The 569,318-nt window shown below is 38.5% G+C and overlaps 21 protein-coding genes and 1 long non-coding RNA gene across 55 annotated transcripts in view; 13 read left to right on the top strand and 9 right to left on the bottom strand.

The window, feature by feature from the left end:
• Window positions 1–108,290: 108,290 nt before the first annotated feature.
• On the bottom strand, window positions 108,291–217,910 carry trrap (transformation/transcription domain-associated protein). Of its 3 annotated transcripts, none has more exons than XM_066663185.1 (71): window positions 217,829–217,910; window positions 217,271–217,452; window positions 216,280–216,329; window positions 216,000–216,110; window positions 215,735–215,839; window positions 213,575–213,658; window positions 213,399–213,455; window positions 213,161–213,286; window positions 210,845–210,922; window positions 209,799–209,887; window positions 209,608–209,704; window positions 209,344–209,482; window positions 208,340–208,418; window positions 206,834–207,068; window positions 205,767–206,097; window positions 205,538–205,635; window positions 205,146–205,340; window positions 204,703–204,894; window positions 202,244–202,409; window positions 201,735–201,991; window positions 200,402–200,602; window positions 193,544–193,695; window positions 191,582–191,781; window positions 190,701–190,918; window positions 190,415–190,612; window positions 189,792–190,052; window positions 189,506–189,667; window positions 188,233–188,329; window positions 187,918–188,039; window positions 186,387–186,557; window positions 185,749–185,817; window positions 183,254–183,373; window positions 182,993–183,112; window positions 182,678–182,842; window positions 181,638–181,819; window positions 181,336–181,534; window positions 177,115–177,243; window positions 176,114–176,380; window positions 174,756–174,962; window positions 174,488–174,646; window positions 173,938–174,072; window positions 173,659–173,769; window positions 173,081–173,227; window positions 168,422–168,635; window positions 167,574–167,699; window positions 165,657–165,803; window positions 162,775–162,974; window positions 161,237–161,358; window positions 160,751–160,964; window positions 159,198–159,377; window positions 158,104–158,250; window positions 155,636–155,755; window positions 153,023–153,310; window positions 152,635–152,772; window positions 151,770–151,882; window positions 151,291–151,426; window positions 149,171–149,362; window positions 143,521–143,716; window positions 142,639–142,904; window positions 140,866–140,966; window positions 137,963–138,164; window positions 132,956–133,117; window positions 128,657–128,747; window positions 128,054–128,253; window positions 126,169–126,430; window positions 119,056–119,281; window positions 118,388–118,605; window positions 114,835–115,019; window positions 114,008–114,211; window positions 110,340–110,534; window positions 108,291–109,737 (listed from the first exon to the last, which is right to left on the bottom strand). In XM_066663185.1, exons 2-71 carry the CDS (start codon window positions 217,368–217,370, stop codon window positions 109,453–109,455), a joined length of 11,511 nt encoding a protein of 3,836 aa, XP_066519282.1. In that variant the 5' UTR covers window positions 217,371–217,452; window positions 217,829–217,910; the 3' UTR covers window positions 108,291–109,452. The 3 variants fall into 3 exon arrangements, with proteins under 3 accessions (XP_066519282.1, XP_066519283.1, XP_066519284.1); XM_066663186.1 differs by having other exon boundaries at window positions 205,146–205,334; XM_066663187.1 differs by having other exon boundaries at window positions 205,146–205,289.
• Window positions 217,911–229,113: 11,203 nt separating this feature from the next.
• nptx2b (neuronal pentraxin IIb) lies at window positions 229,114–240,894 on the top strand. Its single transcript, XM_066664260.1, has 5 exons — window positions 229,114–229,713; window positions 231,982–232,201; window positions 235,181–235,425; window positions 236,447–236,626; window positions 238,886–240,894. Exons 1-5 carry the CDS (start codon window positions 229,276–229,278, stop codon window positions 239,111–239,113), a joined length of 1,311 nt encoding a protein of 436 aa, XP_066520357.1. The 5' UTR covers window positions 229,114–229,275; the 3' UTR covers window positions 239,114–240,894.
• tmem130 (transmembrane protein 130) lies at window positions 236,521–259,084 on the bottom strand. Of its 6 annotated transcripts, none has more exons than XM_066664265.1 (8): window positions 258,959–259,084; window positions 254,671–254,759; window positions 254,161–254,332; window positions 253,310–253,452; window positions 253,123–253,207; window positions 252,370–252,572; window positions 251,048–251,163; window positions 249,582–249,968 (listed from the first exon to the last, which is right to left on the bottom strand). In XM_066664265.1, the coding sequence occupies exons 3-8, from the start codon at window positions 254,238–254,240 to the stop codon at window positions 249,876–249,878; spliced, it is 720 nt and encodes a 239-aa protein (XP_066520362.1). In that variant the 5' UTR covers window positions 254,241–254,332; window positions 254,671–254,759; window positions 258,959–259,084; the 3' UTR covers window positions 249,582–249,875. The 6 variants fall into 6 exon arrangements, with proteins under 6 accessions (XP_066520363.1, XP_066520361.1, XP_066520362.1 ...); XM_066664261.1 differs by lacking the exon at window positions 258,959–259,084 and adding an exon at window positions 254,851–254,980; XM_066664262.1 differs by lacking the exon at window positions 258,959–259,084 and adding an exon at window positions 254,851–254,980 and having other exon boundaries at window positions 251,048–251,160.
• On the top strand, window positions 257,749–286,036 carry baiap2l1a (BAR/IMD domain containing adaptor protein 2 like 1a). Its single transcript, XM_066664258.1, has 14 exons — window positions 257,749–258,086; window positions 263,132–263,207; window positions 263,500–263,586; window positions 274,623–274,684; window positions 275,609–275,680; window positions 275,779–275,913; window positions 278,451–278,603; window positions 278,992–279,147; window positions 279,531–279,651; window positions 279,850–280,063; window positions 282,302–282,361; window positions 282,521–282,680; window positions 284,477–284,517; window positions 285,055–286,036. The coding sequence occupies exons 1-14, from the start codon at window positions 258,036–258,038 to the stop codon at window positions 285,125–285,127; spliced, it is 1,461 nt and encodes a 486-aa protein (XP_066520355.1). The 5' UTR covers window positions 257,749–258,035; the 3' UTR covers window positions 285,128–286,036.
• Window positions 286,037–290,515: 4,479 nt separating this feature from the next.
• Window positions 290,516–312,853, top strand: tecpr1a (tectonin beta-propeller repeat containing 1a). Its single transcript, XM_066665063.1, has 25 exons — window positions 290,516–290,637; window positions 292,908–293,140; window positions 293,619–293,801; window positions 294,474–294,596; window positions 294,719–294,841; window positions 296,133–296,307; window positions 296,887–296,987; window positions 297,107–297,208; window positions 297,719–297,867; window positions 298,319–298,869; window positions 299,377–299,522; window positions 299,807–299,962; window positions 301,117–301,266; window positions 302,560–302,717; window positions 303,047–303,174; window positions 303,292–303,394; window positions 307,382–307,478; window positions 307,603–307,682; window positions 307,835–307,891; window positions 307,986–308,160; window positions 309,052–309,187; window positions 309,436–309,528; window positions 309,697–309,803; window positions 310,864–310,983; window positions 311,331–312,853. The coding sequence occupies exons 2-25, from the start codon at window positions 292,916–292,918 to the stop codon at window positions 311,487–311,489; spliced, it is 3,597 nt and encodes a 1,198-aa protein (XP_066521160.1). The 5' UTR covers window positions 290,516–290,637; window positions 292,908–292,915; the 3' UTR covers window positions 311,490–312,853.
• Window positions 312,854–313,033: 180 nt separating this feature from the next.
• bhlha15 (basic helix-loop-helix family, member a15) lies at window positions 313,034–315,537 on the bottom strand. Its single transcript, XM_066665064.1, has 2 exons — window positions 315,426–315,537; window positions 313,034–314,369 (listed from the first exon to the last, which is right to left on the bottom strand). Exon 2 carries the CDS (start codon window positions 314,349–314,351, stop codon window positions 313,794–313,796), a length of 558 nt encoding a protein of 185 aa, XP_066521161.1. The 5' UTR covers window positions 314,352–314,369; window positions 315,426–315,537; the 3' UTR covers window positions 313,034–313,793.
• Window positions 315,538–322,359: 6,822 nt separating this feature from the next.
• Window positions 322,360–337,475, bottom strand: LOC136692616 (uncharacterized). Its single transcript, XR_010801960.1, has 4 exons — window positions 337,344–337,475; window positions 328,540–328,630; window positions 323,431–323,557; window positions 322,360–323,335 (listed from the first exon to the last, which is right to left on the bottom strand). It is a non-coding gene; the product is annotated as an uncharacterized lncRNA (long non-coding RNA).
• Window positions 337,476–344,688: 7,213 nt separating this feature from the next.
• LOC136691047 (parvalbumin-2) lies at window positions 344,689–346,764 on the top strand. Of its 2 annotated transcripts, none has more exons than XM_066663305.1 (5): window positions 344,689–344,777; window positions 345,381–345,451; window positions 345,607–345,739; window positions 345,838–345,947; window positions 346,633–346,764. In XM_066663305.1, the coding sequence occupies exons 2-5, from the start codon at window positions 345,391–345,393 to the stop codon at window positions 346,656–346,658; spliced, it is 330 nt and encodes a 109-aa protein (XP_066519402.1). In that variant the 5' UTR covers window positions 344,689–344,777; window positions 345,381–345,390; the 3' UTR covers window positions 346,659–346,764. The 2 variants fall into 2 exon arrangements, with proteins under 2 accessions (XP_066519402.1, XP_066519401.1); XM_066663304.1 differs by lacking the exon at window positions 344,689–344,777 and adding an exon at window positions 344,910–345,015.
• Window positions 346,765–350,982: 4,218 nt separating this feature from the next.
• LOC136691028 (parvalbumin alpha) lies at window positions 350,983–354,219 on the top strand. Of its 2 annotated transcripts, none has more exons than XM_066663268.1 (6): window positions 350,983–351,171; window positions 351,701–351,765; window positions 351,851–351,983; window positions 352,096–352,205; window positions 353,009–353,061; window positions 353,967–354,219. In XM_066663268.1, exons 2-5 carry the CDS (start codon window positions 351,705–351,707, stop codon window positions 353,032–353,034), a joined length of 330 nt encoding a protein of 109 aa, XP_066519365.1. In that variant the 5' UTR covers window positions 350,983–351,171; window positions 351,701–351,704; the 3' UTR covers window positions 353,035–353,061; window positions 353,967–354,219. The 2 variants fall into 2 exon arrangements, with proteins under 2 accessions (XP_066519365.1, XP_066519367.1); XM_066663270.1 differs by lacking the exon at window positions 350,983–351,171 and adding an exon at window positions 351,378–351,473.
• Window positions 354,220–358,917: 4,698 nt separating this feature from the next.
• Window positions 358,918–363,432, top strand: pvalb9 (parvalbumin 9). The gene is made up of 4 exons (XM_066664537.1): window positions 358,918–358,978; window positions 360,435–360,567; window positions 361,590–361,699; window positions 363,407–363,432. The coding sequence occupies exons 1-4, from the start codon at window positions 358,918–358,920 to the stop codon at window positions 363,430–363,432; spliced, it is 330 nt and encodes a 109-aa protein (XP_066520634.1).
• Window positions 363,433–367,587: 4,155 nt separating this feature from the next.
• On the top strand, window positions 367,588–383,125 carry ccz1 (CCZ1 homolog, vacuolar protein trafficking and biogenesis associated). Of its 2 annotated transcripts, XM_066665437.1 has the most exons (18): window positions 367,588–367,760; window positions 371,089–371,164; window positions 371,560–371,656; window positions 371,852–371,949; window positions 373,348–373,441; window positions 373,580–373,660; window positions 373,775–373,822; window positions 373,919–374,002; window positions 374,925–375,100; window positions 378,593–378,674; window positions 379,107–379,168; window positions 379,512–379,574; window positions 380,330–380,441; window positions 380,596–380,629; window positions 380,756–380,873; window positions 381,611–381,769; window positions 382,615–382,742; window positions 382,860–383,125. In XM_066665437.1, the coding sequence occupies exons 2-18, from the start codon at window positions 371,151–371,153 to the stop codon at window positions 382,913–382,915; spliced, it is 1,506 nt and encodes a 501-aa protein (XP_066521534.1). In that variant the 5' UTR covers window positions 367,588–367,760; window positions 371,089–371,150; the 3' UTR covers window positions 382,916–383,125. The 2 variants fall into 2 exon arrangements, with proteins under 2 accessions (XP_066521534.1, XP_066521535.1); XM_066665438.1 differs by lacking the exon at window positions 379,512–379,574.
• A 2,049-nt stretch (window positions 383,126–385,174) lies between these two features.
• On the top strand, window positions 385,175–395,660 carry dlgap5 (discs, large (Drosophila) homolog-associated protein 5). 3 transcript variants are annotated; one of them, XM_066664723.1, is made up of 20 exons: window positions 385,175–385,298; window positions 386,633–386,865; window positions 387,102–387,280; window positions 387,365–387,427; window positions 387,520–387,553; window positions 387,669–387,740; window positions 387,855–387,947; window positions 388,062–388,151; window positions 388,582–388,616; window positions 388,739–388,920; window positions 389,381–389,557; window positions 389,720–389,808; window positions 390,533–390,693; window positions 390,834–390,938; window positions 392,122–392,356; window positions 392,800–393,607; window positions 394,675–394,723; window positions 394,915–395,089; window positions 395,195–395,241; window positions 395,402–395,660. In XM_066664723.1, the coding sequence occupies exons 2-20, from the start codon at window positions 386,634–386,636 to the stop codon at window positions 395,504–395,506; spliced, it is 2,931 nt and encodes a 976-aa protein (XP_066520820.1). In that variant the 5' UTR covers window positions 385,175–385,298; window position 386,633; the 3' UTR covers window positions 395,507–395,660. The 3 variants fall into 3 exon arrangements, with proteins under 3 accessions (XP_066520820.1, XP_066520821.1, XP_066520822.1); XM_066664724.1 differs by lacking the exon at window positions 387,669–387,740; XM_066664725.1 differs by lacking the exon at window positions 395,195–395,241 and having other exon boundaries at window positions 395,402–395,604.
• A 20-nt stretch (window positions 395,661–395,680) lies between these two features.
• rsph10b (radial spoke head 10 homolog B) lies at window positions 395,681–404,043 on the bottom strand. 8 transcript variants are annotated; one of them, XM_066664726.1, is made up of 21 exons: window positions 403,765–404,043; window positions 403,616–403,691; window positions 403,137–403,190; window positions 402,120–402,188; window positions 401,814–401,987; window positions 401,616–401,701; window positions 401,391–401,511; window positions 401,123–401,299; window positions 400,892–401,036; window positions 400,636–400,772; window positions 400,311–400,512; window positions 399,793–399,901; window positions 399,616–399,695; window positions 399,344–399,492; window positions 398,692–398,799; window positions 397,470–397,634; window positions 397,263–397,350; window positions 396,887–397,015; window positions 396,601–396,790; window positions 396,039–396,101; window positions 395,681–395,856 (listed from the first exon to the last, which is right to left on the bottom strand). In XM_066664726.1, the coding sequence occupies exons 1-21, from the start codon at window positions 403,995–403,997 to the stop codon at window positions 395,682–395,684; spliced, it is 2,730 nt and encodes a 909-aa protein (XP_066520823.1). In that variant the 5' UTR covers window positions 403,998–404,043; the 3' UTR covers window position 395,681. The 8 variants fall into 8 exon arrangements, with proteins under 8 accessions (XP_066520823.1, XP_066520824.1, XP_066520827.1 ...); XM_066664727.1 differs by having other exon boundaries at window positions 400,645–400,772; XM_066664730.1 differs by lacking the exon at window positions 396,039–396,101.
• A 1,748-nt stretch (window positions 404,044–405,791) lies between these two features.
• pms2 (PMS1 homolog 2, mismatch repair system component) lies at window positions 405,792–415,879 on the bottom strand. 2 transcript variants are annotated; one of them, XM_066663777.1, is made up of 15 exons: window positions 415,833–415,879; window positions 413,794–413,933; window positions 413,609–413,695; window positions 412,930–413,032; window positions 412,309–412,492; window positions 411,925–412,092; window positions 411,382–411,479; window positions 411,190–411,289; window positions 410,992–411,076; window positions 410,745–410,897; window positions 409,540–410,365; window positions 409,140–409,307; window positions 408,951–409,051; window positions 408,692–408,861; window positions 405,792–406,196 (listed from the first exon to the last, which is right to left on the bottom strand). In XM_066663777.1, the coding sequence occupies exons 1-15, from the start codon at window positions 415,835–415,837 to the stop codon at window positions 406,053–406,055; spliced, it is 2,532 nt and encodes an 843-aa protein (XP_066519874.1). In that variant the 5' UTR covers window positions 415,838–415,879; the 3' UTR covers window positions 405,792–406,052. The 2 variants fall into 2 exon arrangements, with proteins under 2 accessions (XP_066519874.1, XP_066519873.1); XM_066663776.1 differs by lacking the exon at window positions 415,833–415,879 and adding an exon at window positions 415,514–415,823 and having other exon boundaries at window positions 405,793–406,196.
• Window positions 415,880–416,110: 231 nt separating this feature from the next.
• Window positions 416,111–430,977, top strand: eif2ak1 (eukaryotic translation initiation factor 2-alpha kinase 1). Of its 3 annotated transcripts, none has more exons than XM_066664991.1 (17): window positions 416,111–416,129; window positions 416,847–417,068; window positions 417,797–417,925; window positions 420,091–420,258; window positions 420,358–420,494; window positions 420,571–420,614; window positions 422,240–422,339; window positions 422,454–422,534; window positions 422,635–422,725; window positions 423,590–423,650; window positions 423,729–424,065; window positions 424,161–424,272; window positions 424,523–424,629; window positions 427,257–427,386; window positions 429,048–429,127; window positions 429,647–429,880; window positions 430,707–430,977. In XM_066664991.1, exons 2-17 carry the CDS (start codon window positions 416,921–416,923, stop codon window positions 430,824–430,826), a joined length of 2,079 nt encoding a protein of 692 aa, XP_066521088.1. In that variant the 5' UTR covers window positions 416,111–416,129; window positions 416,847–416,920; the 3' UTR covers window positions 430,827–430,977. The 3 variants fall into 3 exon arrangements, with proteins under 3 accessions (XP_066521088.1, XP_066521087.1, XP_066521089.1); XM_066664990.1 differs by lacking the exon at window positions 416,111–416,129 and adding an exon at window positions 416,688–416,753; XM_066664992.1 differs by lacking the exons at window positions 416,111–416,129; window positions 417,797–417,925 and having other exon boundaries at window positions 416,711–417,068; window positions 430,707–430,973.
• A 2,633-nt stretch (window positions 430,978–433,610) lies between these two features.
• On the top strand, window positions 433,611–447,323 carry usp42 (ubiquitin specific peptidase 42). Of its 3 annotated transcripts, none has more exons than XM_066664860.1 (18): window positions 433,611–433,767; window positions 436,128–436,371; window positions 436,593–436,802; window positions 436,896–437,006; window positions 437,099–437,198; window positions 438,509–438,576; window positions 438,797–438,867; window positions 439,024–439,106; window positions 439,673–439,784; window positions 439,900–440,040; window positions 440,439–440,539; window positions 440,662–440,800; window positions 441,248–441,877; window positions 442,367–442,449; window positions 442,550–443,536; window positions 444,721–444,983; window positions 445,086–445,234; window positions 446,034–447,323. In XM_066664860.1, the coding sequence occupies exons 2-18, from the start codon at window positions 436,137–436,139 to the stop codon at window positions 446,052–446,054; spliced, it is 3,504 nt and encodes a 1,167-aa protein (XP_066520957.1). In that variant the 5' UTR covers window positions 433,611–433,767; window positions 436,128–436,136; the 3' UTR covers window positions 446,055–447,323. The 3 variants fall into 3 exon arrangements, with proteins under 3 accessions (XP_066520957.1, XP_066520959.1, XP_066520960.1); XM_066664862.1 differs by lacking the exon at window positions 433,611–433,767 and adding an exon at window positions 433,972–434,264; XM_066664863.1 differs by lacking the exon at window positions 433,611–433,767 and adding an exon at window positions 435,241–435,331.
• A 376-nt stretch (window positions 447,324–447,699) lies between these two features.
• Window positions 447,700–480,919, bottom strand: cyth3a (cytohesin 3a). 5 transcript variants are annotated; one of them, XM_066663213.1, is made up of 14 exons: window positions 480,857–480,919; window positions 480,138–480,206; window positions 463,229–463,311; window positions 463,061–463,125; window positions 462,865–462,931; window positions 462,623–462,741; window positions 459,622–459,702; window positions 459,208–459,320; window positions 458,029–458,177; window positions 457,818–457,929; window positions 456,524–456,600; window positions 453,840–453,911; window positions 453,579–453,733; window positions 447,700–449,208 (listed from the first exon to the last, which is right to left on the bottom strand). In XM_066663213.1, exons 4-14 carry the CDS (start codon window positions 463,096–463,098, stop codon window positions 449,136–449,138), a joined length of 1,056 nt encoding a protein of 351 aa, XP_066519310.1. In that variant the 5' UTR covers window positions 463,099–463,125; window positions 463,229–463,311; window positions 480,138–480,206; window positions 480,857–480,919; the 3' UTR covers window positions 447,700–449,135. The 5 variants fall into 5 exon arrangements, 4 of the variants coding, with proteins under 4 accessions (XP_066519310.1, XP_066519308.1, XP_066519311.1 ...); XM_066663211.1 differs by lacking the exon at window positions 480,857–480,919 and adding an exon at window positions 480,672–480,768; XR_010801825.1 differs by lacking the exons at window positions 447,700–449,208; window positions 480,857–480,919 and adding exons at window positions 453,996–454,331; window positions 480,672–480,768 and having other exon boundaries at window positions 453,675–453,733.
• A 331-nt stretch (window positions 480,920–481,250) lies between these two features.
• On the top strand, window positions 481,251–497,278 carry minpp1b (multiple inositol-polyphosphate phosphatase 1b). The gene is made up of 5 exons (XM_066665346.1): window positions 481,251–482,045; window positions 486,651–486,845; window positions 488,695–488,792; window positions 492,626–492,756; window positions 495,841–497,278. The coding sequence occupies exons 1-5, from the start codon at window positions 481,448–481,450 to the stop codon at window positions 496,217–496,219; spliced, it is 1,401 nt and encodes a 466-aa protein (XP_066521443.1). The 5' UTR covers window positions 481,251–481,447; the 3' UTR covers window positions 496,220–497,278.
• Window positions 497,279–499,181: 1,903 nt separating this feature from the next.
• papss2b (3'-phosphoadenosine 5'-phosphosulfate synthase 2b) lies at window positions 499,182–516,145 on the top strand. Of its 2 annotated transcripts, none has more exons than XM_066663902.1 (12): window positions 499,182–499,321; window positions 504,157–504,262; window positions 505,265–505,500; window positions 505,588–505,726; window positions 506,715–506,833; window positions 506,924–507,037; window positions 507,312–507,423; window positions 508,547–508,752; window positions 508,929–509,064; window positions 511,122–511,390; window positions 511,955–512,184; window positions 512,498–516,145. In XM_066663902.1, exons 1-12 carry the CDS (start codon window positions 499,295–499,297, stop codon window positions 512,634–512,636), a joined length of 1,833 nt encoding a protein of 610 aa, XP_066519999.1. In that variant the 5' UTR covers window positions 499,182–499,294; the 3' UTR covers window positions 512,637–516,145. The 2 variants fall into 2 exon arrangements, with proteins under 2 accessions (XP_066519999.1, XP_066519998.1); XM_066663901.1 differs by having other exon boundaries at window positions 504,148–504,262.
• A 262-nt stretch (window positions 516,146–516,407) lies between these two features.
• Window positions 516,408–528,316, bottom strand: atad1b (ATPase family AAA domain containing 1b). 4 transcript variants are annotated; one of them, XM_066663903.1, is made up of 10 exons: window positions 528,200–528,316; window positions 527,086–527,267; window positions 525,767–525,865; window positions 523,788–523,908; window positions 522,991–523,191; window positions 519,918–520,024; window positions 519,682–519,771; window positions 519,434–519,484; window positions 519,217–519,353; window positions 516,408–518,161 (listed from the first exon to the last, which is right to left on the bottom strand). In XM_066663903.1, the coding sequence occupies exons 1-10, from the start codon at window positions 528,270–528,272 to the stop codon at window positions 518,041–518,043; spliced, it is 1,182 nt and encodes a 393-aa protein (XP_066520000.1). In that variant the 5' UTR covers window positions 528,273–528,316; the 3' UTR covers window positions 516,408–518,040. The 4 variants fall into 4 exon arrangements, with proteins under 4 accessions (XP_066520000.1, XP_066520002.1, XP_066520001.1 ...); XM_066663905.1 differs by lacking the exon at window positions 528,200–528,316 and adding an exon at window positions 528,062–528,198; XM_066663904.1 differs by lacking the exon at window positions 528,200–528,316 and adding an exon at window positions 528,013–528,118.
• A 2,032-nt stretch (window positions 528,317–530,348) lies between these two features.
• Window positions 530,349–554,746, top strand: ptenb (phosphatase and tensin homolog B). The gene is made up of 9 exons (XM_066664490.1): window positions 530,349–531,230; window positions 540,349–540,433; window positions 545,019–545,063; window positions 545,300–545,343; window positions 545,429–545,667; window positions 546,647–546,788; window positions 550,463–550,629; window positions 550,859–551,080; window positions 551,881–554,746. The coding sequence occupies exons 1-9, from the start codon at window positions 531,152–531,154 to the stop codon at window positions 552,064–552,066; spliced, it is 1,209 nt and encodes a 402-aa protein (XP_066520587.1). The 5' UTR covers window positions 530,349–531,151; the 3' UTR covers window positions 552,067–554,746.
• Window positions 554,747–567,490: 12,744 nt separating this feature from the next.
• Window positions 567,491–569,318, bottom strand: part of rnls (renalase, FAD-dependent amine oxidase) — a 106,585-nt gene continuing 104,757 nt past the window's right edge. For both annotated transcript variants that reach the window (XM_066665876.1, XM_066665877.1), the window contains exon 7: window positions 567,491–568,427. In XM_066665876.1, coding sequence (XP_066521973.1) covers window positions 568,230–568,427 — 198 coding nt within the window. In that variant the 3' untranslated portion in view covers window positions 567,491–568,229. The remainder of the gene's footprint in view (window positions 568,428–569,318) is intronic.

Raw genomic sequence — 569,318 nt, 5'->3', positions numbered from 1 at the left:
TTGAAATGCAGCATATAGGTTTAAGAACTGGACTAATGAGCTTGGTAATTTTGGTCCTGGTTAAAACTCTAGCCAAAGCATTCTGAATGAACTGGAGCTGTTTATTGGTATTTTTAGGCAGTCCAGTAAAGAGACCAACTTGCTGGGGATAAAAGAACGGATGAGTTTCTCTTGGTCATTTTAGAACACCATACGCTTAATTCTGGATACATTTTACGATGGCAGAAGGTGGTTTTGGTGATTGCTTTGATGTGGCTTGTGTAGCTAAGATCAGAGTCTGTTAGATCTCTGAGATTTCTGAATTGATCTTTGGTGTTCATACCCAAAGAACTAATATTTAACTGTGGGTGTTTGTATATTTGTTTACACACACACACACACACACACACAGATAGATATCTACCGATCAACCATAACATTATGACCACCTTCATCTTTCTACACTCACTATCCATTCTCTGAGTTCCACTGACCACAAAGGAGCACTTTGTAGTTTTAAAATTACAGACAATAGTCCATTTGTTGCACTGTATACACAATTTTCCCCATGTCCATCTGTTATTCAATGGTCAAGATACCCACAGGACCACAACAGAGCAGGTATTATTTGAGGGATCATTCTCATCACTGCAGTGACACAGACAGAATTTTTAAACATTGTGTCCATTCACTGTCCACTTGTTGATCGATGTGAAGTTAGACACAGTAACCCATCTGTTTGTGATGGGCTTCCCATAGTCATTCGTCAGTGGACACAGGACGCTGCTGGCTGGATATTTTTTGGTTGGTGGACTATTCTCAATACAGCAGTGACACTGAGGGCTTTAAAAACTCCAGCAGCACTGTTGTGTCTGATCCACTCGTATGAGCACAACACACACCAACACATCACAAACACATCAGTGACACATGCAGCGCTGAGGATGACCCACCAACCAAATCATACCTGCACTTTGCCCTGTCAATTGAAGAACATTTATTATTATTATTATTATTATTATTATGTTTTTCTAAACCACATCCCAACCTGCAGCTGTTGCCTCTACCAAGCTTCCATTCTGATGTGGTGTTGACCACTGAAACTGGACATCCCTTCTGCAGTACAGTACGGTCCGGCACTGGGCTGCTCTGTCTCACATTCCACAATGGCATCAGCTAGACAGCCTTGCAGATGGCAAAGGCACCCGAGGATTTGCTCCTTTCAAAGCGCTGACTACAGCAGCGGCTGTAAATAAGCCAGAATAGATTTATGACCACTCCTGTATGTCTCTGCAAGGTATCGAAGAGGACCATTAGATACAGTTCTGTGGAGAGAGATAGGGGATTATGCTGGAGATAGAAGCAGAGATACATATACAGATAGGATGAGAGCGTGAAAGTATAGGTTGACGTGTCTATTTATTATTGAGTCAGAGATTTATACTGCACTTTGCTGGGATGGTGATAGAGTGCCACTGCTTTTGGTGAGGGAATTAAACCTAGAAATGAAGTCACCACATTCCACCATTATCCTTTAAATAATATTACTGTCTAGCGAGACTAGAGGGCTGTAGTGGAGAGATCAACTGCTTAAGATTAAAGCTAAAAAATCTGGATCTGGATGATCTCATGCTGAGATTTGTGCCATGTGTGAAATTTCTCTTCCATTTTGCCAAATTTAAAAAAATATATAAGAATAAAGATGTATATATGTGAATATAAAATGATTATATCTTCAAACATTCTTTTGACCCTAAACAACCATTACAGATTTTTCTTTATATTTATATTAAAACTCACAAATATTATTTATTTTTGTTATTATTTTCCATTTTTTCCCCACAGTAGTTTAATTATTGTGTAATTCTATCTTGAATATTGATGGGGAAAAATAACAAACACTAGTGTAAAAAAAAAAAAAGTACTTTCCCTGATGTCTACTAAGTCAAATTTAATAACGATTGTAAAAAAAATCATTTTGTACAGGAAATTAATTTTCCAATAAGGCAATAAACAAAAAATGGCATTAAAATACTTAATGTAAATTTACCCTTAAACTGCAACAACTATATAAAAATTAAATAAAATTATTAAATATATAAATAAACTGTAAATACACTGTTCTGAGAACTAAAGAATCTTCTTTGTTTGTAATGGCTTTTTGACAGCTACACTTTTTTTTCAGTCCCATAGCATTGCGATTTCTTCTTGCCTTAGAAGAATGGACAGAATGATCTGGAACAAATATAGATGTTACATATCAGGAGCAAGAGCTTAATTTTCACCAGTCAAAGATGAAAGCTTTAAGTGCTCTTTATATAGGAGCAGATGCAATTTTTTATTTATTTTTTTGCTGCACCAGAGTGGTATACCACGAAGCAGGATTTCTCAGTTTAGATAGATAACTTGAGCCCAAAGTAAAGCCTGTCCAATAGGAACAGAGCTGAAGGAGATTCCTATTAGACAGTCATGAACTTTGGACTCAAGTTATCTGGCTAACAGAGATATCCTGCTTCGAAATACACCCCTCAGACATTGCAGAGTTTTTAGGAGTTCCTATACCCAATATAGTTTTCAAAATTGTTGCCTTTTCATTTCTTTTCCTTTAACATCCCCCATTCTTACATTATGCATTACATATGGTGTATTATCTTATATTTACATATATCTAAACCCCTCAGTAGCATCTCATGAATTATGAACTGTTTTTTCTTAAAGGCCATTTTGATTGGAAAATTAAATAACTGTTTTACACAGCACTGCATGTGTAATTAATTAGGGTATTATATGAGTGCTAAAATATACCAGAGTGAACAAGAAGAAACATAAACTATGCACCTAGAAGTACATCTGATGGAGAAAAACAAGGGCATATTTAGGCCAGGATCCTGCACTCTGGCCAGCAGATATGTACAACACACACACACACACAGCCATGACTAAAATAAGCCACAGCAGTGTTGTTGTGAAAGGTCTGTTTTACTTTTTCTGTCTCTCTCGCTTTTCTTTTTTTTTTATTATTATTAGTCCTGTTTTGGCATCTACTCCTTTGCACAGCACTTTGACTCTATATGTTTGTTTAAGCAAGTGTCCAAAAAAAAAGAAAGCTAAAAAGTGAGGGGTATTGGAGGTGATGAGTGCCATGTTTGTGTGCAGATAAGATGATGCAGAGCAAGTGGCCCATGAGTCCTATAGAACGCTATAATTAGCCCCGGGTGGACAGATTTAATGAGCGGGAGGTCTAACTGTGGAAAGGTTCTAGTTCAGATCTCTGCATTGGGCTTGTGTTTATTTCAGTGTGTGGGTTTTAATGTGCGTCTCCGGGGAAGGCTGGTCAGCGCTGATTATAGTAACGACCCCCTCACCACTGCCTAAATAACAGTCATCTATGCCACAGTTTGTTATTTTACTCATGGGCTATATATATACTCAAAGCTGAAAATGACAGCCAAGCAGCCTCAGTTTGTTTTTAAGGAAGAGTGAAGCTGATATGCCTTGGGTGATGCTTTCCAAAAGACAGAAGTAAACACTACTCTTATTTAGACCAAGAGCTCGTGATCATCTTTGTACATATTGGATTATTCTTTTTATAATCTGCCTGTTACCTCTTAAGCTCTTTATTGTATATCAGTTGTCCACATGTTTGTGCTGTAAAAATGTTCCTGTAAATTCAACATTTGTGTTCTGAATGTTACCATAGTAACATGTCGATTGTCTCTCCTTGATGGATTAACAGCCTCTACTCCTCAGGTGAGGCTTTTTACTAGATTCTGGAACATTTCTATGAGATGTATGTAGTATTCATCCACAAAAACATTAGGGAACACCAGGACTGATGTTGGATGATTAGATTTAAACAGCAAACTTCAATCCAACTCATTCCAAAAATTATGGGGGGAGTTCCATCACCAGAGAATGCATCTGGAGTTTTATACCTATCTATCCAACACTTGCAACTGAGCACTGAGATTAGGCTTCTATGCTGCTGCTTGAGTGAATGTCAGTAGCTGAATTCTGTAATTCAGAATCAAAGATTTCTGAACATGAGGCTGGTTTCCCAGAGAGGGATTAATTGAGTATATCCTCCTTTCAATGGAAAAATCACAATTCAAAATGTTCTGCAGTCTAGGAATAGGCTTTATCCCGGTCTCATGATCCACCTCATGATGTTTAATATACAGCAATTTGCAAATGTTTTAGGCACCTGAGAAAATTAGATGTATATGCTATTTATCTAAGCAATAACAGTTTATTTAAAATAGCATTAATATAAAAACAAATGACATTTTTATCATTACAGTATGCAGTGATATTCTGACTGTGAATGTTTATTCATTCATTGTCTGTAAACACTTATCCAGTTCAGGGTCGCGGTGGATCCGGAGCCTACAAGGAATCACTGGGCGAAAAGCAGGACCACACCCTGGAGGGTTGTTTTTGAACCGTGGCAGGAAACCCATGCGGACACAGGGAGAGCACACCAAACTTCAGCAATTTAAATATATCATCATATATTTGTTATAAGATTTTAGCTTAAAAAGAAAGTTAGGACAGAGATTTATGCAATGCATTAGAATCTCTATGCAATGCATTAGAATCTCTAAAGGAAATCTCATTACTACTTTATTTTTTTTTAGCAGTATTACATAACATGGTTGGGACGGAGACCCAACAGGTTTTGGTGCTCGGCGATGCCTCAGCCATCCAAAGCTAAAAGTCTAAGAGCATATGTCTGGCCTCACTCTCTCTGTATAAGTTTTACCAAGGCAAAGACAATACCAGTGAATGGTATAAAAGCTCTTTGCCTGCCAAATGGGCTTAAGTTAGTGTGTGTCCTGTGAACCACTAGCCTAGGCCTTCAGTGACTGATTACTGCTGCTGGTTTCTAAGAGAGAGCAGCCAGATACAGTACAACAATAATCACGAAGTAGGAGGCGATAATATATATTTTCCTGTGGCTTAATGAGATGAGCCTGTGTGGATGATTGCACTGTGCAGATTCCTGTCTGACGGTGGTTACAGTATGTGTGGGTTCCTTACTTTCATATCTGCCACCACCTGCTATTTCAGCTCACTGATGAGTCAGTAATCAGCTATGGGTAGAAGGTCACTCCCTCTGAGTCTGTTGCATTTAATATGCAGCTGAAAGACTCCCTCGCGTTTCTCTGGCATATACCTTCAACGAAGAGAATTAAAATGAACTTAGAGACATCACTGGGCAACAAGCAGAGAGGACTGTGTGGTTTTTTATGTTGTTTATCAGGCAAACCAACCTCTGAAGATTTCCAGCAAAATGCTTAGCCCCTGAAACTGCAACAACATACACTTTGAGTCTCATAATTACTCATCTTACATATTGCTAACTGAAGCATTGCTACTGTATGTATGATTCTTGTACTGGATTAAAGGGTGAATGTTAATATTTCAGAATTTCTTCATAATTCAGTTGTTCAAGGCGACGTTCACAATTGTAGTAAAAAAAAAGCCATTTTTATATAAAATTCTGATGTTTCCTCACCATTTGTGAGTTTCTGTGGTAATTCAAGTAGTGAATAAATACTTAAAGACAAATATTTGAGTGTGTGTCACCTTGCGAAGAACTGGTACTCCATCCAACGAATGCATTAATAAATTTAAAGGCTTAGTTTAGTTAATTAGTTTAGTTAATTCAGCCACATAGAAACAACAGTTGTTTTTCTCTTCAAACATACTGTTCCAGCTTAAAAGATGCTGAGCTTCTGAACGTAAACAAATCAGAGAGAACTGCAGTTCCCCACAATCGTATACGTTCCCCTTAACAGGTAAGGAAATTATTTAGCGTGTCTTGACACAAAATTGTCCACGGTAGAAAAACTGTAGGAATCAGGTTTCAGGTTACTTTAAATATTTCTTTACAGAAACCTGATTCACTAGGAACCAGGGATGTCCATTTCTAAATGTTATTGTCCTGTTTTTAAAAGTTTGTTTGTTTGTTTATTTGTTTTATGTTTCTCTGCATACTTTCTTATCCCAATTTCACCCTGCTGTTCAACACAGAGCAGGTATGATTTGGGTGGCGGATCATTCTCAGCACTGCAGTGACACTGACGTGATGGTCATGTGTTAGTGTGTGTTGCACTAGTAAGAGTGGATCAGCAAACTGCTCCTGTATGGTCAGTGGAGCTGAGAGAATGGACAATGAGTGTAGCTATAAGTTAGGTGTTCCTAATCAAGTTAGGAATTAACAGTACTGGAAAGGATAGACCATCCTACCCATACAGAGAAAGTGAGGCCAGATATATGCTCTTAGACTCACAGTTTTGGATGGCTGAGGCATCGCTGAGAACCAAAACCTGTTGGGTCTCCGCCCCAACCATTTTATGTAATGCTGTTAAAAAAAATAAAGTAGTAATGAGATTTCCTTTGGAGATCCTAATGCACTGCATAAACCTCTGTCCTAACTTTCTTTTTAAGCTAAAATCTTATAACAAATATATTAAGAAACATTTAAATTGCTCAAGCTTGGTGTGCTCTCCCTGTGTTTGCATGGGTTTCCTGCCATGGTTCAAAAACAACCCTCCAGGGTGTGTTCCCGCATTGCGCCCAGTGATTCCGGGTAGGCTTCAGACCCACCGCGACCCTGAACTGGATAAGCGCTTACAGACAATGAATGAATGAATTTCAATTCTCATATCATATACCTGTGTTATTGCTATCTGTACTTTAGCATTTAGAGACATTGAACCCTTCAGATATTTTTCTTCCTATCAGCATCACTGAGCAATTCTGAGTCATTAGGTTGGTTTAAAATGGAAATCATTCTAAAAGCTTGTTTGATGTGGAGCACCTTGTAAATCACTGACTCACATGTTAAACAAAATTCACAGAGGGTGCTATTCAATGCTTCACATCTTGTATCTTTGTTAACATCCTAATCTTACAATTAACTGTGCAGTAATTCTTAAATTCTGAAGAATGAGCAGAATGCATACTCTTATTACAACTACTTATACAACTATTACAACTATTAATACTGCTAATAATAATAATAATAATAACAATAAATTAATATTTCTACATTTCAGGTTGCTTTATCTCTCTAGAATAGGTCTTAGCTTTGTCAGTACGTCTCTCTTTAAAACTAGACTGTGTGACAGTCAAGCTCTTCGCTCTGCTTCTTTTAAGGATCCCGTGCTCTGCAATTATTTGAGCGCTGACTTTGCAGGATATTTCCTAGCAACCCCTCTCAGATATAAGATATAAGACACTTGGCTGTGGCAGGTAGCACTTCTTGCTAAGACCTTTATTAGTAGGACTGTCTGCCTGCAAAATGCCACCATGGCCAATTGTTAAAGGCCAGCTCCATGTGCTAGAGGTTGTTGAAGTCTAATGTGTGTGTGTGTTTGTGTGTGTGTGTGCGCGTGCGTGCGTGCGTGTGTGTATGTGTGTATATCATGATTATGTGATATTGTAGGGACCAAATTCTGTTTACACACTGTGGGGACGTCGCTTCCTTGTGGAGAAAACATTTTAAGACGCTTTAAGGTTAGGATAAAACTAAAATGCAGGTAATCTATTTAATGTCCCCACAAAGCATGAAAACAGATGGGTGAGAGTGTTTTTGTGTGTGTGTGTGTGTGTATGATAAAACAGTTATGTGGAGCTCAGTCACCGCAACACAACCACAAACACCTCTAAATATTTATAAGCAGCATATTATCACCATATGAGTAAGACTGGTGCTTGGGGCAGCCTGCGGTTGCCTGAAGATGTTTAGGTGATGATGTTATGGAGTTATTATAAGATAAATTATATGGCCAAACACTGTGGACACACACCCATTCCACAGCCTCTAAGAAGGCTTTACACACTATGTGAGGATTTGATGTCATGCAAATTGTTGAATGTCTTATTTTTATGACTTACTAAACAGCTATATATAGGTTCAAGTAGCAGAAATAAGCTTACATCAATAAACATGAGGCAAAATAAGTTGAATACTCTGGTCTCAAATAACATTACAATATATATTTATACATGTTTACCAGTGGGGGGCACAGCACAACAGGCAGCTCCAGGGTCTTGGGGTTGTGGGTTCAATCCCTGCTCCAGGTGGTCTGTGAGGAGTGGTATGTTCTCCCTGTGGGTTTCTTCCCACAGGCAAAAAACACACATTGGTACATAGATTGGCTAGGTGTGAGTTTGCAACACCCTGTGATGGACCGGGAGTGTTTCCACCTTATACCCTGTGATTCTGGGTAGGCTCCGGACCCACCATGACCCTGAACTGGATAAGCGGTTACAGACAATGAATGAATTTTTGCCACTTCATGGTTTCTTCTGTCAAAAGATTTCATTCCATGTTTTGCTCTTATGTTATGAGTTCTTACACTAAACTTAACCTCAAGCCCAAACCCAAACCTAATTCTAAACTTAACCCTTGTTATATTCCTAGTTGTAAGCCTAATATGGTTATATTTAATTCAGATTAAAAGAACAATAAGTCATTAATTTACAACCAAAACATATTACATATTTATCAAAGGGACTATTTATCATTTTATTCTTAGATTTTAATTCATATAATGTGAAAAAAACAAACAGGTCTGCAGTCCTTGAATAAACCAGGTTATGCTACATACTCTGGATCCTACACATGGAGCAGCAAGGTATAAAACAAATGTATAATAGGATTTCAGATACATCCAGGCCATTTGATGTCAGAATAAGTTGTTTTACATTGTGAAAAAGATTGGTTGGAAAAAATGGATGATTGTCCCTTTAACTTATCTCACACACACTACCTAAACCTCAACTCTGCACCTAAACCTTCTCATCTTGGTAAATTTCTATTCAGTTCATCTTAATTTTTCTCAGTTATTCTAACTCTAAGTCAAATTTCAACCCAAGGCCAAAACTTGATTTTAAATTTAAAGAAACACTATTCATTCATTGTCTGAAACCACTTCTCCAATTCAGGGTCACAGTGGGTTCGGAGCCTACCCGGAATCACTGGGCACAAGGCAGGAAAACACCCTGGAGGGGGCGCTAGTCCTTCGCAGGGAGACAAACACTCCCACATTCACACCTACAGACACTTCTGAGTCACCAATCCGCCTAACAATGTGTGTTTTTTGACCGTGGGAGGAAACCGGAACACTCGCAGAAACACATGCCGACACAGGGAGAACACAACAAACTCCTCACACAGGGACTTGAACCCACAACCTCCAGGTCCCTGGAGCTGTGTGACTGCGACACTACCTGCTGCACCACCGTGCCGCCCCAAGAAACACTATATAATATAAAAAAAAATTAAAGAATGTATGAAGGTAAACTCAGATCAGACGTGCCATAAGTTTAAACAACTTGAGTTAAACTTCAGCCACATTCAAACAACAGTCATTTATCTCCCCAAACATACTGTTGCACCTTAAAAGACACAGAGCTTCTGAACATGAACAAACCAGAGAGAACAGCATTTCTCCACAATTTCTCCAAACGATATTTCCACTCATTACCCAATCCATAGAATCAGCTTAGAGTTCCACCTGATAATTTATAAACGATTAATTTCTTGTGGAAAATGTATCATGCGTTTTGTTATCCACATAATTGTTAAGCTAGTGGTTGGGCTAGCCTGGAGAGCTAATTTAGATAGTGAGAGTCCAGTAGTAGGTAGGTGTGGGAGAATATGTGTATTAATGCTGACAAAACACAGGGTGTTTCTTCAGATTTCAAGCATATGCTCATGCTGTAGAGAAAAAGTGGTCACACATTACGTATGTTTGAGTTACCAGACCCAAGTAATCTTACGATGACGAAGCAGATCTTTTGAAGATAGACTGCTGCTGTGGGCTTTCCTTGTTTTTCAAGGCTGCATGGTGACCTTTCCTAGCTTCCCCAGTAGGTGCTTTCCCTGGGGCTAAACAAAGAGGCATTACTAGTTTCTCACAGCACAAAAGCTTTATTGAACCCCGTCACATAGGCCTTCCTTATCAGGTGTCATGAGAAACGCTAGAAAAGCCTGAGTCATATCATTCTGTTTTCCTCAAGCCTTCACTGCGGTTTGAGTGAGTGTGTGTGCATGGCAGTCCAAAGACAGGGAAGGTCCTGAGTCTTTGTGAAAAATAATACTAAAAACACCTGCTTCAGGGATGACGTTTTCAGATATGCATAACACTGGCAGTGAACACAATATTCAGACAAATCTTACAAGTCTTAAAGGGAATGCGGGGAACTGCAGTTCCTTGTCTTTTAAGGTGGAATGGTATGTTTAAAGAGAAACAAATGCTTGTTCGTGGCTAAGGTTTGTCTGTAAGTTTTTACTCACTGTTTGAATTAACACAGAAACCAGTCAAGTTGTTTAGTTTCAGTCTGTGTTTATTTTCATGCAGTTAGCATCTTCTGAAGTCTTCTGAATTTAGATTGGGTTCCTACCTAAATAATCTGAAACAGCAAAAATAAATCAATATTACCAACATATGGAGCAGGAATAAAACAATATCCTCATTTTTGTCCTCATGATTTTAAACATTTTGTGTTCTCTTTGCCCTTTTTCTGTCATGAGCAGAGAGAGACGAAGCCTAGCATGTTTGACCGAGACTGTTTTTTATACTCATTTATTGACACTGGGGCTTTGGCACATTACTGCACTTGGACTAAGCCTATTCTTGCATTAAATTGTGAAACACAGTCAAATTAATTTTAATCCAAACCTAGGTATAATCTTAGGCAGGGAAACTGGTCCAGAGTGTGATTAGTCATGTGCATTTTATCAAAAAACAATACAAATTTCTGTGAGTAATTTGTGCAATTTACACTTAAAGGTGTAGTTCGTGATTGTAATCAAAAAACACGTTTTATAAAATTCAAAAGGTTTCCTCACCATTTCCTAGCTCTCCAGTCTGTTTGTAAATATCGCCATTAAAGGGATACTACATAATATTTACAATGCTCTACAAATAAATTACACTGAGGAGCTCCAGGAGCAAAATAAATGAATAATCTTCCCTATTGTTCCTTTTAAGTTCAAGTATTAAAAAAGTGATGTTAAACATGTTTCTGTGTTCCTTGAAAATGCTTTGCTTACATTCAGCCATTTTTTGTTGAAAGACCTCGGTTTTGTCACAGCTGTGTATTGTGCTGAACAGGTAGTGTTTGGGTTAGTGATTCATGGCTCTTTGCTGTAAGCACACAGTAGTCAGCCAAAACAGTGCTGCTGGAAATATGGCATGTCATGAGAGAAGACCAACACACTGCAGATACACACACACACACACACACACAGAAATATGGCGCTCTGAAACAGCTGGTGTTGCTCAGCAAGTATATTCCATATCCAAGAATCGCTCTCTCTTTAATAAAAATGAATACAATGTAACTTACTATAGCTAAAGGTCACACTGTCTTCACATGCAACCTGTCACACACAAACACATACATTTTCTTGCAGAAATCCAATTAGAGCATTACCTCATAGGGCAGCTACACAAGCACAACAGTCTTTGTCCATTTTTCTGAGCATAGTTGTCAGCACTGCTGCACTGAAATGAGCCTTTAAAACTCCAGCAAAGCCACACCCTTCCTCACTGAACTTTTCTGCTCTTGCTTTGCCCCAACAAGACCCTTCATTATGCTCCACAATTTAGAGGTGTTCTTTTCCATGAAGGGAGAGATCATAGGCAGTAGTGAGTGAGACACACACACACAGAGACATTCATTGCGAGGACATTATGTAGAGTTTCCATTCATTTTGTGGAGATTTACCCCAACATTATACATAAATACTACTAGCTTAAACCTAACCATTACTCTAATTGTAATTCAAACCTCACCGTTTAGAAGGTACTTTAAAACATACCTTTAACTTTAAATGTTATTATTTAAATTTTGAGGACCAGCTTGTGGTCTCCACAACACACTCACATACACAAAACAACAAAACATCATTATGTTTATCTCTCTTTATGAGCACTTGTGTTCATGAATCACCAGCATAAAGCTGCTTTTTGTAAACCATAACATTTCTATTAAACTAAAAGTACGCCACACATACTGTTGCAACATAAAGCTACTGAACAACGCAAGCTAGCTAATTGAACGATGTACATTTTATGGCTAAATTTAATTTATTCATTCATTATCTGTAACCGCTTATCCAGTTCTGGGTCACGGTGTGTCTACACGGAGCCTACCTAGAATCATTGAGCACAAGGCGGGAACACCCTGGACACTTTTGAGTTGCCAATCCACCTACCAACGTCTGTTTTTGAACCATGGGAGGAAACCAGAGCACCCGGAGGAAACCCACATGGACACAGGGAGAACACACCAAACTCCTCACAGACAGTCACTTGAAGCGGGACTCTAACCCACAACCATCCAGGTCCCTGGAGCTGTGTGACTGCGACACTACCTGCTGCACCACCTTGCCACCTGCCCTAAATTTAAAAACATACAATAATGTATAGTTAGCTAGGTAAAGAGCATTCAACAATCTACAGAATCTATAATTGAAATACTGAAATATTTCCAGCTAATTACATAAAATAATTAAGGAAATTGTCCCAGTTGGGCTAAGATGCTTGTATATAGTAGCAATTAGCACAGGGCTTTTACATAAATTAAATAAGTTGTTATGTTAAATTCGTAACTGAATTCAAACTCCTGTAAAAATATTGAACATAAATATGTCTTAATTCTAATCTTAAACTTAACCTATAGCCAAAATCAACAACAACATACAACATTCATTCATTCATTCATTCATTCAATGTCTGAACCTGCTTATCCTGTTCAGGGTCACGGTGGGTAAGGCAGGAATACACCCTGGAGGGAGCACCAGTCCTTCACAGGGCAACAACATACAACAAACAAACACAAACAGCCTTAGTAGCTTTATGGGACAACAAGATTCATTTCCTGTTATTTAATTAGGAGACATAACGTCCCTATAATGGGCAGCACAGTGACGCAAAATGGAGTGTTACTATTCCATAACCCCAGGGTTCTAGGTTAAAACCCCTCCTCGTGTTACAGTCTGTGAGGAGGTTGATGTGTTCTCCCTTGTCTGTATAGCTTTCCTCTGGGTGCTCCAGTTCCCAAAAACATATTCTGGTAGATTATTTGTTAAACAAAAAAGTGTCCTTGGCACTGTCCAATGTGTGTTCCTGCCTTGTGCCCAGTGATTCCTGGTGGGCTCCGGACCCCTTATCATGGTTACGTTGTAGCAGAAAATAAATTAATGAAGTCCCCACAGCAAATGTTCACATGTGGACACATATATACAGATGGACACACAAGCATGCTGCAGTAGGTCTTAATTGCAGAAGGAAACAGTTTTATCTCACTAAGCTTTAGCCCTGCAGCTCTCTCTCTCCTCCACATCATTAGATCAGCAATCAAAGCCTGCAGGCCCACTTGCTGAACAAAAACCACAGCCACATGGTTTAGAGCTACTGTTTCCTCTCACTGAGCACAGAGGAACTCTGTGTAGGAGCAAAATCATTATAGGAAAGCCAGTCCACTGTGTGGCCATGTTGGCAAAGCCCCATGGCAATTATTTACCTTCATACAAGAACAAGCTAAAGCTTTACCCGTCGATGACAACTCGAGTTTCCATCTAGATATAAAGCCAGCCCCAACTATTTGAATCATTGATAAAAACTGCTAACTACTGGACAGTTAAACACACTTGGAGGAAAATATTAACTGCTCAGGTATGTTTTGTTAGCCATTGACTAGCATTGCACTCCTACCAACACTTGGGAATCTTACTTTCTCAAAGCCATAACCCCAGGAGTAGTAATAACCTCAACTGTTTATTGGAGGTCAATGAATAGATTTTATTCCAAGTCATTTTAGAGCTTTTCTTTTAGTCCATTTATCATACTTGTTCACACCAAGTGAAGGACAGTTGCTGTGTTCCAATGACGTAGTAAATTAAAAATGGACAGAAAAGGAAATACTTGTTTTTCGTTGGACAGTGACATCTAGAGCCCCTAGACTGCTCTGACTGCTAGAAATATCTTTGGAAGCTTTAAGTCTGCATTCATTCTTTCATTGTCTGTAACCCTTATCCAGTTCAGGGTTGCAGTGGGTCCGGAGCCTACCCGGAATCACTGAGCGCAAGGCAGCAACACAGCCTGGAGGGGGCGCCAGTCCTTCACAGTGTGACACACACTCACGTACAAACTCACACCTATGGACACTTTTGAGTCGCCAATCCACTTACCAACGTATGTTTTTTTAACTGGATCCTGAAGCTGTGTGATGGCAACACTAACACACTAACTGCTGCGCCACCATTGCCGCAATATAGTTTCAATTTTATTACCTGGAGGAAACCTTTGCAGACACTGGTAGAATCCTCACAGACAGTGGTCCAAGAGAAGGATTGAATTTAGGACTGACAGAGATTAACTGCTTTTGCATCATCCATGTAATTGTAAGTACGTAAATCAGTTTTGTGTGTCAGAGGTTTAGCTTCACCATTTCCATTTTCTCTGAGGAAACCCTGTAATTATAGTTAGCCCCATTATTGCTGCCAAAGAATTTAAAACATTTCCTACAATGGTTGAAGTGTAGCAAGAATTCAGAAACCAAACATGAGATAACAAGGACACATAGGCCATGATTAATTAAAGTTGTGTACTATTGATTTTGATCATAATAAGCACAGACAAAATTTACCAAACCATTTTTATATTCTTCATTGGTGTATTGATATGATTACATTTACTTCTGGTATGAGTTAATATAAATTCGAATGTGAAAATTTATGTGAATAAAATTTTGTGTTTAAATAATTAAAATAGAAAAAAATAGAAAATAAAATTAGCATCAAAAATGTTTTTACTTGGCCTTCCAACTTACATTGATATAAACAAATGCTGATTCTACACCTACTCTGGTACATTTAAAGAAATATAACACTGCATTTGTATTTTATACACTGACCCCATCCTCATTTTATAAACTAATCCCAGTTTTATACACTGATCCCAAAGAATGAAACAGAAACACTGAGCACAAATACTGTGCCATTAAACATTCTTAAAACATATTGAGGATTCAGTTATTGTAATATTAACACTCCATCTATGAGCACAGCTCTTGGTTTATGAGTCTCTGAATTCCATCACTTTCCATTTAAAAACATCTCACAAAATAGTAAATTTACTGGAGAAGGAAAAAACCTTCTTAACTCCTAATATGAGGAGTTAATTTAATTAATAAAACACAGGAGAATGCTTTAATGATTTTATTCCAAGTAAGTTTGGAGCATTACTATCCATTCATCATGAAATTTTCAGACAAGGTGAAGGAGAGCTGTCATGTTCAAATGACGTTGTAAACTAAAAATGAGTGAGTGAGTAAGAGTATCAGTTACAAGCCAGTTCCATGAAATGCTTCACGGCTGAAATCACACAACTCTAGATGGATGGATGGAGACAGAGCTTCATCCAGTACTTTTCTGAAGAGTTGTATTTGTAATTGAGAACTAATCACTTGTAGTGGAGTATGGACCGAATAACGGATGAAAAATTAAAATGAAGAAATAAAGAAATGAAAAGTTTTGAATTAAATCTTTCTCACTGTGACCAGGACCTTCATCTGGTCCCGAAGTCAGCATTCCACGAACCGCAGGGATGCAAAGACCCTGCAGCCCCCACGCACACGCACGCACCTAATCTAACATCAAGGACACTTTCAAGTGACACATGGCCCCCGACACCCTTCCTCCCCTCAGGAACTAAAGATAACAGGTTTTCATTATGATGCTTGTGAGAAACAGGAACACAGAACAAAGAAGAGAGTTATTACGGCCCTCTTTTACGACAGGGGCGCCTAAGAGTCGCGCTTGTTATCGCTTACAGGATCAGCAAATGGTTAACCAAAAGTGACCTCGGTTGAACCCCCGTTGACTCATCTACACAACAACCAACGGCATGGACCAACAGCGACCCCAAATGGACACTGGCGAAACTACGCCTCGCTCAGGGTCGCCTAAACAAATGACGGAAATGAAATCAAATTCTGATTAAATGTGTATAAACAAATGTATTAATGTCACTTTCTGTGCTCTCAGATGAATGCCCACCTTCTAATGAAATGATGTATATTGCTGTTGTCAACCATGAAAAGAAGTTCTGTTTCTGATTAGAAAAGTGAATTAAACACCAGAATTAATACTTCTAACGTATTATTGTAACTGGGAAGTAAACACAACGTACCCAAGATGAAATCTTATGTAAATGTTTGATATTAATAATCCAGTACGCTCATTGTTATATGTTACTAAAATGTATAAGGAATTTCAATTTATATTCCATCTGTGAACCGCTGATTCAAACTCCCCCTCCTCCCTCTCTCTCTCGTGAGAGTCACGTGAGCCCGAGCTCGCATCCAATCGGAAAAGGACACCTCCCATGAGGGCGTGACCGCGCTGGCTTTGAAAAACAGTTCAGCTCGGCACACAGTTCAGTTAAAGGAGAATCAGTTAAAGGAGAAGCAGTAAAAGGAGAAGCAGTTCAAACAGTTCAAAGAGTTCAAACAGTTCAAGAAGTTCAAGAGGAAGACGGAGAGTGAAAAACGAAGAGAAGCGAGTTGAAAAAAAACGGAGAAGAGAGAACAACAACAGTTCAAGGAAATCCGAGGAACTTCGAAACAACAAAGAGATCAGCAGAGAACCTCGCTTCAAGTCCAAACCTCTCCAAAGCGAGACGCTTCCTTCTTCAAGCTCAACCTCTCCAAGCGAGACGCCTATCTCTTTTCCACGCCGACGAACGAACAAAGAAAAACCTTAAAGACTTCATCAAAGCTCACAAGAGACGTCTTGAATTAGCTAAGAGTATGAAGCCTTAATAATGCGTCGAGTGATTTGAATATCTTCTTTTCTTTTAATTGTGTTTATGTTTTATCGCCAAATCTAAGTTTGATCTCACGACTGATCAAAGCAGGTGAACTTATTCGTGGCCAGAGTGAGAAACACCGCCGAGATAAAGAAAGTCATAGAATAAGTAAGTTTATTGAATCGATATTCAGTTCTGGATCTACAGTAACTAGCGAAACTTCTCGTCCAAAACGTCCATATGGTTGGACACTCCTGCTCAAGACCGTAAGCCAAAGAGAGGATCCTGCCGCCCACGTCATCACGCTCCGAGTACGCCGAGGCGACTCAACCTACGAAGAAAAACCTCCACGCTGACTCAGCCTGGAAACTTCCACGAGAGAACCGCGAAACTAAGTGAGACGCCTTCACTCCCAGGACCTCAGAGAGCCTCGGTATTCAACGAGTGGAGAGAATCGACGAAAAAGTAAGCTAAACTTGCGCACCTCCAGAGCTGAAAATTGAATCAAATCTCTTGATAAATTTTTATATTAATTAAACCTCAGTTAGCAACACTTTAGTCACAAGCCAGAAGTGCCTAGCTCACCTTAAGGTCAAATCGGCTTCCCCTGCGGTGAGGCCATGAGATTACAAGGTTATGCTATGTTAATCAAATATCTTTCTTCTTGTTAATAAAACTTTCATTATTTGAAATCACAGCGTATGCAGTTTGTTCATTAATTTTCCTGAAAATCCTGAAGTACTCACTTAGCTTGATTATTACTCATTCTCAAACTAATTATTAACGTTTTAATTGCTTAAGCTAATTATTAACTTTAATTAATATCATTAAGTCAATATCAGAGATCATAAGAGTTTGAATAAGGTCAACGCTATAAACACAAACTATAAATATAAATATAGAAATATATTCATATTTCACGGTGTATGACCAACATACGCTACACACTAAACACCAGGACCTGACCTCTGTAGTGGAGCATGGACCAAATATAGACCAGATAACCAGATCTAAATGAAGAAATGAAAAGTTTTGAATTAAACTTTTCCAGTCTGAATGAGACCTTTCGTCTGTGACAAAATCCAACCTTCCACAAGACTGTTTGTGCCCGCGGGGGTGCAAAGCCCCACAACCACGCGCACACACACATAAGCTAAAACATCAAAGGACTTGAGAAGGACACTTTTAACACATGGCCCCAACGACCCCCTCTCTTCAGGAGATAACCTATTTTATAATGCTCTTAAGAGACAGGAACCTCAAACAAAGAAGAGAGCTTTTACGGCCGTCTATGACAATGGCACCTAAATGTCGGCTCCTTATCTCGAGCCCACTAAACAGGGCCAACAAATGTTTTAACCAAAAGTGACCTCGAGTGAACCCCCGTGAATCACCCACCTACACATGGATCAACAGCGACCCCAAATGGACACTGGCGAAACTACGCCTCGCTCGGAGTCACCAAGACAATAGCGGAAAATAATCAAACCCTGATTATTTGTGTATAAATAAATGTATTAATGTCACTTTATGTACCCTCAGATGAATGCCTACCTTCTAATGAAATGATGTATATTGCCGATTGTTTCTATCACGAAAATCAGTTCTGTCTTTGAATAGGACTAAACGAATTAATATTCTTTCCCAGCATAGCATCATAAATGGGACGTAAAGATGAAACCTTATGTAACTGTCTGATGTTAATAGTCCAATGTACTCATTGTTATATGTTGATAACGGGTATAAGAATTTTGATACGAGAAATTCATATTCTTTATGTGTGAATCAATGATTCAAACCCCCTTCGACTCTCTCCCCCTAGCGAGAGTCACGTGAGACTGAATTTGTGTCCAATCAGAAAGAGGACTCCTCCCGTTAAGGCGTGACCGCGCCAGCCTTGAAAACAGAGAGCAGCCCAACGCAGTTCAGTTCGAAGTTCTGAAGAGTTATGAGGGCTCTACAGAAGTAACGGACCACGAAAGAAAGCGGAAAAGAGAGGACGCCGACGACAACAACAACGAGGAGATCCGAGAAAATCTCAGACTTCAGAAAAAGCTTACGAGAGACGTCTCGAAATTAGCTAAGAGTATGAAGTTTTACTAATACGTCGAGTAATTTGAATATCTTTCTTTTCTTTTAATCTTGTTTATGTTTATTACCTATCGAAGTGTGATCTCACGAGTGATCAAAGCGGGTGAAACTTATTTGTGGCCAAAGTAAGGTATCAACCGTTTGAGTAATCGATAACAGATATATTAACGTTATAAGCTGATTCCTGAAGACATCAATCCTGGAAAGCTGAACAACGAGACTAGCTAATACTCTGAAAAAGCCGCTCCACTATGGTGGAAAACCAGCCACGCCTGTGAAAGTCCAAAGGAGGGAAATCTCGATCGACGCAGCTCAGCTCGGAATCGAAAGTCTTCAAATCGACTGGAAAGAGATCCTCCATAAGCGGGCCTGCTTTTCACCACGTGGGAACGACGAGAGCACCCCGGGACACGGAGATTAAACAGCAGGACGCGACGGCTCGGTGAAACGGCTGACGAGTAAGCTAGCGTATTTAACACCTTTTCAGTAGCTGATGTCTAAATAAACCCTCTTTACAATTTACCATTTATTAACCTTAGTTAGCAACAATTTAATCACAAGACAGTAGTGCCTAGCCCACCTTAAGGTCAAAATCGGTTTTCCCTGCTGTGATACCGTGAGAGTATGAGGTTGTGCTATGTTAATTAAATATCTTCTCTTTATTAATAAAACTCTCATTATTTGAAATCACAGTGTTTGCAATTTGTTCGTTATTTTCCTGAAAATCCTGACGGACTCATTTAGCATGATTATTATTCATTCTCAAACTAATTATTAATGTTTTAATTGCTTAAGCCAATTATAAATCTTAATTAATTTCACTAAGTCAAATATCAGAGGTTGGAGGAGTTTGAATAAGGTCAAGGCTATAAAACAATTATAAAAATTATATGTATATGTATTTGTGGTGTACCTTACTACACTACATATACAGTAAACAAAAAAATTATTTATTTTTGGCGCCCACGCGAGGCCAGGAAAAAGGCTTTTAATGAACAAACTGTAAAAACACTGAAACAATATCAGCTTGGGTTTATGAAATACTTTCCGCTGTTTGTGTTGCTGAATAACGATTGAGATTCAAAGCTTGATGTGGGTAATTTCGTGTTGTGTTTGTTACTGCTGAAAAACTGTTCTGTGATATATACCGGTTAGAAAATAAGCTTGGTTGTTTTTGAAAGAGCGCGGCTCTGCGCCATTTTGCATGCATTAAATTGAGGCCTGGGCACGTCTGAACTGCGCGAAATTCCGCTGTAAGACTTTGCCGTCGGTTCGACCCCTCAGCCGCGAATCCCGGCGAGAAACCACCGAACCGAATACCCCCGTTCGTTTTAAACTGGGTCGCTACCAGCGTTAATAACGAGATCGCGTCTATTGAAGCGTGTCCTCCCGTGCTCCTCCTTGTGGTCAAGCGGTGCTACCCTTGACGTTTGATTCCCGTACACCCTCTAGTGGTTGGGAGGTTGTCCGCCGAGACAACATAAGTGTTTAGCAGCCCTCTGGTGTTTAAAAGTTGTCATTACAGATGAAATTCTTTTAAAATACCTTAGTGTAAAATCTCTGTTCCCCTTTTTAAATTTTAAGTTTTATTTTTTTTGATAGAGTATCTGAGCATTTAAAATCTTTATCCCATTTTAGATTTTAATCTGACAACGCCCTCTAGTGTTGAAACTTCCCGCTACAGTGGAAATTCCCACTTGTGTTATATTGTGTCTGCCCGTACCGTGTCGCTCGGGATTCCCACCAGCGCCGACTGGTGTCCATTGCTGCTATTGCATTGTAACTTGCTTGTCGCCCCCTGGTGTCCTAGTCTGGTATTACAATTTAAGTTCAACTTAAACACTGAAGCTCGCTGTTGCCATTCAGACTTACCTTCAGTACCCTCTGGTGGAGAAAACTTGCTATCGCAATTGAAATTGTCGACCAGTTCACACTGATAAGACCTGGTATCACAGCTCTAGTGGCTGTCTCTAAACTCTGCACATCTGAATAATTACAAGTAAAGGCTTGGAAGCATAATAAGTTGATACAACTACAGCAGACAGTGTGCAGTAATTAGAGAGAGACACTCTAACTCGATACCAGATCACAAACGCAGTTAAAAGAGAGAGTCTTTTAATTTCGCTGTTCTTAATAATTCTTTAATTCGGAAAATTCTTTTACTCTCATAATTCCTTAATTGGAAATTATAATTAGTAATAAATTTCACTTAATTTAAAATTCCTTCATCCAAATTTTTCGACAATTCTTTAATTCAAAATTTTTAATAATTTTAACTATTGAAAATTTTTTTTATTTTATATTTTTTTTTTCTCTTTTTTTGTATTCACTTGCGCATAGCAACTTTCACTCCATTCTCGCATACTAACAGACTTCCCTTAGAGATTCACAAGTGAACTCTAACACCATACATACTAGCAGTTACTCTTAGAGCACTCGGTACAGGTGAATTTAGTTCAGATTTAGTTAGAAAAGGGATTAACGGAATTAATCCTAACTAAATAGAATTAAGTTACACCTCGCAGTTAAAACACAGCTAACATGGCAGAAGGGACTTTTTCCTCGGAAGTATATGTAGAAGGTTTGTGGGATGAGGTATTCTCTGTTCTGACCAGCATCACCAGTGATGTGATGCCTGGATTCGCAGAGACTGTGCAGAAGACCTCCCTGGTCGGCCGTGACCACATGGTGGCTAAGTGGGTAGAGAACCACTTAACCCACATGGCCAAGGGCAAGTCCCTAACGGAGGCATTAGGTCAAATAGCCATCCTCGCTTTAGTACAGCTCAGAGCCAGCGAACGTGAGCTCGAGGTATCACAGCGACAGCAGGCAAAGGTAGAGGCAGAGTTAAGTCAACTTCAAAGCGAAATAGCTGAAGGGAACACACTGCCCCAGGTCACACCTGATGTGCCACCTAGTGCCGCTACAGAAAGACAAGACCAGCAGGAAGATGGTGAGGATCAGGAACCGGACTCAGGGACCGTAACCTTTAGAGCTGCTGCAGCACCTCCTCTGGTATCAACGGGTATTTCACCTTCCCCTGTGTCTCCTGTCAGTCGTCCCTTACAACGCCCTGCTAGACCCAGAGCACTGCAACCCAGTGTCTGGTCCCCTCAACCTTTACCCTCTCATGGTCCCTCATACAAGGACCTAGATAAAATCGCGCGTAATATAACCCGCTTTGATCCCAAACCTGACGGTTCTAATGATATCTTTTCCTACCTAAAAGATATTGACTTCTACCTCCAAAGGTTCCCCGGGATCACCATAGATGACAGACTATATGTGATTAAACTGACCTCCAACCGAGACGTCAGCAACTTCATTGAACGTCAGCCAGACTATGTAAAAGCGCGATATGATGTGCTGTGCCAAGCATTGGAGGAAGAATTCTCCAATCACCTGTCACAGACCGGACTGGCCGCTGCTTTGAACATAAAACAGCAACGCCAGGAATCCCCTCAGCAATATTATAATCGACTCAGACAGGCGTACTTCGGACCTAGAAATGACTCCGGAATGGAGGAAGAGTTAAATTTCAAATCACTATTTATCCAAAACCTCCATCCCCACACCAGTCATCAGTTGGGAGTCTCAGCTTGCCCTCGCACCCTGTCTAGCAGGCAGCTGCGTGATTTAGCACTCAGAGGTTTCCTAAAATCCCAACAAATTCCCAACAGGCGGTCCGAAACACCCCAAGTCTTCAATGTCGACTCCAACTCCCCACATTTAGAGTTAGAAGGTGCCACCCAGGCCGATCCACAAAGATCCGCCCTGGACCCTTCCTCCACTCCGTGGACTAGTGAGGGCCCGAAGCCTCATCCGCCCTCACACCAATACAAGCGCTACCCTCCTCGCAGGCCAGACAGAAATCACGACAAAGATTTCTGGAACCCTCGGGACAGGGCTGGGTATGGTCGTGACTATTACCCTGTAGAAAACCACGGTGCGGGCCGTGGAAAACCATCACATCCCCATAAGGGATATGAGCGAACAGCTCCGAACCAGCTTTCTGATTCCTATAGAGAAAAGAAAGAGAAATACTGGTATCAAAATAAAGAAAATCACGCTAAAGACAAGCTTAAAGGCAAGGAACTCAGCTCTAAAGAGTTAGAGGACATCCGCCGAATGCTTGCAATGATTTGCAAAGAGAAAAAGAAAAAACCTGACGTTCTTTCTATCACCTCTTCGCGGTCTAACCCAAAGCCATCCTCTAACACCCCAGAAATGTTAGAGAGTTATGTAGGAGAAGTGACAAGCAAAGCTCCGTCTTGCAGCGCACCGTGCGATCTCCTCGTGACCCAAACAAGCACTGAAAACCCGATGATACAGGGGGGTGACTTGCAACCACCCTCCAGTGCTGTTTTAGTTGTTCAGTTAGACGGTAAAGAAGGTTTAACGCCAAATGACCCTTCAGTCATTGAAGGCGACACACCAGTCCGACAATTCATGGGACACTTGACTGAGAAAGGGGTTGCACGCAAATTCTACTTGTCCACCATTGTGGAAAGAAGGCTAGTACATGAGGCCCTGTTGGACACTGCATCAGATGTCACGCTCATGTCTTCCGCCTTATTCCACCAGGTTCGAGCCATTGCGCGGCGTGAAAATCGCGAGATACAGCTCCAAAACTGTTCTCTTAAAATTCAGCCGTATTCACATGCAGGCCTCACTATCCAATCTATGGCACTAATACACTTAGCCATTGGACCAATGACTTTAGTGCATCCAGTCCATGTGTCTCCTCTCGAAACAATTCCCTTCCTCATCGGCAAAGATCTCCTTAATCGCTTCGAACCACTGATTGACTTCAAAAGGTCAAAGATCTGGGCACAAGTGCGTGAGCCTTTACCCATCTGCACCCCACACCACCGGGAAGCTCAGTGTTGCCGTCTCGAAATCCGGCCTGAATCAATAGGAGATCCACCAAGTCAGATCCCTCACTTCGAGGAAGAGGAAACTGAGCCCATGGCAGCCACGCCAGAGACAGCAGTCTCTCCCTGGCCCCCTAGTGCCATGTTAGAACAACGGAACACATTCCTGTGCACTTTCACACAGCCGTCCACAACAGACGCTCCCGGCCTTCCCATCGTGAATGGTCTCACAATGCAGGACTATCATGTAGACAATGCAGTTCTGGCTCTATGGACCGACCAGTCCGCCAGAAGCCAAACCCTCTTTAACACTCTGCGCCTCACTCAACCAAATATTCCTTTGGTGAGCAGTCCTTGTCGTTTTCCTCTTAACCTGACATCAAAAGCAATGTCACCCACTGATGGAATTTGCGCTTTAACCGAACAAAAGGGTAATCACCCATTATTTCTTAGTCGTCCCTAACTTGCCGCACGACGTTTACATTGGAAGTGACTTCTTGGTGCGCCTCGACGTCCACGTAGAACACCCTCAATAGCGTGCTGTGGTCTTTGACTGATGTTTCAACGGAAACCTGGTCCTCTGATCTCAGCAACCTAGGCTCAGGACAAACTATTCCCGAGGTATGTCAGGTCACTAACCAAGGTTCACTTGTGGTACCTGCGAACGCAGCAAATGTACCCATCCGCTTAGTCATGCGACCTGGCCAACACTTAAGCCACGCGCATGCACTTTTCCAACCATCACCTCAGTTCTTCGAACTAGGCCTCACCCTCGAAGCCACACCTTTGGTGGAGACGCGAGCAAGATCCACCTATCTATTCGTACGGAACGAAACCACTCAACCCTTAACGATCCCTCACTCATCCCCTCTGGGTTGGTTAGTCAGTACGAAATTCCATGACTTCGAGTTGCGAATTCCGATCATAGGACCAATGCCTGAATCCCTGCTTCTTGACCATGCAGAATCAAAGGTGTTCTACACTCATCCGACACGAGCTGTTGCTCTCTTCTCAGCTCTGGACATGAGTAACGACGCCATTTGCAGGATAGATCTCGCTGACGACAATCAAATGACGATCACGGTTCTTTCCATAGATTCATCCCCGGAATCCTCCCGGGAACCATCTCTTCTTCCCGAAGCGGGAGAAAACACTTCAAATCCACGTACTTCAAAAGAACTATCTGACTCCGAATTTCGTATCCAAGTCGAACAAGTTCTAAAGGAGGCCGACGCCCTCCAAAGCAAAGAAGAACGTGAGAAACTCTGTGAAGTGCTCCTTAAATATCAAAAATCTTTTTCCAAAGATTCAACGGACTGTGGTCTCACTGACATTCATTCAGTACGCATTCCCACTCGTCCAGGAGCACCACCCACATTTGTCCGCCAATACAAAATTCCGTTGGCATCCTATGAACCGGTACAAGAAATCATTGATGACTTGCTGGAAAAGGGCATAATTCGACCCTGTAACAGCACGTATTCGGCACCATTATGGCCCGTCATAAAACCAAATGGTAAATGGCGCTTAACCATCGACTATCGGAAACTAAATCAACAGGTTCCCTTGTCTCGATGGCCGATGACGCAATTGGAGCAAGAACTTCCCTCGGTCCGAAACGCTAAATACTTTTCCACCATCGATGTAGCCTCTGGCTTCTGGACCATCCCGGTGCAAGCAGAAGACCAACACAAGCTCGCTTTCACTTTCGCAAACCGACAGTACACATTCACTCGGTGCCCTTTTGGATATGCCAACTCACCCGCGGAGTTTAATATTTTCTTAAACAAAGCATGCCCTGATGCCCGCGAGCGAGGCACCCTCATATATGTGGACGACATACTCATGCATAACCACTCCCTACAGACACACATTGACGAGATTGATCATGTTCTTGACCAGCTTACAACAGCAGGTGCGAAAATATCACTCTCCAAATGTCAGTGGTGCAGAACAAAAGTGAATTACGTCGGTCTGCTCGTAAGCACTGATGGTGTTGAACCACAAGTGAGTCGAGTGCAAGGGGTAACAAACCTCGCAGCACCCACCAATCTTAAGGAACTCCGCAGTTTCTTAGGAGTATGCAACTACTCACGACAATTCATAGAGAACTACGCGGACCTAGCTCGTCCACTTTATGAACTCCTGAAAAAGGATACTCCGTTCACCTGGGGCGAAGCCCAGGAACACGCCATGCAGGCACTAAAATCGAAACTGTGCACGGCTCCATGCCTTGCCTATCCTGACAGTAGCAAAGAATTCTACCTAGAAGTAGGGTTCTCGGACCACTGTCTCAGCTCCGGTCTGTACCAATTACACGACAGAGACAAACGTGTCATAGCCTATGCTAGTAAAACTATGCTGGCTGCCGAAAACAAATACAGTGACTGCGAAAAAGCACTACTAGCAACAGTGTGGGCAGTCAAACACTTCTCCAACTACCTAGGTGGTCAGAAGGTGATTGTTGAAACTCATCATCAACCAGTCACTTTCCTAAACAGCCAACGAATTCGAGAGGGTGTAGTAACTAACGCTCGAGTAGCATCCTGGCTAATGGCTCTCCAAAGCTTTGACTTAGAAGTACGTTACGCGCAAAACTACAAGAGCCCCCTAGGCACAGGCCTTGCTTCCTGCAGGCGATGCGAAGGAAACATTCCTTCCCAAGTGCCACAAACTCCAGAAACCCTCTTACCCACCGTGGCTAACCACCACTATTTCGATCCTAACACATGCAAAGACCTTGTCACTGCGTATGTAGATGGTTGTTCGTTCCTCCGAGAACACACCCTGATGGCAGGGGTGGGTATTATCGGAATAAACGGATGGCCTCACGAACCCCTAAGTTTCAAATTGGGTGCTCAGTCCTCCCAATATGCTGAAATAGCAGGAATTCTCATCACAATCCAGTCTGCAGTCCAGAAGAGCGTAAAAACGTTGGTGATCTGCACAGACTCCAACTACGCGCGCCTAAGCTTCACATGCCACTTGAGACTGTGGAAAACCAACAACTACACCACGTCAAACAAAAAGCCAGTTAAACACAAAGAGCTTTTCGCGGCATGCGAACACTTGGTAGACACACATGACCTGCAGATCTACTGGAAGAAAGTGAAGGGTCACTCCCGAGTCCCGGGAGATGACAAAGAATTCAATGATCAAGCAGATAGCTTAGCCAAACAAGGGGCCCGCGAAGGCACATCGTGGACATTCGATCCCTCCCTTTTTCCAAACCCACCCGACATCGAAGTCCTAGCTGTCACACGGTCTCGAACTGTAACGAAGGCGTCGCCTGACAATGCCAAAACTACCATTGTCTCTATTAACCCTGCTTTTTCGGACGCCGACTTAGTTACTCTCCAAGCTCGAGACCCATCAATTTCTAAAATGCTTAGCCATGTCTCTGACCCATCTACTAATCCAATCGCAGCACAGGATCTTGACACCATACCAGGCCTTAAAGACCTATACGGCGCCAGAGCGTCCCTCCAAGTCGTCAAAGGCTTGCTAGTTCATGCCACTGACTCGCACACTTCACCTACGTTCGTGGTTCCTCAGTGCCACAGGGGGGTGATGCTGATGCACGCCCATGACTCCCCATCTGCGGGACACAAAGGGGTCAAAGCAACACACCATGCGCTCAGGCAGGTGGCATATTGGCCCCACATGGTAAAAGATGTGGCTGACTATATTAAAGGCTGTCTGGTATGTTGCCAATTTCAACCCTCAAATCCTCTTCATAGAGCCCCCTTGCAAAAGAAGGGATTATCCTTCCCTTGGTCAAACCTCCAGATAGACTGGGTTGGACCACTCACTCGAACAGTAAGAGGTAACAAGTACTTCCTCACAGTCACGTGTGCATTCACTAAATGGGTAGAATGCCTCCCCGCACCGAATGACACAGCGCTAACCACTGCATACTTACTGATGAACCATGTCTTCTCACGGTTTGGCCTACCCAGCCGTGTCGACTCTGACAGAGGGACACATTTCACAGCTGAGGTCATGCAGCAGCTCTGGCAACTCTTAGGAGTAAAAGCCAGCCTTCATATTAGCTACCATCCTCAAAGCTCAGGTCAGGTAGAGCGAGCCAACCGAACTGTTGTTAGCATACTGAAAAAGTATGTAGCAGCAAACCAACGAGACTGGGATGTCAAACTCCCCCTCGTACTGATGGCCATACGGGCGACCCCACACAATGCGGTCGGGGTCTCACCCTTTGAGTTGATGACAGGGAGACAAATGACTCTGCCTCTACATCTGTTATATCAGCCAGGTGAAGCTAGCATAGCCGTAGCCTACACCACTCATCAGTATATGGAGGATCTGCAGAAACACCTCAAAGCCACTTTCGCCTTTGCCCAGCAGAAACTGGAAAGAAGTGCAGAAGGTCGCAAAGCGTACTACGATCACAAAGCATCCCACGATGAACTCCAAATAGGGGACAAAGTATGGTACTACATCTTTGTCCAACCTGTTGGAAGGTCGCGAAAAACAGGGGGGAATTTGGCCCGCAAATTCCTACCCCGATGGTCCGGTCCCTATAAGATAACAGACAAACTGTCCCCCGTTGTTTACAGGATCAAAATAAACAAAGCTCGGGGCAGTACCGAATTCAAATGGGTCCACCGCAACCAAATCCGACCACACACAACCCCCATGGGACTTGTAGGGGATACTAACGCTTGTGTTAGATCATAAACGACAGAACCAAAGGCAGGAAGGGTGTTAGTTAACAAACAACTATAACCTTCTACTCACACCTTAGTTCTCCTATTCCTTTTCCCTTTTTCTCTCACTCTTTAGCAGGCAACGAGCTTCTAACCAGACTGAGGACACTCAGGGTGCAAGACCCTAGTCCCTCATCGTCAATTATTATAAAGTGTTTACCCTAGGAAAATTTTATCAAAAGGGGGGTATCGTGAAAATTTTATAATTTGTCTAAACGACTCGCCGTAAATACCCTAAATCTAACCATGAGCATCTCTTCCGGTAGGATGGCCCCGCTGCTCATTCTCCTGATCGTCGGCTCCCTAGGAACCGCCGTGCTCCCTGAAGTGATCGAACCAGGTCCTGACTCAGGAATAATACTGAAAGACCAGCTGGGACTGCTAATCACTAATTGCCGCCTCCATACCCAGAGAGTATATGTACGGTTGAATCCCGCCGAAGCGTGTAGCAAAAACCTACCGATAACCACTCTGCAGACTGGCCGGAATGGAGTTAGATGGACTGAGGAAGCTATCAGCCATGCTGAAGCAGACGTAACTCACATGCTCCGCCAGCTACAAAAGTTTACCATGACGCAATCAGAACTAAATGGTTTTAATAAACGACCTAAACGCTTCATAGGCGGATTGCTAATGGCAGCTGCAACTGTGGGATCACTACTGAGTCTCAGAACGTCCGCCGTCAATGCCGTCAATGTAGCCACTGTTAAACGTCAAGTAGGGGAATAACAAACGGAAATTCCGAACATTAAAACCCAATTAGATAAACAGCAGCAGCACCTGCAAACCATTGGGCAAACCCTACGTGGCACCGTCGTAGTGCTCAACGCTCACAGTGTCGCCTTGAACAAAACGCTCCAGACAGTTAACTCCATGCTTTCAGTAGTACAACTTGACCTTGCCCACATCCAGCTTGTGAATATGTTATTGTCTGATATGCTACAAGAAATCCGCTCCTCGGTAGATAGCCTAGCCATGGGGAGAATTCCTCCCTACCTGGTGCCTCTATCCTTAGTACAGGAGATTTTATCCACAGCAACTCGAGAAGTAGTTACTGACCTCCAGGCCCACCTAGCCTATACCTTAGGTAGCGCCATCCCAATTTATGTTAATCCTCAAGACCGAGAATTAGCATTCATTATTAACCTTCCCATAATGGCGCCTGAAAACATATACCGTTTGAAAGATGTTGTCAACGTTGGTTTCTGGCAAGATTCTGCCTACGTTCGTGTGAAAACAACATCTCTTGTAGCATACCAAGACGATAACCCTGACCTATATCTGGTACCCAATTTGCTTATGTGCACACTCACTAAAGACATTCACTACTTGTGCCCTAGCAAACCTTTCATTCGTGACAGCGCAAATGGGATCTGTGGCCTCAAGCCTATGAGGAGTAATACTCAATGCCCGGTAGTCGTTACGCCCCGACGTTTGGTAACCAGTACTCAAGCTGAGATTGTTGGAAATCGTTGGTTGGTTAACACCCCCTTTAGAGAGGCCCTACTAACCTATGATCAACATGACACCTCAGAAAGGGTACTCCTTCCTAGCCAAACCTTCTGGGTAGACGTCCCCGTAAACACAATCTTACATGTAGGAGACCTGGCCCTGTATCACCTCAACCCTGACCAATATGAGAGCGACATAGAAATCTCAGAGTTCTTCTCCAAACACACCATCGAGCTAGATACTAAAACACTAACTCGCCTAGAATATGAGGGAACCCAAGTCATTGACCTAACCCCCATAGATAACACCCTTAGAGAACTGTCGTCTCAACCCCTATGGCCAGTCCAGCCTGTCACCTATGCATGGTCCACCCCGGACACCTTACTAGTTACCCTGGTAGGATTAGGATATCTTTTGACCTTTGGTATAGCTTGGTTCTATTTCAAACGCACTCGAGCCCTCCAGAGCAGGTTAGAAACTTGGTCTAATAAAATGGTCAAATTCGTCAGACATAAAAGAGCCCAGAGAGGTGAAACCCCAAGTTTTAGATATGAAGCCGAAGGACATGTCGAAGAATCAGCTCTCGAGGTTGCGTTTGAACAAGACCTACCCCTAAATAATTAGGATCCCTTCAGCATGCAAACATACACATTCCATATACACCCATACACTAATAGGAATACATCAGCTCTGGAAATGTGTTTGAATATGCTTGCTGACCTCACCTTCCTCCACAGCAAAAGTTCTTTTCAGCTCCATGATCCCTGACGAACCATAAAACTGAAAAGAAAGGGGGGAATGTAGTGGAGCATGGACCAAATATAGACCAGATAACCAGATCTAAATGAAGAAATGAAAAGTTTTGAATTAAACTTTTCCAGTCTGAATGAGACCTTTCGTCTGTGACAAAATCCAACCTTCCACAAGACTGTTTGTGCCCGCGGGGGTGCAAAGCCCCACAACCACGCGCACACACACATAAGCTAAAACATCAAAGGACTTGAGAAGGACACTTAACACATGGCCCCAACGACCCCCTCTCTTCAGGAGATAACCTATTTTATAATGCTCTTAAGAGACAGGAACCTCAAACAAAGAAGAGAGCTTTTACGGCCGTCTATGACAATGGCACCTAAATGTCGGCTCCTTATCTCGAGCCCACTAAACAGGGCCAACAAATGTTTTAACCAAAAGTGACCTCGAGTGAACCCCCGTGAATCACCCACCTACACATGGATCAACAGCGACCCCAAATGGACACTGGCGAAACTACGCCTCGCTCGGAGTCACCAAGACAATAGCGGAAAATAATCAAACCCTGATTATTTGTGTATAAATAAATGTATTAATGTCACTTTATGTACCCTCAGATGAATGCCTACCTTCTAATGAAATGATGTATATTGCCGATTGTTTCTATCACGAAAATCAGTTCTGTCTTTGAATAGGACTAAACGAATTAATATTCTTTCCCAGCATAGCATCATAAATGGGACGTAAAGATGAAACCTTATGTAACTGTCTGATGTTAATAGTCCAATGTACTCATTGTTATATGTTGATAACGGGTATAAGAATTTTGATACGAGAAATTCATATTCTTTATGTGTGAATCAATGATTCAAACCCCCTTCGACTCTCTCCCCCTAGCGAGAGTCACGTGAGACTGAATTTGTGTCCAATCAGAAAGAGGACTCCTCCCGTTAAGGCGTGACCGCGCCAGCCTTGAAAACAGAGAGCAGCCCAACGCAGTTCAGTTCGAAGTTCTGAAGAGTTATGAGGGCTCTACAGAAGTAACGGACCACGAAAGAAAGCGGAAAAGAGAGGACGCCGACGACAACAACAACGAGGAGATCCGAGAAAATCTCAGACTTCAGAAAAAGCTTACGAGAGACGTCTCGAAATTAGCTAAGAGTATGAAGTTTTACTAATACGTCGAGTAATTTGAATATCTTTCTTTTCTTTTAATCTTGTTTATGTTTATTACCTATCGAAGTGTGATCTCACGAGTGATCAAAGCGGGTGAAACTTATTTGTGGCCAAAGTAAGGTATCAACCGTTTGAGTAATCGATAACAGATATATTAACGTTATAAGCTGATTCCTGAAGACATCAATCCTGGAAAGCTGAACAACGAGACTAGCTAATACTCTGAAAAAGCCGCTCCACTACGGTGGAAAACCAGCCACGCCTGTGAAAGTCCAAAGGAGGGAAATCTCGATCGACGCAGCTCAGCTCGGAATCGAAAGTCTTCAAATCGACTGGAAAGAGATCCTCCATAAGCGGGCCTGCTTCTCACCACGTGGGAACGACGAGAGCACCCCGGGACACGGAGATTAAACAGCAGGACGCGACGGCTTGGTGAAACGGCTGACGAGTAAGCTAGCGTATTTAACACCTTTTCAGTAGCTGATGTCTAAATAAACCCTCTTTACAATTTACCATTTATTAACCTTAGTTAGCAACAATTTAATCACAAGACAGTAGTGCCTAGCCCACCTTAAGGTCAAAATCGGTTTTCCCTGCTGTGATACCGTGAGAGTATAAGGTTGTGCTATGTTAATTAAATATCTTCTCTTTATTAATAAAACTCTCATTATTTGAAATCACAGTGTTTGCAATTTGTTCGTTATTTTCCTGAAAATCCTGACGGACTCATTTAGCATGATTATTATTCATTCTCAAACTAATTATTAATGTTTTAATTGCTTAAGCCAATTATAAATCTTAATTAATTTCACTAAGTCAAATATCAGAGATTGGAGGAGTTTGAATAAGGTCAAGGCTATAAAACAATTATAAAAATTATATGTATATGTATTTGTGGTGTACCTTACTACACTACACCTCATTAATGTTTATGTAGCTGAATTCCATCAAATGCAAGCAGAAATGTTCCAACATATTGATTCTCAACCTTCCAAGAAGAGAGTAAGATGTTACTAAATGAAAGGTTGATAAACATCTTCTGAGAACAATTATTTCTAAGTTTCTCTAGAGATGAGCATTTCGCATTGGACCACTTTGAACAGATTTGTTTACACTTTACTTATTTGATTATGCATAAATCTGACCACAGCCTTGACTCAGAGAAACAAGCGTAAAAAAAGCCCTGAGTCTTTAGGTGAAATTAAAAAATACTGAGCACTGACACTCAGTTCTGCAGTCTTGGAAAAGAGACAGTAGTCTGGTGTTTTATCATAAGTCTTTACTTGTTAAATATAATGGATGTGAAAAAGGCAGAAAGCAGCTAATTGCTAGAAAGTTTCCACTGTAGCTCTTCTCCCTCCATACCCTGGAGGTGCAGCACTGTATATGATAGTAGTGGGCACTCCGGGGCATCGTGAGAGTTCTGGAGATATATCTCTACTGCCCATCAATCATATGAGGCGGCGAGAGGAAGTTATGATCCTGCTGCCCGCTGCTCTGGGTCGCTCTGAAGCGCTGATAAAGCCCCCTAACCTCCCAACTCCACAACCCCCCTGCACCCAGCCTACAGCTGAGCTTGGGCCAGTAATTGTAGACATCAATAAAGCTTTCACATCATATCTTCACCCCCTCTCTTCCCCAGCCCAGCCTGGGTAGAGGACATCATAATTTCATTGAGAAGAAAATGGGACAGAGGCTGAAATAATATCTGTATTACTCACAGAGCTAGAAGATTGGGGGTGGGGTGGAGGCCTGTGGGGGGTGGTAAGGGGGTAGAAACTGTCCAGTTTGTGAGAGCCAATGACTTCTGCTCCTTTCTTTACGGTCCAGCCTCCCAATTACCTTGCAGTAATCCGGTGCAGAGGCAGGAAATGGATCTATAACTCATTTAGCACTGAGTGTCAATGCCATGGCCTGAAAAAGTACCCTTGGTTTCTTAGTAACCAGCATCTGCATTCAGAAAGTGAATGGTCATCATTGACATTAAGATGGATGTGTTCATAAGAAAGAATGTTTTTTTTTAGGTTAGGCCAGTGGGACATCCATTTTAATATATTCATATTCATAAAAGATGTTGAAATTTTCTGCCATATTTATGACGTGTACGGTTATGATTATGACTTCATTGTCATTAAAACTTCTTTAATCTCAGGTATGGTTTATAAGATATGTGGAAAATTCTTTACATTTCATGTAAATGAATGTGTCAAGAATCCAAGTAATTTCTATGAATCATTTCTATGGATCCAATTGTCATGTAGTGTTCACACACATATAGAGACAAGCTAGTGTCTGTACATGTGGAGAGTTACATAATATATTTGACAGTGACAAAATAAGATAAAACATGGCTTTTAAATGACTTTATTTAAGGTTTAATAACCTAAAAATAGAGTCTGGCTATATACAGAACTGAAAACCACATTTAAACTGCTTTTCAAATATCATTGCTGTCCAAAATATAAATTATATATCTCCATTTTTTTTCACATCATTTGAATACAGCTGTCCTTCACAGCTGTATATGGACATTACTGGATAATGGAACCAACCAGTATGCTTCAAAAGTACTTGGAATAAAATCTTTCTACAATTATTTCCAATATTTAGAGGTTAAGATGTTTTTCCTTCTCCTATAAAGTTATTAATTTGGAGGTGCATTTTGTTCTTTGGAGGGCAGCATGGTGGTGCAGCAGATAGTGTTGCAGTCACATAGCTCCAGGGACCTGGAGATTGTGGGTTCAAATCCAGAAATAAATGTAAAAGAAAAGCAGATCTGCAAAGAAGAAGAAGAAGAAGCTGGTATTCTCAGAACAATGAAGTGGTCATCTTAGAGCCTCAACATTATTTAATGTGCTTGGAATTTCTTGGATTGAGAACCAGCTTCTAAGGCGGAACATGAGAGGTCTGGAAATATGTGGAGGAATTTCTAAAGATGTTTTTAAACTATATGGGGGGGGGGGATCAGTAGTATAGACACATTAAATTATATTTTGTTGTTGATACTTGGCCCTTCCTGGATCAGGGCCTTGTCGTGGCGGAAGGGCTTGTGTGGTCTCATGACCTCCAGGGCTATGTCGTCGGGAGCTGTTAGCTCCCAGTAGGGTCTCCCATGGCGAAAAGGTCTGGAGTGAAGATCCAGACAAACATGATCCAAAAGCATTCCTATGAGTACACACATTAAAATTCAGTGTACCCTGCCCGGGAAAGGGTTACCGGGACCTACCCCTGGAGCCAGGCCTGGGGGTAGTGTCCGACGGCGAGCGCCTGGTGGCTGGGCAGCCCACGTAACCCGGCCGGGCTCAGCCCGAAATGGCAACGTGGGAGGATCATGTAGGCTCACCACCCGCAAGATCCAGAGTAGGGGTGCGGTGCAATGCCCATTGGGCACAGAGCGGGGGCAAGGGGGCCCCTGGCGTCGTGGAACTTGTCAGCGGAAACTGGTTCTTGGTACGTGGAACATAACCTCACTGGGGGGGAAAGAGCCAGAGCTGGTGCGTGAGGTTGAGAGATACCAGCTAGATATAGTTGGGCTCACCTCTACACACAGTGTAGGCTCTGGAACCAAACTCCTCGATAGGGGTTGGTCTCTCTCTTACTCAGGAGTTGCACAGGGTGAGAGGCGCCGGGCGGGTGTGGGGATACTCACAAGTCCCCGGCTGGCGCCTGTACAGCTGGAGTTTGTCCCAGTAAACGAGAGGGTCGCCTCAATGCGGCTCCGGCTTGCAGAGAGGAAAACTTTGACTGTTGTGTGTGCGTATGCACCGAACAGCAGCTCAGAGTATTCGGCCTTCTTGGAGACAGTGACTGGAGTTCTAGAGGGGATTCCATGCACTGACTCTGTTGTTTTGCTGGGGGACTTCAATGCTCACGTTGGCAATGACTGGGAAACCTGGAGAGGAGTGATTGGGAGGAACGGACTGCCTGATCTAAACCCGAGTGGTGTGATGTTGTTGGACTTCTGTGCTAGCCATGGTTTGTCCATAACGAACACCATGTTCGAACATAAGATTGCTCATAAGTGTACTTGGTACCAGAGCACTCTGGGCCAAAGGTCAATGATCGACTTTGTGGTTGTGTCTTCTGACCTGAGGCCGTATGTTTTGGACACTCGGGTAAAGAGAGGGGCTGAGCTGTCAACCGATCACCATCTGGTGGTGAGTTGGATCCGATGGCGGGGAAAGCTGCCGGACAGACCTGGTAAACCCAAACGTATTGTGAGGGTGTGCTGGGAAAAGCTGGCAGATGACTCTGTCCGGATGGATTTCAACTCTCACCTCCGAGAGAACTTCTCACATGTTCCGGAGGAGGTAGGGGGAATGGAGTCTGAATGGACACTGTTCCGGACCTCCATCGTGGAAGCGGCTGCATGTAGCTGTGGTCAAAAGCTTGTCGGTGCCTGTTATGGCGGCAACCCAAGAACCCGTTGGTGGACACCAGGGGTGAGGGAAGCTGTCAAGCGGAAGAAGGAGGCTTTTCGAGATTGGCTAGCTCGGGGAACTTCCGATTCTGCGGATGGGTACCGGCAGGCGAAAAAGGCTGCAGCTGTGGCAGTTGCTGAAGCAAAATCCAGAACATGGGAGGAGTTTGGAGAGGCCATGGAGAATGACTTCCGGGCGGCCTCAAAGAGGTTCTGGAAAACACTCCGACAGCTCAGGAGGGGGAGGGGGGACACTGTCCAAGCTGTGCTCAGCAAGGATGGTGAAACTCTGAACTCGACTGAGCATATTGTTGGGCGTTGGAAGGAGCACTTTGAGGAACTCCTTAACCCGAGAGACATGCCTCCTGTACAGGAGGTAGGGCCAGAAGTGTCTGGGGGGTCAGATTCCATTTCCTTGGCTGAAGTCACTGAGGTGGTGAAAAAGCTTCGCAGTGGCAAAGCTCCAGGAGTGGATGAGATTCGCCCAGAGTTACTGAAGGCACTCGATAATGTGGGGCTGTCTTGGATGACACGCCTATACAATATCGCATGGACCTCGGGAACGGTGCCTTTGGATTGGCAAACCGGGGTGGTGGTTCCAATTTTCAAAAAAGGGGACCGGAGAAAGTGTGCCAATTATCGTGGCATTACACTTCTCAGCCTCCCGGGGAAAGTCTATGCCAAGGTGCTGGAAAGGAGAATCCGTCCGATAGTCGAACCTAGGATATTGGAGGAACAATGCGGATTTCGTCCTGGCCGTGGAACTATGGACCAACTCTTTACTTTTGCACAGATGATTGAGGGGGCGTGGGAATTTGCTACTCCACTTTACACATGCTTTGTGGATTTGGAGAAGGCATATGACCGTGTTCCCCGAGAGATTCTGTGGGAGGTGCTCCAGGAGTATGGGGTGCCAGGGTCGCTCCGGCGAGCCGTACGGTCCTTGTACTCTCAGAGTTTGAGTTGTGTTCGCATCCTTGGTAGTAAGTCAGGCTTGTTCAGTGTGGGCATTGGACTCCGTCAGGGCTGTGCCTTATCTCCACTCCTGTTCCTGATATTCATGGACAGGGTGGCGCGGCGTAGCCTGGGGCAGGAGGGCTTCCGTCGAGGATCTCGGGAGGTGGCATCTCTGCTTTTTGCGGACGATGTTGTTCTTCTGGCTTCTTCGCACGGAGGCCTCCAGCGTTCACTTGAGCAGTTTGCAGCCGAGTGTGAAGCGGTCGGTATGCGGATCAGCACCTCCAAGTCTGAGGCCATGGTTATCTCCCGGAAACAGATGGCATGCTCCCTTCAGGTAAGGGGTGAGAACCTGCCCCAAGTGAAGGAGTTCAAGTATCTCGGGTTCTTGTTCACGAGTGATGGGAAGAGGGATGGTGAGATTGACCGTAGGATAGGTGCAGCGTCTGCAGTAATGCGGTCACTGTACCGCACCGTTGTGGTGAAGAGAGAGCTGAGCCATAAAGCAAAGCTCTCAATTTACCGGTCAGTCTACGTTCCCACTCTCACCTATGGTCATGAGCTCTGGGTAATGACCGAAAGAACAAGATCGCGGATACAAGCGGCCGAAATGAGCTTTCTCCGACGGGTCGCTGGGCGTACTCTCCGTGATCGGGTGAGGAGCTCAGTGACTAGGGAGGAGCTCGGAGTAGAGTCGCTGCTCCTTCGCATTGAGAGAAGTCAGTTGAGGTGGTTTGGGCATTTGATCAGGATGCCTCCTGGACGCCTCCCACTGGAGGTATACCAGGCACGTCCAACTGGAAAGAGGCCCCGGGGTAGACCCAGGACACGCTGGAGGGATTATATCTCCCGGCTGTCCTGGGAACGCCTTGGGATCCCCCAGGAGGAATTGGTGGATGTTGCAAGGGACAGAGACGTCTGGGCTTCTTTGCTCGCCCTGTTGCCACCGCGACCCTGAAATGGAGAAGCGGAGAAGAAAATGATGATGATGATGATGATGTTGATACTTGGAATGTGTGAGTGTGTCACCCTGCAAAGGACTGGCGCCCCCTCCAGGGCATGATCCCGACTTGCGCCCAATGACTCCGGGGAGGCTCCGGACCCACCGCGACCCTGAACTGGATAAGCGGTTTCAGACAATGAATGAATGAATGATGAATAAATGTTGGTACTTGTTTGTCCTTTTAAATGTTAACATTTGTTCTCTGCCCTTTTTTGCTGGTTTATGTAGACATAAGGGCATGTTTGATTAGAATTAAATGAATGCAGTAAGATTTCTTACATTTTCACTGCTGAAATTTAACAAGCTTCTACATCTTAATATTATTCTTGCGTGTCTCCTTCACCGTGCCCTCAAATGCTCAGAAATCACAGCAGAAGTATTCACACAGACCTGGCTGTTTAAAAAAAAGTACTTTCACCCTCAGAGTATAAGAAAAATTACCTGGCTGCTGTGTGGTGAAAAGCCTGCAGTGCCATGCTCTTGACTGACCTCTACGTGGATTAGAAGAGACTTTGACATTAACCGCAGTCCTCCTCCGATTCCTGCACACTCAAATTATTGATTTTTCTTATAAAGCATGGGTTTGATTAAGAGAGCAGGATTTAGACATGAAATTCAAATTGGGACGGACGAGCTTCAGAAGGAGCCACATCAGCAACTGCATTTCAATAGGAATAAGGGCTGGGGCTGAAGGCGAGAGAGAGAGAGAGAGAGAGAGAGAGGGAGAATAAAAGACTTTCATCTGAAAGATGATTGCTGATAGGTGCTCATTTTCCTCAGTGATTTCAATGAGAATTAAAGCAGTATCAAACAAAGGCCTCAGCTGAGGAAATATTACAAGCACTGCTTATGGCTGGAGTGATCATGTTCCTCTGGAGGAATAAAACACACACAGGATGCATTTGATCTGGAAAGGTATTTGTGTTTCAAAGTCAGCATCTCATTTGATGTGGTAAAGCCATATGGCTACAGATGGTTAGGAGCCTCTTCAAGACAAGTGAGCTATTGTTCTTTTGTTTTTCAGCATTACTGTCTTCATCCCTGTGTAATCACATTGCAGACTCATGTCTGCACAGCAAATGAACTTGAATCGAAAGACTAAGGCAGTAGTTGCTTCAGTTAAATGTAATGCACACACAAATGTGACAAATAAGAACACTCATAACATTACAAAAGGAAAGCTAGAGTAAAATCAATGAGCCATGAGTGAATGTGCATTACAGTGATTTTCCCAGCCAGCACACTTTAGTGGAGCCCATGTGAGTTGACCATGGGATACCTGGGTTCAAGGTAAGCTCCTGGTAGACTGGTACATTGGCTATTAATGGGACCCAGGTGGGCAACACAGTAGCACTGTATAAGGGGTCCACATAAGCCCATAGCGAGCTGTATGAATTTTCAGAAATATTCCCGTAGTTTCAATTCCAGGTTTAACTTGTCCTTATTCAGTTCCAGGGAATCCCTCATGCAAGAGAAGTGTGTTAAATGAGCCCTCGAAGGGGTGAGGGAATGAGTCAGTGAGGATGGCCACTTCACAAGCAGAACTTGCCCAGCATGTGACGCAATGTGACACAATTTCCATTGCAACAACGAAAGCATTACACAAAGCAGTTTATAATTATTATTACCAAACAAATCCACAACGCTTATATCAAAAATATGTAATTCATTATTACAAAATATATATTGTATAAACGTTGAATGAAAAATACTTGATGTTTAGCTCTTATGATCACTCTATGAAATCTTTGCCTTGTTGTCGATATGATGGTGTAAAAGGTGAGTCTTGCTGGGGACAAGTAATGGGAGTGGGGGACTATTCTGTTTCGAGAAAACCCGCTCCTCATTGCACTCTCCTGCCTTTGTATTAAGAGTTGCAACTTGTTTGACATAGGTGCTATCCCAGAGGAAAATAAGTGAAGAAATGAGACAACAAGCAGATATGAGGCGTGAGAGAGACACAAAAGATAAATAAGGAGAGAGTAGGGTTTAGTTCATCTGGCAAATCTGAACACAGTTTGTGACTGAGATCTCCAGGAGACACATTTGAGCAGCAGGAGACTTATGCTAAAGTCTCCTTGGTCTGTACATTTTATCTCATTGTTGTCTAGGAGAAACTACTCAGATCTCCTTTTTATTTCTCTTTCCTCAGGGATGCACTTCCAAGTGGTCAATTGAAGTAGGCAAAATCAATTACTAATGTTTATCCTGTAAACAAAAACATGTACCATTCTGGGCATGTTGTTTGGGATAGCACATTTAAAGGCAACATCTACTATTGTGGGGAACCGCCATTCTCTTTGGTTTGTTTACATTCAGCAGCTCCTTTAAGCATCTTTTAAGGTGGAACGTTATGTTTGAGGAGAAAAGTTTAACTTTAAGTTTTTATTCACTGTTTGAATTATCACAGAAGCTCGTTTGTAACTCAGGTTTTTATTTTATGTTCTAGCACTGTGTTTATTTTCATGCAGTTAGCAGACTCTAAATTTAGAGTGGCTTTAATATTACCTGCCTATGGAGCTGGAATGAAGAATATCCTCATCTCTTTTCATGATTTTCAACCTTTGGAGGACCATTGCCATTTCTCTGTCATGAGCCCAAGAGAGAGGAAGCCTAGAATATCTGACAGATCCACCTTGTTTTTTTACTTGTTTACTGACACTGGGGCTTCATAAGCACATTAGACCAGTTCCCAGTGTGCAAACAGATTAGAGAGCTAGCAAATAGTGAAGAAACATATTCTGAAATTTATAAAAGGCAATTCCATGATTGGTAGACACGATACTAATCTAAATTTTATTTAATCATAAAACAGCTAAAATTCAGTTGTTTACGCACCATTTGCTTGCTCTCCAGTCTGCATGCTCAAAGCTGGTCAATTGTGTTAACAAAGCCCCAGTGTCTAAATGGGTTAAAAAAAAAAAAAACTAATTTTCTCGTTCAGGTAAGCTAAGCTTTCTCTCACTGCCCACAGCAGAATGATATTTTGGAAGATTTTAGACAAGAGCCCTCCAAATGTTGAAAAATGTGAACCAAGATAAGGATATTGCTCTAGTCTTGCTTTCATAGGTGGGTAATATTAACTTATTTTTGCTGTATGCATGAAAGACAATGCTTATAAAATTACTCAATTTCCAAATTAGTTTCTGTGGTAATCCAAACAGTGAAAAAAAAAACTGAACAACAGTTTTTCCCCTCAAATATACTGTTCCACCTTAAAAGACATGGAGCTTCCTTACATGCATTTCCTTACAATCGTAAACGCTCCCTTTATTAACAATCACAGTTCATATTGGCACTAAACATTAATAAAGAAATTACATTTTTAATCCTGTTTTCGGCATGTTGACAATAGTTATCATATTTTATCATAAGTAAAATGTTTAAAATATATTAGAAAATTATATTATTCTAAAATATTCTGGCAATTCTAGCATGGATAAGACAGCGAGCATGACACAGTGCTAATGTAAGGTTCTTTTATTAACCCCCTTCAGAATCAGGCTGAATATTGCCTCAACCCCCTACTAGTTAAACAGCCCAAGCCAGGGGGCAGGCTCACAAATGCAATTTGGGGCTATAATATCCTCCGCCTGCTAATATCTTTCTGTATGGTCAAACCTTTGTAGACAGTTGCTCATCCAACTTTGCTTTTCAAATCCAAGGTATTATTTAACTGTTTGTTCTCTTTTCTACACTAGTAGTTGTAGCATTGCGATAAGCATTTGAGAGCATTTAGCCACAAGCGCATTAGTGAGCATAAAATGCTGATGTTGAATAATTAGTTCTGCTCCATAAACACCAACTCATTGACCACATTCTTAACAAACAGAACTTCATCACTCCAGAATGCAGTTCCACTGCTACACAGGCTAATGCTAAGGGACATTATACCCATCAAGCCCCTTTTTGACATTGGGCTAGTGCAAAAATGGTCAAAGATTATTCCTTGAAGAACACAATGGACTTTAAATGACTTGTATGCAGTCACGTGTGTATATGTAGTATTTAACATGTCTGTAAATATGACTTAGCAAATACATCTCATGAAAAGCAAATAGAGTAAAAGAAAAACATACCATTTCTACATGACCATGAAGACAATTCATGAGAATTTCTTTCAGACCCGAGTAGTACACATGGGTCAACATGTTGTTTAGAGAAGTACCAACTTCTAACATCTCAAAAGCTGCCTGCAATTTGCAGCATGTTTTTTTAAAGTAGTGAAGCCAAAGTTTGGTCCATATTCAATTCCAGGTCAAGAGAGAGGACAGACTGATAAATCTTGACCTACATACACTATATGTTTAAATATTTGTGGACACTCCTTCTGTTAGTGAATTCAGCTACTTTAAAGACAATTCTGAATACCTACTGTTTTCACAGCAAATCAAACTCCCCCTACTGTTCATACTCACTCAGATGCTCTGCATATTTTAACGTGGAGTGATATGTTAGTGTAAGGTTAACTTTTCTGTAAGTTTTTATTTACTGTTATATTTACCAAAGAAACTTATTTGTTTCTCGGGTTGTTTAGTCTTTTAGCACTTTTGGTATGCGTTTACTTTCATGCAAAGTTAGTAGTCAAAGTCAAAAGCATGTTAAGTAATACATAGAAAATAGCATAAGACAATGTTATCCAACTAAGGAGCAGGAATAGAGCAAAATCAGTTCTGAGGCCTCTCCACCATGCCTCCAGATTCTATTTCTCTGCCATGTTTTACTGCACAAAATCACCTTTAACTCTATTCCAAAAGAGTGTGAAGAACAGGGTATAAATTAATGACTTACATCACCAGTGCACCCACTGTTGACACAATGGTTTTTATACACCCCTTACACTGCCAGTAGAGTTGGTCCCTCTGAAACAGTTTCACATGAGTCTAAAGGTACTACGCCAAATATCAAGCATGTATCCCCCAGCATTGAGCTGTGTAACTGGGATCTCAGGAGAAACAAAGCTACATCTAATATGTCAAATACATCTAATAATAGGATTAGCTAGAGTGACATTTGTGATGCAATGTTTCAACATACATAAAGCCTTCTCAGAAGTGTAGAGGCTGCTACTGCAGCAAAAATAATAATAATAAAAAAAATTTTGATTTAATTGCTATAGTATTATGTTAAATTAACAGTACAAAGCTGCACAATATAATACTGTATATACTGAATCACACACACACACACACACATATATATATATTGCTTGTAGATAACCTGCCAGTTACTTACTGTTCAGGATATTTATAAATATATGTCATGTTTCCCACACGCATGAAGGACATGAACGCATCTCCCACAATGTTCTCAGCCCACAGCAAGCTTTCACTCTTTATCTATGAGCGAAGAGGAAAGCTGATGGTCAGGGCTGGAGGTTGAGGGGGTTTTATTGTAAAATGGACGCACTAATTACAGCCTGCCAGTCCCGATTTTTGTCCACGTCGCTGCATGAAGGCTCAGGGCCAGGAGGTGGATTAGTGAGAAAATGACGGAGGGAATTAAAGACACTTAATGGATGCTGCATTAAATTTGGCCACAAGTTTTATTAGCCCTTATTTAAATCAATTGTACTCTTTGTGAAATGCCCCTCTTTTCTGCAGTTGGGTGTTATAAAGTGATCTATCTGAGTGGCTTCATTGAGGCCTACAAACATACATTTGAGATCCATCATTGTATTCTTATTCAGCAAAGTGCCACTGAAGTACACACTGAATTTGGCACTAAAAGTGGTCATCTCTGCTATAATCTACGGTGTCTATTGATTTAGTTCCAGCCAATCCTGATTTCATTTGCACTCTCCATAGACTTCCAATCAACCAATCCGCACAGAAACCCCAGTCTCATACAAAATCATTGCATTGATTTTTTGCTATTATTATAAAGTCAATACATGTAATAAAAAATTTCAGACAGCTTGCTGGAATTGATGTGAACTTGAAGCTCTGTAACTAAAGTAAATTCACTTTCAGAGTGTGGCATCACCCATACTGAAAATTAAAGACAGAACTTCCTTGATTCAATGTATGTTGATGTAAATTTCCCTGTGAAGTCTGGCACAATTTTGACAATAATTTTTTGTTTCTTCCACTTTAATAAAATGTAATCATTTATAAAGCAAATGCTTAAATAAGTACTTTCAAATTTGGTTAAAAACATTTAAACCACACTTTATTTAAATTCCAGCCAAAATTGCCATTAAGTACAGGATATTCAATTGTCAGTGTCCAACAGTCAATACAAAACATTACAGCAGCACAAAAGCCTCCAATACTCATCATTAAAGCTGTCAGTATTTAATGTTGTTCATGCCGTTATTATAGCCTCCTTTTTTCTTTTTTCTGCTGTCTAGTTTTGGTGTTCTAGTTTAAATGTAAATCCCCTCCCGTCCCCCCTATTCATTGATGAAGAGAGAGACACACAATGCTGAGTTCAGTCCTCAGGGATTAATATCTTCATCTATATTGAGTTATTTATGAAAACACTTTTGTCTCTCTGTATGTAATACTTTGCACATCTGAGCCATTGTAGTTTTAATTCAGCAGGACACTGTTTATAATGTTTGAGCAAACACAAACACAATCTTTGAACACAGCAGCTGTCCTTCACACTGTGTAAGAATTTCATGAAGAATTGGCCAATAGAATGCTACTTGGAATTAAATCTTTTTAAATTGACATCCACTTCAAGTTAAGAAGGTATTTCCCTTAAAGTTGTTATATTTGAGATGGTTTTCATTGGACAGTAATGATATAGTTATTTGCCATTTGTCATTTCTACTTCAAGTAGATAAATTAACTCAATAGAAGAAATTTGTGTGTGTATTTCTAATGAGAAAGATGGGGAGCGGATTACACCACTGACAGCTAGATTAGAGATAGACCACCATAAAAGAGGAACAGAAGTCACAGTAGTTAAAGATGTTCCCTGAGATTATCAGTGTTATGTCTAATACTCATCTGGGATTTTTGATTAAGATTAGGATGATCAACTGTGGCGAGATAAGACAGATATAATACAATAGACTCCTCCGTGTTTCCACTTCTTGCTGAAAGTACTTTGTCACACCAGCTCAGAGCACAAAACGGCTTTGTGTCTTTCCATCAATCATATGATCATCTGGCACATTATGCCAACTTAGTGGATTATGGAGAATCAAATTAGAGCTGTGTATATTACTGGCACTGATAGGAGCCTAATGAGGAGCGTAATGATACAGTAGCTGTACAGTTACGGTAATGAGTCTGGAATAATTACACTGCTTTTCCTGCATGTGAAACTGGGTCAACTGGCTGCAATTTGTGGCTGGTTTAAACCAGTATTTACAGATGAATGTTCTGGATTGAAACTGATCAGTTGAGTCTTTGACTAACCATGGCCTGTCTCATCCTGACCACTGAGCTGTGATATGCCTTCAGGAAGAATTTCTATTGACTATCACTAAACTGCTCTAAATCCGGCCTGCCGTAGGGCATCCTAAAAGCATATTTTCATATTTAATGACTCATCTGGAATTAATGTCCATCCAGAGGTTAGTAGAACGTTACAAAACCTATTTTAAAAGTTACTGTTTGAAAGGATGACACAAGAAATGTTAGATGTATGGATAAGCTGTAAAGAGTTTTGTTTTGCGTTTTTTAAAACATTTTTTGTGGCAACTGTTGCATTGTATTTAAAAAAATGACAATTGTCATTTTATTCAACCAGAAATAAGCTAATAATTAAGTTGTTTTAAAATGGCAAGTGACAAGAATGTATTTGTTACTGTATTTGTTAAAAGTTCCAACAAGGAAAAAGCACTGCAAAAGCATGTGTATTGTTGTTCTGTTAGTCATTTGTTCTATTCTTGGGGATAATATTCACATGTGACTTTTGTTTTAGATGATTTTAAGGCGGTGATTTTGATGTTAGTGTTTGTGAACATGGCATATTTATATATTTTTTGGTAATAAAATGACAATTCATTCATTATCTGTAACCGCTTATCCAGTTCAGGGTCACAGTGGGTCCAGAGCCTACACGGAATCATTGGACGCAAGGTGGGATCACACCCTGGAGGGGGCGCTAGTCCTTCACAGGGCGACACATACACTCACAAATTCACTCTCACACCTACAGACACTTTTGAGTCGTCAATCCACCTACCAACATGTGTTTTTGGACTGTGGGAGGAAACCAGAGCACCCGGAGGAAACCCACACGGACATGGGGAGAACACACCAACTCCTCACAGACAGTCACCCGGAGCGGGACTTGAATCCACAACCTCCAGGTCCCTGGAGCTGTGTGACTGTGACACTACCTGCTGCACCACCATGGCGCCTAAAATGACAATTGGTATTTTTAATACTATTCACTGGTTTCCATAAAATGACAAATGAAAAACCAAATTGAAAAGAAGTACAAAAACCTTAAATACTTACAGGCAACAAATATGGTTATGGGTAATTGGAGTTCAAAAACTCAGCATCTTTTAAAGTGGAACGGTATGTTTGAGGGGAAAAAAAGACCAACTTTAACTTGTAAATTTTTTTCACCATTTGAATTACCACAGAACATAATTTGTAACTTGAGTATTTTAGTTTGCTTTCATTCTGTGTTTACTTTCATGAAGTTAGCAGTCTCCTGAATTAAAAGTGGGTTCCTACCAGAGGCGATTGCTCTAAGACTGCAAAGGAAACTCAGCTTCCCCTAAAATGTCAAAAAATAAGTGATCAAATATATACTGTTGTGTGTACATGTCATTGAATAAATATGCCTTAAATGCGCTTAACTTTTGTTCAGAATCAGCTTCTTATCCCTGTTAAAGACGCAGCCTTCCTCTCAATCATTGCCGCAGTTTCACAGTGATTTAAACAGTTCAATAGCGAAGCAGCGAAGTGCAGCGAAACGAGACGAGCCATTGGATAAATGCTGGGCTTTGTCCCGCCCATCGGACGCTCAGCGTCTCTGGGGGTCTATGGGGCAGTGGGCTGGCCTCGGCTGGCCCGGACGCTCAGCTTCTGCATGATGATTGGATGATCTGTCTGAGGCTGAATCCCTTTTTGATTGACAGCGAAATGAGCGAATCAGCGATCCCTTGGTGTAAAGATCCATGGGAGCCTTGAATTTTCATTCTGTTCCGAGTTTAACCAGAGACTTTCTTAAACCTCTTAGTGGCATTTTCTTTGTTAAAAACGACTAGCGACAAATCGAGCTTCTATTTCTGGTGGGGGTTTTTTTGTAGCTGCTTGTGTTTGGAGACTGACTTCTATCACTCTTTCTGACTTCTATCACAGTTTTTGTCCAGCGGGTGCTGCTGAGTCCCTCCACCGTCACAAAGCACTCACAGGCAGACACACTTCACATGGGCCAAGGCCGATTAAGCAGCTTAGCGCTGCTGGCCATTGAGAGGACACTGGTCAAGTCCCTGGAAAAGACGCCTTGTTTGTACGACAGGGTCACAGATGATTTTCTTGAAAAGGAACAGAGGGTAGAATTTACATATAAATAAACCAGCATCCGCCACTGGTTCCTACCTAAATAATCTGAAACAGCAAAAATAAGTCAATATTACCAACCTATGGAGCAGGAATAAAGCAGTATTCCTATTTCTTTTTATGATTTTCACATTTTATAAAAAGTGTTTTTTGATTAGTCAAGTCAAGTCAAGTTTATTTATATATCACATTTAAAAAGATAGTGAATGTCAGCCAAAGTGCTGCACAATAAAAGTCAACTAACAAAACAAACCAGATAAAATTATAAAACATACATGTAAAAGAAATAAAACAAATAAAATAATCCAACAATAAAACATTGTGGAGAAAAATACAGATAACAAGACAACATAAACCAAGGCAGAGACAAATGGCTAAAGTAATTTAAAAGGACCCAAAGGCCAGAGAAAATAAATTGGTTTTTAAATTGGACTTAAAAGTTACTACTGTAGGGGATTGTTTTATAAAGAGTGGGAGACTGTTCCAAAGTCTTGGAGCGGCTGCAGCAAAAGCCCGATCACCTTTGAACTTCAACCGAGAGCGAGGGGTGTCTAAAAGCAATTTGTCAGAGGAACGTAGGGCACGTGAGGTAGATCGAAACCAAAGAAAATCCGAAATATATTTCGGAGCCAGGCCATGGAGAGCTTTGAAAACAAACAGTAAGATTTTAAATTCAACTCTGTATTTCACTGGTAGCCAGTGCAACGATTTCAACACAGGGGTAATTCTCTCCCTTTTCTTAGTACCGGTCAAAAGCCTTGCAGCTGCATTTTGGATCAGTTGCAACCGTGACAGGCTCGATTGAGATATACCCAGGTACAGAGAATTACAATAATCGATACGGGAGGAGATAAAAGCATGTATAACTGTTTCCAGGTCTTTAAAAGACAATATTCTCTTAAGTTTAGCTATATGACGGAGTTGAAAGAAACTACCTCTCACAACAGTGCTTATTTGCTTTTCAAATGTAAGATCGGTGTCAATGATGAAACAAAGGTTTTTTACTTGGCTGTGTACATTAGATGACAGATGCCCTAGTTCATTGGCCATGGTGGGGGTCAAGTGGGAATTTCCGAAAATGATCACATCTGTCTTGTCTTGGTTCAGTTTGAGAAAGTTTTTAGACATCCAGCACTCCACGTCCCTCAAACAATCCAACATGAGTTTTAGTGAACAATTCTCTCCTGATTTCAGCGGAAGATAAAGCTGTGTGTCATCAGCATAACAATTATATGAAACATTATATTTTTGAAAGATTGACCCCAGAGGGAGCATGTACAGGGAAAAGAGGATGGGTCCCAAGATAGAGCCCTGAGGTACACCACAAGTAAGAGATGCAGGAGAGGAAGAGGAAGACTGTCCTATATTAACAGAAAAAGTTCGATTTTCTAAGTAGGAGGCAAACCACTTCAACGCAAGATCCTGGATGCCAACATCAGACAACAAGCGATCTAACAGGGTGGTGTGGTCAACTGTGTCAAAGGCTGCACTTAGGTCCAGGAGAATTAAAACAACACACTTTCCTGAATCAACTGCTAGGAGTATGTCATTTAATACTTTAAGAAGGGCAGACTCGGTACTGTGGTGTGCTCTAAAACCTGACTGAAATGTGTCTAAGATATTATGTTTGTCTAAAAAAGAAGAAAATTGATGAAGAACAACTCTCCAAGACTTTTGACAAGAAAGGTAGCTTAGAGATTGGTCTAAAGTTATTGAGGACTGATGGATCTAGGCCAGGCTTTTTTAAAAGAGGCTGAACACCTGCATGTTTAAAACAAGAAGGCACAATACCATTAATGAGACTGCTGTTTATTATGGACAATATACTTGGGCCAACTGAAGACAGCACATCTCTAAGAAGTGGCGTGGGGAAGGCATCCAGGGAGCAAGTGGTTGGTCTCATATGCAGAATTAAATCGGTGAGATCCAACAATGACATGGGCTCAAACTGACTTAGGAATGCAGAACGCATAGGTAAAACAGAGGAGCCAGGTGCTGGAGAAAAGTTAAGTGTACGTAAACAGTCGGTTTTGGAAATGAAAAACCTCGTAAATTTATCACATAGATCAGAGTTTGCATCAAGCATGGGTGAAGCCGGAGGGTGCAGCATCGTTTTAATTGTATTAAAGAGAACTTTAGGACGGAGAGAATGCTTGGCAATGGTATCGGCAAAGTATTTAGCTCTGGCTGCTTTTACTACATGCTGATAATTATTCAGACATTCATTAAGAATTTGATAGGAGATTTGGAGTCTATCTTTCTTTAATTTGCGTTCTGCTTTCCTACATTGCTGTCTGAGTGCACGAGTAACACTGTTGAACCATGGCTGAGACTTTACTTTAAATCTTCTATTTTTAAGTGGAGCAATTCGATGATACCAATGCAAGTAGAATTAAACAGATCAGTCAGCTCATCAGTATTAGTGCCAAAAGGGGGATTTTCCATAATACAAGCTGAAGGAGAGGTTACATAGGCAGCAGAATACTGACTGGCTGTATGGGGTGTGATGGAGCGTGTACAATGATAAACAGGCAGAGTACTTGTAGGAGAAGAGCATGGAATTAGAAGGTCAAACAGGACAGATCTATGATCAGACCAACATATATCTATAATTTCTAAATTGCTTACTGAAAAACCAAAGGACAAAACAAGATCCAGAGTATGGCCTTGCACATGTGTAGGACCGATAATGGACTGAGTCAGGTTAAAAGAATCGATAAGTAGTGAAAATTCCCTGACCAGTGGTTTAGAAGGACAGCAAACATGGATATTAAAATCACCAAGAATCAGGACTTTATCTGTACTAGGTAAGGTGACAGACAGAAAATCTGAAAATTCTTGAATGAAGTCCTTGTTGGGTTTAGGAGGTCTGTACACTAGAGCACAGAGTATAGGACACGACAATTCCACTTTACACAGCTGTATTTCAAAACTTGAATACTCTCCTGCAGTCAGTAAGCGGCATTTAAAATGGTTTCTGAAAATTGTTGCAAGCCCCCCTCCCCGACCGGTAGATCTGGGGGTATTAAAAAAGGTACAGTCACTAGGAGAAAGCTCAACCAGGGGGCTTGAATCATCTATAGTTATCCAAGTTTCCGCCACGAATAGAAAATCCAGGCAGCGGGAGACGAAGAAGTCATTTAGTAAAAAAGTCTTGTTAACCAGCGATCTAGCGTTGATCAACGCTATTTTAACTGGTACCGGTTCAGAAACTGATTGTGTAACATTGTTCAGGGTTGAGTGTGAATACACCAGATGACGGTGGTTGCCAAAATTGACACTATTTCTTCGACCCCATGGTCTCATTTGATAGCGGCGGAACACTGAATATATAGATGGAATAGATGGAATAAGCTCTTCATTGCTAGTGCATTCAGAGATACAGAGAGCGCGGCGAGATCCCCGGTGAACGTAAAGACGGCGTCGGGCTATTCCCATAGCGACACAACGCGCATAGGTCTGAGGGGGCAGTGGAGCCTTGGTCCTCAGATGCAAAAGCTCCGACGTCGTATAACGCAGCATTTCACAGTGCAGGATAGCGGGGTTAAATAGGCCGTAAAACAAACCAAGCAGGACACCGATCGTCAGATGTATATCCAAATAACACATCATGGATTCCCCGTGAGTAGGCTCAGCCAAAACAACCAAACCACGTTAGCCAGCAAACCACTAAACCAGGAAATGTAGTTAGAACTACATACCTGACAGCATGAAGCAACATAAGGTGAACGGTAATTTGCAAACACCCGAAGTATCACGCAGGAGTAGAGTGGAGCAGGGCAGCGAGGGCTCGTGTTAGGCTGGTAGATAAAAACTCGTACAGGTGAGACGAAAATATCCAGGGAAGACTGTCCAGAACTGTAATCCATTCGGTTGTGGAAAAATAAGGTCAAGCCACCAAATTTCAAGAACAAACAAACAGACAAACGAAACACCGGAGAGCAGCAGCAGACAGACACGCCAGCGTTCACTCAGACCGGAAGTGAGAAAACTTCAGCCACACTTCAGCTCATTATAATCCTGAGGGTCACCTCAGCATAAGAACGGAAATATATGGCTCTATACTCCGTTTTTTTTTGCTCTGTTTCATTTTAAATATAATGCAAAAGCTCAGTATGTGCAGCGTCAAACCTAAATAAATGTCCAACATTACAACATTACATTATTGTGTACACCATACTTGTAAATCCATCTACTTATAGGTGCACTCACTCTAGACACTCACAGCTTGTATGATTTCATCAGAAACGCATAAAAGGAAATAGGTTGCTTTGGAGCAGCTGTATGAGTCTAAGGTCACTATGTTCAACGGCAAGTCTCAGCTAGAGGCGCGCCTGCTAGAGGCATGTAGCTTTGGAACTGGGGGACTTGGACTTGACATCTCTGTGATGAGTTGGAGTCGTGTTTGTGATCCAAAACTAATCATCCAACATCTGTCCCTCATTTAACTAATGGTGTGCTGGCTGAATGCCACCAAATCTTAAATGCAATGTTCCAAAATGTAGTAATAAGACTTAACAGACAAAATGATTCTGTTATTGCGGCAAAAGGGGAAATATTTAATTCTACTGCCCATCCCCAAAATAGTTGTCCAACACAGCTATGAAGTAATTACCAAGCAGAACCATAGCAACTGGGCCTGGTGTTTTTGCTTTTGTCCTGGAACAGACTGAGGACTGATAGAGGGAGAATGAGGCGGTGATCATTTATTTCTCAAAAGCAAAGTCTTTTTATTTTCTTTCACATGACAAAATGAAAATTCAGAGCACCAGGAGACTCCAGCACCTGAACTCAGTGTGCTTCATTTGATCTCATCAGTAAACAGATGAGAAAAATGTCTTGGGGATGAGTGTTAGTCAAAGAATCAGGGAAAATATTGACCGGGTAAGCTTTGATTACTCTGCCCTTACATTTATGGAATTAGTTTTTATTGGTGATGTTAGCTTTGCAATAATCTGTTAGGGAGAATTTGTTTATAATTGCAGAAAATCATATAATTCTTGCATCAGTGCTGGTGCTGGAACGTGTCTCTTATCTAGTTGTACCCCACTGGGACTCAGTACAGCAGGCAATGTCTAAATTAAAATCAAAACTTTCTTTCTTTCTCTCTCCCTGTCTCTTCGTGTTTCTGATTGATACTCCTATTTCACACAAAGACTTCACGGCCGAAAGAGTCCAAATCAGTCCGCTCCCACGACAAACAAATCAATTTTTATAGACCTGAAAGTTGCTGGTCTTGAAAATTGTTAGAATACCTTTGAAGAAGCCCAGAAAGACACTCTAATCCATCCATTTTTGGCACATTGGGCTGTTATCGACAACTGAGGCCACACAATATCTGAAAAGTTCTGACACATCTATCAGATACGAATGGCCCTGTTTCACTCTGTGACCTGAAAAGAGCAAAATATCACCAAAGAGCAGCAGTTGTTTTTAAATGTGGGATCATAAGGTAATCCTCCTGTATGAAGAAAGTGAAAGAAATAGGACTTTCCTAAACTTTTCCTAAAACGGAAAAGTCATTTTAAAGGAATACTAATTAAGATTTGTTTTTTTTTTTTTCTACAGTTGCAGAGTGTAGTTAATTTTATAGCACTGTCCTGAAATCAAGGATGCGGGGGAGTGGAGGAGTGTTTTTCTACCCACTTAAAAAATGCTGTTTCTGCAGTGCTGAGCCCAGAGTAGCATCAACAGAGCCTGTTCTGACTATTACAGGTCAGTGAATCATCACAAAGATTCTGAAGCTGTAATTTTAAAAGTAAAACTACTACCTAGAGTTTTTTTTAAAGATATAAATGGTAATAATATGTCACATTTTTAGCACCTTTCACAAACCAAAGGTCACTTAAAGAATATAATAAAATGGTGCTCATAACAACTGTGCATTACATTAGAATATCTAAACTTTCATCATCTATCAAAGAGTACATGAGAAAATTAAGCTCACACTTCAGATCTGAAAAAAAGTCTTATGCCTGAAAGCAATCAAATCCTAAAATTAATGTTTCTACATCTAGTGTAAAGCCTTCCCAAAAGAGTAGTAACTACCGGCAGCAATTGGAGTAGACTTCCTCTTGATAACACTGATTTGAAAAGTAACCCTGGATGAGCGTCTACACATATTTGTGCATATAATCTTTAGTCAAGATTAATTTAAAAACATTTTAAATGTAATTTCAAACCACTCCTAATGGATCATCCCTAATGAAATGTTTAATGGAGTTTTGATTTGAGATCAATTATTTCACACGTTTCATACACAGAGCAGCCATAAAATTAATATGACATCCTTGTTTCCATATTTGTTGTCATCTTATCAGCGCCAATTCCCGCCACTTTATTTCATCCTGTACTTCACTGTTCAGGACTCCCACTAGGGTTGTCACATCTGAGTAGTGGAAAACCAGGATGGCTGGGGGGATAGGGGGAATAGAGATCACGGGGTAGAGGTTGGAGATTAACCCTAACTGTCTAGGGAGCAAGTTTTCACTATGATTTTGAACACAGCCTACATAACAACCAATCAAATAAAAGCATCCATCCGCTACAGCAACACAGAGACCAGTATGCCACGTGCGGGGAAGAAAACACAGATGCAACAGCAGAATATATGTTTATTTAAACGTGAATGAATATGTGAATGTAAATGCGTTTTCACGAAAAACCAGCACAATAGGCATCCCGAGAAGGATGATTAATTTTCCGGGACAGACAGTAAAAAAAGAGAACAACCCCAGGAAAACCAGGACGTGGGGCAACACTAACTCCCACAGGGCCACCACAGAGCAGGTGTTATTTGGGTAGTGGATTACGCTGCATTCAAGTGGTGTAGGTTTTATCGGAAAAATTAAATACCCTCTGAAGTCGCAAGCTGAAGTTGGATACAACGAAATTTTCAATGCAGCACAAACTGGCTGAGTTGTGATATAAACACTATTTTCAACATGGCAGAGCAATCCACAAACTATAAAACAGTACACTATCAAATAATAACGTACAGTTTGTTCTTAATTCTAATAGTAATTTCGTTTTTAATCATCCAAAATTAACACACATGCTGTTTTGCTATATTTTTCTTCATAAATGCCCATAGAAAAACTAAAGCCAATAACAAAAAGTCTTGAGAGCATCCATAAAGGTTTTTTTTTTAAACTTCCCACACAAACTACCAATGTGACCAATTTGGGGCAACGAGCTGGAGCTCAGAGCAAACTACCACCCGACTTGCACTTGAAAGCAGCATTAATCTCAGCACTGCAGTGAGGTGGTGACGGAGGTGTTGTGTTGGTATGAGTGGATCATACACAGCAGTGCTGCTAATTTTAAACACCTCAGTGTCATTGCTGGACTGATGCTGCATTCCATTTGAACTTAGATTCCTGAATTTCTGAGTTCCAATTTACACTGGAATACACATCAGATTTCCTACTCAAAATGTTGGGCGAGCCTCACCAACCATGAGTTCAGAATCCAATATAGCTGCCCCCACATCAGCTGTGTGTAAAAGCTGTAGTATCATACAGTTTATTAGTGCTTCTATCTATTTATGTCTTATTAAATCAATTGTACAAACACTACTGTCCAACGGCTATATGTAGACTTGTTTCCAAGGTGTTTGGATACTTAAATTATTTGTAGTTATCTACTGGTATCATTAACAATGCTAACTGGGAACTAGTTAACAATGAAACCCTAGGGCATAGGATTTTTTGAATGTTTAACTGGAACGCTGTCTGCTTGGGTTTGACATCATTCCCAGCTCCAACATTCAATTTACGAGTTAAATGAAACACAGTATGAAAACAGACGATCAACTCAAAATATACAGACAGCAGTATCTTGCAGGTAAGACTCCTGTGGGCAGAATAATTTGGCCATTGCTAATAGAGTGGAAAGTGAGTTGCCACAAGTTTTGTAGCACTGCTGCATCTGATTCACTCATACAAGTGCAACACACACTAACACACCACCACCATATCAGTGTCAATGCAGTACTAATGACTCACCATCCAGATAATACCAGCTATGTGTTAACCATTGAAGAACAGGAAGAAAAAGGGCTAACACCGTATGCAGAGCAACAGATGGACCGCAGTCTAAATTTAAAACTATAGACTGCACCTATGTATTAAAGGCAACATCTAAGATTGTGGGGAACTGCTATTAACTCTGGTTTGTTTGCATTCAGAAGCTCACCTTCTTTTAAGGTGGTATGTTTGAGAAGAAAAATGACTGTTATTACATGGCTAAAATTGAACTTGTCTATTACCTCCTACCTAAATAAACCTCCACCTATGGAGGAGGAATAAAGAAATGTCCTCATCTGTTTTCATGACTTTCAATGTCTCTAGGTCTCTCTTTGCCAGTTTTTGCCAAGAGCAGCGAGAGGAAGCCTAGCATTTCTGACCAAGCCTCTTTGTTTTTTACAAAGTTTGGTGTGTTCTCCCCGTGTCCGCATGGGTTTCCGCCGGGTGCTCTTGTTTCCTCCCACAGTCCAAAAACCCATGTTGGTAGATGGATTGGTGACTAAAAAGTGTCCAAAAGTGTGTGTGTGAGTGTGTGTCGCCCTGTGAAGGACTGGTGCCCCCTCCAGGTTGTCTTCCTGCCCTGCACCCAATTATTCCAGACCCAATGATAGGCTGCGAACTCACCATGACCCTGGACTGAATAGGCGGTTACAGACAATGAATGAATGAATATTCTCAAGAGGTACTTATAATGCTGTGGCTGGGTGGTATATATATATATATAAAACTACGTTATGATTTGCATTTTCCATCCATCCATCCATCCATTATCTGTAACCGCTTATCCAATTTAGGGTCGCGGGGGGTCCAGGTCCAGACCTGGAATCATCGGGCGCAAGACGGGAATACACCCTGGAGGGGACGCCAGTCCTTCACAGGGCAACACAGACACACACACATTCACTCACACCTACGGACACTTTCGAGTCGCCAATCCACCTGCAACGTGTGTTTTTGGACTGTGGGATGAAACCGGAGCACCCGGAGGAAACCCACGCGGACACGGGGAGAACACACCAACTCCTCACAGACAGTCACCCGGAGCTGGAATCGAACCCACAACCTCCAGGCTCCTGGAGCTGAGTGACTGCGACACTACCTGCTGCGCCACCGTGCCGCCTGCATTTTCCAATAAAATGATATAAAAAATATAGTTTTTTGGATCCAGTGTTTTTTTTTTTTTTTTTTTACTTCATTCTACATCTTATCTATTCTCCTTTTGCTATTAAAGCTTTGGAAAATGTGTCTGGCTTTCTCATCAGATTATATTCATCTGCATTATTTCCCTGGATGTCCAAAGTTCATCAGCAAACTGGAATTTCATCAGACAGTCTTATGAGATGCTGCTGGCTGCTGTCTCTGCAGGCCCTCTGCTTGTTTATGTGCAGGAGAATGTGATTCGCTGGAGAGCAGAATAGATGAAAGTCAGCCTGCCAAGAGACTTTAGATCAGAAGCAAACAACTATAATAAAGCTATAAAGGCCATCAGTGAAATTAAAACTAGTGTATGCTTAGACAACAGCAATCTGTTGTTACGCACACAAACATCCTGCTTGAGAATAAAAGCAGAGTTGAAAATCATGGGACTAGTCGAGCAGTAAGTGATTAAACAGGGTCTATCAGAGGGAAGAAAGCGCTATGAAGTGAACAGTGCTGGAGAAAAGCTTGTCAGTATTCTGTAATAACGTCCTGCATTTATTACTGTCCTTTCTGATCTCGGCCGTTGAGTGCCAGGGCTTCATATCTCCTTGAAATACAAAAGGAATATCAACACTGTCAATCTTCAATGACTTCATTTCATACCAGGGCAAGGGCATGGGCCCCCGGAGAAGCACAGACCATACATAAAAGGAGGCTTTTATTTCTTTGTTCATGAACGGCAGGATAATGCAGTCAATGGCTCCATTTCATATGTAGGCCTAAAAGCTGCCTTCAAGGAGATGATTGGCTGGCTGCTTTTTAAGCGGGGGTTTGTGATGTTCTCCTATGGGGCTTATGGGAGTTCAAGGGCAAAAAACAAGAGCGTCGCGGAGGGGTTTCCTGGGCTCATCTTTAAACGTTTACCTACATCTGTTGTGCCGAGAAATAGCTGTTTGATTCCATTACACTTTCATTACAGCTGTAGTTAATGATTGTGTCAGTCTATTAGTTGCGTTCATCTTTTCCATGATAAACCGCAAGACATCAGCAAGCACAACAAAGGCAAATGACTCATGGCTACAGCACTCCAATTCCAAAAAATTATGGAGGAAAACAGCAATGTTGCTCCAGTCACAGAGGCAGCCATCCTCAAATACACATGGAGAAACAGTGTTCGCAATCCAAACAACTCAGTTATATGTAGTGCGACCAACCATTAACATTTTCCTTTCAAAATGGTGCAGAGCAATGAGGGAAACATGGAGCAAATAAAGAGGAAACTTGTATCTAGTAAATTACAGTTTGGTTGGGTTTGTACTTACTTCTGTATTTTTAAATAACCATGCTTTTATTTTTGCAAAGTGCCATCAGTCTCAGAACATTAACTTTGTCTCTCTTCAAAACAACACATTTACAGAAGAAGAAGAAACATGAAACTTTAAATATAAGTTCATGAAACTCTTATTTCATTAATTCTTTTTCAGCCCATTTGATGTCATTTTATTCAATAATTTCTCATGAAATGTTGGCATGGTGCTATGGAGCGTTCATTCATTCATCGTCTGTAACTGCTTATTCAGTTCAGGGTCACGATGGGTCTGGAGCCTACCTGGAATCACTAGGCGCAAAGCAGGAACACACCCTGGAGGGGGCGCCAGTCTTTCACAGGGAGACGCATACACTCGCACATTCACTCACATGCCTATGGACACATGAGTCGCCAATCCACCTACCAAAAATACAACTGCAAAAATAGAGATTGCATTTTAGGCAATAGTATTTGCCCTTGCTTGTATGTTTTTGGTTATTTTTACCCAATGTTCTCTTCAATTTTGATTTTTGACCCCAATCACACATGACACCATGCTTTGAGAATGAAAGCTAGCACATGGTTCCTTCAAGACATATGAAGCAAATCCATTGACCGAATTCTACAAAAGCAAAAATAAATCTGCAAGCAAACTTCTTAGAATCAAGAGCATAAAGTATATGTTGTAAATGCAAAACAGAACAAAATGTTATAAACATGTTATTTTTGAAAGATACTTGATTACCTTATTACTCTGCAGTTATGTGATATTTATTTTCATTTGCATTTTGCCCATCTCTGCCTCAATTTTTTTTTCTTTTATCTTTGGCTTCTGGAACAATTTCCACAGGTGGAAGGAGGTGTTGACCTTGAATTTCCTTCAATTGAAATTCAAGTTGAACAACTTCTTCGAAGACCCTCACACCCGCAGGGGCAGAAAGAGAGATTCCAGGAGCAAAAGACCTTAGTGGAAAAATCCAAAAAAAATTCATTCATTCATTGTCTGTAATTGCTTATCCAGTTCAGGGTTGCAGTGGGACCAGAGCCTACGCAGAATCAGTGTGGGCAAGGCAGGAACACACTCTGGAGTGGGCACCAGTTCTTCACAGGGCGACACACAAAGACTTTTTACACAAAATCCAAACCATAGTACCGTAGAAACAACACCAAAAATAGAACAGGACCTAAGAAACTTTCCTCTGCTGTACTTAGGCTGATTCTGGATGTATAAACCTAAAAGGTTATGTTCGCTATTTTAATCCACACACATTTAATACGTTTCAAAGTATGTATCCTGAACATTTGCTAGCTCTTCAGGTTTGTTTGCATGCTGGAAAAAGCTCTGGCTCTACTTTGTGTGTCCCTGGCTGTAGAGATGCCTCTGAATATTGTAAAGCATGAAAATAGATGAGAATGTTGTTCTATTTCTGTTCCATAAGTGGGTAATATTGACTTATTTTTGCTGTATCAGATTACTTAATTTGGAACTAATTCCTAGTTCGAGAGGCTTCTAACTGCATGAAAGTAAACACAAACAGTAAGTGCTACAAAACAGCTAGAGTTACAAATTAGTTTCTGGGGTAATTCAAACAATGCATAAAATCTTACAGATAGATAAAACGTCAGCCACAGCTACAGTTGGCTTCTTAATCAAACATGCAATTTCACCTTCAAAGATGCAGAGCTTCAAATCGAGGGGTGTTTATATTGCTGTGAGAATAGTAGTTCTCCAAAATTGTTGACTTTTCCTTTAACACTAACCACCATGCTGATACTTTGTCTCTATTTGCTCATCTACTTTTACATTTACTGGAGTCATGAGCTTGTTCTTGAATGTGGAATGACACTACTCTCCCCACCTCTGAATAAATTCGAGTGGCTGGAGTGCTACTTGGCCTTGTTTTAATCTTGCTGCTTCGAAGCAGGCCTTCACAAATTAATTTTCAAGGGGCTCTGGTGGGTTTTCCGCTGCCAACTCTGATCTATTTAAAATGCTTTTAGGTGCTTTGTCATTGCTCTGTCTTTTCACATTTCATGAGCTCCTGATCAATAAACAATGGAGCATCAACATGAAGGACGGTAATCGAAAAACCCCTGGGGAGCGTCATCAATGAGAAAAAAAAAAAGCTGAGACCTTCCTACGCCATGAAATGGACACCACTGAAGTGGCTATTATAACTTCATATCGAAATCTAAAATTTACAAGCAGCTTGAAAGCTGATATTAGAGAAGGAACCGTTGGTGCCATTAGCTGCCAGTTTGGAGCAGTATACACAAACACATTAGACGGCACTCGGAGGACAACAGAGATGCTCCATCACCCCATGAGTCACACTACACTGAAAATTATATTGTCACTTAAACATTAATGAAGACAAGTGCTCCGGCACTTTTTGATCTCATTTAATTAATATTTATTCTCTGTCAGGGCTCATTACGGTCCAAATTAAGTTGTATCCTCAGCTGATGTGCTGTTGACCCCAAACAGGAGAATCCATTAAAATTTTCACCGCAGTTTTGTTGCGCATTCATAAAACATTACAGTAAACAAGCTAATGAGCCAAATTACCCGAGGCTGTGGCAAAGTGTTTCACAGGATTCAATTCTGTATGTAGCTAGTCTTTCAAAGATCTCACAGTTGTATGCTAATTTGTCAGAGGTTTACATCACATCTCATATGTTCAGTTTTGATGTTGTAACGAAGGTCTATGTCCTTTTCTCAGCACTGTCTTCTTGACATTTCAGGCTATGACTACAACCATCAGTCAAAAATCAGTGCAAAATACTCTAATAAATCATGAAATACTCTCTGGAAAACCTTTGATTGGGAAAAATCATTCTAGAGTATAATTTAAATCTGAAGCACACCTCCAATTAAATACTACAAAGATCAAATAAATAAGCTGAAGGTTTTTACAAAACAATGACCTGACCGCCCCAATGTACATTTCGACATCACTTATTAAGTTTGGAAGGATTTAAAATGAGTTTTTCTCAAAAACAATAGCTATGAATATGGCAGTAAATATTTATTTATTTATTTATTTTATTTCCACTCCAGTGAAAATCAAGAAATGTTTGGGTTTTTCTGTTTTTGTTTTTAATGAGCTACAAAATGACATCAGTGCCATGGTTGAGCATTTCCACTTCAGTATTTCTACATTTCTGCCTTTATAGTACTCACACTAAAATATTGATGGCACTGCTGTAGTTAAACCATCCCCTGTAGAGGAAAATATCTTTAGAAAATATTGAGAAAAGACTCAACATATTATTACCACTTATTTAATATTTTTTAAATGATTTTGGATATTTACATAGATTTACAGAGTATTTTTGTTAGTATTTAGTATTATCTCACCACATTATATTGACTGTAAGAGGCTGCATTATTCTCCATTTTCATCATTCCTTTGTGAATTGTTGTCGACTGTTTACGGTTTAGTGTTAGGGTTAGCGTCTTCCACAAGGTTTGCCAAAGCACTCCCAAACATATGTGGCTATACTTATAACACTAGCATGATGATTTCTTATGCAGTGCCATCTGAGGGTTTGAAGGTCATGTCCATTCAACAGTGTTTGGGCTGGCCTTACACTGCCATATTTCTCCAGAGTATTTTTTCACATTATTAGGTAGAGTAAACATTGACCTGAATGTTCCTTTTGAAGTGTTAATGAAATATTTCAATACAGTGTTGCTTGAATATAATCTATAAATTTTTCACCCATATTTCCAACTTTTTGAAGTTGGTTGCAGGCATCAAAAAATTTTCAAATTGGTTAATAAAAATATTGAATTTCACAATTGTCAGTTAAATAAACCTTCAAGAGAATGAGCAAATCACAGATTCTTGTTTTTATTCCCTTTTTATGAAATGTTTCAGATCTTTTTTCTGTAAACAGGATTTGTATGTATATACTGTACATTCACATATACTGTTCAATAATCTAGCCCGCTGACTCAATTAATACCTGTTCTCTTTCAGCTTCCACCTATAACAGGTCAGCATGGACACAGCTCTGTATACAGCACAATCTCCACTGCGATAACAAGGAATGTGTTTATAACAGCAGCATTATAAATAGCAGGGATTTTGTTTTGTTTTTCTTGTCTGCCCAGGTATTTTTTTTTCTCCCTCTCAGAACACTGTGATTAATTTAGCTCATTTGACAGCTTCTTAGAGTACAGTAATTGAACGTTTCTTAATCTAGCATGTTTTATTAAGCATAACCATGTGTGCTTTCATCTTTTTGAAAGTTGCCTTTTTGAATTATTGCTAGTGGCCAAATGCTTTAATTAGTGCCCCAGGCCGTGTGCTCTCAGTGCAATAAGGGAGTCGCTCCCACAGCAGGCGTATTACTTCATTAGCCAAATATTTCACAGGGCACTCAGGCAGCCCTAATTCATTTGAAAATATCTCAAACATGTATCAGAATAACCTACACAAATAACAAGCATTCATGTCCAAGGTCAGCATTCTGCATTGTGCAATGGTATGAGTTGCACCAGTTTTTATTGACTAACAGTCACTGGGGGCTGAATATATATGCTACTTTTATTAATTCATTCATTCATTGTCTGTAACCGCTTGTCCAGTTAAGGATCACGTTGGGTTCAGAGCCTACCCAGAATCACTGGGCGCAAGGCAGAAACACACACTGGAGGGGGCGCCAGTCCTTCAGAGGGCAACACACACACACACACACACTCACACTCACGGACAATTTTTTTTTGTCACAAATCCACCTACCAACGTGTGTTTTTGGACTGCGGGAGGAAACCGGAGCACCCGGAGTTTTTTCCTGTACATATACTTTTTAAGTCCAGTTGTGAACTTTAATATAATGTGTATGGATATGTTTTGTCTCTTCATATTTTAAATGTTTCATAAGCTAATCAGAATCAGCACCAATTTTGGGCAAATAGGTTACACATTCATGATTGTTTGTGAATGATGTCATTTGAGAGGCATCTCCCACAGGGATAGCAACTAATCTTACATTTCAGTTAAGAATCTTTCTCCATAAAGTAAGCATCATCCCAACATATGTTGTGAGTTTTGTTTGTACATTTCTCTCATGATATCTCATAAACTAACACAATACAGGCTCCTCGCCTCAGACTCCTCCATTCTGTTTTTCTCTTACGCCTGTGTCATCTAAGACCTATTGTCTGACATTTTTACCATTATAAACATGAATGTCACAGGTAAGTATCAATAACTTCTACTAGCTAACTTTCAGGGTTAGTCATGTACAATTTACTTTGGTTTCCTTCAGGTCTGTCAGCATGTAGAATGTCAAATAAAATAGTGTTTAACCATTTGGATTAGTGAATATAACTTAGAGGTTATATTAGTGTTGTGGTACCCAGAGGTAACACAACAGTGATGAAATGGGTACAACCCTGTGAGGAAAGGGAAATGATTAGAGGTGTATCACTCCAGTGACAAGAAGGATTCCTCTTTATTGACAAGAGAAGCAAGACCCAGTGAGGAGAGAAGTACCAGTGACATATGGGTGCCACAGTATAGAACTTTAACATTAACATTGAGAAAATATTCTATCAAATGATTTAAGTTCTCAGAATTTTTGGTCCCATCTGAAATGAAAACATTTATGAGGCTGAATTTGGTCTTGGGACTTGGTCAACTTTTTCATTCTACTTTGATACTGAATTAAGCATTTATCTGAATTTATCTTCAGCCTTAAATGGATGCATGTGAGGGTGATATTAGCCTTCATTTTGATATGCATGTTCCACCTTAAATGGTGCAACCAGCTTCAAACTCAGGCATGGAGCAAATAAGCAAAAGGAGTTTCATTTTGATGTCATCTTTTCAGTTTCAGATTATTTATTCATTGTCTGTAAACTCTAATCTAGTTCATGGTCTTGGGCGCAAGGCTGGAAGACAGGGTGCCCAAACAGGCACCAGTCCGTCACAGGGCAACGCATACACATTCACTCACACCTATGGACACTTTTAAGTAGCCTGTCCATGTACCATCTTGGACAGCCTAATGGTTAGAGAAGAGGGCTTAGGCCTGAAAGATCGTCTGTTCAATTCCCACAACTGGCAGGAAAATTGGAGTGAACAGTACTGTCCTCCTCTCTCAATCCATGGCTGAGGTGCCCTTGAACAAGGCACCAATCACATAACTGCTCCCCCCACACTTTCTCATCATCCTTCACTTCTTGAGTCACAGGTGACAACACCTGTAGAAACCCTGGAACAGGTGTCAGGTGTAGCAAAACTACAGGCTCGTGGTTTTACTGACAAAAAAGCGCCAAAAACTAAACTAGTGAGATAAAACGCTACTAATTTAAAGTAAGTGAGGTAAGTTTTTTTTGGCCTGATATATAATCGAAAATTAGGGTAAGCTCTTGCTAACATATCATTTGGTGTGTTTTTTTTTTTTTTTTTAATTTTGACACTGGGTGCTCAAATGTGATGTTTAAGTCTTTTGATGCAATTATTTACGACAAACGTCTCATACAGCACAGATTACACTCTAAATTCTAGCCAGAGTTTCAAACTCCCTGATCCGTTCCACATTATATTGTATAGCAGGTCATATTTCAGCCCTGGGATCCACCTTAAATAGTGCTCCAAGTATGAGTAGTCACAGTAAATTCGATACAAAAACAGAATATTTTGTGTTAGTTTCAATTTTTTTTACTCCTTACAGTTATGAAAATAGTCAAGGGAAATGCTGCATTCACACTGCTTTAAAATATAAGGAAATGTTGAAGTATTCCAAAGTATTCAGGATATGTTGAGTAATGTCATAGGATATGTTACAAAAAAACATTTTAGGGCATGTATTTTGTATTCTGTAAGAGAATATATTTTAAAGGTAACCCTGCCAATAATGGTTTTTGGACAGTGGGTGAAAACCGGATCACCCAGAGTAAACCCATGTGGACACAGGGAGAATACACCTCACCCGGAGTGGAGCTCAAATCCATAACCCCAGGACCCTGGAGCTGTATGACAGTGACACTACCTGTTGCACCAAATTTCAATTATTTATGTTTGTTAGTTAGTTTTTTTATCTTATTCTTGGTGCTGCTTTAAATCTACAGAGCATGACGGTTAGGCATGCTCACCTGAGATGCACAGAAGTGCTTTTGCCATCTTCCTGTTGTCCTGGAGCTGTTGTGTTCTGCTTCATGCTGACACTGATGTAAACCGGGAGGCTGTGACACTTTCTTGGCCCAGTGAAGACGCCCGTTGCTGCCTCTCAGCAAAATCCTATCATTCTTCCTGCCCAGCACTTACCCAATACAACCTCACGGCCATAACACAACACACTCAGAGCTCCACCTCCTCCTTCAGGATATATCTCACAGACCACAAACATGACACTGCAACACACTGGCTGATTTACAGAGGCACAGTCATAAAAAAAATAAAAACCATGTTCTGATGCTTGAAGCTGAACAAAACCAGTGCTTTTTAAACCAATACCATAACTTGTAAGCGTGTTAGCACAAGGAGATGCACTGTGTCTCAAGATTCAAACAGCAACCTGTAGTGTTACTGTCACACAGCTCCATGATCCTGGGGCTGTGGGTTTGAGCCCGGCCTTATGTGGCTGTCTGTAAGAAGTTTGGTGTGTTCTCCCTGTGCCTGGATAGATTTAATCCGGGTGCTCTCATTTAATCCCATTGTCCAAAGACATATATTGGTAGGTGAATTAGTAGTTGAAGTGTGTGTTACACTGTGAGGGAGTGTTCCTGCCTTGCGCCCAGTGATTACGGGAAGGCTCTGGACACACCGTGACCAGGATAAACTTATTTTTATAAAAATGTATAAAAACCCTATCAAATTTATGATTATATATATATATATATATATATATATATATATATATATAGATAGATAGATATATATATATAATGATGAGTTAACACTGCAAGTAATGCACAATTTGCTCCAAAAAATTGAAAATATTATTTAAAGTTACACTTACATGCCGCCTTTCTAGAAACCCAAGGACGCTTTACAAGCAACATAACATTCAATCCACACACACACTGGCCTTAGGTGTACATTAGGTTTTAAAGCTTTTTTGTGTAATGCATAACTGTAATTCAAAAATGGTACAGTGGTACATAAAGTATAAAATATAAAATCTCAACTATCCAGAAACAAGACTTGTAAATGTAAAAGGTGTTATTCATTTTAAATGGCTTTTATTTTGTATGTTGGCATAACTCCAATTCAATCTAATGAGAGATTATTCTGCTTCTCTTTGTTATTGTAAAATTTATAATGTCAGAATGTATTGTTTCAGTAAATTCATACTAAATAAACCCTGTAAACCTACCACCTGTCAGGGAGACGTAAAGGGTGGACTAACGGAGCCGGCCACACTTGCTACAACACAGATAATTTATTATAGAAATAACAAAACAAACGGACTTGAGGAGAAACACGAAATAACACGACTTAGAACAAAACGTGAAACGTTGAAAAACATGAAACGTGTAAGAGAACGACAAACAACAAACGAAACAAACAACAACAAATGACCGATGACAGGAAGTGACAACAACGGAACTTAAATACATGAACAAACAAGAGACACCTGACACAGATAACGAGGGAAAATGACAAGGAGGCGGAACAAAGGCGGAGACATGGACAATAACAGACAGACAGAGCCACATGGTGGAGGAAAACAAACAAGAAAGGGCCAGGATGTGACACCATCAGGCTGACAAATTTGCTGATGTTTCGTATCTGCCTAGCTGTAATAGCTCTGGCTCGCTAGCATAGTTTTTAAAGAGGACACATTTTTAAAACAGTTTAATACAAATAATATTGACATAATTTCAGCTAGACCTTTAAATTTCTCATTAGGATGAATGAATCTTTAACCAGTGCTATGTAGAATGTTTTCCATGCTGCAACAGAAGCCATTACAGGATGTACCACTAAAGACTGTCTAAAGTACACTTATATGTATTTGAATTTAAACACAATCTCTAATTTAAAAAGTGTATTTACAATCAAAGTTTAAAATCAAAGGAGCCTGCAACATTGACAAAAATGTTTAGTTATACTAGCATTCAAATGGGCTTTCAAATTTTTGGAATTTCAGAGCTGTAAAGTTTCTCCTGAGAAGACTGAACTTAGCATTACTGACTTAAGCTTTTCTGACAGATCAGTGAAACTCTATGTGGACTAAGGCAGTCTAATATTTTAGCTAAACTGATTCAAATTCCTTAATGAAGAGGCACAATAAGAAATACAAGCTGCTGAATGCAGGTCAAATTTGCAATTTGTATGAACTGTAACTCCAATGCTTAAGCTACATGATAATGACAAATGGCTGTGATTCAAAAACTTTATCCAAGCATGGGTGGGTTGGTACCGTGTTGTAGACTTTTTTTGTAGAATATTAAAATATTAAGTAGCTCATCTAAATAAGGCAGGTGTTTGTTTAAACCAACATATAAGTGGTTTTCTTAAAAATACACAGTAACAGAGCAATATTAAGAGTCACAAACAAGCGGTTCATGGGATGCCTCATGTTTGTTATTTGTGTGATTTTATTTTAAAGAACCTTTGTGCCACCAAATTCAGTGCTATAACTGAAAGAAAGACTTTTAAAACACCACAGTAAGTTGAACGCTATTAAAAAGCAACCTACGTGTGCCCCTCAAGAGAGGGCAGACAGTGCATACAACAAATGCCTCCAGTTCTGTTGAAAATAGTGTAATTACAAGGTGAGGGCACATGAAGATCACTACAATGTTGTGTTTACTTGTGGGAAACTCTGGAGTTTTCTATGACTTTCCAAATTGGGAAGAGTGTCAATAACAAAATGTACTGCGAAAGCTCTAGTTTGAAGGGGTTAATGAGTGGTACATTAATAGAATCATAGAGTTTTTTTCATGGATCCTAAACAAAAGCCATGAGTTCCAAAGTTGTAAGCAGGTATATCTGAGGAGGACTTTGTTCTGGTGTCAGGGCTGACCAATTAAAAAGTAATTTCTGTGTGGAGCTTAAATTTAGACTGCCTGAAAACCCATCCACATGGATACAGATTCTGTCTACATTTTGGCTCTGGACCCACCGCGACCCTGAACTGGATAAGCGCTTTCAGACAATGAATGAATAAAAGCATAAATGTGAAGCTTATTTCATAATTAAAAAATGCACTTGGCGCTATTTTCGTTGTACCTGATGAATCCTATTTGTCTGGCTACACTAGTAATCATTTTGCAAGATGGCAAGCCATTCTATCATGTTTGAAACCCTGTGAGAACACGTTGTTCAGAATAAGGTCGAAGAGATAACCCTTTAAGCCAAGAGATACTAGTCATTTCAAGAGCATGAAAACTGAAGTGTAATAATGACACTAATTCATTCAAGTCCAAAAAAAATATGCTGGTTTGACCATGTAAGACAAATTCTCCAGAGAGTAGGAAGATATAGAGATTCTTAATGAGGAACTGGTTTGTTTTACACTGCAGCTGGAATTGCTAAAAATCTAAAAAATATTTATTATTTTATTATGAAAAATAAGGCCCAATCCACAGTAAACAAGCAGCAGAGAAATTCAAAAAAGCTAGACAGAATTTTGTTAAAAAGTGTGTAGTGTGGACGGAACTGCTTGGGATGTACAGATCTACATGGAAAGGAGCATGCTATTAAGAACTTCTTAATCCTTTATGATGTGTGTGCCTGTTTTATTGTTAAATGCATTGATTGATTGATTAATATTTTTAATATTCAAATAATTAAATGGCTGTCATTCAACCATACACATACACTTAATATAAAACGGTATAAGAGAATAAGATGCTCTACAGCAGCTGCACATGAATCTAAGCACACCATGCTTAATGCCATATGTCAGCTTTATGGGATATAAGACTTTATGGCAATGCAGTAGTGCTGTGTTGTGAAAGAGTTCCATCTAATTCTCTAGGGATGAGCTGCAGTGCAATAATAATAATAATACATTTTATTTGTAATGAACTTTACAGTGCAGGTTGTGATTCAGAACTAACCTTCCAACACCAGTATCTGATATTACTAACGTTTATATGAACTTCAGTAGAAATGTTAGGTTCTACTATCCCTGCTGAAAAACCCAGCATAAGACCAGCTTTAGCTTGTAGCTGGTTTTAGATGTCCTGAGCTTCTCTTTGATGGTCAAGTGGGTTGGAAAACTGGTCATTTAGGCAAAACATACCTTATACTGGTAAGCTAGCTGGTTAACCTGTTCAGCTTAGCATATGTTGCGATTGATTTTGGTCTGGTCATGTTGCTGATAATGCTTTTGATTATGCTGATCAACCAGGATGGTTATGCTAGTCATGTTGGTCAACGAGCTTGCTCATGGGGGTTAACCAGCATGGTCCATCTTGGTCATACTAGCTGTCTAGCTTGGTCAGGTTGATCATGCTTTTACTCTGGTTAAACCATCAAATTTAAATGAAAACATACCCTAAACTGGTTAAGATTTAAGCTGGTCAACCAGCTAAACCAGGACGACTAGCTTGGACTGATCATGCTGTTTTTTTTTCAGCAGGGATACAATATCATGTCCTTACTACAACCAAAAAAAGTGTATCTGATGAAGTTGGCAACTCTAATTTATTTCACCTATGGCATGTAATCAAAGTCATAATTTTGACACGATGAAGGAAAAGACAACCTCCCTAAAGTCGTTTTCATTTTTTAAGGTCGTGAAAAAAATGACATGGCAGAATTGAAAAGGGAGTTGAATGTCCCAATACCAATGATTGATTCCATCTAAGAAACTGTAGGACATAGCGACCAGCCCAGTCAGTTCAATTATCTGGCTGTGCTCCAGATCTGATGGGACTGGGCATATTTGCACAGAGCCAATAGATTGAAAACAATCTAGGCTTTAATCTGTGGGGTTATCAGAGCCATGATCAGTAATTACTACTGACTGTCAATTTAGCACCAACCCTCAGGTCCATGATGAAACACTAGAGCATTCTCTCTACTACAGTCGGTAGAGGAGGTGAGCCACACACACACACACACACACACACACACACACAAAATAAACAAATAAATATTATATCAAATTATTTAGTATTTCGCATCTGCATCCTTTGCTTTAAAAAACATTACAATTTTATGGAAGATACTCCTACTAAACAATTAGTAATACATTTTGTAATTTAGGAACCTTTCAGTATCTTTATTACTACACTGCAGAATATCATTTTTTTATTTTTTATTTTTTTATTTGAAAGGTTATAAGAAGAGATGCAAATGAATCTATCTGAACATGTGTTAGGTTCTCTTTTTTAAGCAATACTGTGTAGTATTTTTACATTAAAATTAACACTTTAAAATCATTGTAATGGTTCAATTACCTGTAAAAAAGAGAATGTTTTTGCTACTCCAGGTTCAGCACTGCACCTGCACGTAACCTGCATGTAACATTTAGAGGAGCGTAGCATACCAACACCTCTCCCTTCCCGGTCCCTCTTGATTTCAGGACAGTCCTGCAAAAATGAATAACACTCTCACCTAGTGTTGCTTTAACTTGCTTTAAATTAAGTTTAAGTTTAAAGAAATATGTTTGTTTTAGCATATTTCAAGAATCAGTTTGCCTTCTCAGACACTGTAGTCACAGACACACACACACACACACAAATGCTTGCACACAGATTTAGACCTAGTACCTCAGCAAAAATTGAAACAGACTATCTCAAGGACACACAGGTGTGTATGTAGAATTTCTCCCTTTTCCAGCACGCGCACACACACACACACACACACACACACAGCATCTCTATTCATTTGTCTCAATTGGAGGGTGTGTGGAGTTTCTCTCATTTAAATGAGACCGTGCAGCAGCAGAAGCAGATGGATGCTTTATGGCTTACATCAACACTTTCAGACATCAACACTTTTAGACTGGCGCTCTGAATAATGCCACACTTCTTAATTCTGCTCGTGTTATTTTTTCCTCTCTCCCTCAAATTTGCAGGACAGAAAACGTTATGAATATTATCTCTGCCCCCCCCCCCCCCCCCCAACAAAATGAGATTATGCTGCAGATAGACTGCTCTTTATAAATTACTTTCACACATGAGTTCACAAGAAACTTGTGCAGCTTTGTTCATCAAAATACAGAACCAGAGAAAGACCTTTTCTGTGCTTTTTGTGAGTGAATGTCACCCATTCCTCTTCCCAGTTAAAAGCCGGTGAAATCAGTAAAGCACTTCATTACCGTAAATGTATTGTCATTATAGCAGTCTCAGAAATGATATAAAATAGTAACATAATTTACATTTTTGTGTATGGTGATGGAACGAGATTTTATTACAGGTCATTGTGGGGGTTTCTACTTGGCATAATGAAATGTTCAAACAATTTAAAAAGCAGCCATTTCCCCATTTGCCTTAAAAAGAAAAAAGATAAGTAATGACAGTTTTAACACACACCAATCAACCATAACATTAGAACAACCTCCTTATATTTACCTTCAATTGTAAGAGGATTCTTCTTGGAAACATGTCCAAATCAACCATAAAAATTTCATATTTTAAGATTATTTTTGCATTACACTGTTTACTGTGAAGCTGTTCAGCCTTTGTTTGCTTGGGTGTCTATAAGTGGAGGTCACGGAGAGTGTCAGAAATGCTGTGTTTACTTCTAAAAGTCAGACACAAGGCCATCCCCTGGTTTCCTGCATTGATTTATTGACATTGACAACTGTATTACTACTTTTAATTATAGCTACAGTCGAGTCTCCAGGTGCAATCTACCAATCACACACACAGAGAATGAGGTTATTTGTTCTACCATAACCTGACACATTGATTAATTTGACAATTGTCCCCAGTGTCAAGTGTAACTACAACTGCAGGTAGATAAGACTGTTATTGCGGATGATTATATTGCTCCTGACCCTGCGGCAAGAACATACTGTACATATTAAAAGTTTCACGAACTGTTACTTCTATGTGGAACTAAAACATCAACATGACCTATTTATTTCACATTCATTATGAGTTTTCTAGTTCTCCACTTTTGCAAAATATTCCAACTGTTGCTCTGCATACTTTGTTAGCCCTTTTACACACTGTTCTTCAATGGGACTCCACATGACCACCACAGATCAAGTACTACTTGGGTGGTGGAATATTCTCAGCGCTGCAGTTACACTGAATTGATCAGGTAGTGATATTGAATGTTGACCTGGTAAGAGTGGAGCAGACATAGCAGTACTACTGCTGTACTGAAAATTGCCAACCAACCAAAAATATCCAACTTACAGTGTCCTGTGGGCAGTGTCCAGTGTCAGCTCATGAAGGACTAAAGAACATCCAACACAAACAGCATCAACAAATGAGCTACTGTCTCTGACTTCTACAAGGTCAACCAACCAGGAATGTATAATAGCAGACCTATTAAAGCATAAATATTAAATCATATATGTATATTGTACATACAATACTTCATGAACTAGGCTTGTAATTGACTCCTTTATTTACACATCCAGTCATGTTAAGCAAGCTTAAAAGTCTCCAGTAGGGGGCAATATTCGCATTCCTGTAGGTTTTTATTTATGACTAAAAACTACCAAACTTTCTCACACACACTATCAAACACTGTCACACACCATTATACTCTCACACTCACTATCAAACCTTTCATAGACACCATCATACTCTCTTACACTATCAAAGCTCTCACAATGACCATCTTCTATTTGGGCTTACTTTAATTCAAATTTTTTAAAATTCAATAATAAGTACTGTGGGATTAATAAAAGCTAAACGGTGACCACTATGTTACTCAGCAAATCATTTCAGAATTTTGCCTCACCCTTAGAAAGAGCAATTACAACATACCTCATGTTATTTTAATATTATGTGCTTTGTGATATTTGCTTGGGGAAAGGCGTGGAGCAGGGTCTTTTGCACATTAGTAAATCTATCAGTGGTTATGTGGGTAAAAAAAAAAATTAAAAATCCCTTTGCCCTGGCTGCTAGCAGCAAATGGCTAATCAGATTGACATTTGTATGAATTTGCAATAATAATATCTATCATTAGTTTGTCTTTACCATAGCCCCAGCAAGGCAAATTAAAGCCTACTATCTGCATGGCCCAGCCAATCCAATGCATTCTCCTAATCAATGCCTGAATTATAGGATGCTGTCTCTATGGAAATCAGAATTGGCAAGGCTACAGTAGGCGCAGTGAAGGGTACAGTAAGGGCGTTCAGTGTATTAATCATAAGGCTGCAGGCATTTCCATAGCCGGACACTAAATAAGACCATTCTGCCTCTACTGATGACTGGTCTACCATGATTTTGCCTAGACTTTCTGATAAAGACTCATTCTCTTGTCCATTTTCTCCACCAAATGTTCAGTAATGATGGGAACGTTGCTGATTTTGCGAGGTTTATGAAAATGAATGGAGCATGAACAATGATTAATTCAACTTATCTTCATCTTTAGCTTGCTCAGAAATTGAAGGAAGCCTTACACTGCTTGCCCACCCACACCCACCCTGCTCTCACACACAGTCAACAGCACTGGCCTCAATCAGAAAAACAGTGCTGGGGTGAAGTGAAGGCCACATAATTCTAAGTGGCAACACTGGAATTTACATAAACAGCCTGAAATAAACTTAACACTCACACTGACCTCTTTAAGTAGCTGATGATTTAGTGTAATATTTTTCATGCCCTGCGGTATGTTGACACCTGCTGATTCAACATTATTTCTGCAATTAAGGATATTAATTTGGAGATTGTTCCCCCTTTGATGCAATAATGGCTTCTACTCCTCTGGAAAGGCTATAAACTAAACACTAGACCATTTATGTGAGGATTTGATTGCATTTAGCCACCGGAGCGGAAGAGATACTAAGGTGGAATGATTCGATCTGAATCAATATCTCCACTCCAACTGTAATGAATAGTTTCATTAATCCAGAGTTCCAATACTCTATAGCCCAGTACTAAGAGAATTTTTATTCTTTTGGCTGATGCTCAGCATTGGGCAGAATGCAGGTGTGCAGATGCTCCAGATCATCCCATTTAAAGGTGACGTTCACTTTTTTATAAAATTTAGATGATTTTTCCTCACCATTTGCTAGCTCTCTTACTTATCTATCAATCTATCTATCGTTACACTTATATAGCTCCTTTCTAATATCTTATATATCGTCTTTCATGGCAGAGAAATGGCAAAGAGAGACCTCCAAACATTAAAAATCAAATAAAGAGGTGGATAATGCTGTGTTCTTGCTGTACAGGTGGGTAATACTGACTTAGTTTTGCTGTTTCAGATTATTTATGTAGGAACCCATGCTTATGTAAATAAAAATGAAAGTAAACACAGACTGATTGCGCTACAAAACTAAACAACTCGAGTTATAAATGAGTTGCTGTGGTAATTCAGATAGTGAATAGAAACTTACAGTTCAAATATCTCAAAAATTAATATACATTTATATATGTCCATTTAATAAAGTAAAATTTCAAAACTATAATTTCAGGGATTCTCTGCTCAAGGCTGCCTGGGAAGCCCCCTTTGTATCTTATTCTCTCCCCTAAATATTAATTTTTACCTCCTTTCCTTGACTATTGCTTTTGTTTTACAGTATAATATTTGATATAGCCATGCCACTTGTGTGACTGTGTATGTCTATTTAACATGCTCATTTGATTGCATAATGTCCTTTAGAAGGAGTTTTGATGATTCTGATGATGAAGATGGTTGATTAAATTTGATTTAAAGACACTAAGACATTCAGAACTCTGAGGGAGACAAGTGTAAGGCCTGGATGCTGACACATCACATTTATTATGGGCTCCAGGTGTGTGTGTGTGTGTGTGTGTTTATTCAGTAGAGCCCTCTAAGAAACCCCTGCCGTGTCTCCTTCAGCCCTGGTGCAGTGCGTGAGCAGGACACATTCATGTGCTGCACTTTTCCTCAGTTTGCTTTCACCACGCACATTTTGGTCTGCTTAATTACATTCAGTGAATGAGCTCATAGACTGTTGCCCATTACTCTGGTCATTAACCCAAAACCTACTTTAGATAAGATTTTTCTACTCATGCATTCTTCACCTTGCTTACTTTAGAAAAAATGGTGTAGGCTCTGTTTCATTTTCACGTGTCTGATAAAAGGCCAGCATTGCTATTTCTGTTCCCTGTGACACATTTCTTGCATTCATTTGTTGAAGGACTGTTCACAAGGAACCTGGTGTCACAGCAACCTCCTTTTCTCCACACAACTCACACCTAATCATAACCAGCAAGGTTATAAACCAAAAACATCTCCCTGCAAACCTTTCAATCTCAAAATCATAAACAGTGTGAAAGGAGAGCACACAAAATTATTATTATTATTAATTAGATGCGTACAACTCATTACTACTATTGCTGTTACTGCTGCTACTACTACTACTACTACTAATAATAATAATAATAATGTTTTAATATTTTCAAAAATGACAGCTTAAACTGCTTTACATGCAGGAAAAATAGCATAAATAAATACATAATTATTAAGATTCATAAAAATGACAGTATTTGGAAATGAAACCATAGATTAAATGATGGAAATGAATAAGTACCAGGGCCTTACTTAGAATTTCTGAAAGAATTCAGCGAATTTGCTACAAACCTAGCGGTGTGCAATCATAAAGTTATAATTGTAGGAGATTTCAATATCCATTTTGAGAAGGAAAGTGACCCACTAAAAAAGGCATTTACCTCAATCTTAGACTCTATTGGTATTACTCAAAATGTAACAGGGCCTACACACTACTGCAGCCACACTTTAGACTTAGTTCTGACACTAGGTCTTAACATTGACAAAATTAATATCTTACCGCAATCCTCAGCAATCTCCGATCATTACTTAATTTCATATGAGCTACGTTTTATCCATAATATATGTAAGAACCCTCGCTATTCTACAAGGCGTATAATAAAACCATCTACCGCCCTACAATTTATAGAAAACCTACCAGAACTATCGACCCCAGTTCCAACTCCATCAGACCCAATGGACCTAGATGTACTAACTGATTACCTAGAAAATACCTGTCGATCTACTTTAGAAAAGGTAGCACCACTTAAACATAAAAGTATAAGACAGAAAAAGCTCGCACCATGGTATAACGATAAGACCCGTACTTTAAAACAAACATTACGAAAACTAGAGTGGAAATGGCGATCAACCAAGCTTGAAGTGTTCCATTCTGCCTGGAAGGACAGCCTTATAGAGTATAGAAATGCCCTCACTAAAGCTCGCTCAGCATATCTGGCCTCGCTGATCTCCCATAATAAAAATAATCCGAGAGCACTGTTTAGTGTGTTTTCTAGAATTACAAAAAATCAAGCAGGTTCTGAACAACTAATTCCAGCAACTCTCACCAGTAAAGATTTCATGGACTTTTTTAATAATAAAATTGAGAATATTAGACAACAAACTCTAGCCACAGGATCAAATCCATCCTGGCTGCCACCTGATGTGAATGAAATAAAACATAATATAACTGTAAAAGAAAGACTTGAAACCTTTTACCCACTCCCACAATTAGAACTAGAGAAGATTATCACCTCCGCAAACTGTACAACTTGCACACTTGATGCAATTCCCACAAAGTTGCTCAAAGAAGTATTACCAGCTATTATTGATCCTCTTTTAACTATAGTAAACTCATCGCTTAGTCTGGGCCATGTACCCAAAGCTTTTAAACTAGCAGTTATTAAACCTATGATCAAGAAACCAAATCTTGATGCTAGTACACTGTCTAATTACAGGCCTATTTCTAATTTGCCATTTCTGTCTAAGATCTTAGAAAAAGCTGTGGCCCAACAACTTAGTTCATATCTACATAAGAATCATATATATGAAAAATTCCAATCTGGATTCAGGCAACATCATAGTACAGAGACAGCTCTAGTCAAGATAACAAATGATCTTCTTCTTGCCTCTGATCAAGGCCACGTATCCCTGTTGGTGCTTCTTGACCTAAGTGCAGCCTTCGATACAATAGACCACAATATTCTCATAGAAAGGTTAGAAAACATGGTTGGAATCACAGGGACAGCCCTATTATGGTTCAAATCTTACTTAACGGAACGTTATCAATTCGTAAAAGTAAACAATCTAAATTCAAATTATTCTAAAGTAAGATTTGGAATTCCACAAGGCTCTATTTTAGGACTATTATTATTTACATTATACATGTTACCGCTAGGCACAGTTATAAGAAACCATGACATTAACTTTCACTGTTACGCAGACGACACACAATTGACCTCTTGCTTAATGCCAAGTTTTGGCAATAGTGGTATAAATCTCCCCTGTAATAAGCTCTGGGGCTAAGAAAATGTGTTCTATAGATTGATAGAGTACCACATATTTTCCATCAGTTCACAGAACACAGTTGATACACATATAAATGTACATTTGGATGAATAAGTACTGTCTGTGAAACAGAACTGATCATCCAACATCCGTATCTGACCTCAGTTCATGTTGTTTCATCTGAATGCCATCAAGAAGTCAAGTAATGTTCCACCATGTAAAGTCTTCCCCAAATCACAGAAGATGTTATTGCTGCAAACTGGAACAAAACTACTCATTTATACCCTTCATTTTAGAACAAATGTTCAAACAGTGGTTAATTGCTTAAATTTGATGATTAAATGGTTAAAGGTATTAACAAATATGTGCTGAAGCTGACAGGGTTAATGTTGAAGGATTAAGAAGATGGTATGGCCAGTGTCCAGCAGAGTTTTAACTGTAGATGGATGTGGTTCACTATTCGGCAAATAAAAAGTCAAAATGATTTTTATGTTTACTTAACTAATAATATTAATAAGCAGATTGTAACACATTTACAAACCTCAACAGGTGTAGTCTTATTCTATAGGGATAAAAAAACAAACAATAAAATTCTAGTTTCTAGAATCTAGTTTTTTAGTATCTGTAAATGAATGAAAAAAAAAAAAAAAAACATACTGGCTCTGTCCGTTAGTCTTTCTGCATTGAAAAGCACAAATCGAAATGAATATTGCTCTATTAAGGGCCCATATTTCGGTAATATTGACATATTTTTGCTGTTCTGGATCACTTAAGGTCTCCAAACTCGGGAGACGAGAAATTAATTTCTGTAGTAATTCAAAGTAAATAATTCAAACGAAAACTACAGAATGTTCCTCAGCCACGTACAAACAACAGTTGTTATTTCCGTCAAACATATCGTTCCACCTTAAAAGACGTTGAGCTTAGAGCTCACACAATCGTAGATGTTCCCTTTAAATCTTATTCACACCGCCCGTTTCCTCTTGAGCCCTCGTCCTGCTGACTGTCTTATGTTGATGTGACATAATTTATTCATATGGGAATGGGGTACGCATATGCATCAAATAAATTCACAGCATCAGCATTCACAATGTATTCTGATTGTCTTCTCACTTGCGTAGAAAATTCCACCGACTTTAAAAAAATTTCCTTTAAAAGCATGAAATCCTTGTGCTTTGAATATACTTGATTCCAATTTGAGTCGGGTGTGTATGAATGCTGTTACAGTTGTACTTTCTTTTGGCAAACATTGTGTTGATGGAACACCTATAATTCATGTGCCACTTATTCACTGGCTTACTTTTTTCTCTCCTTGTCTCCTCTGATCTGAAGGTAGTAGAACATGGAAACTCATTTAAACCTTTATGAGCAGTTTGACCTTATATCTCATAGTAATGACTTACCACTTCATAATTAAGACTTACCATCTCATAATTACAACCTAGCGTTTCATTATATTGACTTATTACTTTGCATAGTTATGATCTATTAACAGAACACAAGGTAAGTATTTATATTTTTGCTCCGCCCACATTTGCTGAGTGTAATTCATTTTTTTACAGCACTCTCCTGAAATCAAATGGGAAGGGAAAAAAGGGGTGGTTTCCTACCCTTCTCTAAACATTACATGTTGCAGTCTCTGCAGTGCTGAGCCTGGAAAAGCAAAAGACAGAATCTCTGCTCTCTCTTACAGGTCAGTGAAGCATCATAATGATTTGGAATTAAGATGCCAAAATAACGCCTCCTAATTAAAAATTATTCTTAATTATTTCATGATAATGAAAAGTGCCAGGATGGTGTTAAGAGTTTCTAAATAGCAGTTATGAGAATAATTCTCCTTAACATGACGTACTAAATGACTATATATTTGAGGTGGAGGGTATTTTTCCGCAGTAGTACGTTCACCTGTCAGAGCTGAGAAGGTTTGAACAGAGCTGCGAGTGAAAGCTGCTGCTGCTGGAAAAGCACGGCTAGACAAGGTCCCCTCTGAGAGAATTAGGAAATAAATTGCGTCTGTCATGTCAATGAGGATAATATTGGTCGTGACATTACATTAGCCCTGCTGATGAAAATAGAAACAGTCAGACATTCCGGTTCCGGGAAAAGAGCTGACGGAATGATCAAATTTGGCCGAGCGAAGGATTCGAGAAATATATTCATCATGTGCTCATTTGAACACAATAATCTTTCTCTTTGTGCTTACTTAATAAGTGAACAGTGCGACCTGCTGCAGAGGATTTACAGCAGATGTGTTTAGTCAGTGTATGTGTGTTTGTTGGTTTATGTGTATAATATTAGTTGAGAAAAATCAGCGAGGAAGATGATGGGCTGTTCCTAAGTTCTCAGCAGTTCTCCATGTGCTCCCAGGCCTCGTGCAGGTTCTCTGTGTGGAGCAATAGCTGTGTGGAGTTGATGGATGGTAGCAGAGGTCAGGCCTGTGGGACGAGCAGGCCGCACTACTTTGTAAACTAGCTTTGCTTGATTTTCCCTGGTTGTTCTCTTCTCTCTCCAGGGAGCGACGTTTTGCTCATTAGCTTTGAACGCATTGTTTGTAATGGAAGCTAATGGTTTATGCATATGGGGAGAGCAGCAAGTGCTCTCGTGATGTAGTGTGATGTTTATTTTATGGAAATCAAACAGCAAGACAAAGTGAGCTCTAGCTCCCTGCGCATTGATACAGTGTGTTGACACAAAGATATGCATCCACTTAACATCTGTACATAGCATACCACACATCATACATCATCCATAATCATTGACTATGAAGAATCTTTGTAGACTATAAACAGTTGTGTACAGAAGTGCAAATCCCATCTTTACTTTCACAACAACAACAAAAATGTATCTCCATTCATTTAGGGTGACCATACCTGAGTTTTCAAAAAAGAGGACACATGGGGCAAGTTGGCAGCACAAATGCTTCCATAATCATGCAACTATGCTGCTGAAATTTAATACATAAACAGATACTGCTTAACAAGATAAAAACAAATGCCTTTTTGGACAGATTCCTTTCCGTTCAACATTTGGCCCTAAGCAAAAATAATAAAATTATATTTTTTTGTAATTTCTTGACAGTTTATTATCATTGAAACCTGTTATTTTCTGTTCATAGCAAACTACAAAATTGAAGCCCTGTATTAAAGCGATTAAAACGATACTAAAAGCAAGCACCACATTCTATCAAGCAGAAGTAATACAGACCTGATATTTCAGTCTCTCTCCTGTTCCGGCTTTAATGAGGGGGCCTGTTTTCTTCTAAAGTTAACGTTAAACAGAAAAACTGCGCAGATGTAACTTAATGAAATTCAGTAACGGTCAAGCGTGTCCGTGTATTTGTGTCGTTATAGGGACAGAAGTGACGACTTTCAGTTTTTTAAAATATACAGCATGAAGTGAAAGGCTCGTGTGACACAGAAACGCTTCCAAATACGAAGAAGAGACTATGATAAATTACCTTAACAACTTTCAACACATTTCTGTTGGCGGCTCCAGTAAAACACTGTGATGTGGAGTGGAGCTCGGCTGAAAGTAGTGTAAGCACAAAAAGGTGCGCGCGGCGAAGTGTGTCCAATTTCTGCTCTGAGCTTCGACCCCTTGAACACTGGATCCCAGCGTGCCCCTTTTGCTCACCTACAACAACGTCATCATACGTCACCAACGTGCACACTTCAAGAAAGGGATTAGGGCTTTTTGTAAGAATTGGGTCAGGGTGAAGACTGTAGGCGGCAAAATCACGGACAGTTTTGGAATCCCGGCCGAACACATTTTTAAGGCCCTAAAAGAGGACATGTCCCGGGAAAAGAGGACGTCTGGTCACCCTACATGTGCTGAAATCTGTCTTCCTTTTTTTTTTTTTTTTTTTGTAAAATTTGAAAATGCTTGCTGGCCCATAGCGAATAGAACAATACAGGACAGAAACAGTACACAAAAGTAGTGATTTTTTTTGTTTCGTGTAATATTTATTAAATAAATAATTTCATATAACAACTTTTATATAACAGCTATAAACACAACAACACTATCTATTCAGACAATTTCAGTAATGCTACTGTCTGGTTTATTACAATAACTTATTGCTAGGAAAAAAATCTATGGAAATGTGTTGTCTTAAAAAATGTGTGCTGTAATTAAAGGTTTAATGGTGCGCTCCAGTGGAAGAAGAGTCGATAAGTTCTTGATAAAGCTCGGATGAACCAGTGGTTTGATCTTTAGGTCTCACTGTGCTTTCTCACAGCTCTATGGCTATGTTTAATAATGATTATGGGCCATAAAAAGAAATGGAGCGAGGAATGTGTTGCATTAAGGATGTAATCCTGGGATCCAGTAATGTCAGGGAAAATATTGGAAACATGCCATTTGGCCTCGTTCCTTACTACTCCACTGTTTAGCATAACACATTAAGGCGAATACAACATACTCCAATCATAGCTAACAAAATAAATATATATCTGGCTATTTGCTGGTTCACATATTTGCACAAGTTTAGCATCCAAATGAGAATATACATACTTTTTTTTTGGATGCTAAATTTGAGAACGATGTATGAAAAACCAACATCAGTGCTAAAGAAGAGGAGATCAGCAGTACATTCCATCAACAAAAAAAATATCTAACAGAGCTCAGTGTAAAGGATCACCACAGGGGATAGTCATTACCGAAGCAAAATCTTCTGAAATTACAAGCATTTTTCTAAACCCACAGCACACTTTAGCTAAAGCTGCACTAGACCGCTGACGATACTGTATGACAGATATCTTTAGATAGGTCTGAACTTGGACAGTATTCTTACTTAATTTACTTATTGTTTGTTTCTTTGAAAATCATGTGGTTTCAGCCACTCATGCACCTTTTAATCAGGACGTAGCATTCACATGGGAGGTTAGCGTTTTTTTAAATATTGTTTTGGTCAAATCACATTTAAGTCATTCAGGGATTTACCAAAATGCATGTTGTAAACATTTATTAATTTATTCATTGTCTGTAACCCCTTAACCAGGTCAGGGTTGCGGTGGGACTGGATCCTACCCAGAATCACTAGGTGCAGGAACACACCCTGGAGGGGGTGCCACATGCACATTCACACTTGAGAGTAGCCACTCCGCCTACAAATGTGTTTTTGGACCGTGCAAGGAAACTGGAGCTGCTGGAGGAAACCCATATGGACATGGGGAAAACACAGCAGACTTCTCACAGACAGTCACCTCGAGCGGGGCTTGAACCCAACAACTCCAGGACACTACTTGTTGCACCACTGTGCGGCCCAGATGTAAACATTTCTATGAATAATATATATTAAATAAGAAAAAGAGAAGAATAAGAAAAGGCATTGCAGGTTTGTCTCTAAAAATAAGAATATTTTGAAAAAAAGATTTTCATTCATTGTTTGTAAACACTTATCCAGTTCAAGGCCACAGTGGGTCCAGAGCCTACCCTGAATCATTGGGTGCAAGGCAGGAACACACACTGGAGGGGGCGCCAGTCAGTCACAGGGCAACACAGACATTCACTCACACCTATGGACATTTGAGTCGCCAATCCACCTACCAGAGCACCCAGAGGAAACCCATGCAGACACAGGGAGAACACACCAAACTCCACACAGACAGTCACGCGGAGAGGGACTCGAACCCACAACCTCCAGGATCCTTGTAGCTGTGAGATTGTGACACTCCCTGCTGCACCACCGTGCCGCCTTAAAAGGTATTTTCTATACATTGCACATAAAGTGACATATGTTTCCAGTATTTTCAATAATTAGAATATCTCATAAGATCAAATAGAACAGGACGAACTATACAGCAATGCCACACCTTCTGATGAGTATGTTCATTTGTTCACTCAGTATATGGTTGGGGCTTCTTTACCACAAATTACTTCATGTGGAGTGCCTCATTGACATCGGTAGCAACCTGGCTAATCAAGCACAGAAATATCATGGTCAGCTAAATCTTTCTTTGAGTGCCCATTAAGTTTGACAGCAGATGGAAGCATGAAAGGCATTATAATCACCTTGTAGACAGCTGCTTTTACTTGGTACACAGTGGAGAAACACCAGCAGAAGACATGGCACTCCAAACCATCACAGGACAGTGGAAACGTCACACTGGATTTAAGGCACCTTGGATTGTGTGCCTTTCCTCTCTTCCCCCAGAGTATAGGACCTTGATTTTCAAATGAAATGCAACATTTCCTTTTATCTGAACAAAGGACTTTGGAACAGCCCAGACCTTTTCAGCAGTCACTGATTTAGAAATCCTTGTGGAGGGTGTCGAGGATTGTCTTCTGGACTATGAATGTGGACCATGAATACGTATGCGTGTGAATCGATGAATCGATATTTATATTATATGTTTATCCTATTTTACTGATACTGGATTTTAGATTTCTGATTACTGATCAAAATAATACAAAAAGGTTTGAAATGTGTCACTTGTAATTCATTTAAAATTACAGTTTAACTTAATTTTTTTAAATTATGAAATTCACAATATTATTATTTTTAAGATGTACCTGTACACCTTATAACTATGATTAGTCTGCATTATTGTTAACAGAATGTATACTAAAGTGAGGAATAAGCCACAGCATGTTTTAAACTATGTATCTGAGACTACTTCAGAGCTCCCAAATCGATTAGACCCCTCCTATAAGATTCTTTAGGCCTCAACTACCCATTAGACCCATTTTGGGATCTTTTCAGATCAAACAACATATCAGACCCCTCATCTGACACAAATCCAGACCCAAATACACATCAGACACCTTCAGATTCAGCTACTTCCACATTTAAGACCCCTTCAGAACCCACTACCTGACTACCACTATCAGACAGACTTCTCCCCCTGAGACACTTTCAGATCCAACCCCCATCAGACATCTCATCTAACACAGACCCCTTCCCCCGAGAACCCATCAGACACAATTTTTTATTTTGTGAGTTTTTAATAGATATTATGTAAATGTATGGGTTTAAAATCAGTTGGAATATGGATTTTAACTTATGGATTTTTAACTTAACCATGTTTCTGACTAATGATCAAGTTTGTATGTTGTGATACTGGACAGTTTGACCGGAGCTATGGGACCTGTTGGACTAAGCAAGAAATGCCCTAAGCATACATTTTCAGGACAGTATTGAGCTTAGGTGGCAGAACTGTGCTGTGAAACGCTTTTATTAACTTGGAGACATTTCACCAAGCACAAAATTCACAGCCATGAAGTTAGAGGCACTAAGTGTCCCTCCCTGCAGATCGTTTCCATCTGCCGTGTGGTGTGATTGGCTGTGATCAGCTATCTCTCCCGAGGGCTCACACTCACTCCCAAGTCTAAAGAAGCCGTCTCCCTCCACTGGAGGTGGAAATGAGCCGGACTTGAGATGCTCTCAGTGTCCTCCTCAGAGACATGGTGGGTCTGCTGGACAGGCATCTTTTCTACAGAGGAGCTGAACCTGGGAGAAAATAAAGAATTTCAAACAGTCTTTGATCTCCGCAGGTCTGTGTATGCTACCAGGTCTTGTGCAGGTTTTCTGAGTGTGGAATACTAGCTGTGAGGATTTGATGGATGGTGGCAGTGAATGACTGAACTGGTAAAAATGTAATTGACTGAATGTGGAAACAGGGAGCTGTATCTCACACAAGTCGCTCCAGTGTAAGCTGGTATTTGAAGCATTAGGTAAGATTTAGTGTTTTCGCTCCTGGGCCCCCCCTAATGTGTTGCAGTGTAATTATTGTTTAAAGCAGTCTCCTGAAATTATGAGAAGCGAGTTTGGGGGGGTAGGGGGTGTTCTAGCCTCTTCCATGTTACATAGTGCAGGTTCTGCTGTGCTGAGCCCAAAGTAGCAACAACAGAGGCTTTATTCTCTCTATTACCCTGCATTCTCACCAGACTTCAGTAACAACCCATTCAATCCACACATGCACAGGGGAAAAAAAGTATTGAAAACATGAAGAAAGAGGTGCAAAAAGCCATGGAACGTCATTACACCAACTGAAATATATCAGCAATTAGAAAGCAATCCTGCCACTTCATATCATTCATTATCTGTAACCGCTTATCCAGTTCAGGGTCACAGTGTGTCCAGAGCCTACCTGGAATCATTGGGTGCAAGGCAGAAATACACCCTGGAGGGGGCGCCAGTCCTTCACAGGGCTTCACAGACACACATTCACTCACACCTACGGACACTTTTTGAGTATCCAATCCACCTACCAACGTGTGTTTTTGGACTGTGGGAGGAAACCGGAGCACCCGGAAGAAACCCATGCGGACACGGGGAGAACACACCAAACTCCTCAGTCACCCAGAGTGGGAATCGAACCCACAACCTCCAGGCCCCTGCTGCGCTACCGTGCCGCCCGACGTTATCATTTAACTGGAAATTAATTTCAGTGATGGCCTATAAAAAGGTGTCTACCAAGGTGCCCCACAAGAAACATCTCATGATGGGTAATACCACTGCAAATCATACTAATGGCATTGGTTACAGAAGAATTTCTAAACTACTGAGGTTCCAGTTAGCACTGTTGGGGCCATAATCTGGAAGTGGAATGAATGTAATTTCACCATTAACCAGCCACGACCAGGTGATTCTCACAAGACTTCAGAGGCGAGTGAAAGAATTGTCAGAAGAGTCGTCCAAGACTTAAAGACCACTTGTGGAGAGCTACAGAAAGACCTGGAATCAGCAGGTACAATTTTTTCAAAGAAAACAATAAGTAATTCAAATCAACTGCCATGGCCTGTATGAACACTCACTACTCAAGAGTCCATTGCTGAGGAAAAAGCATGTTGAAGCATGTTTAAAGTTTGCTCAACAACATTTAGACAAGCCTGTAAAATACTGGGAGAACATAGTCTGGTCAGATCAAAATTGAATTCTTTGGATACCATAATACACACCATGTTTGGAGGTCAAAAGGCACTGCATATCACCCCAAAAACACAATGCCAGCAGTGAGGTTTGGAGGTGGCATCTCATCATAGTGTGGGGCTGCTTTTCAGCATACGTCATTGGCACACTTCATATAATTGAAGGAAGGATGAATGGAGACACCGAGACATTCTTGATAAAAATCTACTGCCCTGTGTCTGTGATTGGTTCAAAGAATGTCTTGCAGCCAATCATTTAGAATACCTCTTCACTGCGTCATAACTCATTTGTATAAAGTTGAGAAAATCTCAACTTGATTTGTCGCCGTGCTGCTTGCCGCTGAATCGCAAATCTGTTCTTCCATAGGAAATGGCTGGACGCTTGTCTCTTTCTGGCCTGCTAGGGTTACTCACTCACTCATGTTTAGCAGATGAAAAACTATCCACAAGATGATGCTATTAGCTTTAAAAATCACAATGCTTCACATCAGTGGCATTCCTCAAGTACATTCATATCTTTGTCGATGGGTTTATATTAAGACTACGATTACGATATAGTGGCTAAAATTATCATGATTATCAGTGTTATGGTTTGTTTAAAATATGCTGAAAAGTTCAAAATGTACTGATCTACAAACTGAAATTTCAAACTGAATGAAAAATCTACAAACTGAAATTTCTGCAAGTTTTATATTGAGCACAAAATAAGCAGCACTATGCAGCCTACACATTAAAATAACGTTTAAACAAAATAGGCCTAAATGAACAATAAACTCTTTTCCCCCTAGAATAAGACCACCCCCTAGCTCCATGGGCCTCCTCTTTATCAAGCCTAGCCCCTCCTCTAGACCAATCCAACTAAACAAGTTCAGTTAACTCACTTTTCCAATATAAAAATAGCCTTAAAGACTACAAACCCAATCAGTTCAAATATAACTTATAGTATAAACACTAAGCCTAAACAAATCATTTACTTAGCAAACATATGGCAAAAAAACTCAAGACAACACTATAATACCCCCTGCCCCAGCTGCTAGAATGATGTTCCACTCCAAAGGTGGGAAACTCCTATAACTGGGCTGGATGGTTCAGTTGCCTCTGTTTGAGAATGTTCCAAAGCTGCTACTAGTAAGTGTTTCCAATGCTCAGCTTTAAGTAAAAACTAAATAAATAAGCAGGTTTTGGTCATAAACCATATAACATCAAACACTAACTGAACAAACTCAGGCATTGCAAACAGGAAGAGAATTTAACAGATAAGCTGATTCTGCCAGCAAATCTGTACTCTACATTCCCCATTTACACCCCTAAGATCCATGACAACATTAATCTAAAATTAGTCTACATTAATGTTGGCAGCAGAATTTTACAGAGCTCTGTTTAAGGTAGAAAGAACTTCACAGTTTACGGGGGGAAAGCAATCAATTCAAGTTATAGCACAAATTAAGGTAGAATGGGTGAGGAGTTAGTAATTCTGAGTAGAATGCATCCTTGTCTGAGGGAGTTTTGTCTGATGCCCTTTTTTCTGAGGGCGTTTGCTCTGAAGCCTGATGTTCAATTAAATGAGACGTGACGATGCTTTTCCCAAGACTCGCTGTTGTTTAGTACGAAGACTGATGCTGTCCTGTCCAATGCCTGGGAACTGACACTGAGGCCTGAGGATGTCCTAAAATGTACACCATACAAACCAATCTTACCACTCTGTCCTGATTTTACCTCCTGGGTTTCAAGGGTCCTTAGGTAGTGAAATCAATCAGGACGGCAAAATTGGCCACCAAACCATGGCTCTTGCTGTGACCCTATTCACTCTTTACCATATACTGTATACAGTGCACTACTATAGTAAACTGAATTCAGTGAATGATTTCTGACACTATGCAGATTTTTAAAAAAGAACATTCATATGTTTATCGAATGGGTTTATCATCTTAAGACAGAACACAGAGAATATTATGAATTTACACAAAATATATGGCTACCAGTAGAGGTCTTAGGTTCTATGAAGAAAGACACTGAAGTTGATAAGCTAAGATGAACCTATTTAAAGTTCTCTGGAGTTCAGGGGCAAAGGGCAATGTAAGTTGATAATCTCTGGTGTCTGCAGCATTGCTACGTCTATCCTTGAGCTGCTGAAGAAAGGCATAGGCAAAAATGAATTATGGTCCAATCCCATCTTTAACCGGTGTCCAGTATTAAGATTAATCTAAAAAAAAAAAAAAAAGATTTCACAGCCCTGGAGTCAAACTTTTCAGAGGATTAACAACTCATAGCATTCTTCTGTTCTTTTATTTTCATGTGCTTTGTGGACTTGCCCACTTTACTTCCATCTTTATAATGCTGTCTCCTTACTGGAATCCCCCCGGCGAGGGCCTAAATGAATTGGTGTGTGCAGTACGTTCAGGTGCTTTTCCGCAGGCAATCCTCAGCCCACTCAGCCAGCTGTCAAGGTGAGACAGTTTTACATGGTGAAGCTCCAATGCCCTTGTCCAATTTCACTTTGGAGTGAATCTGGGCTCAACATGCCAATCCTCATATTACCAAACAAATTAAATCAGTGCACTGGGGGAGGGGGGCTGCAGGGGGAGGATGGGCTTGTCCTGTCAGGCCCACGACAGCTAACCCCCTCAGTCTGCCAGCAGATCAGGACACTGCAAGAGGAGAGTGAGTGGTTAATTGGTTTAGGATGTGAGAGGTGTGTCTGACAAGCACCCAAAGACACAGTCCAGTGAGGGAACCAGCCGCCCAGAATAAAACACTCGCTCTGCACCACGGTGTGGAAAGGAGAGTGCAACCAGTGGATAAACCCTTAGAAGCCCAGAACAATTCCTTTTGTTTGTTTGTATTTTTTGCGGGAACTATACATGTGCATGAAATATTCATGGATTATTTATGAAGGGTATGTTAACACTCAATTAAAGATACTTAATCACATTCAAACATTTATTAAATATATCTAATGATTGCATAATTAAACAGTGTTAATAATGTGTAGCGTAAACTGTGTACAGACATTTATTAAAAATATGTTGATATTAAATTACCCTAAACACACGTCAAGCCTAATAACACTTTTTTACTCTTCAAAGTATATTAAATGATCACTTTATGGAGTATTAGTAAATAATTGGTTGCACTTTACTATAGGGTCATGTTGACAAGGCTATTTTTTAAGGGATTACTCCACTATAATAAGGTTTAAAGGCTGATACGTTAAGCCTCATTTTTTGGCTATATATCACTTCTGTAAGACTGTCAGTTTGATATTCTATATGTTGGCTATCAGTCAGAATCATGGTATTTTTTTTAAATGTGCTGAAAAAGTAAAAAATTATTTATTAATGTTGACAACAGAATGTTACAGAGCTTTTTCTAAGGTTGAAAGAACTGCACACTTTATGATGAGGGGAAAAAAAGCAATCAAATAAAATTATAGCGCAATTTAAGGTGGAATAGGTGATAAGTTAGTAATTCTGACTAGAATGCGTCTTTGTCTGGGGGAATTTTGTCTGATGCCTTTTTATTCTGAGGAAGTTTGGTCAGAGGCATTGTTTTTTCTGAGGGAGTTTGCCCTGAAGTCAGATGTTCAATTAAATGAGACATGACGATGCTTTTCCCGAGACTCGCTGTCGTTTAGTACGAAGACTGATGCTGTTCTGTCCAATGCCTGAGTACTGATGCCTGAGGCCTGAGGATGTCCTAAAATGTACACCATACAAACCAATCTCACCACTCTGTCCTGTCATCTTCCTGGTTCTTAGGGTCCTTAGGGAGTGAGATCAGGATGGGACAGTGATTGGGCACCAAACTATTCGCTCGTCACCATTACCTACATGTTCACTATTATAGACAAAATGGCAGAATCCCCAAATAGCGCACTATATAGTGAATAGGGACATAATTGAATCAAATCAAATCAAATCAAATTTATTTATATAGCGCTTTTCACAACTGATGTTGTCACAAAGCAGCTTCACAGAGTTCCAGTAAGACAAGATTTGACATGAAATGTAAAGACAAATGTAAAACCCTCAAGTGAGCAAGCCAGGGGCGACAGTGGCAAGGAAAAACTCCCCCAGCTGAGGAAGAAACCTTGGGAGGAACCAAGGCTCACAAGGGGTGACCCATCCTCCTCTGGTCAATCTACTGGTGATGATAGTTAGTAGTCCATGAGAACTTCAGTGTAGGGACAGCTTCAAGGCACTTGGTGGTTGCTGGAGCGTGGGCAGCTGGTCTGAAGCGTGGAGGAGGATCTCGACAGTCATCCATCAGTGTCCAGACAGACAGGTGGGCAGTCGTTTACTCGGAAAGATGTAAAGGGATGGAATTAGTTTTGAACTGTTTTGTGTTTGTAAAGTAGAAAATATGAAAATTTCCAGAGTGTGGCTAATGACTCCGGCAGATCTGACTATGACAGCATTAACTAAAAGGAGAGAACCAGAAGGACACACAGACACGGGAGCATCCTGAAACACTGGCATCCCTCCGCTCCACCGTCAACAAACCTGAGTGATCGCGAGAAGCGGCGGGACGACAGCACCAGCGTCTCAGTATACTATAATTCCCTGTGTCCATGGACCCCCCGGATCTGCCGCCTTTATCTATGGGGGAGCATTAGCTACCAAATGATAAACTAAACAAATGAGTTTTTAGCCTACATTTGAAGATTGCGACTGTGTCTGAGTCCCGAACATTTTTTGGAAGATCATTCCAGAGTTGGGGGGCTTTATAAGAAAAGGCTCTTCCCCCAGCTGAGGCCTTCTGAATTCTGGGAACATTTAAAAATCCAGTATTCTGTGATCTGAGTGAACGTGGAGGCTCATAATAGGAAATTGTATCTTGAAGATATTCAGGAGCAAGCCCATGTAGAGCTTTATATGTTAATAACAAAATTTTGTAGTCAATGCGGAATTTAACAGGCAGCCAATGAAGTGATGATAAAACTGGGCTGATATGTTCAAATTTTCTAGTTTTAGTGAGGACCCTAGCTGCAGCATTTTGAACTAGTTGAAGTTTTCTTAAATTGCTGCTGGTGCATCCTGACAGTAGTGCGTTACAGTAGTCAAGCCTTGAAGTAATAAAGGCATGTACTAATGTTTCTGCGTCCTGGAGGGATAAGGCATTTCTAATCTTAGCAATATTGCGAAGATGTAAAAAAGCTGTCCTAGTGATACTAACTATGTGTTGATCAAATGATAAATCCGGGTCAATTATGACACCAAGATTTTTTGCTGCTGAACCAGGTTTAACTGGAAAGTTAGCTAGATCTAAAATTAAATCTGATAATTTATTTCTTGTCACTTTTGGACCCAAAAGCAGGACCTCTGTTTTGTTGCTGTTTAGAAGGAGGAAGTTACGCAACATCCAGCCTTTCACGTCTTTTACACAGTCCTCTATTTTCTTTAATCTGTGTTTGTCATCGGGCTTGGCTGAAATATACAATTGTGTGTCGTCTGCGTAACAGTGAAAGTTAATGTCATGGTTTCTTATAACTGTGCCTAGCGGTAACATGTATATTGTAAATAATAATGGTCCTAAAATAGAGCCTTGTGGAATTCCAAATCTTACTTTAGAATAATTTGAATTTAGATTGTTTACTTTTACGAATTGATAACGTTCCGTTAAGTAAGATTTGAACCATAATAGGGCTGTCCCTGTGATTCCAACCATGTTTTCTAACCTTTCTATGAGAATATTGTGGTCTATTGTATCGAAGGCTGCGCTTAGGTCAAGAAGCACCAACAGGGATACGTGGCCTTGATCAGAGGCAAGAAGAAGATCATTTGTTATCTTGACTAGAGCTGTCTCTGTACTATGATGTTGCCTGAATCCAGATTGGAATTTTTCATATATATGATTCTTATGTAGATATGAACTAAGTTGTTGGGCCACAGCTCTTTCTAAGATCTTAGACAGAAATGGCAAATTAGAAATAGGCCTGTAATTAGACAGTGTACTAGCATCAAGATTTGGTTTCTTGATCATAGGTTTAATAACTGCTAGTTTAAAAGCTTTGGGTACATGGCCCAGACTAAGCGATGAGTTTACTATAGTTAAAAGAGGATCAATAATAGCTGGTAGTACTTCTTTGAGCAACTTTGTGGGAATTGCGTCAAGTGTGCAAGTTGTACAGTTTGCGGAGGTGATAATCTTCTCTAGTTCTAATTGTGGGAGTGGGTAAAAGGTTTCAAGTCTTTCTTGTACAGTTATATTATGTTTTATTTCATTCACATCAGGTGGCAGCCAGGATGGATTTGATCCTGTGGCTAGAGTTTGTTGTCTAATATTCTCAATTTTATTATTAAAAAAGTCCATAAAATCTTTACTGGTGAGAGTTGCTGGAATTAGTTGTTCAGAACCTGCTTGATTTTTTGTAATTCTAGAAAACACACTAAACAGTGCTCTCTGATTATTTTTATTATTGGAGATCAGCGAGGCCAGATATGCTGAGCGAGCTTTAGTGAGGGCATTTCTATACTCTATAAGGCTGTCCTTCCAGGCAGAATGAAACACTTCAAGCTTGGTTGATCGCCATTTCCGCTCTAGTTTTCGTAATGTTTGTTTTAAAGTACGGGTCTTATCGTTATACCATGGTGCGAGCTTTTTCTGTCTTATACTTTTATGTTTAAGTGGTGCTACCTTTTCTAAAGTAGATCGACAGGTATTTTCTAGGTAGTCAGTTAGTACATCTAGGTCCATTGGGTCTGATGGAGTTGGAACTGGGGTCGATAGTTCTGGTAGGTTTTCTATAAATTGTAGGGCGGTAGATGGTTTTATTATACGCCTTGTAGAATAGCGAGGGTTCTTACATAGATTATGGATAAAACGTAGCTCATATGAAATTAAGTAATGATCGGAGATTGCTGAGGATTGCGGTAAGATATTAATTTTGTCAATGTTAAGACCAAGTGTCAGAACTAAGTCTAAAGTGTGGCTGCAGTAGTGTGTAGGCCCTGTTACATTTTGAGTAATACCAATAGAGTCTAAGATTGAGGTAAATGCCTTTTTTAGTGGGTCACTTTCCTTCTCGAAATGGATATTGAAATCTCCTACAATTATAACTTTATGATTGCACACCGCTAGGTTTGTAGCAAAATCGCTGAATTCTTTCAGAAATTCTAAGTAAGGCCCTGGTGGTCTGTAAATGTTGCATAATAAAAATGCGTCCTTTTTTGTGACCGGATTTGTAATAATAGTGGAGAGAACCTCAAAAGAAGAAAAGGTGTCACATTGTTTAAGACTAATTTCTAGGGTATTTTGGTAAATTACACATACTCCACCTCCTTTGCCTGATATTCTTGGGCTATGTGCATAATTATAGCCTAGGGGGGTGGCTTCATTTAGTGCTAAATATTCATTTGGTTTAACCCACGTTTCCGTGAGACAGAAAACATTGAATTTATGATCACTTATAATATCATTTACGATGAGTGCTTTTGAGTTTAGCGATCTTATGTTGAGTAACCCAAATTTTAGTTCTGAGGTGTTGCTGCTAGGTGTTGTGTATGATTTAATATTGATTAGGTTGCTGAAACAGGCTGATTTTGTTTTTCTACTTTTACATTTAGTTCGGGGGAAAGACACAGTCTCAATACAGTTGAACCTGGGTGACGTCTCAAGACAGTTCGCAGACGGTCGGTTTAGCCTGTCTGTCTGCGGCCTGGTCCAGGCTCTGGATTGTCAGCAGCTATCTACACTACTCTGCCGACTAACTAAAAGACTATGTGCTATACTGCAAGAAAGTAAGGCAGCACCCTCCCGCGTGGGGTGGATACCATCCCTACCTATAAGACCAGGCTTGCCCTCAAAACGTAACCAATTGTCTATAAAGCCCACTTGATTTTCGGAACACCACTTGGACATCCAGCAGTTTAACGCCCAAAGTCTGCTGTAAGCTTCGTCGCCACGCCGCATTGGTATGGGGCCAGAGCAGATTACGGCATCGGACATCGTCTGGGCCAGTTTAATCACCTCTGTAATATTACCCTTAGTTACCTCAGACTGCCGCAGACGAATATCATTGGCCCCTACATGAATGACTACCCTCGAATATCTCCTATTAGCTAACAGTCTAAGGTTGCCACTAATATCCGGCGCTCTGGCTCCCGATAAACAGCTAACTGTTACTGCCGGCGCCCCTAAAGGAGTAGCTAATTTCACGTGCCGAACAATAGAGTCTCCTATAACCAGAGCACTCTTAACAGGCTCCTCAGCGGGTGCTTCGCTGAGCGGGGCAAACCTGTTTGACACGCGAATCGGAGGAGCGTGGTGTCCCGGTGGGCTAGCTTTGGCCTCAGCGTTAGCATCAGCCTTAGCTTTCCGGCTATGACGCTGAGACGTCACCCATTCACCCCGCTGTGAGGGCTCTAACGCCGGAGTCGTGGGGGTGCTAACTCTCCCTAAGGCACCCGGAGTTGCTAACACTGAATCTCGCTGTTTATCCCTCAACAATAATAAGCTCCGGATGCGCACTTCTAGCTGGTCCACTTTATCCACCAGAGAGCTAACTAGCTGACACTTACTACAAATACAACCACTATATTTATCGCTAGAGGTGGAAAAGGGCGTTAAACTAAACATGCCACACTCTGAACAGGCAAAACAGCCAGTAGTAGCCATGGAATTGCAGGTACTTACCGCTTTTAGTGAATTTTAGTAACTTACACCAAGAACGTTACTCCAGGGTCCGGTGGCAGTTTTAGAGTGCGGGACTACAGCCCTCTACATGGAAGTATTTTAAAACACACAAAAAAAGTGTCCATAAATATTTTATACTGTTCGACACTGACATTCTCATGTAAGTATATAAGTTGACAGCTGGAGGTTGTTGTTGAGTGAAACAATAAAATCTAAGCACTCTTTTACTGCGACTGAGTCAGTGTCCTGAAGTGATAGAGTGCGTATATAGTATATAGTGCGCAATAGAGTGAGAGTAACCTTTATATAGCACAGATAACACCAGCATCCTGAGAATACACAGCTTCACGTTTCCTCATCTGCTACTTAAAATAATGAGGTGGACTCTTCTTCCTGGAATCTGCATTACTGAGACTGATTCTCATAATTACAGAGCCTCAAAATAAAAATTTATTAATAAGTCATTTAATTCAAATTAAAATCTAACAGACAGGCAGCATATTGGAACTCTACAAAATAGTTTCATTAACAGTTAAATTTGTTCTAAACCCCCTTAATAGTTCAGTTATGTTTACATTTGTCCCAATAAATGTTGACCTTTGTGATAGTTATCGACCGGTCGATATATCGGCAGATTTTTGGCATTTTTTATGAAATCGGCATCGGCATTTACACAATGCACACAGGCAATACTGTGGTCAGCTCCGTCATTCTGGCTGTCAATTTTGCCATCTTACAGACAGACATCATTGAGCACAAGTACAGGAGTACAAGCCTCCAACCTGTAGCTGCATGCCATCTCATCAGAGAAAATGGTATGAATTAAGCTCTCACTATTTGTTACTGGCTGCTCTTTATAATATACACTCAATAATCTGCAACATAAACAACTGAGTAGTTGAGATAGTTGTAACCTACATACCCAACATTATTTAGCCTCTTATTTCGCTCATTGTTTGGCGGCGCCTATAAAAAAATCACTCATTGTTATATCTGTCAGTATATCTCAAGTAATACAGGTCCAAAGTCGACAGTCAATGTACCAAATTAAAGCTTAAAGTCACTGATTTTCATTGATTTAATCATTTTATATATAATCCCATTAATAAATAAGTATTTTTGCTGTTACTGGAAATTGTTATGAAAAAATATTAGTACAGTACAGATTTTCAGATTTTTCACGCCGCCATATTTGAGTAATGTGCACTTATCATACCCAAATCTAACGGTCAGACTCACAAAGATATACACTAAAATGTAGGACTAAGGAATTAAAGCCAAAAAAATAAGATATTCCAAACTTCCTCATCGATAACAAAACCGCTGCTTCTCGAATCCTGAAGAGCCCACAAGTGGCTCACACAACAAGTTAGCACAGCAGCGCTTACTTAGACAGTCCATTTCAAAACGAGAATAAATCTGAGTCAAAATTCTCCGTCAAACCGTTCATGAATAATCCTCATGTTTGTGTCAAGAGTACTGACTGGAAAAAAATCTCGAAAAAATAGTACCCGTTTTCATAAAATAATTAAAGTATGATCCCTGTACACCCATGTCACTGCAGCGTAGCTTAGGCGCTCAGCTTTCCAACGCCATGTCAATCAAATCTGCATACCAATCAGGGGCGATGTGCACCCAAGGAGGCAGGACTAACACGCGGCAGAGCGCATATGTTTTCAGCGCCTAACAGACCGACCCAGACACCGCGAGAGAGACTCAAACAGTTCTGTTTGGCAGCCACAAGCTCCACAAACAATAATCAAGTCAATAAACATGTTTCAAAGCTTATATGTCTTTTACTAGTTACATTTCCCCCACTGAGGACATTTAAATGCAGCAGAGGAGGGTGGGGGAGGGTGCCTTGCTCTACAGCCAATCAGAGTGCAGCTCTCGCCTTCTAACATGTCAGTCATTTAAAGGAACACTCTACTCAGTGAGAAACAAGTGTAAACATCAGAAATAAACTCAGTATATTTTTTACTTTTTGGTGAGAGGTAAATGGCCACTTGGTGAGGGACAGGAGACGAGTTTCTCATAGAAAGTAAAGAAAAACACCAAGATGTTGACATTAGGTCTAGACAAGATATATACACTGTATTTTTGCAGTACAAGTAATAATTTTCCTTATGGAGAGCTTGGGGTCTAAAGAGATACTTGGAGAGGCCATCTGTCCACTGTCTGTTCCAGCTTGAATAACTTCAAATCAGTGGGAGGTATCAACTCCAAATTTTACCTGATGAAAGTAGACCCCTGGAGACACAATTTTAAAAAGAAAAAAGTAATGGGACTCATGAACTCTTCAGTTTATAGTCAAACTTTTTTTTTTTTCAAAAATAAGACAAGCGCCTACATTTTTTTGTGGTTTTTATACTTCAGGACTTCTAAATGGTTTCTTTTACAAATTTGAAGGGTTTTCTGAAAAAAATAAATCATGAAAATGCCTCTAGTTTATTCACTGCCAGAGGAATGGGAATATCGGCTTTACATATGGGCCATCGTCCACTCCTTCTGTCTAAAAATCGGCATCGGCCATCAAAAAACCCATATTGGTCGATCACTACTTTGTGATAACTACTGAAAAGGTGCACCCATTGTGGACAAAGGCAGTCAACTGCACACACATCTTGTATAATCTCTATAGAGAAGTATAACATGAACACTCTGGAGCAGCTGCACATGAACATTGATGGGAATAAATCTCTCCTGCAGTAGAGCTTTGTGACATTTATTTGTGACGTGCAACATTTATGTCTGACTTCATTAATGCTTATGTGGCTGAATTCATTCAATTTCTCACTGCATTTTTTAAATTCAAACATCCAGAAAAATAGCATATGTTTCTGCTCAAGATAAATAATATAAAAATACACCCTGGAGGGAGCGCCAGTCCTTCACAGGGCAACACACACTCACCTGTGGACACTCTTTGAGTCACCAATCCACCTACCAACGTGTGTTTTTGGACTGTGGGAGCAAACCAGAGCACCTGGAGGAAACTCTCACACACAGGGAGAACACACCACACTCCTCACAGACAGTCACCCAGAGCGGGACTTGAACCCACAACCTCCAGGCCCCAGGAGCTGTGTGACTGCGACACTACCTGCTGCACCACCGTGCCGCCCTTCAGTAAATTGTTATTTTAAAAAGTGTCTAAGTCTGGTATGCTAGGCATCCTTTCTATGCTAATTGCATTAAAAAAGGCATGTGGAGTTCATTAGACAATGAAGAGAACTCTAAACATTGAAAAGCATGAACCAAGATAAAGATATTGCTCTATTCCTGCTCCATAAGTGGGTAATAATGCCTTATTTTTGCAGTTTCTGATAAATTAAATGTCTCCAAATTCAGGAAAAGACTAACTGAATGAATGTAACCTCAGAACAAAAGTGCTACAAAACTAAACATCTCCAGTTACAAATGAGTTTTTGTGGTAATTCAAACAGTGACTAAAAACACACAGACAAGTTAAACATAAGCCACATACAGTCATTTTTTCCCCTGAAATGTAGAGATTCTGTATGTAAACAAACTGCATTTTCCCACAGTTTTGACTACGCCTTTATATAAAAGTAATCTATTAAAAAATTTAAAAAATATACATTCATTCATTATCTGTAACCGCTTATCATGTTCAGGGTTGCAGTGGGTCCAGAGCCTACCTGGAACTATTGGGCGCCAATCCCTCACAGAGCGACACACACATAGACATTGACTCACAAACTTACACTTTTGAGTTTGAGTTTCGCCAATCCACCTACCAATGTGTTTATGAACCATGGCTTTTTACTCAAGCAGTAAAAGCACATGGTCCTAATACTTCTAGTGAAATAATTAATGAAGAATTTATTCAATTTATAAACTCTACCTCTCTCTTCCACACACACAAAAGACATATCATCGCCAAGATATGTTGGTTGACCTAGTCAGATCAAAAAGTCTTTTTTTTTTTTAAAGTAACGCCATGAATGCATGTTTTTATCAGATGCATCGCCGGCATAAACCGCTGTCGTGATTAGGGCCGTGCCATATCGTATTGTTCTCAATAATATTGTCACATTATAAAAACGAGTAAAAAAATTCAATATTGTGATATTCTAACATGTTGACTTACACTCTCAGAAAAAGGATACAGTAGAGGTACAATATTGGTCACTAAAAGTACAAACTGTGTAAATATAGATTTGTTTAGCGCTGCTCAAACAGTTGCACAGTCTTGTGGCAATGAAAAATATAGGCGCTTGTTAATCGTGGTGAAAATGTATATTTATTTTTACACGCCTGTCAAACACTTTATAAAGCAATAAAATGTATGTGACAGATGTCTGCTGTTGTTAATTCTTGTAGGACGTCTTATTTCCCATCTCTGACTGACCTTCCTTCTTGTGTGACATTCAGATCCATCTGGTTCTTCACTGAACACAAGTTTGGTTTGTTTGTAAGTTATAAAGTCATTCCAAATAACATTAATTAATGTAATGCGTAAGAAATGTATCTGCGCAGCTCCTACGGTTTTCTGAACGGCTTGCCGGAGAGTCACGTGATGCTGGCGCCTGCGCAGTACACCATGCCTATGTACACTTTACTGATGGCTCAGATATTTTACAAATTTCTTCTTCGAGTATAATTGTAAAGAGACACTGCCCTCTTTGGCTTAATGTCATGTGTGTCCCACATCGTTATTCGCCATGTTTTGTTTAAACAGAGGACTACCTCAACACGGATATGGTCAGTTGTAAATAAACACACTTTGCAGTTTCTCTAGTTGTTTTAAAAAAGGTAAAGGACAGTGAAGAATGGCTAACTCATTTTTAAACACACAAAGTTACTCACTCTTGAAGATAAAGCTCTTCTTTGCTTTAGAAAACTTTGCTGCTATAAGCGTGAAGGTCATGCGCATGCGCAATCCAAATCGGATAGATAGCGACAAGCGCCTCGTACGTACTTGCGTGTACGTCTGTGCATGCGCAATCCAAATCTGCATTTAGCGAAAATCATGTAGTCACATTCTATCCTGTTAACTGTAAAATTAGCCAATAACATGTTAACATTGCTCACAACCCGCCGCTCCTCCCTTACAAATCCAATAGGTATTCGATTCACGCTTCATAAGGTGCGTGAAGAGAACTGCTTGATTAAAAATACACAACTAAATGGAGATAAAATAGATAGATGAATAAATAGATAATTGAAACTAAAGTAACGAGCTGTTTTAAAAACTATAGTGAGTAAAAATCATAGATCTTACATTTATTAAAAGACAGAAATACTCAAATAAAATACAGACACTTAAGTATAGTAAAAATGTACATGTACATCATTACTTACCACCTCTCTTTGGCACCAAGCAAAAGTTCATGTTAGTTCTGTTAATTGTGAAGGGGTCTCTGTGGATCAGACTAGTTTATCTACATCCTATAAATGTTGTAATAGACTGAGCTGGGAAATGTGGAGGCCAAGTTAGTTCTTTGAAAGCTTTGGCATGGTCCTCAAGTCATTCCTGAACTGTTTTTGCAGTGTGGCAAGGTGCATGGCCCGTTTAATACTTTTGCTTTCAGTGGTGGAAAGGGTCAGCATGGGAATTCTGAGCAGTCTGCAGCTACACAGCTCCATACACAGCAAGCTGCAATGCACTGTTTGTTTGTAGCTTTCTGTTAAAGCCAGCATGCACTTTTTCAGTAATTGTTGCTGCAGTGGCTGTTCTGTGGGATTGGACCAGACAAGCTAGCCTTCACTCTCCACATCCATCTATGAGTGCAACACACACTAACACACATTTTTTCTGTGTCACTGCAGTGCTCTGTGCTCTCTGGTAGTCCTGAACACTGAAGAGCATGGTGAAATAGGGATAAAAAAGCATGCAGAGGAACAGATGGACTACAGTCTGTAACTGTAGAACTACAAAGTGCTGCTGTATGGTCGATCAAAGCTGATAAGTGGGTCTTTAAAGAAAACACTTTAAAATCTCGATCCACTGGTACAGCACAACACACACTAACACATCACCACCACATCAGTGTCACTGCAGCACTCAGAATGTCCCACCACCCAAATCAATCTGTGGCAGCCCTCTGTGGGTCCTGACCATTGAAGAGCAGGGTGAAATTGGTATAAGAAAGTATGCAGAAGAACAGGCGGACAACAGTCGCCTTCAAAGTGCTTGTATGAACAATGTAGATGATAAAATGGACAACAAGTGTACATACAATGTGATTGTTCCAGTGTTCATTCCGTTATATACTGTAATGTACTGTTATATATTAGTATATATATATAATTTAGGCAACTAATTATAAGTACTAATACAATAATACAAATAATATTTTGCTAGTATTGCCTATCCCCATTGATGCCAAAATGGGGAGGCAAACTCAATTTTGGGTAGGAGTTCTCAGCTTAATAAAGTGTGGGAAGCCAAGCCCCCCACTGTGTAGGTGAACATGAGAAGAAAAGGATGAAGATTGCCTGGAGGTGGGAGGGTGTCTGATAGTTAAGGAAATGATGTGAGCTTGGAGGGTATATAGAGAGCTGTGGGGAGGAGTTTGTGCATGATCCTATTCCCAAAATGCTGTTATTACATAACTCCAATTAATATTTTATTATATTTAGGGCTGGACGATATGGCCAAAATTTATATCACTATATATTTCTAAATTTCAGTCTATATGGTATAATTCCGATATTAATATAAACAACATAAGAAGAAACAAGAAACATGACATCACCATGAAAATTAAACCTGAAAATTGAGGGCAGTGAACTGGGCAGTGCCCTGTAATGACCGTCAGTCTGTTACAGATGAAAATAGTGTATACTGAAATATTGAAATTGTGTTTAAGATCATATTATTGTTATTGAACCATTTATATTGTGATATATATTGATATTGAATTATTGTCCAGCCCTAATTAGTTTTAAAAAATACCATATTTTTTAGCATATTTTTAGTGGCTGAAAGTGTGTGACAATCAGTAAAAATCTATTTTTGCTGAGGTGAAAATAGACAGATTTTTACAGCACAGAGCAAAATCTTTTCAGTTGCATCTGTTCCTATTGTTCTAAATCTGTTCTTGTCCAAACAGTCAACTATGTTTTCTTCACATGTCAAAATGTACACAGCTCAAAGTGGCATTTCGGTGTGTTTGTGTGTGTGTCCAGTCAACCATCCACTACAAACATATTGTAGGGCAGGGCAGAGTGCAGTATGTCGTTTATAAAGCTGTGATGGTGAAATGGCAGTGAATCAGTTCAGCAGCTCTGCTGAACACATGTGACTCCTTGAAATGACTTTCAGTTCGTGACTCAGTGCACAGGTATCACCTTGGAAACCACACGCTGCAGTGGATGTGCGGTTTCACAGTATTTAGGTCGAGGTATTGAGGGTGTGGTGTGATTCAGAAGTAAGCAATTACAGTTCGCCTCACATCCTTTATGACACCGTATCAGTGATTATCTGTGTTTTTCTGGGTGCACTGCTCTAGGCTCTGGCCCCGAGGCTGATGTCATATGCTGCCGTGGGAGACAGAAGTCTGATGACCTGTGGTTGTCGATGACCCTAAAATGACACGTCCACTGTCCAGGTGTGGCATAATCGGCTCCTGGTCAGATTATATCAGCAGTAGTACAAGAGACACTGTGAGTAATTACAGAACAAAGAAAACACCTCCTACGCATCATTGCATTAGCTGGAAAGTACTGAGCATTGCTTGTGTCCCATAAAAAGTGTAATGTCATCACAAAATACTTTGAAGAAGTTCCCACCCTTGATTAACTGTCTTACTGGATTTTTAAGTAAATGTCTCATTTCAATTCTGTCAACTGTGCTTTTCTCTATTACGTTCTGCTATTCCGTTTTTTATAGAAAATTGTGTTGTGTAGCACTTTATTCAAAAATTCCCTACATACGCCTAACATTAATTCATTGTCTGAAACCACTTATCCAGTTGTGGGTCGCGGTGGGTCCTACCAGGAATCACTGGTCTCATGGCAGGAACACACCCTGGAGGGGGCGCCAGTCCTTCACAGGGCAACACACACACACTCACACATTCACTCACACACTCACACATATGGACACTTCTGAGTCACCAATCCACCTATGAACATGTGCTTTTAGACTTTGGGAGGAAACTGGAGTAGCCAGAGGAAACACACAAAGACACAGGGAGAACACAACAAACTCCTCACAGACAGTCACCCTGAGAGGTCCCTGGAGCTGTGTGACTGTGACACTACCTGCTGCGCCACCGTGCCGCCCCATATGCCTAACATTCATTCATTCATTCATTATCTGTAACTGCTTATCCAGTTCAGGGTCGCGGTGGGTCCGGAGCATAACTGGAATCATAGGGTGCAAGGCAGGAATACACCCTGGAGTCCTTCACACCAGTCCTTTACAGGGCGACTATGCCTAAGATTGAATTTTCTAATTGAATTGATTTTCTAACCACTACTTGAGTATCTATGGCCAATATAGATATTAAATGTTTTGTGTTGTAAATAATACTGCATTGTTATAAGGAGTCTTAGGCTAAAATGATTGATCTGTCCTCATATCACTCTTTATATCTGTATTAGGCATCATTCATAGGTTAAACAATGAGAACACCATCTATCCATTCTATATATTATCCAAAGCATTTTTCAAGTGTCACTAAATTAAAAGAAATGTAAATACAACAGAGAGCACAGTGTTAGTGTGTATTACACTTGTATGAGTCCACTCACTGTCCACTTTCTTAGACACATCTACCTTGTTGGCCCACTTTGTAGCTGTAAAGTCAGAGACAGTAGCACATCTGTCGCTGCACAGTTTGCATTGGTTGTCCTCTAGTCCTTCAACAGCAGACACAGGATTCTACGCACAGGACACTTTTGGCTGTATATATATGGGTGGTGGACTATTCTTAGTCCAGCAGTGGCACTGAGGGCTTTAAAAACTCTAACAGCCCTGCTGTGTCTGATCCAGTTGTACCAGCACACACTAACACATCACCAGTGTCACTGCAGCCCTGAGACAACTGCGCCCCCCCCCACACACACAAAATCATATCTGCTCTGTGGTGTTCCCGTGAGGATCTTGACCAATTGAAAAACAGGGTGAAGTAGGGATAAGAAAGTATGCAGAGAAACAGGTGGACTACAGTCTGTAATTGTAGAACTACAAAGTGCTCCTGTACGGCCAATGGAACTAATAAAATAGACAATAAGTGTAGATACAAGGTAGGTGTTCCCAAGCCAGTAATCGGAAGGTAATGAGACTAAGCCATTACTGCAGTTTAAGCCTCCTTCATTGAACCCTTAAAAGGGCACAGAGAAAAGGAAGCAGGGGAACGAGCAACAATTTGTGCTTGGTGTAACTTGTGGAACCCCTCATTCATCATCCACCCAAAACTCTGGAGGGTGAATAATGCCCAGCCTCTAACACACACACACACACACACACACACACACAGACACCCACCCACACCCACACACACACACATGCATACATACATACATACATACATATAAACTAACCACAAATTCTGAGCATGCTGGAAGCTCCCCTGAGGGATTTTCAGCCCCCCCCATACAGGGTGCTGCCACTATGTATTTTGCCTTTTAAGATCCATCAGTTGGCAGTTATCAGAAAACTGTTAAGAAAATTTTACCAGTACATCATTGCGCTGAATATGAAGGTGCAGTTCAGTTGCTTTTTGGGAATATTAGAATATCTTTGGCTAAATAATAAAATTGCAGGACACCTCAAATGTCCTCAGAGATCAAATGGTCTTTATTGTCTATATTCTGTGACTTTGTGAATAGTTGCATGTTTCATTTGTTGAAAGACTTCTGAATCAAATGGGATCATAGAGAAATGAGAGATTTAAAGATTTCCTAAAGATTCATAATCAAAAGGAATCATTGTGAGGTTGAAGACATAAACCCTGATGTTGTAGTAGGGAAGGTTCCCTCTAGAAGATGTGATGCGGCTGAACGCTGAACTTCATCCATTAAGCAGCTGAGATTTAATTCTTCACCTCATTCCTTCACTTTTCATCAGTATCAACTTGATCTTTCATTTGCACTAATTAAAGCACCTCAGCGTAAATGTAGGTAGCAGACAGATTAGGTCATGAAGGATGTAGCACCTCACACATCGCCTTCTCATTCTTTCATTCTTTGGATAATGTCACAGAGAGACGAGACAGAGGGAGAGAGAGAGAGAGAGAAAGGGGGATGATTCTTGGTGTGTGCCAATCATAGGCCTCTCTCTCCCTCAGGGCCTCCATCAATCAGCCTCCTCTCCTCCTCCTGTTATCAGTCTAGACATCTGCAGTTTGGGAAGAGGCATCCAAAACCACACACGGGACCCAGTGTATCTCACACATGCACTCAAACACACACACACACACACACACACACGTCCCCAGCATGCCTCCAGTCCTTTCAACACAGCAGCAAAGTTTTAAATCAGCTGCATAAAAGCAAAGCAACAATTTAACTGTATGAATCATTCTGTGTGTGTCTTGTATTTCTGATGTAATGCTGCCTCTCTAGATAAAAAAAAATCTATATTCCTAAGACTTGAAACATAAAATAGTTTTCATTTCTTTCTGATGACTTCTTTGTGGCAATATTGTAAGTGTACTTCTGATGGTCACTTTTTTGGAGGCTTTATAAGCACTAAATAATGAATTTAAGAAAATCACTTATGAACAGTGCTTTTTATGAGGTAGATTAAATTTTATTGACATAAAGGGGCCCTTAAACTTAAGTGAAAGACAGATGTTCTATTTACAGCTTTTACGACGTGTTGTTCCCAAGAAATGGAGTTTTTTGGATTAAATATACTATGGAATATACTGATGCCCTGAAATGTCTTTGCAAATACAGATAAACAGTGTTTATAGATACAGAGTATTTAATTCTGAACTTAAGCCTTTTATTAAGCTCCTATGTAGTGCAAAGTAAGTGTTTCCAAAGAAAGACACATTGAACGCAATGTATTCATTAATGAACTATTACATTAAACGCTGTTTAATATGTACGTCAAATTCAGTAAGAGTCACGGGTTAGTGCTGTGCCAGTGATGATGAAAATAATTTAGAGCTGGGAAACAAACCCTGATGTAGCTCAAAGAGAATCCTGCCACAGCTCAATTCGTGTGTCTGGTTTATTAGACAACCTCTTATCCAGTTCAGGGTCACAGTGGGTCCCGAGCCAACCCGGAATCATTGGGCGCAAGGAGGGAACACATCCTTGAAGGGAGTGCTAGTCCGTTGCAGGGTGACACACACTCACACCTATGGACACTTTTGATTCTCCAATCCATCTACCAACGTGTGTTTTTGGACTGTGGGAGGAAACTGGAGGACTCATAGGAAACCCACAGACATGGGGAGAACACACCAAACTCCTGACTGTCACCCTGGAGCTGTTTGACAGCAACCTTTAAAGCACCCTTTATTAGACGTACATAGCTTATACATTGTCAGGAAAAAAGGTACTGTGCAGATACATTAGTGTACAAAAGTACGAACAGTGCGATGTTCATGACTGTAAGCATAAAACACACTTTTTATAAAATTCAGATGATGTTTGCGTGCTAGAAACTGGTCTAATGTTTATGAAGCTCTGGTGTCAGTAAACGAGTAAAAAAAACAAAGTGGCTTGGTTAGACATGCTAGGCTTCCTCTCTCTGCTCACAACAAAGAAATCACAAAGAGCCCTCCAAATGTTGAAAATCATGAAAAAGAGAAGAGGATATTGCTTTATTACTTCTCCATAGGTGGGTAATATTGACTTGACTATTGACTATTTTTGCTGTTTCTGTTTATTTAGGTAGGAACCCACTCTACCAAACTAATTTCTGTGGTAATCCAAACAGTGAATAAATATTTCAGTTATATTCAACTACATACAAACAGTATTTTTCTCCTCATACCATTCCACATTAAAAGACGCTGGGCTTCTGAACGTAAACTAAACAGAGAAAACTGTGGTTACCCACAATTATAGACGTTGCTTTTAAAGGTACAACGGCAATTTAAAGTCCAATTTTGAATTTGTGTAATAACATTATTTTGGGAGTAGGACCACGCCCAGACTCCTCCCCCATGTATATCTCGTGAACCCATGTCATTTCTGTCATTCGCTCCCAACTCCACCATTTTGTTTTTTATTCATCCATCCAACATGAGGTGTGGGGGGGCTTTGCTTAAACTTACATTTCATTTTTTTTTCCAGAATGTAAGCTTTCATTGTAGTATTGTGCAAAATTAAATATTAATATATAAATCCTACCCAGTATCACTGGGCACAAAGCAGAATCACATTCTGAATGGTGCAGAAGCAACACAACTGTTGAAGCACACTTCTTTATGAACTGTAACAAAGTAACCAACAGCATCCTCTACTCATGGAGTTCAGTTAAAGTGGGCTTAAGGTAGAGCTTAGAGCTGCCAAGATTACACGGTTAAACTATGTTTAACCAAATGTGGTTTCTAAAAACATGACAAATGGACTAACCATTAGAATATTCAGATGGTCACTGGATTATTATATGAAGACAGTGGGAACCTAGTGAAATAACACCATTGTATAAGTTTGTCCCAGTTATTAAGTAATTGCCTGTAAGTAATTTGCCATTATGGGTATTATTATTTTCGACAGTTATTTAATTTCTGATCCAAAAATGTGAATTAAGTACATTCTGATTACAGCAAATAAGGAGAGATAAATATGCAAAATTTGAGAACATTTGATTTGTCAGCATTAGAAAACGATGTATATCAGATCTGTTGCAAATTTGTCCTCGAACCACAATTGTGGCTTTAGAAACAAAATTAATATGTATTTAGCAGTCATTTTTGGTGCCCAGAGCTTGCCTCCATTTAGGTTTTTTTTAACCTGAGCTTTTAGCCACATTACATTTACTTACCTTACACTTGTGTTGTGATGTAACAATAAACGTGATTTGATTTTTGTTTCACAAGTTATTCAGATATTTTGCAACTATAATTGTGAAGCTTATAGACTTCTAGCATACAAGTTGCATTAATTTAGCTGACGTTAATTTCTCAAACGGATGTTTTTATCATAGCCCTGTATGTGTTTGCATTATTACATTCATTAGCATACAGACAATCGGTGACAATCAGAAGCTAAAACTTCATCCTTCAAACGACTAATTTTCTAAAAAGAGCATTTTATTAAAACAAAATGCCTATTTACACTGCACAGTAACAATCCTTGGACTGGCACAATTAACTGTACCATTACAAAAGGCAGGTACCATGTACAAAAATGAGTCTAGGCATATCAGTGATATAGAAACAAGAGGGCATTGTTCCAAAAAGGCAGATTTTGGTAACTTAAAAGTAGCAAAAGTTAAATGGTACAGTTTCTTATGAAGCTGGTATGGCTGGTATTTTGAGAGACACATTGTGCCCATTAGTGTGGGTAGAATAATTTAACCTTTAAACTATTGCTTATTTCTTAATGGTAACAGGTAAATGTGCTTTGCCTTTACAGAACAGTGAGTAAATACTGCTTCTGACACGTGCCTGCCACACAGCAGACTGAATAGGAGAACAATTTGAGGCTTAACATCAGTGCAGACGAAGAGAGTATCTGCCAAAATATAATCACAGTAGGATTTATAATAAAGTAAACCAGTAAGTTACACAATACAGTGGTGGAAACAGTCTGAGACAAAGCCATTATTCACATGATGTACAAAAAAAGGTTACAAAATGCCTACATATTCATAACTTAAAGGACAAAACCAAAACCATGAAGCTTCACATTGCTTTACATGACTGCAGGCTGCCAAAATCAAAGCAATCTTTTACACAGGGTGAGAAACAGTAGCAAGGGGGAGGTAACATCACAGAGCACATTGCATAAAATCTGTTGGGACAGTTTCAATGCTCTTGTCTGGCTGGGGGTGGAAAAAAGGATTTCATAAGGCAGCAGAACTCCATCACTTTGTTTCAGGTGGTTCAGTCTGCCTGTAACTTTACACCAACCATCACAGGTGTCCCAACAGAAGCAGTTTGCTAAGAACAGGGTAACCACAGGCTTTATCTGCCCAATCACAATGCAGTTTTTGCAGTGGACCTCTCACTTTAAAGATGTCTACACACAGGAAGAACATAAATCACAAATAATGATCATCTAATATAACAATATTTCTTTTTTTACCATTTATAACTTACATTTCATCATGTTCCTCAACTAAGCCTGGAGTCTTTATCACCTGTGCGACTTAGACACATTTAAACCCTGACATTCGAGTGAACTTCTTCACAGTGAAGCTTTCCATCTCCGGTAGAGATTTGGGGGTAGCTTGTAATGTCGTCGTCGTCGTCGTCCCAGCGTACTGAAGGCCTATAGCCAAGGGTGCCAGGCTGGGTCCATGCGGCAGAGGTTATCCAGACTGTTGGCGGCAGCCACCAATGTGTTGACCTTGCTCTCTCCACCCTCAAACTGTGCCAGGTTGTGCAGGCGGGTCATGATGGCTGTCACAGCCTTCTGGACCAGAGACACCAGTTGCTGACTGTCCATGTTCTCTGGCTGTCCAGCAGGGGACAGAGGCATGGATGTATCCTCCTGAGTCTTCTTATGCCATGCGATGATTTCATCTCGCAGCACAGCCTTCAGAATGCCATCCACCTGAAAGAACATACACATCAATGTGATTGATATCTATTGATGTTAATACATTTTTTTTCAATTGTTGTGAATAGTTTTCAAATAATTTAGGAAAAATGTTCTCAAAATTAAGACACACACACACACGAGTCAAAGGTCACAGGGCACACTTTTATCTGAATACCCCAGCAATTAATGTGTGAGGGGGCCTATATTTTAGGCTATGTCTGAAACATGGCCGCCATCTTGAAAGCAGCCATATTGGATCAAGGTCAAATTCTTCCCAATGGGAAAGTGGTCATGTAGCATATTAATATTTATAATATATATTTTAAAAATGGTTTAGTGTATTCTATTTCTCTTGTTGCATTCATAATAAAATTTTCACACTCTGTGAAGGACAGCTTCTGTGTTCAAATGCAGTAGACTAAAATATTGACAAAAATGGAGATGCGAGTTTTTAATTGGACAACGATGAAATATATATATTTTTTGTCAAATTATATAAATATGTGATTCAAAGAGCCAAAATATTAAAATGGGAAGAAGAAATGTAGTGTATTACAATGTACCTTTGTTCCACAAATAAACATAAATAACAGAACAGAGCAGCTGAGTGCTACCTTAAAGTTGGGTTGGGCAAAGCAGCGGGCCACAGCGATCATGGAGGCAGTCAGAGGACCAGACACACCGATGGTGGTCAGGAACTCTGAGATGTTGGGGGTGAGGCGGAAGGGCACTGGTCGGTTAGCGTCCAGATCACCAGTGGCATCATTGATGTCAAAGCGGAAGTAGGAAACATTGAGCTTCCCTGTGTCCTGTGAAAGACATAGAAACAGTTCAATATATAGAAATAAAAATAATATTGAAATATATAGAAATAATAATAGCAGCTGGTATTTGGTGGTATTTCTGATTACTGACAGGTCAAGCACAGGTGCTCAGAACCTGTTAAGAACATTTTAAATACTAAAACACCTAACATCTATATCACACCTTTAGAACAAGCAGCACATTTTGCCACAGTTAAATAATAAATGTGATGATTCAGCCCCAAGACCCAAAGACAAACCCTCCCAGGGAGCTGGCTAGACCTCAGAATCTATACAGCTACGTCCTCAAGAATACTGCCTTTGACATCTGACCACAAAAAAAAAAAGAAAGATGCATTGATCTAAAAGCCATCAAAAGTTGTGTCAGCCAAACACTGCAGGTACAGACTTCAATCCTCCATTCTACTCCTGAATCTCTCCACACAGGCCACATGTGTCAAGGTGGGAGCTATAAAGCAGTGATTATGTGTTTAGGGCAATCCTGCTGGACTGCTCCACAGATAAGACCCTTATTTGAGAACAGCAAAATGGATGAATGCTTTTCTGTCTCACATCCTATTCTCCTTGCAGTGGCAGGGCTGGTGAGAAGGGAGCAGGCCATGAGGGAGCAAGCTCCCAGATACCTCTGAATAGTCACTGGAGCAGCTTTAAATCCGAGTAGCTTCTGCCTTTGTAAGACCTACAGCTTCGGAAGACCTACAGCTAAAACCACAATGGAAGAATAAAAAACATTCACTAAATGTCCAAATGTGAAGCTCCTAATTTATGAATTCAGCTCATTTAAGCTTCACCCACTGTGTACACACAGTTTGAATAATCTCCACTGAAAAAAAGGGGAATGGGACGCTCTGGAGCAGTGCTAAGCATTGGCTAGAGAGATATAAACCCCCACCCCCTGTGGAGCAGTGGAATGCCGTTCTCTGGAGTGATGGAGCTCCATCCAATTCCTTTGTAATGAGATGGAGCAGCTTTTATGATCCAGAAATAATCATCCAATCTGTACCTGACCTCTGTAATGTTCTTGTGGCTGAATGCAATCAAATCCTCTCAGACAATAGTACAACAGCCTTCCCAGAAGAGTAGAGGATGATAGTGCAGCAAAGATTGACAAATTGTATATAAATAGTCTATTTCATGAGAAATGCTGGATGAGCATGGAGCATTGTCCAGTGCGCTGTACAAATAAATTTTAAAGCATTAAAAAAAAAAAAAAAGTTTATACAGTATATTCACAGTTGTTAACATTTAAATCACCATATTTGAATCACTGAAACCAAAACTGTGACATACCTTTGGATACAATATGATCCCCAAGAACACAACAAATCGATGCACATACTTTTGCAACACTTTTTCCTTCATGGCACTCATACCAAATGCAGTCAGAAACTATTTTTTCTCGCTTGCCAATTTCAAACTACTTAATTTTTAATTAAAGTATGTTTCTTAAGTGAATCCTGAATTACAATTATTTAGACAAAAATGCTTTAAAATCTATTTGTACGCCTAATATATGACATTTACATGTCATAGCATGACAGTGAATCTAAATAACCTTGATCGAGACAGCCATCAACAGAAACATTTCCAACAGCAGTTTAAAAGAAAAAAAAACTGCATTTGTTGGAGTGTGGACTGTGAATGCAGCTGGGCTTCAGGCTAGGACTATTGCTGGTCGGAAGGGTCTCAGTAGAAAAAGCACTGACAGGATTATAAATGAGCACAATCAGGAATGTATGGCATTAATGAATAATGATTAAATACTCTGAAACCACTCATAATAAGTGCATGGCCTCAACAGAAAAACAACTTTTAACCAAACAAAAAAAACAACAACAAAAAAAAAAAAACAGCAAGTTCATGGAGCATATGTTGGACTCCGCAGCGCTGACCTCCAGAATAAGTCTCTAAGCACAAACTGAGAGAGAAGCGTTCCAGATGGGAATACACTACAGTACAGATGTGTGTAGGACTGTATACACACACACCCTCTCATCCTCTCTGCCTGGTTCTGTAATCTCCCTGTGCCTAATGAGATCTGAAGAGTGGAACATGCAGCGAGGGGACTTAATACTGCTGCTTTAGCTGCCCGCTCCTCTGCCTGGCACACAAAAAAAGGCAGATTAGGATCAGAGGACGGCACGTCTGTTTGACGATCATTTCTAATAAAGACTTTCAAATGCATTCCCTGCTCCAGCACCAAGTGCAATGGTCCCCTGTGCAGAGATGCTGTAATGATGCAGGGACAATCATCTACACTCCAGGTTTTTAATTGAATCAAGTCTGACAGCTGGAGAGTGACCGTATAATCAGGCCATCTAATACGCTCCTCACATCCAAGGAGCACGGTGCTGCTGTGTAATATATGCTCTGAGCCATGGGAGAGTATCTGTTCTTCATCTGCTGTGTGATGATCCAGCAGGGCGTCAGAGACTGCTGCCTTATTGGATTCGCACATCCGAGATGGATCCCTAACGTCGATCGAACCTGACTGTGTTCAGAACAGTCAGGCTTCAAAGAAGAACTACAGAGGTTCAGTACCTTCAAACATTAAAGCAGCTACACCTTCGCCCCGAGACTCTGATAAAACAGCAGCAGCAGCCTGGAAATTAGGCCTTTTGTGATTATATTTTAGTGTACTTTGTTTTTAAACAAGGAACATTTTTGAAGGTATCCAGATCAAGTTTTTGGCCCGCTAAGCCAACACAGGTACGCTGGAGTTGCAATGTGGTCTGGTATGGCGCCACATCAATGTCAAAAGTAAAGGGTGCAAAAACACCAAGCTTTAATGTTTGCGTGTGTAAATATCAAGCTCAAATGTGAAAATATCAAGCTCAAATCTAAGTGTGGGGTGGGCATTCACAGAAATAAGAGACATCAGCCAATAGCAGTCACAGAAACAGCCCTGGCCCTACACCCATTTTAAATGGGGAAAATCCTCGAGTGCAGAAAGTGGCAGAGGAAAAGTTGTGAAAAAGTTCGAAAAATCGAGAGGGTAAAAACCATCCAAGAACTAAATAAAGACAGTTTGAGAGCGAGATTGTAATCAGTGCACATGCAATTCCTATCTCTGTGCTTGCGAGTTTTACACACCTGCATACAAGGCGTTATTCTGCATAAATGATTTGTCTTTTCAATTATTCGGCCGAAGACATTTTCTGCAGAATAATTTCTGTTCACGAATATTTGGTACATCTCTAGTATTAGAAATCTTTCAGAACTCAAATTATTACTTACTTATATTTAAGTAGTTCTTTTAGTTAGAAATATGGGATTATTATAAGTATGATTTGATTAATAAGACACAGATTATTTAATACTTCATATTCTCATATATCTGCATATAACATCTGAAAGACAAAACACGGTTAAACTGTAGACAAGGTAATTACTAATGTATACATGACAATTTTATTCATGAATTTCAAATGCTCCAGAGTAAAAGATGTGGCTATTACCTGAGCTATTTGCAGCATCTCTGGATTGAGGCGGTTGAGGTGCAGCATGAACTCAGCCAGGCCGATAAGGGCCAACTGGATGGTGAACATTTTCCGGAAGGTCCAGTAGTCAGTGGCGTTGGGGAAGGTGTGTAGGGCCCACTCCTTCAGCATACTCCGAGGAACCATGTTCCCTTGCACCTCTTTCAGAATGTCCCGCAACACCTGCACACACCAACACACAATGTTAGTACGTTAGTACAACTTAGAATGTTGTTCTTGATGTTTACGCAAAACTAACGGAAGAGTTCCACTGTGCAGTGCAATGATATAAGCACTCGTCATTGAAAGCTAGTTTGTTGTGCTACTTGATAGGTACGTTTCCACAGCATGGTACCGGCTCTGCACGGCTCGGTGCGCTTTTTCCTTGGTCCCCTGCGAAATGTAGACTGTGATGCCTCAAACCACTAACGGGAACTGCGGGCTTTGAAAACCAAAGATCTGACAGATCAGGAGAGTTTTCATTGTTGCACGTCCGGGTCTCGCTGGAGTTTTTCGTCAGACGCTAATCCAGGGAGAATTTGAATCTCTTCAAACCACCTCGGCATAATGTTACAAGCTGACATTGGGAGTCGGATAAAAACAAAAACTTGGAGATTTTACAGTCTGCAGTTCCTGGTGATTGACAAGTCTTTTTGGCTAATCAGTGCTCTTCAAGTTTTACACATTTAGTACCAACTCAGTTCAGATTAGCCTAATGGAAAAGCAAAAAAACAAAAAAACAAAACTGAACCAAGCAGGTTCCATGCAATGGAAAAGTGCCAGATGTATCCTTAAATGTAATTTACCTGATGGCTGGCTTGTGTTCCTCTGGCCTGCACTGTGGCGAGCCGGTCGTAGTAGCGGGAGATGGGGTTGTCGTGCTCAATGCCCTTCTTAGCACAGCGCTGCTTGTAGATCTCCACCAGAGAGAGAGATGAAGGGTTATCCTCCACCAGTCGCATCTGAGGGGACACTGCCACCACCCTGGGGACTGCAGACAACACAAAACGATACAATCACACTTAATGGAGCCAGACAAAGACATGCTTGGTAAATAGTGTTGCTAAGATGCTTCCCTGAAGGAAGGATAATGTTAAGCTGAGCTGGAAGTATAAAACTGAATCACATTATAACAAAGAACTAGCACAATACATTAGCAAGGCAACATACTTCAAAGTGTACAGAACTGTGAAGACCTCGTGCACTGCAATCTTGCTGAAACTTAAGCTCACCCATTAAATATCCTCTAAACATTTTCCATGGTTACGCCACTGTCGATACAATCGTTCCATTTACACAGAGAGTGAACTGAGACCACACAATTCCCCAGTCATATCATTTTTAAACAAAAGCAATCCACAGCCAAGAGTGCCAGTGAGAAAACACTTGCGAGGGGAGTGCTCTCGGGAGAACGCCCACAAGCTCCACGCACAGCCCACAGGAAACTACTAATGCACTGCAGGATTGCACCGCCCGTTATTTATTTGTTTAGAAAAAGAGGAAAAAAATCTTTAGCATAAACTAACAGCTAAACAAAGAAAAATGGAGACTGGTATTAGAGTGCTTCAGGATATTTCTTTGTGCATAGATCACTTAAATCAACTGGGTTTCTATAGGTTCAGTGTATGGTTTTCACAAACAAACAATTCCCAGATCTATCAGTTATTCTGATGGCTAATTGAATGAACGCATTTTTTTTTTTCTTAAAAGCTCACAACAAGAATTGAAAATTCGGAACAATACTGAACTATGTATTGTCATGCATAGTTATATACTGCCACTTATAATACTACAAAAATAAAAGAGCATAAGAAATAAAGAAGGAAAAAAAATTAGAATACATGTAAATGTTCAAAATAGATCTGGGTCACATGAGGCTATGTGTTTTTTTTTTTTTGTTTTTTGTTTTTTTAAGAATTTAATTGCAATTCTTAAAAAAAAAAAAAAAGACACAATTAAAAATAAAATAAATAAATGTACCATTTTAAAATAAGACTACACTTATTAATTAGGTTGCAAACAACTTAAAGGTCATTAATAATTACAGAAACATAGAAAGGGAAACAGTGAACCCTTTTTTGTCTAATACTGAAAATGTCAAGGAAAAGCTTATGCTAAGACTGTGAATTGAGTCATTTCATATGTTGAGGTACACACCACATTAATCATCAAATGCCTAAAAAGACATTCCATCTATGGTTAAAATTTTTTAAAAATATGTGCTGACAGGCTTATTGTCAACTGATGGAGAAGACAAAGATAGATCATTATTCTGCAAGTTCTGAGGTTTAACAGTGTATATGGATGTGGGTTCATTATCTGACAAGCAACAGGTCAGCTATACTTTCTATCTAGGTCATACAAATGATTCTTAATATTTTTAGTGTGTTTACAACCTAATTAATAACCTTCAATAAACATTGTTTTTACCTTTATATGTGTAGTCATTCTATAGTGGTGCCAATATAATTTTGTAATATTTTTTTAAAAATAGGACAATATGCAAGATATAAAAATAGAAGCGTGTAAGTTCAACAGAAGCTGGCCTTGACCTTTGACCACCAAGAGAGATAATTTAGAGTTCTGTGGTCTCTTTTACCTGGAGAGTGCCAAACTCATTTCTTATTCATTATGCCCAGCGCATAGCAGGAGAAGGGTGAGCCATTGTCGCCTTGTCCTACATTACTATAAAATTTGTCCCAATGAGCAGTGCTGAAATCCCCATCACACTCGTTCCAATATCGTTTCCCTTAAATCTCTCAGCTTCAGCTGTTCTGCCAGTTTCACTAAAAGCAGCCAGGCTAGAGGCTGGAACTCTGCTAAACATTATGTTAAAATCTGAATAGGGTAGTCCCAACACTAAGAAGGCTCAAATGCTAGTGGTTCAGCCAGTCCTATTTCTTTTGGGTAAGGGTGAGGTCAAATATATTTTGGTCTAGGTTAAAAAAAAAAATTAACAATTTTTAAATATGGTCTTTCTAGCGATGTTATCTGACAGATATTTCCTTTTGTTCAGGCAAGCTGCTGACCAAATCGCACAACATACCAGTAATAAATGCTTCACCTGAGAACAGTGAAATCTCAGTCTGAAAAACCCCTGTATTGTGGGAGGGTGGTCTATACAATATTTTTAGAATGGCACAACCTCAGCCTTGTTCTTGTCTGGAAGGGGAAAAGTTTTTATAGCTAAAAGTGTATGTCTAATAATGTATAGCCTAGCTTTACTCTTATGTCCCATTTCATGTTTTTTTTTCTGCATGTACAAAAATCCTGTACTTGAGTTAAAGTACAGATACCCCAGGTAAAATATTACTCCAGTAAAAGTCCTCTGTTTAGATTTTCACTTCAGTAAAAGTATGAAAGTACCTGCCTTCAAATGTACTTAAATATAAAAAGTAAAAGTATTTTGATTTATTATGGCTCTAATGTCCTATTATCATTTTTGTAACAAGACCCTTGATTAATCAACTCATTTCAGATAAGTCACTCTTGGTACACCAATATTTTAATACAGTGATATTAATTAGTCTGACACCGATATCTATTAAACATATCATAAAACACTGAAGGCAAACTGTCCATTAGGTAGAAACGAATAGATGTGAAATTACATTTAGCAAACAAGCTTTTTTTGGTTTTGGTTTAAGATTTGTTAGCAACTTAGTTACAAGATTAAAAAAAAAACCCTAATCCTTGTAGGCCTTTGTTTATAAACAATTATCCAAAACATGGAAAGGATTTGTATAAATATAGAAAAAGTATGCATGGCAATAGGGCAAGGGGTGCTGCGGCATGTTAAGATTTTCATCCATCCTTTTGGCAAACTGGAACTGGACAGCTCTGCCAAGGCCAACCCACTACACCGTAACCTGACTGGTATGATTGTGCAGTTCTTTCATTTTAAAATGTAATTTTTTATGCATGCAGTGAAATTAAAGTAAAAAGTCCTCCAAAATAAAAATACTACAGGAAATACAGATACACAAAAAACTACTTAAGTACAGTAACAAATTACTATTACAGTAACAAATTACTATTGTTAACAAATTACATTTGTTACTGTTGACCACTGCTTAATGCCATTTTACTATTGTTATAAATCTAGCTTGATGACCTTGAAGTACATACATAAACGAGCATGTAATCTGTAGCAACTTCAATTTTGCCTTTATTATCTCAATATTTATTATTATTTTATAAAAGAAATATAAAAAATTATATTAAGTATAACAACATTTTGTACACATCAACAAACCCACATGCAGCCAACAATCTGTAACTTATATTACTATTGTTTATTATAGCTACATGCTGATATGCTCAGCAAAATAGCTTAGCCTGTGCTGTGGGTTGTGGTACCTGTAAAAAAGAGATGTCTCTTGGTGGTCTCCTTCCTCTTCTCCAGGCAGGGGTTGAGGAGGCGCAGAAGCTGGAGCACGCGTTCCTCTCTGCGCGACTCTGTTAGACAGGCATCGTTCATCACCAGGTACGGATAGATTTTCCCGTTGTGGCCACGGATGTAGAGGCGGCGGGCAGCTGTGTTGTGCTTCTGGACGATCTCAACCCGGGGCATGAACCTGAGAAGCAGAACAATGGCAGGGGGTTTAACTACTGCAAGACACTGCGTATTCCAATGGGAAATTGCATCTATATTGTGTTGGATTCAGAACAGAAACATTTTTTTGGTTTATAGTTATGTTTAATGACAAAAGCAAAAGTTACACAAATGTAGCTTGGTGCTATTCAGGCCTTTCAATGGTTGTATAATACATTGTGTAATTCATCCTGGCTACTTTAATGAGAGAATGCTGACGATTCAGAAAAGTAAATATTATAATGCATTTTTTGGCCTAAATTTAAAATCAAATAAAAAAGCACTCTCAGCATAATTTAAAGGTTCTATAGTACTTACTGTTTCTCCATTCTCTTAGGGAAAAAAGTTTTCTTAAACAATTTTTAACACCCGAAAGACATGTTTACGATATGTGACTGTATGTGTGGGTAGAAGGTGTCTAATCTGTATTCACCTGGCAATCTTGATGTAATAGTGTGTGGGCTTGGGCATGAGGAATTCTCCTGGGATCTCCACATCGGCTGTCTGGGCCGAGAAGTTGCTAAGGAAACGGCACTTCTCCTCGATCAGGAAGAACTTCGGCAGCTGTTTGGTCTTGGCTTCCAAGATTTTGATCCATTTCTTTAACTTGGAGATGAGGTTGTGCAGCTTCATTGAGCCAGGAACACTGAAGTCAAAATCTGTGCCAGGAGAAGGACAGATAGAGAAGCAAAAAAGAAAAAGGAGGGGAGGAGAGATTGGTTGTTCAGAAACAATTGCAAGGAATCCAGAGGAAGAGAGACAGGTAAAGGAAGAGGGGAGATGGTGGCGGAGACCATAGGGAGAAATATGAGGCAAGTGTGAGAAAGAAATGGGGAGGGAGGGAGAGAGAGTTGTTATCTATGGATCAGGAAATAGAAGTGCTGCGCTGTACTTCCTCGCAGGTTCCTCTTGTGATGTGAGGCTGCCGATAACATCGGGGGCACCACGAGGAGAGAAAAAGGATTAAATGCTCAATTCAACTTCTAAATGACATTGTGCATTAAGCTGAGGAGGTAGGTGTGGAAGGTGCCAGTTGAACATACGCAATGTTCCCAATTTTAGAGACAACCCCGGGGCACAACTTTATCAAATAGGGTAAAACCTGCTCCACTTTCATAATTCTGTTGTGCCCCTCCAATAGAACCATGAAACACTGTCAGAGAAAGGGCTTGCCATTTAATTTCAGTTGGAGTTTTTTTGTATGAAGCCCCCAGACTGTCAACATCTCACCAAAGACGTGACAATCCTCACAACCCGAAAAACCTGCTTACCCAATTTACATGTCTTTAAATTTTTTGGTAGTAGCTGCTATAATCCCAGAGCCTGCTGTGCTGAGCTGTCAGTCAACTTATGAGTAAAACCAGGGAGCTGAATCTGCCGTGCATACTGATGGGCCATTTTAAGAACCCTCACTGCCATTACGACACCTGAAATAATGTCAGTTATTCTGTGTGACATTTTGCTATAAGCAAATCAACCACCTCCCATTTGAACACCCACGATGATTAGTCTTCCAGAACCAGACAAAGACTGTAATCTTTCCCTATCGCTCCACTTTTCGGGTACTTAAAAGAACAGCAGGAAATAGAAAATACCTATGAATGAACAGTAACAGAGTTGTCAGTTTTGATTAACCAACAGTAAAGTAAAAGTGTAACAATTTTGTTAGCAGATATAACAAAGAAAAGCCAAAGTAGTCATAAGGGTGAGGATTTTGTTACTACAGAAGGTGGAACATTATAGAACCATTTACAACAAGGTTGATGTGTTCATTGCTTTTTATGAAACCACAAACTGCCTTTAATAAAGAACCCTTGACTAACCATTTCCTATGTAACAAGCATAACTAATATCTGCCAGTCTATTGTCTGTTCTTCACCCGTTTGCTTGTTTGTGTAACTGGCCATGTGGGAATTTCTACATGCATACTCAGTGCTAAATAAATGTTGAGTAATGATTTTAGCAAATCATGGACAAAGTCTACCAACACCTGCATGTGTAGAACCTGTTGCAGTCTTTTTGTCTTGTTGTGTGTAATTCTATCTGACTATCTGATTTTTTTAAGTAAAGTTTTATTTCTATCTAGTTATTTTCTTCCAAAAATGTTGGACATTTTATGTAACATTACATTTTTATATCATCATTAACTTTTAATACAGTTGCATTCCTAATAAATTAGAACATCATCAAAAAGTTGATTTCATTAATTCAATTCAAAGATTTATAGATTAATTACAGATATATTTCAACTGTTTATTTATTTTAATGTTGATGATTATGGCTTACAGCCAATAAAAACCTGAAAGTCATTATCTCAGAAAATTTAAATAATCAACACAAAACACCTGCAAAGGCTTGCTAAGTCTTTAAAATTGTGCCTTAGTCTGGTTCAGTAGGCTGCCTCCTGCTGTATCCAAGCATATTAATGGAAAGTTGAGTGGAAGGAAAACGTGTGGTAGAAAAAGGTGCACCACAGCCTTGAAAGGACTGTCAAGAAAGGGCCACGCCAAAAAGATTTGGGGGAGGTTCACAAGGAGTGGACTGCTGCTGGAGTCAGTGCTTCAAGAGCCTCCACACACAGACGTATCCAGGACAGGCTACAACTGTCACATTCCTTGTGTGAAAGCCACTCATGACCCAGAGACAACTCCAGAAGCGTCTTACCTGGGCCATGGAGAAAAAGCACTGGACTGTTGCTCAGTGGTCCAAGGTCTTGTTTTTAGATTAAAGTAAAGTTTGCATTTCATTTGGAAATCAAGATCCCAGAGTCTGGGGGAAGAGTGGAGAGGCACACAATCCAAGATGCTTGAGTCTAGTGTGAAGTTTCCACAATCAGTGATGGTTTGGGGAGCTATGTCATCTGCTGGTGTAGGTCCACTGTGTTATATCAAGTCCAAAGTCAGCACAGTGGTCAAACAGGACATTTTAGAGCACTTCATACTTCCCTCTGCTGAAAAGATTTATGGAGATGTGAATTTCATTTTCCATCCAGACTTGGCACCTGTCCGTACTGCCAAAAGTACCAATACCTGGTTTAATAACCACAGTATCACTGTGCTTGATTGGCCAGCAAACTCACCTGACCTAAACCCCATAGAGAATCTATAAGGTACTGTCAAGAGGAAGATGAGAGACACCATATTAAACATAAAACTTTCCTAGATCTATGATTACACCAGACCCACAAACGTGCATCATGGCATCCCTGGTGAAGAACTGTGCAGAGGTTCTTTATCAGCCTGGCTTGTGGCTAAATCAAGAAGTCTTTAGGATAACAGTACTCCGCTACTACGTGTAGGCAGAGCAAGCTGTTTTCTGATAAACACGCTGCCCTCAAGAAGCCTTCTGGTGAGTGTGTGTTTGTAGACGTAGTCCACACTGCTATTTCAGCTCCCTGGCGTTGCTCTCAGGTCTGGAGGGTATTGGCACTCCCTAGAGCCATAGAAAACAAACTCCTTGCTCTCTGACCTGTGCACAGCAAAGCAGCAAAGGCGGAAGCTTTCTTCACCTAATATCAGGTGGATAGCGGAGGTAGTCTAGTGCTATAAATCCCCCCAGCGTCTGTCTGGCTGCCCCCCGTCTCTGGCGACTTAGCTGCTTTAAATTCCATCAGTGAAAAGGGCTGAGTGAATGCAGCTGGGACGCCAGAGCCAAGCCCAGCACTGCAGCCACTTCAGCAGCACTGCCTTAGAGGCTGGATTTTATGGACAACCAAAATCCTCTGACCTAATAACAACTAAATTACAATTCATTTTAATGCAAATATCGAATGGAACTCTAAACTCTTGGGTATGATTCAGAATTACTATATTTTGCCTGCCAGATCTTTCTTAGATTGTTAAAACGCTAAGGTCCCCTCCCATGCCCACATTTGTGGTGGCAACCTGGTATTAGTTTTGCCGCATGTGGTGAAATAATTCCCAACCCCTGTCCTAAAAGAAAAGGCAAGCCAAAAATAATTGAACTATATTAGACATGGGCCACGGCATCGGCCTGTCTGTCCAAAACAGAACAACACATGCAAATGGTGTGTTGGTGTGATTGGATTTAAGGCTTTTTGAGTGCCAAATGATGTGTGGTGTGAGTGTGGGTACTCATGTGCATAAACTTATATTTTCTGGTTCACATGTCCCCCTTAAGGAGCACAGAGTCTAGCTCAGTGACGGGGAGTGTGAGAGCAAGAGCGAGAGAATTTTAAAGCTTTCTGCCTGGCTGCCCCTGTGCTGTAACTGGCTCTGAGCAGCAGGGCGGTGCCAGGAAGGCACAGCGGGCACCGGCTCCGCCCCACTGCACACACACACACAGCTGGCACAACAGCTGCTTTATACCCACCTTCCACATGTAGTCCCTCAAGACTCTTCTCTCTCTCTCTCACACACACCAAAAAGAAAACTCTATACTGGTCGGAGGGGGAAAGAAATTGGAATGCAACTGAGTAAAATGAGAGTTGTCAAATAAAAATAATTATTAATTACAATATTTTGTGTTATTAATCATATTTGTCTTAGTTGATTTAATATGACCCCAAAATTTCTATATATTTGCCCAAATATAAATATTTGCTTGAATATTACCCTTATCTGCATAAAATAGGTGCATCTTTGGACATATGGTGTACTCAAATTACAAAATAAAATTAGCTCTCAAATTTAAAAATGCCTTAAAAAAATAATGTTCTATTTTTTTATAGTCTACATTGCACTACTGTGACTAATCCAGTCAGATCATTCAGAGCATTTCTTTAATAATTCTGCAGCAAAGTATTCTTGAATTTGTACATTTTACACTGAACTACTTCATTTAGAAACCAAACTAAATGGCTGTAAAGCGAGTTCAAATTCATGTTTATTTTTATAACCAATTAATCGACTAACAGTTCCTCGACAACCAAGTCCTTTCTTTATGGTAAAACAGAAGCCATGTTTCGCCTAACACTTCCTGTAGTGTAGAGCTAGTAAACCATGCTTCCCAAACAGACATGAGCTCTGCTTTCCAGAGTGGAGGCTTGCAGGCAGACAGGAAGCTTGTTTAGACACACTCACATTCCTCTCCATGTGTTGTCCAGGTGCCAGGTGTTGTGTAACGTGTACCAAAAAAATAAATAAAAAATGTCTCTGAAAAGTGCCCTCACCGAAACACATTTACACCCAAAAATCATTTTAGGGAGCTTCTGACATTCAGGATTTATAGACATAGTGCTCTATTTATGCTTACCACAAACAGTTAAACAGTTAATCGTTTAACCAACTCAAACCCAAGTGTAAACAAGTCTGTATTATCACAATTTAAGTGTGCACATTATATTAGACAAAAGTGTAATATAATAAAAAAAAAGTGTAAAATAATACCTAATAAATTTTGATCAAATAAATCCATTTCTTGCCAATGCTCTAATCCGTGAAATCTAATGTGAAACAATGAATGAGTGTGGTGAATTAACTCAGCAGTTCTAGTATTGCGCAATCAACAGCACCTGAACACACACCCAAACGCACTATCCTCCAGTCATTCTCCCTCACCCATTAAATCTAATCATATGGTTCACAGCCCCAATTATCTCCTGAGCCAGACCTGATGTAGGAGCGAGTGGTTAACTCGGCGTAGGAGCTCATATTCGGATCAGACGCTTCAGGGAGATTCATAAACAGCTCCCTTTAGGTTCTACCACATTCATGACAAACATGACTAAATGCTCCAGAGTTCATTTCCTGCTTTCAAGTGCGATTACATATCCATAAATAGTCATGGAGAGTGCACTGATCAGGATTTTTTTTTTCTTTTTAGGCTTAGCCAATTCCTTGCTGTGCATTCCTAATAGGTTATGCTTTGGTATTCAAGTTTATACCATAAATCAGTCAACAAGGTATTTGTTGTTTCTTTGTTGTGGTTTGTGTCTTGATAATTTAAGATTGGCTTTCTGCTTTTATAATGTACAGTGATCCCTCATTTTTCGCCGAAGATGCGTTCCAAGACCACCCACGAAAAACGAATTAGTTAGAAGAAGAGGAAAGATTTTATTTTTTATGTATTTAACGAGTATTTGGACTTTTAAAACACTCCCTGTACTGTTAACAACCCACCCTTTGCATTAAACAGTCATTCTATAATGTTTTTCAGCTGGAACTACATGTGATATCCTACCAGTTTCTTTAATAGAGTAATTCCTAAGCTGTGATTTAGCGTAAGTAAATTTCACTCGGATGTGGTCATGAACAATACATGTACTGTACGTAAGAAATACTTGTAAATGATATATTTTGTGACCTACAGGCCTAGCCCAATACATGTAAATCATTTTAAAAAATACTTTTAATTTACACACCATAAGAAAATGACATTTTTAGGCATCTAGTCTGCGATATAGCGGCCAAAAAACCTGCAAAGTAGCGAAGAGTTACTGTATACGCCCCCCCCCCCCACAGAAACTGGTTGCATTTCCTACTTCTCATAACTAAAACAAAAATTTACATTTGTCATTCAGATTTATCAGTTACAGCTTCTTGACAGTTCCACAACCTGTGCTGTTTTCTCAAAATGGAAAAAACACGTGGATTTATTTCAGATCTGAAACAAGAGGAGCACTTGAGAGGAGAAGAGTGCCTAGCTTCCAAAAAAACAAAAGCTGTGTATAAGATGATTAGAGCTTTGGTGGACTACCAGGTTTTTTTATGGTAGTTAGTTTGCTCCAGCTCAAGGTGAACTGGGTAATTACACAAATGAATGTTCTCTGAAGTTTTGCACATTATTATATAGTATTCACCTGGAATAGACAAACCAAAATACCAGAATTTACACCTACAATCTAAGCCCTAAGACGGTGGCCACGTAAGGTCTTAGGACTATGAATTATGGTGTTTTTCCATTGCATGGTACCTATTTGATGAGGCACGGGATGCCTCAATGTGTTTTCATCCCTGGTCGGATTTGCCCTACCAAGAAATGTAGCTGGTGACGTTGCAAAATCCCATCTGTAATGGGAATCACAAGCTTTGGAAACCACAATGGTTGCTGTCATTTTAAGCAATGTTAAGTTGTCATGTGTTCACATTTTATTTTATTTTTTTTGTGAGTGAACATGGCTCCACCCCCAAATCTCTTAGACCAATAGAGTTTTTTGTCGTTCCTTGCTGCACATGCCTGCCTTTCGCTGGAACTTTTTTTGTCGGCAACCAGTCAGGGTGCAATTTTATAAGCTGCCGCTGTGAGTCAGATGAGAACTAAGTGTGATCTCTTGTGTAGCTTGAAGATTTTATAGATGGTTATGTTTTGGTGGTGGTCTGCATTTCGTGATGATTGACAAGTCTCTCTGGCCAATCAGCGCTATGCAGTGTTTGCGCATCACGTTTAGTCCCTAATCGGGTAGCTTGGAACCGCATGCAAGTGAATACTAAAAATAGTACCAGGTCTAGGTACCAGATTTGGCTAGTGGAAAAGCAAGACAGCTGAGCTGAGCAGGTAACAAGAAGTGGAAAAGTGCCATTACAAAAGTAAGAAGTAGAAACACTTGAATGAGTGTTTGTAGAAACTTGTTGTTGTGTTTTCTAACCTGTGGTGAACTGGCCCTTCATCTTTTGGAAGACGGGGTCCTGGGCGGTGGCCTGTGCCCGGCGGGCGAGAGACTCTGAAGCAGCACTGGAGAACATAGTGGAGACATTTGAAACGTTCTCCAAGCCCACACCAAACGTGCTCACCAGCTTCTTCACAAAATTCAGCGTGTGTGGTGTGATCTTAGCATCAGACACTGCTCCACTCTTCTCAAATGCCACAGAATGACACTTAGCCAATCCTTGCTGGAGCTGCCGGAGAACCTGAAGGAACACAAGTGAAGGAACTTTGAATAAATATGCATTTATTTGGGAAGTAAGTGATTTAGTAGATGTTAGTCCATTTTCCAACCCTTTATTATATCTTGCAAAGCCATAGATTGGAAAAAAACTCAAAATGTCTCTGTAATTTTGTCTATTTTTACGCATAATTTTAAGTCACAGTGGTTAATTTTTTTTCCCAAAAGTGCTGCTTTAAAAACATTCTTTGCATCCCTCAATCCCAGATCTGGCAATGTCTCCACCTTTATTTTTCTGCTTTTTCTCCATCCCCCAAATCTGCCAGGTGCAGGGCAGTGTCCCGCAGGACAAAGCATCCACTGTCCCCGACGTCCCTGTCCAGCTCCAACATATCAGTGCATCTGCTGCTGTCACTAGCTGCCCATCTCCCAGTGCTGCACCCCCACCCTCGCTCTCCACAGCCATCAATCACAACTCTCCGCTCGCCACAACCCGATTAGCATCAGAGCAAAAGCCTCCCCCAGCACTGCAAAACCACTTTTCAGCCTCACTGAGCCCTGCTTCAGCGCCTGTGTCAGCTTTCATCTGGCCAACTAGCCCTCCAAAAATAGCCAGGTACAGGCAGCTACAAGGTCATTTAACACTTAGATTTAAGGGTTTTATTCAAAATAACAGAAACCATATTTGCTTCTTTTTCTATAGAACAGTATTTGAGCATATTTCTTTAACCACAGCATCCTTTAAAAGTATGCAAAATTTGAAGTCAACCCAATCTTTAAAAAAATAAAATAAAATAAGATACTCTGTATCCATCTGACAGTTCTCTCCCTCTCTCTCGCATACACAAACACACCAACTGGATTTTTTTTTATTGAATAATATGCTTGAAATTGAAATATGCTTTTGGCTGCATCCTTCATGTCCAATCACAACGCAAACTAACCATCCAGCTCTGCCGATAGTGCTTAAAATTCTCAAAAAAAACAAAACAAAACAAAAAAAAAAACATAATAAATAAATAAATAAAATAAAATAAAATACTGGAAAAACTATTTTAGCTGCATTTTCATGATACAGTTTTGTAAATATTGTTTTGATTTTTATGTCAGCAACAGCAGAATTATTTTGACCACACACCTGACGAAGCCAGACGGCTGCTATAGATTTCTGCAGACATCATTCTGTGAACTCAACCGAAATATGAAAACTTCTGCACGAAAAAGTCTTACTGCCATCAGATTTCTTGATTGCTTAAACCACCAGTTGAATATAAATTTGGCAGTACCTCCTTTTATTAAAATGAAGATTAATTTCCTATGGCTCATCTGAATATGCAATCGTGCTTTGGAAGCCATTCATGCAAAAAATATAGATAATTCCAGGACTTGCACGTTATCCTTCCAGCTGAACTGCTGTTTGTTTGTGTGATTAGTAGTAGGCTTAATCCCTTTGAAACCCAGAACCCAAAATTTTAACCCAATTCAGTCAAAATCAAGGTTGCAGATGCAACGGTGTTAAGAGTATGCAGATTCACTCATCATCAAATTTTCTGGGAAAGCTTGATGCAGGTATGTGGTTCATACCACAAACACATTCATCACAGTGGCACTTGGGGAATAAATGCGTTCCACCATTGGTGGTTCTCACCTCCTCGTGCCAGTTCTCTCGAAACCACACCATCTGGTCCACGATGCCCTCCAAAGAGGAAAGCAGGGTTGGGTGCAGCTCGCGCTGCATGTGCATGATGCGGCTGCAGCGCCACATCGGCGCCGTCGCCCGGATGGGTCCTGGGTCTGAAGCAGAGTGACTCTGAGTCCCCACTGAACTTGGTTGCTGCTGACCAGAATCTGAGGAGATATTAAGGAGAAATAAGTTTATACTCAATGTGACTCACATATGCAGACTTTATATGTGGACCATGGTCCATGAAAACTTGAACGTAATATTTTTGTTTTCTGTTCTGTGTCATCTCTCAGGTTTGTTATGTTAACATAACAAATAAGACATATAGTGTTCTCTTGCAAGCATGCTAAGTCCCAGAGTTGTAATACAAAGAACTGAATAACACCCCTTGTGGGTTGTATTTTAAAAGAATTGAATTTAGAACAGACGTGAAACACAATATTGGCTGCTTGTATGCCTAAATAGTTACTCCCTTTTGCTACGTTCAGTCACAATTTATTAACAAATTACAAGAAAATGCTTGATTAATTTCTTCTAATCCAAAAAAAGTAGCATCAGCTAGCTCACCACTTTTGTAGCGCTCCCTCTGCTCGATCTTCAACGTCAGGTAGAGAGTACGAATGGGAAAGTACACAGCTTGAGGGTAGACACGTCCCACCTGAGAAAAACAGGCACAGATTACACTTCAGATAGTCCCTGCAGAACCGGTGCCCGAGCAAGCTGCAGAGAGATGCTGCTGACATGTTTTCAAACTGCAGTGTGATAGCACTGGTTTATGAAAATGAAACCATGGGGGAAAGGAGCAATGAGATGGACAAACATCAAGGGGAGATTAAAACCATGGCTCAAAATGACACACGGTAAAAGCTTGTCAAATCCGGACAGGCCTCTCTCCCGTCTACATCTGCCGTGCCCTTGAAATCAGCCTCAGAACTGGACGAAGCCTATTCATCAAAAAGCCCAGCTAAGACGTTTACACTAGAGTAGCTAAGAACAATATCTGGAGGTGTAATCAGAGCTCAAGGTCAGAAACCAATTTTACCAGTTGCTCACCTCTCTACCAGATTTACTCATACATGTGAAAAGTCACATGCCCTCTCGTCTTCCTCTATTAGATTAATTTGGCACATTCCCACCCTGCCCCACCCCCGAACTATGACACAGATGTGAATTTATTTCAATAAAGTGTGAACACGAGTCATACGCTTGTCCTGACTTATACAGATCAGACAAATATCTGATTTGTGTCTAAGCAGCTGTAATGCAAATGTGGTACTGCCTCACTGCATATGCTACTGTTTGTCATCCACTGTCAGCAGAAGGGAGTAAACGTGTGGCCAAGGACATCAAGTAGTCATGGGAGGAACTGTGAAATAGCTGATGCTGCTAACAGCTCATTTTGTCTAACCTAATTACGAATGGCCAATATGGCAAAAGAATGTAATATGGCAATAATTGATGGAAATACAAAATAAACGTGACTCAATTTACCAGCCCAAAATTCCAAATCCTTAGGGCTCCTGACTTGTTGGTGGCATGATCATCATGTTTGTACACACTCAGAACATTACTGGTCACTAAAATGCACAAACAGTGTAATGTACCTTTAAAATTTACAATGGTAGTTTTAATGTCCAGTTGTGCATATTACATTATCTTCTCCAGAAGATTTTGTATCTTTGTATATTTGTAATCTTTCACTACAGGACTGTGGAAACTAAGAGAACATAATACAAATCATGGCAAAGAAACTTGTCATGTAAAACACCACAATTTTATAAACCTACAACTATAATACTATAATAAAGCACAAAAATGTTCCCTAATTAAAGGTACAGTCCATGTACCCTTGAGGGTACCACCACAGCGACAGTTGTTCTGACATTGTATGATGCATATGATCATTCTTACATTCTTATGATATACTAGTAGAGATAGACGCGTCAAAATAACTTCTGTTGTGTAGTTTCCCCAAAACTCAAACATCCTTTTTTGTCAATGCCCCAGGCAGAGGTCCATGTCACATATGCCTAAATAATGCAAATGAATAATCTTGGAATATAATTAGCTGCGCGTATAATGTGGCAGAAACAACCACAGTGTAACTGAGGAATGCAGTGTGTTGCTGAAGTCATACTACGGTATAGATTTCAGCAATAAACTCTCAGTTCTTTGCCATATCAGGACCAGACTGTGATTAGTATTCATATTCAGACTTTGAATTTAGGGGAGACAAAAACAAAAACAGAACAGAATGGCCTGAATGGCAAAAATATTGGTGATGATCAGTCTGGCTTATACAAACTCAAAAATAAACACAATGGGCAATATTGAGGTCAACAAAAGCTATTGATATTTGTGAGACGCTATTATTTCAGATGGATCATCAACACATTAACGTGAAGCATGAAGTGAAAACAGAGCAATAAGTCAATGTGAATCTATCGTCCCCAGTGTACCCCCACACCTATTCTTCCGGATCATGTGGTGTAAATGTTGTGTGTGAGAGGGTGTTATGAAGACTGATAGTGGAGGCAGAAGAGACGGAGCATTAATCCTGTAGCCCCTCTGCTCCTCTCAAGTCTCCTCACCCTGAGTGGCAGCAGGCCATTAGAGTGGACACACGATCCGAGCCAGTGCCGATAGCACGGTACGCAGTAGCCTTTAGGAGTAAAGGGACACCTCAGAGCTTGGGCTTTTGTGTTTGTAAAGAGCAGGAGGCCTGCCTTTAAGAGCTTGTTAAGTAGCACATTAAAAATGAAAGAGGAAAAAGGGGAATAGATCACCCCTATAATTGGAGATACAGCTTGTCATATTTTGGAGTGTTTGTGTGTGTGTGTGTGAGCAAATGTGTTGGGTTCTCTTTGCTTCTGTTTCATCTGCAAGTACCCCCATGGATCACCTTCATCAATTTTTCACTGAGCGTTTTTAAAACATCCCGCCAACCAGAGCGAGGGGCTAAATAATTCAGCGGGCTGAGATAAAGGTGCTCCAGACGCTGGAGATTTGACTTCAGCATGGAGAGTCTCTCCATTCAGCCTTCAATCAGTGGCATGCAGTGACAGGGCTTAAGATCAAACTCAAAATGTCCTTCAAGAGGAAGAAAACCCTCTATAGCCAAACTTGCCTTGACAACTCTGTTAATTGAGATGGCGGCACGCAAACATTTCCATTTCATTTGGTGCTTATCGGTTTAAGTGGCCTTAATCTCTCAGCCAAGTGTGTCCAACGCGTAAGAGCGTTTGAGCTGAAATTGGGAGATTAAGAGAGTCACTGTGCCGCTTTACCTGTTCATGAGTGGAGAGAGAGGCCCAGCTGCATGCTAAACATCTAGAGCAAGGAGGGGCTTGAAAAAGACTGACTTTTTCAGATGGGCTTAAAAGTAGTGATGCACTGATGAGACGTACTCCACAGGTTTCAGCACAGATGATTAATATGGGTATTTCTTACCCCACATGCACAAATTTTAACCCCTTTTCACCCTTAGTGCGATTCGCTTGGGAAGTTGTGAATGAAGAAACAAATTTTGGTGTGTTTCATTTCGAGAACATGATCAGACCTTGATCCGACCCAACTATCAAGGGTATGCAGTGGGCAACCCTTCAGTAACCAGGTGTGCTTTGTAGAAACATGCACTAGTTCAGAATACAGGTCCCTCTTTCTGCGTTTTCTTTCTTTCCACTGCCACTCAGGTCCCAACCAATGACAAGAACTCTCCCACATGGTTTGTGTGGATGCCTTTTGGTGCACTTGGATATTTCCTTGAGTGAAAACAAACCAAAGCAAAAGGAAACCAAGGAAATCCAAGATTAAAAAACTTCTTAACTGATTTGGGCCCGAGCAAAATTAACTACAGGTGTGAAAACGCCCATAAACAGAGCTCTAGCTCCATTTTGTTATGTTACTTGAACTTGGTCTAGTCATCTCTTCGCCAATTTTGAATGGATTACCTGCTTCTGCAGTCCTCAAGCAAGAGATGTTCCTTGGATTTGGAAAATGTGGTGGCAACATACTTTATCATGGATATGCACAGTTTCAGATTTTTAAGTTGATATTTGCCCACATGATAAGACAAATACATTTGACTTAAACTGACTAATGAGAACTTGGACCTTTGTGTGGAGTAGTGTAGTAGATTTTCACATTATCTGGCATACCACCTCTGAATGCTTTGCGTACCACCCGTGGTACCATAGTTTGATAACCACTGATGTAAATGTGTTGCTATAAAACACAAATCCTTTAGAGCATGGGTATCAAAAGTACTTAAGAGTTCAAATATCAGAATTTGTACTGTGATGAAAATAGTTCCTGCATAAAAGCTCACTCTGGCTGAGGGACAAGTGGCCCCTGGAGCATTCGCCTGCTCTTTGATGTCGTGGTGCTTTTTAAATGGCTCAGAAATTATACTCTATCAAGGAAGGCAAATTACTCCCTTCATTTAATTTGTGTGCTCCCTTCTTGCAGGTTCAGAATGCTTGATATTAACTCAATAATAATGCTTTGCATAAATAATTAAAGAGGTGATGGGGGGGGGCAATAAAATTATAAATTTGATAAATTGAATTTGCAGCAGCGCCCGTCCCCTTTGGAGCGAACAAAAGGAAATTAATCTTGATTAGGTTTGCGATGTGCATGTCTACATGAGCAGACTACCATACAGCCCCTGAGTTTGATCACCTGCGAATGTGTGGAGAGATAACGCAACAGAACACATCCCACCACAAAAGGCCTGTTCTGTTTCATTTAACATGGCAAGACACCTTGCCAAGTGCTTGACTCAGTCTGCCCAATAAACAAAGTGAATATGGCACTCAGACACATCAGCACTGGAGTAAAGCGCTGCTGTGTAATGAAGGGACGCACCTGGCTGATGAGGTTGAGTAGAGGCTTGCCTTCAGAGCCCACCAGGCAGGTGAGGAGCTGGGGGATCCAGGCCAGCCACTGGATAGGTGGCACTCCAATGCAGTACTTATCCACTGCATCTGCCAATGTGTTTTTATCATCAAAACTCAGCAACCACAGCACCTGGGGCAGAAAAAAAACAGTGAAGAGATGAACAGATGCATGTCCTAAAAAGTATTTATATAACTGAATTTATTTTATAAAATAAACTGGTTTCTAAATGCAATCTGGATTATGCACAATTACCACTGCATTCTAAACTCTTATGTAAGCCTCTCTATTCACTAAATATGAATGCTAGCCCAGAACATGAATGTGAAACAGTTGTAGATAATGTTTCAATTCAAATTAAAAGACCCTAAGGTTCTGGCATTCTCACAACAATGGAATGACCACCACAGAACCCAGACCACAACATTACAAAATGTGTTTGGGATTATGAGAAGCACCCGCTCTATAAAAAAATCTTCAAATGTGTCTCTATGACTCTGCAGGTTGTTATATTTTTGAAAATATAAAAGCTACTCCCCTGTTAGTGGCTAAGTTCTATGTGCAATTTCTTTTTAATTGTGTTTTTTTGGGTACCATTTATGATTAAACATAAAACTACAGTGTGCCCATAAAAGTGAATCCCTATTTTTTTTATATAACCATTTAAACCATAGTTATTAATCTATTAATAATATTGGACAGTGGGTGGGTGAAGACCCTAGTTGTGGATTATGTACAGGGGTTGGCACGCTGAAGCATATTCTATCAGCTTGTAAAGTTAGTTTGTCATAAGGGTCAGTATACATGAAGACAACCAGGTGCTAAGGGTTTTAGCATGTTTGTTGGACAGCAAATGGCTAGTTAACGCATTGACAAGTGGCAGTAGCAATAAAACTGTTAGGCTTGTGCATGGGGGGTGGGGGGCTATTTTCAAGAATGTGCGCAGGCTACAAATATTGGTAGATGAGGTGAAGCATGAGATTGGAAATTGCTGGTGAACATAAGAAAAAAGCTGCAGGTCCCAGAGTGCAGTGTTAAATAAACTGAGACCAGACATGAACGGACAGTTTTTTTTATAGAGTTAACAGTTCCATTTGAGGATGCAGTAGATGAAGCATTCGAAAGGAAGAAACTGAATTAGGCGGACTTGGCGGTTAAGGTGAGGAAATGTGGGTGGAAGGTAAGACCGGTGGAGATAAGTGTTAGGGGTTTGTAGCCAAGTCTGCCACATTCCTGCTTGTGCAGTTCGGCATCGGGAGCCGGAAAGTAAGGGCAGCTGTGAAGGTGTTATCAGAAACAACTGAAAGGTCTAGTCATTGGTTGTGGATAAGGAGAGCATTGATTACTTAAGGAAATGCACTGTAGAAGTGCTATTGGGATTGTTGGTGATGTAGCACAAAGTTCACATGGAACTAATGGCACTGAGCATGCATTAACGGTGCCAGTGGGGCTAGGTACAGCTTTAGTCTCCAGGGAGGCCCGTGTTGATTTATGGTTGTTGATGGTAAAGGGTAAGGTAGGAATGTAAAGCTGGCTTGGAGGGAGGTGGGTCTGGGACATCAGACTTCACTGTTGAGCCTTCTTGAGGTGTAGTGGGCTTAATTCAGTAAAACACCAACGAGAGGAGGTGCCTACCTAATGACCCATGTGAAGAGCTAGTGATACAGTGGGTGGTTTGAGTACTCCTGGGCTGGGCTCAATGAGTAACCGTAGTTGTTAAGGATAGCTGGTTGCTGATTGGATCATAAACAGCCACAGCAACCTTAGGTTTAAGGTGTAGGATTCAACAGGAATTTTGTGGCTGCAGGTAGGTAGAGAATGTGGTGGGCCCTATGTAAAGCTCTAATGGATTGGCTAGGATATTTTACATCCCATCTTGTGTATGATTATAATAATAATTAATAACTATTCTCATTTTACTCATAAGTATTTACTCAATGCAAAATATTTCTTTGTTCTAATCCATCCATCCATCCATTATCTGTAACCGCTTATCCAATTTAGGGTCGCGGGGGGTCCAGAGCCTACCTGGAATCATTGGGCGCAAGGCGGGAATACACCCTGGAGGGGACGCCAGTCCTTCACAGGGCAACACAGACACACACACATTCACTCACACACTCACACCTACGGACACTTTCGAGTCGCCAATTCACCTGCAACGTGTGTTTTTGGACTGTGGGAGGAATTTGTTCTAATCCAAAATATTCTAAATTAATATACTGTAAAGCCTGCCTACATTGGATTAGTACCTATAAACACATCAAGCAGTCTAAGCTAGGCACCAGTTGGCCTTCTAATGACAGCTCATTTACATGTTCACACAGCTCAGTGAATATGAGTCAGAGTCATCTCACTACTCTGATCTCCACATTATGATCTGAATTAGCGATCCAAGCTAACGTACGTTTAAGCATTTCTCGTCCACACAAAACACGTTAAATGGCTTGTGAAATCATATCGCAGCCATCTCACTCCACTGTGAGTCATAACATCTGAGTGCTTGTTAGAAGCTTCTGGAAGCAGTGGCTGGGGGCTGATCGCAGGTGAAGCGCTATCCCTGGAGAGGCTGATGGAGAGATTAACTGTTGAACCCCACCGTGGGCCACTCAGACCACACAGCTTGAGGGTAATTACTGATAATCACTGGGCATCTATTCTCATTTATCACCTCTAAACTGTGCCAGCAGCTCTGCATAGTACACGCTTGGCCAGAAGTGCGTCCAACGTAATCAAATGTCCTTGTTATGTGCCAGCCTGTACATACAACCTAAGGTACACCATACACACCAAGCTGGTTTTACTATGCGTATGAGTACTTCTGCAGGCTTCTGTATTACAACATTCTGGTAAGCGGAATCCCTGTTCTTTAATTCCCTAACCTCTTTTATCAAAAGTCAATTTTATTCTTTTTTTATAAAGAGAATAGCTGCACTTGTAGACAGTTATACTTATGTGGATCTGGCCAAAAAGTAAAAAAAATCCTTCTACAGAATGTTTTTTTTTTATTCTTAAGAGTCTCATGAAGTAATAAATACAAGCACATAGACAGTGGGAGCGCCATAGTCAAGCAAACAGCACTCACCCAGAAGAATGTTGTAATGTGCACAACATTTATATACATCTGCACATCAGCTCTAATAATCTAATTACAGCCATTATCTGTGGTCCATTTCTCAATAAAATCAAATCACCTCAACCACAGCCATGTTATGGAGATGAAGAATGAATGGATAGACCGTCTGTTTATGAAAAATATAGTTTTAGTTGCAGAGTTATTGTTAGGATAATCTGTTCCAGCTGTTCCACTAAAACATAGGCTTGTGATGATGTGAACTGGACAAGTAGTTACAAACAATAAACGAATTAACGCACGATTTATTTACAAATAAATAGCAGACACTAACAATTGGTCTTTTTTCATTAATTGTATGGGAATACTACACACAGGATAGTGGATAACCTGGCTGTCCTGCATGTGAGGACGTGTGGACAGACACAGTGAGCTTAAACAAACTAACATTACTCACTGCTGCCTCCTAAAGTTGTTAAAGTAGTAAAACACTTTGCTTTCATAAGACCATTAATATCAACAAATGCGTTTTCTGCTTTCTTATATTTACGAGTTTACATTTAACATAAATGAGAGCCACACAAATTTAGCATCTGTGAAAAATTACTGCTGTTTCTAATCTGCTTTGGATTGACATCACTCTTAACACCTATTCTAGGGGTTATTGGAGTCGTAGTATAATTGTAAAAAAAAAATAATAATAAAGCCAGAGCAGATATCACAAAATAGCTGTAGTGCAGACCCATTTCTCTGACAAAGGATTAGAAAAAAAAAAAGGTAAACAGATGCTGGTCACTGTAGGTGTAAGATTTGGTGTGATAGCCCATTGATGATTAGACAGATTGCTTACATGAGGAGTGTGTGAGAGTGTATGTGGCGTCTCTCTTGCCTGCTCCTGACCTGCTGATAGCAGTACTTTATTGATTGACTGAGGCAGGCGTCTGGGTGTTAGTCGGGGGTTAGGCTGCAGAGAGCTGGTTAGATTGGACTGACAGGGGTGGAATTAAGCTCTTAACCTCTGGGTGTTGCTGGGGGATCTAGCCAGGTCCTATGGGGAGGGCGTAATTGTTACAGGGCTTTCTCAGTGTGAGGTTTGTAGGAATCTGAAGTGAGAATGGGCATTTAACCATGTGAAAGAAGAGCAACACTACAAGCTGTGGGTGGACGTGGTCTGCAAAAGCACTGAGTCTATCACATAGCCTCTTTATCGCTTCTTATTTTTAGAACACCAAGTTTTCTTCTTTATGTTTGCACCAGAGCTATAAGGCAAATAATCAGTAAAAAGAGTGCCTCAAACTGCATCAAGATGGTGTTGTTTGATTGTTGTTGTGATGTTTATGTTTCGGATACGGCACGAAATGTAAAAAAAAAATAATAATAAAAAAAAAAAAAAAAGAGTTTCATGTTGTTTCCTTGGTCACCTTTCTCAACTTTATGATGAACTGAGTCCAGGCTCTTACGGGTTACAATAGTATAGTTTGCATGGCACTTCAAAACGACCAAGGGATTAAACAAAATCATATATACTTTGTATATAAATGTTTACAATCCCTAAAAACAATTCCTAAGTGGTGAAATTTAGAAATGCATAGCACACACTCCAGAAAGAATTCTTATCTGAGCGAGTGTGTCAGAAATCACCTTTGCATCTGTAGTTGATGTTTATTTACAGGCCAGTGTAGCTCGAGTCAAGTGCATAATGATTAAGGAATGCAGTTTGCAAAACACTTATCCACAACACTAATTGGTGAAGTAAAAGGTTTGTTAATTTAATTAAGATAATAGCTCTAGTCCAAAACAAAAACAAACATGTCTTAGCTGATGTACTACATCCGGGGCGAAGGTACAACTGTGGATCTAAGCTTAATGGAGTGAAAAGGCTGTCACAAGTCAAGAGCTCTTACCTTGGCTAGATATTTGCGGGACTTGCTCTCGTTCTGATGGCGGCATGCGTGGAGATAGCAGGTTATGGCAGAAACACCAAGGTGCAGCTGGCGGTCTTTCACGAAGATATTCTCGAGGTAGTCGCCCCACATAGCCCAGGCCTTCACCAGCACATCATGCATCTGCACAGCTGCAGAGAAAGCCTTATTGGCCTCCTCAGACCTGCAGAGAGAGAAAGAATTGCAAAGAGGTGTAGAGGGGGAGGAGGAAAAATTCAATATTCATTTATTAGATGAATCTTCATAGATTGACTGATTATCAACACGGAAACTTCCCAGTGAGCTCATGTTTAACTAATAGTTTGTAGACACAGCACATCTCTGTATAAGGAGCCTTCTACGGAATCAATGAAGTGTAATGACCCAAATAAAATGTGGAACTGGTAACAATCCAATACACATATTGCAAAACAGGGACGCTGTGGCAGTAAATTCATACTCATGTATACGAAAGTGTGTTGTAATTTCATTACACAAGAAGCTATGGGCTTGCTGAAATCTGGCAAGAGGACCTGCGTCTCACTGATATTAGCTGACAGAATCCAATATTTTCTTTCATCAGCCATTCTGCAGCTTGGAGAGCCTCTCCCCAGTGATTCCGCTTTCCTCAAGCCTGTTATGGAGCTGCTTTTAGAATGTGTCCAGAGCGGAGCTCTTAAAAGGTTTTATAAGAGACTAAAAACAGTTGTGAAGCGACTAAGCAGGATTGCTTAAAGCCTTAGTCACTACTGCCATGGTACAAACAAGTCTCGAACTACAAAACCCATGTGCAATGTCTCCCGGGCCAGCTGCTTATAATTGGGTAATGTATAATGAGTATAAGGCATGCAACAGGATTGAGTTTGATTGTGATGGAACCAGGGGAGTCTGGATTCATCGAACCATTTACTCTCCTCTGGACAGGAGGCGTATGTCTCTATGCACGTACACACAGCCACATTCTGTGTTCTGCATAAAAAAAGCATGGCTATTCCTCCTGCCCAGTCAAGTGTCGAAAACCTTCCCGTTGACTGGGCTATTTCTTTATCAAATCCCCCTGTTAATATTCGCGAGGAGTGAACATGCAATGATTACATTAAGCACTGCTGAAGCTGGGGAAAGTTCTGCTGATCCCAGAGATTCGACAAATTACTATTGAGTTAATTATTTGGAGCTGTATATTTAATAAGCCGCCCTGATTCAACAGTGCCCTCCAGGGTCGTTGTCATTTAACCCATGATGAGGACGAGTGAGGCCCGGGACCCACAGAGCCCCACTAGTGACGACAGGACAATAGGGGCGGTGGAAGATGAAGATAGATGGGAAGGTGGTATTAAAATAAGCACTGGAAGGTATTCTGAGGCATCCTCAACTTTTACATTTTAAAATACACAGAACAATAAGAAACAAAATTAGGGTAGACAACTTTGACATACTACCAGCACAAATTAAACAAATTATTAATGCCACAAATATTTTTAAGGCTGTAAAATTGTAACTACACCCTAATAATCCTTTTCTTTCATTAACAGTGCAATAGTATTGCTTTGAAAATATAAAATATACAAGTCCTGCATTACACTTGAAAATATATTGCCAAGCAGTAATAATTATAAACAAAATATAGTGTGTTAAGACATAAATTAGGTTAATTGGTAACAGGTCAGTGACATGTTTGTGTATAACACGTTCAGAATTAAAGATCGAGAGGGGCTGACCACTGAAATTTGGCAACAATTCAAGCATAACTTCTGTCAACTTTATATAAGCATATATTTCTGAACCATAGCAACTGAAAAAAAAACCAACAAACAAACAAATAATTATTTTGTTTGTTTGTGTGTGTGTATATATATACACACACACACATTTTTTGAGGTACTATTTTCAGTACTATATAGGGAATAAAAGTCTCAATAGCAATTCCAACTGTTTTGGAGAAAATAGGGTTGTAGACTGTACTAAATTTAGCTCTTTAAAAGTAACCTCTGGAAGCCAAACAATGATTTTTCCTGATTAATCCATGAATATGATGATGTGTAATAATGGCAAACACATATGAATTGAATATGAAATATGAAGTGTTAATAATCATGCTATAAACTTTAAAATGTTCCATATTACCACAATTACAGGATGTTATATGAGTATAAATAAAGAAACCAAATTAGATGAAATACAATTAAATATGATACACGATTTAATACAGGTACAGTATTTTTCTTTCTTGAATTTCATAACTATTAATAACTGTTAGCATTAATACTCAATTTGCCATTACTCTGTATATGCAAAATATTTCAATTTAGTTTTTTAGTAACCTTGTTAAGCCATGTGCAGATTTCACCGAGTTGCAGATTCAGAACAACCTTAAGTGGACACAGGAAAATTCACTTTATGAGTGACCAGTGACGTCAATCATCATTTGAGAGCCTAGACCCATTATCCATATGCATGGATGCAGAATGTAAGGCTAACTACTCATCATCCACTCATATTGACTCTTAACGACTGCCCTGACCTCATTACTGGTGTAATGTTTTAGAAGTGATCATTAGCCAGGAAAATAGAAACACACAGCTGTTTATCTATCTTCTCCAAAACACCTCTTCCCAGGAAGCGTTCATTTTCAAGCGTGAGCTCTTAATGACCAAGCTGCCTCGCGGGCCATCAGCCCAATCCTTTAATGTCAATCCAAAGTGGGCTTAATGAAAAGAGTGGAGAAATGGAGAAAGCAGGGCCTGAGTTATGTCAATTAAAGACAAAGACAAAGAGAGGGAGAGTGAAGGAGAAAGAGAGAGTTAGCTCAATAAAGTGAGAGAGAGAAAGAGAGGAGATGAGCAGACAAAGAGGGAGGCACTTCAAAGCTGGGAATCAACTCTTACTTATTGATCTGGGCTAAGAACATGCCCTTGAGAGCGTAGAACTCTGCGGTCATCTCCTTGGTGAAGTACTTGAGATTGGTGGACTCGATCACCTCCAGCCCCTAACCAAACAGTAGGATAGTTGAGAGAATTTCAAGAAATATTGCATTTCAGGTTTAGAATATGATTTCTGCACTAGCCCACTGGGTGCCAAATGTAATACATGCTTATTGACTATATGAAAAATGAACAGTGGCAAAGGACTAGGGCATGGTCAGAAATCACTAAGGAGTAACAATTTAGTAGAAATTCAAGTTTAAGTTTTATGCAATGTTATTCAAGTTTCATAAATATTTAAATAACTTTAGCTACGTTCACATTACAAGCGTCATTCATCAATTGCAATTTTTTGCTCAGATCGGATTCACAGTTTTCATCAGTGACTTTCATCTGTCTGTAATGTGAACAAATATGTTCCTGAAATGGCAAGCATGCACATGCTGATGCTGTTAAGGATATCACACCCTTCACCAACAACATCATAATTTGCCATCATAATAAAAAAAAAAAATCAGCCCTATCATCTCACACTGCCCATACACTAATATATTACAATAAAATAGCATACTGCTAACGAATCCATGGTTAAATAAGAACATGAAATATATATATATTGTTTTTTATTTATTTTTTTTTTATTCCCAATTTCTCCCTTATGTACCTTATGCCTGCTAAAGCAGCTTTCAAACTGCCACCATTTCACAACTGGACAGTTCAATGAGGAACACTGTGGTATCCCCAGAGATCAAAACTCTCTCTGATGAAGGGGCCAAATTTTTAGATGGTTGCAAAGTTCAAAGTCTTTATTAAATTTTCTTTTCTATTGTGAGATCAAAAGAATTCTCTTAAAAAACTGTACGTTTCAAAACTACAGCTAGAATCAACAAAAAATCTGTACTACATTCACTTATATTTTATTCTCATAAAGGTGCTAAAATAGTAGACATAATTCTTAAAACCCATCCAAACGTTCAGCAAATTCCCATCCCCTTATAAGAGCAGAGCAAAATGACTAGACAAGAAGTCTAATCCTGCTTGTGTCTGTTGTCATCAGTGTGAATCAGGTAAGAGATGCAGTGGCTAAAAGAGACTAAGGGGGGGAGAGAGAGAGAGAGAGAGAAGAGTGGACGCGACAGTACTGAGAGCAGCTCTTATTAAATCCAATGGTACTTTAATGACCTGCGCTCAGCCGGGGCAGCCCCATTAATCAGGCTTAAGAGGATGCTTGGGCTATTCCTTACGCCGATCACAACTAACTGACAGCAGCACACAAGTCCTTCTCAGAGTAATGAGAGAGAGGTCTTATTTGGATTAAGAGCCTTGTTAAAGCCAAAAGTGTGAGAAGAGAACAGATCCAATAAAGGAGAGGTGTAAACAGAAGTGGAATAGGGGCTGTCTGCAATTCCGTTTCAAATGAAAACGGTCTAGCGTTTAGGCTGATAATAGAAGAGGGTAGCTGTGGTGTAATAAAGCTCTGGAATGAGTTCAAAACATCTGATGAACTTTGAAACAATACGAAAGCCAGACTACACACACACATTTTGGCATTACAAATGCACCTGTGTGTCATTTGATCTATTTGCAGATGAGATTCATCTATTAGAATAAATAAGCAAAATAATAATAATAAATTATATTTTCAAAGATAAATAAAGATAAATTCTCAGGCTAGTACAGAAAAAAAATAGATAAATAATACATAAAACAGTTCTAGTAAAATTTCATATCACTCACCTGCATGCATTCATTCTTGCCCATAACTCCCGCCAACTGCAGGTAGCATTTGACCTGCTGCCGTATTTTCTGGAAACAGTCTACAATGGGCACTGTGGGGATGGTGTGGATTCGGCTCAGGATGTCCAACGCCACGTTGACAAGCCCTTGCTTGCGGGCAATTTTCCCATACTGGATGATGGCAGAAGCAGACGCATGGACACCCAGCATGGCATTGTTGGTGTTGGGATCATGCTGCGTGTTGCTCTCATAAGCAGACACTATGGCTGCACAGAGGGACACAACAAAGGGCAAAATCAGGACCTACAACAAATTGGCTGTAAAATAAAATTTACAGAAAAACAGTTGTGTATGCTTCAAGATCACCACTTCCTTGGTAAGGGGCAATCTGGGTGTCTATATTATCTGGGAAATTGTTTTCTACATTAATATGAACAGTCATATCACTGTCATGATATTAGCATTCACATTCCAGTCATCACACAATCTGCAATGCGCAAACAAGCTGCTGAACAATCACTGACCAATTAGAGATTGTTTGGGGACTCACATGATCCTAAAAACATCCAAAATCACAATGCACCCTAATGACACAGTTCACTTTGAGTCACATCTCAACATGGAGCAATGTAACAGCAATATTATTGTTTTTCTTGAAGAAAAACACAGTAAACAATACAACATTAAGTAACATAAGCAATACATGTTAATCCATCTGGAGTTGTGTTTTAGACAAGTAGGGTTCCATGACTGAAATAGACCTACTCTGATAGTCTTAGTGTTATTTCTTCTCTGTTACATCCACTTTAACTCTGGAAGAGCCTGTTCATTAGCCAATCAGTTGGATCCCACACAACATGCAACACACATATCCTAGCATACCCTGATAGTGGTGCTGGCGCCACATGAAAATGCTGCTCCAATGTGAGAGGTCATCAGAGACTATGGGCAGCCGGTTCCTCCAGGTCTTCACCACAGTCTTCATGTCGTGAAGGCTGGTGTTTCGGCCCAGGTTGGCTGGCTGCAGGCCAGCGTTGATCTGAGCTGCCTCCTGCAACTCGATGATCTGCTGGGCAGCCTGTACAAGAGAGAAGAGAGGATAAAAGGTGAGAAGTGCACCAAAGGGGACACAAAACCATTTCTGTCGTTAGAGTTCATTTCGTTAAAAAACTATGACGGAAAATATTCGTTGATGGCTTATATTTATTACATAAAGAGAAGAACCATGATGAAACTTATTCCACTTTTTAAAACATTTTTTAATGTTAAATAAATTCTGGACGTTAACATGTTTGTTTGTATGTTGTAAGCTATTGTTTATGAAATTATGAAATAGATAATATTTAAGTAGTAAACCCTTTTAAAAATCATGAATAAAATTAGGCTATTGTTTTATTTAATGGGGAAAAAACTAGTCATGTTTTTAGTTTTTGTTGACTAAAACACTAATTTAGTAACTAAAATGACACAAATGTAATACACATTATAATCAAAAGATTACGACTAACTATTAATTAATTCCTAGCCATTCATGGAGAAAACATTTGTGGCCAACTAAATCAATCTTTTAATACATCTAGAGCAGCCATATTTGACGTTTTCCCCCATGATGTGTTGTAATTTTCTTCATTTTGCCTTCAGAAAACAAAAAACTACAACACTAGCTGTATAATTATATTCTAAAAGTACTACAAAAATTACTTTCAATATTATCACATCCATCAACATCCAGTGAGAATCTGCAGCCATAACAGATTCCACTAAGATCAGTAAAGGTTGCTTATACCATGAACACCCAACGTTACTACATATACAGTATAAACAAATCTAATTATCCACACTGAATACCATCAACATAATAAAACAAGGCTAACGTGACTGCTGTATGACAGTGTGGAGAATTTCAAACTTTTCATCCTGTGTGATCAGCTGCCTTAGTTTGGCATCAGCATTGAAATCACCATCTCAGAATCAAATCAGAAAGGTCTTAGCACTGAAGTAGTTCATTAAAGGTGTTACATTCTGCAAATCATTTTGTTCTGCCTATCCAAACACCTTCCAGGCACATCTCACACTCTTGCACACAGAAGAATCTCCAACCCATTACTGCAGCTGTATTACAGGCTTATGATACTTATTGGAAGAGAACAAAAAAAATATACAGCGAAATGAAGTCTGAGGTGGCTGGGTAAAATGGATGGATCAAAGTATCTTCTAACCCATTTACCCCGAGGGACAGAAGGAAAGAGAAGAAAGGGCGAAAAGTCTAAAAATGAACTATTCCCTTTGTGTATAATCATCCACTTGGGTAAAACAGACAGAAATATGAAATCTGCTTGCAAAATGTTTTGTCTGAATGTACAACACATGTACTTCTGCAGGTCTTTCTGCAATCAAAAAAGCCATGCATATCTACTACAGAACCATTTAGTGATTTACAACATGACTGCTTACTGTGAAAAAGCCGAGCTGTTTGCTTTGGCCATGATAAAGAATCGCATTTACCTCCATTCACACAATACGCACAGGAAGAGAGCAGCAGAGCCTGATAACATTCAAAAGGCGATACCTGCTTCTAATGCTACAAAATGTCAAATCAAGACTGCGGACCACATCACAGGTCCGGAAACAAAATAAATTAGGAAATACAATATTTTTCACAATTATCAGTTAATATCAGCTGATGCCACGTTATACCCTTCATTCGACTGCCCATTCATCATGTAAATGTAATTTTCTTGCAGGTGTTTAATCAAACGCTATCTGATGAGAGGAAAAGTAATTACTGCCATTTTAAACTTACGGCTGTACTCTCACTTTCTCCTTCTCTCTCTTTCGTGCTCTCTGAAACCATCCCTGCAGCCTGTCCTGTCACTTTTAATCGCTCATATTGGACTTGGTAGAAAGGGTTTTTTTTTTTCTTCATGGTACCTCTACAGCACTTAAAGACGAGGAGAAAGCAGGCCAGTTATCTGGACATTCACACCGTAAACAACTCTGCTTACACATTGAACCTTTTCTGCTGGCACCGACCGACTGAATGTGCAAAGCAATTATTCACTTAACACATTACAAATGTAATGTGAAGAGGGGAAAAAAAAAACCTGAATCAACCAGAAATTTCATTGGCTAAGACCCAACAAAAACAATCAATATCCATTAGCACCTAGCCAATGCAAAAGCCTTATACTGATATACCGTAGATTGATTACTACATCATACAAAGCCAAAAATTACAAGCTCCAGCAAGTTGTCAATAGTCAAACTTCATAAATGTTAACTTAACATTACTTAAATTGTCGGATTCAGGAATCATGAATAAATTATTATTAATATTATTATTATTTTATTATTAGAACAGGTTCGCATCATTTTACTTTCATCCAACTACATGAATTTAGAGGCGGCTGTTGCCTTGTGTTAATCCGGGAGGAGCCACCTAGCACAATTATCCACATTAAACTACAATTAATATTTTAGATTAGTCTTTTGCACATTTTTTTTATCTTATGTCCAAACACGTTTGTAGAAATAACTAAAGAAACTTTACGACAGATCATAACCTGAAGTCACTGCAGGTGGTTTACATAATCACTTGAACAGTCAGACAGCTGCAGAAATAAAATAGTGTTTGAATTATTGGCAATTTAAATGCACTTAAATAACTATATAAAGAAACATCTTGCGGCTTTCTAATGTAACATTCATTTTCTTGCGCATGGGAATTCTGATGATTTGTTTTTAAGTATATAAGTTTGGATGGAGACGTCTACGTAGATGAGCATTGCGATACTGCACAACATTCATAAGTTACAAGGGTAACAAAAAGGGAAAAAAAAAAAAAGATTCCTGGGTCACCTGAACGTGTATATATTTCAATATATTATGTAAACAATATCAGCTCATTCTTGTATGATCCTGATGTTCATGTGAATCCTTAATTAAAATAAATAAATAAAATTATTTACTAAAAACACTGATGCTTTTTTCACCACAAATATCACCAAAATTGTCTGTGTGAACATTTAGATAAATTACAGACCATTTACGTATTCTCACTCACACCAGAATCAGTGTTAAAAAGTAAAAATCTTAGCCGATATTCTTCCACTTAATTAAGCCTCTTGGACATTACAGTCCATTACTTCACAAATGAACAATAATGGGCCGAAAACGTCTGGTCTTCTGCAGCTCTGGAGAGTAGTGAACATGGAAGCAGTAATCTGCAGCCACACATCACCTCCACTATTGTGTGCATTGTCTGATTATGCATCTGCCACTCAGGAAGCTGTACGTAGAGCGCTCGTATTGAATATTAATACCAGCCACCTATTCACAGCCACAATGGCCAAGTCCACACATATTCAGAATGGGTTAAGAGGCCACAGCAACAGGAGGAGGCAGGCAGTTCAGCACACAAGAATAGACGCTGGCTGAATTAAAGTGCAAAAATAGTAAGGATAAAGGCAATTATGTAAGAGACAAGTGTAAAGTGAGTTTTACCACCTCCCATAATAGCATGATTGTTCACGCATTTAACAGGATGACAAAAGATTCCCTTTAGAGCTTTCATCACTATAAGGAGGGAATAGGCACAGAGAACAGAGGCGTTGTCCTCAGTCCAGATATCATTATTCTGAACTGACCACCATGAAGCAGTACCATTCTGGAAGGTTATGTTCATTTGTGTAACAGGAAAATCAATAGACATAATAATAAGCAGTTTTTTTGCCTTCCTGGCATGTCTCTCTCTCTCTCTGGGGATTTTCAGGATTTCTTATGACAGCAGCAATATTCAAATAGGTCACAAATTAAAAGGTGAAACAGACAAAGTATGTTTTTATGGAACTGGGTCACCACAAGCAACCGGAATAGCTTTATTGTGCCTTGGCGTTAATTCCTCCATTATCTGGAATTGTACTGCAAGGATAAATTATCAAAAAAGTGCTTAAATAATGGTGATGAAGAGCTCTGCATAACACTTAAGTCCATTATCTTCTACGGAACCCCAACTGGACTAACATTTGGGAAGTGTGAAGGATGTAAAATATCATTTCCATCATTTCTTTTCTCATCAAACAATACAGTGTCCCTTTGTGACCTGTGTGCATCTAAAATATTTATGCAATAAGTTCTTTAATTTTTTCCAATCTTTTGTTTTTAATATGAATATGACACCTGACACACATTCCAATGTAACGCCATTTACGCCATTTTAAAACATTCCAACACAAGCAGGTGAGAATAAAAATGTGCTTTAAAGGAGCTTCAAACAAAAGGCTGTCTTTACAAACACAGATGGAATCTGGTTTAGCATTTTTGGGCCCCCATATATAATATACCATATATAATATTTTGAAAAGGTTTAGGAAATCTCAGAGCATGTAGGGCAAGGCTGGACTACACTATTGAATGAGTGTGACCTTTGAGCCTTGATAGCATGAGAAAACTTCATATTACTATGATAAATACAGCCACAGAAGCTCAGAAGTACTTCAGAAACTGCTGCCACTACATCAAGAAATGAAACGGGAAAACTCTCATTGTGCAAGGAGAAAGCCATCCATCAACTTTATGCAGAAATACAGCGTCTATATTTCTAAAGAGTTATCTGGGAAGCAATGGTCCAATGACATGGAGTTTGAGTAGTTTTTCTCCTGGCTAAAGACAAAAGGAACCATATGGGGAGCATGAGTGCCCATATCACGGATGACTGGCATATGTATGTGCATATGTATATGTACATGTACTCTTCATATGTATTGTAGGTAATGTAGAGGCACATATTAAGATTTTAGAGAGGCGCAGGCTGCCGTGAATGTGACATTTTCCTGGAACTCCAATGTTTATGGCAGCAAGAAAATGCTTGGCCTCATTCAATGTGTGCTCCAAGAACTTGGCATGTGTTCTTGAGTGACCTGCCTGCAGTCTACATCCTATGGTGCATCATTAAGTGAGGAACCAGACAACAGAGCAGCTGAGGTCTTGTATCAAATATATAATGTGTAAATATGCTACTTGAAAACTGCAACAATTAGAATCTTCTTTCCCAAATGATTCAAAAGCATACTTGAAAGGTCAATACAACACAGTGTTAAACATGCTGCTGTCTGTCTGCAGGTATCAAATCCTAAACTCGTTTAAAGAAACACTAGGTAAGATTTGCTTTTTTGATCCTAGACTCTCCCTAGAGTTGCAGATGGTAATAATTCACTTTCACAGTCTTGAATTCAAGAGGGCGGGGATGGTTTCCTACCTTTCCCTAAACATTTACACAATGCAGTGTCTGCAGTGCTGAGCCTGGAGTACCAATGACAGTGACTCAATTCTCCCTGTTACAGGTTGGTGAAGCATCACAATGATTTTGAAGCTGTAACTTTAATGTAAAAATACTACCTAGTGTTCCTTTAAATACAATAAAATTTGTTAAAGCATTTTACTAATTGTCTCAACCTTTTTGGAAATGGGGTACTGTATACATAGAAGCTATACAATCCTGCCTTCATGTGCATGCCTGGTTGTTTCTCCTCACCTGCAGGAGTGGTGTGTGGACATGAGAGACAATATAAGGTAGCCTTCTCCACTCTCTGATGGCCAGGCTGCTGGCCATCTCAACCAGCCTCTCAATGAAGTTCAGCTGCTGCTCTTCTGGGTGACAGATGGCCAAGTAGCCGCGGTGCATGTTAACCTTCCACGCCATTTCCTTGGGACAGCTGAGTTCCACCTGACAAACACAATGACAAATGTTTAAAGGATTTTTTTGTGAAATTGAAACTGAAGCGCATCCTTAATGAAGTTCATAGTAATAACAAAAGCTAATATAAATAGTCCTAGGAACATTATTCCAAACCTGTTATAACACTGCACTATAGAAAAATTTTCTTAATCACAAATATGAATTAAATGAATTAAAAAGAGTAGGACAAAAGCTGCCAGCATTCTCTTACGTGACGTGCCGAGGTGTTGGCAAATTACAGCCGTCGGTCACAGCACACTTATCACTGCAAACGTTTTGATGAATCTCCCTGCGACAGAGCTGGCCTTATCGGCCACAGCTTTAATTGAAAGTGGGGACATTCAAACTTCCTGAGAGCAAGCGCTACTGCGGCGCTCTGTGCCCTGGCACGGTGAAAACAAATCACTTCCCAGCAGATGTTTGAGCAATTATTCAAGTGCGTATCCGTAAATATTAGATGCAAAGCGAAAGGAGGGAGGAGAAGGGGAAAGAAAGGGGTGGTGATGCCGGACAATTTAATTAGGTGTCACCTTAGGACAGAACCCTCAATGGATTCGTTCCAAGTCTCCTTGAACAGGAGCCAAGAGTATTTATAATGTGTCAAGCGCTATCACGTCCTTTTTCCCCCCCGACTTTGTTTTAAAAGTGAGGTCCATAAATTAACCGCCAACAGGCAGGGTATGTTTCTGGAGCATCGTAAACAACAGCCTAAAAAGATTTCCTGTTACTTCTCTCCGCCTAACAACATTGTCCTCCTAGTAAGGGCTGTCACTATCGATAATATTAGTCAGCAAGTGATCTACCAATCTATGTAAAACAAGAGATTATAATTTTTAGGGAAGTCTCATGAAACAAAACAAACCAGCATCAAGCATTTCTTCGTTTGTTTTAATAATTTGGTTTCAACTTCTCAAGCCGGCTTCAGTTATCATCAATGAAGACTTAAAGGTGAGGTTCATGGTTTTAATCCAAAAACACTTCTTATAAAATTCTGAGCAGGTTTCCTCACCATTTGCTAGCTCTCCAGTCAGTTTCATGTCTCAAACAGGTCTAATGTGTTTAAGAAGGTTTATTTATTTTTTTTAAATAAGGTATGCTAGGCTTTCACTCTCTGCTCGTGACCAAAAAAAAAAAAAAAAAAAAAAAATTGTATATACTACAAAGAGACCTTCAAAATTCAAAAAGCATTAAGTGACATGAGGATATTGCTCTGTTCCTGTTCCATAGAAGGGTTAATATTGATTTATTATTGCTGTAGATGGAGCTGACTCCAAATTTGGCAGAGCATTACCTGCTTGAAAGTAAACACAGACGGACAACGATACCAAACTAAACACTTCAAGTTACAAACAAGTTTGGGCGGTAATTCAAACGGTGACTAAAAACTTACAGACATGTTAAACTTCAGCCACATACAAACAAGAGTCGTTTGTTTCCCTCAAATGTATCGTTACACCTTAAAAGACGTGGCACTTCTAATTGTAAACCAACCAGAGAACAGGATTTCCCCACAATCACAGACATTCCCTTTAATTACTTATGTGGAAAAGGCTGATTCATATCACTTACATGAGCCACGATCGACCACAATGCAAGGTATAACTGACTGGTTGATCATGATCGACACATTGGGCACCCTTGATGTATATGATAATGATATTAAAATAAATCAAGAAGTTGTTTTTTTCTGAATAATCAAGAGCACCAGGTTTTTCCCAATAGTTTTTAAAGTAATTAATTAATTGAGTAGTTGAAACAGGTCCTTACTCAGCTGAACTCTAAAGGGACAATATCAATTATTAAGGTGTTTAAAAATTAAAGCTAAATCTCAAGGCAATCCTTTAAGTATAAGCAGCATGCTAAATTATAACAAACCAAAGGCCTAAGTATATGGTCACGTGTGGCTTCGGGATTACCTGCACCAGCGCTTCTTTCATGGCAGCCCAGTTGGACACTCTCCAGGCACACTCCAGAACCAGGTACGGATTGCTGTGACCTTTGGACTGGCCATACTCTGTCAGCGGCTCCCACTGGTTAAGTTCTTTAGAGCAGCTGGAAGTTAAAAAAACAAGACAACCAGACAGTTAAAGTTCTCTACATGCTGCCAAGTGCATGGCCTAAGGCAAAGAACTTCACAAGCAAAAATTCCAGGAATTTAATTTTGGATTGGTTACAGTGCCGCTTTAAGAGAGCAGCCTGTTATCTTGGGCCAAGTTTTGAGGGAGTGCTCAGCTCTGCAGGAGAGAGCAGTGAGAGAGGCCGGCTGAGGCAGGATGTCACCTGAAGGACGGCACAAGAGCTGCTGATGTGAGCATTGAGAGCAGACAGAGGGGGGAGGGGAAGGAGGAAAAATAAATAAATAAAAAAAGGCCTATAAAACAGAGACAGAACCTACCGGATCCAATGATCCTCCCACAGCTGATACTCGGGGAAAATAGCAGGAGAGGTGTTGGTCCTCTCATGCTCCTTGCGAGCTTTCTCCATGGCCTTTTCATAACTCTCTTGTGCCTAATAACAGTAAAACATTAGTAATAAACAGAAAATTACCTAAATATAATTATGACATGGATGTTATTCTAATATCTGGCTCTCTAGTTATTTTTTTTCCAAGCACTTATCCATTTATACAAGCATTTGGCACCTGTGGTTTAAATAAACATATAAATTAATACATAAATTACATAGATCATTGTGTATATGCTTAAAATGAAATGCTTTGACAGTGTGTACAACATTCAGTCTTATCCCATAGTGTGTGAACCCCTCTGGGGAAATCATACATTTTGTTCAATCAATCAATCAATCAATATTTATTTATACAGCGCCTTTTACAAAAATTGTCAGTAATCAGCTTAACAGAATTGGTATCAGAACACAATGTAGATCTGAAAGCCCCATCCGAGCAATCCAAAAGGCGACAGAGGCAAGGAAAAAATCCTTGAATTGATGATTTACTAATTGCTAACTGGTAAATATATACAATGAATGATCTTAAAAAAGGCATATTTCAGTAAGTTTTATTGCACATTTTAGGCACAAACGTTACACAAGCCATATTTTATGTAGATTTTTAAGCTGTTAATTGCAACAAGTATTACCTCATGTAAATGTCTTGGTTCAGTCCTTATTTTCACCCAAATAAGTCTACATGCCCACTTACACCCCGACTTGCCGCCAGATGTTGTTACGAGATCATGTCTGTTTTCTTAGACCAAGATTGTATTTTTAGTGTGCGCCTCTCAACGTAGCTGCTCACTCACCTGCTCAAAAAAGCCATGCTGCTCATAGGCGATAGCTGTACTTGTCTCAGGGAACTTGCAGCGCTTTTGCCATAAACCAGCCCACATGTCCTCCTCCTGCAGCAGTGAGTACAGCTCCGCCAGAGAGTCTAAAATTTCCTGAGGGATGTAGCAAGACAAGGCCACATTCAGACACATAGGAGTGGATGAATATTTATACCTGCATCTACATGCAGCAACATGGCTGACAGGAATACTACGGCATACTACAAAACCCTTTACTAAAATTCAGCACAGTTCCAAAGCACCAAGGTTTTATAACTGAGGTGGTGATCAAGCTTCAAATTAAACGAGGATAATATGGTACATGACCTAGTGTAACAAAACCAGAACTGGTCCTGAGCATTACCTGTTGTGGAGGTGTGATGCTCTCCTGCTCATAGAACTCTGTGCTCTGCTTGGGTTTGATGTGCAGACTAAGGCCTTTCTCGAACGCTTGTTGCTCCAGCATCAGTGTGGAGCGCAGCCACAGGTTGTGGGTCTTGCCCAGGTACTTGAGCACACAGGGCCTGATGGGAATGGGCGGTACACATTGCGACATGGCCTCCACAAAGCAGTTGAGCGCACTGGGCTGGCAGTCTCTCTGAGCCTGGTGGCTGCCGCTACACAGGAATGGTCCCATCTCCCCGGACAGAGCCTGCAACAAGGACAGGGTCACGCAGTCAGTTTCGCTCTTCACAGACTACGGCAAAAAGAATGTGGTTAATCAGGTAAGGATAAGACATTAAAAAATCTTAATAAGCATAACACTACCTGTGAATATGCTCATATGAATATTCAGTAGATGAAAAATAATAAGTAGAATGTAAATGGCTTGTGTAAAAAAAAAAAAAATAAAATTTAAGTCATCAAACTCAGATCTTGTAACCTGCCCCGGATTTCCTCTTATCCCTCCTAAACCAAAACAAGGCAATTAACAACTCTCCATTTCTATTTTGGAAAGGCAGTTTTAAAATTCATAGCTTTCATCATCGCAAATCAAAGCTTTCTAGTTAGAATTGTAATGCTTAAGACATCTGGCCCATTAAACTCCTTGACATTTGCATAAACACATGAATTTCGTCCTCATTACCATGGCCAGCATGTGAAAGCACTATGGAAAAGGTCAAAGAGTCAAAACGCCTGCCTCCCTGGAGCCTGCTGATTGGAGCTGTGTGAGGGCAGACACATGTGACCTCTGACACCATTAAGGACACTGAGCTCAGGACAGGTAGTTATGTGATATGCATTATTATGCAGCAGGTCCTCTGGTCAAAATCAAATCTTTCGGTTGAGGCTAGTTTAAGCAGCAGAATGACTACAAAATTTTTGCTTGTCAGACTTCTGACTATAGCCAAAGAGCCAAGAGCATGCTTAATGTGATTAAGAACCTCCACATTTCACAACCTACTGCTACTTGACTGGATGTGCCAAATAAAATAAATAAATAAAAAAAACAACACATTTGCTTAGCCTTAAGGTATAAGATTAAACAAATACTGCTTTAACACAGTGGTCCCCAAAGTTGGGGGGTCGAAGGCAGGGGGAATGCTTCTACGGACGTAGGGCTTATTGCAGGGCTCATCTTCAGCAGCCAATGGCTGACTAGATCCCATCTGCCCGTCAAAACAGGTTCAGAACGGAAAGGTTTTCGAACTAAAAGCGAGACCACAGAACTTAAAATCGAGCAGGCTTTGGAAATGAAAGCAAGACTGATAGAAGCATAACTGAGAAGCACAATGAAACCAACACATAGGGCTGTTGTGGTGAAAGAATTTCCCATGTTGTGATTTAGCGGCTGGCTTAGATTGGTTTAGCTGCCATTGTGTCCATTTTATAAAATTAAGACTAACACTCAGCCATTCAGCAGCAGAACTTCAGGTGCCAACAGCTAGAAAAAAATTAATCGTAAATATTTCAATAATTTTCTTTTAAACCCTTAACATTTTTTTTAACATTAATTACACACTCACTAAAGTTTAAAACAAGAAAGACCTTGCAGAAAAACTGAAAACATGTATACATTGCGGTTGTGACGATTGCATGCCATTCCCTGGTTGGTTAGTCAATAACACTGTATTATATTATTGCAGTTATTGAGACACAAATACACAAAACAAACTACACACAAATACAACATAAATTATGATTAAATACAGAAATATTCTGGAAACAAGCTTGTTTTTAAAACTCTCAACATTGAAATTTTATTCCTCTGATATAGTTTCTGCTTTATGGCTCCCAAAACTTTTGACTCTCTTTTGACAGCATATGAGGGCACTGCAGAAAACGTTTGGGAAGCAGTGCTATAACAAAAACAGACCCACATGAAACAAAGGTCAGATCTTTTGCTAATAACTGCTCAAACAACTCCTGAAACACATTTATAAAGCCAATAACTGTCACTGACTACACAGGAGCACTTTGCAGTTCTACAATTACAAACTGTAGTAAACCTGTCGCTCTGTGTACTTTATTTGGTACCTTTCATGCTGTTCTTCTACTGTGTTTGAGCCACTCATATCGGCACAACACACACTAACACCTTGCCACATCAAATCACAGCTGCGCTGAGAATGATCCAGTAAGAAAATCATACCTGCTCTGTGGCATCCTCAACAAACATCTTAAAAGGGGGCAAACAAAGTACGCAGAGCAACAGATGAACTACAATTTGCAATTCTAGAACTACAAACTGCTCCTGTGTGGTACGTGGAGCTGAGAGAATGGACAGTGATTGTAAAAACAAGGAGGTGGTCATAATGTTATGGTTGATAGGTGTATATGGGATCATGCAGCTGATTGCTACTGGGACAAACCATCTTTAAAAAAAGATTCAATATTTAAGGCCATCTTATCATACACTATACACAAGATACCCCCTAGGCAGTGCATCTAAGGTTGAGAATAATGACTACGAGGCTCTCAGGGCAAGACTGCAGCTGTAGAGTTCATACACACAGTGGAAGGTGATTGGACTCACATGCTGCTGGCGATCAGACAAAATCTTCCAGAGGCGAGGGAAGAGCTGCACCCACGTCTTCTCAGCCAGTGGAGTGGAGATGTGACACAGCTGTACCAGAGCATTCAGCAGAGCTCCCGTCTGAGGAACACACACAGATTACATTCATCTTCATTATGCTCGTTCACATCAGCAAGCATAGAATGAAAATATTACGTTTGGGTAATGGGATAACTGAGTAATGGGAATACACAACCATGAGCGCCTTTATTCACTCCCTACTGAGAACTAAGGCATAAAGTGATTAGAGAACGAGCAGAGAGAGAGAGAAAAAAAACACTTAAATATTTTTCCCCCGCCATTAAACAACTACTTAAATACAAAAATACCTCACTTGCAGAGAATATATAAAATAAAGGCAACTTTTTACTTTGCCCCAAGTAAATTGCAGTGAGTCCACTTATGTAGAGCTTGGATTAGCTTTAACATCTTGTCCAACTCATTATATATAGTACTTACAATTACTGTTGAGCATGGGGCATGAACCCACTAACCTGAGATTAACCAGATTAACAATCTCATGTTCTACAGGCCGAGTTAGCCTGGATACTCTGAAAATTAGCTAAATACACACCAAATGCTGGGCAGAGTGTGTTATGTTTGAAAGAGATCTCTAAATGGCGACACAGTGGCCTCTCAGCACCGGGATCTTAGATTCAAGTCCCATCTGGTTGGAGTTTCCACGTTCTCCCCGTGTCTGCATGGGTTTCCTCCGGGGTCTCCAGTTTCCTCTCACAGTCCAAAAACATGGAGGTTAGGTGAATTGGCTTCTCTCATAACTGTCCTGGTGTGAATGAAAGAGTGAGTATGTGAATGAATGTCTGTATGTGTGTGCGCCCAGATATGGATTGGCGCTCTATCCTGGGTGAAACCCTAGTGCCCAATGCAGTGCTCCCGGTGGATGGTCTTTCCTGGTTGAGAGTACGCTGTGCGCATTTGGCTGCCGCTTCTCGCCATTGTGTGTGTGTGGATTGAACGTTGTGTTGATTGTAAAGCATCGTCTGGTTTCTAGAAAGGCGCTATATAAGTGTAACTTTAAAAACAATAATAAAAATGGTGGACAGCAACAGGGCTCACGTGCCTCTTATAGAGGCAAAAATGCAGGGGAAGCAAGGTGGGGCTGCAAGGTATTTCAGAAAACACAACCCCACAAAACACAAAAATGATAATAATTTGAATGCAGTCTGGATGGCTGCAGAGACATGTAAAATATTTATTACATCCATCCCACTAACTGTCCCTCATAATAGAGGTGAGTGAATTAAACACATTTCTAACAGTTTTATTAAACTCTATTACTATCCATATGCCTCTTCCAGTGATATGTATAATAATAATTTGAAAAATGTAGACTGATTATGTGAAAAACTATCAAAATAAGTGGACATTGACTTTAGGAACTCTGATTAAAAGTCACCTGCTTCAGTCATACAAGCAAAGACTGCAGCTATCTATTTAAGTCACCGCCTGCTGCAAAGTTAGTAATAAAAGTGCAGATGTTCTGATCTAAATCTGAAGGGCTATTACGGGGTTCTGAGTGCTAGCATAAGTGTGAGCTAAAGGTGTACCACATCTATGACAGCCGGCCCCTCTGGGTATTCCTGCCAGGTCAGGTCTCTGAACTCCTCCACTTCATCATTTATCTAAAGCCTGTTTAAGTAAGGGCATGTAAAACAGTGCCACAGTCCGGATTAAACAGGAATCGATGGCAACGTGACCTCCGGGTGAGAGGGAGAGAGGGTCCGCCGCTGTTCTGATCAAACGCTCATTAACACAGACACTTACGCGGGGTGCGGAGAGCATAGGAGTCAGAAAGCACTCCAGCCTGAACAAATGGCACTCATTACATCCAAACACCTTTAAATCTATACGACAAGGTTTAGCTGGAAGCGTACAAAATGGCTTACTTTTACATTAAGTAAATGTTGCTTAACTAATGCCATTGCTTGGGGGGAAGGGGAAAATCTGCACAATATTAATTTTACAGAAGGAAAAGAAAGCACCTTTTTTATTTCAGTGAAACTCAATGTAGAGAGATTTTATTCCAAGCAATTTTGAAGCATTTCTTGTTGTCCATTCATCATGACATTTTCACACTGCTGAAATGATTTAGTGAACTAAAAATAGACAAAAATGTAGTTTACTTCATTGGACATTTATAGGTATTTTAATGAGAGTTTGGGTAATATGACTTTTTTTTTTGTTTGTTTTTTAAACTTCATATATTGGGACATTGGTAAGGTACTGTTCAAAGGGAATAGGCATTTTTAAATTGTGTTTTAAAATAAAATAGCAAAAGAGAAGAATGTTATAAAATATAAATAACAGCTACTTATTTTTCACAAATGGAGAACTGTGCCATTGGTTTTCTGCATGGACCAGCTTGAGTCCCACATTCTCAGATAGCATATGTTTAGGTGGCCGCTCACCTTGACCTCTCTGAGGGAGTCCAGGAACTTGTCATGGCGGTTGGTGAGCATGTGCAGCTGGTTGCCAGCATCTCGCTCTGCCTGCTCCTTGGTTTTGGGCAGAGTGGTCTGGTCTCCTGGGGCTAGCTCAATGTCTATCTCTACGTCCTATACACAGCAAGGCAAGGTTCAGTTTTAATACATACCAAATAGGGCTGGACAATAATTCAATATCAATATATATATTGCAATATAAAATGTTTCAATAACAAATTATATGATTTTTATACACATATTTTTTTTATATTTTCAGTATATTATTTACAGCATCTGGGCACTGTCATCAGTTCATTGCACTCAATTTTAAAGTTAGTTTAAAAATATTAATTTTGATAAAGCCAAGAGGTTTTTGTTTGATGGTGATGTCATGTTGCTTTTAGTTCTTGCCAGTTTTTCTGTGGCTTTTTTATTGTTTATATCGATATCGGAGTTATATCGTATTGACAGAAATTAAGAAATATATTGTGACATAAACTTTGGCCGTATCGTCCAGCTCCATTTCGTAAACTTTAACATAAAGTAGACCTTAAGCTTTTATGATTTCTCGATATTAAAGAACATACCCAAGAAATGTCCTTTACTGCATAATAAATTTACTGCAATTTACTGGAATTTTAAATGTGTGGATGAACTGAAAAATCAACAATTCAAATAATTCAATACATCATGACTTGTCAACTAAATCTAAGGTGACCATTTTAGTGGAATTGAGAAGAATATATATATATATACTGAATACAATAGAGGAACACTAACACAAGGAATGAAAATAGTATATATATATATATATATATATATATATATATATAATAAAAAAAATCCACTAAGCTGAAATTTCTCCTATATTTCAAACTGGGATTTAATAAAAATGAGTGCATATGTTTAATACTAATTTAAAATCCCAATTAATCACTCCGTACTCCAAGCACATGAAAAGGCCAGATGCAAATTTGCACCGCTACAATAAACACATCTTGATAACTCAAGTATATGTATGAAATGGTGATCATAGACACACACACACAGCTGTGAGTTGGATGTGGGGCAGAACTGACCTCCTCTTTGGTCTCACTGTTTTCCCTCTCTCGTGGCTCCTGCTTGATGTGCGTTGCCATGGCGAAAGCAGCACGGTCATGGCTGTCGGCCAAGTTGATGACGTTGGTGATGGAGGGCAACATGGAGCCCTGGCAGCTCGTGCCAATGATGGTGCCCTTCTCACACACAGCCAACAGCAGCTGAGGAGGACAAAGGCCACTCGGGTCAGTGAAGCACAAATCCAGCCTCCACTGACACTTATACACCTTACTGCACTGATATTCTCTCTGCCATGGCCAATGCCAGCTCCACAGGGAAGCATTTGAGCTTATCAATATCTATTCAGGACTGTATGAGTCTGAAACTGAAGCCCAGCCCATTTCTGGTGTTTTGAGACCTGACTAACCTGCAGGAACATTAGTAAATCAGAACTCATTCGTTCATTCATTGTCTGTACCCGCTTATCCAGTTCAGGGTCGTGGTGGGTCTGGAGTCTACCCGGAAACATTGGCCGCAAGTCAAGAACAAACCCTGGATTGGTTCCAGTCCTTCACAGGGCAACACACTCACACATTTGAGTCGCCAATTCACCTACCAGTGTGTGTTTTTGGACCGTGGGGAGAAACCGGAGCACATGGAAAAAACCCACTCGGGCACGAGGAGTACACACCAAACTCCTCACAGAGAATCATAACTAAAATAATCAAATATAGTACTTTTTAGAAGTTCCCAGTTTCAACATTTTAAATACTGTCTTTGTTCTACTTTAAATAAGTGTTAGGTTTAAATGTTTTGCATATCATTGCATTTTGACTTAATTTACATTTTACTCAGTGTGCCAAATTCTTTTTTGAAAAGGGGTCTTAAAACAAACCAGTTCCCAGCCCAAGCCTCATGTTCCTTTTGTTACTGTTTCAGAAGAACTGATGATATACACAATATACATAAAAAAGCTTATTTGAACATACACTGATGTAATTTATCATAAAAATCCCTAGTGATCAGCCATGATTCCGGGCATCAGTGCAATAAAGATCTGACTCCTGGTCTGCTGTCGCATATTTTTTGAAGCTGACACAGGCCTGGAGGGCGCAAGTGCCGGAGTTCAGTTGCCCTCCAACAGGCAAGGATGAATCAGCACGTGCCCCGCTGTGTCTGGGGCACCATTAATAATTCACCAGCAAGCAGCCACATTGATTGTGGCTGAGAGGGAGAATTTTTTTCTTTCTTTTAATGTGTGTAAGGCTCATCTCTCCATCTAAGCCCCACCAAACACCACATTCAGCAACGAAGTGCAACTAATGATTACTTCTAAAACAGATTAATGTATACATGATATGATTAGCTGAGTGATCCAATCATTAAGGGGTAAAATGCTTTCAGCTCTCAAGAAGCCATTTCAAAGAGGGAAAAAAAAAGACAAACAGGCTACTTCTCAGGCCTCAGAATAGTTAAATCATTATTTGGATGGAATGAAATAGGAAATATAACCAATTCTAAAACTGAAAAGTCCTCTAGAATTCTTTGAAAAATTCAAGGCTAATCTACAGACACAAATGAAAACCAGACATACCTCAATGCACTGCTTTATCCAGAAGTGACTGCCCATAGCCTCCCAGTTCTGTGAGCAGCAGATGTAGAGCAGTCGCTCATAGACCCTCCGCTTCATCGAAGCATCAAACACCTCAAAGAACTTTGCCCTGATCAGCGGCTGAGCACAACGCAGCCCTGACAGGAAGGCTGGCTCCAATTTTGATGTGATATCACTTCCTGAGAGGCTCTCGTCCCTGAAGGAGAGAAGGCAGGTTGAATGATCTAAATTAAAGGAAGTTTTCCAGCATATGACCAAACACAAACATGGGAGGGATGAGCGACCATTGGGTAAAAGCTGTGTGCTGGGGCCTTCATGCCCCATGCCTCTTAAACGTCATGGCCTGCCCACACCCTTCAGCCACACAAACCGGGACTGCCACATGCAACTCAGTTGCGGCCTTGTCGCCATGGCAATTGATGGAGGGCCAGTGTGTTGCTGGACCTCATGATTAATCGGCGTAATTACCTGTAGACGTAATTAACGAGGTCCAAGAACTGGGCGTTCAATTCAAGGTCGTCAGGAAAACGCTTCTCAATGTAGGTCATCATTTTCACCAGCAGAATAGACTTCTCTCTTAGATTAGGCATCTGGGCCGAGAGAGAGAGAGAGTGAGTGAAAGTAGAGGACAGAAGTGGGGTGAACAGACTGATACACTCCATTTATCTTGAAGCTATCATCAGGGCTTTATGCAGCACCTTTGCCTGCCTCCTTTCTCTCCCTGTCTGCTCTGTGGCCTGAGGCTAACCGAGAGACCACCTGGGTTCAGCTGCACAGCCAGAGCAGACAGACCACTGAGCACTGCTACTACCACATAAGAGCATAAAACATATCGTTTTACAAAACACCATCACTTAAAAGAACATTCCGCTACAGCTTTCCAATATCTCAAATGTGGTTGAGATATTGGAAGCCAAGACATGTTTGTTATCCTGCACCCAAAGATTTGCACTGCAACTATGAGGCTAATATAGCTCACAAGCATGTTGTACTGATCTCTATAAAAATAAAACCGAATAATATTTAAATTAAATATTACTGTGTAAATGTTTAACAAACATCTTAAAATAATAGTTAAACATTAGTAATACATACATATTTATTATTAATTAAAAATACTTCCATTTTTAAAGGGAAAAAGTATGGAAATTTTTTTCCATATAACGGTTTTTTCCATTTTCTGTCATTTCCTGAATGATCTGCATTTAGAGTTATTATTCACACTAACATTATCACCTTGGCTTAAGCTTGAACCATGTAAATTTAGGCAGACGATATCATTGGCAGAATTACTGACAATCCTCATGAACTAAAATCAGTTCTGAAGTACATTACTGTCTTTAGGATCCTTGCCTAGTATCCATTTCCTATGATATCATAATTACCAAATATACCAGATTACAATCTGACTTTCATTATATTATAAACTGCAGTGTTGTTTAATTTATATTGATATCTATAATTTGATAAAGATAGCATGCAATACAGCTATCACTCAGTGGCTCTTTAGGTTTGGCTTAGAACCAAAATATTTCCAAATTGGCATGTTAGCAAGCTTTTTCTCAACAAGCTTTTTCATTTAACTTTCACCAGTGAAGTACATCTCTTGTGCCAGAGGTTTGTTTTCCCATTTACATATTACCCAGCATTTTCTGCCAGATGAGAAAAAAAAAAAATCAGCATTTTAAACTATCTAAGCGCCATTCAAAGTGTGTATTTGAACAGTTAATTAGCTGGTGATGGTATGCTTTTATAGCCCTTAATTAAGTACACATTTTTTAATTGTATACATTTTTTTAACTAATCATATATATGCATGATTATAAAAATTAATAATTAAATAAAGGCCAAGCAATAAGATAGTAATGCGAAAGGGAACAGCAGAAGAACATTTGCATATCCTACAATGCATATGTTAGAAGCAAGACCTTCATAAAATTAATTCAATAAAATATTATTTAAAATATCAACCCAAAACACAAAGAACTTAATCAGTGAAGGATTACCTGGTTGGCTGCCATGGGGGAGTTGTTTTTGACCCACTCCTCCACTATCTTCACAACAGCCCGCAGGATCTTTGGGTCAGGTGATTTCTCGATCAGTGAGGTGAGAATCACCTGGATAAAGTTCTTCCTCATCTCCAAGTTCATGACGGACAGTCTGGTCTTCACCAGGTCTAGACTCAGCATGACGAGCTCACTTGTCACTGAGACACACATAAGACAGTTGTAGCTGTGTTGGATTCACAATTAAATGACATTTCATGATCAGGATGAGGTGGTTACAGAAGGTGAATGAATGAATGAACAAATGGATATTTACTACTGGAATGTATTACAATATATACAAAAATTACATTTAAGTGTTATAACTTAAAGTATATATACCAATAAAAATTGAGTATTTTATTTTTGCCCATATCCCACCAATGGAATTTTCAAGCTAAAAATTGCTGAGGTATAATATTTTTATATTTTTACAATTAATCTAAACTAGTAGGATACTACGCTGTGAGAAATATGCAGAACGTTTTACTCAGATGATATTTTATATTCTGGGAAACCCACAGCATAGAGATTAAAAAATAAATAAATCACCTAGAGATTTATACATTCCCTGTTTAGAAAACATGTATAGGTATATATTATTTAATATTATTTTGAAAGCGGTTTAAAATTAACTGTGATTTATACATGCCTATCAGCTCCTTATACATGATGATATCTCAAGCTATCCTTGCTATTCAATTGCATTGCCCAATCGCTCAGGCCTATTTGTATTGTGGAATTGTTAATACAGTTAATGTGTTCCTAATGCACTGAATCTAATACAACATTTGGAGTTCATAGATTTACACCCCTTTGTAATGACTTTTTCCTGAACCAATCAGGTCTGTTTCAACAGGGAAGTCAGCTTGACAAAAAGAGGGGGTGGGGGAAAAAAAAATCCCTAAACACAACGTGGCAAGAACAAAAACAAAAAATGAATACAGACATCCCTGTACATGAAGCATGAAATAACACAAACCATCACATCTTAACATGGAGACTAAAAGGGATTGGATTTTAGCGTGGCGAGGTGCCGCTGAGGGAAGGTATGAATGTGAATTTGTTCAGGCATCTGAATGCATTTTCTGCTTGATTTGTGAGTGGTTAAAGCAGGAGTGCTGATCAGTGTGGTAGTGGAGAGAGGAGGGCACTGTGGAAAAGGCTGATTTTTAAAGCTGAGCTCGGGTTCATGCTGTGCATAGGGCTTCAGCTCCACCACCATGGTCACCCTGCAGCATGATGATCACTGACCAGCGTGGACAGGACTGTCTATGTCTGCGTGTCTGGGAGTGTGTGTATGCATGCGCGTGTGCCAGCAAGTCCGCATGTGTCCTTAAATGTGATACAGGCCTCAATCCATTTAAACGCTCCGATAGCATCTGGGAAAGGTTTTTTGAGCTGAGAGGTCAGTTTGGAGATTCTAAGCCATTGGACACGGTGGGAGTGTTCTGACTGAGCCTCTTCTCACTTCTGAGGGATTAGCGGGCCCACATGACAACCATTACACTGGTCCTTCTGCAACACCAAGTGGTCAGATGCTGAAACCACAAGCTGCACTCCTAACACTCGTCCTATTGCACGGCCCCAAGGTGAAGATGGTCGCCTAGTCACCAATCCCTACACTAGATAATCAGGCATATATATTAAAAAAACACTACCATTAGAGGGAAAAGAAATCATTTAAAATAATTATTCCCTTTTTTAGTTACAGTATTTACTTAAAATTATCTTTTTTAAAACAGCAGAAAGTATTGAGATGGCTCAACATTACGCTTTTACCCAATACTGATACAAATACACTGAATCTTGTGTATGTGTACGTTTGTAGAAATTTGATTTTTATTATTTTTAACCAACTTTATCCGCACATTTAATTCACTGCCAGAGAAGCCAACTCTCCCAATCATATACCAATCATACCAGACTGAAAGAGTGAAGGCTAGCATATGCTTTTTTTTTTTTTATCCCCTTCCAAATGACCATAAACACTTTGTGGAGAACCCAAACTGTTGAGTTCTGCTACTTTATCTAACCCATGCCCAAACTGGCTAACATAACGCTGAGAGAAGGCCATCCTACCCACTCTAAAAGCTGTATAGTTTTGCTGCTTGAAACTCAGGAATGACAATACCATTACCATTGATAAAACCTGCAATTTAAATGCAATGTCGGGGTCTATGTTTATTAGAAGACTCAGTCAAGGAAAGGAATTCCACAGTAAACAACATGAAATGACGGTGTGAGTCACCTTTTTAGATGCAGGATAATAAAAGAGTTTTTTTTTTTTTTTTTTTTATAAATTGTACAAACTTTCACAAGTAGATGTGCATGTGAAGTCTAACTGCAGGATTAGAAAGTGTAAAGTGGTCTTTATTATTGCAGATAAAAATGTACTGTGAGAAATGATTGAATGAGTTGAATTCTGTGGCCCAGAGCTGAACTGTTTCAATGTGACAAACAAAGCCACAACTTCAGAACAGAGCAGGGAGACAAGGGACACATCACAGGTATGAGAACGGCTGTGTGTGTGTGTGTGTGTGTGTGTGAGAAAGAAAGGGAGAGAGAGTGAGAAGAGCAGGCCCAAGCACCTGGCAGGTAGCTTTGGTGAAAAAGGGAGGCCAGCTCCCATAAAACACATTATCATTTAATTTTGTGCTGGCATGCTACATCATATTAACTTAAAGCGGCTGCTCTGAAACAGCAACTAATTAGAATTAATTCAGCATCCCATGGATGATGTGAAGTCTTTTAACTGCTGTCAAGAGTCTGCGCAAATAGAAGTGATTTGACCTGTGAACGGATCTGAGAAGTGTCTCGTGCCATCCAAGGCAGCTGCTCACCTGCACTGGTTTCTGTGGTGCCGGTGTTGGTCTGTGGACTCAGGTGTTCTCGCACCATCTTCTGCAGTGAACGCATGAAGACGGAGATGAGGCGGTCGATGTAGCTGGAGTTGTAGCTGCAGGCAGACTTCAGGATCATGAGCGTTCCTGGAAGTAGAGAGACGAAGAGAGAGTGTAACATGATGCCCCAGAGGGAGAAAACAATACTTCCCTTACTGTAACACTACAGCCAATGGCCCTGGGGGGCTAGTAACAACTTTAGGAGCAGTGGCCTTGTCACTCTAGTTGTATTACAAGGTCGTTTTTAAGAAATCTGACTGAGTTAGCGGCTGAGGTGGGGGGTGAGGTTGGGGGATGAGTAATGCTTTTCTTTGCCAGGGCCCATAGGGATAGGAGACAAATGTAAAAAGTCACCCTCCACGAGACACATACATCATATCAGTGGTCCGCGAGTAACCGTATGCCTCCACCAGGGCGGAATTGGGAGGTATTTATTGACCAGCAGTGCCATTTCAGGCCCATATCGAATACCACCAACTTTAGATCGTAATCCAATAGTGTTTTATCACCTTTTATTCATTTGTAGGTCTTAAGAAACTGCCTGCTCTGTGTAAACTGAGAAATAGGAAATGTGTCACAGCACATGCTCACTCCAAAGAAATCTCTTTCACACATGCCTTGTTGGGTGAAGACTTTGACATTTCATTTTGGTCCAAACCAAAATAGCATGTGTGAAAGGTGACCTTTGTCTGACCAAAAGAGGTGGTATGGATCAAACAGAACTTTTTCAGACCATTTATAAGAAGTTGAGTCAGTATAAGGCTATGTTCACACAGCAGGTAAAAGTGGTTTAAATCTGATTTCGTGACCAAATCTGATTTTTTTGTTCTGCTGTTCACACACTATATATAATGTCACCTATATCTGGAATCAATCTGAACAGATCACGCTCCTAAACTGAAGAGCGCAAAGGATGATGCTTCACACTGAAAATAACATCATAAAACTGATTTAGAACCACTAAATAAGCTCTTATCCTGTATGTTTTATAAAGAGCCCTTTATACAAATTACCACAAGTTTTATTTTCTCATAAATGAAAGACAGGAACCTGGATTATGCCGTTTCACTGGTTTTTTGTTTCCCAATAGTTTTTACAAAACGAAAATGCATTTAATAGGTCATTTCCAGGTCCTAAACACCTCAAATTAAAACGAAAATGCTTTGGACCGTTGGCCGGATATCATTCTCAGTGGCTGGGGTGGCGTAAAAGTTACATGAATTCCGATCTGGCCGTTCAGACAGATTCACATTGCTACAGATAGGATATGGATCGGATCTCAATACAACATATGGAAGTGGCCCAAATCTGATTTTAAAAAGTTAGATTCAATATGATTTGTGCTGTTCACACAGCCACACACAGCCTAAATGATGTAGAAAACATATTAAAACCTTTAACTGTTAATCACCAGAAGCATAACAGGTTCCTGCATCATCAGTGAACATCATTTATATAAATATTATCAGTATTTATAATTAAGAGGGAAAAAATATAACACCCTCTTCACGTTCACACACTGTCCTGGTTTTTATGTCCTGTTACTGTAGTAAACATCACTAGGGGCACTCAGTAATTTAAAAGTTAACATGGGTATGGTTTGGAGCAGAGCATTAATCAGCCAGTCACCTAGTTCAACCTTTTAAGTTTGAAGAGCTGCTAAATGAGTAGGATAAGCATGATATATGCGGTGTATGTGCTTGTGTTTGTGTATTAGCTATATCTTGAATCTTGGTGTGAAAACACCCTTAAAGAATATGACAAAGCAAGCAGATATCATTTTGACTTATTAAATAATTAATCACTGTTAATACAGAAAACATGGCGAATGAATCATGTTCATAAGACGACTCTTACCGAACAATTGGGTGGGATTTGCGCTGGTGGCCTTCTCATAGTTAGTAAGACCCTCATAAATGACCTTCCCCACAGCAGCATACAAACACTCCAACTCCTCATACTTTGAGGCCACAGACGAGGTGCCTGAGAACAGAACATTTTGACAGTCTTAATAAAAAAGTACAGTTAAACGAAGCTACTGTACAATCTTGTCCAAAATCATTATGACATTTTTGGAATATGGTCTTTGGTTCTACTTGTTCCTGTCTGTATTTGGTATTTTTGCCTTGGGGCTACCCCTACAGTTGCAGAGTGCAATTATCCTGAAATAAAAGAGAGAAGGGGGGGGGGGTGTCCTTCCCACCTCCAACAGTTACATAGTGCACTTTTAGCAGCGCTGAGCCCAGAGTAGCAATCAAAGACCTCTATTCTCTTTCAGTGTCAGTGGAGCATCATAATAAATGAAGTTTTACAGTAATTTTAAGGCTCACTGAGGGGAAAGTTAATGTTGATATCCGGGATCAGTATGGGCTGTTGTACATTCAGCAAAGTAATTTAAAGCCTGTTAAAGGCATTACACAGACTTTCCAGAAGCCTACAACTTGAAAAGCTTAAACACAAGTATTCCACTGTATAACAATTAAATATTACAGACATCCCACAAATCATGCCTTCTGTGAAAGCCATGATGATTCCCCCACTGGTGAAGTGTGACTGTTTCCTAAGGGGACATACACAATCCTTTTATCATGAGTTTTAGTCGTTTTCAAAATGACATAAAAACATAACAATTGGAGGAAAATTTGACAGTGTTTCACCATTATTTCCAAAGTATGCTTCACAGCAGACGTGTGGAGTCTACTCACTGGGTTCAGTGGGGAAGATGCTCATTAGTCTCGAGAGCAGAGAATGGACAGCTCGTAGGACTTTGGTGTTGCCACAGGTCATGCACGCAGCAATGCCACGCTGCAGGGGCTTGAAGTGGGCAAGAATGGCTGGAGACTGCAGCACGGTGAGCAGGAAGCTCAGTATCTCCAGTCCAGTGCAGATGTTGGAGAAGTTTGCCTGGTTGGGCTGCTCCTGTAGGAAAAAATAAACAACAAATGGTGCAATCTCAAAAAATGAGCCCAAAGCTTAAATTAACACAACAACTAATCTGCAACATGAACATTTTCCAAAAATATCAAGATACAAAATAGGGGCAAAACTTTGTAGAGAGTTAAGTGTATTAACAGTTATTTTGTTCCCCTTTAGACCAAATTCCTCCTCTGCTTCACAGCCCACTGCTATTTATTTGGTTTTAATGTATTTGTAAATAGTGCTGGCAATATGACTGCAGATCAATATCATGATTAATTGAACATTTTACCTCGATTACAAAACACAACATCTCATTTCATTGTTACACTGATGATCTGCAACTGTATCTACCTCTGATTCCAGAAAATCAATGCTCTCTAGACAGACTCAATGAGTGTATCATGGAGAATTGGATGGTCCAGTTTTCTTCAATTAAATGATAAAAACAGAGGTTTTATTGCTTGGCACCACCAGTTTAACCAAGACCTTAGAGGTAAATCTTGATTTGTTAACTTCCTTTTTACAGCCTCAAGTATAACAATCTCTGGGTCACATTTTTTTCCAGCTCAGAATTATCTCCAGACTTTTCTTAATGCCTTAAATTTTGAAAGGGTCATTCATGCCTTCGTCACATCTAGGCTGGATTTTTGCACTGTACTTTGGGAATTAATGAAGCATGTCTTTCATGCGTACAACTAGTTCAAAATAGAGCTGCCAGATTATTAAGTGGTAGAAGAAAAAGAGAGCACATCACTCCAGTTTTGGTACACTTATACTGAATTCTGTAATGCAATGGAAGCCAGTGTAAGATATAAATGATGGTATTTGAAGCCCTGAATGGTTGTGCACATGTTTATATTGTGGACATGCTAGATATGTACGCACCAGTCAGATCTCTAAGGTTGTTGTCACAATCTCTTGTCCCAGTGGTTTCTGTCAAGTTAAAAGGGTATTGTGCTTTTGCTCTCACTGCACCAAAGCTCTGGAACAGACTCCCAAGTGACAGTAAACTCATCTGTGACTGTTTTTAAATCCAAGCTCAAAACATCTTTCTATCCCCTAGATTTTACCAGCTTTTAACCTGTTAAGAGGTGGATTGATGGACTGATGCCTGAGTGAACGTATGACTCTTTGTGCTTGTGCTAGTGGTGACCAAAGGATATGTGTTCTTTTATTGTAAAGCACTTTAAATGTGCTATAAATATAAACTATTATTACTATTACTACTAGTTATAATTAACTATTACTATTATTAATGAACAATTCTTCAGGGTTAATTTTTAAAAAAATTTTTTTTTTTTTTTAATGGGCACATAGTTCACTGACAAGGTTTGTACGCTCAGGTATTAAAGATGGGATATATATTGTTTAAACTCGCTGGGAGCTCATCGGTCTCTATTGAGCTATGCACTGTTCATATTTGGTGATGTTATTGTGCTTCTAGTGTTGAAAGTGACTGATGGTATGAAATTTAGTTGTTGAGTTTTGTTTTTTAAATTTGACTTGATAGTAGAAATACTGATAGTATTGATATAGGCACAATAGCTTCGATTCGAGTTTCTGAATATCAAGTAACTTTTGATTCATTTGTCAGCCCTGTCTGTAACTGTTTCTCAAATTTAAAATCAGGCAGGAAATGAAACTATGAGAACGGCACATATCAATATTGTAGTGGAATAACAGTACTAGTACAGATAGTGTATTGTCCCAGTGCAACAAAATGTGAAAACATCAAATGGCCTTTTTTGTGTTTAAAAATTTAGCAGATCTAGTGAGTACAGCTGATTCTGGGAAAGACAGCCAGCGAGGTGCTGAGGCATATGTGAAAACCCTGCAGTAGACAAAGGTGTGGCTGCAGGAGACATGCAGTAGACCTGCAGTGAACGGACTGTCCTGCAGCATGTACTCTAACCAACTCAAAGCCAACACAATCACATGATAAAAGGCAATCAGATTTGCAGAGCATTTCATTAGTGTGGATAAGAGCAACCAGCAGGCAGCTCTTGCCCCTATGGACCAAACAAACTGACCTGCTTGTTCATTAGAGCCAGGTTATAGGTCATAGGAAGAGGAGGACCTTTAAAGAACACAAAAGAATACAAAAAGGTATAGGTACCCACCAGCTTGCACTAATAACCTTGAATAGCATGTACGAGAGCATGTACTGGTGCAATGAACATAACTGAAAATGTATATATAAGATTCTATATTTTATGCACAGAGGAATCCTCTTCTGCATCTGCATTTGCATTTCAGGAAATAGCACTCCATATCCCCATTGAAGGAGGCAGTATTCTGCATTTTTAATTAAAGTAATAAAAATGTTATAACTGCAAAGGAGTTAACCAGTGATAGTTAGTATTAATGTAACAATTTACTGAATTATACACTGTAAAACAGCAGTAACAAAAAAGATATTATTTCAATGTCTTACAAGTCTTCAGGCATAAATGTGCACATTAATATTCACATTCAGTAATGGTTTTTTTTTTTAATGCAGCGCGCAAACAGGCTTGAACTCGCCACATATTTCTAATTCAGACAAATGTACTTATGCAACTTTAATCATGTGGCAACCGCAGAGAAACTGGATTTAGAGACAGTAGATCTACGTTTACGTATGAAGACCTAGTGGTTTTGGAGTAGTATATTTTTAGCTGCATATACCACTGTGTATTTTGGGTATATATGAACAAACTAAATATGAGCAAAATAATAAATAAATAAACTAATAAAAATTCCAGGTCCCCCACAAAAAAAAAAAAAAAAAGGAAAGGCTAAAATAATCCATGTTTGCTGAATCTAAAAGGACAGTTTGACTGTGCCTTTGATGGATTTCCACTAACTATTAAATGCAAAGTGATAAAAACATGCCATTTTCTGGATTGCTCAACAGCCAAATGCCAAACTCCAGGAATCTACAATTACACAACGCTCCAGACAACCTTATTGCACACTGGGGAATCAAGCCCTATCCATGCATTTCAATCACAGGAGTACACGGGGCTGCAGCAGAGCATATGTGTCTGGCCCTGAAAAGAATCAATAGCTTGGCGTGTCTGCAAGACAGGAAGACCATCTCTGATTTCAGGGGAGAGAGAGAGTGTGTGTGTGTGTGTGTGTGTGTGTGTGTTTGGGGTGTGGGGGGGAGGAGGAAGAGAAATGAATAAGGACAATGAGACGGTGAAAGGGAGAGAATATAACAGAAGGGGAGGAGCAGACATCAAAACTTGCGAAAAAAGAACAACAGTGCGAGAGAGGGACAAATGAAAAAGTATGAGAGAGCAGGGATAAAAAAAAAAGGCAAAAAAAGAGAAGATGAGAAAGTGAGACAAGCACAAGGGGGTGAAGGAGGAGAGAGACAGTGAAGGAGAGAGTGTGCTAGAGAAGGGGAAAGAGAGAAAGTGGGGTGAAAGAGAAACAGACAGAGTGCACAGAAAGACTGGTGCAGGTGGGTGAGCTGCTTAACTGAGAGCCAGTCTCCCAGATGACAACAGAATTAGTCACAGCGCTGAGCTCCAGAGAGAGAGAGAAAGAAATCAGTCATAAGCCAGGATATCGATTTTGCTCACATCAAAACTGCTTTTGGAAAGGCAATGGAAAAAATGAGGAGGAATGGGAGGAGAGGAGGACAGGGCAAACCAGGGACAGACAAGGAGAACTTACCTATAAAGACAAAGAGAGCAAACCAACTTTTAAAAAGACAACATTTGAAAGACCTCTTTAAAATTCCTAGTTAAACAAACCATACCTGAAATACAGTAAAATTAACAATACACAAAGCTAAACCTAAAATCAGGTCTGACTGTCAGGGATGCACCAATCCAACTTTTTCTGTTCCGATACGATACATAAACTTTGCATATCGGTGGATACCCAACAACGATCCGATACCACTGCTGAATTAATAAACCATATACTTCACCTTGTGGGAGAGACTTAAGGCATAACAATTGACTTAAATATTATTAACAAAAATATACATAAAATATAATTAACAAAATATATAAATGAAATGCTAAAATGAACAATTGTGCAGGACCTGGCACAGCATTCAAATTCAAAAAGAAGTTCTTGAAAATATAGTAAAAAAATTTAATAAAATACATCAGTCAAAAATAAGTAGCTTTACTCTGTCAAACGCACAATAATCACGCAGTAATTTTTAAATATTTAGTGTAAACAGAAATCCAAAATAAAATCTAGCAGTTGAACCAGAGAAAAAACAAATAACAATCAGTAATTGTTGAGGGTAATTCAAACTAAAAAGTAGAGACTGAAAAAGAGAAAAAAAAGTAGCTTAAATAATTTGACTTGAAAGTGAATGGATCAGTCCCACGCATCCGCTTATCTGATACCCAATAATGGTAATATCGGGATCTATGTCCGATTCTGTTATCGGATCGGTTCATCCCTAATGACTATATCTACCCTATGGCACTCACCACAGTCATGAGCAGCTTGTCAAACCACTGCAGTTTGAGCTCGGCACGGGGCCACATATCTTGTCTGAGGGCCGTCTTCATCAGATTCACACAGCGCCGGGACAGCAGCTCACCAGGGGAGCCAGCTACACTCGCATTGTCATTAACCTGTGAAGCAAAGCACATTAAGACGTTAAAGCACTGTTTAACTTTTGAGATGTAAATTTCACTCCTGGTGCAGAAACCCCAGTAAAAACATTTTATTTTAAATTCATTATAGTTGTGATGTCACATCCATCATCACCTAAACATATGACTGCCCAATTTGGCTTACAGCAGGATTATTTTTACACTGTTTACACTGGATTAATTTATTATCATTTTCATTAAATCTTAGAAACCTAATTTTAGAAGGAAGCGCCCGGTTTTATTCCATTTTGAATTGACTTTATATATATATATATATATAAATAAAACAACATTACATTACAGGACGGTGCAAAAAAAAAAAAAGCCCAAAACATCACACAGACAAAGGGTAGACACTATTTCCTTCACTATTACCAACAATATTTCAGGACGGAGTCACTTTTATTTACCTGGCAGGCAATGCGAATGAGGAAGTTGACCACAGTATCCGTATGCTGTTTCTCCACAGGCTTGGTGAGCAGTGTCTCTGACCCTGGCATTGACTGACTGCGGCCAAACACCTAGAGAGAGAAACCCAAACTGTAAAAACCCCTTGCTATGGCCTGTGTGTCAAACATGGCACTCTGAGGCATTTAGTGAGAGATAAAATGGGAGAGAGCGTGAGCGAAAGAGAGAGAGAGAGAAAAAAAAGATGTCTAGATTTGTTGCTGGGTGTAGATTTTCCTCACCGTCCCAACAGCTCCAGTGGCTGACCGGAATCGCTTCATGTCCTGTGCAGAGTCCACAGACATGCCCCTCTTCACTCCACTCGAACCAGAGCTTGTACCCTCGCCACCTGCACTAGGGTCTGCCTCTGACTCCGGCTAATGAGGAACACAAAAATGATTAAAATCAATAACTTCACAGTCTTTGGAATTAGTCTCACCATCCTAACGGATATTTTCAAAGCATGGTTAGCTTTATAAACATCATGCAAACCAATGTTTTGAATGGGGCTGTTTAGACAGGATAAGAAATGTGCTGTGTTGTTTGATCCTTGTGGTATATTGACCACATCTATATATGTAATTATGTATATTACTACGCCCCTTTAAAATGAGTAGTACTGAATCCTGATGAAAAAAAACAAAACAAAAAAACAACACACATGGTTGTTGTGTGCAATAAGTGATATTAAATCTTAATTGTAATAACTAATTTACTTTTACCTTAATTCATTTTACTTTTACTTTGCAACAATGGATATTGTACTACATTTTGTCATTTAAAACTCCAGACCTGTTGATCTTTGATACGCTGCAGCTCCCATTTGATGACAACTTCGGCCAAGTCCACAGCCAGCTTCCTCTGCTCGATGGTGACACTGGGAGTGAAGCCCAATCGCTGCATGGCACTGATCATGTGCTGCACAAGGTGATGCCTCACAGGATAGTACACCTGACCATGCAAACAAGAAAAGACTACTGTCAAACAAACTGACCTAGCCGCATAAACATAAACAGGCTAGGTTCAAGGTTCTTAACTCTTAACCAATGCAGTCAAGTACCCTGAAGTGCTGCACAATTAGGTGCAGAATGTGCACCAGCTGTGGCACTGTGTGGCCCTCCTCCACGATGATCTTACGGGTCCAGTGCGTGAGCATCTGATGTCCATCCTCCATACGAGCAGGGACGGCTGGTGTGAGGATAGCCATGGCTTGACGTACGATAGCTCGGGCCTCCATGGTATGAGCTTTCAGCAAGCTGTGGAACACCTATACAAAATACACAAATTACAAGTGTATGATTTTAGAGATTGTGAATAAGTAATAAAACCATTTATGCTCCTAGATGTGTATAGGATCTTAGATCCATTAATTTTAATATATTGCTGCTGAATGAAGTTTACTTACAATCATTAATATACACTTATTTCTAAGAAACATGCATTTTTAACACATAAAGCAATGTCTACGATTGTGGGCAAACACTGTTCTCTCATTTGTTTACATTCAGAAGTTTAGCATCTTTTAAAGTGGTACTGTGTCTGTGTTTAGTTTCATACAGTTAGCACTTTCCAGAATTTAGAGTCAGTTCCATCTACAGCAAAAATAAGTTAATATTTCCCACCTATGGAGCAGGAATAGAGCTTCAAATCTGTTTGTGCATTTCAATGTTTGGAAGTCATTGTGTAAAAACCTACAGATGCCATTTCTCTGCCGTGAGCACATTTGTTTTTTAGGCATTTATAGACACTGGGACTCTGTAAACAATTTAAAGTGGTTTTGAGCACACAAACAGACTGGAGAGCTAGTAAATGGTGAAGTCCTTCCAAGGAAGGCCAGTAATATAAACTCCTCTTCTACACACTATAGAAACTGCAAACAGCAGCAAATTCATGATGAGACATTTCCTCAGACATTGGTTTGCACATCATGGAAATAATATTAAAAAAAGGGAAAAATACAGATGTATCAGTAAAAACAAAAGCCAAAAAAGCTACAAGGAGCAGGAACCAGGCAGGAAAGAAGTGCTGTCAAAGCATTTTTTTTTCTTTCCTGGCAACGCATGTAAACCATGCTCTGTTCCAATTAGTGCCCGTCTCTAAGTATAAACCAGTGCTATTACACCTCTACATTTTGTACTAAATAGGGTTGAGAAATATATTTGAGACTCAGACCTGATGGCAGTGGAATTGCAGAGCGACACAGGCACTGACATATAAATGCTCACAATGGCATATGGCACAAGGAGACTATGGGGTAGGCTTGCCACTGTTTCAACACAGAAGCATAAATTGCTCTTTAATTATACGGGATAATAATAATCACAAAATGGTTCCCAAAAATAGAAAATCACAAAAAAGAAAAGTTTGCTTTTACAAGTTTCTACTTGTATATTTTAACTACTGCTCTAATCCTCTAACCTGCAGAACGATCTTCTTGTGGATGGCAAACTTGGCGATGATGTGGGCCAGGAGTAGATGGCCGCTGTATTTGCAGGCTGGGTCCACACAGGCCTTGGGAAGTAGGCAGGGCCATGCGAAGGTCATGAGTCGACGGAGCTTGCTGTTCCTGCTCTTGTTGTTGTCGTGAATATGGTGAGGTGCATGCTCCACCAGAAGTGTGGAGAACTGCAGCAGGTTGATCCTCAAAGAGTCCAGCAGGTCTGCCTGTTTCTCCGGGTCCAGCACCTGCAGGCAAGAACCCGGCAAAGTCACATGAACCACAATTCCAACTCCAATTCTTGGGGGTATGGGCATGATTGTGTTCATATATATATATATACACACAATCACACTATGTGTATATACACACACATACAAACACACAATTTTTTTTTACATTGTATTTTTTTATTTTTGTTTCTTTCTGTTTTTCATTTAATATACTGTAAAATTTCATTAAAAATGTATAAACAAAGTGTATTTATATTATTACTTCTATTTTACTCACAAACAAGAAAATATAAAATTCACAATTTTGACCAACTGTACAAGCTGTGTTGCGCTGTATTTTTTCAGGACTTTTATAAACATTATACAATTAAGCAAATAAACAATATTTGTGAATTAAAGAAGTACAGACTATTCTAAGCCAAAAACAATTTGACCAAGAGTGATCAATATTTAGTTTATGACTGATGTATATTTGAAATAGATTGGAAGGTGACTGATAGGGCCCAGGTTTTCAGACAATCAATTTGAGCGTGAAACAAATAGAGGCTATTAACCTCTACCTTTTTTGTCTCCGTTATAATCGGATTCGAGACAACACAAACACTATGACCTTTATTGAGGCCGTGACATTTCTTCCAGACAAATAACAGCCCCGGGTCAGAGGCCCTGATGAACATGGCGCTTGGTAAAGAGAGAGTGACAGCTCGTCGCAGCGGCTAGCTGAACGGCATATGGATAGAACTGGTTACCTTGGTGATGAACACACTAGTGATGCTCTCTGGATTGTCTCCCTCAGGGTTGGGCGGTCCAAGAAGTTGCTCCCCCTCACCCTTCTCAAAGCTGTACAAGAAAGCTGGGTGCAGGATGTGCTGCAAAACCTGTGAAAAAGGTACAAAATAAATAAATAAATAAATAAATATACAGACACACTCAGGAGAGAGGCTGCTAACTACTGGGGTGGTCCCTTTTGTAATTGTTTTTAACTTATTTTTCTATCAAACCAATTGGGCCTTAAGGTCCATGTTGGCCAATCCCTGAAAGTATATTTACACTGTATTTACCTTCAGGCTGTACCTTTTAGACTGTTCTTCTGACATTCACATACACTATTAAAAAATACATAAATGTAACTATATAGATATAAAAGCATAGCCTAAGGATATTAACAAGAAAACGGTCACTTTTGTTACAAAACACCCTAGTGGTTTACAGGACACAAAAAGACCGGGCATGCTAAAAGTTGCCAGTGAACTAAAAACAATAGACACCATTCAGCATATTCTATATTATATGCTCTATATAAGCATATTATCTTGTAATATGCTTACTGATGGCCATGAGTTTTTTTTTCATAACACAGCCTTAATGCAACCAAAATGCTTCTCTAATGAAGTTATGAGGTTTTGACATGACAGCGGTGATATGCGAACATATATCAATTCCCAGTAAAAGAAATCGATATATCAATCCTTTCAATCAGCAATAATGCTTCAAGAGCTAAGCCCAGACTGTATTAGTGACTCAGTTGTCAAGTATGTGCTATAATTTATGACTTCCAATGGACTTGGCTAATAGATCAACCTCAGGCAGCTTTGGCAGCCCAGGCTCGAATAAAGTCATTAAAAAGTGTGACGAAGGGAGAACGAGAAGAGACGGGTGCTGTGTGGTGGCTCCGATTTCAAGTCATGGACGGCAGTTCATTCTCCAGCTCTGTGATATTAATCACTCTGACATGAGTGAACATTACAATAAAAATGTCATTAGACCATTGTGTTCCCCTCTGGCTTTCCTGCTCAAGTTCCAGGGATGAGAAGGGGGGGGGGGGCAGAGAGAAAACAGTCAACAATGTGACAAGTGTAATCATGCATCAGAGATGGTAAAAGGAAAGTGAGAGGAAAAGAAAAGATGCAAAAGCATAAAGCTTTTACTTTTGCTCACAATGCACCAGAGACTGTCTCTCCAATTACATCTCTCTCACATACAGTAATGCTCTTGTTGCAAATACATTCACAGAATAAATCCAATACATGCCTGAACACAAAACATTAGGTAAAGTTAGGTAAAACATTAGGGGGCGGTTTTTACGAGGCAGGGATTAAGCTTAGTCCTGGACTATCCAGCATTGTGAACCATGATTATCCATTGAAAGGATAATATAGTCAAGGACTAGGCTTAATCCCTGTCTGGGAAACCACCCTTAGGTAAACTGCAGCATTCAAGTTAAGGCGTGGCATTCCTATGCCAGCTACTACCTTTCCTCAATCTGCATTGTCGAATGTATTTTAAAAGCCCTTAACTATGGAACATGCTATGCATAAACGGCCCAATAAATAGCTGACTGGCTGTCATGTTATTGTATTTATTTTTACTTATTACCTTTTCCTCCTTTACTTTCATAAACAGGTTATTACTGGCTTAAAATGCTGTGAATTTTGCCATGTTGCCTACTAAAAAGTTTAATGCTGAGAACATTCCCAATGGAACTCATTTTATGTTTAGACTTGTTGCAGCGATACCTAATTATGCCTTCACAAATAGGCATCTGGCAGCATCACCTGAGAGGAAAAACATGACATTACAGAGAGTGATCGATAATCATGTCTCGGCTCTTTCTGAGCTACTTCTGAACAGTGGACAAGACCAGCTCTGTGTTTCCAGGCGAGAGGAAGCCTCACCGTGCTGTGCTGGGCTGTCTGACGATGGCGGCTGCGTTTTTGTTGTTTACGCATGTGTAAAATAAATGACGATGTGTATAGTGCTGGTATCAGCCAGGCCGCGGGGCTGCAGGTGCGCCTTCATTATCCGACGCCCTAATGAGCTCCTCCACCGTTAGCGTGACTGATGGAGCAGCGCAGACTCCATTACACACTATCTATTACAAAAGCACACAGGCCCTAAACACAGAGAGAGAGAGAGAGAGAGAGAGAGAGAGAGAGAGAGAGAGAGACCCATCCTCACCACCTTCCCCTCAAACCCTGCCGAGATCAACACCCAAAACACGCATTATGTTAAAACATGCAGCTGTGCCCGCTTGTTGGGGTTGGTGGGGGGGAGGGATGGAGAGAGACACATCTCCGTTTGCACTTTTACCAGCAGTGCTTTGGATACAGATGGTCTGCTCTGACGAACAGCCAGAGAAGTTTGCTTATGCAGAGCCTCAAAAAAGGTGATGGGGAAGTTGCCAGAATTCTGAGTAATTTCCCCCCACCTGTAATTTGTAGGAGAACTAAATGCAAATTATTTAAATATCCCATGTGTCCATGAAACTTTCCCTTAAAAAGTAAATGTATAAATACAGGTTTTATATTAATGCACAAAATGACACCAAAGGAACTTTACAGGTTTCAAATAATTTGAAGAAAATGTTGAACAGGGTGCTATGAACTGTTTTTTGAAAGTAATTTTGAAATTAAATAATAATAAAAATGATTAATATTTGATTAATATATGATTAATAATTATTATTACTAAAAGAATCTGCACATATGTAATAAAAAAGGATAAAAGGACACGTGACTCCAAACAAATTAAGTGTTTATGCACATGCATAAAATTTGACATTGAAATAGGCTGCTGGGGCGCTGCTCATTTGACAACCATACTCACTAAATCAAAACCCTCAATGTGAACCACATCTCCTCCCCTAGTTGTAGCCGCTGCACTATTCCATTTTGCCTCCTGATTATGCCCCAACCTCGTCAAAGCTGATTAAGGTTGAGCTGGAGGCTCATGAGCGATGGCCATTAAAGTAATCTGTGGATAAATATTCATTAGCGCTCCTCCGAGAGCTGTGGCTTGGTGCGTGGTGGAGACGCGGTGCCTTTGAGAGGTGAACAGAGTGTGTCAGCCGTAGCAGTTTGCTATCGCTCATACATATTCAGCATGGCTAGCTCACGTGCTGGATTAGACACCCAATGCTGGAAGAGCGTGACGGCAGAGGCCCTCTCTGCTGTAATTAAGCACTGGGTTGGTGTTTGTGATGTTGACCGTGGAGCACAGAAATGGTGGCCCATGTCACATAATCAGTCACACCCTCCAAGAACTCCCAGCTAACAGAGGAAAAGGGTCACAGCAAAGTCAAGCTACATGCGAGAGCTTCTTTCTGTAGCAACTACGCAATGAAATTAAAGGCAACGTTTAAATTTTAATCAAAAAACACTTTTTATATGATTCCGAGGATGTTTCATCCCCATTTGCTAGATCTCCAGGTCTAATGTGTTTACGAATCCGCAGGTTCAGTAAATCAGTAAAAAAAATTTTTTAATGTCCAATACGTTCTTTTCTCTTCTAATGATAGAGGGAGGGGGAAAAATATATATATATATATATTTGTATTTATTATATATATTTATTTATATATAACAAGGGCACTTTTTTTAGTAGAGTTCTACCCTCTTAATACAATCAATGATAAATGGAGTGTGCATATTCTCCCTGTGCTTGTGTGGGTTTCCTCCAGGTACTCCGGTTTCCGCCCACAAAGACATGCACATTGGGTTGATCGTCTCTCTAAATTGCCCATAGGGGGGTTTGTGTGTGCGTCTGCTGACAAGAGATTGGGACGCTCAGTCAGTTTATCTATTCCCATAGAGCACCATGAGTATGGTGAACATCTGACTCTTCCGTGCAGCCAACCATTGCGAATCAATGACAGCGATGTATGTATATAACAAATATCAATATTACCAAGTATAGAAAAATATATCCTAATAAATATTTTATATCATTTCAGTCTTATCACATTTTTTTAAATTTCAGTCATTTTTTTGGTCCTATCACTCTGGAGGCTTGTCACAATTCTAACTCCCAAACCTTATAAAGCTCAGATTTGATTCCACTCGTATGATCATTATACACCATGCCCAGCATCATTCAGGAACCTGTCAGGATTCCTTCTCATACCACTTCAACAACAGCGATCAAAGGCAACCATAATTAGTGTGGATATGGCTATGCTCCTTGCATCTCACCTTGGCTTTGAGCTCGTCATTGAAGTGCGGATCGTTGAACTCTACAAAGCGAAAGAAGAGGCCTCGTTTGTTGTTAATGCTGTAGTTCTTGGGGATTTCTTCCTCCATGTACTCCTTCAAGAAGGTCATGTTGCAGAGAAAGCGACCAGTGAAGGCTCGCAACAGCTGGAAGAGCAGCTCAATCTCTGAGTAATTACGTCTGTAGAAAAAACAACCTTTTGTTAGTTTTGAACAGAAAATCGTTTCCTATATTTTCTGTATAACCACTGATTTAGAGAAAATTAAAAACTCCCATCACATACTTGCAATAGCTGAGAAGGCAGTAAGCCAGTAGTTTAGGCTCCTTCCAGTTGGTGGCAGCCATGTTGTCTTTGCGGTGGCGTTCCTGGAAGGCCTCACTGACCCATACACGCCTGAGCTGGCTGACTAAAGAGTGCTGGCCAGCCAGCCATCCTTCATCATTCTTTACTATAATACTTATGATCTGCAATTTAAAAAAATATTAAATAAAATAAAATAAATAAATAAGACTACATATACTGTATACACTGATCAACAAAAACATTATGACCACATCCTTGTTTCTACACTCAGCTTCACTGAACATACAGGAGCACTTTGTAGTTGCACAGTTAAAAAAATTGTAGTCCATCTATTGTTATGCCTTCTTTCTTTGCCCCTTTAACACTGTTGTTCAATCGTCAGGAAAACCACATGACCATCACCTAACAGGAACGATTCGGTGGCAGGTCATTCTCAGTGCTGCAGTGACACTGACGTGGTGTTGGTGTGTTAGTGAGTGTTGAGCTGATATAAGCGGATCAGACAACAGTTCTGCAGGAGTTTTTAAAACTCTCAACTACCACCAACCAAATATCGTCTACAGACCACTGATGGACTAGAGGACAACTGACACACACTGTGCAGCAACAGATGAGCTATTGCCTCTGACTTCTACAAGATGGATGTGTCTCAGTTGACAGTGAGTGAATAATAATATGGTGGTGGTAATAATATTATGGTTGATTTGTGTATTTTAATATATGGCAAAAGCACAATGCTTAACATCATGAGGATAATCAATTGTTCATTGTTTTTTACCCAAGTCATTAATATTTTTAAGTCTAGGCTTTTCAGAAAATGTTGTTGAAGATATTCAAATGACATAATAAGAAAACAAGTCTCCTATGAAGTATAGTGTGATTTTGTAATCAGCATATGTAATAAAATGCTCTGTGAAGATGGCAGCAGTGTTAGTACACTACTCTGTCCACAGAAAAGGAAATTCATTTACTGTATACCCTACAGAATGAAGAGAAAATTGCATTAAAAATGTATTTACCTTAATTGCCTGGAACTGAAGGTCAAGTCGGGCGGTGCTGGTGGAAGGGGACCCGGGCCGTACCGTGGCTGCAGTGCCTGCAGGAACTAGCAGCGGGACAAAACGGCTTGGGTTTGAGGCCAAAACATCCCGAAGAGGCTTGGCGTCTTTGTGCTTCAAGAAACTCTGCCATGTAGAATAATCACCAGTTAAATATTTGGCCAGAACAAAATAGGCAAAGGACTAGTATACACAGTGTGCACCCGTTTTCTTGAAATTCAGGAAAAACCCATCCTCTCTCTAGCATATTTAAACTTTTGTAGAGTAAGACTTTACCATGAACATGCGGCTCCACTGTGGGTCATTCAGAGTCGCCTCCATCATGAACAGTTCAACAGTCTGAGACGGATGGCGGGTTAAGAACTTGATGAGAGGCTCTCGGAAGGGACTCCCCGCCTAGACAACACACACAAATATACACATAAGTCACATTCTGACTGAAATGTATCCTGCACAAAAACTTGAGACAATAGCTTTATGTAAAGAAGAGAGGAACTGTAAAGTTAAAAACTGTAAAGGAAAAAAATAAACCTGTACCTCGATAAGCATGGCTCTTTCAGTCTTCATGACCACTTCCAGCAGGGGTTTGACCAGAGTCTGTGGAGCAGCAGGGATGAGGTGGAAGAGGTTTATGATGGCTGAGCAGATTTTCATTTCCTGAAAGAAAGGATGGAGAAGGAAGATGTTGCTCTGTCATTAACTGACAACTCAACCTACAGGGGGCTGGAGTACACGCTGAACAATACAAAACTAAGAGCAAAAACATTTCAGGTACAGAATGGGGAGATACAGACAAGAGGTTTGTTGTTTTTATTTTAGATTTAATGAGATCCTAAAACTGGGACATATTTTTTTAATAAAAAAGTGAATGCAATTTTTAACGTGGTAAATATGGCACACTACTATACACAGAGAAAGATGGGGGGAAAATCCTCTACAGGGCAGTAATGGGGAATTTTTATTTCAATGCTTTAGTTACAGCCTGCAATTCAAGAAACTTAACCAACCTACACCTAAAACACAAGATAAACTGAATGTTACTCTAAAATTCTTGATTATTTTTTATTTTGACATCTATCAAAAATAATATAATATAATAATAATAGTAATAATACTAGCAGTGTAGTGCTAGAAACCCTAACAATAATAATAAATAAAAAATGGTCCCAATTTAATACAATGGGCTATTTGATAGTCAGCCTTCACAAACACACACATATATTTAGTCCAGGGTGTACCATGGCAGACTTGAGGGTGGCCAGCTGAGGACCAAAGTGAAACTTGGGAGGTCAAACACAACACCAAAGAAGAACACAGGCACAGTTACAGAGCACTTCACCAGCACAGGGATAGAGAGAGAGAGAGAGAGAAAGAACCACAAGCACAGGGCCGGGAAGGGAAGGGGCCGAGGAGGGCCTCCCAACACAGCACCATCTCACCTCCACACCCTCCACGGCAGGCTGCACCGGAGCGAGAGACAACGAACACAATCAGCAAAGCAGTGAGTGACAGCAGAGGAGTGGACAACAATTAGTGAGTGTGAGAGACAGAAAGAGAAAGAAAAGGGAAAGCAGATTGAACCTAGAGTCAAGAACAGTGCGAGAGTGAGTGTGTGAGTGGTGAAGGACATGGAGAAAATGAGAGAGAGAGTGGGACTGTGGGGTGTCTGCATTTTTTGTTGAAAAACAAAAGAAACCAATCGAGTCCTCCTCTCTCTCACCTTCAGAACATAAACAAAAGAATTTATTTTTTCTTCTACAACGACAAAGCAGAAACTTTCCTCTTGAACAAACAGCAAACAAAGACCCACAAGTGCCACAATGAGCCAGAATACACACGCTCTGATTACAAATAGTCATGTTCTTAAGTCTTCTGTAGTGTGTATACCATTAAGTTTCACTATAATGTTTGGAAGTTACATATGTTTCCTAAGTATCAACAAGTTAATCCTCTATAGATGGCAAACTTTTTAAAGCACAATAGCTGCTGATTTGCTAATTTAATATAGAACATAAAATGTGGCTTGGGCAAAATAACGCTAATGCACAGAATTTGCACAGTAAAGTTAAGAATTAATAGCTTATTCTCACTCTGAAAATCAACGAGTCATGATGAGAGGCAGCTGTTACATTAAAGAGTGGAGGGCATTGTTTCATGTCATCACAAAAGAAATCACACAGATTTTAAGGTGCTGTGATAGAGGCAAAGTATGAAGACACAGCAAAATGTAGTTTAAACATTAAGGATCGTTTCACATTATAGAACACAATATTTAGCTTCACTACCTATTATCCAAGCCTACAAAACAGGAAAAATGCAGGATCTTTTCTTTTCTTTGCAGGGCTCAATATCCAAGCTCCTCCCTGTGCCCCCACATGACCTAACCTAATCCTGTTTTACAGCAGGTGTATTTTAAGTTGCAGGAACAGAGAGTCAATTTGCATTTAATTACAATATGTTTAGAAAAAGCTGGTGAAAAAGTGAAGCTAGGGTTAGCTATGGCTTTTTTTTTGTTGTTGTTGTTGTTTTTTGGCGAGATGTGAGAAACAGCAGACCTCCTCCTTTCACCTTCTATTTCCTTTACAAGGTTATCTGCCTGTGAGATAACAAGAACCTGGCGCCCAGAGGCTTGTTACCAAACCGGCCCCAGGGAGGCTGGCACCTAATTAATCATTGATTGTAATATGGCCACTTGCACCTCCTGAGTGAGAGCAGGGTGCACTGGTAAGGCTCATACAGTCCATACACCTCAGGCCTCTAATCACCTGCTCATTACACAGAGGACTGCAGGAACAGAGCTCCACAACAGAGTGCAAGTTTTAAAAAAAATCTCCACAATATGAAGAATAACTACCTGTATGAAAAGCCTGATGTTTTACCCAACAGAATTTTTGGGGGGAGGGGGTTAATTTAGAAATTAATTAAGAAAGGTCACAGCTAAGAACATCATTGTCTCTAGCTTACTGAGGCCTGGTGAACCTCAGCTGGAGCAAGGACAAGGCCTGTATCCAAGGAAACAAGGACACACTTACGCTGCCATCGCTTCGCTGGCCTCCTTTATGAGTGAGCACCACCACCTCCATCCATTTTCTCAAGTGTTGCTGAAGGAAAAAAAAATGTATATATACACATACATATACACACAAACGCTCTTGACAAGTCTGTTATGTCTATAACTATGCACTGCTAAAAATTATATCACTTTGCATCACTAAAGCAAAGCAGTAAATATAGAGACATTTTCATGAAACGCCTATAAATGGAAGATATATTCATGATAGGTCATAAAACTGTTTCTGCTTGAATCATGATTTGATGGGCATCATATCTATAAACATAAAAACATGTTAGATATACTTTGTGCTAAACAATAAAGAGGGGGGTGGATGTTCAGAAACATTTGCCAAATTAAGCTAAACAAATTAAGGAAAAGACTAAAACAGAAGAAAACTAGGGGCAAAAACTACATTCTCTTGTTTTAAATGCTGAGGTAAAGACTTGAATATATGCAGTCTTTAATACATACTATACACTAGTGATAGGTACAACAGATAAGTGCATCTCGAAATATAGGCAGCAGTATTTTCTATTCCCAAACAACAAAACTCTGAAAACTGCTGCTATAGATACATTACAGTGTTCCACATCAATACGAGCCCATCTATCTCACCATCATCTGGTCACAGAACTTGTCGTTGAAGGAGTTTGGGAAAAGGCGAGTAACGGAAGTGAGTCTGTTGACAACGTTCAAGGTTAGGCTGCGATAGTCTCCCAGCATCATCAGCAGAGGTCGCATGTGAGTGTGAATCTGATCCACTTCAATAGTGGCCCCCTCCAAGAACTGAAGACAAAAGGACAAAATAAATGAATGAATATTTAGTAAATAATATCTAAACACAGCTACACATAAGGTACTTTAGGCTAAGATTAAGACCTTTAAAAAAAACAACACTACATTAAAAGTTTATTATGATCTTTGAGTGGTTTTATCAAGGGGAGAAAAAAACCCTCAAGGTTGATTTCTCTTAGAACTAAACATATTGTTTATAAAAATTACATCAGCAGTGAAATTTGTAATATTTTATTATTATCAGGATAAGCGTATTAGTGCTGTGAATCGAAAGCAGTTCAAACACATTTTGGTTTGGTCGCTGTAATGATGAGCAGAACAAAGAACAGGTCTCAGCTCTAACAAATCATTCACACATTCACCTCCTGCCTGTGAACCCTTGGAATGACAAAACAGCAACCAAATGCTCAACACCTCTATTTATACACATGAGCTCAAAAAATAAATAAATGGAAAACACCACACTGCCACTGTCACACACCAGAAATGAATGGGAGGTATCTGTTTCAATTGCTTATAATGTGTAAATAGCCCTCATAGCCTAAATACAGTAAAACATTAACCACTCGATGAGAACCATAGCCTCGAGATTGGAATTTGTTGGATTTTGGAGTTATTAAGGGCAAATCTCACATTTCTGTTTTATGTCTCAACCACAAGAGGCAGAAATTCTACAATGATGTCATCACACAAGCTCCTACTGATGAGTCAACAGAAGACCTGTCCTTTTGAGGCTGCAATATAGGCTTTGGAACACAATTACTGACAATTAACAAAGCTATTCTCCCCAAGAGCTTGACAAATGTGCTGAAGATGCAGATCAGGTCTGTTGAGGGTAGAACTGAATTCTTGAAACTGTTGGGTACTTTGTCCTTGCAAAATTAGTTTAGACACATCTGGAATTATTAAATCTTCTGGTGTTTAATGAGAGTGGTCATTTAATTGCTTTAATAACACAGAGTCATTTATGTTGTTTTGTGAAATTAAAACAACATATACATCATGATAATTAAATACATCTTTCCCTAGACTGCTCAAATGTGAAGAAACAGGATTTTACGCAGTGGTCCAAACAAAATGCACCAACTTTCAGTCTTATCCTGTCAACAGTGGGGGTGCAGAAAAACTCAAAGCCCAGTGTATCTCCATTAGCAGTGGAAAGGCCACTCTAATAATGCCCAGGCTGGCCTTCCGCGGTGAGATGATGCATCACAGCCACATTCATTTTCCTCTCCGCCTGCCTCACTCCATCCTGTATTGATTGTTCCTGGCAGAACTCATTAGTGGCAGCAGGGCAGGGGGAAAGGGAGGGAGACAGGAATGAAAGGAGAGCGAAAGAGAGAATACTGACCTTTCTCATGCAGGCCTCCCCAGCCTCCTGCAGCTCACTGTTGGTGGAATTGAGGGCCTTGAAGAGCGCTGCAATGATCTTCTCTCTGGACTGGGGCAGGTAGTTGCAGGCCGCTAGGGCGTCTGCGCACACACCCAGAGGAAAAGTGGTCAGTGGGGTGGTAGAATATACTCATTTCCACAGATTACTCACAACTTCTACCAAGCTCTGTCTGACACATATCAGGCATTCTGAATTGAACAACAGATTTTTATTTCTATAAAATGTTATTAGCTTAATTCCTTTAGTTCTTAATGCACACTGAATGTGACTCACTTAGTGCAGCAATGCGTAATGGCACCAGAGAGGGTAGGCTCTTGTAGCAGGGAAGCTTCATCAAGGCAGCATCCTCAGCTTCACACAGATTCAATAACTACAAAAAAATAAAAATACCGAAGAGAAAACACAAGATGGTCAAGAATCCAAAAAGGTGAAAAATACTACATTGATACTCAAGTAAAAGTACTGTTACTTGGGTAAAATAATAACATAAATATGTTAAAGTACATTCCCAAGGTAGCAGCTTAAACAACTAATTTACTGAGTAGAAGTTAATTGCAACTAAATAACAAAAACTGAAGTTCAAAAGGTCAAAGGCATGGCAAATTACAAAGCAGTACAGATGCAGTCATCAACAAAACAAAATGTAATTGTAAATATATGCAGGATAAGGTGTAAAATGTCCTATGCCAATCCATTAAAGCTACACTAGCGGCTTTCTGAGCCCATTAAGCCCATGACACCTCCAAAAGACTCAACAGTGAAGTCTGGTATACCAGACCCACCATTCTACAAGCTAGCTTTACAGTCCTACCATTCCCTTAACCATAAACAACCGTAAATCTACACTGGCCTCCCTGGTGACTAAGGCTGTACCTAGCCCCACTAGCACTGTTAATGCATACTCAGTGCCACCAGTTCCATGTGAGTATAACATGCTACATCACCAACAACCACAAAAACACACACAGCATGCCACTCACCTGCCGTATCCTCCATGTACATAAAACACACCTCAGCCACTCCATCTCTACAGTGTATTTTCTAAACTATCCTGTGCTCTTCTTATCCACGCTCTATCTTATAACACTGACTAGACCTTTCAGTTGCTTCTGATAACTCTTTCACAGCTGCTCTTAGTTTTCTGCCCCTAATGACGAACTGCACAAGCAACAGACTTGACAAACTTAGTAGACTTGGCTACAAATCCCAATAATGAAATCAAACGCTCAAACAAAAACAAACAAAAAAATAATAATTTAAGTAAGAAAATATGAAACACTAAAATGAGACAGGTCTTTTAATCAAACGTACTATGTACAACTAATTACAGCTCCTAATTACAGCTGCTGCTTTGTATGTATGAAAAAGCATATATTTGAACATGAATGATTCAAAATCAAAACATTTCTGCAGCTAGGCTTCCATGGATTATATATTGTGTAGGGAATGATACACTTTGACAATGTTTAAACAAAGTTTTTGTGCTAATTATATTTGACTTTAATTTATAATTAAAAAAATAATAATAATAAAAATAAATTCTTACCTCAGTGTAGAAGACTTTGTGTTCGACTACACTAAGGTCCATGGTGAAAAGCCGTGGCTGCAGGGTAGTGCAGAAAGTGTTACCCTCCATCAGACCGATCTGTGCATTTGCAGGCTGGTGGCGAAGGAGGTGTTTCTTAGGGGGAACCATGTCCTGCAATACCTGAGAGAAAATAATTCAGGACTTTTTAAGTTTAAAGAATGAACAGTAAAAACTATTTGAAAGCATCTCTTCAGCATTTTTGTCCATGCACATCAGTGGTCTGAACATAAGACAAAGTGGACACCTCTTTGTGCGGCTCCATGATGATGGTGACACTCTTGCCAGTGACCTGAGCGAGCACCTGCAGGGAGTGCATGGCCTGTTTTCTCACTGTGGAGTTAGGGGAAGTGACCTCTCGCACCAAGTCGTGGGTCACCATGCGGAAGGACTTGTCCTGAGCAGCCTGCAACTCGTCTGACTTCTCTTCTTCCTTCAGCGGTGTAGCACATCGCACAAGCAGCTGCTCCAGTGTTGTCTTTGCCATGGCAACCGCACCATTAGAAACCTGGGGAAAAACAACAGAGGAAAGAACGAAATGTTACGGTCATATTTTCTTTAAGAAAGCTGGTGCCTTAACAAAAAAGCAGGCTCACACATCACTTGTAATTCAAACTTCATTACAAAAATCCCAACATAATTCAATAATTCATTCATTGCCTGTAACCGCTTATCCGGTTCAGGGTTGCGGTGGGTCCAGAGCCTACCCGGAATCCCTGGGCGCCCCTTAAAAATAATCAATATTTAAAAAGCTCACCATAATCTGATTACATTTTGTTAAAAGGTAACCTATTTCAAATACAGTACTTGAGTCTGTTGTCAGATTTCATAACCAAATTGTGATCTTACTGCATCCACCACTGCTCATACCTCGCCTGTGAGGTCCATCATGACGAAAAGCAGAGCCTTGAGAAAGGTGAGCTGGTTTTGTAGAACCCAGATGAGAGGAAGCCTCTCCATGAGGAACTTGATGGATACCACTCCACCTAGCTTGGCGTACCAGGCCTGCTCATAGCAGCATGCACACAGACGCTCCACAATATAGGAGAAGAGGGGCAGTTGACATGCCTGACAGAAGCAAATAGTAAAGTTTAATGTTTGCCATCTAAATGGCTCATACTTACAGCATAACGGTATTTTGTCCAGAATGTCTCACCCTCTCCTTGGATCCCAAGATAATGCTAGCAACGTCAAAGATAACAGCAAGTGCCACTTCTCCAATCTTGCACAGCTCTTTCTCTTCGTAAGCCATGCAGATCGCAATGGCGTCAATCAACACCAGAGGGTCCATTCCTTTAGAGCCGTTCTCCTCACTGTGAAACATCGCTGTGCTCGGTTGACTGCTCTGTTGGTAGCATGGCAGTAGGAAAGGCCCTACAAATCACAACAAACAAAAGTAAACCTGGGGTCCCATAATTCAACCTCTCAGCTCGCTTATTAACATGGCTATAAGAGGGATCAGCTAATATCCAGTACTGTAGGTATTCAGAAACAATGACCGGTGTGCATACAGGAGTATACTGGTAAACCACTGATCATATTAGACTCCTTTTACTGAGTCTGAACTCAAAATAAAAACTTTAAAAATTATTTAAAAATGTTTACATTTTTTTAAAAAGGAAGAGAGTGAAAATTATTATTACATAGTAGAACACAGATCTACAGTTTATCTGCCCATAAAAACTTGTTCAGAACAGAATCTGCACAAGAGAAACATTTTCAGCCAATCAGCTCATATCTATCAATTTAGGAAGTCTGCTACTAATTTCTCCCATAACATAAATCAGTTTCTTAAATGCCGCCAATACCAAATGATACACACAAATCAAACACAGAGCATGTGCACAGTTTTTTTATTTCTGTATCCTGTATTTGGCAAACCACTCTATTGGCCTCCCACAGTCCAAGACAAGAACACCCACCTCACCCCCGCCAAAAAAAGAAATAATAGACCAGCAATAACATATTATAATGCTGAAAATGCAAGTACTTTGAGGTGTTCACTTTACAGCCTGTATAAAATATGCTAGGTCTTACCACACTGCTGAGCCACAGCAACCATGGTGTAATGGCGAATGAGACTGGCCACGAATGGCAGGGCACTGGGCCGCAGGTCTTTGATGACTGCAGACATGAAGGCTCCTGTCAGTGCCTGCTCGAAGGTCCTGCGTGCAGGTGTGTCCTGGGCCTTGTACCGATGGGAAATTATCACATTGGGGATCCACTTCTCTGTAAAACTACAAAGCAGAAAATGTAAAAGTATTTAAAGCCCCATTCACATCAACATTTCATGTACTTTTCCACTATACAAGAGCCATGATTTGAATATACAAATGAAGCAATTCGGCTTGATTAGCCAACGCAAAAGGCTGTCTGCGTCCCAACAGCTGAGCTTTATGAGAGGATTCTGCTTTGTGTTTGGCTGGCATTTGGTTGCATGTTTCATTATTTACCCCAGCTGATAGGGACACTATGATGGAGTGATTGTTTTATCCGCGCTTAAGCTTGTGTTTTATAATGCCAAATGCCAGCGGCAGCGGTGATGGATTGCTCCATTTCATTATCGCTATTTAAAAGACTTTGGCTTTGGGAGAGACGCAGAGCGGAGGAGGCAGCTAGAAGGGGGAGGGAGCGGCGGCGGATCAATTCAAATTCATACCACTGCCACTTGAATGGGACTCCATTATACGGGCTGGCATTTGCGATATTAAGAGAGCGCTCTGCTTTGTGAAAAGATGCCTTTTCATGGTGACCGGCGCAGTCTGCCGCGCTGGAAGAGGACGTCATGTATCAAGACTTTTGACAGCGACAGCCGCTCTGCCCCCCCTTCATAACTGACACACTTCATTATCTTTGGCGGGGGCGCGGGCGGCAGGCTTTTGGGGTAAACAGACAGAGAGAGAAAGTCAATTAGCCCCGGCGTGGAGATCAATTCCTGGGTAATGTGACCCTCCCACCCTTCCACAGCACAGCGGCCACTAGAAGTGTCTCTGAGTAATTAGCCCTTTTAACATGGCAGACAGTGGCAGGCACGCCACAAGAAGCCTACAGGAACTGCTTGCAGAGTACACACTGGGGGTGGGAACACAGTTTATGCCTTGAAGTTCAAAAAACAGGACTGCTATGTTTCAGAAGGACCTTAAGAATGTACAGTGCCACTCAAAACATATACCTCCATTAATGTGAAAGAGCATGTAACAGCCAGTGCAATAGGTATTAACTTTAATGGGATTTAAGCATCTTAAACCCTACCATTCCAAAGGCTTGGAGTCACCAAAATTTAGTTTAAAATTACTTTAAAACTAATACACCCATTCTGATTCTGTGGATCTTAATTGCAGGCCTTAAGGATGTGGAAATACAACTTGAACAACTTGGAATATTATAACTAGTTAGCTTGTTGCTTACATATTAGCTTGTGACAAGAGCATAGGATTGGAGTACTGTAGTCTTCTTTCAATTATTCGAATGCTAAATACTGAAATAAACGGAACGCACCACCATTAATATACAGTTTGCTAACAAACTGGTTAAGTGGTTGTTTCTTAACATTACTGAGCTGCTCTTTTCACAGAAACAGAAGGAGCTGAATTATTTTTACATTATTATTTAGTCTAGATTTCTGTTTATATTGTAATGTTATATATATATATATATATATATATATATATATATATAAAAATCTACCATCTTTTTATGTATTTCTTTTTACTGCAATATTTTAATTGTTTTATTGGAATTTTATGATTTTTATTCTTGCTTTTAATTTAACTGTTTCTTCTGTAAAACACTTTGAATTGCTTTTGTATGAAAGGTGCCCTATAATTAACTTGCCTTGCTTTACCATAATTATCAAATGTGAAGAGTATATCTGAATTTTGCAACGCCAAACCTAAATCCTATTATAACCAAGTGATAGGTTACACAACAAGTTGATGTTTGTTTTGCCTTTTAAACAGTTGAAATGTTGTGGGTCAGATATAGTGCTGGTGGTCTTACTTGGGGTGGGCAAGGAGTTGGTAAAGGGCGTGTTTGTTGTCCTCTAAGCTTGTCATGGCCACCAGAAAGCACTTGATGACCTCCCAAGCTTGTCTCCTATAATATGGCTCAGTGTTGGCACTCTTCAGGCAGTCCAGAGCTGTCTCTATGGCCTGGGAACATCAACAAGGAGTGAACTCGTACACCACAAAGACAACCAGAGATATAAAAAGATACAGCATGACATTTATCATAAACAGAAGCATTCATCATAAACAACCGCTGACTCCAGCCCAAAATAAAACGTCCCAAACATCCATACAGTTCATTCTTCAAGAGCGTTTGGGAAAATAAATATAACTCAAAAGATGCAGTGTTACGATTACAGCTGGATAAAATGGACAAATATCCACACTGAGGAAAAAATCCATCTGTGAAAGCTTGATATTATGAGGTTAAAGTAATACAAAATCAATCTTATGATGAAAGGGCAATGTCCTGTCATAGTTAAAATAAAAGGATCAGGGCTAACAAACATTAGCTTTACCAGGAAGACAAGATGATATTACATTAAAAGATGTGTAAAGAGAACTAATGGAGAACAAGTAATAATTAACACAAACCAGATCAAACTTGAGCAATCCAAGCACTACTATATAGTGCTTATACTATATATATATATATTCATTCATTATCTGTAACCGCTTATCCAGTTCAGGGTCGCAGTGGGTCTAGAGCCTACCTGGAATCATTGGGCGCAAGGCGGGAACACACCCTGGAGGGGGCGCCAGTCCTTAACAGGGCAACACACACACACAGATACACATTCACTCACACCTACGGACACTTTAGAGTCGCCAATCCACCTACCAACGTGTGTTTTTGGACTGTGGGAGGAAACCGGAGCACCCAGAGGAAACCGACGCGGACACAGGGAGACCAACTCCTCACAGACAGTCACCCGGAGCGGGAATCGAACCCACAACCTCCAGGCCCCTGGGGCTGTGTGACTGCGACACTACCTGCTGCGCCTATATATATATATTAGTAAAAGCACTATATATAACAAGTTATTAGAATTATTAATACACAAAATACATACACAATCAACAAGGCTCTAATAAATAATTTCTACTGTTGTGTAACCCTAGTAAATACACTACAAATTACAAATTTGTTCTATTGCATGTCACATACAGCACTTTCATTATGTGTTGTTAGACGTTTCAAAGTGAAATGTATCCTTCTCCATTTGCTGTGTTTCTTTGGACGCACTTAGGAACCCATCACACACACACTAATCTACTCTGGCCCAGCGAACACGGCCACTCACACCATCAGAGTTATGAAGAGACAAGTTAAAGTGGTACAGAAGATGAGCTAATTAGCCTGACTCAAGGACAGAGAAGGCAGCGCTGTCTTAATAAATTCCAGCCACTGCCTGCAAGACAACTGACAGATTTGACAGGCACTTCAGAAGACATGGAAAGAAAAGATTATGTGGAGGGCTGCACAATATAGAAAAAAAATTGCAATAATATTGCATCATATTGCAATGGCAGTGTGCTTTGAAATGTATTAAAAGCTGTGTTAAATCAATACCATGACACTGTTAATGTGGAGGCATTTATATAAACACTCAAATGATATTGTAATCGATCATTTTCATGTAAGTATCTGCCATTGCTCCTAGGAATAGTACTACATAACCATTTATTAAATTTATAAAACTGAAACTAGATCTACATGGATTCTCATCATAGAAATCATATGGGATAATTATTTCTGGATAACAAAATGCACTACATTCAAGGACCTTAGGCTTAAGCATAGCTGCTCCAGAGCATCTCATTGCATTGCCAATGTTCTTGCATGGAGACTGATCAAACTGTGTGTACAGTTAAACATCTGTGTTAGTAATGGGCGCACCTTATTTCACTTAAAAGGTGACATTCATTATTTTAATAATAAAAAATAAAATAAAAGCACCATTTTTGCTCCCTAGGTGGGTAATATTCACTTACTGCAGTTTCAGATTACTTAAGGTAGTATGTCTCCAAATTAGTGGGACGGCTAACTGCATTACTGAAAGTGATACAAAAAGCGAGTAACAAATGAGTTTCTGTGGTAATACAAACAGTGAATAAATCTTACAGGCAAGTTAAATTTCAGCCACATACAAACAACAGTCGTTTTTTCCCCTCCCCCCTCTCAAACATATCGTTCCACCTTAAAAACACACAAGCTTCTGAATGTAAACAAACCAGAGAACATCGTAGATGTCCCCTTTCATAAAAACATGTCAATAAATATATGGACCCAGTGTATTTGTAATGGTTTGCAGTGGGGAGGAAATATATAAATAATTATTAAAAATAAATAAATACATACATCAAATTTACAAATTTGTCAATGCCAAGGATTTGGATATTAATATGGATCATTAGTTATCTTCAGCATTATTGTAATCAAAAGTCAACAACATTACAATAAAGATTATATGAAATATTTTACAGATCCTTTTGCAGTTACTTTATTTATGGAAAACAAATGGCACACAAGTTGAAAAAATTGGGGTGTGAACCAGAATAGAAGGGCCAAAAAAAAAATCTTAAAGAATGCCACTGTGCTTGAATTCCTAGGAGTCCTGTGCTGCTCTGCCTTGTTGAGACAGTATAATAAATGTCATCCAACCTTGTACACATGTACCAGCCCCAAGAGAACTGTCTGTAAAAACCATGTCCATTTTTCAAACACTCAAGGCCCTTTCCCCACCATGGGTACTCAGCCCTTTAGTGAATATCTTCCCCACATAACTGGAGGTCCTTATTGAATGAATCTATGCAGCACTAAATCAAACTTTTCCTTCCTTGTAGCGCTCAGCAGACAAGCTCCAGAAACCACAGCATGTGGGGCAAGATGCTTTCTCACGTCTCAACACTACACTTCATTTAAAGCCACCAAACTCAGACTAGAGATTGAATACATGCAGAAGCACCAAGGTGACAGAGAGAATGGGGAGATTAATCAAAGCCTCAGTGAAGGAAGTTAAGCATGAGCATTGAATATCCCCACTTTAAGACTAATAAAGGATTAGATCTTATCTTATCCTAAGATCAATATTTGCACATGGCTGAAGTCTAACTTGTCTGTAAGTTTTTAATTATTTGTTTGAAATACCAAAAAACTCATTTGTTACTAAACAGGTAGTTTAGTTTTGTCGCATGTTTAGTCTGTGTTTACTTTCATGCCGTTAGCGGTCTTCTGAATTTAGAGTCAGTAAGCAATCTGTAACAGGAAAATTAAGTCAATATTACGCTCCTATGGCGCAGGAATAGAGCAATATCCTCATTTGGAAATCTCTTCATTGTCTAAAATACTCCAGATGCTGTTTCTCTGCCATGAGCAGAGAGAAACATTGAGAGCCTAGCTAGAGCCCAGGGATGAGACCCTTTTTAAAAAAAATAAATAAATAAAAAAACATTTTCTGACACTGGGGCTTCTTAATCATAGTAGACCAGTTTCCAGAACACAAACAGACTGGAGAAGTAGCAAATGGTAATATTTTTTATTTATTTATTTAATACAAATAGTGACTGTCTCCTTTAAACTACTGTAATAGTTTATCAGCCTATACTTAGCAAGATGAAACAAGACCCGTTTTTCACTACAGAAACTAAAGGGACATGAAGTAAGGGACAGGCACTTGCTCAGGTAAGGAGAGAGAAATGGAGAAAGAGATGAGAAGGGAAGAGTGGGCTCTATTGAAGGCAGAGGCCAGTTTAGTTCAGCAATTATCACCACTGACACTAGTAAATTTTTGAGGGGGAAAAACACTTATGCACTTTCAGACAAGCACAAACCCGCAACACCCCACAGGAAGGCTGAGGGCTGCCGCTGGTCCTCTTGGGGACAGTGTGAGTTATGGCGCATTGGTTTGACGCACCAAAGCTTCTCTTAATCCAAACAGACAGAGCCGGGCTCTGGGCTACACTGAACAGCAGCTGCCGCCCGCAGCAACCGCAGGGCGCATGCAAATGAAATTAAGCTGCGGAGGCGCAATGGCGGGGAGGCATCCATCTTGAAGGCGCGAACGCAATTACAGAAATGACAGTTCTGTTTTCCCAAGTAGCGGCGGGCAGCAGGAAGAGCCATTAGCTGCAGCAAATAATCCCGTCTGCACGGCACGGGGAGATTGATTAAAGGAAAGGGGGCGGGCAGGAGGAAGGAGATGAGAGCAGCTTACAGCCTGATGATCTCTTTAATTACCTGGGGAGGCCTGTCTCATCTCAGACACGGTTCTATTTGACAAGGATTCATCACACAATGAGAATCCCTGCCCCTGCCCCTCCCCTGTACACTTGGAGCCCAAATTGAAACACAATAGCATGCATGCTTTGCAGCTTTCAATACAAGATAAATTAATAAAAAAGATGAAGGCCTCTATTTCTTTTCCCAAGAGAAGAAATAATAACAAGCATACCTAAATACAGGGCTCACCTAATACTACACACAGTGAATGGTCACTACAGGGTTTTCATCTACAGTGAATATAGTATTTGTTATTATTCAGGGGGTAAACCGGACTTCACAATTGGTAAAAATAAGCAGACTAATTTGTAATTCATTAAAACGTAGTGCTAATGAGAGAATGGAACTCATATTAGTCAAACTGGAATCTCATGTTGACTCCCATTTATGTGATTCACGACTCAATTCAGTCTTAAACGTTTAAACCTCCCAACTGATTCAATTTGGAACAGCACCCACCAATTAAACCTTTGCATTTCAACGAGAATGGTGGAGCAGCAGGTAGGGTCCTGGAGTTGAGGGTTCGAGGGCCGCTCTGGATGACTATCTGTGAAGAGTTTGATGTGTTTTCCCTGTGTCCGTGTTGGTATTCTCTGGGTGCTCCGGTTTCCTCCCAAGGACCTTGGTATGTGGTTTGGCCATTCACAAGTATCCATAGAATTGAGTAAAAGTGTGTGCATGTGTTGCCTTGCGAAGGACCGGCACCCAGTGATTCTAGGTAGGCTCCAGACCCACCATGATCCTAAACTGGATAAGCGGTTACAAAGAATGAATAAATGTTTGCCTGTGGCACACAGGAGTACGTGGTGTAACACGGATTACAAGAAAAAGGACAGTGTCACTGATGCGAAGAACTTAATACTGACCCCTGCTGAGCATTTTCTAAATGTGAGTATGTACAGTATGTGACTGAGTCAGAATTTTAAAAACCAACTCTGTGAAGAGCTTTGCATCTAAAATGCTCAATAAACTTGAAGTAGCTGGCCTGCATGCAAGTTAGATATTAAGTATTCTAGCTAATGGAACTGCTAATTTAAAACAAATTGAGTTAATGGAGATCAATTCCTTTAAAATCAGTCAATCAATCTTATTTATTCATTTATTGTGTGTAACCTCTTCACCGTATTCAGTGTCAGTGTCAGCCTGGGTCACTCTTAGGGAGAGTGTGGTGCCTTTTGCCACTTAACGCGGCCAAGAACCACCTATATGCTGATGTACAGACAGCCAATAAGAATGCAACTGCCAGTGAGGCCAGGTTTGTGCACTGAAAGTATGAGACTCTCCATCAACTTGTGGGCAGAGCGTCTGTGGATGAGACAGGCCCTGAGCTAACCTGGAATCCCTGGGTAAAAATGCAGGAACACATCCTGGACAGGGCACCAGTCTATCACAATGTCCATATGCATGACTGTGGGTGTGTGAAGAATTCTGAACAACCAATGCACCTACCAACCTGGGGATTTGGACTGTCACAAAACCTGGAGGACAGAAAACTGTGAGGAGCACCTGGAGAAATCCCACGCAGTCAGGAGGGGGAATACACCAAACTCCTCACAGTGACCCAAACAGGGTTTGAACTCACTCAACCTGCCCATCACTTTCTAATGCACTTTGCAATTTATTTCCCAGCATAAACTGTTCTTATGTGAGAAAGCTATTACCGTGTTTCCCCGAAAGTAAGACAGTGTCTTACATTCTTTTTACCCCCGAAAGTCCCACTATGTCTTACTTTCGGGGTATGTCTTATATTGGTAAAAAATGTCGATTTTTGTTTTAACCATAAAATTAACATTTATTAACAACCTGAACAGTATGGTATTCACCATAAAACAGTTTTATAAAAGCAAGTGCCAAGAATGTCTTGTTACAACCGTATCATGACGGTATTTCCATGTATAACATGTAAAACAATGAAAAACGGTAAGAACGAACAGTTTGAATATGTTATACTGGAAGATAAAACAGATTTATTCCATATCAACCATGGCCATGCCAATCAGAGCGGCCACCAGCGGCTGCACATGAGAGCACTGAGGCTGCGTGTTGGACCACGGACAACATTACTGCTGCTCCCGCGGCCTCCACATCCCTCCGCTCATTCCGCTCCAGATCCGTCCGCATCCCGCAGTTAATGCAGCAAAAGGTACCGGTACTATGGCTTATATTTTTCCAACGTACAGTTTACTATGTCTTACTTTCGGGGTACGTCTTACATTAGCCGACCCCCCTAAAACCCACACTGCGTCTTACTATCGGGGGTGTCTTACTATCGGGGAAACACGGTATATGTTCTATATAAACTACGTTCCAGGTTTAGCACTGCTTAATTTATGTCCTTAAAACTGAAGGATTCTCTACAGTGAAAGGAGTGTTATGCAATACCTGCAGCTAATAATGCGAGTAAACAAAAGTTTTGTTTTAAATTATCAAGGCTCTTGATATCATGGCACCCCAGCGACTAAGTACTCTGAACTGTGAACGTCTAAGACAAACACCTTGAAAGATCCAGATTAATCAATCTCCAGGTTTAAAAGGGCAGCACAGTATGAAACATTTGGGATTATATACCTTCTCCATGGGTAGTTGAATGGAGGCTTTGCAGTCAGTAAATTCTGCCTTGATGCTGGGGCCCTGCACTTCAGTCACCACGTACTGTAGCCTCTGGGACTCCTTCAGCATCTTTCGGTTGCTGCCTCCAAATTTGCCCAGCACCCGGTATGCCACATGAGAGATAGTCTCTGCTGGATTCCTCAGTGTTCGCCATAGGGCCTGCAAGAAAAGAAAGCAATGTAACTTTAAAACTAGCCAATTAGGACGGGAGGCGTTTACTCAAACAGATGGATATATTGACTCATCTTTTCTGTTTACATAACTAGATCATATTATCATATGTTTGAACAAAAATGATAAAGAAATGTGCAATTTTAATAGTCCACATAAATTTAATTCGGGTTTTTGACTGAAAGGTCACGTCGTACCCTAGATTAATCAAACATTTTTTCAGGAAACCTTGTTCTATACATAAAATAGCTGTGTGTTAAATCCCATACACCTTAAACAAACAGAAAATGACTATATTAATTGAGCAATCAGGTACAGATCACCCAAAAAAGGTGGATGCGTGCAGTTAATGGGGCTGCACTGAAAACAGTTTTTGGGGCTTCGGAGCTTCAGCCAGATATTCGGTGAGTGGGGTGGTGTATATTGTTGTCATTAACAAGGTTCGCTTCCGACCCCTGATTTAATATCACCCTCTAATTTCAGGCACAAACTGTGGCATCGCCTCACTTCGTTGTAAGTGTGTTAGCATGTTAGGCTGGGGAGAGCAATGTTTTTACTGCTGGAGCCTGAATGTGGTGGAGCGTTGCCTTTAACCGAATACATACCCATGAACAAATATCTGAATACCCGAATATTTGGGGCCAGCCCTATTGTTCAGAAAATCAGCTCTCTGCACCTGGTGTAAAATTAAAGCCACACTACTGGCTTCCAGCATGGCTCCACTCACCGAGTCGCTCACTAACTCATATATACATGGGGCCACTAAGAGCATGGAGTGCACACAAATAAACCAAGCTTTGAGCTGTAAAGCTGACAAAAATGTACTTTACCATGCTTCCTTTTAAGTAGGATGCTGTATCGTGTTAGGCAGGTTTAGGCTTCGTTCAAGACTTTTATTTTGACAAGGCATGTGGAGTAGAGGGTTACCTTTATCGCCACATTTATTCAAAAAATATCCAAATCTCAAAATTATAAACCGAATACCTACACAACAAACGAATATCCAAAATATATATAACAAAATAATTTTATCTTGCCAAGTTTAAACATAATTCATTCATTAAAATTTACACAAAAAAGCAACCAAATAAGAAAGGTTCAAATAAAATAAAAAGCTTGCCTGCATGAGTTCTGCGCGGACTGGCTGGATGTGGTCATAAAGGAAGTCAGGTTGCAGGTTGTCCACGCAGAGCTCGAGAGTGCGCAGGCCCTGGCTGACCAACGTCTGGGACCCGTTTAAGGCAGACACCAGAGGGTCCATCAGCATGGGCAGGTATGGCAGCAAGGAACTTAGTCTCACAGGCACTGTCAGACACAGCTCCACAAAGAGATCCTTCATGTGCTGCTTATGAAGGCCACTCTGGAGCATGTTCAAACCTGAGAGGAAAGAAAATTACGTATTAATGTATTCAGTATAATGTAACAGTATTCTGTGATTTCGTACAACACAGTATAAAAAAGCCATTACAATTAATATAATAACAATAATGTTCCAGTTTCATGCTACCTTAAAAATGAAAAAAAAAATGTTTTATTCTCCTATACTGTCTGCTTTAAAAACTCTCAATTTTTTCCATTTGGGTACAAATAAAATAAATAATCACTGTGTAAATGTGTTGTAATGCTTACCCTGCAGGAGGTTGGGCAGCAGGGGCAGGAACTCTTGATACAGCAGGTCATGACTGCCTCCGCCAATCGAGCGGAACAATGCTCTGAGCAACAGGAAATAGTTGTAGGGCTCTTTGGCTGACTGGGCTAGCTCCATGGAGCTGTTGACAATCTTGTGGAGGTGAGGCTGAAAGAAATATATAAAGGGAAAATAAATATATATAAATCCTCTGAAATTTCCTGAAAAGTTGGGACACTTGCAAAATGCAATAAAAACATAAAACTGTGATTTGCTAATTCTCTTGAAATTTTTTTAAACTGACATATGTATAAAGATTTTACACAACTTGATTGTGTTTTGCAATTTAAACCTATTTTAAATTTGACGCTTTCTACACACTCCAAAACAATGGGGAGGGGCAAAATAAAAGCGTAAGGTTTATAGAAAATCAATGTCACAGTATTTTGAAGCATTACACTATACACAGGTGAATACAAATGATATAAATGTTGCATTCACCAAAGTCTCAGTCACTGCACGCAAAAATAGGTCACTGCTCATCACTTTATGACAAACGTCATAAGAGAATTCTCAAAGCGGTTATGGTCCGCGCTGTTGTAGTAGATCCACCAAGGAAAAAACGTGTCACGGTCTCTAAACACAGTGCTGCATCATTTAAAGTGGAATGGAAAATGAAGAATAAAGGTTGTAAAGGCGTATGTGCCTCAATATGTTCTCCTACAGGTAATACTCACTATTTGGGGACATGTGCATCGAGCTCTATGTAATGTATCGTAGTTTGTCATAGTTTTACTGTTTAATACACCTGTGTTCAATTTCTGTGCTCTGTTCTCATTGGCTGTTGACGGGACTTGTTCAGCATTGACTTGGAGAAGACACTACGCGACCATGCCCAAATTCAGGTCGGAAAAAAATCAAACATGTTTGATATGCTGGTCTGAAATGTGATTTGGAGTCTGAGCCCCTCGCACACTACATGATCTTCCCCCTGACTGACACCTGCAACTGCACCAGAGCCAACCAGCACAGACTTGGCCGGACTGGAAATTGGGGTTAAAATCAGGCTAAAAGTCGTGTAGTGTAACCCCAGCTTGAGATGGACAGAAAGGCAATGGAAACGTATTGTGGTCAGAGGAGTACATACTGTTTTGGGGAAAAACGAATAATGGATTCTACCAAAGATTCTGCCAAAGATGAAATAGACCATCCAGAATGTTACCAAGGAAAAGTTCAAAAGCCAGCATCTGCAAATGCCTAGGGGTTCATCAGTGCCCACAGTATAGATGACCTACATGTTGGTAGACGGCAAGGAACTCTATGTCTACTTCATGTTCTATATTGAGGACAATGCGAGGTTTCTTACAGCAGCAAGTTACAGCAGTGTGGTCTCAAAGTGACTGCATGTGCATGACAGCAGTCCAAATCTGTCTCCTATTGAAAATGTATGGAACAGCACGTAGAGGAGAATCAGACAAATGGCAACTGTTGAGCAGCTCAAGTCTTGTATACAGCAACAATGGGCAAACATTCCACTTGCAAAACTGCAACAATTAGCATCTTCAATTCTCAAACGACTAAAAAATACATTTAAAAGAAAATGTAATGTGATGCAGTGGTCCCATTTTTTTTCCTGACTGCGTTGTAGTAATCAATTCTTAAATTTGTTTATATATAAAAAATATAATTAAGTTTGTCATCTCTCATACATCCTAAAAAACCACAACTGATTGCAGTGAACATCAAAACTGGGGCACGAAAGTGATGTTATCACAAAGTAAGTTTCCTTTGCAATTAAGAAATCCATCCATTTAGTCACAGAGCTCACAAAATGTATTGGATGTCATGTGGCACTAATAAGCTGAAGGCTGAATTACAGTTGTCAGCTTAAAACGTGACAACTTAAGAGAGAGCAAGTCAATTAACATTTCTGAATATCATATCAGCCTCTCAATAAACTCCAGAGCTATGGGTCAGTGGAAGAGAGTGTGTAGCTCTTGCTCTGCGCTCCTTTATTTTCCAATGACCTTCACTCAGGTCCTCGCTGTCAATCTGAGGCACAAGTGCCATTTCTCATTTGAGGAACTGACAGAACGCATTAAAATTAATGTGGCGAGGCTGCTGGCACAGACACGATTGGCGGCATGGCTGCTGTCACAGTTAGCAGGGTAAGTGAGATCCCCAAGTCCAATAGCTGCCACAAACACTTTTGGAACCTTCATGATCAACTGGCTCAACCCAGGGCCACTGAAACAAGGACTTTATTTATGGTTTTGCCAATGGTAGATTTCTTTAAAGTAGTACTGTACCCACAGTAATACTGTACCCAAACTTTACAACAGAGTTGAGATGTCCTTCTGTATATTGCTTTATGATGTTGGTAACTAAAATAAATATAGTTTTAGTTAAATATACATCATGTGCTATTCTGCTGAATTTTATCAAGTAAAATGTTTCTGACCTTCAGCATCTGTTCATTCTCTGCAGCAAACAGTGACACAGATCCAAAGACAAGCTTGAAGAGTTTGAGGTAGAGATTGGACAGCTCCACATTGGAGCCCATCTCAGGCAATCGCTCTAAAAGGTATTCCACTAGGATAGTGGCAAAAAGTGCAGAGGTGGACAGGTTGGCCAGGAAAGAGTTTGCCACAATCTGAAAAGAAACACATTACCAAAATATTTCATCAACACACAAAGTTGTTCAAATCCATAGGGCTGTCATGTTACTTGGCAACTATGGCCTAAATGTTAATGAGCTACATTGAATTGTTAACCTAATTACTGATATTATATAATCCCAAAATATTCCCATAAAATTACAGGCACTGAAAATCGCAAACATTTGGATGGTAATAATATTCTGCATTTAAGCAAATGCTTCATTCATTGCAAACATAGTCGTACCTGCAGTGCGTAGTTTTTGGAGATTCGCTCAACCATGTAGGGCACAGTGGTTTGAAAGATCTCCTTAAACGTGAGTGGGTTCATCATGGTGAAGACTCCAGCAAAATGCTCCAGCACCTCCTTCTCCTCCTTCATGCGGACGGTCTGACAATTGGCGACACGAATATACGTCTGCCCGTTGCCAGCAATCTGTACCTAGCCAAAAGGGGGGCTGGCTCTGTGATAGGCTGTGGAACTCTACTACCAGTATAAACCCTGTGTGCCTCACTTATATTGAGTATGACACAACAACACTAATTCAACATTACATATTTATAGAAAGTTTTGCTAAGAGATTCATGTATATCCATGTCCACTAACAGGAACATACAATGATCAGGGGTCAGTCGTACCTGGTAGATATCCAAGGCTTGCATGGCATATTTCACTAGCTTGATGTAGATCTGTGTCTCTTTGGGTTGGAGTTGCTTGTTAGGAATGAACTGAGCTTCTGCGATACAGAGCACCAAAAAAAAAAAAACTTGTATAAGTCAATCATATTGGGAGAGACATGTCAGACAGGTTGTAATGCCTGTTTAGATCATGGTAATATATGATATTAATTCTGAGAAATTGTCTCACCTCCTGGAGCTTTGCAGGAGGTAATCCCCCAGGTGATTGTCTTCACTCCACACACAAGGGTCTTCACTAAACTACGGCAGTCTGACACCTGGAATGTCTGTTTGTCCTCTTTCTCCCCTGCTCTGTCGAAGGGTGTGGTAGGGGGTGGGGCTGGTGGGACAGGAGTGGGAGGGGCAGGTGGAGGTAATGATGGTGTGGTGGCTGTGGGCGTGGCTGGAACACCGGGCAAGGCCCCTGGATCCACAACACCCATCTCTGACTGGGGCTTGCACTTCTTAAATATGGACACAAGTTGATAGCGTGCGATGGTGTGGAATTTTAACACGAATACCTAGTGACAAAGGAGGGGAAAGTTATTTATACACCCTCTTGTAATTACTGTGGCCTCAGGCATCCAAACATACTGAAAAAAATGGAGATTTTTGTGTTGCAGGTTTGACAACTATGATCTGTGACTTCTGAGCTCCCCACTTCCAATTTAAAACTTTCATGCACCTAAAGTGCTTAAGGACTAAGAAAGTATGAACAATCACAATGACCTAGTAGTTTTATTGCTGCAGGCATAACAAGTATAAAAGTTTTTCCATTTAAGATACATAGCTGTCTAATTTAAAAGTCAAATGTACATTATGGCAATTCACCACAAACATTGGTCTGAAAATGACAAGTTAAATGTGCAATTACTCAAGCATCCCTGTTTTTAGCAACATGACACATTTCACCTCACACGCTACTTGGTTTTTATGCCATTTTTATGCTCATATCGTTGCGGTCCAAATAAAACATGTACCTCCACTGTTTTTTATTTTAAACATCATTTGACCACAGCAGCTGTCCTTCACACTGTGTGAAACATTCATTGAAATTCCTTCTCAAATTACTAATTTGGAAAGGTTTTACTTTAGACACGCACACACACAAACACACACGCACACAAAATAATAGACATTCCATTTAAATCTGGGGAAAAGTATGGCCACTGATCCTGTTTTTGTTGATTTTTTTTTTTATATTCCCAAAGGTATGGGGTTTGTATATCAGACTTTAAAGGGCAAATCCTGTCTCACCTCCAACATCCTCATGAGAATGTCTCGGCCATTTCCATTCTCTTGTTCGCTCTTGGAGCGGATGCAGTCCACCAGGTTGAGCAGCAGCTTGCAGGACATGGTCTGGATGCTGCTGGGTAGTGATTCGTCGTCAATATTCTTGGCAAAGAGTTGTACAGCCAGTGAGAGGTCTGTCAGAGGCAGGTTCTGCCTGACGTGGTGCACCAGATCTGCAAGTGTGCTGTAGGCCAGGGGTCTGAAACACAGCATGACATTAAAACATATACAGACACTTACTCAATACAAACAGAATGCAACCTTCAACAGTATCAGTATAGCAAATGGCCAATTTTGCAATAACAATCAACAAACAACTCACTAGCATTAAAAAGGGTGAAACTGCAGTTCAAAGGTTAAACTTGGTTCTAAAATATTTGTGTTGTGTAGCCTTGCATGTTTCAGATCATTAGTACACCACTAGAAAGTTGTAAATAATTCATCATAGCTGTGACCACAATTATAAGCATAGCTGTAGAAGGAATGATTCTAGAATGACTGAGAAAGTTTTTCAGCATTGTAAAATAAGTTTAATATTTAATTAAGGGTCTATCATATGAGTTTATCAGGTTAAAATGGAAAAGCCCTAGGCCAATCAATCAATCAAATTATATTTTTTACAATTTAATAAGTACCCGTTTACAACGTTATCTAAAATATGTTGGTTTATTTGTACTTTGTTTATATTATTATATTATTATTATATAATATTGAAAATTATGTAATATATATGTAATAACAAAATACTTATACATTCCAAACCAGAGCACGGTGACTCCACAGCTCTATATTATACTTCTAGGTTAAAAATAGGATCAATGCACAGAGAATTACAGCTTTCTTTGTTAATAAGTTTCACAGAGACAGAACTTCTGAGGTGGGCATTTGCAGGGAGGGAGGGAGGCTTGCCGAATTTGTGAAACACTGAGCCAGAATAAACGAGGATAATGATTCTGACGGATCTGGATGAAGGCTGACGACCTGAGCGGAAGGAATGCTGGCGGCCATGTGACACCTGGGGCTGGCTGATGGACAGTGCAGGACAGCCCCCTGTGTCGCTGTACTGACAGACTGGCACTCAGATCTGGCACCTGGATCTCTTCAGTCCAATGGGGCTTCACAACTCAGTCATGCACCATTAAGCAGTCATTTTCACATTTTATGATCATAGGCCACAGTCTTTTCCCTTCTCTTTTCACTGTGTATCATATTCCTCAGACAAGCAGTAGAGCCTGCCCACAGCAGCAATGCAAAAAGCTTTAAAAAAAAAAAAGCCCACAGTGCTGTCATCACCCCACCCACCCCTGAACTTCAGCTCAATTTTTATGATCCGCCAGACTATGTGTTGACACCTGCCAGCAGCTTGAATATAAGACAATAACCTGAATGTGAACATTCAGAACCGTTCTGATGTCAATTCACACTTGTCCGCAACATGTGAGAAAAGGGTTAACCTTGCTGTGCTCTTACCTCAGTGTCTCTCTCGCTGTGTAGCCTGAACCGATGAGTATCGACTCATCGAAAAGCTTGTCCATGCATGGAATGAATTCTGCAAGACAAATAGTGCTCATCAGATGCCATCAAAACCTCTCTGCAAATACAGAAAGGGCAAGCAGCCCCTGAACCATAAGATGAATTGATGCAGTGGCTTTGTAGTTAGAGCTTCACATTGATTCATTTATCCTCCACAGGACTAATGATTTAGCAGAGTGTATCGCATTCCTCTCTCAACTGTTATTGATTGAGAACTGACGCTTACAGAAAACACTGCAGGAATTTAAAAGAATGCAGGTCTCCAACTTTGTCATTCATTATTTAAATATTCATAGGACATGAATTAAATTCAATGAGTACAAAAATAAAAATAACATTTTATAAATAACACGACAATTTGAGATAGAGTACTGACATTCAAAATGTATCATCACATAAAAATTAATAAAGACAAGGTAAATACAACTGAGTTTCCAGTGATGATCAAAAACAAATTACAAAGACCTCTACAGTTTACTCCATAGTTTAATTTCAAGCTTATAGCTAATTTTGCAGTTCCCATTCCACAGGATGGTAAACCACTGTTCAACACAAGAGGTCTGAAAAAAGAATGTGTGGTTGGTTATTCTGCAAGTCAGTCAATCAGCTGGCTTCGTGTCAAAGGAGGTCAAAGTTACTCAGAGCTCTTTGCTATGCTGAGTGCTGAAACCCACAAGATTCTCTGAGTACAGAAATGGTAGCCTAGCAACACTGCATCATGTATTTAATTCAGATGAGACCCCGTTCCCATTTTATTTCAAAGTTGGTCAAATGCGATACAAAGTCAAAACAATACATCATTCATCATAATATGGTTAAGTAACAAGTGCTTAGTTAGTAACTGCTCATGACTGTGTATGCTAGCTGGTGTAAGATAATCAGCTAACTGCGTGGTCTCTGCAACAGCCGTGCGTGGGCTGTGTGTGGTGTGGAAAACTCACGGCTGCGCAGGTCTGTGGTGAGAATATGTTTGGCAGCAATGAGAAGCTCTTTGCGCAGGTGAGCAGTCTCAGGAGGACAGTTAGACAGCAGCTGCAACATCCCCTTCACCATCTGCTGAGAATACTTCCCAACCAGGTCCTGACCAAAACACACACACACACACACACCACACCAAGTCATTGAACACATTGTCTTTGCTCTAAGAAAAGTTACTAGTTTATTTGGTAGACCTCACCTGTGGAATTTATTCACAAGCACAATACCTGGTAGATGCGGATGATATAAGCCAAGAAGGACAGGGTCTTGATCTGAGCAGCAATGAAATCTGCATAAAGTTCCTTGTTGTATAGCTTGTGTTGTCTGTAATCAAATACATACTTAGAATTCAAAAACCAACAGAACTTAATTTTATGAAGTTTAAATTGTGTGTCTGTCCTGTGAAGAGATTACTGACCGAGCCTGAGGAGACACCTGCAGCATAATGGTGTTCATAATCAATGGCACAAATTCAGACACCACATTGTGAATGTTCAGCTTGTAGAGCTACAAAAAAATACCAGAAACAAATTATTGGAAAAGGAACAGATATTTATTTAGACTTCCAGACTGAGATACATCCTACAAATCAACATTCAACATATTTTCCACAAAAACTAGATGGAGAATCAAGTTTCAAAGACTAAAGTAATGACTTGGCAAAACAAAATTTATATTTTCCTACCAATCCCAAAAGGACAGCCAAGACACGTGTTGTTTCATGTGTTGTTTCACACTGGAGCTAATGTAGCTAATGTACCTAATAGGACAGGGTGGAGCAGTCTTCTTGACAATACGCAAACTATCAGCTTAAATCCTCACACTATTTCTCAGACCTCATATAGACTGGCTTATGTTGTTTCTGGCAATGTCTGACATACTGTTAACTACATAAATAAATAAACATTCCAGACAATCAGTAGTTGCTACAATGATTCTAGCTATGAACGATATTCTTTTTTTCAGGTTTATATAAGTTCATACATAAACTTGTACATTTTTGTGTTACTGTATTTTCCTCTCTCTTGTCCTCCACCCCCAACTTTCTTTCTTTTCAAGTTTGACACTTGCCTGGCTACAGCTGTAAATAAAAAAATTTGTCCTTAAATGGCCTGTCTGGTTAAATTAATGTTTAATTTAAAAAATAAAAATAAATAAACCACAATGCCTAGTGTAAAACCTCCTTAGAAAATTAGAACTGACACTCATTGGTTTCAGAAAATAAAAATGGGTGAACTAATGCCTACAAACATTGAGACATACAGTGTGCTAAATTACTCAATAACTTACTTAGTAACTTTTAAATTACTCAATTACTCAACCCCGTAGCTCCATTGAAAAACTAAAGAATAACTTGGCTTAAAAAAAAAGGTAAATGCTAAACAGGCTTTCGGTCATGGCTTAAGGTCTGTGGATGTAAAAATTTGTGAAACGTCATCCATTTGTGTTCGTGCAGGTCCTCACCTGATACATAAGCACCACGATGATGGGCAGCTCAGCGAGTACCTTGAGCGACAGCGACCCCCGTGGGATGATGGTATGCTGGAACACAAAGATGAGACAAATGACACACAGACTGGGGGAAGACATCAGTCAGATACAACAGAGAGCATGGCTGTTCAAAGGTGAACCAGCTGTCACTAATAAAGAATGACAGAGAAAGCAATTAATCAAACATGCTTTTCCCCCCATAAAGCGCAATGATCGCCTTGTCTATTTGTTGGGACGTTAATGGATTATCAAACCCTTTTAACAGGATGTAATAACTTCCGTTTCAGACACTAAAGAGCATTAGCACTTCCAATTCACGTCCAACTGCATCAAGCAGATGTTCAAACAAAGGAGGGTGACACCCTCTAGTGGTCGTAGAGAAAATTCTAGCAGCTTTAAGTTCAATGCTTTAGTTTAATCCTTTAAAATGGCAATATGACCGATATGACTTGTAAAGAAGGAGGTGTAAAATATATATATGTGGTAATTACCCAGATTGTAATTAACATAAGGTTATGATCCATTCTCTAGAACTAACAGAATGGCTCTTATTCAAGGTTCTGTGTTGAAAAGTCAAAAAGAGAAGCCAAAAAGAGTAAGAATGCAAAAAACGGCAATAATGCAAAAAAAAAAAGTCAGAAGGTCCAGAGGATCTTTACTGGGCTACATGTTAATTTGTACCAAATACAGTATTTAAAAGTTACTTAAAGCGGCTTGCAAAAAGTATTCATACCCCTTGAACTATTTCACCTTACAACCACAAACATAAATGTATTTTATTGAGATTTTTAAGTGATAAACCAACTAAAAGTAGCACATAATTGTGAAGTGGAACAAAAATGATACATGATTTTCATCATATAAAAATGTGACGTGCAAAACTATTCAACCCCCCTGTATCAATACTTTGTAGAGCCACCTTTCGGTACAATTACAGCTGCAAGTCTTTTGGGGTATGTCTCTACCAGCTTTGCGCATCTAGAGACTGAGATTTTTGCCTGTTCTTCTTTGCAAAATAGCTCAAGCTCAGCCAGGTTGGATGGAGAGCGTTTTTCCACAGATGCTCAATGGGATTTAGGTCAGGACGTTGATTGTGCCATTCTATCACATGAATATTCTGTGATCTAAACCATTCCACTGTAGCTCTGGCAGTATGTTTAGGGTCATTGTCTTGCTGGAAGGTGAATCTCCTTCCCAGTCTCAAGTCTTTCAGGATTTCTTCCCAGATTGCTCTATATTTAGCTCCATCCATCTTCCCATCAACTCTGACCAGCTTTTCTGTCCCTGCTGAAGAAAAGCATCCCCACAGCATTCAACTTTGGTCTCATCTGACCAGAGCACCTTCTTCCACAGGTTTGTTGTGTCCCCTACATGGCTTGTGGCAAACTGCAAATGGCACTTCTCATGTCTTTCTTTCAACAATGGTTTTCTTCTTGCCACTCTTCCATAAAGCCTAGATTTGTGGAGTGCATGACTTATAGTTGTCCTGTGGACGGATTCTCTCACCCGAGCTGTGGATTTCTGCAGCTCCACCAATGTGACCACTGGCCTCTTTGGCTGCTTCTCTGACCAGTGCTCTCCTTGCTCGATCTGTCAGTTTGGGTGAATGGCCATGTCTTGGTGGGTTTGCAGTTGTAGAATACTTTTTCCATTTTTGGATGATGGATTAAACAGTGCTTGGGATGCTCAAAGCTTCGCTCCACTTGACAATTATGAGCTACTTTGTGTTGGTCTACCCCTTAAAATCTCAATAAAATACCTTTAAGTTTGTGGTGTGTGACATTTAAAGGGGTATGAATACTTTTGCAAGCCACTGTTTATAGATTGCCTCTATGCGGGCAGGACAAAAGCAGAACCTCGGCTCTGAACACTCTAATCACATTGGTGCAATTGCTTCATATTGCTCAGATGTTATGAACCGTTTTCTATTAGCACCACTACTACAAAAACTTGAGAAGCCTGAGTGCATACAGAATGAGAAAGAAATTCTGAAAAGCTTACTATATACTGATAAAACTCACAGGCACATAAGTGCCATAATATGCTCAGCTAAACATAAAGCAAGCTGACTGAACTTCCCTGTGGGAGTAGGAACATGAGAGACACTCAGATCTTATCAGTTTTACTTTCACCGCCCAGGATTAATGGTACAAACAAACACACGCAGACACACACACACACACCATTCTGGGCTAAAGCATATCACCATCATCACCGTGTCTCCACTTATCACGCATGACAAAAACACCTCAATTAACCTATGAATTCATTTTGCTAAGGCAGACTGACCGTTCGAGTCTCGCTGTCCTCCCTCTCAGGAGCCGTCTTCACCATCACAGACGTGATCATGCCCACCATCTCTGGGGAGGGCACTGTGTTCTCTGCAATTACCTGAGGATTCTCAAAGTACCTTGTCTTTAAAAAAAGAAAAAAAATTAAAGAATGTCATTAGAAATAGGACAAGGTGAAATATGCCTCCAGGGCTTGCTTGATTTAAAATGATCTATCTTACACAATAATATCTTACCACTACTTTGGGCAGATCTTTATAGATCTGCTTCACAAAGTCCAGAAAATGATGAATCTGTGAGGAAGATATAAAAACATTGCTTAAAATAATTGAAAAATAATCAAAATACATACATATAATACATATATTAATAAGCAGCATGTAACAAGACTTGTAACAAGTTCCGTTTTTACCTCTTGAGAGATGGGAGGCCTGAACTGCTTGTGCAGCTCTATGATGATGCGTAGACAGATGAGCACATTTTCTTCACTTTCAATCTAAGAATAACATTTCAGCAATGAAAAATTGGATCCACCAAGTGGGAAATAAAATGCACATCATACAGGTTCTTGGGTACATTAACATATACCTATTGTAACTGACCATTTTATAAGAAGCACCAACTAAACATTTATAGGTAAACTGAAGGTCACTCACGTTCAACAGTTTTTCTAGACTTGCCCTACACATATAGTGCTTTTCCACTGCAGTGCTTTTGGACTAGCCTCAGCTCAGCTCTATTGCTTTTCCACTAGCCAAATCAGGTACTTGGTTCTGGAACCGAGTATCTTTTTTAGTCCCTGCTGGTGCTTGGTAAGAATTGAGCTGGGCAAGTACTAAATGTGACGTATAAACTTTGCAGAGCTCTGATTGGCCAGAGAAATCTATTAATCACCATGAAAAGCAGAGCTCCAGCACAAAGCCGTTTGTAAAATCTCTCAAGTTACAGCAGTGGTCGCATTTGTTTTTACCCGACTCACAACAACAGCTCTAAGTGGTCCAAACGCTCTTTGGATCGGTGGCTAACGAAAAAGTCCAGCGAAAGCTGGACATATGATAAGGAAAACTGTGGGCTGTGAGAACTGGGACTGCTTAGTTCAAAACACATGAATACACAACAAGTAAACAGCACCTAACATTAACACAACAATATTGTGGTTTCCAAAGCCTGCGGTTCCCGTTAGAGACAGGGTTTTGCTCCATTTCGCTGTGTCAGTGGAAAAGCAACCAGCTAAAAGTGAGTTGAGCCAAGCCAAGCCGATCCCATGCAGTGTAAAAGCACCAAAATATATGAACCTTTTCACAATATTTTATAACCCAAAGGGTACAAGACCTACATTCTTTGCAATTTTGCAAAATAGTTACAAAATATAATTCGGTTGGCATGTGAAAACATTGGAAATCTTCCTTGAACTTTTGTCAGTTAAACAAAAGTAACTTAAGTAATAAGGATGTAGTAAGACGAAATGAAATACATCAATAATTACTAAGCGATTACATAATCGATTGTATGATAGGATGATAAACACATACCTATTGGCCATAACAGTATGAACCCCTCCTTTTTTTCTACATTCCATTCACCCATCTCCACTGACCACCCAGGAACACTTTCTACTACTAAAATAACAGGCTACAGATGGTGGATCAGGTGTGCTGTGCTGATACGAGTGGAACAGACACAGCAGCGCTGCTCAAGTTTAGTTTTTAAACCTCTCAGTGTTACTGCTAAACTGAGAACCTAACAGGTAACCAGCACAGTAAAAGATGAGCTGCTGTCTCTGACTTTACATATACAAGGTGGGTCAACAAGGTTAGTGCATCTAATAAGGTGGATAATGGATCGATACTGTGTTTAAAAACTCCAGTAGCATCCATTCATACTAACGTAACTCACACTAACAAGTCAAATCCAGTCCGATTTATTCATATAGTGCTTTTTACAACCTGATGGTGTCACAAGGCATCTTTACAGAAAACCAGAAATAATACAAAAACAAACTGAATATCATCATTTGAGCAAGTCAAAGGCAACAGTGGCAAAGAAAATCTCTCTCCAAGCTGGAGGAATAAACGCTGTTAGGAACCAAGACTCATAAAGTAGACACATCCTCCTCTGTTCAAACTTAAACTGAAACTAACACAACAACAGTCCATCAGTGTCACTACAGCGCCTAAAATGAGCCACCCTCCAAATCATACCTGCTCTCTTGTGGTCTTTACCTTTGAGGAACAGGGTGAAAAATAGCAAACAATGTATACAGAGCAATAGATGGACTAAAGTCTGCAACTGTAGAACTACAACATGCTCCTGTATGGTAAGTGGAGCAGAGAAAATGGGGAATAAGGGCAATAAGAGACAAGGAGGTGGTCATAATATTATTGCTGACTGACATGATAAAACAGATATCTTCTCTAATTGTGCACATACAATATATATCAAAACGGTGTCTATAATGTAGCTGGCAGTTGAATTAAAAAATATAACACTAATTAGCCTTAAAGCATATTTCATTTTTAAAGAATTATTTGAATTCCTTCCATTTCTGGGAGGTACTGGAAATCAAACTAACCTCTAGGAAGCGAAACATCACAGAGAGGATGTTCTTTATGTGAGGCCGCAGGTGCTCATTTGTAGGGATGCGATGAATAATCTCAAGGACTAGTTTCCTCAGTTGCTGCAATAGAACATTAGAAGCATAAATTGTGTTGAATATTGTTATTTTATTATTATCATTATTATTATTATTATTAATATTGTTTGAATATATCCAATATTGTTAAGGAAAAGAGAAACCATAGAAGTCATTTTAGAAAGAGAGGTGTCAATATGCCAACCTGAGTGGGCTTCTCCTGCAGAAACTGCACCTCTCCATCTTGAAGAAATGTTAGAAAGCGAGGGATGATGTGTTCCAGAAATGTAGAGTATTGTGGAGAGGAGGTAACATTCTGAGAATAAGAGGGGAGGGGGAAAGAAAAAACAGAAAATATTAAGATACTTCTGACAAGAGAAAAGGCTGGATTTTGAATTTTTTTTTCAAAGAATCAGTTACATTTTATTGTGCTCCCTAAAACCAGACCAATGTCTTATGCCATTAAAAGTAACTTCTGAGCTTACCTCAAAGTTCTCGCTGACTTCCTGCATCATTTTCAATTTGGTCTCATCCTCTAAAATGTGCACAAGAGAGTGCAGAGTCAGTGAGAGGTATGTAAACAATAAATTTCATAACAATTTTGCAGATATACAACAAGAGGCTCTCAGATCTTATCAGTTTTCCTTTCACCACCCAAACGTATAGGCACATACAATCAGTTACACACACTCATCATTCTCTCACTCACACACACCCCCACACACACAATCCTAAAGTTTGGGTTAAAGCATATCGCTCTCATCACAAACCTCTTGAACAAAATTTAAGAAATACATTTATAAAATAGATGTCCATTAGGCTTTAAAACATATCTCAAACATTTGCTTTTTTTGGTCTGTAGATTGAAGGCTGAATTCAGTGTACCAGGCATCCAGTTAAATGTGGCTGTTTATGTTCACATCACTAGAATGTGACTACGTTTGCATTTGCATGTTTTAAAATCAAAATTCTCCACTTAAACCTAAGCCAATGCTGTTTAAAATACAGGTCATGCAGTGGTCATGACCACGCTGTAGAACCGATTCCTTTCACCGCCTTTGTAGGTACCTAATTCTGCAACATTGTTTTGTTCTGATATAAGCTTATGAGTCGGAATACCACCCTTTTTCCTTCTGCAACAGCTTCTAATTTTCTGGGAAGGCTTTGCACTAGATTTTGGCACATTGTGAGGATATGGTGACATTCAACAACAAAAACCTTAGTAAGGTCTAGAAGGTCAATTTTGGATGATACGTTCTGGATCACAAAACCCTCTCTATCTCATTCCAGCTGTTAAGGATGGAGCTGCATCATTCCAGTGCCCAACCCTGAGGAGCAATGCATATTTAAGTATGCATTAAATATGTACTGTACAAGGAATGTACTAATTCAAAGGACTTTTGGACATTTAGTGTGTCTATAGCTATTGGACCACACCTTGTAAGTGACTTGGGACTGTGACGTTTGTGTACTCACGAGTGTTGCTGTCTGTGAGGGCAGCCACAAACTGCAGGTACTTCTTCATGAGGGTGGTCTGGTCCACCACGGTGGGGCTGGGCGTCGGCACGAAGGCCATGCTGGCGGCCGGGAGAGACAGCTTTATGCTGAAGAAGAGGCAGACCACAGCCTGCTCTGATCTCAGTTAAAACTCATCCCACCTGCAGGTCAAACACACATACAAAATACCTGGATTACTCACTTCCCACAACTCCAGGAAAGCCAAGCCACACACAGTCATAAACAACTGCAGTACGACTGTGTTTCACTTAGTTGCCGTTATTTTCTGACTGTTACTTCAATTAAACTATGAATTAGTAAAGGCAATGAGCGTTCTCACATTTAGATCTGCAATAATATACAAGTAACCACAAGCCACGGGAAGCTTTTAACGCAGAGAATGGAAGGCTTTGTCAGTAACATTAACTAGAGTCTGCAGAGCTCCATATTAACATACACTTCACTGAAATTCACAACATTAAACACACGATAAACCTCCCTCCACGCTTCATTCAGCAACGAACACATAAATCTCACCAAAAAAAGATCCCTGGAAATCGGTCAGAGCTCTCAAAACAACTTTGTGTTGGCCGGCGCGCCAAATTGCTTGCTATGCTATGCTAAGATATGCTAAGCTAAACGCACGCTAAGGCTAGGAGTTGATTCCCACAGAGTCGATTCTCGGATTAAAGGCGTTTGTTATTCAATCGTCGACTCTAAAGCCTTGAATTCGAATCCAGGCAAATACATTCAACAGGGTTAGACATTGAGGACGTCCTTCTGTCACAAAAATCTATATATATATATCATATACTCTTTTGTAAATCAGCCTCGTTTTGTTATGTTGTACGCAGACTGTTAAAAAGTAAGCCCCAAACGCATGATTTGATAAAGAAATACATATTTGATTTGTTCAGAAATGCTGTTAGTGTCTAAGCTGCATACATATTAGCAATACTTCCAAATGACTTTGTTATATACATATGTATATAGCAATATACCAATTGATCCAATTCTGGAGTCACAAATTCTAACATAATGCTGAAATAAGCATGAACGTCCCAGAAATATCTAAAACGTATAGTGTATTTTATAGGCAGCCCAGATCAATGTACTGCTTGAAATATTTAAAAAAAATATTAACAATAAACCTTTACTACACCTGTACTGAAGCAGACACATATTTGTTGCACTTCTTGTTCATAAACCAGCTGGTTTACTACCTTTACATGCAAAAATCAAACATTTATTCACTGTGTTGTTGCCATTACTGATTGAGATAACTAAGCTTTATCAAAGATTTTTTTTCTGGTTTAAGTGATGCGATTTGTTTTTGGTTTTATTTAACTACTATTACTACTACTAACAATAATAATAATAATAATAATAATAATAAATCTGGAGCACGTCTAGTGCTCCATATCTACAAACCACAAACGAAAATGGATTGGATTACAATGGTAATACATTTACCCTAATGAAGAATTTTTTTTCACTCTTATGTAATTAAACATTATTTAATTAAATAGTTTTATAGGACAATGTTGGAGACTATTCAATTTAGTGTCAAATTAATCTGATTATAATTTGTTTTGCAGAGCATTTTTTTGTGTGACAGAACCATGACATTTGTAAGTCTAAAAATAATAAAGTATATTATTTACCATTTAATATAATTAACATGTCCATGTATTGTTTTCTTATAAATACATGTAGCGGGTGAAAAATGCCATCAACACCATGGCTGAGCATTTCTGCCTTGAAACTGCATTTTCTCAAACTGGTAAACTCAGATAGACAGGGTTTCTTATATCATAAACCTAAAGATCCAATCACGTCAACTTGTGTAGAGGGAGTTTCGAGTTACAGGTGAGTACCTGTAGGTGGGTACTACCTGCTCATTTATAAATCTACGCATAAATAATTAAGGACACAACACAACAGGTTACATCTCAGTCACTAGAGGTTAGTGCAAATAATATTTAAATTATATTATTAAAATATGTCATTCTGATTAACACTTTAGATTTATTGGGGGCTTTGTATATGCTGTGTTTACACAAAATAGATTACCAATCTGTACAATATGTTCAATATGTTGTAACCAAAATGTTTGTAACCAAAACTTGCTTTCAGTAAACTCTGCCAGTGCATTGGAGCTTTGGATAGAGTTCAACCCGAACCATTTAGATTTCTGAGGTCATTTCCTAACATTAGCTCTCTGAGTTTCCTTGCTAAAGTCAGTTTAACTATAAATCCCTTTAACCATGCCTTTCCTTGTATTGGTTTTTAAGACTCGACCTTATTGTTTGGAATCGACTCCATCGATTCAGAGTTGACTCCTGGATTTGAAGACTCGAACAGCCACACTGCAGTCACTGACATCACTGCGGTTAAAAGCGAAATGAGCCAGTGCGGGCAAACAAAATATAGTATATCCTCACTGAAAACGTTACAGCAACAGCCCCAAACACGTAGCGGAGGTGTTACACTTTATAAACGTATACTCACTGGTTTTACACCCCATACTTGTGATAACAGTTTCAGTTCAGTAAACACTCACGGCTCTAACAACTGCACTTATTCCAAAGCAATGTGATTAAAACTCAATATAAAGACCTAACAACCAACAATAAACATACTGCCTCGGTTCACATGTATGCACACGTCAACAGGAAAAGCGCAAGCTTTATAATTACAAGAATATAATCAGAAAAATAAGGGAAGCAGATAAAAGCACTTACAGCAGATGGAATAAAGGGAAGAAGCTTTAATTCTGCTTCCGCTCTCTCCGAATCAAAACGGCGGAAGGATTTTATGTACCCCGCGCTCGGTTAATCTTGTTCTCAATTATTAGAGCGAAATTGTCTGGTTTGAAAATGAAATATTTTACGTTGTATGCAGTTCTCCCTATATCTACTGTACATTAATAGAGAGTTAAACTTATTTTACCATACTCTCATGTTTAACATAGCAATATAGTCCCTCGCGGAAGGGCACAACAACAATAGCAGTAGACATAAGACCATCGAAAACGAAGGTCATTCAGTTCTATTGTGTTTTCACCGCTGAAGCGGTTTAAATTATACTGTGTGCCTAAGATTTTTTTTTTGTAGCTTTTAAATCTATCTTAATCTTTATAATAATAATTATATCTGTTATAATTAGCCATGAGTAATATTAACACACATAGTTAATTGCATTTAAATTTCTTAGCTCATTGTGCACACTACTCACAGTTACAATTTATTTTAGAAACCTACATCGATCAGCATTTTTTAATCAAATTATTAGTTCACATTATTTCCTATGGGCTTTATATAGTAAACTCGCTGTACCTTCATGCAGATGCAAGTACAAGAAATGGCCACTTGTTGTCGCTCTAACATTAACTGTAATTGCAGAACAAAAAAATTATTGAGAGCACCTTAATATACCCTAGGAAATTGTCAATAAATTATTACCAAGTGCCACAGTAAATACACATATCACGATATATATGTATTCTGCTCATTTTAGTGTTAAATATTTATTTAGTATTTTTATATTATATATTTATATATATATATATATATATATATATATTCCCCATGTTATTAAGTGGGGAACAGCCTACTCTCTTATTTTTCCCTTTATAGAGTTGGACCATCACAAATCAATAGAATGTTATTCTGCTTGATCACTTTTCTATCCTGTTGAAAGCAATATTTTCAAGATAACAATACCCCCATCCACAGGGCACAAGGTGTCACTGAACGACTTAATGACTGTGAAATGATGTACATCATATTTTACAGCTTCCACAGTCCAAAATCTCAGCCATGAAGACCCATGGGAGACCACCACTTTTACACCCATTGAGGGAAACTCATTTACATTGTTGTACCAGATTGTCAAATCTATGCCAGGACACAAACTCTGAATGTATAATATTGTGCATTACACTAATGGCCTGGGATACAGCAAATGTACTCAAGTAGAGCCAAAGAAACTAACATTACTGATGAAACGTGTGTTGAACAGTAAATGGTGCCTGTGAGAGGCTTTTATTCTCAAATCTCCAGTTAATGATGTCAGACAGGCCATTTCCCACCTTTGCCTTCTGACTGAGCACAATCACAGTAACTCTGCTGGAGCACAATAAATGATCCAGATGGTGAAAAGGTTGCATTATCATTTCAATGGCCTCATTGTTGAGCTGGGGGAACATAAAAGAGGAGATGATATCCCATCCCCTGCCGAATGAAACTTCAAAATAGTTTAATATGACAGATTCATACATAGCAGGGGAGCTTCATAGTGAAGATCAATTGGGGTCTGTTTGTGGCTACTTGCCGTCCCCAATTGGCCACTGGCCCTCAGCTTTGACTCCTTGTAAAATCAAATATCAAAATATCACTGGGAATTGGATTTATGTTTTAATGGCTGTCTCCTAACAGAAGTTGTGTTTATGTTTTTCAAAAAATTTTATGTCTCCACATAGTGTCCAATTAAAAACATGTATCTCAATTTTTGTCAATTTTTAGTTTACTACATCATCAAGTTACTATTAATATAATATAATATAATATAATATAATATAATATAATATAATCTGCTTCTAGTAAAAGTTAAAAATGTTTCCCTCTCCTGTAACGTATCCTGTAAAGCAGATGAATGTTTTTCATTGGACAGCGATAATATGCGTTTAGTCACCACCTCTATCTCCACTTATGCCTCTGAAGTTAGAAGACTTGCCATGTAAGCTGAAGGCATTGTTTCCTCAGCCATGGCATTACCTGCTAATATTCTAACCTGACATATTCTAGACTATATAAAACACCACACAGACATGTTAACAAGGAAAAAAAATCTTCATTTCCATGGGAGGGGGACTTTAATAATTATTAGTTCTTCCCAGTGTTTATCTGAGGTGAATCTGCCGTATCTTTTATTAATATTAAAAAACACCTTTTTCACAGAACTCTCATGAACAGGAAGGGTTATGCGTTCACTGCATTAACGTATCTGATCTCTGAAACTTCATCTGCTGAGTAATACGGCACATAATGGAACAAATAATGCTTACAAATGTCTGTCTCAAATGTTCTTATAAAACATTCGTGATAAGAACCTGAATGGATGCTGCCTGGATGGTCATTGTGGTTTCAGCCTCAACCCATCAGGCAGCTTTTAATGAAGAGCCTTGAGAGGTACATTCAAAGGTTTTAGCCAGTCCTCTAATGTACAAGATTATGAAAGAGCCCTTTTCACAAGTACCATTTTTACTCAGTATGCATAATACTTTGCTAATTCCAATTAAATGCTACTTTTCTGAAGCTCTATAAACTGACAGTTGCAGTGGTGTGGCAGTGGAGCTAATGCTAATATAGCTAAAAGGTACACGCTTAAGCCACAAAGTTAACCTTTGTAACCTAATCAACAAATTCTTGACTCAACACATGTCATTAAATCAAGCTTCTATTTGCTGTCCACTTTTGTCCATATTTAAAGAAATCTATATTTTTGTTAGAGACCATTTGCCTTTGCAGCCTTTGACACAGTCTGCCAAATTTTCCTTGTAGCAGGAGAGAGCCTGGTCAACCAGTGAAGACAAGTCTACGTCTTTCACTTGTAACTACTAATGCTCCTCCTTTCCTCAGTAGGCTGTTAGAGACCAGAAAAAGAAATATTAAGATGCAGACTCACAAGAGACAGTGAAATATTTTTTTTGTAAAATATATGTGAAAAGGGTTTTTTTTTTTTTTGTTCTGAGCTAAAACACTCAATCGTTCTTCTGTTAAACCCACTTTCTTTTACTTATGCTAAGCTGATGACACTCAACTAATCCTTACCGTCTGATTTTCTGACATTCTCACCATCCCCTTTAGGTACCTGGTCATCCAGTCTGAAGGTGCAAGAAGACTTCCTTTTTGGAAAGACAGATATAAGTCTTTTTGTGTCAAAGGAGAACAATATAAACAGCTCAATAATTAATAATTAATTTTAATGAATAAAATTATTGAACCCTCTGAATGGAATCTCTCAACAAACATTTACTAATCAAGATAAAACACATCAAATTACTGGACTGACTAAAGGTATGTTGACTGTGATGTGTAGATGACATGTTGTAGATATGTCTAAGTCAAGAGAGTTGTTCAAAAATTTAAGATGAGAGGAGGGTGGGTCCCCCTTGTGAGTCTTGATTCCTTTCAAGGTCTCTTTCTCACACTCTGAGGGAATTATTCCTTGCTACTGTCGCCTTTGGCTTCCTCATCTGGAGATATTAATATAATTCTTTGTTTTATTTCCCAATGTTGTAAATTGGTTAATGGTAACGACATGCTCATAACACGTATGGAGGCTACTAGTGTGGACAAAACATACTTACAGGTCGTTTTGTGGATTTGAGCATGAAGTGTCTTTCAGCCAGGATATGACACAGCATTACCCCACATTTCAATTTGGACGGGATTAATATAATTTTGGGTCATTTTTATTGCTCGTTTTACAGTAAGTAAAAGGCTCAGGAATCTTTCCTGAAACGGGAGCGAGCACTCCGGAAAAATGACTGAAATGGTCTATTCAGACAGGATTAAAACTACTGAGATACTCAAGTAATAATTACTTTACCTCCACTTCCAAGGTAAAACTAATCCTGTCCGAATAGGGCTTTAGAATGCAATTGGCAGAATCCTGACAGTGAAGCCAGATTTGTACACTGAAGCTCTCAACTCGTGGGTGGAGCATCTAAGACTAAGGTGATATTAACACTTTCCTTGGATGTTTTTGGGAAAGAGATGCTGAAATTTTACTCAGACTGTTAAATACATGTCTAGAGTTAAAGTCATATGTTAAATGTCATATTGTTTGAACACTGATCATTACTTTTGATCATTAATCATATGCTTTCAGTGTCATTGGTTGCATGGTTTCTGAAGACAATTCAGGATTTGATTGCATTAAGCAAAAAAAAACAAAAAACACTTTTTTTACTCACCCATCCAAATAATTGAATTCAGTTGTTCCACACGTGTTTAAAACAAAGCACCTAGGTCTACAGACTGCTTATACAAGCATTTGTGAAAGAATGGGTTGCTCTCAGAAGCTCACTGAATTCCAGCATGGTATTGTGATAGGATGTGGAAGCGATTGGGAACTCCAGCAACTCAGCCACGAAGTGGTATGCCATGTGAAATGACAGAGAGGGTCAGCAAATGCCGAGGCGCATAACGTGCAGAGGTCATTAGCTTTCTTTAGAGCCCATTGCTACAGACCTCCAAAATTCAAGTGGCCATTAAATTAGCTCAATATAAGTGCATAGAGAGCTTCATGGAATGGGTTCCCATGGCTGAGAATCTGCATCCAAGCCTTACATCACCAAGCGTAATGCAACAAATCAGATGCAGAGGTGTAAAGAAGCCCCCACTGGACTCTAGAGCAGTGGGGTTGAGTTCTCTGGCATGACAAATCATGGATCCTACATCTGGATAAGTCTGGATTTGGCTGTTGCCAGGAAAACCATACTTGTCTAATTGCATTGTGCCAAGTGTAAAGTTTGGTTGAATGGGGATTATGGTGTGTGGTTGTTTTTCAGGAGCTGGGTTTGGCCCCTTAGTTCCAGTGAAAGGAACTTTTAATGCTTCTTAATACATCAGTGTCACTGCAGCACTGAGAATGATATACCACCCAAAACCCAAAAAATGTGGGGTTTAAATGTGCCCTTACAGGCTGTTGATGCCACAATTGATGCCTGTCTGTCCTCAAATGGATCCTGTGAGCTCTCAAAACTATAACTCCCAGAAATCCCCTGCAGAGCTTAGTCCAGAACCCACAAATCACAACATGCTTCAGAGTAGTGCTGGCCAATACGACCACAAATCTATGCCATAATTAATTTATGAATTTACTTTGATTATGATTAATGAACAATTATTTATTATTATTTTTTTAAATTGCTGTCATGGGTCATTGACAAGGTTTGTACTGTAAATATCCCCAAATATTTAAGCTGGGATACTTTTTACTAATGTTACTGGGAGGGGGTCAGGATCTTTCTTGAACTAAGCACTGTTACTATTTGCTGATGTGTTAAAACAGACTAGTGTTAATAGCTATGGTTGCTAAACTGTTTATATTTCATTAATTTATGTTCAGTGCCATCTTCACTGATGTCAAAACATCTCCAAAAGACAGACATGACATTTTTCATTGGTACAAGCTGCCCGAGTTTCTCAATTGGCCTCAGTGTTTAGGTTCTCCTTCATGTTGCTTTAATGTGGAAGACTTGAGGCGTATAATCATGTGACTGCATGCACAATAGTATGGTTTTAAGAGGACAGCACATGAACACACAACAAAGGACATATTCACAGAATTAACAAAAAAAAGATTTACAGAATTAAAAGAAAAATCTGTATAATCAGTATAGGCAAGATAAGGTTGATTAGAAGTTCTGCATATCAATTTCGATAAAGTTTCAATTAATTGCCCAGCCCTACTTCAGAGATCTGCCTTGTATGACCCGGTGTATAAGACCTTTTTTGAATGTTTGTAGTGCTACACTTGTCATGTCCAGAATGCACTGATTTTTCTATTTCATGCCTCTTGATTACTGTAGGGCTTGATTACTGGTGGTTCCCTTGCGTGTAGCACAGATAAAGACTTTATAACAACAGAGTCATGTATGAAAAACATTGTCACCCTTCATTCCTTCTTACATTTGGATAATTTTGTGTCACTGGGAAGCAAGCTTGGATTGTCTTCTGGATTATTACCAAATTGTAATTCCCAAAATGTGACACTTTTGTTAGAAGGTTTTTCTCTGCCATCACAGCCATTGCGACAGTTGCATCCAACTTCACTGGCACATACTGTTGTGTACATGGAGAATGCATTTCAATATGGCCTTGATCAGATGCCATTTGTGAACTCCTGTGTGGCTACCTTTGACAATACAACGACAATACATCACTGCTTTCCTCTTAGATATGGAGTGCACCACAGTCTTGGGATCATTACCCAGGAGCCAGGACACTTACCCTTATGTTACTCGTATCATCTTTTGTCAATCAGTCTCTTGTGTTTTCAACCTTGATTGACGTGTCTGATGGGTTCACCTGGCCCTTAGATAACACATGGCAATAATGAAGATCATTCTGCACCTGGACCTGCTCGTCTGCCTCTTTGGCTGCTCTGTTAGTGACCACCTCTCACACTGGGTTGCACAGGTTATTATTCTTGCTTACAAAGTGGCTGATACATCTTATCCCTCACTCCCTTCAGTAGCTTTTAGAGAATGAAAGTATCCTTAACTGCGAGCTTGGGTGTGTCCGTTCTGTCAGTCCCTATCCAGCCCCAGCAGAATGCTCTGGTCCTCCTGACTATGCTGGTATAAGCCACACAAGGCAAAGCCACCTTCTGGAGGTCAGGAGTAAAGAAATAGAATTATAGTTATGAATGTAAGTGTGGTACTATGAATGCTGGATGACAACCTGAGCCAGTCGACATTGTACGAAGTACCACCAAAAGGGAAAGGGAGGACATATTTGTATCACTTTCTTCTACAGTGTTATACTAGATGTGCCTGTTCTAGACACTTTGTCCTGCTTCTGAATATCAGTCAATTCAGTATCAAGTTTTATTCTGTACAGTTCTACCTCTTTGCCCAAACTGTTCTGGATAGGTTCATATTAATATTTTTATTTAAAAATACATTTTTATGCATTAAATAAATGTGCTTTCATCTTTGGTAACTTGAGGTTTGTTCTAAATGTCCCCCTACTCATGATTCTGCACTTTACTTACTATATAGAATCCTATTATAGGGAACTGAATTGAAGAATGTAATGAACTGGCAGTACTGCTACATGAAGTAACCAGGGAAAAAAACAACAACAAACAAAAAACCTTTTGATCTTTATGTGTCGTTATTTTACTGCTTAAGTTGAACACTACAATGTGCGCATTGCATAGATGTCTTTAAAATTACCCACTGAACAAGTCACCTTAGCCATCATCAAAATATTTGCCCCCACCACCCCACCCCACGACCTTGACTTTAGCCCAGTGTCCAGTCAGTAGTCTGGAGTTTAGCCAGGAGCTTCCTTTCAATAATGGGATTAAGAGACTAACCTGTAAAAAAGGACATTGTTGACACCATAGAATCAAAGAGTTCATATAATTGTGAATCAGGCTGATTTCATACACCACCTCTCTCATCTCATCTGACTATCTGAAGTGTCCTGGTTTGAGGTGAAAGGTGTCACTGTTCTAGTGGACTCAGCACTGTACCGCTGCTTGATGGACTGTGTTCAGCATCACCTTTCACTGCAGTGGCCACTGCAGCCTGCCAGAATGTGGTCATTATAATGTTACACCAATTTTATTGTGCAAAGTTTTCACAAAATAATTGCTGTTGTTTTGAGCTTTTGCTTTGTTATGGGAGGTTTTTCCAAAACTACGAAGAGTTTGATTTGCAGCATAACACAACATAAACACTCAAATCACATTTCTGGATAAGTTTGGTACATTTTGTAAAATGCAGTAAAAACATAATTCTTTTGAACCTTCATTTAAAGAGTTTGTAATTGTAGGACTTCTGGTCAGTGCAGCTCAAAGGATGGAAAGTGAGTGTAGAAACAAGAACATGGTATTATTGTTGTTTATATATTATCACTGTCCAAAGAAAAAAAAATATCTCCATTTTTTTGTCGATTTATGTTTATTACATTGTTTGAACTGTCCTTCATGTTGTGCTGTGTGAATTTCATGATGAATGGAACAATAGAAAGGCTCCAATATTACCTGGAATAAATTCTTTTTACATTGATGTCCATTGAAAAGTATGAAGGATTTTCCCTTCTCCTATAAAGTTACTAATTTGGAGGCTTTTCTTTGTACTGCGACAATATGTACAGCGATGAACTCCACCAGCAAAACTGTGTCTGATCCCCTCGTACCAGCACAACACACAGTAACACACCACTACAAATCATTGTCACTGCAGCACTGTGAATGATCCACCAGCATACATGCTCTGTGGGTGGTCCTGTGGTAGGTTTTGACCCTAGAAGAACAGGGTGAAACAGGGTGAAACAGGGTGAACAAAGTATGCATGCAAAGAAACAGATGGACTAGAATCTGTTATGGTAAAAGTACAAAGTGAACCTGTAGGATCAGTGGAGCTGAGAGAATGAAAAGTGAGTCTAAAAACAAGGAGGTGATGTTATTGTTACGGCTGACTTGTGTAAATCCCTCAAGGACATATTTTAAACGTCAATGGACGTCCAAAATCCATCTTAATAGGTTAGTTAAGTGGTGACCAATCGATAACGTCAGTGGACGTCCAAAATGCGTTTAAAACAAGTAATTTATTTCGGGACCAATTAATAACGTCAATGTACGTCCAAAATACGTCTAATAGTCGCCTTTTCAATGTCTGTGTTTGGACGTCTTTTCAACTTTTCATTTTCAACCTTAAGAGAACGTTGAATAGACGGCAGTCATTACGTTATTTCAACGTTGAATCAACGGCTAAATGTTTACTGGGAGTGTATAGCCTGCATTTCTCATTTTTTATGCGAGTACTTAAGGTCTAGAGTGAGGGAAGATGTTGTTACTTATTTTAAAGCTGTTATGTGATAACTACAGTTGAGGGTATGTGTGTACAAGGGTCTCTAGTGGTGACTCTTACGGACTTACTGATGGTTGTTTTTAAGGCTCTTTCTAAATACCGTGACGTAAATACTACAGCCAATCGGCGCGCGGTGTTAATCGGTCGGTCGCTGGCCTTTCAGAAGAGTCGCGCGCGAAGCTCAGAGAGTGACGGTAAACGAGAAGCAGAAGACTTGCACCGGAATCTGTCGTCCGCTTTTTTTTTAAACAGAGTTAAAGTTATTCGATGTAGCTGAGAAGAAAATATTTTTTTCTCCTCGGTCTCTGCCTCTGGGGAGACTAGGGTTGAAGTTAAGCTGAACTTTTTTGACAGGAAAGCGGTGAGAATGAGACTAGTGGCGGTGCTGACGTGCCTCCTCGCGCTCGTTCGTTTTCCCGCCGTCCGGGGACAGGGAGCAGAAAGGGATGGAGAAGGAGAGAAGGAGAGTCGGTTTCTGTGTACTGCGGTTCCTCTCGGCACAGACGGCAGCTGTCCGCTTCAGCCCGCCGCTTCGGCGCAGGAAGAGGAGCTGAGGAACACAGTCATACAGCTGAGAGAGACCATCCTCCAGCAGAAAGAGACCATCGTCAACCAGCTCGGCACAATCAAGGAGCTCACATATAAACTCTCGCGCTGCGAGTCCGCTGCCGACGACTCAGGCTCGTGGAGGAGCGTGAAAGACGGGAAGGACACGATGGACGACGTGCCCCGAGACCCCAACGAGACCATCGACGCCCTGGGGAAGACCATGCAGAGTCTAAAGGACCGTCTACAGAACCTGGAGGTATGCGAACTCCTGGTATTCCCACATAGAATCAAAAAAGTGTAGCAGTGCACCTATATTTGATATTCTAAGTGGAAATAAGCACACATCCTCTACAGAGAATACAAGGTAATTCATAGCTGACTGCTTAAGTGCTTAATTTGACATATAAGGGGAAAAAAATCTAAAAGTTGGTCTGAGCGTTGACAGCTTGCAGAAAAATACATATTTAGAAACTTTAACCAAAGACACCGACTGTTAACACCTAGATACTAACAAAACATGTCATTTCCAAATATGTTCAACATTTAACATAAAAAGGTGAATAAACAGACAGAGGAAAAGACTTATACAAACTACATTTAGCACCCAAATAATCACGTTTTAAAAGAGATTTGTCTTTTGAAAATGTTAAATCCCAAAACATCTGTTTTCATAAAAATGACAAATGTAGTGTTATTTCAAAGTAATAACCTCCACCTCAGTTTGATGAGTTCCTTATGTTTATGATGTAAAAACCCTGGCTGTATCATTTTGCCCATTTGAGTTAGTCTTACTGCAGTTTTAATGCAGAAACTCAGCCATGATATAAACTGGAAAAAAAAGGTCTTTAATCATTCACAAAATTTAAATTTTCTCAAGCAATCTTTCCATTATGTGGAGGTTCTTCAGAAGTTCTCACATTTACCAAAATAGTCTTCTAAAAAAGGTAAATGTATTTTATTGATTGAATAGAAATTTGAGAACATATACTAATGTGAATCCAGTAAAGATTAACCTTTTTAAACTATGACATATCACATAACACTGACTCCCCTTGTATTACTTATTATTAAACTAATAAAATGCATAAATCATTTTTAGCTGTTAAGGAATTCTCAGCGTGTTCAAACACTGTAATACCACACAGGAGGAAATACAGCTAACAGCATCACATCACATAGGGTGAGAATGTTACTTCAAGAGAGATTAGTTACAAGATTCAATCAGATTTGTCTTTTCCCAGCACACTTTCTGCAGCTATGTCCCAGTACTGACCCTATTCAATAACCATATGATCTAATGCCTAGTAATTCACAACAGGAGATGTTATAAAAGGACGTATTGATTCCAGAAAATTGACATTTATGCTGATTGAAGGTTATTCAAGAGGTCTCGTTTTGTACTGCATGCGGTGTTTACTATGTTTTAGTGCTTTGCATTTTGGGTAATTAAGCAGAGGCATTGGGGATTTGAAGGGATTATCCCGCCTGTTAGTCTATCTATATCCACTACCCTTCTGGCAAAGTCACTTATGCCACCCTAATTACTGAACAAAGTGTCTAATGCTAATTAAATGTCAGCCCACCTCTGCAGTACATGACTCGGTAAGCGACATCAAAGATGTAAAAATATCATGATAGTCATTCCAGAGTAAAGCCTATTGACAGATCAGATTCTAGATCAGATTATCCACACTAGCCTTGGCAAATCTCCTTTTGATGTGTATGTGACTTTCCTGCTTGGATCAAGAGACTTGTGTTAATATGCCCGTTTGTAGCTGTACACTTCAAACAGGCATGTTATTTATTTATTTATTTTTGTGAACCATGTCATAAAGCCCTAACGTTTTCTGTGAAACACCCAACTTTAAGCTGATTGTTTGTTTATTCGCTTTTGTTTAATTCAGATTCAGGACTGTACTATTCTTCACTGCACATTGTTAATTCAAAAAATTATGTATTCTGGACATATTTATAAAAACATTTAAATCTATATCACTCCTAAAATGAAAGGTTCCTAAATGGTGCTTGGGTTGTTTAATTGGTATATAACCTTCACATTATGTGGAGTTGCACTGTGAAGGACTGGCACCCCCTCCAGAGTGTGTTCCTGCCTTGCGCCCAGTAATTACGTGGAGGCACCGGACCCACCGCGACCCTGAACTGGATCAGCGGTTACAGACAATAAATGAATGAATGAATTATGTGGAGTTTCATGAAACTATAAATGTTTTTCACAAACCCATATCTAATATATAAAACTGGATCCTTAAAGGAACACTATGTAATATATTTACCTTGAAATTACACACATCAAACTGCACTGTGTATCTTTTGTAGTAGGGTAGGAAACCACACATGCCCTCCCCCTCCCACTCCCCATTGATTTCAGTACAGTGCTGTAAAAATAACTACACTAGGGGGAGCCCGAGGAGCAAAAAACCCAAAGTTCTGTATGGATTTACTGAAACACAGCAAAATATGAGTGCGATTTTTTTATATTAAGTTTTTTTTTATCTTCCTACAGCAACAGCAAATGCGAGCTAATCTTTCAGGAGCTTCCTTCCCCAATGAGTTGCGAGACCTGTTGCAACACAGGCTGGGAGACCTGGAGAGCCAGCTACTGAAGAAGGTCAATGAGCTGGAGGAGGAGAAATCACAGCTGTATAACGAAACAGCTGCCCATCGCCAGCGCACTGAGAACACCCTCAACTCCCTCATGAACAGAATCTCTGATTTGGAGAAAGGTATTACACACATTCATGTGCTTCTGATGTCTCCAGTGTGTACATCCATTCACGGAATTACACAAGAGTTCTGACCACACATTCAGACTGATATGTGTTGCCTGTGTGTGTGTGTGTATGTGTGTGTGTGTGTGTGTGCGCGCGTATATATAACAGAATTTATACTGAGCAATGGACTATTTACTCTGTAGAAACTGAATGAAACTTCCATATCAAATATATTATCAAAGTCTTCCACCTCTCAGTAAGTAATGTAATGTAATATAATGCATTATTTACCAACATTATGATAAATAAATTCATATTATCAGTAGCGCTAAACACCTGAAATTTTTTTTTTGTATTTTTCCTGACTGATTAAAAAAAATTTAAATTAAGGTCCAGGCCCTTTTTTATAACAAGAAAGGCCAAGACCATTTGGCTTAAATTTTGAAAGCTGAATATAGAGCAGCAGACTGTCATTTAGTTGCAGATGTTTGATTGCCTCTGATATATATAAGTAGCATATATAAGTAATAAACATCCCTAGTTAGAACATACTATATATAACATGTAGGCTACAATAAAATTTGAGCTCTTGATATTTGAATTTGAAGTCTTTCAGATTGTCATTTCGATGCCCTAATTGCCCATTGCCAAATTTAATAATGGGGTGGGACGGTGGCACAGCAGGTAGTGTCTCAGTCACACAGCTCCAGGAACCTGGAGGTTGTGGGTTCAATTCCTGCTCCGGGTGACTGTCTGGGAGGAGTTTGATGTGTTCTCCCCGTGTCCGTGTGTGTTTCCTCTGGGTGCTCTGATTTTCTCCCACAGTCCAAAAACACACACAGGTAGGTGGATTGGCGACTCAAAAGTGTTGGTAGGTGTGAGTGAATGTGTGTGTTTTCCTGTGAAGGACTGGCGCCCCCTCCATGGTGTATTCCTGCCTTGCGCCCAACGATTCCAGGTAGGCTCTGGACCCACTGTGACCCTGAACTGGATAAGCGGTTACAGATAATGAATGAATGAATATTCTCATTTTTAATACTGTGCTTTTTGAAAGGTAATATGAATCTGAAATGACAGATTATCCTTCAGTGCGAAGTTGTATGTTAGAGAATTAGTGTTAGAATGTGGGACCCTGAGCTAGCTGTGTGATTCCATGACAGGCGGGGATAGTAACAGTAGGAGGTATAACATGATATTAGTTCATTTTGATTTTAAACTAGCTTTAACACTTATGTAATAGCTGTGTTTCCCAAGGTTTAAATCCTTAGAAGCCCTTAATTAATTCATTCATTATCTGTAACCGCTTATCCAATTCAGGGTCGTGGTGGATCCAGAGCCTACCTAGAATCATTGGGCGCAAGGCAGAAATACACCCTGGAGGGGGTGCCAGTCCTTCACAGGGCAACACACACACACACATTCACTCAATTGTCTACGGAAAATTTTGAGTCACCAACCCACCTACCAACGTGTGTTTTTTGGACTGTGGGAGGAAACTGGAGCACCCGGAGAACACACCAACCCCTCACAGACAGTCACCCGGAGCGGGACTGTCTTATATATGAAATCAATAAACGTGATGATACAAAACACTGCGCAGTAGTCAGAGTTCACACATTCCTTTGTAGTTAAAACATTATTTAAGAAGTAATTCATTTTTCATTATAAAGCAGTTAGTCCCAACCCTGCAATGTGATTGGCTGAGAGACGTTCCAGGTGTGCCAGTATTACACGATAATGTCACTCTGACCGAAGCTCTTCAGGTATCACTCCACAAAATACATGTAACCTAGCAACGATGCCAGCGCTTACAAGACAGAGCTGTGCCTGGACTTTTTCCCCCAACGGCGATCCGGTTCATTTTCCTTTTGCGCAAATTATTTTGAACAGAGTAAACGTTATGGCGCATTGGACCGTTATCTGCTTTCGGATTTGTAAACAAAAGAAGATGGAAATTAATAAAAAGTAATTGGCTGCGTCTATGTGTTTCTATGATTGTGTTTAACACAAGGTGGATAAAAAAAAAAAAACATATAATTTTTCACTTCTTCTTTATCTTAAAACCTAATAATAAACGGCGATAACGAACTGTTCGTGCACTCCCTCGCGTGTATTATTGCGTAAGCATAAAAATATATGAAATATGTGTTTAGCACAAAATGACAGAAAGGTCATTAAATCCATGAGTATTTAACTTTTCTTCTCTTAACTTGTGTGCATCCTACTACCAATTTATCTCTTCCATCTTCCAATCTTAAGACAAACATGTTATATCTGTGTTATCCAGAAAAAGCAGCTGTTCATAAAGGTGTGACTGACATTACCATTCAAAAAAGGGCTTGCATTGACAAAAGTACACAGCAAATTCACCAGTGTTAAATCAACACTACTAGTGTTAAAATAACACTGTTAGTGTAATAATTTAACCCTCTCAGTGTTAACACTAGTGTTGATTTAACACTGGAGAATTTGCTGTGTAGCTTCCCCAAATCACCTCAACTGCCTTAAAGATTTCTGTCTCATGCATCTAAAATAAAATAAAATAAAATAAAGTAAAATAAAATAAAATAATTGAAAAGCAATTATTACCTGAAATTAAATATAATCCACACGTGTTTCCTTCCATCCATTCACTGTGAGAAGACAACTCTCTATGTTCAACTGTCAAGAAGCCATTACTGAGTCAAGGACATAAAGCAAAAAGAAGAAATATTGCTGTGCACCACCAAAACTGGACATATGAGATGTGAATTTTTGTATAATTAAGCAGGCAATGCAACCATCTATTAAGACTGATTATTGTGGAAAATTTTTCCCTTATGAAAAATAATAAGTGAATTATGTTGGAACTTCATGGCAGTGGAAGAGTTAAAGTCCTAAGTCTCTTTTGTTGCTGTGCCTCTCCACCCAAAAAAATAAATAACTAAATAAAATAAAATCATGTTTCACTCTGGAGGTGATCCATTACAAATTCACACCCTTTGGTTGCAGGTAATACTGGCTTCAGGTCCCCTGAGGATTTCAAACTCTCCTTACCGCTGCGCACAAACTACCTTTTTGGACGAGTGAAGAAAAGCCTGCCAGAACTGTATGCCTTCACCGTGTGTATGTGGCTGAAGTCCAGCGCCAGTCCTGGTATCGGGACCCCTTTCTCCTATGGGGTACCTGGCCAGGCAAATGAGATTGTATTGATTGAATGGGGAAACAATCCCATGGAGCTACTCATCAATGACAAAGTAAGCAGAATAGTTGTAAGTCTAAATCTGTTAGTTGTAAATCTAAATCTATTATAAGTTGTAAGTCTTAGTCTAAAATCAGTAAGTCTAAATCTATCTACTTTACCTTTATTCTATGTTCATATAATGAGATTTTATTTTACGTGAGGAGAAATAACACTGGATATTTTTGTGGGTTCGTTCATTGTTTCTTAGCAGTAATTTTAGTTATGTGGTTTCCCTTTGCATTAACCAGGCAGTGGGAAAAGAAGATTCATATAAGGCAGTCTCCCAAAACAAGATTTGTCCCCTGAAGCACATTTCAACAGTTTGTCCCACATTCAAACTACTGTCTAAGATTTGTAGATTACAATTAGAATTGAGTGAGTTCAACTACTTTAATGTCGACACATTGTAAAGTTAAAAAATGAAATGGAATGGGAAGCTCTTGAGCAGTTACATTTGAGCCAAAGGACCTCATGCCAAAAACTTTGGCTAGAGGGGGTATAGAGCCCCCACGGATTGAACACTGGAGCAGTGGAACTGCATTAACATATAACACCTTTGAGATGAGTTTGGATGGCTTTTTTGGTCCAGAACCTGTCGTTCATTTTTGGGTCCATTTTGGTATCTTCATAGTAACGTTCCAGCATCTAGTATATGGCTTTCCTAGATAAGTAGAATCTGTTAATGCAGCAAAGGATTAAAAATGTACTGTTAATACCTTTTGAACAGAAATATTAGATGAGAAAGCTGTAGAAAATATTTTGCCAAATTGTGTAAATCACTTCAAGGGGTTTTTCCTAGACTTTAAATCTATAAAATGTCAGTATCAGTACTATTTGAATGAAAATACTATTTGTATCAGCATCTTTGAATGAAACAAATAGCCATGTTTACAACTAACAACGGCAAAATGTCCTTGATTATTTTTATTTCTTTACATCACCACAAGAAATCACTAGCCCTCTAAGACATTCTACAACTCACAGGCTGATGCTGATAAAAGGGTCATATTCTTACTCTTTCTGTCTCCACTGAGGTGGCACAGTTGCCCCTGTCTCTGAGTGATGGAAGATGGCACCATATTTGCATCACCTGGACCACCAGAGATGGGCTGTGGGAGGCTTATCAGGATGGTCAGCGGCTGGGCTCAGGGGAGAACCTGGCCCCTTGGCACCCCATCAAACCTGATGGAGTCCTCATCCTAGGACAAGAACAGGTGAGAACAGAAATCCTTCTAACAATGTTATACATTTAAAAAAAAAAAAGGTTTCAGAATGGGTTTTGGCTTAAACACACTGTTCTAGAAAAAATTTAAATATATATAATATAGTTATATATTATAGTATATTAATGATATTTAAACAGAGCATTTTTATTATGTGGCGGTGCATGGGCCTTTGAAAAAACTGTATCAGGCTCAAGCCTAGTGGTACAACATGCAAATATTGTATCATTACCAGTTTCTAATTAATTCAAATTCTGAAGTGTGGCATACCACTAGGGGTGGGCGATATTGCCGTAAAATAATATCGCAACACTTAAGAGTGTTTTGGCATTAACGACACTGGCGATATGAACAAAACATTGAAAAAAACTTTATTAATTTAAAAAACACACTAATGCAACAAAATAAATATTATATTACTATTAATTATATTAAATAATATATATTTTTACACAATACCATGGTTTATTTTACATAAATAAATAAATAGTCATTTTGTAACCAAACCACCTCCATATGACTGATGTTACTCCCCTTTTTTTGGAGCAAATTCCAAAAATGTTTTCCTTTGCCTCAGAACCTCAGAACGTAGGCCATATTATGGGTAACTGCATGATGTCATTACGTAAACAAGTCAGAATGTCACTATTATCACAATATAGATTTTTTTATATAGTTTAAAAAATTATGATGATATTATCGCAAACGATATGATATGGCACAGCCCTACATACATACCACATTATTTGCAGCATTACTTACATCATTCTTCTAGAATTTGCATTGCATACTTTAAAGAGGCTAGTGTGTCAATGTGATGTCTCACCCTAAACACCTCAACAAGCCTTTATAATTGAAGAGTTATATATGACCTAATAAGCAAGAGCTGGAGAGCGATCGAGATTTATTTATCTTGCCTAATTATCAAGATTAAAACTGGAAAACCCGGAAACAGATTTTTAAATAAATTCAAACAAACTTATAATATAATTATAAGTATATAAATATATATATTTATATATTATATAAAGTAATATATTTACTTGCAAATGCAATTTATTTACCAAACCTTTAAGTAAAAGACTGCTCTCAGGTATCGCTCCTCGCTTTGAAATGTGTGTGGCATTCATTAAAATATGTACTAATAAAGTACTAAGGTACTGTCTTTCTCCTAATCATTAAGTTGACGTTTGTTACTTGTTATTTTTTACATGCTCATCATTAGGAGCAGTCATTCCGTGTAATGGGTCTTCTTAAAATAATCTAATTGTATGGCACTAATTACGACTTTTGTTTTAGGGTAAATATTGCATATTGTGATCCTGAGGAAAAAAAGAAAAACAAATAATACTGTGATATAATGATAATGATATGATATACTGTGATCTTGGCCATATCGCCCACCCTACTCACGCATTTATCAGTTACAAAGCTGCAAGGTCCTTTAGGGAACCAACAATATATCATATTTGATACCACTTCAGAGAAATTTTTATTTTTAACAGTGTAATACTGGAAGTACTAAAGTACTTGTGTGGAGCTTGCTGCTAGTCACACGACCAAATATATGAAATTTCATAACATTTTAAAAAGACATCCTACAGTATTCAGAGCCAGAGACTGTGCCAAACTCTCACTGAATGATCATATATGATAATATACATGTATATACGTGTATATACAATGCCAAGCAATATATGTCATGTCAGTCCACTTATAGCGGCACAGTGGTGCAGCAGGTAGTGTCGCAGTCAGACAGCTCCAGGGGCCTGGAGGTTGTGGGTTCGTTTCCCGCTCTGGGTGACTGTCTGTGAGGAGTTGGTGTGTTCTCCCCGTGTCTGCGTGGGTTTCCTCCCACAGTCCAAAAACACACGTTGGTAGGTGGATTGGCGACTCAAAAGTGTCCATAGGTGTGTGTCTGTGTTGCCCTGTGAAGGACTGGCGCCCCCTCCAGGGTGTATTTCCGCCTTGCGCCCAATGATTCCAGGTAGGCTCTGGAACTGGACAAGCAGTTACAGATAATTAATGAATGAGTCCACTTATAAATAAAATATATTTTTGGTTTGGTTTCATTTAAATTGCATAACATTTTGATGTATTTAGTAAGGAAAAGATGTGCTTAATGTTTATATAGCACTGTCATCAGACAATATTTTAATGTAACATTATTGTGGGGCCACACATCTCTTAAGAGAGAATAAAAGAAGATGTTGTTGTTTTAACGAGGCCTGTCGTTTATGGCCTCAACAGGACGCGGTTGGTGGGCGCTTTGATGCCACCCAGGCCTTCGTCGGGGAGCTGAGTCACTTTAACATCTGGGACCGGGTGCTACGGCCAATAGACATCAGCAGCATAGCCAACTGCTCAGCCTACATGCCCGGCAACGTGGTGTCCTGGACTGACAGTGATGTGGAGGTATTTGGTGGTGCCTCCAAGTGGCCACTGGAGCTGTGTGAGGACAGGCTCTTTGACAATTGATGGGTTTTTGGTTAATTTTTTATTTATTTTTTTTTTTTAATGACTTTTAGAGAGAAATTGCTTTCTGTGTCTCTGTTTCTGTGCTTTGTAATGCTAGGTTGATCAGTAGAATCCAGACAATGTTGTTGTTTTTTTCTTTTCTGGAAAGTACAGTCTCTCTCTCTTTCTCTTTCTCTCCCTCTCTCTCTCTCTCTCTCTCTCTCTCTCTCTCTCTCTCTCTTTTGTAAAGCCTGTGGATCTGATTGCCAAAAACAGTAATGTATGCCAAAGGCTGGCAGATTAGCTTTAAATGTTCTCACATACATTTGTATCCCAGGCGTATGATAATGTGTCACAGTCACACAGCTCTAGGGACCTGGAAGTTGTGGGTTCAAGTCCCACTCCAGGTGACTGTCTGTGAGGAGTTTGGTGTGTTCTCCAGTTTCCTCCCATGGTCCAAAAACACACGTTGGTAGGTGGATTGGCGACTCAAAAGTGTCCGTAGGTGTGAGTGAATGTGTAGTCTGTGGCGCCCCCTCCAGGGTGAGTTCCTGCCTTGCGTTCAATGATTCCGGGTAGGCTCCGGACCCACCGCGAACCCTGAACTGGATAAGCAGTTACAGACAATGTATCAATGAATGATTACATGCCCATAGGTTTTATATATTCTCTCAGAACATAACCCTGTGCCCTTTTAAAAGGTGCATTTAGCAGCTTTACAGAATCTGGGCCCAAGCCCAATCTGAACAGACCAAGAGTGACAGTGCAAATAGAAACTGCCTCAGAACATGAGGTGGTGACCTTGACTCAGCTGAGTATGAAACAACTCTTGAGGTTATTATTATTTATTCAATTCTTTTGTAGCATTTATACTGGTGTAATTATTTCAAAGCATTAGAATATAAATCATAGTAGCAGTTTTTAAATTAAGGATAAATAATCTTGCACAGACAGAGTCAATATAATAATTACACCAAGTCGGTAGGCATGAACAGAACATTGAGGCGGTGTTAGTGAGTGGACAGTGTACTGATTGGCTAGTCAAGAATAGTGAAATATTTGTAGCATATTTGAGCATATCTAAAAATATATTGTGACTATGGCCTTCAATTACACTTATATATATATATTTCCAATTCAGGAAACCAGGGCATTAAAACTCATTTTTAACTCAGGCTTAATTCATGTTTAGTATGTCTCAGGCACCATTGCTCTTTGCTCTTTGCTCGTGCATAGTAAGAAAGCTTGTTAAATTCTTAGAGACAAAAAATGCTTGGAAAATGACCATGTAAGGATTAAGTACACAATAGTGAAGCAACACAAATGTCACTTGTGAACTTAACTCAGAATAAAAAGTAGGATATAGGCCCCTTAGTGTCAACCCCAGCCTTGAATAATGACTTCATTGTGTTACAGGACGAAATGTCACAAGCTAACCTTTGGCATAACATCCATCAATATCCATCTGGCATGGTTTTAATTAAGACACCTAAACTAGCTTTGTTTATTTGTTTATTTCTTTGTTCACTGACTGATGAATGAATTATTAAAGGAAAGCACAGTTTATTGAAGTAACCATATAACCTCATGACAAAATGCTTTGTAAATGTCTTATTTTAGAAGGCATTTGCTTTTCTTCAGTAACTGAATTTCACCTGATTTTCTTTTGTGGAACAAACAATTATACAAAAATAACACTGTGTAATGTGTGTGTATTACGTATTCTTTGATTTAGTTGCATCTACTTTTGCTTTATTTTATATATATTTTTTTAAGTGTATTTATTTATTTCCCCAAGAAATCTGCACATTTGGACTTAATCATAAATTTAGACTTGTCTTTTTTTTATGGATTTTTTTTTCTTAAATTAATGTTCTACTATATTACATTCCATTTATGTTTTGAGTTTTTAAAATGATGCATGTTTTGTGTTTTACGAAAGGCCTTTCCTTGTAAAATCAAGTGCCAATTATTTTAAAGCTTTGCTTAAAATGCTGACCCACTCTTTGCCTATGAGAAAATATTTCAGAAAAATAAAACAACATAAAATCTGTCACTTTGTTGCCTTTTTGCAAAATTACTATTTGTCACTCCATCTAAGTAACAGTAGTAACATTAGGGCTTCCCACTTGTACCTCAATTACTATTAGAAATGAACTGTTTCCATCATTGGGTGTGTTACCTGTCCTGTCCTAGGTGTCCTATATTTCATATTTTGTTTTAGAAATACCCATGCAATTTGATCCACAGAGTATGATGTACTACAGTCACATTGCCTGCAGGAGGTTAATCACTATGCTGTAATGGACAGGTGGCCACATGGGTATTAGCTGGGATTAAGGCGATAAGAGAAGCCCAAAGCCAAAGCTCCTGGTTCTGAGGCACTACGGAGATGACGGTACCCAGGCTGATCTACTGAAAAAGGAAATGACCCTGTTTGACAGAGAACAGCTTAGTCATGCTCCTATATATATGTATGAGTAGTTAGTGTGAAGGAACGGTGTATCAGGCGGTATATCCTGTCATCTTTTGTTTTTGTTAAAACTTCTATATGCACTCATATTTACCAGTGTTTGGCCCATATCAGTTTTGCTTTACGTGACATGAGGTGCTTCATGTAATAAAAATTACATGCCTATATACACATCAGGTCTCCTGTTGTACGTTAGGTTTCCAACTGTACCTCATAATGGGCCCATATCATGCCAGCACAATTCCCCATCCAGGGCCGTTTCTATCTATAAGCATTTTAAACTGTTGCTTAGTCCATAATATAGAGTCCTGTAGATGACATCCCTTCCTATGAATGTTTTAATAATGCACAGGAACCAATGCATGGGAACAACTTCGTAAGGGGTCGGATTAGATATTTAATGCTTGGGAATGCCATTTTGTAGTTAAAATGATAATTAATGGAGAACTAGATGAAGTCTCTTAGTTTGAATAATATTGGATAACTAGTGTCTAACTAATTTTAAATTGATAACTAGCTACCCACCACGACCCTGAACTGGATAAGCAGTTACAGATAATGAATGAATGAATATATGAATAACTAGCCACCAAATAAATAAATAAAAATGTACAAAATCTAATGATTGGTTGATTCCCCCCCCACATAATTTGGTTGAGAAATTTAAGGTTTTGGCGCTAAGACTAACAAGTAAGTGTTTAGATGTTTTGTGACTATATTCACTTTTGATACTAGAGAAAAGTCTAAGGAAAACTATTTTGTACATTCTGGGCTATTTGTGGTATGTACTGGGGCTAATTGTTTTCAGTGTATCTTTTGTTTTTAACATTATTTTTCTGGTGCTATAAGAAAATATTTTGGGTAATCAAATGAAATAGGGCTAGGTAGGTTTCCTTTTAAACAGCCATGTTCCTCTTACACACATATTATCCAGTATCATTCAAAATATAAGCCTAATATTTCCCTGTACAATATCTTAAAAACCAGGTCTACCAATACTAGCTTCTTCCAATACTAGGTCGACATATTGGCCTATATTTTGAGGGTTGTAGGTCAATCTTCCATCTGAGCAGATTTTATTTTTTACCATTAGTAGTAGTAGTAGTATTTATTTGTTATTTTCCATTCATTACAAATGGCGTGCTATGTTGCTCAGTAAAGCCAGGTTTAGAAATAGCCTGACATCCAACAGCATTAATGGACTTTGCATGTGCAAAAGCCATGCATTCACCTTTTTATGAAGAATACGTTGAAGAAAAACTCATCTGATGCTTTAGCTCTTTCTTTCAAAGTCACATAAATATTCTCCCTATTTCCAAAACTTAATCCATCTTTATCCAAATCTGAGACAAACTTGACTTGTTTAGCATTTCTAAACATGGCATAGAGCATGGAAAGATGTTATTGTCATGCTGGCGTGTGTAGCAGGGTCAAGGAGTAAGGGAAGGAGGTTTATGCAGGATAGATTTATTAACAATAAACAAAAAGGTAACTAGACAGAAGTAAGCTAACACTAAACAAGGCTAAACACTAAATATTAAACAAAGCTAAATGCTAAACACAGCTAAACACTAAACAAAGCTTCTAAACATCAAACACAGCTAAGCAATAGACAAGGACTATACAGAAAAAAGGGGTGAAACACACAGCAAGGTTAAACATAGAGCAAGGCTAAACACAGAACAAAACTAAGGACCATTGTCATAAAGCAAACATACATACAATGACCCACCAACAGGAAACACTGACAAGGACTATATAAAGACCAATAAGAAACACCTGGGTACTAATTAAGACACATGACACAAAACTAAGCACATTACACTTAGTACCCTATGGTCATTAATCGCCCTTTTTTGGGGAGATTTTTTCTTTTTTAGGAATCACCTCACCAAAACATGACACCAATTTATACATGTGATAGTAATTTAGATTCCTTTACAATGTGATTAATCTTTCTTATTTCTAGAAAACTCAAATACAGCCCCAAAAAAGGGTGTTGTAAAGTACTAAAAGATTTTTTTAAAATCACTTCAAATAAAGCAAGGCCATTTCAGAGAAATATACTGTTTCCGTTTCTCCCAAATATCCTCAAATTTGTTACCTTGAAGCCTAAAGGAGAAGGCTATTCTTTCCATTAAAAAAAAAGTCATAAAAGATATCATACCAGTTCTCAATAGATGGAATGTTTGGCTTGAGCCATTTTCTTGTGATTGCTTTTCTAGCAGCTACACTTAGTATTCTAAATAAATATTTTGATTGAGTGTTTGCTGTTGAATGTAGAAGCCAAAAAAGAAGTTCTTCCCAATTAAAAGTGATCTCTGTCCCAAAATCATCATTTTTTCTTTTGTAAGTCTGCTAATTTATTCACAATTCTTTCTTTAACATGTCACCCCTCTGTAAGTGTTCCTAACAACTGTATGTGACAGAGGAATGTAAGTTTTTATCTAGTCATTGTCAATCTCACCCACTTAGTAGTTGCCTCCTAATCACTTGTTGTTAGCAAGGACTACGAGCCCATATTTCCTCTGAGATATTTGAAGCCAGCCACTGCTTCTTTTCAAACTGCATCCAACATGACATCAAATGGCAGCACAACACACATGGAGCCAGATGTGCAGATCATGGAGCTTTCTGAAGCCATTTTGATTGGTGGCATTGCTGCAGCAGTCATGTACAGTTATTCTACTTTCACTTAAATTGGTCCAAAGGCAGACATTCTAATATCAAAGCTGATCTGGGCCCCACATGTGATCGGTGTGCGCTGGCCCCAGCTTCACTTTTACATATGCTCTGGTCGTGTTCTTGAGACTTTCTCAGTGATCTCCGGGAGAACTGTGAAACCATCTTCATTCATAGCACTATGTGGTATGGCCCGGATGAATACCCCTCTTGGTAGACCTGAAATAAGTATGTTTGCTCTCTGTTCTATCCTTGCTAGGAGATTCATTTTGTTTAAATTGAAAGACGCTAATCCATCAACATACCGATGCTGGATTAGAAAAGCCTTATATTAGTTAAAATTGGAAAAGATTAAATATACTTTGAGGGGGACCACTGGAAAGTTTTACAATATTTGGAAACCCCTTTTTACTTGTGTTGAAGATATGGAAATAGACAGTAGGAAAATGTAATTTTACCTTGCTTTTTTATTATTTATTTATTTATTAACATTGTTGTGTCTCATGTGTATTGTTTGCATTATATTTAATTTAATTACTTGCTTATTATTGTTATTACTTTATTATCTTTTTATGGAAACCTGGCTTTATATGTATGCATGTTTGAGGCTAAAATGTTTGGTGATACAAGGATCAGGGGTGGGGAATATTTTGTCTTTGTGATATAACATGGAAAATATTTGAACAAAAAAAAAAAAAACATAGGACCTAGCATCCCTAGGTGGGCTCCCATCCATGAACTGAAAATAGTAGACACAGAAATTTTCTTCTTTTTGTTTCATAGACTTCTATGGGTACGCCCTTCATAACAGAAGCCTAAGGGAATAGCTTACATGACCTAGGGTCCCTAGGTGGTAAGTGTTGTTCTTTGATTCATAGACTTCTACGAATTCTAAAATAAAAGTCTAATAAAAATAAAAGTCTAACGAAATTGCAGCCTAATGGAAGAGCATACATGGCCTAGGATCCCTGGGTCAAAAATTCTTCTTCTTTAATTCTTATACTTCTTTTTTTACTCCCCTTAAAATAGGAGCCTAAAGGAATAGCTTAAGGACCTATGGTACCTAGGTGGTCTCCCAACCAAGGACTAACCATGGCAGACCCTGCTTAGCTTCAGGGACCAGGCAGTATCAAGTATTGTGAGAGAGGTTTGGCCATAAGACAGGACAACTGGCTTTAGTGGTCTATTTCTGTCATGAATTTCCCTGTCGGTGTGTTCCTTCTCTGCCTGTGTCTTATAGTTTCATTTGTTTGTCATGTGTTTAGAAGCACATGGCTCTTTGTTTTGTTTTGTTCCTGTCTCCTTCCTTGTTTCCGCCTTCACTCCTCCCCCTCGTTGTGCCCCCTTTGTGGTCCGGCCCCCTCATTTTGTCTCAGGTATACCTTGTTAGTATTGTGCATTTAAGTTCCTTTGTGTCAGACTTTCTTTGGTACACATTCCTTGCCTTTGTGTGCTTTGGTTTGTCAGTTTCTTCTTATTATTCTACTCCTTGTGCTTTGTGTCTTCATTTGGTTTTTCTCTTTCTTGTCTAAAAGTACTAGGTCTCACTGTATCTGTCTCTCTAGTCTAGGTCTCTCTGTATCTGTCTCTCTAGTCTAGGTCTCTCTATATCTGTCTCTCTAGTCTAGGTCTCTCTATATCTGTCTCTCTAGTCTAGGTCTCTCTATATCTGTCTCTCTAGTCTAGGTCTCTCTATATCTGTCTCTCTAGTCTAGGTCTCTCTGTATCTGTCTCTCTAGTCTAGGTCTCTCTGTATCTGTCTGTCTAGTCTAGGTCTCTCTGTATCTGTCTGTCTAGTCTAGGTCTCTCTGTATCTGTCTCTCTAGTCTAGGTCTCTCTATATCTGTCTCTCTAGTCTAGGTCTCTCTATATATGTCTCTCTAGTCTAGGTCTCTCTATATCTGTCTCTCTAGTCTAGGTCTCTCTATATCTGTCTCTCTAGTCTAGGTCTCTCTGTATCTGTCTGTCTAGTCTAGGTCTCTCTGTATCTGTCTGTCTAGTCTAGGTCTCTCTGTATCTGTCTGTCTAGTCTAGTCTAGGTCTCTCTGTATCTGTCTGTCTAGTCTAGGTCTCTCTGTATCTGTCTGTCTAGTCTATGTCTCTCTGTATCTGTCTGTCTAGTCTATGTCTCTCTGTATCTGTCTGTCTAGTCTAGGTCTCTCTGTATCTGTCTCTCTAGCCTAGGTCTCTCTAAGTAAGTAACCCTGTCTAGGTCTCCCTATATCTTAGTATCCCTGTCCAGTTCTCTCTGTCTCTGTTCTTTATCTTTGTTCTATATAAAGCTGCTGTTATAGCATTTGGGTCCGTCTCCCTCAGTCCACCCGGTCCTGACAATTGGCTCTGAATTCTGAGGCACTAGAATATTATAAATGTCTGAAACAGTTGGGAATTCTCTATTTTTTTATTTATTTTACACTAATCTTCTTTGTCTTATAGACTTTTAAAGGGACTCCCTTCAAAATAGAAGCCCAAGGGTATAGCAGCCTGTCAGAGATCAAGCCTTTTGTAGATAGCTATATCAGTACATGACTCACGGAAAGATCATCTTTATTTTCTGAACAACACGTCTGAACAACAAGTCAGCAGGCTGTGAGCACTGGGAACAAATTCTTTGCTGAAATGTCTAAAATTCGATGCTTTTAAGAGGGTAAAGCATATATCCAATACATAGATACATTAGAAAAAGTGAAGTGGGAGTCCTTTCATTTAATTTAGTTTGAGCCATTCAGTCCTGCTGAGTTAAAATCAACAGCACAGGCCTTAACAAAAGAGATAGGATCAGAGAGAAAGAAATGTCACCGAGTCCATACGCTCTCCTCAGGGGAGAGTGAGTGACGCAGATGGATAAGAAGAAGATAAGAAGTCTTGTATGTGCTTTTGTATCAAGCTGATTCATCTGATCACTGCAGTTCTGTTTTGGTGCTGAAAGGCTGAATGTGAACGTTAAAGGAGAGAACTGTAAGATGTTCTTTAATAAAAAATATTTCACATTTAATAGCAACTCTTATGAAAAAGCTATCAGCTCTCTTTGCTAAAAGATACAGGAACAAAAACAGGGTTGCCAACTTTTCATCAAGCCAAATCCAGACACTTATAGTCATTGGACTCACCAGTAATGTGTCTTCCATCTGTACATTTTATCTGAATTTGATGCCATCAGCAGTGATTTGTTCTTCAAAACAAGTTTGTATAAGTCAAAACATGACAGTCCAATATTAAATACAGATATATGCTTTGAAATCTTGCGCTTTTTCACTCCATGGGTTGTTCACTGAAGACCCTCTCCACACGTTTTTCTCAAAAGAACTGCAATTGCATATTGAAAATTTTTTTTGGGTGATTTATTTTTCAAAGGATGAAATTAATTTCCTGTCAAGTGAAGTTTCATTATTTGGATCAATACTGGGGAGTTCCTGCTTCAAGTTTCAGTGCTCGTTTAAAAGCTGTTTCCCATTAACTCAGAACCATTTTTAATCTACGTTGAATGTCTGATAACGTCCTAAAGGAGCGCTGAGACTGAGCACTAAATGCTTCTTCAAGTATGAGTCTGGTCCATAGTCAATGTACTCTTCCAAGTAACTGACATACATTTGTTAAACATTATTTTTCATTTTTCTTGAATATGTCTTCACTAATGGTAGCTTTATAAAAGTTTGCTTTCAGTTAGAAGCCAAAAAAAACTGATTATTCTGGCCTCCGAATTATTATTCCAAGTCATCCAGGTGTCCAAATGGCACCTGCTACAGTTCATAATGTTATACACATCTGTGGCTTGTGTATTTTCATCTTTAAGCCTTAGTTTGACTGAACATTTATGAAGCTGTGCTCAATAAATATATAACACTCATGAAGGGAAAGTTCAGTGTATTTTGAAAAATCACATATTAATACTGGAGAGTTGTCCTTTTTTTGCTACATCTTTAGAGTGTTAATTTTCAAAAACGTTTGTACAAATTTTCCTGTTCAGTGAAAGATGTATGTACCCATCAAAAGAGGTTTTGACTTATAATCCACTGTGGAACCATTTTTTGCTGCTACATGTTTCTGTAAAGAACCTTTTACAGCAGTTTTTCCATCATAAAAGCAATTACAGTCATTATTTTGTACCATGAAAAGACCTTTTATTTTATTTTGGTCATGTTAGTCATTCCATATTTTACAGGAGCCAACTAGTCAACTTTAACATGATTTTAGATGTAACAGTCCTTTTGGTGAATGTAACTCATGTTAGCAGGAGATGAGAATTATTTTTAATTGCTATCAAAGCTGTTATATCTTGAAAAACATAAGTGGGTTGATAAAGTTCCTTTTTTGTCTAATGCTGACCTTAAACCAAACGACTTTTCAAGCCATTTCACTGTCAGAGAGAAATGTCAATTTTCAGAATGAATGAGTCTTGCTGAAATGAGGTGATCAGGAGAACTGTCTAAACTTAGGTTTTTTTCCTCATCTTGACTTTCCAATTATATATACCATGATTCTTCTTCTTCCGGCTGCTCCCTCCCATCAGGGGTCGCCACAGTGTTATCAACCACGATCCACACTATCGATTTGGCACAGTTTTCCCACCTTCCTGATGCAGCCCTCCCTATTTTTAATGAACCGTGTTCAGAATTATCATAGGTTTTAATCTTGGCTCATGTAAATAATGACCCTGCAAAAGTCATAGTTTTGTGACTAAAAACTCTGTGACACTCCTTTTAGATGTGAGAGGGTGTTCGACTGTAGTCTGTTAAAAGTCTTTTCAGAGTGTTTATTTTTTTAAGCTTAGCATAAGATGCTGCCGAACTACACTAGTTTTACAGTTGTGTTAAATCGTTCTGTGCGTGTGGAGAGGTACAAACTGCTAAATTAAGCAATGAACAGCTACCCTTTTAGGACAGAGTCATGGTAGAAAAAAAATTGAGTCCTGTCTGAATATAGCCCTGCTTGTGAACAGGGGAGTAATGTACCCAACACTCCTTGTGGCTCGCTGAACACAGTCGCAGAAAACATACAGATGCAATATTACCCTGATTCTACTACTTCCCATCTCAAAATTAAAATGTGCACAGACCTGCCTAGTTCCCTGGTCTTTTATCCAAAACACCATAGAGTACAATATAGCATGCTGCAAATTACCCCGTCCCGCTCCACTGCGCTCCACTTATTTTGAGGCTCTGTGCTTTTTCTGGAGCCTCTTTATCTTGACAAACCTAGTATTTTAATTTTAAATACAAATAAGAAAGACCAACTGACTATGCATGTGGGGAACACGGGGTGCATGTCCAAAAAGTTTGAACCTGCAGTGTTCAATCAGTCTTAAACAGGGAATCTGGACTGCCAGGGTTTCTTATATCATAAACCTAAGGAAGTAATCCATAAATTAAAACAAACTAATTTTTCATATAGAATAATGATACTATACAGTCAGAGTCAGTGGTAAAGCAGTGTGCAAGTGTGGAGTTATATCTGAGCCACTTTAAAAGGTATTATGTGTAGGTATTCATGATGTATTCCTTCAAAATAAATTTGTAATAAATCATGTTGATGAACCGTGATTTTTGGGGCTAAATCAATCACCAGAGGCGAACTTTTAAGTGCATACATCTCTAATAGGTGTGATGCTGGGGTTTGTCTCCTTTTTTCTCAGAGATGATGAGACTCAGGGCCTTCATTAGTGTCCCCTTCCTTTATTTGAACTTCAGTGACAGCAAAAGAAAGGTATGTTGAGGCTCCTCCCTATAATGTGAGAAATATATATATATTTAAAATGTGTAAAATCATCTACAATATGTAAAGATTGAAAATAACTTGTCATGGCGTTAAGGGTTAATAATATATAATTTGCCCAATACTTTCACTACATTATAATGCTTTAAAAATAATTACCAGCAAAATATTACAATCACAATTAATATAAGACTTCAGATCAGAGAGGTATTGTTCATTTTGTATGTCCGCCCTCTAGCGGAGAATACGTTTTACTACACTGTCCGAAAAAAGATACTGTAAAGATAAATTACTATTACTAAAGAATACAAACAGTGTAAAAGTCCTGGAGATGAAATGGGACAAATGAAATCAACACAACTTAAAAATCTACAATTAATATAGCATATGGTTTCTGAGAGTGTACACTTAATGGAACATTTTCAAAAAAGTATAATGTTCATGCATGTTGCAGCAGGTAGTGTTGCAGTTACACAGCTCCAGGGGCCTGGAGGTTGTGGGTTCAAGTCCCGCTCCGGGTGACTGTCTGTGAGGAGTTGGTGTGTTCTCCCTGTGTCTGCGTGGGTTTCATTCCACGGTCCAAAAACACATTGGTGGGTGGATTGGCGACTCAAAAGTGTTCGTAGGTGTGAGTGAATGTGTGTCACCCTGCGAAGGATTGGTGCCCCCTCCAGGTTGTGTTCCCGCCCTGCGCTCAGTGATTCTGGGTAGGCTCTGGACCCACCGGGCCCTTGAACTGGATAAGCGGTTTTAGACAATGAATGAAGTACACTTATAGCTTTGTCCTCAATTATGTGAGCTTTTGCTTGCTTTTGCAGTAGTTAAGTGGTGAATTAGACAAACTGGCAGATATTTGTCTGATTCCATTTTGATCAAAGCTCTCAGTGTGTTCTGATGAACTGACAGGCTAATGACCTAATGATGAGGAAATGTGCAGATAAGTGACACAGAAATTAATCAACGCATACAATGCGTGACATACTGATATTGATGCTCCAATATATGTTTCACATTGCAGGGAAGACTGAATGAATATAGCAGGAGTTTTCTCTAACATATCTATCTCAGTTCCTCAGCGAGAGACTCACATGGGCTTTAGACCTGAGAGACTCCTGATGGGTACGGCATGCTGAGATGCTGATGAAGATGATGGTGGCAATAATCAGAGAAGCACAGGGCAAAATGAAGATAAGCAGACTCACTGCTGAGAGGAGAACAGTAAGGTGAAGGATTACTACAGACAACAAAATAAGAGAAAGCTGAATGAGATTATGACTCTGAGATCTGTTCTAGTCATTTGTCCCTCTGTGGAGACATTCCAGGGAGTAACAAGGTGTCATGAGCATGCACATAGATCATTAATAGTGCCTTTTTTAAGCACATTGCCTGGTCAGAGGTTTGTGGACACCTGCTGATCCAATATTTCCCCTGAAATCAAACGTATTAATGGATATCTTGGCCATTCTTTGCTGCAGGAACAGCTTATATTTCTGAAAAACTTTAAACTGGATTTCTAAGCATAGTGATTTTTGATGCCATTCAGCCACAAGACTGTCAGAAGATCAGGTTCTAAACCTGCATTATTTAGTTCTGGATAATAACGCCACCCAAACTCATCCCAAAGTAACTGAATAGCACTTACTCACTCCAGAAAGCCTAGTTCCATAGACTTACAATAATGGTGCAACAAAACGTACAGGGGTTAGACATTGAAACTGAAACACCTGTCATTTTAGTGTTGGTAAATTGGCTAAATTGGACCAGCCTGGGGGCCAATATTCATTAATTGCACATTGCACCAGTAAGACCTTGTGCATCCAACGGTTCAAACATTGTATCCTGAAGGCGGTGCTTTGTATTAGGATGACAGTGCATCAACACACAGCAAGACAGGTGAAAGATTGGTTTGATGAACATGAAAGTGAAGTTGAACATCTCCCATGGCCTGCACAGTCACCAGATCTAAATATTATTGAGCCACTTTTTTTTCTATAGCAGTTTAAATTGAAACACCTCGTTGTGCATTGAGATTTGTTGTTATTCTTGGGTCAAGAAGTAGGAAATGAAAACCTCTTCAAAATAAAAGTTCCATATTGTGATTTTAATATCCTAATGGACTCTCATATAAAGTAAGATTATTTTTTTTAATCAGTGCTAGTATGAAGATCTATCTTTCAAGTGTGAAGGATGTGTAATCTTAAGGTCTTTTACCAATTAAATGTTTTTCCTAAAATCTTACAGGCAAACATCAAACCATCAGACAGATATACATCATCATCTGTTAGCAATGGCACTGTGTCATTGATGCAAAGCACAGAAAAATTTAGCTTTTTAGCATTTTGTTAAACAGACACTGGTCCTACAGGGTGCTTTTCCTCTTAAAATATGACAAATATTTTGCTGTACTTACGGTTCTTTTGCACATGGATACTGTAGGAAGTCTGGAGCTCACTGATGTCATTCTGAGCACTAAGGTCAAGGCAGTGAGTGCCCACAGACTTAAACGTGTAGTCCAGTTTGAACTGACGGTCATAAAGTTTCTCAGATTTACACGAAACTTGACCAAGTGAATGACATTTAGGCAGAATTCTCCAACAAAGCCACACTGGAAGACTAAAGTCATTATGAAACACACACACACACACACACACACACACACACAGAATCAGTTAGAAAAGCTTGTGTCAAAACTTTAAAATAATTTTTAGATTACACATCTTAGATGGCTTTAAAAAACAAATACTACTTCACTTTAAAAAGAAAAGTTACAAAAAATAAATTCATAAAAGAACCACTTTTGAGATGAATGAGACGTTTTAGTTCTGACCTCTCTTAATACCACATTAATGCATGTCCACATAAATTTAGAGTGTTATTAGGAAGGAAATTTTAGACAAATTATTGAAAATGAAAGTAAATATTTTTTCTAAAATATATTTAATTGCTTAAACAATAAGGCTACTGTTGTATTGTTTTATTGAACAAACAGAGCTAAATTTTGTTATATTTCTATGAAGACTCTCTTGAATACGTTGCTTTTGTGTATATCTCAATATATATGAAGGAAATAGTTTGAAAATCAAGACATTACACACTGAATTATTCTCTGAGGCCGAATCCTTTAAGGACCTTAATTATTAAGAGTAGTCAGTGTAAGGTTCACCTTCCAGCAATGAGAAAAGACAAACTGCTTCTTTGGTCCAGGTTAAAACTGAGTGGCCCTCTCAGCTCAATGCTAGTGATAGCATCTGGAAAATAAAGGTCATGGAGATTCAGCAAGTAATACCCAATTCACTTTCCACAAAGGCCTCACATAAAGGGCAAATCAAAGTTACTCATGCTGTACCCACCTAACACAGTCAGATTCATGGAATAAAGCCCAGTAAGCCTTACAGTTCTAGTTAAATTGGCTCCCACGGTCAGGTGAAATGTGTAGTTTCCTGATGAGGTGTAGTGGCAGTGCAGGACTGGCTCTGGACCCTTGATCACGTGCCTTAACAGCCCAACAGCAGGACAGAAGAAGCAAAGTTTAATCATATTATGTCCACAGTTAAATCCACTGACAAAAAATACAGTCCCAATAATTATTTTTATTTAAAAGAACAACCTACTGGTGTCAGAACAAAGCTTTTTATCTTAATTATTGCCATTTTCACCCATTTTTTTTATTTGAAAACTCCATCTGATCTTTACATTTTGTGAATCTTTTTATGATAAATGGACAATTGAACAATTGGCAGAAATTTCATGGAAAAAAATCCTCATGTTAAATTTCACTGAAATTAAAGAGCATATTTTGTTACTGTTTTAAAATTACTATGTCAGAGATACAAGGTTTTGTTCTGACATGTCAGTAGTAAAATGCTAAAATAACGAACCACTGGCTTCTACTCTACACATGTTTAAACGTGATAATGTTAATTTACTAAATGCAGGGAAATTTGTCTCAGCAATATTTGACTGTAAATAAGGAGATCTTTGGCCCATAAATGACAACAATTTCAATGTGACTTGTAATGGACAACTCTATTGCTTTGTACCTAAGACCAGGGTCTTATTCCTCACATGGGAAAGCACACCACACCAATAGGAGCCTTTGAACAAGACAAAAACTTCTGCCAGCTACTGTAGCATAATTAAACGCTACATTGCTGTGGATAAGAACACTTTCCAAAGTCCAAGCACGTAAATGTAAACTCACCCATTGCCCAAGTCCCAAGTGTACATGAATTTTGCTGCACGCAAACTGCGCTGGCGGTCAGACAGCTCAAAGGAAATCATGGTTGGGATGTTAGCAGCCAACTCCCCACTGTCTCTCAGGTAAGTTGAATTCCCTTCTGTCTGATGGAAAGTGACCTTTCCTATAACACGCACTGATAAATATGATACAATAATATTTGAAAAATAATAGGAATGCATCAACATGGCAACTGTGGGTCAAAGAATTGTGAGCTTTTTATTTAAAAACAATTTCACCAGTAATGCTGAGTTAGCATTATATTTCTGTAGGATTACAAATACAGTGTTGTGAAAAAAATTCAAAGTAGTTCAGTGTTGCTTAAACCTTCAGCAATAAATACATTATCAATAATGTTTAACATATTTTTCACATCTAAACACTGTTAATTTCAATATGATTCTTATTTCATTGTACTCCCTACCAATAATAAAATAGCAAAGGCAAAAATATTGAATATGGCAGATAACTTACCAGATGACTGAACCAAATCATCAGAAATGCAGAGTGTTGGAAAGGTGAAAAGCAGAAGGACAATAACATGAATTTGAATGCTCTTCACACTGTGTAGAAAAAAAAACACAATGTACTGATGATTAAAAAAATAAGAGTCACTTCTTATCTATAACCGAGAGTAAGGTCATTTGTATTTACCAGTACATCTGGAATATATGAAGTTGGCCTTTCTGAGGATGCTTTCACATTCGAGAGTATGAAATTGTACCAATGGTCAAGATTCACATGTCTGAAACCCCACCCACGTGTTCAGGGCCTGTGTCAGCCTGAATAGAAGACATGATTGTGTAGCTTTAATTTGAGCAGAAATGGAACTAATTGCAAAAAACATGTACTGTAAACGCCTGTGTGTGTGTGTGTGTGTGTGTGGGAGAGAGAGAGAGAGAGAGAGAGAGAGAGAGAGAGAGAGATTGAGTCTATGAATCCAAGGAGTACTCATCAATTACCAGAAGGTGGCATCTGCTGCAAAAGAATAAAGATCACAGCTGAAGAAGTAATATCAACCGCGTATGTTAACATTACGCCAATGTGTATTGTATACTGTTGTAATATAACAATAAATATATATATATATTTTAAAAACGTTTTAAGGAGAATAAAAATGCATGAATGTCTGCATAATCTATTGTAGAACGCTGGGTACATATGGGAGCATTTGGAAGAATCGTACTGATGATTAGTTCTTTACAAAATTGGTGATAAAAATCAGGGTTTTTGATATGTAAACAAACAATTACAGCTAATTAATTTACTGTCTTAAACAATCAGTGAGTCTATGCAATCTATGCATGGGTTTGGTAATGTTAATAATGGTCAAATATAAATCAGAAAACAAAGCTTCATGGGCAATATTTTGTATATCCTGAATGTACCTCTCTGACATGAATTAGGAAAAAAAAAAAAAAAATATATATATATATATATATATATATATATATATATATATATATATATATATATATATATATATATATATATTTTTTTTTTTTTTTTTTAGGATAAAATTGTATGTAATAAATCATTCATTCATTCATTATCTGTAACCGCTTATCTAGTTCAGGGTCGCTGTGGCTCCGGAGCCTACCTGGAATCATTGGGCACAAGACAGAAATATACCCTGGAGAGGGCGCCAGCCCTTCAAAGGGCAACACACACACACACACATTCACACCTTCCGACTCTTTTTGAGTAGCCAGTCCACCTACCAACATGTGTTTTTGGACAGTGGGAGGAAACCCATGCAGACACAGGGAGAACACACCAAACTCCTCACAGACAATCACCCGGAGCGGGACTTGAACCCACAACCTCCAGGTCCCTGGAGCTGTGTGACTGTGACACTATCTGATGCCACCATGCCTCCTTTATGTAATAACATTTAAGCTAATTTTTCAAAGAAGATAAAGCTGACACAGGCCTTTTTAGCTAAACCCTTGTGCAAACTCCACATTCTGACCTTTCTAGAACATTTATCTTTTATCCTAGCCACAGGCAGGAAGCATGTGTCATGTGACCTGCTCCCTGTACGCCCTTATGTTGCATAGGGACCAGGAATATGCTACACAGCCCCTCTCAAGAGCCCATCATTCTGGTGGAACCATCAGTCCAGGCACATAAATGTCCCAGAATGCATTGGGACCCCAATGCTTCACCCCATACCTTTCCAGTGGTGCTCTCTGTCATCTTCCTTAGTATGCCAGGGTGATAAAGCCTGCATGGTTTCACCTCTGATGGTGGTCATAACAATTGTACTGTACTCCTCCAAATGCCTCTGGGAGAAATGCCCAACCCTTTGAAGAGGTTCATCAGTACCAGGCCAAAAGAGGCAGCATTTCTGGTTGTAGTTGACAGCACAGCCTTTGCACCACTATTTCTCATTTGCTGTATTAGCAATGCCAACACCAGCAGAGGATGTGAGGCACCAACTGTTAGCAGCAGCATGACACGTGGCCTTTTCTTGTGCTTATTCAGCCATGTAGCAGGGAGCCATGCACTGAGATGGCTTCATGTTTAGGATGGGCCACCCCTCACTCTGCCTGGGCAATTGCTTGTTCCAGGCTCAGTGATGTAAGTAGCATGTAATACTGGAGTGTTTCTGGTAAAAGGGTGTCAAGGAATGCTGCTACCACTCCTAGAAACTTCTACTCTCCTGCTCCTTCACCTGTCAATTCACCACCAGTGGTGGCATTGGGGCTTTGCCAAATTGCCACTAGAGTGCTATTATTAACTTGCCAAGGTTAACTTGCTGATAAGCACTTGTGCCTCTTAATCAACTGCCACACAGACCTCCATGGCTCTTGTCTCTTCAGACCAAGCTGTGCAAGATAAAGCTCCTAAGCAATAGTTGTCATGGAGAAGCCAGATCTTCACTGGCGGTGGCATTTCTCCATCAAATCCTGTCATCGTGTTAGCAACAGTGAGATCCTGGCTGCCATTTTGAATGCTGCCTCTGTGGTTAGTCTTAAAGCTGATGGCTGACTAACTGTGTGAGGCTGAAGTGCCAGCACAAATATCTAAGCTGTTCACCTTTGGATTCTCTGAGGAGTTGGCTGAGCGTTTTTTTCTCCTTAAGAAATATCCTACTTCTGACACCAATGTAGCCAATGTACATTTAGCTAAGTAAAAGTAAAAAAATATATATAAATATTAAGAGTCTGTCTCATTACTGAGGGGGAAAACATGCATAATGTGAGCTGCTCGCAATAGTCTGATTAAATGAAATGTAGGGACCAGAGCCAAGTCCACAGTAGTGACTTTACAGTTTTTAAGCAATAAAATGCCTAAAAGTCTTGCTTATTAATTTATACAGAAATTCTGCATCAACAATGGAGTTTACAATTAAGTAATCTAATAGTTTTCCCTGTCAATAAATAAATAATATAGTGAAAAAAAACAGCAGCTTCGCTCGTGCAGAGGCTCAGTCACAAACACCTCCCTGCTCCCTACGTAGTGCACTAAGGTCAAAGCAGGGGCTTTGCGCTGCGAATCCGCTGAGGAGATATTTGGGAAGGAGTCACTGGCGGGTAACCTGCTTGAATTACAATCGTTCACTCATTCATCAAGAGACGCTGTGTCGTCGCCGCGCTACCTTTGCGCTCGCAGCCAATCAGAAGCGGAGGATCGCTGAGACGACGCGCGGCTAGAGTGCGCTGCACTGTCTGTGGCTCCGCACATACATGATTCACAGCACCTTTTAAACGCTTCTTCAGCCGTGTTTGGACTGTCGGAGGCATTACGGCTCGACGTTGTCTGTTAAGGTGTCTCCAAGGAAACTTAAATACCTTTCGTTTTTGGGGAGAATTTGAGGAATTTGCTCCTCCAACATGTCTCGGGACCCAGACGACGTGAATAAACTCACCGAAAACACATATAAGGTAAATATCGACTACAGTGTCTGACCATGAGTGGGTAGGAACTGTACGTCTGTAATAGCTTATCAACTTCTTAGCGCTATCTTAAGTTTTTTGAACGTCTTCTGCTTGTTTAGTCTGTAAAGGATTGAAGTAAAATAGGCAAAAAAAAATATGTATGGCTCGCTGAAAAGGACGCCAAATTTTAAGCACCAACCAGGCGAGTACTTCAGACAGCTAACCAAAAGTTAGCCAGATAACTTGAGCTTCAAGTTGAGGTGAGAATGTCCCTCGGGTCTTATCTCATTAAAAGGTAGAGAACGATTTGAAAACATTTTATTGCGATTTTTCCGACCAGTAATTCGATAGGGATTTACATTGCAACGGGTCTCTTTTTATAACAAAAAAGACAGAGAATATCTGACTAATAGCTTGGTCTGGCTGAATGTAGAATACCAGGCTGATACTCATTTGTGGTTGTTGTCATGTACACAGCCCAGTGTTTGGTTTTCTCTGATTGGTCTCTCTTCGACAAGCTAAACGCTCCCAATTAAAACGGGTATTTGACATCCTTGTTCATCTTTTCATAACCCGCCCTGCACTACATGTAGATAAACTGTGGATTGTTTTAGGTGGTCAAAATATCCACTACCTATTTAGAAACCCATATACTGATATAATTTCTGCTTTAATGATAAAACACCATACGTTTCTTTAATGGCTTAGAATAGGACAACATATTGGATTACTTTCTATTATTATTTTGCCTGCCTTTATTAATTAATTTTTTTTTGTGTGTGCTGAGTTTAAGTGAAAACCTCTGTTGCTTCACTTTTAGCTGACTTTCTAAACAGAGTAAAGAAACCAGTTTCAAGTGGGGTGTAAGAGTTACATACCTGACGACTCATTGTTTTGTTAAGGGTGTGCCTTTTGGGAATTGAAAATGGAGCTACACAACCCTTTAGTGTTTCTCTGGAGGGCCAGGAGGCCCAGAATGACTTCTTTGCCAGGACTTTGCTCTTAAAAATATGATTATATTAGGAGAAACACGTTAATGATTAAACATCTTTTGTATAAAGTGCTAGCTATATTTAGAACATACACAACATATTTCTCCCACTATATTTTCACACCTTGGTTTAGAGGACGTCTCTTAATGCACCCACGTTCTCTCAACACATGAACTGTGACTGCTACTATATCAGCCCCCCCCCCCGATGTCCAAAGTAAACAGGCATCTTGGTTTAATATGCATTAAAGACTGATATACAATACCAGTCAAAAGTCTGGACACCTTCATTACTCATTGGACGAATAGGGCTATTCAATATATAGAACTGTGTACCAGCCCTGCCTCTGCACAACCTAAATTATAGTCTCAAACACATTAAGAAGGCGAGCAGTTCTACAAATCCTGACTAGGCCACAGCTGTTCACTGAAAACAATTCCAGGTGACAACCTCATGAAGCTGATTGAGAGAATGCCAAGAGTGTGCAAAGCTCTCATCAAAGCAAAAGGGCAGCTTATCTAAAGTATAAAACATATTCTGGTTTGTTTAACACTTTTTTTCTTGTTTATTTCATATTTCCGTATGTGTTCCTTCATAGTTTTAATGTCTTCAATATTTGTGCACAATGTAGAAAAAACAACAACAACACACACATTGAATGAGATGTTGTTTCCAAACTTTTGACTGGTAGTGTACATTCACAGCATGTGGAAAATGGCCCAAAACAAATGGAATGAGTCTCTGAGTGGGCATGTCCAAACATTTGACTGGTATTGTATGTTAATAACCTCAGTTCTGACTGGTTACCTCATTTTGTTCCACAAAGCCAAAAAAAGCTACCTAGAGAGAAACATTACTTATAAATTCTACAGTATGCTAAACTGCTGGAGGATGAGTAGGGGATATACTCAGTCACAAGGTTAAAACCACTGACCGGTGAAGGGAATAACATTGATTATCTCGTTACAGTGGCAGCTGTCAAGGGGAGGGATATATTAGGCAGCAAGTGAACAGAATGTTCTTGAAGTCAAGGTGTTGGAAGCAGGGAAAATGTGGTGGTTATCTCCAAAACAGCAGGTCCTCTTTATGTTTTCTGTATGTAATGATTAGTACCTACCAAAATTGGTCCAAAGAGGGACAACTGGTGAAACGGTAATGGGAGCCCATCCACATGAGATGCACTGTGTTCTAGCAAAATTCTATGACGACCAGCATTTAACTTTTTTAAACAATTTGTCCTACAATAGCTCTTCTGTGGGATCTGACCAGTCATGCTAGCATTTTCTGTCTACTCGCTCCTCTGTGAGCCTTGGGTGCTAATGACCCTCTCACTGGTTCACATGTTGTCCTTCTTTAGACCACTTTTAGTATTTGTTAAACATTCATATTGGGTATACTCCACAAGGCCTGCTATTATAGCAGATGATCATGATCATCCCAACTTGGCCCTTGTCAAAGATAAAAACAGTAAACTGTAAAATATCCTATGCCAATCCATTAGAGTTTCACATTGGGCCTATTGTACCCTCGTCCTACCTGCAACCACAACATTCCTGTAATCATCTACATTTGGCCATTTAAATCCTATCCCAAATCAGTAGGGTTGCTGTGGCCATTTTCGATCCGATCAGCAACCAACTACACCAAACACCATAGCCTAATCATTGGGCCCAGCTCATGTGTACATACCTCAGCCACTGCATCACAAACTCTTCACAGAGGTCATCAGGTAGGCATATCCCTCATCAGTGTTTCGCTGATTTAAGCCTACGACATCTCCAAAAGGCTCACCAGTGAAGTCTAGTATCCCAGACCCACCTCAAGCATGCCCACTTCAAGCAAACTTTACAGTCCTACCTTACCCTTTACCACTAACAACCATAAACCCTGGTGACTAAGGCTGTTCCTAGCCCCACTGGCACCGTTAACGCATGCTCAGTTCCATGTGGACTTTACGTTATATCCACAACTTCCTGCCCTATCACAAGCAGTAAATTCATATCACTGAACTTTTTTCTTTCTTCCAACACACCAACTTCAAGAACCGACCCTTCACTTGCTGCCTAATACAAACCCCATTTCCATAAAAGTAAGGATGTTTTGTAAAATGCAGTAAAAAATAACCTGTGGGTATAAGTATAAGAAACCTTTTCCAATGTTTTCATTGACTGACTAGACTAGGATTTGCGATAATAAACAAATTATGCTTTTAATGACTACATATTTGGGACAGGAGCAAAATATAAGTGAAATGTTTATTGAAAGTTTGTCACACCTTTCTGAGGTATTATACTATGAGTGGATAAATAATAAAAGTATAGAATGGACATTAACAAAAGGCTTTGTCTGGTTTATACAAAAATTAATGAGAGAATTGTCAAATGGTTCCAAAATAAATGTTTATCAGTGCAGGTTTGCAAAGAATTATGGTCTTTTATCATCTGCTGTATTTAATATTGTGAAATGTTTCAAGACATTTGGAGAAATACCAGTCCATATAAGGTAAAGCTGGACACCTTCAAGCCCTCAGATGGCACTGCATAAGAAACTGTCTTACTATAGTGATTTATATAGCCACATGGGCTTGGGAATACTTAAAAAAAAACTATAGTCACTCAGCAGTGTCCACCACTGCAAAAAGGAAATGCAACCTGAAACTGTTGTTTTCTTATGCGGATACGCTAACAAGTTTTCTGGGCCCAAGCTTGTCTCAGTAAAAGACAATAAAAAAATGTGTGCTGTTGCCCTTTTTCAGTTTGTTTTCATGGAAAATTAACATAATGTTTCCATGCTAATAATATAAGGGGCAGTCCAGACTGTTAGGAGCAAAAGGTGCAAAAAGCCAGTATCTCTCATGGATTGGGGATACAGCAGTATCCATGGCATGAGTAACTTGCATATGTGAGAAATTTCCGTTCATGTGGAGGTGAACACTGGGTTTTTAAAGAGACATGCTGCCAATGAGGGACTGTGTTTTGCAGGGAAGTCCATGATTATGTAATCAGTACTAGGCTTCTTTCTGTATGTGCTGTGAAAATATTGCTTTGTAGACAGAGATTGTGTGCTTGACTGACCAGGTCTGTCTCTTGTGGTGTGTCATGAAGAGGAGAATCAGACAACGGCAAACACAGACTGCAACTAAGGCCTTGTAGCAAGCTTGAATGGGCAAAATTTCCTCTCGCCAATTTAACAACTGATATCCCAAAGGAATAAACAGTGTAATTAAATGGAAAAGCGATGTAACAGAGTAGAAAATATGCCTCTGCCCCAACATTTTTATAGTGTTGCAGGCATCAAATTCTAAATGTGTTTATATTTCCAAAATACAATTGTTCAGTGAAAAAAGTGATTACAGACAATGAATGAATGATCAGTGAAAACATTGGAAATCTTTTCCTTGAGCAGTTAAATAAAAGTGTAAGGGAACATGTAACAGACACATTTTTTAAATAGTGTAATAAAATAATGTTATTTACCTGACAATAGTTTTAATCTTGTGGCTGATCAGTGTATATACATTATTTTGATTCCTTGATATCAAAATCCTTATTATAATGTCTTTCTATATAAGTCTTGTTGGGATAATTCTGTTAGTGTGGATCATTCAGATTTCCAAGATATGGGCATTCTAATAGTGTCTGTTATCATGCATTCAAATTCCTTTAAATACAGTTATTTGCGTGCTTTAGTAATACATTTTGCATTTTAGCATGCATTCAAATTAGTACAAGAAACAGTCTAGCAAAGTAATAGGTGGGATCTTAGCTGAGTAAAGGCAAATGTAAACCATTATCGACAAAGTATCAAGTAAATGTAAGTGCAACTGACCATGCACATAACTGTAAAAATGTTTACACAATTACTTTAATGTGCATACTGTACTTCCCTGTGTATGAATGAAATCACTGCTAGGATGGGTTTTATTTGTTGTAGTAAGTGTCATAAATGGACAACATGGACATGAGCAAGATTGTGATTTGCTCATTATTTCTGACATAAATTGTGTTTAGGTTAATTATTTCAAATTGTTTTCCTCATCACTGTGCTTCCTTTTCTTAGAATGTGATGGAGCAGTTCAACCCAGGATTGCGCAACCTTGTGAACCTTGGGAAAAGCTATGAGAAAGCTGTGTCAGGTAAGCATTTAACATTGCTTTACACCTTTACTTCAAAGGAGGATAGTTTAACTCCTGTAGTGTAGTACAGTGCAACAAATGTTTTCAAGTTGATATTGATGAAACACTCCTCTATAGATTTAAAACACTCTCAGTTGTGTTATTACAAATGGCATCATACCTGTCAGGGAATTCAAAAACACAAATCAAAGAACAGTGCACAAACTAGGGACATTACGGTCATTTCAATACTGTTAAAAAAGTTATTTTACCAAGGCCATAACTGAAACATTCAACATTCACTGTCTTACAGCAATGACGCTTGCTGGTAAGGCGTATTTTGATGCAGTCTCAAAGATTGGAGAGAATGCCTCTGTATCGCCAGTCTCCAGCGAACTAGGTGAGTCTGCAGCAGTGCCTGTATCTGTGGGGCCAGGGGTGGTGTGAGAGAGGCTAATTACGTTCTGAAGTTGATGATTCATTGCTCCCAGCATGACTTAGAATATCTTGATTTCCCCCCCCCCCCCTCCTCTTCAGTAGGCAGATATCATGTTCATACCAAGATTTGGTGGTAGTTTATTGCCAGTGACTCAGCATTTACTTTATTCATTGGAGGTGAAAATGAAGTCAGTTTCAGAGCTTGTGATTTATAAATTTCCATTGGACTGTTTTTCATGCTTGTTGTCTCTGCTTTGGCAGAGTAAATGCTACTGATGTATGCAGGTCTGCTAGCACCTCTTTTTGTTGTTGTTTTTAAAATGAGATAAAGCGGCTAAATGGACAGTGTTTTAATTCTTATTTCTTTCCGATTTAAGTTAATCCATTTCTCCGTGTGTTTATCATAATGGCAAACCAATGTTGTGCCGTGTTTTGGAAGAAGCAATGCATATGAATTTACTAGATTAATAGGTTGACAATACTTATGTGTGTGTTAAATGAACATGTTTGTCTTGCTTGCATTGACACTTGCCTTTTTCTCTGTTTTATTCGTGTAGAAATCATGTATATTTTGAATGAAGTCAATTCAATGCATCACCTTATTCATTACAGTGCTGTTTGTAGAATGGCTGGTTAATTCTAGTGTAATTCCCTCTTTGAGCCTCATGTTTTGTGCTTGAGCTCCGCTCCTCAGCCTGGAATCCCTGTCAGACAGCCCAGACGACTCCCAGACAGTGTGAATTCTCTCACACACCGAGCAGAACACAGCAGCAAACACGCAGAGCAAACAGTGCATGGACTCTCTCTTTCTCTCTCTTATTCACCCTCCCTTACATCTGCCTCAGACTGCTTAAATCTGCCTCATGACTCATCTCGCTTACCCAGCTTCGAGCATTTCATAACCTAAAACACAGATATATTAACACCCCCTCCCTCTCTCCAACCTCCACTTGGATTTCTCTCAAAATAAATGGTAGGCACCTCACAGTTGTCAGTACATTCTTGGTTTAAGCAAGTACATGCCTAACTTGAGTGGTACGATCACACAGGTTTACTACTGTATGCAGAAGTTTAAGTGATCTTGGTGGTGTTACATGTTTTGTTTTCATATTTTATTGTACATTTTTTTCCTAATATATTAAATTCTGCATATAAAGAGTAAGTGTTTAATCATTTCACAGATCTGCAAATTTACATAATCTGACCAATTTTGCATATATATATATATATATATATAAATTATGCCCAACTTCACTTTAAATTTATGTAATATACATATGACAAGACATAGAAACTGAGCAAATTGTATCTAACCATGCCTGGCAATCCTAATGTATTTGATCGAGTCCAGATGGCATGTGATAATTTTATGGTAGGGGAAAGCTTAGGCTTTTTAAAATACCCAGTTTCTATTTGTCACAGATGTAGCATATAGTTGATTACAAAATATATTCATTTTGATACACGCAAATTCCTTGTTTTATAAACGTGGTTGTCTCCTGTTGTCTTGCTCAAAGTTAGGTTTTTGACATTAGTCTGATTTGTGTGTAGTTCCTGGACTTCAGCAGCAGCATTTTGGCTGCTTCTGTTAAGGGTTTGAGTCACCAGGTTTTTCTTTTTCTCCCCGTAAGTACAGGGAAACCTCTCATCTATTCTAATCAATATTACAAGTTCTGTAGAAAGAGGTTGAAACACCAAGGAATATTGCTTTTAAAGGAAAGTTGACTCCTATTACTTGAGCTTTTTTGAAAATAAAACATAAATGCAGTGGTTTGTCAGTAGATCATATATTTATAACTATTAAGCCCTTCCAACACAAACCATGTATCTCAAATGTCCATGTTTTTATTAGCACTGTGTCCTTTCCTAGCAGTGGAGATGAAGTTTTAAGCTTAATAAACAAAAGAATTGCTTTTAGGGTTTTTTCTATTTGTTTTTATATAAATGTACTGTTGTCAGCTCCTGACAACGTGCCAGTACCCAGCACCATCAATTACACTGAAGTAGAAATTGACTTAATTATAAAGAAATGGACTTAATAATAACCCTCAGACTGATGCTTCCAGCACTATTGTAATTACTATTGCCCCACAATGATGCCATTATCTCTTATTATCATTATTGCTATAACCCCCATTACTTCCATCATTCTTACCTCAGTACTTTAATTACATCAGTGCACTGTAGCAAAATGACAGACTTAACTGATGATACTGTTAATTTCTATTAGTAGTTTCATCTGAGTAGAATGGGTCCCCTCTCTGAGTCTTGGTTCCTCCCAAGGTTTCTACCTCCAACTTTGAAGGGAGTCTTTTGGCTTGCGCAGCTAGGGCTTTCTGATTGACATTATCTCTTGTTCATGTTACTAATAAAGCTGCTTTGCTTGTAAAAAAATTGTGAAAAGCACTAAACAAACAAATGTTTGACTGATCTTTTTTTCCCCTCCTTTGAAATATAGGGCAATAACTAATGTCATTTCATGTTTAAGATGCACAAAGCAAGGTTCGTAAAGGCACGGTTGGGTGAGCTTGGTGTGGAAGAACTCAACCATCCTGTAGAGAGCCCTGTTTTCCACCCCAAGCTCAACCTTGCTTTGTGCACTGGGGCACAGTCATGCTGGAACAACAAGGCCTTCCTTAAACTGTTCCCACAAACTTGGAAGCATAAAATTGCCCAAAATGTTTTGGTATGCTGAAGCACTAAGGTTTTCCCTTCAGTGGATCTAAGGGGCCTAGGCCAACTCCTGGAAAAACATCACAATAGCGTTGATCTTCTTCACCAAACTTTACAATTGGCAACACGCAGTCAGACAGGTAACATTTTCCTGGCATTTCTTTAAAAAAAAATCACGTACGGCTTTTCATTGCTGGCGCTTAAGTGCTCAATATCTGTTGTGTATTAATAATAATAATAATAACAATTTACCTCTGCCTGTCACCTTTCTCTCATTCTCCCTCTCCCACTTTCCCTCCCTGCCAGTCATAGCTGATCCATGTGTTTTTCTCACCCCTCTATTGTTTTCGTGAAATGGCACTGCATGATAAATCGCCACCATGGCTCTTCATTACTGTGGCGCTATAAGTATAGTATTCTGTCAGAATAGCTGGAACACTCAGTTAAAAGTGTTGGACTGGAATGTGACAAGTGATCAAGCCACCCTGCCCTTTTCCTCCTGCTTATGCATTCATCTAAAGTGAAAGACAAGAAAATGAAACAAAGTCTTTGTTCCTTGAAATCCAGTTCCTTGTAATTAGGAGCTGTGTATTGTCTGATATTTGAACTACTGTAGACATTGTCTCACTGCTCAGAGCAGGCTGTGGTTTGTTCTGAATTATGCTAAACTCCTTACCTCTATGTAACTTAATTATTTGGTTTAAACAGGGGAGAAACATTGTGTTCAGGTTTTGAAGGTGGGGACTGTCAAGCATGTTTTTGTTCTGCAGTGACCATCATGCTGGCTTTTTAACTCTGTTTGCTCTTTTCTCTGATCCTGCCTTGCACGTCTCTTTTAACAGTCATTGCGACAGATGTGTCCTCAGGCGTTAACACATTACCAAATACTTTGGCAAACATTCATAAACCATCTTTGAACTCTGTTTTTTCCTTGACGTATTAAGTATTTAAGTTCTTGTTAAACTTCTTATCTAGAGGCACATTAAAATTATTTTAGCTGAACTGAAATGCTAATGTCTTGAAGAAAAAGCAGTGTCACTTTGTCTGTAAAAAGTTGAGATGAGGTCTATTAAAAGAATGGGACTAATTGCTGGAGATGTTCATGCCTGACCTGTTCAAAATCAAGAACGCCTGTCATTTTTTAAATAATAGCTGTTATTAGCACAATGCTGAGGTACTTTCTCAAGTGTTTAGTTTCTCTTTGATAGGAGAATTTACTTTCACTGCTGCAGTTTTCATTTGATGGTTGTTTCTCCAGTTTCTGTTTATGACAGGTGTGTCCAAACTTTTTTCAAAGAGGGCTGAAATATATTATTCGTAAGTTGAGTGTATGCAAATTATGAAAAACACAAATTAACATAACAGTTTATATCTATTAAGTACTGAATTTCATTTTAAAGCATTAACTGCTGCAGGAAATCAAGAGTGTAAAATCCAACATTTTACTGCAAATACTTCCCTCTCTTGAAATCGCCAGTTCCCTTTCTGAATCCATAGACATTGCTTATGGAATAGGCCCCCCAACCGGCACAATGCAGTCACAGGTAACGTTTTCCTGGCATTCTCCAAACACAAACTAGTCCATTTTACTGACTCTCAGACAGTAAAACATGACTCATCACACCACAGAATGTGTCGTGCTCTACAACACTCCATCCGATATTTGGCGTTGTGCTTGGTGATGTAAGGCTCACATGCAGCTGCTTGACCATGGAAACCTATGCCATAAAGGCCCCAGTGCAGTTTTGGTGCTGATGTTAATCCTAGAGGAGGTTTGGTACTCTGCAGTTATTGAGTCAGGAAAGCCTGTGTGACTTTTACTCAGCACTTTGAGACCCAGTTCTGTAAATGTATGTGGCCTGCCACTTCATGGCTGAGCTGCTGTGGTTCTTAAACACAGTACCACTCAGAGTTGACTGGAGTATCTATGAGGGGAAGAAATTTCATGAAATGGCATAAGCTCTGGAATAACCCACTCTGCCACAAATATTTGAAATGGCTGACGGCATGGCTATGTGCTTGATTTTCAGCACCTGTGGCAATGGGTCTGTTCGAAACTCCTGAATTTAATAATAATGTGTTGTCCCAAAATTTTTGTCCATATAGTGTATACACAATTAACATCATGAGTAGTCTATCAGGAAATTATGACATTGGTGTTAAAATGAAACTGTGACTATAAAATTGTACAATAATAAATATAGAGGTTTGCAAAATAATTGCAGCCCTTTTGCACATAGCCCCTGCCACCCACTTCTGCCTGTTTGAAGTTTCATTACCTCAATGGTTTCTGTAACCATTTCATTCAGTTCATTGTCGCAGTGCGTCTAGAGCATCCCAAACAGGGTTCTAGTCCATCAGAGGGCATCAAACACTCCCACATTCACTCACACTCCACTTCTTTGGATACTTTTAAACAGTCAATCCAGATACCTGCATATGTTTTTTTGTTTTGTTCTGTGGGAGGAAACCCATGCAGATATGGAGAGAACAGAATGTGACTACATGACCGTGGACCTGTGTCACAGCTACACTACCTGTTGTGCCGTTATGCTGCCCCTGTGTAAATACATTACATTCATTGTTTGAACAATGGATTGATTATTTGGGAGTGAATGTAATTTTTCTTAAGCCATGTTAAACCTGGCAACATTTGCTATGAATGAACATAGCATGTAGAGTATAGATAAATCAATTCAGTTTTTGTCAGCTCAACTGTTTGTTTGGCCAGTGGTTAGGCAATATCTACAGGTCTGTATCTGTAAAATAGGGGCTTGATCCTGAACAGTTTTTTGCAGCTGGTGATTTTATTTTTTTTTTTTAAGTTGACACAAATAATAGCTATCGTTTAATGTGCTATTTTGAAGAAGGCAAAAATGAAAGTAATTTAGCCATGACAAATTCAGAAACCACATTTCTACCTTGTTGTTTGGAATCTATGCTATTGACTGTGCATTAATGTCCTGTTTGTACAGACAGAGAGAGCGGAACATAGGCAGAGAAAGTTGAACCACCTGACATTGTCTATTTCAGGTTGATCCAAATACTGAAATGCTGTTCATATTTGTTTTGATGGCCTTAAATGAAATGGTGGCGCACATGTTCTTTTGTTCAGCGTGGAGTTGTTTTCTTGGAAATTACTGTTTGAATAATGGTCTGGAGCAGCACTCACTCTGTGGAATTGATTGACAGGACTGAGTGTGCGCTAATCAGACAATGGCACTGGCAGCGGCACTCTCTCTGGATGACTACACACACATCAATCAGGAGAGACAGATATGCTTTTTCATCTCTTGATAGGAATGCATTTAAGCAGTTTAAAAGGTCTGCACACATATATTTGTAGAACATTTAATTATTGCCAACTTTGTTGCAATTGTATGTAGTGTAGAGCTGATAACAGACTTCATAGAACAGTTAAAGACTCATCATCTTAATTAGATAGGTCCCATCGAGACCAATTATTATTAGATTAAAGGTTTTCAAGTCCTTGCTTGAAAATAGGAGGAGATAAAGGACCTTGGAAAATGTAGTGACTTTTAGACATGGGCAATGATTCTATTTCTATTATTCCGATAATTACTTTTAGATGCACAGATGTATCATCTTTGTTTCAGATTTACTTGATCACTTGTGTTATATTTATGCTTTAGCCTGTCATTAAAAATTTTTTCAAAATTTTACGTTGCGTTCTGTTGATTGTATCTGTATTGTACTGATTACTATACTCATGAATGGTCTCTCTTTGAGTTTTTAGTCAGTAAGTTTTCAGTCCTGTTCTTAGCACACTCTCAAACCCAGTTTCTGGATAAGTTAGTGTTTTTTGTTTTTTTTTAAATTGAGGTGCATGGTTCAAAATTTTTGTGACAAACGTACAATGAAAAGACTGAATGTGCTTTGACTGAACAGCTTGATTGCAGTTTGTCTATAAATAAATGTAAAATGTTTCACCAGCAATACTCTCAAATGTTGGTATAGGTCAAAATAAGAGTGAAAAGTGTATATATTATTCATTTTACACTGTTTTCTAGTATTTCACTATAAGCAGGAGAGTATAATATATAGGTAATTATTAAGGTATAAAAGCAATATCCATCAAAGACTTCATAGGGTCTTTGCAAGCAAATATTGTGTCAAATATATTTAAACACTACAAATGAACAAATACTATTATGCAATGAGAAAGCTATACATCAGTTCTCTGATAACAGTGGTAAACATGCATCTGTCCCATCTTTTTGAGTTTATTAGAGGCATCACACACTGTTTGTTTATATTGTGTACAAATAATTTTAAAGCTTTTTTTGTGAAATGTAAAATTGAAATTTAAAATTCAAACATTCTCCTCCTTTTTTGTTATTTTATGGTAACTGTTGCGTAGTATGTCACACAGCTCCAGGGTCCTGGGATTGTGGGTTCAAGTCATGCTCCGTGTCACTGTCTGTGAGGAGTTTGGTGTGTTCTCCCTGTGTCCGTGTGGGTTTGCTCCGGGTGCTCTGGTTTCCTCCCACAGTCCAAAAACACACACTGGTAGGTGGATTGGCGACTCCATAGGTATGAGTGAATGTGTGAGTTTGAATGTGTGTTGCCCTGCAAAGGACTGGCGCCCCCTCCAGGGTGTTTTTCTGCCTTGTACCCAGTAATTCCGGGTAGGCTCCAGACCCACCATGACCCAGAATTAGATAAGAAGTTACAAAAAAATGAATGAATGTTTCATAGTATTAAAAATTACAATGATTTATTCAACAAAAAATAACCTTAAAATTAAATAGTTTGAAAATCGCAACATATTTGTCAGTGTATTTATGAGTTCCATTAAGGAAGAATGATGTCAAAACATGTGCATCGATTTGTTCTGTTCTTGAGAATAATATTGTATCCAACGTATGTGTGAGTTTTAGAATAGACAATTTAAAGATGATGATTTTGATGTTAGTGATCTTGAACATATTAATACTTAATTTATTTACAATTAGCAATTGTGAACGTAGTGTATTATACTTAATTTCTAGTTTCTAAATTAAAATAAAAATTGAGCATTTTCATATCTAATACTACACAACTGTTACCATAAAATGACAAAACAGCAGGAGAATGTTGGTTTGAATCTTAAATTGCTCTCAAAATCCAATTAGGTAACTACCAAATTCCTCAATCAGGACAAGCTATCATGATCAGCTTAATTGACAAATGCCTTGGACATATTAATTAATTACAGTAAATTCTTACATTTGAGTCAAAGAAACACTCGTCCATGGAAATCAGAGCGGATGTGGATTAGGTGAAAAAATATAATGCTGGCATTTTCCTTTAGAAGAGGTTTTTTATGGCAGATGTGTAAAAAGGACCAATACTTGTATCACAGTTACTAATTACAAGACAGGTTTCTCTAAAAATAGTGTAATTATTATAAAGAAATAATACCTCACCATATCATATTCCATCACCAGAGTTGTGAAAACACAGGGCCTGCACAGCAGCCTGCACACAAGACAGCATTTACCAGCTCTATCTGCTGACCTTTACATTGTAATAATGCTCCACAAGTTCCGCTGTTGTTGGGCAACTTGCTACAGCCCTTCAACTCGGTTTGTTAACTTAGAGTTTGGCTTGTGTAGCGTAAGCAATTTTTAATGACTGAGTGGTATTAAGCTGAAATAACACTGGCCAGACTCTGAAGGTCCAGCAGGTGCTCCATGATGGATTAATGAGAGATTACTGAAAGTTTTGAATGATGGCAGCAGTTATTGTGTTACCACATTTTGTTTGTGTATTTTTCAGTACTGCGAGTTTATATAAATGCACGGTGTATCTGACTCTGTCATTCCAGAGCAGAGTACAGTTACAGTTGTGTAATTTATACAGCAATGCACAAGAGGCAGAGACAACAAATCCTTGATTATTTCCTTCCCAGTTGAAGAAGCCATTATGTTATTTATTTGTCTTGAAATTTCTGGAGGTTAGATATAAGTAGTTTCTAAAACTGGAGATCTCTTTAAAATTATATGCCACAACCTGATGATATGAGAGCAAGCATGTGATTTCTCTAAGACATCCGAAGCCAGCTACTACTACATTTTTGACCTGCTGTTCACAAAATGCCTCTAAACAGCTCAACATGCTTAAAGGAAAAGACTTCAGATAATATGCCAGCTAACAGATGTCTACATTGACTAGAATTGTGCTTGTAATGAGGGTAAAAGAAAAGCTAATTTTGTTTTGTTGAACTTCTGTGCTTGGATAGTGGAGTCCTCACCAAAGACCAACGCACCATCAGGAAAATCAAGCTCTAGTCCACTTCTGATCTCAAATTCTGCTGGTGTTTCTATAGATTCTTCCACTGTAGGAAGCATTACGAGATTTATAAAGAACATAGCACAGAAAGTAAGTAAATGTGTGTTTGGTCGATTATGTTTTTGTTGTAATAATTCTTCTTGGCAATAAATCTTATACCATTGGTATAAGAGCCTGTTAATTTCCCTTTTAAATGGTGCCAAATTTGTAAGGAACATGCATTTATGGGATGAGCAGTAGAGCTGAGTATGTGGGTTGTGCCCATGAAAAATTTGCCAAATCCTCTCTGCCAACAGCTTATTCTGCCATTGACTTGTTTGGTGGATTGGATGATTGAAGTTTGAAGAAACAAAGACATATTGACAATTTAACAAACATGAGCCTCAGTTGCATGTGGAAGGACCATACACAGCCACAACAGCCTCCACCAGCATTTGTCACAAGTCAGCCAACGTGGTTGTGTTGGTCACTGTGGCACAAACAGCACGCCAAGCTGATCCCACCAGTGTTCAATGGGGTTGAGGTCAGGAGTCTGGCAGGCCATTCCATCCTCTCCACTCCCAAATTCTGGAGGTAATCTCTGATAAACTCCACTCTGTGGGGGCGAGAGTTGTCATCTTGGAGAATAGAGTTTGATCCCAGACTGTGGAGATATGGGATTGCCACTGTTTACAGAATTTCATCTTGATCTCTCTGCATTGAGATTGCCTCCAATGATGACAAGCCTTGTTTTTCCAATGAGGGAGACGCCACCCCACACCATCACACTGCCTCCACCAAAAGATGGTACTGTATTGGCGAGCAATCAGCATAGCGTTCTCTGCGATGTCTCCACACTATGACCCTACGATCCAACTGCCATAGGCAGAATATGGACTCATCACTAAACATAACGTTCCTCCACATGTTCAGGTTCCAGTGCATGTGTTGCGAACAACAGTGCGTACAGGCCTGGCGGTGAAGGGCAGTCATGGTAGGTCTCCTGGCAGCCCGATGAGACAGGAAACTAGCTGCATGTAGTCGGATCTGGATTGTCTGGGATTGACTGCATATCTGTAGAAGACAGCCTACGGTACCGAAGTGCTGACAGGGTGAGGAAACAGTCGTCTTCTGTGTTGTCTTCTTGGGACACCCACTTCACGGCCTGTCTCTGACATCCCCCATTATATGGAACTTGGCCTTCAGTTTGCAGATGGTACTAGGGTTCACTGCAAATAATGTTGCAGCTTGGTTTTGCCGAACACCAGCTTGAAGTTGCCCTATAGCCTGGGCCCTATCCAGATCAGTCAAATGTGGCATTTTTGAAGAAGACACCTACTGACCACTGTAGCAGGGCCCATGCTCACAAGTGCTGCCAATCAGGGGCACCTGGGGGTACCAGAAGCTCAAAACAAGTGTCAGTAGCAACAGCAATATAAGCTGGCAATAGTAAAGAAGATTTGGCAAATTTTTCATGGGTGCAGCCCACATAGTCAGCTCTACTGCTCATCCCATAAATGCATGTTCCTTACAAATATGGCATCATTTAAAAGGGAAATTAACAGGCTTTTCAAAGATATAAGGTTTATTGCCAAGAAGCATTGTTACAACAAACAATAATTTGTGTTATGTTTATATGTGAATATTTGTAAATCAACAGTGGATTGCCCCAGAGCCCAGACTGCATCATCTGTGAATATTTTTTGGTTTACAGGGATTGGGAGAAACGGGGAATGCAACGTCTTCTGAGAAAATGCAGTTATTTTATTCAATTAATTTTTTTCTGTTTGTGAACTTGTGGTCAATGGTCTATTGGAATGGTCACTGGGAAATCATACAAATTAAGTGTGGTCTCTTAAAAAAAAAAAAAACTTTCTCTCAAACTTTTATTTATTTGTCCAACTACGAACTCATCTTCTCACTGTGTATAGTATTTATGTGTATTAAGCCTTTCTATGAAATGACTAAATAGAATATACATCTTCCATGAATCAATGATGGATAGCTGTAATTAGGTTATTTGGAGCACTGAGCTGATGTTTCTCTCCACAGGGGTGGTCCTGATAGAAATATCTGAAGTGCATAAGAAGGTCCAGTTGGAGCTGGAGGAGTCTGTAAGTATGAAGTATTGACTCTACAGATCCACTTCACTTCAGCTTCCCCGCTATGCCATTGACTTGTCTGTCTGCTCTCAGCCGCAGGCCCCAGTTCTCAGAATATACATGTACACAAGGCTAAGAATCAGATTACATTCAAAATAGCACTTTCAATCTTCAGAGGCAATGTGCTTCTTTCATCTTTCTCTCACCTTTATTTCTGAATTCCACCAATAGGAAAAGCCCAAGGTGAGTTGTAATTAAATGACTTAATTGAAATGTTGCTCTTGCCTTTAGTACAGCATACAAAATTAACGACCATAAGGCAAGCCTTTGTGGCTCAAACCAACTTTTGAACACAAGTCTGTACATCTTATAGAGCCAGTGTTTATTTAAGGAAATTGTTATCTAAAGTTTATGCATAGTGCTTATTTAGAGATCAAATGATTTAAGGTCATTGAAAATCATAATGTTTCAAATTTTAAAAATTCTGATAACTGTAAATTTATCACTAAATATTTATTGAAATATAGACTAGTAGATGTTTTAGCTTTGTACAAAGGAACTGATGCGATTAATTTTTCATACCGTTCCATCAGGCAATGCATTCTTTTCTAAATTTCTAAGCTGCTATCACTGATAATTGTGACTATTGTTTTAACATAAGGTGACAGGCTGTGTGTGGTATGTGACCTTTTTCTTTAAAGTGAATATCTGTTTTCCTTGCTCTTGACCTTAAAAAGTTCCTTTTGAAAAAGACTCTATCAGTTTATCTTAGATACTGACATTCAGAGCGCTGTGAATTTTTAACCATGCCATCTGATAAGATAACACTTTTATTAGATTCATTGTGAATGCATGTGGAATGCAGAACACTTCACACCTTGTCATTGTTACACCCGTTTATGTATCTGTTGTGACAGTTTCTTTTTCTCCTATCAGTTCAAGAGGTTTCACATAGAAATCATCACAGAATTGGAGAAGAAAACAGACATGGACGTCAAGTACATGACAGTAAGTATGGTTTGTCATTCTCCCTGCCACACTGTGTTTTAACGGTTATCGGTCACTTCAAGCATTGTTGGTACATGATGTGTTTTCATTCATCACAGGCCACATTCAAAAGATACCAGTCAGAACATAAAATGAGACAAGATTCGCTGGACAAATCTAATGCAGAGCTGAAGAAATTACGCCGGAAAAGCCAGGGGAAGCATTCTAGCAAGTATGAAATCAGGGAAAATGAGGTGATTTTTTTTTTTCTCTTATGATTAAAGCTCCCTGCAGTGATTAAGAACCACTTTTTAAAATGCTGCGATTGGAACTGCACTGTTGATTACTAATTTCAGATGGGTTTTATTGATCTTTTATTTATTTATTTTATTTATCTTATATCTAAATAGACGAGTAAAATTAATAGTAATTATTTTTCTCTTAGCTGTATGTTAATTTTTTCTCTTTTTTTGGACTTATTGAATCTAGTTGGCTTAATGAGATAATGATTTTGCTGCAATTATGTTGTGGGCTGATGCACTGTCTGCAATTGATGTGAATAAATTTTAATTTTAATTTTTTTAAATATAATTCTCTCTTTATGACAAAAATCTTACCTCATGATACTTGAAGTCATTTTCAGGATGCTTCATACGTAGGATGCTTTTTCAGAGAGTTTTAAACAAAGCTGGAACAGACAAAAGTCAGCAGTAAAACTGTAGTGCCAAATATATAGAAAATTACGGAAGCAAGGAATATGTGGTGGATCTCTTCCCCTAATCTAAAAATTGATAAAGCTCTCTAAAGACATTGCATTTACACCTGATGAAAAGCTGATTTTCAGTGGTCAGGAATAGAACAATAGAGCAGGTATGATTTGTGAGGTGGATAATTCTCAGTGCAACAGTGATACTGACGTGGTGGTGTGTAAATTTGTGTTGTGCTGCTATGAGCGGATCAGACACAGCAGTGCTGCTGGAGCTTTTAAACACCATGTCCGATCACTGTCCACTTTGTTAGACACACCTACCCCGTTGTTCCATCCTTGTAGAAGTAAGGTCAGAGGCATTACCTGATAGTGACAGGTAATAGAACAACTGCATAAAAAGCCTGTAAACAACATCAGTATGCAGTAATTTCCCACCTAGTGATGGGGAGATAATATCACTCTACCTGGGCAATTAATCTAATATTAATCAAAATCGACATTCAGAATTTCTAATCGACATAATCTTGTCCATATCGATTATATCTATTATTTTTATTCTATTATGTCCCCACTGTATATTCATATACTGTCCTTTTAAGCTGTAGTCATGTGATTCTTCTCCTATCTGCAAAATGGTGGAAAACCTAAATGCAGAGGCCGACCAAGCGACTCGAGCAGCTAGTACCAAAGAAAAACACAGCATCTGTGGTTTGGACATACTCTGTTTTGACTATAATTAAGACAACACTGAAGAAAAAGACCTCAAAATGTAAACAATCACACACCAAATATAAACAGTGCTCAAGAAACAAGAGAGGAACAAGCTCCCAGCAACATTAGAAAAAATACCCCATGTTCAATGCTGGAGCACATTTACAGTTCAAGCCTCGTCACTGAACTATGAGGGTCAAAAATACAAAAACAAAATAATGGTTCATTATTCGTAATCGTGGTAGAATGTACAATTAACTGTGATATAGATTTGTGCTCATATCACCCAACACTTGTTTATTTTTCTGTTTACTGCCTACTGATCACTGCCTCATGCTCCACTCCCAGTGAAAGGTTTTTATGCTCTGGAACAATACTACATTTTTTTTATTTTATGATTGGATCTACATGATATACGTGCATATCTGTTAAAGCAATTATGGTTCTTTTTCAAAGGGAAAAAAGACAAAAAAATAAATAAATAAATAAAAAAATTCTGGACCTAGAGCAGCTCTGCTTCAGGGTTGTTTTGTTCCCTAAATTAGTACCTATGGACCTTCAAGCAAAGCAGAAACTATTCAAGCTGTTAATAGGACAGGGTTTGTGAGGAAGCTGCTGTATATTAAGAAGAATAATGTTGTACCTTTTATTGAGATTTAAGTTTTTTTTTAAATTTGGTTAAAATGTACAGGTAATATACATCATTATACTGTGTCTCAGTATTGCCCTTGACCTTGTTGGAGTCCTATTCTATAAAAGAACCTGCTATGATCTGCTTTAAATGTTAAATTAAGAGTTTTCAACCCATTATAACCTCCATCGGCAGTAATCATCAAAGAATATGTTTCTGGCTTAACAGCACAAAGAGCTAGCAGAGCTTGATAGCGTGGGCTGCCTCATCTAGGGATGTATACATGAGGTAAAGGGTTGTGACAACAGGCTGAAATCGACACCCGGGAGATAAAGCGCTCACACGGTCACTATGACAACTCTGCTGGAGAGCTATAATAGGCAAGGGAATCCTGTGAAGAGTGGACTTCTGTTTCTTGTCTGTGTCTATGCCCTGTTGCATTGCTATTAGTCATAGGGAGTGGTGAATATCTCTGTCTACAGACATGATTACTCACTGAATAATCACAGTTCAGGGGTGAGGGGTGTGACTTTTCAGACATGTTTATCCTCACTTCGGTTAATGGTACCACGATACTGTCTCTTTTATACCTTTTGGCAATTAAATTCAGTGTAGTGATGGTTATGAGGGAAAATACTGCTCTTAATTAGAATGAAATGTTTGAGCTTTTTGTAATGCTGCAGTTTGGTTAAAAGTTTGGGATTATTCTTAATTATTTGTCTTTTTTTCTTTTTCATTAGTATATGGAGACAATCTCATCACGGCAGACAGACATGCAGAAGTTCATAGCAGATGGATGCAGAGAGGCCCTGCTGGAGGAAAAGAGGAGATTCTGCTTTCTGGTGGACAAACACTGTTTCTTCTCTCATCAGATGGCATCTTTTCATGACAAGGTGACATTTCAAATCAAAGTAACCCAAACATTGGAAATGCATGTGCTGAGGCTTTTAAAATGACATGAGCACCAGAACTCAGCTGAAGCTTTGCTCTGAAATGTATTTCTGAAGTACATTGGAAGTGAAAATTTGTTAAGACCTGCACTCTTCTTAAAGAAATACTTAATACAGAAAGTTTTTATGCTCTCACTTTCATGATGTTTACCTCCATTAGTTCACCACTGTTGTTGAGCTGAGTGGAAACGAAACAAAAATCATTTGTCCTGATAAATGTTAGTAGTGCTGAGTTGTACAGAGGTTCTGTTTGTGCTGTAATTCCAAGCTTCATCCCACTGATAACTTTGTGGGCCCTGGCTATTTCCCTTTGTCTTCTCATGACACTCAGGCAAAGGAGATGCTCTCTTTGAAGTTGCCCAACTGGCAGGACAACTGTAGTGATGCCACCAAGGTACCAGACACAGTAATCAACATGATCGAAGGCTTACGCACTCCGGTCTGCATGACATCCAACTCCTCAGCGCAAGTGGACCGCTTCAACAGGGTGAGTCCTGATTAAACATGCAGGCTTAGGATTACCTTACAAAGACCGTTATCCTTTTAGAGAAATGTAATTATTTGTGAGGACTATTTCCATTGATCTGATATTTCTCTTGTTGTAGATAGAACTTCTTTGTAAAGCACTTGTTGTGTGCATTTAAAGTTAGTAAGCTGCTAAATTTTTGTAATGTCACTGTACGTTTTTGTTGATTTTTAATTTACTACAACATTTGAACACAGCAGCTGTGTCCAAATCTAGGTCCAAAATTGACACTTTTTATGTCTGTTGACAGTGTGTAGGTTAATTATATTCACAATGCTTCATATATATGAAGTAAGGTGCTTTTGATTTCTGTCCGAATTAGTGTTTTTCTACTGTTTTTTTAGAACAATTCAGATTCTGTGGTTCCACCACCAGCGCCTTCGCTGAAAGCTCATACCAGTCCGTTGGCAAATATGTTTTCTCAGGAACTCCCCAGAAGCCCCATCTCCCCGGAACCTTACTCGGGCAAGAATAAATATCCTTTTTGTAATAAAAAAAAGTGTAATTAGCATAATCAAGCTTGCTCTATTATCATTTTCAGTCTTAGTCCTTGTCTTTTCATTATCAGATCCTTTTAATACACATTGTGTTTTCAGAGTCTGAATTGCACGAAAATGCAGGTGAACTGTTAAATGTGTCTTTTGCTTCTGTTGAAATCTATAGACCAAGACAGTCTTGATGGCAATGACCTGTCTAGGTCCACATCTGTGTCCAGTGGTATGAACCTGATAAAAAAGCTTCGAGTGCAAACCATCTTCCCACACACAGCTGGAAATAACGAGACCCTGCTCAGCTTCGATGATGGAGACATCATCACTTTGCTTATTCAGGAAGAGAGAGACGGCTGGCTCTACGGGGAACTGGAGAAAACCGGACAGTAAGATCTGGGGGTGTTAAGATGTGCATATTCATTTTTCTTCACAAGACATGCTGTGAATTAAACACAGTTAGATTTTATGCTATAATATTCTTTGATCTCAGACATGCGCATATGAATTGAAAAGATTACACATATCTTACATTTTCCCTGTCAGGCCCAGTCATCACTTTTATATCTTAGAATTAATTAGATGGTTTACGCTATTCTGCCTTTAAGACAGATCACAGATCAGACATATTTACATAGTATTATAAATATTTTTTATATTCAGCTACCTCCTTGTTCCTTCACTCATTATATATCCAATTTATTATCTCTAGTTACCATGTAGGTGCATTGCATAGTTCTACAACGACAGATTTCAATGGTCAGGACTTTGTTGAGACCACAGTAGATGGACTAAATCTAGTTGTAGCTATAGAAGCACCTATATAGCAAGAGGAGCTGATCAAATGAATAATGACATTTGGAAACATCTGTAATTCTGTTGAAAAATACAAAATCACAAAGTATCTCTACCTCTTACTTTCACCAGGCACTGTAGTCTTCTTAACATTTCATTTTTTACTTTTAACTTAAAAAGGAATTGTGTAAATGAGCAAAACCCAAACCACCGTACAATTAAAGTTGTGCAGTTACAGTGAAACATTTATTAGGGAAAACCTTGGCATTGTCTGTATCAGTAACAATTGAGCATATTTTATTCTTGGGCATATATGTCACTGTATATTATATTTAAGCTTGTTGTTTTGAATCAGCTCAGTTCTCATGATGTATTATAACATACTGTTGTACTGTTGGATGTGTTTACGTTTGCTTTGTTGAAAGGAGCACTATTTAGTCTTTAGTGTTCCGTGGGGGGGTGTTTTTATTTTTTTATTTTTTTTTATAAACACCCCCCCCCCATGCATCTCCCTGTCCTTCTCGCCACCCCAACCCCCCCCCCCCCCCCCACCCCAAACATCCATCTGAAAAATTCCCACCCCCTGTCTTCAGCCCCCATTCCTAAGCCACTTTTCCAAATCATACAAACATACATTGCCTGACTACAGCTGGAGGATTTAATAATAGAACTTGTCTTTCACTCCTTATCTGTTTTGCAATTCAAGATGCTGTAGGTGTGTGTAACTTTGTCATTTTGGTGCTTTCTAGATATTTTATTATTATTATTATTATTATTATTGTTATTATTATAATATAATCACTATTTAAAGATTACTAAAACATCTTCTAAGATAATGTATATACTCCAGCTTACACATTATTGCTTAAGAAGTAAAAAATGGGTTCTGTGTTTGTCTTTGTCGATTTTAAACTACTGGTATACATACAGAAATTGCTATGGTATGGTTGGTATGCCAGAATTAACTCCTGTCAGAGACAAGTAAATGAGCTGGTGCCTTAGGCTTATCACATGACAAAGCCTTGTGGATAACCAAATCCATATGTTCATGCTATAGTGACTACTCTATCTTTGCAATTTTCTTAGTGTTGATCAGCAGTGATCAAGCAAATTATGTTACATCACTATGTAATGATCTTCCACCACTATCATAAAAAATGTTATGTTCAGAAAATGAATGTAATGTTAACAGTGCCATTAGTAAGCACTGATAATAGCTGTCATTATTAAAATTGCTTTGCATATTCACGATAGCATAACACCCCTTGAAGCTATTGTCTGCAGGAGAAAAGATCACTAATTGCATGTGCATTCCCTGTCGTTCTTTTTGTTGTTGTTTTTGGAAGACATTTTCTGTGCCATTTTAAAGACATTTTTATTGAGCTTGTGCATTATTTCCTGTCTCAGGTTAGGGAGACTTGAGCAGTGTGGGTACCACACGTTTAGTCAGGGTTGCCAGTTCTGTCAGAGGTTTGAACACACTTTCTCCTAGCTCCCATTATGCTGTCATTTCTGTTATGAGAAATGAAATGTCTTTGTGTCCTACAATTACCAATGTGCAGTTTTAAAGCATGGCAGTTCAAAGTTAAGATCAACTGTCTCTATAAGACAGTTCCTAAGCAACCAAGTCTTAATGCATGTCTCCCACCGACTGCACAACTGCACTTCGAGTGACTCACTTTTTTTTTATTTATTTTTTTGTCCCCGCTGTAATAATGGGATGACTGATTCTACCTTTACAGCCTGGTATAAACTGTTTGTCAAACGTGAATTATGAACATCAATGAGAAGTTTATGTATGATTGTTTCAGATATCAGTCTTTTCTTTGCAGGAGAGGCTGGTTTCCATCATCGTATTGCCGATCTTGCAACGAGCCTGTGATCACAAACATGTAAGTATTGTCCTCCCTGTTAAGTATGTAGAATTTTATGAAATGATTTTGTGTTATTCCAGTAAGAGAACAGAGCAATGGTAATGTATTGTTATATTCCTGTTTTAGGACTATGAAATGATCTTTAGTGCTAATACTGTCATGTGATTATGTGGGCAGGGTTGAGACTCCTCTGCACACCTTGAATGTGGGAAATCTACCTGTGCAGTTCAGAGAGGGTGAGGAGGAGGAGGAAGAGGAAGATCAATCTGTTCTGCTGCCTCCCCCTGACTACAGTGACTCATCCAGGAAGCCCTCCACTCCTTCCCTACAAAACACGGTACAACCCGCACCTACTTTTCTCTCCTTCTCTTCACTCTCCAGTCTACTCAGCTCTGTCTGAATAAAAGAAAAATGAGATTTAACCTATCCATGCTTCACCTCTTTCGACTAGGTTTTGACTAGGTATAAAAAAAGCTAACAATTTTTTAACAAAAAAAAAAAGTTTTTATTTATTTATTTATTTATTCATTTTTTGTTAGACACCTCTGTGGGTGGAACATGTTTAGGTTAAATGCCTCCAAAATTAATGTTCTCTTCAGTGCTGAGATAGAGAAACGGTTAGGCTTTCGTTTCGCTGTCCTAAGCGTCTGCAAACAGGGAATGCCATCAGTACCAGTCCAGGTCGCGTTTCTCCTCTGGGGATGAACCTGAAACCCGTCTGCATTTTCTGCAGGGGGACAAACAGAAGCCAAGACTAAAGCAGGCAACCTATGCTCCCACCCAGGAACTGATAATCTACCAGTGATATGGCATATTCACCGGAAAAAAAACTGAGAAACTGTGAGCAAACTGGATAAAAAGAATCGGGATGTAATGTTTGGAGAAAGAAAAACAATGTCACCTTTGTTTTTGCCAGAGGGATAAGGGAGTGTTGGAGGAATATGACGCATTACTGTCACTGTGCAAAAAAAAATGACATGTAAAAAATGTTCCCTGCCTGGTTTGGTCACAGCACATTGGGAGGGGAACACACTCTGCAGAGCTTTAGGCTTCTGTGGACTTAGGGAAAATGTGCTGCTAATGAGGCTTGGAGTGCAGAAATCTGTATTACGTATGGTCATGTGACTGTGGTTATTTGCATTTTTCAATATAAACAGATCAAAAAGTGTTCTTTTTATCAGTGCAATTTAATAATCACTTTATGTTCCATAAATAATGATGGATGGCTCTATAAACGATTGATCAGAACTGTCAATGTCCATGCTTTAATTTATATAACTTCTAATCCACAGGGTCACTGAGACACAGTACAAAACTTTTTTTTTCAGTGTGAGGAGACATTGAAGATGGAGAAAACAAATATAGAAATCAGTTAACAGAATAGGATTAAACAGAAAATCAGCTCTTAAAGTTTGTTTTAGAATTTGGAGAAAATCAAATTTTTCAAATATAAAAAAAATAATTTTTATTTTTCACTCTGTCCAGACTTCTTAAAGACTAAAGTCACACATACATACATGTATACAAACAATTTTAGTTTATGTCTATATATATATATATCAGCCTACTGTATCAAGAGTTCAGCCTACTTTTTTTTTCTCATCCATGGTTAATAAGCCTCTTGATGATATAGGCCTGCCCCCTACAGGAGGCAATGTGCTCTGAACTGTGCCTTGATTGCAAATCTGTTGATTTTTATCTCCTTTTTGAAACACTGTCTGCAGCTTGCCATGTCCTTCATCAGTGGCGAGCTTTAGTCAGTGTTAAAACTTTAGTAATGTAGTGATGTAAACTCTTTGGTTATGAAAAGTATAACCCTGAAAGGCATGTACTCAGCACAAAGGAATTTGATGTTGGATTGTCAACATGAAAATAGAGTGAGGTAGTGTTTCACGATCTTCAAGATTTTTTACTCCTATAATTAGATCATGGAACGCTTCGCATTTCCCAGCCTCAGCTGCACTGTAAGATTGAGAGAACAATGAGTTGATTTCCTAATCCAACCAGTCTGGCAGGGCTGCTCTGCTGAGTCTCTCCTGAGCCAAGGATCAGTGCTGAAGCGTAATGTCAAATTCTGCACCTATAGACCTGTTACACTCCTAATAGTGTTGATTTTGTTTTTGTTTGCAACAGGTCTCTATGCCCAACGGTACTTCCATGCCTCCCTTTCTTGGGTGAGTAGGAACACTAGGATCAGCGAACTGTCCTTAAAGCATAGTTTGGCTTAAAAACAAGTTTTGTTTTTTTTCCCCTTGCACCCAACATAATTGAACAGGTAAAAACATGTTTAGTGTCTGAGGTTTTATTCTTAAGTTTTATAGTTAACCCATAACTTTACTATAAAGTCATGGAGGCGTTTAGTGAACGGGATAATATTTTACAGATTGTTTGCCTAAAGGATAACATCTTTGCCTCATACAATCAGTTGGTATACGAGCTCAAATTGCCTCTGAGGTTTCTGACAAATTAAAGCTATGACGGCTAATGTTACTACAGTGTCAGAAGCAAAGAAAGCAATATTAGATACTAAGTATAAGGTATCGTATTTCATTATCCATTTTAGATTCTACGCAAAAGCTAAGTAGCAATGCAAACTTTAATCTCCAAACAGTCACTAAGGGTTAATCTGTACATTTTGATATTTGGCTGAACTATCACTTTAAGATTTTATACTTTGGTTAAGTGACCTTAATGGCCCTGTTCCTTCTCAGAGGTGGGAATCCTTTTGCCACAGTCAAACTACGACCCACAATCACAAATGACCGATCAGCACCCATCATCTAATGCCGCTCTGCAGAACCCTTCACCTGGATTTGGACCTCATCCTCATATTGATTTTTCATTTATAGCTTCTAGGGCTGCAGTTTTGAAAGGGCTTGATTACAGATTTTTTTTTTTAAACTGTATCTAAGTATAACTGCATATGCCCATGTTAAAATGAAAAATTATTGAAACTACATTTGAAAATGATTGACAAACGTTGTTTTAAATTGGAGCTTGGTTCTGGATCCTGGAAGCTGAATATTTTGTGGTTCAAAAGACCAAACCCCTTTCCTTAGGTTCTAACCAATTAAAAAAGACATTGTTTGACCATATTGGTCTTTCTGGTTTTTAAACCATGAAAGTTGCTAATATTTCTTTGTGGTATTAATTGTTAGAAGCAACAGCTTGGCAAAGATTCTACCAATTCAGGCCAAGACATGGAGCACTGAAATTTCAAATGTCTGTTTGCAAATTTTGGCATAGAAATCAAGATAATTAAGAATCTATGTGCTACAGATATTCGAAATAGTGTAAAATGTTAGTATTCTGTCTGGTATTTTCAGTATCATATGTTCCTGTTAACTTAGTGCTGAACAAAGAAAATACTTTTTCTCCTCTTCACCTTTTATTTTTTGAATCAAGTAAATGGAAAGGTACATGGTGTCCCATGGTGGCTTATGTCTCCTCTGTAAAAGAAGTATATTCTACCTGGTGTACTATGAAAAGCAACAACACATCTTTAATATACTGGCTCTTCATTCATAACTTGTCAAACACGGATGTACAGGATATTCAGATGGGGACTGTTTTTATTGTTGTTAGATATGTGCATATTTTATTTACTCATTTTAAGAAGGGGTCTCTTTTTTTTTTTTAGCCTGTTATAACATTTATTCTTTGTGTTGTTTTCTGTCAGACATGATGCTGAAATAAAACATATTGGTTTTCATATTCGTTGTTTCTCAGCATTCACTTTATCATCCGTTGGCCTGGTGGACTGGCTGAGGTGTAAACAATCATTAACTAGTTTCTGACCTTGTGCACATTTGAAAATGGTAGAAAACTGCATAAATTTTTTAGAGAACAGATGAACAATAAAGAGCAGCAAATAGATAAATATTCAATGTCCAAAGATTTGTGAACATTGATTCCTCCAACTTCTTGTTTCTTCTAAAATCAATCGTGTTGTTAGGCATTTCTTCCCTCTTTGTGTAGCTTTTATTATACCGAGAAGGCATTTGATTAAATGGTGAAACATTGCTCTTAGGAGCCGCATGTTTTCAGCCACATAAACATATCTTTCACGTACAGGTGTTGGATGATTAAATATGATGTTAGAAAGGCACTATCTTGTTATTTCTTCTTTCTTATTTCTGTTATGTCTTCATTATTTTCTCCTTCAGTTTTCTGCCATTAATACAGCCCAAAACACTTGACATACAGACTCCATTTAAACTGCATTTTGGAGGTCTTTGCAGTACATAGCAGTTTAGGGCTAAGCACTATATACTGTTGCTGTACAAAATAGGGAATGGGGAAAAACCTTAATTCCACTGGAAGTCAATGTAAAAAGATTTAATTCCAAGTATTTTTGGAGCATTTCAATTGGTCCATTCATCATGAAAGTTTCAAACAATGAGACGGACAGCTGCTGCGTTCAACTGATGTAGTAAACTGTCTGTGGACAGTTGACATTTACATTTAAATAAGGTTTTATTGACAAAACACTAACATAGGAATGCAATGAAAGATGTCTACTACAACCAGAAGTTGCCCTATGTATCCTGGGATCCCTCATGTAAGTTTCACACCGATCGCACTCCTCTGTCCCATTTAATCACTCATTCTATTGTCCTCTATCTGTTTGAATGAAGAACACTACATTGAGTAACGTCATAATCCGTTGAAGCCCTAGCTCTTTATCCTCAAGTAGAACCTTAATTTAAACTTTAAATGGTAGAGAAATTGCCACTTCTTAAGATCTGTAAATTTGAAACTTTCCAAGACAGTTGTCAAACAGTATTTTTTCCAGTGCTAGGGAGGGAATTACTGGAATTAGAGTGGAACAAAATCAAACCTGAGCAGTGTGAGAAAATGGTGACGTCCTGTAGGTGCAGATGTGCCATATTGTGTCAACTTCAAGCCACCAAATAGACTGTGTAGACAAATAGACACCAAAGACTGGACTGCTATTTGTTCATCACTATACTTTATTATTACAGTTTAGAATGTTATAACATGCTCATTTGTACTTAATTTACTCATACTCTTCATAGACTACTGTACACTTTATATCACTCTATGGGTCTTCATTCAGACTGCTCTTTGTTAATACACTGCTCTTTAATTATTTTGTGCTGGTGTCAACCCTGTGAGGATGGGCTCCCCTTTTTGAGTATTGGTTCCTTTTAAGGTTTTGTCTTCATGCTCTTAGGGAGTTTTTCCTGGACACTGTTGTGTCAGCTTGCTCACTTGGAGCTAGGACCCAGAAATCTGTAAAGCTGCTTTAAGACTCCACCAGCTGTAAAATGTCTATAAATAAAATGTAATGGAATTAAACTGAAGTCAGTCAAAGCAAGGGCCTACATTTCCTACTAATTTGTGAAAGATGTAACCATAAATAAATAAATACTATATATATATATATATATATATATATATATATATATATTAGTTTGTTTGTCCTTTAATTATTACTGTTCTGTATTTTTCACCACAACTCTTTTTAAACTTCATACTGTAATGTTTTAAGTTTTGATATACACTTCACCTAAATCCCTTCTATTTGTATAATCATCAATTTAAACTGGAAAAAAAATTGATCTCTCACTTCCAGAAATAGACTTTATAAAAATGATTTAAAATATTAAAAAACATATAAGTAATGCATTATATTTAAGCTTAAAAATTGGGCACACTTCACGCTTTTATTTAAAAAAATAAAAAAAAGAAAGAAGGAAAGAAAAGCTTTTTGGAACAAAATAGAAGTTTCCTTTAGTAACAAAATGTTTAATATAAAATCATATTCCAACAGTAGTGGCACCCCATATTTCACAATTTGTTGTAGCCTTCACTAGTGAGAATGACGGCATGCCACCTCTTTCTGTTGTTTTTAAAAAAGATTGGAGAACACTGTCAAAGGGTTTTTTAATCTAGTTTTTCACTGAAGATTTGGGGCTAAAATAGCTAACGTTAAATGAAAGCCTATAAACACTAATTAGTATGTCTAAGTCAGCAATAAATAAATGTGGTCTGATGCTGTGTGAAACATTCACACCCTACAAGGACTTGCGTATGGTGTTTAAAGCTCTTAATGGCCTAGCTCCATCATATCTGTGTAATCTGATGAAGCGTCATAACTCATCCTGACCACTTCTCCCTGCTGCAAAGCCATATAATCAGTTACTGCTTAGTTGGTTGACAGTAGTATTCTTCTACATCCTGTTTCTATGGAGTACTGGAGATGCATTTATCACCTTTGGAATGGGGAGTAGCTTCTGTGATCCAAAACTATTAAAACAGCAAAGATGGAGGACAACTGCCTATATAGACCCTGAACAATCACTGAATTAGGAATCTACCTTGTATCTATACTCCATTGCCACTAAAGGAACAGTTTATAGTTCACCAATTACAGACTGTAGTCCACGTGTTTCACCGCATACTGTCTACCCCCAAAAAGAAAAAGTATAAAATAATTAATAAATTAAGTGACTTGTGTTTGTGTGAAGTAGCATTGATATGGAAGTGTTTATTGGGATTTAGATTGACATATGTTGCCATTCTGGTAAAAAGTATTTCTATAAAACAATGCCAGGCCTCATTCTGCATGTGCTGCAACAACCTGGTTTACAAAACTGCCTGTCCTTGACTGCCTTGCCTACTTCCCATGTCAGGCTCCAATGTCACTCCATGAAGAAGAGAATAAGACAATGGTGACCACAGACTAGTAGCGGACGTCTTGTATAAAGAATTGTTAAAACAGCTATGTGCTTAAATTTAAACTGAATTAAATTCATTTTCTAATTTTCCTAATGGTTAAATAAAGAAATGTTATGAAAACATGATGTAACACAGTGGCAATCTTGTCTCTTCTGAGTTCTTTAGAGTGAGTTTTATGTGTCACGTTCCAAATTGCGTGGATACAAAGGAAGTTCAGTGATAATATATATATATATATTTTTTTTTGCCCTGGGATGAAACAAAAGTTGGATGTGAATATAGGTGATTGTAATTAAGAGGAGAGAGAATCCAATCTGCAGCTCCTGCCTATGCTAATCTAGTGGCTAGCACTGCAGTTGGTGCAAGAATATCTGTGACAAACTCCAAATTAGATGGCAAGAAAGAATGGGAAAAGATTGGGGGGAAAAAGTTGGCTAGGCGTGGAAGGACATTGCAAAGAAAGTGCAGATGGCCATGAAAAACACAAGTAAAGAACACCACAGAAAACAGAAGGTCCTGGAAAGTCTCTGTGACACTGAAACGATTGAGCAACACTACAGTAGATATACTTTACTGTTTTAGAAACATCAAAATATACTTCAATTCTCTTAATAATACATATGTTACTGTGAAATAATCTGAGACAACAATTCATTTGTGTGTTCAAATCAGACTCCATTAAGTACACATGATTACATTTTTAAAATTTAGAAAAACGCAAATAAAGCATATATTTTACAGAACATTTTTTCCAAATAAATAAAATATTTGAATGCATTTTTTTTACTTAAGGTATCAACCCATTGCTTTTAAAACAGTTCCTGTTCTTTTGAGGAGATTTTCTTTCACTTTCTCCAAGGAAGCAGAATTCAAAATGCTGTGGTGGCCAGTGGTTTTTGTCTTCAGTGTGGGCTTCAGAGCTCCACTTTCTTTCATTGATTATTTTTCTTTCATTGCTTCTCACAGTGGGAGATTTGACAAAATCATTATATTTTTATGAAAGTGGTAGGAACATGTATTTCCCCCCGTTTCTGAAACAGTAGGGAGCTTGATTTTCTCCTGTTTTTGAAACAGGGAAAATGATGGCACAGTGATTTTGGTGATCTAGGTCTTGTGTGTTTAGTGTAATTTTTTAAACTCTGTTTTTAGGAAACTGTTTCCTTCTGGACTTTCCCCTTTTCTTGTGTAAATGTATTAAATATTAAATCAGAAATCTCATTTTAAAAAACTCCTGTAATAATTATACTGAATGCTGTTTTGAGAGAAAATTACATATATAAAAATGGCCTCTGACATTTTTACTGTGCTGTAGTTAAGAATGAACATGATAGAAATTGCTAAAAGTGTCAACATGTAAATAAAATATCCTTTCTCCACGTTGTGTGATTTACCTTGAGCGCCATCTGTAGGTGGATTCGGTCGTCAGCATGGTTTATCTCTTCCCGTATGGAGAGAGAGAGAGAGGGAGGGAGAGGGAGAGGGAGAGCAGAATGTAAACAGTGGCATGAAGCTCTTTCTGACAGGATTTACAGCTGCATAAAGACCTGGAATATCAGCCGTAAATAAACCTTATGAGGGGTAGCGCCAAGGTAAGCACGTCGACAGAAATCTTTCTAACGGACATAGCTCATTCACGTCTCTTCAGAAAATCTCAATGTTTTGCTAACGATAACATTAGCCGCCTGTGTGTTAGCTCGCTAGCCGGTGCTCTGTCATTCATTTTGCTGAGGGTCGATGACAGTTCGAGTTAAAGGGTGTCCTCCAAGTGTCGTGTTTTATTGTTTTATATTTATTTCTTTAGTCCACAGTAGCACAGTCAAAGAGCTGGCTGATTTCACCCTCCCGCTGAACTATGTCCCTAACTGGATTTGTCATTTCCACCTTAAACGATGCACCGGCTGCTTCTTGAACCTTGGGAACTGCAGCATGTAGATAGTGATAACCAGTGAGCTGTGGAAGTGAAGAAAATATTATCTTCCCCAGGTTTCTTTAAAAAACTGATCTCAAGACTCCTGAAATAAGCAGAAGCTGCAGAGCAAAGGATGTGCTTAGTTAGCGATAACTTATTATTAATTATATTTTGTTGTGAAAGATTTTGTGCGTAATTTAATCTTCTGTTAAAATATATTGTGGACTTTCCTTACACTGTAAGACACACTCTTTTCACTCCGATTATAGTAACGTAGTTATATTAATAATGGAAGAATTTGCCTAGCTTAATATATTTTGGACATATCTTAATGCTATACATTACTTTTTTAACAGTGTATCATTAAAAAAAAACCACCTGTGAAAATCAAGTTTTTAACATTGTTAACAGGTCTGTGGGGTGTTTATCATGTGCTAGAAGATATATCGTGTGAAATAATCAGTTAACATCTTGACTGAGTATTTGGAACTACAGTGTTCCAAAGCCAGTCTCAAATGGACCAATTTCAGGCGACCAGGTTTTCTTACCTCGTAAACCTAAAGAACCAGTCCTGCCAACTTGTGGGGTGGGGCTTTTGAGCTGCAGGCGAGCAGTGGAGGGGTAACTAATTACACATTCATAGGCCTAAATGTACTGAAATGAAGGAGAGCTCTAGGAGAGTTAAATCAGAACCACTTTTAAAGCATTAGGGGAATACTTTCTTGGAAATAACATTTTGTAATGTTGGTGCACAGAGATGAGTTTTAGGTGTTTAATCCATGACAGGAGGGGGTCTTTAGCAGTTTAATGTTAAGGCAGAATGTTTCCTCTACAGTGCCAGATCTTAGAATATAAACATTAAATAAGCTGGGGAGAAAGTATGTAAATTCAGATTGATGCCTTGAGAGACAAAGGCATTTTAATAATTAATGACTTACAGGTATTGCTGTGACATATCATTCACTGTGCAGACCTTTTATGCATAACATTTTAAGACAGCATTTCTATCACTGTGTCCTTTGTATTAACATTAAATTGTTAAGGTCTTTTCTTGGCTCTGTGAGGTTCTCTGTTTTGCTGTTGACTTGTTTTTCCTGTAGTTCTTTTGGTTCTTTAGTGCCTGTAGGTGTTGTTTGTGTTTTTGTGCTATGACAGTGTGGAACAATTTTGTCAATACATTTATGTAATGCAGGCTGTCACACACACAGTATGAACAGCCTGTGGGATAGTGATAAGCACCTGTCAGTTTACAGGGAAAAGGGTTTTTTTAGGGTTCATTTTTAGGATTAATGTGTCTGGTGTGTTGTTTTTTTCTAGACATGATTCTTTAGGCAAAAAGAAAATTACATAATATTGTTTCTTAAATATGTGAATTGTGGCAGCACGGTGGTGCAGCAGGTAGTGTCATAGTCACACAGCTCCAAGGACCTAGAGGTTGTGGGTTCAAGTCCCCCTCCGGGTGGGTTTCCTCCAGGTGCTCCAGTTTTCTCCCACAGTCCAAGTAGTTGGTAGGTGGATTGGCGACTCAAAAGTATCCATAGGTGTGAGTGAATGTGTGAGTGTGTGTCACCCTGTGACACCCTCCAGTGTGTATTCCTGCCTTGCGCCCAAAGATTCCAGGTAGGCTCCGGACCCACCGCGACCCTGAACTGGATAAGCAGTCACAGATAAGGAATGAACGAATGAATGAAATTTGTAATTGAGAAAAATCAATAATAAATGATTTAATAATAATACTGCGAACCTGCAAACCACTCTTTCTCTTTCAGTTATTTACATCTCAACATTTGAGTTATGCAGAAATGTAAATAATTTAGGTAATTCTCCTTTAAGGCTGCTTCCTTGGTTATTTGAGATCAGGCAAATGTTTGTGAACCAAACATGTTGCTGATCTGTTGTGTAAATGTATGTGTAGTTAAGCCTAATTAATTGCCTATATCTGTGCTGCAGAGTGCATCATGCCTAGCTCCCTTCTGTGGGCAGTAGATGTGTATGGGAGGGTTTATAGCCTGTCCACAGCAGGGCAGCAGTGGGAGCAGTGCCGACATGCCCAGCTGGAGTTCAAGCGTGTCTCGGCCATGCAGCACTGCTGCTGGGGTATTGCCTGTGATCATCACATCTACCTGAACGTCCATGCCAGTGATGTACCCATACGCTACAGAGAGGAGACTTATGAGAACCAGGTAAATGCAGCCTGGCTCCTGAAAGGGCAAACTAGCAGCCTCATTGGTTGTGCTGCTAGAGTGCCAGAATCCGTCAGAGTTTAGAGATTTGTGGGCACTAACACACAAGCTGAACCTGATAACTTATTTTAACTTATTTTGAATCAGGTGTGCTTGGGCAGGGAACACCTCACTATGTATGTTACTCCAGCCCTCCAAGACCACAGCTGAGGTCCCCTGATGTAAACATAAAAAAAATGCAATTATAGCAAATAGAGGTGTTAAAAAAACTAAAGTGTATTATCAGTGTATATAGTCCATTATATTAGTTTTGTTTGTTGTGTATAATTTGAACCATACCAAAAATATCTAAGTCAATCCTATGATAAACTGAATAAACGCTCAGGAAGATACATGTCAAATATTAAATTACAAGATTAAATGTTTACAGCCCTAATAACAAAGCTTGTTTGTTTGGTGTGATGTTGCTTGGGGGCAGCGGTGGAACCCAGTCGATGGCTTCTCAGATCGGCTGTTGCCTAGTGACCGTTGGCAATGGAGCGATGTGACTGGGTTGCAGCATCAGCCGCAAGACAGCTTCCAGCTTCCTTCGGAAAACTGGGAGTGGGAGGCTGACTGGTATGTGGATGAAAACTTTGGAGGAGAACCTACAGAGAAAGGGGTGAGTGAAAATGGCCATTCAGTGTGTCCCTATCTGTCCAATTAATTGATCAGAAAAAAACAACAATTTTGCATGCGTTCGCAGAAGAACAGAAGGGTTAACTCCACTGTCCAGGCCTCAACAGTTTTGTATTTCTTTGGGAATTCTTCTAATGCTGAAGTTTTCTAGTTTCTAGTTTTCTGCTTTGCTTTGATGTTGAAAAAAACAACTTGTACCTAATGACGGTTCATATATTGTAACAGGCCTAACATCATAACAGTAGAAGAATCCTCTTTGGTGCAATATAGATGAACCCTATTCTGAAAGGTGCTATATATAACCATCTATAGCAAATTCTCCATCAATGTGAACCCATTAACGAGGCAAAGAACCCTTTTATCATGCTGTATAGTACCATAATTTTTAAAAGTGTAATTTTGAACAGTAAAATATATGGGTGTGTTCATCAAGCTCTGTTTTTCTACTGAGACCAGTACCAGAAAATAAAATATGAACAATCATCATTCACATGGCAGCTAATTACTGCCAATTGACTGAGAAGGTAAACTGATCTCTAGGGGGATTGTGTATGCTTAATGAATCAGGATAACCCTAAATAAGTGACTGCAAAGTCCTGTGGGGCTGACTGTAGCTGTATCCTTTGGCTATAGGTTATGTTTTCTGTGTTTCCAGGGCTGGACATATGCTATTGATTTTCCAGCTACTTACACCAAAGACAAGAAATGGAACTCTTGTGTACGTCGACGCCGATGGATACGCTACAGGAGGTACAAGTCACAAGACACATGGGCTAAGGTGTGTGCACTGATATGAAAGAACCTCTGCTGTGATCTGTTATTTTGTTGTTTCCAAGTGGACCTTAATTCCGTTCCTCAGAATCTGTGTGTGTGTGTGTGTGGGTGCATGTATGTCTTTAGATCCCTTCCGAGCAGACTGGGTCTCTGCCTGACCCATTTAATGACATAAGCTGTGGTGGTTGGGAGATCACTGAGGAGCCTAGAGGACGTCTGTCTTTGTGGGCTGTTTCTCTGCAGGGAAAGGTCAGCTTTTAGACTTCTTATTTGTTAATTACATCAAGTAATATGTAATTACTACCTCTTAAAAGTATAGGTTACATAAAGAATAACAACAGCCCTGCTTTTAGCTGTAACAGTAGAATGGGCTGTGTCCTTCAATGGCGTCCTTCAGGGAGGAAGGTTAGTTTTCATCCAGTCTATCTTCACCAAAACAGCCTAAAGTTATTGTAGTGATATAAATGTCCATTTTTAACTGTTTATCTTAGAAACATGAAAATTTTTTATCTCAATTTAGCCATATCATGGAAATAAATTTTTGTTTGTAATAAAGGTTTTATGCTTTTCTTTCCCTAATTACACTGTTCATATATGACCTAAGCTGTTTAGACATAGTGTTTTTACAGACATTTCACAAGGGGTTCAGGGCTCAATCTGTCAGAACAGAGTTCTTTTTCATTTGTTAGTCTTAAAGGCACTGTAATTTTTCATCGCTTGGTACCTATGATACTCTACTCTACTTGCTTTTTGGTACCTGGTACCTAGTTTGTTTTCCACCACAGCTCCCCTACCCAAATGTAAAAACACCATCTCTAAGAAGAAACTCTTATTGCTTTGGAAATCACAACCCTGGAGGTGGTTAAGTGTTGTTTACTCATTGTGTATTTGCACATTGTTGGCAATGTGGATGTTTTCTGGCATTGAACAAAGCTCTGCCACACATCAGTGCACACGGATCAGTGTGTTTTCATTCCTTGATGCACTGTCCACATTTCATTCATTAGACATTCATTACCATATAAAAAAGGCCATGGCATAATTGTATGAGCTGCCATTGTGAGTCGGATAAAAACAAGCGTTATCTCTGCTGTAGCTTGGCGATATTACAAACACCTAGTTTGTGTTGGATGTCTGCATTTCTTCATGATTGACAGGTCTCTCTGGTCAGTCACGAAGAAATGCAGACATCCAGCACAAACCAGGTGTTTGTATTTCTTTGTGATTGATAAGTCTCTCTGGCCAATCAGCGCTCTGCAAGGTTTACACATCATTACACAGTCCCTAATTGACTTGCTTGGAACCATGGATGAGAAGATTCTAAAAACAGGTACCATGTACCAAATGCGCCTAAACAAAAAAATAAAAATAAAAATGGCAGAGTAGTTCAGTGGAAAAATTATGTGTACAAAGATTTATGAATGCCCTGTTTAATAAAACCTCTCCATAGTTATTAGTGGAATTCAGGGGAAGAAAATAAAATACAAGGAAGGACAGAAGACTTGTGCTCTCCACTGACACTGGCTTTATTTTGGGGCAGGTGTGGTTCCGTGATGGCATCCACTATGTTAACCCAGAGGGCTCGATCTGGGAGGAAGTGTTCACGCCAGGGGAGGTGGTACAGATCAGCTGTGGACAAGCAGATCTTGTATGGGCTGTGCTATGGGAGGGGCAGCTACTAGTCAGAGAGGGCATCAGTAGAGACTGCCCTAAAGGTAAATGGGCACAGCTACAAGAATTCACTTGGCTTATTTTCTATACAGCTTTTTATAGGCATTTCCGTGTACCTAAATGCTAACTTGTCACCACAACTTCACAACAGGTAACATTTTTAAGTAAAATACTTGCTGGATAAAGTTTTGTCATAAACATCTTGTGTTCCTGAGGTGGCCTTTGTCCTTTGGTGCTTTTATCACAGGCTGTTCCAGTTATATATAAGCAATTGTATGCCACTTGGTTTCAAAGGTGGCTGTTGTTGTCGTTGTCCGTTGCTTTGACAACCTTTACAAAGACAACAATCTACGATTGGTAATTTCACCTGTCTGTCAAATTGCATTTTTTTGCAGGTGTGGGAGGTTCTCCACAATGAGCAAAGATACCTGACATTCTGATGATTGTCTCAGCAAAACTAAAATCACTGTGGTGATTAATTATATAATTAATTTAATTAATTTTTGTAATTAATTATATAATTAATTAAAACTTAATTATAATTGTTGATAGATAAAATGTGTGAAGTTTGATCAATACTTTAAGCATACAGTAATTCTTAACTATTTATAACTGTGTTAAAGGCTCCTCGTGGGTCATGGTTGAATCACCAAGTCCAGAAGCTGGAGCTATACATGTTGCAGTGGGTGTAAATGTTGTGTGGGCTGTCACAAAGGATCATAAAGTAAGACGAAAAACAGAACTGAGTCATTGAATACTTAAGCATTTAAATCTTCACTCTCCATTCACTGCCTTAGTAAATTGCATATATGAACAATGTAGGTTCTTCTTGTTTCATTGTAGGTGTGGTTTAGACGAGGTGTGAATTCACACAATCCTTGTGGTTCTGGCTGGATAGGCATGGTTGGGGAGATGGTGATGATCAACGTGGGCCTCAATGACCAGGTGAGAAATCTTTAATAAATATTATCAGCCACAAGATAATTTTCTCTGTCTGCAAAATTTTAGCTTATTTGAAAAAATGCACACTATTTGGTTGATTCCAAATATAATTCAAATGATGAGAATTAAAATAGAGGTAGAAGAGATATTTAGCAGTGTGTGCAAATCAGCAGCACAAAATCAGCACACCAACATCCACAAATTAGCCCAAGATCAATTGGTGTCTTTATTCCTCAAATAATCCTTAATAATAAAAAAACATAAAAAAAAATGGAAAACATATTAATATTGTGCAGGTATCAGATTTGGAACGAAAATATATAGACTTAAAATGTCATAAGTTACAGCATTAAATGTTAAATTCAACTTAATACAAGGTGGAAATTAACCACTACTTTCTGAGTTTAGTAGCATTTCATATTTTTTGGAACTGAGGATCCTCAAAATCTCAAGCTTTGATGATGATGGTCCTGTGTGTGTGTTTTTTTTCCTGGATGTAATAATATGTTGCAGGTGTGGGGTATCAACTGTGAGGACCGGGCTGTGTATTTCCGGCAGGGTGTGACAGTCAGCGAGCTGAGTGGTAAGGCATGGAAGGCAATATCTGTGCCCAGAGACAATGAGCGTTCTCACTCCAGTGCCAGCGCTAGCAGCCTGCAGAGGTGAGCGAAAAGCAGGAGACTGACCTTGAATCAGTGAGAGAAGCCAGAGGGGCCTGTCAGCAAGCATTAAATTAACAGCAAGGCTAACAAAACAGAAACATTCATAGCTAACTTCTGTATCTACCAGCTGGTATCATTTTTACAGGAGGCTGATGTAACTGTATTAAATGTCCAGTAATTACAGGTGGTAACTACACACTATACTGACACATGGTTATTGCACATGCTGATGGAAGTACAACTAATATATATGATATGTAAAAGTGTGTGTATGTAAATGTGTAACTGTATATTTAAAGAGTTGTAATATGAACTTGTTTTTATAAAAGCAGAAATTAATAATGATCCCTTATTTTATCATCATCAGCCAGAACAAGGTGGTAATTATTGATTACCTTTTTCATCCAGATTACATTTCCACAGTGCATTCTTGTTTATGTATATCTTGCAGTGCTGGTTGTTTCTTTGGAGGTGAAGTCCAACTGCAGTCGCAGGGCTCAGTTCTTAGCGATGTGGATTCTGAAACAGAGAAGACTGCAGAAGGAGTCCCTGCCACACTTGAGCCAAATGATTCATCGAAGCCGCGAATTCCCAAAGTGACCAGCGATAGCTTCATCTCGGATCTAGTGTCTGACCGAGAGGGTCAGATTGGACGACGTGAGGGTCAGTCAGCTGCAGCAGGTCCATCCATACCAGAGGAGGAGGGGGCAGAAGCGGAGAAAGAGGGCAAAACTGTTCCCTCCCTGGTGCTTTCCCCAAGCCAATCTATAGCTCCGGACCCCCAGTGGAGTAACGTGGACCTGGAGGAGGCACAGACACACCTGACCGTGGGAGCCATGGCAGATTCAGCTGAAACCTGCAGCCTGTCGTCTGTAGCCACTTACACTCTGGGTCTGGAGGAGCAGTATGGACAGGATGAGCACCCGCTCTGGGCCTGGGTCAGCGGAGGAGGCTGTGAAGTCGACTCCCACACACCACTTAACTGGTTCAACTGCACCTCAGGTCAACAGGAGCATATTTACACTCGCAATGTTTCCTGTGCTAGTAACAGCTGTTATCTACCAAGTATAAAGCCCACTAATCTTGTCACACAGGCTGAGGTTTAAATGTTGACAGCAGTGCAGATATATTGTTTTATTTAAGCCACATATTTTGCTTTTGTATACTCTAAAAAATGAAGGCAAAATAGATCACATAATACAACAGTATGATTTTGAAAGCTAGTTGGTGTTATCATACATATGAGTGTATATCTGTAAATAAATATCATATATATTTAATGTACATTTATATGATAAAGAACAAACAGTAAACAATGTCAGAAAAAATTTTTGTGAGAACATTTTGAAATTAATTTTACTTAAATACTTTTTTTAAACTACTTTTTTTTGTTAATTCATGTTATCTTCAACACATTCAACACAGCCCTTACAGGCAGTAAGACATCTCCTAGCGCTAAGGAATTGTAAAAGGAATTTATACAATCTTATTTGTTTCTTCACTTTACAGGCTTGAACTCATCTATGCAGGCCATGTCACTGTCCATCACACCTACGCAGACTGCAGCATGGCGCAAGCAGATTTTCGAACAGCTCAGCGAAAGATCAAAGAGAGAGTTGGAAAACTTCAGACATTACGAACAGGCCATTGAACAGGTGCTGTCTGAATAGAAAAAAAGAAACAGAATGCTTTTAATTAAATTGACCACCATGGGGTGCACTTATATATATTCTATATTGGTTATGATAGAATGCTCCAAAAGGAATAAATGCAAACGTTCAAAGTAAGAATTCAGGGAGTAGGCTAGTTACATAGGGTCTTTTTAGCACGTTTGTAATAGAATGGCCCTCAGTCTTTTATCACATATTTGGGAGTTTAATGTTGTTCCAAGCAAGTAAATAGATCTGTCACATTTATGTGAATTGTCATCTTCCTTCAGTCTGTTTGGGTGAAGAAGGGCACCATGCAGTGGTGGAGGGACTGGAAGCCTAACAAGTGGGTGGATGTCCAATTTGCACTGGAGCAGTTCTCAGGAACTGAGGGCAACAAGGATGGCATCCTCTTCATATACTACACCTTTAATGAAGAAAAGAAGGTGATTTCCCGACTAGAAATAAACACATTTCAAGGGAGAGTAATTGCTATACTATTAGTTAACTGTTTGACACAAAAATTGGTCTTGTCATTCAGTTTATTGCATTAATTTATTAACTGATTAACAACAAAACATCTATAATGGAAAAGGAGGGAAGGAGATCCCCCAGTAATTTGAAAAAATCCATGTAAAGAAAGCCCACAATTTCAGCTGCTTACTTTCTGGACATAAAAGGAAAAGAAAAGAAAAGAAAGCTGACGTGAGCACCTGCTCCAAGTTCTGTGCTGTTTTCACCTATTTTCAAAGTGCATAATTAATAAATATTGGCCTCTCATCTCCTTACAAAACACATAATACTATTTCCCAAAAATTGTTCTCTGTTCTCATTGTGTTTAAAACCTTTTAGTTAGTTTTTTATTTTATTATTATTGTTATTTATAGTATTTTAGAGTAATTATTCGAGAGTGGGGCGGCACGGTGGTGCAGCAGGTAGTGTCGCAGTCACACAGCTCCAGGGACCTGGAGGTTGTGGGTTCGATTCCCGCTCCGGGTGACTATCTGTGAGGAGTTGGTGTGTTCTCCCCGTGTCCGCATGGGTTTTCTCCGGGTGTTCTGGTTTCCTTTCACAGTCCAAAAACACATGTTGGGAGGTGGATTGGCGAGAGTGAATGTGTGAGCGTGTGTGTTGCCCTGTGAAGGACTGGTAGGTTCTGGACCCAGTGCGACCCTGAACTGGATAAGTGGTTACAGATAATGAATGAATGAATGAATAAATTCCAGAGCGACAGAAGGGCTATGTGAGCATGTGTTTCTGTGATAAGACTTGGAGGTGGTATTTGGAGGTTGTTGTTTGATAATGGGTGATCTAAAAACGTTTGAGAATCACAGTATTAGACAATTTAGAGACTTTTTGTCTACATCTCCAACTCTTAAGTTCAAAACAACAACAAATTCTTATTCAAATAAAGCCTGGGTTATTTACCTTGAAAAAACGTAAGTAGCTTATGGAGATTTTGATTTAGGATTATGAGCTAGGGGGTGTAAAAGCAAGACTAATCCTCGACAATGTAATGGTTCAAAGTCTGAACTGGCATAGAAATTTCCTGTAATCTTTTGGAACCGGCTCTGCCCTTTTTTTCCTCTTTCCCTTCCAGTATCTTCATGCGTTTATTAATGAAGTCACCATCCTGGTGCCTGTACTAAATGAGTCTAAGCACACATTTGCCATCTACACAGCCGAGAGGACCAAGCAAAGGTGGCCTATACGCCTGGCAGCTGCCACAGAGCTGGAGATGCATGACTGGGTAAGGAGCAAGGCCACAGTAATGTATTGATTTAATTGTCATCCCTACTGAAGGCACAGAATATAGATATTTAGTATAAGCATAACTGATGGTTATCCAATTTGGGTTAACTGAAGTGTGAATTTTTGTTGAGTGTTTCAGATTGTTTTGGAGGAAAAAGCAGTTATATAAAATTATTATACAAGTTAATCTACTCTAATAAAATGTCTATCAGTATTGTGTTAGGTGTCATAAGTTTTACTTTAAAAGAAGCAGAGCTAAACACAATGGCATTTAAATGAGCTCTGTCAGGTCTACAAGATTTCCTTTGGGATCAATAATAAGGAAGTGTTAGTTCATTTACTTAATCAGTGCAAACATGAATATCATTTGATATTGTGATGCCCCAATACAGATTTGTATTAAAGTCACAGACCACCTTTCACACCTATTACAGGGAACTGAATTTATAACGTTAGTGAACGAATTCAGACAGTACCTAAGGCAGGTCTTCATCATAAAAATGTTTTCTCCACAAGGGTACATAGGTTGTACATTGTGGAATTGTTAGAGTGCACTTTGCGCACTATGATTTTGGGCATCACTACAAAATGAGAGAATTCCACAACAGTGCACTATATAGTGATTCGAGCGCAGATTCGGACACATCGTCTGTCTTCATTAGCATTTTTTTGCTGTGTTATTTTTAGCATGCCCACATTTTATGTTTATTTAAGCAATCCCAAATAGGTCCAATTACAAATTAAACATTGTTCGTCTGTTACTGACAGCTTAGTAGAGCAGCTTAGATTGCTCTACCAGGTTATGATGAGTTGTCTTATGATCTAGAGTTATCTGACAGTACTGTAGCACTGTAAAATTTGACACTGGTTTTGAGCAATGCTTCTCAGCACTGCATTAAGCACTGTGTTTCAATCATTTTTAACCACAGCTAGACTGCAAATAAATGAATGCTTTTTATAGCATGTACATCAACTTAAATTATGTTTACATTTTAATAATGTGTGATTGGCAAATGTTAGTTACAAGAAAACTTAGTCCCTCAAGCAGTATTTGAGCAACAACATTTCTTAAATCAGTGCATATTCACACCCTGCACATTAACAGTACTTGCTGCAGAGAGCGTTTGTTGACACACTTGTTTAACCAGCTAATTAACTTGACCCTGCAACATGTCTTGACATGGCAGAGTTTAGAGGCAGTTTAGAAAGGCTTCCCAATACAAGCTGTGGACAATGGGTATCCTGCTGTTCCTGTTTTTGAGTGACAGTGTATGTGTGTGTGTCTTATCAGCTGGCCCTGCTCACTGTATCCTGCTGCGACTCGCGAGGCATCCACGGTCCGCCCTCCCAGCAGGCCATCTGGTCCGTCACCTGCAAAGGAGACATATTTGCCAGTGAACCCACACCAAGCTTGGAGGCTTCTCCATACCCTGCGCCCTGCGACCAAATGTTTGCCCTTTCTCTATATCTGTGTTATCATTTATCACACATCAGTCTTATGTATTTGTTGTGATGGTGTCATTCTAAACTAACATTTTGAAGCTATTTGCAACATACCCTGTAAAATATTATGTTATGCAATGTAATTAAATTGATCATAATAATAATAAATGTAATATCGGCCATATTATTTATTACTCTTTCAAATTTGCATATTAAATTGTTTTTTTTTTAATGTTGAACCATACCCCAAAAATGTTATAGATTTTTGGTAAAATGTGGGAAAATAGGAAAAAAATGTTAAAATTAATGATTGTGGACATGATGTGATTGGACAGGTTCTGGCGTCAGATTGGAGGGCACCTGCGTGTTGTGGAGTGTAACAGTCTGGGAGTGGTCTGGGGGATCGGCTATGATCACACAGCATGGGTCTATACAGGAGGCTATGGCGGAGGCTTTTTCCAGGGTAATCAAACCTGATAAATTCATTGTTTATTACCAAAGCATATTCTGATATACAGGAAACCAAACAGGCAACTGATATTTGTAACAGTCTTTTTTAATCTTTTTCTTCTATATCCAGGGCTTGCCAGCAGCACTGATAACATCTACACACAGACTGATGTGAAGAGTGTGTATATATATGAGAACCAGCGCTGGAATCCTGTTACTGGCTACACAAATCGGTAAATGCATAGTGTTTTATATTGCATGGCAGGAAACTACACAAACACAAAAGGACACAAATACCCCCCAAAAAATTAGGGAAAGGACGGATCCTTTTGGAAGATCACATGCCTCTTGGTTATTGGCTGATGTGTGTCAGTAGTAAAAAAGCATTTAATTGGCCAATGATTGGAAAGGTTTGGAGTCGACTCAGTCCCAGTTTACATATGCAAGTACAGTTTAATCCTGAACCCTGGTGAATAGTCTCAGCCAAAGACGCTTTGTCCCCGAGTAAACAGACGGTGTGTCCGAAATTTTGCTCTATTCACTACTTTGGGATTCCGACATTTTGTAGTGTCCAAACCATGGTGGATCATTTCCAGTATACTCAAACAATCCCACAATGCACTGCAAAAGATACTGTAGAACCTATGTACATTAGCTGACACTAGTGGATAGCAGGGCGGCACGGTGGCGCAGCAGGTAGTGTCGCAGTCACACAGCTCCAGCGAGCTGTGGGTTCGATTCCCGCTCCGGGTGACTGTCTGTGAGGAGTTGGTGTGTTCTCCCTGTGTCCGCGTGGGTTTCCTCTGGGTGCTCCGGTTTCCTCCCACAGTCCAAAAACACACGTTGTTAGGTGGATTGGCGACTCAAAAGTGTCCGTAGGTGTGAGTGTGTGAGTGAATGTGTGTGTGTGTGTCTGTGTTGCCCTGTGAAGGACTGGCGCCCCCTCCAGGGTGTATTCCTGCCTTGCGCCCAATGATTCCAGGTAGGCTCTAGACCCACCGCAACCCTAAATTGGATAAGCGGTTACAGATAATGAATGAATGAATGAATAGTGGATCGCAGATACCCATAATACACTGCATTGTTTGGTTAAAAAAACTGCACGAGTGTCAGAAATCAGTCCTAGTGAAATCAGTTCCTGTAGTGCAGTTATATAGTGAGTAATATAGAGACTAGTGAATAGGGAGCCATTTTTAAGACTTCCAGTGTGTTAAGCCTGCCTCACTGTCAGGATGTAGCCTGTTGCATTCTGATTGGCTGTCTTTACAACCGTGTATACGCACTTCTGGTTATTGTTTTGTATGGGCTCTGGTACTGATCCGACGTGTACAGGGTGACAGGTGCCTGGTAGAGTGGCATACAATACCACCAGTGTTAAGAGTATACTTTATAAGATGACTTCAGCATTTCAGTGCGAAAGCCTCTGCTTAGAGAGATGGGCGCCAGTGGCATAGAGCTCAGTACAAGGACCTAAATTGCCTGAGCATCCAAATGGGTCACAGATATGGCAGATGTTTGAAACATCCATGTACGCTTTCAGGGACCCTTCAACAAAGACTGGAGAAAGAGCTGTAGAAACACAAGGTGACACTGGAGAATTCTGGCTTCCACCATAAGCAACCAAGACTGACCCATAACTGACTAACACATTACACAGAGACAGTAGCTAGCCACAAAGCCTTCTAAAGTAAAACCCGCTTCAGGTCGGCCTGCCTCAAGGGGTCCAACAGTGCTTCACATAAGGAATCTAGCAACCTGCGCAGGTCCCCCTGGGGGGCTGCCTGGGACTCTGAATGGCTAGAGGCTAAGCATGCCTCTGAAAATTATATAAACCATGGGAGCCCATGGGTGATCCATCCACTCATTCATGCATGGCAGATATACCAGTCACGTAGACTTTCACAGTCAACTGGGCTATTCCTTTATCCACTAACTTCTGGAGGAGGTGGTGGGGGCATATGCATGCTGATTGGCAGCCCTTGGAGGTCAGTGGGTTGTGCAGGGTGGTTTCAAATCAGCAGGGGTGTGCTGCCATGAAGCTGCTGGGCGTCACATAGCAGAAGGACCCTGTCATGGGGTTCAGCAGGAAGGACGGGGCCCATGGGGATGAATGATCCCAAGGTTGCTGAGTGCGAGGCGAGTGCCAAAGCTGGTCTGAATAGGTGGCCAGGCACCAGAGGAAGGTCATGTACCATGGTCTTACATGCTTTTGCAAGGGGTCAGGGGCATGCATAAGGAAAGCAGTAATCCCACACTTCAGCTCTATAGACTTTTTTTTTTTTTTTTAATCAGAAGAGTGGGATCTGCATGTGCATTTATCACAGTCCCTGTTAACATCCAATATCATTGCATTACTTTTTTTATGCTGTCAGAATAAATTAACCATTGCATATTGGTTAAAAAAAACAAAGTAAATAAATAAAAATAAAATAAAATCTTTAAATAAACAAATTAAGAAAAAAGGAATCAATGTTGCACATGCAGATCCCTCTGATCTGTTTAAAAGGAAAGTTTAATCTTTATGCGCATACATTTAATGGTTCTGGTGGTTTGTTTTTTATACCATGGCACTTTTCCTAAAATTTTCAAAAATGTACTTGCTTACAGCATATCACAATATATCAAATCATAACCCTTGTATCGTGATATGTATTGTTTCGCCAGATTCTTGCCAATACACAGCCCTACTTCTCAGAATTATGTTCTAAAACAAGAACATTTAATTTTATTTATTTGCTGGGGGGATAATATTAATGTGACAGTTGAATTTACAGGAGGAAAATTAGACTGATTATGAGCTGCTTTGCAGTAGAATACATATGGGGTATGCAGAGCTGCACATCATAGTGGGCCCAGACAGCAGGGGCACTAGACCTATTTGGGCTTCACTCTTGATAGACACTGTGCTGTCCATGATTTAACTGGTCACTGGTTTCAACCAAGACATCACCAGGCCCAATGATAACTGTTTAGATATTATCCTAGTTAATGTAATGCAAAGTCATCCTATCAGCAAAAGTGACCCGTGTGCTGGCAGATAATTTAACATAAGGCATTTTCTGCATGGTAAGGAAATTTCACTTTATAAAGGTATTTATATAGTTATTGTAGCACAATTGTTCATTTATTATTTTAATAAAAAAGAAATCCAGTTCTCTTTCTTTATGTGAAATATTCTGAAATTTCTAATTGAAATAGTTAACAATGACTAAAGTCTGTTTATGAGGGGCATTCAAAAAGCCAAATGCATATGGAATGTATTATATTTTAATTAGTCTCTGTAATCAGCCTTAAATTCTATACATTTGCTAAATCTAAGAATTGGCATTTCAATTCCCTGTAAAAAAATTGCATTTATCGCTATCATGAGAACATTGCTTTACAAGGAGGTCTCTTTTTCAAATTTGGGAACAGAATTATTGGTGGATTATTAATGTGTGTGGCATGGTGATGAAACTGGAAGTGTCACTGTCATACAGCTCCAGGGTCCTGGTCCTCTCTAGAAGACTGTCTGTTAGGACATTGGTCTGTTCTCCCTGTGTCTGCCTGTGTTTCCTCCGGGTAGTTTGGTTTCCTCCCACGGTCCAAAAACACACGTTGGTGGGTGGCTTGGCTACTCAAAAGTGTCCTTTGGTGTGTGTGTGAGTGAATGTGAGAGTGTGTGATGCCCTGCGAAGGAGTGGCAACTTTTCCAGGGTGTGTTCCTGCCTTGTGCCTGGGGTAGGCTCCGGGCCCACCATGACCCTGTACTGGATACGCAGTTACAGACAATGAATGAATGAATTATTAATGTCTTGGAATCCACAGTATCACACAGGTGATGCTTAAATTTCATCAACATACTTGTGTTACTTGTGTTAGTGGTTTAGTGCAACAAAATTAATTATCAAAATGAGCTGGTGTTTTCTTTATATATCCTCAGAAATTGCCCATTCCTAGAACCAATGAATAAAAAACTGCAGTATCAGTAGATTATGTCAATACAGAGGATTTGCTGAACACTCTTTCTACATAATTAATCTTGTATAATATGTGAAGTGTATTCTTCCCTCCCAGTTATTATTTTACAGTTTCATGTTCAGTCAGTAATTGCATATTGGAAATATTAGATATATTGTCTGGGATTTAAAATAATAAAATATTTCTAAAGTATTTTGAAAAAAAAAAAAAGATATTAGTGCAGGTTTACATTAAGTGCACTGTCTGTGTGTTTCCTGCAGGGGGCTCCCTACAGACCGCTATATGTGGAGTGATGCTTCAGGCCTCAAAGAGTGCACCAAGGCAAATACTAAACCTCCCTCACCGCACTGGACATGGGTTAGTCATGCTACTTTTCACTTATTAGCTGTACATAATATATACATTTGAAATTTTATGTTGTTTGCAAACTTTCTTTTTACAATGTGCCCTGCCCATATTTATAAACCAATTATTTTGGCAGGTATCAGACTGGGCTATTGACTATAGTGTATCTGGAGGAACAGACAGGGAAGGCTGGCAGTATGCAGCTGATTTTCCAGCGTATGTGTTTAAATATTAATTCTGTCACATTTGTTTGTGCATTATCAAGTAATAGGATAAATTTTAAGTTGTTTTGAAAACATTTATAAAAAGGCTAAAGCAAACAGACCTCTTTTATTGTTTTTGTTAAACAAATTTATTTGCTCTTTTAGGTCATACCATGGTTATAAAACTTTGAAGGACTTTGTCCGTCGCAGGCGGTGGGCCAGGTAACTCTCTCTCTCTCTCTCTCTCTGTCTCTCTTGCTGTCTTGTTATCTGTTTTTTAGAGCATTTCCACTCTCTTCCCCTTATCTCCATATAGAAAGTGTAAACTCACCACAACCGGCCCCTGGCAGGAAGTTCCGCCCATCGCTCTGAGTGATGTCACCATCCTGCCCTGTGGTTTGAATAGTACTGTGGAACAGGTGCCTCTGTGGGCCATTAGCAACAAGGGGGATGTCCTTTGTCGCCTGGGAGTCACCTCCCTCACTTCTGCTGTAAGAAAGCTGCTTTAAAAAAAAAAAAAAACAACAGTGATTACTGTTAAAACGTGAAGTTTTGGTGTCCTCTGGTGAAATGATCACAGCACAGTCATTTTTAGCATCAAGAGCAAAAAGCAGAAAGCACAGTTTTTGCACGCGCAGTTTTTGCATGGCCATGTTTTGCATGGCCTTAATATCAAGTTGTTGGGGTTTTTTCACCTTAAATCTGGATATTTTTCTGCAAATTTCAAAATTCAGTCCTAGTCGTTGGCTGTATGTTCTGATTTACAAAATCTAAATAATTTAAAATATAGTAATATTCAGGAGGTCAGTCCAGTGTTCAACACATTTTCTGCATTTTGTATCCTTTCTTTTCTCAATAAGAAATCATCCCAAAGGGTAAATAAAGTGTGGAGTCAGATTTTTGCACAGTCTATAAATGTATATTGAGAACTATATTATATAATATATTTCTCTAATATATTTCTCTAAGGTCCCATCCATTTGTGATGTGTATATTTTTCAAAAACTGAAATTTTCCTCTCTGTTTTTGAAAATATTGCTGTCCAAATGAATCCGAAAGCGTCTGTATTGTGTAGTACAGTAGGATGCCATTGTACCTCATGAAGAGGGACATCAAAACAACAGTAAGCATGAGAGAAACATGAAGGTTTAATCCCAAATCACTCCATATTACCTGTGTAGGGCACTACATAAATCATGAAATTACTGAATCTAGAGCATTATATATTTCTATATTTCTAATACGGCACCATTTATATTTATTCATATGTGCGATAAATCTAGTGCATTTGTACACTGTAATTTAATATTTATATCAGTGTTGTTTAATCTGAAATACACGTGTTGTTTAATCTGAATGGGGACTATATGGCTGGCTTTTAGGGAACATCATGGCTCCATGTAGGAACGGACCAGCATTTCAAGTCTATCTCCATCGGAGGGGTGTACCAAGTTTGGGCAATTGCCAAGGACGGCTCAGCATTCTACAGAGGCTCTGTGTCAGCCCAAAATCCTGCAGGTAACACACTGATTAAGTCACAGAGTTTTTCTTAGGCTCTGCTGTAACATACTCCTTTTCATCTTCATGAGAATGAAGGATAATTATGAACAGATCGACAGATAGTAATGTTAACAGTAGCATTTGTACAGAAGTGTGAATATTTCAACTTCCTTTTGCTGTTGCTTAGTCATGCACATCATGCTAATCATGCTGACAGCATGGGTGTTAGGTAAGCAGCCATTATCCATCACTGTGTGTGCTTGCAGGAGATTGCTGGTACCACATCCCCTCCCCAAACAGACAGAAGCTCAAACAGGTGTCAGTGGGTAGGACATCAGTTTACGTTGTGGATGAAAATGGTAAGCCCACCTGTGTCACTGATTGGCAGTTTGCTTTTGCAGTATGTCTACAATCCAAATTTCTAGCATCTCACATATGTGTTTCCTGGTTATTTGTCATTTACCTGTGTAATAAATGAATACTAGGTGTCAAAACTGTCATTACAAATGTGGTCTAACTTTGTGCAGGAAACCTGTGGTATCGCCAAGGTGTGACACCCAGCTACCCTCAGGGTTCCTCGTGGGAACACATCTCTAACAATGTGCGAAAAGTGTCTGTGGGGCCTCTGGACCAGGTTTGATTGCATGCTTTGTTGACTTACGTTTAGGGTGTGTTTACACTTGAATAATTCAGTTTGCCACCAGGATCAATTCAGGGCACTCATTTTTTTGGAAGAATTGCATCTGAACTGTGGATCACATTTCTGAAGCAAGAGCAAATACCCAGATACTTAAGAACTTAAGGTTCTTTAAACTTTGATTATGATAAAGGAATTTCAGATCTGAAAAAAACGGGTATGTAAAGCATGAATGAGCATTTTTAGCATTTGCTGAATTAGTGCACTGTGGCTAAAATATGAGGAAAAATTCATATGCAATATGTGCTGCCTCTTGTTTAGTCTGGCAAGCAAAGTATGCAGAAAATAACTTCAATTGGCAGCTCAGATATCCATGATACTAGAGGGAGATAAGGAATTATTAACTAGTCGTGCATTACTGACATTTTATCACCGTTAATGTTAGCTCCTTCACTGGTAGTCAGTCAAGCACAACTATTGTTTGGTTTGTATGAGGAGGTTCCCTGGCAAGAAGCCATGTACAAAAAATAATAATGTGCAGTTATGTGTCTTCCGCATTTAACCCATCTGTAGCAGTGAACACACACACGCACACATGCACACACTAGTGCACTAGGGGCTGTGAACACACACCCAGAGCGGCTGGGCAGCCATCCCCGGCGCCCAGGGAGCATTTGGGAGTTCAACCTTCCTGTACCAAGCCCGGTCCTCTAACCATTAGGCCAAGGCGGCCCTAGTGTATCTAGGGATCACGTAACCGCGTCAAGTGTAGTCCAGAGGGAATAAAAAGAGCACATATTTGAATTTGAAAAAGAGATTGAGGCTAATGTTGTTCTTTATTTAGCAAATAATAGTACATCCATGTTTTAGATTATGTCTAAATGCATTTTTTTCTGGTGATATTAGGGGAGTGGGGTTTTTTGTTGTTGTTGCTTTTGTTTTGTTTATATATATAAAAAGATGCATTAGTAGAAAAGCGCAATTTTACCTGGAATAAAATCTTAGACAAAATATAAGGTTGTCCTGGTGTCAGTTATATGTTGTGTTATTGCTTTAGGTGTGGATCATTGCAGATAAAGTCCAGGGCAGTCACAGTCTGAGCTGTGGAACTGTTTGCCACAGACTGGGTGTGCAGCCCATGGAACCCAAGGGCCAGTCCTGGGACTATGGAATTGGGGTGAGCTCTGTGGATGTTTATAGATTCCTTAAGCCAAATGTAGTTATTCAGTGAAAACTCTGATGTCTGATGTCAGCTTCAGTTTACACCATCCTAAATCATCACCCACTTCCTTCACACTTTTTAGTCATGTAGGCTTGGGGATCATTCTGGCTACTGCTTTTTAAGATATCAACATGATGTTCAGTGCCAGAAACTGCATAAATAAGTCTGTAAAATTACCTGAGCAAGTCCATGTTAAAAGAACTTCAGTCACCAGTTATGACAAATGCTTTGGATGAACCATTGCTTTAAAATGCCTGTCCTGAAGCTGTAAGTAAAGGTCCTTCTTTTGTCTCCAAACACAGGGAGGTTGGGACCACATCACAGTGCGGGGAAACACCATGGAAGCTCCCCGTATTCGCATGCCATCATTGACTGACAACGGCAACAGTGGCACAGCACCACACAGCCCACATCTGAGCAGAGAGCAGTCTGAAATGAATGGCAACGCTGTGGGATGTTAACAATGCTTTTTCAACCTTCATATCCCCTCTGTACATTGTAGCGTTGAAGCCCACAACCTTACTTTTTCACTCATATAGCTAATGTGCATAGAGACAGATGCTCAAACATAAGTGTGTAACACTCCAACATTCCCCTCCTCCCTCTCTAGCTTCCCCAAGGTGAAAACAACCATTTCCAGTCTTACACTGAAGTCTTACTTCATGTTAAGTGGTTATTTGTTAATGGTTAAAACATTTAGAGATGGTTTTCTGTACAAGGATTCTACATTACCCTGTCCAGGAAACAAACCATGTTTTGTTCATTTCTTTTTAAATAGTATTTTTTTAACAAATGTTTATTTGTTTATTTATTTATGGCCATTTGAAGTTACATGTGGTGTTTTTTCTTGATCTTGTTTCTTTATTTGATTTCAGGGGCAAAGACAACAGAAAATATACACAGAACATATAGACTGGACTTAGTATGCTAGACAAGGTAATCTATACATTCAGCTCCTAAATGTAATGGACAAAGCATAGTATCACACCTGTTTACAGACTGTATCACTGAAAAAGACCATTTAAACAGAGCGAGAAACAGGACTAAGAGCACTGAGAAGTCCATACAGATTAGAAATATTTAATGCACTTCCACTGATTTCTGGAACGGAGCACTGAAAAGGGACCTATGATGATATTCAGTCTTCAGGAATTTCATGAAGTCATGTGTCAGATGAATGCATGGGAAATCATATTTGATCACATTTGATTGACCGTTATTATGAATTTTCTGTTGTGTCAAATACATGTGCAATACTTAGCATTAAGACAAGGATAGAGCAGTGTTTATTTTCTCAGGAATCTAAGCCTTCTTCAATCTCACAGTATGTTTCAACTCCAACACTTAAAGGCAGCACAGATGAGAGTTTGAGGAACATTGACTTTTTATCTTTTGGAGCTGTATTATGGTCAGTGCAGTGGTACCATTGCTGTCATTTTAGTTAGATTTTTATGTTGGCTTTATGAAGTGAAATATCTATTATGAATAATGATTTTATGGCTTTATTTATTGTTAAGCTGTAAATATAAAGAAAAAGCTTTATCATTAAATATATAAGAACACAAAATGAAAAAAAAATGTTGTAACCAGTAAATGTCAATATAAGGGTTGTATAGGTTTGCACTATATTTCTGTATACATTCTGTACTGAAATGTGTGTTAAATGTTTTAAAAAAAAAAAAAAGAAGAAGAGAAAATGCTTCCCTTGTTTATATAACTTCGGTAATGCAATTGCAAAAAAAAGCTGCACTGTACTCGTTAGGTACGTTACAACACCTCTGTGTTGATGTATGCATGGCCTGTGCCCTTTAAATAAATGTGGCTCTAAAAAATAACATTCTTTAATGTTTACTTTTCAGTCCCTGTTATTTACAGTCATTACTGAAGAATCCTAATTCTACAGGATGTTCTTCATCATTTTACTGGCTAATAGGCAGGTGTGTTTTATTTTGCTTCATTATGGCAAAAGAAAAGGATAAACGGATTCAAATCCACTTCATGTTTAACATTTATAATATCCTTCAGGAGATGATTTGCCAATTTGACCTTCTTTTAAAGTTGAAAAATATGATGAACACCAAATCTACCAGCAGTGTGAAATCAGAAGCTAGGACATTTGTCTCTTTATATTATTAATACGTCCTAAATTTGCTGTGATTAACCAGTGACATTGCTCATGTTGGTAATTGGTTATTGTTTGTTTTCTGATAGTGCCTACCTGTTCACTAGTTGGGTTCGTATCGTTTAAACTCATTGAGAAATTTCCCCGAACTTATAATAAGCGTAGTCATGGCAGCACCAATGATGAATCACAATAGGAAATTCTTTTTGATCTCGCCTTAGGCTTAATCTGGGTTTCAAAACTGGTCCTAAATGACAAAAATTCAGTTGTAATGGATGTGTTTATCTCGATTTGCATCCTTGTACTACTGTTTTCACATGGCATTGCAGAATGTCTTGGCTGATGATGTGTCACTGGGTTCACTTGTATGGTTTCACCACTAGGTTTAATGACATTGTTAGCCGTGTGAGTGCAAAAACCTTGTGTTATACTCGTAAGCTCTGAGGATCACGCAAAAACAATTGTATGAGTATGTGTCTCCATTGTGAGCTCATTTTTAGGCTTATATCTGACCCTCATTCAGTCTTTGAGCTCCACACTGGCAGCACCAAACATTCTCTTACACATTGCACCCTCCAGGGTGCCCCCCAATAGTTTTTATTCAGTTATTTGGGGCTGGACATTGCAGAGGCCAGGGTGTGTGCTAGCTACTGTTTCTGAAGTTGTGGATCTGCTCCAGGAGTTTGGAAAGGTCATCCTGGCCTTTCATGTTGTCCTCCAGGTGCTGCTGGTAGTGCTGGAGGAGTTTGGATTGGCTCTCCTCTGGTTGGTTGCCTTCATGGGGCAGGCAGGCGCCAGACATGCCGAGGATGATGGTGGTCAAGGCCTTGATGTAATTCTTGGCCAGCGTTAGAGTCTCGATCTTGGAAAGCTTTTTGTCCATTTTGACGTGGGGGATGGCCTCTCGCAGAGCCTGGAAGGCATTGTTGAGTTTATGCATCCTCTGCCGCTCTCTTTCGTTACTCTCCAGCCGGCGTACGTTGCGCTCTTTGGCGCTGCTATGTTGGCGGCGACGGCGCCTCCCAGTAATCCTGCTGCTTCCTTCTGCATTTAGGGCCTTCCATGACCCCCCTAACTGTAGTGAGGCCTCTGAGCCCTCCTGCTCACTGGAGCCTGGCTCTGTCTCCAGCTGAAAGTCAGCATGCTCCTGCTCTGCCCAGGAGCGTCTGGTCCTCTTTGACCCCTTCCCTTTGGACTTCATGCCTGAATCACACAGGCCCTGATGTGGAAGATAAACAATTCAGTCAGTCACAATTTAGGAAGCTGACTCATAGACCTACAGTGTGGATGCAAAATGTTGGGCACACTTGGACAAATGACAAATGTTTTTGACATTTTATTTGTCCCAAAAATGTTAACCTCAAATAATAACAAATAAATTACAAACCATTTTGTAATTTAAATAACAGCTATAAATAACAAACCATATTTTAATGTGTGCCCTATAGAGTAGGTTTTACTTTGGGGGTGGATCTGACACATTGAAAATATGTCTTATGAAACTGGGCATCCATTCAAACTCTCATTCATATTAGTTCACTCACTTATTAGCAGCTGATCAACCTTTGCCTATGCTTTGTAAGGTTTTGTAAGTTTTTTTTAATGCACTGATGCTAAACACTGTATGCTGATAAAGCATGTCTCCACTGTAGTTCTTCAGTTTCCCCAGGGGGGTATTTCACAATTTGTTCTTTTTTTTTTTTTTAAGATTAATGAATATCAAACGCATCTATAAATGACATGCACACTGTGTGAATGCAAGTACTTAAAGAGTGCACTCATTGTGGATGTAGGCAATCAAATGCACACACAAATAATCATGAAATGGAATTGGCCTACAGACAACATACTCAACAGCAAGTGTCGGCTAGTGGGGTCTAATTCAACCAGCACTGGGCTCAGGAGGACTGTACTGACAGCTTTCTCTTGACTTACCGAGCATCATGGAGTGATCTAATCATCCAACATCAGTACTTGACATCACAAAATATATATTTTTACGAATTTATATCAAATATTCACATCAGTGATCCAATACAAAGTCTAAAACCTTCCAATATGAGTAGCAGTTGTTATTGCAGCAAAGGGGAACAACCCTGTTTTTTAAAAAAAAGAAGAATTGCTGTATTAGCAGGTGTGCTCAAACTTTTGGCTGTATTATTACCACATCGCCCACCCATACCCACGTGCAGTTTTAGGATGCAGGTAAATACATAGTGAATAAGCATTTGATAAGGAGCCTGTGTGGAGATATGAGAAAGATGAAAGGACTTACCTTAAACCTGAACAGCTTAAAATAAATATCACCAGATAAGCAGAACTTAGAGGTGAAATAAATCTTATAAATCTTCCCCAGCGCTTGAGCCCCTCTGAGCGCTCTCTGACTCCTGACTTTTTTCCTCAGAATGAAACGCTAACGGTCACATGTGCCTCTACCTGTTGCTGCTTATGTCCACGTAGCGCTCCGTCCGCCAATCAAACCATTCCGGATTCTAGAAAGCGTTTTTTTCCACACCCGTCTTCAGACAAGCCCCGCCCTACAGTGCTGTGATTGCATAAAAAAGAGGCGGGTCTCGGCCTCCAACGTTTTCTACAGCAGCGACGTCCTTTCTGAGATGCAAGAAGCCAATCGTAGCCGGGTAGGGCCGGGCCTTCCTAAAAACGGGTGGGGAAAAATAGCGGGTCACAGTTGTCCTCGTGTTATTTGAGTGTTTTGTTGTAGCCTTTCGGGGCGGTAAAATTGACAAATGTTGCGTACGTTTATTCCTAAAGTGTGCGAGTGCTTTTAACATTATTAATAACAGTAATGTACGACGTTTTGTTTAATAAACCTGTGGCCAAAAACTATTCATGTAGATGTATTGTTACTTAGGGGAAAACAATGACAAAATAAATGTAACCCACCCAACAGTAGAAGCTCTAAATACAACTTAAGCAATGAATGTAGAACTGCAGTCGAAATTCCACCATCTATTAGCAGAGTACAGCTCAGTTTTTGGATACACTTGATCTAAAATAAATGGCTAAACTAAATATGAATACTGTAATGTCACTGAATAGAATTCTGTAGCCCACTGATATACTTGATTAGACATAAGTATTAGTTTGCATATTTATCAGATGTTAGTATTACATTTACCCAGGAAGCCCATCAGAGTTAATACCCATACTCGAGTAAATGTGTGGAGTCACTACCTATCTCTGTGGACAGCTTAGTATAAGGTTACTACATCACTACAATTATCAGCATCATCAAACATTATCATATTTGCCTAGGCCTTTGCCTGTCAAATGGGCTGAGCATTAGAGAGCACAGAAATATGTAACAGGTCTTAATTGTTTTGAATGGTGTTGCATGTAATTTTTTTTCTTGTTGCCTGTAATTCACTTCTCTTACCCTCTCACAGTTGTTTCTGGAAAGTTGTAAAACTGGAAATAGAGGAGCCACCCTGTTCATAAACTGTGCGATAGCTCAAACATAAATGAGTTTGTTTTAGCTTTAGGTTAGACATGTGTACCAAGCATTAAGGCAAGAAGTAAACAGCCATTCCCAGTTCAGTTTCAAATCATAACTTTCATTTCATTGGTTGCTTTTATTTATTTATTTTGATAATTGTTGGAAAAAATTGCTGTTGTTTTTCACTGAGCCAAATGAGAACAGGTGTGTGTGTGTGTGTGTTTGTGTGTGTGTGTTATATAAGGTCATGGCACTTGTAAAGTTCCAAAATCTCACTGAACACACCCTGGAGGGGGCGCCAGTCCCTCGCAGTGCAACACACACTTACACGTTCACTCACACACTCACACCTATGGACACTTTTGATTCACCAATCCACCTACCAACGTGTTTTTGGACCGTGGGAGGAAACCCATGTGGACACGGAGAGAACACACCAAACTCTTCATAGACAGTCACCAGGAGTGGGGCTCGAACTCACAATCCCAGCCCCAGGAGCTGAAATACTCCTGAACATTAGTGGCTCCTTTCACACATGCGCTTACTCAGAATTTGCCGGGAGATTTTACTAGGGGACTAGTGGGACAAATGTGGGAGTTCACACTTTTCACACTTACACCTCCTCTGGGGTAACCCCATTGTTTCCACGTATGTGAAAGGTGAAAGGGGCCTTGGAAGGAAAAAAAAGGAATTTTTTTTTTTTCCTCTCTAATTTTTAAGATGGGTGGCACGGTGGTGCAGCAGGTAGTGTCGCAGTCACACAGCTCCAGGGACCTGGAGGTTGTGGGTTAGATTCCCACTCCGGGTGACTGTCTGTGAGGAGTTGGTGTGTTCTCCCCGTGTCTGGGTGCTGCGGTTTCCTCCCACGGTCCAAAAACACACATTGGTAGGTGGATTGGCGACTCAAAAGTGTCCATAGGTGTGAGTGAATGTGTGTGTGTGTGTGTGTTGCCCTGTGAAGGACTGGCACCCCTCCAGGGTGTATTCCCGCCTTGCGCCCAATGATTCCAGGTAGGCTCTGGACCCACCGTGACCCTGAACTGAAATTTTAAGATTGAAATAATCCCAAACTCTTTCAAAGATATTGAAATCAGGGCCATGGTGTGACCCATTAGTTGTTCTAAGAATACCTGCAGATTCTATGTTTTATTGGCAATTTAATTTTCTTAGTAAAGGCTGATTTATACTTCTGTGTTGACCGTAAGCTACGCAAGAGCCCTACGCCGAGAGTTCATACTGCTGCATTGGTGTCTACTATTTATGTAGTAGGTCGTTATTTAGGACAGAGCAGAGTTTACATGAGGTACCAGGAAAGTAACTAATACAAAGCCGGCACGTTTCTCCCGCGTGGTGTCGCCTCTCTTTGAGTTATTTTTCCCCCGGAGACCTCCGTATTTTTCCTTTTGTTCAATATTTTTATTCCTCCATGAAGCCCACACCATGTCTGAGGAAACCTCTCGCTGTGAATGTGCGGCTGTCTGCGTCTGTGTGTAGAGGAGAGTAGTTCATGTTTCTGTACTTCGGTTCTGCATAAACAATGTCCGTCCGAATACTGACCAATCACAGTCGTTGCGGTCTGAGTCGACGTGACGCGAAGGTACACTTTTGAAGAGGTGTCAAGGGTTGGCGTAGGGTCGACGCAGAAGTATAAAATGGGCTTAAGAGGTTCTTGGCAGCTTCATATTATTTCAGACCCACAGCACTCTGTTGTCTTCTCATTTTAGACAGAAACACTTGTGGTTTGGTCAGATCTGAAGCAAAAGTACAGCTTAATTTTCTCTTTCTCTAGTCTCTCAAAAATGAAAGTTTATCTGATGCTAATAGTTTTGGAAGTCCTCCAGGCCTGGCATTTTGCCTTATGCAAGTATAATATCTTGTATTCAGTATACATGGAATTAAGTGGTTTTTGAATTTTACACAATATCATATGCATTCTTTAGTTTCTAAGACATTTGCAGGGAATTAGGTGCAGCTCACAGCTGCTCAGTTCTCAGGAGCTATCAGCCAGCTCCACCTCCTCACTCTCACACCAATGTCCTTGGTGTGCAGAGTTTGGACTTTCCAACTGGTGCCAGCCCTACCCTCTTAGGCCTGTTCTTTTTAATGTAGCCCAGTCCTGCTGCTGAGCCTATGGAAAAATTTCTTATGCAAGCACACGGTTTATTCACTGGGGTACTACTACTGATACAGAGAGCTGGCAGCATTTCAAGAGTGGTACATTCATGAAGAGTGCCTGTTCACTGCCTGGTTCTATAAAGACCACAGACGTACATGCATGGTGATACTATACGGACAAAGTTCCGTGAACACCTGCTCATCCAGGATAAACACAGATGTTGGAACTTATGATGGCATTTAGCCACAGTAACATTCGGAAGGTCAAGTGCTGGTGTTGGTTAATCACTTATGGATCACAAACACTATTCCAACTTATCTCAACTGAGTTATGGTTCAACATCATTCCAGGGAACTCAGTTACACTGTTCCTCCATCCAGTGCTAAGGGGCGTTTTAACTCTCAAGCCAACACTTGGCATTGTGCATGGTGACGCTAGGCTCAAGGCTATCCCTTTTCATTTCATGCATTTCTATGGAGATTACACAATCTGTGTGACCACCTGAACATCAGAGTTCCCAATGTTTGCAACCTATAGTTTGTCCAAGCTTGTGGACATGTGGTGTAGGTGTACATGCACATGTGCGTCTGCACCCTTGAGGCATCTCTTACCATTTGCATATAACACTTTCTGTAGTTCACAATCTGAGAACAGAGAGCAGTTACTCTGAGATAACCAGCTGATTTGCATGTACTGTGTGCAAGAGTAATGTTTCAAGCACCAGTTGTGATATCGAACACAGTCCCTTTGTGTTTTATATTTTATTGTCTGTAAGTAAGTACATAAAAGTCTTGTATTGAAAAGGTTGTGTCCACCTCAGGAAAGAGGGATAAAGCATCAAGCAAACATACAGTAATTTAATTAGGGGAAAAAGCACATAAACAAATATTAGATGTCTCGGCTTCACCAGGAGCAAAAGCCCACAGCTGGCTTGCTTCAAGGGCATGACCAAAAATAGCTGACCAAATACTAGGCCATCATACAACAGCGCCTTACACCTGCAGCTTTCACCTGAGAAAGTCCCTCTGACACTGACTTTTCAAGTGTACACTAATAACAAATGACTCTAATTAAAAAGGCATTGCCTCTTTACCTTGCTTGTCTATTTAAAGGGGAATTCTACTAGTCTTTTAAAATTTCTGCATAATTCAGTTGCAGATATTAGATGAACTAATTCATTCGAGTGGTTGCTGTGAGATGGAAATGCATCAGTTCAGTTCATGCATTCAGTTGTGCACACATAGCTCATATAATCTCCATCAAAAAAAGAATGAGATCAAGAATGACTAGGGTAAGAAAGGGCCAAGTACATGTCTTGGAAACATTGGGCCTAATACCTTTGGGATGTGTTGGGAGTGTTATTTTTGGGATCCAGAACTATTTTATTCAGTAAGAGCAGCTTACTCTTCTAACTAATGTTACGTTGGCTAAAACATCTAGTTGGAAAGCCTTTCTAGAAAATAATTTGAATATTAAACTGAATACATATTGTATAATCTTCTTATTGTAAATATTTTGAAAGTTAGAGACATCAGACTCAAAATCTCTAGATTAAAAATCATTATAAATCAAGCCATTCATAATCTGCTGCTCTGTTCAGGCCATTGATCTCAGAAGAGTTAATGGATGCTCCCTGTGCCTCTGGCTGATGTCATAATGTCTCTGACGTCATTACTCCTCCTGCATTCTGATTGGACAATGGTCCAGGCAGGAATCAACACATTAGAGCCTGCCTCATGCACCGTCATAAAATGAGAAAGAAAGGAATAAGTCACTTTTTCCATGAGCCTGGAAATGTCCAAATGGAAGAAAACAGCGATGCCCTTTAATGCCAGGTGGCCAAAGCTAGATGTCAAGGAAAAGCATCACTTTAATCACTGAAGCATCTCTCTCTCTCTCTCAGACACGCACATAAAAACAAATGCTTTCCCTTTTTTCCACAAACCTGCTTAAATATTCAGTTGCCCACTGGCAACGCAGTAGATAATTTACCTGAAGCCTGGTGGTTCAGCGCAAAGCCTTTGAATTACAACAACCTGTTTTTGTTGCTGGCTTTTGTAAATGAATGTAAATTTCTGTTCAGTCCAGATATTATTTTTACAGACTTCTTAAATGTAATTGCTTTGATTCTGCAGCTTTAAATAATACATTTGTAATACTGATATAGCTATTGCAGTCAAAATTCAAAACACTGGAGAGAGTTGTCTGACCTCCTTTCCCCAGACACAAAGCTCATGTGTGTTGCCAGGATGAGGAAAAGTGAACCTTGACAAGCAATGCATAAGCAACCTATTTACACAGAAAGCTGTACATCATTTTAATCAAACAAATACCTAACAAAAAGCAAAAGAAGTGAATGAGCTGACACTTCTTTCTCCTGTGTTTACCAGCTTTATATTTGACCTGCCATTTCCAGCTTAAATGTGTTATTAATCAAGGCTAATGTTAGCGATTTTCCCCTTCCATCATAAATGTTATTTTAGAAGCAGACATTTGCGTCTTATTGACAATTTTTGTATTCATACATTTAGTTCCACCTTAATTGGGTCAGTTTAAGAGGCTTTCTTTATTGAAAACAAATAAATCATGGGGTTTACATTTTTACTTCCTGCGTACCCTAACCCACATATTTTACCAATTACTTGCTTACCTGTTCAAGAGAAAATATTTAAACACTGCATCAGCCTTGTAATCCTGCTGGGCTCTAAACTGTCTACATCTTTCAAATACACTGCCACCATTTACTTTCATTTACTCTGTCTCTGGTCATGAATGTTTTGTAAGAAGGGTGCTGAGGATTCTCAGGTCCAGTTGAATCTAATGTTAGCTCCATGTGCTCGCTCTCTTACATGAGTGCAATACTCTGTGTTTGCCTGCTGTGGTGTGTTATACCTGGTATCCCAGGGTGTGGAAAAGGTACTAGAATTGGGCAGTGGTCAAGATCACAAGCCGGAATGCAGAGTGGTGCGCCAGAACAGTCCTCTTCAAAGAAGATTATACTGACTGCAGCAATGCTGTCAGAGATGCCAGTGCTTTAACTTAGCAGGGTTCCTTCATCTCTGTGCACTGAATAGAGATTAATTCCCTATTGAAAATAGTTATATTACACTTCCTCAAAGTTTTCACCTGTATCAGGGTTCCAGAGTTTGCACTGGATGGATAGAATATACCTCTGGCCATCCCACACCACCCCATCCATAGACATGCCCCAGTTCATATAAGTTTTATATCTAGAATTCAGTTTAAGCCAAAAATGTCAAAAACCAAAGTAAATATACATTTATAATGAAACTAATGTTCAGTTGTACATGTTTGCCCACTTTGGAACAGACATTCAATTATTCATTCCTTCATTTTCCGCAACTGTTTACTTCTGTTCAGGGTCGTGGTGGATCAGGACCCTAACTGGAATTACTGTTTGCATAGGAACACATCCTAGACAGAACTCACTCTCATACGGCCACTTTTGCATAGCCATTCCAGCTATGAACATGTGATTTTGGATTGTGGGAGAAATCCCACATAGACATAAATAAAACACATCAAACTCCTGACAGACAGTGAGACAGAGGGTGTAGAACCCACAGCACCAGGACTCTTTGTAATAGACTTATTAATATTTATTTTGTAGCAGTTTTGCAGTGACTCCTTCAGTAAATTTCAGACACACTTATTTCCATTTCTGATAGAAGACTGAATTGCACTGGTATTTTTTCCTAAGAAAATTGGTCCCACCCACTGTAAATCAAAATATGTTTGGTTGGCTCCACTCTTATTAAAACACCTATGATTTAATGATTACGCAAATTAAACCTAACAGCTACATGTGTTTTTTGTTTTAAATCACAGAAATAATCACACCTTTTTTGAATACCACAGAGGTTCCTTACAGCAGACGTTGTATGCTGAGTTAATCTTGTAAGATCAAAACCAAGAGCTGTATTATTTACACATTGTGGGCCTGTGGTTACTTTCTGAGACTGAATTAAATTATTTCAGAGTATAACCAAGTACTTTTTCAGTGGGACCAGCATTTGTTCCATTAAACACTAAGCACTAGATTAAGTGACCACAAAAAACTGGTGAAGGTACGAAAATAGGTGGTAAGGCCTTTCATCCGGCCGGAAGAACACTCGTCCAATCATTAGAGACTGTATCTATGATTTTCTCCTGCCCTCTCCAGAACAGGCCTTGAATAAATATTGGTGCCAAGCATCAGCGGCTACGCAAAAGGAAACATTTTCCCCCGCCACAGTCACTAGGCAACCCTGAAATGGATGACTCAGAGGGATGAACAGAAAGCTGACTCAATTGGTGTTGTGACGAAGTCAGGAAGGTGACACACACACACAAGCCTAAAATCCTCCTAACTGCATTGAGTATTTAGTCCATCTCAGCAAATCATGATCCTCCGAGGCATGTTTAGAAAGGAGCAAGTACTTGTGATTTGGGACACACTCATCATCAGTGTGTGTTTGTGTGCGTGTGATTGTGTTTGTGTGTGATGTGGTGTGTATGGTGGCTCTCTCAGTTTTTATCCTGTGGATTAACATCTCTTTGTCTAACAGGTCTCTGTACACAGCCCCTAAAAGCTTCTGCCCACTCCGACACCCTGTAAACACACACAAAAACACACTTCTTAACTGTAAGTATTTGACCAAATAAACTATCTTAATACAACGCTAATCCCATGGTGCAAAAACACACATTGGTAGGTAGACTGGCTATTCAAACGTGTCCATAGGTTTGAGGGTGAGGGGCATCTCTTCCAAGGTGTGTTCTTGTCTTGCGCCCAGTGATTCTGGGTAGGCTCCAGACCAACTGCAACCCTGAACTGAATAATAAGTTACAGGTCATGAATGAATGAATGAATAATAATAAATGTCACATATAAAATGCTTTTAAATGAACAAAATTGCTGGTTCAAAGATGCAATTGTCTTCTCTTTTTTTAAAAACAGAAATACATTAATGAAATGTGCCAAGCACATTAGAATGTTCTTTACAGCCCCCAAATTTTCGGAAACAGCCCTACAGATATTACTAGAATGATTAAACAGTGTTGCACAGATAAACTTTTTTTTTCTTTTTATCACTATTACTAAGATAATTCCGGGTAGGCTCCGGACCCACTGCGACCCTGAACCGGATAAGCAGTTATATTGAATGAATGAATGGTTAAGATACCAGCAGTATTGTGGTCTTAGATAGTGCCAACATTTAGGCTCTTTCGATTTTTTAGCCAAGATGCTAATTCCATACCTAACTCGACTGGCAATAGCTTGGAACAACTACTCATCCCCTATTAAACAAAATGCGTGCAAGGCGTATAAACGTCAGATAAAGAGTTTTAATGTAGAATATAAAGATAACTATGACTGTATAAAAAGTTTCAAGAGAATTTAACTGACCTCTTGAGGTAATTTTTGAGAATGCAGTTTCAGCCATAGATTTCTAGCGCCCACAAGTCGCCGTTCAATAGAATGACACTTTACTTCAAAAGTCCAACACATGTCCATGGTCCTGTGTTTTATAACAGCATGGGCAATGTAAACCTAAAAAGTAATGCTCTGCTGTGAAGCAGGAGTTTACTAGGGGAAAAAAACTGTGCCAGAAGTGCTGGTGTTTTCAGGAAAATTATGATTTATTTTAAGTTACATGATAGCAATATTATGCTGCAAGTAGTTTTACTGCCATTTACAGTGAATAAAATAACTTATTTATTAAAAAATTAAATATAAGACTTGACCTTTCTTAAAAGCTGTATATATAGCCACATTCATTTATATTCCTAATTTAATTTAATAGCACGGTTAGTGTTTTTTTTTTTTTTTTGCCCATGCCTAAATTCACCACTGGCCAAAGTTTCTGGGCTCAATCCTCACCTCGGGTTACTGTCTGGGAAATATTTGATGTGTTCTCCTCATTTATTCATGGGTTTACTCCAGGTTCCACAGTCCAAAAAGCAGTTGATATGTGGACTGGAGTGTGTGAAACCATGCAAAGAATGGGCACTCTGTCCACAGTAGGCTCCTTTATTCTAAAATTCGGAGGGTATTTCAGTCCAGTCTGTATGCGTGCTCAAAATTGATCTAATGTGTTCACAAAGCTCCAGTGTGTGTAAATGGTAAAAAAATTAAAGGCTCTGTATGCTAGGCTTCCTCTATATGCTCAAGGCAGAAAAGCAGCATTTTGGAGGATTTTAGACAAAGAAGACATGGCCAAATGTTGGAAAGCGTGAAGTAGGATGAGGATATTACTCTATTCCTGCTCAATAGGTGGGAAACTGACTTATTTTTGCTGTAGATAGAACTGACTCTAAATTCGGGAGAGCGCTAACTGCATGAAAGTTATCACAGATGTAAAGTGGTACAAAACTTTTTGTGTTAAACCTGTGGTAATTTAAATAGTGAATAAAAACATATAATTAAACTTCAGCCACATACAAACATTCATTCATTGTCTGTAACATTCATTGTCCATAGCCTACCCGGAATCACTGTGCGCAAGGCGGGAGCACACCATGGAGGGGGTGCCAGACCTTCAGAGTGTGACACACATTCAAACATTCACTCACACACCTATGGACACTTTGAGCAGCTAATCCATCTACCAACATGTGTCTGGACTATGGGAGGAAACCCATGCAGGCATATATATATATATATATATATATATATATATTAAAAATACATTATACATTAAATTAAAAAATGTATTCTTGTTAATCATGTTGTTCATTAAAGCGACACTAGGTGAGGCCTCCTAGTAGTGAAATTCATAAATTCATTTTTACAGGTAAAATATTATGTAGCTTTCCTTAAGAAATAAGACTGAAAGATTTTGGAATGGGAACTATAACTAAGTTCATAAATTTTATTCTCACAACAGCCTCTCTTTAAGCATTTCCAAAGTTTCTGAATGTAGTTTTCTTAATTACTCATGTTATTCAAGCATGCAAACACAATAAACTCTACAAACAAAAATAATCATTGCTTTATCAGCAGGTTTTAAAGCCAGAGTGATGTACCAGTCGAATATAGAGCTGGGCAGGGTGGTGTGTGGTTGCTTGTGGCACTTCGCTAGCAACAAAATCACTGATGCTGGAGTTTTTTTTCCCACCACACTCATTCAGCACCAGGATATTGTTCCCAGTGGACTGCACATGTTCCCTGAAACACACACACACACACACACACACACGCACATACATAGACACATTTGTCCACACATATAGAGTGAAATGGGCCACAGATGGTAGCTCATTCTGACATATGGTGAGAAGGAAGAGGCAGCTCGTATTTCCTGAGACTTTCTCCAGTCTGCTGTGACTGAGGCCTGCACAGAGGCTGATAGGAGCTACTGTCAAAACCATGATGAAAAATATGATGAATGGATGAACATCTGACACTTTTTCCACTGAACTTGGCAGAATCGAGTATACTGTATAGCTGGCAAAAAAGAGTTTGGCTAAACAGCCAGCCCTACAAAGTAGAGAGAGAGACATTACTGAACACATGTAGAACTACTGTTCCTAACAGCACATGCATTTAAATATTTAAACTGATTAACAAATAATAGTACTGAAAAAAAAGCTTTGTTTTCTTATATCATTATCCTTTCTCATTTAAATCTCGTGAGGTTTTTGTGAGAATATAGTCAGACTTTTTTTTTCCTGTCCTCTGCTCATGTTTCTGCTATGCTGCATTCCCCATTTACAGCTGTTTTACAAGTGTGTAACAAAATCATTCCATCTTCTCCACTACTCCGCACATGCCATTAGCCGCATGTCATCAAATTAACACAATAAAACAATTTACGAGTGAGTGAGTTACTGATCATGTGTATGTATGAGTGAGTGACAGACAATGTGTGAGGGTGAAAAAGGATGTTTGTTACACCCATGATCCAAGTAAAGCCAATCACAAAATAATGGTTGGTGGCAAAGCAGAGCTTGTTGTTTTCTTGTCTCATAAAGATAAAAAATTGTAATGACATTTCTGTGGTGTACCAGGTCTTAACTTTGAGGACTACCATTTTTTATAACTTATATTATTTGTTTATAACTTATTCCATTAATTTTCTCATACTTTATGCAAGTTTATCTTCCATTCTAATATTTCACAAATGTTTCCTGAAAATATATCGTGTACCCAATGACCAGTGTGCAGCGTTTATTACTGGTCAGCTAAGTCCAAGTTTACTTACTAGATTAATCATCACGGTCAGAGACAGGATGTTGAAATACTAATGCGTACATATATTCACAGATCCTTGGCTGAGGATAAAGCAAACCGTCCTGCTGAGGAGACTTTAATGCCTCTGTAATGCTTTAACTGAATCTTAGAAAGGACATATGTTCTTGGTTCCACTGTGAGCAACTGCCTCAATCCCAGAAGGCTTTGCAGAACCACTGGTACAAGAACATGTGAGGTGGCCAAGACTAAAAGCCATGATAAAAACACTTTCCACAGCAACCAAAACCACTTAAACTCACTGTTTTATTTTGTTTCATCTGATGTCACCAACTGAGCTGTAACATGCCAAAAAAAAATGTATGGTGAGAACCCTGTGGTATCCCTTTACATATGAAGAGCAGAATCATCATATCCCTCCAACAGATGACACCAAACAATCTGTGGGAGCTGTGTAATTGGATGCCATTAGGCTTATTCTGAGCATGCAAAATAGAGCCAGTGGTGCTGAGAGCTGTGTGCTATGCCACTACCTCAGCCGTTCTCGTCTGCTGGCCCACTGCATTCTGGGTAAGGGACAAAAACGAGACATCCGCCTTCAACCACTGACACCTTTTTTGGAAACGCAAAGAGGCTGTCCTATACCACAGCAGAACAGTATAGATGGTCTGAAGCACTTTGTAAACACAATCATATCTCCTTTATGTTTCCTATCTATAGTACATTTACTGCTAGGAGCAAACACTTTCAGTGCATATATTTATATGAGGGCGTATTTCGATTCACTGAAGGGTAAAAAAATTAAATAAAAGCCAATTCTACTAAGTACATACTAAAGCATTTCCAAAGAAAATCTTATTTAGGGCAATATATTTGGTGTGCGTCTTACTGTTTATCTACTTTAGCTGTTAGAAGTGAGAAATGAGGTCAGGCTGAAGCAGGAGTGGCTCTGCCAATGAGCTTCTGAACGGACTAAATAAGGGGGGAGGCTGAGCTGTCAGAGAAAACGCTACCAAGGCTGTGACCACTCTATACGTTCCTGCTTTTTCGGGTACTGTAGCTCAAGACCCACATGGCAAAGCATTTACGCTGATAGGACAGTATGGGATTTTGAAAATTCAGTGATGAAATGACCAATCCAATACAGGTTTATGGTTTCATTAATATGCAAATATGTCGTTAATGTACTAATCTTTATATCTGTTATTCTGTAAATTCTATAAATGATTTGGCAACTACTATAAAACTATAGAATATGCAAATAATACTAGCTCAATTTCCTTTAATATTTCTGTAACAAATAAATCACTGGTAATTAATCCATGTTATTATGTGACATTAGTGGCAGCAGCTGTATTGCATTGTGATTGGTCAGATTCTCTGACTCCTGAGACTCCTGATTCCTAAAAAGAAAAGGAAAATTCAATGATTTTAACACATATTCGGTTTGTTGTTGTTGTTCCTTTTCCTTCATGTCCACATGTTTATAGGTTTAGCCTAATCTCTACACCTCTATAATTATATATGTGTAAATAAGCAAATGCTTTACATAAGTACATGTATAGTTTTGTAAACTGAGAGAAAAAAAATAAAACTGAGGAAAAAAAGTTATTGTGTATTACCTCAGGGGCCCATTGTGTTGGAGAATAGCAGTGATGTCCGTCAAAAAGACCATGCATCCAAGCACTGCAAGGAAGCATTTCTTTGGTTGTTCTAATAAGAAAGATGAAAGACAACAAGAAAAGAAAATACATCATATTCAGTTTAGTAGCTCTGCTACTCACACAGATTTTCTCCTTAGTATTATTTGGAATTTTGCTAAAATATTACATGAATGAATCCATATTGCACATATTTTGTAGTAAAAAAAATCTTCAAATGGTTTATACTTTATAGGAGGAGCAAACAAAATTTTAAAACTAAAATGTAAGCTAACAGACAGCACAGGGGTGCAACAGGTAGTGTCACTATCACAGTTCAAGGGTCCAGGGGTTGTGGGTTTTAGACCAGTCTGTGAGGAGTTTGGTGTGTTCTCCCTGTATCTGCATAGGTTTCCTCCCATAGGTGTGAATGAATGTGTGACTGTGTGATGAACTGGGTGTGTTCCTGCCTTGTGCCTAATGACTCCAGGTAAGGTCTAGACTCATCGCAACCCTGACCAGGGAGAAGCGGTTACAGAAGATGAATTAATGTAAGTTAATAGTCATTTTGGGCTTGCTTTATTGGTCTATATATCATGAAATGTCTGGGTTATTACACCAGTTATGCCAATATATCATTTTCTTACTTCAAATTTTTCTATGAGGGTACCTCTGTATTTAATTCAATAGAGATTAAACTATGGCATTGGCAGCCTCGTTTTCTAAGTCTCCCATGTTTTTTTTTATCTATCTGTGCTGCCTTTAAGGGTAAGTGTAAGTGTCAGATTCCATGGATCATAGGGAAAATGGATACAAGCAGGCCAGTGCCTTATTTAAACACTGCCTAAGCTCTAGTGCAGCTTTCCCCAGGTGTTTCTATATTGGCAATGTACATTAATGGTGTTTAAGAACAACAAGATTGCATTTGTACAAAAAAAAGAACAAAGTATCATTATCACTACTTGAGAGGGTTAACTATGAAGACAAAAATTATTTATCAGTGCTTATATCATTTAGGAGGGTAAAACACTTCAGGCAGTCACTGGATGGCAGCACTTTCTATTCCATAGATCTTGATGTAACACTGCCACTAGCGGTAGGACTTAAATGGGCAAGTGCATTTGGTGGATTTTCCTAAATGCTGTGTCACTGTAATTTAAAAATAAAAAGCCTGTCCAGGGTGGGGGCCTGCCTTTGCACTGCTGTCATGGATAGATTTCTCGTAGGATTCAGTGAAGATGTTTCTGACTATGTCTCACATTCTAGATCCATACAGTCTACTACAGCAGGAATACTTTTAGATTTTGCACAAATAAATCTTCTTGTTTATACTGGGAAAAAATAGTGAATTACTATTTCATACTGCTTATGGGAGACTCTCTCAGTCGTGCATAAGACTAACATTAATTTATTCATTCATTTATTGTCTGTAACCGCTTATCCAGTTCAGGGTTGCAGTGGGTCCAGAGCCCACACGGAATCACTGGGCATAAGGCAGGAACACACCTTGGAGGGAGTCCTTCACAGGGCGACACACTCTCATACATAGATTCACTCACACCTAGGGACACTTTTTGAATCTAAGACTAACATCTGCAGGGCAAAAACATCAGCCATGTGCTTCTATCAGTTCTAAAGATCTGATACAGATCCAGTAATTCTGGATCATTTTGTGAAAATGCCTAAAACTACTCTCAGAGGGATTCTCATATAGAGAAATTCTAAATAAAAAGGCTTTGTGAAGGCCTGGCAATGAGGGTCAGTAATTGTCATGGGAGCTAAACAGCTGTGAGAACTCACATGCTTCCCTTCTCTGCAGTGTTTACGGAAGGGGAGAGTTCACACGGTCATTAAAATAAAAGGCCATTCGTTGCAAGCGTGGTCAATATCATCTACACAGAAACAGCTCTAGTACCCTCCCCAACACATGCATACATATACACAGTACATGGCTGTGGCATAGTTCATCAACAATAGATCAAACAATGATCATTAATAAGCTTAAATTTATAAGCAAGCCTCTTTGCTCTATGGGTCTACAAACAACCTTTTGTTTTTTCATCACCTTTAAATTTCGTGAACATTCCCTCAATTTTAAAAAGAATTCTTTCTGGCACCTTTACATTTAGCAGCGTGTGTCAGCAGCAAAGACAGACAGTGCCAATCAAGTCTCTGGCACTAAAGATGTAGTCCATCAAGCACTTGCTGCAAAATGACCATAGCCATAAAATCAGAGACTGGGAACCCCCAGTGAGAGAGAGAGAGAGAGAGAGAGAGAGAGAGAGAGAGGGAGAGATGGAGGGACATTCGGTCAGCCTCAGCCAACTGGCACGCTGGCCGGTACCCTGCTCCAGTTGCACACTCTATATTTTGGTCCAAAACACATTGAGGCAGTTGTAGTGTTACTACTGTTAACTACTTCCACATAGTCATTAGCATGGCTATTTAATATCTTACATGCCAGTCATGATCTGAAACCATCAGAGACCCAACTGAATTACAACATATTACTTCAAACAAAAGAAAAAAAGTCTAATTACTGATACTCATGTGAAGCTCATTAGTAAAGTCAGGGTAGTGAGTAAAACATTATAACAAGGTTTTGTGAAGCTGAAGCTTTCAAAGGCATTGTTATGGATTCTCTGAGGAGTCCCATAGATTCCTTGGAAAAAAACCCACATACTTAAATAAAATAATTTAGGGGAATTTGATATAAAATGCCCTAAGTAATTCTGCTGCATCAACTGGTGATAGGTAGTGGTGATAGGAGAGTGATAGTGTTCTAGGTAAATCTGCTGCATCAGCTGGTAATAGGAACCACCATAAATGCCTAGATGTAATGCATATATATATATATATATACAGTCATCCCTCGTCACTTCGCGCTTCACCTTTCGGGGCTTCAGTGCTTCGTGGGTTTTTATAAAATATTAATGGGAAAAATATATCACGGATTTTCGCTATTTCGTGGGTTTTCTTTGGAACTCGATCGGCGGAAAATATATATATTTGATGAATTTTTACATGAAAAAATCCCAAAATGTATAAAAATATATTAAACATATTAATTCTAAAAATAAAGCAATGTTGTAAATCATAAAATATTATGAATTACAGTAAATAGTGCATTAAATACTATTAAATACTTAATAGTGTATAAATACTTAAATAAATATAGCGTCCCTACTTAGCAGATTTTCGTTTATCGCGGCTGGTCCTGGAACGTAACACACGCAATAAACCAGGGAACACTGTATATGTATATATATTTTTGCGTTTGACAACTGGATAAAAGGTATCTAGAGATTTTTGCTGTCTCTATTTATGTCAATAATAATCAAAAATTTGTCCTTTAAAGATGATGTCTATGATTTTAATCCAATAAACTTTTTATAAAATTCAGAGAATGTTTCCTCACCTATTGCTCTCCAGGCTGTAGGCATACTGGAAAAAGGTCAAGTGTTTGTACGCAGCCCTGGCTCGGTAAATAAGAAACATAGTAAATGACTTAGTCAGAACTGACTCAGGAGCTTTCGCCCTGTGTTGCCTGCTCAGGCACAGCTGAAAAATAACATCTGGAAGCATTTGGACAGTGGAGAGACCTCAGAATGTTTAAAAGCATGAAAAGAGAAGAGGATGTTGCTCTATTTCTGCTCCACAGATTACAGTATTATTATAACATTGACTTATGTCTGCTGTTAAATTACTTAAGGAGGAACTGACTCCAAATTCAGTAAACTGCTAAATGCATTTAAGTAAACACATACAGACAGCTATAAAACAGGGAATAAAAACAGGCCTGTTAAACTTCAGTCACAAACTAGGTATAATCAGCTTCTTCTCAAACATGCCGTTCTCAAACATACCATTTCCCTTTAAAAGATACAGAGCTAATAAATGGATACAAATGGGTTGTTGAGCTTGTTTTGCTGTTTCAGTGGTTCCACAGAATTGTCTGCATTGCCTTTAAACTTTCCAAGTACAAAAGTATGCATTGGCTTTCAAAAGATCTCAAAATATAACATCTTTACAGCACAAGGGCTTCAAAAAAATTATAAAGTTAATTAGCAAGGCTATACTCTCCAAATCTCTTATTACAGCTTCAACAAACAACCTGCCAAATTTTCATGGTGGTGTGGTCAGCTGCCATGTTTGCCTAATGCCTAGTAACACTCACAGCCAGTGGGAAACACCTTTTTTTGGATGCCAGCACGAAGGAGGAAAGAAAACCCACCCACAAAGCTGGCTTCTAAATTTTGTGCCTGTGCGAAACTGCCAAAACACCTGCTGTTTGGCCATGTTGCAGAGAGTGGAGGATACTTGATCTGCAGCCTGAGATTGAGCTGACCATCTCTGGGCAGCCATGCCCTGGATAGTGCTTGAGGGACTGGACGACATTACGCAATGGTTTGTCCTTGTGTGAGATCATCGTGTGCAGGAGTGGCCCTCTCTGGACACCTGCCATTATTGCAGGGCACTGTGGACCGTGTCAAAGGCCAGCACTGGGCAAAGTCAAACACTGGTAAGACTCTAGACTCAACAGTTAATGTCTGGCCACTCTGCCAGTGGAGTAAATACTGACGGATATTTTAAATTTACTTAATATTGACAACAAATGTCAATTCCTGGGATCCAAGAATAATGTTGCCAGTATTCCCAGTCTTAAATTGTTTGCGCATATTTTAGCACACCTAAAGTTATTTTCAATTGAAGATTCTTTTCCAGTTTTCTGAAATGATTACAGCCATTTTTTGTACAAACTTATCATTCAAACAGAGTATTTTCAACTGTATCTTTGGAGCCAATTGGATTTGTCAATTTTAATAAATTCACATTTACACTTTTTCAAATCTACTTTAGAATTGAATGTCAACAACTAGGATGTTACAATAGGCCACTCAGTCTCACAGACACAGTACACACACAGCTCCTTCCCTCACCCTCTCACTCTTTTCTATCCCTTTAATCTTCCATCCCTCGCACTCCTCACCCTTCTCCCTCAGGAGTACCCAGAGGAAACCAATTCATTCACAGACAGTGACCCAAGACCGGCCTCAAACCCACTACCTCAGGACCAAGCAGCTGTGTGACAGCGACACTACCTGTAGTGCCACCATGCCACCCATCATACCAGAAAATACAAGCATAATATTTTGCTGTATATCTGTTGTATTAATTTTGTGTTATTTTACATCCCAAACTAGATGGAGAATGGAGTTTCACCAAAATGAAATCAGTACCTTCAACCCACACAGGGTATGAGTCTGTACAATGTCTGAGAGAAGAGTTTTCAGTTTTCCCTAAAAGCGATATAGTAAAGAAACTCCAAAAATTTGTAACAACTCTTAAAGTTTAGTGCCACATTTGGAACTAAATTTAGCTGAAAAATGTTTTTCTTTTTCATATTTTGTTATCTCAAAAAAGAAGTAAGTAAAAACTCTTCACTTTTTGTAGAGCCTGAGGAATTAGAGAAAAAATTGTCTGTAAGATGGTATTGGAGATATTGACCAATATACATTATGTAGGTATCCCAAGCTAAGATTAAATGCCTGAGTTGCAGAAGGGACTACTAACCTTTGCTCATGTTTCATGTCTTTACAAGTTACGATTTGGTCTGCAAAATTAATTTTAGCAGAATAAAATAAGAAATATAACAATCTTAACAATTACAAAAGAACTCCACCAAATTGTACAGCAGTTTTTGTGGCATCAATAACACATATATGCCACAATTTAAAAAAACATATAAACTCAATAAAACTTTTTTTTTTTTTTAAAATACTGATCTTTGTTTAGAAATAAAGAGCCGATTGAAAAGGGATATGCAGTGACTCTAAACAAAATCACTACACAGTCTCATTAGGTTGAATGGGAGTTATAATCTGAAACATTGTTTAAACTTGTAAAAGCTTTTCCAAATGAAAGCAATGTGGGCAGGGCATTAGACAATTAGCGGATTTCTGTGCTCCTCTTCCTGTGCAACCAGTGTCATATACAGAGGAGGAAAGAGTGGGAGGAAGAGCCATTCATCTCTATATAATAAATCAGCAGACTCAAAAAAATGTCTAAATTAACCCAAACCTACATATTTTCGGTGTTCATATAGATTTATAGCTAAGGGTCAGTCTAGGGCTCTCGTGCATACACACAAATGCACCAACATATGTACTGCACATACATACACACACTCAGCATTGAATGATGGATGTCAAAGGAGCAAATGAAGCTGAAGTTCCCGTCTTGGCTAAACCCGAGAGTCCTGCTGGCATGTCTCCATCACAGCTGGTCAGCTGGAAATAGCCGGAGGTGTAACTGAGCCCAGGGGACCTGGGACAGCGCAGTCTCTGGCCACAGCAGCAGAAAAAGGGCTCTGTCTAATGTGCTGAGATTTTTTTTTAAAGCACTCGTTCCTTAATTAAGAAAGATCTGGCTTAATGCCCTGATGACAATGTCCCTGATATGTTGAGCAAGTTAAAGTGCTATACAATGCACATGCTGTTGATCCATCAAGAGAAGCTTAGCAACTGGGCTCAGAGCGGTCGCTGCAGAACTGACTGAGAGCCATGGAACATTCACATTCCAAAACAGAACACAGAATGTTCCAGACATGTAATAAACACTTGTTGGGATTAGTGAACACAATACTGGTGGCACACTCCCTTCTGCTGCACTAATCTCTAACTGTTATTCCTAATATATGCAGCAGTTAAAGCAGGACAATGTGATTGGTTGAAGAGTGTCCTATTGCTGCTGTTACCTGTTATAAATTTAATATTGGATTCATATTTCTATAAAATAAATCAGCTTGATTAATCAAATTTCAATTTCAAGCCAGTATTAAAATATATTAAAAACAATGTTCATATTTTAATACCACTGAAAACAGTTGTTAGTTACAAGTAAACGTTTCTTAAAAAAAAAACACATACTCTACACATTTTCACTTTGTAATTATTTCCTTATTATTATTTTCTTCCTTTTTTATGTAGTATTTCCATTTTAAAAGAGAAGGTTCTTGATGGATCCAGATCCTGTGTTTATTTGATAGTGATACTGGCACTTTAAGGTCTCTTCAAATATTGTAATAATACTTTGAACCTACATTAAATTTTTTTACCTATTTTGTTTTATCTATCCCTTCATTGTGCAATCACCACAGAAATATCATTTTAAGAAGAACCATTTTTACTAAATGGCCATTCTGCTTAAAATTAAATTAATGAAATATGATCTATGATTTTGATTATTATGTGGTATGTTATACATACACTCACAGAAAAAAAGGTACGGTAGAGGTACATTATTGGTCACTAAAGGTACAAACAGTGTAAATGTACCTTTAAAGGTACAACAGTGCTATTAAAGTCCAGTTGTGTTCCTTAAAGGTACATTACATTCTCTTCTCCAAAATGAGAGGTGAATATTTGTAAGATTTTATTATAGAAAATGTGATATATAACAACATGAATAACTGAATATGAAATTGGGTGTATGACATCAACACAAATTTTAAATCTATATTAAATATTGAATAAGGTACAATTGTGTTCCCTAATTAAAGGTACTGAAATGTACTCAAATTTTCTAAAAGTCCCAGAGTTGTCCTAATGCTGAAGATTTATAGAAGTAAGCCTACACCATCTCCACATCATCACAGAGAGGTTTCCATCCAACTCCTGTATTCGATTTTAAGTTAAAGTCTATCAAATATTAGGGGAAAACATTGCTGGTCCAATTCTTCAACACTGTCAGAAAAAAGATACGGTACAGGTACATTAGTTTCATGAAAGGTACAAATTTGTTCCTTTAAAGATACAAGAGTGGTTTTAAAGTCCAGTTGTGTTACTTAAATGTATATTACATTCTCTTCTCCAGAAGGAGAGGTAAATATTTGTTTTCATTATAGTGGTGTGCAAAATAAAGTAATTAAAAAGTCCTGGAGCTTAAACAGGGCGTACTTAAATGTCTACAATTAATATAGAATAAGGTACAATTATGTTCCCTAACTAAAGGTACCACCTCAAAAACAGTTTTTCTGAGAGTGTAATGACATCAGTATCAGGATATTTCCACTTGACTTTAAATACAGGCATTGTAAGCTTCAGATGTTGGGAAGGATGTTGGGAACAGACAAGAAAACATCAACCAAATCAGTTGGAGGTGTAATGTTCTTAACCTGATCACGAGTTAATCAAAGCACTTTCATTCATTCATTGTCTGTAACCGCTTATCCAGTTCAGGGTCACGGTGGGTCTGGAGCACACCTGAAATCAGTTGTCAGGAACACACCCTGGAGGGTGCACCAATACCCCACAGGGCAACACACACACATTCACACCTACGGACACCTTTGAATCACCTATCCACCTACCAACGTGTGTTTTTGGGAGGTGGATAGGTGATTCCTGTAGGAGGAAACCAGAATAAACCCACATGGACACGGGGAGAACACCAAACACCTCACAGACAGTCACCTAGAGTGGGACTTGAACCCACAACCTCCAGGTTCCTGGAGCCACCATGCTGCCTAATCAAAGCACTTGCAAACTTTAAATGTTGTTGTGGATACAAGATAACATCTATTAAATGTCAGCATTGGTTAGAGTTCTAAATCTTCTTTTTTCTTTTCTTTTTATTACTTTTTGGATATACACACATACATACATGTCAGCTTGAATATTTAACATAGAGTTGTAAACCTTCTAAACTAAATTACACTGTGATTTATAATATTTTCCCATTTTATCACAAACATAAAAGCACTGATTATGAAATTGTTCACTCACCAGAGCACAGACACATGATGAAAACATTCAGTTTCTCTCTGATTCCTGAGCCTTTGAATATCAGAAAGCTTCGTTTCCATAAGAAACATCAGGATCCGAGTGTGGAGTGTGTGTGAGAGAGAATATGGCCTCCGGACCCAGCCAGTCACTGTTACACAGGAAAACTAGGTCTTCCTGCAAACAAGTGAATTCTTGTGTGCTAATCAAGGTCACAGGGGCAGGTAGCAGGCTGGGAGGATGTTTTTGTCATTTGTTCCTGCCCCTGGCTGGCAGTGCAGGCCAGCATGCACAGGTCCATCCTGAGGAAAAGAGCCTGTGTAGGAAACAGAACCCACGTCATGGTGACACATGGGAGAACCCCTCAACCTGCTGCACGTGCAAACACACACACACACATACACAAAGAGTTAAACAACAGAGCACAGTGACAAACTCAATCCCAGCTGTTTTTGAATCATGTCCCCATTTACCCTGTTCTAGAATGTTCTCCATATTCATCTTCTAAATTGTTTTCTTCTAGTCTCAGTTCTAGAATGTAGACTATTAAATATCAAGTTCAAGAGTTGCTATATTATATCTCGTTTTATATAATATTGATGAGTCCCACAGCTGCGAAATTTACAGTGCAGCAGCAGCAGATGTACAGCAAGGCACATAACATTAAAAAGAGGTAGCAGAAAAAAATAGAAACTAATGATATGAACATTATATTAATAGAAATCTATACAAAAATATTTAACTTTCAAAAACTGAACATAAATTTTGTATTGAATCTGATCTGCTATCTTAGATAACATCCTGCTTTCACCAACCACCCTAGGACAGAGCTGGCCTTCTTAATGTGTTTATCCAGTCTCTTCCTCTCTGCAGTAGAGATGCTGCCCCGCAGACCAGAAAATGGCTGATGCTACAACTGTGTTGAAAATGGTCTTCAGAAGTGCCCCCTGCACTCAAAATGACTCCTGTATCTCAGGTAAAGTCTGCTCTGTTCTTTCCTGAAAAGTGCACTAGTGTTGTCAAACTAATAAGAGTCTAATCTTTCAGTGTCTGTACCCCAGAGGTTCACAGATGGAACGTGGGGTATCTGCTAATATAGATAAATGTGCATCTCTGTAAATTAGAACATCATTAAAGTTAATTTATTTCAGTAATTATAAATAAATATAAAAATAAATAATTAAACATAAGCAATTAAAAATAAATAAATAATAAACAATTTTAAAAAGTGAAACTCATACAACCCCAATTCCAATGAAGTTCCAATGGATGATTTTACGACAAATATTCACTCATTTAGAATTTGAGGTTTGTAACACGTTCCAAAAAAGTAGGAACAAGGGCAACAAAAGACTGGGAAAGTTGAGGAATGCTCAAAAAACCTCTGTTTGGAACATTCCACAGGTGAACCGGTTAATTGGAAACAGGTCAGTGTCATGACTGGGTATAAAGGGAGCATCCTCGAAGGGCTCAGTCGTTCACAAGCAAGGATGGAGTGAGGTTCACCACTTTTTGAACAACTACGTGAGCAAATCGTCCAACAGTTTAAGAACAATGTTTCTCAACATTCAATTGCAAGGAATTTAGTGACTTCATGTACAGTCCATAATATCATCAAAAGATTCAGAGAATCTGGAGAAATCTCTGCAAGAAAGCTGCAAGGCTGAAAACCAACATTGAATGCCTATGACCTTCGATACCTCACTGCACTAAAAACCAACATCATTCTGTAACGGATATTAGCACATGGACTCAGGAACACTTCAGGAAACGACTGTCAGTGAACACAGTTCGTTGCTCCATCTATAATTGCAAGTTAAAACTCTTACCATGTAAAGTTAAATCTATATATCAATAACACCCAGAAACACAGCAGGCTTCTCTGGGCCCGAGCTCATCTGAGATGGGCTGATGCAAAGTGGAAAAGTGTCCTGTGGTCTGATGAATCCACATTTCAAATTGTTTTTGGAAGTCAGGGACATCATGTCCTCTGGGCCAAAGAGGAAATGGACTGTCTGGATTGTTATCAGCACAAATTTCAAAAGCCAGCATCTCTGATGGTATAGGGGTGTGTTAGTGCCCATGGCATGGGTAACTTGCACATCTGTGATGGCACCATTAATGCTGAAAGGTACATACAGGTTTTGGAGCAACATATGCTGCCATCCAAGCAACGTCTTTTTCAGGGACATCCCTGTTTATTTCAGCAAGACAATGCCAAGCCACATTCTGCACATGTTTCAACAGCATGGCTTTGTAGTAAAAGAGTGCGGGTACTAGCCTGCCTGGTCTCCCATTGAAAATGCGTGGTGCACTATGAAGCACGAAATACTACAACGGAGAACCTGGACTGTTGAACAACTGAAGTTTTACATCAAGCAAGAATGGGAAAAAATTCTACCAGTAAAGCTTCAACAATTAGTGTCCTCAGTTCCCAAATGCTTATTGAGTGTTGTTAATAGAAAAGGTGATGTAACACAGTCGTAAACATGCCCCTGTCCCAACTTTTTTGGAACATGTTGCAGGCCTCAAATTCAAAATGAGTGAATATTTACAAAAAAAGATTTTCAATAAAGTTTATTCAGTAAATATTATTTATATATTTATAAACATTAAATACCTTGTCTTTGTAGAGTATTCAACTGAATATTGGTTGAAAAGGATTTGCAAATCATCGTATTCTGTTTTTATTTATGTTTTACACAATGTCGCAAATTCATTGGAATTGGGGTTGTATATTATGTTGATTAATTACAAACAGACTAATCTATTTCAAGAGTAATTTTTTAAGTGTAACTTTTAATGTTATCCTAAGACGTTAAAATGGTCCCTTGGTCTGGTTCAGTAGACTGCACAATCATGGGGGAAGACTGCTCACTTGACAGATGTCCAGAAGGCAGTCACTGACAGCCTCCTGCTGTATCCAAGCATATTAATGGAAAGGTGAATGGAAAAATTGTGGTAGAAAAAGATGCACAAGCAACAGGGATAATTGAACCTTGAGAAGGTTGTTAAGAAAAGGCCATTCAAAAATTTGGGGGAGATTCACAAGGAGTAGAATGCTGCTGGAGTCAGTGCTTCAAGAGCCACCACACACAGACGTATCCAGGACATTGGCTACAACTGTCACATTCCTTGTGTGAAAGCCATTCATGACCCAGAGACAACTCCAGAAGCATCTTACCTGGGCCATGGAGAAAAAGCACTGGACTCAGTGGTCCAAAATCTTGTTTTCAGATGAAAGTAAATTTAGCATTTCATTTGTTAATCAAAATCCCAGAGTCTGGAGGAAGAGTGGAGAGGCACTCTTCAAGCCCAAAGTCAGCGCAGCGGTCTACCAGGCAATTTTAGAGCACTTCATGCTTCCCTCTGCTGACAAGATTTTTGAGGATGCGGATTTCATCTTCCAGCAGGACTTGGCACCTGTCCGCGCTGCCAAAAGTACCAATACCTGGTTTAATAACCACAGTATCACTGTGCTTGATTGGCCAGCAAACTCACCTGACCTAAACCCCATAGAGAATCTATAAGGTATTGTCAAGAGGAAGATGAGAGACACCAAACCCAACATTGCTGACGAGCTGAAGGCAACCTGGGCTTCTATAACACCTCAGCAGTGCCACAGGCTGATGACCTCCACGCCACGCCACATTGATGCAGTAATTGAGGCAAAAAGAGCCCCGACCAATTATTGAGTGCATATACTGTTCATACTTTTCAGTAGGCCAATATTTCTGTATTAAAAATGATATAAAAATCGGTGTTTTATAATATTCAAATTTTCTGAGATAATGACTTTTGGGTTTTCACTGACTGAAAGCCATAATCATCAACATTAAAAGAAATAAAGGCTTGAAATAAATGCTTGAACTATTTGTAATTAATCTATAAAATATCTGAGTTTCACTTTTTATGTTGATATTCTAATTTACTGAGATGCATCTGTACATTTAAATAAATGTCTCCAAGTGAAGAGGCACCAAATATTTCATAATTATTTGGAATCAAACATCAAATAAATTGTACATTTATGTAGTTACCCTGTATTGCAATGTTATAAAGTATATGTGTCCTACTCACACAACTCCAGGGTCCTGAGGTTGTGGGTTCAAACCCGTTCCAGGTGACTGTCTATGAAGAGTTTGGTGTGTTCTCTTCGTGCTCTCGAGGATTTCCTCCATCTGCTCCAGTTTCCTTCCACGATCTACAAACACACATTAGTAGGGGGACTGGCTACTTAAAGTGTCCATGTGAGTGTGTGAGTGTCACAGGTTGTCATTGAATTGAATTTTTGGAACAAAGAAGCTAACACCTTATTAAGCTTGAGCTTTGTCTACCCCTCCAATTCTTGTGTAACTGGCATGTTGAGCAGGCAAGAAGGCAGGATAATTGTGCAAAGTCAGACTTTAAAATGTAAACTTTTATGAAAACATTAGGAACCCACAAACTAACAAAAAGACAGACTAAAACTACAGAAGAAACTTTTAAACACTAAGGCTCCCTACTCCCTCTTTAGTATTATGCTAAATAGAAGAAGAAAGAAGTAATACGTTTATTGATCCCCTTGGGCAAATTGCTTCTCTGCATTAGACCCATGAATGGTAGTGAATACAAACACACACCAGTGAGCAATTCTTCACACACACTACGGGCATTTTTTATATGCCAATACATTTTTTTTTTCGACTCTTTTAGTGAGCTATGATGTGTATACATAATGAGCTATAAATAATAATCAGAGATTGTTGTGTCCTCGAAATCAAGTTCAGTTTTAAGATTCGGACACTCGGTGAAAATGGCTTAATAGTTCCCTACAATGTAAATAGGAAGCCATTTAATACACAGCTTAAGAGAAAGATTAATGAGCACATGTTAATTATAAGTCACCTAGCAACCAGGCATCAACAGGTTGGGGGGTGGGGCAAGGGAAGAGAATGATACCCAAACAAAACAGAAACACAATGTGAAATACATTAACAGAGTAAACAACACAAGACTTTCTTAAATTACACTGAATCCCTCGAAAGATTCAGTTTACATCTCAGATGTGGGATGTCTCAAATTGTTTCTAGTTTAATGATTATAAAGTTTATAAAGATTATATGTTTTTATTTGAGATCAGTTTACAGCCATTAAAATCTTGTTGAAAAACTCAAGAACCCCAAAACAAGAACCCAGCTTTTTTACTTTGTTCCATCAAGAGATTTTGCTTGAAATTTTTATTGTGCTGTGTTCTGCTCTGAAACAAATTAAGTATTCTAGAGAGAACAGGTGCAGCTGACACAGAGCAGTGGTGTTTTTTGACATACAGCAACAGTTCTGAGTCAAACCTCCCCTTTTGCTATCTCAGAGCATACACAGAGCTTAGAAATCCTTCTGGCCTCACTGCACATGGCAGATTGTCTTGCTGCCTCTAATATTTCTTCTGCCATCAATGCTGGCATGGGATTGGGCACGGGGTTTTCTTGTTGTTATACATCAAAAGTGAGGGCTTCCTCGTGAACAAGACTTGTAGTCTAACCACAAGAAGAAAAATATATATTTATTTATATTATTTTTATGTATATATATTTTTACGTTTTTTTTTTTTAGTTTACAGTTTATATTTAAGCAAAGGATTCCTACAGTCCAGAGATGTTTGTTTGGATTTTGCATTTACAGAAAAGGCTTTACTGGAGACACAGAGAGTTTTCAAAATGCTTGACCAAGACAAGAGTGGTTTCACTGAGCACGCTGAACTACACGCTAATACAACACTACCATGTCAGTGTCTCTGCAGCGCTGATCTCTGTTCAACACTTCTCTGTGGTGGTCATGGCCATTGAAAAATAGTTTTATATTAGCACTATAATACGCACATATAGGTTAAGCTCAGCAAATAAAATCAATTTTTCAATTTATGGCTGATATTGGGGTATGTCTGTGTTAACTGCAATTGCATTAATGTTAAATCATTTGTTGAAATGTAAATTTGAAAGTTATTTAGAGCTGCTTTGTTTTTAAATGTATTTTAAAATGTACCCATTTGTTTCTTTATATTATGCCTTGTTTCTTTACACTGCAATGTTGATTGTGGAGTCAGAAACCTGTAATAAAAAAAATTCAAGGGGACTATTGCCTGTTTTGCCATGCATGAATTTTTTTAAGCTTCAGATAAAATCCCTATTATGTCACAAATAAGAAAAGGCAAAGGATCCAAAAGTAATTGTTATATGACAAGGTTAACATTAAGTAAATTAGGTCAATTTGGTATTAATCTTTCTTTATTTTACAGAATTCTCTGCTCTTGTCAGCATGTCTTGAGTGAAGAGTTAAAAAGAACTGTAGGGAAAATAGCTCAGCATGTGAATTACTCTGAAATGTATATAAAGTAAACAATATTTCAGCAGTAATAAACCCTCAAAAATAATCAAGAAATTATGACCTTCTTTGCTCAATTTGCCTTCAAGACCCTGATATATTTGGTTTCATTCATTCATTGTCTGTAACCGCTTATCCTGTTAAGGGTTGCGGTGGGTCCCCTGGAGGGGGTGCCAGTCCTTCACAGGTATTTGGTTTCAATCAGAATTTCAATCAGATGTTTCGTTTCCCTGTTAAAAAATGTCAGAATCATGAAATATTAAATGCATTTACCCATATGGAGAAGCTGGAGGACCGCAAAATAAGGCGCTTTCTTTTAGGCCATATATTCAGTTCATCCTGTCAAGCACTTACTGCTGTCTAACCACAGAAAGCATCCTCTGAGATTATTCCTGACCTTGAGAACACACATTAGTGTCCCTGAACACAAACCAGAGATAGAAGTGATTACACTGCAATAATGAATTTCTCTCATATCTCACTCCATTCTGAGGGCAATGCTCTGCCCTTGAATGAAAATTAGACAAAATATATAAGAGAATGTAGTTTATATTTCTTGAAATGTATAGAATTTTAAATGCAGGGGAACGTCGTAATGACACTACTGGCACTTAGAGTTACTATCTGTAGGTTCCCCAGATTTAAAAACTTCACCAGAATTAAAAAAAAAAAAAAATCAAACACAAATACGTGGAGAACGAAAAAAGGGAGAAGATTTCCGTCTTCATACGGAAGAACACATTTTCCAGATAAGTGGGAAAGAGACCCGATAAATATCACGTTACACTTGAGTCGCATAGCACACATTTTACTCCAAACACTGGGAGTGCGGTGGGGCACAGGCGCTGCGGATGCCCTCTTCTGTTTCGCATAAGGGTTTAGAGCATCCCCTTTTGAAAGGATATAAATAGCACAATATGACTAGTAGACACATTTTTTGTCGAAACTATAGCCAACCTAAGCATATGGTGTCCGTTACAGCCCCGAGGAGAAGAGTATAAAAGCGCAGGAAGAGGAGAGTTCCCCAGGCCACCGAACCTCTCTGGAAACTTGAACTGTCGCCAGTGCAGCACTAAGGTGAGTCTCCTGCAAGAGAAGGCCGCATCACTACCCATCAACTCCGCACTTCATATCCGTCCGCGGCTCATACAATTTTTGGTTTCCTTGGAATAATTTTTAAAGACAAGAGGACAAGTGATGGATCCAAAACGGACCTACTCTTTCACACAGCAGGACTGAGAATCTCTCAGATCATCTCCTCAGTTTATGGCTCACCAAGGACTTTCTTCGGGCTAAAGGATGAACTTGCAAAGTGGTTTGCTACCACCGTTTGTGTCGTACATTTGCACTGTAATTTGAAGTGCATGGTAAACTGAATGTGGGAGAGGAATTAGAAGAAATGCCGTTTCATGTGGGTTAAGATTATCTCTGGCGGGGGACCAGCTAAAATGGTGGTTGATAGCTGTACTTTGAATCATGAATGTGGAGTCAGTTACTGAATTGAGCATCAGTAACTGATGGGTTAGTCTTATGAAGAAGTTCGTCTGGAGCTTTCATTTCTGCCATTACAGTCCAAAAATAGGCCGTGTTTAGACCATAATGAAGCTATACTTTTATATTTACAGCTTATATGTTTCCATGTGTAAAAGTCTAATGCTTAAATATCATTGATGTTTGCAGATACTTCACAATGTCATTCGCTGGAATTCTCAAGGATGAGGACATTGCCGCAGCCATTAAGGAATGTGCTGGTAAGACACGGTCCATATTCATTTTACATTTCCTTTCCTTAATTCTCTAGTTATTCAGAATAGTAAAATTAATATAAACTGAGTGTAAAAACGAATGTAATAGTTTACTGCGACCAGTATAGAACAAAGTTAACAGCATTTCTCACAATTTCCAGCTGCTGACTCTTTCAACTACAAGACCTTCTTTGCCAAGGTTGGACTGAGTGGAAAGTCCTCCGATGATGTCAAGAAAGCCTTCTTCGTCATCGACCAGGACAAGAGTGGCTTCATTGAGGAGGATGAGCTTAAGTAAGAATCTAATATATTTGTGGCAAGATCATTTTAAGCTAAAAAAAGACCATATTAATATTATTTTTAACTGGTTTACACCTCTCTCCCTACTTCAGGCTGTTCCTGCAGAACTTCTCCGCTGGTGCCAGGGCTCTGACTGATGCTGAGACCAAGGCCTTCCTTGCAGCTGGTGACAGTGACGGTGACGGCAAAATTGGAGTTGATGGTATTATATTTCTTTAACAAATCTGGTAGATTTTTTTGGTTGAGGAAATCTAGATTGTTAAAATTCAAGTGGTGACAAATCTTGAAGTTCAAATTATATGTAAAGATCATAACTAACTTCTAAATGTCTAACTTCTCAAATTCTACTTGTGATTGGCAAGTTGGTTATTTTAGGTTTTTCATCTGATTATATTTTTTAGTTAAATATATTAACTCAATATATTTTTCTTTGAAGTTTGTATAATTCAATTGTTCTTGTATAATGACTTGTCTATGTGAATAGAAATCTATGGGACTTACTCAAATCCAAATATGGAAAAAAATTTAAATAACAAGGCCAACTGAAATCTGTCTTACATAACTGGACTCACATTATAACTGAAGCCAGGGAAATAACTGCATACTGTAATTATTCAATTACCAAATGTCCAGCACATTCTTTTGGATCAACTTGGAATGCTGGTCTGTCCAAAATATAATATATGCACTATGGCACTTAGTAGAACTGATTGGTTATGAACTTTAAGGTATAATTGCTACATCTAGATTTAAATGTCATATTATTTTTGAATTATTTTTTTATTATTATTTCTAAAGGGATCATTCTATAAGCTCTTGCTTTTGTAGCTTTGAGATGATCTACATCAAATTACTTACATAAACATGTTTTTTCCTCCTTTTTTCAGAGTTCGCTTCCCTGGTGAAGGCTTAAGCACCCAAGGAACCATACTTTCTGGAAATAGGTCTTTACGTTTGTAGATGACTTGTCTCCAATATTTAATTTAACTTTTTTATATTTATTTATGAATAACCATCACTCTTTACTCCAAGGAAAACAAGTTCAGTCTCTTCAAAAATCTATTTATTGTTCACATTGTTAGGTATTATAATTTTGTAATTGTAAACTTGACATGTGATAATATACAATGTCTTTTGCACTTTTGAAATAAATTTGCATTTGGCGTACATCTGTCTCATCTTGAATACTTAACATACCTAGTTTTGCCTGCAATAGCAGTTCAGTGATTTCATTAAATGAAACAAACATAGAAACATGGAAGAATTTAATTAACAAGTTCTGTCAAAAGAATTACAAAGGTCACACACCTGGTGAAACAGAGGAAATATTTTCATAAGTAACAAATGACATAATTGGACCAGTTAGAGGCAGGATCATTAAATCATGCTAAGCTCAGTGATCATCACCAAAGCCACCTGTTGGCAATAGCTGATAATGTGTTTTTAGCTCCAGCTCTGGCTGAAGTGTAGTACTGTACTGCCATTTCACCACTAGGATCCACACAGGATTCCTTAGCCATGCTCAATTCGTATCATCCTCCTATGTATGCACTGAGCTGCAGCACTGTGCACAGGCATCAGTTACACATGCCTATTATTATACAAGATGGATCACTAACGCCGCATGTATGTACATATGTGCTGGAACTGCTTTACTATGCAAGTCTTTCCAGTCAACAGGATATTACCTTACTTTTACAAGTGCAGTGCAGTGCATGTTCTGCCCATGTCCTGTATTTAATTCCTTAAAGAGCCCATATCATGGAATACCACATTTCTTTCACTTTTTTTAAAAACAGTTTGTCACTTGGTAGTATCTTTTGCTGTCACTATGGTCATACATATGGTGCATATTCAGTGTTTTTAATTAAGGAACATAATTGAACCATATTCTATAATAATTGTAGATTTTAAAGTGTTAATTTCATATGCTTCATTTCATCTCCAGGACTACATCTGGAATCATCTCCATGTTTTTTTATTACAAATCTTACAAATATTTTTATCCTTAAAAATATTTTATATATCCTTCTGAAGAGGAGAATGTAGTGTACCTTTAAGGCACAGAGCTGGACTTTAAAACCACTGTAATACCTTTAAAGGTACATTTACACTGTACTATTAGTGACAATAATGTGCCTGTACCTGTGCCTTTTCTTTTGTACCTGTACCTTTACTTTTTTCTGAGAGTGTATGATATATAGGCCCTTTGTTCAGCAATTATTTGTTATGACTAGTCAGTTTATAAATGCTTCAGCATTTGTTTATATTAAAGTGGTAATTGTAAAGCAGCAGATGAGCATCACTTTGCTGTATGTTGAAGAATCCACATTAAATTAGACTTCTGTAGTGTTGACTCCTCAGCTTCAAGATATATGGATTTGGAATGAACAGTCTTCTGTTTCTCTTCAAAAAGTATGCAGTGTCTCATTTAGCACCATTCCCAACAAGTAGCTGCTGGTAGGAGGGGAACTGGCTGGAGAATTAGAAAAATAAATGTATTAAAAATCTGATTAAGCTGAAACTTAATCAGCTTAATCTATTAAAGCTATTGTTCAGTGTACAGCTAGAAACAAACCTTCTATTTTCAGGTCAAAGGATTATTAAAAATAAAAATACACAACTTTACATTGGTGAGGTAAATTTTGAAAAACATGCGAAGAGATTACCATAGCACCATTTCTCTTAGCCCAGCTATAAGTGCAGCCTAGGATTCTGTGGTTTCAAAACAAAGAGAGTCATGGCTGCTGTTGTCAGGGTCAAATAACCTGGGTTTTTTGAGTGAGCCCAAGGGTAAACAGTGTAAAGTGTAAGTTCCAGACACTTTGTGTCTGAGCACCTATAACTATTATACTGGACATATCATGAAATATATTACTTTTTCTGTGCATTAATAAATTAATGGACCTAATTTTATTTCTTTGCACAAAGATGAATTAAATGGAGTAAAACAGAGGAGTAAGGTGAAATTAGAGGGCTGATTAAATATGGTGAAAATTATAACATAGAAGAAATAGAACCAAAAATGTAAAGCTTCTGCTCACTCAATTCTCACTGCTGTGCACTCGCACTGAATTGAGCTATTCAGTTCAATTCAGCTATTCATCATCATTTAAAGGTATAGGCACTGAAAACAGCTTTTCTGAAGAGGACTGTTTAGACTGGGGAGAAAGGTGTTGTGGTGCCTGATCTTTCAGATATTCTGAGGAAAAAAGAACTGTTAAATACATTTCATTAAAACCCCAGAATTGTGTTAACCTGTGATAAAGGGGAATAATACATTTCCTTTAATATTATAGTGTACAGCACAGACTCAGTGGTTCCCCGGAGAGCTCAGGACAGGGCTGTGCAAAGAAACTCCTGAAGTTTATGTTGCTGTAGTTCATAATTGTGCTGGTGTTGTTTTGTGTACTCTACCATCCTCCAACATCTCACAGATTTGTAAGATTCTCTGATTTCTCTGGACCCACGTTGATCATGCTCAGGATGAAATGGTTAAGGAAGATGAATGAATTAATAAAAGTGCTGTTATCTTTGCCTTCTTTGCTACATTGGTGTGAAGTGGGACAAGGTAGAAGAGATAGAAGAGACTTATCAGTGAACTCAACCGCAAACAATATCATGGTTTGATCCTCGTACTGGCTCCACAACAAGGATGCAGTGATTGCATGTTCTGGGTGGGCTAGCACTGCTGGCTGTCCACAACACATTGCTACCAAAAGACCTTGGGCATCATGTGTGTCTGGCAGCCACTGACAACGCTGCAGCAGGTTCCATGTTGCATTGGGAAGAAGACTCCATCCCTCCTAGCTGATGCTATAGTCAAAGGAATTGCTGTAGAATTAACTTTTAGTCACTGGGACAACCCTATGGGAAAAGCAGTGAGTTCTGTCAGCCACAGGATCCACAGTTCCAAGTTCAGCTCAGGTGCAGGGCTATGCAAAACAATTCCGCAGCCCTGGTAAAATTTTTGTTGTGATTGTTGCTGTGTATGTTGTTCTAATTTGGTTTACAACTGTGTTTGTGTGATTGTTGTGTGTACAGGGGCAGTGGTTTTGTGTTATGTGGTAAATCACAGTTCTCATATATCTCATCCCTTGATGTTACCCTCCCCTGAATTCTGTGAGTTGTTAAGCATTTGGTGGGGGGCTTTTTATAAAGGCTGTTCCAAACTGCCTGTTTAATAAAAACATTCTGTCTAAAAGGGCTACATTGTCCTTGCCTTTTTTAAATGCTTTTGCCACAGTATAGCCCTGAAAACATATTGGCAGATTGCAAATAAATTGAATAAGCTCAAATATCAAATTAAAAATTAAACACGCCTGTTTTTTGCCACATTAACCTTCTTTAATTCCCAGCCTCATTCATTTATAAGGCTTTCAGCATAGTAATGGAAAGATGCAAGCTGTTTACATTACTCTCAAGTCGGGGTCTGGGAATACTTAATGAATATGTAATGGTTTTTATGGGATTTTTCAGCTCATATGTTAATTTTGTTAACTCTGTTTACAATTCTGCATGTGATAAACAATAGACACACATTCATTCATTTTCCATTGCCGCTTATTCAGTTTAGGGTCACGGTGGGTCCAGAGCCTACCAATAATGTGAACACTCATTAGCAATACACAAATATTTGAATATGTACAAATTCGCTGGATTTTTCCATGTAACGTACACATATAAATTTTCTGTGCAAACAATGCATTATTAAATATTAATTCATAATGATTGCACCCTTTTAAAAAGCTGGACACAACTTCAGCTCACTGATGGTCAAATAAAAATAGGGAACTGTTGTGGAACTTTTTTTACTGCCATTACTTTGCAGCTTCTTTTGCAATATGCCTCCTAACATGATCTTGCAGGCATCATCTGCCACTAAACAGGAAGGCTGTACAAATTTCTGCAAACACAAAGTATCAACAGAAATCTGGTGCACTTACTTTAATACAATAAAGGAATATAACATTTATTTAATATGTATTTCAATGCCTAGTAACTGCAAAGCTTTGCTCCAACTATAAATGCAAATATATGGGTTTTATTTCTCCTGAGGAAAGTTACCTTGCTTGGCCATGGACTTTTCTTCGTTATTCAGAGGAAGAAATGCTGCCGTTCTCTGGCCGAGTCTCCCTATCAGCTGCGTGTATTATTAGCGTGGGAGGGGGGATCATAAGGACTTTTACATATACGTACATTTTAAGCCATCATTTATACGCTTTAAAAATAGAACAGCCTGACTGCTGGATCCGTTTTTCGACCAACTGCTTTGCATGCGGTGTCCGTTACATTATGTCTCACATTTGGGTTGAGTAGAGAGAGCTGGACTATATAAACTGGAAGGCGAAGGAACCGGAGATCACTGCGGTTGCCAGATTCATCGCTCCGAAATCACTTCCACAGCCACTAAAACACACACAGAGGTGAGTGCCCCAGCGACCGAGGAGGTGTTTAAGCGAAACTCTGTAGCGTCCCCGGCTCAGAAGAACAACAAGGTCCAACTCAAACTTCTATATATATTTTTTTTTTGGATTGGGACTTTTCCGATGGAGTTCACTTTTGAGGTCATAGCACCAGCCAATGGGAAGAATTCACAGACTTGGATGTGACGTCATTTTACTAAAAACTGGGATGTTTTTTTTTAACTGAGACTGGTTCTAGATTCTATCTTAATGCAATGCCAGCCATCTTAAACAACAGGAGAACACTGAAGACTTGTTTCACTGTGTGTGAATAATGTGTGAACTAATGTGTGTTTTATTGGTTTGGTTTCCCTGTCAGGGATTAAAAATTCTGAACTACAATTTTATTTATTTGTTTTTTAAATTCAAAATATATTTTTGCTGGTACAAGGCTCAAACTTTGTCCAGGAAACCAAGCCAAATCTCTATCATCACAGAACTGTGTGTGGTGTTATCTAATCTCTTCAATTATTTCTCTGTTCCTTTCAAGCAAAATGGCTTTTGCTGGTATTCTGAACGATGCTGACATCACTGCAGCCCTGCAGGCCTGCTCAGGTATTGTGTAAAAGAATAAAGTCAATTAAGCTGACTTTTCAGGTGTAATAGTTGTAGAAATAAAAATAATGTATTTGATTTCCAGCTGCTGACTCCTTCAAGCACAAGGACTTCTTCGCCAAGGTCGGCCTTTCTGCCAAGTCCGCTGATGACGTCAAGAAGGCTTTTGCCGTCATTGACCAGGACAAGAGTGGCTTCATTGAGGAGGATGAGCTTAAGTAAGGACCATTTTGTTTGTTTCTTTTAAATCCCTTTTCCCAGTTGACATACATCAAACATGCATTGCATTATTATATATTTTTTTATCTTACACTTCTCTACTTTCCCAAGGCTGTTCCTGCAGAACTTCTCCGCTGGTGCCAGGGCTCTGACTGATGCTGAGACCAAGACCTTCCTTGCAGCTGGCGACAGTGACGGCGATGGCAAAATCGGAGTTGATGGTATTATATTTCTGTAGAAATACTGCTAGATTTACGGTTAAGGAAATCCCATAAACCTAAAACAGTAGCACTATTTAGGAATGGCATCAAACCTACAGGGCTGGGAGATTGTAAATACTAGGGCTGCATCTGGTATCTGCAGCCTCATCTGGAGTGTATGGATACCGAAATCCACAGATGCTCCAGTCCCTAAAATAAAACAGCATAGTAGCTGCATAAAACCTATGCATATGTTCCCAGAACTTGAAATCATATCTAGATTACTAACAACTAATAGAATATAAATGCTATGTACATAGTTGCTATACTGTGTTGTTTAGGGGTTAATGATAAGAAAAAATGTCTGTAAATATTCAGTACAGACACAACCATTATGATCTAACTGCACAGGACTCTTGAAACACACAGATATATGAACTGTAAAGGCTAATACTGCAGTAATAAATAATATAAATTGTACTGCGCCGTATACTGAAATAGTAGATATGCCTTTAATTCTAAAAACATAGAATTAAGCTGAGAGTGAACAAGGACAACTTGATGGTTATGATCAAACGTCAGTGGTTACACTTATAAAACTGGCAAAAAGGGCTACTAATACAAAATTTGTATTAAGGGTAGCATATTCTGAATTAGCATTTTTATATTGTTGTTACAGGATGTTATGGACAGTTTACTTTTACAATTTAGAATGATGAGCTTTAGATTTTAAAGTTAATATTAGCCATTAGAGCTTGGATATGGAGACATCTGTGAAAACATGAATGCATAATTTCACTTATCTATGTTTTCATTTATTTCAGAGTTTGCTGCCCTTGTGAAGGCTTAAGCACTCATCCTGTTTCTGGAGTTGATGGTAAATTATTTTCTTCTTGTCTATAATGCTATATTTCTCAGTGGTTAATAAAGTGCAGTGGTCACTGCATGCTTCTAGTCCTAGACTACTTTCAGTAGAAAATCCTAGCTCGACGTTCTGTGTAGTCCAGGACTAGGCTTAAGAATGGTCTGGGAAAGCAACCCAATATGTATTTGTTAGTTTCTTAGTAAAGATTATAAATTATGGGTTGGTTTCCCAGACAGGGATAAAGTCATGGACTATTTTCTGCTTTCAATTGAAAATCACAATTCAAAAGGCTGTGTAGTGCTGGACTAGGCTTAATCCCTGTCTGGAGAAACCACCCCTATATATTTAATGGTTTGTAGACACCTGTTTACCCAATGTTCCTTCTAAACCCAAGGGGAGAAGAGAGCTTGCCCACATTATGCTGCAGTAACTGCCTGTAGTCTGTTTGCAAGGCTTTAGCTGTTGGATTACTGTGAGGTTTTGATTACATTCAGCCACAAAGACATTACAGGGGTCTGGCACTGATGTTTTGTTGTGATTTCCTCTGGTTCACAAACATCACTCCAGCTTGTACAAAATGAATTGGATGCTGCTACATCAATCCAGAAAACTTCAGAGTGTTCCACTACTCTTCACCTCAGTGTTGGGTGTATTTTTACCCAGACTTGGCATAAAACATGGTGAAATTAGGCTTGGCTGCAGATGCTCCAGAGCATCCTTTTCTCTCTAAGACAGTCTACAAGTGTCTACAACCTTTGAGGATATAGTTTATTTTAGAATTTGTGATAGATCACTCATTTAATTTGTTGATATTGTTCACTTAAGCGCATTTTTATCATTTCACTGAAAAACTTCACAGTTGAAGTACATAATTCTCATTCCAAATGTTGAAATTTCCAATATTTTGTTTTGTTTAGAGTTTGCTGCTGTGATCAAACAATGACAACTGACCACAACCTCTTGCTGGAAAGGAACAACACTGCCCAAAAACCTCATCTCAGTCAAGCTGATTTTTCTACATGAGTTTGACATGCCTGCACACCTTCTGCTCCCAAGCTGCGCTCTGTCCACACTGACATTTTACTGTACATTTTACATGGTTGTTTTTTCTCGTGCCATTGACATGGATTTGGAGTTCTGAACAATCTGTGATGCACTTTTTGGGAAAGGATGGTGAGAAAGCAATAAAAGTTCTTTTTCATGTTTGTGTCTTCTTGCATTCCTTAATTTTTAGACTGGGTGTCACTTTCTTCTCCTACCCTTTTCACTTGTATCGTTCACATTCTAATGAATTACTGATGACTATTTAAAACCACTCTAAAGTACATGAAATATCCATGAAACATTTAGATCTCGCTGCACTGCATCTGATCACCACAGGGTGGTGCTTCACCCCACAATTGAAAACATGTCTCGCACTTGCAGTATCCATTCAATATGAAGAATTTCAGTATGCTTCAGTAGGAGGGATGTCCAATCTTATTTATACCGGCTGCCAAAGGAAAGTACTTTGTTTGCGTACTGTTGCTATCTGTTCTCCAACAGAATGCAGTTTCTGTGCACAGAGTAGAGTATGTAAAGGGATAGTTCACCACATTGAAACACTATCGATGGGTTCCGTGACATTAGAGTCTGTTTGGTAAGCCTGTCGCCGGGCTCCAATGTCGTGTCGCTTCTTTTTCTGTGACAGGACAACCTTGGGGCCCCTAAAACCATCATTCCGTTGTCAGCTCACAGGTTAGTGACATAATGTCAAACTGGTAAGAAAGGTCAAGAACACTTTAATGTATATCTCAGGATCATTTTTGTAAGGTAGTCATGAAACCATGAAAGCATTAAAGGTATTTTCTGAAGCTAAATGTCTGCCCTTGTTAATCCCTAGATGGGGACTACCTAGGGACACTAGGTCCTGTCAGCTTTTTCAGGCTGCTATATTGCAGGTGTAACCAAAGAAGGCTATGAACCAAAGAAGAAAACTTAAAAAGCCCGAGAATATCAGAGAATACCTATTTAGTACTTTAAAGTTCACAAGCACCTCAAAATGAGCTAAGGATCTTGCTTCAATAATTAGAAATTGACCACTCATGCCAGACCGCTGGCACCCCCTCCAGTGTGTTCCTGCCATGCGCCCAGTGTTTCTGGGTAGGCTCCACACCCACTGCGACCCTGAACTGGATAAGCGGTTACAGACCATGAATAAATGAATCTGTAGAACTAGAGACAGAAAAGATGGGTGTTATGTTCTGAAATGCTATACCCTTAAACCGATTTAAAAAGCATTTTTGTAATAATTAATTCTAGTATGACCTGTAGGCAGTTGTCAAACTTTAGAAAATATGGATGGATGGATGGATGGATGTATGTATGTATGGATTGATAGAAAATTAGATACTAAGCAGAGCTGTTTGAGGAGATGGGGAAACAACTCAACACAGGGTTTCTGGACCCTGCTCTCTGAAAGGTAAATTGGATCATCTTCAACCCTCTACTCCAGACACTGCATGCATTGTACAATGCGGAGTTCGGGGTGCTTCATGTGCTTGGCAGTGGCAGGTGACAGAGCACGGTATCTAGACCTGTATGGTCTTAGAAGCAGGTAGAAATTGAATATTATGAGATCTGACACCAGATCATTTTTGGCCCATTTTGGCAACTTGAGCCAAAAATATAAGGAAAAACACAGAAAAAAAAATACTACGTATGGGTCTCACAGCTCATTCAAAGCCCCAGCAATGGACAAAGAACAAAGTCTCACCAGTAGTTCAGGGAGGCCAATCCCCGGAAACTTCATCCAAATGTGCTCAGTCAACCGTCTGCCCATTAGCTAAAAAGAGGGAAAATAACCTGCAAGTAACTAGGACTTCAGCCACTGCTCAGCGTCAGTCACCTCTATTGAGTCAGGGTGCACTTCCTTTCTTTGTCCTAGTGAGCATGTACAATTTGCCCCTGGATCAGTTGGCCCTACCTCGCACCAAAGTCACAGCTTTGTTGGTGGAAGAGGTTTTAGTCTGTGACCTGGATAAAGCAAAGAGACAATTTGGAAATCTTCAATGAAGGAAAGTTAGGGTGGCTTATATTTGCATTAGTTTCTCATCCATAATAAAGACAAACGCCTTCCAGTGGTGTAGCAGTAGAGCACAGGACAACCATCCCTCACCTCATCTGTTTGAGCCCAGCTTGAAAGAATGTTGAAATAAAAGTGATTTAAAAGGGATTTTGTGGGCATATGTTCAGGCATGGAGAGACCACAGACCAGGCAAACACTTGAAGTAATTTCACATTAGCTTAAAGGTGATGTTCATGATACACATTTTAAAAATAAGCTCTCAGGTCTGTTTGCGTAATGGAAAAAAGTTTTGTACACAGCCCTGACTTGGTAAATGGGAAACAAACTTGATTGGGTCCAAACTGACTTTCCCTCTGTTGCTCACTCAGGCACAGCCAAGAAACAGCATCTGGAGCTGTTTGGAAGGTGGAGAAGGAAAAAATTACATTAGAAATGTTATTACTGACACGTGTTTTTTTATATTTGAATATATAAAATGTGTTTATTAATTTTTAACACACACACACACACATATATATATATATATATATATATATATATATATATATATATATATATAGATTAGCTAGTAGAGTTAAATTACTACACTAATGGTGTAACAGTTCAATTGCTGTGTGGTAATTCAAATATTGAGTAAAAACTTACAGACAAGTTAATCTTCAAAAATCGAAAAAACTACAGCTGGCTTCTTACTCAAACATACTGTTCCACATTAAAAGATGTGGAGGTTCTGAATAATATAAACAGTGGGGATTTGTATTTGCTGTGAGAACAGTACTTAAACAAAAATGAGCAGTCTGAAATTTGTATGTCGGAGTTTGGAAGCAGTAGCTGAGAAAGATGTCATAGTCCACAGGGCACTGGGGTATTTGCTCATTCTTCTGAGAAACAAGGTCAAAAACTACAGAGAAGTAGAAAGAGGTCAGGAGATTAACCAACCAGAATGTACACTCACCCATTTGTGTGATGATCTGTGTCGTTCCTGGAGATTATCTTATAACAGCCAGGTTACGAGATGCATGCTTTCTTACAGGTATCCGCTTAGCTTTTAAAATACTTGAGGTTTGCCTTCAGGTTTGCTCATTTGGACCAAGCCTTTCCTTGTGGGTTTTCACCAATTCTGTGGAAGTGGCTGTTGTCCCTGTATAGGTGGCAGACATCAGAATATTGGTGTACAGACAAACTACTGTTCTTTTCCCACTCTCTGTGATAAGTGTGGCAAAGGTTACCATACTGTCAGGGTAACATAGGAAGGTTCAGCAACTGTATGTTGCATCTGAGGGAAATGATGTATAAGACAACATAATCAGTGGAGCAGTGTGGTGGTCCTGTGGAGCAGCATGCATTTCACTTCACTGCGTCTGACTCACGTGATTTTGAGGGTATATTTCTGACAGAGTGGAGATTCCCCCTTAGGTGGTCTGCATGTGTGCAAAATCACTATGGTTTTGGAGGCAGCACTGCTTTTGAGGCAGAAGGAACGTAATTGGTTTTCAGCCAACAGGCGAGGATGAATATAATGAAAAAACGCATTGCAAGGAGATTTTCAAATACTGCACCCTAAACCCGTAAAGCTTTGCTTGATCCCATGTTTGCCGGTTCTGACTGTCAGAAATGTCTTAGGAAGAAATAAATGAATAAATGTGCAATATACATTATAATACTACTAAGTGCTCCTTTATGGACAGTGGAGCTGATAAAATGGACAATCAGTGCAGATACAAGGTAGGTTTCTAATTCAGTGATTGTTCAATGTGTGTGTGTGTGTGTGTGTGTGTGTGTATACAATATAAATAAATATAAAGTATATAAGTATAAATAAATAAATATATATATATACAGTACTTGCTCACCGTGAGTGTGTGTTTTTGTATGTGTATGTAAGTAGTCAGGTATGTGTGTGTGTGTGTGTGTGTGTGTGTGTGAGAGAGAGAGAGAGTGACGAGCGGATATGCACAATGATGGTTAATTAGGCTGGTGATGTAAGGATGTAAGCGGAGGCTGAGAGTGAGAATGTGATCCAGCTCCAGGTAACTCTATCATCAGCCCTGCGCCTGCCTTCACTCTATATAAACTCACCTGAGCACATTCCACACACACACACATACACAAACACACTGCTCATTCTCACTACTGCTACTGCAACCAGACCACCGGTGGACCTCACAGCTGTGAGTAACACATTCTACTATTAGCTAGTTATCTGAGATTTGAGACAGAGAGAAAGAGAGAGAGAGAGAGAGCTGTGTGTGTGTGTGTGTGTACTTATAAAAAAGCAAGAACAACAACAAGAACTTCTTTAGAGATTTAAGTAGGTACGTTTAAAATGTATTTAAATTTGCCTGCACTAATTCAAGTATGTGCTGCATTTCCATTATATTACATCCATGTCACTCAGTTTATTCACTTAAACTTGCATTAACTCTACTCATGTAACGCATTTCATATATAAATGCATTAAATGAATCATTGATTTGTAATTTATTATGTAAACCTATTCAAATAAACTATTTCATACTTTAATATTTTAATACATAGTTTTATGAAATGTCTGGATGAACATTTTATGACAAGACATGCAGTATGCCATTTAAAAAAGAGATTTTACAGGAATTTGTTCAGGAAACAAATGGACTAGTGTTAGATGTTAGATGCCATTGAGAGCTTAAAGAAAAGATATTCTCTTTGTTGATTTGAGCCATTGTGTTTATGTTTTGTAACTTATGCATGCGTTATTTATTCAATTACCTGTGCATGTCAATTCTGATCTCTTTTTATATTTGTTCCCTAACAGTATTAACATGTCACTCACTGATATACTCTCTGCTGAAGCCATTGAGAATGCTGTCAAGGACTGCCAAGGTAAGCCAACACACAGATGTTCAGCAGAAGGTGGCTTTTGCTTTTGACTAAATCAAACAAATGTCCTGTGATATTAAATAATGTCATTATATATGGAACTGTATATTAATATCTTTAATTTAATAATTGTTAAATTATTTTCCAAGTTTGACAGTTTTGTGCAAGGTAAAGCCTAGTGGCTTAAGTGCTGTTTGTTGTTGTAATGCAGTTTCACATATTGCTCTCATTGAAATCAGAAGATTTCAAGGTAAAATTTGTAATGTAAATCATTAAGCAAAATCAGACCTTACCTTTAATTTATTTAATGTAGTTATTTTTCAGTGTCATTAAAAGAACAGCATATATATATATATATATATATATATATATATATATATATATATATATATATATATATATATATATATATATATATATGATATATATATAATATATATTTACCAAAACACACAAACTTCAGCCACGGGCTGGCATGGTGGAGCAGCAAGTAGTGTCGCAGTCACACAGCTAGGGTTGGGGGTTTGAGTCCCGCTCTGGGTGACTGTCTATTAGATGTGTTCTCCCCGTGTCCGCATGGGTTTCCTACATGTGCTGTGGTTTCCTCCCATGGTCCATAAACACATGTTGGTAGGTGGATTGGCGACTCAAAAGTGTCCATAGGTGTGAGTGAAAGTGTGAGTCTATGTGTCACCCTGTGAAAGACTGGCACCCCCTCCAGGGCGTGTTCCTGCTTTGCGCCCTGTGATTCCGGTTAGGCTCCGGACCCTGAACTGGATAAGTGGTTACAGACCATGAATGAATGAACTTCAGCCACTGAATATTTATGAAATTCTTTACTATTTAGTGTGACCACACTTTGTTTTCATTACAGTTTCCATTCTCTTCATCTGACTCACTTTCATTTTTCTATAGAAATCTTATTCAAAGTTTTGCCTTACAAACTGGTTTCTTCTGACAAACCAAGCTATCACAAATACATTCAGTGATCCTGAGCCTTGGACTCTGGAGTGGCCAGTCCATTTTTCTAAGAAAATTTTTTGGTCCATTTATGTTTTTCAAGGGCTTCTTGATATTGTTATATATATCTTGTCAGATATATATTTTTCTATTTTGTCCAGTCTCTCAAAGATGAAAGCACAACTGAAGTGCCCTTGAGCAAGGCACCTAACCCCAAAATGATTACCAGGCACCAGTTTGGCTGTCCACTGCTTCGGATGTGTGTGTTCTTTGCCCAGAAACATTTGTATGTGTTTGTGTGTGTTCACTGCTATGGATGGGTTAAATGCAGAAGTCAAATTTCATCGTACTGTTGTAGAATGATTTCACATTTCCTGGGTACACTTTTAGTATTATAGCAGGTCCTGTGTGGTTGTTAAGAATGTGTGTCTGTGTTTGTGTGTGTGTGTGTGTCTGTGTTTGTGTAGCTTCACCTCATTCTCTTGTCTCCACTTGACAGCTCCGGACTCCTTCTGTTACAAGAAGTTTTTCCAGCTCTGTGGCCTGACCCAGAAAACTCCAGAAGAGGTCAAGAATGTGTTCCGCATCTTAGACGAAGACAACAGTGGATATATTGAAGAGTCTGAGCTAAAGTATGTCACACCTGATCAGTTGCATCAACAGAATTTTTTTTTCTAGATTAATTTCACAAATTAAGATTTTAAGAAACATTCTGATTATTATTAGATTATTAGTTTTATTATTAGTAGTAGTTATGAGGGATTACATACTTACTAAATGCCTATATATGTGTGTTGGAAATGAGCTTCTTTACAAATGCATATATGTGACTTTTGGACTACTTTTTGATTTTTGGACTACTTTTGTTCTTAGTAGATTTTATATGAGCATCATAAGCATCCAGCCTGGGTCCATGCTGCCAGAGTTCTAGCTAAGCCTTTCCTAACAGAACAACATAAATGCTGGCTTTTTTTTTTTTGGGGGGGGGGGGGGGGCACTTGTGCAGTTTATCTGCATTATGTAATTGTGTCAGCAGAACTTGAGCCAAAAGGCGTGAGAGATGACATTCACAGTTGTCCTTTTAGCATGACTAGTGTCTTTCTTTGCACACTGGCAGTGAAAATAGAAGGCTGGATATTTTTAAGTATTTTCAGTAGGCACGGATCTTTACTTAGAATTAAAATAACAAAAGAAATAAAACCATAAAAGAACAGATGTAACCTACAATGTCAGGACCAAGAAATGTTTTTTCTTTGTTTCTTTTACTTTTTTTTTTTTACTTAAAATTACTGAGTAGTGTATGTTCTTTCAGACCGATAGCATTGCTTTATCATCTCACATATGTAGATGTGTATTTTTCAAATCAGAACAAGAGTTTGTTCTGTTTCTCAAAGATGCAAGTTGAAAAGATGAAAGAAAAAGTTCATTACCTGTTTATCTAATATGTGTATTTTGTAATCATATTTTGTTAATTTATTTGGCCATTATGACTTAAATATGATTCATTTCATATATAAATGCAACTATAAATCAGTATTTATTCATATTCATATAGTTATTTGCGTATGAGATATATTAATGAAATCATGTCAGAAATTGAAAGTGTGTCTGATGATGAAGAACAGTAATGTATTTACTCTTTTATATGAATCAGGTTCTTCCTGCAGCGGTTTGTTCCAGGAGCACGAACTCTAACAGATAAGGAAACTAAAAGCTTAATTTCGGCTGCAGACGATGACAGTGATGGCAGAATTGGAGTAGAAGGTAAACTTTCTTTTATTTCAGCTGTAATTACGTTTTTCCTTGGCTTACGTTTTTGACTTGTGTATCTATTTCATTGTATTCTGTGCTTCATTGGTTCTAATGTATTCTTTGTGCAAACTTATACAGCACTATGTAAAAGTTTAAAGGCACCTGAGAAAATGAAATTTAAAAAGCGTTTTATATGAGCAGTAAGAGTTTCTTTGCTCGATAACACTACAAACCCCCCCACCCATTATTAGAATTGAAACAATGATTACAGTAATTTGTAATATTCTTTGAGTGAATATTTTGGTTTAACCTACACAACCTCAACCTAGACTAAATGAGAATTTTATACTAAATAATTCTCTCATATTTCCCCCATTTTTTTAGCTAGGTCACATGATGCTGCCAACTAGGTTAACCCATGCTTTCCCCAAGACACATGAAATCAATCACTGCATTTTTCAATTGGCTACAAACATAGCATGTCTTGACAGCCCACCATACTCAGAGGAGAACTATGTTTGTCCAGTTTTTATATGTTAGTTAACCAAATGCCCACATGGGCTAGCATTTTTCTCAGTGATGCAAAAGACTAAAAAATAAGTCTTTTGAGCTCTTTTGCACATATTTTTTCACATATGAACAAGAAAAAGTCTGGTTAAAGTCCATACAATAGTGGTTTGCTGTGCATGTGTGAAAGGGGCTTTGTGGAGCCACCCAGAAGGTTTCACCAGGGAACAGACTTGTGTTCTCCTGAATATAAGGTCAAAGTTTTGACACTTGCACCACTTGGGAGCCCCGCAAACTGATTTTTAAAGATGAAACATCATTTTAGGTAAAGTTTCAAGTTTAGTTTAGTTCAAGACTATGTATCAGGCCCTCTGAGCTTTTGAGAAAATGACTTTGCCACACCTACACTGTGCCTTTGTGCAGCAGTGCATTTGCAGTGTGTTTGATTTCACACCCAAGAGAGCACACAATGATTTATGGGTTGCAGCTATTTTGTCACTGCAGTAATTGGAGGACAATTGCTGACATCATTGCATTTTGGGCTGTGAGGCAGGGATCGGTCAGAGTGAACAAAGAAATAGAACCTGCAGATTTACTATGTGTTTGTGTGTTTGTTTGTGTGACTGTGTGTGTGTAATGTGGAGTTTTATTGACATCTGAATTAGAAATGTGTTGTGTGTCAGAGCACTCAATTAACATCAAGTGCAATGCTGTACATCCATGCTATGTGATACTACATCAGACCTGTCTGTCATGGAATTGGTTACTTTCAGCTTAACTGCAGTTGCACTGAAATGAATGGTGCTTTAAACTGACAAATTCAAATTTAAGTTAATCAAAAAAAGAATTGCAACTGATGAGACATTTGTGAACATATGTGCATTCTGACAATGCCTGAAATATCTTTCATTCAATTCAATCATTCAATTAGCATTGTAAACATTGTAAGGCCAAATATGCATGTGTTTATACATGCATATTATGATAAGGATATATAATATTCCTGCTATGGAGTGCTAAATGTAGAGATATTTTAAGATTTTAACAGAAACAGAATTGTTAATTAAGAGGTCAAAATGTACAAGCCTGTTTGGTTTCTTGCTGTGTAGATACTAATACGTTCATTTTATTCTTTTTATTGTTATTGAAATTAAGAAGGGCAGTCACACACAATTAATATTATAATGATCTGTTTTTCTGCTTCCTCCATAGAGTTCCAGACTATGGTCCTGTCTTAAAATATGGCACTCTATTCACTCCTGCTCTACTCTTCTAAATGCAGCAACTGCAGCTTTGTCTGTTTCTAAATATTTTTCAAACGCAGACATTTGCACACACTTGTTTTTATTTGCCTTGTGAACACATCAGATGACTGAATATCTGTGCTGTCGTCCCAGTCCTCACCCCAAATGACCAAGGACATGATTGTTCAGGGAAATAAATAAAGTCACTGTAACTGTAGCAATGTAGTGCTGTGTTATTTGAAATATTTGAATGTCCACTGTGTCATTTTAATAGTTCCCAAAACAAGATATTACATTCTATTAATATTTCATTAACAGTCCAAAAAGTTAATTCTTTTAAAACAATTCAGATTAAAAAACATGATGTGTTAAATACATTACGTTAGAATGAAAATCTAACATTTGATTATATACAACATCTTTAAAGCATTGGTAATCAAATTTTTATTTATTTATAAAGCTTTGTTTACATGATAAAGGAAAACAGCTTACTAATTTTATATTTTAATGTAAAATTATTCCCTTTATGCAGACCCACAATGTTCAAATTGGGTATATAAATACTCTTATACAATATTTTCACTTTTAAGTGTGTTTAATTTGATTAACTAGGACACTGTATCTCTCTACATGTTACATGCCTTAACTCTGCATTGCATTGTGCTGCTAGCCAGCAATGAGGGGTGAAAATGAAAGACTGAGAACCCTATGTTGTGAAAACAATTATCAAATCCCCACCAATATGACAGTTCTGAAATAAAAACAGACAACACAAGGTTGTGTTACAGTGACAATAACATGATTGAAGTAAATTATTAGTAGAAGTGCTTCTTATAGCAAATTAATTTTCTAAAGTTTTATTTGTTTATTTTGTTTTCCAATATTATCACCTCTCATCAAAACATAATCATCAAATATTGGACAAACTCACAAACAAATGTATGGTTTAATTCATTATCTCTTGTATTTAACAATTGTATGGTAATAAACCCACAAGAATCAACACATTCCTGAAAGAATTCACAGATTTTTAGATTTTGAAGAATTTAAAAATAAAACTGAAATTTTGCTAACTAAAAAAGAATGCAAGTATCTAAAGATATTATCATCATCATCTTATACTCTTGATGCAATTTAGGGCCACAAGCCCTTAAGATATACTGAAATCAAAAAATTAGAATAGCATCGCAAAACACAGAGTTGCTACAATTAAGAAATTTGTTATTTATTGTTTGCTTTGTTCTCAGTTATAAATGTTGTTTATAATCCAAGAACAATGCATTATTAATAGAAAATGAATATTTTATAGGTGAGCTGTTTTCACTGAAGCTCCAGCAATGAGTTTCAGAATACCAGAGTTAAAATTTAAAGCAAACTAAGGAGACACAAAAGGCAGGGACAGTGAGTGTAGGGATAAGTTTCAGTGAGAGGGACTCTCAGTGCCTGAGAAAGACACCTAACTCAGGTTACTGAAACCATTAGAGCAATGCCACTGAAAATGTAGTCCAGCACCAGCTTCCGATTAATTCTAGTTACTACACACTTTTACAAAATTACTTCTATTTGCACTATTGTTAAATGTGTATTGTTATATTGGGAGACCTACAAGATTTATTCTAAATCTATAGGCATTAATATGGAGTTTGTCCACACTGCTTCTATAACAGCTTCCACTCTTCTAGGAAGGCTTATGGAGTGTAAAATTCTTTGCCCATGACCAATAATTTCACAACAGGTACATGGCATCCCGTGGCATAATAGTTAGAGAAATGGGCTTGGGGCAACCAGATCCCTGGTAAGATTCCTATGAACGACAGGAAAATTGCAGGATATGGGAATAAAAAAACAGGGCTTTCCTTCTCCCCTTAGGTACCCTACTAACAGCAACTAACTCTAAATTTCTCCCTGGGTGCTGGGATTGGCTGCCTGCCAATCTGTTTGTGTGTTCACTGCTGCAAGTGTACTAGTGTGTGTGTGTGTGTGTGTCATCACTGCCATGGATGTGTTAAATGCAGAAGACATATTTAATAGTGTGTTGTACAATTACAAATAATTGCACAATTTATTTACAGATGTTTGTAATGGCAGACTTGCTAGGGGCTTGCTTGGGACCTTATGAAACACCTGAATTCAATGAAAATAGTGTATGTCCCCAAAACTTCTGTCCATACAGTGTACCAGACTAAATATATTTAGTTTTTAGGCTATAATTTTTAACTTACCCTTAGCTTAGTTCAAAAATGCCTCTTGACCCTGCTTTCAACATCATAGATGAACATGAACTTTCATTATTTGAGGTTTTATATGTTGTTATAAACCAGTACAAACCAACAAAACGTCAACATTAACAAGATCCATGCTGACATATAATATCATCAGACAAGCCTAAACAAGCAGCATAATAGCCTAAGCTACAGGTAGAAAAAAAATGAATAAACCAGCATGATAAACCAGACTAACCATAACAACATAAACTAGTACCAGAAAAATGTAAACCTAGATAAACAATGACCATGTCAAAATATAGGGACATATACCAGCATACCAACATAACTATCTCCAGACCAACAAAAACAGAATAAACTCGCAGAATACCATTATACAATAGCATCTGGCCAACATAAAGCACCATATGGTTCCTGTGCAAAGAAAAACATGTATCAAAATAGCAATTTTACAGAAGGAAAAAAACGTCTTACCTTTCAGTGGAAGTCAATGTAAAAAGATTTTATTCCAAATAATTTCTGAGATTGCTATTGATCCATTCATCATGAAAATTTCACTCAAGGTGAAGGACAGCAGCTGTGTTCCAATGATGTAGTAACTAATAATCGACAAATATGGTGATACATGTTTTTCTTTGGACAGTGACAATATACCAACACCATAACACAACACAAAAAGCAGCACCATAGCATTATATACCAGAATTAACAAACACCATAATCTGCCAGCACCATATCAACCCAAACCAGAATAAACACCAACATAAGCCAGCACTGTATCAACATTAACTAGAATAAACCAACACTCTAGCAACATAAATAGAATAGGCCTGCACCATATCAACATAAACCTGAATAAAACAGCACCATATCAACATAAATCAGAACAAATCTGCATAAACCAGAATACACCAGCCCCATATCAATATAAACCAGAATAAACCAGCACCATATCCACATAAACTACCAAAGTACCAACATTAACCAGCACTTGACCCAAAGGCCAATTGATATAAACCTGAATAAACAACACCATATCAACTGGCTAACACCAGGCCAACCAAAACCAGTGTAGACAAATTTATAAATTGAATGAATGATTTATATAATTGACAGAACAAATGATTTACTAAGGAAACATTTTATTTCATAGAGTTAGCGGTTCCATTTGAGGATGCAGATGAAGCAGGCACATGTAAGACCAGTGGAGATAGGTTTTAGAGGATCTGTAGCCAAATCAGCCACATCCGTGCTTGTGCAGTTCAGCATTAGGGGCCGGAAACTAAGGGCAGCTGTGAAGGAGTTATCAGAAAAGCTGACGGTCTAGTCAGTGGTTGTGGATAAGGAGAGCACAGATTACTTAAGGAAATGCACTGTAGCATGTAAAGTTCACATTGAACTGGTGGCACTGAGCATGCATTAACTGTGCCAGTGGGGCTAGGAACAGCCTTAGTCACCAGGGAGGCCATTGTGGATTTATGGTTGTAGATAGTAAAAGGGTAAGGTAGGACTGTAAAGCTGGCTTGGAGAGGGGTGGGTCTGGGATGCCAGACTTCACTGTTGAGCCTTCTGGAGGTGTTATGGTAAACACCAACAAGAGGAGGTGCCTGCCTGATGACCCCTGTGAAGAGTGATAGTGATACATTGGCTGGTTTGGGTACTCATGTGCTTGGAGTAACCATAGTTGTTAACGATAGTCTGTATAGGATATTTTATATCTTGTGTATGATTATAATTATTAAAGAGAAAATAGATTATAAAATTGTGATATTATTAAAAAGGAGAGAATGAATTAGTTAACATTCAGAAAGAAAAGTTGTTTAAATTACTTTTATATAAACCAATCGGAGTAAAAGTAGTGTAAGTTAATATATATCTTTTATATTGATAAGTGCTCCGTGAAGTACGCTCTGATGAAGTGGAACCATGTGTCTGACTGTGTGTGATGTAGTCGGGCGCTCAGAGCGGCTACACTGGGAGCTCGGCCGGGAGGAGGAAGTGTGTTGTTTGGGTCTGATTGATACTCGGTGTTTCATTTTAATCGAGTAGAAAAAAGGCCACTCCACTTTGCTGCTGGACACGGACATGCTCTGAAAGGTGAGCTTCTCTTCCCTAAGCTCCTCTCTGGAGCTCTGAAAACAGAACGAGAGAGAGAGCTCAGAGAGATCAGACAAACACAGGCTGCTGATTAGCTTAGCTGTGCTCTGCTAACTGAGCTCTGACTCTCTCTGTGCTCTTCTTCTTTAGTTTACTCTTAATCTTACTGCTGCCAGGGGTTCAATCTCAAACACTCTATGCTGCTTGGAGTAGGTCCCTCACACGGGGACAGACATGTTTATAATGGGATTAGTACAGACTTTCTGATCCATACAAAGCATTAGGTTTCAGTATAATTGGTCTTTCTGTAAGATTAGGGGAGGGAGAAGCGTCATTAGAGAAAAATACTTCTTTATTAAGCCTAAATGTGGTATTGCAGTGACATGCTTAAATACTTTTTAAATACCACCTCTGGTGAAAATTAAGTTGTACTCTTTGTTAATTTGCGTGTGGTGTTGTTTATACGCTAGGAAACGTATTATGAATGAAATAGACAGTCAGTGCCATGGCTGAGAATTTCTGATTTGAAAATGCAGTGTTTCAAATACAGTCTCAAAAACGCAGATTCAGACAGGCAGGGTTTTCTACATCATAACCCTAGGAGCAGTGGAGGATATAGAAGCAGAAACTAATTGAGTATTCATAGATCCACGTAAATCTAAGCCACTTCTAAAGCAATATATTTTTGTCTTGGAAATAATTAATAGTTTAATATAGGAAGTAGTTTTTCGGGGTTTAATTGAATATGCAAGAGAAAATTTAATATAGATTCTTCTAAGCAAAAATTGGGACAACCTTTTTATAAGTGGAAGTTTGGTGCATGGTTTCTGTTTATCTACAGAATTTAAGACACTGGAAGCTGACCAAATGAAAATGTAAAAAATGACATAATTTGTGCATGTCACAAATTGTTTTTTTTTAATGCCAAATTAAAAGAATGTACAGCGCGTAATATCACACTATAATGTGTTCTCTTTAGAGCTGTTCTTATTTTGCACTTAAAGTGCTGTGGCAGAGGGTTTATACCCCTGTAGCCATAACTTGACAAAGAACATGGTGACCTAGACTCATGTGGACTTGCAGCAGAGCATCCTCTTATTTCTTGTTATTCTTAGGCCATTATACAAGCTTGGGAATGTGTTCACAATGGATGCAGCTTAAAGTAGCTGAATTAGTTAATTATAAATACATATTTTTGTCACATTCAATTTTACTGTGTTTTTTTTCAGTAACAGAAGAAGGAAAACACAAACAGAAAAAAAGTAAAATGAAAGGTGCTTGATGGGGTTACAACGCCATTAAATTAGAATAGAATTTACAACATTTCCATTAAATATATATATAGCCCATGTCTTTTCTTTGTTTTTATAAGGCCTTGAATTTCTGCAGCTTTAATCGAAATCTTCCACTTCCTGACTTAAAATATGGGTCATTTTATTTTGTTTTTATTTTCATTTGATATATGTACCTACGACAGGGTTTTAGGGCCATGGCATTGAAAAAAAAATAAAGAAGGAAATCAGAATTCTGAGAAAAATCTGAGTAAAAGATGTCTGTATAATTCCGAGAATATGTAGAGAAACATTGTTTAGGGTTATTATTTATTATAATATGTAGACAGACTCACAGTCTGTGCGCCATCGAGTAAGTTGTGAAAGAAGCAGTCAGTGAAGTGAACAAAATTATTTATTAAACACATCCACACGACATGACACCTACACCCATCAGTGCAACCCTTGACTGCGATGCATACGGCTTTAGTTTATTGTACTAGTCCATGAGCCATAATGTGATGAAGCTTCGTGGGCATGCCGGGGTTCCACTCATTCTGGATCCATCATTTTAGATTCAGGGTTTAAATGCTTAATCGCAAGCTGGTCCTAATATGGAAGAGGAGTGTTTATTCCAGAAATCTATACCATAGTATGACTTAAGCAACACGCAGCATTCCACAATTACACTGTGTACCTGCCCCATTATATGTGCAGCGAATTATTCTGAGATTATCCTCAGAATTATTCTCTGAATCTTTTTTTTTTTTCTTTTTCCCTTTTTCTTTTTCTCCAATGCCGTGACCCTAAAACTCAGTTGTAGTAACTGTACAGTATCAATCCACTTTCTTTCAGTTTCAATTTATTTGGGCAGATCAGTTTGAGCCAGTTTCTTGTTACAGCTTTCTTACTAGCTATTAAAATAATTGTAGTAGGTTTCTGTTTTTTCAACACAAACTTTAAAATGTTGCTTAGGTACAGTACTCCTCCCCGAAATCTCATACTCTATGTTTCATTTAATGTGGAATGGACACTTTCCCAAATTTGATCCAGGTGTTTTGGCAGCTTTTTATACTTTGCCTATGCACTACATCTCTCCAAGTTTCTTTTGTTTAGCAAAAGATATTATTTAATACACCATGATGTCTTCTGCAAAGAGGATAACTATGTCTTTTGTCTCCTATTCTTATGCCCTTTAAGTTGGTGTCTTCTAAATTTGTTTGTGCCTGTAGCTCTATATAGATGGCAAAAAGCATGGGGCTAAGGCAACCACCCTGTTTATTTCTTCCCTCCAAAGTAAAAAATTTCAGTCATTGAATCCTCCTTAAATCGAAATCTCTGTACTCTTAAATATATTTAAAAAAATCCAGTCCACCTTATCAAAGGCTTTTTCTGCATCTAGGCTAATCAAGGCTTTTGCTATTTTCTGCATTTTTGTTCGATTTGTAATATGTGTTGTTGCTCTAATATTGTGCTGAGTATTTGAATCTTTAATATAAGAGCATATTTTTGGACATATAATGGTGGTTTCCCCTGACAGGGATTAAGACTAGTCCTGGACTATATCCTCCTTTCAGTGAAATATCTGTCAGGTGCAACAGCATAACCTATTGCTAGAGGCATTTTACTTATTTACCATAGTTAACATATAATAAAGACAACATTTCCATTTGGTTTATGCCACATTTGTTTATGCTATTAGACATGTGCACTGTTATAATATGTATAAGTCAGTGTTCACTATAGAGTAGACTGCTCAGCCCAGTGTTAATCCTTTTGGACCGTCATGCCAAACATAAATTAAGCTGTAGTTCAGAGACTCAAAATATAATTGGGAGTTCTGAAAGGAAACACCCTGCAGTGTTTTTAGCTTTAGTCTGCTGTTACATGCCAGCTCTGTGTTAGCTTAGTGGGAAGTGTGTTACTCATCTCTACTCAGACTGCTTAAGATGAATCTTAAACAGGCATTCCAGAAATATTTAAAAATGTTGTACATTGCTAATGATAAATATACAGTAACTGAAAAATGTCCATTCTCACAATTTTTGGTTCTACAGGCCAAAGGCATGCCAATCAGACTGTTTGAAAAGAGGATAAACTTTAGACCCACATCACTCAAATGCTGATGATCAGGTACGAACTTGCTGACATTTGACACTGAAATTTGTGTTTTATTGTAATTGTACAAGAGTGCAGTGATATTTTACCTCTACATTTAACACATCCATGGCAGTGAACACATACCCGTCGCAGGCAGCTAATGTCTGTGCCCGGGGAGCATATGGGGGTTAAGTAACTTGCTCAAGGACACTTCAGCCATGGATTGAGGGAGGAGACAGTGTTGTTCCTCCACTCACCCCCAGCCCTCAATTTTTTCTACTGATCGAGGGGTACCAGCGAACTTCTGGTTTCAAGTGCACTACCCTAACATTTAAGCCACAATTGACCCCAGTTTGCTTTCTTCCAATGATTTCAAATTGTATAGTATGTTGTACCTTCAAGTTATCCTTAAATGTATTCTGTTTCAGCCCAAGAATGGCATCTGGAATGCAGGAAAAACAGTACACTCCATCTTTGCTTAGTTTTTTCATCTATAATCCTAAATTTGGACCACGTGAAGGGGAGGTAAGTGTTTTATTTTTTTAATTAATTTTTTTTTCACTTTTCTTAAAAATGCTTTGTACATATTCAGAAAAAATGCAGAAAGTGTACATCTTTTCGATGTTTAGAGTAAACGTGTTTGTGCACAGGTATATGCATTTGATGAGGACAAGGAAAAAATGTATCAATATAAACTTTGTGTATTTAAATGTCCTGTAGGAAGAAAAAAAGATCTTATTTTACCATCCCAGTGAAGTGGAGAAGAATGAGAAGATTCGCAATGTTGGACTCTGTGAGGCCATTGTTCAATTTACCAGGTGAGTGCAGTGACACTAAGTTATAAGATAATTTCAGAAATGATTGCTTAAAGGGGGCATATTATGGAAATAATCACATTTTCAGTGTATTAACACCTTCATTTTGGTGCAAAACCCCTTCATCTGAGTGTTCCAGTCACATTGCTGGATCTGTGTTTATCTGAGAGAGCAAAGATGAGGAAGAAGATACAAAACAAGCACAAGAAACAAACAGAAAACGTTTACTGCATAAAAAAATACCCCAGCAAAAGAACAGAAAACTGAACTGTACTGTGGTTCAATCTGGTTGGTGTGGTACAGTGGTAACACCATTGGCTCCCATGTGAGAGACCTGGGTTTGATACCAGGCCTGGGCAATCAGTCTGTGCTAGACTAATAAGAGTCCTTGGGGCAAGACTCCTAACACTGCATTGGCCTACCTGTAATACCAGTAACCTTGTAAGCCAGAAAAAAACTGCCATAAAATGCCATAAATGCCCAAAGACACAGACACTTCGCATAGAAATGGCATCACACAAAGAAAATGTGTATATATAGGGTGGCACAGGTAGTGTTGATGTCACACAGCTCCGTGGATTTGAGCCCTGCTTTGAGTGACTGTCTGTGAAGAGTTTGGTGTGTTCTCCCTGTGTCTGTGTGGGTTTCCTCCGAAAGCTCCTGTTCCCTCCCACAGTCCAAAAACACACGTTGGTAGATGGATTGGCGACTCAAGTGTCCATTGTGTCCAGTGTGCGCCCAATGATTTTTTTTTTGCTTTATGATGTGATCTGAGTTACAAGTGAGCGAGCTTACTCCTCCCGCTACTAGTTAGCCCAGTGAGCGTTCAGTTGACATGGCTGTCTTGCCGTTCAAGCATCTCTGTCGTATCACTGGTTTTTTTTAAGCATTGTAGCATTAAGCATGTGGCAAGTAATTACGCGAAAGAACACAAAATGGAAAACTCCCCCAAACTCCATTTGGCAACAGCATCTTCTTTTGATCTTCAAGGTACATACACATAATATAACCACTTTATTTCTTTACATTCTGTTTTATTATGTATTATGTTAATATAAAAATATATATATACATATATATAATAATATATATAATACATTTTTCTTATTAAGAACATGTAACAAAAAAGTATTGGTCTGGTTTTCGGGGGCCTGGACCGAATTAATAGCATTCATTTTAATTGGGAAATTTAATTTGATATATGAGCAAATTGAGTTATGAGCTTGGTCACAGAACGAATTAAACTTCTAAGTCAAGGTATTAGTGTATATAATGCGTGTGTCAGACTCTTGCGTATTTGGTATCATCATCATTTCATATGTCAAGTCATTACATTAGATTATTACTTACATAGTACAGTAGAATAACCTTTTCATTATATTTTTCTTTTAATATTTCCAGGACCTTTTGTCCCACAAAACCAGCGAAGTCTCTTCACACTCAGAAAAACAGGCAGTTCTTCCATGAACCGGAGGAGAATTATTGGATGGTCATGGTACATGAGAATAACACTGTTAAATTTTACATTTTTCATATGAATTAACATAAATATTTATAGGTGCAAGAAGTTGATGTTAGTTTAGGTGATGTTAGTTGGTGATATTGATCAGTTTTACTGTGTTTGTCTTTTAAGGTTGTTCGAAATCCAATGATAGAAAAGCCCAGTAAAGATGGAAAGCCACCAACTGTAGAATACCAAGAAGAAGAAATTCTAGTTAGTATTTTTTAGTAAGATGTTTTTGTGAATCTATTGTTTGTGAACAAATTCTTGTTTATACTTGGATATATTGCAAGACAGAATGACAATGTTTTTCCTCATGTATTTAAGGATTCTGTATATGGTGCAGTATTACAGCAGTGCTACAGCATGTATAAGGTAATCTCTATTTCATTTAAAATGTTTATCATTTATTGATTTTTTTTTTTTTGAGCATGTTTATATTCGGTGATTTGTTTCTGTGCCTGTTTCCAGCTCTTCAATGGCACTTTCAGCAGGGCATTTGAAGCTGGTGGAGTGGAGCTCCTTACCCAAAAACTGGAGAAGTTCTTCTACAGGGTAAGATAAATAAACATAAGCTAAATAAATCTTTAACTGGGAAACTAAACTTCATCACATAAAACGCAGTTACTGGGAGTGCGTTTAATGTGGGTTGTCACACATCATGACACACACCATTGCTTTTTTTAAGATATATTCTCTGTTTATTTAAACTTTAACAAAAGAAAAATAACATCTTTAATGTAAGTTATTGTACAGCTGTTTATTAATATTATTATTTATTAAGTTATAATGCATCATGAATTCCAGTTCATACAGTGGTCATACAAAGTAAAATCAACCAGAGATTTCAAGCTGGGAAAATATGAATTTTTTTAATGAAGACATCAGTATAGTGCCAAGTTATTTGTTTGTGGTTTTGTGACCACTCCTCCTCAGGAATATGATTAACTGTCCTGCCAACCGTAGCTTTAATTTTCCTGCATCTTATTAGGTGCAAGGTCCACAATCTCATTTGTGCACAGCAGAGAGGTTTGTCTTATCAGTCGTCTGGTTCAGATTTCCCCACTAAAGGAAACATACTCACTCACCTGTTTAAATAATTTATGTCTGGTCAAGGGAAACCCTGCTCATCACCTCCTCCCAAACCTGAGCCCTGGCCTAGTGCTCTCACTGAAAGTGTAATGCCTTCCCAAGGTGAAATGTCAAAGACTGCTCTGCAAAGTCATACCGGTGCAGCTTCTCAGCATTCCCCGTTGTCAAGTTACATGATATCAGCCTCACTGATGCTTTTTCATTTTTGGGGCTAACAGCACCTGCAGGCATTTCTAATTGCTTGTAATGCAAATGCCAAAATCCAGCATGACCCTTTATTTTAGCAGAAACTTTATATTAGCAGTTGGAAAGTGTAGAAACAAAAAGCAATGTATATTTGTGGTAATCTGTTTTTTTTTTTTTTTGGTCACTTCTCTTTCTCCAGTACTTGCAGACACTACACCTCCAGTCATGTGACCTGCTAGATGTCTTTGGGGGAATCAGCTTTTTTCCCCTGGACAAGATGACCTATCTGAAGATCCAGTCTTTTGTGAACAAAGTAGAGGAGAGTTTGAGCTTGGTGAAATACACAGCATTCCTCTACAATGACCAGCTTATTTGGTAAGACTCGCTTAGCTTGTACTTCAGTTAAAGGGGGTGGGGAAACGCTGTTCTTTCTGATTTGTTTATGTTCAGAGGTTCCGTGTCTTTTATGGTGGAACCTTTTGTTTGAGGAAATAACGAGTGCTGTTGGTATGTGATTGAAATGTAGTTTGTCTGTACGTTTTTATTCACTATTTGAATTACCACAGAAACACATTAGTAACCCAATGGTTTAGCTTGAGTTTGTAGCACTTCCATCTTACGTTTACAGCATTTCCATCTTAGAGAAATAATATGTAGTAGTCTTTCTATGCTGGGTCCACTGCTGCTTTACTGGACTAAGCAACCTCTGAATCATGAGGTGGAGGACTCTTGCGAGAAGTGTGTAACGCTTTATTGCACAAGTCTTACGAGTGTTTATTTTGCTACAAGAAGAATCTAGCTAGGTATTCCCAGTACAGATAGCAGAGAGAGCAAGGACGACAGAGAGCAGAAGTACAAGTGTTAATACTGGACTGAATTTACACAGTAGAGTGAGCTGAAATGGACATATGAAAGTTGTAGTAGTAAGTAACTTTAAGCACTTTTCTGTGGGTTGCTGTGTCGTTGAAATAACCAGAGATACATTTTGTGTTGGTGGAGCCCACACTTTGCTGAGGACAGTGTTATAACCAAGTTTTTGAAAGTTACTGATGAACGAGGATGAGTGGTAGCTCCTGCTAACTTTAGCCTGATTAGCTCACTTTTTAGCGTTGGACATTGATTCTGGCAATAAGTCGTTTTTCTGCGGTTGCTGTGTGGTCGAAATAGAGTACCACCAAAGTTACACTTTATGGTTGTAATGAGAGAGATATGGGTTTTATGATCTAGTGAACATAATTTTATTCAATTACACACATTCTCCTAGCTCAACATCAGTGGAAGCCTCGAGAGCCGTTCACAGCCGATCTTAATATCCCTTGGTTCAGAAGCTGAGACGGAGAGATGTGTGTGTTTGTCTGTGAGATAGAGGTAGGGAGGAGAGTGTGTTAGTACGAGCCCAGAGAGCAGGTCGTATGTGATTTCACCACAATTCTGTAAATTTCTGTAACACAATTCTAGTATTTCTTTAAATAATCCGAAACAGCAAAAATAAGTCTAAATTACCCTCGAATGGACCAGGAAAAGAGCAATATCATCTCTGTTTGTGCTTTAAAATAACTCCAAATGCCATTTTCCTGCCATGAGCAGAGAGAGAGAAAGGCTAGTGTTATGGAACAAGACACATTGTTTTTTATTCAGTTACAGACACTGAGGCTTTGTAAACACATTAGATGTATTTTGATCATACAAACAGACTGAAGATTTAGTAAATGATGAGGAAACATCCTCAATTTGATAGTGTTTAAAATCGTGAACATCGCCTTTAAGGGCAGTATCAATGTACTAATTGTTTCAAATGTACTGCATATTTCCAGTATAGTATTAAATACGAGTAGCTTTATAAGAGGGAAAAAAACGAATAGGTTTTTACAGCTGAACTCTCATAACTGCATATATTAATTTTATAGTAGTTGCACATATTTCATGGTTGTTATTGGATAATAGATTTTAACATTAATAAAATAACAAAATGCTTGGATATGGAGGCCCAAACCTGCCAAAAAATAAATAAATAAATATAAAAAAAAAGTAGAGAATATAAATAAAAGCGGGGGTATAGTAAAGGTGGCTTTAATATATCCATAGCACAACTTGAACACGGGAACTGACTGAATGTGGGAGAGAGAGCTCTCTCCCCGTTGTTATTCTGCTCCCAGAAATTTAGCTGTGGGACACACATCTCTCTTTATGCAGTTCCTCTGCTACAGGGAAGGAGCTGTGGGAGACGCTGCTTTTCCTACGTGGAACATCAGTCCCAAAGACAGAGGAGCAGCGTCAGTTTGCCCGGCAGTGCTCACACATCAGAATGACGTTGCATTCATGATTAAAGCATTCAGTTATATTCAAACAGTAAACACGTCTATGAATGTATGACACGGGATTGAATGTGAGATTGGACCCGTGAAATGGCATGACATTCTCAGAATTGTGTTCTGGACTTGACTGCTGAGCCTGAATGTGAAAAACATGCCCCCTTCAGTAGCATATATTGAAGGGGAAATACATAAATAAGAAAAAATAATAAATTACTGAATAATTAAATCAAGCAAATGTTAAAAATATATTACAGAAAAAATATTTCAACATTAAATAAAAAATATATAGGCATTAATGAAAATAGTAAATAATACAGAAATAAATATATTGAGTAATAAATTAATATTAAGTAAATAGTTGTCGACAGATTTTGTGAGACAGATTCAGAGGACTATGATACAGATTAGTGTGGGGGGTTTGGTGAATGACAAGGTTCAGACAGTAACAGAAACAACTGTAGTTTCTCTAAATATGGAAACACAGTTGTGCAGATCAACAATAAAAGAGCCTTTGTGGTTTTGGTGTTTTTATTACCACCAGTATATGAAATGTAAAAAGGTAGAAGAGAAGAACAGAATACTAATAGGTCAAGGGCAGTGAGAGCAGTGTTTCTCATTGGTTCAATGTTACATTCTGAAGAACAGAGACAATCATTTGATATCGATTGTTTTTTTCAAAATTATGAAAAAAAAAATGGTAAAAGCATGTCTGAAGAACTGTTTTAACTGATGCAGTGAACTAAATGAAAGACCAAATAAAGAAAAAAAATATTGGTAAATGCCTAAATATTATGCATTCATAAATTATATGATCCAAAATGTAAAAATGAACAACATTTAGATTTTTCGTTAAAGGGACACAATGTGGGCGGCACGGTGGCGCAGCAGGTAGTGTCGCAGTCACACAGCTCCAGGGGCCTGGGGTTCGATTCCCGCTCCGGGTGACTGTCTGTGAGGAGTTGGTGTGTTCTCCCCGTGTCCGCGTGGGTTTCCTCCGGGTGCTCCGGTTTCCTCCCACAGTCCAAAAACACACATTACAGGTGGATTGGCGACTCGAAAGTGTCCGTAGGTATGAGTGAATGTGTGTGTGTCTGTGTTGCCCTGTGAAGGACTGGCGTCCCCTCCAGGGTGTATTCCTGCCTTGCGCCCAATGATTCCAGGTAGGCTCTGGACCCCCCGCGACCCTAAATTGGATAAGCGGTACAGATAATGGATGGATGGATGGATGGGACACAATGTGTGATTTTCAAAAAAATCTGTTTTATTGTATTATTATTTCATGTCAGGCTTTAAAGGGTTTATTCCACTTTAATTAATTAATTTTTAATTTTGGCAGGTTTGGTCCTCCATAATTGGTGTAAAATGCATTAAGTTTTTGTAATTTCCAGATTATGTTTAGTCACCGACTAAGATTAGACCATACACAGTAGTTCTTTACTGTCTGCTAGCTGATACAGAAATAATTCTAGGTGACTTTGCACTATCCAATATTTATCTTAATCAGTTTAATAATTGGTAGTAGCGCTGATTTATAGACAGTTTTCTTTTGCAGGAGTGGGCTTGAACAGGAAGATATGCGCATTCTTTACAAATACTTGACAACATCTTTGTTCCCAAGACACACAGAACCTGAGGTATGGATATTTTCAAAATCGGTTTGTTATAATTTTAAACATTTTTATTTTTATTTTCTTTTAATTTATAAAATTTATTTGTGCCTTATTGCCCAACTTTAGTGTGATATGAATCAAGGAACAATAGATGATATTCATACCATAAAATTACACATTCTAAGTCATTGTGCTGCTTCACTGACTAGCAATAGGGAGAATAGTACCTCTGTTGTTGCTACTCAGGGCTCAGCACTGCAAAAACTACACTATGTAACATTTGGAGGTGGGTAATTAATGGGAAGGGAAACACCTCTCCCTTTCCATTAATTTCATTACAGGGCTGTAAAAGTGAATTAAACTAGACGGAGCCCCAGGAGCAAAAAAACTAAACCTTATCTAGTGTTTCTTTAAACAGTCTAAGCTTAAATAACCATAGTGTGTGTGTTGTGCCAGCTTGCAGGCAGAGACTCTCCTCTGAGGCCAGAAGTAGCAGGGAATCTGTTGCATTATGGGAGGTAAGTGAAGCACTTCGTGTGACACAGCACTGAACTTTTGTCCGCTTGTGTTGGATTAATCAGGTAGCTGAAGAGTAATTTAAGTGCTTTGGTGGCAGTGAGACCCACAAACAACATTTAATTGCATTTAGTTCTGTAGCTAATCAGTCTGATTAAAGGGAACTTTGCTTCTATAGTTTTGCTTTGGAGCTACAAGGTTAAAAAGTAGTGGAAATTTTACCCCACCAGTAAGCATCATGTAAAGTGTATAAGGTGAAAGTGTGATGATTAATGCATGCAGTTTGCTCAGTGCTAATTTGTGGGATAGAGCTTCCATTACTTGCTTGTTACTTTTACTTCATAGTTCCAGTGGAAATGAAAGAAACATCAAACCCCAAATATCTTGGTCAGGTGGCCTACATTTGGGGTAAGAGGAAATTGTATTACAAGTCTGTGAATGCTTAGTTGTTTATTGTGTGCAACAGAAACACACGATATGCACAAGCATTAAATGAATCAACTGTAGAGGTATCAGGTTTGACCTGGAGGAAAGAAAATCTTACCTGCTAGATTCAGAAATGACCCCTGAGATTGGCTATGATTATGATTATGGTTAATGTAGCATGAGCGTTAGCCACATGTGCACACATTTCCTCTACAAAACATTATGGTCTTGAGGTGATTACAGGTCAGTAATGTTAAGCTGTGTCTCTGAAGTATTGAAGTATTTTTTTTTTTAAACATTTTTTTAATAAATTTTTAGTAAAAAAAACATTGGTGATTCATTATTATATATAAATGTTTTTTTTATTATTTAACATATTAAACTTTCCCCTTCCTTATGCAAATTCCTTATGTAACTAAATGTGTCACAGACATTCACATAAGCTAAACACACCTTAACTATATAGCAAATTTCTTAGATTTAAGATTGGAAAGGTTGGAAGACTTAAAGGTGTAATAGAATGGACAAAATAGATCTTTTTCCTGCTCTTTCTCCCTCGCACATTTGCACAGATTTGTTTAAGAATAATTGTCTGTTAATTAGGAGGAAGCTAAATCTGTTTGTGCTTTACCATTTTTGGCATTTTTATTTTCTTTACTAATTTTTAGATGTAGTCATTTAGATACACATTTGAATGTGTAAGTAAATGTCTTTGTGCTCATTTGTTATCAAACTAGATTTTTAACTGGACCGACCAACTTAAAAGATCCCGAAGCAAAATTCAGATTTCCAAGAATATTTGTTAACACAGCAGACAGTTATGAGGAACTGCATTTGATTGTTTACAAGGTGAGACCATCTGATAAACCCAATAAATGTAATTTATTTGGATGTACAAAAAATATATTAAACCTATACACCTATTAGATGTGAATTTCCAACTATTTTCCAAATTCTGCTAGTTTATGCAAATTTTAAGATTATTCCATCATCTCTCTCCCAGGCAATGAGTGCAGCCGTGTGCTTCATGATAAATGGTGAGAGTCCTTTTAAAATGCCTGTGTGCTCTTTGTGTATGTTTGGAGTATACTATAAGAGAGGATATTTTAACACATATTTATATGATGAGATCCATCTAGCTTAGCATTTCATTCTGTTCAAAGCTTCTGTGGAGTTGACTCGGGAGTTCTGTGAAAATATGGATGCCCTGGTTGGTCCTCAGCTGACCCTGCTAGCCTCGGACATCTGTGAACAGTACAACATCAACAGGAGAATATCAGGGTGAGCCTGCATAATGCATATTGATATAAAAATCCATGTGGTTTAGTGCTTGATCACATTAATGTTAAATCCATCTGAGAGTAATCAGAATAATTAACTCTCATTAATTAAATACGACGTGTGTGGTGTGTCAAATGTCTGCTCTGTCTTTAAATACAAGGCCAGAGTGCCACAGGGAGGGCTGTGGGAGCTCACTAACTGATGTCACACACTCCGAAATGGTGGTGGGGGAAAAACACAAGCCCAGTAGCCCAGTCGTAAGTTTAGTGCTGAGTTTGGGTTAAAAGAGAGAAGAATGAAGCTGAAAGTTAAGCTCTGTTGGGCAGTATAACAAAAGCCCCAAGCATAACTTTTAAAGCAGTGGTTCTTAAACTTCTTCTCGTGACACTCTCCCCACCCCACCAACCCCATTTAAAAAGTTGATCAAGTCTTATTTATCATAACATTTCAGTTTTTATGTTATTTCAGTAGGACTTTCTCAATTTTTTTAGTAAATGTTTCAGAGAGAATTCATTTTAAACACAACTAAACAACAAATAAAGCTTTTATTGTGTTGAAGTGGTAAACACACACACGTTTGCTAGTATTTATTTATTTAGGCTAACGTGGCTATGCATTGGGCAACCTGTTACTTTGGGATGGATAGAACATTCTTTCCATTTCGTTGTATTTATGTCATTATATCAACGTGTGAAATGTTCTTTTGTATTCTTTGTATTCTCTGTTTGTGTTACTAGACCAGAAAAGGAGCCTCAGTTTAAGTTCATCTATTTCAACCACATGAACCTGGCTGAAAAGAGCACCATTCACATGCGCAAGACTGCAAGTGTGTCACTTACCTCTGTCCACCCAGACCTCATGAAAATACTAGGAGACATAAACTGTGATTTTGCACGGTAGGCATTCATGTAGACCTGTTTCAGCTGTTCAAGTGGTTACAGACCATGCTTTCTGTGAATATGTGAACACCTTAAAAAACCTAGCTAAACTCAGGTTAGCAGCCAAGGTAGTCTCAGTACAGTGTGTATTTGTGGTCTATTTGATTCTTGCATTTTGAAAGAAAATCAGCCCAAGACACATTTACTAAATCAGACATTATTTATTTTAAACAAATGTATGAATACTGTTGACTGTTACCTTAAGCCAGCTCTGCTATGGTTTTAGCCTGTTTTTTTATTGTTTGATCAAAATATTTGCAGAAAAAAATTCTGGATCCAGCCTAAATTTAGCTCATTTGAGATGCATTATGAAAGGGAGACATAATGGCAGATTAAATTCCCAAACAAGTTCTATTTGCCCATTTGGACGATGGGCTGGATTTGTGACAATTTTGGTCGGGTGCCTTGCTTTGTGAGCAGATCATGAACTAAATAGTTAAAGCAAAACACTAAGTACTTTTTCTTCTGGGCTCTCCCTACAGGTGCAGAGTGTAATGCACTTTTAAAGCACTGTCATAAATCTAGGGGTGTGGGGGAAGGAGAGCGTTTGTTTTCCAACCTCCCACCAAAGTTACATAGTACTGTTTCTTTGTTTCTTTTGCAAGGGTGCTTAGCTAAGGTAAAAATGTTATCTAGTGTTCCTTAAAAGTTGAAAACTTTAAATGGCAAGATTCCTTAATTTTGTTAATATAAGCCTGGCAACTTATGGATCTGGCTTGTAACTCACTCTTTTGGTAACATTTAGGGGATGTATTTAGAGCCTTGTGTCAATTTCAGTTTTCTTGTCCCCTCATGTCTGGCAGGGTTGATGAAGATGAGGAGATCATTGTAAAAGCAATGACAGACTACTGGGTTGTGGGCAAGAAGTCGGATCAGAGGGAACTGTATGTCATTTTGAACCAAAAGAATGCCAACTTGATTGAAGTGAATGGTAGGTTATTTTGTATTGACTGAAACAAGGATGTTTTGGTTTATTGGACTTTTTTTTATTTCTTTTTTAAATTATGGAATATACATCTAATAACGTTTTCTCATTTTTCCTTTACAGAGGAGGTAAAGAGACTATGTGCAACACAGTTCAATAACATTTTCTTCCTGGACTGAGGACAATAACAGTTTAAAAGAGGGATAATGCTACACTAAAACTGTCAGCTGTTCATGTTTTAATGACAGCATCAGTGTAATGCAATAATTGCATTGTAAAAATTAATTTTCATATTATGCAATTTTTTAAGATTTTTATTTAATCTACACAAACAAATGTGACTGCATTCTTGTAATTAATTGTAAATTTGAAATTTTATGGATGTTTGTATGTACATAATATATATATATATATATATATATATATATATATATATATATATATATATATATATATATATAAAATAATGAAACCTTTATCAGTCAACTGTTGTATTCCATCTTGTCATTGCTATTCACTCTGTTTTGCTTCCTTTAAAGTCACAAAATTAAACTGACACACATTAACTGATTCTGGCTATATTTAGGCGTCATCTTTTTTTTTTTTCTCAGCATTAGAAGATATTGGCATTATACTCTTATATGTCAAAATGTTTGTAAACATCAGATCATCTATATATTGTTTTCTGACATTATGGGTATCAGTAGGGGGTTTGTCTTCCTTTGCTACAGTAACAGCTTCTAATATTCTTGTAAAGATTTGCATTAGATACTGGAAAATTGCTGGGAGGGTTTCATTACATTTAGCACCATGAGCATTACTAAGATAAGGTACTGATGTTGGATGATTCATTCTGTATTAAAAACACAATTATGGACTTTCTTAAAGACACTGTCCAAAGAAAACATTTATCTCAAATATAATAAGTCTTTAAGATAAGGAAAAAAACCTTCTTATGATGGAAATGAATGTAAAAATGCTTACTTAAGGTAGTTTAGGAGAATTTCTATTGGTCCACTCATGAAAATTTCACACAGTATGAAGGACAGTTGCTGTGTTCAAATGTAACAAGGTAAAAACAGACAAAATGGAGATGTGTTTTTCTTTGGACAGCAAAGAAATACATAATCTATTTGGTTCCTATTTTTTTTATAATATTACGTGTTTTAATGCTCCACAATTTGGCATACACTTTGCTGCAGACAATGTAGAATGAAGAAAATATGTATAAACATACACCTATGCTATAGGTTATATTAATCAAATAAATACAAATAGGCAGCTTTACAGTGGCACAGACAGGTGTACATACTATGCTTTTTTTAATGGTTTTATTCATTTTTTATTTTTTATTCATTTGAAAAAATGACAATAGTAGGTCAATTGGATTTTACTGAATAATTTGCTTGAGAATGAGATATGATTTCGGCTGCGGCTATGTGCTGCACAACAGGAGCCCACTATCTCCCCTCCAGCTGAATGCTCAGTTAAAAATGAGTCCTGTCTGATTCAGAATTCTGCCTTTATTCACTCTCTCTTCGACCTGAATTATTAATGTTTAAGTCTATTAAAACATGGTTGTAACATGTAAATAATCAATGGACAGGGGAAATCTAATGTGTATAACGCATAGCCTGTGTCATGTCTGTCTAAATTGAGGGAACGTATTATGAAATTGAAGGAACTGATTACTAAATTGAAGGGAAGGATTATTAAATTGAGGAAACAAATTACTAAATTGAGGGAATGAATTAAGTCTCTAAATAATATTTATCCACCATGAGAGTTTAGGGGCTCCATAGAAAAGCATAGCAGAACAACCATTCATGTTGAAATGTTTAGTCTTTTTCTTCTTTAAAGTCCTTAAAAGTTCCATCTAATGAGTCTGTAGGTCATAATTATGACATGATAGCCTGTACATGCTTTTTGAACACTAGGGGAAAATGAATGGTATTTTAAAATTGGGCGACAACAACTAGGGTAATTGAGCTATTTGCTGAGTTTTTATGTACATTACACCTCAACAAAGGGAAGGCTGCAGTATACGGGTTAATGGCTGGGGTACCTTTCAGCCTTTTTCGATTGTAGCCAATCATGTAACTATAATAGCCTGTTTCCGCCATATAAAATAATACAAAAAAGGCAATATGTTGTAATATTATCTCATTATTATGAGATACTAAGTCAGTATATTGAGATTGTATACTATCTCAATACATTGACTTATTATCTAAAATAATGAGATACTGTCTCAAAATAATTTACGATATCTCAATTGAGGTGTAAGAACAAACTTCAGAAGAAGCAGCAGCATGTGGTTTAGGACGCAGCCTGACACTCAAGCCCCGCCCTAACGTTCATTGTGAATGGAGGACGTTAGAACAGTCCTCCGGACAAAAATAACCAATCAGCGCAGAGTTTCTTTTTGAGCTCAGCGAATGGGATAAGAGGGTTCGTTTTTCAAATCTTAGCCGCGCAGTTTACTGTGCAATAGCGATACAAAATTTATAAAGATTAATCTCAGTTAACAGGGAATTAATACGGGACACATACACAGTACAGGTAAGAATGCCACACAGAAAGTATCTGGTTAAAGTTATTTTTTTCTAAAAAGCAGTTTAAGTCTCTTCTACTGCTTGTTAGTAAACGCCAAAGAAAAGTATTGCTAACTTAGCATACGTTAGTGTTAATGATTTGGACAAAACAAATCCTTTTCTGCAGAATAACATTGTGAGTGTTAATGCTCATGTTACGGTTAATGTGAAGGTTTTAAGTCAACGTCTGCTTTACATTTACCAGTTTAAATTGGCTCCGCACTGAGTATTTTGTGTGACTCTAGTTTGTGCATTGTATCCATCTCCTAAACGTTGTACAATCTCATTTCTCTTAGTAAAAATGGAGCCTCAGTGCGAAGTATTATTTCTTCGAGAGCATAGAGACTTCAATAAAAGTTCGATATTTTAATAAAGGCTTGCACTGAAAGTATTTTGCTTTGTTTTAGAATTTTGCTAGCCTAAGTATTTTCGGAGTGTAATACAGTGTTTTTTCTAGTACTTAACGTTAACGTGCATATCTTACGGTTTTTTTTAACCCTTAAGGTCCAGTTTTCGGATATTTTAAGACTAATATTTGTGTAATTATGATATTTAATTTCTGACGTTAAATATAACATCTTTAGTCTTTACTTTAAAACAGATTTTTTATTGTTAACATTAAGACTTTACATTAAGTTTTATGTTAATGCTACACTAATTCATTAATTCTCATTCAAAACTGCCCAGATTGAAGCACTATTTATAAAACACACAACACAGCAGTTATTCTTTGGGTGGTGTATCATTCTGAGCCCAGCAGTGACACTGGGTGTACGTGTAAGTGTGTGTTGCATTGGTATGAGTGGATCAGACACAGAAATGCTACTGGAATTTTTAAAAATTCATACAGTTCATCTGTATTTGCACAGTTTTTTACGACAGTTTTTGTTGGTCATCTTCTAGTCCTTCATCTTTGGACAAAGGATGTTGTTGGCTGGATATTCTTGGTTGATGGACTATTCTCAGTAAGTTACACTGAGGGGTTTACCAACTCCAGCAGCCCTGCTGTGTGTGCTCCAATTTGACCAGCAAGACACATGCTAACACCACTACGTCAGTGCTGAAAATTACCCATGATGTAAATAATACCTGACCATTGAAGAACAGTATAATAGGGGGTAAATTAAATTATGCAGAGCAACAGGTGGACTACAGTCTGTAATTGTAGAACTACAGTGCTGGTGCATGGTCAGTGGAGCTGATAAAATGGACAATAAATATAGATAAAAGGTAGGTGTTCTTAATCCAGTGATTGTTCAGGTTATAGATAATCTCAGTTTTTAAAATATGTGGTCTTTGCAGTATGGAGTCTCGCTTCGCACATCTGTATAAGCGAGACAACAGTGTCTCTATGATACGAGTAAAGATGTCTAGGCGACGCTCTCAGACACAGAAGGAGAATAGAAAGAGGATGCAGAACCATCGCCGTCACCTGGACCAGCTTCCAGAGTTGGAGATTTCTATGGATGTATCAACGCTTGAGAAGTCTGTTGCCCATGCACAAGGGACTGTATGTAAAGCAAAAGCAGAAAAAAGTAAGCCCAGTATCTCGTGATTTCACTTGCAGTCTTCAATCAGCCCACATATGTCACATATTAATTTACTTTGTTTCATCGCTGAAACAGTAGATTATAAAGGAATAAATGCAAGTACATTTTATGGTAATTTAAATTTGATACTATTTTTGATGTGGCTGTCACAGAATTTAACATAATATCTGAAGACAATTTTCAGCATTTTCTGATAACTCTAGGGTAACCTTTCTCTCCAGTTAACGGTGCTGCAGAAGAGAGGAAAAAGATGTTGGAACGTTTCAAAGAGAACAAGGCTCTGCAAAAGGAGAAAGAGAGGCGGGAGAAGGAAAAGAAAGGTGTGTTTAAAGTCAGCCTGTACCACCCACAGCCTCTGGGTTATCTCCCTTTGAATCCTGTAATGCCAAGCACAGCTAAGGTAAGCTCATTAAAATCATTTTAAACCCCATTTTTATATATACATTGTGCATTAGTGTTGTTGACTTAGATCTTTTTTTTGCAGACAACAGAGTCTATGCGGTCTACCAGAGTGACCCGTTCCATGAAGCAGCAACAGCAGCCAAAGGTACATTGGCCTTAACTGTACTCCATCAACAAGCTAATGTTTTTAGATCTTATCCATGAGCTTATAAATATGCAAATCATTTTCTTATACAGTTGCCACCTGAGAGACAAGCTGCACCAAAGAAAGGTTAGAGGCTTATTCCTTTTGATTGTTTGTGCTAATAATGGTGTGCCTCTTCTTAATGCTTGTTTGACAACTCAGTACAGTTGCCTGTAGGTCTGATCTTTTCCCCCCCCATTAGCTGAAAATTTACCCAGTACCAGAGCGAGCAAGCCATCTGCCTCAGTAAATACCAGAGGCAGAATTGCTGCAGGTAAACCATCACATTGATGGCACATACAATACAGCCTGGGTCTCCAAGATATTTATTTAATATATAAGTATAAATTTAGCATATCTCAACATTTAGTTATCTTCTCTTACACAGCTGAACCCATTGTCAGGGCCCCAACTACACGATCAACTGCTAGATCTGCAGCAAATCTTGTTCCAGCCAAAGCTACAGCTAAGCCTACTCCAGGTGCACTTTAACATTTGTTTACCTAGTTTGTTCCTCGTAACGTTTTTTTTTCATCAGTTATGTACATATACATATCTTCTTACTTTTTCATGTATTTCTTTTTTGTGCTGGTAGATCAAAGGGCTATTAAAACAAGATCTGCTAACAGGCAACTGACAGCAACTTCTGCAGGCAGCAGTAAACCCATGCAAGATAAAACCCAAGGTCACTGTCAGTTCTTATACTGTACTGTTTATTTTCATTATTTTGTAAATCATCCCTGTTTGGGCAACAAATCTTAACTTTTTAAGTAATTAACTGAATATACTAGTTGTCTTTTTTTATTGTATGAATACAGTAAAATAAATTACTTACCAAATAGTCCAAAAGTATTTTGCTCAATTCCCTTCTCCATTAATCCTGGTTCAGTTAACTTTCATTTTATCTTTAAAAAACATAATTTCATTATTCTAAATATTTTCAGTTTTGGAGATATTGTTCCAACAATTTTAAAGAGTGCATGTACAGTTTATCACTTTTTCATATATTTTTGCTGCTTAAGATAAAAGCATTATTTTCAGGATCAACAGACTTGTCCCTCCCTACCTTTTTTATACCTGAATATTCAATAAGCTAGATGTCACTTTTCCAACAGGAGAAACAACGTTTGTGACAGCTATTGAAAATAAGGTAAGCAAAACTTTGTTGTCATTTGAATTTAACTGTTTTATTAGACTTGTTTTAAGCAATACAATACAATCTCAGAACTGGTTTCATCAAGACGAGTAATTTTGAGGAGTATTTTTCTGCAGCATGTTGATGAGGACACCCCTACAGTGCACCCCTCTCCTGTGAAGGAGAAGATGGAGGAAAACCAAGTGACTCCAACCTCATTTGCTCCACAAGGTTTTGTGTTCCAGCCCCCGAGTGGTCTGAAAATCTTCCAGCCTGCACCCCTCTCTCCTCGTACTGCTGACACCTTCCTTTCACCCAGGTAATTCTTATTCTCTTTTGTTTAATAACATGCACTATTACTGTCTGCTGGGCTCAAAATCTGATTTTTTTGTTTGTTTGTTTTTTCTGCATATTTTCCAAGTATTTGGATTTAATACATGAATCAATATGAATGTCTTCAAGCTTATCGTTTTTCACAATAAAAACAAAGTAGGTAGGCCACATGAATGTAATAAATGCCTGATTTTCTACTAAATCCACAAGAAGGTGCTCTTTGTAAAACTCAATCATCCTCAGGGGCCCATTTGTTTCAACATGCATGTTGGTGACATCCCTTCATAATGATATTAAGACATATGAATTCCTTCTTGTGTCATTCCCACAATTTAGAAATATCTACTAAAAATCTATTAACATATTCTTTAAAGTGGTCTCATAAGATTTTGGCATGACATGGGTGTTTGGAAGGGTTCAAAAGGCTTCTTTATTTTCCATTCCAGCTTCTGCCTTGATACCAAAGTTGAGTTCACCATTCCATCTACAGCACCATGTAACTCCACCAGTCCTGTCCCTTCAGTTTCTCCTCCAGCTCCTTCTGTTTCATCTCCCTGTCCTCCTGCCCCCATTTCTTCACCCTGTGCTTCTGTGGAGCCTCAGCATGATGTCCCCTATTTCAGGTGAGCAAATCTGTTTTTTTATATCTGTTTGCAGTTCTATGAATGCTCAGTTATATTAATTATAATTATACCTGGAATCATTGCGCAAGGCAGGATTTTATATATATATATATATATGTATATATATATATATATATACACACACACTTATACTTTTTTTAGACATGTGATGGCTGATGAGACGGAACGACTATCTGGGTTGTCAGAGTTGTGGGAATCTCGCTTTGATGATTCTTCCATACCAGAAGAGAGTAAGTGTTCACTTTAAACCTGTTACTAATGCTGTCGTGGCTGGGAATGACTTAACACTAAACGTTCAGAAAGCCCTATGATTTCATTGTTTGCTTTTCCCGTTTAGTAGTGTTAGCAATGCCAGTTGGTAACAGTGCATTTTGCAATTGTTATGCATAGAAACACATCCACATACAACAGTTGGAGGGTACTGTGTCTAATACTGATTTAAAGAGGCACAGATGGATAGAAGCACAGCACTACTGTTTTTATACATTGTTGCTATGCGGGCAGCCATCTTGGATTCTGAGCTCCCAGTTAGTGATGCTCCGCTGATTTTCCATAAAGGTAATTTGACTTGTATTTTCCAGTTGAAACTTCCTACGTGGAAAATCCGACACACGAGTTCAGATGGAACACAGTTTCATTAAAAACATTTAACATATTTCTTCTAATATAGCCAAAGGCCCAAGGAGATGTGGTTTCTGAAGATTGGTTTTTAGGTTTACACAGGATGAATGCTTTTAAATGTCACTCTAATGAACTCCATGGTCTTTATATTCTTTATTTTTATGAGTTTGAGTAGGTGCCCTAGAAGTGTACATAGTATGTGGGCCTCAATGCACAAAAAATAGCAGGATTTACATGAAAGATAATACTTAAAACATGTTTAAAATTTTCCAAGATTTTGGCATAGTGCATGTATAGTCTCAAATCGGCATGTGTTTACTCTCTTCTCTTCAGTGCGGGACCGCATGCGCACAGCTGTCGGTCAGGCCAGGCTTCTAATGAAGGAGCGCTTTGGTCAGTTTAGTGGCCTTGTGGACGACTGTGATCTGGGACGAGGGGAGAAAATCACTACCTGCTCAGACTTGCAAGGCTTCTGGGACATGGTGTACTTTCAGGTGATTGTGTGTAAACTGACATGATTGAATGTCTACTATATGTTACATATATTGAATGGTAAATTCTGAGAATGTAATTGCAGTAGAATGTCCTTTTAGAAAGAACTGGGCTGTGTCAACTGATGACTTTGTCTTTGTAGGTGGAGGATGTTAATAAGAAGTTCAATGCTTTAAAAGAAGCAGAGGCCAGAGGTTGGCAAGAAGAAATTTCTAAGCCTGACACCAAGCAGAAAAGGGTGATCAAGGTATGTCAAGTAACCTGTAACATAATCACATGCAACTTGGATATGCACGAAATTATAATCATAGTATAAACAGATATTTGCTTTAAAACAGGGGTGGCAAACCTGTCACACACCTTGGGCCATAAAAAAAACACATTGCTACCAGGAGCCACGAGTTCAATTATAAAATTGTTTTTACATGTGTGTACACAACTATACTACAGCAACCAAAACTCCTAAAGACACAAACTGAGAGTTTCAATTCCAGGCGCTAAAAAAAAATCAAATCTTTTTGGTTTGACTCTATCCTCACTATCTCTGTTTACTTGGATTATTTTCTGCTGCTCTTGCAGTGAACAGATGCATTGCTCATGGGGTGAGCAACCACAATATCCTTACACTCCTAAAGGAAAATCCACTTTCTTTCCCAGAATCCTGCAACACCGCCAGGGCTTCTTTTTGCCATGTGTAAAATTATTTCAGCATGTACTTCTAAGGCTGTCTTGCTGAGAAACATCAGAGACCAGTGGGAAAATGTGAAACTGAACAGGGATAGAATCACCCTTACCAGAGCAGGGGCATTTTCCATTTATCCCCTTGAACTGGTGCTGGGCGATATACCAGTTTGCACAAAGAGCCTAACCTTGTCCGAAACGCAGCGCGGTGGCAAATTATTTCACGGGGGACGTTGTTCATTGCTGCGCCGCTAAACACGGAAGTTCTGAACCAAAAGTTGTGTGTGTATATATATATAATTTTTTTTAATAGAAAATGAAACATTAATTAATTCTCTTTTTAAATAATTATTTCTTTATTCATTTAATTATATAATCTTGTCACAAAAAAACCCTCCATAGAGGTTTGGATTTGACATATATTTCTGACTTTGAAAAACACATTATACTCAGGAAGAGCAGAACATTTGGATGACACTTTGTTTATTCATAACCCTCTACAAACAAATATTTTATGCCATTGTAAAGCTACATATATATAAAACTTATAACTAACTACATATCAGCCTGGGCAAATATGTATGTGAAAACTATTACATGTTTGTTCCACCCATGTGCATCCCTAGTTCAAATGTTTGTTTGTGGTAGAAGTGTCTTGTAAAAAAATATATATTTGACAAACTTTGCAGATTTTGGCCTACGACTGGTAAATGGTTTTGTGATTATCGTGTTTGCGGATGATCTTACAGAAGCCCCCTGTGGCTGGAGGGAAGACTGGAGCAGGTGCTGGAGCCAGCGCTGCTGCAAAGAGTCGCCTGGCTGCAGTGAAGGCAGCCATGAAGGCTAAGCAGGCAGCAGAGAAAGCTGCTGCCCCTTCAGACAATTCTGCTCCTGTCACTGTTGCCACGACCCATCCACTGCCAGCACAGACTGTGGTGTTTCAGGGAGGCTTCTTCCGGGTGGAAAGTCCAGTCAAAGTAGTTGGTATGAATTCATTACAGCCTTGGAAGCCATCAGTATTAGAAAGAACTTGTTTTATTGTCCAATATTTCTAGATTTCAAAACTATGGTTTAAGCTCTTTCAGGATGCAATTCATGTATCTGTCACATGAAATGACCAGGTGTAAACAGGTTCATAACTGATTAAGCATGTAGTGTAGCATGTAATACCAAATGCTCTTCATGCTAAAGATAGAAGTAAGACATAACATTGACCTACCTCCTACATAGGAATGTTTTCCATATGCTGTAAGCACTTTAACTGCTGTGGTTTAGCCCAACATGTGGCATTTTATTAATTTTGAATCCAGAACTAGTGACTCAGTGGCAGTGTTTAGGTTTTCAAATATTCAATTAATTACTGGCTGTAATTCTAGTACTGAACCAGTATTTATTTGCATAGTAATTACTTGTTTTCCAAACCCCAGGTTCTCCAAGAGTTCGGCTGAGTGCAGCTTCCTTGTCCAAACCGTCTCCTTTTCTGTCTAAACTCAACACCCCGGGCAGGCAGTTTCGATCGGCCATCTCCCATTCTTCTCCAAATCCGTGCATGACAGTCACTTCTACTGAAGCAGCTCCACCCACTTCACCACCTGCAGAAATGACACATCTGGTTTTGCCTAACACTTGCACCCCTCGGTACCCTTCTGAAGATCTTCCCTGCTCCCCAAAGCCTCTCCAGAACAGCACTGAGCACCACAACCCTAACATTCATGCATCACCTACTGCAGTCACACAGACAGACGCCAGCCAGCCTTTCAAGGAAACAAGTGACCACACGGGTCATGACCAGGCAGACCTTGCTAATGCGGCAGTAAACAGTCCAATGCAGGAGTCGTCAGAGATCAAGCCCCATAGTTCTCCCCATCAGTCAGAAGCTGAGCTTCCTCTCCATCTCCTCAAGCAGTCAGATATTAACACAGAAGCTGAGGAATGCATCCAGAAATCTTCTGAGGCCACTGCATTGTCCCAAGACCAATCAGAAGAGCCAATGGTGAATGAGCTGGACGCCTCCATGTCAGTAAGTCCAGGAGCAGCTGCCTCCCCAGCTAAAGTTCACACATTGAGTTTCGCCCTCTCACCATCACCATCTAAAACCACATATCCACAAGCAGAAATGGTTGGTCTCTGTGCCTCTACTCTCTCCAGTCCTTTTGTGATGTCAACCACCCCACCACGACTCTGCGTCCCCTCCCCAGCTCAATCTGACAGCACCAGCATCCCTGTCAATGAAAGGTAAGCACCCTGTTACGTCCTGTGGCAAGGCTAATTTGGGTTAAGTTTTAAGTGAATATATAAATCTTAAATTCAGATCAAACTGCCTTAAATCTTAATATCTTAATTTTGGTAGATACTATATAATTCCAATATCAAATATGCACAATAAAAAGGCCACAGAAGACCTATTTTATGATCATGACCCATCCCTGGCTGTGAACACACTCACACTAGTGATTGGGGCAGTGAACATGCACACACCTGTAGGGGTTAGGTGCCTTGCCCAAGGGCACTATAGCTGTGAATGTTCCTGCTTTAAAGTTGAGTGAAATTAACAGACGGCAGCACCATGTAATAATCAGTCAGTGGCAGAGGCTGTAATTAATGTGTATTGAAAATCATATCATTTATTATTTAAACATTTTTGTATTGTGATTACTTATTACATTACATATTTAATTATTGTCCAGACCTAGTTGCAAAGTGTAAGTGGCTATAACCTAAACATATAGCTATGAGTGATCTTTACCTTGTCTGTCGCATGGCTGACTTTCTGTTAAACATTAACAGATGTCCAATAGAGCTTGCAAAATATTATCTCCAGGAAATTGAGTAATAATGCCCCTGGTTATTATGGTTTTTATTTTATGTCAGAATATTTTTGATGGCACCCAGTAGCTTATCTGTTGATGCAGTTTGTGTTGGTTGTGGTCTAGTCCTTCATCAGTGGACACGGAATGCTGTTGGATGGATATTTTTGGCTGGGGGAATATTCTTAGTCCAGCAGTGACACTGAGGTCTTTAAAACTTAAGCAACACTGCTGTGTCTGAGCCACTCCTACCAGTAGAACACAGCCGCACCCTGTCAGTTTTTTGCAGTGCTGAGAATGATCTACCACCCAAATCATACCTGCACTGTGGTGTTGCTGACCATTGGAAAAACAGTGAAAGGATGAAATGGTACATATTACAAGTAGTATAGTAATATTCAGGGCATGAAAAGGAAACAAATCTTCTCCAGAATTAAATCCTACTGTATGGTGTATATAAAAATGTAATTATCCACCCTGACACTTGCTTTCCAGCTCTTCCATCGGTGCAGCAACTGAACTGACGGAAAATCCAGAAGCTGTGGTAATCATAATCATCTTAATATTGATTGGTGGTTTAATTTTACTGTTATAAATGTTCCCTGTTTAATGTGTTCCCCCTTAAGATGCAAATTACCTTCTGGCTTAGCTCATTTAAATAAAATAATTGTTCAGTTATTCTATATTCAATATTTTGCTTGGAGTGCATCAATTGTCCTGCTTTTATTTTCTCAGAGTTTTGCTGATTTGGAATTTGAACGATACCTGCAACCAACAACACGTTGCAGCTTGTCTCCTGTGCAGAGCATGGCAGTAGAGAGGTTTTCGCTTGGGGTAGCAGATGCTGAAATGGAGAGCCCTCAGTCCCAGGCAGAGGAAACCATGCAGGATGCAATAATGACACCTACAGGTATTTTGGTGTTTGTATTGTTGATCACATTTTGGTGTTTATTGGAGGTTATTTTAAGCACATGGTTTTCAAACACTCATGCTCTTTCTTACACTCTTACCTCAGCTCTCCCCAGAATGGCACCACTCGTATTCACTCCTTGGACTGAACAGGTGGCTCTTTCTTTTATCTCCTAAGCGTTTCTTTGTTTGCATGAAAACTTCTGTGCCACTTTCTTTTACTGAAATTCAACCATTACTTTGAATAGTACTAGAATGTTTTCACAGCATGATGGTTTTATACTTTGCCAATAACCCTTATCTCCTTTCTCAGCCGATGGACAACGTGCTGCCATTCACCCCAGAGCAGAGGGACAGAGTGAGGCAGTCGGTGTGTAACAGAGACCTCATGATGTTCACACCACCCTCTAGTAAATAGTACATGTTGTCTTTATTGATATATATACAGATATTTGTTGCCTTTTTAATTTAGCTTTTAGAAGTAGAATGTTATTGTTAAAATATCCAAAGATTGAGTTTATATGTACTTGTAATTCCTTAATGTAACATTTTGATAACCAATTAAAACTATCTATTTTGAACATTTCAGCATTTTACTTTTTCTTTTTCTTGTTCCCACTGGTGGGTGAGTGCTTTGGACCAAGGGAAGTGGAGGAAGCCACAGGGGTCACAAGAACAGGGGGTGAATGATTCAGATCATTGTTTGTGAAATTGCCTGTCTTTTCTTCTCGCCTCTCTTCTTCCTCTGCTTCGCACTGCTTTGTCAGCCTAGTGGGGAAAACAAAAACACTTAACAAACGCTCCCTAAATAGTGTACTTTTAAAGATTTATAAAAGTTATTCTTCTATACCACTACATATGTACTATATAGTGTAGAGGAAGATGTTTGAGATTCAGCCCTAGTGGTGTGGCGGTGTGATGCAGACGCCAACACAAGTATAAACGCTCACAATTGTGTAGGGCTCCAGCGTAGGTTCTGAATCCAGTCAACACAGAAGTGTGTGTATATAGGCCTTAACACAAGTTACAAAAGGGTTTCTGTGGTAATTCAAACAGGATAAAAACTTACAAACAATTTAAAATTCAGCCACGCACAAACATTCTGTTTCAACTTAAGATGCAGGACTTCTGAATGTAAACAAGCCAGAGCGAAGTGTTTTCCCCATATTGTACACAGGTCTATAATAAAACTTTACAGACACTCGCATCCTCTTCTGTAGAAGAGAAGGTAGTGCAGCTTTATGAACAAAACTGGATTTTAAAATCACTTGTACTTTGTAAAGGTACATATACACTGTTTTTAGATATTTACGTATGTTTAGTATAAGTGTTGCCCCCAGTGACCCTGGGTAGGCTCCGGACCCACTGTGACCCTGGACTAGATAAGCTGTTACAGAAAGTGAATTAATGAAAAAAAATGTTTGAGTGTAGGATTATAATATATATATATATATATATATATATATATATATATATATATATATATAATTTTTTTTTTTTTTATTGTAGTACCTGGCATTTGCTTTGGCCTTTTCCAAAGCAGTTCTGTGCTTTTCTGTCTGTCTGAGCTGTTCCTTGCGCATCTCTTCTTTCAAGAGAATTGCGTGTTCATATGCTGGGAAGAATATCTGTGTGAAGAAATGGTTGGTTTTTTGGATCCAACACTCTACCTCTCCCTCATGCTTCATTTCTTCTGCAGGCTCTAAACCATAAAATAACAGGGATAAAAATGTATGGACATAGCCACTGTTTTTATGTTATTTTTAAAACTGCGTGTATGGAAATACTGAATTTGTACCTGTGTTAATGCAAAGCTGCTTATCGTCTTTAACTGACACACAGTTTGGAATGTCTTTGTTTGCCTCCATCTCAAACTTAACACTATTTGCGTCTGAAGCTAGAATAGGTGCAGGCTCAATCCCCTGATCTAGTATGTAATGACAAAGAAAGAATATCACTTGTGCAAAGCACTATTCATATCTAACACCTGCGGACTGAAAAATGGACACTGAATATTGCTTTCAAATAGGGCATTTCATTAGTTTATCTCTGCATTGGAAAATATATTTTGGGTCTCCATGTTCTCTTTCTCTGAAAGGAGAGTTACTGCTATAACTGATAACATAATTAGGTGTACTTTTATTCGAAAATAAGAATTAAAATCAAAATCTTACCTAAAATAACAGGATGAATGTCAAGTGATGTTGCACTGCCAGCACAAGAGAAAATAATGGGCACTGAGGAGTCCATTGTTGATTCAGTCTGGTAATATAAGAAGCAAATGCATCTTTTTTTTATGTATAGGTTTTCCAAAACTAAAGGACTGGATTATTAAATGTACAGCTCTCTTTAATACAATTCCATTTTCTGAAAATCTGCACCTGAGATGAGGACCGCTGGCTGTCTCTTGTTACACCTGTTAATGTCCTCCCAAAGTCTTCCCGACCGTTCTGCTGAGATTGACAATGTTCGGCAGTTCTAATACCATGTATGTTCTTCATCTCAGCACAAACCAGAAGAGCCTCAAAGAACTCAAGGAAAGTAATCTACGATGAAAATTCAAAATAGAGTACTGTGGCTATGTTGTACAAGCCAAATATATAGACATGACCCAATATTTCATGATCCATGTATTATACAAATCCTATTTCTGGGAAAGTTGGGACATTGTGTAAACTGCAATAGAAACCAGAATCTGATTCGTTAATTCATTTAAGTCTTTAATAAATGTTCAAAGAAAATTTTTCCAAATCCTTGCTGGCAAACATATTTTTTACCAATGCGCAAATGCAGAATGATGCAGACAACACACTAAATATCAATTTCCCCTAAAATACAAGTTTGAGCATGGACACATCTGACCACAGCATGTTTGGTTTGCCTTTTGGAACATCAAAGATGAGTTTGGGTCCAGAAAACCGAGTTTCTCATACAGCACTGTTGAGAGATTAAAAGTCATGCATATTCACTTCTGTGGCTTGGCTCTACACAAAATGGGGTATCTCAGGATTCTCTGAATCTTTTCAAAATATGTAGGGCAGATGGTGAATGGCCTATGCTTTTTGAACTGAAGTGTTTCATTTATTCATTCACTCATTCATTGTAACTGCTTATCATATTCAGGGTCACAATGGGTCCAAGGCTTACCCAGAATCATGGGGAGCAAAACAGGAACACAACCTAGAGTGAGCGCCAGTCCTTCACAGGGCGACACACATGCACACATTTACACCTGTGGATGCTTTTGTTTCACCAATCCACCTTCCAGTGTGTTTTTGGACCGTGGGAGGAAACCGAAACCCACACAGCCTTTGAAGGATGATCCTTTTCTACCTGATCATGACACCCTCACCTGTTACCTGTTCACTTATTTAATGTGAAATGTTTCCTTTCCCATCAAAATTCTAAAATTTTATATAAAATACAAAAAATCAAATAAAATACAATCAAATTAGTCAGGCAAAACAATGTCATGTCTTAGTACTTTTGTTAAATGTTCAATTAAATGATCAAATAACAAATTATTTATTTTTCCATATTCTGGCTTCAATGTGGATTGAAGCTTATGCAATAATTTTTTAAACACTGGAACTAAGAACCAACCTCCAAATTTAGGTTGCTGTGAGCAGTGTTGTAGATTGCAGGATTCTCCAAAGAAAGGATCTCTAGTACTTTAGATGTAGTTAGCACATTGTCCAAGAGACCAAGATCCTGTTAAGGAACGAAGCTTTCAAATTCAATTTTTAACAAATCCACAAATTTCATGTCACCGTGTACTTTGTGTATTAGCAAGAAGTCTTTTCAAAATATTATTATTTTGAAAGAATAAGAAATGTATTTGTTGCAGGTTTAATTTACTATATCAGATTATGAATGGATCCATTGTTAATTTATACTTTGTTAGTATGTGGTGTCTTTGCAATATTTCTCTGGAATTTTTAAGCCTCTTCCTCCTGATAGAACTGGTGTAATCAAGTTTCTTTGGTCTCCTTGCTCAAACATGCTTTTGAAATTCAGGTCAGGACTGTAATGGCAAGTGACATGTCTGAAATCAACAGTTTTTAATTTCAATATTTTTATTAAATCTGAAGGAAGGAAAGTAGAGGGTCTAATTGACTGGCCAAAATAAACATAGTGATGTGAAAGGTGTAAATTATGGAAGTATTAAGCTAAAGTGTATGAAAACATTTGGCTTCAATGTACACCATACTATTAAAATCTTTCATTAATATATAATTGGGGAAGAGGTACTTACTCTACACATCCAGATGAATTGCCTGGTGGTCATGTTTCGGTCAAAAAAGGCATCATTGTTGGATTTAGACAACACCTGGTATATCTCCCAACATCTGTCAACGTAGTTCATGCCAATCTCAGCATGAAGAGGGTGGCAGAAAAGAATCCCTGAATATGTGTGAGTACAGTTAGGGTTTAACTGATAATTGAATAAGAGTTTGATTACAGTGGAGAGGAAACGTTTAGATCCACACATGCAAAAATATCTGTATACACTGATGATCTCAGCACCTTTTACATTCTTGACATTGGGAATGATGTTCTGTCTCATGAGCCTGGAGAAACATTCTACAAGTACATTTTTGGATGTCCTGTTGCAGGAAAAATAATGAGACATTTTCAGTTAAAACCTTGACATCATGATAGAAGTGATATATTCTTGAATTGGCAAAGTAAAAATATACTTACCCAACATCATTGTGGTAAATATAGTATGCTGTTATGACAATAGAACTAATAAAATTTCTCAGTAACATTGAACTGAATGGTGAATGGACCTCCTCTGGGGATACACCCTCTACGATTAGACCAAAAAAAAGGAACGAATCATATTTCATATATATATATATATATATATATATATATAACAAAGTCAAATAGCAAAAAAAAAAAACATTTTGTTTATTTCTTCTGTTTTGCAATGGATCTAAAAGCTAATGTAACAGATGCCTATTTCAATCCAAATCAAGACTTTATAAATTAAAAGAAGCAATGTTTAGTGTTCAAGGTTTGCTTGCATACTTTTTACTTCAGCTATAAAAGTTAAAAACCTGACTCTATTTAGGGTAAATGTGGTAACAGTGCATTTTATTTTACACTGAACTATTACTTTATCCTACACAAATCCAGTGTCCTGTGAGTTCATGAATACATTCTTATTTTACTCAAGTAAAGTGTAAATTAGATACAAACGGTTTAGGATTGACCTTTGTATTTGCCATCAGTGAGACGGTCCAGCTGTGCTAATGTTAACCCGTGCAATTGGACCCCACAATCTTTAAGAAAGCGCCAGAACTGTAGCCAAGTGAGTAGGAACGTGTTGTCAGGAGACGGACTGTGACCCAGGCTGCTGTAGAAACTGTAAACTGCTCTTAGTAAAGCAATATGTCTTATTATGGCAAATTCTACCTGAAATAATGTACAAAAATCAGTAAGATCATCAAAATAAAGGTTAACAACAATTAATTTATAGAAATATTTCAGGTTCCATAAAACCCAAAGAGAACTATTATTTTTTGAATAGAGACACACCATACAGACCTGTCTCAGCTCCTGGTCTCTTTGTGCTTCAGGGATTAGTTTGAGCAGTTTCTCTATGTTCAAAACAATGTCAGGTCCAAGAAGTGACGAAGTACCACTGGATGTTTTAGCCCTTCTGGGTTGGTCACCTAAGGCACATGAATAAATACTGGATTTTATTTTTTTAATCCAGCAAACATCTTTGCATTTAATCTGAATAATTAATACATATAACACTAATACATAAAGAGAGACTTGTGTGCCTTACTGCTATCAGAAGGGGGTGAGTGGGTTCTAATACCACTCAGGTCAGGGGTCTTTGCACCATCAATTGAAAATGCTGGGAATTCAGCCATACGGTCATCAATAAATTCTCCCTCAAATATGCGGCCGTTCTTGAAAATGAACTTACCCTGAAAGTGAATAATTTCTGGTAATGGTATATGATTAAAAACCTGCCCATATTATCTTTGACTGAGAAATAAATATATTGATTTACCTGACCATGTTTTTTGTTATGCGACCAGCCTCCAGAGTACTCGGCCCCACTGGCATAGGAGAATGTTCCTTGTCCATGACGCAAGCCTTGAACAAATTCTCCTTTATACTCATTCCTGAGTGGGTACTGTGAGCCAGAAACTCGCCTCAGGAACCAAGTATGTGTGCCATGTCCATGCTGCAGGTAAAATGTGTGTTTGTCTTCGAAGAAGTTAATTCAATTATTTTAATAATTTAATCATAGCTTTTTGCCAGTGTAACTAACAAACCTGGACACCGTTCACCCACTGCCCACTGTACTGCTGACCAAGCTGAATCCATTTCATAGTTCCTTCCCCATGTCGAATATTGTTCTTCCATTGCCCTTCATATATATTTCCAGTTGGGTAACTGTTGAGAAAGAGCATGCATTACAAATGTTGGTACATCTTAAAGTATTTATTTGTATAAGTGGTTTTAATCTTTTAAAGAAGGAAAAGTTGTCTGAAACATACCAGTGAACTCCCCAACCTTCTCTAATATTGTTTTCCCAGTTTCCTTCATACCAGGATGTGCCTTCTTTATTGAAATATATGGTACCCTATCACAACCAAAATCATGCATTGCACAGTGTTTTCTTTCTTTTTTTTTTTTTTTTAAAGTTATATATATGTATTTCTGAGTGGGTGAGTTTGTTTGGCATATTTACATACCTTCCCATGTCTTTTGCCTTGGTGCCACTGGCCTTTGTATACAGAAGTTGTCTTCCCACATTTATATGTTCCAGTACCATGACGAATGCCACAACATACCTCCCCTTCATAGGTGCTAGCATCCAGCCAGGTGTAGGTCCCATATCCCATTGGGGCATTAGATACAAACTCCCCCTGTTAAATATATATATATATATATATATATATATATATATATATATATATATATATACACACACACATACACACAACACATCATGATTTCATCCTTTGTAAAGAGTGGAGCCGAATTGTTCAGTGACATACCTCATACTTTACACCATCTGCCCATGTGTATTCTCCATGTCCATGCATCAAACCCTCTGCAAAGCTTCCCTGGTAAATCAATTCTCAAATTGTCAGTGTTCATCTACACGTGCAAATGTGCATTTATTTGTCCTTGTACAGCATACAAAGAAATACATCTTCTGCATTTAACTCATCCATGGCAGTGAAAAAACACACACACTAGTGCAACACAGGCAGTGAGCACAAACACCTGAAGTGGTGGGCAGCTATCCCTGGCGCCCAGGGAGCAGTAGAGATTTAGGTGCATCATGCTGCAGTGTATTCTGAATTATTATGCACCCACTTATTTTTTTTGGCTACATGTCAATATATCATTATATTAAAAAGCACACCTGCTCCAAATTAATTCCTAATTGGCCCTGAATTACTGTCCCATACATTCCCTGACTTCACTTTAGGCACATTTTATGCAGAGCTATTAAGCAAAATTTAAAAAAGGGCAATGAAGGGATCTTACATCCATCCATCCATTATCTGTAATCGCTTATACAATTCAGGGTCGCGGTGGGTCCAGAATCTACCAGAAATCATAGGGCGCAAGGCGGGAATACACCCTGGAGGGGGCACCAGTCCTTCACAGAGCAACACAGACACACACACACACATTCACTCACACACTAGGGATCTTACAGCAGAAAAAAAAAAGATAGCAGTGATAACAGTGATAACTGCTCCAGTGTGACAATGGGATCAGAAAGGTGGTGTTGATGTATGGGCTAGTTTCATAGATGTTGAACTTAATGCCACATTTCTACAGCAAGATGGTGTGAAATTTAACTCAAGACTGGTACTGCACCTTCTTGGAGTGGAATGGTGATAGACCAACTCATGATTCATGACACATTGTGGAGTGGCCTGCTTCCTCACCTGTCCAATTAAAAATGTATGGGCAATTCTAAAGCAGCAAGTTTATTAAGTTGTGTCAGGCAATCAGTGATGCTGCAAACATCAGTGAAAACATGGTTTTAAACCCACCTCAATAGAAATAGTTCTGTAGACGGGAGTCTCTTCTCTATTATTGAAAGAGTCCTACACAGGCAAATAGACCTATATATCTGAACATTTTATATTGTATTTGTTACAATTTTAATTTTGTTGAGAAATCATACTTTTGTATACTTTGCATAACTAAGCATAAATTTGGATAACTTTTCACACGTTGTTAATATAATTTATGTATTGTCTGGCATAATAATTGTGAACTCAGTTGCTGTTGGAATTGGAATTGTGCTGGAATTTGTAAATAAAAATAATAAAATAAAATAAACAGTGATCCATCAACAAATAATACGTGCTCTGTGGTGGTCCTGATCATTTAAGAACAGGGTGCAAGGGGAAAAAAACAGGCAGAGCAACAGATGGACTACACCCTGTAATTGCAGCATTGAAAATGTATAAGATGTACAATGTATAGGAAGAAACGTCGGCGTACATAACGTTATTCTCATTCTCACCTTGTAAACATGACCGCCCTGAAAAACAGCGACACCCTCTCCGTGGAAAACATCTCCAGCCTTCTCACCTTCATACCTGAAAAACACTCAGTAACCTTACTCTTTACCGTTTCTACTTTTGTCAGTTTAAGAAAGCTTATTTATCTCACCTCTGAACTATAATGTTTGAGAGGACAGGGCCTTTAATAATCTGCGGGATTGTCTGTTCCTTCTCCACTGACGACGCTGAGAGAGACTCTAAAACCTCCTCCGCTGCTTCTGGCTCATCGTTTTGCTCCGAAAACACGTTCGAAGATGAGCAGTTTTCAGTTAATGAGACGGGCACCACGTCTGGTGTATCTGTGTCAGATTTCTGCTTTTTGTTTTTGTCTCTTTTTGCCATTAGAGACTTTTGCTTTGCTGCCCAGACTTGTGTCACTCAGTCCTTGTTTCCTATAGTAACAAGTGTGGTTGCTAAGTACTAGTGATGTGTCGGTCGCGAACGAACCGGTTCAAAGAGCCGGCTCTTGTAATTGAACGATGAGAGCCGGTTCCCGTCTAAGACCGAGCCTAGGCTTATCATTCAACCAATCAGAGAACAACAAGCAAGCTCCAACTCTCCAACTCCTCCAAGCTGAGACACTTAGTTTTCCTGAATGCCAATCTGCCTTCTAAAAAAATAGTTGAAGAAAATGTTAAATCAGTTAAATATTTGTTGACAGTTGTCGTTGTTTTAATCACTACCGTTGAATGCTGCTGTTGTGCACTGTGCAGAGTATTTGTTTATTTTATTACCCAGAAATGGATGATTATTATAAATTAAAGCTATTTTGTAATACCTACCTTTTGGGTTCCATTGGCTATATTTCAGAGTGTACAAGTGATTTTTTATTAAGGTGTTTAAATAAAAATCCAGTTATTTATACAATGGAATGTGTGAGTGCAATCAGTGAGTTATTAAAAGCAGCCATACACAATTGGCCATTGCAACACTATTTATTATTTTTAATATTGAACAATAATGTTTTGTCCATATAGTCATGTAAAATGTACGTAATATTGTTCTGTACCAGTGGAAATAAGTGGTAAAACAAAGAGCCATTTAGGAGCCGAAAGAGCCGGCTCTTTATGAAGAGCCGAGCCAAAAGAGCCGGCTCCCCAAAAAGAGCCGAAATTCCCATCACTACTAAGTACGGCTGGGAGACGATCCCTAGACGAATCGATTCCATGCATTCAAATATCATGAATCGACTCTGAAACTTTGGAGTCGACTACATACAGAGTACAAACGTTTAATTTGGGCGCACCAGAGAACAGAAACGTTTTCATGTTCACACAATATAAAAAAACCAGTTGATATAAAGAACAAGTCATTTGTGTTATTTTTTTATAAAATGTAAATTAATTCATTTTCTCTAATCGCTGTACGCTGTTCAGGGCCACACTCGGAACAGAGCTTACCCGGAATCATTGGATTGGACTGTGGGAGGAAACCAGACCACCCCGAAGAAACCCAACCCCTCAGTGACCCGATCTGGGGTTTGAACCCACAACCCTGGGGCTGTGTGACAGGGACATTTTATACCTACTTTCCCACTGTTCTGAGGTCTTAATAAAGTGTAAGTCACATGCTTTTGTCAAAATAACTCAAAGTTCACGCAGCACAGCAATTTTCTTACCCTGTTTAAACAGTCCTGTGCAGAAAGAAGGGCAGTACAGTGGCACAATAAGTAGTGTCACTGCATACAGCTCCTGAACCCTGGGGTTGTGGGTTTAGGTCCTGCCCCAAGTAACTGCCTGTGAGGATATTTGTGTGTTCTCCCAAGTCTGTGTGGGTTTCCTCCAGTTTAATGCTACACCATGCTAAATTGTTCATAGGTATTTCTTTGTGATGGACTTGCGCCCACTGATTCTGTGTAGATAATCAATGAATCTTCAGATTGACTGGTTTTAGTCACTATTCCATTAAATGTGAATGAGCCTCTGTTTACTTCAAATGCCTGAGCTCAAAGTAGCCACATCATTGTTCAGTGTGAACGCCCTGCAGCAAGGTAAGCGTAGCATAAACACTGGTTTTATATTTGCTTTGGTCTTTCTTCTACATTGTCATTTTTCCATATTTAGTCAGTAACCTTATTTCTCAGTGCTTGAGCACATGTGGATTGGTAGGAGTTCCAGATCCCCAAATTAATGTGCTTTTGCATTGAAAAAGTGCTTTTCATATGTCCCCTTTAAAGAAAATAGTATGCCTTAAAAAATGCATTTCCCATCTTTATTTACATTTAAAACAAAATAATCATTCTTTCATATAAAATTACTTTCTACAAAGACAAATCAGTTTCAGTACTTAGAGTTGTAAATGGAAAAGTATACTTGAAACACAATACAATCTGAAAGCCTAACACTATATTTAGGTTGGTAAAAGAAACACACAGACACACATATGGAGGGATGTCTTTCAGTCCTGTGAAATGATGTCGAGGTTGACCAAGTGCCTCATGGTGGGTCTGCCATGAGGACAGTTCCAGGGCTGCTCAATTTCCCCCATGTGGATCACAAGTTTTTTCATTTCACTGGTGTTCAGGGCTGTGCCAATCATTACCTGTGATATAAAAATCAAACCTTTCAGAAACTGCAAAATATATATTCGCATGCTCACCTGAAATCCAGATACAAAGTATTAGTCTGAACTAGGGATGTCTTTACTGATACTATAAGTAACTGGACATGTAAATGTCATTATTTTAATTTAACATCTTATTCCATTCCTTAGATGATGTTTGACAGGGAACCAAAAGCTTACACAGGAAGAAGGTGCCATCTAGTGAAAGAAGGTTACAAACTTGCCTGCAAATTTGAGAACATATCATATTGTTTACAAATAAAACAATTAAAAACTGTGATACTAGTGATATTCTGACTTGTTTACACAATGACATCATGCAATTAATACAGCATAAATTCTTTAAATGAGTCAATTAGGCTCAGTGACAAAGTACGGTGGAGGAATTTGCTTAAAAAAAAAAAAAAAGGGGGGGGGATTGACTTCAAGACATGTGGAGGAGGTTTTGTTACAAAATAAGCAACAGTAAATTTGCTTACATTTGTAGTCAAATAAAATGTTTTAAGAAATAAAACAATTTAATATTAGAAAAATACACAACCTTTCAAGAGTTTTAGAACACTGGAATGTTCTTGTTTTCAGTGGAAACACATGAGATTAGGAAATATAGCAAATAAACAGGACATGCAGACATTGTCAGAATAAGAAATATTGAATTTAATGGGAAGGACTGGCGCCCCCTCCAGGGTGTATGTGCTCCGGACCCACCGCGACCCTGAACTGAATAAGCGGTTTCAAACAATGAATGAATGAATGAAATAATTTAATTGAAAAGATGACTGTAGACTTCTAACATTGCCATTATCAAAAAAGACACCTTTTGCAGCAATTACAGCCTGACTAACCCTAGGCATTCTAGTTGTCAAATTTTTTGAGGTAATCTGATGAAATGCAGTCTTCCTCCGTACCAGACGGTCAAGTTGCTTCCACAAGAGCTCAATAGGGTTCAGATCCAGATACTGTGCTGGCCACTCCATTACGGTCAGAACTCTGGCTGACTCCTTCTATCTTAAATATTGCTGACACATTTTGGAGGTGTGTTTGGGGTTATTATACCCCAATCAACCATTGTCCACAGGGTATGGCATGGCTTTGAAAAATCTTGTGGTAGCCTTTATTCTTCAAAATCCTTTCAACTTTTTATAATTCTCCTATTTTACAACCTCCCAAGCATCTCCAGGTCATCACGCTGCCTCCACCATGCTTGACAAATGGCATTAAGCATTGGTCTTGCATCTTTTCATTGTTTCTGCTGTTTGATCCAAAGGCCTAAAAATTTGACTCTTCTGTACACAGCACAATCTTCCAGTGTCTTTTTTCTTGGGCCCACCATAGTCTTTTGTTTTTATTGGCCAATCTGAAGTATGGATTATTCTTTGCAATTCTGTCATGAAGTACAGCATCCTGAATTTGCCTCTTCACTGTTGATGCTGACACTGGTGTTTGACAGGTTCCATTTAGTGCAGCTGTCAGTTGACAACCATTGAGGTATCTTTGTCTCAAACTGCACACTAAGGTATTTATCTTCTTGCACAGTTGTGCATCAGGGCCTCCCACTCCTTTTTGTCCTTATTAGAACCAGTTTGGGCTACTCTCTGAAGGGAGTAGTTATCAGCATTGTAAGATATTTTCAGTTTCTTTGCTATGTCTCTCATTGAGTAACCTTCCCTTCTTAACACAACAGTACGCTGACAGGTCTCTAAAGAAAGTTGTTTCTTTCTGGCCATCTTGAGCCTGTAAGCAACTCAACCACTGCTGATGCTTCAGATACTAAACTAACCTAGAAATGTCATGCTCCCTTTTATGTTCCCTTATTAGTAAACTGTTTTTCAGCTGTGCAACAAAATAGGAAAAGAGTTTCTTAACAATTAATTAGCCTAATAACATTCTTAACTTGAACTGGCAGCCATACCAGGAGACTGAGGCAGAGGACTCAGAATTGCTGATAATAATAGGACTTTATGCAAAAAAGGCCTCTATAATGCAAACATTTTCATTCCTAAAAATTATCTAATCGACTGTGTAATGGACAAAATTATTTGTGAATTGCATGAAAATGTGTTTTCCTTTGGAAAAGAAGAAAATTTGCAAGTGTTTTAAAACTTTTGAACGGTAGCAAAGCATGAACACCCTTGTTTTGTTGCAATAGTGTATTCTTGAAATTAATAAGAAGTATTTTTCAGTGTTTTGACATATCACCAAGAATACTGTTATCGACAAAATACACTGAAATATTGTGATATTATTTTAGGGCCATAATTGCCCATCCCTATATAGTACTATGGATGAAATGATTACTTTCTACTTTTTGGGGGGCAATCTTTATTGTATTTTGCTGGGTTTCATATTGGAAGGAATCCAGTAAGCGTTTTGTTTTTTTTTTTTTTATGTAATTTTTAAATAAATTACTTTCCTAAAAAAATCAGTTATCATGATTTAGTCCAAATAATGCAAAGAAAACTTGCTTTACTTACTGATTTGCGGCATGCTCTGGAGGCAAACATCTGCCTGACACGAGAAGGTCTGCACATGACTCCAGGACTGTCACTGAGCATGAAGATGAGCTCCTCTATGTCACTAGTCCCAAAGGTCCAGTTCTTACTTGTGGGTAAAGATACTAGCTTCACTCTCTCCATGACTGGTGCTGTAAAATATTGACATAGATGTATTCTTTGGAGAATATGTTATAGTAAAAAATATCAGACATAAGCAATTAAAAACATTTGCACATACCATCCTCATCAATGAGGAAATCAAAGCCATTTTTCTTGAAGATTTCAAGGTTTTCAATTAATATGTTTTCACTCATAGCTGTGAGATGAAGATTCTGTGGACTGAGATAAAAAAAATAGTTTTTGTGAGTCTTTGTGAATGCACATACATTCACTATTTTGATTATAAGTACATAAAAGCCAGACTTACACTATAAGTCTTTGTCCTTTGAGAACAGTATGCTGCTGTAGCATCTCAAAGTTGTACTTCTCATCTGTGGCATGCTGGTCAATCATAAAGAGGTCAGATTTGAACTTTGTAATGATGAAACCCAGGTTGAACTGACCAATAATCTCCATTTCCTTGAACATGTCCTTGCTTCAAAACAAACAAATAAATATTTTCCAAATTTTTATGCACTATGTGTTGTATGTACATTTTATGGTAAATGGATCATATGGATATCTATACCCTAACTTCTACTGGTCAGAGACCACTATATTATTAATGGGATTCCCAATCAAAATATTCATTAATTCATCAAGTCAGCATTGGGACCAATGAGGAGAGGGGGGGGGGAGAGGAGAGGAAAAAAAAAAACATACACCACCTTATCTCCTTCTTAAGTTCATCCTCAGCACTCTGGTTTTCACCAGGGTTAATCTTTGCCCTGAAGCGTCTATACTTTGGCTCTCGGTCATTTTGGTCTCTTTGCTGGGCTTTAAGTCTCTCTATCCTTCTGGCTAAGTCAGCCATTGAGAACTGCAAAGGCATCATTTTCTTCTGCAAATTGACAGGTCTGTCAAATAATCCAGTGGAAGATGGCAACTGCTTCAGTTCTAATGAGTCATCATCCCACCTACATTTTTTTGCCTCTGGACTGAAAATCCTCTCGGGGCTTTTACTAGATTCAGTGTTTTGCTCCAAAGATTCTGGAACATCAGACTTCCCATCTATAGTTTCATTGTAAGGCTCAGATTTAATGTCAGGTTCATCTAAAAGAGAATCAGGTGTGTTGAATTCTGATCTGTTTCCACAGAGTGTCTCTGGTGTTCCTGTGATGGAGCCTTCCTCAGTGACACCTGAATCAGTATCCATGTCTGAATTGTTCCTGTACTTGTTTAGGTATGATGCTGAAGACTTCAGTGGCGAAACATCATTTTCTGATAGTAAACTCCTTGAATGTGCCTTTTCAGAGGAATGGAAAAAAGACTGCATTGTTTTCTGAGTTGGACCATTACAAACAGTTTTACGATCTGTGGTTTTTGTCCCAATTCCAATGGACTGCTGTTTTGAAAAAGCTGCTTTAAATCCAGCTAAGTTAATGGATGGTTTTGGGCTTTGATTCCACGTCTCTGAATCATTTTCTGGATTTGCTTCGGGCAAAGAAGCTATGCGATGCCCTTCTGAATCAGCAGCAGAAGATCTATAAAAACCTGGCAAAAGACATTTATGTTTTAAATTAAGTAATGGTTGATTATTTGCTTGAGACAATGGAAATGACAATATTATTGTACTGACAAACATTGATCACAATACTAGATCCACTTATTCTGCAATCCAATTATTCCTACCAGTTTGTTGTGTCCAATTCTGCTTGTTATGTCTCACCAGATTACAAAATGTTTGAGTAAAGTTGTGTCCAAATTAGGTAAAATACTGAATTTACATGTAATAAAAAACATGTAATAAAAGATTAATAAATGTGTTAATGTTGACAGCATTAGCTCTATGTAATCATATGTGTATTATGTAATCATACTACCCAGTTCTAATTCTAAACATGAAGGAATAGTATAGAATGGTGTAACATACTGCTTGAGAGATGTGTTGTTTGATTTAGACTGATCTTATTGACACCAGTTTCATACATGGCGATGAGGGAACTTTTCAGAATAGCCAGCAATAGCTTCTCTTCTTGCAGAAATATCTGCCGCTTGTCAGGTGTAACATTCACATCAACATACTCTGTAATGTGCATAAAAATAAATCAATAAATCAAAGTGAATTGAGAGGAAAGTAGAGCACACAACTTATACTAGAACACTGCTTTCATTCTTACCTGAAGCTACAGAAATGTTCAGAGCAACATACGGGTACTGATGACGGTTGAACATGTGATAGACTTCATTTACAAGTTTGGAAACCTATAATCCAAACAAAATTAACCAAAGACATGATAAGGACACATTAATTAAGTATATACCCACAAAATGAAGTGAATGATGTCAATTAAGATGAAATTTATTTTTTGGAAAACCTTGGATGGATCACAGGGTCTTTTGTTAATAAAGAAGAATTGCCGGTCAGTTGCACTTCTCCCTACACCATGATCAGCTTGTGACACAAACCCAGAGATTCTGTAGTAGAAGCATCCATAGATTAGCAGCAAACAATGGAGCATCAGTTATGCCATTCATGTTAATGGATTCTGGAAGAGAGACCCACTGACGTGAAAAGATCTTTAGGAAGTTCAGTGCCTGTTAAACCATAGTCTTCTTTAATGTTGTCTGTAGGAGAAATCTGCTGAAACGGAATTACACTCTGGAGCTGTGAAGAGATAAAAAAAATGTCTATAGATTAAGGAAAACACTACCCAGATTTTTACTTTTGATAAACCCTGAGCTTCAGGAACAAGCACTTTGCAAACCATATTTTAGAGATTGCATGGATATAATGCCAGGTATTTATAAGGAGCAACTATCAATAACAAAAATGTTTTGTAAGAACAGAATAGCTTTCTTTTAAACGAGATGCTTGAGCCATACAAGTCTCTGAAGCCATTAGTACATGCACTATATAGCAAAAGATATGTTGTTTGTTACCTCTTTGCTGCAGTAAAAATGTCTACTCTTCTAAAAACTATTTAACATTTCTGCAAAAATGTTATACTACACATCCTTTATATTTATATTCAGCAAACTACACTCAATCTGCCCAAACATCACAACATACAATATGAACTTGAAAAACAGGGACTCAGAGAAAAGCTCACCTGTTTAGGCCCAAACAGAGCTCCAATGTTGTCCCTCATGCTGTGGCTTCCACTAGTGCAAAACAGGGTGCTACGTTTGCCTTGGCCAATTTGGTTAGTGCATGTGATGCGCACACCAGTTGAGATAATGCAGTATGACTGCAAGACGTGAATCATTTTTGAAAATTCCTGCATCACAAAGAGCACAGTCACTCATTCAGTCATGAAGATATTTCCAATTTTAGAATACAGATGCACACTTGGAGTGAGCAATAAGAGTGATATTTAGAGTGAAACTACATCATAATGCATCATTCTGCAATTTCTGTAAAAATGTCTATAGCTTCATGTTTTCTTTTGTAATATATCCTCTTATTTTTGTTGGTGAAAAGGTAAACACAAAACCTTTTTGATGTTGCGCTGGAACTCTTTGTGACGAACAGGCAGAGTGGAGAAAAGCTGCTGAAGGCTGACTGTGGTCCCCTGCTGCCGAGGATGTGGAGAACGCTGGACAAGATGACCGTCATGATCATAGACAAGCCTGGTTCCCACATTACTGCTTTCATGACAGGTCACCACGCTGAGGTCACTGAGAGCGTGCGCACACACACACAGTAATTGCTAATGCAATAATTGCGAGGGAAATACGTCTCCATTCGACCTCAAAACAGGAGTTCTGGCATAGTTCAATGACTATAATACTTTTTAAATAAATCATAGCACATCATGTTTAGATCAACATCAATAGATTTAATGAAGTCCTGTTCTAAAGTATGTCAAAATATCTTCTACTACTGCATAAATTAAACCAGACAGTTTAAATATAGTTTGTGTTACTCTTGCAAAATAGTCTACAAGCTATGTCATTATGTTAAAACTTTTAATTCGTAATGCTAAGACAATAATGCATTAAGCAATTATGAGATCAACCAACACTAGGTCAACTAAGTTTAAATCTCATTTTCCATACCTATTGCACCAGAATTAGAAAGCAAGAGCCAGGGATAATAAACAATAAATGAATACCTGAGTGCACACAACGAGCTGAGAGCTTCACCACGGAAACCAAATGTCTCAACATGTATCAAGTCGGAAAAATCCCTCAGTTTAGATGTATGGTGCTTTAAGGCTGTGGGTATAAAGAAAATGTCACAACGTGAGAAAACCAAACTGACTTAGTAACTAATGACTTTAGATTGGGTAATGCTGAAAATGTTGTCAATATCAAACATTTGTACAAATATCTAGACTACTTTTCACCTTGATCGTTTCTGCGTCTGTATATTTGAAGCCTTTCATGTGCCACACGTAAAATAACAAATTTTGAAATATTTTCTGAGATTTGGTGATTTCACAACTCACCAACAGGTAATTAATTATATTATTATATAAAATCAATTATATAATGAATCACTTACACCTCCCACCATCGTAAGTGATCTTTGAATTGATGTGACTTAAACCAGAACTAAATGTGAGGTTCTAGAAGTGAATGCATTTACAAATTAAAACAACTAGTTGGTCTTAATATAAACACAGAATGCAATTCAGGCAATGGATCACCAGTGTGTGTTTGACCAAGGTATTGAAATTTGATACTGAATGACCGATTTTTTTTTATTATTAGTAGTACTGAAATAAGACAGTGAGTAATATAAAAATCTTACTCATGACAATCCATTTGTATGTTACTAATGTTACTCACTCAAGCCTTCAAAATTCTCCTCCTCCACCCCTCTGCCATTATCAGCAACTTCCACCAGCTCAGTCCCATGGTCTTTTAACCTAATGTCTGCCAATCAGAAAAGAAGGTCATAAAAAATGTAATACTTGAAACCATTTAGCCACAGTAAATTCCAATTATTTATCTTTGCTACTTCTTGCACTCACCAACATTTGTGGCACCTGCATCAATGCTGTTCTCTACAAGTTCTTTCACAGCTGTAGCCAAAGTCAGAACGACCTGTCCCGAGCATATCTGATGAACTGAGTGTCTATCAATGGCTTTTATGGCTCTAGCTGGTTCTGCACTGAAAAAGACCAATAAGAAGCACATAATTTAATGTCATGGCAGACAAATCAGCACTTGTATATAATAACAGAAAACTGCTGTCTACTTGCATATAATCACAAAACGTTGAAAAACGTCGAAACTGCTGGTTAATCTCAAAATTTTTTTTTTCGACGTGAAACAGTATTTTTTAAAAATAAAAAAATTCAACAATTTCTGCAGCTAATGTTTCAGAACATAAAAATGTTAATGTGCCTTTATTATTTTTAAATAAATAAAATAGCAGTGGTGACGTGCAAATTTGGAGGCTTTTTCAATGCTTGCAGTTCTGTGATATTCTTGGACTGTCCTGCATGCACTGCAGGTTTAACACTTATTACAAATATTTAATGACACTGGAGAACTTGGGGGACTATGTCCTATTGCAAAAGCTTCAGCTTGCATTTCTTAAAGCAGTGTGTGCTTTATTTTTTTTCCCAAAATGTGTGGATATTAGGTAGAACTGGACGAAGAATATTCAGCTTTATTAATCCCCTTAGGAAAAATGCTTTTCTGAATTTAACCCATCTGTGGTAGTGAGCAATTCTTCACACACATTGGAAGGAGTAAAAACACACACACACACCTGGCCATAAACAGCTTACTTTCTATGACCGCACTAATTTTGACTGAAGAATTCGTTTTTTTCCCACAACAGTCCACACCACTTATCTCCCAACGTTCTTCAGCTTATTTAGATGTTTCTCTGTATCAGACATACACTTTTATTTTTGTTGAGATTGCAGGTAAATGTCTCCATCTAGATACACTTCCATGAAGATCATGGCAGTGCAAGCAATGTTCCACATCTACTTTAGTAATGCTGCAGGACCTTGGAGGTCTTATGGGGTTTTTGCGTTACACTTTTGTTAAGTACACAACTGGAACTATCTAAGAGTTGCAGACAAAGCCTTTACTTTCACAGTTGTCCTTAACTGGCACTTCCTGATTTCTTCTGTGGTTTGAAGAGATTTCCTGATGCACTAGAATTGGCATCAACTGACAATTATCTGCATAGCAAGCCCAACATGTCTAAAAGCCACTGATTGACCCTTAAGAATCATCTCTGTGCATCTAAATATTTTCCAAGAAAAAAAATCTCCTAATGTCTTAACTCTACACCTTCACATTCATTCAGAGATGTATGTGATTAGTCTGTCACCGCATGGTTACACCTGCCCTGCAGTTCAAAACCACACACAAAAGTGAACAGGATTGGTTCATTAGGCTTATGATGTAAGAAACTTGTGTGAGCCTTGGAATGCTGCAGTTTCAAAGCTGAAAGCCTTCATTCTTATTTATTGCATGATGCCCCTTCTAACATAATTGTATAAAAAATAAAACCCCACACAGGAATGTTATTAATATTTATAACTTGTTTTTCAACGGGGGGTGTCTTTAAGACTCTAATGGGATAAGTTAAGTATTGTACATAATTATTTTCAGTAAAAAACAAAATCAACAACAAAACCTCTGGGAGATAACTTTAACGTTAATAATACCTAGGTATGTGAGCCACAACACAGTAAGGTAATCTGTGGGAAACTTTGTAAAACTCACCTGATTTCCGTCATTGCTCTTGAGATAAGAGTAACCAAACTAAATTTAGGCTTATCTTTAGAGGAGAAATGTATCAGTTTTAGCTGCGTGTGAGCCTCCTGAACTACAAAAATACGTTACTCGACCCATTGCCGTCTGTTAAGCCAACCACAAGAACCTCACACCAGTTATTTTCAGTTTGTGCATTTTACTAAAAGCGTTGTTCATGCGTCGCTAAATTATGAGCAATAAAATTTTGGTTTTGCTGCAGAACTCTGTCTCATTTCTTCTGTGAACACTTCCCGCTAAATGTTGTAGGAGATTTCGCACTGATCTCTACCTCATGATGATCCAACACCCTCCATACTGTCCTCTTCAGTACGCATGATTTGTCGATTAGATTTACATTTAGCCTGGCCACTTCCTGTTTGATTACGTCACAAGAGAGAGAGAGAGAGAGAGAGAGAGAGAGAGAGAGAGAGAGAGAGAGAGAGAGAGAGAGAGAGAGAGAGAGAGAGAGAGCGAGCGCGCGCGCTCTGTTCCTATTGGACAGGCTTGACATCGGGCTTAAGTTAGCTGGCTAAATCTTTCTTTGTGGAATAGCCTCCTATTTGACAGTCCTCAGCTTTGGGTTTAGGTTTGCTAGCTAACTGAAATCCTATTTTGTAATACCCACCAGGTTTCGTTTGTAAGAGCCATGAACGAATTTGTATGAATACTACTACTAGTAATAAAAATATAGACAGCGAATTATACATCGCAATTATATCATTATCATCATCATCATAATCTTAACGATCATATTTAGTTATAAAGAATTATTTTTATTAGTGTGTATTTGTACAATAATAATAATAATCTTTGCAGATACGAAAGTGATACGTTTGAACAACTAAGTACAGATCTTGCGTTCCCAATGTTAATATATTTCAAGAGTTAAAGAGCTGCATCCTACATGAACTATTCTTTCACTATGTTTTGAAAGGTTTCATCATTCCCCGAGAGACTGGCTCATTAAGGGAATGTGGGCAAATTCTTGACTAAACGTGAATGAACTGCATGTCAGCATGATTCTTCATTTTAATCATTTTGCAATAAATATTTAAAACTAATAATTAAGAAAATGAATACGTGCTTAACAAACCTATAAAATAGTCTAAATGTTCAAGTGTTAAGGTCAAGGTCCTAAACCTTAGGAAACACATGATTTTGCTTAGTCCCTTACTCCCTTACTGTGCCTCTGGAAACATGGCGGAGTGGTGTAGGTTGTTTCAGTCATGTGTTATTAGATTTTAAGACTGTTAAACGGGTTATTTTAAAACCAAACATTGGTGTGTTTATCTCGTTGTATCAGTCTGACTGCAGTTATGAGCGTAGAGCTCGGCGGCGCTATGAAGGGTCTGTGTTTTATAAAGTAAAGGTGGGGTGATGGCAGAGGAAAGTTCGAGCAGATTGTGCAGCGGCGTTAATGTTGATTTTAACGGGAGTCCGAGAAAACTGAACCACAGGAATACAGACTCTCTCCACAGAGACATGTTCCAACTCTCAGACAACGACCATCCAGTCCACTTCGACTGTGAGTCCTTTATCTCCTGTCATGTGCTTGTTTTATTTAAAACATTTACTCTTTTCTGTGTCTGAATGTGTCCTAGTATTGTGTCCTGTGCTGCATTGTGTCCAACAGGCGAAGAAGTGACTGTAAAGTGCATTTCAGTGATGAGTTACCATTAGTTTCCACCAGATATTTGTTAAATGTGTTTTTTTAAAAAAGGAAAATAATTTTGTAAAACACAGTTTAATTTTAGTACTTTCTTTATTTATTGAAGTCAGAAAGCTAACTGCTTTTTTCAAAACAATATAAACCTCTCCTGGCCCACCCTAACTACATTTTACCTAAAACATAAACGCCATAATATTTCAGAAATCATATTATTGTTGCATAAATGTGTCAATAACATCCATTGTAAGATATGAAATATGAAAAGTGTGAATGCTATTTTATTGTAAAATGTTGAATGTCCTTAATGTTCTTGTGCGATTAGCATGAAGGTTACACATTTTGTGTATCTGTTATTCTATGCTTAAATGTTTTTTTTTTAATTGTGTTTTTTTTTTCTTAGACTCAGTGCTGAAAATGTGTAAAATAAATAAATAAAATGGAATATTACATATTCTACAAATCTGTCATACTGGTAAAGAAAGTCTTTTGCCTAAAATACAGTGAAATTTTTCATGTTAAGCTGTTCATGTTATAGGGAATTTTTTATTGCAAATGTGATGGTATTTAAGCGATTATATTTACAGTCAGTGGCGGCACGGTGGCGCAGCAGGTAGTGTCGCAGTCACACAGCTCCAGGGGCCTGTGTGTGAGGAGTTGGTGTGTTCTCCCCGTGTCCATGTGGGTTTCCTCCCACAGTCCAAAAACACATGTTGGTAGGTGGATTGACGACTCAAAAGTGTCCGAATGTGTGTGTGTGTGTGTGTTGCCCTGTGAAGGACTGGCGCCCCCTCCAGCCTTGCCCAATGATTCCAGGTAGGCTCTGGACCCACTGTGACCCTGAATTGGATAAATGCTTACAGATAATGAATGAATGAATTTACAGTCAGTGCGTGTTTTGCTAATGACTTAATTAAAGACTCAACTCCAAATTCATTGAGAGATTAATGTCTAAAAAAAAGGCTTTTTGATTTAATGAAGAGTGACATGGTGTTGTACTCTTTTTCATGTTGTTGAACCTTTTATTTCCAACATGTTTCTAATATACCTAGATAATATTTTGTGTATTTAAAATGTTTATATCTGTAGTGCGCTCACAATTAAGGTTACCTTTGGGTGACACTTCCATGTAGATTGTGCTTTTACCAAAAAACATCCATAGTTGGCCACTGCCTTGCTTTTTCTTGGCTGTGATGTGGGAGATGCAATTTATGAGCAGTTAGTATATTAAAATGTAGTGGCATCTTTATGTCGCCTACATTTGTTTGAGGAAAATAATAAAATAAATAAAAAGAACACTACATATATAGTTGCATGAATGATAACCTATATGTTTTCTTATGTTTTTGTTATGTAGCTATGCATGTAAAATTTTACAGCTTAACATAAATGTTGTGAGGTCAGTTTTAAATTTGATTAAAATAATTTACTTTGCCTTAAACAAGTATTCATTTAAATGTGCACCTGAACACTGAAAGAAAACAAAATCCAACCAAACTTAAGTATTTTGAACAGCAACATATTATCTAGGCATGAAGTTATATTCTGAATTCTGTCTGTCTAAATTGTTTGAAATTTGTTATAAAGTATTAGAAAACTGATTCAAAAATATATAAGTTACTTAAACTTTGTCCCTCCCCATAATCATTTTCTGAACGTCCCTTAAGGTGGGCGTTAATATGTTTAACTCTGATAAGCATAGCCTAGCCTAGCCTTGCCCACCCCTAGCTTTGTAAACAAGACTCCAGATATGTTTGTTAGGTGAAATTTGCAGAAGCTTAATTTTAAGTCAAAATGGATTCAGAAAAAACAGATATTGTTGGTTTGATCGCCAAATTTATTGCTGAAGGTAAGAAAAGCATTTTAGCCACACCTGTTATGATTGTTTGTTGACATGTATTTGCCCTTCTTGCTATTTCTTGTGAAATTTCTTTTATATGCCATTGTACTTATGGTTGTATGGCAAAATGTGGGCACTACTGGTCAAACTACTCATTTTGTTGATTTTTAAGTATGAAATAATTTTACATCCCAAAATTTAATAATCCCAGAAATGTCTGCATTTGATCTTGCTCAAATATTATTTTCCTGCTTAATGTGTTAGTAGTTAGTTAGAGCCCTTTGACTGAATTGCAGCTTCCGAACAATTTCCTTTCAAACAATTATCTTGTATAAGGCATGCTGTTTTTTATTTAGTACTTATTTATTTGCTTTAAATTATTTTTATTTTTATTTTTGTTACTTCTTTCTTTTTTATTTTAAAAATGTGTAGAACATCTAGCATTATAGCTTTTTTTATATATCAAAACCTTTTTGATAACACTACAATTTTTATACGTTTTTATAACACTACAATTTTGGGTATAGTAAAAAAAAGATTTCTTGAATTAATGTTTTGGGGGATCTGGAATCTGCGGCCTGTTTTGGATTATTGTGTGATTCCACTGACTTTGGGACAATTTTGCTGATGTGTAATAATGTTATTTCTATGCTACAACCATTTTCTTGACCACTGGCTATCACATGTTCCAATAGATCAACCATAAAGATTAACATTTGACAAATGTTCTTTACACCAAGTGCTGCAACATTTTCTCTAAAAATACTATTAATAAGTTAGAGTTAACATTTTCTTCATCCATCCATATCTTGATGTTTTGCCTAATAAATATGTTGGCATCTGTAGTTAGTTCACTACAACCAGTTAAGTTAATGATTGGATGACCCATGTACATGATGTTTATCAAAACACTCCATAGTTGGCCACTGTGCCATATTCCTTGGCAGTGATGTAGGAGTTTATATGCAGTTAATGTATTAAAAAGTATGGTGTCAACTCTTGAGTTTGTTTCTATAGTCTTTGCTTATTATTTTTACCCAGCTTCAGACTCAGATAATAACTGCGAGGTGCTGATGGCTGGGATACAATACCCGTCTATTCAGGAGTTTGCATCTGCCATCCCTAACCACCTGCTGCTGGGTTCTCTTCTGGAACACTTGTGCTTTGTTTATGAGAGTGACCCTACACGCTCTCGCATGCTGTTCAAGGGTAGGTTGCTATTGATTGATTGATTGATTGATTGATTTTCTGCACATGCTTGTTTTAATCAGTGTGCTTTAAGTGTTCCTTCCATTGTGCCTGTTTTAGTAATTGGTCAGCATCTGGCAGCCATGAACCTCCTCTCTCCACTGGCCATCAGTGATGAGTTCAGCACAGTGCGGCTGCAACACAACCGGGCCTTCACTGAACTCCTACATGCAGCAAGCTCATCACTCTTCCCACAGGTAAAATCTCCCTGCCATAATTATTAACATTTATGTTTGAGAACAGAACATATCTAATGTATTTTTCTTTTGGCAGGACCATAGGTACTTGAATGCTGAAGGTCAGAACCCTGCACCAAGGTACACTTATTTACTATGGTTTTTAAAGCTTCTAACTATTTTTGAGATTATTTTGCATTATTTTATACCATTTTTACATCACTGATCTGAATTTGATCATGTTATTTTTGAGTACACATTTCCAAGAAATAGAAACATGCTTTCTATTTCTTTACATTTTCTGGCTTTATAGGTGCACAAATCACTTTTGATACATATTTCACTGTGATGTGTGGTGCGAAAGTGAGGGTGAGCAGAATTTATGAGGAAAAAAAACAGGAATTGTACCTCATAGCAGTAGATTCAACACTGTAGTTATTGACTTGTTTGTGCTCAAAAATTAGCCAAAAAAAAACTAACTTGAGAAAATGTTCTACTAGCGATGCATGATATATCGGTGGAGGATATATTATTTGCCGATATGTGGATTTTTTCTTATAGTTACTGTTATCACTCCAATATTGGAATTTTAGATATTACAACCAATAACTTGGTGCCTTTTTGTGCTTGTGCATATAAACTGACACCTGTAGATGCACAACTATGTCTACGTTTATGTCCATTATGTACGTTTTTCACAGTCTCTGGGATTAAATTTGTCCGTCGTGAAAACTGATTTAAAATATCAACGATGCTTAGTACACACACACAGGGATAGTGGTGTAAACACACACAAATTTATTACTGAAACACGATGATAAATGATTGCAAACACTTGCTCCAACACTCTCTAAACTACCACAGTTCAGTAGTTAATCAGCATCTATCACAGAGTCAATCAGCGTCTGTATTTATTACTGAAAATGATTACAATTTCTCCCTCTCCCTTGCTCGCACAAAGCCACTTTATACCGCTCTCTCCCTTGCTCTCCAAAATAAACTCTGTGCTGCACTAATTAGTGCCCCTCTAGAAACTATTCATGCAGAACCAGCAGTAAATCTTTGATAAAATATAAATGAACTACAACTAATATACTTATAAAATAATATTAAAAAGTACAGAAATGTACAAATACTGAAGAAAAGGCTTGTCGTATGTCAACCTATGATAAAAAGAATTTGTATTTCTTTAATCCAATGTACATTTGCTTTAATTACAAAAAGATAAAATTATGAGTTATTAATATCGGTATCGGCTACCCCAAGGTGCTAATTATCAGTTATCGCATCGGCCCAAGAAATTCAAAATCAGTGCATCCCTATGTTCTACATGTCGCTTTCAAATCATACTGATTTGCAAATGAGCAAATTTTGTTCATGGCTTCATTTTATACAAGTATGTGAAGTTGTTTTGTACCATTTTCACTGAAGCAACTGTAGCTTGTGAGCGTGTGTGTGTGTGTGTGTGTGCATAGAATTAGGTTAACACACCTACTTTGAAGAACTGTGTGATAGTGTAACTGCTATGTTGTATTTGTGGGAGTGCAAAACATTCTACAATTTGCTTAAAGCGTTTTTCTCTGTGACTTCTCATTATTGATGCATTTATGACTATTTTCTACAACTACAAATTTACAGATGCTCAGCTGTTTTGCTCCAGTAATAATTTTATTGTAACCCTTTTCTGTACTTTTTACATGCCTGTGTAATTGTAATATGTTGCTTTTGTCGGTGTGATTTGTAGAAATTGTATTTTTCTATTTCAGAACAAAAGATGGTCTTTTCCAAGCACAAACATCTCGCTACCTCAGTGAATTTGAAGAAATGTCAGCATTGGGCAAAGGATCATATGGCAAAGTCTTTAAGGTTTTTCAGGCACATTTTCTTCAGTCAAAAATCCAAATAAAATATTTGTCAGATAATAGTAAACTGAATTAATTAAGGGAACTCTTAAAAACATTTTGCTCATGACTTTTGCAGGTAAAAAACAAGTTGGATGGGCAGAATTATGCAGTTAAAAAAATTCTCATCAAGAATGTTACAAGGAATGACTGCATGAAGGTAGAGTGTTTTTTTTTTAATCAAGTGTAGAATGTGGTTTGTAATATAGACTTATCTAGCATGCAAAAATGTGCATAATTTTACCAATGATCTATTGTAGGTGCTTAGAGAAGTCAAAGTCCTGTCCAGTCTTCAGCATCCAAACATAGTCGGCTATCACACTGCTTGGATGGAGCATGTGCAACCTGCTAGTAAGTAATTAATAAGAAGTGTAAAAAGCCTTCTACATTCACCTGGATTTAACTAAGCAAATATGTAAGAGTCTCCCATTGGATAATTACTGCATGAGTGATTATGTTTCAGCTGGAAACAAGTTATTTAACCCCATCTGATGCACTGAGTAGCTTCTCAATTGTTAAACAACCATGTTGAAAGACAAACGAAGGGGACTCAAGGGATTGGACTAAACAGCTGTGTAGTCTTAAGAAAACTTCTTATCAGTGAGGCTAACTGGCAAAAATGGCTTCAATTGGCTAGGGAGCATAAAGATTGGACTCTGGAGCAACGGAAGAAGATCATGTCTGATGAGTCCAGATTTACACTATTTCTGTGTATTTCACTATTTTGAGTGATGGGCGCATCAGGGTAAGAAGAGAGGCAACTGAAGTGATGCCTAGGCCTTCATGCCTAGTGCCCACCGAACCATACGGTGGGGGCAGTGCTATGATCTGGGGTTGCTGCAGTTGGTCAGGTGTAGGTTCAGCAACATTATGTGCCCAAAAAATGAGGTCAGCTGACTACCTGAATATACTGAACGACCAAATTATTCCATCAATGGATTTTTTCTTCCCTGATGGCACAGGCATATTCCTAGATGACAATGCCAGTATTCATCTGCTCAAATTGTGAAAAAGTGGTTCAGGGAGCATGAGGCATCATTTTCACACATGGATTGGCCACCAATCAAAGCTAAAGGTGGTCCAACAAAATATTAGTGTGTGTGACCATTTTTTGCCCATGTAGTGTATATGAATAGTTAAATGATTACATTTTATTTCTTTTAAATCATTCATGTTTTTCTCATAGGTTCAATCAATATTTTTCTTTTACTGTAGATCCGAAAACAATCCATCCAATCTTAGTTCCTGCTTTGGAAACACAATCCAAAATAGAAGGGTAAGATAATTAGCTTTGTTTATCAAAGTGGAGCATGTATCTGTTTCTGTAATGTGATGAATAAAATTTGTCTTATAGATATCTTGAGGAAAGCACCAATGGATCCTCCATAGTTTTTGAAAGTACTGAATGTTCAAAAGACCAAAAAGACCAGACTTCACACAGCCCAGGGAGTTCATCACTGAAATCTACAAAGACAAAGGAGGAGAGGAGTCAAGCTCTGTGTCCGAAAAACATGCGCAGCCCAGAGAACTTTGTTCCATGCGTGTTCCTTGGTAAGCCTCGTGCTGCTGTGGATGCCTGTCCTGCACTCAGATGGGAGGATTCAGCACTGTCTGAGGACGAACGTAGTCAGAACAACAGCTCCTACATAGACATGGACAGTAAGCGGTGGGCTGAAAAACATCCAAAAGAGGCATGTATGCTTATCACATTCCAAACATAAGTGTCACTTTGAAAAACAACAATAATTTGACCATTTATTCTTTAACCTTGGTTTCCATTGGATAGGTCCAGTTTCATTTGATGCTCTACATCCAAATGCAACTGTGTGAACTTTCTCTAAAAGACTGGATTCAAGAAAGGAACTGCAGACCTAAGGCAGAACTCAGAATGTCAGGAGGTAATGCATTATGTATTACAAACACAGACACCTTACTTGTTACTTACTTGTGTTTGTTGTGATAAACTTGGTAACAAAAACACAACCATTAAGAGAAGAGTTTTTATTACTTTAAAAACGCCAGTGAGTGAGTATAGGCATTTCCATAATTCTAGCCTCAAGGATTGATTGGCTTAGTGGCCAGTGCATTTTTATTTATTTATTTTTTTAAACATAAATGCTTTAACATGTGTTGCTTTTTCATTTGCAGGTACTTGCCAGTCTATTGACTGTGAACAAGCATCTAATATTTTAAAGAAAATACTTGAAGGAGTGGAATATATTCACTCCCATGGGATCATGCACAGAGACCTTAAGGTAGGCTTTTATTACACTGTTATTTAGAATTTCACACTGTTTAGATCTTAGCTTTAAGATCAGTCAGATGCATACAGGTGGTCTGAGATCAAATTCATTTTTGTACCGTGTAGGTCCTGGGCTAGAAATTTTAGGCAGATGTTTGCCACAGTCAGTTTGTAAAAGAGAGCATTATTATGGAAATCCCTTTATGGAAAATTATGGATTTTTTTTTGTAAAATGCAGACATTCAAGAATTTGTGATTTGTTAATTTACTTCTTTGTTACTGACAAAAGCACAAAGAAAAAAATTCTTGCTAGGTTTCCTCTCTCTCTGCTCACAGCAGAGAAATGACAAAGAGCCCTCCAAACATTGAAAATCATAAAAACAGATAAGGATATTGTTTTATTCCTGCTTCATAGGTATGTAATATTGACTTTTTTTTTTGCTATTTCGGATTATTTAGGTAGGAACCCACTCTAAGGTAGAAGCCTCTTTGGGACATTCGGCATGAAAGTAAATGCAGACTGAAAGTGCTACAAACCTAAACAACATGATTTACAAACTTGTTTCTGTGGTAATTCAAACAGTGAATAAAAACTTACAGACAAGTTAAACTTACAAACAACACTAATTTTTCTCCTCAAACCTACCATTCCACTTCCAATGTTCAAAAACGCGGAGCTCCTGAACGTAAACAAACCAGAAAGAACTGCTGGACCCTGCAATTGTAGACATTGCCTTTAATTGTATTTTGTAAACATAAACAAGTTTTGAAAGAGAGATACAAAAGTAATGAAAAGTTTATAGAGTATTGTTGCACCTTTCAATCTATAAGAAGATTCCACTTTAAAAAGATATAATATAAAACAAGCCCACACCAAAGCTCAGAATTTGCAAGTAAATATGGGTTGTGACTCACAACTGTTGCTTGAATGCTTTAAAGCCCAGTTGATACTGGCATCTAATTGTATTATACACTTTAGACAGACATTGTAGTGATCTTTTTGTGAAGAAAGGTATTAATCAGATAAGTGTATAGGAAGTATATTAAAACAAATAATTGCTATATAACAACTGGCAATTAACATTTTAATTGTATTTTTTTGTATTCTACTTACTTAAAATGGCCATTTAAGGTGGAACTGAAAATTAGAATAAGACGCTGGCGAATAAGAAGCCAACTTAAGCGTTGTAAAAAAATTTTCTGTATTTCCGCAAGTCCCTGACATGTAAATAAACTTATGAACATTTCTCATTGGTGGAGCATCAGCTGGTGTTATTAGGACGTAAGCGACTTTACAGAAAAATAAGCCCAAAATCAGTTAAAATAAAAACACTTGGCAACTGTGGCGGCACACAGGGGAGTAACACACGCAATGAATACAATTCAGATATCTGAAAATGTTTTTTTGACCAGTCAAATTTGTATTTGAAATTTCGTTAATACTAGAATTCAATTTACACATGTGAAAATTCAATTGTTACTAGTAAAAAAGCTGTGTTTACTAGTAATAATTTAAATCTTATTAGTAAGATTATTTCAGTTGTCACTAAAATATCATGATGATTGTCAATAGTGAAAATGTAATTTCTGATATCAATAATTACATTTTTACTGGAAAATATTACATTCCTGATATCAGAAATTAAATTTTCACTATTGACAATTGAAATCTTACTAGTACTAGCTGTTTTACTAGTAACAATTTAATTTTCACATGTGTAAATTGAACTCTTATTATCAAGAAAAAAAAATGATTTAAAGTTGAAACGGCTTGCCATAAATTCAGGATTTATGATTCTTCAGATGACGAATTCGCTGACATCATTAGAGATATGTTAAAAGACATTTTGATTAGTCAAAATATAACTAGATATCTTAAATTACTGTTCTCACTGAATTGTAAATGCAGATATCTTAAACTATCATTCTGACTAGTCAAAATACAACTGTTACTAGTCAGAACTCGGTTGTAGATATCTAGTATTTAATTAAAGATAGTCGAAAGCTGTTTAATGTTAAAATGGCTTGCCATATTGACACGGGACTGAAAGGTGTGAATGGACCCAGAAATGGCAAAACGTCATGTGTGATGTCACTCTTAACAAGCAGATACCAGCGATTTTTGCAGACCACCCTCAGCTTGTAGAGAAAGTACATTAATTTTCTTGATTTTTTAGTTTTGTGCGATGGTATCGTTACAGTATCGGTATCGAGATATTTAGGCAGGTATCATACCATAATTCATAATTTTGGTATTGTGACAACACTACTCAAGTGGCACCCCTACCTGCACTTATCTGGCACTTTCACATTTATGTATATGCTGCAGTTGATTTTCACCAAACCAACACACCACCAACACATTTGTAGCCTTCATTTGTACAGTTGATCTGTTACAGTGCTAAGTTATTGTTAACTACCCTTTGCCTTCTGTTAAGAATTATTAAGTATTTCCATATGTGAATTGAGTTTTTGATGATAGATGAATTCAAACTTTGCTTATTAGTTTGTATGCCTGTATTCACAAATGTGTTGTACAGGTTATGTTACTAAAAAAAAAAGACTTTGCGTAGTTCATTGGTGTTGATGTCAGCTGTGAAATAACATTGTTATAATTCTCTGTTACTTTGTTTGCTACAGCCACGTAATATTTTCCTTCATGGGCATGACTGCCATGTGAAGATAGGGGACTTTGGACTGGCTTGCAGGGATAATGTGGTGAATGAAAATGAAGATCAACCTTTGGGGTCTTACATAGGAGAAGATACAGGTGGGGAATAGAATTCAGTACATTGACTTGTTATTTTATACAATGTAACTGTGCTTCAATTTAACACTTGCATTTCTGGGTATTTTACTGCTTTTTATTTACTGGATGTTTTACTCTGCAAGTTCTGTGACGTTAATGAGTTCAGAAAAGTTCCTGTTGGTTTTTGCACTAAATCTTTATTAGAATTCCTACTTCCTAGAATACCATACAGTAATGCGAAAAAGTGCTAAATAACTGCTTTAAATTAACTGTAACATATGAAAATGTAATTTTAAAAAACAACAGAAAAGTACATAAACGAGTTCAACAGTAAGTGTAATATCAAATCCTTCAATATTTATTTTGTGCAATATTTTAGTGCACCTACTGCCACCTTAGGACTTCCGTTATTGCGTATTTTGAACATAAAAGTTAAATAACTTTATATTTCCAAAATTCCAACCTTTTTTTTTTTAAATACAGAGAGAAAATGTAACACCTAACAACTCTGGTAAATCACTACAATTGACACAATAAGATAAAGCTTTTATATTTAAGAGATAAAAAGCAAACTCCTGTACTGCTTCTGATTAAAAGAAAAAAATCTGCTGCAAGAATACATGTCAGCACTTTGACAGGTTTGTGAATGGATTTGTATCATGAGAAAATGCATTTCGCACAGGAACATCGAAATTAAAAAAACAAAAGTCCATATGGAAAACCATCCCTTCAGATTTCTTAGAAAAAAGAATGAAGCTATAATTAAGACAAAACCTGGACATAAAACATGACAAAATGTATATAGTTAGTTTTGAAAGCTCATCCACTATATGCATGTTTTATGCTTTTTTTTTTCCTGACACAAATCAATAACTTAATTAATAATAATATTTTAACCATTTTGATTGATATATAAATCTAAGAAACAATAATTTCTTAGTGGTTTTGGTTCACACTGCAGAGTTAAGTCCCATCCCATTACTTATACTACGCCTAACTCTTTATTTCACCTTCCCTCCTTGGAAGTAAGGGACAAGGTGTAGTGGTTAAAATCTACTTTAGTGTTCTACGCAGTGGTATCAGGGTGGTGCTGCTGTACTTTACTTACATTTTGGGCATCAGATGTGTTCCGAATCTTTTGGCAATCATGTATTATTACCCACACCTAAGTCCTCTGTGATAAAAAGCAGGATTCAAATTGTGCAGTAGCCTCGGGTGCTAGAATGTAATTGCTTCATTATTTAAGGTGGCACTGGAAATTTACTAGCTAAATACCTAGACATCAGGAGAGATGTCCTTTGCTTGTTATGCACTAAAGGATCATAATACTTTGAAAATACATTGAACAAGATCATAAAACATAAGATTATACTTTAAAAAGATAATATGGTTATCATACTTTTTAAAGGAGAAAATATATACTTTTGTGAGTTTATTTGTCGCTTGCACAACCAACTTTCCAGTCATTCAAAAGCATTCATAACACTCTCTCTGAAGTTTGCCTTCAAAAAAATCTTCATTTGAAAGCCTGTGCGACCTTAACACTCCATCCTACCCTTCTTTCCCAACAAGAATTGAGACACCCTACCCCTTGGCAAAACAGAGGGGTGAAATGGGTTTGGGCCTGTTCTGTTCCGGTTGTCAGACTTGGACACACACTATTTCATATATTTGTTTTCCAGGGTCTGCTCACACCACTGGAGTGGGAACATTTGTTTATGCTTCCCCAGAGCAGCTAGAGGGCTCTCATTATGACTCCAAGGTAATTTTAAAAGCACATGGCTTGGAATAGGTGTTGTAATGCAATAGGTCTGGTTTTGAGATGATTCATGAAGTCTTATATACTTTTGTGATTACGTTGATGATTGTTGCCATTCACACTTTATGTACATTTTTTTCTTAAATTTAAAAAAAGATCATAAAGCTAGTTACACAAAACTAGCTACTAAAAACTGTTTTGCCATTTCTTTAGCTTTTAGGCAAATGACCATCAACATAACAACTATGTTAGCCCAGACAGTGTTGGTTACAAAAATGTTAAAATAAATGTTTAGTTTATAGGTGTGTAAAACTAAATGAAGCGTTATTGAGAATATACTCAGCTCTATGTATATTGTTTTTAGTATGTAACTTGTGTCTGCAAGTATTTCTTGGGAAATCCAGATGGACTGAGGCATCCATCATCAGATGGCAGTACCGCTGCATTATGTTTAGATTGTTATATTAAGTTAAATCTGCTTGTTTTGCATGAGGTTTACACCACTATTGTGTCTGCTTGCAGTCTGATATGTTTAGTGTGGGGGTTGTTGCTGTCGAGTTGTTCCAGCCTTTTGGGACAGAGATGGAACGTATTCACACACTTGGGGAGCTGAGAAATGGAAAGGTCCCAGACACCCTGGCTGCGAACTGGCCAGTTTTGACTGAACAAGTCACACTGCTGACCAGTGCTGACCCCTCAAAACGTCCTAGTGCATCTCAACTATTACAAAGCAATCTTTTCAACACCAAAGACTTGGTATGTATGAAACTGGCTAACAAAAATATATATATTGAAAACAAATGAAATGTGATGCAACTTTAAATGCAGTTGTGGTAACGCTAAGTATTGTTAGAACAGATTGGCAAGAATGGTGGGACTTTGTGGGGGGAAAAAAAAGAAAAACATATCTCAGTTTGGCCTAAGACAATGTTTCTTTAATAGCTAAACATTCAGGCTTCATTCGACATCCATTAAATGAACATCCTCTTTGGGTGGTGATTACATACTTTTTGCCAGGGGAAACTGCAGGGTATGTAGAAATGCAGTCAAATGCTTTAAAATATCCATACTCCAATATTAGTCTGCAAGGGGCTGTTAGATATATTGAGAGTAACTTACTTTAATAGTATTCTTTTGAACCTTTTCAAAAGCAGGATGAAATGGGCATAAGAAAGTGTGCAGAGAAGCAAGTGGAATACAGTCTCATTGTAGAGCTAAAAGTGCTTCTATATGGTCAGTGGAGCTGATAAAATGGCAATGTGTGTAGATACAATTTAGGTGTTCCAGTAATCGTTATGTTCTATAAAGGCTTTCTCCAGCTGGCCCTCTTGCTTAACCCAAAGCAAATAAAAAAAAAGTTAGAAACAAAGATGGTTAACTGGCATGTCTGTCGTATGGTACCTTCAGATCAGTCCATCATAATTAATCAATATTTTTGTAGCTTTACTAAAAGTTGCTAGGATACAAATCACATAAAATTGTGATTATGTAATTATTTACGTATGTCCATAGGTGTTTGAGTGAGATGTCTGAGCAAATACAATATTAAAGAAATATTACACATTGGTACTGTAAATTCTAGGTAATCCACTGTTTGCGGCAACGGATTGATGAACAAGAAGAGGAAATTGTTCAGCTCAGAAGACAGATAAGCAAGCTACAGTGCTCACAAAGTGCAGCACATGATCCAGTGAAGACTTAAATGTGATCACTCATTATCCTTGATATGTACAGGGTTGTTTGTTTTTTTTTTGGCAAATTGATGTATGTTTGAATTAAGCTTTGCCTGTTTGTACAGTTAAAGTGCTATATTTAACTAAACTGTAAATTATATTTAAAAAATGTGTACTATGTGCACAATAATAAATATTAACATTATTGGAATATAATGTGCATTTTTTGAGACCCATAATATCTTCATTATCAATCCCTCATTTTCAAGCTGCTTCCAACTTCTAATTAGAATATATATTTAATCTAATTAAGGTGAGTGCATGTAACATACCCACCAAGTAAGACCATTTACAATCAGAAAATTTACAAAATGAATTAGCAGAATAAACAATCCAGATTTAAATGTGCTAAAAGAGAGAGTGTTACATATATACTGTATTGTAAATTATTTATGGATACCACCTAATTCAACATATCTTCTGAAATAAAGGGTATTATTTGTCCACCTTTGCAGTGAGCCATTTGGACTCTAGATTCAAAGAAGTACTGTGCTTGTGTTGTTTCTCAGGGTGTTTAAAAGCAATGGTTGATTGTACAAGATACTTTTCTATGAAGTTCAGACTGATTGAGAACTCTTTAGGCTAGATACTGAAACATTTATCTCAGAAAGTAAGAGCATAAGTAATGATTTGCATACAGGAAGGTTTTATGTTTCTTGGTCCAAATTTAAAAAGCAGAAGAAGAGGTATTTAAAAAAAATTGTGGCAATATTTACTAATCATTGGAAGCAGTCTCTTGAGTCTGCAAAAACTGGAACAGGGCATAATATAACTTTTTTTGGTTTGTTCTAAATATTTGAGCAATAGTCATATATAATTATAATCATACACAAGATGTAAAATATCTTATGCCAATCCATTACTTCACATAGGGCCCACTCCACCCTCTTCCTACCGTCAGCCACATAATATCTGGATTTGAGGCCTCCTGTTGGCCGAGACATTTAAAAAACCTGTGTGTTTTTGGTCATGCTAACATGACAAAACATTTTACATGTTGCCTAATGTATTGTATCTACATGAACCTTCTAGATTGTTTTGACCCCAATTTTATGCAATAACATTTAGACACATGCGCTTGGTACACACATTCTTCACTTGTGCACATACAAGCATTGACTGCATTATAGTAAGTGGCCATTTTGGTACAACCTGTATTTCCAAAACAGTCAAGTGGTTGTGTTGTTTCGGACATTACTGTTAATTTCCAAACATTCATTCATTCGTTGTCTGTAACCGCTATTCACGTGTGATTTTGGACCGTGGAAGGAAAACGGAGCACCCAGAGGAAACCCATGCAGACACATGGAGAACACACCAAACTCCTCACAGTCACCCAGAGTTAGGCTCTATTGCGAAAACGTTTAGGATGTAATTTCCATGATGAGATATTTAAAAATATTTAACATAAAGATAAACTTGCTATATAAGTGCACTTCATATTTTTACTATTACAGATTGCATCCACTGAATAAAATATAGATTGATAAACAGATAACTTTATTATGTTTTCACAGTGCAGTCAAGAAAATACAAGAGCAACTAAAACAAAATAATTACTGATGTATAAGTGATGTAAATAATGTATAATGATGTATAAGTGATAAAGGCTACTAAAGAAGTAACTGCAGTAAAGCAAATATAATAACTAAAACTAAAAAAAAATTAACAATAAAATAAACTTAAAAATTAGTATGCAATAGGACGCAAAAATTATGCAGGTGGCAGTATTGTGGCTGAGCATTATAATCAGTGTAATTCATGTTTATAAACATATAGTATATGTACACATGAGATCAATTAATATGTAACCTTGTTTCTCACTGTTCAACGTAGTAAAGTGGATTCCTAGCTTAAGATGTTTGATTTTCACTATTTTGTGATTGACACAGAAGGGTTATTTTTTTTTTTTCAATTTCTGTAAGATTGCTCTGGGTCAATATATTCATAGTTGATCTTTGAACAAGCACCATAAAATGCACCCACCCATGTAGCTTTGATAGATGAGAATGTTTCACACACACAAGACTTAATTGGAGAACTTTGGACACACAAGTGATTCTGCTTTTAAATTTGATGAAGTACTCTGAAAGTTCTTTCCTAATATTGTGCCAAAACTGGAGTCTCTTCCACAAAGCTGGGTTTATGGAGTTAGCTAGATAACTGGATACCCGTCTAAAAGGAATGTCCCTCAGCTCTATATTTTAGATATTCTTCTGCTCAAACCTGATGCATCTAATAAACTCATCAACAGCCCCCTCTGACATTAAAGTGCATGTGATATTCCGAGGAGAAAACTACAACATGCAGGGCAGTGGCCCACCAGGACAGGGAACTACTGGGCTAAAGTGAGAAATGCTGATTGGCTGAATACCCCCGTTCACTTCGCTGGTTTATGTATTATATTTTGATCTTTTAGATGTGCACTTGTGTGTCCTCAAAGATTTTCTGACTGGTTAAACGAGGTGTTTCCCTAATACACAGCCTAAACTGCACATTAAGGTCCAATTTTTGCGGTGTGTCGCCTGCACCTCTGAACGAGTCTCTCTGGCTCTTTACGGGAAATAAAGCAGCTTCCAAAAACGCCTGAATGAAAACATAAATTAACCGGGCTGTGTCAATTCGCTTGCTGGATTAAAAAAGGAATAATCTATGCTCTAAATCCATGCAAATCTTTGTGGACTAAAAGGGCTGAAACTATGCCGGTGTCGCTCCTGAACGCGGACATATTTGTGGACGTGCCCTCGTCCGCGGACTCCGCCATGTCGACTCGGCGACGGCGCCGCTGATTGGCTGAGAGCGCAGTTCCCCGGATGGACCCGTGGGGTAACTACGTCATTGTTCACCGCCGGACGCTCTGTGGATATTAGAATGGACGAACTCAACTAAATCTTATCAATAAAATTACAGGTAGGCCTTTGTTTTAACTTTAACGTGCTGCGCGTGTGCTCGGTTTGCTCCGTTACCCGCGCTCATCCGTCGGGAGGCTGATTGAACGCGCTGTGTTACCGAAAAGCGCTGCTCTGTATTTGATGGCGAGAGCGGGGCCAGCGTTTCCTCGACCAACCGCACGCCGGCGAATTTTAAATCCTCGAGCCCCTCCTATTCGGGTCTCCTCCAGCTCGTGCGCTCAGGTGTTTTAAAAAGGTCGCGCTGTTGGAGCCGGGGGATGGGGAAAAGCGCGCGAGATCCGGGACGGGGGCTCTGTGTGAACATGTGTGAATGCTCCAGTCCCTTGTTGTCTCGCGTAACTCCCCCAGCGTTCCATCTGTATTGTTACGTTTTGCCGTTACCATGGCGTTCAGGTCCACGCGCCGTCGCTCGGTCCCCGGTATCAAACAACAGATTACAGCCGAGTACAGCTTCATAATCATCTCACCCTAATCCGTCCCTCTCCTGGTACAGAGGTACAGTAACGTTATACACAGTTGTGAGTGCTCCGTGTTTTTCTGCCGGTTTGGAACCGAGGCCTGTATGGTTCACGAAAGCCTCCGCTAGCTTCGCGAGCTAACGATAACTGTTATTGGCGGACGGAGGTGGGAGGAGGCGGCGTTTCGTTTGTAGTAACACGACAGACAGCGCATGGGTCACAAGTCACGCCATGAAACTCTCTTCAAGTGAAGTGAGCGTGAAGTGAATTCTCCGTTAAACAGTGTGGTGTCCTGAGCACCTTTTCAGTTCATTATATAACTGACTGCGCGGTGAGGCCGCGAGAGACAGCCCTGGCCATTCATAATAAAAGCTAATGCTATTTTAGCTAGCCAAAGTGTCTCAAGTGGCTCCCTAATCCCTATGTAGTGTACAGAGTAGGCAAAGAAATAACGACATGTGCACCCAAACAGGCCAATTTATTTTCTTCAATAGGCTGCACCCGGGCTCCCTCTCCGTCATCAAGTACACAATTGACTTTGAAAGCCAGTTTGTTTAGCAGCCCGTTTGTTTTCTGCGATGCACTTTGTAGGAAGTAGGGAGCGATTTGAGGTTCAGCTCAAGTTGCTTTGCTCGAGCCTATGCTCAAACGAAACTTCTCTCCCCGCCAAGAGGTATCTGACGTCCCCCAAAACAAATGTAATAAAACAACAGAGTGGCTGCTATAAATTCCACCGTTTAAAGTTTCAATCTTAGGCTTTCACTAATGTCGACGTCCCGACTACGTTTCCTGCAAGTCACGTGTTTCAGCGAGACAGCCCACAAATCTCCTTGTTTCTCAACACTGTTCTACTATCATCACATGGTCAAATATTTACGGGAAATACAAACACAGTTCCAGAGAAGTTGGGACGTTTTGTACCTTGCGCTAAAAGCACGAATCTGTGATTGTTAATGCTCTTGACTCTGAATATAACAGAGACGAATGCAAAGAAGATATTTCCAGGGTTTTCACAGCTCGACTTGATTGTATATAATAAACAAAAATGGACATTAAAGCCTTCGAGACACTCCGCAAAACCTGGGATGGGGCAAAGTAAAAGTTGTATGTACATATATATTAAAAAAATAAATAAATATATATTTTCATAAGAGTTGGAAAGCTGTGAAAAATATAAGTGGAACTGCATTAAAAACGTATTTCTCTCAGAAGGCCTTGTTTATTTCAATAAGACAAGGTTAACTGAGGGCTTTCACATTCTGCTATACATAATATTGTGACATGAAGTGCAGAAACTGTTCAATGAGTGTGACTTTAGGACTCTGATGGCATTGCAAGAGAAACCGTAATGCAAGTATAATGTAGCTGCATGGGCTTGGGAGCAATACTATTACTATACTATATACTGTTTGCTATTACTTGCACATAGTTTCCCCCTAAGTCAGTCTATCTTATAAATTTGATATTTTTGATATATAGTGCTTTGATTCAATTGTCTGTTACAATTGTAACAATGCATATATTCTGATATTCTGACCAGTATTGAAACTCAAATAAGCAATCCTGTGTATGTATATATGTGTGTGTGTGTGTTTTGAAACTTAGTTAAATATATTTTTAATACCATTTAAAGAAGTATACTTTTTTTTAAATGGTTCAATCCTTTACATTCGTCTCCAGTCTAATAATGTTTTATATTCAGTTTAGTTTGAAGTTGATATTTTCAACTGGCATAGGCATGTATTGTAAATTTGTAATTTGTTCTTAATGGCCTGCCTGGTTTAATCACATTTATATAAATAAATAAATGCGTATATTGTGTTTTATTTAATCTAGTATGAAAATAAATGATGTCATTTTCTAAAATATGTGTTTTTTCTTTATATATATATATATACAGAAATGAACAATGACAATAGTTGACAAGCCTTCAGAGAAGTCTGACCTTGAGTCAGAAGGGTCACAGTACTCCAGCTCTCTGACACCTTTCACTGGAGAGATGGATGGTGGAAGTTCAAGCTGGAGTGTAAGCTCTTCTGCTACAGAGATCTCAAGGGCTAAAACAAACTGCTTGGCTCCCAGCATCGGCACAGCTGTGTACGGCAGCAACACAGTTCTTCAGACCGAGAGGCTCAAGGAGCCAGGTAAGTACATTTCAATCTCATGTTACTAGAATTCTGTATTTACATGTCTTGTATTAATGTTTTACTATGATAAGTTTAGGTCAAGCATTACGTTAATAAACGTTTAAGAAACCATGTTTACCTAAAATATAATAAAATTGAACTTATTAGCAGCCGTGTTGCTTTATAAAACTCCTAGACAGGGCTCAAAATGTAATGCAACTGCCTCAATTTCTCTACAGTGGTGATGGCCTGTGGGGATGGAATAGCTCTGCCCCAGAAGGTCCTGTTTCCATCAGAACGTGTCCAGTTGAAGTGGAACCAAGTCCATCGAGTTGGAGCAGGTCTCCAGAACCTGGGCAATACATGTTTTCTCAATTCTGCTCTTCAGTGTCTTTCATACACTGCACCTCTTGCCAATTATTTGCTGTCGAGGGAGCATTCTAAAACATGTATGTCATCATGTATCATGGTTTTGCTGCAAACTTTCTTAATTCTGATTTATTTAGCAATGCTTCTGATCACTGTTTTTCATTTACTCAAAGGTCATGAACCAGGATTTTGCATGATGTGTACAATGCAAAACCACATTACCCAGGTGTTTGCCAACTCGGGAAATGTCATCAAGCCCATTGGCGTGTTGAATGAACTGAAAAGTAAGCTGGCACCTTCCGATAAGTGAGAATGTAATACTTCTCCTACTTAGATGCAGGCATTGGTAAATGGGTCCTTTATATTTATCCTTTAGGGATTGCGAAACATTTCCGCTATGGGAGTCAAGAAGATGCGCATGAATTCTTGCGGTACACAGTGGATGCTATGCAAAGATCCTGCCTGCCTGCAATTAAGTAAGTCCGTGTGAACCATAATATTTTTAAAAGTCTTTTGAATTGTGAGGAAATGACAGGAAATTCTAAAATATTGCAATTATTAGGTAACAGGTGTCATAGGTAAAGAAGCCATCACTCATTTTCTCAAAATATTGTTTTTCATGTTATAAAACAGCCTTTATAATGACACCTATGATCAGACTCATTATTTTTCATGTTTTCATTCTGTTTTCCTTGGTTACTTTATGGGTATAGCTGTTAATATGTGCTTGAATGTTCCAAAACTGTACATGCTTAATCTAAATTTACAAAATAGTACAAATGATTTATTATCTTTATCCTCAGACATTGACTTAGGCTATACACATAACCTGCCTATACCTCATTTGGGAACATTTCCTTATATGGTGCTCAGAATATCTTACCTCATGTTTTATTTAGGCCTCTGAACCTATAAATGTGCACTATGGTAGCACAATTTGACAAAGTAGCACAACTTGTAAGATGCTTCTGGGGCTAACCATGTTTTACTTGGCTTTTCATCGCTTCCTGCAGCGAGAGTCAGGGTCCAGCTTTTTACGATTTTTGTTTTGAAAGAAAGTGCTGGTACAGTTACCATTTTAGTAAAAGACCTAAGCCTAGTCGTACAGCTGATGTGACTAAATCAGTAAGTTTTAAATGCAGATCTGGCTCAGCACCCATTTTTGTTATGGTACTTGGTCTTGTCATCTCTTTGGCAAGTGGTGAACAAGTTTTTTCACCAATTTTGTATGGTTTACCTGCTTCTGTAGTCCACAAGCTAGGGTGGGAGGATGTTCCTTGAGATTTGGAAACTGGAGCAGTAGTATTCTTTATTGTGGATACTTTTTTAATGTAAAATGTAATACATTTTATTTAAACAGAATTATGAAAATACTTTTTTCAGTGAGTGTAGAAAAAAGATGTCCTCTGGCATACCACATCCCACAGTTTGAGAACCATTGCACTAGTACTAATAGAATGGTACATCAAGCATAATTCTGAATATGCTTATATTGCAAGTAAAACAAATTGGTTTAACAGTTGCTTTTGAAGCTGAATCTCAGACAGAGATTGTTGTAAACTGGCTTATTAAACCTAGACTTGCTCAAAATCCATTATTTTTGCGTCATATTTCAAAATTGTATGTACATCTATTTAACTATGCACTAAAGGATACATTTTGATTTATGAGAGACTTGCTCTTATGCAATCTTTAAAATTGTATTATAAATTGGATGAATTTTAATAATCAAAACTATACATCATATGATGTCTCTGATCCATTTTTGACATTTTCATTTTTTCAGAGTGGACAGGCAAACACAGGCAACCAGTCTTATCCATCAGATCTTTGGGGGTTATTTGAGATCCAGAGGTGAGTTAAATAATTTGTATAAGTTAATTAAACTAGATCATGTTTTCTTTAAAGTCTGAGTGATAACCATTAATATATTGCTTGTGTTTTATGATATGTGTTTATAGTGATGTTCCCAGCCGATGATTAATTGTCGTAAAACGTGCATTTAGGAAACTCAGACTTTCTTTATGAGGATCCTGATGAGGATCATAATGATTTTTTTTTCCTCATTTCATAGTGAAATGTCTAAATTGCAAAGCTGTTTCTGACACCTTTGACCCGTATTTGGATATTGCACTGGATATTAAGGTAACAGCAGGTTTTGGTTGGTTTGAAAACATCTCCTAGTATTCCTAAAAGATTAAATGTGTAATGTAACCTGCCCGCACAATGTCTGAGTTTAAAAAAATTCCATACAGGCCAGTGTGACAGAAGTAGTAGCTAAACTGTTGTTCTGTCTTGCAGACTGCCCCGACCATTACTAAAGCTCTTGAGCAATTTGTTAAGCCTGAGCAACTTGATGGGGACAATGCATACAAGTGCACCAAGTAAGTGTCACATAAACAGCATATGAACATCCTTTAGTTGTCTGCTGCACACTCTCAGAAAAAAGGTACAGTAAAAGTACATTATAGTTTCTAAAGTTACAAACAGTGTAACACCTTTAAAGGTACAGCAGTGGTGTTAAAGTCCAGTTGTGTTCTTCTGAAGAAGAGGATGTAATGTAAATTTAAAGGAGATGTGAATATTTGTAATATTTAATTATAGAACTCAGTAAAAGAAAAACAACATGTTATAAGTCCTGGAGATGAAATTGGGCTAATGAAATCAACGCAGCTTTAAAATTTACAAATAATATACAATAACGTACAATTATTTTCCCTTACTAAAAGTAGTGAATATATATCCCTGGGGTAGACAAGACATAAAAATATATTCCAGATTTATTCTTTGTATTCCTGTTCATTATCACACGATGACCTTGTTCAGCTCTGTGAGTGCAACATTGTGTGCTCTTTCATATACAACTATTTAATCGAGAGACTGAATCTATTGTCTTTCAGAATCTGTAATTTCAATATGCACCTCGTTGTGTTCTCTGTTCTTCTTATAGATGTAAGAAAATGGTTCAAGCCTCGAAGAGACTTACCATTCATCGCACCTCCAATGTGCTTACTATATCTCTGAAGAGATTTTCTAACTTCACTGGAGGCAAAATTGCAAAGGTATGGTCATAAATCAGGCTTATATGTTTTTAATCAATTATGTAGTATGATGTAAATATATAAAAGCATGCAAAAATGTACTGACAAGCTGTACTATGTTTTCCCCCCTGCACAGGATGTGAGATACTCAGAGTATCTAGACATGCGCCCTTTCATGTCCCAGTCTCATGGGGAGCCACAACTGTACGGACTGTACGCTGTGCTAGTCCACTCTGGCTTTAGCTGCCATGCTGGCCACTACTACTGCTATGTAAAGGTTAGTTTTGCCTTAACCCTTAATATATATGTATATGCACTTATTAGCCATAACACTAATGCCATCTCCTTGTTTCTACATTCATTATCCATTTCTCAGCTTCATTTACCATAGATTTGTATTTTAGTTCTACATTTAGTGACTGTAGTCTGTCTCTGGTTCTGCATACTTTATTAGCCCCCTTCCATTATGTTGTTCAGTGGTAAGGACCACCACAGAGTAGATATTATTTGGGGGATCATTCGTAGCACTGCAGTGATGCTCATGTGGGTGTGGTGCATGTCACATTGGTATAAGAGGATCAGTATGTTACTGTATACATTGCACATATATAGCTATAGGACTGACTATCAGTAATGAGTTGAATATCAAAGACAATCTGTGCTCATTTGTTTCAGGCATGCAATGGCCAGTGGTATCAAATGAATGATGCCTTAGTGTCTGTCACTGACATAAGGTCTGTGCTGAACCAGCAGGCATACTTGCTTTTCTACATCAGGTAGGCTTGTTGATTCAATGAGGCTTAAGTGGATTTTTAAATAATGATATTCTGCTGATAAATATCCATATGGAAAATGACTATTGTAAACATCTTTCCCCATCCTCTAATTTATTGTTTAGGACGTCAGAGTTGAAAAATTGTGGCGAGTTTAACCAGGTGAACGGCCAGTCATCCCCTCGCCCAGTTGCGACTCCCAAGATGAACGGGCCTCAGTATACCTCCTTTATTGGTCCACAACTTCCTCCAGAGATGTTAAAGGTACAGCTACAACATTCTGTAGACCATTTTACACTAAAGACTTTGGGTCTGTCCCAAAACCTATTGAGCTGTCTACATAGAAAGCATTTTGCATCATAGTGTGCACGCACCCAACATGTAGCCTGCTCCAGTTTTTAGATACATTAAATATGCTGTCTACTGAGATACCTTAATCTGGCCAAATTTTAAGGCAGCTGTTACTGTTACTCAGCCACTAGGGCAATTCCAGGGCAAGCACAACTTCTGTGTATTTAGTTTTTCTCTATATATTATTATATAACATTATATAATGATCATAAAGGTCTTTTAATGTGTCTACAATCTAATTTATTTCCAATTATGAACAGATTCTAAACCATTTATAAATCTTTAAAGGGTACCAGTAATTTTAACTGATAATTTAGGGTTCTATCTTGTCCTTAACAAGCACTTATGTTTATTTTGTAGAATAACTCCTATGTAAATGGGAATGGCTCCTCGAAGGAGTACCTCAGTGGCTCAAAGCCCAGCAGCAGCAGTTTTAGCAGCGGCATGACCAAAACGGGCTCCAGTCTGTCTGCCTCTTCTTCCTCCTCATCTCATCAACTCGTCCGACCTTCAAGCATCTCTGAGCCATCAAAGAGGCCCAAGCTGACTTTCCTCATTGGCCAAGGAAAGACAGTGAGGCCTAAGTCATGCCCAGGCTTCTTTTCATCCTCAGCCTCTCACACTCACTCACAGCCATCGTCCTCTTCATCACAATCTACCTCAGACCTCCACCACCATGCGCAGGTAAACGGTACATCTGCCAGTCACAACAGAACTGCTTTCCTGGTTCCATATGATGAGGAGTCGTCCGACGAGTCTGACCAGGAGGGAGGAGTTTTGGACAATGGTACTGCAAAGACTTACAGTGCTGCCAAGTCAGCTAATGGGAAAGTTGGGGTGAAAAGTGCCCCATCCCATAGCTCCAGCTCGCTTACCCCCAAAACCAATGGCTCTAACAGCTTCTCTCTGATGCACATGCATGAAAATGGACATGTTACTAGTGCTCAAAATGGACATCACAAAGTCAATGGCTGCAAACATGCTGATAAGGTATGAAATAATTATAATCTATAATAATTTGCTATAAAATAGCATCTCAGATTTAATTATGGCTTGTTGCCTTTTTTGAAAATGTAATTTATTTAAGTGTCCATTGAAGTGTCTATTTGAAACATAAACTTAAATATATTGTCATTTTATAACATACAACAAAATTTTTCCTTTGCATTTTTTAATCTCTGTTGGCTAAGTGGCTAAATTACAGACTCAAAATCATTGTGATGCTTCACTGACCTGTAATAGGTAGAACAGAGCTTCTGCCATTGCTGCACGAGCTTAGCACGGCAAAAAACTGCACCATGTATCTTTTGGAGGAGGGTAGAATCCCACCCCCTCCCAACTGTTGGTTTCAGTAGTGCTGTAAAAATGAATTACACTAGGGGGAGCCCTAAGAGCAAAAACCACAAATCTTACCTACTGTTCCTTTAACTGAAAGTGAAGTACATATGAGTGGCTGATTTTGATTTTGATGTTCTTCAGGCTACAGGAAGTATATCTTCTTCATCTTCCACCATCAACCCTTCTAATGGTCTGGACACCCAGCCTAAACCTAGTGTGGCATGGTAATCACCAGCTTTGCTCAGTCAGATGTTTTAATATTAAAATATGCCACAGCATAGGAGACAAACACAAATCTTTTCTATTTTTTTCTCCTGTGTTCAGCTCCAAGCCTGTGAGTCCAGATCATCCACTTTCTCCTCTTGCGGTGTCTGAAAGGGCTGAAATTCTGCTAGATGCAGCGCACCCAAGATCTTCACCTCCACTTGCTGCGGAATCAGCTGTAGAAACGCTGACTAAACCAGCAGATGAGACATCTGACACTCAGACAGCCTTAACGGACGTTATGGAGTCCGGGCCTTCTCAGCCCAACGAGGCCAGTCTTAGTCTCAGAGTGAACAATGGAGACATGGTTCCAAATGGACCGAAGGCATCACCTGAAGCTGCAAGGAACATTACAGGAGATAGCAAAGAAGACACAAAATTGTCACGATTGGATAGACCTGGCTCTCGAGAAGAAAAGAGAACAGTTGAAGAGCGTGAGAGAAATTGCAACAGAAATTTGGACCAGCCTCATGTTTCGGCCACCATAAAGGACAGGGAACGAGACAAGGAGAGGCACAGACATTACCGAGAGCGAGAGGACAGGAGCAGAGAGCGATATGGATACGGCCATAGGCTAGACAAAGACTACCGTCCACCCAGGGAGCGCTCCCTCAGTAGAGAGAGGCACTACCGAGAACGATTGGCGGGTAGATCCTGGGACAAAGACAGACGTGGTTACTACCACAGGGACCACCACTACCACCGCAAAAGAGGCAGGGAAGAGCGTAGCTGGGATCGAGATTGGGACCGAGACAGAAGGGTTCAGCCCAATGCCTATGACGCTCACTCACGCTTCTCTGGACACCACTACTGGGATGGGGGCTCCAGCCACTGGCGACATGCCACCGAGAATGGTCGTGACAGGAGGCACTACAGTGTAGAGGAGAGCAGCTCCAAAGCCAAACCCCCATCCCACCACTCCATTAGCCCAGAATCCAGAACGTCAACAGGGAAAAGGTGCTTGTTGGAGGAAGACGAGGCTTCTGAGGAGAACCCAGCCAAGAAGCATAAGAAGTCAAAGAAAAAGAGGAACAAAGACAAGCAAAGGTGAGTGAAGATTTTAAAGAAACTAGCTCTCTATTCACTATTCCCTACATTTCTTACTGTACAGTGCACTATTATAGGGAACTTAATTTAGGAGGGTAGTAAACGAATTCGGACATCTCATGCAGATTATTAACCATACATCTCAGTGCCTCGTGGGAATCTACTATCTATCAGCTAGTGCACATTTGTTGCACACTATCTTTGGCGGAGCATTGTGGGATTGTTTGAGTGCACTGAAAATAGTCCACTATGTATTCGGACACCACTACAAGATGGCAGGACCCCAAATAATGCACTATATAGTAAAAAGGGCACAGTTTCTGACACAGTGCCAGTCTGGAACATAAGTATGAGTACTAATGAGGGCATATGTTCATTCACCAGTTTCAGCTATAATCAAGATCCAGTCCTGTATTAAAGGAACTCTAGTTCTGTAGCTGTTCTTCTGACTCACAGATCAGCTTTTGCTGTAAGACATCTTAATATGACTCTCAGTTCCACACAGCAAACATTTAAAGCAGTTGCTGATAATGTGCGTTAATATCACTTCAATGACAAGAGCAAAACAGTTTCAAAGGAACATTGTGAGGCTTTACTGACTTGTAATAGGGAGAACAGAGCCTCTGTCGTTGCCACGCCATGCTCAGCACTGCAGAAACTTCACTATGTAACTTGTTAATTTAAGGAACAGTAGGTATGATTTGGGGGTTTTTGCACCTGGGGCACCCCCAGTGAAATTAATTTATAGAGCACTGTACTGAAATCAGTAGGTTGGGGGAGGGAGTCATTTCCTACCCTCCTCCAAAAGTTGCATAGTGCAGTTTCTGCAGTGCTGAACCTGCAGTAGGAATGACAGAGGCTCTAAGCTCCCTATTACACTGAGGTGGTGCATCACAGTGATTTTGAAGCTAACATTTTTTGTTTAAGGTGAAAATATTATGTAGTGTTTCTTTAACGTACGTAGTTGTTTTGCTCTTGTCATAGAAGTGACAAATACACATTATCAGCAGCAACTGCTTTAAATGCCTGTTGCGTGGAACTGAGTGTCAAGCTGCCTTATGTCTGTGAGTCGAAAGAACAGCTACAGAACCAACCCAGTTGTAAATTTCATTGTGACCATATGCTCAAAAGTTTGCCTGTGTTTTCCATCTAAGAACTAAATAAAAATGTGTTTAATCCTGAAGGACTTCTGAACGGGATGTCTCTGACAGGAGCGAAGACAACGGCTCCAGGCACCACAAAAAGAAGAAAAAGAAAAAGAAGAGGAGGGATGAGGAGAAAAGGCGGTGCTCCTCCACCCACAGCTCGGACGAGCAGGACCGGAAAGCCAAGAGTCCTAACGAGAGCGGGAGCCGCAAGCGCCGACACACCTCTGAGCTAGAGCTGCCTCCTCACAGCAACAAACAAGCACGGATTGAGGAATATCCACAACTCAGTGGTCACTCAGGTGCATAACACACCCTTTTTAAAAGAGATATTGTAATTTGATGTTTTTTTAATGTAAAATATCATTAAGATAGAGGGAAAAAATGTATGTATTGTACTGCAGACCTAAGACATTACAATGGAAGTGTTCATGGATTCTGCCACAATGGCATGGACGATCAAGTGAAATACAAACACTTGAACCACACTTCCACAAACAGCGATGGCAATGCAGGACAGCATGGAGAGACAGGCACTATGTGCCATGGAGATGTAAGTATAAATCTGTCATAGAAATCATGCTTTGTACTGTAATGTTATTGAATTGATTACTATCACCATATACAGAAAACAGTTAATGTGGGCAATTTGGCAAAATATATATTGCAATATTCACAGATAATATTATGACCACCTCCTTGTTTCTACACTCACTGCCAATTTTCTCAGCTTCACTGACCCTACAGGAGGACTTTAGCTCTACAATTTCAAATTGGAGTTCATATGCTGCTCTGCATACGTTGTTTGCCACCTTTCACCCTGTCCTTCAGTGGTCAGGAACCCCACAGAACCACCATAGAGCAGTTATGATTTGGGTGGTTGATCATTATCAGCGCTGCAGTGACACTGTGGAAGTGTGTGTTGAGCTGTTATGAATAGGAATAGTTTTTAAACACTGTGTCCACTCACAGGATATCTTTTAATTGGTGAACTATTTTCAGTCTAGCAGTGAAACTGAGGGGTTAGAAAAAAAACTGCAGCAGCCCTGCTGTGTCTGATCCACTTGTATGAACACAAAACAGAATAACACACCGCCACCTTATCAGTCACTGAAGAGCTGAGAACGATCCATCATGAAAATCATACCTGCTCTGTGGTGGTCCTGAGCAATGGAGAACTGGGTGAAAGGGGGCAAACTAAGTATGCAGAGCAACAGATAGACTACAATTTGTAATTGTAGGCCTACAAGTGCTCCTCTATCGTCAGTAGAGCTGTGAGGATGGACAGTGAATGTAGAAACGAGGTGGTCACGTTGACCAGTGCATCACTTAACCACCTCTGGTTTCCACAGGGACCTGCAAATCTCCAGTAAAGTGACAACAATCCTCATTCAATCCCAAGATGAATGTCTTTGATGGTATTTTAAAGCATTGCATAATTAAAGTACTAAAGACATATGATTTGTATTCTGTTAATACACATTGTAATCTGTTAATACACAATGTGTTTTTGTGAAGACATGGCCACAAACTTAGAACAAGAGAGCTCTACAGCTTCAGAATGAGCTTCTTAAAACTGAAAGGGTGCTTTAACAACATACTGTATTTTTATCACAAAAATGTTTTTAAGATTTTTTCTTTAATTTAAAGATTTTTTAAAAAATCATTCTTTACAAGCTGAAAAAAGTATAATTAATATATACAAGTAAAACAGAAGAAAAAGCCTGGAGCTTTAACATCAGAATTGCTGCTCAGACAAAGACTCAGGACTTTCTCACTTGTGAAGATGAGACGAATTCTCCCTTTAAGGACGTGTTACCTGGAGAGGGAAACTCAAATGAACATGCTGCATAAGAGGAGAAAGACTACCCGTCTCCCGGCTGCAAGCTTATGATGTCACCGTTCTCACATATCTGTTTAGAACTATCTCAACGGAGCAGACTTTGCTGTTGCTACGTGTGCACTTACACCACAGTTAACCTGGACACACTTGAGGACATCTTTTGTCGTTTTGCTTTGCTTTCAAAGCCTTCCACCCCATTATGCCACCCCTCCCATACACACACCCCTCCTTTGTGTAACATCTTTCAAGCTCAAGATCTTGAACATGGAATTCTCCTAGAACCATCTTGTGGCATTATTCTCCTTTTTCCTGTTTTTGTTGTCACCTCCCGCCCTTTGCAAACATACGATAAAATTCTTATTGCGTTGTATGTATGGCTGTGAGAGAGGTTTTTTTTTTTCCTTGTTTATTTTTAAATAATTTCTTTGTCAAAAATACTGTGAATGAGTTTTAAGTTCAACTGTACTATCAGTTATGTTTTCAGTCCTGTATCAGGAGTTCAGTATAGACACTTCTTTTAGTATAAATCACTCAGCATAAACGTAGGCCATGTTTCAACATGTGAATACCCCTCCCCCTTTTTTCAGCAAAAGGAAGTAAAAATGGTATATTCAATTCTTAATACATTTAACTGTAGCATGTCAAAATAAATTTATACATTGTACATTATATACTGATTGAGGGAAAAGGCCTTAATGTCTACAATTGTAATATTTTCTCTCAGTATGTTTACAGAATTTTTGTTGGGGTGAATGGATATGTAAACAAGATGATGGGTTGAGTGTTTGGATTTGTATAGGGCGAGGACTGTCCTCACCTTTTGGATTAAAAAAAAAAAAAAAAAAAAAAAAAAAGACAAGCATGATTTTATCTTTCACTGCATGTTAGTGTTTTCATGGGCTATTGTTAAGCCTTTTTTCATATTTTGCATTTACACTGAGGTCGTTTTTGGTTGTCGTCTATTTACAGATGGAGCGATCGATTTATTTTTTGCACTTCAGGTTTCAGAAGCTTCAAACTATTATTCAGTGGTTCACCTAAATGTTTCTGCAGCACCCCATCCCAAAAGACTCTCTATTCAACACACACACACACTTTTGTCATTTGTTTCCAGATTCCATGGGAATTTATTTGAAACATTCAAAAGAGAAAATAATAAAATTATAATACAAAATTTCTTATTGGAAAAAAAAAAAAAACCCAATAAGTTAAAATCACAAATGACATTTTACAATGCAATTATTACAAGTGACATGCTTTATTACTCATCCGCCTGCCCCCAAACACACACACACACACTTTGGAAACTACTATTAATTAGTAAGAAACCTTCCTTTCCTGCTCTTCACTGAATTGTATATGATGATGATATACTTACTTTTTTTGTCTCATCTTTTATCATCTATCTTTTCTCAGCTTTGTTTTGTAGCAAGTTACCAACAAAGTTCAACTGTTCACATCATTTGAGATTTAAACTCAAGCATTATTATCATAGCTAACAGACTGAAGCATTTTTTGCTGAAGGGTCAGGATTATTTACTTACACAAATGTCGCTGAGATGAAATGGTCAACTGGTCATATTCAATTATGGGCTTTTTAAAAGTAATATAATTTTAAATAAAAAAAATATATAAAGAACTGGATTAAAATATGTTAAGGCTTCATACACAGACCAACAAAAGACAAGAGCAGGTGGAAATTCTTCACTTAAAACACTTTCGTAACAATTTGATGCATCATTTTTTTTATTTATTTATTTATTTTTGCCTTTCGTTGATTCACAATGGACATAAACCTACGATTAATTGAGCCTCCGAAATGTAGAATGATCATCTAGAGTTTTCATGAGTTTCCAGATCTTGGTATATTCTAAAACTTTACATTTTCAACATCTTAAACCAACCCCTCCTGCTGATTTACCTCATCATATCTATGATCTAAAAGCACAGAAGTTCGTTCTGTCTTTTGTAGTGTGTAACTCTAGTCAGTTTTGATTCACTCACTGTCTCCCTAACCGCCTGATTCACCCGCTGATATTTGAATCACTCCTGGAACCGATAAAATGATCCAAGAACAATTAAAGAATGGAAGCCCTGTCTGTTTTACTGCTAAACCTCTCTGAATGATCAGATGGCAATAATCCAGTTGGAACATTGCTCTGTATAAAGTAATCCAACAGGAAAAATCTACATAGTATTAAAGTATAGTCAGCCAGCAGAGGGCAGGGTGGTTCTAGACGTTCTTAGTGACAGGATGTCATTTCTGTCGGTGTTATTTTTACAGTTCTGTACAAGAGAGTAATTATTTTAAAATCAAAGCTATCCTTTCAGAGAGGTAAGGCTAACAAACACCCAACACAATATCTACAGTCCATTGTTCTTCCATACCAATAGGACACATGTCCAGTTTTACCTGCACATAACAATGAGGTATACACCAGTCATAAGAGTGTTGTCTTTACTCATACTAGAACTACATATCTCTGTTCCCCACTTGTAAACCCCTCCAGCTTTAAGGGGCTTCCAAAGTCATTAAGAGAGGGACCCCTGCGGACAAGCAGCCGGCAGATTCTCCATTAGAGCAAATAGTCTGGCAGAGGTCATTCCGCTCTCACTTCTTAGTGGCCACCCGCCGCTTTCTGGTCGCCAGCATTTCATAGAATGGGTCCCTGCTGATGCTGGCCCTGCGAGGAACAGAGGGACAAATTCATTAAAGGCTGTAATCTTGTTTCACTGGCTTAGACCCTACAATGGTGTGTTTTTTCCAGAGAGTTTTCAATAGTTATTTCATATAACTTAGTGCTTGACATCTAAAATATCAATATCAGCACAACCAGTATTTTATACATAGTTGACTGTTCACCGATTTTGCACAACTACATGTATAAAATTAGGTATAAGACAATATTTTACCCTTACTTAGTATATTCAGCTAACATACGATAAACCACTTTTGGACTAAACATATCTAACCCATGAAATGAAATGCAGTTCACTGGAGCAGCTCCATGTGAGCCTAAGAGCAACACATCCAACACTGTAAACTGCTTTTTCTGGCCACCGAAGGACATGGTGAAAGGAGGAAAACAAAGTGTAACAAATGGACTACACTCTGTAAGAGTAAAACTACAAAATGCTCCTGTGGACATTGGAACTTAGAGAATGGACACTGTGTAGAAACAACATGGTCGTAATGGTATGGCTCACCAAAATAATCCAACATTAGAATTTCAGATCAGTATTATTCTCAACTTAAAGGGAACTTGATTGTAGGGAAACGCTCTTCTCTGGTTTGTTTATTCTGATGCACCGTGTCTTTTAAGGTGGAATGTTAAGTTAGAGGGTCAAAAACAAAACAAAAAAGAAAAAAAAGACTTGTCTGTAAGATTTTATTCACTGTTTGAACTACCACTGAAACTAATTTGTAACTTGAGTTTAGTTTTGTAGCACTTTTGTTTTGTGTTTACGTTTCCGCAGTCAGCGCTCTCCTGAATTTTAAGTAAGTTCTATCCACAGCAAAAATAAATAAATATTACCCACCTATGGAGCAGGAAAAAAGCAATATCCTTATATTAGTTCATGCTTTTCAAAGTTTGGAGGCATATTCCTAGCATACCGGACCGAGACATTTTTTGTTTTTTTTAAGCCATTTACATGGAGTATTGTAAGCAAATTAGACCAGCTTCAAGCACACAAACAGAATAGAGAACAGCAGGAAATATCCTCAGAATTTTTTTTAAAAAAAATAGCTTTTTGATTAAAATCATGGATGTCGCCTTTAATAATCAAACCCTCACAGCAAATGTTTCAACATGTATATGTTTCCCTATGAAAAAAAATGTGGCGGCACCTTTATTTTAAGAGCAGGTCAATGATTACAGATGAAAATGAAGTTTTATGACTAACTCATTTATTAATTTACTGTAATGTGTATTTTAATTAATTAGCATTGTTTCTGATAAAGGGGCGGCACAGCAGTGTCGCAGTCACAAAGCTCCAGGGACCTGGAGGTTGTGGGTTCGATTCCCGAACTGGGTGACTGTCTGTGAGGAGTTTGGTGTGTTCTCCCTGTGTCAGAATGGGTTTCCTCCGGGTGCTCCGGTTTCCTTCCACAGTCCAAAAACACACGTTGGTAGGTGGATTGGCGACTCAAAAGTGCCCACAGGTGTGAGCGTGTGATTGTGTGTGTTGCCCTGTGAAGGACTGGTGCCCCCTCCAGGGTGTATTCCCACCTTGTGCCCAACGATTCCAGGTAGGCTCTGGACCCACCGCGACCCTGAACTGAATAAGCGGTTACAGATAATGAATGAATGATTCTGATAAATAAATGACTAAAATTAAAAATCAAATATTACCTACAGCCAGGGACAATCTTCCAATTTTAGAGATGTTTTACATGGTAAGGTGTCAAACATCAGGCCAGATAGTCTGACAGATTTTAGAGACATTAAAGAGCAAAATAGGATTCTTTGTACATTGACAATGGCTTTGAAATACCAAGATACGGACCCTAGTTCAACCAAGGGTACAAAACTTAAATTGTGGAAGCCATTGTGTAACCATCTCACATTCTCCAAATACTGTCTTACGTTTTCTCTGTGATTTCTTGTTCAGATTAATGTCCAGCAAAAATATCAAAGGCACATCACACATGTTTACAAATATACCAGGAGCCATAAGAAAAAAAAAAATCAAAAGGGATAGCGTGTGGTTGGCAGAAGGATGCAAAAAGCCACTGGGTTCCCGGCACTTCCACAGGACATGCTGAGGCAGCCTTTACTATACAAACAGTCTGCCCTGACCACTGTGGAGAGAGACACACTAAAATAATAGTGAGGGGACCCAGCGCTGAATGCTCACACAGAGCAGCTCCCCACATTCATAGAACATTCATCATCACCTTCAAATCAGCTAGACCTGTAAAATTGAACATCATCCATATAAAATATACAATTAATATAGAATATGGTACAATTGTGTTCCTTAACTAAAGGTATTGAATATGTACACTGAGCTGTAGTCTGTCAAATTGAGAAAAGAATTATTATCAACCACACTACCCAACAACATCAGACACCCATTCCTGTATATGTTCACATTAACTCACTTTTATTCATGAATATGTTTTAAACATTCATTCATTCACTCATTCATTCATACACCGTCTGTAAACGCTTATCCAGTTCAGGGTCACGGTGGGTCTGGAGCCTACCCGGAATCATTGGGCGCAAGGCAGGAACACACCCTGGAGGGGGCGCCAGTTCTTCATTGGGCAACAGACACAGTCACACATTCACTCAAACACTCACACCTACGGACACTTTTGAGTCGTCAAGTCACCAACCAACGTGTGTTTTTGGACCGTGGGGGGAAACCGGAGCACCCGGAGGAAACCCATTCCGACACGGGGAGAATTCAAACTCCTCACAGACAGTAACCCAGAGTGGGACCAGAACCCATAACACCAGGATCTTGGAGCTGTGTGACTGAATAAAATATTGTTCTTCAAACTCACTCACACCTACTACTTTATAGAAAAATAATTCTTATATTTCTTATTTGTTATATATCACTATTTGTTTGTATTTACTGTGATTATGATTTATACAAGCACCACGCTCACTGAGAAGGCATTAGTTTAAATATATATAATTATCTTAGGTGCCTTAGACTTCTGCACAGTACTGTATGCTCATGTTTTCTATTGCGAAAAAGATCTACTCTGGTCACTCCAGGCCCTGCACTCTTACCAGCGCCACAGTCTGAGAAAGTGATTGCAATCTTCACAATCAAGAGTGCACCAGCAAATGTGGCACTGAGCCTTGTTCTTCATCTAGCCTGATCACTATAGTGATGAGAAAACCTTCAAGTTGTCTCTATGTACATGCATTTAGCTCTTTATTTGTATCAAATATCTTCATGACGAAGACTGGAAATCATTTTTCAGTGAAGGGACATGTGGGTCTTCATGCTTTTTTAACTTTTTAGCGTTGTTGCCATTTCCACCTGAAATTACAAGCCCAAATCCTGAGGCTGTCTACTCTAATATTAGGCTTCAGCTTCTAATGTATAATTACAGTAATGGCAAGTGTAATTTTAAGGTACCTGCTCACAATCAATGGCATTTTGTATTTTATATATATATATTTTTTAAACTATTAAAAAAGGGCACATTGTTGTTGCATTTCACTGAAATGCTGCAATAAATGTTTGTATTTTAAAGTAATGTGTCTTTATTAATATTTTCTAAAACTAAGAAATTCAATGAAAAAAAAGATTAATTGATTATAAAAATATAAATTTGTTGCAGCCATAATTATTTATGTTTAAAATAAGGGTGTCGGAACAATGCTGCCACATAGTTCCCAGCTCCTGATTTTCACAATCCAAAAACACGTTAGTAGGGAGACTGGTTATGCAAACCTGTCCATAGAAGAAGAAGGAACACCTTTTATTAATCCCCTTGGGGAAATTGCTTCTATTTATTTGACTCGCCCATGGTATTGAACACACAAATACACACTCGTGAGCTATTCTTCACACACACACACAACTGGAGCAGGTGGCTGCCAACCACCTCTGCGCTCAGGGAAAAGTTTGGGGGTTAGGTGCCTTGCTCAAGTGCACTTTAGCTGTGAATGAATTATTTTCTTGCCAGTCCTGAGAATTGAACAGGCGACCCTCCAGCCTCAAGCTTCCTTCTCTAACCTTAAGCCCACCACTGCCCCCCACTCAGTGTGTGAGTGACGGGTGACAAACTTTTGCAATGTATCTGTCCACATATACACTAGCTTTTAGTCTTGGTTTATAGGTATCTACCCATTCAACACGACCGTGCTCTGGTCTTGTAAGGGCATAAATAAATATCTGGGGGTATTGCCAAGTGAAAATATTTTCCTATAAGTATTTGCCTTCTACTAGAAGGTTTGGGGCTGTGGGCAAAAATGTAAAAGTCTTTTGTCATGTAATGTTTTTGATCCCTAAAGATCCAGATCGCTTTGCAGCAACCCCACTAATAGGAGTGAGCAAAATTCATTCAGTGTATGAGCCTTACTTGATGGATTTGATCCATTCCTCCTTCTCCTCCGGTGTAGGGGCTGATATTCTATACACAACGTGGTTCCCCTCCACCACCCTGCCGTCTGCCTCTGTTTTGCATGCCTTGATCACCTGCCCTTTATGGCTTGGGTTGTAGAGTTCGAAGCAGTTCTAAAAAGATTAAAGGCCATTACTACTTACAACTTTTTTTTAAAGTGATTCGCTTCGTGTTTCACAAAATACTAAGAATAAAAGTGCTGATTAACACAATGCTTACTGGTTTTCTTGGCTCCTCCACTTCTCTTATGCTGAGGTTCTCCAGAGGAATGATCCCTCGTGGCTCCTTGTCCTAGGGATATATGAATTACGTTCCAGTCATTCTAATCTTCATTAATCAATAAATTAGCTTAGAGTCTAATATAACAGACATTACTCCACTAATTAGCATTTGGAATATTCCATCGGGCGGCACGGTGGCGCAGCAGGTAGTGTTGCAGTCACACAGCTCCAGGGACCTGGAGGTTGTGGGTTCGATTCCCGCTCCGGGTGACTGTCTGTGAGGAGTTGGTGTGTTCTCCCCGTGCCTGCGTGGGTTTCCTCCCACAGTCCAAAAACACACGTTGGTAGGTGGATTGGCGACTCAAAAGTATCCGTAGGTGTGAGTGAATGTGTGTGTCTGTGTTGCCCTGTGAAGGACTGGCGCCCTCTCCATGGTGTATTCCCGCCTTGCGCCCAATGATTCCAGGTAGGCTCTGGACCCACCGCGACCCTGAATTGGATAAGCGGTTACAGATAATGAATGAATGAATATTCCATGTCATATCCAAAAAACTTTTAAATAATCTTAAGTCTAACAGACGTGATTTTGTAATTTCTGACACTGTATGACATATTGTTATTTTAAAAAATAGATCAGAGTTGTTGTACAACCTAACAGCCATATCAAGCGTTGACTGTTTTTTCTATAGACATATAAACCGGTCATAATATTATGACCACCTGCTTGTTTTTACACTCACTGTCCATTATCTTCAGACACATTTTGTAGTGCTACAATTACATTTCATCTGTTGCTCTGCATACTTTGTTTGTCTCCTGTTACACTGAGACCCCCAGAGGACCACCACAGAGCAGGTATGATTTTCATGGTGGATTATTCTCAGCGCTGCAGTGATTGATGTGGTGGTGGTGTGTTAGTGTGTGTTGTGCTGTGCAGGACACAGCAGTGCTGCTGGAGTTTTTTTTAACCCCATGGGTCACTGCTGGACTGAGAGTCCACCAACCAAAAACATCCAGCCAATAGCATCCTGTAGGCAGCATCCAGTGACCACTAATTAAGGATTTGAGGACGACCAACAAAAATAGGCAGCGGCAGATGAGCTACTATCTCTGACTTTACATCTACAAGGTGGACCAATGAGATAGGTGTGTCTAACAGAGTGGACAGTGAGTAGTGTTTAAAAACTCCAGCATCACTGCTGTGTCTGATCCACTCTTATAAGCGCAACACACTTTAGAATTTGACTTTGTAAATGAAGGGTGGTCTCTAATTTTTGAATAGTAAAGTGATGCTTTATATTCTCCCTGTCTTGGAAAATGCCATTTTAAACCCACTAAATCTTTGTTGTACTGTGCGCAGGTTTCAAAGGCCACGGTGAGCCTTTTCTAGTTGTTTGAAAGCTGCTGTGAGATTACAGTGGAAAATGGTAGCCTTTTAACTGTGACATTTTATGTTTACCTTTCTCTGCTTTATCTGTAACATGCAAGAGATGGCATGCAACCAGCCGAGCGGGTTGCATCATATTCAAAAAGACAGAAATCTTTGCAAAGCCCCCCCACCCAAAAAAAGCAAATTTATGGCATGACAAAGCACACCTATTTAGAAACCCATAGATAATTGGGTCCACAACCACCACATCAGTGTCACTGCAGCTCTGAGAACGATACATCACCCAATTCACACCTGCTATGTGGAACTGACCATTGAAGAGCAGGGTGAATGTGGGCAAAAAAAAAAGGATGCGGCACAAAAGTATGTCAGTATGTAAACGTAGAAAAACAACGTCCTTATTGTAGGGTCAATGGAGCTGATGAAATGAATAATGAATGTAGAAACAAGGTGGTGGACATAATGTAATGATTGATTGGTGTACATGGGATTTATATATAATATATGTCGCAGTGTGAGAAAGCAAAAACAGTTTGCTGAGATTAATTAACATATCCACATCATTTGAGGCAAATATTTAATCATCTGCGTATGTTGATATGCTAACTTGGTGACTGTAACCTCTTTTGTTTAGCTATGTTAGCCTTATCTACATTTGCTCCAGTGCAGAACAGACACATTCAAATAATCATGTGCAGGAAATCTGTAAATGTGTTTTTTTGTTTTTATTGTAAATTGTAATCAGGGAAAATCAATGTTTCAAAAGTTCACTTGATATTAAAACCATTACTCTGGGAGCTAATAAACTGATTAGGTGGTTGGAAGGGCTTATAAAAAGAGGGATTAAGACAGCGAAGAAACTGATTGCCCGCTAAACACCCACTGATTTGCTCTGGTCTAAATCTAGCATTCTACTGTAAAAGAATGCCCTATTTCGTCAGTCGCTAGTGAGAGCCCCCAGCAGGGTGTTGATTGTCTTCAGATTGCCAGCTCAGCTCTCATAAGGTGATAGAGTTGTTTTAAAGGGGCTACATGTTTTACTGGACCCCCTCCAGATGTTACAGCTGTGATGGATTAACTGTAGACAGTACTGAGGAAAGCACTTCATCTGACAAAACTAGAAAAATGGGATTTCTCTCACATTTCTTTATCTCTGCCCTCCTTCACAGGCATCCATCCCAACTTTTTGTTTTTGCCCATTTCATTTTTCTTTATAATTTAATTCTCATTTAAAAACATACAACAAAAAAATTCAAGTACAAAAGGACGACCATTCGTTAAGGATTACTTACAGTTGTGTATTCAAAGTAGTACAAGCAGTTGTCAGTAAGAATGAACCATCTTCTCTTCCATGTCTTCACTCTACCACCTGCAAGCATACAAATCATTATTACAGATTCTGTATCAGATTTTCTTTGCCACCTGGCTGCAAAATATTCTGGGTCATGGGTTGTGGACTGGGCCATGACTGGGCTATGCCAACAAGCGCATAGGGTAGTAGCAACATAATCACTAACTTTCATTATTTAAAGGAACTTTAAAACACTACGTAATATTTTTACCATAAAACTAGAGCTTCAAAATCACTGTGATGCACCAATGACATGTAATAGGGAGAATAGAGTCTCTGTCACTGCTACTCTGGGCTCATCAATGCAGATACTCAACTATGTATCTTTTGGGGGAAGGTATGACTTAGTGACATACTTTCATAAAAAATATGTTGAAACCTATTCAACATATTATATTATCTGTGGCAGTAGTTGCCAGACCTTTTCTGAAGGGCCTTCCACCAGTTTACACTGGAACCAATGATATGTCATCAGCACGAGGCATTGTGTGTAGGGGACATGAATTAGAATGTGTGTTTGTCCCCAACTTTGGGAACCACTGATCTATGACATTCTAAATCAGTCATAAGTCTAAGTGTGCTTTGTCATGCCATACATTTCTATGCCCTAGTTAAACAAGATGCTTAATTTGTGTGTGTGTTTGTGTGTGTGTGGGTGGGGGGCTTTGCAAAGATTTCTGTCTTTTTGAATATGATGCAACCCGCTCGGTTGGTTGCATTCCATCTCTTGCATGTTAAAGATAAAGCAGAGAAAGGTAAACATAAAATGTCACAGGTAAAAGGCTACCACTTTCCACTTTAATCTCTTACACAGCTTTCAAGCATCTAGAAAAGGCTCACTGTGGCTTTTGAAACCTGTGCACAGTACAACAAAGCTTTAGTGGGTTTAAAATATCCTTTTCCAGGATAGGGAAAATACAAAGCATCAAACAGTGCTATTCAAAAATTAGAGACCACCCTTTTTTACAAAGTCAAATTCTAAAAAATAAAATGGAAATAATAAACATAAAGCAATGAATTGTAAATCCATCCGCTCAGACAACAGTTGAACAAAGACAAAATGAAAGCCAATGAAGGTTTTTCCTTATTACTGTCACTGGTTAAATATCCCCTCAAAATGTAACACATCCCAAAATATCTAGGAATGAACTAGGAATCTTAAACATGTCATGCAATCATATCTGGATATAAAAGAACCTTCTGGCAGAGTGTATAAAAAGGTTTGGTTTACAAACCTAGCTTCAGTAGCCACCCTTCTCTATCTGGGTTGAAGAATGTATGCGTTAAGTCATTGCCATCATCTTCAGGGATTTTGAAGGGCTCGTTTTTAATGCTTTCATATAAATTCTGCAGAAAAGGAACACACAGAAAATGCTGTTTACATACATGTGTTTTGAGTATACACATAGATAACATAAGTGCAGGTTATTATGCCATGGGGCTCACCCTGAGCAGCTCCTCTGGCAGGTCTCCACCTTCATTTATGCCACGATTCATGGAGATGAACCTCTCAGCGGTTGGTTTTTCCCTGACATTGGGGTTGTGAAGGCTGGTGTTGAGCATAATGATGGCGAATGACAAGACGTAGCATGTGTCTGGAGAAAATATAGACCTCCATCAGTCAACACACTCCAGCACATTCAGAACAAAGGGTATTACAGAAAAAAACCCAAACATTTGGTTATCTGGTTATTTATAGGTGCAATTAGTCATTTTGTGACTAACCTTCAAATGATAAGACACACATTACACTGAAATGTGACATCATGTCATGGGGGTACCCATTTTATGAAACATAACCTGGTTAATTTAGGATTTCAGAGCGATTGGATTAATGTGAAATGCACTCGTAGACAAAAATGATAAATTATTAATAATCACATTCAGAAACGTTTTTAAAAGTAAAAATATTTATTTATATACCTCTTTATTTTTGGGGCAGACTATAATATCTAATAATAATAGACTAATAATATCAGGCTTAAAGGAACAATTTTAAATCTGATATTTTGGACAGACTATAATATCTAATAATAATAGACTAATAATATCAGGCTTAAAGGAACAATTTTAAATCTGATATTTTGCCCAAAAAATGTTTTTTTTTAAGAGCAAACCTACTTTTTTTTTTAAAGACCTTCTAATTCATTGTCATACAGCAGATTAGAAAAAAAAAGTGACAAATGATAGTTCGGGGCTCAGTTCAATGTCAGTGCCAGATCACTGATTTCTAGAGCTTCATACTGTTTCTGAGACAACACCAGTGCAATTTATTCCTATAGTTATAATGCCCTTTCCTCAGAGGACTTTTTCTTACTCATAGCTTTATTAGCTTATTTAGAACATCTCTGGAAAACGCACAAATCCAAACAATTGCATTTATTTAAAATTTAATTTATACTATTTTAATATGCTTTAAATTTACCATGTCTACTAGTGTAAATCATACTGTCAAAATAAATAAATCTAATTAATATAATATATAAACATAAAATCTAAACAACAGGATTATTATTTGACTAACTGAATATACAGTTACTGTGAGTGTGTGTGTATGCATTCTAAGGTTTAAAGACATTTAATACAGAGCTATTTGAACTGGGTCTGTCTTATTATTACACATACCTGAGGACTGGAAGACCCCAGGGTTGCATTGACAGTATCGTGATGCAAAAGCCTCCATCATACGATCAATCTTCTGAGCCTCACCCGGCAGCCTGAAGCTCCACAGAAATTGCCTGACACAGAAAGTAGAGATGAGAAATGATAATAGACAACTAATCTGCCACACATCCCTTTCTGCAAGTTAAAGGAAAACAGGATGACAGAAATATTAATAAATGAAAGTTGTTTTCACACATTACTCAGTCACACCTCATACTGCTTCTCTACACAAACATGAATTAAATGCCTCACTGAATTATGTGCAGAAAGTGAGGCAAGTTTAGATGAAATTATAATAAATCCATTCTCTTAAATGCTCATTTTCATTACACATAATGCAAAATGCAGAATCTCTTCATGCTGCTTGTGGCTCACCTCAGAGCTTGCACCAAGTTGAGGTCTGCAAATTCATGAAGCTCCACAAAGGCCTGCAAAACTTTGATGTTGAAATCATCTCTGAGAATGAAGTAAAAGCAATTCCGATCAAGATTGAATTTTGTCATCCTTATACAGGTTTTTATTATGGAAAATATTTTAACGAAAGTGATGGCAGCATATATATATATATATATATATATATATATATATATATATTTATATATACACAAAAAGTGAGGACATCCCTGGAAGGTTTGGAAATTGTTAATTACAAATTAATAATTATTTCAGGAAGAAATAAGCTAGATTGTTTCTAATTTGATTAAGGCAAATTACAAAAATAGGGCTATAACTGTATTAAAGATGTACGCAAACAGTGCACAATTGTCAGGATGCTTTTAAGAGTTGGGGGGTCAGGATTTTAGCCTTCCCTAATGGTTAGGGAAGTGGATTTGGGATCCCCAATGCACGTGCGCGTGTGTGTGTGTGTGTGTATGTGTGTGTTCCATGCCCATGATGGGTTAAATGTAAAGGCCAAGTTTCATTTTACATTTCAATGAACATTTACAATGAACACAAAAGCAGGATTTCATGATTTTTTTGTAAGACAAATACTTCTCACATTCCAAGCTTCCCAAAAAAAAAAAAAAAAAAAAAAAAAAAAGAAGAATTTAATCTGAAAGGCCCCCTCTATCATAATTCTCAAAATTTTCATAATTCAAATAATTCTCTCATTGTAATCTGGGAATTCATTTGGAGAACCAAAGATGAGCCAAAAGTTAATAACATAAACTAATTTATATTTTTTTTAAATATTGATTAAAGCTCACCTTTTGGTCATCAACGTTTTACGTCATAAATTTTAAACAGATTTAAACAGATATACATAAACAGATTTTTTTTAGTCAGTTAATAGTATTAATTAATAAATTTGTCAATTAATAATATAAATTTCAGGAATGGTGAAGGTGAGAAATTAAATCTAATAGAGTAATTGTCCACAGTGGGATCTGAGACAAATTTGCACCTACACTGTCCCTTTGATTACAGCCTCATTAATAACAGGTTGAAATTATATGTGCAAATACAATTAACAGTAATTGCTAACTGTAGCTGATGGCCCATTGTTTATGGTCTGAGATAAATGAAAGAATAAGTCTTTGATGACAGCGTGCACCTGTGCAGCTGTGGAGTCAGGCTGGTGTTATGGTTATTACAAGTCTGGAGTGAGTGTCTAAGCAGGTATGACACTTTACTTTTAGACCATGATTGTTTTTTTGTTTGATTCCCCCTCAATCTTTCATTTCTTTTCCTCATCCATTCATCACTCATTCACTATATTTAGTCTAGCTTCTTGCAAACATTACATTCAATCATAGTCTCCTTGAGTAAAATCACTATATGTGAGAAATATGTTTTTTCCCTTTCACTATCTTAGACACTATCTATATATACACTCCATACAATTCATGCTAGATGTACATTTCCAAATAAATAATAAAATCATTAATGAGGCCTGTGCAAACGCTTGACTTTTGATGTTATGAAAACAGAGTAATTGTGCAGGACAATTTATTGAAAATACAATATCATTTTGTGTAGTTAATATATCATTGCTGTCCAAAGAAAAATATGTATCTCCATTCTTGTTGATTTTTAGTTTACTACATCGCTTTTATACTGCAGCTGTCCATTGCATTGTGAAAAGTTCATTATGAAGTTCCACTGAATATTGAGTTCCACTGAAAATAAGCAGGATGGCACAGTGGCGCATCAGGTAGTGTCGCAGTCACACAGCTCCAGGGACCTGGAGGTTGTAGGTTCGATTCCCGCTCCGGGTGACTTTCTGTGAGTTGGTGTGTTCTCCCTGTGTCCACGTGGGGGTTCCGGTTTCCTCCCACAGTCCAAAAACACATGTTGGCGACTCATAAGTGTCTGTATGTGTGTGTGTTGCCCTGTGAAGGACTGGCACTCCTTGCGCACAATGATTCCAGGTAGGCTCTGGACCCACCGTGACCCTGAACTGGATAAGCGGTTACAGATAATGAATGAATGAAAATAAGCAATGATTTTTCCTTCTCCTATAAAGTTGCTCTTTTGGAGAAACGTGTATTTCTTTGGTTAGCAAAGATATGTTACATTATTTCCAACTGGAAAAAATAAGTTTTAAAAATAACATTCTATTGGCGGCACAGTGGCGCAGCAGGTAGTGTCGCAGTCACACAGCTCCAGGGGCCTGGAGGTTGTGGGTTCGATTCCCGCTCCGGGTCACTGTCTGTGAGGCGTTGGTGTGTTGTCTGCGTGGGTTTCCTCCGGGTACTCCGGTTTCCTCCCACAGTCCAAAAAAAACACACGTTGCAGGTGGATTGGTGACTCGAAAGTGTCCGTAGGTGTGAGTGTGTGAGTGAATGTGTGTGTGTCTGTGTTGCCCTGTGAAGGACTGGCGTCCCCTCCAGGGTGTATTCCCGCCTTGCGCCCGATGATTCCAGGTAGGCTCTGGACCCCCCGCGACCCTAAATTGGATAAGCGGTTACAGATAATGGATGGATGGATTATATTCTATTTTTTAAATACTTGTAATTCCTACACAATGTATTTCAGTAATACTATGCTGTTACTATGATACGGATATTAGAAATGGTGAGAATTTTGGCCCCTGACCTGAGAAAAGCTTTATACCCTTTTGCTTACTATTCCACTCTAAGTAAAGGTGTGTTGACAGCTGACAGATAGAGATCAGGAAGCACAGTTTCCTGTAGGCCTGGTGCTGAGCTATGGTGCAGGGCTCACATTATGGAGATAAGATATCAGTAGGTTGTCATGGTGAGAGGTTTGAGGAAATCAAACAGGAGATTTTCATCTGTTTCAGTAAGGGAGCTCATTTCCGAAGTATAGAGACTGATATATGGATGTGATTTAGCAGGGCATAAATCTTTAATAAACACTTTGACAGAAGGAGAGGTGGAAGTGTTTTCCCTGATAAAAAGCTGAGATTTACCTTTCTCCTAAATAATCTCCAATAACTGTTTTGTTCAAGCCCTCTCCTTTGTACAGAAACTGGGCTATGTCCTCAGGTGTGTACTGCAAAAGATCATTGTCCAAAAGAAACTGGATTCCCTAAAAAATAAAAGGGTTATATGCATAAATCTCAACAGTAAAATATTCAACATATTTTTTATGGACAGTGCTATATCAGCTGAATCTGACCATGTTTATTACACTGACTCTCTCATTACATACCTTTTTAGGGTCCATATTGAATTTTTTTCTTCCCATAGCAATCTGTTTGTTCCTCTGAATGGTTTTGCTGTGTTGATAAAGATATTGCAAGTAGACATTAACTATGAATAACAAACATCTCTACAGTGACAGTAACAATAAAAAGTGAAAAAGCAGTCATCAAGTCAACGAATAGCTTGTATTTATACACACTTACCACTCTCCCATGCATGTTAACTGTTCAATCTCTGTCATCACTTCAGCTATCTCAAACTTTAAACGCTGCAACAGACAAAAAAAATCACATTAAGGGTTAGTACATATTTGAGTATATACAGAAATGATTTAACTCTTATTAAACTAGTCCACGTTGATTTACGCATACTTCAATATCATCAAGCAATTCTCTTTTCCTTCTTCGAATGTTGGACAGTTCATCCTGTTCTTCAAGAGAGAGATCCTCAGGTACTGTTAGAAAAAAAAAACATAAACAGGCCCTTTAACATACTGCCATAACCACAAATGTAATATAGGGGTATACATTAAAGCCAATTCCCATGCCATATTTGATTTATAGTATTTTGCATTTGACCGATGGGTTCCTTTTGGCCCGGAAATGACATAAACAAGTGACAAAAGATGTAGTAGGACATGTGAATGGGAAATTAACTATTTCTATATTGTTGTTATATTTCTACAAGTTTTCATCAAGCAATAGCCATGTCCGTGTCCAAGCAAATCCATTTTTTCCCCATCAGAGCTAAGAATTGATGACTATAAGCTTGTTGGGCTTTTTTTCAAACGCTAGGTGAGCTTTTGTGCACCTGTCTTGAAGAGGTGGAGGAAGCCTTTGTTGGCATCCATTAAGACCAGCCTTGTGCTATATCTGCTGGAGTGTCTATCTTGAGATGTTGGTACCAGATTTGCTTATATTCATGAGGATAGCTTTAGTGGTCACACTTGAGATCTAATTGGCCTCTCGTACTACTATTCTTTCTAACGAAACACTTTTGACTTCATATCACACCCTTTGGGACATTTCGGTTTACAAGTCTCTGTGATTTTTTTTTATTATGCTTTTCACTGTGGTCAGTGGCAGTGCACAATACATGCTATGAGGAGACAACACAGTTAAAACATATAATTGCAATGAAACATAATATAGTTATGTTCTCAAACTTATGAAGTGCCACAAACCACTGCCATTGGCATTGTTTTTTACTGCAGTTAAATTAAAAGCTTTAAAATGTGACGTGACAGGACTTTAAGAAGGTTAAAGATGTGAATAAATGAAGTTTGTCAAAGACGTTGGTTAAGATGTCATAAATATTTTCTTGAATTAATTTCCAATATTAAATAATAATTATTTACATCAAATCATAACTAGCAGTCCTATGGAAATATACCATGTGTCCTAAATTCAAAGTATAGTCAGCAGTCATACTGCAACTGCACTTTTACAAGAATACATATTGTAATTTTTAAAAATAATTATTTAGTTAAACAATTTAGATAATTATTTATTTAAACCTTTATTTAGTACTAGTCTACAAATATTCTCCTATATTTTACTCAAAGATCCTGTGGAAACTGACTATGACTATACCATTAAGGCAACTAGATCATCACAGAGGGTCACATCCTGATGAGGCTTACAAACACATCTCGCTAAAAAAAAATTGAAATTATGAAGATTTTTCCTCCCCATTTGTTAGCTCAGTGCATCTGAGTGTCTTGGTCCAGTATGCTAGGCTACCTTTCTCTCTACTCACGGCAGAGAAACAGCATCTGGAGGTTTTTAGACAATGATTAAAACCTCCAAAGTTTAAAAAGAATGAACTGAGATGATATTGCATAATACTGACTTATTTTTGCTGTAAATGGAACTGACTCTAAATACAGGAGAGCGCTAACTGCATGAAAATAAATACAGACCAAAAGTGTTGCAAAACTAAACAGCTCAAATTACAAATAGTTTCTGTGGTAATTCAAGCAGTGAATGAACCCTTACAGAGAAGTTAAACTTCAGGCACATATAAACAACAGTCATTTATTCCCTTAAGTATAACATTTCAACAAAGAGGCAGAGCTTCTGAACGTAAACAAATGAGAGAGGTTCCCCACAATCATAGATATAGCCCTTAGTTCAACTGTATAACGTGCTGACACAATGTCAGACAGATTTAAAGATAATTACTGTCATTTAATACCTTTTACATAAACCTTTAAGCAGCTTTCTGTCTGACAGTTATACACATGGCTAATTTGGCTGTATATTTCTGAAGGTTATAATAGATTTTCATTTTCCTTTCCATTACATCATTTGAATGTGCCAGCTGGCATTTACAATGTGTGCTTCATGATAAACCATTCATTCATTCATTGTCTTTAACTGCTTATCTAGTTCAGGGTCGCCATTACTCCGGAGCCGACCCAGAATCATTGGGTGCAAGGCAGCAACACACCCTAGAGGGGGCGCCAGTCTCTCACACACTCACACTTTTGAGTCACCAATCCACCTACCAATGCATTGTTTTTGTACTGTGGGAGGAAACCGGAGCACCCAGAGGAAACCGGAGCACCCGGAGGAAACCCACGTGGATACGGGGAGAACACACCAAACTCCTCACAGACAGTCACCTGAAGCGGGACTCGAACCCACAACCTCCAGGTCCCTGGAGCTGTGTGACTGAGACACTAACTGCTGCGCCACCGTGCCACGCCATGATGAACCAATTTCTGTAAATTAAAGTTATACTTAATTAATATACTTGGAACATCATATTGGGGGCATGACATCAACACTATACTTTGCATCTTCAAAAATCACTTACAGCTTTCACTGTAAGGGAATGTAATAAAATGTACATAATTAAAAATAATAGTATTGATCTATTCAACATTAAATCAGAGTGTAAAGGGCAGCTAATATTGTCAAATTATGCCCAAACACAAACAAGAAGTACAACAATGGACATACAAACTCTTGCTCCAACAGAGACAATCCCTGCATTTTAATTCTGGCTTTAACTTGCCCTCTCCCACTTTGCCTTGCCACCTCCCCTTAATTTTAAGGGTTGTTCCATTTCTGCATGAACTGAGGGGTGTTAAATGAGCCCTCAGAAGTGCGAGGGAATGAGTCAACACTGATGTCCACTTCAGTGGTCAGTGGAAGTGGGTGAAGGCAAGTTGAAATCAGAATCACAGATAATATATAATCAGTCTGATATCAATACTGATTCCTTGACATTTTCCACATTTATGAAAAATATTTACTCAATGCCTGTTTAGGTTGTATGGAATTTATTTAATTTTATATATATTTTACAATATATAAAAATATATAAAATATATTTTACATAAAAATATATTAAATATATAAAAAACACAATAAGTACAAGACAATTGCTATAATACAATATTTCTTTGCCATACTATTATATTTTGTCTGCTTTTATTTGTTAAATTTTAGTATTAAAACAGTTGCGCAACTTTGAATTCGACAAAAGACATCATAATGCGCTGATATATTTTTATAATTTTTATTTTTAATTATAATTAATTAAATTATATTTATAATTTATATAATTAATTTATAATTTTTAACAGTCTAAAAGAGAGGAGGCAGAGAGCTGAGATTTTGACGTGAGTTACAGAGGAGCACTGCTTCCAACCAACACAATGGCCCTCAATACTTTAAACTACAGATTACTCTACAGTGTTTCTCTACTGCTGTTCATGGCCAGCTGCTATTAATCCTACAATCTACTCAGATTAACTGCAGTTTTATCCCAAACTACCACTTAAGCTCAAGGTCCAGGGCATGTGCCAACTCTCCATCAACTGGCAAAAAGTGAACTGCATTGGTAGCATCACATCATATGAATATTATATGTGTAGTAGTTACATGAAACTGATATTACAAATATTTCGTTGTAACATTTTAGGAAAAAACATCTTCTGATCTCAAATTTCACCATGATTTGAACATTCGTTCATTCATTATCTGTAACCACTTATCCAGTTCAGGGTTGCAGTGCGTCCAGAGCCTACCTGGAATCATTGGGCACAAGGTGGGAATACACCCTGGAGGGGGCGCCAGTCCTTCACAGGGCAACACACACACACCTACGGACACTTTTGAGTCGCCAATCCACCTACCAACGTGTGTTTTTGGACTGTGGGAGGAAACCCACGTGGACACGGGGAGAACACACCAACTCCTCACAGACAGAAATATGCTAATACCCAGAACGGGAATCGAACCCACAACCTCCAGGTCCCTGGAGCTGTGTGACTGCAGCACTACCTGCTGTGCCACTGTGCCGCCCTTACAAACAATATATTAACCCAAATTCCCAAAATTGACATTTGTAAATAGGATTACAAAGAGACTATATAGGATTATAAATAGCAATATAAAACTGATTATAACTGATTTAAATAGGGGGCAGCACGGTGGTGCAGCAACTAGTGTCGCAGTCACTACCTGTAGGTAGTGCCCAGTGATTCCGGGTAGGCTCTGGACCACCGCGCCCCTGAACTGGATAAGCGGTTGCAGACAATGAATGAATTAATGAATGACTTAAATAGGAATGAATCTCAAATGCCAATATCTAGTGTATTAGTGTTGATTGATAAACATATACATTTGAATAATCTTAAACTATTTTAGTAACATTAATTTAACAAATGCAGTAAAATGTACAAAACATAGATATATAACACAACAGCCCATGTTTAAATCTAAACAGTTGTCCAATGGCAAAAATCTTACCATTTATCTTCCAATACCAATAAATGTTAAAATTCCTAAAGAGGCTAATCTCTCACTTTCAGATTTATACAGAATAGTCCACCTATGCACTTTTACATCACTGAAACTCTCAAAAGGGCTCAGCCTTCATATTAATATTGCTTCTCTAAAGACAAATATATTTGTTCTTTATTGTGAACACTGAACTGTCTTCCTTCTAACAAATCTCCAAATGTCAATATTTAGGAGGGAAGAGAAATCTCATAATCTCAAGTCTTCTTGTTCAACAGCACCTGGATTAGATGCTTGCATATTCAATTAACATGTGAAACAGATGGAAAGCAAAAAAAGAGCTTAGCTGTGTGTAAAAAGTTGTTAACGTTGCCTGATCCTCATATGGCTCTCTTTATCCTCTTAGACCCTGGAAGCTGTTTTTCAAACAAGTGTATTACCAGAGCAGCTGGACCCCTGACCCCCTAGCTTTTTTCTCAATGTCATATAGCATAGCGTATATATATTCATTATCTGTAACCACTTATCCAGTTCAGGGTCGAGGTGGGTCCAGAGCCTACCTGGAATAATTGGGTGCAAGGCGGGAATACACCATAGAGGGCCAGTCCTTCACAAGGCAACACACACACTCACACATTCACACCTACAGACACTTTTGAGTCGCCAATCCACCTACCAATGTGTGTTTTTGGACTGTGGGAGAAATCCGGAGCACCCGGAGGAAACCCACGCGTACACAGGGAGAACACACCAAACTCCTCACAGACAGTCACTAATATGCTAAGATTTGTTTTGGATGTTAGGACCACATTTGAAATGTTTTGCTCCTGGGGAACAAAACACAATACAAAAATTACAAAACTAGATCAAAGCTTTGCTTTGATAATGGACAACATTAGCTCATACATTAAAAGCAGATTTGAAGAGGTGTGTTTTGAGAAGTGATTTAAAGACCAGGTCAGTGCAGTCTCTGATGTGTTTGGGGAGAGAGTTCCAAAGAGAGGGGACAGCTACAGAAAAGGCTCTGCCCAGTGCTTATTACTAGGCATGGACAGCAGTGTTCCTTTAAAATCAGTATCAACATCAGTCACAAAACTGACATCAGTTTAGTCCTTGGACTGAAATTATATTAATATACTGCAATTTTTTTCCTTTTTTCATATGCCAAATGATTATTTAAGTTTTGTAACAATCTAATAAGTGATGTCACAAAAAATACAAATTCCCTCAAATATTTTAATCTTCAGTGTGAAAAACACTATAGCATGATGTCTCTGGAATTCATGGTCATCACTAGCAAGAACCAAGGAATTCAAGAAATTCAGGGATCACCTTGTAAAGCTTTCCTTTTATGAAAGACCTAAAGCTCTGGGACCCACCCTCAGCAGTGGGTAAAACAAACAAACAGTTTTAAAACTGGCCATCATCTTCATCTCAATATCACACACTGAGCTTTAATCTTTTCCTTAATCTCTCACAGTGAATTGTGAAAGATTAAAAACATGGCATCAGTCTACATATTTCCATCTCCAGATCAGTATTCCCATAAAATAATTTCATATGTGGCATTCTTACAACAACAAAAACCCTCTTCCTTTCAATCTCGGTCCTGCTGGAAAAAACATTTACTGGAACTCTGGTTCTAATGTCATAATGTACACATTGCAAACTTAAATTATCATTCAAGACAGCCATGAATTCTTAAAGGTGCCACAAAGTTTTTGTTGTACCAGGTTACAGAAGAACTTGCTTTAATTCCATAAAAAGATTTTGGTCAAAAAACACTTTGTATAAAATTCAGAAAATGTTTCCTCACCATAAGCTAGCTTTTATGTTTGTTTGTGTGCTCAAAACTGGTCTAACGTGTTTACGAAGCCCCTGTGTCTGTAAATTAATGAAAAAGCAGACTCGCTCTTATTTGCTAGGTTCTCTCTCTTTCTCCTGACAGAGACTGACTTACATTTGCTTTTCAATTTGACACTGACCCATATTTCCTCATAGTTAATTGGGTGAGAAGTTGCCTTTAAATTCTAAGAATTGTTACATTTGTAAGATCTGACCTAACCCTTTTGATTGAGAACTTTTATTTTATCAAACAAATCTGTGCATCTTATTAATATAATTCTGTAAAATCACAACCCTTTAGAATGTAAAAATACATTCTGCTGAGGACAATGCCTAATGAGCATCTGAGCCATGTGTGTTTAAGGGTGTGCTTAGGTTTGTTGAAGGTGACATTGTATAAGCTGAGTATAATGGGTGGAGGACCACTGTGTGTATCATGCCTGGTGCCAGACTGCATCCTCAGGAGAACCAATAGAGCCAGACATTAGCGGCACTGAGCCCACAGAACAGTACGCATCACTGCCAAGTCTGCTGGACCAAGCTCAGTAAACAAACCATTTACTCTTCAAGTGTACAAAAGCCAGGAGTGTAAATATCTGACCTGACAATGATTTAATTCATTGAGAGACAATTCAGTTCAACTCAATATAGAATTAGCTATATATCTATATATACAGATATTAAAGACTTAGGATTCTTTAATAATGCCAGATTTCACAAATATTTTATTGCAGTTAAGTAAGAAAGAACAGAGCATCATTAAATTTCAAATTTCATCAAAATTAGACTTAATTAGGTTTATTTAACGCATCATAAAATGTCAGATTTGACCAGATTTTAAAAGACCACTAAGTAAGATCTTTATTTATTTTTACAGCACTGTAGTGAAATCAATGGAGACAGGGGGGAAGGGAGGGCGCTTACCATCCTCTAAATGTTACATAGTGCAGTTTCAGCAATGCTGAGGCTCTGTTCTAACTGTTAATCGTCAGTGAAACATCACAATAATTTTGAAGCTGTGACTTTAAGGTCAAAATATTACGTAATGTTCCTTTAATCTGATTAAGTTTCTTTAATAAATTATCAGATTTTCCCTATCTATTCAATTATTAGTCTTTAGAAGACAATTTGGTGCTTTATGAATTCTCCTACTTCCCTACAATTTTATTTAATTGGTAATATTGAATAATATGGTACTATTCAATGATATAAATGTGATTAGAAGTGTTCAGAAAGAAGACAGAATAGACAGATAAAAACAGATAGAAATAATACTATAATAAATACAATACGTTTTCTTTTTTATTTGTAAGTATAGACATGTAACTTTATACTGGCCCTAAATTATCAATTGATTATCATCTATTCTAACCATTTATATCTAATGTGGCTAAATTGCCATTTTACACCCTTTACACCCTACAGGCTGGTAGCAACTGTTAACACATGTCGTTGCTCTCACAAAAAATAGGTAGTTTCCTAGGTAGTTTGGCAGCCTGCCCTTTCAGAATACCCTTGACTCAGACCCTTTCTGTCTCCCCCATTCAACCTTCACCCTGAAAGAATGGAGGGAAAGTCTTATTCATTCGTTTTTTTCCCACGCTCAGATAAAACAAAACTACCAAGTAAGTTACTGACCAAGTCAATGAAGATGTTAAAAGACACTTAACTTGAGCAGTGCTGCTACATCTCTTTCCCAGCCGTCTCCCTGAGCTAAAGAGCACTAGGCAGATTCTATATTTTAAACTCACCCTCTTTTTAAAAGATGTTCCCCATACAAATCTGCAGCAAGTTCAGTCACTTAACAATTAAATGCTAGTAGGGGTCACACTCTTCATAACACCTCAGTCATAGGGATTTTGTGTATTTTTCAAATTTCTTTTTATTCTGTGCCATGAGAAATAAGAGGAGACATGATGCTGCTACATAAATCTAATTCCAACAGAGTATGTCATTTTTCCATTAGGATCACATGACCATGTCTGTCTATGCTGCTGAGTATCAGTCACAAGGATGAGACTTTTTTGGCCACAAAGATGTCACACTCCACTCTCAGTCTGCTAGAAAGATGGAAGCTGCCTCTGTGTTTCAGTTACAATATATGTTCAAATGCTTGTAGACACTTGATTTTTTAAATTAATGGCATTAACAGGCCATTTTCCAATTTGTCGCAGTTGCTGCCCCCACAAATGTTCATTTCTAACTCAGTGATTTTCACATGAATTATGTGAAGTCTTATTTGCTAACTGTGGACCACGCTCACTGTGAGCTGAGGCAAGGAAGGGGACTCTGGGGAACTTGGGCTGGAGATCTGGGTGATTTCATGTTATATGGCCAAAGGTTTGTGGGCAACTGTTTATTCAACATTTCTTTTGAACTTTGAAATTAGCTGTGTTAATGAGAAGTTTAGCCCCTGTTAATGCTGAACAATTTGGGGATAACATTTATCATTTATTGTGACTTATTTTGGACCAAAATTGCAATTATTTTAAATAAATTAAACATCAGGTGTTTTTTCATAACTCTGAGCAACAAGAACATCTGGCATTCATTTTGAACGCTAAGTGATGGTTTCCCAGACAGCGATTAAGCCTAGTCCTGGACTACACAGCATTTTCAATTGTTATTTTCCATAGTCCAGGACAAGGCTTAATCCCTGTCTGGGAAACCAGCCTTATGAATGTCATTTAGCTGTGGTTTCCATGTACAGAGCACAGGTTGTGTCAGTTTTATATAAACTAAATATTACTGCATAAAACAGCATTTTTTTCTGATATTATAGTTTATGATAAAAAATTGCAGACCTTGCTATCTGAAAATGATTAATATATGAGATATATTATGAATCTATTAACCCTAGCCCCATATACTACAAAACTGCTGTGAGAATTTGATATAATTTCAGTCATACATGCTTAAGGGATTCTGGATTACAAACTCCACTCCAACTCAGACCAAAAGAACTGAGTGAAGTTCTAGCTCCTTAGAACCGTGTTGTTCCACACTACACACACAGCCTAATGCTGTTGGGATTTTACACCTCCGGGTGATTTACAGAACACACATCATCAAAGGGTAATGTCACATAAAAGTCACATAAATCACTAATTTACATAGGTGTCCATCAATTTTCAGACACATACTGCATATGTAGCACGTATTCCTAAACTGGTAGATAACCTCCATGTTGAGCATTGAGCTAGGGTTAATGATTCAGAACAGTTCTGGGAGGGTGTTAAATGAAACGGTGAGAAGTGTCAGAAAGTCATTTTCATTCGCAGCATTACTGTACAATGTATAACACAGACACGACGAGGAATTTCTAAATAAACGTGAGGGTCTCGAAAAGCTTCCTTACCTTTACTGTCTTCGTCCATGTTTATAAGGTGAAGAGAACTGATATAAACAGCTTATTAAAAAACGACGGGTGAAAAAAGATGGGAAAACCCAACTGGAACAGCAGTTAAATCAGTCCCTTCTCCTCATTCACATTTGTATTGGTGGTGGTCCAGTTCAACAGTAGAAGCTGAAGCGCTGTCAACGGTCAATATCCTCTTCACTTTTGCTCAGAAGAATAAAACGTTGTCTTATATAATAAAATAATGACAAATCAATCAATCTCTCTCTCTCTGTCTGTCTGTCTTCATCAGCTCACCTCGGCTTACTGATACAGGCACACATCAGCCACAGACTATGGGCGTGGCCGCAAGTGGATTGCGTCATATTAAAGCCACGCCTCGTGTTTTAACCGACACACACACGGAAACGAACAAAAAACTACACAATTCTAAATAAACCAAGGGATAAGGAAAAAAAATAGAAATTGTCATATAATTTTCATTCCTTATACAAATTCTAGTGCAAATATGCAAACTAAACTGCAGTTTAAAAAGACCATTTACAGAATTTTGAGAAAAATTAGCACCCAGAAAAGAGGTGCCAATTGAAACAAAGATATAAATCTCCTTCAAAATACAAATGTAACGCTGAGTGTGCTAAAACATGTTGGTTTTTCCCAGTCACCTCAAATGTGTAATATAAACAGATGAAAACAATGTTACAGTTGCCTAGAATAAGCAATAGTGGAGTGTGACTGATTGGATGAAAGTGATATTCAGCAATGAATCATGCATATGCATTTTCTAAGGATATGATGCTGGAACTTCTGTGTTGTGTCAAAAACATAAGACATATGATTGTGTAAACAAAACATCATATTTTCCCACTCATTTGTGTTATTGGATTGCCGGTCAGGAAGAGGACCAGGGGAGATGGAATCATTACCTCAACAGTAAATGCATATGCATACACTGAATCTTTGCTTATTATTCTCAACCCGCTGATAGAAAATTGGTTTGGTGATGATGATTATGTTTCATAATGAATCCTGCCACAGAGCAGAGTGTTAAAGCTTTTATTTAGGCAAGTCATATCGGCTCAAATCAGCAAATAGTCTGGATCTTAATCAGACTAAATATTTATGGTGGATGTTTAAAAATTTGTCAATGAAAAGGCTTGATGAGACTACATACATTTGGAGCAGGGGAAAATATACCATTAAATAAAATAATTCAAATTAATATGGTGTTTCACAATACCAGTGGTTACCTATTAAAAATGTTTTTGTATAATATCTGTCATTTTTTGTTATTAAGTTTAAAGTAAAAAAACTGATATTACATCTTTACATGTGGTGATTTAAAAAAAAAGAGCTGTGGATAATGGTTGGAAAAATGGATGGATGGATTTCATAATTTATTTACTTATTTTTTTGCCAGAAGTTGTAGATGTTTGATCGCTGCTATAATAATTTTCATGGTGACTCTTGGATGATTTGTTCATGGTTTTGTACCTTTACCTTACAGTGTGTATAGGACGTAGTGCATAGTGAATGTATGCTGATGTGTGGCTGCTCATTCCTTTTCATTCATAAGGGATGCCTTCGATCTTTAGGGCTTATAGTGTGCACTGACACCAAACATCAGTTATGTTTCAAATGTCAATCATTAACCTCTGTTAACAGCATGCAGTTGGTTTTGAGGAACTTAAACTGATGTGAATAGCAAGGATGTAAATCTCTGAGAGCAATTATTCAGTTATACCACAATTGCTTATAAAAAGCACTCAATACAATACAACAGGAAATCTTAAATTTTACCTTAATTTGAGTAAGATTTAAAAAATAAAATGCACTTAGGTATGTAACAGGAGAAATGTTAACAAAATAATCAAAATACAGACAAGAAATAAAAAATCTTTTTCTTGGTGTGGACAAATTATAATTCCTTATTAAATATTCTTTCATTTACTTTCTGTAACCCAATTCCTCATAGAAAATAACCTGAGGCAGGGTGTGAACCCACGAACCCAGAACACCACTTGACCCCTTGTTAAAAATTACTTTCTTGGAGAGGCACATTTATTCAGTCATTTTGGACCTGTTATAAAATCATAACATTCTGGAGGGAAGTGCACTCAGTAATGGAAAACATTTTTGACATACAGTTTGACATGCGCCCGTCATTATATTTGCTGAATGCCCAACATGACGACACCTTTGACATCTTTCAGTTGAGACAGATTTTTGTTTTATTGGCTTTCATAGCAAAAAGTGTATCTTACTACTTTGGTCTTCTCAATAAATTCCATCATTGTCCTTATGGCTCTCTCAGCTGACGTCCCTCCTTCCTCTAGTGAAGCTAACTTATGACCTCCACCAGAGGTCAGAGAGATTTTGGCGGATATGGTCTCCAATATGGACCTACCTTGAGGGTCTTTTATAGAGTACTTTACAGACTGTTTTTGTTCCTTTTTTCCTATATACTATTTGTTTGATTGCGATGTATGGTGCTATTAATGTCTGGTCTGGTCTTCAACCAACCAAAAAGAGCACATGTCACGCCCCTATTAGTTGAGCTGCATTGGCTACCCTTAGCTGCTCGCATCAAATTCAAATCACTAATGATGGCCTTCAGAGTATTCACTGGTTCTGCTCCCATCTACCTCAATAGACTCTTAAAACCATACGTTAGCGCCCGCCCTCTCCGTTCCTCAAAGGAGCGCCTACTAACACGACCAACCCCCCGTACAGGTCAGTTGAGGCTATTCTCATCTCTGGTAGCACGCTGGTGGAACGAGCTTCCAAGCACTATCAGAGCAACAGAAACCCTCTCTTCATTCAAGAAATCATTGAAAACCCAGCTCTTCCGAGAGTATCTTTTGCACTGAATGTCTTTCTTTAATGCACTTATTACTTCCTGGCATATTGCACTTAATGTAAGGTATTTTGTATAATTTGTGCTGTAGTTCGAATGTTAGATCCTCTTTTGTAAGTCGCTTTGGATAAAAGCGTCTGCCAAATGCATAAATGTAAATTAATGTAATTGATGTTCATGTGCAACCTCAATAGAACATAATAACAATAAAAAAAGATTACTTTCTTATTATTTAAATTAATTAATTAATTAATTCATTCATTCATTCATTCATTCATTCATTCACATTCTGTAACCACTTCTCTCTGGTCTGGGAAACTTTGGGTCCAAAGCCTACCTGCAATCATTGGGCACAAGGCAGGAACACGCATTGGACAACATAATTTTAAATTATTTTTATATTATGACAAATCTAACACATTCTGATATTCCAAAATGAAAGCAGCTGGATCAGCAAAAGTTACTCCAGTAACATAAAAGTATGTCCATTACTATTGGAATGGCTCACACAGACATAGCACGACTGGAGGAATGAGTGTTGTTAAGACTGACTGACCCCAAAAGTTAAACATAACAATGACCACAACAAACTCTTCCAGGAATCTGTGTGTGTTTCAGTCAGCCCTAACCAGGTCCTGCCCAAGTCCAGAAATTATGTCATTTATTCTGGCCTTAATGACTAACACACATTTCAGGTTCTTTACATTATCCACCAGCAGATTCACCTTCATCAAAATGATCAAATCTTTCACTGAATACAATGTAACACTCGTTTACACATTTGTTGTATATTAAAGTATAACTTAGTGATTGCTAAAAAAGTTAATTCTAAAATATCTGACTGCTTTTATGTGACACTTCACGTTCTGAAGCAAGGAAAGAGACAGAGAGGAGCTTTCCTGTGGGTGTCCTAAGATTTACGCCACAATAATGGGAAGTCAACCCTATAAGCCACACCTTTAACATTTCCACCCATTCAACACTCAGCTCTCTCAGACAGAAACACACTGCTACATATGGAATATAGGAAACAACCTCATAATGACCTAACACTGTGACATAATTAGGTTTGAACAGATCATTCTCTTATTGATATCAAAGCTGTAGCTCAAAGTCAGCTAAAAGTTGAAAACCTTCTTAATTTTTATGTGTTTCAATAATCCTGACTTCTCTTACTTGTTCCAAGAAATAACATTTTTCCCCCACGCATTCGGAAGAATTTTCCAAAGAAACAGGATGTTTCAAACAGAGGTACTTTATCAGCTGTGCTTCTGGAGCCTTCTTTGGAAATTTGGAAATAATTGTATTACCTCTAACCTCAATAAATAGATGTAGACCAATCTGGCAAAACATGAAAATGACCTCCTTGTTTCGACACTCATTTTCTAATTTATCAGCTTGCCTTCACATATAGGTGAACTTTATTGTACTTCAAATAAAGACTGTAGTCCATCTATATATAGTGTACAAATAAATTATAAAGGTTTTTCTGTTACATATAATTGTCATTCAACATTCAAATATTGTCTGCCTCTTGACATATTATGGTAACTGTTGTGTAGTTTTAAAAATAATCATTTGTTATGAGTTCCATCATAAAACAAGGCTCTGCAAAAGCATATAAATTAATTAGCTCTGTTCTTGCAGATATTGAATCAAAACGTACGTGTCAGTTTTGGTTTAGACAATTTAATAAAATGGTATTAGTGATTGTGAACACAGCATATTAATACTTAATGTTTATTAATGTTAATGCTTTATTTTAATAAAAATATTTTAATAAAATGACAATTGTTATTTATGATACAACACAACATTCATTCATTCCTTGTCTGTAACCACTTTGCAGGGAAACACACTCACATATTCACTCATTATTGAGTCATCAATTCACCTATAAACATGTGTTTTATACATGTGAGTAAATATATATATATATGAGCTCTCTCTCATACGAATTGTAGGAATTTAAACTATACAGCGTAAAAGTGACTTACTATAAAAGAACCATCATGAGTATAAATTAAATATTAGCCCCAGGTCACGGACACAGAGAGGAAGAGCACAGAGCCACCTCTGCTGTGTGTGATGTGCAAGAGAAAACAGCAACTACAGGGTGGGAATGACATCCTGCAGGAGAAACAGAGGACACATCCGGTACAGCTCAGGAAGTGTTTGCACTTTCAACAGTTCCTTTTTTCCCCCAAAAAAATGCAGCAAAAAAAAACCCTCAAAACTTTCTCCTAACAGCTGAGTAGTTACTCACAATTAAATTATAAGTCCAACCATCTGTGGACACCTGCTCAACATTTAAATAAACAGTATGCCCAAAGCAGTTGTTCAAACTGTTGTGCTCACAACTCAACATCAAATGTTAGCGTAGGTTAAAGTATTTCAATTCAGTAACTATAATTAAAAGTAAAGATAATTCCTGATTACAATTATTCAAACATGTACAATTAACTGGAACATTTGTGAGATCTAGCACCTCAGAAAGCCTTTGCAGAGAAAATAAAAAAGACAATAAATTAGAATATAAAACAGAAGCTATGCAAAAGTGCTGTTACATAATAAAAAATGAATAGTACTGTAAGATAATAGAAATGTTTTTAGTCTTGATTTAAAAGTGACTCTGTCCACAGGCTCCATTTAAGTGTGTCATAGTAGTGTTTTTGAAAGTGTTTTATACAGTGATGAAAACGATTTTATGACATAGCACAGTACTGTAGCTGTTTTATAGGTGAAGATAGCGATTATTTTAGGGCATGTTATTAGCTGTATTCTAGAGAGACCTCTAAGACCTTTAGTTGTCATTTTATTATATTTCATCACTGTAAGAAAAGGCTGTGGTGGTGGTCCCAGGGGGGCGTCTGTAGCTAGCAGCTAAATCGCTCAAGTGAAATTGAAAATGGCCCAGCCTGGCCTATTATTTTAAGCACTCTCCCTGGGCAGTATAATCAAAATTACAAATCCAAAAGGCTTAAACAGCAGCTCTATCCCTTTTTTTTAAACAGTGCTCTCCTGCATTTTTAAGGATCTCAGTGACTTCCTTGACACTCAGTGAAACAGAATGAAGCAGTCAGTGCTAAGAAAACAATGACATTTCTGTCAGACACTATAACCCACTATAATAACCACAACTCCTAACAGTCCAGGCAAACTAGAAACTGCCCACTCTCCCTGAGTCACATAAATATAGGATATTTTTCTGACAAATCCCCAGAGTTAAAAGAAAAAAGAAAGAAATCCTTCTGAGAACTAAGTATACCAATGTTAGGAGTCTGTTGCAATCTCCTTTTCTCACAATTCAAGTATAGCATTAAATGGTCTTTTCACTGTGGATGGGTGGACAGAAATAGCTGTGTTTCTTATATCCACAGCAAGATTAGAGCGCAACTTCGTCCTCCTAGCTCTCTCAAAATAAAAGATTTCTTTTAAAGTTTTTGCATGTCTTTTTGATGAAATTTCCATCTATATGCAAATGCTCTATAAAATGGACCTGGATCCTATTGATCTTAATTTAGAATTTGCTGTTTTGGTTGGTAAATAATAATAATAATTATTATTATTATTATTTTTTTTTTTTTTGGGGGGGGGGGGGGTTACACAGTTCTGTGGTCATGTTTTCTTTCATTCTGCATATAAATTATATTTAATACATGAGATTTAGATCAGTTGTATATATTTGATCTCAAAATGAAATTAAATGAGCACTGACATGAAGTTTGCAGCACTTTCAAAAAAAGGTAAGGAGAGCTATGATTAATCTTCAACACACTGACCACTGTCCTTCTTTATTTACATTCAAACAACTGTGTTACTATTACTCAAACTGAAATGCAAATCACCACTATCTCAGATTTGGGACTACATGCGGGTGACATATTAGACAAAGCCCAGCGCGGTATCTTTCCCTGATACTCACCTGGTCAGTGGTTACATGCTCCTCTTCCTCATTTCCTGCTTGCAAATGCAGACCTATGGGCTCTGGCTGCCTTACAAACCTCATTCTGTTCAAACCTCATTTTTGCACATTTTCATTGGAAGAGAAACCTGCTTGAGCAAATCAGCTCAGCTCAACAACAACTGCATTCATATCACATTGGTGTCAGTTCCTATTGAAAATTCTTTTAATAGTTTGAATAACAACAGATAACTGTTATCTATTATTATACAAGACATTTTTTTATTTATGACTCTCATCTTCCAGAAGAACATTTACATTCATTTAGGCTCTTGTCTTTAGGTGTGGCAGTGGGCTTGTTCTTGCTAATACCCTACAAGGCTAGATTATTAATTTAATGCCAAATTAATATAATAAAAACTGCTTACTGAGTCAACCATTGTTCTCACATCAAACAACAATGAAAAATTTATTTAAAAAAAAAATCTTTTTAATACAATTTCTGCATCATTTAAAGAATAAACTCATATATCCTATATATCTGTTCATCGAAATTACATACCTGGTAGCAAGGAGACGGCAGACCACGGCTGGTCCACTGAGGGCAAAGTTGGAGTTTGCACAGTGTTTTCTAGACAGACAACAGTTATCAAACAGAATTTCAGACGAAATGCCACATTCTAGCACTTTTACATTCAAAGTACAATTTAATAATTTTTCCTTCATTAGCTTCTTTTATTATTATTTTTTAAATTACATTAGTAAATAATTTTAAACCATCACAGTGCCAATATTTTCAACATAATCCTTTTATATCAAGCATACTCATATCTTTCATAAGTGCTGGTAATATTTGTATTCGTTTGTTTTCCAGGATAAAAGTCTCTGTGAATTAAAAATCTGTCCGATGGTGGACCAGCAGTGGCCTACACTCAGTCAGTGGTGTGCCAGCCCTTTTACGCCAGTGGACCGATATATGCTCGCTGTTAGGATATTAAAATATCAAAATTTTGATTTGACCATTAGCAACATTACACACTTCTCAATTGGTTTTTCATGGTGAAACACGTTTCCTGTATTTGTGTTAGATATTTACCCGTGGTCTCAGCCATTATAAGGAGATAAAATACGTGCAACCAACCCTATTTAGCGTTTACATTTTAACTGGAATTAGGCCGACATTTCGACTGCTTTTTCAACAAGATGGCTGTCTTCCAAAATATATGAGAATGTAACACACATCTAATAAGCTCTAATGTTTCATTTTAAATAATGCTCTACCTATTTATGGGCCTGTAAAACCACCGCGATTGAGTTTCAAACCGAAACTGATCAGCGTGGCGGTGCTCCATCTTGTGGACAAATCAATGAAGTTCAATTGGCATATTTACATCCAACAAACATGAGATATTAAATATGTGTGATAAGCCATTTGATCAGACGTAGTACCTATATAATAATAATAATAATAATAATAAATATTATAAGACAATTAAATGTAAGTGTAAGGATTAAACAGTGCACGAATGAAATTGTTTACCGTTCACTCTGTGCTGGCCATGTTAAGGCTGTGCTCCAATACGCGCCGACATATTCTCACTAGTTAGTGCCAAATGTAGTTCCCGCGTTTAAACGCACCCCCTCGTGTTCCACAGCGAACGGTTACTAGGGTTAAAGGGGTGCCACCTAAGACCGATTCTCTGTGTCCTATCTGATTTTCTTCCACAGGGATCAATACTATACGTACTTGCTAAAGTATTCAAGGGCGCATATTGGAACACAGCCGTAGTGTTTTGAGGAAACGTGGAAGTAGTAGCTATTGGACATAAATGAATGTAGCCGGTTATCTGTGTGTTTATTAAACCAAAGAGTATGGGAAAGATGAACTCAGCAATGCTTCTTGTTCGAAAAAGATATTTTGTTATTGCGACTTTAAATATAATAATGCTTCGCGCTTCATACTGCAAGTTTCCAAAGCCAGTTTTACCAGCAATAGCGACATACTTTGGGACCAAGTGCAGATATGAGGAGGTGAACCCACATTTAATAGACGATGTTTTGTTTGTGAATAAGTCTCTCATGGCACCCCCAGCCCCTGATTGTCGTGCAGTTCATTTAGTGGCAGTAATTAGACACGGGACTCGGTATCCCACGGTTAAAAACATTAAAAGGATGGCACGACTCTATGAACTGGTCAAAACAGAGGCCTCGGGTACTGAGCAGTGGCTACATGACATTCAGAGTAAATGGAGAATGTGGTACACTGATGACATGGACGGTAAACTCGTGGAAAAAGGCAAAAACGACCACAGACACCTCGCTTTTAGGTTGGCCAAGTCTTTCCCAACCTTGATATCCGAGGAAAACTTCCGAAGAGAACGTATGGAGTTCATGACCAGCTCTAAACACAGATGTGTGGACAGTATCAAGGCTTTCCAAGAGGGACTCCATCAGCACTGGGATGTACGAGGTTCTGTATCGCTTCCTTATAAATGTCTTTCACACAGTGGTCCTACACTGTCTTCTCTGTAGAGTGGAGGCTTAAAGGGGTATTCCAGCAATTATTTTTAACAAACAGAGTCATTGAAACAGTCTGAGAGTGAATGTGAAATGCTTCTTTCTAGAAAACCTTAAAGTAAGAATTGTTCACAGGGATGGTGATAGGAAGCAGAAATCTGTAACATTTAAGGTGTCTAAAAGTGATCCCATAACAAAGTTATTTCACTGCCTAATGACTTTTTTACCATAGTTTTTAAATAATATATTTTTAAGTTTCTCAGAATTACTGAGCGCAATGCAGAGACGCACCCTAGACAGGGCACTGGTCCATCACAAGCAATCACACTTTCACACCAGTGGACAAATTAAATTTGATTCCTAGATGGAGTATTACAGTATCATATGCTAAAGTTAGTCATGGATATGCCATCAATTAGAGAACACCAGTGCCATCCTTGGGCACTTTATGCCACACACACACACTCATTCATTGTCTGTAACTGCTTATCCAGTTCAGGGTCGTGGTGGGTCTGGAGCTTACCCGAAATCATTGGGTGCAAGGCAGGAACACTGGAGGGGGCACCAATCATTCATAGGGGGACACACATTCTCACATTCACTACATACATATGAAGTATATATATATATATATACTTTTTTAACAAATAAAAAACTGAAAAGTGGGGCGCGCAATATTATTCGGCCCCTATGCGTTAATACTTTGTAGCGCCACCTTTTGCTTTTTGAACAACAGCTCTTTCCACAGATTCTCGATTGGATGCAGGTCTGGACTTTGACTTGGCCAACACCTGGATACGTTTATTTGCGAACCATTTCATTGTAGATTTGGCTTTATGTTTTGGGTCATTGTCTTGTTGGAAGATAAATCTCCATCCCAGTTTCAGGTCTCTTGCAGACTCCGACAGGCTTTCTTCCAGAATGGTCCTTTATTTGGCCCCATCCATCTTCCCTTAAATTTTGACCAAAAGCTGACGAAAAAGCAGGCCCAAACCATGATGCTGCCACCACCATGTTTGACAGTGGGGATGGTGTGTTCAGGGTGATGAGCTGTGTTGCTTTTACGCCAAACATATTTTGCATTGTGGCCAAACAGTTCGGTTTTGGTTTCATCTGACCAGAGCACCTTCCACATGTTTGGTGTGTCTCCCAGGTGGCTTGTGGCAAACTTTAAACGAGACTTTTTATGGATATCTTTGAGAAATGGCTTTCTTCTTGCCACTCTTCCATAAAGGCCAGATTTGTGCAGTGTACGACTGATTGTTGTCCTATGGACAGACTCTCCCACCTCAGCTGTAGATCTCTGCAGTTCATCCAGAGTGATCATGGGCCTCTTGGCTGCATCTCTGATCAGTCTTCTCCTTGTTCGAGATGAAAATTTAGAGGGACGGCCAGTCTTGGTAGATTTGCAGTGGTCTGATACTCCTTCCATTCCAATAGACCACACCTGGTCTTCAACCAACCAAAAAGAGCACATGTCACGCCCCTATTAGTTGAGCTGTATTGGCTACCCTTAGCTGCTCGCATCAAATTTAAATCACTAATGATGGCCTTCAGAGTATTCACTGGTTCTGCTCCTATCTACCTCAATAGACTCTTAAAACCATACGTTAGCACCCGCCCTCTCCGTTCCTCAAAGGAGCGCCAACTAACACGACCAACACCCCCGTACAGGTCAGTTGAGGCTATTCTCATCTCTGGTACCACGCTGGTGGAACGAGCTTCCAAGCACTATCAGAGCAACAGAAACCCTCTCTGCATTCAAGAAATCATTGAAAACCCAGCTCTTCTGAGAGTATCTTTTGCACTGAATGTCTTTCTTTAATGCACTTATTACTTCCTGGCATATTGCACTTAATGTAAGGTATTTTGTATAATTTGTGCTGTAGTTCGAATGTTAGATCCTCTTTTGTAAGTCGCTTTGGATAAAAGTGTCTGCCAAATGCATAAATGTAAATGTAAATGATTGCTTGCACAGTGCTCCTTGGGATATTTAAAGCTTGGGAAATCTTTTTTTTTGTATCAAAATCTGGCTTTAAACTTCTCCACAACAGTATCTTGGACCTGCTTGGAGTGTTCCTTGGTTTTCATGATGCTTTCTGCACTTTGAACAGAACCCTGAGACTATCACAGAGCAGATGCATTTATACGGAGACTTGATTACACACAGGTAGATTCTATTTATCATCATCAGTCATTTGGGACAACACTGGATCATTCAGAGATCCTCACTGAACTTCTGGAGTGTGTTTGCTTCACTGAAAGTAAAGGGGCCGAATAATATTGCACGCCCCACTTTTCAGTTTTTTATTTGTTAAAAAGTTCAATAAATTATATTCCATTTCACGATTGTGTCCCACTTGTCGTTGATTCTTCACAAAAATTTTATATCTTTATGTTTGAGGGCGGCACGGTGGCACAGCAGGTAGTGTTGCAGTCACACAGCTCCAGGGACCTGGAGGTTGTGGGTTCGATTCCCGCTCCGGGTGACTGTCTGTGAGGAGTTGGTGTGTTCTCCCTGTGTCTGCGTGGGTTTCCTCCAGGTGCTCCGGTTTTTCCTCCCACAGTCCATAAACACATGTTGATAGGTGGATTGGCGACTCAATTGTCTCAAAAATGGTATGTATGTGTGTGTCTGTGTTGCCCTGAGAAGGACTGGCGCCCCCTTCAGGGTGTATTCCTGCCTTGTGCCCAATAATTCCAGGTAGGCTCTGGACCCACTGCGACCCTGAATTGGATAAGCGGTTACAGATAATGAATGAATGAATCTTTATGTTTGAAGCCTGAAATGTGGCAAAAGGTTGAAAAGTTCAAGGAGCCAAATACTTTCGCAAGACAGTGTGTGTGTATGTATGTATATATATATATATATATATATATTGATTGTCTCTGTCAACATCAAACACGACGAAACTCCGAGACAGACTTTAATTGAGAAAATTGCAGTGCACAGTTCACAGCTCTGACAATAAAACACCTCCATATTCCAGCTTAAACAACTTTTGTAAGAGATAAATGTGTACCAAATTTGGTAAAATGATTAATTTTCATAAAAAACAACACTTTGAAAGTTTCGAGATTAATCACAAATGTTAACTTTTATTTAAATAATAAATAAATAAATATATATATATATATATATATATATATGTGTGTGTATGTATGTATGTATGTGTGTGCGTATAAAAAAAACATCAACTGTAGCTGTACTTTAACCTGTTAAGTTTTTGCCTTTATTATTGCTAAATTCTCTTGCATTCTCATCAGGTAGATTTTATTAAAGTTACTGCATTCTCAAAGGCCCTTATTTATGTTGTGTAAAAAAATCCAACATATTTGTCAGTAGTGAATGGTGTACAAATGATCTGGTCTGATTTATGAAGCTTTAATACAGGCAGAAATTTGTAGAGAAGAAGAGTTAATTTGATGGATCAGGTTCAATGTGTGAAATCAAGTGCCAGCCTACATTGCCTAATTTGCATATCATTTACATGCTGTGTTTTCTACAAGTGTGCTGTAATTCATGCACACATAACTGAAGTCAGCCAAAGTATAGATAGGATTCTCATGGTCATAAACCAATAGTTGCGTTCGTAAAGCAGAACTTGAGGTTGAGCAAGTGTACTTCTCCCTCTACAAACCATACATTATTGTGTTAAAATTACAGAACTAGGACTAGAAAACGTGAAGCCAATACTCTTAGATATATTAAAGGCATTAGTTTGATGTAATTGTATAGTGTGATTATTTTCCTAAAATATTATATTAACAGTGTATCACTGCAGTGTGTTTGATGGGTTCAGAGCAGAAATATATTCATTAGTACAAAATGAATGCACAGTGTAATATATCTTTAAACAGAACAGGGAGTAGGTGCAGCACTTTTATCTTTGTACGTATAGAAATACAAATATTCATTTTGTACAGGATTGCTATGTGGACAAATTATTAGTATTTTTATTTTATATTTTTGTACTTGTAATTGTAGTCAATGTAATGTAAGCAATTTGTTTTTCAAACAGTTAAAACATTAAACTCAAATGTATTCACTTGTACCAGATGTGAATTTGAGTGCACATTTACGACAAAGATGAAATTGATGAATATCCAAATGGTCAATGAAAGTGGCTTGTGCTCATTTTACAATCAGATATGGCTGTACACCATTTTGATAACTTGTTTATACTGTATATAAAATACTGGTTTACGTCTAAGTAAAAGTACTTTTAAAATGATCAAGCCCAGAAACTTTCACTGCCGGGAACTTCTTAAAACATCCAGCATCTGTCAGATTAAAGACTGTGTTTTTGGGCAAGGTTTTACTGTTCTGGGTCAACATCAAATGATAAGGCTTGGAAATAGGAGGTCAAAAGTGAGAAATAAAAACAAAAAAGTAAACAATGAATTGATGCATTAATTAGCTGGATCTGGAATTAAGTTAACTAAAATAAGTAAACATATCACTTGAAATATCAGAAGTAAATGTATTCTTTTTAATTATTATACTTAATTTTGTATACGTGGTCAACTAAGTATTCCTTATCTTTTTGCTTCATAGATGTGCGTTTCATACACTATGTAAATGATTCGCTGATGAGATACTTCGATCATTGCCAAAGATTTGTTGAAGAGGTTGAGAACAACAAGACGGCCTTGAAGGAGGTTGAAAATTTCAAGTCATCTGTGGAGATGGATGAGGTCCGGAGGAGGGTGGCCAATCGCTTGCAGATTCCACACAGCCAAATAACAACAGGTCTCTGTTAATTTATACTTGAAATGTCCAGGAGCTGGTTTTTAAAATTTATGAATAACATAAGAAATTTTAAGTATAACAGATGCAGACAGTTTGTATCATTTTCTATGTAGTTTCCAAATAATAAACCTTTGGATGTAATAGGCCTGAGTATTAAATGGGCTAGACCACTAAATGAAGCAATTAAATGCAGGTTGAGTGGGTAAAAGTTTGTTAGAATAAAAATAAAGGAAATTTGTTTTTGTGCAATATATACACAAGTATCTGTGTAATACACACAGGAATCATTATATTATGTCCATCAGCCAAATTTGGTCACAGCATTTGCAAATTTATGTACCCTTGAATGTCTGGACTCAGCTTCTGAACAGAACACTGGCCCCTCTCTTCACCAGCTTGTGTGCTTCCGAGAGTGCATCCTGGAAAAGTAACAGAACAATGGTCTTCCATTTCTCCAAAGCATTGATTCTCCAATGGTCCCTTTTGTATGCAATTTTGAATGAAGTCAGTATAGAAACTCTGACTGACACAGCTACACAGTCCCATATGCAGCAAGGTGCAGTGCATCACATAATTATCCATAACATTTTCTGTGCCTCGGGAACAGTCTTTGTTGCTCTTTTCACTGGTAGGGTTTTTTCCTCCTCTGTCTGTCATTGGAGGAAAACATCATTTGAGTGGTCTTATTGTTTTGGTTCATTGCTGCAAATATTGGTCAGCCATAACTATCTATCTATCTTTACACTTATATAGCGCCTTTCTAGATACCCAAGGACGCTTTACAATCCACACTGCTCAGAACGCTCAGAATACTCAATCCACACACACTGGCGAGAAGCTGCAGCCAAACGCACACAGCCTACTCTCGACCAGGAACGACCGTCCACCTGGAGGACTGCATCGGGCACTAGGATTTCTCCCAGGACAGAGTGCCAACCATATCTGGGTGCACACACATTCATTCACATACACACTCATTCACTCACACAGCAGGACAGTTATTATTAGACAGAAGCCAATTCATCTACCTTCCATGTATTTGGACTGTGGGAGGAAACCGGAGACCCCGGAGGAAACCCACGCAGACATGGGGAGAACATGGAAATTCCACCCAGATGGGACTTGAACCCAAGATCCCAGCGCTGGGAGGCGAATGTGCTAACCACTAAGCCACCATGCTTATTTACCAATATTTCTACACTAATTGTGCCCTTTCCAGTTCTACAGTTACAGATTGTAGTCCCATCTTTTGCTTTGCACATTCTGTTAGCCTCATTTCACCCTGTTCTTCAATGGTCTGTACCACCACAGAGCAGGTACAGTTTGGATGGTTGTTCATGCTCAGCAATGCAGTGACACGTATGTGGTGCTGGCATGTTTGTGTGTGTGGTTTGTGTGCAAAGTGTAGGCCGACATCATATTAAACTCTATGGATTAAGAACGGGATGTCACTCAAGTGTGCTAGAAGGCATGCAAGCGAAAACTCAATTCGCACCAGCACAACGCACACTAATACACAACCATGTCAGTGTCCCTGCAGAGTTCCACCACTCAAATCATACCTGCTCTAAGGTGGTCCTGGTCATTGAAGTGCAAGTAGGGTTAAAGGGGGCTAACAAAGTATGCAGAGCAACAGCTGGACTAAAGTTTGTAATTGTAGAACTATAAAGTGCACCTATGTCCTAAGTAGAATTAATAAAATGGATAATGGTTGTAGAAACAAGCAGGTGATTTAAATATTATATCTAGAACAGATCTGGTTAATGGTTGTATAATTTAATGGCTAGCTAAAATAATGTTTATACATCCAGTTCAGAAATTCTAACAATGCCCTTTATATTTGTCACAGATTTGGCTGAAGCAGCTTTTTTCCTGTGCTCCTATGAGTTTGCAATCAAGTCTGAGAATTCTCCATGGTGTAATCTACTGGATAAAATGGATGCTGAAGTATGCACTTTCTAGCTCTTATTCACATCCGCTCCTTTTATAGTAATATCCTGCTAGTGAGACTACTTCAGGAACAGGAACCATATGTCATGTAATGCATGTAATCAAGATGAGTCAGAACTATGACTTTTTATGAATGATACATGGTATCTTGCTGAGAGCTTTCACATAATTCTAGGTGTGGATGCTCGAAGGGAGAGGTAAAACATGATATATTCTTATTTTCCTTGCCTGCTCATACATAATAACATAATAAAAACTCAGAAGATAAGTCAGAAGTAGGCAAGATTCATTTTATTGTGATAAAGGAATGCAGGAATGGTATTTAAAATGGCATGCTAAATATGTATTCAGTTGGACCAGGTACAATTAATAAGGCTCAGAATGTGGCTCAGTCAGGTATGTTAGACATCCTTTTTCTCTCTGCTCACAGCAGAAAAACAGAAAAAAGAACCCTCCAAACATTGAAAATCATAAAAAGAGATAAGGATATTGCTTTATTACTGCTCCATACATGGGTTATATTGACTTATTTTTGTTTTTTCCAATTATTTAGGTAGAAATACACTTTATATTACGGAGACTGTGAACTGTATGAAAGTAAACACAGAATGAAAGTGCTACAAAACTAAAACACTTTCAAATGAGTTTCTGTGGTAATTCAAACAGTGAATACAATATTCAGCTATGTACACAAAAATGTTTCTCATCAAACATACCATTCCACCTTAAAAGATGTGGAGTTTCTGAACGTAAACAAACCAGAAAGAAGTTCCCCACAGTTGTAGGAGTTTTCTTTAAGATTTTAAAAATGGAAATCAATAGTATTCCTGATTATGGATGGGACATAATATTGTAATAAATGATATCAGCCTAATCTATTAATTCTAAAAAACAGGGTGGTCTGGTAGGTTTTCCTGGCAGTTTTTCTGGTCACACAACCCTTACATTATTGAGTCACATGCACAGCCTCTGAAAGAGGATCTGACATCTTTTATTGCTTACATGCGTAAATGTGGCGTTGCTAATGGTGCTGAATACAAGAGCTGCTGTGAACAAAGAAATATAAGAAAAGCAAATTCAGTCCGCAGCTGCTCATTCAAGCCAAAAACTTTTATTATCTTTTTAAAAAATGAACTTTTTTAGTTATAGTTATTATGTTTTTGCCACTATTGTCTGAAAAAAAATGTAGCTAGTCATTATTCTCAGACAATTTCTGAGACAAATTCTGTCGTCACTCTTTTTTTGTAAACACGATTCATAAAATAGATACCTGGCTGACTGGATGCTTTACTGAAACATGAGAACCAGTTGTACCAGATCATACATTATATTTCTTTATTTATGCTGAATAACTGCTTCTGACTGCTTCTATACTAAAATTCTAGTAAGAAATTACAGCTATAACCAGAAGAAATGGTAATTTTGCTTGAAAGTTTGGGTTCATGGAATATATATGTACATACATTTTTAAATATGGCTTGCTACAGTATTGTACATGCTCTTAGCTAAAATGTTCCGTCCTCGTGATTGCAAAAATCCTGACCATTTATCTATTCTTATAGCCAGTGTTTTATCTAGTCGCTGTCCAATGCAAAATGTAATCATACACAGGATACGATGTAAAATATCCTATTTCAATCCATTAGAGCTTCACATAGGGCCCATCCCATGCTCTTCCAACTTGCAACCACACAATTTCTGTTGTTTAAATACTACACCTTAAATAAACTTTTAAGGTTGCTGCAGTTGTTTATGATCTGATCAGCAACCATATGCATCTAGAAACATTTAAATATGTATCTCCAACATAGCAACTTTACAGGAGAAGGAAAAAACCTTCTTAACTTTCAATGGAAGTCAGTGTAAAAAAAACATATATTATTTTGTTTTTTAAAGTTTATTTTGTAGCACTTAGATTGGTCCATTCGTCATTAAATTTCCCAAAAAGTGAAGGACAGCCGCTGTGTTTAAATGACATGGAAATCTAAAAATTGGCAAAAATTAAGATGCATGTTTTTCATTGGATAACGTGAGTGTTTACTTCCATATCATTGCACATCAAGGAAAGCCTTGAGACAAAATTTTCCAGATTTTGATTTGCTATGTTTGCTGGATGTATTTGCTCATTAAGTATTGGCAATTAATTTACAAACCCCATTTCTAAAAGGTTGGAACACTGGGCCAAATGTATGCAAAACAATATACAATGATGTGCAAATCATTTAAAGTCTATATATAAAATTGAAAATAGTACAAATGTTTTTTACATATTTTTAAATGTTGAAACTGAGAAAAGGCAATTCTTTTGTTGTTTTTGCCTGTTCTGAATTTGATGGCCGAAAATTTGGGACAGGGTCATGTTTACCATTGTGTTACATCATCTCTCCTTTTAACATTTGCTGTAGTTTTGAAAGTGAAATGTTTTCCCATAAGTGGCCATGCTGCTTTAATCCATGCAGAATGTGGACTGGTCTTGTCCTACAGAAATATGTAAAAAGGATGTTGTCTGGATGGCAGCATGTTGCTCCAAACCTGCATTTATTGTTCAGCATAGAAGTGCTCTCCAAGAGGCGCTAGTCGAACATGCACCCCCTTACCATCTCAGACACTGGCTTTTGAAGTGTGTGCTTATAACAAGCTGGATGGTTCCTCTCCTCTTCAGCTTCCAAAAAGAATAAAAGATTTTGCTTAGTCCAAACACAGGACACATTGTCACTTTGCTACAGTCCATTTTAAACGAGCTTCATATATGGTTATATATATGTTTTTCTCTTTATATATAGGTTATATATATGCTTTTCTCTTTGTATGATAGAGTTTTAACATGCATTTGTGAATGCAGCAATGAACTGTGTTCACAGACCATAGTTTTCGGATGTGTTTCTCAGTCCATGAAGATTTCCACTACAGAATCATGTCTGCATTTAATGCAGTGCCACCTGGGGGCCCAAATCCAGATTTCACAGCCAGCCAATTTTGGTTTTGCCCTTGTACTTTGAGTTAAAAGGCTTACCCCAATTCTCTACATTTTTTAATTATATTATGTACTGTAGATGATTAAATCGACATTTTCTCCTCATATGCTTGAAGTGTTTCACCATTGGCCCATGCAGTCTTTCACAGAGCTATGAAGCCCTCTCCACCTTCTGAAAGACTCAGCTTCTCTGAGATGCTCTTTTAAACCCAAACACGACACTTACGTGTTGTCATTTAACCTAATCTATTTTCCTTGTAGCATTGCACAATTAAAGTATTTCTTTGGCCTGTCCCAAATATTTTGCAATGTTTGTATGACATGAAATTAAAAATGGGCTTATACTTTTTAAGAAACAATAAAACTACTCAGTTTCATCATTTAAATTATTGTTTTCACTGTTGTCAGTTACATATATGATTTAAATGGTTTGCTCATCATTGTATTCTATTTTTATGTACATTTTACCCAGTATCCTATCTTTTCTGTTCAATAATGCTTGTACACAAACCTGCATTTTCTTTCCTTGTCATTTAGGCAATGACAGCATGTATCTGCATTTAAATGGTTTAAAAACTAAATACAATTATCACAGTGATAAGAATAATAAGACTAAGTCTAGAGTAAAGATTCTCTTACATCTTCTAAAGACATTTCCTTCACCACATTTTGACTGAGCTCTCTCTGAATACTCCACTCTTACTGCTCCCTTTCATGATGCAGGTTTTAAAAGTAGTCTTAATTACAGATTCTCACCAGAGAGAATCTTAATCCACAAATCCCAAAAACCTAAGTACTGTTGCTTTTAAAGATGGATAATTAATAGATTATAAATGTTTGTTTTTGGCTTTTTAAGGTCCTTGAATATAAAAATGATCTTAAACAGTACTGGAAAAGGGGATATGGCCATGACATCAACTGCAAATCGAGTTGTTACCTGTTTCATGACCTATTCAAGCGACTTGACCAGGCATCGTATGACTACAGGTAAGACTATCAAAGCTTAATTTGTAGAGCTGTATGACTGGGATCATTTAGCTCAATGTGTTGTTCATTTGTTATTTATTTATTTATTTAGGTTATGTGTTGTTGTTTTTTTTTTATTTAAAACTGCATCTTTTAATTGTCTTGAAATAAGTGCATAAAAAACAGGTTTCATGATGCTCATAATATGCTCAAAAATGCACAGTGAATTATACAGTGGACAAAACTAAAAGCAACATGGAAAAGACAACAAATGTAATATGGCCCTCAAAGAACCTTTTTCACGAATAAAGGGTTATTTGCATTGTGAACGCCTTCTTCATATTCATGGCAAAATGTGCTAAAGGGATCTATACTGCACAAAAGGGTTCTTCTATAGTAATGATGTCAAGCTTGTTACAATAGAGGAACAGTTTTCTTTACTAAAGAACCCTTGAAGAACCATCATATTTAAGTGTGCAACAATGACTTAGGCTAGCTCAAAAACATGATTAAACTGTTTGCCAAATTACATACAAGTAAACATATTATCTAGCTGGAGTTGACAATGGTCAAATAGTACACACACTTGCTTTTCATCTAATCCCGCTTTATTTAACACAACCCTTGTCATACTCAGACTATTTCTTCTGTTATACTTGGCCCAAATTCCTGATCTCTAGTTGGATCCCAGATACGATTGACACTGTGTTGTTATATAAAACAAGACTTTGTACATTCTTGAAAGTTCATGGAAAGTTTAAAAAAGATAATTAGAATAAGATAACCTTTGCTTACATACTACAATGACACAGTGTCTTTGTATGGGAAGATATTTAACATGGCCTGAAGTTAATTATCTGGCGTTCATTTTATATATCGTCACTGCCCAAAGAAAACATGCAACTCCACAGAAAACGGAAGAAACCTTCTTAACTTTCTGTGGACGTCAGTGTAAAAAGACTTTATCTTTATGTAAGTAATTTATGAGCCTTTCTATTGGTTCATTCTACATGGACATTTCACACAATGTGAAGGACTACTGTAGTGTTCAAATGATGTAGTAAAATGGAGGTGTATTTTTGTCTTGGAACAGTGTTCATATATATTATTTTTGCTTTGCCAGGACTCTCTCCATGGTAACCTTTATGTCTCCTTTACAACTTGTTAGGCCAGTTTTCAGAGCCTGCGGAACATTACACTTGCAGCTTGACACGGATCAACAACACTGATCAGTCTTGTACATGTTTATTCGTTTGAACGATAAGTAACGATAAAGGAATAAGGCTTATATTCTATTTCAGGGCTACATTTATAAGGCTGCAAACCTAGGCATGCATTGAATGATAGCTAATATAAAAAACAGATGTCTTATTAATATTTATTTTATTTTATGTTTTTTTTTTTTGCACTATTTGATGGTTCACAGTCATAAATGCATGTGATCTGTGAACGAATCTCTCCCTGAATACCCATGCATGCCCACAATGCATTTATTCTGCTCTGTCCCAAATGAGCTTTATGATCAGTGAGAATGAAAACCAAAATCCAAATGAACAGCCCTAGGTGAGCAAGCCAAAAGCAACAGTGCCAAGGAAAAAGTCTCTCGAAGCTATTGAAGAAACATTGGAAGGAACCAAAACTAACAATGGGACCCATGCTTCTCTAGTCAAACAAATTGAATCTAATTGAAAACTGCAGGTAGAAGCAGCCTTGGATTCTGTATAGATTGCAGAGGTTTTTAGTAAAGCTCTATGCTGAATCAGTCCCATCAAATATCCAGGAGCTGGGGTTGTGGATAGATATGTAGTGTAGCAGATACTGGGAATGGAGGGCAGATAACTGGTCTCAAGGCAGGTGAGTACAGGAGAGCAGTCTTTAACTGGACGGGAGTAGAGATGTGGCATTAGTTCAGTTTGTATTTATGGATTATAGAGAATATGGAAAATGTCAGAGTGGGGCGAGTGACTTCGGCAGATCTAACCGCAACAGCCAAAGTAAAAGGAGAGAACCAGCAGATAACACAGATATGAGGGCACTCTCAAACACTGGCATCAGCTCTAGCATCACAGTTTACCATCATTTCCTATGTCAGTTAACCCCAGCTCTACAGCCTTTATCCAAGGGGAAAGGTTAATTACTAAAAGCTACATTAAACAAGTAAGTTTTCACCCGTTTCAACATTAACTGTAAGATTATTCCAGAGTTGAGGGCATTATATGCAAAAGCTGTTCCATCCACTGAAGTCTTCTGAATTCTTGGAACTTGTTGAAAGCCAGCATCCTGTGATTGTTTGTAACAAGAAAAGAAATTATTGCAGGTATTCATGGGCAAGATAATAAAGGGATTTGTATGTCAATACAATTATTATATAATCTATATGAAATTTAATTGGAAGGCAGTGCAACGCTGATAGATCTGTGCTGATATTATCAAATTTTCTGGTTTCAACACACAGTGAATTATTTTGGGACAGAAGCCCTGCGTCATCTAATTTTAAATGTTTCTTTGCATCATGAGTGTTCTTCACATTGATTGAAAATGTGCTATAGATGGTTTTATATATTACCTTTTAGAATAGGTTTCTATAGGGCACCAAAAAGTGTTCTTCTATTGTTACGATGTCAAGCTTGTTACAATAGAAAAACCGTTTTGGTGATATAGAGAACGCTTTTCTAAAATAAAAAGTGCTATCTGTAGCACATTCTTCATCAATCTGAAGAACTCGTTTATGATGCAAAATCATGCAAACGCTTCAAGTGCTCAGAGTTCTACATAGAATAATTTCTTTACTAAAGAACTCTTATATAATCATAATTTTTAAGTGTGTATATTGTCAGTTGTCATGAAAAGTGTATATTAATATAATATATTCTTAAGAAAATGGTTGCTGAAATAATTCACGGAATTGTCATAGCAGTTCAAGTTGATATTTTTCAGGGCTCTCAGTTGATGCAACTTTCCAAGTCCTCAGTCAATGCATCGTCACAATTTTGATTCCTAGCAAGAGTCTCAGTTTATGCTTATGTGACACAATAACCCATTTTGACATCTTATTTTAGTAGTGTATAAACATGATCTCTTAATTTGTCCTTGTTAATTTCCCAGGTTTGGAGAAATGACCAAGGTGGTTAGCATCCAGGTTGGCCATGCTGAGACTTTGCTTCCGCTTCTCTCCTTGATGGGTTTCTTTAAGGATGAAAAGCCTCTGAAAGCAGAGAACTTCTCGCAGCAGCAGAGCCGCAAATTCTGCTCCAGCCAGATTGTGCCTTATGCTGCAAACCTGCTGTTTGTACTGTATGAGTGCAGTGAAGGCCTCAGACTCCAGTTCTTTCTCAATGAAAAGCCGATGACTTTTCCTGGCATTAATGACCTAGCTCCTTTGTATGAAACAGTCAGAAACTACTATTCTGGTCTGCTTGATGGCTGTGATTTTAAGAAGGAATGTGAACTGCCTAAAGTTACCCTGAAGAAAACTGAACTATGAAGTAGATACAGAATGTGGGTGTGGCTCTGAGGGTCATCTGTGCTTGTGCTGTAAGAGGACAAGAATCTAACCATCTCCCTCACTGGTTTTTAAATGCTTGCCATTTTCCATGCTGTTAAATGAAAGTCTATTTTTTTTTTTTAATACCTCAAGTGAGATGATGTAACCAAATGAAGTGGGTGGTTAATTTGTTTAATTTATTTTCTTCAGGTGGAAGTGTCACTATGGGATTCACATCTTTTATTGATTTGCCAAATTTATTAAGAATTCTGATTTGAAGAAACCAAATGTTTTTTTGTGAAATGACTGTAGAATTATTTTGTGATTGCATAAATGATTTTCCATGATAGTTTGTTTATGTAAATTAAAAAAACTCTTGCTGTAACCAGGATGTTTGCTATTTTAATTATGATATGTAATCCTGTTTTGACTTTGCTTTGTGGTTTATTTGCCTATTATAATCATTTGGTCAAATGACTGTGTGTTTATTCACATCCTTTTAAACTTAAATTTAGGTATTTGACAAATACAAATAAAAGTGATCCCTCTTGAGGTTTTCAAGATACATTATCCAAATACAACTGACGTGTCTAACTAATATATCCTAAATGTACTGAAATGATTTTCAAAGTTCACTTCAAAGAAGTGCTTTCATTTCATCCAGTTGCTCAGTTGACACTTGTTATTCCTGAATGCTTTGTAAAAAAACTGAGTGAAGTATTTGTTTTCAGCTTTTTGAAAACCCTTTTTTGAGAATTCTTCAAAGCCTGTCTTCACTAAACTTGGACTAGTCTTATGAAACATAATATAGCCTTATGAAACAAAACATCAGTCTGCCATATTTTCAATGTCAAATGCCAGACAACATTCAAGCTGTGATTAAAAATTAATGTTAAAGGATTTTTCTCCCAGGGCTCCGCCTATTGTAATACAGTTTTTTTCCATTCATGTCATTGTCCTCATGTATTGATGGGCGAGGCAATGCAAAAAGGGTCCTACCATGCCATTCATGTCTTTCTGGTAAGGGCTAACATTGTGTTATTGTTGGTTATTGTAGTAGTGTGTTGCTCTGGTTTGTATATGGTTGTGTTTTATTATTTGTTATTTGGTGTGTGTGTTCTGTGTTCTCTGGGTAAGGGTTGTGCTGAGGGATTTCTCAAGCCTTTGTAAAAACTGTTAAAGAGACATTACAATTGTAATCAAAAAACACTATAAAATTCAGGAGAAATTTCCTCATCATTTTATAGCTCTACAATCTGTTTGCACGCTGGAAGCCAGTTTACAAAGCCCTGGTGTCTGTAAATGATTAAAAAAAAACAAGTGGATTGGTCTGACATGCAAACTAAACAACTCAAGTTACAAGTTTTTGTGGCAATTCAAACAGTGAATAAAAACTTACAGACAAGCTAAACTTCAGCTATGTACGGACAACAGTTGTTTTTCTCTCCAACATGCCGTTGCATCTTAAAAGAAGCTGAGCTTCTGATCATAAACAAACCAGAGAGTTTTTTTTACTTGTTTACCGACACCAGGTTTTCATAAGCCTGTCTGTGTGCTGGAGACATCTGAAATTGATGAAAAGTGTTTTTTGATTACATTAGAACATCACCTTTAAAGGCAGATGGTGACTGTTCATCTCCCATGATATCACAGCACCTGGGAGCGTACCAAGTCCAGCTTTGGGTCTCATTGCTGTGGGTTACATGTCTTATCAAGGCCGCCCATTTCACTGGACTGCTGGATTTCAGCTCAACTCTATCACTGTTATGGCCAGGAATGCTGCCTTAAACACCTGGAGGTAGGCAGAGTGGACCTTGTCAACACTGACACACTCTGGAATTTTTGTAGGACTGTGGTGGACTAACGTTGGCGAGAGGCTGTGTGGTCTACACCATGGTCCCCAGGGGTCGCTGGGAAGTTGAGGGGGCAGATCCATGCAAAGTGGCTTCCATCATGGCCTGCAAACTCCTCTGGTATAGAGAGGTTTTTATTCTAGTTGTTGATTATTTTAATAATGTTTACCTGTCATTCATTTATTGTTGTGTTTTATTATTTATATGCACATGGTTTATGGTTTTTGGATTTTTATGTCTACAATTTACATGTATACGTTGTGTACTATGTTCTGCTTTGTGGTAAGATTCAGGCTGGGCTTGGGACATGCCTGTTTAATAAGGAAGATTCTGCTTATATGTACTATGTTGTCCTCACATTTATTGACAACAATATAAAAATATTATATAATAACATGAGACCTGAAAAAATATTTATTTGTCTGACAACTCCCTGCATGTACTTTAAAATATATTATTATATATCATAGCACAAAACCTTATCCCAAAACTACAGTACAACAATTTATTATGCATTGGTAAGTAGGCAGTATACACACTAGGGACGTACAGTTCCTATGACCAACACTGTGAACGGTAATGACATTCTAATGACTTTCTCAGCATTTCTCATCAAACCATCCTGTGTGACATGATTCGCATTTTAATCAGGAAATTATGCAGAAAATATGTATAATCCGTGTACTTCCTCTTTAAAGCAAGCGTGGGAGGAATCGTTGATTTGTGTCATTATCAGAAAGAACAGCATAGTTCATAGTGTGTGTTCCTACTTTTTCAGTCGTATTGCTTTAGCTGGCTTTTGTCTACACCACAAACACGGCAGCTGAAGAAACAAACAAAAATAGTTTTGAACGGAGTTGTAAGACTTTTTCGGGGAGATTGTTTCAGGCGGAATGGTGGAAAATTGTGTTTTAATTATTGAATAAATCATTGAGTCCTGAGCTGTGGTTTATGTTTAGCCTTGAGCAACAGATAGTGGCAGGTTCTTGGATTGCGTGAGAGATTGTGTGTTTAGTGAACGGCTCCAGTGGGAGGTCTTCACTCTGACGTGTGAGGAGGCCTTTCTAAGGACTGCAGGAAGAAAAGTTCAGTGCTACGTGTCCAAGCCTCTCGCATACACTACTTTCCTCCGTCTCCTCCATTCACTGCCTTTCTCCTCAGCCTCCGGCAGCCTCAAGGTTGTTGAGCCTCGACATTAAACAGCGGCGAAGCCACGGAGAACATGTCCGGGATCAAGAAGCAGAAAACGGTAGGAACACGGTCAGAAACGAGGGGTATTTTATGTTTTTCTGTTGTGTGTGTGTTCTTTTTAAGCTTCTTTAATGTATGAACTGCCGGCAAAAAGACAGTTTGATTATGTCGAGGAAAAATCTCTGGAAGTTTCAGCTTTTAAAAACACACTTCTACACAACTGTTACTCTATGCAAAGTGCAAAACCGTGGGGGTTTCAGCAGTAATCAAAACGATTAAATATGTTACTCCTAATCGCCCGTGTCTTCCTCTGGTTTGTTTTTCAGAGTTTTCTGATGTCGAACAGATAAGAAATATTAACACGGACTGTAATTTTGCCTCAAACTGTTACTTATTCTATATATTATTATCTTATTCTAAATATTACTGTTAATATTTCCTCCCCCACCAGACAACTCAGATATGCTACTTCATATGTTTATCATATCGAACGTAAACGCTTTTGTAAAGTGTCAACTTGCCCGGCAAAATTGATGGAATCACGTCATTTTGAGGAATGTGCACAAATCAAATAACATATGACACACAAGTATATATATTTATTAGCTAAGTTGTCTGGCTTAATGAAACTAACTTTAGAAATACTATTTACAACTAACGGCATGTTTTTTCTTGGAGTGGAGAAATCACTCAAAGTTCAGGGGAAAAAAATACGGATTCACCTGTAACCTGCATTCCTAAAATAATACCAGCACGTCTAAAAATTAATGCAAATTATTCTCATTATTCTGCAGTTATAAAGAGCACTTGAGGACTTTAAGAAACTTTTAGGACACGATTAACTGAAAGAAAATATAGCTCCAACAAAGAGTTTAAAAATTGAAATGTTTATAAAGTTCCTTCAAGAGGGAAATCCAACACAGGGTGTGGCAAAGAATCTCAAATGGATGGACAAAGGGGTCAGTGTTTGTGACGGAACTGTAAGAACCTGGCTGAATGAAATTGCGTTTACATATTTAAAAGCCACACAACAACCAGCACTAATATGTGATCAGAAGATAACAGGGTTATAGTGGGCTAAAAGAAGCAATCAGGGAGTACAGATGACTGTATGAAAGCAATATTCAGTACAGAATCATGTATATGATTTGGCAAAAGTGGCCAAATCAGACACATTAAGAACCCCTGAAAAATCATTTTATAGAGGGTGGAGACCAGCATACACAGGGTTGTGAGCAGTTTCATGTGATACTGGTGCTAGAAATGTGGGCTATGGATGCTACCTATTACTTTGCTCATTTATCACTGACTCACTTAAGTACCTCTTTGTTTATGCTTCTTCACAGAATCAGTTAGTTCAGTCTTTTATGTCATGTATGTCATAAGATGTTTCTCATTAAATTTTGGAAGAAATCATATAATCACTGTAGCTGTAATCGTCTCTCTCTCTGTACATTTTCATATTACCATTACCACTCCATGCTCTGTGTAGGTTTCTGCAATTGGATCTACCAAGTTCTGATACTTTAACACAATGTTTCACTTCATAACCATCTATGTAGGGATATGTAGGGAAAGTATGCCCCTTATAAAGCAAGTATTTTACTGAGGGCAAAGAAGCAGGACACTGTGTACGAATCAAAAGAGCCCCTGACAGACGTTCAACCTGCAAGGGAAAGACATGGAGGGAGGGTGAAAGACTCTGAGAAATATGGCTGTGCTCCAGAAAGCAGCTCCAGCCTGGCCACCTCTCTGCTGGTCAGCATGAATAGTGCTATTTGTTTCGCCCATCCACCCACAGGCCCCTCCTTCTTGTCTCATACTTTTTTTTTTTTTTTTTAAACCTTGTTAGCTGTGCTGACTGGACTTCATTCACTGGTGGTTTTTGAGACATCAGCGGTGGTAAAGTGTGAATGGTTTCAAATTCAGAGCAGACCACACCTTCAGTATGTAGACTGCAGTTTTGAGGAGTGAATGCAAAAGAGGGAAAAATAACTAATCTCAGGCAGAAGTTTCTAGACTTCTGTGAAAACTAGAATGCTGGATTCCCTGCTGAGGAACTAAAAGTAGACTATAGAGGAAAAAAAGGAGAAGACAAACAGAAAATGCGATGTGAAAAATCATCCAAATAACAGAGAAGAAATGGGAACGTAAAACAAATGGAGAAGGGAGCTTCAGTTTTTCCATAATTTATTTTGCCAAAAGGTTTGCATTTATAGTATCGCAGGTGCTCTTATACAAAGACACTTTAAATCCTCTTTAAATTCTCAAAAAAGTCCTCAAAAATTTTTAGGGACACATACATATAACATACACTCTCTGAAATAAAGGTACGAGAGAGGCACATTATTGGTCACTAAATGGAAAAAGAGTATAAATGTTCCCCTAAAGGTACATTACATTCTCCTCTCAAAAACGAGAGGTGAATATTTGTAGTTGTTCGCCATAGCGCTATGTAAAATAAAAGAACATAAGTCCTGTAGATTAAATGGAGCATACGAAACCAACACAATTTTAAAGTGTACAATCATAAAACAATAAGATACAATTATGTTCCCTAACTAAAGGTACATTTGTGTACCATCACAGTGACAGTTTTTCTGACAGTGTAAAGTATGGATCACATCTCAAAATGCACAACTATTCATTTAAGCCACAGTATAGAATTGTCAATGTGTCGAGCTCTAATCCTTCTTCAGGGTAAAGACTCTACAATAATAGCAAACAACTAGATAAGTGGTTACAGAAATGAATGAGTGATAGGTGAATCGTTTAGTCTGCATGTGTTTGTATGATAAACAGAGCGACAACAACAGTCAGAATCAAAAACTGAAGGAATGAATGATAACTCTGTTGCTTAGCAGACAGTGGCTGAATACTAATTTGCTAATAACATTCTACTTCAAAAGCTGATACCAGCTAAATAAGCTGAGTGGATCAATATTATCAATAACACTGTCAACGCTACTCAAACATTGTAGTTGGAAGTATCTACCATTTAAAGGCAATGCTTACAATTTTAATCAAAAAACAAGTTTGTAAAATCCTCAGAATGTTTTTAATAATTTGCTAGCTCTCCAGTCTGTTTGTGTGTTGCTAACCAGTCTAATGTGTTTTCAAAGCCCTAGTCTTTACCACAGATGCTCTGCTCACAATTTGATGATGAGTTTGGTACCTTTTGTGCACCCATGTATGCTTACTTCCTTGTATCTCTTTGTGCGGGCTCTGGTACTTGTCTGACATGAAACACTGCCTCCACAGGTCATGCCAAAATTGCAGACTTGTCAGTCAAATTTATTTTCTGCAGTAGTAGGCAGTTCTTGGCCAAGTCAAGTGGTGAAAGGTATCAGACTCTTCTGGCAATGGAAGACTGACTAAGCATTCCTAGTGTCAGTAAACAGGTTTTTAAAAAAAATGTCTCAGCAGAGCAACATTATCTGGATATATTTAGACATTGAAGAGACCTCTAAATATTGAAAAGCATGAAGTGAGATGAGGTTATTGCTCTATTCCTGCTGTTTCAGATTACATAATGTGCACCTGATTCTAAATTTGGTAGAGCACTAACTGCATGAATGTAAACAGACAGAAATTACTAAAAAACTAAACAAGTCAATTTATAAATGAGTTTCTGTGGTAATTAAAACACTGAATAAATACTTACATCAAAGTTTAACTTCAACCATGTACAGACAACTACCTTTGTTTTTCAACTTCCAACATATTTTTCCAACTTAAAAGACTCTTAAAAGCTAAAAGTGGTTCTGAACATAAACAAACCAGAAAGACCAGAAGTTCCCAAGATTTGTGGACATTGCCTTTAAGCTTTTAAGCCCTCATGTACTGAATGTTCCCCCGGCATATCAACAATACATATTATTACATAATTCCTTTTGTAAAAGGGTTAGCCATATTGTTTGCTGTTCTTTATGCTCATAGGTCAGATATATGTGGTATACATAGTTTCTTCATACTGTCAGGTACACAAGATTTTTTTGTGCCAAAATTGAAAGGTATTGTTTTAAAAGCGTAGTTCACGATTGTAATAAAAAAAAAACAACACTTTTTATAAAATTCAGATGTTTTCTCACCACTTGCTAGCGCTCCAGTCTTTTTTCATGTTGGAAACTGAAATAACCAAAATAAGGATAATTTGACTGTTCCGTAGGTGGGTAATAATGACTTACTTTTGCTGTTTTTGATCACTTGAGGTGGAAATGTCTTCAAATTCGGGAAGCAGCTAGCTATATTACTGAAGATGACATAAAATTAATCAACTCGAGTTACAAATGAGTTTCTGTGGTAATTCAAACAGTGAATAAAAACTTAAACTTCATTCACGTCCAGACAACCAGACAGAACTACGATTAGCTACAATCATAGACGTTCCCTTTAAGTGTATTATCTGTATAAAACAGGAATTATGCAAGACCATGACTTGGCTTAAACATGTTTGCACTGTTCCAGCACTGGAATTTCCTCTTGCAGAAGTGGTCAAAACCTTTGAGACAGTTGGCTCAGACAATTTAGCAGGGGCTGAAAAAAATGATCTGAATTTTGTTCAACAACACTGTTTTTGCAGTATGATAAAAATGTACAAACAATTTTAGCTTATTTGTTTATATAATTCTGAAACCTGTATTAAGAATGAAATAGGGGGAAACTTGAGGGGTCATGAATAATTTCCTAAAAGATGTGAATCAAATCAAGACCATGCAAGTGAAGTCATTACTGTAGTGTATTAATTACTGTATATATCTGCAATGTTAATAGTACCGACTGATTTTACATTGTTTAAAAATGTAGTTGCACAGTAAAGATTCTTCTCCCTCAGTTCCTACACCAAATATCCAGCTGATTTCTGTAATTTTTTGCTTTGTTAAGGACCTCCAGAGAGCAACCAACATTGTGTACCAAGCCCACCATGTGAGTAGAAGCAAACGAGGCCAAGTTGTTGGAACAAGAGGAGGCTTCAGAGGCTGCACTGTCTGGCTGACAGGTCTGATGTACTTCTGATGACGCAGAATGAAACCTTTATTCACTCACATAAAACAAGCAACCATTAGAGACGGGTATTGATACTCATACTGAAATCTAGCTGATCTGTCTGATATTGTTTTTTTCTTAAAAACGGTGTTAACTAGAAATGCATAAACAGCATTATATACATCTAACCACAGTTTTGTAAATATTAAGTTTAACTTGTATCCATAAAGTTTTTCCATAAGTCATTTTCAGTGCCAATATATAAATAAAAAGTTCTGTTATTATTCATGGGCAGTATAGTGCAGTCAGTCTTAAATTTTGGCTTCCCCCCCCTCTAAAACACTTCTCTGGGATCTTAATGAAATATCTGTGACATACATTGGCCACAAAACACAAGGTCACACAGCACTAATGTCACACTGTCTAAACAGCCCTGCTCAGATCATTCTATTTCAGAGCCACTTCCTTTAAATGGGAATCATGGGAGTCACACACAGCTAAATTCAGTGCAAGTGCACAGCAGTAATAAATAGCGAGAATTAAAAGCTAGATTTTAGCTGATTTTTACTTTGTTGTGTTTCTTCTCCATTGACCAATGTTAATGTTAACAGTGCACACTCATTATGTTTCTTTCGCTCTAATTTTCACGTAACACAGCTATTAGTTTATCATTTTAGCCCCCTCTGGAAACCCATATAATTGTACTGGCACTGTTGTCTCATACAGGGGCAAAGAAAGATATATATATTTTTGACCTCTGCTCTTAGCCATATTTAGTGTTTCAGAGAACAAATCCTTCAGAGAAGAAACCTTGAAATAAGAGCCAGCATTTCTTCTATACTGCAGTGCATTTTTGCCTGTTTGGATGTCATGGTGTGAATGGGGTGTGATCATACGAATCAGTTACATTACTAAGGACACGTGTTAAATGTTGTATTAAAAACATCTCCCTGTTACACCAATCAAATCTGAATAGGGCTATAGTCATATTTGTTATGATGATATGTTTATGCAGGGCTGTCAGGAGCAGGGAAGACAACTGTGGGTTTTGCACTGGAGGAGTACCTGGTTTCTCATGCAATTCCATGCTACTCTCTTGATGGGGACAATATTCGGCATGGCTTAAATAAAAACCTGGGTTTCACTGCGGCCGATAGGGAAGAGAATATTCGTCGTATTGCAGAAGTGGCCAAGCTCTTTGCTGATGCTGGCTTAGTGTGCATCACCAGCTTCATCTCTCCCTTCTCCAAGGTGAGGTGAAGTTTGTTGGAATCGTTATGTCCCTGAAAAACTTAAATGCTTTATGTGTTTTTTAATTTAATTTAATTTTATTTAAAGGATCGAAATAACGCAAGGAAGATCCATGAGAGTTCAGGTCTGCCATTCTTTGAGGTATTTGTGAATGCTCCGCTGGAAGTGTGTGAAAGCAGGGATGTCAAGGGGCTTTATAAAAAAGCCCGTGCTGGAGAGATCAAAGGTAAGTGCTAAGTAGATACATAATATTTAATGTACTGGGTGGGCCATTTATATGGATGCACCTTAATAAAATGGGAATGGTTGGTGATATTAACTTGCTGTTTGTGGCGCATTAGTATATGGGAGGGCGAAAACGTTTCAAGATCGATGGTGGCCATTTTGAATCCAACTTTTGTTTTTTCAGTGGGAAAAGTGTCATGTGACACATCAAACAAGAAAAACAATGGTGTGCTTGGTTTTAATGTAACCACCCATCACCAACTATTCCCATTTTATTAAGGTGTATCCATATAAATGGCCCACCCTGTATATTTAATAACTTATATCTGCATTACATCTGTCAAAAGGAAAGAAACACAATTGCGATATCAGTGGAGAAAATGCAACCGCTGTTAGTCACCCTGTAAATCCTGAAACATTGTAACGTAGCCAGAAGAAACACAATGAGACTGAGCCATTACTATGTTTTTTTTTTTACCTTTATTTAAGTGCCCAAAGCAGAAAGGAGCAAGTGAACAAAGAGCATTTTTGTTTAGTTTATGGCAGAACTGATGGAGACCCTTATCCACCCTCCACCTCAAACTCTGGGGGTTGAATAATGCTTAGCCACTGGAAAGTGCTACACATCAAGTTCAACACACACAACAGCATAGATACAACATGGAACTCCTCAAACAACCGACTAACAAAAAGTGCAACCATAGAGCATGCTGGGAGCTCCCCCATGAGGGTTCTTCATGTTAAATTCCACTATACAAGTGTGCCAACTAATGCTAATCTCAATCTTCAAACACTTTGAACATGCTTTTGTTGCCCAGATTAATACACTCTGAGGTGCACAGCACAACTTATGTTCCAAAAATATTCCTCTACAACTGTCAGGGGTTTTCAAATCCCAAGTGTTACACAGTGCTGCTATAATGAGTTGCATATTTGTAAATGTAAATATCACTAATTTGAACAGTTGTATTGGTTGTCTTAATTCATAGGCTTTACAGGGATTGACTCTGAGTATGAAAAGCCAGAGTCCCCAGAGCTTGTGCTGAAGACGGGTGAGCTCACGGCGAATGAGTGCATTCAGCAAGTGGTGGAGCTCCTGAAGGACCAGGTTGGTGTACTACAGTTTAAGGAGCTGTTAAGAGCTGATCATAATGTTTAGGATTTAGCTGATAATGAGAATGGGCTTAATTACTTTCAGGGAATTGTTCCCAGTGGTGTAACTGAGGAAGTCAATGAGCTGTTTGTCCCTGAAAACAAGCTGGACCTGGCACTGAGTGATGCCAACACCCTGCCTACTGTAACCATCACTAAGGTAATACAACACTGAACAGTTCACAATGTGTTTGTGCTGGGATTCAGTTGAACTGTTGAAACTAACTGACATTGCTATTGCAACATTAGCATGTTAGGCTTCACCCCACAGAATGTCATCATATCCTGTGGTGCATAGTATATACGGTGGAATGTACCAACCAGTATGATCAAGATTTTCTTGAAAGTATATAGAAATTGAATGTTCAAAAAATGTGCAAAAAACTGAAATGGTATTAAACTACAAAGCAATAAAACTGTTTTTTTTTCTTTAGCTGGACTTGCAGTGGGTTCAAGTGTTGGCTGAAGGATGGGCCACTCCTCTGAAAGGGTTTATGAGGGAGAGGGAGTTCCTGCAGGTCCTGCACTTTGACACCTTACTTGATGGTAATGATATTTTATAATCACAGCCAGAACAAAAACGTTTCTAACGCCAACCACAAACATGGTGACAGTGAAGGGCCTGGTGATAATATGACATCACTCACTACAAAAAAAGGGAAAGAGGCTGCTCAAAACATTCCAAAAAGCTGCAAAATAAATCAGTCAGTATACCATTTATACCTTGTATCTACACTCATTGTCCATTTGATCAGCTCCACTGACCATACTGGAGTAATTTGTAGTTCTACAATTACAGACTGTAGTCCTTCTCTCAGCATACGTTCTTATTCCAATTTCATCTTGCTCTTCAATGGTCAGGACCCCCACAGTGCAACTATGGTTTGAGTGGTGGATCATTCTCAGTGGTGCAGTGACACTGGTGTGGTGGTGGTGTGTTAATGTGTGTGTTGTGCTGATAGGAGTGTATCAGACACAGCAGTGCTGCTGGAATGTTTAAACACTGTGTGGCTCATCAGTTGCTGCAGAGTTTGTGTTGGTCGTCCTCAAGTCCTTCATCAGTGGATGCAGGACGTCACCCACAGGATGCTGTTGGCTGGATATTTTTGGTTGGTGGGTTATTCTCAGTCCAGCAGTGACACTGAGGGCTTTAAAAACTCTGCTGTGCCTGATACACGCTTACCAGGACAACACATTTTAATACATCCCCACTATGTCAGAGTCACTGCAGCTCAAATCATACCTGCTCTGTGGGTGTCCTGACCATTGAAGAGTGGGGTGAAATGGGGATACAAAATATGCAAAGTAACAAGTGGGCTTCACTTTGTAATTGCAGAACTATAAAGTAATCCTGTATGGTCAGTGGAGTTGGTAAAATGATCAATGAATGTGGATACAAGGTAAGTGTTCAGTGTATAGAGGTAGTTTTTGATCATTATAACTCTAGTTTTCTCTCACTTTGCCTTTCTTAGCACTGGCATAATTTAAGGTGCCATTTGTGCGATTTTATTTTTTTATGATACACTGAATTAATTGAAGTCAACAATTTGCTATAGTGCATTGCATGCTGTTGGAATAACCAATAAGTGGAATGACCTTTCTCCAGATTTAGTGTTGTCAGTGACTGACTGATTTTGTTGATACAGCCCTAATAATGTATCACTTCTAGGTGGAACCATCAACATGTCTGTGCCCATTGTGCTGCCTTTATCCAAAGAGGACAAAGAGAGGCTAGATGGTTGTGCGGCTTTTGCTTTGGAGTATAAGGGTCGGAGGGTGGCAATTTTGCGGAACCCAGAGTTCTACCAGCACCGTAAAGAGGAGCGCTGTGCCCGGCAGTGGGGCACCACCTGTCCTCAGCATCCTTACATCAAGGTGAGAGAATATCTAACACTCTTAGTCTTCCGAGGGAAACCAATCTGTGGCAAATGGAACAATACTAATTTTATGTATTTTTTTTTTCGTAGTTTGCATTCATATAGTTCCCATTTTTGGTAACTTGTATTTTGATTGTCAGTTTTATAAGTTGATTATGACGGTTTCCATCTCAGATGGTTCTGGAAGGCGGTGATTGGTTGGCTGGAGGAGACTTGGAGGTGCTAGAGCGTATCAGATGGGACGACGGCTTGGATCAGTACCGTTTAACGCCAAGAGAGCTCAGGCAAAAGTTCAAGCAAATGAAAGCAGGTAAATTTAATCCAAAAGTTACAGTTGCATAGTAAAAAATATATTAAGTAAAAGTGGCCCAAATCTGATTTTGTGATCACATCTAATTTTTTTTTTTGGTTAATGTTCACACATTATTTAATGTGACAGACTTATATCTGACATCAGTCTGAACTGATCACGCTCCTAAACTGACACGTATGCACAAAACGGCACGCTTCAGGCTCTGACCTGAAGGAAAGATCCATCGGTTTAAAAAAAACAAAAAAAAAAAAAAACAAAAAAAAAAAAAAAAAAACTGTAACACTTCTTTTTTGAATTAAAGGAACCAGACCATTGCTTTACTGTGCAGTGCTACATCACAAAATGACCCTTTTCTTTATTCCAAATGAGGTCTATGTTAAAGACTTTTAAGAAATATGAAAAAACAAATGTTTCTTTCATTCTAAGAGCAAATTTGCTGGGACTCTTGCCAATACATCAAATCAAATCAAATCAAAATTTATTTGTATAGCGCTTTTTACAACTGACGTTGTCACAAAGCAGCTTCACAGTTTCAGGACAGAACATTTAAATCAAAGCCCAATGCAAGCAAGCCGAAGGCGACAGTGGCAAGGAAAAACTCCCTCGAGGCTGGAGGAAGAAACCTTGGGAGGAACCAAGACTCACAAAGGGGACCCATCCTCCTCTGATCAAACTATAGATTGAATTTTAAATGATCACCAATGAAGTGTCATTATGCTACATAATAATAATAATAATAAGGTGAGCAGCTGGTCTGGTCTGGTCTGCAGGAGAATCCAGCAAACAATCTTCCATCAGTGGGCCACCATTCTCTCAGAAAACAGTAAAACAGTAAAAGGGAAGCAGTTAGTTGAGTTGAGTGCAGCAGAGAATAAGAGCATGTGAATATTTTCTGTAGTGTAGTGACGGATCTGACTGTAACAGACTGGGAGGAGGGAAACCAGAAGGAGCTCAGGCAAAGACATCCTTTTGTTCCAAGCAAGAGAAATTGTGAGCACATCATCCAGGTTTACCCTGATTCTCCATGTCCATGGGTTCCTGAAATGACAACCTTAAACTAGACAGAGGTTAGTTGCCAAAGGCTAAACTGAACAAGTGTGTTTTGAGCCTAGACTTAAACATAGTGACTGTGTCTGCGTCCCGAACACTAGCTGGAAGATTGTTCCAGAGCTGAGGGGCTTTGTAGGAGAAGGCTTTCCCCCCCGCTGACGTCTTATGAATTCTGGATACATATTTTCCAAAGAGAAGGAAAGGAGAGCAGACACCACTTTATTATTTCTATGATCCACATTTATTCAGTTTTATACTGACACAAACAATATAAAATGGATAAATTCTAAAAACATAAAATATAAATTTTCATGAGGTTTATTTTCTTATAAATGAGAGAGAGGAACCTGGATGAAGAAGTTTCACAGGTTTTTTGTTTTTGAATATTTTTTTACAAAACATTAATGCTTTGACCAGGCCATTTCCATGTCTTAAATTCTTAAATTAAAATAAATAAGCTTTGAACCTTTTGTCTGGATATGATTCTCAGTGGCTGGAGTGACATAAGTCACATGAATTCAGATCTGGACGTTCACACAGAGTTGCGTTGCTACAGATCCGATATGGATTGAATCACAATGACACATAAGAAAGCGGCCCAAATTTGAATTTAAAAAGCCAGATTCAATGTAATTTGTGCTGTTCACACAGCCACACAAACAACACATCTGTGTCATATATGAAGAAACAGGATTTTGGCCACTTTTACTTGCTCTGTGAATATAGCCTTAAAGTAACACACTTTTTAGTTATATTTCCATCCAAATCAAACATGTCTTTGCTTTCTTCTGACATCCTTATAAAAAATGACAGGCTTATTTACCTACTGTTTTTCACTGAACTCTGGATGCAAAGCTTTGCATTTTAACAGATATTCAAGTTAAAGTCAGACTTCAGTTTAGCCTGACTGCACTAACATGGAAACATGCCACTATATTACATAAAATACAAGCTAGCTTAAGTAAATGAACTAACATTTCTTGATCCATATCTCTTTGCCCTAGATGCAGTCTTTGCCTTCCAGCTGCGTAACCCAGTGCACAATGGCCACGCTCTCCTGATGCAGGACACCAAAAGGCGCCTGTTGAAGCGCGGCTACAAAAAACCTGTGCTCCTGCTGCACCCGCTGGGAGGCTGGACGAAGGAGGACGATGTGCCTCTGGACTGGCGCATGAAGCAGCACGCTGCTGTGCTGGAAGAGGGAGTGCTCGATCCTGCCACCACCATCGTGGCCATCTTCCCCTCACCCATGATGTATGCTGGTCCTACAGAGGTATAAGATAACTGGCCACCTAGTAAAAGCTCTAAATCTGTAAACGCTGCTTTCTGACAGTAGTAGTAAAAAGCAGTTTTATTTGCTCTAGAAATGAAATGTAATTCAGCTGAAATATGTACTTGTTGAGTATAACAGTAAACACTGTTACACAAGGGAGTTTTTCCTTGCCAGTGCCACCTTTTGGGGTTATTCATTTAAGTTTGAATTCTCAATTTCTGTTAAGCTGCTTTGTGACAGTACCAGGTTGTAGAAAGCCCTATTAAAAATAAATTTGACTTGACTTGTAAGTTTCAGCCTGATCTTGATTGTTGATGCTGTAATGATTAAAAAAAAAAAAGTTGTGAGCAATGCCTTTTTGCCACGTATCGTATATAGGACAGAAGCATCCACCAAAACCAACTGACCAAGCTATGCTTGATAGATTTTAGTATCCTCAACTTCATTTGTAAACAAACTACATACAGCATGCTTATTAAATGTGAATTAATGCTTATATTAAACTCTAGTTATGAGCTGATTTTGTGAGGACTGTTTGAATGAGTAAATAAAATATCTCCACAGGTGCAGTGGCACTGCAGGGCTAGAATGGTCGCTGGGGCCAATTTTTACATTGTGGGTCGTGACCCCGCAGGCATGCCACACCCAGAGACCAAACAAGACCTATATGAACCCACACATGGTGGCAAAGTGCTGACCATGGCCCCAGGCCTCACTTCTGTGGAGATCATTCCTTTCCGAGTTGCTGCTTACAATAAAGAAAAGAGAGGAATGGACTTTTACGAGGAGGAGCGGTAAGCCACGAGATTTCTTGTTTGTTCACTATGAAATGTAATTGTTTTGCTCTGCATAAAATGGACTATGTATTTATTACATCTTTATTAATTTAACTAAGTAAGTGGTGAATTCAGGTACTTGAAGGTGCATAGTTTGCACCAAAAAAAAAAGTTTGTTTAAAGTCTGTGAGAACTATTGCTCCCTAAAAAGAGCAGGGAATGTTACACGAGCAAAGGTACAAAAAATGCATTTATAAGTACAGATGATCCTAAGAGTTAAGGACTTAAAGATTAAGTGACCATGTACATTTTTTCCCTCTCTCCCCCCCAGACACGAGGAGTTTGAGTTCATTTCTGGAACCAAAATGCGAAAACTGGCCCGCAGTGGGGAAAACCCTCCAGATGGCTTCATGGCGCCAAAAGCTTGGAAGGTTCTCACTGAGTACTACAGCTCCCTGCAGAAAGATTAATGTATGGGCCTTTATACATTTAGTCAGCTTACATCAAGTGTAGGCCAGTATAACTAACTTGAAGTCGGCTTACACGGTGGAGCAAAAATTCCAATGTAACCTCCTTGGTTTTATTTTTATTATTTTATCAAATTTTAATTTATAGGAGTTTAGTACTATATATTTATAAATGCTTTTAACACAGTAGCCCAGGTTTGATCATCTGGGTCTGATTTTTAAATGTTACTTAACTAGGTTTTGTTATTGGGGAACTATAGTAAGATTTTTAAGGAGAATAATGAAACTATGATAAAATAATGATTTTATTACAAAGCTAGTTGCCATTTTATGATCTGTAACCTACAAGAATATTGTTGAGGCCTTTTCTTTCTTTTTTTTTTTAATTAAGCAGGTTGTGTAGTAAAATTACACGGGCTAAAATTTAAATATTAATAAGGGTAAAGGTTTTTTTTTTTTTTTTTTTTTTTATTACACAAACTCTGATTTTTGAAACATGCATATTAACAGAATATAAAGGTGCCTGACGGTGATGTAGGGTTTAATATTCTCTGCATTTTACAAAGGGAAAAAAAACCCTACATTTTATATAGACATAAACGATTTCAAGTATTTATATGTTTGTTTTCACATAATTTGGGCTTCCAGCTCATAAAACCCATGAAAACAGGATTTCAAAAAATTAGAATACTGTGGAGAAATGAGCCCAAACTACTTCTCAGTTTTTGCAGAAAAAAAATAAAGATCACATCAAATCAATCAAAATATGGTACTTTCAAAACAATATGTCAATCTTCAATAGTTGGTTGGGAATCTTTTTGCTTTAATCACTGCCTCGATGCGAAGTGGCATTGAGGCAATCAGCCTGTGGCATTGCCTGGGAGTTAATGGAAGCCCAGATTTCCTTGATGCTTGCTGTCAGCTCTTCTTTGTTGTTGGGTCTGGTGGGCCCTCATTTTCCTCTTGAGAATACCCCATAGATTCTCAATGGAGTTTAGGTCCGGTGAGTTGGCTGGCCAGTCAAGCACTGTAATGGCATGGGCATCAAACCAGGCTTTGGTGCTTCTGGCGGCATTGGCAGGGGCCAGGTCCTGCTGGAAGATTTAATCTGCATCTCCATACAGATCCTCAACAGAAGGAATCATGAAGTCCTCTAAAACATTCTGGTAGACTGTTGTGGTGACCTTGGAATTAAGAAAGCAGAGTTTACCAACATCTGCACCAGACATTGCACCCCAAATCATGAATGGCTGTGGATATTTCACACTGGACCTCAAGCCGTTTGGATTATGTTCCTCACCCATTTTCCTCCAAACCCTTGGACCTTGGTTCCTGAATGAAAAGCACAGTTTACTTACATCCGAAAAGAGGCCCTTGGCCCTTTTTCTCCTTGGCCCAGTTGTGACGCTTTCTACGATGGCTCAGGTTTAGAAGTGGCTTGACCCGAGGAACCCAACAGTTGTAGCCCATCTCCCAGATGCGTTTGAATATGGTGGTTTTTGAAGCTGTGACTTCTGCCTCATTCCACTCTTTCTGGATCTCTGCCAGATTCTTGAATGTTCTCTGCTGAAGCCCACATTCATCCCTTTTGCTGGTGCATTTTCTCCTGCCACATTTTGTCCTTCCACTAGACTTTCCATTGATATGCTTGGACACAGCACTCTGTGAACAGCCAGCCTCCTCAGCTATGAACTTCTGTGGCCTATCCATCCCATGGTGGTTATCAATGATGGTCTTCTGGCCAGTTGTTATGTATGCAGTCTTCCTTTGAGTTTAGTAGATGATTAGTGTGTCACACTCAGTTTAAATCATTCATGCCCTGCAAAATGTGGGCTGATTTCTCCACAGTATTCTAATTTTTTGAAATCCTGTTGTCATGGGTTTTATGAGCTGGAAGCCCAAATTATGTGAAAATAAACAAATAAATACTTGAAATTGTTTAAATTGTGGGAGACCTGAAATTTATAATCTATGAAAGTTTAACTTTTTGAATTGAAATAATGGAAATTAATCAAATATATATATATATATATATATATATATATATATAATTTTTCCTTTGTAAAATGCAGAAATGTTGTGGAATGTGTACATCAGTAAGAAAGAATCAAACTGTAAGCATTATCAAAGACATTCCTGAGATTGTGTAATAGTTAAATGTCTACAACCCTTTGATTTCTGGATTTGATAGTAATTATTTTTATTGTTAAAATACTTTTTAGCACATGTTGATCAGTTTCTGTTTGTTTTGATAAGTCTCTGGTGTCTGGAAGTAATTGGTATTCAGGAAGAACACGGAAATGTCTTAATGTAAATGGAATCTATGCAACTAAATGTGAAGTGAGTGTATGAGGGTGTTTTCTATGGTTTGTGTACAGTGCATAACATTTAAGTGCTTTAAGATCCATGTGTGCAGGAGCAAAAATATATTTATTGGTTTTAAGACAACTTAAATGTATTTATTACCTTAAAATAAATGTAGTTTTTAATATTACCTTTTATACATACTTGTGATATTCCTTATTTTGATGAGTTTCATTATTAACAGCAAAAAATTATACCTTGGGCAGGTGCTGATATTTTATATTAAATCCAGTAGTGCAAAAAATCTTAATGTTTTTTGTGTGTGAATGTGTACCCAAACTTTTAAAATTATTCTTGCTCCTGGCCAGCAAAAGGAAAATAAGAATACAGATGTTTCACTGAAAGTCTTAGGCCCTTAAACAACGTCAAAGTGGCCATATACAACACTGATATTTTTATTTTCCTTAAGGTCTACATATGATTTATTTGGATTTACTTACCAAAAGTGTTATTTCCAACCTTGAGGTATTTCCTACAATGCGTTTTAAGACTGCTATATATAAATTACCTCTTCTGGTTGGCTGTGAGTCATTCAAGTCAGTCTGGGCCTGCTTCAACATGAAAGGGCAGAGATTAATGCAGCTATTCCTATATGACAGTCCTCAACTTTGGGCTGTTTGGCTAACTGTGAAGTGTTGTATAACACATCCCCAAAATATTTTTTCTTTTAAGCTGTAGCCTATATATGGACTGTCATGGAGGGAAACAGGTTTTAGTACTTTACTGTTTCTGTACTACATCAGACTGATATTTAAAGAGAGGGCAACTGGTAGTTTTTGCCAAAAAAATGCAATACAACATTAAAATGATAAAAAAACAAAAAAAAACATTCACATTGTGTAGTTAGAAGACTGCAGGGATTGTTCCACAGTTCATAATTTATTTATTTTTTTAAAGTAAGGACATAAACGTGGCTGACTTGGTGTTGTTCACAATTGGTTCCACTAATACCACTGACAGTGGTATATTTGGTAGTGAGGAAATTTCATGACTTGTTGCACAGTAAAATGCTGGAGTTCACTGAGCTCCTGAGAGTTACCCATTCTTTCAAAAATGTTTGTAAAACAGTCTGCAGGCCTAGGTGCTTTTTTTTTTTATACACCTGTGGCCATATAAGTGATTGGAACACCTGAATTCAATGACTTGGATGAGTGTATACTTTTGGCAATATAGTGTACTTGGTCAAGCCCCCAAATCCATGAATAAGACTATTTTAAATGTTTTGCATATTTATTTTTACATTAAAGGGAAAAAAAAGATACGGCATATTTTCCATCCTCTCTCACACACACCAGGAGAAAAGGGAAGACATACAAGCACAAAGTATTTTACAGTAAAGTTGTAGCTCATGTGGACATGGTCCCACATTCAAAACATAGCAGAAAAGAAAAGAAAACAAACAAACAAAAAAAAACACTAATAATGTTAATTAATAATTTGTACACCTTATTTATTGCTGTTGCAAATAAATATACAGATAACAGCACATTATACAGCACAATATCTCTTGTCTGGACAACACTCAAAATTCAAACGTGCTTATTAGTTCAGTCTAAAAAGGCCTTGAATGTAAACGTACATCAACATGTTCAGAATCTAGCTTCAACGTTCAGCAGCTTAAAACAAACCAGGGATACATTTCTGCTGAGATATTGCAACTGAACTCCTTTATGTCTTAACCTGCTTCATTTGCTACTTCAAAGAAATCATGGTTTGAGGATTCGGTAGGTGCTATATACATGAGATCTGGCACACTTTCTGATGCTTTCAAAACATGCTCTCTCACACTGTTTTAAATACAATAGATGTCCAAATGTTTGTAGAAAACCCTTAAAATACATTGGGACACCCAATGTAGACACTGATAAGCAAGTGCACATACAGCTTGTATAATCTCCACAGAGAAGAATGAAATGGGTACACTGGTCACTGTACTCAATATCTAGCCCTGGCTTTAGGTGTCAGCACGATTGTGGAACAACGACCTGTGTTATGACCGTTTACCGTTCTGTATGAATTGGAGTGAGGATTTTAATCCAGGAATAAAGATCCAACAACAGTACCTGACCTTAGAATTGCTCTTCTGCTTTAGAGTACCGCAGTGTTCCAACATTTAGTCTAAAGCCTTCCCAGAATTGTGGCGGTTTGTACTGTACAAAGTGATTCATAAAATATGCTGGATAAATAGGCCATCTACAAACGTTGTGTATATTATGGACAAAGCACTTTCACCATAGACCGCTGGTCCATGCCTAAAACACATTTCATTTTCAGCTGAGAGAACGCCCCTCACACAGACAATCTCCTGCTGTGTGCTGCATGTGTGAAAGGACATTTCTCTAAAGATTCTCTGGAGTTCATGTGTGAAACTGGCATTTGTTGTTAACAATACTGATACCAACACATAAACCCTTTGAAAATCAATTATTTTACTACTTTCTGTGAGCATCTTAACGAATCAAATTCAGATTATTGTTAATCCCATAAAAGTAAATTATTCTGATCAAAATGAGGCAGGTCAGTATTTCAAGCGACACTCTGGGCAAAAGAGGAAAACCACATTTTGATAATGCATTATGAAGGTGAGAGAAGCTTTTGAAAAAGTACAACACTGTTGTGTGGGATTTTTAGGGGTGCAGTAATGTTAGCTATCTGGCTGTCTGCAGTCATCTAGCATGTATCTGTTTAACAGCAATGAATGGTGTTTTAAAATACAGTAACAGTACAACTGAATTACTAGTATTCTGACAACAGTGTGCAGCCCTACTAAGCGTCCAGGACAAACAAACACAAACAAACCTCAGAATGGCAACCAGTAGAATGGGGATATAATAGACAAACAGTGTAAAGAGAGGTCTGATGCAGTACTTAAACATTCCATTTCTATGTAGACAATCAGAATGCCTCCTTATGCAAACCATATTGTGCAACATGTTATTTAAAAACAAAAACAAACAAAAAAAAAAAAAAAAAAAAGAGAAAAGGAAAAAAGGCAGTAATTTCTAGGGGAAACAATTAAACTCCTCCAGTATTATCATCAGATTCAATCCAGAGCAGCATGCATCAGCATATTAGGCACTCCTGCCGATTTCGACCTCTTCATCTTTTCAATGGCATTTTGGAGGTCTGTCTGACGGATGGGCCGGATAAAGTCTTCCTCTGGACTATTAATGCAAAGAAAAGAATCAGTTTCACTTCACAGAACAGAGCACAGTTGAAATGAAAGAACACAAACTCGTAAGACCAGTTTTTAGAAGACTTCAAATTAAACTATACATTGGATGCCTGCATTTAGGTACATATCCTGAGGGCTATATCACAAAGTAAGCTCAGTAGTGTTTTCAAAAAAGCAGAATTCATTAATCAAACATTGGTTTGATTAATATTGTGATGAGTAATCAATAAGTTTAGCCCTAGATGCTTATTTCAGTGCTCAATTACCAAGTGTGCATTCTTCAGCTAGAAGCAAAGGGAAAAAAATTCTCCAGCTGACAAAGTGTCACTTGTAATCATTTCACTACAAATGTGATTTTGTTCAATAAGAAGTTTCAGTTTTGTACAAATTCCAAACTCTGGAAGCAAAAGACATGTGCTGCAGTAAATGTTTGGGAACCACTGCTTTAAAGGTCACTATTAAAACATAGGGTTTAATAAACCGGCGACATAAATTGTGAAGTCCGGGCCATAAACTACATTTAGATTTTGCAATGAAGACATCCTGCCATGACAGCTTTAGTAATGATAGACACTAATAATGGCTTAGTTCTGGATCACACAAACTCACTCCCATTTGTATTGAACAGGTCTCAGTTAGTGCAGAAAAGAGTTTCACTATTTCTCAGTCCAATGCTGGGGGCCTTTATAACGCTCTAGCATAATTTTGGTATTGGGCATGTTGGCATTTGGCTCAAGTACAGCTGTTCCAGAGTTTATACAGTGACAGATGATAAAGCAGTACACAATAAGAAGAAACTGACAAAGGGTAAGATAGGGCTAAGCAAAAGAAAGATGACATTTTGTTACTGGGCTAGATTTTTCGTCATCAGCTTAGATAAATCACAACAATCTGCCCTGAAGCAGGTCAAATGTTCAGATCAAGGTTAGTGACTGCACTCTTTAGATATTGTGCTTTTATATGATTAAATCCTGCTAACCCACAAGTCCTTCATGGGATTTCTTTGGTCTGTCGCCACTAAAACAGATATTTAAAAATACTTACATGCCACTGGTATTAGAATTGTGCACAAAGTCCCGTACGCAGAGTAGGGCAGCGTCTCGACACATTTCTCGAAGGTCACTTCCTGAGAAGCCCTCTGTCTCTTTTGCTATTTCACACAAGTCCACTGCAGCTGCCACCTGTAGATCAGAATATATTACTATGCATACTGTACCATGCCACACAGACTCATGACAAATTAGCAGATTAAAACACCTACATTTTCATTATGCAAGATAAGCTTTAATATTGCTTCCCTTTGCTTGATATTCTGTAGAAGACAAAACAAAAATTAAACGTTAAAAGTTAAAATAACCACCAGAATCTCTATGTGAATTCCTATCAGTTTCAACTGAATTAACTAACTAAGCTATTTAACTAATTAAAATAATGACTGAGTAATAAACACTCAATATAAATTCTCAAAAATAATGGCGAATGAAATGATATATCTGGAGTGACACTTACAGGCTGATTGACGTGGAACCGTGTGGGCATTCTGCGGAGTATAGCAGAATCTAGGTCCTGAGGACGGTTGGTGGCCCCCATAATTATGACCTGTATTAAGAGAAATAACCATATTTTCTCACTGCCATATTGTCACCCGAGAATGACAGCTAATGAGCTCTGTTAATTTGACCCTGATTTGCAGAATCTGTTCACAACAACAGGAACCACACATCGCAGGTAGAAGCTCGGCATACCTGGCAGTTGAAATCTGTATCAAGGCCATCCCATAAACTCATGAACTGAGCCTTCATCATAGCAGTGGCCTCATGGTCTGAACTGGAGCGGCTTCTTAAAAAGGAATCTACAGAAGAAACAGAAGTAATATTATCTTCAGTATAATTCATTTAATGAACGTCGTTAATCGACACTGTTTTTGGAATCATTCCCCTGAGATAGTCCTAGCAGTGGGAGTTATATCACTACAAATGTCACGTACATTATTTTGACAGTTATTGCTTCTGGATATTTCTTTATAAGAGTTGTCACATTTTATTATCAGATGAAGACAAAATGTTTTTCAATTATAAAGAGTCATGTTTTTGAGAGTAAACATGTATGATTTAAACAACGAAACAGAAAAGCACTAGATTCTAAATTTCATACATATTTTATATAAAATTTAGAATCTAATGGTTTTGTTTCTTTGTTTAAATCATGAAAATTTACTTACATTTTTATTATAAATTATTTCTATACTGTCACTGTCCAATGAAAAAAAAAAAAAAAGTAATTCATTGTCTGTAACTGCTTATCCTATTCAGGATCGTGGTGGGTCCGGAGCCCAGAATCAGGTGCAAGACGGGAACAAATCCTGGAGTGCCAGTCCGTCACAGGGCGACACACACTCACACCTGAGTAGCCAAACTGTGGGAGGAAACTGTAGCACCAGGAGGAAACCAGTACGGACATGATGAGAACACACCACACTCCTCAGTCAGTCACCTGGAGCGGGACTTGAACCCACAACCCCAGGACACAGGAGCTGTGATACAGCGACACTACCTGTTGCACCACCATGCTGCCCCAATGAAAAACAAGTATCTCCAAAATAGTAACTTTACAGGAGAAGGAGAAAAACCTTCTTAACTTACAGTGGAAGTCAATTAAAAGGATTTTATTTCAAGTAATTTTGGAGTATATCTTAATGTGAAGGACAGCTGTTGTGTTCAATAGCATTTATTTTTATACTACTTTTCCCATACAGAATGTGATATTGACTTAAGACTTGACTCTAGCCTAAGGACTCGTAACTTCTTGGTAAGTTTCTAATCAGTAAGGGTGTGGTTTACCTATTTTGCAGTGTGATTAGAGGTATTGCCTTGCATAAAAATGACTGCTCAACTGAAAGACGTTCACAAGAAAGGAATCATGTCACTGAGGTTGAAAAACATTAACATTTACCTGCCATGTAGTTGCATAAACTGCCAAACTCCTGCTGAAAAAAAGCATCCTTTCAACCCCACAATTACATTTCATCACTGTCTTGATCAAACAATGTAGGTGCAGTCTGTTCTCAATTTAATATCAGATATAATGTTTCCCATTTCACCAAACTAAACTAAACATGCTCTCATCGCTAAAGTTCTACTTTGTCCATAATATGACAATATTGTGACTCTTTTTCAAATTTCATTCAAGCTTTTTCAAATTGTGATTAAGAGTCTTTACATTACCTTCTACTCATGTCAGGATCAATTTAAACCGGAATGGGCTATGACTCTAAAACTCAGGAAAAGTTAAGCTGTTTGGATATCTACTGAACATTTACCTATGTGCAGTAGTGAGTGGCCTTGTGAATGACTGTCATATCGGAGCATAGCTAAAAGGTGAAAATACAAAACATTATTTTAACTCTTTTTTTTATATATAGCTTGTTGAGGTATCATCATTTTCCTTTAAGCTTGCGCAATTCAAAGACTCAAAAAATTGGTAACAGCCTATTCTGCTCAAAAGTAATCACAAACTTGAGAATGAACTTTACAGCAGCCATGTGTCAATTTTTGTCTCGATTTCTGCTTGGAGTAAACAGTAACAGGATCAATAATGACCTATGATGTGATATCTTCTATTAGTTAAAATATGCATTTTCAAAACTAGTTTGGACATGTTTTTGTCTCTGTCAATGTGTAAAATTCAGACCTGTTTGAAAATAAAGCTTTACCTCCCTCCTCTGGTACAAAGAGAAATTGCACACGTTCTGAAGTTTCATATATTGAAAATAACAATATATTGACCCGTATTATCTTCAAAATTGCTTACCATCCTAGTCTTTCATAAAAGTGAATATTAGTATGCCATTGCCCTTTGATATATAGTGCCTAGCCTAGCATATTCCATATAGTGACAGCTCATATGTTGTTGCTGTGAGTAGCTAGAGAAGGCAACTTCAATGTGCATGATTTTATAAGGTTAAGTATAAAATATTTTTCACTTACATTTAATGCATTTTCTATTAATATGCTTTCACTGGGTAGACCATGTTAGTATTACACTGGATATAATTATTATATCCAGTGTCCAAACTATAACATTATGACAACCTCCTTGTACTTACACTCACTGTCCATTCTTTCTGCTCTACTGTCCACAGGAGCATTTGGTAGTTCTATAACTACAGATTGGAGTCCATCTGTTACTCTATATACACTGTTTACCACAAAAAAAACATCACCACTGTGTCAGTATCACTGCGGTGCTGAGAATGAGCCACCAGCCAAATTATACCTGCCCTGTGGTAATCCTGACCTTTGAAGAACACAGTGAAAGGGGGAAATGAAAGTATACAGAGCAACAAATGGACTATAGTCCATCCATCCATTATCTTTAACCGCTTATCCAATTTAGGGTCGCGGGGGGTCCAGAGCCTACCTGGAATCATTGGGCGCAAGGCGGGAATACACCCTGGAGGGGGCGCCAGTCCTTCACATGGCAACACAGACACACACACATTCACACCTACGGACACTTTCGAGTCGCCAATCCACCTGCAACGTGTGTTTTTGGACTGTGGGAGGAAACTGGAGCACCCGGAGGAAACCCACGCGGACACGGGGAGAACACCAAATGGACTATAGTACTGATACTAAATATGTGAAGCTGCTTGGTGACAACATCAGTTGTAAAAGACGTTATATAAATAAATATGATTTGATATTGTCTGTAGTTATAAAACTACAAAGTGCTCGTGTATGGTCAGTAGAAGAATGGAGAGTGAGTGTAGAGACAAGGATGCGGTCATAATGTTATGGTTGAGTTAAAAGCGCTCACCAATCTCATCGATGAAGATGATGGAGGGCTGGAGCTTGATGGCCAAAGAGAAGACAGCAGCTGCCAGCTTCTGCGACTCGCCATACCATTTATCGGTCAAAGTAGAGGGCTGCAGGTTGATAAAGCGGAAGCCAGCCTCTTTGGCTGTGGCTTTAGCAATCAAAGTTTTCCCACAGCCAGGAGGACCATAGAGAAGCACTCCTGAGCAAAGAGAAGAACACAAACAAATGAGTCACCTACACAACACTGTTTTCAGCACATCACCTCTGAACATGGTACAGTAAACGCACGGCGGGTGAAATAAGTATTGAACACGTCACCAATAAAGAAATTCTTCTGTAACCAATGTCATCAGTATGATTTGCAACAATAAGTCTTGAGGGACCTCACTGGTTTTACCCATCATGAGATGTTTCTTGTGTGGCACCTTGGAAATGAGACACATTCTTGTAGGCCATCAGTTGAACCAGCTGATATTAATTTGCACTATGTGGCAGGATTGCTTTCTAATTACTGCAAGATTTCAGCTGGTGTCATGACTTTCCATGGCTTTTTGCACCTCTCTTACTTCATGTGCTCAATACTGTTCTCATTATTACACATAACTTAATCTGTGGTTTGATTTCTTTGCGTGTGTGTTGTTAATGCTAATGGATTGTTACCGACATCTGGTGAGAATTTCATGTCAATAGCACCTTTAGAAATATATTTACCTTACGTAAATTGGTGACATGTTAAATACTTACTTCACCCACTGTACATCGCATCACAACAAGCAGATTTATCTAGGTCCTCACCTTTAGGCGGCTGGAGCAGTCTTGACCCTTCAAACAGATGCCTTTTTTGGATGGGAAGTATAACTGTATCTTTCAGTTCAGTTATGACATCATCTAGACCAGCAATATCTCTCCATGTAATCTGAAAGTACATGTCAGACTCTTACAAATCAGTCTCTTTTAATAAATGAACATATTTCCACTTTTAAAAAAAGAACACTAGGTAAGATCACCGATTCAAAATCATCACAATTATTTCATCATCACAATTATATTATAGGGCGGCACGGTGGTGCAGCAGGTAGTGTCGCAGTCACACAGCTCCAGGGGCCTGGAGGTTGTGGGTTCGATTCCCGCTCCGGGGGTGACTGTCTGTGAGGAGTTGGTGTGTTCTCCCCGTGTCCATGTGGGTTTCCTCCAGGTGCTCCGGTTTCCTCCCACAGTCCAAAAACACACGTTGGTAGGTGAATTGGTGACTCAAAAGTGTCCGTAGGTGTGAGTGTGTGAGTGAATGTGTGTGTGTGTCTGTGTTGCCCTGTGAAGTACTGGCGCCCCCTCCAGGGTGTATTCCTGCCTTGCGCCCAGTGGTTCCAGGTGGGCTCTGGACCCACCGCGACCCTGAATTGGATAAGCGGTTGCAGATAATGAATGAATGAATGAATTATATTATAGCTAATTTTAAGGTAAAAATATTACAGTGTTCCTTTAAATACAGCACTCTGGTATTTCTAGAGCTGGACAATATATTGCAAAAATACATCACCATTGTATGGCTATATTTCTCTTACTTTCACCAAGCTCATATTACTATTGTACTTCAGCTTCCTGCTGAGCCTAGGATTAAATACAAAATTATTCTTTTAACTTTTAAGGCTCTACATATATTTCCGATCTTTTTTCTTTATACTATTCCTCTTGTTGTCTACAAAAGTCTGTAGATTTACCTCTCTTTGTTTTTGAAAATATCCCTGTGGAGACGAATATGAAAACAGCTGCATTATCATGCCTGTCCAGTAGGAGGCCATAGTACCACTTAAAGAGAGGCCTCAAAAACACCATGATGCACGAAAGAAACATGCAGGCGTTAATCTTGAATCACTCCATACTCCTTATTTAGTGCAATACGCATGTCATAAAATTACCGAATCTAGATCTTAATATTGCATTATATTTCTAATACAGAATCATTTATATTTATTCATATGTGGGAATCTGAAAAGTAGCTGCATGTATATTGTAGTTTAATAACTTATGCACTTCATTATATAGGGAGCGAAGAGGAATTTGCATTTTAGCCAGAGACAGACATGCTGTGTGACATTGGTGTTTCAGAAAATATCCATTTTGTTTCTACCACACGAGAACAGTGGCAAAGGTATTTTCAAATATTTCCACCTTGGAGAGTGTTTTCAGTGACCTAAAACTAAATTTTCATGTGAACGGGAGGCCAAAACACCGGCAAAAACTATAATATCTTCTAACGCTGGACTTCTTCTTTTCCCTTTTTTAAATCTTTCTACTATCCGTGGTAGATCTTTCAGTGGTGCTGATCCCAAATGTTCTAACTTTCTTCTTCCTGTTCTACATATGTTTGAGGTAAATCTCTGAGGTAAATCACTGGTACAAACTGAGGCAAGCTAAGTGGCTAATTGAGTGACAGCTCTGCATAAACATGGCTCATGAGCACAAATTGTTAGATGTGATGGTGTATTCTGACTCTGAAGATTGTCTTGAATGCGCTGCCTAATGAGGTTCCTTGTCAGATAAAATGCTGCCTAATGAGAGCTGCCTTTAAAAGCATCAGAATGAAACGCACCTATATACTTACTAACACATATTGACATGAGGCACATATTCTACTACACTATATTTCCTTCATGCAAAAAACAAACAGACAAAAAAACAATAAATAAATCCAAAACACCTGTATTAAAAACAGATTTTGAAAATCTAGAACAGACACCTCTCAAGATAAGAAAGAAGATAAACAGCATCCTCACTTGCATAGTTAATGGATCCACCAGATGGGCTGCAATACTCATCTCGTATTCAGAGAGCTTAACATTCTGCACTCCGATCTGCCGCATCAGCTTCTCAGCCTAGAAAGAGATAGATATATTAAATCTATACAACCCTAAACTCTTATCATTTAATTTTGTTTAAAGTCATTCAGTGTATATAAATCAAGGTTTGAGATTTCCCATTTCCCTGGCCACATATCAATTTACATTTTGACCACCAAAATCATAAAGGATGTGGCCTTGTGGCTATTTGCCTGAGAAATTTAACAAAGCCTTTGATGATCATCACACCAGCTTAATTTCTATGCATTCAAAAATAAACACCAGTAATAACAAATTAAAGACTCTGAAAATGAGTCTAAGCGAGATCCATTATGCCAGTGGTTCCCAAACTTTTTCTACAGCACCCCAATGTGTTTCTAAACTCCACTGGATATTAATTTAAACATTGAAATTTATACAAAAATTTTACTTCTGATGGAACAAACAAAAATATTGGAAATATTACAAGTGGTATAAATTTTGTATCTCATTCATTTGCCTTGATGCATACACCGTGAAATAGCTGTGTCTGTAAATATGATTGCCCCAGTTTTGTAACCAATGCATTACGAATTTACGTAAAACAGAATTGACAAATTATTTTCCCCCAAATCCCCCACCCCAAGTAATTCTTCATTAGCTAGCGTGACTATTAGTTTGATATAACAGCCTATGGCTTATTGGTTATTAAAAATACAATATCAACAACCCTGATTATGATTATAACTAGTAAAGGAAAAAAAACTGAAGGTTCAGGGTTGGGTAGAAAGAAAAATCTCTGTGGTTTCAGTACAGGCAACACAGTGTCAATGACTGCCTTCGTGACACCTGTCAAGTCATAAGTCTTTCCCATGATTTTAAAGGCTTAAGAAATCTTTGCAGGTGTTGTGTTGATTATTCTAATTTTCTGAGATAATAGATTTTGGGTTTTCACTGGGTGTAAGCCATAATCATCAACGTTATAAGAAATAAACACTTGAAGTAGATCACGCTGTTTGTAATAAATAAACATAATATATGCACACATTCCAATTTTATTTTTAAACGAGACTCATTGGCTTGGTGGCCAATGCAATGTTCAATTTGTTTCTCACCAATATCAGTCTCACACCTACTCAATCCATCTAAATGTTGAAATGAAGAAAAACAACATTTGTCCAAGAACTTGATCATATTAACTAGTTACATAAAAAGAAAAGGCAGGCCTTGTAAAGAAAGAGCAGCAGACAAAAAAAAATACAGATGGGATTCCATACCTGCTTCTGTGCTTCAACTTTCTGCTTTCGTGTGGGGTCAATAGCATCCACCATCCACTTTATGGTGAAATAGGTGACTGCCCCAAATATCGTGAGGCGGAAAATTAAGCCAATGACCTCATTACGACCCAAGGGGCGGGCATCTGCTGGAATCTCCTTCAGCACCATCATCACACATGTGCCTGTTGAGTTAAAAAAAACAACGTTAACCTGCTCAAAAGAATACAACTATAACTTCAATCTATACCATGTAATAACAACTACCTTAATTGAATATCATTTGATCTAGGTGGTACATGGTGACCAAATTATGCAACATTTTAGATATTAAAGCACAAACTAAGAACTAATTTCAACCCTTAATTCCACCTGTAAGCATTTGATTATTATTCATTCATTCACTGTCTGTAACTGTCTATCAAGTCTAAGGTAACAGTGCGTCTGGAGCCTGTCCGCACTTAACTCTTAATAACACCTTATTATCTTTAAGCCATTTTGACATTTGTAGCAATTTCAAAATTATTTTGCGTTCTATACATTTGATAATAGTTGAAAAACATGATTCTTACTTCTACCCAAGAGTTAGTGTCGTTTCTGCAGTGCCGAGCCCAGAGTTTGCAATTTCTGAAGCTGTACTTTTAAGGTTCAAATATTACATATCGTTGCTTTAACGGTGAACCTTACTTTTTCGGCTGTTTTTGAGATTAGAAAATTTCTCTCACACAAAAAAACAACAATAATAATAATAATAATTAAAAAATGCTCGACATTTCATTTGCCATTAGAAATATCTATATTAGTCTCTAAAGTTCCAAACCATCAAGCAGTTTTGAATTTATTTTGCTGTGGATGCTTTGTCCGAGTGAGGATAGATGTAAAATGGTTCAGTCAGCAGTAAAACTAAAAGCATCGTGTTTAAACGCTGACCTTCTTATCGGCTCCGTACTGACATACATAGCTAGTGTTGACCGGTTACCTATTGAACTCGGACAAATCCTTAGAAACGCCGGGAGAAATGTACAGGTACTGCTCTTATACAAATATAAGCCTTGTTTAGAGTATTACAGATATGTTAACATTGGCTATAATGGGCTAAACTATTTAACAGACTCACCTCCACAGCTACTCGCTCCTCTCTCTCCGGGAAAGAAGATGCATAGCGAAAACGAGCCGTTAGTGCCGCCCATCGGCGTGGAGGGGTGATCTCACCGGTACAGAAAAAGAAAGCGTCCATACTCCCACACAAACGTGTCGCCTGTTCACCCAACATTTCTTTTGTAGATGAAGGATGCTAATAGGGACTTATTTATTTATTATATGCTTCGGTAGCAGCCTGTGTTCTTGTGTTCTTCTGTAAAGTCTTTAGACATTACTTTTGGAATATTACTGTGAGGATGTGATTGCATACAGACACATGAAGATAGATAAAAGATGTCACAATTCTGTTGGAAATACATTTCAGTGGATATTATACATCCTGGGGTTAAGTATTACTATTGTATAATGTATTTTTAGTCATTTAAAATGTTGTGTTGGCCAGATCTTAAAGGAATTCTACTTAAGCTTTTGTAGACCTGTAATATTATATAATTTTTACTATTATTTTACTTGTAAAAAATTTAAAATGATAATTAAAATACAAATAAAAAACATACACTTGTGCACACACAGCAGGAAAAAATGTGTGAAAGTTTTGGAAATAAAAGGAGCTGAGCAGATTTTTTTTTTAAATCAGAAATATTACTTTTATATTACCAAAATCATAAATTACCACTTTGTAGTTATACAATTACAGAGTTTAGTCCATCAGTTTCCCTGTGGACTTTATAGCCCCCTTTAACCCAGTTCTTCAATGGTTAAGATGCCCAAAAACCACTAAGAGCATGTATTGTTTGTGATGGATCATTCTTAGAAATAAAGTGATGCTGACCTGTTGGTGGTGTGTTTTGTTGGGGTCGTCACCCCTGGATATATAATCAACCAACCAGAATAATCCACCAATCAAAATATCCAGCCAGCAGTGTCTTGTGGCCAGCGTTCTGTGACCATTGAAGAAGGAGTTTAAGTTTATTAACACAAATATTGCAGCAACTGATGAACACCCCTGACTTTGCATTTACAAGCTGCACCAAAAACAATCAATGTCTAATACTGTGGTCAGTGACTAGGCAGTGTTTAAAAACTCCAGCAGCACTGCTGTGTCTGATCCAATTATACCAGCATAATACATGCTACGACCATGCAAGTGACTACAGTGCTGGGAAGGATCATGAAGAATGAAAAACAGGGTGAACTGGGGTTACATTTGTCTGGGCAACATATTGACTAGTCTGTAATTACAGAACTACAAAGTGAATCTATATGGTAAATGGAACTGATCAACTGTACAAGGCGTAAAGAATGCGTATGCCACTTTGTTGGCTAGAAAATATAGCTAAACGACTTAAAATGAAGCAATTCGGATAAGCAATACTTGCAGTTGTTATGTGAGACAAATTCCAGGACTAATCTCCATTCTTGAAAGAGTTGCGTATTATTCTGACAGATGGCGCTAAAGAATAAAGTTTATCATTTTAAAAGGGCTGGAACACAACTTTGTCCCGCCCCGTGGACCAAAACGAACACAACCCCCAAAGAAAACTGACTGAGTGCGGATACATTCATAACTCCCACCTCTCTCTCACAGTTAATTACGAAAAGGACTCTCATTCAGATTATCACAGTGGAGTCTTCTGCTCTTTTGGAGAACCCCCTCATAGACAGCTTACTTTTCTGCTTGCGTAAGCATTTCTGTAATGTCCTGCCCTCTGTTGCAGGACTGTTGAAAGGGTTTACTCCAGATTTTATTTGAGATTTTGAAAATACATTTCCCTCAGATAAAGTTCCGGACATGTTCAGCTCAGCCTTTATACTGTAAAAGTGCTGAGACTGCATCGTGCAACGCAATGTAAGGACCTTAACCTACATAAACCACACAAAACCCCTCAATGCTTTTCGAAAAGGAATGATGTAAAATATTGGACGCTTCCCTCATTTCAGGAGACACGTGACTGGGGAACAAAAATGAGTTCGCATGTATGGTGCTTGCACGCGTGTGTATTAGTCCGCCGCCGTTCGGGAAAATATACACAGTTAAACATATACAATGCAGCTATATACTGGTTTAACTTTTTTAAGGTACGAGGGTTAATCTGTACTGAATGTGTATTTAATTAGGCTCGAAATATGTTTATAAATGCCCGTCAGCACGGAACTACTTTGTGCTGCGGAGTGCTAGTTCTGTCTGAACGTTAGTTTTTCTCACTGGAAGCCATGATGGAGAGAGTGGAGCAGGAGAGTTTATCGGTGGAGAGTTAAAGGAGAGGAACGGACCGGAGCGCCGCATTTAATTCAACGAACGGGCGTTTCTTTTCTGTGATTTTAATGTTTTGGTGGAGGCTGTCAGGTTTTCCCTCGCGCTTTGGAATACCGACCACTTGGATATTTTAATTGTTTGAATGTCGCAGCCGTTAAATTTGCTCTACGTTTTCTGTTAGAAAGATGTTCCTGCGCGCTGGCTCGCTAGCTCATCGGCTAGCAGTTCGTTAGAGCTTCGCCGTGTGTGAGAGGTAGAGTGAATGTGTGAGTGAGAAAGTGTGTGAGTGTGTCCGTCAGTGCTAGTAACGTTATATTCTGGGTTTTGGAGACGTCGGAGAGGACCCTCTCCGCCTTTTTCGGCTCCAATCACGGCGACTGCGGCGGACCCAGAGACTTGGCGAGCTTCAGAGAGAGAGAGACGCCGGGGAGGAGCGTCTTTTTGCCTGTTCGGCCGATTTGTGGCCTCTCGCTGGGCTTTGGGCAGCCGGAGCCGGGCCTGCTGTGGCCTTCTCCTTTACAAGCGAGCGGCAGACGGCTCACGGCCGCTTGCTAGCAGGTAAAAGAACTGGCCAGGCTCGTCCAGAGTGCTGCGATAAAGCCAAGGAGAGAAGATAACGCTCCTGACGACGAAGAGGCGACGGCGGCTTTGCGCCCCGAAGCAACGATACTCTCGCTTACCCTGAAAACCATAAAGACTCCTTTCACAGCGATGGCTACGATCATACAGAAGATGGTCAGCCGAAACAAAAGGAGATACCAAGAAGATGGGTTCGACTTGGACTTGACCTGTATCCTCTTTCTGTCTTTTATGGGCTCTTTCCTGGTTTGAATTATGAGGTAGAGGTGTGGAACATGGCGATATTTTATTGTTATCCTGATAAAGTGTATGCTTCTCTGAGCATATCATGGTTATGATTATACTTACAGAACCCCTAACAACTGCATGTTTAATTAAAACACGGCATACTATTGGCATGTCTAGTTACATTTAGAGCATGGTGAATAAAATAAGTAATTGTACTCAGACTTAAGTTTTTGAAATGCGCTGCTACTAGGGACTTGCGTCCCTGTGAAAATAGCTTGCACCTTTCAAATCATGTTTTATTCACTGTTCAGAACAGAATCTAAGAAATCATGAGCTTAATTTGGAAAAAATGATAAACAGTCTTTATTTGCTGGTTAGAAAAATCATTAATTAATGTAGCTAAAAGGGTGAAGGAAATACGATTACAACATGTGGCATCCACACTGATAGCATAAGTAAATAATGAGGTAATATCGCATTAGAAATGTATTTTTAAAATCCGAGCTTTACTACCAGTTTATTAATTAAGTATTGTGCTTTCAGAGTGACTAGCTACATCAGTCATTACTGCAGTCTTTGAATGCAGGGACAACTGAAGACAAAGAAACAAACTTATTTTTGCGCTCTTGAGCCTTAAGGGAATTTGCATAATTCTGATTCCTGTTCACTGTGTGGCTTTTAGATGTTCCTGGTATGTTGTAGAGGTGTCTATATTCAGGTTACAGGGGTAAGTGAGTGATAGAGAAATGAAACGTATCGTAGTGCAAAATGCATTGCTCATGAAACAAGCATTTTTTTCAAGCATAATATTTTAATTATTATATTTAAAGGTAAAATCTAGCTGTCATAGGCAAGCAACCTACTAATTTCAAAGTGCTGATAGGTTTTTATAAGTATCTAAAACATGCAAACAGATTGTTGTAGAGGACACTTAACTGCAGTTCGAATGTTGTAAACCTTTAACGTTCGTACATATTTGTAACTGTAAATATATTTGAACATCCCCAGTTGTGGAATCATCTGGGATGAGATGATGTGTCCAGCTTGCTTCTTGTTCTCCATCCAGAATGACCAGTTAGCCCAGTCACATGACAGTCTTACAGGAATCTTTGCAATTAACCCATTTGTGCATGTCTTCAGTACTGGTGCTGACATTGTCATCCTGTCAGATAAAGCTAAGATTTAGTACATGGTTTCTTGCCATTAAGTATAGACGTATTGCTTACTGCAAATTAAAGCCTGTCGTAGTCTGGTTGGCAAACTTGTAGGAAAAATAAAATTGCACATGTAGGTCCTTTTTCTTTCTTTCATTTAATTCACACTAAGCAAATTATTTAATGCTAGCTTGCAAGCCCACGTTGGCTACATCAGTTCTGGTTTTAGCAGGAGTCTGTCAGGCATCTTTCTGCTGCTTTGCAGGGTAGCTGCTAGATATCCTGTCATTGTTTGCCCTCTCAGTTTGCTGTTATGTGGTCATCAGCATAAGCTGTTTTGGTGTCAAAAGTTGTATAGAATAATTTTAATGCCAGCTGTGCTTGTATTTGGTTTGAAATAAAAGATTCATATTCTGTGAAGCTCAGAGTATCCAGTAGCCTACATAAATGCAAGATTAAATTCACAATCAGTGCTACACAAAGGAGCATTGCATCAGCTGCTTACAGAACATGGCTGATGTTAAGAGCCGATTTATATGATCAAGAATGTGTAGCCCTGCAGTGCATACATTCTGAAGGCCCTTCTGTTCTGAACCAATCTGCATCTCTGTGTATGCAATAGATTAACATTTCTCTTCTTTAGGGTCCTTTACATATGTAAGAATAAATTGTTGAATATACTTTGCATTGCTGTTTTCTGGGGTGACAAATTTGGGCATCTTGTGGTTGTTTCTTGCTTCTAGTTATGTTTTGTTGGCTGTGGATATTTCAGGGAAAAACAGGCATTGCTCCATTATTTATGTGGCTGATGTCTTATTTTGTATAATGAAAAAATACGTATTTACACGAAACATCACAAATACCACCATTCTTTTATTATACAGTACTCCAGGAACCATTCACTGGATGAGAGGATTTCCTGGCACTGCACAATTAAATAGAATACATGTTTTTGGAACAAGTAAAAATCACCAGTGTTAAAATGCTTTCTCCTTTTTTTTGTGGAAATGTATTGATTGGGATGGATTATTTTAGGTGTTTCTGTCATGCAGGTGACTGGATTTATTGGTGAAGTTGTTCAGACTAGTTTCCATTTTTAAATGAGCAGTAGCCAGTGAATTAATGAACCCTATTGGCATGTGTTTGTCCCTAGCCACCAGCCGGCTGAATGGATCCACTGTATCTCTGTATCCTGCATAAGCTCTCAGCTCATCACACAATCACTTCCTTTTAATTTCAGTGTAAGATGTTCACTCATAGTATATCACATGTAATTTGATCACAAATTATTTGTCTTATAAAATTTGCTTACGTTGCATATTTTATCACACAGACATAGACCAGATGATGTTTTTGAAGCTGTGGCCTTTATCAGACCACAGGGTATTGCTGAAGTCATAGCCTGTAGTATTACTGTTTAGGAATAATCCATTTTTATTTTGAAGTGCTTGTGTGCATTGACCTGTCGGGTTTTTTTTTTTCTCATTTGCATTAATTTGCTCTGCGCTTCATGCTGCTGTTTCATGAAACCATTTCCTTGTTTGAGGTCCTGTATATACTGGCTGGCACACAGTTAACTTCCCTGCTGATTCCAGTCGCATGTGAATTTTACATCCTGTGATTTAAGGTCCGCACCGCCCCCCGCCCCCTTCCTTTTTTTTCTTTTTTTCCTTTTCTTTTGCTTTTTTTGTAGTAGAGTGCTGTTATATATCTGTCTAAAGACTAAAGTTTTTGTGACTGATTTTGATGAGAAAGATACAGTATAGCCTTAAAGATATTTCTTGAGAAATGGTTTCTGTTAGCATTCTTTTATAATGAACATACTTGTCTTTTTAATCCTTTAATTGACCAAAAATACAGTACAGACACAGCACTGTCTAAAAAGGGAGTACCTGTGATTTGTCAATGTTCTGTTGGATTGAGGGTTTTCAGTGCAGATGAATAGTGCTGCTAGCAGTTATATTTGATCTGAATGCATGACTGAAGTAATCAGGATAATATTGCAAATGCTGTAATTACAGTTCTTAAATTATAGCTGATGCTATTTCCATTTGGTTTCTGAATATTCAAACACTTAAAAGAATTCGTGGAAAGAGTGTGAAGTTTTAAGCTAATTTCTTTTGTTCAGTTTTGAAGGTCGAAAGTTTCATTGTTCAGAGTCTGTTTGAAGTGCATCTACTCAGCTAGCAAATACTAGCACTAGCAAAAAGACTAGGGATGCACCAGTATGAAAATCCTGGGCCAAAGCTGATATCCGATATTGTACATGTACAAATCTGCAGATTCCGATATACACATTTATGAAACCCAGAAAGATGAGAGACCCTGGATTATTGTTATTGATGAATGTAACAGTTATTTGCACAAAATTTTAACTTTCAACCAACTACATGCAAACAAGAAAATGAAACGTGTCTCACATTTATTTAATTATAGTTCTCAAACTAAGAAAAATATTTATAAATAACTTAGTTAACATAAAGTAAAAGATTAAACACAAATACCAGCAGACCTATAGTAATGTAACTATTCTACAATACAGTAATACAAATAAGAGCATCAGCACTGCATTTGTGCTTCTCCACACTGTCAGAGGGGGAAGAATCTGAGCCAGTTTGTTGGTCATCCAGTCTTTTTCTTGCATAAAATAAATGTCAGCAATTTTTGGTTTCAATTTCGGCAAAATCAAAGCATTGGGCAGATGGCGATAATCTTTAAAAAGCAATTATTACACATTTTTCTTTCTCAACGGTAATCTTCAAAATTGTCAACAATAGCAAATGCATGAGGTTGAAAAAAGCTGAGAAAATATTCTTTCCGAACTGTGGCTTTTAACCCTTCAGTCAATATCAGATTTGTATTTGTATGTTGTCCTGTCCAATGTCCTATGGTTTTATTGTCAAGGCAGGTGTGTTCCTGCCTTGTGCCCAGTGATTCTGGGTAGACGTTACAGAAATAGAATGAATGAATGTTAATATTTTATGAATTGACGTTGATGTGAAGTTATTGTATTGCCTTGTGCAGACAAGTCTTTTGACTGCAATGTTTTTGCCTTTTTTCACATCTGAGAAGTAGTAATTAAATAACTAAGTGTTAACATGATTTGGAAGGTGAGGCCTAATTTGCAGGTAGCAGTAAAGACAATTCTTACTGTTCTTGTCTATTATATGTCTGTTGTTGTCTTTTATTTCTGACAGTAACTGAAATATGTCATTTTGGCCAATAGCAATTTTAAGCACAAGCCTGTTCTGTTAAAAATGAGTCAGAGGGACATCTCTTTCCTTTTTAAAAGCCAGAACAGTCCACTGCCAGCTGTCATGCTTCTAAAATCAAAACTGTTCCCATATTTATTCATAAGGAAATTTCATCTTTCCTGAATGAGGTCTTGGGCAGTTTATTAATTGCTTTAAAATATAGGCTAAAGAAAAGAGTCCACATAGACTCCACATAGACTCATAACAATGTAAAACTGATAACACAGTTAAACATTATGCCATTGCTTTGCAGACTAACAGACTCCTTTGCAGTCAGAATAGTAATGTATACTAATGTATACTAAGAGTATATGGCACTGCTGTATAATTGGCAAAACAGATACACATTTTTCATACTATCATACAAATATATAATATTATCGCTGTATACGGTATTCCCGTGGGGAAGTGGTGCTCTGTCAGGATGCGCTGAGCCTTATCTGTTGAGTGAATTTAATATAAATTGTGGAAAAATAAATATTTCCACAATACAGTAACAAGTACAAATAGGAAGACATAGTCTAGCCTGACTGAACAGGTTGACCTGAACTGTCATGAGGATATTTGCCACGTCTGTGAAATGCACTTTCTAAGGACTGCTGCTGACCTGTGTTAGCGTGCTTTTGTGGTTGTGCTTGGATGAAGTCAGTGTTCTTTGGTATGCCTTAAGCTGGGGTTACACTACGCAACTTTTAGCCCGATTTTTCATGGCTCTGAAACTTTAAAAGTTTTAATGTGCAGTTAATATAGAAGTAAATGTCCATTCAAGTTTAATGTATCATATTAGCGATACAGAATACTGCTTTCACAAATTAAATCTGTAAGTATAATATAAATATTTGGATTTACAGGCACCTATCTAGTACTTAAGAGACAGAGTTGGTATTGGTACTCTGTATTGGCAGATACTTGAACACGAAGCATCGTGTTGGAAGGGAAATAGTGGTATTGGTGCATCCCTAATAATGAGAATAGAATAACAATAAATCAGTATTGTACAAATGTAATTATAGCTAATAGAAAGGAGACGTCTCCACAGTTTCATAGAGATTAGCATCATGGCTTTTGCCAGATAATTGCTTTAATATGGTCATTGAACAGCTGATTTGGCCGGTCCAGTAAGTCCTCTACATACAAACCTTCCAATAATGTGAAGGTCTGTGTCCAATGTGAAATTATTTTTAAATATATGCTTTTGAGTAAACATTCATAGTAGTGGTGCATATGGCATACCTTTTGGGCCAAGTCAAAAGTTTCTGACAATGACAAACCTGGCGACAGTGGAGGTGGTGCTGATAATGTAATGTTACATATTACAGAAAAAAAACCAGAGAGGCAGCAGTGTAAATGGCGGTGGTCTGTGAAACCATTGAATACTTTGGAACATGTGGATGGAGAATACTTTCACTTATTTTACAAAAGATCTTGTTTCACTTCAATTATAGGCTATATTGCCCCTACGGTTTCCAGCGATGAAATGAACGCAGAGCACAGAGAGAAGACTCTGTGCATATCCATATTTGTATTTATTGAGCATAAATGAGCCATTGAAATTGTTGGCCTGACATATAAAAACAATAAATAAGAGTTGAATACACTTTATATCTTTGTTTCCAGGCAAAAGGTTCTAAAATGTTTTGGGCCAACTTATATGCCATACATGCAGGCTTTTCCAACAAGATCTAGTGTAGCTATCTGTTATTCAAGTATTGGAGGCCCGAGGCCATGCAAACTTTAGTTCTTTTCCGGCACTAAACACCCATTTTAACCCACTTTAATGTGTTGTTAATTAGCTGATTAGTTGGATCAGGTGTGTAGGAAGCAGGAAAACAAAGTGCAAGGCAGTGGTCATCTAGGACCAGGGTTAAGCCCTGGTCACAGAGATTTTGCATCTCTCGTTACCGTCTTCCATTTTGGTTCAGCAGTTTCACATTTGAAAAGTGCTAGTATTGTAGCAACAGCGATTGAACAGTAGGAGTTCTCAAAAGTATTGTTATTTGTTTACCTCTATTGTATTTAATTTTGTAATGCGCATGAAAGAGTTGTATGTTATCATCTTTCAACAGTCAGTGCTTCCTTCATGTTGGCTCAGAGAGGGCAGAGTGCATCATAGGTCACACAGCTAGAGCAGCAACGCTATTGCACAGGGATATTGTATTCCCAATTGTACACAAAATTTGCCTGTCACCACTACTCGCATCAAAACGTATGGAATTTTGCATGCAAAAATTAACGGACAAAAACCTAGTGTAACTAGGTCTTTAGGATAAGTTGTATGCCTAGGGGGATTTTGTTGAAATTCTTATTGGAACGGAACTTTCTCATATATAGCAGACTAACTATATATCACAATGATATTTTATGAGTTATTTAATGTACTCTGAAAGAACGAGGTTTGAGCATTTAGGGGCCACTTTGCTGAAACCTCTATGCTTTGTAAGTTTTACTGAATTTATAACCTTAAAGAAATTGTATTGTTTTCCATTATCTCAATTTCTAAATATATATTTACCAGCATTTTCAGATAAAACACATGGAAAAATTCAGTATATAATAATTGGTCCGATATTCATACGTAGGTGCATTACTCAGTACAATTCAAAAGCATATAAATGTTCAAATTAAGCTTTGTCAAGCATTTTGTTATGAAAGAAAATTCTGTTGAGTACAAAAAGCTTTTTTAATAGTTCCTAAGGAAGGCCTATCAGATGATAACGTGCAGTGCAAACAAAATGGAAAATGGACAATTTATACAAACATTACACAGCTATAGTTTATATTTGCATCAGAAATTAATTGAACATAAGATTTTTTTGAGGAAGGATATCCCTATTTCTGCAGATTTCATGAAAAGTTTCCATACATCATTTAACAATATACGCGAGTCTGGCTTCCACTTGTTAAGTTGTGCAAGGCAGATTGAAGATGGTGTACTCCGATGGTGGAGTAAATTTGTATTCTGGATTTCACAATGAATCTGTTAAAATCTGTAAAAAAAAAATTGTGTTCTTATGATTGCACAAATAAATGAAGTAAATGGCTTGAGTACATTAGTGTGGCTGCACCATGTGCACAAAATACTAGAGATGTACAAATAGAGTGCAGACCCCTCCCGCCATGTACATCTGCTGATACGATATTGACACAATCTACCTGGATTAACATCATAGAGGAATGTATATAGATTATGTACATTTTGCGTAATAAAAGACAATTTTATTTCTGTAGAGATACAAGGGCACTAAAAGGTAGAAATTTTAGCACAATAAATGCTGTGATGCCAATGTTTATATTGGCTGTGCATACATATAGATATTTTTTTTAAACAATTACTTGCCAACAGTGTTTTGATTCAGATGTCCTCTTGCATCTGTATCAAATATCATCAGGTTAGACCAAATATATCTGAAAGACGAATATTGAGAAATGAAATATGCATTTGTTTTTTGGTTTTCATGTTGGATTGAGGTGCTTCTCTGATAAAATATGCTTGAGCCGTGTGTGTGTGTGTGTGTGAGAATGTGAATGTCAGACGAGGGACGACTGATGAGCTCTCATGGCACTTGTTATGGAAAGGTGAGGAAGGAAAGCAATTCCAGGCCGGGCTGAGGCACAGTGTGATTTATTTAGTGCCCCTGTGTGGCCTTCTGGGTTAGAGGTCCATGCATTGGTCGCTTACTGCGAGGCCCATCTGTTCTATATTACCCAGGAGCCTGATGTCCGGCCTCTCGCTGCATGGCCAAAGTAGACTGTCACATTAGATGAGAAACTGAGCTTCTAGCTTGAAATATCTTGACTTTTGTGTGATTCACATATGCCTAAATATTTGTATTTGGTTCTGTAATGTAACCCTTGGATTTTAGTTTTCTTAATTTTATAAAATTAGTGTAAAAAATGTGTTATATGTATGTTCTTGATTTGTCTCAATCTTTGGGTTGTTTTTATTAGGAATTAATTTTGCAACATTTTTAACCATTTACTAGTACATTTATCTTAAACAGCTATTCAAGATGCTTCCTGTTTCTTTTTCTGTGTTTTATAAATTTTATATATTGCCAAAAGGCCATATCTGGCCTTTTTCCAGAAGTTACACATTTCTCTGGAGTATTAATAAATGAAATGTTTATGCCATGCTTTGTTCAAAATCAAGCACCTTTCTTTTTGTGGGAAGAGGCTTGGTTCCCTTATTCGTCCTGATCTTGTTGTGTCTGTTGAATGTGGTTTAACCCTACCTTTGCCCTCTCCCATAAGTATTTCAGCACTATGATTGAAGATAGGGGAGGTATGATTGTAATGTTGCCACTTCTGGCATGAAAAGGGGAACCTAATCTGAGCAGCTTGTTGAATTCTGTGTTGACTGACTTAAGTCCACAAAAAGAACTGACTAGTCAAGTCAAAATAATTTGTTTAGTGCTTTTTACAAACTGATGGTGTTGATTACTGGTGGTTACAAAGCAGTTTTACAGACATTGAAAATTAAACTTGAACAGAATTAACTAGGTTTTCTTATTTCAAGGTTTTTGGATAGTTATGCACTCAGAATATCCAAATGTATGTTTTTATGCACTAAAAATGTTGTTATTATTAGGGTTTTTAAAAAGTGTGTGCAGCATTTTATTTTTTGGGGCAACATTATGCTGTTGTGATATGTCCAAAAACGACATTGCTTGTTTTCCTTTATTCTACAGCACAGATATTTATCCCAATATAATTGCTATGGGTTTTCCTGCTGAAAGACTAGAGGGGGTCTACAGAAACAACATAGATGATGTTGTTCGGTGAGTTTTTTTTTTTTTTAAATAACAAACTCTTCTTGAAAAAAAGGTCGCTGCATGCAGAGTTGAAATTTCAGTTGTCTTTTATATCACTCTTGTAAAAATAAGTAAATAAATGCTTAGTTTTTGGGATTTAAAGAGATATTACAATATTAGCTGCTTTAAACTTTTTGGTGCATTATATTCACCTAAACTCCATTAAAAGATATAATGTGAACAGTTCATTAGTATCTCAACAAGAATTGGTAAGATAGGCAGAAGAACTTAATACCTGCTAGAACTGCTCTGTTATGACAAAAATTACAATCATGATTGTGTTGGTAAATCTTGAGATCATGATTCTAGCATTAATGCTCATTGAATTTGGAAACATCATACATTTTTGTATGTATTATATAGTATACATATTGAATAGTATTTTTAACAGTGGATGCCACGATACACCATCACAGGGACGTTGGGTCATGCGAATGCACATTCAGTCCGGTGCAGTTCTTTGGTGCAGTTGGTTACGTACTGTTTACATATTAAACGTCAGTCAAATGGGCAGACTCTCTGGACACTGATAATATAAGTCAGTACTCTAAAATGTATGACTACTGAATTAAAACAAAAAGAATTAGTTATTCCATACATGAGATCTCTTCCTCAAAAAAAAAAAAAAACAATAATCTGGCTCCACCATGCCAGAGGAACCCACAAGCAATTGTGGATCAAGTCTGTAGACCAATCGGGGATGATGCTCAACCAAGGGGGCAGGAAAGCAACCAATGCTTTGCAATGCACCTAACAGACGCACACTGCAAGAGACTACACAAACAGTTTTATATGGCAACAGCAATCAAAATAAACAACAATCAGGAAAATTAAGTTCTCAAAGCTTAGATCCCTTTCACTGTTTGTCCTTTTCTTACTAAGTCCATTTAAACACAGGAGTGGGAGTGAGGGAGGTGATCTCACTCTACAGCCAATCGGGAGAACGCGCCCTCCTTCCAAAATGTCTGGCCTTAAAAGGGAAGTGTACTGAATTAGAAACAAGACTAAATATCAGAATAAATCTAGGTGAGTCAGGACTTTATTTTTCCTATTTTGTGAGGGTAAAAAGCTATTTGGAGAGGGGCATGAGATTGTCAAGGAAGGAAAAATATTGCCATTAAGCTTAGATAATACATTTTTTTTCTGTAGTAAAATTAATCATTTTACTTATGGAGAGGTTGGGGTCTTTGAATATTCTAAAAGAAGATTTCAAAAAGGATTCCAAGTTAAAGTGCCCAAAAATGTTTTGTTGTTTTGATCATATTTTGACAATTAAAGACTCATTACAATATCTTTAAAATAGCTCTGTCGGGCTGCACTGATCTTTGTTTGTGAGCACAGTGTCAAGTGAATTTAGTTAAACACTGCACACATATGCATGTTGCTGATAAAAACCAGTTTCTGAGGGAGCTAATTTCATGGACTGGTGCTGGAGGTACAGAAAAGTTAAAAAAATGAGCAAAATAAAACGGGCTCTACACTGTTTAGAAGCACAGCTGGCCAGCTAACAAGAACACCAAAGCAGATTTTTCAGTGAACTGAGGCTCAAATCACACGCACTTAGATATTTTCTTAGTATTTTGCCTGTTTACAGCTTTCTTCCTCTTTTAACTGAAACTCAGCACTCAACTCTCAACTGTTTTCTCCACCCTGTTTTCAGACAATGACATCAGAAGTCATTGAGCTCCCACAGTGCCCCCTCCCTGTGGCTCTCTTAAATACACATGAATGTTTTTTAGCTGCATTTTTAAAGAGACAGCTGAAATTTGACACACCATAAATACTGCCTTCTTTTCAAGTTACTGTCCCCATTTTTAAATAGTACAGTGTTATTTTTATACCACTCAACCCCATACCTGTATAAAGCTACTACCTTTTTCTGGCTGCCATTTTAATGAGCATTGGCTAGAAAACAACAAATACAAACAACGGATTAGATGAGGACAAAACCCATGAGTAGACTCCTGCAAAGTCTTCAAAAAGCACCTGCATCTTTTCACAATGAGAGAGTCTGTACTCTCAAGTCACATGAAAGGTACATTGTAGTGGTGAATTTTCAAAAGCATGCTTATTTAAAATTTGTTTATGTACACTGCTAGCTGGTGAATTTGCAGGTTTAATGATGTGTTCTATTTGTGATACAACTTGGTAATGCTAGTTTTTATGGCATAATTTTCATGCCAATAATAGAGGGCACAAAATCACAAGGCGAAAATATAAATCTGCAATTTTTAAACATTTTGCACACAAAAGCACAGGGAGAAAAATATAAATGGTAGACTCAGCCAGGTTAAGTAGCATGGAAATTCTACTTATAAATAGGTGACAAATTTAAAACTTCAATTTCTTTTTAATTCTTCTGCTGTTACCAAATACAGTTCTGGTTGTTTATCACCCTTTCTATAAAAACATATAAAAATCATTTTGAGCATGTATCTGAATAAATATACAATTTACTAAAGCTCCAAGGTGCTGGAAAAGTTTGAAAATGGATCTGAATTTGACCTTGGAAAAACTGTATGAACTCTGTTAAGAGTGTTTTAGTCATTGATACAGGTTCAAAAGTAAGGTTTGTGTCTTTTAGTTGTGAATGGTTTTGAGGGGAAGCCTGTCTAGGATAATTCATTGTTCTATAAATTCCTGGTACCGGTTGATTCAATCAAAACTGCTTGATATACTCTACTATTCTAGGGTCAAATTGCACAAGATCTTTGATTCTGAATCTGCATTTTGTTATACATGTAGACTACAAGAGGTTTCTCTGGCCCACTTGTTTTTCTGTTTTGCAAGGCTTCAATATTTTTGATTGGCTTTCTGAAGCTCTTAAACTTCAGCTGGACCTAGACCCTATAATTGTAATTTGAGGATTCTCTATATCCTTTTCTGTGCTTCCATTTCCTCTACAACTATTGATGATGGCTTGTATGGCTGTGGCAAAAAAAATATTAGTTTCAACTGGAAATTGACCTCTGTCCTATTGTTTAAACCCTGGCTGTCAATTTTGCCTCTCTGGAGTGTTTGCACACGTTTAGACTGACTCAGTAATGTACTTACTCAGTAAAATGGAAAAACAGCTTCTAAAGAAACACGAATAGATGTGTGTAGATCTCCCCAGTGCAAAGCAATGTTGGGGCATGCTGAGCTCTGCTTGTTCTTTCTGCAGCTTTCTCTTCCTTTACCAACTCTGCGAGAGTCATCACCAAAATTCTGCACTAACCCAAAGTGCAGGCTGTGCGTTTTTATACTCAACAGCTGTCGTATCACCTCTATTGTCCAGTGCATTGAAGGCCAGTTTCCTTTTTTTCAGGGATTGCTGTTTGAGGAAAAATCCAATTTCAGTTAGAAAGCACATATTGTTTATCAAAAGCCTGTAGAATGGCTTTGATCACTGGCTTCCCAGCACTATGAAATGCCACCATTTCTTCAACCAAATAGCAGGTCATGCTGTCAGCTCACCACTGACTGCCGTTTTGTTCATATTTTAAAGTCTTCAGAGATGCCCACTTGTTAAGATTTATGTTTATGTATTGTGTGCCTATATATTCAACTGAATATTGTGTAAGTACTGAAGTCCAGAAATAATTGTTAATAAATAGAGACGCAGCAGAAAAAAACGGATATGATTCAGAGACTGTTCCTCTCCCTCACACATGTAGTTGGAGTGAGAAGCAACTGAACATTTTTTCTTCACAACTCTTGGATATGGGTAGGAAGGCAGTCAGTAATAACTAAACAATGCTTGTTTTTATGATTTCACACATTAATCATATGCACTTCTGAAATTTAACAGAGAAAAAAAGGGAAAAAAAATATTATGGTGATGGCCATAATGACATCAACAGTGCAGTATGCATCACATGACAGCGATATTACTATAATGCAGTTGTCACAGCCCTAGGCTGAATAATTTTTATCTTGGTTGTCTTGTTTTTATAATTCGTGGAACACTAAAGTGTAATTGAAAATAAAACTTGATTGCCTAGCCCTACTACTCTCTGAAAACAGATATTCTTACACACTTGCTCTTGCCTTAGTGACATTTTTATGGAATTCTGTCAGTTGCATCTTTTGGGCTACAAGTTGGACTACTTTTATCTGAAATTGGAAACACTATTTATACTCTGGCTGGGGAAGAAATTGTTAGAAGGTGAACCAAGGAACTTAGCACTGTGTGATCTTGCCTAATTTTAAATATAACATTTTTTTCCTAGCAAAAGCAAAATTGCTACTTTTGTCATGTAGAGAATAAATAATAATATACTGCATATTATTTCCACACATCATTGCAAGTTCAGTGTATGAATGATGTTGCATTTGACCACAATACCCTAAAATATTACTTTCTTTGTAAAAGTACTGTGTGTGTGTGTGTTGTAAAGGTCCACTGAGTGCTGATGGCTACACTGATGTGAGACAGTGATGTGAGACAGTGGTTTTGAGCACATTTATTGGGGCATGGAGACAGATACAAAGTAACCAAAATCAACAATGTATGTTTCTGCTATAGTAATGTGTTTTTTTTTTTTTTTTTTTTTTTCTTTTTTCTTTGTAGGTTTCTGGATTCAAAGCATAAAAATCATTACAAGATATATAATTTGTAAGTAACCTATTACATACCTTTTTTATTTATTTATTTTTTATGGAGATTTAACTGATGTGCCATTTTAGTACCTAGTTGGTGCATGCAGTACATTGTCTAAATAACTAAACATAAAACTATAGTAACATTTATTGATATTTGCATTGTTCTATCTGCTTTGTAAAGGCTTCTTCCCCTTCTATTCTAATACAGTGTTTTTTTTTTCTTTTCTCTCTTCTCTCCCGCATTTACAGATGTGCAGAGAGACATTATGATGCTGCCAAATTTAATTGCAGAGGTAAGACTCGGATGAAGAATTACAGTTTGTTCATGAAATAACATTAACACAGAGCTTGTGGTTAACATTCATTTGTGTCCTGCAGTTGCACAATACCCGTTTGAAGATCATAATCCTCCTCAGCTGGAGCTTATCAAACCTTTCTGTGAAGACTTGGATAAATGGCTCAGTGAAAATGACAATCATGTGGCTGCAATTCATTGTAAAGCTGGAAAAGGCCGGACAGGTGTCATGATCTGTGCGTACTTGTTACACCGAGGGAAGTTTAGAAAAGCACAAGAGGCTCTAGACTTCTATGGAGAAGTCAGGACCAGAGACAAGAAGGTAATTTCCAAGTCATAATATTTGTGTTTTTCCAAGATAAAATTAGGTGTTGGTTTGCATTTTCCCAGTATAAGATCTTTAATTTGCTTTGAGTTTTGAGATATTTAATGAATTGAAGTACAGTTTAATATGAGTGTATATATAATATCAGCATGGCATAGTGAGTTCTCAATTATCATACCATTTTAAAAATATTAACTTAAATAAAAGCACAAAAAAAAACCTACGCAAAGCATAGTTGTACTGACACAGTCATTTTGTGTATCCTGATGGGAAGTAAATAACCTAGTGGCATATTATTCATTTTGCATTACACTATGTGGACAAAGGTATTGGGACACACCTCCTAATCATTGAATTCAGGTGAGTCATGCGGAAACGGGTTCTGTGGAGTGATTAATCTTGTTTTTCTGGAAATCTGACGAAGACTTACCAACGACAAGCAGAATAGCGACAATAAGCCAACGATAAGCATTTTGGACAATTGTACATTTCCAACATTGTGAGAACATTTTGCCCTTATGTTTTTCCAACCTAAATGTGCCCCAGTACACAAAGCAAGGTCCATAAAGGAATGGTTGGGACTGTTTGGTGTGGAAGGACATGGTCCACACAGAGCCCTGGCCATAACCCCATCTTGACATTTTTGGGATGAACTAGAACAAAATAATATAGATAATCCAGCATCAGTGTCTGACCTCAAGTTGGGTCAATGAGTGAAAATTGCTACAGACAAACTCCATATTAATGTCTATGGATATAACATGGGATGTCATAAAATAAGTGTTCCAATAGTTTGTCCATGTAGTGTATTTTTGCTTTGGTTATTTATATACTTTTTGGGTGATCAGCTTATATATTATATTTTCATAGCTCCTAGTGTGAAATCATCCTGTTTTCAAATAGTGGTGAAATTGAAATGCTTAAAGTATTGAATGGTGTGGTCAGGTATATAAACCCCTCTAATAACCACCCCCAGGGAGTGACTATTCCAAGTCAAAGGCGATACGTCTTCTACTACAGCTTCCTTCTCAAGAACCAGCTAGAGTACAGACCAGTGGCGCTGCTATTTCACAAGATGGTTTTTGAGACGGTGCCAATGTTCAGTGGAGGAACCTGCAGTAAGTGCTTCTAACTTCAGCTCTCTTTGACTTAAAGGAAACTTCTTGACTGATCATTTAAATAATGACAGTAGGGAATTTAGTTATCATTTGTAATGGGTTATGTCACAGTGAATTTTCCTATGCACGTTTTGTGGACAATACACATTTAGACCGGTTGTAAGATTAAAAGCTAATACTGCTCCACTGCTAAATTAAAACCAGATTGGGGTTACAGGCAATGAAAGAATGAATGAGTGAATGTACCTAGGAACAGCTTGGATGTTGACCCATAATACCATTATTTTTTTGTAACAACTAATTTTCCATTGTTCCTATATTACATTAGCTAAAACTAAAGTTCATTAATGTCAGTTTTCATAATCTTATTTTCCTTGTTTTTTCCCTGGAACATTCTTTTCCACCTGGTTAGCAAACTGCATGAAAACACTAGAGCACATAATGTGGGCAGTTTGACTAAATGTAGGGTTATTGAGATAAATTGTCATTTCACAACGTATCATTGATTAATTAAATGTAGTACAAGGCAAAAAAGTTGTGACACTGCAAAATGGAAATTCAAAATGCAAAGATGTGCAAGGTATTTAAACCCTGTAATTCAATGATTATCAGTCCCAATCCTAGAGAAGTTCTGACCTGCATGTTGTAGTTTTCTTCTTGCTCCATCACACCCGTTTCAGGTTGGGAAGGAGTTGTTAATGAATTCGTTAGTTGCATCAGGTGTGTTGAGAGCAGATGAGTCTCTAAGATGTTTAGGACAGTGGTACTCTAGGACCAGACTTGAGAACCACTGCTTTTTTTCAGTTAAGTATAGCAGTTGTTCTGAATCCTTGTCCTACTGTACCACTGTCCTAAACATTTTAGAAAACAAACTTTCTCAGTTTTCACTTTTAAAATGATGTTTTTGTAAATGTTGAAACTGAGGTTCGGGTTTTTTGACAAATATTTATCTATTTTGAATTTATTACCAGCAAGTATTAAAAAAAGAACATGTTCCAAAAATGTTTACCATTGTTAACCTTTGGGAACTGAAGAGACCAGTTGCTGTAGTGTGGAAAGTGGAAGGTTTTTCCATTCTTGCTTGATGGGGAACAGCTTGGAGTCTCAGTTATAGTGTTTTTTAACTTCACAATGCTCTATTGTTTTCAATGGGTGACAGACCTTGAGTAGTTGGACTTGTTGCTGTTACAATCCATGTTAGTTATTTCTTTTAATTCAGTGTCACCTCACCCAGCCAGTATTGGTTTTGGGCCTTGTATCTTGCATATTAGAGATTACTCTGATGCCTCTGAATCTTTTAATGTTTTCAATATTTGCCCATGCAATTTTCAGTGTTGAACTTTCCCGCAAATTTATTTTTGAAGGACTCTCATGTCACTGACCTTTTGCCAGTGAACCTAATTAGTTTTTTTTTATTATTATTTATTTTATTTTTTTTCTTTTCCCTTTTTGTAGTACTAAGATATTGTACCGTTTGTGTTGCCCCCTCATGCATTAATTAATTGTGTTCCTGGAATAAATATTTCAAAAGACACAAACATTTCTAAAGTTTTATTATTTAAAATAATGTATATGTACTAAATTAATTACAGGGTAATGTTATTTGCATAGCATAACATTCCGTTTTTATTTAGATTTAGAGAAGCATTCCAACTTTTAATGCAAATTGGCTTTGTATGCATGTTATATAGTTATAATATGGATATGAAGTATTGAGAACTGTGTTTAGCCAGCACTATTCAGGGAATCTTTTATTCTCTATCAATGTATTTATCCATCCCTCCCCTATCAATATCACAATTTGTTTAATGCAAAAATTACATCAACCAAGTTTTCCTTTTGGTAAACAGTGTTTGGGTGTATATGTCCCACTTCAAAGAAGATTTCACTAAACACGTCTTAAAAGGATGTTTACTCACATCTGTTACTTTGTAGCAAATAAATAATTATACAAAACATATTTTGTTTTGTTGTTTAAGCAAATTCAATTATTTGAATTAATGGCGTATATTTCCTAGTTGCCGCAGAGGTTCATTGATGAAATTACTCAGTGTTGATGTAAAATATGAAGGGATTATCAATAGAAATTTAGTTATTTGTTGCTCCTCATTGGAAATGGATTTTTGAAAATACATTCAAAATCAAGTTGGTTACAAATTTTCTTGTGGGTAACATCAGTTTGGCAGGATGGAGCCATTTCAAGACCAATTTTTAAAATGACCATATATTCAGTCGAATTGTAATCTGAGCGGTTGGCAGGCCATGTCATTGTGCTGATTTACCTTGTCCAAAAATAAGCTTTAACAATATATTTTTTGCAGGATAATATTGTGAATCATAACCTGACATCTTTCTGTCCATGCAAAAATAATCATATCATGCTCAATGCATAATTATGATTCTTGGTTGAATATTACTTTCATCCAAACATTAAACTCTGTATGTTCATAGCAGCTAATTTCAAAATGTCCAATGAAAATCTGAAAAATCTGTTTCTCCATTGGCTGCTAGACCTGTCCATCAAAACCATGCCTTGTTTTGAAATTATCACACTTAAGTTGCATTTGAAAATATTGGTAACACCACTACTGTTGGACACTCCCTAAATCAGTGATTTATTTCCAATATATTCAGATTTAGAAATTTTTTATTTCTCATGATCCCGGTAAATCCAGTTATAAGTAAACAAGTTGTCAACTTGCATTACTGGTTATTATTATTAATTCAGCAGTAAAAAAAAATTGTGGTGGTCTTGTATAAATCTCCTTTACTCACTACTTGAAAATTTTCACATCCTTAAATGCCCATAACATTGATTTGTCTTCCCACATTGGAAGTATGGACAGAGATCTGTGATTATTTATTTAATTTGATGGTGACACACACACACTCAGGTTAACAAACCACTAACCTCTAATGGTGTTATATCACCATGCCAGAAAATTAGGTGTGTGTGTAGAAAGGAGATATCTTCAGTAAATCAATCTTAGATGGATGGACTCCACTACTGTAATGTGGAACGTAACGAAAGAAAATAAAATGTAGCAGTGGCTCCACTCAACCGCAACTTCATAAACAGATCACGTCAAGATAAAAGTCACTACTACAAACCAAGCAGTAACAAAATATTGTAGTGTTGGCTATGGATTTTGGGTGGCCTTGGGACCAAGTGGGTCTTGAAACAGCTGATGTGTTTGCATGGCTCAGCAATATTTTTTTGTTTGGGACTGTTCACTGTCGTGTTGGAGAATGCGTTTTAGCCTAAGTGAGCACCTTATTTGGCTCAACTTGTCACTAGTGTGTGTGTTTGGGAGTGAGGTTCCTTTTTTTTTTTTTTTTTTTTAGCATAGGGCTATACCCGTTCTCATCTTTTCTTGTATGCTTGCTACAATACTTTCAAACTGCAAACTAAAATGACTGTTTTACAGATGTCTCCCTTTTTACTTTTTGAGTAATCTGAGAAAATTATCCAATCCATGACTCAAAACATTTTTGCATCATTGTTGTTGGTTATCACAATATTGTACTAATGTGAATTATTTCTATGGAAAGTCTGCGGTTATGTAGTTTTAAAATTTATTAATTTAAATGACAAATGTTTGATCATTTTATTGCTTGGGGTGAGGTGCTCCTGCTATAAAAGTAACTAACTATTTGAAAACACTGATTTCCAGATCCTCAGTTTGTGGTGTACCAGCTGAAGGTGAAAATTCACACGTCTAGTCCCACGCACACGCGACGTGAGGAAAAGTACATGTTGTTTGAGTTTCCCCAGCCACTGCCTGTGTGTGGCGATATCAAAGTTGAGTTCTTCCATAAGCAGAACAAGATGATGAAGAAGGTATGTATCATTTAAGTCAGTCAGTGCCTCTGTTGGTAGGAATTGCTTGGGTGCGCTACATGTACTTATAATTATCTAATGTTTAAAAACCTCAAATTTGACCTTAAATGTTATGAATAAAAACGTTTTATATTCTTATATTTTCACCTCTCAGCAACTATAACTAAAATATTACAGTAAAATTAAAAGCACATGTAATATGTCTGTCTCACTTTGTCTTTTCATCTAGGACAAAATGTTCCACTTTTGGGTAAATACGTTCTTCATCCCTGGACCAGAAGAGAACTCAGAGAAGGTAGAAAATGGAAGTTTACTGAAGGACATGGATGGAATCCAGAGCACAGAGAGGGGGGAGAATGATAAGGATTACCTAATCCTGACTTTAACCAAGAAGGACTTGGATAAGGCCAACAAAGATAAAGCCAACAGATTATTTTCCCCAAACTTCAAGGTGAGTTCATCATGGATGCTGTTGAAGCTTTGTGCATTATAGATGCTTAATTCTTTCTTGGTGCTGTTTAAAAATCATGTCTACTAGCTAGTCTGGTCTTATCAGATTATTTTGGGTAAGCTCATGCCTGCAGTTATATTGTTATGCATCTGAACGAGCAGCATTTGTATTCTGCACAATAGGAAGGGAATAATTGTATATGATATCATTTAAGTAAACAAGGTTCCTTTGAACAGTTTGCTATAGAGCAGGACCCCTTGCACGCTTCTTATGAGTGCCTCTTGCCAGTTTTTCTTCTCTTAGGGGGAAGGGGATTTTGTGGCCAGTTTTTATTTTTAATTCATTTCTTTTTTAAATATTCCATTTATTTGTTAATTTGTCTGCCATACCTGCTGCAACTTAATGAATAACTCTGCAAAGGCAGATTTCAGTTAATTTAGAATTAAATCTTGTTAGTAATAACTGAATTGCAGTTTTGAGGACTGAATTTGCAATATTTATAGTGTTACGTTCTGGTTCGAATGGCACTTTTTTGCATGCAGTGCTCTGTTTTTGCCTACAATAATGTAAGCTTTTAATTAATGTGAAACATTGTTTTGTTTATTTATGTTGCATATTCAGCTACACTTTCTGGTGAGGAAGCAAATCTGCTCATCAGACATTAAAACTTTAACTGCAGCAGAATGAAGAAAGATTGAGACTATTTAAAGCTAAACTAAGAAAAGACACATTGATATGCTCTTGTAGAGTTAATCCTGCTAGTTTACAAATTCTGAATCAAGTTTGCTCTTTCTCCACAGGTGAAGCTGTACTTCACAAAAACAGTGGAGGAGACTTCAAACTCAGAGGCCAGCACTTCCACGTCTGTAACACCGGACGTTAGTGACAATGAACCGGACCATTATCGATATTCTGACACAACAGACTCAGACCCAGAAAATGAACAGCTTGATGATGATCAACACACACAGATAACGAAAGTTTAAATTTCTTTCCTTTGTGGGAAGAAAACATGTAAACCAGAGTTGTAAAAAGGAGAAAACTTGAATATGAACTGAAAGCAAGTACTTTTCCCTTCCCCACCTTGGTTTTCCTCTTACAGAAAGGAACAATAGTACAGAAATGAGACACTCATTTGTGATGCCTCCATTTTAGGGAATTTTTTTTTAATAACTACACATTATTTTGGCCCCTTTTATTTACAAAGCCTTGACACGTTTATTTTTCCCTGTGTGTGTGTGTGAGAGAGAGAGAGAGAGACTGAAGGGGGTGGAAGAGGAAGGTGACTGTCCTCAATTCGGTATAAAATCCTTTTGCGTTATTATACAGAAAAGGAAGTTCAGTTAGGGTATGTAAGGTCAGATATAAAAGACGTTTGGGCTTAAGGGAGAATTTGCTGCTCCAGGTTATAATTAGGCCAGTGCTCAAGTCAGGTGTCCATCCCCTGTCTGTCTGCCTGTCTGTCCTATCCTAGTGTGCCATGCCTCCTGTCTTACCTATTGTGAAAAGCTTCTTGGGCTTTCGCAAGCTAGCCCTATTTCCCAACCCTCCATAAAAATATTGCATAAACCAAATATTCATTTAATCATTGTTTCATTATTATTGACATAAAAGTAATGATTTCTCTCCGTATTAGACTACGCAACGTTAATTGTCTGTACTTTATCCATGGCCGTTGACTGGAAGTGCAGGAAAGGTTTTGTGTAATGAAAATTGACACCGGAACAGGGACTCCAGCATTACAATAATGTTAACACTGTTGTTAGCAAAAGGTTTACATGCTATTGGAATAAGTATCAGTGTTAATGATACAGACTTAGCTCTTTTTTTCATTTTCTTTTCATTGCACTTAAGAGTTTAAAGGGTTAATTTAAAGATTTTATCTAGCAGGTAATTTTCCAAATGCCACCCTGTTATTTTTCTTTCTCTGGGTTGTGGTATTGATGGTACTGCAAGAGGGTCCATCATTAGCATTATGTTTGAAATGTTAGATCCCCCATAAACTTGGCAATGTGTTTAAGTCACCAGCTGCCAACTACGAGGCTTGTGGTGGTTCACAATGTAAGCTTATGACGTTACTCAATTGTGCACAGAGGGAAGGTCTATTTTAAATTAACTAAGATGAATTTGTTGTATTTCTGTTGAGGTTTTTTTTTTTTTTTTTTTTAAATACATAAATGCTGCGTAGTTCAGTCAGATCATATGCTGGATAATATGCTAACTCAACTTGGATATTTACAATGTCTTGGGTGTGTGTATGTGTGTAGTGATGTTCTTTTTGTTTTGTGTGTGAGAGAGAGGGAAAGAAAGGGTGAAAGACACGTTGATGCCATATTATGCAGTATATCCATGTATTCCTGTTGCCCACTTGTTTTTTGACCTTAATTTTTGTCAGACCTCAGATCTTTGGCTCCTCAGTTTGTAGCCTTATTATTTTGGTCTAATGAAACCATGACCATTTGTTTATTCAACAGAGGTGCTGAAAAACTGCCAAACTACAAACTCGCAACAAAAAAAAAAAAACGGAGCAGAGAATCTAGCGTTGTTGTATGCAGCGTTTGTATATGCATCTGTGTCGCCACTATTTATGTATAATGTGCGATCTGGCCGTCTCATGTACTTTAGTGTCCCTGACTGGCAGGGATTTGTCACTTTTATTTTATTTTTATATATATATATATATATATATATATATATATAAACCCCTCTCTCATTCCCCTGTGACCAGGTTTCATTCCTTTTGGAATGAGGATAGTGCAGCTACAGATTTTACAGAACGTCTTGTGCTTGCTTCAGACATATTAAAGCCCTATATATGAGAATATTTAAATATATATAATTTTCTTTTTCAGCATGCCTTTTTTTTTTTTTTTTCTTTTTAAATACACACCTGGTTTGCGGTGAATCATAGGCCAAACCAAAAAAGGAAAAATCCTTACTCAGTCTCTTGGGCAAGAGTCTTCAGAGGGTAGAGAGTAAGCTGCCTTCTGCTGTTGACATTGCAGCTTTACTCTTCTCACCGAGTCATTGCATGTGATCTGCATCTCGCCTTCCTCTAGAAAGAATACAAACTTTCCTGTGTTTTGAAGAGGACATGATGCCTTCTGTAAAGCGATCATACACTAGCTGACCCAGCAAAGGAAACAGCAACCTTCAGAATCAAGGATTTTTTTTTTGTTTACATAACTGAAAGCCTGCCAAAATTAAGCTCAATGTTTGTTTTTATTTTTCCCTCAGAGGAGGCAGGGCCCTACAGGAGGTATTCTTTGCCTTACTTGAAGTTGACAATGCTTACCCTGCTCTTGCTTTGAATTCTACCATTCTGCCCAAGCACTGACTTTTAATAGTACTTATTTAAAGCTACTATAATAGAGCAACATGTTGTACTAGACTTTTGCACTGTTACAGGTTTTTGCAGGGTTTCAGTCATCAGTCCACTTTTGTTTTTTGTTTTTTTTCTCTCTCTCTTCTTAATTCACTCCTTCCTTCCCGTTGTTAGTAGTTCCCCTCAGTAAAAGCCATGCAAGCAATGAAATGAGTAGGAGCATAGAGGAGGAATGAAGTGTCTTGGTATACTTCTATTCTGGTATGTGTGCACCTCCCCATCCCATAGAACCATTTAGGATGTGACTGAAAGTGATTGATTTTTTTTTTTTTTTTTTTTTTTTTTAAAAACAAAACAAAATAGAAAAAATGAATAAAGTGATTATTTATGACAGTATTCATGCACATTCTGATTCAAATCCCTCTGCAGGTATTTTATTCTCCTGTTCCCTTCTCAGTATGCTGTACTGTATCTGGATGTTCCACTTTCAATGTATGAATCCATTCAAAGGCATCACTTTAATAATCAGGTCACAGACCCTAATACATCTGTAGCCTCCCCTTAGTCAGTCTCTATAGAGAATTTAGCCACAGTACCTTAACGCACACAACACAGACATGAAGGTGGTTAACACCTCTTAACCATTATGTGGCACGGGTTAAAAACTTGTGTGGAGCTCACAGGCAGCATCAAAAATAAATAAATACAATTAAAAAAAGAAAAAAAGTCAGCTTTAAAGATATAATAAGAATCTAAAGGTGCCAGTGTGTAAGTTTCATGTCACTAGTTTTTAGCTGATTTGTGCAATATGCTATGATGCCTGTGGTTGCCACAAAGTGCCTCTTGTTTACTGTAAAAAAAGAAAAAAGTGCTTGTTTTAAAAACTATTTTAGAACATTTGTCATGCATGTGGATGGAAGGGGTGGACCTGTGCACTAAAAATTATTTTGGGCTTTACCCACTGCAGAGGGCCCACGGGGCTTTGTCCCTCCCCCACTTTCACCTTCTCCCCTGGATTCAGTTTGAGTTTAGAAATCAAGAAAATTCAATATAGTTTCAGTCATTTGGAAGGAAAAAAATAGCCTTATTCCATTTTCGCCTGTTCAAATAATTTTGTGATGTGCAACAGTTGCTCTGTGTGTAATGCTATGCACTGAGAATACACAACCAACAATGTATGAAATATTGTACAGGTTATGATGCTCATACAAATCACATGTTTGTTTGTAATTGTATGTGTAAACTGCCCTTTATCTTAGTGTTATAAACTCCACATAAATCCAATAAAGTCTCATTCTTGTCATTTGGGGTGACTTTATTGGCAAAGCAGTCAATATTATACATTGATTTCCTGTTTAATGAAATCGTTTGCCAATGAGCATTAAACATTAACTAGTTTATAGACACTTACTCATCAAACATTTCCTTTAAATCTGGGTCATTAATATGGCTTTTACACCTTTGCTGCAGGATGAGATTCTGCTCTTCTGGGAAGGGTCTCTCTCAGATTTTGGAGAGCACATTTCTTGTGGTCCACAGGCCAATGCTGGAGGGTGTTAAAGCTCTCTAGCTGCCATTTGGCACTGGGTACGGACCTCGTGCAGCTGTGCCAGTGCCAGCTGTGCTTTCAGCAAAAAATTCACCTTGAAGTGGCTGAATTAAAATCAATACATTTTATTTGAATTGATTATAGAATCCGAAATGATTGGGAATTTAAATTGTTGACCCGTATGTTGTTAGAGGTTTTGCAAAATGGCTTTGTGATGCATGCATTCCATGCCAAAATTTAAAAGTAACCTGGTCTTCTTTCTTTGTTGACATATCTTAAAAAAAAAAAAAAAACACTTGTGCACAGTTTACATTGTGGAGACACAACTGAGAAATATTTACATTAATTTGTAAACAAGCTGCTCTCTGGCTTTGACTTTTCCCTTAAAAAAATACACTTGTGAATGACGTTGTAAATCTATAATAATCCAGGGTCTGAAGAATCCATTTTAGCAGATCCTCCGTGTGCTCGTGGAGACACCCGGCAGATGGGTTAATGTTAATGACCTCTGATTTACCATTCTGCCCTGCTGCCTGTAAATAATTTTCTCCACTGGACCTTGTGGAGCCACAGAAGCAGGGTTTACATGCATTTGTCTCTGTACAGGCCTAAGAAAACCATTTAGTGCTGTTCACTAACCTTGTGCATGTGGAAGACAGTAAAGATGACATAGTGTGTGTGTGTGTGTGTATAGAGTAGCCTCAATCCATCCTAAAAAAAAAAACAAAATCATTGCTACGTTCACCAAAATAACTTCACTGCATTCAGCTGGGAGAGCATTGGTGAGGCCAGTATTCATGTTGGATCATTCCAATGTCCTAAAATTATTAGATGATATGCTCCATTACTGTGCTCCACAGCCCAATGCTGGGGGCTTTATACCCATCTAACCATCACTTGTTATTGGGTATTGTGGAGCTGCTCAAAAGTTTCACCATTTGTCAGAGCTTTGGCATAGAAACCAATTTATTTTTCTCTTTTATTGTCTTAATTTACCTAAAAACAACAAATTGTCGCTGTTGAAAAAGAACATGTATATACATTTTTGTTGATTTTTAGTTTACTCCATTTTTTTTAATTTATATTATTTTTTCTGTATTTTATTTTTGTTGTAAAGCTCTTTGGAATTTGTTCCAGAAAGAACAGCAGCTGTTCTTCGCATTGTGTGAAAATAATGAGTGGACTAATAGAAATGCTCTTAAAATAAAGACCTTTATTTCCCCAGACATAGATTAAGCCTACTCCTGGAGTACACAGCATTTGGAATTGTGATTTTTTTTTTTCCACTGAAAAGATAATATAGTCCAGGCCTAGGCCTAATCCTGTCTGGGCAACTTGGGAAAGTTAAGAAGGTTCCCCAGTAAAGCTACTCTATTGAATATTGAATAGTGCTCGTGGGCTTGTGTTCATCCTAAAGAGATGATTCGCATGTCACAGACCCTAGAGCAGCTCTCCACACCCACAATCCACACCCACACAAGCTCCTGTGTAGCCTACTCAGTAATAAATAATAATGAGTTCAGATAAAACCCACATAAGAACTCCAAACATCGGTAAGGATCACTGAGATATTTCTCAGAGTAAAAATATCAAAACAGTGGAATCGATCACTATTTCAGTCAGATTAGAAACTACACAAAGAAACCCAACAAATAGCTTTAAAAAATGTAACTAGGCTGCATTAGAGCAGGAGTGTGTTGGATATTTAAAGTGAGCTTCAGTCATTGAGTGCCCACCACTGCCTCATTCCTCGCCCTCCACGCTGAGTATAATTCAGACTCGTCACATATTCTGTCACATTTGTCGGTCAAACTGCTTCACAGGGAAGAACTGAATGGAGTTTTGGAGGGTAATTTCAAATACATTTTTTTTCCATTTTGTTGAAGTCATTTGTGGCATGGTTGTGTTTTTCATGTGGGACGTCTTTTAACGAAGCAGAAAGAAAAAGGAGGTGCACAGGTGATATGTAAAGCACCTTCTGGGTAGGCCCTGGACCCACCGCGACCCTGAACTGGATAAGTGGTGCAGACAATGAATGAATAATGCAGTGTGCAAAATGTGAAGAGGATGCAATTTGGGTCGCATCATTGGTGCACCAAAGCAGTAGGAGCTCCCTATAGTTCCTGTTGTGTATTGCAATCTGTCAGAATGGCCACACCGTAAGAATATTCCATAATTAGTGAAGAAAACTCTTGCAAAATAATAACAGCCCTAATCTATGCAAAGCATCTTTGTTTATGGGATGTACAGCACAAATTTGTCATTTTGAGGAAAAGAAGTAAAAGGCCTAAAGGGCCTGCTCTAGGTATCAGTAGATCATCTCACTAGATGACATCCCTCCCTCCTTTTTTTCCTTTTCACACCTTTTTTTTTTTTTTTAAAAAAAGCCACAATGGCAGGAAGTGTCTGCTTGTACTGTTGGTACTAACCACAATCTGTGTTTTTGCTGCAAGAGTGAGATGAACACTGTTAAACACACATTAGACCGAAGCCCTTGGTACATGTAGGTCACACGATGGTCAAAAACAAAATGCCCCTCCTCTGGGTGATGACTGTAGGAATCTTTGATTCGTCCTTTGCTTTCCATTTTCCTTTGTTGTCATCTTCAAATTCAATCGCACCTTATTTATAGCTGCATATACACCCATAATGTCTACACCTACCTCATTGTTCCACCTTGTAGATGTAAAGTCAGAGACAGTAGCTCATCTGTTGCTGCACTGTTTGTGTTGGTTGTCCTCTTGTCCTTCATCAGTGGACACGGGACGCTGTTGGCTGGATGTTTTTGGTTGGTGGACTATTCTCAATATCCAGCAGTGACACTGAGGGGTTTAAAAACTCTAGCAGCGCTGCTGTGTCTGATCCACTCGTATCAGTGCAACACACACTAACACTGCTCTGTGGTGGACAACAGAAGAACAGGCAAATAATGTATACAGAGCAACAAATGGATTCTAGTCTGTAATTGTAGAACTACAAAGTACTCCATTTTGGTGAATGGTGTTCAGAGAATGCAGTGTGTGTAGGAACAAAGACGTGGTCATAATGTTATGGTTGATAATGTTATTGGGATTATGGAGCAGTGCATTCTCTTGAGCAATGGAGCGTAGCCAGTACATTTGGGATGTCTAAAGCATGTCCTGAAGTGTTAGGAATACTACAAGAGTACAAAGAGGCAATTTTGGATGAGCATGTGTTCGTAAACTTTTGGACATATCGTATGTATTTCTGAAAAATTCTTGGTCTGGACAGACTGTACAGAAAATTCCTTCACCATTCAGCCATCATTTGGATGTTTCTTCTGGGAACCATAAGTGTCTTCAAAGAATGTCTTCAAAGAATGCCTTGTAGAAACTTTATTTTTAAGAGTGTTGTGTGTCCCTGTGAAGAAGAGTGAGACAGAGAGAGAGAGAGAAAGAGAAGGAGAGAGAGCATTCGGGCCATGTGCACTGGGGGTTTTATGGCTGTGGGAAAGGCCAGCAGGTCACCAAATTTCGTCAGACATTTTTCTCTTTTTTTTTTTCTTTTTTAGTAATGGCGATTTCAGCATCATCTTTTTTTTCCCCCCTTCCTCCACATGCCTTGTTTACTTTTACCCACTTCCCACTGCGTGGCTCCACTAGAGTCTGGGGAATATGCAATCTTCATTTTTACTCCTGTCCACTGCCGTTGCCTTTGGCATGAATGTAGCAGGGCCCTGAGCAGCCTCCCAGCACGGAATCACACCAGCAGCTCCGCCCAATCGTCTCTCAGTGTGAGAAAAGAGCCAGAGAAGGGACTGGATTTCTCAGTTTAAAAAAAAATAAATAAAAATGAAAACATCACAAAATATCAATATTTTCAATACAGTAAAGTGAATCATTTTTTGAGCTGTTATCATAAAATAGAATTACACTGAATGATGTCTGGATTAGGAACACCTACTTTGTATCTACACCCACTGTCCTTATCAGCTCCACTGACCATACAGGAGAACTTTATAGTTCTACAGACTGTTGTCCACATGTTTCTCTGCATGAATTCTTATTCCCATTCCACCCTGCTCTTCAGTGATCACGACCCCAACAGGACCACTAAAGAACAGGAATGATTTGAGTGGTGGATCATTCTCAGAGCTGCAGTGACACTAAATTGGTGGTGGTGTGTTATAGTGCTTTTCCGCTGCATGGGATCAGCTCTTCTGTGGTTGCTTTTACTCTAGCTCAGCTCACCCACAAAATGGAGCCAGTGACGTTGCAAAGCCCTGTCTCTAACGGGAACCTCAGGCTTTAAAAAGAACAATGTCGGCCATACCATTATGGGCTGTTTACTCGTTTTATATTAGCGTGTTGTTTTTGTTTTTGTTTTTGTTTTGGACTTGTTGCATGTCCCTCTTTCACTGGAGTGTTTCACTGGCCACTGATCCAAGGAGCTTTTGAACCTCGTCAAAACATGACAAGGTAATGTTATGAGCTGCCATTGTGAGTTGGATAAAACCAAATGTGACTGAGGCTGTAACTTGAGAGATTTTACTAGTCGTGAGAGAGTTCTAGCTTGTGTTAGAGGTCTGTATTTCACGGAGACTAGCAGGTCTCTCTGGCCAATCAGTGCTCTGCAAGGTACACCAGGTTATCAAGTAGGTTCCATTCAGTGGAAAAGCGCCAATAATGTCTGTTCGGCTGGTACAAGTGAATCAGACACAGCAGTGCTGCTCAAGTTTTTATACGCCTTGTTCATTCACTGTCCATTCTGTTAGACACATACATGTAATGTCAGAGACAATAACTCATCAAGTGCTGTATAGTTTGTGTTGGCTAAATGCCACTTTCAAGTGTATATCGGGTGGTGGTTTCCTCCGAGGTCCAACTTGTTCCCCCGACTTGGTCGCATTCATGTGGTTTTTGTGGCGAGTTAAAAAAAACATGGATGCTCTTAAGATGTCACATTGATTTTAGCCTTTCTACAGGTGTTTTTGAACATAAATACAGAAAAAAAACATATGTATTCATTGTAGGTGTTTAAAAACAATATTACTATTAGAGTTAAGTACAAATTGTACATTATTATTTGATATTTCACCGTTGATATGCCTCCTGGTGGGAAACCTGTTTTTTCTGATAAAACCAACACCACATGAATGCAGCAAAACTCTTTTCCTTCAGCAGTGGACACAGGATGCTGTCCATAGGATGCTATTGGCTGGATATATTTGGTAGGGGGATTATTCTCCAGTTGGCACTGAGGGCTTTAAAATGTCGAGCAGCAACTGCTGTGTCTGATCTACTCATACAAGCACATCATACATTACCACACCAACACCACAGTAGTGTCACTGCATGGCTGAGAATGACAGTCTATAATGGTAGGACTACAAAGTGCTCCTGTATGGTCAGTGGAGCTGATAAACTGGACAATGAGTGTAGATGCATGATAGGTGTGTTCCTACTCCAGTGATCGTTCAGTGTGTAGTGTAATATTAGCGCTGTGAAATTGTATTTACAGCTGAGTGCCTCAATTGCTCAAATTACTGAAATGCTATGTCAGTTGAGGACAAGATTTAGTGTAGGTAGCTTAGTTTCTTTTCTCTGGCTGAATGAGTAATATATCTGGCATTTATTGTGTTCTGAAGAAAGACGGATTTGAGGTAAGAGTTACACTAATGCTAGCTTGAATTTTTAAGCCTATAGATTAGTGGCTCGCCTTGCAGTGAGGATTGGTGGGCACCATGAACTTTCCCATTGGTCATATCATGGATTTGCATAATGTATGCTGGGTATAGTAGTGAAAATACAGTATAAAATGTTGTAGGCTTTAAGGCACCAAACTTACCCCTAGTTGCTAGAAGAGGCCCATGCAGAGTCTTGCAGCACTGGTGTGGTCCCTGTAGGAAGATGAGGGGCTACGGAGACGGTAAGGGGCTACACGTTGCCTTTTTTGAAAAAGGTGGGATGAAGTGGTACGTCTTAGGTTTCGTAAGACAGGACAAGGAAAACACTGCTTGGGCTGGGCTGGAAATCTCATTAGCACTCAAACAGCTCAGGAATAACAATGTGGTCGCTGGCCAGCGAAATGGAGGAGAGCATCAAAGCTCCTCTCACTCCGTAGCCCTGGGTTTTTGAAGCCGGGGCTGAGGGCATGGCCATGGTTTTCATTCCACATCCCCCGCAGACATTAACATTAAAACAAACCTCACCTTTGAGAGCCGCATTAATGACCAGTGAAGTAATTATTCGTATAACAAATCTAGGAGCTTGACTTTCTGAGTTGAGAAGGGAAGGATGTTTCAGCTTGAGTTCCAGAGGGGGGTTGGGGTTCTCTAGACTTGAGTCTGCAGCATTGATCGTGTTCAACCTGCAGCTTCTGAAGTCCTCATTTCTTCTTGTCCTGCACTGGGACACTGCACTGATGCCTTCAGAAGATTTAGGCAAACAGCAAGTCCACCAGAGCAGCAGGACACATACACATGCACACACACACACAATCCAGAGAGTAGTTACTACACATATGCTTTTATTTCTTGCACAGATGTTACTGTTCATATACATCTCACACCTGAAAGACTGAAAGACATATACGGAGACAGGAAAGAAAACAGAGAGAGATGAGACAAAGAGATACAGAAAGACACAAAGGGGAAAAAACAGGTTTTAACAGTGTGACAGAATCGTAAACAATGAGAGACAGAAATGGACTGATACAGACAAGTAAATACACTGACATGGATATATAAGGAATGATAAAATGAGATAGATACAAAGTTGAAAACTCAAGAGGAGAAACTTACAAAGTGAGAAAGAGGTAAACTGAGACAGAGGCACAGAGTTAACTGAGACAGGGAGAATAACAGATAGAGACAGACAGAACAAGAGAGGGAGATGGAGGGAGAGATGGAGAGGAAGGGGTTGGCCTGGTGGTGGAGGGGCTGATGGGGATTTGGATAAGAGAGATGTACAGCAGTGCAGGGTGGGGGCAATCTGAAGCTCAGAAGTCTGGAAAAGTCTGTTAACCCTTAACTGGCTCCTTGTCTTTCACTTTATTGAAGCGCACAGGGCGATCATGTGATCTCAGACCTGTAAAAACACACACTGTGTTGTAGCTGTGAATGTAGCTGTGAATTGTGGGGACGTGACATAAAATTCTGTTTTTTTATTTAGTTTGTTTGTTTTTTTTTGTGTGTGTGTGTGGAAAATTAACATGGGTGCTCCTATTAAACTTAACACTGACTCTAAGCTTAAACCTTAAACATGTCTTTACCTTAATATGTAATGACTTACACTGTAGTGATCAACACAGTGTGTGTGTAAACAGGTTTTATCCCCACAATGCGATATGGTCAATCAAAGTTAATCTTATATATTACTTAATATTCACATAGATTAACTCTATTCAAGCAAACATAAACACACATTAACATTGTTCTGAAGTAAGAAAACAGTGACCACTCCCACAGGTTCAAACATCAGGAAAAAACACACAACAACATACAACTACACTAGGGATCTACCAGTAGAAGATGTTAGCAGGTATGAATCTTGGGTGTCCACTTACAAGTTTTTCACAGAGCTACAAGTCTACAGAAGTCAAAATAACAAGACACATGAACACATATGAATCAGTCCATTCTCCTTTAAAAGGGTGGTTTCCATTGTTAACATTGTAAACAGAGCATTTTGAAGATGCTATTTTAGTTGTTTGATTTTTTAGCCTAATATTGTCAGTTTGCTTAGCAGCTTTTGACTGGAAATGGAAAGGAAGTGGTGTAAAATATACACAGATTATGAGGAAAGTTATTTATCTCGATGATATTTCATATTTTGTCTGTAAAATTGACATTTAGGTCAGAACATTGGCCAGAGGTTTGTACAGTCTGGTCTACAGCAGTCTCCGGCAAGAAGAGTCTACAGTGAGATCCAAGAATGTATTTACAATACCCCACGGCTACATAACAACAATAACTACAATACAGCAAGAACGTAAACCTACTGCAAGGACCAAGAATCTACAGGTAGAACCAAATCTCTACAGCAAAGGGGCCTTCTGCTAGAACCAATAAGTCTATAACTGTTACCAAGAATCTTGAAGATCTTAACTAAATGGTATGTAAAATTAATGTTATGGAATATTGATTTTCACCGCGACCCTGAAATGGAGAAGCGGAGAAGAAAAGGATGATGATGATGATGAATATTGATTTTGACAATTCCAAGAATTTTTAAACTCTTTACGTTTTACTCTTGTTCCTCCCTTTGTTGGGAAGATATGAAGCTACACAAATCGCCTGAAATACACATTCTGTTTCAGTTTGAAGTCAGCACGTACAGTTTTGTGCTGGTTGCTGCAGATTCTGTCTGAGTAGTGGGCTGGATTGTAATGACACTGGAAAACAGAAGAGTACCCCTGCCTCTGTTGGACTTGTACTGTTAGTTTATTCTGCAGTAAAGCAGGAGGGAGGCCGCACCCCCACCCCTTCCCAAAGGACCCTCACCATCTCGGGAGCTTCGTTTTCTCACCCACCCCCTCACCTCTCATCCCCCCACCCGCTGCTTCTGACTTCCTCTGGGCTGTGGGCGTCCACAGAGGCCCTGCCCCACCACGTCACCAAAACACACATGCACAAACTCTCTCACACATACACACACACACACACAGACACACACTTGGAGGCCAGTAGCATCAAGCAGAGCAGCAGAGATCAGGAGGAAGGCAGAGGACTAAATACAGACATTGTCTGGCTGCCTTTTTCCCTATGTCTCCTCTATGAGAGAGCTGTCTGTTCTCCACAGCTCGGCCTAATTGAGTGGACGAGGCCAGTTTGTGGCTGAATAAAGACGTCCTCTCTTTCAGCCACTCCATTATTACCCACCAGCATGAGCAGAGATGGGTAACACTGAAGTTAGATCTAGCGGTGTATTAACATGTGAATAATTTGGTACTATTTTGAAGCTATATATACTAGGGTGACCAAACGTCCTCTTTTACCTGGACATGTTCCTTTTTTACATGTCCTCTTGTACCAGCCCAACAGACATTATTTAGGCGGAATTTCACAAACGTGCGGGATTTTGGTTTTCTAGAGCATACATAGAATTTCGAGAAGCGTTTCATTCACAAACTAGTCCCCTCCTTTCCTACTCCGTTTGGTTCGCTTGAGTGAGAAGGGGGAGTGGTGATGTAGCCTAAAATCTTCGGATTGCACGGTCTGACTGTAGACCTACTTTTATTGGTCGATAATCTTCTCTGTAAACATTTAATTGGTCAGTCTGCACGTCAGTAGTATATATATATATATATATATATATATATATATATATATATATATGTGTGTGTGTGTGTGTGTGTGTGTGTGTGTGTGTGAGTGAACGAAGGGTGAACCCATATATTTTAGTGTCTAAATATGGGACGGTTGGAAATACTACATGTGCATATTCTGTCAAGAAAGCAGTACAGCCGGTGTAGTTTATCCATTCCTTGATGTCCTGTCCTGTGACTCGCCACCAATCCAAGGAGCGTTTGAACCTCTTCAAAAACCATGGCAAAATTTTACAAGCTGTTGTTGAAAGTTGGATAAAAACAATGTGACGCTGTTGCTTGAAGATTTTACGAGCTGAGAGTTTGTGCTGAGTCGGCATTTAGATAGTGACTCAGGAGACATAATGTTGATTCTGAGAAAAATAATAGTACAAAAAGTTTACATGTAACATAAGATATACGAAGAAGATGAAGGAGAGAGTAGGGTTTGGTTCATCTGGCACATTTGAGTGCATTTTGTGACTTTACTGAGGTTTCCACTAAAGTTCCATAGGAGACTTGTGTGACAGTTCTGAGGCCTTTGTCTCAGGAGACACATAAGCAGCAGGAGACTTAGGGTAAAGTCTCATTTGTCTTTACATCTGACCTCATTTTTTTGTCTAGGAGAGACTGCTGAAATATTAACGAGATTTCCTTTTTGATATTTTCCCCGCTGGGTAGACAAGTCTCTTTGTCCAGTCAGCACTCTGCAATCTTTACACATCATGTTTAGTTTCTACTTGGCTTGCTTGGAACCAGGTGTGGGAACAGAGTAAAAAAGAACCAGCTTCCAAGGAACGGGGTGCCAGATTTGCCTAATGGAAAAGCAAAAGATCAGAGTAGAACCAAGCTGAGTCAAGTAGTGACCTAACAGTGGGAAAGTGCCAAGTCCAAATGTTGTAGTCACCCTCTATAATTATTGAATTCAGCTATTTTAAGCCACACATACTATGACCCAGACATTCAGTTGTGTTTGCATAATCTCTCCAGAAAAACATAAAATAGAATTGGATGCTCTGGGGCTAAAGATTACTGCTCAATGCCAAGAATCAATCCCACCACATTAGTCTTTTGACCACATAGAATTATGATATCCAGCTTTTTCATGTGTATACAATATTCTGTGTAAAGATATCTCAATCTCATGTCCTCCTGCTCTTGCTCTCTGCAGCCAGGGGGTCCAGCAGATGGCTTTTAATAGGCCAGTTGATACTTAGATACTCATTACATTGTTGTGGGACTAAAAGGTTCCATCTCGCTGCTCATTAATGTGGGTTATCTGAACTGAATCCGGTTTATTGTGCTAAAGGCCATTTAATCTGGGGTTTTACTCCCCAGCTAAAACCTCCTTAACCCTTTCACACGCTTGTGCGTGGGCCGTAGGTCCCCACTGACACACTCATTTACCCCCTCAGGCCACAAACCCACACACACACAAGTAGGAGATTTGGCTTTGAGGGTTCCAGTCAAATTTCACGAGGCATATAGGGTTTCATTTTGCTGGCAAGGGTATTTGGCTTTCTAAAGAAGCTTTAGCTATATTTTGGCCATAAACTGTTTCTAATATTTAGTGGTTAGTGTTATCCTCTTACTTTATTAATTGCTGCCATAATCCCCCCTTTTTCATTTTAGAAAGAGCAGTGTTTTCCACGAGGTACTGTAACATCTCTTTTATGCATGAGGAAAATAATAGATTCTTAGATACTTTCTGTCTTAAGAAGGTTCAGAATAAATTCACAAAATTTCACAAGTGAATTTTCATTTAAACCAGCCCAGCTTAGTGGAGGAAATGATGCAATATGTCAGTAATGAATGAAAATCTGACAAATTTAAAAACAAACAGAAAAATAAATTAGACAAAATATCCATGAAAGTGAAAGGAAATGCCTCAACAGTTCTAAAAATAAGTATGAAGAACTAATAAAAAAAATTACTAATCAGAAAAACTGTAGTAATTGTAAAGCCACAGCACATGAAGTAAAAAAAATTAGTTAATATATTGTATAAATTTAATATGTACATAGATCCAAGGTATGACCACAGATCCACTGCTTACCCCCAAAGCAGATTATTTAGAATTTCCTAGTCAAAACGTAGCTGACACTCCACGACCATTCAACCATAATGAAAACTGCTTAGAAGCCACAACATTGTAAGATTAATTTAATGTGTAGGAATGTAAGTGTGAACAGTGGAAAATTGCTATGAGCAGTGGAAGTTTGATCTCACGGAGCACAAATATGAGTGAACCCATATTTATTTTGCTTGAAACTCCATAAACAGTGCTCTCATGTTTTAAATTAAAACAATGTCACAAAAAGTCCTATTGTACTTATATTATTATTTAATATAATTTGTTGTAAGCTTAAGACTATGTTACAAGGCTTGCATTGCACTGTTAAACGTGACCCTATGAGCATATAAGAATCAGTTATTTTAGCAAATTCTTAATTGTATTTCTGTTCAACCTTATTTAATTGCATTGAATATATTTGAAACTAGGTGTTCGGTTTGGTGGTCTCAGGATCCCATGTCTGCGTTTTGCAGATGATGTGGTCCTGTTGACTTCATTAGGCAGGGACCTCCAGCACTTGCTGGACCAGTTTGCAACCAAGTGCAAAATGGCAGGGATGAGACTTAACACCACCAAATCTGAGACCATGGTACTCTGTTGGAAAAGGGTAATGTGCTCCCTTCAGGTTGGAAGTAAGCTCCTGCCTCAAGTGGAGGAGGTCAAGTATCTCGGGGTCTTGTCCAGTGAGGGAAAGATGATGTGGGAGGTTGATAGGCAGATCGGTGCTGTGTCCACAGTAATGTGGTCCGATCCATTGTGGTGAAGAGGGAGCTGAGCTGAAAAGCAAAGCTCTCAATTTACTGTTCAATCTATGTCCCAACCCTTACCTATGCTCATGAGATTTGGGTGATAAAAAAAAGAATGAGATCACGGGTACAAGTGGCTGAGATGACTTTCCTCCGCAGGGTGTCCGGACTCTCCCTTAGAGATAGGGTTAGGAGCTTGGACATTCAGGAGAGACTCGGAGTGGAGCCGCTGCTCTTCCATGTTGAGAGGAGCCAGTTGAGGTGGTTCGGGCATCTGGTCTGGATACCTCCTGGACTCCTTCCTGGTGAGGTATGTTGGGCATGTGCAATGGATGTCTGGGTTTCTTTACTCGGACTGCTTCCTCCATGACCCGTACCCGGATAAGCTGTAGACGATAGATGGATGGATGGATATATTAGAACTTGAATACTTTTTTGGGAGTGGATCTCACAATTACTGGTTGTTAACAAAACGGCTGATGTAACTTACTGAACATATAAAGAGACAATATTGTGTATGTATAGGGTGTTTTCTCAGTTACAGAACTGAACCCCAGCAGCAGTGTTACTTATTCTGTTATATGAGGTATATTAAGGTTTTGACCTCTTAAATTAAAGGCAACGTCTGCGATTTGTTTATGTTCAGAAGCTCCAGGTCTTTTAAGGTGGAACGGTATATTTGAGGTGAAAAAACGTAAATGTCCCCTTTAAGTGCTGTTATGATAAGGCCACCTCACAGTAACTTTGTGTCCACCTTGGACACCCCAGTCAGAATGTCTAGGATACGCCATTACACACATGAGCAGAAGATCAAAAGGTTCATTCCCAAGTGTGGACTCTGTAAGGTATAAAAAGGCATTGGGTTGTGGAGAGTTCTCTTGAGAGGTGAAGCAGCATTTAGTATCCTTGGCATGAGCTGGGCGGTGGGATGCAAATCTAATTATCCAACATTAGTACCTGACCTCACTGATGTTCTTGTGGCTTCCTTACAATAATTGTGTCTAAAGCATTCCCAAAAAAAAGTTGAAGCTGTTACTGAAGCAAAGGAGGAAAACTACCTATTAATCCATTCATTTCAGAAAAAAAGTTGGATGATTATTTAAACATCAAACTAAGGCAACTGATTTGTGCTTCAACATAGAGGCAACACTCCATAATTGCACAATAAAATGTTACAATAAATGTTGTGCAAAATGAACACTTCTGTTTTATTAATTCCCCTTTTACTGTAGAACTATGCTAGGCCTTTGGGGAAAGGAGTGAACAAAACACAGCTC

This window comes from Hoplias malabaricus, chromosome 3, assembly GCF_029633855.1.
Source record: "Hoplias malabaricus isolate fHopMal1 chromosome 3, fHopMal1.hap1, whole genome shotgun sequence".
Lineage (NCBI taxonomy): Eukaryota > Metazoa > Chordata > Actinopteri > Characiformes > Erythrinidae > Hoplias > Hoplias malabaricus.
The sequence above is the reverse complement of the archived record's forward strand: the minus strand, read 5'-3'. Positions and strand labels throughout refer to the sequence as shown.

Excerpts from the sequence above, each read along its gene's own strand:
- atad1b (XM_066663903.1), bottom strand. The coding sequence starts at position 528,272 with ATGGGCGGCACTAACGGCTCGTTTTCGCTATGCATCTTCTTTCCCGGA. Across the intron at positions 523,909-525,766 it reads TGGATCCATTAACTATGCAA|ATTACATGGAGAGATATTGC; the intron begins GTGAGGATGCTG and ends ATGTACTTTCAG. Across the intron at positions 518,162-519,216 it reads AATTCTAATACCAGTGGCAT|TCCAGAGGAAGACTTTATCC; the intron begins GTAAGTATTTTT and ends TTGCATTAATAG.
- minpp1b (XM_066665346.1), top strand. The coding sequence starts at position 481,448 with ATGGGAAAGATGAACTCAGCAATGCTTCTTGTTCGAAAAAGATATTTT. Across the intron at positions 482,046-486,650 it reads TCAGCACTGGGATGTACGAG|ATGTGCGTTTCATACACTAT; the intron begins GTTCTGTATCGC and ends TTTGCTTCATAG. Across the intron at positions 488,793-492,625 it reads TGGATAAAATGGATGCTGAA|GTCCTTGAATATAAAAATGA; the intron begins GTATGCACTTTC and ends TGGCTTTTTAAG.
- dlgap5 (XM_066664723.1), top strand. The coding sequence starts at position 386,634 with ATGGAGTCTCGCTTCGCACATCTGTATAAGCGAGACAACAGTGTCTCT. Across the intron at positions 390,939-392,121 it reads AGCAGAAAAGGGTGATCAAG|AAGCCCCCTGTGGCTGGAGG; the intron begins GTATGTCAAGTA and ends ATGATCTTACAG. Across the intron at positions 392,357-392,799 it reads AAGTCCAGTCAAAGTAGTTG|GTTCTCCAAGAGTTCGGCTG; the intron begins GTATGAATTCAT and ends TCCAAACCCCAG.
- tecpr1a (XM_066665063.1), top strand. The coding sequence starts at position 292,916 with ATGCCTAGCTCCCTTCTGTGGGCAGTAGATGTGTATGGGAGGGTTTAT. Across the intron at positions 308,161-309,051 it reads TCACCTCCCTCACTTCTGCT|GGAACATCATGGCTCCATGT; the intron begins GTAAGAAAGCTG and ends GCTGGCTTTTAG. Across the intron at positions 309,529-309,696 it reads TTACGTTGTGGATGAAAATG|GAAACCTGTGGTATCGCCAA; the intron begins GTAAGCCCACCT and ends AACTTTGTGCAG.
- LOC136691028 (XM_066663268.1), top strand. The coding sequence starts at position 351,705 with ATGGCTTTTGCTGGTATTCTGAACGATGCTGACATCACTGCAGCCCTG. Across the intron at positions 351,984-352,095 it reads ATTGAGGAGGATGAGCTTAA|GCTGTTCCTGCAGAACTTCT; the intron begins GTAAGGACCATT and ends TACTTTCCCAAG. Across the intron at positions 352,206-353,008 it reads TGGCAAAATCGGAGTTGATG|AGTTTGCTGCCCTTGTGAAG; the intron begins GTATTATATTTC and ends CATTTATTTCAG.
- papss2b (XM_066663901.1), top strand. The coding sequence starts at position 499,295 with ATGTCCGGGATCAAGAAGCAGAAAACG. Across the intron at positions 504,263-505,264 it reads CTGCACTGTCTGGCTGACAG|GGCTGTCAGGAGCAGGGAAG; the intron begins GTCTGATGTACT and ends ATGTTTATGCAG. Across the intron at positions 507,038-507,311 it reads CTACTGTAACCATCACTAAG|CTGGACTTGCAGTGGGTTCA; the intron begins GTAATACAACAC and ends TTTTTTCTTTAG.
- tmem130 (XM_066664261.1), bottom strand. Across the intron at positions 254,333-254,670 it reads TGATTTGGTTCAGTCATCTG|TGCGTGTTATAGGAAAGGTC; the intron begins GTAAGTTATCTG and ends CATATTTATCAG. Across the intron at positions 251,164-252,369 it reads TATCCATGTGCAAAAGAACC|CAGTGAGTCTGCTTATCTTC; the intron begins GTAAGTACAGCA and ends TTCTCCTCTCAG.
- LOC136691047 (XM_066663305.1), top strand. The coding sequence starts at position 345,391 with ATGTCATTCGCTGGAATTCTCAAGGATGAGGACATTGCCGCAGCCATT. Across the intron at positions 345,452-345,606 it reads AGCCATTAAGGAATGTGCTG|CTGCTGACTCTTTCAACTAC; the intron begins GTAAGACACGGT and ends CACAATTTCCAG. Across the intron at positions 345,948-346,632 it reads CGGCAAAATTGGAGTTGATG|AGTTCGCTTCCCTGGTGAAG; the intron begins GTATTATATTTC and ends TCCTTTTTTCAG.
- eif2ak1 (XM_066664991.1), top strand. The coding sequence starts at position 416,921 with ATGGCAGAGGAAAGTTCGAGCAGATTGTGCAGCGGCGTTAATGTTGAT. Across the intron at positions 417,069-417,796 it reads CCATCCAGTCCACTTCGACT|TCAGTGGCGGCACGGTGGCG; the intron begins GTGAGTCCTTTA and ends TTATATTTACAG. Across the intron at positions 417,926-420,090 it reads CAGTCCAAAAACACATGTTG|CTTCAGACTCAGATAATAAC; the intron begins GTAGGTGGATTG and ends ATTTTTACCCAG.
- ccz1 (XM_066665437.1), top strand. Across the intron at positions 375,101-378,592 it reads TACAATGACCAGCTTATTTG|GAGTGGGCTTGAACAGGAAG; the intron begins GTAAGACTCGCT and ends TTTCTTTTGCAG. Across the intron at positions 379,575-380,329 it reads TCAGGTGGCCTACATTTGGG|ATTTTTAACTGGACCGACCA; the intron begins GTAAGAGGAAAT and ends TTATCAAACTAG.
- rsph10b (XM_066664726.1), bottom strand. The coding sequence starts at position 403,997 with ATGGCAAAAAGAGACAAAAACAAAAAGCAGAAATCTGACACAGATACA. Across the intron at positions 396,791-396,886 it reads GCAGCTTTGCATTAACACAG|AGCCTGCAGAAGAAATGAAG; the intron begins GTACAAATTCAG and ends TTTATGGTTTAG. Across the intron at positions 396,102-396,600 it reads AAGGCCAAAGCAAATGCCAG|GCCTATATACACACACTTCT; the intron begins GTACTACAATAA and ends ACTTGTGTTAAG.
- cyth3a (XM_066663211.1), bottom strand. Across the intron at positions 459,703-462,622 it reads GGAGATTATTTAGGAGAAAG|AGATGATTTCAACATCAAAG; the intron begins GTAAATCTCAGC and ends CTTCATTCTCAG. Across the intron at positions 458,178-459,207 it reads TGGGGTCTTCCAGTCCTCAG|ACACATGCTACGTCTTGTCA; the intron begins GTATGTGTAATA and ends TATTTTCTCCAG.
- trrap (XM_066663185.1), bottom strand. The coding sequence starts at position 217,370 with ATGGCCTTCGTGCCGACGCCCAGCCCCACCGTGGTGGACCAGACCACC. Across the intron at positions 200,603-201,734 it reads TCCGCGCAGAACTCATGCAG|GCCCTATGGCGAACACTGAG; the intron begins GCAAGCTTTTTA and ends CTTTTCTTGCAG. Across the intron at positions 133,118-137,962 it reads CCCGCAAATATCTAGCCAAG|GTGCTGTGGTTGCTGAGTTT; the intron begins GTAAGAGCTCTT and ends TTTCTGCCCCAG.
- bhlha15 (XM_066665064.1), bottom strand. The coding sequence starts at position 314,351 with ATGAAGTCCAAAGGGAAGGGGTCAAAGAGGACCAGACGCTCCTGGGCA.
- pms2 (XM_066663776.1), bottom strand. Across the intron at positions 412,493-412,929 it reads AGCTCGTTGTGTGCACTCAG|TGACCTCAGCGTGGTGACCT; the intron begins GTATTCATTTAT and ends GCACGCTCTCAG. Across the intron at positions 411,290-411,381 it reads CTTCCTAAAGATCTTTTCAC|AATCTCTGGGTTTGTGTCAC; the intron begins GTCAGTGGGTCT and ends CTTCTACTACAG.
- usp42 (XM_066664860.1), top strand. The coding sequence starts at position 436,137 with ATGACAATAGTTGACAAGCCTTCAGAGAAGTCTGACCTTGAGTCAGAA. Across the intron at positions 439,107-439,672 it reads AATGCATACAAGTGCACCAA|ATGTAAGAAAATGGTTCAAG; the intron begins GTAAGTGTCACA and ends TTCTTCTTATAG. Across the intron at positions 440,041-440,438 it reads ACTACTACTGCTATGTAAAG|GCATGCAATGGCCAGTGGTA; the intron begins GTTAGTTTTGCC and ends CATTTGTTTCAG.
- baiap2l1a (XM_066664258.1), top strand. The coding sequence starts at position 258,036 with ATGTCTCGGGACCCAGACGACGTGAATAAACTCACCGAAAACACATAT. Across the intron at positions 279,652-279,849 it reads CTCCCCGGAACCTTACTCGG|ACCAAGACAGTCTTGATGGC; the intron begins GCAAGAATAAAT and ends TGAAATCTATAG. Across the intron at positions 284,518-285,054 it reads TCCATGCCTCCCTTTCTTGG|AGGTGGGAATCCTTTTGCCA; the intron begins GTGAGTAGGAAC and ends GTTCCTTCTCAG.
- pvalb9 (XM_066664537.1), top strand. The coding sequence starts at position 358,918 with ATGTCACTCACTGATATACTCTCTGCTGAAGCCATTGAGAATGCTGTC. Across the intron at positions 358,979-360,434 it reads TGCTGTCAAGGACTGCCAAG|CTCCGGACTCCTTCTGTTAC; the intron begins GTAAGCCAACAC and ends TCCACTTGACAG. Across the intron at positions 361,700-363,406 it reads TGGCAGAATTGGAGTAGAAG|AGTTCCAGACTATGGTCCTG; the intron begins GTAAACTTTCTT and ends CTTCCTCCATAG.
- nptx2b (XM_066664260.1), top strand. The coding sequence starts at position 229,276 with ATGAGACTAGTGGCGGTGCTGACGTGCCTCCTCGCGCTCGTTCGTTTT. Across the intron at positions 229,714-231,981 it reads ACCGTCTACAGAACCTGGAG|CAACAGCAAATGCGAGCTAA; the intron begins GTATGCGAACTC and ends ATCTTCCTACAG. Across the intron at positions 236,627-238,885 it reads TCATCCTAGGACAAGAACAG|GACGCGGTTGGTGGGCGCTT; the intron begins GTGAGAACAGAA and ends TGGCCTCAACAG.
- ptenb (XM_066664490.1), top strand. The coding sequence starts at position 531,152 with ATGGCTACGATCATACAGAAGATGGTCAGCCGAAACAAAAGGAGATAC. Across the intron at positions 545,344-545,428 it reads TGCCAAATTTAATTGCAGAG|TTGCACAATACCCGTTTGAA; the intron begins GTAAGACTCGGA and ends TGTGTCCTGCAG. Across the intron at positions 545,668-546,646 it reads TCAGGACCAGAGACAAGAAG|GGAGTGACTATTCCAAGTCA; the intron begins GTAATTTCCAAG and ends AACCACCCCCAG.